At 37.3% G+C, this 495,607-nt stretch overlaps 35 protein-coding genes, 4 long non-coding RNA genes and 1 other non-coding gene across 78 annotated transcripts in view; 19 read left to right on the top strand and 21 right to left on the bottom strand.

Moving 5' to 3' along the window:
* Positions 1 to 33,012: 33,012 nt before the first annotated feature.
* On the top strand, positions 33,013 to 34,912 carry sNPF (short neuropeptide F precursor). Its single transcript, XM_064690901.1, has 4 exons — positions 33,013 to 33,172; positions 33,236 to 33,705; positions 34,463 to 34,702; positions 34,777 to 34,912. The coding sequence occupies exons 1-4, from the start codon at positions 33,067 to 33,069 to the stop codon at positions 34,825 to 34,827; spliced, it is 867 nt and encodes a 288-aa protein (XP_064546971.1). The 5' UTR covers positions 33,013 to 33,066; the 3' UTR covers positions 34,828 to 34,912.
* Positions 34,913 to 40,090: 5,178 nt separating this feature from the next.
* On the bottom strand, positions 40,091 to 43,138 carry barr (barren). Its single transcript, XM_064690843.1, has 4 exons — positions 42,977 to 43,138; positions 42,587 to 42,913; positions 40,951 to 42,534; positions 40,091 to 40,814 (listed from the first exon to the last, which is right to left on the bottom strand). The coding sequence occupies exons 2-4, from the start codon at positions 42,908 to 42,910 to the stop codon at positions 40,464 to 40,466; spliced, it is 2,259 nt and encodes a 752-aa protein (XP_064546913.1). The 5' UTR covers positions 42,911 to 42,913; positions 42,977 to 43,138; the 3' UTR covers positions 40,091 to 40,463.
* Positions 43,139 to 43,638: 500 nt separating this feature from the next.
* On the top strand, positions 43,639 to 46,238 carry lok (loki). Its single transcript, XM_064690844.1, has 6 exons — positions 43,639 to 44,085; positions 44,591 to 44,748; positions 44,822 to 44,930; positions 45,004 to 45,444; positions 45,553 to 45,787; positions 45,848 to 46,238. Exons 1-6 carry the CDS (start codon positions 43,950 to 43,952, stop codon positions 46,155 to 46,157), a joined length of 1,389 nt encoding a protein of 462 aa, XP_064546914.1. The 5' UTR covers positions 43,639 to 43,949; the 3' UTR covers positions 46,158 to 46,238.
* Positions 46,239 to 46,885: 647 nt separating this feature from the next.
* Positions 46,886 to 48,187, bottom strand: vls (valois). The gene is made up of 3 exons (XM_064690875.1): positions 47,651 to 48,187; positions 47,215 to 47,591; positions 46,886 to 47,157 (listed from the first exon to the last, which is right to left on the bottom strand). Exons 1-3 carry the CDS (start codon positions 48,185 to 48,187, stop codon positions 46,956 to 46,958), a joined length of 1,116 nt encoding a protein of 371 aa, XP_064546945.1. The 3' UTR covers positions 46,886 to 46,955.
* On the top strand, positions 48,133 to 56,139 carry bwa (alkaline ceramidase). Of its 2 annotated transcripts, none has more exons than XM_064690877.1 (5): positions 48,133 to 48,273; positions 52,691 to 52,947; positions 53,019 to 53,156; positions 54,752 to 55,044; positions 55,899 to 56,139. In XM_064690877.1, the coding sequence occupies exons 2-5, from the start codon at positions 52,733 to 52,735 to the stop codon at positions 55,970 to 55,972; spliced, it is 720 nt and encodes a 239-aa protein (XP_064546947.1). In that variant the 5' UTR covers positions 48,133 to 48,273; positions 52,691 to 52,732; the 3' UTR covers positions 55,973 to 56,139. The 2 variants fall into 2 exon arrangements, with proteins under 2 accessions (XP_064546947.1, XP_064546946.1); XM_064690876.1 differs by lacking the exon at positions 48,133 to 48,273 and adding an exon at positions 48,774 to 49,379.
* Positions 56,140 to 56,887: 748 nt separating this feature from the next.
* purple (6-pyruvoyl tetrahydrobiopterin synthase purple) lies at positions 56,888 to 58,569 on the bottom strand. The gene is made up of 5 exons (XM_064690841.1): positions 58,434 to 58,569; positions 58,161 to 58,365; positions 57,955 to 58,034; positions 57,384 to 57,529; positions 56,888 to 57,318 (listed from the first exon to the last, which is right to left on the bottom strand). Exons 2-5 carry the CDS (start codon positions 58,226 to 58,228, stop codon positions 57,106 to 57,108), a joined length of 507 nt encoding a protein of 168 aa, XP_064546911.1. The 5' UTR covers positions 58,229 to 58,365; positions 58,434 to 58,569; the 3' UTR covers positions 56,888 to 57,105.
* A 568-nt stretch (positions 58,570 to 59,137) lies between these two features.
* Positions 59,138 to 80,377, top strand: neb (nebbish). 2 transcript variants are annotated; one of them, XM_064690824.1, is made up of 4 exons: positions 59,138 to 60,114; positions 60,240 to 60,830; positions 75,172 to 77,043; positions 79,895 to 80,377. In XM_064690824.1, exons 1-4 carry the CDS (start codon positions 59,251 to 59,253, stop codon positions 79,904 to 79,906), a joined length of 3,339 nt encoding a protein of 1,112 aa, XP_064546894.1. In that variant the 5' UTR covers positions 59,138 to 59,250; the 3' UTR covers positions 79,907 to 80,377. The 2 variants fall into 2 exon arrangements, with proteins under 2 accessions (XP_064546894.1, XP_064546893.1); XM_064690823.1 differs by lacking the exon at positions 79,895 to 80,377 and having other exon boundaries at positions 59,139 to 60,114; positions 75,172 to 77,194.
* fok (fledgling of Klp38B) lies at positions 64,914 to 72,086 on the bottom strand. 3 transcript variants are annotated; one of them, XM_064690870.1, is made up of 2 exons: positions 71,524 to 72,086; positions 64,914 to 65,131 (listed from the first exon to the last, which is right to left on the bottom strand). In XM_064690870.1, the coding sequence occupies exons 1-2, from the start codon at positions 71,684 to 71,686 to the stop codon at positions 64,980 to 64,982; spliced, it is 315 nt and encodes a 104-aa protein (XP_064546940.1). In that variant the 5' UTR covers positions 71,687 to 72,086; the 3' UTR covers positions 64,914 to 64,979. The 3 variants fall into 3 exon arrangements, with proteins under 3 accessions (XP_064546940.1, XP_064546939.1, XP_064546938.1); XM_064690869.1 differs by lacking the exon at positions 71,524 to 72,086 and adding an exon at positions 65,590 to 65,947; XM_064690868.1 differs by lacking the exon at positions 64,914 to 65,131 and adding an exon at positions 68,138 to 69,822 and having other exon boundaries at positions 71,524 to 72,074.
* LOC135434340 (PI-PLC X domain-containing protein 2) lies at positions 78,076 to 79,556 on the bottom strand. Of its 2 annotated transcripts, none has more exons than XM_064690893.1 (2): positions 79,396 to 79,556; positions 78,076 to 79,325 (listed from the first exon to the last, which is right to left on the bottom strand). In XM_064690893.1, the coding sequence occupies exons 1-2, from the start codon at positions 79,469 to 79,471 to the stop codon at positions 78,442 to 78,444; spliced, it is 960 nt and encodes a 319-aa protein (XP_064546963.1). In that variant the 5' UTR covers positions 79,472 to 79,556; the 3' UTR covers positions 78,076 to 78,441. The 2 variants fall into 2 exon arrangements, with proteins under 2 accessions (XP_064546963.1, XP_064546965.1); XM_064690895.1 differs by having other exon boundaries at positions 78,076 to 79,339; positions 79,396 to 79,530.
* nesd (nessun dorma) lies at positions 79,811 to 81,956 on the bottom strand. The gene is made up of 4 exons (XM_064690831.1): positions 81,700 to 81,956; positions 80,755 to 81,647; positions 80,078 to 80,697; positions 79,811 to 80,018 (listed from the first exon to the last, which is right to left on the bottom strand). The coding sequence occupies exons 1-4, from the start codon at positions 81,842 to 81,844 to the stop codon at positions 79,862 to 79,864; spliced, it is 1,815 nt and encodes a 604-aa protein (XP_064546901.1). The 5' UTR covers positions 81,845 to 81,956; the 3' UTR covers positions 79,811 to 79,861.
* A 31-nt stretch (positions 81,957 to 81,987) lies between these two features.
* On the top strand, positions 81,988 to 82,721 carry Taf13 (TATA-box binding protein associated factor 13). Its single transcript, XM_064690842.1, has 3 exons — positions 81,988 to 82,134; positions 82,189 to 82,525; positions 82,589 to 82,721. Exons 1-3 carry the CDS (start codon positions 82,090 to 82,092, stop codon positions 82,609 to 82,611), a joined length of 405 nt encoding a protein of 134 aa, XP_064546912.1. The 5' UTR covers positions 81,988 to 82,089; the 3' UTR covers positions 82,612 to 82,721.
* Positions 82,648 to 84,174, bottom strand: Pyroxd1 (pyridine nucleotide-disulfide oxidoreductase domain 1). The gene has a single exon (XM_064690832.1). The coding sequence runs from the start codon at positions 84,136 to 84,138 to the stop codon at positions 82,696 to 82,698; it is 1,443 nt and encodes a 480-aa protein (XP_064546902.1). The 5' UTR covers positions 84,139 to 84,174; the 3' UTR covers positions 82,648 to 82,695.
* A 279-nt stretch (positions 84,175 to 84,453) lies between these two features.
* Positions 84,454 to 85,252, bottom strand: mRpS18B (mitochondrial ribosomal protein S18B). Its single transcript, XM_064690840.1, has 2 exons — positions 84,905 to 85,252; positions 84,454 to 84,844 (listed from the first exon to the last, which is right to left on the bottom strand). Exons 1-2 carry the CDS (start codon positions 85,183 to 85,185, stop codon positions 84,514 to 84,516), a joined length of 612 nt encoding a protein of 203 aa, XP_064546910.1. The 5' UTR covers positions 85,186 to 85,252; the 3' UTR covers positions 84,454 to 84,513.
* A 101-nt stretch (positions 85,253 to 85,353) lies between these two features.
* On the top strand, positions 85,354 to 92,413 carry Kua. 3 transcript variants are annotated; one of them, XM_064690836.1, is made up of 7 exons: positions 85,377 to 85,498; positions 86,020 to 86,156; positions 89,572 to 89,821; positions 90,248 to 90,459; positions 90,515 to 90,733; positions 91,057 to 91,226; positions 91,289 to 92,413. In XM_064690836.1, exons 3-7 carry the CDS (start codon positions 89,575 to 89,577, stop codon positions 91,377 to 91,379), a joined length of 939 nt encoding a protein of 312 aa, XP_064546906.1. In that variant the 5' UTR covers positions 85,377 to 85,498; positions 86,020 to 86,156; positions 89,572 to 89,574; the 3' UTR covers positions 91,380 to 92,413. The 3 variants fall into 3 exon arrangements, with proteins under 3 accessions (XP_064546907.1, XP_064546906.1, XP_064546904.1); XM_064690834.1 differs by lacking the exon at positions 85,377 to 85,498 and adding an exon at positions 85,661 to 85,803; XM_064690837.1 differs by lacking the exon at positions 86,020 to 86,156 and having other exon boundaries at positions 85,354 to 85,498.
* A 1,384-nt stretch (positions 92,414 to 93,797) lies between these two features.
* Positions 93,798 to 94,981, bottom strand: LOC135434300 (uncharacterized). 2 transcript variants are annotated; one of them, XM_064690838.1, is made up of 2 exons: positions 94,157 to 94,981; positions 93,798 to 94,098 (listed from the first exon to the last, which is right to left on the bottom strand). In XM_064690838.1, the coding sequence occupies exons 1-2, from the start codon at positions 94,910 to 94,912 to the stop codon at positions 94,075 to 94,077; spliced, it is 780 nt and encodes a 259-aa protein (XP_064546908.1). In that variant the 5' UTR covers positions 94,913 to 94,981; the 3' UTR covers positions 93,798 to 94,074. The 2 variants fall into 2 exon arrangements, with proteins under 2 accessions (XP_064546908.1, XP_064546909.1); XM_064690839.1 differs by having other exon boundaries at positions 93,798 to 94,069.
* Positions 94,982 to 95,138: 157 nt separating this feature from the next.
* Positions 95,139 to 98,255, top strand: LOC135434304 (uncharacterized). Of its 3 annotated transcripts, XR_010437215.1 has the most exons (5): positions 95,139 to 95,395; positions 95,452 to 96,170; positions 96,309 to 96,443; positions 97,953 to 98,097; positions 98,158 to 98,255. It is a non-coding gene; the product is annotated as an uncharacterized LOC135434304 (long non-coding RNA). The 3 variants fall into 3 exon arrangements; XR_010437214.1 differs by having other exon boundaries at positions 95,184 to 96,170; XR_010437216.1 differs by lacking the exons at positions 95,139 to 95,395; positions 95,452 to 96,170; positions 96,309 to 96,443 and adding an exon at positions 96,729 to 96,795.
* A 2,034-nt stretch (positions 98,256 to 100,289) lies between these two features.
* On the top strand, positions 100,290 to 104,200 carry nompB (intraflagellar transport protein 88-like protein nompB). Its single transcript, XM_064690886.1, has 8 exons — positions 100,290 to 100,403; positions 100,474 to 100,673; positions 100,730 to 100,970; positions 101,414 to 102,140; positions 102,612 to 102,811; positions 102,886 to 103,807; positions 103,868 to 103,926; positions 104,018 to 104,200. The coding sequence occupies exons 1-8, from the start codon at positions 100,290 to 100,292 to the stop codon at positions 104,168 to 104,170; spliced, it is 2,616 nt and encodes an 871-aa protein (XP_064546956.1). The 3' UTR covers positions 104,171 to 104,200.
* Positions 104,201 to 104,502: 302 nt separating this feature from the next.
* Lamp1 lies at positions 104,503 to 111,190 on the bottom strand. Its single transcript, XM_064690833.1, has 4 exons — positions 110,969 to 111,190; positions 106,511 to 106,864; positions 106,221 to 106,442; positions 104,503 to 105,570 (listed from the first exon to the last, which is right to left on the bottom strand). The coding sequence occupies exons 1-4, from the start codon at positions 111,021 to 111,023 to the stop codon at positions 105,227 to 105,229; spliced, it is 975 nt and encodes a 324-aa protein (XP_064546903.1). The 5' UTR covers positions 111,024 to 111,190; the 3' UTR covers positions 104,503 to 105,226.
* Positions 111,044 to 141,389, bottom strand: Hnf4 (Hepatocyte nuclear factor 4). Of its 6 annotated transcripts, XM_064690830.1 has the most exons (8): positions 140,119 to 141,361; positions 135,635 to 135,791; positions 114,247 to 114,709; positions 113,692 to 114,188; positions 113,470 to 113,607; positions 112,879 to 113,115; positions 112,233 to 112,817; positions 111,044 to 112,166 (listed from the first exon to the last, which is right to left on the bottom strand). In XM_064690830.1, the coding sequence occupies exons 2-8, from the start codon at positions 135,726 to 135,728 to the stop codon at positions 112,120 to 112,122; spliced, it is 2,061 nt and encodes a 686-aa protein (XP_064546900.1). In that variant the 5' UTR covers positions 135,729 to 135,791; positions 140,119 to 141,361; the 3' UTR covers positions 111,044 to 112,119. The 6 variants fall into 6 exon arrangements, with proteins under 6 accessions (XP_064546900.1, XP_064546898.1, XP_064546899.1 ...); XM_064690828.1 differs by having other exon boundaries at positions 113,470 to 114,188; positions 140,119 to 141,389; XM_064690829.1 differs by lacking the exons at positions 135,635 to 135,791; positions 140,119 to 141,361 and adding an exon at positions 125,925 to 126,202.
* Positions 137,130 to 138,821, bottom strand: CatB (Catalase B). The gene has a single exon (XM_064690891.1). The coding sequence runs from the start codon at positions 138,701 to 138,703 to the stop codon at positions 137,183 to 137,185; it is 1,521 nt and encodes a 506-aa protein (XP_064546961.1). The 5' UTR covers positions 138,704 to 138,821; the 3' UTR covers positions 137,130 to 137,182.
* Positions 141,390 to 141,858: 469 nt separating the features above from the next.
* On the bottom strand, positions 141,859 to 191,939 carry raw. 6 transcript variants are annotated; one of them, XM_064690854.1, is made up of 11 exons: positions 177,131 to 177,331; positions 167,646 to 168,501; positions 146,949 to 147,055; positions 146,775 to 146,886; positions 146,348 to 146,711; positions 146,069 to 146,283; positions 145,846 to 146,004; positions 144,289 to 144,722; positions 144,032 to 144,220; positions 143,283 to 143,953; positions 141,859 to 142,590 (listed from the first exon to the last, which is right to left on the bottom strand). In XM_064690854.1, exons 2-11 carry the CDS (start codon positions 168,296 to 168,298, stop codon positions 142,435 to 142,437), a joined length of 3,060 nt encoding a protein of 1,019 aa, XP_064546924.1. In that variant the 5' UTR covers positions 168,299 to 168,501; positions 177,131 to 177,331; the 3' UTR covers positions 141,859 to 142,434. The 6 variants fall into 6 exon arrangements, with proteins under 6 accessions (XP_064546924.1, XP_064546923.1, XP_064546925.1 ...); XM_064690853.1 differs by having other exon boundaries at positions 143,283 to 144,220; XM_064690855.1 differs by lacking the exons at positions 167,646 to 168,501; positions 177,131 to 177,331 and adding an exon at positions 191,796 to 191,939 and having other exon boundaries at positions 143,283 to 144,220.
* LOC135434282 (transient receptor potential cation channel protein painless-like) lies at positions 179,003 to 182,901 on the bottom strand. Its single transcript, XM_064690802.1, has 3 exons — positions 182,683 to 182,901; positions 180,765 to 182,621; positions 179,003 to 179,602 (listed from the first exon to the last, which is right to left on the bottom strand). Exons 1-3 carry the CDS (start codon positions 182,899 to 182,901, stop codon positions 179,003 to 179,005), a joined length of 2,676 nt encoding a protein of 891 aa, XP_064546872.1.
* An 18,687-nt stretch (positions 191,940 to 210,626) lies between the features above and the next one.
* On the top strand, positions 210,627 to 211,865 carry LOC135434318 (uncharacterized). The gene has a single exon (XM_064690861.1). It carries the CDS (start codon positions 210,719 to 210,721, stop codon positions 211,469 to 211,471), a length of 753 nt encoding a protein of 250 aa, XP_064546931.1. The 5' UTR covers positions 210,627 to 210,718; the 3' UTR covers positions 211,472 to 211,865.
* Positions 211,866 to 230,260: 18,395 nt separating this feature from the next.
* LOC135434321 (non-canonical poly(A) RNA polymerase protein Trf4-1-like) lies at positions 230,261 to 232,251 on the bottom strand. Its single transcript, XM_064690865.1, has 3 exons — positions 231,923 to 232,251; positions 231,188 to 231,862; positions 230,261 to 230,681 (listed from the first exon to the last, which is right to left on the bottom strand). The coding sequence occupies exons 1-3, from the start codon at positions 232,188 to 232,190 to the stop codon at positions 230,374 to 230,376; spliced, it is 1,251 nt and encodes a 416-aa protein (XP_064546935.1). The 5' UTR covers positions 232,191 to 232,251; the 3' UTR covers positions 230,261 to 230,373.
* A 611-nt stretch (positions 232,252 to 232,862) lies between these two features.
* LOC135434285 (uncharacterized) lies at positions 232,863 to 353,541 on the top strand. Of its 4 annotated transcripts, XR_010437208.1 has the most exons (6): positions 232,863 to 233,068; positions 277,422 to 277,553; positions 300,787 to 300,835; positions 323,447 to 323,536; positions 339,408 to 339,485; positions 353,126 to 353,541. It is a non-coding gene; the product is annotated as an uncharacterized LOC135434285 (long non-coding RNA). The 4 variants fall into 4 exon arrangements; XR_010437209.1 differs by lacking the exon at positions 277,422 to 277,553; XR_010437210.1 differs by lacking the exon at positions 300,787 to 300,835.
* Positions 296,265 to 297,149, bottom strand: LOC135434332 (uncharacterized). Of its 3 annotated transcripts, XR_010437220.1 has the most exons (3): positions 296,846 to 297,007; positions 296,617 to 296,790; positions 296,265 to 296,562 (listed from the first exon to the last, which is right to left on the bottom strand). It is a non-coding gene; the product is annotated as an uncharacterized LOC135434332 (long non-coding RNA). The 3 variants fall into 3 exon arrangements; XR_010437219.1 differs by having other exon boundaries at positions 296,265 to 296,790; positions 296,846 to 297,149; XR_010437221.1 differs by having other exon boundaries at positions 296,265 to 296,762; positions 296,846 to 297,149.
* SoxN (SoxNeuro) lies at positions 304,764 to 309,170 on the top strand. The gene is given in 1 exon segment (XM_064690892.1): positions 304,764 to 309,170. A coding segment is annotated over 1 exon segment (2,370 nt). The 5' UTR covers positions 304,764 to 306,220; the 3' UTR covers positions 308,591 to 309,170.
* Positions 349,600 to 453,614, bottom strand: LOC135434286 (uncharacterized). 2 transcript variants are annotated; one of them, XR_010437213.1, is made up of 4 exons: positions 453,519 to 453,614; positions 409,481 to 409,533; positions 356,797 to 357,236; positions 349,600 to 350,854 (listed from the first exon to the last, which is right to left on the bottom strand). It is a non-coding gene; the product is annotated as an uncharacterized LOC135434286 (long non-coding RNA). The 2 variants fall into 2 exon arrangements; XR_010437212.1 differs by lacking the exon at positions 349,600 to 350,854 and having other exon boundaries at positions 355,997 to 357,236.
* On the top strand, positions 364,090 to 365,104 carry LOC135434325 (uncharacterized). Its single transcript, XM_064690872.1, has one exon. The coding sequence runs from the start codon at positions 364,138 to 364,140 to the stop codon at positions 364,969 to 364,971; it is 834 nt and encodes a 277-aa protein (XP_064546942.1). The 5' UTR covers positions 364,090 to 364,137; the 3' UTR covers positions 364,972 to 365,104.
* Positions 365,572 to 366,706, top strand: LOC135434342 (uncharacterized). Its single transcript, XM_064690897.1, has one exon. The coding sequence runs from the start codon at positions 365,673 to 365,675 to the stop codon at positions 366,576 to 366,578; it is 906 nt and encodes a 301-aa protein (XP_064546967.1). The 5' UTR covers positions 365,572 to 365,672; the 3' UTR covers positions 366,579 to 366,706.
* On the top strand, positions 366,713 to 367,874 carry LOC135434343 (uncharacterized). 2 transcript variants are annotated; one of them, XM_064690900.1, is made up of 2 exons: positions 366,713 to 367,553; positions 367,622 to 367,874. In XM_064690900.1, exon 1 carries the CDS (start codon positions 366,810 to 366,812, stop codon positions 367,536 to 367,538), a length of 729 nt encoding a protein of 242 aa, XP_064546970.1. In that variant the 5' UTR covers positions 366,713 to 366,809; the 3' UTR covers positions 367,539 to 367,553; positions 367,622 to 367,874. The 2 variants fall into 2 exon arrangements, with proteins under 2 accessions (XP_064546970.1, XP_064546968.1); XM_064690898.1 differs by having other exon boundaries at positions 366,714 to 367,568.
* LOC135434283 (serine-rich adhesin for platelets) lies at positions 416,817 to 464,620 on the top strand. 10 transcript variants are annotated; one of them, XM_064690806.1, is made up of 12 exons: positions 416,817 to 416,918; positions 441,412 to 441,839; positions 451,477 to 452,022; positions 454,481 to 454,920; positions 455,002 to 456,007; positions 456,395 to 457,070; positions 457,523 to 457,684; positions 458,582 to 459,196; positions 459,327 to 459,961; positions 460,137 to 460,803; positions 461,484 to 461,733; positions 463,842 to 464,620. In XM_064690806.1, exons 2-12 carry the CDS (start codon positions 441,618 to 441,620, stop codon positions 464,008 to 464,010), a joined length of 5,388 nt encoding a protein of 1,795 aa, XP_064546876.1. In that variant the 5' UTR covers positions 416,817 to 416,918; positions 441,412 to 441,617; the 3' UTR covers positions 464,011 to 464,620. The 10 variants fall into 10 exon arrangements, with proteins under 10 accessions (XP_064546876.1, XP_064546879.1, XP_064546880.1 ...); XM_064690809.1 differs by lacking the exon at positions 463,842 to 464,620 and adding an exon at positions 460,898 to 460,964 and having other exon boundaries at positions 461,484 to 461,654; XM_064690810.1 differs by lacking the exon at positions 461,484 to 461,733 and having other exon boundaries at positions 463,842 to 463,993.
* LOC135434346 (U2 spliceosomal RNA) lies at positions 433,231 to 433,427 on the top strand. Its single transcript, XR_010437223.1, has one exon. It is a non-coding gene; the product is annotated as a U2 spliceosomal RNA (small nuclear RNA).
* On the bottom strand, positions 444,558 to 445,538 carry LOC135434284 (fibrinogen-like protein 1). The gene is made up of 2 exons (XM_064690815.1): positions 444,769 to 445,538; positions 444,558 to 444,712 (listed from the first exon to the last, which is right to left on the bottom strand). Exons 1-2 carry the CDS (start codon positions 445,485 to 445,487, stop codon positions 444,613 to 444,615), a joined length of 819 nt encoding a protein of 272 aa, XP_064546885.1. The 5' UTR covers positions 445,488 to 445,538; the 3' UTR covers positions 444,558 to 444,612.
* An 826-nt stretch (positions 464,621 to 465,446) lies between the features above and the next one.
* Tsp29Fa (Tetraspanin 29Fa) lies at positions 465,447 to 469,933 on the top strand. Of its 2 annotated transcripts, none has more exons than XM_064690848.1 (4): positions 465,447 to 465,542; positions 467,819 to 467,914; positions 469,004 to 469,606; positions 469,672 to 469,933. In XM_064690848.1, the coding sequence occupies exons 2-4, from the start codon at positions 467,846 to 467,848 to the stop codon at positions 469,744 to 469,746; spliced, it is 747 nt and encodes a 248-aa protein (XP_064546918.1). In that variant the 5' UTR covers positions 465,447 to 465,542; positions 467,819 to 467,845; the 3' UTR covers positions 469,747 to 469,933. The 2 variants fall into 2 exon arrangements, with proteins under 2 accessions (XP_064546918.1, XP_064546919.1); XM_064690849.1 differs by lacking the exon at positions 465,447 to 465,542 and adding an exon at positions 467,618 to 467,729.
* A 1,587-nt stretch (positions 469,934 to 471,520) lies between these two features.
* On the top strand, positions 471,521 to 475,530 carry Tsp29Fb (Tetraspanin 29Fb). Its single transcript, XM_064690846.1, has 5 exons — positions 471,521 to 471,539; positions 471,620 to 471,761; positions 473,709 to 473,897; positions 473,960 to 474,130; positions 474,899 to 475,530. The coding sequence occupies exons 2-5, from the start codon at positions 471,681 to 471,683 to the stop codon at positions 475,388 to 475,390; spliced, it is 933 nt and encodes a 310-aa protein (XP_064546916.1). The 5' UTR covers positions 471,521 to 471,539; positions 471,620 to 471,680; the 3' UTR covers positions 475,391 to 475,530.
* On the bottom strand, positions 475,429 to 477,637 carry Argl (Argininosuccinate lyase). The gene is made up of 3 exons (XM_064690845.1): positions 476,847 to 477,637; positions 476,043 to 476,443; positions 475,429 to 475,794 (listed from the first exon to the last, which is right to left on the bottom strand). The coding sequence occupies exons 1-3, from the start codon at positions 477,586 to 477,588 to the stop codon at positions 475,513 to 475,515; spliced, it is 1,425 nt and encodes a 474-aa protein (XP_064546915.1). The 5' UTR covers positions 477,589 to 477,637; the 3' UTR covers positions 475,429 to 475,512.
* Positions 477,638 to 478,314: 677 nt separating this feature from the next.
* LOC135434310 (dTTP/UTP pyrophosphatase) lies at positions 478,315 to 481,058 on the bottom strand. Of its 2 annotated transcripts, none has more exons than XR_010437218.1 (4): positions 480,578 to 480,845; positions 480,377 to 480,523; positions 478,518 to 478,752; positions 478,315 to 478,452 (listed from the first exon to the last, which is right to left on the bottom strand). XR_010437218.1 is itself a non-coding variant. In XM_064690847.1 (4 exons), exons 1-4 carry the CDS (start codon positions 480,971 to 480,973, stop codon positions 478,608 to 478,610), a joined length of 627 nt encoding a protein of 208 aa, XP_064546917.1. In that variant the 5' UTR covers positions 480,974 to 481,058; the 3' UTR covers positions 478,469 to 478,607. The 2 variants fall into 2 exon arrangements, 1 of the variants encoding a protein (XP_064546917.1); XM_064690847.1 differs by lacking the exon at positions 478,315 to 478,452 and adding an exon at positions 480,884 to 481,058 and having other exon boundaries at positions 478,469 to 478,752; positions 480,578 to 480,822.
* Positions 481,059 to 483,249: 2,191 nt separating this feature from the next.
* On the top strand, positions 483,250 to 488,933 carry LOC135434324 (uncharacterized). The gene is made up of 3 exons (XM_064690871.1): positions 483,250 to 484,020; positions 487,978 to 488,271; positions 488,339 to 488,933. Exons 1-3 carry the CDS (start codon positions 483,364 to 483,366, stop codon positions 488,645 to 488,647), a joined length of 1,260 nt encoding a protein of 419 aa, XP_064546941.1. The 5' UTR covers positions 483,250 to 483,363; the 3' UTR covers positions 488,648 to 488,933.
* Positions 488,934 to 493,025: 4,092 nt separating this feature from the next.
* Positions 493,026 to 495,607, bottom strand: part of DIP-iota (Dpr-interacting protein iota) — a 9,132-nt gene continuing 6,550 nt past the window's right edge. The window contains exons 3-5 of the mRNA XM_064690885.1: positions 493,537 to 493,898; positions 493,196 to 493,477; positions 493,026 to 493,123 (exon numbers count right to left, since the gene is read on the bottom strand). Of these exons, the coding sequence (XP_064546955.1) occupies positions 493,026 to 493,123; positions 493,196 to 493,477; positions 493,537 to 493,898 (742 nt within the window). The remainder of the gene's footprint in view (positions 493,124 to 493,195; positions 493,478 to 493,536; positions 493,899 to 495,607) is intronic.

Raw genomic sequence — 495,607 nt, 5'->3', positions numbered from 1 at the left:
TTGGGCATATTTTAAAGCCCCACAGCGGAGAATTTTACTGCTCGATATATATCAAATACTTTTTTTAGTTGTTAGATATTTCAGTTATTTTTCAATTTACATTTAAGCAGCTTAGACCATTTATTTTTAATATTTAAAGCTGTTTATTTGGCAGGCGCAACAAATGTTCAGTGCATATTAAAAAAGTTGCTTTCGATTAAAAAGCTTCTTGTTAAAAATAGATAAAAAGTTAACCATGGACCAAAAATAAATACAATAAATAATTAATATCATCAAATCTTGGTAACCGCCTTTGGAGTATTTATCTTGTTTCTGGAAAAGCAAAACTTTTCAAACTTATTAAACTCATTTTTCACACCAATTGCTGTCCTTTGAGCTGTCGCCGACTTATACCCTTAAAATGGGCACGTTTATCTTGGTATAGAATTTGCATCGCATTTAAGCAGACATAATCAGCACTATTTCGTATATAGAGCATATAGGGTATGCTCCGGATCTGATAAGGCAAAGACTGTTCTTAGCAATATAGACCCTCAGTCTTGAAGCTGTCTTGATAAATCTATGTATTTCCTGCGGCCAGGATATATAACTATGTCAATCTGATCCCAATCGACTGATCATCTGTCTATTATAGAAAAGATCGATCGACTTTAAGATAACTTTGCTATTATAAGTTGACGTCCGTAAGGGTATTAACTCTTTTGCACTTGCTTCGCAGATTTTCTTTCTTGTTAAGAATAAAATGCCGAGATTTAATTACTTTTATTTGCTGCAAAGTTCAAATGTCAAATCGCGATGGCAAATTTCAATTTGAATAATTGAAATGAATGAATGCAAAAAGCTGGCAAATTAATTTGTCAACTCCCGTTTTGTGGGCTAATGGGCTAAAACAATTTATAGCAACTCGCCTAATTTTAGTCTACGATTTATTTATATTTATGTATATATGTACATGTCTGCGTCCATAATTCTGAACTCACAAAGTGTTGATGAGACGGCCAATTAATTAGCTAATGAATTTTCATTTTGCGCGGCTAAAAACTTTACCCGGCCAATTTGTGCGGCACTTCGGGTTCTGGCATCCTGACGGCATTTACCTGCTACCAGTTTCGTTTAGAGGCCAGCAATGTCCTGTCGGCCAGATCACACCAGGACAAGCACAAGCCTATCAACAGCCGCCTTGTCCTTGGTGCTGGAGGGGAAGCAACAGCATTTGACTTTCTTACATTTAGTGCCAAGTAATTAAGTCAAGAACGCTTAAAAAATTCAAATGTTGTGCAGGGTTCATAAATTGCCAGCTGTTGGCAACTTAAAGATGCCAGTTTTGTAGCATAGTGTAGCTGGCATTAAATAATTATGTGCTTAGCCGGCTCATTAGCGCCAAGAAAAGAGAACTCGAAAAATGCCAAAACGAAACAATGCAGAAAAACTGATGAAATGCTTAAGGCGAAAATACCTTTCCCGCTTTGCTGTAGTTCTATGCGCACCTTAAAATATTTCACTAGCTCAAAATAAATATAAAATAGACGATTATTTAAACACTCGAGTGAAGAGTGTTATTTTATCATAATGAAATATTCAATTTCATTTAATTAATTTTGAAGAGCAGCATGTAACAAATACATTATTTTTAAACAAATCTTTAAAAAGGGAAGTTAAATATCGCTCATTATTGCGTAATTCCAAATAAAAAAATATTTACAAAAAATGATTTGTAATTTTGAGTAAACTTTGAGTGTGTACATTTTACAGAGTATATTAAGTGTCTAGCCCAATGAGTTTTAGCATAAATGTCTTTGAGTACAGAAGAAGAAGAAGAACGACCCTAGAAAATAGTTCTAGTCAAAGCAGAAGATTCCCCGTATTATGAACGTTGTAATACAATTAATAAATAATATTCTTATTATTCATTCTATTTGTATTAGTTTCCATACCCTTTTTTTTTAATATTTATAATATTTCTTCGTCTTGGCATATTCTTTTGTTATTTGTGTCAATGTCCTTAAAACTATTTCCAGTTTAAATATGCATTGTTAGCCAAACATTACGATTAAATTCTGTTGATAAAAGTACTTATAAGATACATTACTATCTTGATGATTTCCTGATACACAGGATTCTAATGCCTTTTTTCTTAAACCTTTAAAAATTCTAGTTAAGCTGAATATTAATCACAATGCACTTGCATAACTAATTGGCTGCAAGAAAGCAACAGCTCAATGCTAGCTGAACACAAATGTGATTTTATGAGAGCAGCAAATAATTTATCACACATACGCCGGGTGTTACTTAATTATGTAAGGTACAGGTACAGAAAAAACCACAATATTCCACGCAGACTGACCTCATTGGGGCACTGAGCGACACCCAACTCGCCCCAACTGCTCGTGCAATACCCAAGGCGGTTACATTTATGCAGTGACCGCACGCAAAATCCCAAGTTCCCACCTGGCCAATTGAGGAAGGAGTGCGCTTCACTGGCTATTTGGGATGAGCCGCAGGGCCCAGCCAGTTGGCACTGGCTACCGACGGCGCAGTCAGCTGCACTCGTAAATCAATCAGGCGCATTGGTATTTTTTAATATAAAGCACAACACAGCAGCAGCAGCTCGGCCCAGCTCAGCTCCGCTCAGTTATTGTCCTGAGCCAAAAGTTCGAGCAATTCCACCAGTTCCGTCAGTTGCCACATATGAGCTGCGTTTTTTTTTTCGGGTCACGGTTAAACCGGCTCCGATATCCATATGCAACACTTTTATCAAGCCAGTGCTGGTCAGTCGCGCGATTGTAGTGCGAATACACTTGGAGAAAACACAAAAAGTTTGTTGCACTCAAATCAATTTCAGTTGAAAATGAAATGAAGAACGAAAATTCTTTATACAAATACTCTGTTTTAGATCCGCATAAAATTTAAAACTAGACTTAAGAACGGAAGCACTTCATTCGAGAAATTTATTACTTCTTTTAAGAACATTTTTGTTTGTTTCTCGTTTAAAAATTCTTGCATAGTCTTTTTAAATGTAGAATTCTGTTTTGAATGATATCGAAAATTAACTAGCATTTTCTGTCAGTGTACCTGCTCGATGCTCGTCACAGCTTGAATGTAATTGATGGAGCTTGTTGCTGGGTCAACGCTGGCCAAACACCGTCATCATTCATCACAGCCACCCAAAAAGGGGTTGAAAAATCTGGCATAATCTTGCGATTGTTTTTAAAATAAAAAAAAATAAATAAAAATGGGAATAAAAAAAAGAATATTATAAAAATATTTGTTGCCCACGGTAATATTGAAAATAAATACCAATCAAATTGTCGGCATTGTTACATATTGATATTAAAACTCGTTTAATCAAAATACGTTTACACTTGGGGAATACAACATCCGTTTTAACAATTTTTATTTTATTTAATTTCTGCAATACTACAGATACTATGTATACTGCAGATACTATGTATATGTATACATATATATATAGATGTGCCATGGGAAATTAAAATCGTGTTAATTCCATTATTGAATGTTATTGGCTGACTATATACAAAACAAATAGAAATACACTCTCGACTATGCATTTCATTGAGAGTGTGTAATTTTGTGTCTGGTGTGTGCATGTGTGTGTGCGTGTGTGTGTAGGTGTGGAAGGTAGCGACAAAGTGCGCAATGCCATAGCCTTGCAAAAAAGGACAGCAACATGTCGCTTTGCATACTCAAGGATTTTCATTGAGAGACACTTGTTGACTTTGTAATGAGTAAATGGATTACGAAGCGAATCGTATATTAAATACTTAATGAGAATCGAAAGGCCATTTTATAAATAAGTTTAAATAAACATATTGCTTGATAATAATTCAATGAAATTCTTTTAATCTTTAAGGGAAAAGTTTAAATCTTTTATTAATTCAGTACAGTTCGTTAATTTTCTTCGCGTAAATGGAAGTATCACAGGAATCTATTTATATATGTTCATATATCGAAAAAAAATAAACAAAAAAATAATTTCAAAATTATTTGTACGCCTTAGGCATTGAAAATGACCTTTAACCATTATATCTTTGCTTAAAATCAGAATCCTTTTGACGAAATTCAGAGTAAATACGATTTTTTAATTCAAAAAATTCACTTTTATTTTACCTTAATTAAATTAACTCAATTATTTTTATTTTCCCTTGAAATTAGCAATTAAATATTGAATCAGTTTTAATATTTAATAATAATTCATAATCCTGTTAACGAAATTCGGAGTAAAACCGATCTTTTAATTTAAAAAATTCACTTTTATTTTACCTTTATTAAATTAGTTCATGTATTTTTATTTTCCCTTGAAATTAGCAATTAAATATTAAATCAGTTTTAATATTTAATAATAATTCATGGAAAAATCTCAGCTATCAGAAAAATTATTTATTGCTTTAAAAACTTACTTGAGTTTACTAATGAGTGCGTATTATACTTTTTGATTGTAATCAATGGTATACAATTTTATTAGCAAACTTATAAGATTTGTTTTTTATTGCACTAATGATTAAATCGACATACATCCATACATACATCCCGAATTAAATTCAATGATATTAAACAAGTTCGTTTTTTAATACACCTGTATCATGAACAGTTGGTAGAAAATTGAAGTGAAAATAGGAAAATATGTCAAATAAGTGATTGAACTAAATTCAATAAAGCCTACATTTCGATTCAATATTTTTATCATTTTTATCACGTGCTGAAAATGCATAAAACATTAACCAAATTTGAATCACAACCGGGTCACAAAACAAGCCAATTAATAGATAAGCTACGTACTGAGATAAACAAAGAGCATGGCCAATAAATAGCAAGCAGCGATTACGATGCTATATACTACTAACAATATTCATATTTATATATAAACGTATTTTTATCTAATCCGAGTGCAATGACTGGCAAGCGAATAACTAGATAAAGTGAGCTTATTACGTGTTTTATGCGAGACCCACTCAAATGCTGCTCATTAGAATGCCGCCCCTCAGCTACCCTCAGCTACTCCCTCATCAGCAGCTACTTATTACGAGCATGTTGTATATATATGTATATATTATAGACTCTTAGATATGCGCATATATCGTATTAATAATCAGCTTGTACGCGTTGGTATCATTGTATTTCTTATCACAACAATGACGTTAATTTCAGATTAATTATTTCTGAACATTTCCACACAGCCGCGAGTCAAACGACTAACTTAATTAGCGAACTCGGTTAACTTCTCATATGTGTGGGAAAACTTTAACTTCATTTAATGCTCAATCGCCTGCAAAAATTATATATATATATTGCGTACATTTAGGCTGCCTCGGGCCTCAATGTAAAAGCCGTTAACAAATTTTGCTGTCTGGCTTAACACAAAATAAATTACATTCCACTTAATGCATTCCATTATTTCTTAAAGGGATAAATACTAATTTTCTATACATTTCTAAAGGCCCACTTTCCCACTTGAGTTTGACGCTTGAAATTGGGGTGCAAATAAATATTTGCCTCGGTTTTAATTTTTGGGCTCATTAGGGCTTTGAATTTAACGATGCCCCCAAGTGATTCAATGAAGCGTTAAAGTTAGAAGCCCTTGTTTGCAATTAAAAAAGTTAAAGGATTTTTCCGGCAAGAATTTAAAAAGTCTGTGATTAAAAATATGCTTTTTCAGTTGAAGCGCTTCGAGGTACGCAAAGTAGTTCAGAAAGTTGAAAACAGTTTGCTATGAAAGCTTTTAAAAAGATAAATAATGTGGTAAACGCTCAATATGAGTTTCCTTAATATATATGTATATATATATATATATATATATATTTTTTTTTTTATGGCATGCGAAAAACCATTTTTAATTATAAAACGCTCTTAAAATAATACTGAAAATTAAACGCATTGGACAATGAAGATCTGAACCAAAAGTATTTAATATTTAAAAAAAACTACGCAGACTTTTATTTATAAACTATTTAAAGTACAAATAAAATTCATAATTATAGGTACCGATTCGTCCATGTATATAAGACAAATTTAGAAGAATGATTTTACTGTCACTTAAAATTGTAAAAGAAAACCTTAAAATGTATCTGTAACAAATTAATTTCGATTATATTCGGAGCACGAATTTTTTAAGCATTTCATGATTAATATGGTTTTGAGTAATTTTAAATTTTTATTAACTTTTTGTTTACTAAAGCAAATTCTTGATTATTTCGGAAATCTTAAGGAATTTTAAATTTAAAACAAGCCCATTGTGTATTTTGCTTATAATTTAAATTTTTCAAGCTCTCACTTTTTTCACGGCCAGCTCCAATAACATATTAAAACGCAGTAAAAAAATGATGTTAATTTGTATAAAATAATTATATATATAATTGTTTCTTTTTGGTCTCGATTACTTTCGAATTAATTTCTTAAAAAACAATTTCCTTTCAATTTTGACAAAAAAAAAAAAGATAAATTTTCTTATTACATTTTTCAATTTCTTATTCAATTACATCGTGTAAATGTGCTCAATGATTTTAAGCCATTTAATTACACAAAATTCCACCGCTCTGCCTCTTGCTCAGTTCTGACCAATCGTGCCCAAAAAGTATGCTACAATTTTACATTTGGCACAGTTTTCATTTAAGAGCATTTTCTTTTTCGGCTGGCAGACAGCGAGAAAAACCAAACATAAATCAAGCGTGGCTGGACTGCCTGTCCCGCCCCTCAAACCCAAACCCCCTCGCCGCGGGCAGCTTTATTTAGACAGACGCGTCTCACGAAACGTTACATAAATCAAAGAGGGACCCTTGGAAAAAGAATTTATGCAGCATTTGTTGAGCACTTAACGAGGATTTAACGGCGCACCCACACACACACATTATTATTATTATTATTATAATTATTGGAGGCTGGGCATGTTAATTGTGCTGCCATCCAAATTGCATTAATTTCAATAGTATTTGCAATTATGAGCATTACGCGGCGTATGCGCAATATTTGAAAGGCTGCCCGCAAGCATCAAGATGCCATCAATCCGCGTATGTTGCGGGTTTTTATTTTACATGATTGAAAGACAACAGAGTAAGAAGGGAAAAAAGAATGTCTTGCGTTAGCAACAACATGTATATTTATATTTATTTAGTGTATTTGTCCATACCATTTAAAGGGACGGGGCCAAGCCATCTGTTTTGTTGTCTGTCAAACTGAATGCTGCCTTGGACATATAGTCAATCAGGTTGCTCGTGACAGGTTGCCTTCAGCAATTACTACGAAGCACACACATCAATTTGTAACATTAGGTTTTTTGTGTTAACAAATTGAGCAAATTAGCCAGCAATTTGTGGTTCAAATGTTGATGTAGTTAATGAAATTGGTTTAAAGAAGGTTCTTGAGCAATATTTCAAAGAAATTATAATATTATTATTAATGAATTGTTACATTTTTAAATTGAAATCATAATTTTGTGTCTAACAGATTTAACGAAAATGAATCTAGTTATGTAAGTCAGATAATATATATAGTTTTAAATATAAATTCCCAAAGCGATATTTTAATATGCCAACAGGCGAAAAGTACCTTGAATCTTAGGTCACTTTTCCTTAAACCAATTCCATATAGTGCTTTTAACCAACAAATTAATTATGTTCATAACATATAATCGACAATTTCACAAATATGTAGGTAAAGTATTGCTCAAACATTGACAGAGTTTATTTAAATATTCCACACATTCCTTTAGAATTAGACTAGTCCACGCTCATGTTTGTTTTCTTCAAATGATTAAAGCGTTTCAGCTCAGTTCCTACTTTTTTTCCGACTCTCCCTTGTCCACAAGCACAGTTCACCGGAAATGCCAAAGAAAAAAGAAACATTTACAACTGGCGAACCACTTCACTAAGCCACAAAGACTCGAATCGCTTTACCATAAACAAGTGAATGGACTATTGAAAAAAAATGTCATTGCGGGTCGTATAAAGTGTCGCAAAGTGGCCATCAAAAAATTGTCAGCGCATAAACCAAAAAACGAAAAGAATCTCCCCAAAGAGCTGTAGTGGGAGGGCAAACATGAGTAAAGTGCTATTAAAATAATGTTGGCAAGTGCCAAACATATTTTGTGCATTTTTAGCTATTACATTTACAAGTATTGAAAGCGCAGCGTGCCACGAGGCGTATGCGCAATGTTACGAGCAGCCACATTGTAAGCCATTTATTTATTTGCATTTAACACATATTACCTGTCATTTTGAATTTATGTTATTTAAGCTGCAATTTATTTGGAAATATAAATACACGTTCGACCTGAGCGCACCAAGGGAAAAGCATGGCTGAAATTGTGAAATTGAGACTTGCTGGAAAAGTACACTGAAAATTGAGTATAAAATACCCTGCAGCCAATAAAAATTAATGAATTTCATGTTACCGACAGAAAAAGGCATCGAAAAAGCCATTAGCCATATATATATTTTTGGTCAGTCCGAAGAGCTGAGATGAGCATGCAATTTGAATTGAATAAGATATATCAGGCGCAAAACAAGTTAACTTTCTCTCAAAATAATTTCTACTTGCTCTCCTATATTGATTTATATTGATCTCAGATAAAGAATTTTTCAATTTTTGGATAACTTCCACTGCAGAGACATGGTATCTCCTGGTCGGACTCTCAATATTTGACTACTTTTTCCCGAGGGGTTTTCTGTAATCGATAAGTCGAGCTGCAATATCAATTAACAATTTCACAGCATTTACCGGTGGCTCGTTTTAAAATTGTAAAAATAAAATAAAACGACGTAGGTAGCTTTAAGAAAAACTGCGTTTGTCCGAAAACTGAACTTCAACCTTTGATTATAATTACGCTGCAAACAACTTTGACCTATAGAAATTCCCAGAAGTGGCTCGCAATACTTACGCGTGTCTCCTGCCTCACAAATGCGGCAATTTGAGTGCCATTTAGTGAGCTGCGAGTGAGCAGCTCTATAAAAAATGCATATCGACCTTAAGTGTGCGTTCGGCAAAGTCCATCAAATCAATTGCCCGCACATAAAATATACTTAATTGCAGGCTAATAAAATACGTGCCAGCAAAATGAATTCCAAATGATTTTCAAAGTCAAGTCTATTGATTTTAAAAACGCGAATAAAATTTCCAATATATATTTAAGTTTTGTGCAAGGCATATGTGCCTGTGTGTGAGTGTGTGTGTGTTTTCCAAAAGTCTATTTCGCCTTTTGCGGTCTCATAATCTATTTCCATTGCCTATTCGAGCTCTGCCACTTCCGTGGCGACATTGAAAGGCAAAGCCAAGTTGCCAGCGGCTTTCGGCCTTAAGGAAATACAGCCAATATATATATATATATATATATATATATAGCCCAGTCCAATCGTCAGCCCACAGTCCAGACAGTCCAGACAGTGCACACAAGTGTGCTTAATGTGCTACATGGTATTTCACTTACTTAGTTGCATGTCGTTTGATTCGGTTAACCAAGAATTCTACAATTTGACTGCACGCATGAATTGTTGTTAACAAATTACAATCGACCAATTATGAAGCCATTGCCGGAATTGTGTGTTTAACACTGCAGCACCAAAGGCTCACAGCCTGCGTTTTAGATCCTTATAACAAATATGCACAGTTAGCACGCAAAATAAAACATGTTTTCAGATTTTATTTATTTTTCAGATAATAACTAGACTAATTTTTTTATTTAACAAAGTAACTCAAGTTCAAAGTTGGTTCAATTTGATTAACATACATAAATTCAAATAAATTTCTTAATTAAATATATAATAATTAAAATATTCCAATACTTATGACTGATACTCATGACAAAATGGTCTGCCAAATATAAAATTTTAGGCTTGTTCATTTAGTACTTTTTTTGGATAATTCATTATAACTTAACTGATTTTTTAATTTAACAAGCTAACTAAAGTTCAAAGGTAGTTCAACTTGATTAACAAACATTAATTTAAATAAATATCCCTATTAAAATATATAATAATTAAAATATCTCAATACTTATGACAAAAAATGGTCTTCCAAAGATTCGACAAAAATCGTATGCTTTTTTTTCTATGTTTTTAAAGAACCCTTTGTATTAATACCTTATTTGTTGGATGGAATTTAATATAATCAAAATTATTTATTAAAAAGTTCAAAATAGTTAATAAATTGTATTTCTGTATACAATTTGTATTACCCTGAAAACTTTATATTGTAACAGCTCTAAAAGTTAATTATGTTGTGTTATTGTTGGCAAGTTGCTGCTGCTCATCAATAAGCGCCACGAAACGAGTCCCTGAAACTGGTTTTAAATTGCATATTTTAAGGCGCGGCGCCTGCCAGTGCATATATTAGGGGCCCTCCCTCGCTGGTGCAGTGCATGCTTTTCGGCAGCTTCAAATGCGAAATGTGCGCAAAATAAAACTTAAAGCAAACTGTGTGCAAACAGAAAAACATTTTGTTTAGCCTGACTGCAGGCGCTGATGCGTTGCCTTTGAAATGTCCTTTAACAATCGAGAGGCAGCAGATGCTTCTGTTGCTGCCAACAACAACAAAAACCGAGAAGTAACCAGGCAACACGCCAAAAGCTTTTACACTTCAGCGCAAAAATACGGGCTTTTGAAATTTTCCACACGCCAGCATGAAATGCATATGCGCTTTTCTTCTGCCATAGTATGGGTATGTGCGTGTGTGTGTGTGTGTGCGCGTGTGTGTCTAAGCTATTTATGGTATTTCTTTTATAGTAACTGCTAATTGGCAGGATTATAGTACTTGTAGATGGCCGCTTTGCCTATGGAGAAAAGTTTCAAGTGGCTCAATTGTGCTCCAAAAACATATATTTAGAAAAGTTTAAGAGTTTTTTCATTGCACAATTCTTTTCGAGAGCAAGATAATAATGTTTTATTTCGATACTCAGATTTTAATTTCTTATTAAAATTTGCATGAATTTATTTTCAGTTTATGTGAATTTTCTCTTTATTTTTTATAAGTATTTGTTTCAAATTTCTTGAGCTGCTGATTTGTCAGATTTTATTTTAATAATATTTCAACAAAAGAAAAGTCTCTGCCAATTACGGAATGCTAGAAGAGGAAAATATTCTTGTTTTAACAATTTCTACGAATTTTTAGGAGTTACAACAAAAACATTTGCTACAAAACAATTCTGAATTGATTTTAAATTTTAACTATCTTAGATTAAGGTACAAGCAAAAATGTATGAAAACATTTATATTTATTGCAAAATATCCAGCAAATATAATTGTAGTCACTTTTCTAAGACCTTAACAAGAATTTGTGACACTTGATACTAAACTGATATATTTTCTTTTATTTACAGCGCTTTTTGAGGTAAGTCTCTAGAATATATTTAACAATCTCTGGCTTCGGCTGGCACACTAATTGGCCTTAATTCGAATGTGGCCAACTTGAATTGGTAATTGAAATCGGGCAAACTGAGTTGATCGATTGGCTCTGTCAAAGCAAGAGTTAAATTGATTACCCGCAGCTGCCAATTGCACAGCTCAAATTTCAAGCTATAACATAAATGAATTTCCATACATATTCCAGCTTTTCAAAACTGTGAACTGGTAAACAAAATTCTTGTCCCGAATTTGTGTCAAAAGCAGCATTTTTCACTATGACAAATTATCACACACTTTTATTTTGCATTCAGGCAGAAAACCTTTTGTTTTTTTGGGTCGCCTCGTGTAACAGTTTCCGCACATTCATTCAGCACTCACAACACACTCATTGTGCACTCACAACACACACTCATTGTGCACTTGTCGTGTATTCGAGTGGGCGAAATGAGCATATTATCACTTGAAGGGGATTTGTAACAAGGAGCCAATGTGAAAAGATGTACTTAGTGAGATATTTTTGTTTAGTTTGCAAGGAATTGTCAATGCTCTAATTTAAAAGGGAAATTAAACAAATTTACATTTAATCTATATTAAATATTAATTAAGTGCACACTTGCAGGAGAGTTTAAAAAGAATTTGCCTGGAATATAATATTCCTGTTTATTGTTTCGCTTTCAATTTGGAAACCCTTTCAATAAAACAATTACAAGACTCTTATTAACATACCTAAAGGAAGGAAGAAAAAATAAATAATTATTTTATTACTATAAGTAGCAGTCAAAAAATACTTACTTCCCACACTCCTACAGTCTTCCGATAAAGACAAACTATGTCTTTCTTTATATTCATTTTTTAGATATTTTTAAACGGAACAAAGATAAAGCAACACATTCTATAAATTGAATTTTTCTTTATTCAACAATTATATTGTTAATAAGATAACCATATCTATAATTTTTATATAAATAGCGCGGAAATATGTTATATATACCAAGCTAAAAAAGCGTCTACTTAGGGTTCAGCATTTTACAAATTTGAAGTTCACTTAGTTAGCTGTCTGATTTAAAGCAAATGCTCATCATTTGAAGCTGGCAGTCCCTATAGACTGTGGCACATCGGAAAGCCCATAGAAGCCCCAACATGCCCGCACAAAATGCGCAACACGCAAGCATTAACCGAGCCCAGCTGCTGGCCAGGCTAACTGGGAGCTGCCTGTGAGTTGGTGTCAAGTCAAGACAATTGCCATTGTTAACGCTGGCTTGCACTCACAGCGAGGGGGCGTATGTGAACAGGGGGGGTGTGGCAGCAACATTTTATTATTATTATTATTATGACGAGTCGAAAGGATGTCAACAAACATGTAACTGCACGCAGCGAGGCACGTGGCTAAGCTCATAATGGAAATGCGTTCGCATCAACCTGAGCGCACACACACATTTTTAAGGGGGCGTGGCTGGCGATGTGTCAGCAGCTTAATGCAGGCAGCATGTAATTTTAGATGCAACTGCTGCTGCTGTGCGAGCCTCTGTCATCAGTTGCTGTCAACCATGGCGTATGCGTAATTTGTAATTGCAAGGAAAGTGAGCAACGACAGAAACTCGATAATGAACTCGCTGGCAAATTGGACCAGAATTTCTTGGGTGCAACAAAGAGCTTAGAGGTTGACCCCCCAGATAATTCGACACTCTTAGGGGTTGGCCCGAAAAACTTGTTGCACGTCGAGGTTGCAAATCGAATGAAATTTGTAATCAAAAATGTTGCTCCTGCTGCTTAGGGCTATCCTTGGCTTGCGCCGGCAAAGACAAAAATATTAAAGCATATTTTTAGTTTTAACCTTACCCATTTCATCAAATGCCTGGGGAATAAACAGTCGATAGTACGGGGAGGGGGTGGGGCACTGGAAACATGTGTCAAATTTAACAGCTTTAAGGCACATTTAAGTGAGCATATATGTATATATTGACATTGATTGGCCACGGTCTGGCAATTTTCGAGGCACAGCAGGATGCGGAACACAGAGGAGCGACGACACTAAAACGAGAACATTTCGCTTGGCAGCCTTTTTGACTAATTGACCTGTTCGGAGCAACTGGCAACTGATAACCCAACTGAGAGTTTAGTTTATGGGCGCACCTCCGAAGCGTTTGGATGCGACCCAAGGCAAAACCTATTAATAATATACCGAGAAATGCTCACGCTTAATTAAGCTATCGATTTGTAGCTGCAAAAAAATAAATATATAAGCACACACACGCTCACACAACAAATGCAAATTTATACAAAAAAGAAAAAGAAAACATCGAACGCGCGGAAAAGCCAATTTTATAACCAAACTGACAGTTTTTGGTTGCGCTGAGAAAATATTTATGAGTTGAAGCTAGCAACTTGAACAAACGTTTACTTTTTTATTGACTTAAATTTTCAAAGATAATAAGCATTTATATTTAATTCCGTTTATGCATATTCTCTTGAGTTTTTGTCAACACTTTTTGATGGCACGTAATTTTGAAAGTTATAAATATTTAGCTTACCTTGTCGGCAATCCGGCAGGTGAATATCAGACAACTGCTACTACTACTAGCTATTTATTTATATTTTTTTAACTATATTTCAAAATAATAATAATTATGCAAATAATTATACTACATCAGGTATATTCTTCTTCAGCTATATTTTCTTGACACTTCTTAACGCATGGTAGAAGAGAACATTCACCCATTCCATTCAGAAATCATAATCACACAGGCATTAAAATCTTTTTATTATTATTTATCTTTAACGACTCGCCGTGTTTTTCTTTTAATATCCCATTACTTTTTTACTGCATGTTCATACAAAATGACAAGAATTAATAATCAGTCTTTATTTTATCAAAAATTATGCTGAGATATAATTTTTCATTAAATTATAATATAACATGGTAAAATATCGTACATTTTAGTTATTCAAATTTTATTCATATTTTTGCAAGCAAAAAATATTAATTGTTGGTTAACATAAAAAAGAAATATATAAAAAGAAATCGTATATAATATACGAACAGTGTGATTTATATGAATATATGATGAATATATACATATATGATGAATACTGTGTTGTGTAGTAAAATGCCATAATAAGCTGATAGTTGAGATTCACTTAAAATATACGCTGAAAGCACTTAAAAAGGTCCGTCTAAGGGTGTTAAGAGCCTCAGATAAATGCGTTGGTGTCTGTAACGAGACGATAAGTACAACCTCAAGTAGCTCAAGGAATGTACACACACACACACACACGTGTAGAGTGCCCGGTGTTATTTATAGGAAAATGAGATCCACGTGTTTGGCTAAAAGAAAGTTATTGACACCTTTGCGGGGCGCGTGAAAATTCAGAAAAATTAATTTTTTAACATTTGATCGATAGCAATGGAAAAACCTGAACCGAGGTGAAGCGCGGAGGGAGAAGCAAATGGATAAGTCGAACGCAAAACGCACTATACGTAATTAATAACCTTGTCATAAGCATTTAAGCCAATAGCAACTGAAGACGCGACGAAGATATATTTCATTAGCAAAATTGCGAGTGCGGCAGGTGTACTGGAGGGGGAAGGGGAGGGGGAAGGGGAGGGGCTGGTGAGCCACGTGAGTTCAAAGCAAATAAGCATGAATAGGAATTGTGTACACTGACAGGTGAAGTAACTCATAAGTTGTATAAGCCATCGCCTAAACATATACACATGCATGTGATAAATATGGGCGACACGTTGACGGGAATTATGTAAAACGGTTTTTTATTTGTACTCAGCGCTGCTCTACAAAATGAAAAGAGTATATCACTTTTGTGTCTGTCCATGTGAACACAATTCTCTAATATTAAAACAAGAGACTTGGAATATATACTTGTTTAAGCGCGCATTATACGAGTTCTTATCAAAGTCGGACTACTTTATCATATGAAAAATCCGTCAGAGCTTTTTTTTGCTTCTAATTATTGAAATGAACCAAACAGCACATATAACCGAGAAAGGGTATTTACTCTCTAACACCTAGAAAATACGTATTTATTGTTTTTTATTTTTATTTCTATTTTTTGTATCAAACATTCGTAACGAGTGCAAAATGTCAATAAAATTTACATAAAGCGTACTCATGTGCTTCATAGTTTGCCGTCTGATGCAACTTTCTGTCGCAGACAAAAGTATCTAAACTTAGCAGAGGGGCTAAGGCCATGGCCATAACTAGTTTATTCACAATATACGGTTCACTTATCGGGTTATTACTTGGCACTTGCGAGTAACGCTCGACTATTCCTGAACTGATTGACAAACTTTAGTGCTGGAGGATAACAAACCGAACAAGCTCGTAACAACATTCCAAGGGGAGACAAATATGAGTATTCCCCACTTTTCATTCAGGTTTTCTTTTTCAACCCTTCCCGCACTCCCCTCTCTCTCTCTTTAAATGTCCGCAAAGTCCATTGTTGATTTTGTGCAAGAGCATATTCAATGTGTTGATAATGGAATCGGTTTGGTTTGACTTGCAAAGCGTGTTGCGACAAGTGTCTAGACAAAAGAACTAAATACAAAGTGAAAGCTATCTAACTTAAATATTGTACGAATATTTGAAATGTTTTCTATGGGACATATTAAGTAACAGCAGAAATAATACTTAAAATAATAAATATATTATGTATGTCAATAGCTGCTTTCAGCGAATCGAGTTATCTTAGTGATTGGGTCATAGAGACAGGTTGCAAGTTCAAACACTAGACGAAGGTCATAAAAGTCAGAGTCAATATGTAAGACTGTTTCATGAACAGATGCCACAAATATCAAGGATTCACTCTAGACAAAACCCTTTTCTTTAATACGCATTAAAATGTTATACTGTGTTCCCTCATAAATTTGCTATCTATTTACCTATCTATCTATCTTGCTATCATTAATGATATCTATCTATCTTTCTATCATCTAATGCTCTGTTATTTGAGTCAAAGATTATACCGATCAGCTCAAAGCCATCTAGCTAGATTGCTACCATGCCTTAATCTGATTATGAGATTTCTTGTTGCAAAACCATTCACTGGATGGAAAAACTTATATTATGAGCAATCTGAACATCTGCTCTGTTATCGAAATAGTCCACCGTTTTGCGACTTAACATAAGGATTAGTAGTTCGGGCATCCAAATTCCCTTCTTATTCAACTGGCAGACACATTTTCCTTATTTCTGGCCAGAAGGTTGAATTGCGTATTCACAGATTGCCTTTTACCGCATTCTCTTGTATCATGCATTGTATGTTATTTATGCATGTCATTGTATTTATATTATATTTATTAATATATTAGTTATTTTAATATTTCATAATTAATTATTATTTATTATTAATGATATTTTCCCTCGAACAAATATTGAATATTAAGACTTATTCTGCGAATCCTTCTTTAAATGAAAATCGAATTCTCCGTATAATTCAAGAGTTTTGCTCTGTGCAAATATTAAAGTCGAACTAAAAGTATTTTGATGACGCACGTTTTCAAAAGTCAGTCCCTTTCAGGCGCAAATTTAAATATTCCCTCAAGCTTTAATCCGAAATCGGCCACTGTGCTCATATGGTACAAGCTGTCACACAGATGCACACAGCTAAGCACACACACACACACATACATACGATAGGCAACAGTTAACTACAACAGTTTCAGCTTACAGCTCGTGGCTGCTCAGCTCCCCCCTCTTCACCTCACCCAGCCGACTACCGTTTGCCGACTGCAGCTTATTGCAATGCAAAGTGCCCAGTGCCAAAGTACTTAGTGTGAAATTTGCGTAAATGAGAGGAGAGAATGTTGGCCAAAGCAAACACAGAGAGAGAGAGGCGACAACTAAGACAACAGCACTTGGTTAACAGCTGAAGTTCAAGCTAGAGATGGTCAAAGTGGACTTTTTCTAACACGACATAAGCACGAAACATATTTTAGAAGCACGTGCGTTACACAAACTACCCAACATGACACGAATTGTCGATAATTATATGATTTTCTTTTTATTTTGAATATTTGCTTATTTGATTCTAAAAATTTAATTTTTTTAATAATAACCAGTCTTTCTTATAACTGATTCGAAAAAAAGTGGGAGGGAATTTTCTATGAATCTCTCCAAGAATTAAGAAAATTGTTATCAATAGATTTGAGATTTATGTTGAAATTCATTATGGACATAAAGTTTATCTAATTTGTTGAATTTCCGTCTTACGTCTTATCAGGTCGTGTGTGTCGTGTCACGAAAGAAAACCAGTCACGCGGCGCACTCCAAATCGAAGACCAAGTTATTCACCTCTTAAGTCTGTGTAGCTGCCACATTACGGCTTACACAAACTGACGCTAAAAATCAGCAAACGAACAAATGTCCAACCAAACCGACGGGTGTCATTTCACCCCCCACTTCCCCCAGCCTAACCTTTTCTGTGGAGCTGTGGCTCTCTGTGTGTCCCGCTGGGCTTCGAGTGGCTCAAAATCCCCAGCAATTTGTCGCAACAACTCGCATTACATTACAAAACGATGTGCAAATAGAAATGGGGCCGTCAGCAAACTAAAGGGATTTGGCCCAAATGGGCGCCACAAAGTATGCGATGATTTTCGTGTTTGCCAAAGGCTTAAACAACACGCGCATTTAATAACCCAAAGATAGTCCAAATTTCCCACACACAACTGAATGTGAGGTGTGAGTGTTACAATGGGATAAAGAAAGTTTTGGGTAATCTGTCATGTTTTAGTGTCGGAAAATAGTTTTGCGAGTTTTTAGTTTTTACATTTGCTAAATCTATGGCATATTGCTAACAAATTGATTTCGTGCACACTATTTAACAAGATTTATTTTGTGTGTTAGTTAGGACAGATCAAAACTTATCAGTTCAGGGTAATATTTTAATATGAAATGAGTCTGAGGAATTTTTACAATTTTGATATTACAACTTGTTTAATTTGCTCCATATTAAATCATATTAGATCCACCAGCAACATGTATGTGACCTACTTTCTACACGCACAACATATTATGTAAATAAATATTACGAGAAAAAAATGCTCTTGATATGTCAAATTTTAAGCTCCTGTCTGATTTAAGCCACACAGCTTGTGCCCAACCAAGGCCATTTTCCATACAAAATTAGAGTCAAATATGAAATTTTTCTGATTTTCATAATTTTGTTAAACTCGAGCTGGCGGCCAAAAAAGTGCTACATAAATTGATTAGGCGTAATGTGGCGCAATAAAATGGTCTAAGCTGTCCATTAGGCTCATTACAGAAACAACAACAACAACGGCAACAACAACAGCAACTTTGGCAAATCCTGACACCTCTTCGGGGACTCCCCGAGCGACAAATGTTAAAAGAAAACCAAACCAAAATTCTCGCGTTTGTCTACATAAAAAATACATTTGTGTCTGCAAATGTTGCAAATGTGTGCGTTGCGTGTTGCATACTTACTTTTCTTTTCTTTTTTTTCTGTTCATAAACACGTTTCACAACACTTCCCACCCAAACTTATCAGCATTCAGCGAGTGTATGTATGTAAGTGTGCTTGTACATGTGAGAACCCATTTATATATCCGGTGGGAGCTGTGCCATTTACGATACACCGCATCAGAAAGCCAGCATTGAGCATTGTTTTAGATACCCTAGAAATTTGAGCATAACATCACATAATGCTAAAATGTTTAAGAGTAAATTATGATTATGTTATGTTATGTCGCCTATGCCAATATCTCTTCCACGCTCTTGTTTTTGCTTACATTGCGTTGAGATTGCGCGTTTTTTTTCGTGCTCGCTTGAGCACACACACACAGTTGAGTATTTACACTCACCTCATCCATTGTATGCGATCAGGATCTAAACAAAGCTCACGCTCTCGATGTCACTTACATGCGGAGAGAAGTATCAAATACCGTAATAATTGCCGCTCATTTCGGCTATAATTCGGCTATGTAGAGTCTATGCTTGCGGCGAATTCACACTCCTGCACAGGCTTAGTTCTATGTGTTCGCTGGAATATTTGATCAGTCGTGCAGCTTCTGTTGTTGTGTGCGGTTCGCTTTGGTGGTTTCGCGAATTTATTTTAATTAATTTTATATTAGTTTATGTGAGTTAAGTAGGAGTAGAACAGAATTAAGAATTTAAGTTATATGAGGAATTTAATTTTAATTGTTATTTTAGGAGAGTCATTTGTTAGAAATATTCTAATTTTTTTGAGAGAGCATATCACAGTTGCTAATACAGCCTTTCTTTGCTCTTGCGGCGAATAAGCTTCGTTAATGACAGGCTCTTCTACGCGAAAGTCAGCTTGATTTTTCATTAATATTGCAAAATGTCCCGAATGGCAATTAAAGTTTTGAGGTGCACGGAAACGGAACTGGTGGCAGTAAGCGGAAAAGCAGCTGTTGAAATTCTCATCAATTGTCGTCGCATTCTGAATGATTTGCGATTTAATAGAGCCAACTCTCCGGATATTAATCAAATGAAAGAATGTATGCTAATTAGTAGCACAGTGTAAAAGTTGTTGTAGTCAATGCGTGTGCACTCTAATTGATGTGGAAAAGCAAACAATTTAAATTTTAAAAACCGTCTGCCTACCAAAAGTCAATTATGAATGTGTGCAGACTGAACCATAATTTACGGTATACTCACTAGAGTTAGGACTCCTCTGACCCAACCCGGAGACCAGGCGACAACTCATTCTGTCGGGGCATGCAAATTTGGGCGACACTTAATTTAGTTCGTAAATACTTGTGCATATTTTCGGGCGTGACTGACAACGAGTTGACACTCAAAACAACACGAACAGCAACAACAACTCGAACAAGTTTTAAATGTTGTCAACTTTGACAGTTGTGAAAACAGCAGCAAACAAATCTGTGTTTTGCCTTTAATTTGGAAAGCCAAATTATTTGGGCTGGTTTCTGATCTTTGAGTGAATGAAATTTGAACTAGCTTGAATATTTACTCATTTTCATGGTTGCTGCAAAAAATAAGTTAAGTTGAACTGTTGTGCATTTCGACTTTATTTAACACTATTTCGTTTGCAATTTGCTTTAAATCGGTAATTATTTTAATTACGCACATATATAAGTTCTTATTTATTCAGAATACTCTTTCACTTCATACTCTATACTCTTAATTCTTGGAATTCTTTCGCTTTAATTAAGCTGTGCATATTTTTGCTCCCCACATTTAAAAGTTTGGTACGCATCATAAACTAGTTTCGATGAATTTATGTTCGGAGCTAAAATCATCATAAAATGTCATTTTTATTTAATTATTTATTATTTCTCAGCGCATTGTCAGCAAAATGCTGTCTGGCACTTAATTTCAGTTTTAATTCGATTATCAACTGTTTGCCAAACGTGAAACACCTTCTGTCTGAAATTCAGTTTGTTCATTTTTTGGCTTGTGCGAAATATGTTTAATTAATTAACATAATTGTTGCCGCAACTGGCAAACTGTCGCCAGTTTCACGCTTCGTCGTGCAAATGATGTTAATGGGCTTTCAATTATGTTGATGACCAGCTCAGAGGCCAAAGGCCAGGACTCCCAAATGTGCTTAACGTGGTGGCGCATCCAAAAAATGGGGCAACGGCTTTTCGCACAATTCATCGGGCAGACACAGTTGAAAACAAGAACGACAACATAAAGAAAATACGCGGCGAAAAAAAGAAAAACAACAGTCGGGGCTTTGCCGTTTTTTTAATTTGCCAGCGTCAACAGTTTTGGCTGTTCATTTTGCACATCCTGGCCGCAGGAGCATGTCAACCAGTCAGCCAGTCAGCAACCATTCAGTCGGGCAGAAAAAACAACTTTTCACAAAAGTGTCACTGGGATTTCTGGCCATTTGATTTCGTGTGTAATTACAGCATTCAGCAACTTGTCCTCGTCCTCGCCAAGTTCAATTTCAAGTTTTCCGGCTACAAAAAAAAAAATGTATCAGCAAGAAGAAGGTCAAAGGCAGTCAAGGCATCAAGCTGAGCTGTGGCCAACACGTTGCGGAACGCGCCGCGGACACTGACGAGCTGGTCCGGGGGGCACGAGGATTAGAAGTGGGCCAGTGAAATTTCACTTTGAGGCAGCTTGAACAACAGGAAAGCTGTTTTTAAGTCAAGCGAATGTCATTAAACAATTTTGAATGAATCGATTGGCATTCGAATTTAAGGAAAATTCGGTTGCTTAAAACAAGTTTCACTTAATTGCAATCAAAGTTCACATTAAACAGTTGACAAGTAGTTAAACCGCTACTACGCTTGATACGTGGCAACGCCAATTTAACAATTGGCAGCACTGCTAAAAAGTGTGCAGGAGATCAAAACTAATTTTTGCCACTAATGTAACAGGGTGGCAACACTGCAATTATTAGCTTAGCCAACTGCATGCTGTTTCCGTAATCAAAAATATTTGATGTTGCCATGTGTGTACAGTTTTACAAGATGGCAACATCGCATTTATGCCTAAAATAAAATGACAGCTTAAAGTACAGTCGAAATCCAAGCAAAAAATGGTAAAGGTCAGCTATATAGCTGGGAAAACCTAGGATAAAGCCTCTTAAGCAATTCCATGTAGAACACTCCCTGCCATTAGTATTCAGATTAATGATTTACATGTTATGCTCATTAACTAGGCTTTAAATGCAAAAACCACGAAAGCTTTTTGTCTTGGGACTTGTCCCACTTCGGTAAGTTCCTGCGCATTTGGAGGTCTCGCAAGCTGCTTACACAATGATTAAAGTCTACTTTTTGGCGTACAGTGGCAATTAAAGAATAAATTTCAATTTCACGCTTGCCACAACACTGCCCAACCCAGTGTTGGGCAACATTTAATTTTGAGCCAAGCACGGGTCCGAACATGCCACAAGGATGCGTTGCGGGCGGGGTTAACGAGAGTTCTCAGTAAATTGCTGTTTTATCAATGGTTTACAATAAATTTGCATACTCGATTTATGGCTCACATTTTATGGCAAAACAAACAACGTGTTAATAGCTGATAAATGGCCAGGTGTAAACATTGAACATTTTAAAAGAAGCATTGCCTGCTTTCAGGGGCAGCCAATGAAAACGCACTTGAACTTGAAGTTAACTTGAACTTAACGTGAACTTAAGCTTAAGCTCCCTCAATCGCCAGTCCATTTCCCATTTGCCATTTTCAATTTATAACTTTCCCGTCGCGCTGGTTTATCTAAATCAGCACAACTATAGATTGGTTGTCTTTGTGTGCCAGACTTGTCTTGCCATTACTATTACTATTATTATTATTATCAGCCAAGTCGCATCCAGCGTCATGCTCGAATCTCATGGACTCCATGTCCTTCGGCGTGCCACACAGTTTCATAGTCCAGCAAAATCAACAGCATACGAGCGAGCTCTTCGAATGGGTTGAGTACTGATGTCATTATTGAGACATTGACTGCGTCGAATGGCTGCCAATTGACCATTACTCGGTCTGGCATAAATTAATTGCGGCCAGTTGTTATTGCTTAAAATTATGAGCAAGGACTTCAGATTCGTATTCTAAGTAGGAACAAAAGCATGTGTTCAAAAGGAAAAAATTCAATTTAATTATAAGTAGAAAAATAAATGTCATTGTCAATATGATAATAAATTTATTTATATACACAGGAAGTATTACCTACCTATTTATATTTAATTTATATTTAAATTTTATAGCTTTTAAATAAATTTGAATTTTATTAAAATATTCAAATGATTAATGAAATCCTACATATAGGAAATTTGGTAAGGCTTCTTAGTCTATATATATATTTTATGATAATATAGATAAATTTATCTATCAATGTTTATCAAAAAAATTGTATATCTATAGCAAATCCCTTCAACTAAAAAAATACGTGTTAAATATTGATCCCGAATCAGAGCTCGAGGCAGGCATGTGGGAGTATTAATTCCAGTTGCTCTTTAGCAACTGTTGCCCTTAACTTATTCTACTGCCAAGTAACTTCCTGTCAAAAAAGACAGCAAAAAAAATAAATATATATATATATAAGTCTAAAAAATCGTATGCTTTGATAACAGAAAAAAGTGGAAACAGCTGAAGCTCAAGGTTTTTCCTATGTTTAAAGCTTGAACATTTTCCGCTTGAAGAGGTTATTAGAAAAAAACAGCCTAAAAAAGACATCAATTGTGTAATTTTAGACATTTCTTGACAATGCACACACACATACAGACACACTCACTCACACACACACGCGCCATGAGATATTTTGTTAGATTTTTCATAAGCCAAATATATTACGGCCCCGGGTTTGGTTAGCTCGTCTTCGGCCTGGCCTATATATTTTTTGACGTCTTTGGCTTTAGCCTGTCTGCGTTTATTTTGAAGTGGATATTGATAAATTTAGATTGGATTTGTCTTGTGGCCGTTGTTCTTTGCCAGGACTCCTTATTCGAGCTTAAGTGCTTATTTGTCATTATTTGTTATTTGTAATTTGAGTTTTGGCCAACATGCACAAATTGATGACCCATGTGCTCTGTCAGCTTTACCCTGCCTGCCACACCTCTTTACGCCTACCCGCCCACAAAGAAAATGCATCGACCAGACACGTGTCCGGGCATCTGACAAAACTTTATACAAAATCAAAGCGCGCCCCTGCTAATCTCTAGAAAATGGTCCGAAACCAAGTCCTGTCCTGTCCAAAGCTGCTTATGTAAATGAATCTAAGTGGTCCTGCGCCTAAGTAAAATTCTCCGTTATTGTTCGGGGTTGGGGTAGTTATTGGCATTGCCTTTGCCATTTATATTTAAATATATTTTGGAAATACACGACATAAGAAAATTGGAAAATCTGCCTGTAACATTATTAAAGGCTTTTTCAAAGTCATTTTCAACTGTCCAGAGGTTTCCTGGAAATCCGTAATTATTCTCTTTATACGGCTGGCCTTGTTTGCCGAAAATGCTAGAGAATTACTTTTGCCACATGGCTGCGACGGCAGCTTTACGTTTGCCACACGCCGGCGGCGGCAGCTTTAAATCGATTAAAAGCTGCTCTGAATTCTTTTCAAGTGGAAAAACTGAAAGAACGGTAAAGATAAGTCGCTGCGCGTAAATATTTTAAGCAATGTAATTACGCGAAGTTCACTGCTTAAAAATCTTGCGAATTCGTAAAATTCTTAGTTGATTTTTAGTTCTTTCACATAGTTAATTGAAAAGCTCTCAAGTAGAAGAGTATACAAATTAAATTTTATACTATGGGAACATTTGAAGGGGGAAAGAAAATTAAGAATCAGAGTAACAATATTTAAATGTTATTTAAAATAAAGTAAATTTAATTATTAAAAAAGTTTTTACATTGCTAAAAATCTGGCGAATCACAACTAAAGGCACACAAATTTAATATTAAACAAATAAAATATTATTATACATATTTTAATATGCATCTTTATGTTGTCTGCCAAGAATTATATAATTGTTTTGCAAGTTTTGAATAGCTTAACATTTAGTTTGAAAATTTCTTAATTGCTTAGAATGCGTTTAGCTTAAGGTAAGGTTAATAATGATTAAAGCTTTCCCCCCTCCCCTCTCCCGCTCACAAGTTACGAATTTTGCTTTTCTTTTGATCAGCAGTTTTAAGCTAGAAATTCTTCCACCTGTATTGAGCAGAGATTTTATAACCAATACATATTTTAACTTTAATCCATAAACTTTGATTTTTTCTTACACCTGTGTTGAGTTGAGATTTCTTAAATATATGTATATATTTACCCAAATTCGTAAAGTATCTTTTGCTATAAGAATTCAATGAAAGTATATAAAGGGCATACAAGCCACAAGCTTTGGTTACTTTATCTTTTCACTTACTTATTCACACACATTTTTTTGATTTTCGTACCCTCAACACACTTTCGTATTATTGTTGGTGCTCTTTTCAAGCAGATTGTGGCTAATCCACTGCTGACTCCAACCAGGAGTCAGTTGGGACAACTGTTTGTTGCCCTTGTCAGCAAGGGGCTCTTTATCCGAATTCTATTGTATATTTTGGACTTCCGTTTAGGCCTGGCCAATCAATCAATGCAGAAGCTTTGCATTTTTGACAGCCAAATTGTATAAAATTAAAGTTTATCAACATTCAAAAACTAACTTTAAATAAACTTGCGCGGACAGTCAAGATTTTTCGAAACAAAACAGCCGCCAGGGAAAAACGATTACCAACCAAGACAAATAAAAATAAAAACACAACTTGGGTCCTTGTCACGCCCTCCGGCTTGTAATAACATAGACAATGCCACAACAATTGGGCTGGGGCAATTTTTATGCTGTGCAGCAGCAACAACAACAACAACAACAACAGCAGCAACAGCAACCGAAAATTACATTCATTTCCGACTTCCGGCATCACGTAGCCGCAGCGTAGTCCACTGAAACTGGGCACCAAATTCTCAACATCCGGCATTTGTAAATAGTCCGGCTTTTGAGGGGAGAACTCTGCAGGCGCGTTGGCTTGTTAATAATTTGGAAAGTTCGTTTAAAATTCGTTTTTTCAGCAACAGAAGGGTAAATTTGACTTTTATTAATGCGCTTCAGTCTGCAATGCAATAATGGAAAACCATGTTTTTCCAGCACAATGCTTTTTTTTCTGTAAGCTATTAAAAGTTTGTTTTTTCTTTTGCATAACATTTGAAATTGGAATTTAAGTGCCTAGAAAATTACGGTTGATCTATAAATCTTTTAATATTAAAAGTTGATGAGCTATGAACATAAAATTTTCATTGTCCAATATATTTCTTTAACTGTGTTTAAAGTAATTACGAAATATGTGATATATCTCTGAAGTTTTATTTCTTCTTTTTATAAAATCCCGTTTTTTACTTTATTATTTAAAAAAACAATTTATTTTTTTTTGCCAATTAAGCGTACAACTGCAAAATATATCTAGATTTAGATATTCTCAAGCAATAAATCCAAAAAACATTAATTTAATCAGAAGAAATATTTTTTAATTATGTAAAATGTTACATAGCTCTTTCTTATAAAAAGCTGCAATTTTATTTTATGAATTAAAATATACTGTATTCTATTCTATATATTATTATATATATATTTAATCAGCAGAATTATTTATATAACATGTCACATATTAAACTTACAATATTTCTTATTTCAATGCCTTTTTTACCAGTAACTTTAAAGTTTCTTTTAACAAGATATTTTTATATTTACTTCTATTGTTATTTTTATTTCTCATGTATTTATGTGTACTTACTTAAACTACGCTCTTTTAATCCCACAAACACTATATGCAAATGTCTTTTGGCAAGCAGCAGAATTATTTGTATAACATGTCACATATTAAACTAAAAATATTTCTTATTTCAAAACCCTTTTAACCAGAAACTTAAAAGTATCCTTTAACAATATATTTTTTATATTCACTTCTATATTTATTTGTATTTCTCATATATTTACTCCCACACACTATATGCAAATGCCTTTTGGCAAGCCAAACTAGTTCCATTTGATGCTCTGCGATGCCATCTGAAATTTAAATCTCGTGATTGGTTTTACAGTTTACGACCACGTCACTTCCAGATTAATCTAACAAAACTGTTTTGCTGTCTGACCATCATCAACTGATCATTAGTCCCCCCTCTGACCGCAGCATCCACGAACATAATCGCATACAGCTCCACAGTTCCCAATTTTCGGGCTTTTTTCCCTTTTCTTCTGTCGCAGATAACTCACCAAATGTTGGTTGGAAATGATGTGTGGGCATTTCAGCCAGCGGAAGCTTTGCGAATACTGGACAATTGGCCTGCTCGGCGAGTATGCAAAGTGTGTGCGTGTGTGCTTGGATGTATGCGTGCGTGTGTGTGTGTGTGTGGGTGATGAAATGTGCGTCCCGTCAGCGCGACATTTGTGACGTTTGTCAAAATTGAAAGTGATTTATCATCGTCGTCCTCCCGCATGGTCCCGGCTAACGCATAAATGACGAATGAGTTCTGCTATATATCCAGATAATGCTGGTATTTATCCAGGCACATGCGCCGGGCCATGCGCGCTGCAAAGTATGCTTTAAAAACTGTCAAATAGCCAATTGTGCGCCAAATTGAACATGACGAGGAAATAAGAGGAGATCGAAGGGAAAACTGATATATATAATAAACAAGCCATTAACACATTGTTCAACGTTGAGTAGCCTTAAATCACGGCTCATCGCACAGACAAGAACCCGAAGCTGCCATTTCGGCAAATTTACACTATGCAACACATTTTTGTGTACTCTTAAAAGATATAGACTGCATATATATAATTATTTAAAAAGAGTCCACAACTTTATTCAACGCATTAAAATCATATTACTTCCTAGTACCTTTTATGATAAAAGTTATTTTTTTTTATTAACAAAACAGCAAGAACTCATCTTAATAAGTTTCTTTCTGCGTTTTTTTACTAACATATTTTATAAGATTTTTTAAAATATTAACTAATTGTTTTCTTCAATTTGTACTTTACATATAAAAATTTATTATACTAAAGTTTTCTTTCCTAAGGTCAATTAAAAGAATATAAAATAATTTAAAAAATAATTTAAATAATCCATAATTATTTAATATTTATTTAACATTTTTCCGTACACTTTGTTGCATAGTGTAATATTTTCGCATTTGCTACTCAGGCGTAAAAACACATTGACCACGTTTAAATAGCCTTTTGGTCAAGCTAAACTAATACATTAACACCCACACACACGCGCGCTTACTCCCACGCACACACACACACACACACCACACACACACACACACACACACACACACACACACACACGAACACACGCGCATACCCACAACAGGTTGTTTCGTGCCCGACATTGACGAGGCTCCAGTTTTTTTCGTTATTTTTTTCTCGCTCTTTTGTGTCACACATTTTATTTGCCTTTTATTTAACAATTTTTATTCTCGTTGTGCCAAAAAGGTCATTTGTGGTCGGTTGGCCAAAAAATGCTCGGCAACAGAGCCGAATTGTTGTTGTTGCTGTTGTTGTTGTTGTTGTTGCTGGTGTCTGCTTTATAGCAGGCCGGCCATTGGCATTAGAGCGTTTTGACAAACACATTAGGTGCCCAGTTTTGGCCGTCTTTTGCTGACCCTGCCCGACCCTTTTGCAGGGCCGGCCCAAAAGCCTTATTACACTTGCAGGAAGGGAAACGGCGTAATCTTTTGTGTTTTATCAACGTATTTGATTAAACTTTCTTGTTGTTGTTGTTGTCGTTGCCATTTTGTGTGGCTTTGCGTTTGCCTACTTTGTGGCTTGAGGCGTTAATCATACGCCCCATTGTGCCGGGCGATAGTCGTCGTCGGTGCGCCGTGCGAGACATGTGCGTAGTTTTTTATTCATATGAGACACATGAGATTATTTGCGCAACGTTTAAGCAGAACATTTGACAAAATTAACACAACACAGCAAGAGCAGCTGTTAAGATTGTATCTACAACAAAAACAGTTTTTAAACTGTTATAAATTATGGCCTAATTTTAAATTTAATTTCAACTTTGGCATACCATACATTTATATTGTCAAATAAAATTCACAATAGCTTAAGTTGGTTGACTTAAATATTTGCTTTAAATTCATATGGAAGTTGATTGCAATATTTTTCCTTCATTGTTGTTCCATTATACATAAAAATTTCGAAAAATAAAAAAGTATACTAACTAAATATAAACTCAATTAATAATCCTTCTGGTATAAAAAAAATATATTAACTAAATTTTAACTCAATTAAAAATCCTTCTGGCCTAAAAGCGGTACCATACTTTAAGGCTTGCTTTCAATATGAAGCACATATAAAATCCAGTTTACATTGAAAACCACAATTTTAAAGAATTCACTTTTTGTTTTATTCCTATTAAAATACAAAAATTATTTTGAATTTTTAGCATTTGATGATGTGAATAAGGCTTAAACTGGGCTTTAATATCCTTTAAGCTGCATTTTCTGGTGCTGCAACCAAATCAAGTTTTTGCCCTCGCTCAAAAAGAGAATCACATGTGATGCTCTTTAAAATTCAGGGGTCATAAAAGCACTTAAAACAGCAGCTTGTAAATGCCCTTTGAAAATGTTGGAAAATATTGAGGAGATATTGATAAGCAGAACTTTGCCTAAGTGTTTTTTTTTGCTTTGTTGCCGGAGCTAAAAAGTCGAGTAATTAAACAGAGCTTTGGCAACAGCTGCTGTAAAATTCCTGCGAAGCTCTCGCCTTTGTTCAATTCATAGGTGACATAAAAAAAAAAAACTACATATTTGCATTCACATGCTAGGCGAAATACTTGCACACTCTGCCGTAGGCGTACGGTGGGCGTGTCTGGGCGGGCTGCGGCTGGGTCGCAAATATGAAGTTCGCTTGATTAAATTTTTTGCAACTGCTGCTGTCAGGGCGAAAGATATGTTCTTTGGGGATTCTAGTGAGAATTTATCGTTAGTGATTTATAAAGCAGCATTCGGAGATATTTCTAGGAGAAGAGAAAGCAAAAATGACAAAAACTGCTAACGAGTGACAGAAACTTGCATAATATTCGGCCAAGCTTGAGCCAAGAAGACAAGTTAATATTCAGGTGAAATTGGTTAAGTTCTCTTGGGTAAAGAATTTATTCAGCTATTTGCGCATTTTCCTCAAACTATTAACTTGTTTGCTCTTTCGGCCAGCAGCTAGAGAATGTCAAAGCAAAGATTGTCACAGCAGAGAAACGGGTAAGAAAAGAAAAGAGAGTGTGTGTGACATATTTCAGACTTGATTAAAGCACGTATTTTGCATGTTGCTAGCTCTTAAAGTATTTACCTGCTTACAAAAAACATTAGAAGCCTATTTGAAAGCACAAAAAATTAGATATCTAAAATTGGCTTCTTTACATTTATATTTAAAAACTATATACTTTAATTAGCAACAAGGGAGAGAGAGAGAGAGAGAGAGAGAGAGAGAGAGAGAGAGAAAGAGAAAGAGAGAGAGAGGGAGGGAGAGAGAGAGAGAGAGAGAGAGAGAGAGAGAGAGAGAGAGAGAGAGAGCGAGAGAGAGAGAGATAGAGAGAGAGAGAGATCGAATCTTGATATACAACGCCTTGCCCTCAGTCCGAACCACTTGAGAATTAAAAGAAATTAGAAAACATTTTGTCATTTTATATTTTAAATTATATATGTTATATATTATATATAATAAAAGAAATTAAATATGTCCCCGCTGAAGCTTAAATACTCTTGCAAACACGTGGCCTACGATTGTCAAGCTATTTGCGAAAAATTGTAGAGCTGCATGTTTGGTAAGGGTATTATAAAGTAAAAATAATTAAGGCGTTGGGAGAGACATCTGCAATATATTCATATATTCCAAATTTAAATTTCATCTTGGCACGACAATTAGATAAGTGAATAATGAAAAGTCTAAGTCTATTTCTATGCAAGCTAAGCTATGGTTATCTTAATCAAAGGTATTTTGTCTGCGATTCACTAAAAACATCTTATTATTCTCGTTTGCCTTTAATTACAGAGTTTGCGTTTGAGTTTAAATAATCGCGAATATGGAATAGTTACTAAATACTTAATATATAAAAGTACCATCGCGTATGCCCCTATTTTCCAAATTGGGTTTTCAAGAGGTCAACTCATCGAAAGGTTAGGAAAACGGCGCACCTGTTCAATGTATCTTTTTATTTTATTATTTTTTAATTTATGGCAAATTGACGCCCATGCGAAGGCTTTAGAAAATGATGTCATGGACTAATGGGCAGACCACACACACACACACACACACACACACACACACACACACACACACACACACACACACACACACACACATACGCACAAATGCTCGCCCACACACACATTCTCAAGTAAATGAAAAAAACGAACCACTTTTTAAAGGACATGAAGCAATGTGCCCATCATTAAAACCTAACCGAATCAATAAAAATGCAATTTCAATGCACGTCTGGCTACAGTAAGACAAGACGTAGGCTGTAAGCCAGGGGAGTGGGCGTGGCAAACGGAGCATATATTTAAATTCATATGGAAAACTTGCGATGTAAATAAACTTGAGTAACTTTTATGCCTGGCGCTGTGCATTGCAATTCATTTCAAACGTCATAAATTCATTTTACAACAGGCAACAAAAAACGCAGGCAATTGAATTATTTATAAGCTGAAGTTACAGGGGAAGGAAAGGGGCGGGAGTTGGATGAGGAAAGGGCTAAGCAGCTGCAGAGTGCAGACAAGTCGAGTGGCCAAGACTTTGCCTAGTTTTCTTTATAGCTTACCTTAAGGCGGCGCCCAAAAGAAAAAAAAACAGCAACAATCTGACAAAGGGGTGTGAAGTGTGTGTGTGTGTGTGTGTGTGTGTGGGTGTAGCCGTCTGTGTGTGCACATATGCGGGTGTCTCTCTTAACAATGATAACAAATGAGCTGCAAAAAAAATGAAACAACAAAAGGCAGACACGCCGGGGACAACCCTTATAAAAAAAAATTGACGTAAAGTTTTCCGCCCTCCAGGCAAAAGCTGAAAGTTAAATCCAGCCTCGGAGCGGAATTCTAAATGCATAAGCATCGACATCGACAGCAGCAGCCTCTGCTGCGAGGGGTGTTAAGTGCATGCGAATTATTTTTATAAGGGTTCACGCGATGCAACGTGTCGTATACGTGATAGCGTGCGTATACGTGATGGCAGCGGCAAGCGGAAATTGAATTGTAAGCAGTCAAAGCGAGCCTGTCGGGCAATCAGATCAGCAGGAGGCAAAAAAAAAATGTGTAGTATGCAGCTTGCAAAGGGTTGAGTAAGGGTTTAAGGGATGAAGCTAATTGCGGACGTCACAAGCTCCTCAAGTTAAACGCACTTGGAGCAGTCATAATATTGAAATAAAAACTACATTTTATTAAATAAAAAATAGAGAGAAAAAGGGAAAATAAGGGAACTGATTTCGAAGATCCTTTAAGTAATGTTTAACACTATGTATTAATATGATTGTAAAAAAAAATGTTTTATTTATATTGCAATTTACATTTACTTAAACATCCTAAGATTTTTGAGAATCCTGTTTTTGAATTTGCTTCAAAAGGGTTCTAAAACATAAAGCTTTTACATACAATCAATTTTTAACTCAATTACTGTTTTTGGAATATATTTAAACTATTTCAAATATACTTAGAATTTTAATGATTTTTTATAATTTCCAAGAATTATTGCTTTCAAATTTGTTGAAAAGGTGATAAATCAAACGAATTTTATTATAGATGTAGAAGGAGAATAGATTATTAAATAAATTGTAAAAATAATCTTCATGAGCTATATTAATTAATAATAATAATAATATATTAGTAATAAAAATAGAAGAAAACTATTAACGAAAGTGAAGAAATCGGAAATATGATATAGAATATTAAGTAGATAGGACTAAGAGATAGTTATGGGAAATCCCATTCCTGAACGTATCCAAAGATTTTATTAGTGAAGATTTTATATAGTTAAACAACACTTTGATGAATTTAAAATATTCTATTGAAAATTTTATTTTCTAAAACAAATTTTTTTTAAATTATTAAAACGTAAGATATTTGTCATTTAAAAAGCTCTGCCAAGATGTTTTAAATTTTTTTAATATTTAAACTTAACTATTTATGCTATTTTCCTAGACACATGACAACAATATTAATCAATATATCTCTTGTGCCAGATCTTGCAGCGTCTCAAGTATTTAAAGTAAGCCCAAAAATGATGTACTTCAGGTCCCAGCTAAGCTACGGCTGCGCCTTGGCACTCTTCAGCTTAAATCTATTGATGCTGCAGCAGTCCAGCGCCGAACTGTCCGCAGTTCAAGGTGAGCAGCAAATACCCTGCCAAGGTCCTCCTCAGCTGCTTACTGATCTCTGGCATTTTACAGGCGCTCCCATTAGTAGCCTGTATGATAATCTACTGCAGCGTGAATATGCCGGACCCATTGTATTTCCGAATCATCAGGTGGAGCGCAAGGCGCAGCGTTCGCCGTCCTTGCGCCTGCGTTTCGGACGCAGCGATCCGGACATGTTGAACAACATTGTGGAGAAGCGTTGGTTCGGCGATGTCAACCAGAAGCCCATTAGATCGCCCTCGTTGAGGCTGCGCTTCGGTCGCCGCAGCGATCCCAACTTGCCCCAAATGCGGCGCACCGCCTACGATGATCTTCTCGAGCGTGAGCTGACCCTCAACAACCAGCAGGTGAATCAACCAGGTGCTGGCTATGATGCAGAGCTTTCGGATGACTATGATGTCGCCTTCGAGCGCGCCGTGCGCAAGCCCCAGCGTTTGCGCTGGGGACGCAGCGTCATGTCCAGCCCAATGGATCTTGGCAATAATCGTGTGGACAAGGATCAGGTAAACCAAAGATCTAATGAAAGTGACAAAATGACAAAACTTTATGCAAATTAATATTTAAGACTAGCGGGTATTACTAGGTTTTGACCTTGCCATGATTTATTAGCTAAGAATCAACTGGCGGATGGAAATGTAAATGGAATGTAAAACTTCAAGTCCGTAACGAGAAAATGCGAATCAATTTTGTTGAATTGTAAAACCTCCATTGCGAAATATAAGTTTTCATACAAAAATTCTTTATAATACCAGCAGAATATTTTTTAAATATTCCAAGTACTTCCTGCTAAGTATTAAAGCTCTTATCATCTTTCATAATTATAAAAAGAAAATTTATAGGTCGCCACCAAGTTTATCTGTTTTAAAAGTATACATTTAAATACATTTTTAATATATAAAAAATATTTGATAGATTTCCAGTTCTAATTAAAATTTTATAGGTTAGGTTTATTTCAATTCGAATATTTATTGGTTTTTAAACGAGAATAACCTTATTTTCACTTAAATTGTTCTTAAGCCCAAGTTGACTTAAATTTGTATCGGATTTTAATCATCTTGCATATCTTCCGAGTTTAAAATGGTATTTTTTGTTTTTGTATAATTTTAAATGAGTGCTGATGAGAATTGCGTAGAGAGGCGATCTTTAGGCGATTTTAAAGGCGAATCATTTTTGTCTTTTAAATCATTTTGATTATTACTATTACAAAAGTGTTATTCAGACTGATTTTCAATTCCGCCCTTACTTTTCTATATCCGTTAGCAGCGGGAACGCACTCAACTGGAACGGGAGTGGCTGAAGTGGCAGGAGATGACCCGCATGCTGTTGGCGCTGCAGCAGCAGTATGACAGCTCTGCCGGCGAGCTTGCTGGCGGCTCTGGCGAGGACACCGATGAGGATCAGGATGAGGACAACTCGGAGTATCAGTTCCAGCGCGAGGCACGCAAGCCCATGCGCTTGCGTTGGGGCCGCAGCACTGGCAAGGCGCCAGCCGAGCAGAAGGTGGGCAGAGCATGAGCTGGACGCCAAGTTGGCTATGGATTCTCATAATTGTCTCTCTCTTTTTAATTTTGTAGATGCCGTTGGCTGCTGAGACTGCGTCCGTCGCGCCCAAGTCAGAGAATTAAATAAAAAAAAAATTGCTTAAATCTGAAAAATGGAAATGAACAAAAGGACAAAGATAACTTACTGATAACACAAATTAGGCGGAAATAACAAACAAACACACACACACACAAACAAAATGGAACTTATTTCAAGCACTCAACTGAGGGACAGTTTTTGAAGGCATCTACGGTAAGCGCAGGGAGCTAAGGACACAGGCTAAAGAATACATACATATAAACCATATACTAACTATATAAACATATATGCATAACCGATTACGTGTACATTTTAATTTTGTGCAGCTATTTAGTAAAGAGTACTAAATTCTATAGGAAATTTAGCCCATGAACTTTAATAAGTTGCTGGCAAGTTATATACCAAAAAAATTAATAAATTAAACTTATAACAAAATATATATGAACATATTCTAAATTATATTATATTATTTTAATATATTTCCCATATATTTCTTTTAATTTGTAACATTAAAATATATTTTTCTATTCATTTTAATCGTCTAATAATTAACTAATACGTTTCTTTATGATACTAATATATTTTTACAATTCATAATATTTAGTTATTTACATTTTTGTTCCTTAAAACTTATTCTAAAATTTCTATATAATTCGTATTGAGTAGCCTTATAGAAAGTTCCCCAGGCCATAATCCTAACAAGCTCAATTAAATCGCCTCTCTAACACGTCAATCGTAATACCAGAATAAATGTATATAACGGCAAACCGTAAACAAGTTTTTAAAATGTAGCGCAAATTTGTTATAATATAAAAAATTATAAAAAAAAAACAAATGAAGAGAAATGAAGAAAATATTGAAAAATATGTAAAACCGTATTATTTTTGTTTAAATTTTAAGCGAATTCTATTAAAGTTATGACGAAAATGTTTGAAAAACATTTAAAGGCCCCCGAAAGGTGTATTACTGCAACAATTGTTATATTTCTGTGTGCTAAAAACAATTATATACATTTATCTACTACCATATTAAATGAGTATATAAAATACTTCATACGTATAAAATTATAAACAAAAATATTTGTCTACTAAATGTATTGAAATTTTATTGATGTATTTTTAAAAAACCAAAAAATAACAAATTAACAAATTAAAAACAAAATATGCAAAAAAAAAAACGAGACAAATTCAACTTAAATCTGACCGTCGATAACAGAACAAGTTTTGAAATCAAAAAGTCTCTTGTATATTTTATTTACACCATCATTGAAAGTACGACAAAACTTATTCAATTATATATTTGTTTTACTAATGAAATGTCTTAATATAATATCATACAAATTAATATATTAGGGGTACTAGGAACGCAGAATGCAAAGGCAAAGGCGACAATTTTCGGGAAAAATTGTCCAAACAGTTTCTCCACGCAGCACGCGATATATTGTACGAGTATTAATTATATGCATCTAACAAACTGTCATGAATGTAAATAATATGCAGAATGCTGAATGAACACGCAAAATATTTAACCCGATATAAAAGATACATACTATATCCTACAAAATACAGTATAATAAATGGTCAAACTCTGTAGGGAGTGAACAAAAAAACTTGTTGGCAATTTATTGGAAAATTTCCGAGTAAGTATTATTATTTAATTCAATTATTTTTTTTATTAATTGAATATTTTTTTTTATTATATTTTAGTTTGTTTTTCATTTGAAAGTCCTTTGAAAAGGGCATTTTATTGACAACTGGGATCAAAATTACACCGATGAAAATAGTCAGACATAAGATCAAAAATTCTGCTGTCCACCTTTTGTTGGTCGAAATTAACGGCAGTTGCAGATGAAAAGAAAATCAACAGGTAAGTCAATTTAGAGATGGCAGCTTACGTTTACATAAAAAGACAAGTTCAGGTATATTTTAGTTTTTATTTTAAATATACTGCAAGAGTGTTTTGATGTTGCTTAAATATAAAATCGCCTAATAATTTGTATACCCTGAACCCATGAAAATGGGTAAAATGGTTTTGCGCAAATGTATGTAACAGGGAGAAGGAAGCATCTCCGACCCCATAAGGTATATATATTCTAGGTCAGCATCTATAGCCGAGTCGATCTAGTAATGTTCGTCTGTCCGTCCGTATTTATGAACGCGTCGATATCAGATCATATGATCAATAAAAACCGATGTCAAAATCCTGATTTTGGAGCAAATCTCATTGCTTTTAATGGCTAGATTCATCAAATTTGACATGTAGCTTCCAAAATAGTATATCCAGTTCAAGTAGGTTCAGGGTACCCCCTAGTCGGGCACTCCCGACTAAAGCAATAGCATTCATCTATAAAACATTTAAATAAATTAATATTTTAAAATGAAGGTGCAAAATAAGCTTAATATAATACAGGTAATGATCATTTAAGACCCTTTCAAATCAGGTGAAGAGATTGCCATTAATAATTTGACGGTCACAAAAGACTGGAGACTTAATTAGCAAGAGCTATTGCCGTTTTAATGTATTACTAAATACAAAGTCTTGTAAAAATGTTAGATACCATTCGATTCTATTTGCTTCCACGTGATAATTCAGGATCTGCCTTTTTGACCAGAGATGTAACAATTTAAAGCTTAAATATAAAGTCCACAAACATTTTAAGAAAATAAATTAAATGAGAAATACAAATAAGTTGAATAAAATAAATAAGCAATGTCCTTTGAAATTATGCAAGGATATTGAAGAATTATGGCAATTTTTAAAAAAATGGATATCGGAAGGATATACCTTTGAACGTACAAAAAGTAGGACTATTAATAGGCAATCTACCAAAAATTCGGAATCAAACGGGAAGTGAATCCCAATTGGACTAAAATTACAATATCCGGGGATAGCCTGGATGTGTCAAGAACTATCGGACACAAGATGGCCAGATGATAACCCTGATCCCTGCGAATTGTTTGACGTAAGATATGCCAGGATTAGCCTATTATCTGTACAAAAATAACATAGCGTCTAGCTTTTTTAGAGATTCTTATCATTTTAAGTGGACATTCTTAAGTGGCACGATAAGAGAAGGATAATTGAAAAGCTCAAGCAATGTTCTGCGAATTAGATCAAATTGCTAGTCTATCAGGACAAATTTAAATTAATATTTTCTAGAAATTCTTGTCCTGATTCTATGCTACTTTTAAAAGGTACATACAAAATTTACGCTAGATATTTCAAAGCTTAAACTTTTATGAAATACAATATTGGAAAGATATGGCAGAATAAATATCGCATTTGTCCATGCATATTTTTCGTTTCAGGCTTACCTGAACATTTTAAATCGTAAGGGATTCTGTTACAAAGGATATTATACTATATAAAGACCAGCATTCCAATAGACTACTTTAAGACCTACGACTAAGGTAAGTTCAATTTTGGATCGGTAAGATACGAGCATATCATTATTTTCATAAAATCCCTTGCCAAAATAAAAAGCGATAGCAGATTAGGGTTTAAATTTATATAAAAAAATTAATAATAGACCCTGCATCATAATATTAGTAGAGTGTAAACAGAAGTGTTTTCACTAGCAAGTTTTACTGCACAGTTAACTGCAGCAAAGGCAACCGCCAAAAGACCCTCCGGAAATCCAAACAATTATCAACTTTGAAAGCCCCGCCGTAACACAATTAAGCAACAAATGTGAGATCATAACCATTAAAATAAAAGCAAAACCCGAGCCGAGGCTAGCAAGGCAGACGGAACCCGGAGCTAAAACGTGGCTAACAACGTCTCCTGGATTGTTATGGACTTTTGCATATTTACCCGTTTGTAACTTGGCTCAACTGGCTGTCTTATGCGCCAACCCCCCCACAACCCCGCCTCAATTACGTTTGTACTGATAATTAACCTTTCACCTGTAAATGTGAATGTGCGTAGAGTATTTCCCCAACATATTCATCGTATTATCTTCTACATGGCGCACATTTGTTTAACAGCCAGTAATTGCATTTAACATTGACAACACGAAAATGCACTCAGTTATGAGCTAATGGAGTCAACAATTTTTTACATTTGATTTAAAATATATTCGCACTGGCGCCATATCAAATATGTTTCTATGCATTTGTGCTGATCAAATTGCCAGCCAAAGAGAAAGCAGAATGCATCTCTAACGCCTGTGCTATACATATTTTACATACCCTCTCAAAGTGGAAGCGAGTTATCGCACATTTGCCACATTGGCGAAAAAGCTTTTCGCCTTTGGGAGATAATAAGACCGAGCGAAAGTAATTAGCCTATTTTTAATCGCTGCGAAAGTTAAAATGTGGTTTTAAAATTTCTAAAATGACTGAATAATTTAGTACAAATCATAAAAAATGCAATTAAAACATGTCGCACAGGTGTCAGAACATTTGAGCGCAAATGGCGAGTGGGCGAAGAGAAGAGGTGAGAAAAATGTTAAATAAAACTTTGCATTTGCTGCTGCTGTTAATATCAAAAGTTTGATGAAGCTATTTAAATGTTATGCGACTCTTGTTATTGTTGCTGTTGTGTTTTGTACTTTGTACTTAGCAAATATTTATGCAAATAATATGCAATTATACACGCACACACACACTCACACGCACACATGAGTGCAGAAACACATTCGCGGCGCCTAAAAGCGCTCAGTAAACAGTGAACTTTTTAACACACATGCAGCACAAATGTGTCAGAAACACACACACACATACAACAACTTGGGAGAGCAACAAACACATGGAAGTGTGTGAAGGCGCGTCTAAATCGCGAGCGAAAACGGGCGAAGCGTATGCAAATGGCAACAAAAGCAATGCCGAATTTGATGAACGACTCTAAGATACGCTTGAACTAGCCTTGTGTGAAAATTTCCCAATTCAACATAAAGAAAGCTGGTTTGCCTTAATATAACTAAAAAAAAAAACTTTTTATTTGATCAGGCATTTTATCGACACCAAACTCTACATAAATTGCAACAACTCGATTACACAATATGTTTACAGGGTATAACAACAGCGAACAACAAAGCCACGGACAGCAACAATGGCTGTTTGTTTCTTTCGTCTGTGTCAACATCGGGCCGACAAAACTAATGCGTAAGTTTTCTAAAGGCGGAAAACAGAGCAACAACAAAGTGCGCGCATAAAATGTTGAGCTAAAATAAAATTTGTCAGTTGCAGATCCTTAGCCAAGGTACTGTAAAATTAAAACATTCAACCTTAAATTATCTTATCAAAAAACATTCCATATTTGTGAGCGTCCGAGAGATTTTGAGAACTTTCATGAAAGTATGGTTCATAATTAGATTTATTATAAATCTTAAAAATATACTCTAAAATGAATTGTCTGTTGGGAGATAAAATTTTACTTTTAAATTGTGACAAACATGACGAACACATACAGAGTTAATAAACATATATTAAGCCGTTGCATAATTAACATTCAAATTCAATTACAATGTTGTCTGTTATCAAATGAAGATTCTTCTGAACCAACCTTAACATTTAAAAGAATATATATATAGAACACGATGCACTACGAATATTAAGAAATTATAGCAGTTCATTTGTATGGAGTGTGGGCTGATTTGTTTGTGGGAATACTGCTTCATGTGATTAAGAAAATTGACTTCACTGTACACTTTTTCCTAAAGCTAAATACATTTTCTATGCTATTCCGATACTTGTCTTATTGTAAAGTTCTCAAAATCGTCTTGTGGTATGAGACGCAATCTCATATCGTTGGCCAAATGCAGCACGGCATAAAGCGCCACCGAGGGCGAGAGCGAATCAGCCATTTTGGTGGACAGCACGCTGGGTAACTTGTCGTAGACCTCCTTAAACGTGGCCATGCCTTTGGCATACTGCTCCTCCTTCGCTTTCGCATGAGCGGGTATTTTCTCCTCCTCCATGGTGGCATTGCTTAGCAATTGTTTTTGTATCAGAGAATTGCAGCTGCGCTTGAGATTCTTCATGTCAATAACCTTGGCACGTTTCGCAAAAGGCACAATTACTTTGGTGACCTGTTTAGAAGGAGTTATAGCAGAAATTAGTAATGTTTTGTCGCAGAAAAGAGATGTAAATATGTTAACATTAATGTATAGAAAGGGGAAAATCTCCTAATCGTTTTTAAAAGGTCTAAATTTATTGCGCACTCACCTGCGTTGGTGCTCCCTCGAAATCGGTGGCAATCTCGAGTACCGTATCATTGCAGTTATTGCGCATCGTTGTGTTCCCTTGGCTCAGATTGCCGCAGGTGGCTTGCTCACCGGCCAAGAACGTGGCGCCCGGCTCCCCGCTCAAATTCATGGTGCTCACATTCATTTCGCCTGGCGAATGAGGCGTGTCCGGTTCAAAGTGATCATTGTCAAAGAGTTCCACATCATCGGCAGCATCGTCAGCAGCCGTGTTCGTATCCCTATCCATGTCGTCTTCGTCATCCTGCACACCATATCGCCGACTCACTTTGATGCTGGGCGCATAATCGTATCGATAGAAATAATTGGGTTCAAACTCGAACTTGGTGGGCAACATGAGTTTGCGAGCATCCCATCGCTTTTGATAGTTGGCCTTGCGCAGTTTTGTGTTCGAATCGAGCGTCTGGAAGAGATTCTCCGTGCACTCGCCAAAGTTCAGCTGCTTGCTGCGTCGCTTCGCCGCCTGCAGCGCGGCACGGCGTATTCGTGCCGCAGCTGCTGTGCCGCCGCTGCCGCCTGCGGCTACGTTATCCTGTGCATTGGTGTGTCCAAGGGTGCTACGTGCCCGTGTACGCTTGAACTTCCAGTGCGATGGTCCCGCCCAGAACTGAGAGATTTGGTCCATTGGCCGATAGGAGTACTCAAGCTTAGAGCTGCCGTCAACGGGTCGCAGATCCTCAATCAACACTGGCTGTTTGCGCAAGGCACGACAATGCTGCAACGTCGTGCGCTCCTCAGTTGTTAGATCCTCTAACTCATTGTAGTCAACCTCTAGAACTGTAGCCGCCGGCGCATCGAGCTCCGGCATTGGTTCGCACTCGGCATTGATGTCAAAGGCCATGGATAGCTCTTTTGGATTCTCATAAAAATCATCAGCATTGTCCACACCCATATCGTTATTATCTTCTAAATTCGCAGCTGCTGGATCGTTGGTATTGATCGGGTTGGGCGCATCGGTTATAATGTAGCCCGTGTGCAGAGGTCGTAGCTTAAGCTGTTGATCATAGCGCCGCAACTTCTTGGCCCACTCGGCGCTGACCAACGTCTGTGTATCCAAATTCTTTATATCACTGTCCACTATCGTATAGTCTTGCACCTCTTCTGGCAGCTTTTGATCTTGCCAGAAACGATAGTTTGTACGCAGTCGCAGCTCAGAGTCCACCGTTGGCAATATGTTGTGCATAAGCCGATTGGAGGCGTTTATTGAGCCCACCGTAGAGTTTAGTTTACCAAATACCGGATCCTGCAAAGGCGCCGTATCTAAACGTGCATTCAGCGTCTCCTTATTCTTTGTCACCGTAGAGACGGCTTTGCGTGTGCGTTTCTTAGCCTTTGGCGCCGCGCCTGGAGCTGCTTCAATATCATCAGCAGCGCCGCCTTCTGCCTGGTCCGCAATGCTCTCATCGCGGTCGGCGGCTGCATTTAGCTGCTTCTCAGTGAGCGTGCGCGCACTAAGTCCGGCAGACATGCGCATAGCATCCAGATAAATTGAATCCACGCGCAGGCCATACACCTTTGAGGAAGCCTCCAATGATGAGCCAGCCATCTAAAAGGTAAACAGCATTATTATTGGATTCAAAATAAACTTCTTAACTTACCTTAAAGTTGCTCAGCGTCTTGTGATGTCGATCCAGCAGACTAGATAGCGTATCGATCAACGACAGGCTCCAGGCATTGTCACGGCTCAGCTTGTTACCATTGTAGATCTCTAGGCATTTGCGAATGGTTTCGTTTTCTTCGATGGACTCCAGAACGCTGCTGTCTCGGGGTCGGGTTTGCTGCTGCAGCAGCGTGCGGCGTCGTGCCTCGCGACGTTCCGCCTCATCGTCGTTCACCATGGTCGTTAGGTCACGCAGCATACTCTCCCGGTGGCTGCCCACCGCAGAGCGACGCAATGGCGTCTCGGAACGCGGTAACGTCATGATCTAAGGAGTCCAAGCACGAAAGTATGTTGGTTGTTGTCTTATTAACAATTTAGGCACGCTTACCTTTTATCTGTGCAACACTTGTAAGCAGCCGAGCCTTAGCGTTGAAAATATGGCTATGTGAATTTTACTATTTGACTAATTTCACTTAATTATTGCTCGTGCCTTGTTATTCAGTTTTCTTTTATGCCTCTCGTTTTGGCATTATGATTGTATTGGTAATAGTTTACAGTTGCTTTCAAACGACGCCGCAATCTAGGGCTACAACGATAATATCGATATTTTAGTGTTGAATAACAGCAGGAATGGGTAAAGGACAGTATTTTTTCAATCGGTCGCTTTTACCGATAACGGAAAAAAACACTTTTGAAACTTTACCGGCAAAAACAAATCAATCGTTGGCATATTTATACAAAATCAAATTAAATTCATTTGTGTAAGCAGAACTAGTTAAGTTTGACTTACGTAAATAAAAACCGACTTTAAACTTCTAAACATAAAATTCAACAATATATCGATAAGTACCAAGTATCTCATTATTCAGTGTTTGTATGCATACATTTGAAAACAAGCAATAATATACGTACACAAATATTTTTGTCTTATAGAAAATAATATTGTCACAAGCCAAAATGTTTGATAGTGCTGCTGTGCAACACTTATATGCCAAATTATCGATGCAGCCCTCGAAGGCGGCAATCTAACAGTGAACATGCAGACATACATCTGTAAGTCGCGCGCAGCTCAGTAACATTGTTGTGTTTTTTGTATTAAAAATAGTGAGAAGTTATTTTGCAAACTCAGCAATAATTCAATGTAAACAATTTGCTGAATGTAGTGCTCGTTGCAATAGCGGCGCGCTTACATATACAAAGTTAATAGTCGTGCTGCCCATGTCGATTGTGCGTGTGTGTTTATGTATGTGCGTGTGTATTTGAGTTGGGATAACTGCACATTTATATTTGCGCAGCGAACTTAAACGGAAAAGAAACAGTTACTTAGAACATCAATAGAAAACGGAAGAGAAACAAACAACATGGCTCGCGACACGCAGGGCACACAGGCCACCCAGAGTCAGGCGTCCCACATTTGGACCCAGGTCGAAAGCCAGCCCATGGAGAAGATCGTCTGGGGCCGGCTCTATGGCAAGAATATTAAAATCAAGTCCCTTGGTACGAGCATAAAGCCCTACAAAATAATCTATACGCATTCGTCTTTTTGTGTTGGTAACTGTTATACTGTTATATTCAAAATTTAAATGTTTTTTTGTTATATGTATGTACATTTATTTGATGTTTTATACCCTGTTTCTATTATTATTATGTATGTCTTTACTAATTTTATGTATTGCATTTGGAGCTGACATTTCTTATAAGATATCTGCAAATCGTCCTCCAACGCGACTTTTAAGAATTGATGCAAAAGCTTACGTGGTCCTCACACAATTCTATTTAAAGTGTGTTTCTAATGTACATATGAATGTGTATATATATACTGTATTTATCTCTCCTATATTTTCTCTCTCCCTTTGCATTCTCTTTCTATTTCCCTCTCTAGGATTTTTTAAGTATGTATCGCTTAACATATTAAGTAACTGGAACAGGGTATCTTCTAGTTGGGCACTCTCGACTAGACATGTTTGTTACAATTTCTCAATTCCGAATATTTTCTTATTAGACTTGAACAACGACGAATTTTCAGCGGGACGCGGAGAACTAAATGATTTAATATTGACGCTTAATGATTTACCTGAGAAAATTCTATCGCGCATATCCAAGGTGCATTTTATCATAAAGCGCGCCAACTGTGAGCTGACAAATCCGGTTTATATACAGGTAGGTAGCTCAAAATACGCACCCAAAATGTGAACTACAATAAATCCGATTCAATTTGCAACAACCCCCCCAGGATCTCTCACGCAATGGGACTTTTGTGAATGGCGAGAGGATCGGCACAAACAAAACGCGCATCCTACAAAATGACGATATCATAGCCCTCTCTCATCCTACCTACAAGGGTAAGTCCTGTTGCTTTTGCAGAAATTCGAGCGTAGTATTAAAATTTGAACACCTGCTTTTCTTTGTTTTTAGCCTTTGTCTTTAAAGATCTTAGTCCGAACGAGGCGATCGGCCTGCCAGCTGAAATTACCGCTACCTATTATATAAATCGCAAATTAGGCTCAGGGGCATATGGCCTGGTCAGGCTGGTTTATGAGCGACGCACCTGCGAACAATTCGCGATGAAAATTGTTAAGAAAAACATGCTGGAGGTGAGCGCACATCCAAACAACAATCCTAACGATCCGGAGCGTGTGCTGAATGAGGCAAAGATTATGAAAAATCTTTCGCATCCGTGCGTGGTGCGCATGCACGATATTGTCGATAAGCCAGATTCCGTTTATATGGTGCTGGAATTTATGCGCGGCGGCGATCTGCTAAATCGCATAATAAGCAAGAAACTGCTCAGCGAGGATACATCCAAATTGTATTTCTATCAGATGTGCCATGCCGTCAAGTATTTGCATGACAGAGGTGAGTTAAGTGCAACAGATTGGGTCAGCTCGATGAAAGAGGCAAAATAAGGGATTAATATGATTTATAAATTAGAAAATAAGTTATGATTATAATGCATTTTTCAAGGTATTACACATCGCGATCTGAAGCCGGACAATGTGCTGCTCGAGTCCAGCGATGAGGATACACTGCTCAAGGTATCCGATTTTGGACTAAGCAAGTTTGTGCACAAGGATTCAGTGATGCGTACGCTATGCGGCACGCCCCTATACGTAGCACCCGAGGTGCTTATCACCGGCGGACGTGAATCCTACACGCAAAAAGTGGACATTTGGAGTCTAGGCGTGGTGCTCTATACGTGGTAAGGCAGTGATTATGATTTGGCTTCAAAGGCAGACATCAAATTAATATCTATTTGCAGCCTAAGTGGAACTTTGCCCTTTTCGGATGAGTATGGCTCACCGGCCGGCGAGCAAATAAAAAAGGGCAACTTCCGTTTTCGGCATCCCGCCTGGCAGGGCGTGTCGCAGCGCGCCAAGTTGCTGATCAAACAAATGCTCATTGTGGATCCCGAGAAGAGACCCTCAATTGATGCCGTGCTCAAGTGCAACTGGCTGCGGGATACACCGATGCTCTACAAGGCCAAACAACTCATGAAGTTGGAGCATATGGAGATCGGCGAGGAGGAGAACAATTTCCTGGAACCGCCTACAAAGCGGCGGCGGCAATAATAGAGAGCTGAAGTGAAAAAGTTTTAATTTTCTGGAAAAATTAATCGAAACATTTTTCCCCATTGCGCATAGAAGCAGCAAAGACAGCCACTTTACTTAAATGATTCCCCACTGAAAAGTATTTTTATTTTTTTCCTGCGGTTGTTTAATTTTACATGTTGTTTAGTTTAAGTTTTGCATTTGCGTCTTTTGTTAAACGTTGCGTGCCAAAAAAAAAAAATGAAACAAATTTGAATAATTATTACATTTATTGACGCGATTATAATATAAATATAATAATGATTAAATGTATATAGTTAAGTTGACTAAAATAATTGACGTTTAATTTTAGCAGGTGAATTTGATAACTTCTATATTAAAACCGATATTCACTTCCTAAATGACCCAAACTAGACATACGATTTTTCAAAATAATTCGCCACACAATTGATGTAATCAAATAACACTACACCGAGGATTGGAACCCGCATCCTCGTTGAGAATCTATATAAACATGTATGTATGACTAGAAATCTACGCACTTTCTACTTTTTTCCATCTTCCCCAGTTCGCGCTAGTAAAAATTGAACCTGGTATATTTTTGGTAAGCGCATATTAATGTACATATTTATTATTACCAAGTTTGTTGTATATTAGCGTATGTATCAAAATATATATATTAATTTATTTGTGTGACAAGGCAGGCAAATCATACATTTGCCAGTCGAGCAGGTTACATATTGTAAAATTATATCTATATATATATATATTTCATAATATGGAAAACAATTAAATAGTTAGATATCTAAAACTAGGTAGCTATATACATCTGGTGTCCTTTATCTTGTGCGTAGCCAATTTGCGGCCATGTCCAATGGTCAGCAGTGTGCTATCATCACGCCAGACTGCATCCGTAAGACGTGTGTGCGTGTGTTCGTTGGTGTAAATAAAATCATGTTGGAGTCCTACTTTGGCAATCTTCACTGCAGTGGGCAGATTGCTCATGGCCGCCAGATGGGTACTGTAAGAGAAGCCGTTTTATTTTAGGTATGATAAAACTGTTGATTTTTGCACCTACCCATTCACGAGAAGCTGCGAAACATGACCCTCCTTAAAGTAGGACACGGTTTGCTGCAGCTTGCGCGGCGCGCGTATGTCAAGCGTGTGCACATTGCCATCGTAATCGCCCAAATAGACGTAGTTATCGCCTTGCAGCTCACTGGGCGATGCCCAAGCGGCACAAGTGAAGCTAAGCAAATGCGTCTTGTCGTCATAGAGACACGTTGATGAGGGAGATGTGGCACGCACATCCCACAGACGTGCACAACCGCCGCGGTCGCAGGTGAGAATCTGTGTGGCAGCTGCCACGGATGTGGCTAACCCCGTTATTTTGTTGGTGTGTGCCGCGCGTGCATGATACGTGCTGCACAAATCGGCTCCAGAGAGATCCCAGACCTGTTGCAAAACGCATGAAAGTTGTAAGATATAGAAACAGCCGATTTTTAGGTACTTGCATTGAGCGTATTATCCAGGCAAGTGGTAACCGCTTGCTGTGGATGCGACTTAAACACACAGAGCTGATTGATGGGCGCCTTGTGTGCTGCATCTTCGCCAATGAGAAACAAACAGTATGGCGCATCAGGATTGCGCACCGTGGAGTAAGTGGACCAGGCCTGCAGTCGGGTGTCACCCAGCGCCATGAGCAGCACGTTGTTATCAGCATACCGTAAGATGTTAACAGTACATTCACACTGCAGCTTGAAGTCCGCATTGTCCACGGTCATGTGATCTGTCTGATTGTACCCAACGAGCATGCCCCACCACTTACCACCCTCGCGATGATTTGTGGCCAGCGCAAAATGCTGGAGTTCATTCATGGAAATACTGTCAAAGCAGTCGTGCAGGCGTGGTGTCAGGTTCTCCAGGCGGGCATTCATATCAGCCACATTGAGATTGGGATAGTCCACATTGTCAGCCAGTTCCTTGGCCAGTGGTGGCTGGTGCGTTGCGGGCGTGCGATATGTTACCGAACTCCTTTGTGGAAACATCATAAATGCTAAAAATCAGCACAGAATCAAAATAACAAATCTTCAGCGGGAAGGCAACGCGTGCCGGCAACAAACCAAAAAACAGTCTGGTAAGATATCAATATATCGATTAACAAACATATATATATATAATATCACATTTATCGATACTTTTGAATGAAGTATTAAGCCGTTACTTCTCCGTTTCACCATTTTCTATACACTTTTGTAGCTTATACAAAATAATTGTGTTTAAATAATAATACTTCCTACAGGAATTAAAATTTTAAAGCCTTCTTGTAAGCAATACATATGAAAAAGTATACACTATTGGATATCAATAATATCAATAACAATTTTAAATTTTTCAACAAAATATTAATTGAAAATAATACATATTGTCAAAATTGATTTAAACATATATATATTTCAATGCATATATATTAATTTTTATACATATTTGTTTAACTGCATTTCCACTGCATCTTAAACAATCTATATTGCGATAGCTATGTGGCATTTTATAGCACTGTTTACTCTATCGAAGTACTCATTGCCACTGTTACTCGTATCGTCAAATGACATTTCGAGTACAAGCATAACATTGTATTAACAGTAAACAAAGCGTACGCCAACGCGACAGACGTGTTTGTTCTGCGTATTTGTGTTTTAATATAATTTTTTCGTCAAATTAGAATTACTACGCATGTTGGCAAATTTAGTAAAAGGAGCGCACAATGATAAAACACATAAAAGAGATGTAATCTAGTTATCCCTCGACATCGCACAAATGAACCAAAGATACTTATATAAGGCACTTAGTACACAAAAACACAAGTTGCATGCAACATCAATGCAAACGAACATGCAAATTCACTGAAATCCGAAATATACATATAAACAAAGGCACGCAAATAACTGCCTATATGCAATTTCTGGCTATTATGCAAACAATTGTTCAAGATTAAGTACATAAGAACACAAGTGCCTTAAAAATATAGAACAAAAGGATAACTAATTGAAGCCATTAGTAGTACGCCAACTACAGCGTCAAGTGCATTAGTTAATATTAGTAACTTTTATTGAAGCCAACATGGACACGGGCAGCGTAATGGATATTTATGCCATTTATTTATTTCGACCCGGAAGTTCGCCCGTTGATTGGTGCGAGGGCAATTATTTAATATCATCGAATATTGCCGAGTTCGTCAACACGGTGCGTATACATTTGTGGTATATCTTTTCTTTTTGGTTTTACTTTTTTTTTTGCATAACCCCTTTTGTGGTACTTATAATTTGCGCTGCACTTGCAGAAACACGCGCGTGCACACGCACACACACACACACCCATTTACAGCGCGCTGTAAGACCTTGACCTTTCTGTGCGTGTGAAAGCTACTCACACTAACAAGCGCTGATTGTAAACAAAACAGCGATGCTGTGTTAGCAAACACTTGACAACACTAATAGTTACAGTTAGTTTTCAGAACATGTGGTACCAAAAGTTGTTCTTTACTTAATAGCGCATTGGAATTTTTTTGTTTTATAAATTGATTAATGAAATTTGTCACTTTAGTTGTGAAAAAGAAATTTGTGCGAGGTATTTACGACACTCCATTAGTAAAAAGGAATTTAAACTTTTCTTTAGATTAGAACTTATTAACAACTATACATAACAAAAATTGAGTCTCCATTGAAAATATTACAATATACATATGTAATTTGCGTTTTGTTTGAGAAACACTGAGGTTTGTTCTAATTTTGAATAAAATACATCAAAAACATGATATAACTAGAAATAAGTATAAAAACGTGCTTTTCATAGAATATGATACGTTTTTATTTTTTTTCGCGGTCGTAACTAACGTTAATTACAACATTGCTTTTTAAAGTTTGTTATTGGATTTTCTTATCGCTGTTTCGCGTTGCATTTCTTGAGCTAATTATTTATCACAGACTCAAACTCAAAGTTCATGTCACAAATGCGTAATAAGCTTCGCAGTGATTCCTTTGTATAAATAAAAGTACGTGTGTTCCCGTTTTTTTTCTTCCAGTTTTTCTTCGTTCTTTTGCGCATTTGTTATCAACAACTGTTTGATTTTTTTTCCAAGCTTGCGTAATCAAATCAAAAGGCAGTATTTATTATTTTAATAAGCAAAAATAGGACACCAAACTATTTACTAGCTGAATGATCAGATAATTACTCAATCACCGTAACAGATACGAATTCAAATTTGGAATTCGTTTACTTTAAATAAACATTAATACCTTAAAGCACATATGATCTGGCTATCTTGATAAATGCGGTTGGATTAATGTTTTTTCTATAAAATTGTTTAATAATTAAAATTTAAACTTCGAGCAGCTACAATTTCACTGAGATCATAATCTAATTTTTTGATCTGCTGTCTTGTTTCGAAAATTCTTGCCTTGAGAGCAACATTTGCATTGCTTTTGTAAGCTTCAATATTTTAGAAATTGAATGAAGCTTAAAAAATATTGAGTTTTTAAAGCACAGCTAGGAACTGAAAAGAAAAATTTACGAGCAAGCAATATAATTAAAATTTTATATATACTCATGGATATATTTAGGAAAAATTAATATTAATTTAAGCTACTAGAATATGTTTATTATTTTAATTTTTCATTTGAAAACGCCAACCTCTGTTAGACATAAACAAATTAGGCTTAAATGTTGTTAGAGATTCAGAAAACAGCAGTTTGTCATTTTGTTTTCCCACCCATCTTATCTGATTGAGCTACATACATATCTTTTGATTGATGGCCGCACTGATTTCACACAATCTATCACAATATCGAATTATCTTAAATATACATTGCCATAGCTCCCTTCATTATACAGATTGTGAGTATAATTCGTAGATTGAAACTATGTTCAATACTGATTGAGACTTCCAATCAATATACAACTTTATTTACCATAACAAATATTGACTCTACAAACAGAACTCTTGCAATTACCTATACGCTAATTCATTATTATTGGACTTTACAAGTGTTATTTAAGTCTAATGATATTGTAATGGAAATCTGTTTTGGTCAATATGCTTTCATTGTAAAGAATCGCTAACGATGATGAAAAACTTTTAATTGTTTTTATTTTATTAGCCTGAGTAATTGCTTCATTTTTTGTCGGCTGCAATTAATTTAAAGCTCACACTGCCTTTTGTTCAATTCCCTTATTTTTTTTTCTGAAATGCAATAAGTTAATGAACTGCTTGGGGGTCATGCATACATATTTATTATATATATTATACACATATGACGCCTAGTTGTGTTTATATAAGATATACAAATATATTCTACAATGTTAACAACGACTCGCCTTGCCCAGCCCCATTTCGTGATGGCCTCTAATTGCAATTGCATTTGCTTTAAATATCTTTCAACTTGTTTAACACACATTATTTCAATTTAATTATGTTTTGGCCCATAAATTATTCCCGTCATTCTTTGTTCTCGTGCTTCGGTTGAAAACATGTTAAAATGACACGAAATATAAATTGTTGAAAAACTCTGTCCGAACAAATGGCATAACAAACTGTTTGACACACTTATATGTACATAGATATAGATATGGTTGGTTGCTCGCTTTCTCGTGGGGGTAGGATTTGGCCTAATGTCATTATTTTTATTGAGCCTAATGTCATTATTTTTGTTGAGCAAGGCTAGCATGTTGTAAACAGGGTATATTCGAGGCATTCGTTTACTTGTTTCGTGTCCGCATTCTATATTCTATATAAAACTGACCGGCAGTAATTAAAAAAAACGCGTTTGTTTATTTGAATAAGTATCTTGACCTCAAAAATTGTTGGCTACCTTTCTTTTCAGCAGCTCAGCTCGTAAGCTTAGTCCATAAAAGCTCGTAACTAATCAATTCAGTCGAATATTCAAATAATAATTTCGCTTCTAACTAACTCTTTCTATCTAATTTATTTTATTTACTCTAAATGCTAATAGCTGATCGCTTTAATTTTTAATATAATATCCTGATTAGGAATTAAGATTCTATTTATTTTACAGCAAAACGCATTGGTACCAGAAAATTATCAATTTTAGGAGTTATAATTTTTCTTAAAAAAAATATTTTATATTTGCAATTTAATGATTGATTTTCAATATTATTTTAAAATTTGACAAAATGCTTATAAGAAGACAATTAAAATATTATAAAAAGTTCCTCTCACTCAAAAAAAAAAAACGAATTCATTATCAATATCGAATTTAGTTTTTCTAAAAAGATTATAATAATTCTTATATAATATTTTGTATTATTGTTAATGCTAGCTTAATAAATCTGAAAATTATTGTTTTAATTCATATGCATATTCTTAATATTTTTAGTTCTAACTTAGATTTTTTAACATTTATTCATGTAATGAATATTTTTTCTAATACTTTAATTGCCATCTTAACGATGTGTTTAGTTGAAATTAAATAATTCAAACTTTGGTTTAACTTAGTTGTGTATAGCTTATCTAACTGTCGCTTGCTTCTCTCTTACAGTTCAGCAATTTTCTGTTTATCCTACTGCCGCCCGTGCTGATAATGTTGTTTAAGGAATACGGAAGATTCGTGACGCCCGGAATACATTTGCTGTGGGTGCTGCTGATTGTTGTGGGTCTCAGTTCCATGTATTTCCATGCGACATTGAGTCTGTTGGGCCAGCTGCTCGATGAACTGGCCATACTCTGGGTGTTTATAGCCGGCTTCTCGCTGTTCTATCCCAAGCGTTACTATCCAAAGTTCGTGAAGAACGATCGGTAAGTCTAGTGAAAATATATAATATGAAATGAATGCTTCTAACTTAAATTAACTCTTGTCTGCTTAACAGCAAAGCCTTCAGCTGGCTCATGTTGACATCGGCCATTATCGCAACGGCTTTGTGCTGGTGGAAGCCCATTGTTAATGCCTTTGTGCTGATGCTCATGGGCGTGCCGACAATGATAATGCTCTACACCGAGCTGCAGCGGTGCGTATGTCCCGAAATATACCCAAAAAATTTTCTAGCCGATAAGCAGCGTTTGCCTTGTTGACCGATAAGTTAAAACAAAGACAGCTAAATCGTATATCATATCATTCAATCCTTATCAATTTTATGCATGTTTAACAAAGCCTACGGCTACTCTAGGTTTTCTGTTTTTTTTTTTATCAACTGGGCACAGGTGTACCCATTGCCTAATCTATGTATTTATATAGGTCTGTGTGTTTCCAATACATCATCCAACTTTTTTCAAAGCAAGTCAAAGTTCAATAGAGCTTCTCTTGAAATAATGGGCGCAACTGTTGAAATACCTTTGGGTCATAAATCACAGGCTTATTTTATAAGACTGCCAAAAGACGGATGGCTTTTAGGATTTTTAATCTATTTCAATTTTTTCAAAGCAAGCTATTATCTTTAAATTAAAAAAAAAACTCTCTTAGATAAGCTACCGTAGCCCTCTTGAAGCAGTACTCGAAGCTCTGTCATCGAAAATCAATTAAAACAGAAAAGGTTTGCTTTGTCGAGTCGAGAGTCTTTTTTAAAGAAAATAATTGACTCCCATAAAGATAGGCAGTTTAATTCAATCGGAAGTTCGAACTAGATTGTGATTTATATGGTCCTTAATAAAAAAGTCGTACAGACTTTTGTATATTTTCTTCTATCAAACAATTTGACTACAAAATTATAAATTTCATAATTTTTGTTTTACAATTGAAGTAAACGCGTAGCTAGTATACAATTATTTTAAACGAAAAATTAATAATTCAGCTTCTTAGTATATCACTTGAGAAATATCAATAATATTTAATTTTTGTTGTTTGCACTATTTTTTTCTATAATTTTAATAATCAAATTGAAAATTTTGTGATTTGGCAAATTATCGAATTGAATAATGGCTTATAGTAATTATTTGAGAGTAAATGAAAAAAGTTTATGCTATAGAAGGCAATTAAACAAATGTCCACAGTCATGATAAGAATGATAATTAAATGATATTAAAACTTTGCTATTTAATAGGATACGTGGCAAGGGAGACATTTGCGATTTTATAAGGTTGATATATGTTTTAAGTCAGTATCAAGAAATAAGTCGAACCAGTTGGGAATCAGATTACTAAAACATATAAGAGAAACTGATTTTTCTTTGCAAATCCTTGTTTCTTTTCAAGATATTTCAATTTAATTCAGATAAACTAGATATAAGACAATTTTTATCTATTACGGACTTCAATATCATACAGTGTCTAAGGAAACTGTAGGATCAAGCTTTTAGAATTAAACGCTTAAAATTATTTGTATAAATGATGTGGCTAATCAGCTATATGTTTGCCGGAATATTTAATCTTCGGCAACCTATTTATAACTTAAATGTTGTTTGATAATTTCGCAGAGCACTTGAAAGAAAGTTCAATAGACGTTTAACCATATAACACATATTAAGAAATAATATACATATATCGTATAACATTTTCAACAATTCCAACATATAAGCATGCATATTTTCTATCTGTTGCCATGGCAGTCTGTAGTTCTTCTATACAGAAGCTAAAATTTGCGAACTTTGTTTTTTTTTTTCATCCGCAGAGTTCGTGATCAGCGCGTTTATCGTCTGGGCCTGCGTGCCACGACAGTTTGGGGCGTGGCAGTTTTTTGTTGGATCAACGATCGCATGTTCTGCGAGGCCTGGTCAGCAATTAACTTTCCATATCTGCACGGATTTTGGCATATACTCATATTCATAGCTGCCTATACGGTGCTGGTGCTGTTCGCATATTTCTATGTGGAATCCGAGCTGCCGCAGCGGCAGCCGCTGCTCAAGTATTGGCCAAAGAATGAGTTTGAGTTCGGCATACCCTTCATATCGATAAGAAATCCAGGTAAGACACTGCACAGCACGATCTAAGTTGCAACAACAAATGCCATGACAGACCAAATAAGGAAATCAAACCAAATTTAACAAATAAGACACACAGTAATGCTTTAGCTAGTTGGTAAATTATGTATTTTTAGACCTTAGTGCGCAACACAATATTTAACTGGTTGTCAAATTGTATTAGTCCAATTGTAGCTAATTTGTTGGATTGGAGGTTAAGGCTGTTAAAGTATTAATCCTAAGATTTGTTTGAACTAATGTACATTAATCTGTATTGCTTAGCATCTAGTATATGGAGTATATACATATATGTATCTAGTACTGCCCCTAGTGGTGCTGTGTAAACACACACATATCCCAAAGATCCTAAAAAGTCATTAATCTAACTGCTTGTAAGTCCACTAATATGGTTGCAGTCAAGCGCGCAATGGCAACAGACTCGAACAAAACTCGTTTTCCCCAATCTGTATGAACAGGCTGTGATATGTTATACTGACTCATTATGCACCCCTGAGACTTCCAAAAAAAAAAGATAAATAAATAATAAAAACCGCATATGAGTGAAGAAAGAAAAAACAATATACGTTCCTACATTCTTAATTTCGTCGCTTGCTCCTAAAAAGTTTTATGGGTACCTGAATGCCTGACTGCCTTATATGAGTATGATAAATCCGATTGCTTTGTTCGAGAGTCTCACAAAGAAAGTCTTTTGATAGCCATTGTTCCTTGACTGCACCCACGTAGCCACTAATCACCGTATGCATAAGACTTCTACTAATCCACGTAGTTTTGTTTTTGGACCAATTGCGAATTTCCAATGCCTGCTCTTAAACGCAAAAACAATTGCTGATCCCACAGATTCGAAAGATTGGCACATCTACTGCAGCTTATTCGTGCAGGATTACGACAACGGGCTAAAGGCTCTGCGCTGAAAGTCTTGACACTATTTAGAATTAGATCTAAAATGCGCCATACAAAAAGAAAAGGAAAGTTTACAAAATTAATGAACTGGTTTTTGCCAACATCTGTTTGTAACTTATGGAAATTTGCATAACGTACTTGTAAACTATGTCCAAATTAAAGAAAGTCAAAAAGTTTATGATATATTGCTTAGTTTAAGTCTTTAAAATAAGCTAAAACTAAATTAGTCGAGCGTTTGTACATTTCATTCGTCAATTCTGAGTTTAGTCAAGATATTTTGAAAACTCAACAATTTAAAAACAAAAAAAAACATTCATTAGTTTCTAAGGCAGCTATATAATACAGAGAGTCAATCCGACTCCTAAATATATATACGGATACATGCCGAGCTTCATTGAGATATTTTTATATCTAATAAAAGATAATGTATAGAAACAGGAGGACTTGGGTACATACATATATAACAAAATTAATTAATTAATTTGAAAAGATTTAGAAGATTTCCTGAATAATCTGCAGTATGTTTGTATAATTCGTACAACAAACTAAGCAATATCTTGGTGAATTGATGTTAAGTGGTCTGGTAAATTTTATGGAGCGTTTAGCGTAGACAACGTGATATAAATTAGTGGTACAACTGATGCCTAAGCAATTTAAATTATATATCCAAACTACAAATACTTATGAAATAAATTATACAACCTTGAACAACTATTATTAGCTTACCTGATCAGCAACAAAAAATATATACATGAAAAAGTTTTCAATAGTAAATTACAGTTTTAGCTGTCATTTAGAAGTTAACTTAAGGTTAACTGAAGAGAACAAATATGAAAAAGAAAAACATGACATTGTACTGAGTTAATGATGCAAACAAATTGTTGATAATGCATACTTAATATAATAAAAGAGCTTGTAAGCAAATCTTTTCTGTTGTTACAGTATTTATTCCATATAATTCTCATGATTTTCATTTGAATACATTTAATTCTAAACATATACTTTGTAAATCGTATAACTCGCTTGATAATAACTAAATATGTGTTATTATGTGCAATTTCACAGTAGAGGTGTAAGTATTTTAGTTGTGCTTCACTGAGCATTGGTCCAAAAACAAAAATTCGTAAGTATATTTCCAAAATATCTAATCCGAATCGGATGAGATATTAGTGCATGAATCGCGTGCCGTACGCTTGTTCAATGAGTTGTAGAGGCCATTCAATTGATACGGCCCGCGGTAGGTGACAATATTCTTTGGCGTCTCGAATATTTTGACCTCATAAAGGAGCTCCGGCTTCTTGAGATGAGTGCGTATATTATCCCAAATATATACGGCCAGGTTCTCTGTTGTGCTCGGCTGTAAATTTATATTGAGGGTAATTCATTGAATTCTTAGAATTTCGGTATGTGCAGGATATTTACAATTTTAGCAAAGTACTCCACATCCTTGTCTAGATTCTTGTGATCCAGGCGCTTCATAATGACCGCCTCAATGGCATCCTTTAATTCTGTTATGTTCAGCACCATGCCGGTACGTCGATCGATGGGTCCGCGCACAGTCAATTCCACTAAGAATAGACAAAGAACATAATTTATTATAATTACAAGAATTTGAACAGAAACGCAATCTATCAAGCCCCGTAGAGAGCTGACACTTCTACAGCCTTTGCAGCCTTGTAATTGCAATATTTCAACAAATTCATTCTGTTCATATGCAATTATATCATTTTCGCATTATCAATTATTTTTTTTTATAACCTTGCTTTTCATATTTAATGAATGATGAACTTGATAAGCGAGCTTGTCGGCCAAGGCCTGGCTAAGGTATAAACAGATTGTTTGTTTTGTCTCATATTTCCAATGGCTGTGGTTTTTTATGCTCGAGCAAATCGAATGCCATTTGATATGGCTGCTACTAATCGCAACTAATCAGGCATTTAATGTTAACAATTTACGAAAATATTTATGCCAAATATGCACAGAGGCCGCGTACCCGTATAATTGTGACCGTGTCCATTGAAATTATTGCATTTCCCGAAGACTTCCAAATTTTCGGCATCGCTCAGCTGAGGACTGCAATGAATGGAAAACGCAATTGAATAAGGAAACCAAAACACATGCGAGTAAAGCAATTAAGATAACACAAGTGTGCGAGTTGTCAATTTTGATATTGAATTGAATTTATTTATTATTTATTACCTGTGCAGGCGATGGCAAGCGCTGAACGTTTCTCGGCGCGTCAAAAATGCAACAGGTTGTTGGGACATGCTGCAGTTGCTGATTATAAGAGGAATGCGACTTTATCGGGATTGCAGGAGTCTAGGTATTCGGTGGCACGTGCGCGAGCACTGTTTTGCTGTAAATGCAAGACCTGCTTTCAAAACGCGCTTATTTATATGATTGACTGTGTGCGAGGTAGAAGAAACAATTTGTTAGCTGCGAAGCAACAGTTCGACTTGTTAGCGCACTTACGAATGTGAAATGCGGCAGCAGCGCTCACTAACTAACTTTATTTTGTATGGCAAATATAATGTAATCTCAAATCAATTCCAAATAACTTTGTCTACGTCGGCTACATGCAGTAGTGCAATGAAAACAACAACAAACCCAAAAGTATCGATGTTGCATTGGCATCGATACGACTGTTGACGTGTGCCAGCACTAGCAAATTCAAAAAAAGTTGAAGCCCATAAACACTTCATTAGAGGGTTCGTAAATAAATGCGTGTGAAAGGTGCAGCTATATGTGTTTTTTGTTTTAGCTTGCACGACGTAATTTCCTTCCAAAGTCGAAAAACAAACAGCCAGAAAAATGCAAAAAAGTTGCCCACGACGTAAAAGTTCATAAAAATAACTGGTCAACTAACATTAAAAATATGAGTTAATGAAGTCTAATTTTTTAATCGGCATATAAGTAATTGATCATCAAAGTACTTTTCAAAGTTCTTTCATGTCACTACAAAAAAAAAAACAGAGCGTTACGAAATTAATATAAATTTAACATGTTTATTTAATGCAATAATTATAAACATAGCTATTCAAAAATATTGTTATAATAATGCAAACCAAATCAATCGATTACCATTTGAAAATAACTGTATGATGTTGCCAGATCTTTGTTTTTCGAAAACACATGTGTGGATTAACAGAAACAACCCTGCCACTCTTATCGAAACTCTTACATCACTAGAATGAAAAACTTGACAACAAACGACGCGACGCGCGCTCTTTCGAAACTAACAGCATTTTAATTTGTTTAAACAAAAAACTGTGTAAATATAATTAGTAAAATGAGCAACAAAAGCACGCCTGTGCAGCAACGCATACACCAATTCCAAGCACGTGCACGCGGCAGCTTTGGTGCCAGTGGCAGCGCCACAAAAACGCCTGCAACAGTTGCGACAGGACTGCGTCGCAAGGTGTTGTGCCGCACGCCCAAACGGAGTGCCGAGAAGCCGACGCACACACAAGCAGAACAGCTGCTAAATACGGCTTTTAGCAGCGGCATTGCAACACCAACTCCACACCCGAAGCCAAAGCCAACCGCACTAAATGCATGTTACACGCCCTCGTCGCTCTACCGAAATGCGGGTAAATCAACGCCGCTGCGAGGACACCAAACGCCCAACAACAACGTGAAATCCGCAAGCAGGATGAAGGATAAAGATGCCATGGTCGAGTCCTTTCACAGCATTGCCGAGGAGAGCAACATGATTGTTGCGGTGCGCGTGCGTCCACTAAATGCGCCGGAATGCCAGCGTGCCAGCGTCACGAATGTGGTCCAAGTCCATGGCAACAACGAGCTAAGCGTCCAGGCGGGCAGCAGCGCCGATGCGACGGCCGGAGTCACACATTTCTTTAGCTACGATCAGGTTTACTATTCATGCGACCCGGATCGCAAGAACTATGCGGATCAGCTGGCCGTATTTTCGGGCACAGCGCAGCCATTGATCGACACTGCCTTCGAGGGATATAATGCGTGTTTATTTGCCTACGGACAGACCGGTTCGGGCAAATCCTACAGCATGATGGGCATTGAGGGGCTGGATGATGCGGCCCTAGATGGCAATGCCCCGCATATGGAAGCGGGCATTATACCACGTTTCTGTCATGAGCTCTTCAGAAGAATTGATGCAGTCAAGCAGCAGCTGCAGGTTGTCTATCTATTTATATAAAACTGACTTACTTGGCCCAGGCCAAACCGGTTACCAGCTAGTATACATATATGTATATACTCCAATTTATATTTACTTTAATTTATATTCTCTTTTACCCATAGGTGGAGGTGGAGGTCAGCTACTTTGAGATCTACAATGAGAAAATACACGATCTGCTTAGTGTGCAGCAGGCTATTGCCGCCACGCCGGATACGCCCGTGCAGCGGCATGCTCTGAAGGTGCGCGAGCATCCTATTTTCGGGCCATATGTTGTGGACCTGAGCGCTCATTCGGTGGACTCATATTCGGCGCTGCGCAACTGGCTGGCCGTGGGCAACTCGCAACGCGCCACCGCCTCGACGGCCATGAATGACAAAAGCTCCCGCTCGCATTCCATATTCAACATTGTGCTAAATCTCACAGACTTGAGCAGCGATGATGGCATGTCCTCGGACACCGATTCCGGCACGGTCGTCTCGCTGCGCCAGACGCGACGCAGCAAGATCAGTTTGGTGGATCTGGCGGGCAGCGAACGCATAAGCGTATCCGGCTCAAATGGCGAACGTATACGCGAGGGCGTCAGCATCAATAAGAGCCTGCTCACCCTGGGCAAAGTGATTGCCGCGCTGGCGGATTCGCGCAAGATTGGCGGTAATGCCACGCCCAGCACATTTGTGCCCTATCGGGAGAGTGTGCTCACCTGGCTATTGCGGGTAAGTGAAACAATGCACTTTATGAATTCCTTTACCTACTTTCTTATCAAACAACAAGTGGCTTATCGGACCTCGATCTGGTTTACTTAATGCGTTATCTTTTAGGCCCGATTGACCCATCGTATTATTTATGTTCATATTTTATTTCCACAACTTTATGGCGTTCTATTGGTATTGCTTAATGTCTTGATTGATCTGTAGCCAAGCGTTTAATTGTAGCAACATAACTCATAGGCCAAGTACTAAAATGTAGCCCTCAAAGATAATCTCTTATCTTTGTTTAAAAAAATATTTATATTTTTTTAATGCGACTTTGTTTGGCTTTTATAGCCTCTGTCCAAGGGCTTTAGATAATGAAATATTCTTATATTTTATTAATTTGTTTATCATCTGCACACGTGTCGCGTATCTCATAAATATATGTACAATTTCTTTGGTTTCGTGGTGTCGAGAAAGATTAGCTACTGGGAATTTAATTCGCAAATGACTAAGACAGAGGAAATCCTTTTCAACAAAGAATATACCTTCGAACTTTGATTAAAACAAGATAGATCGACGATTTTCCGAACGCCGAAGAATTTATACCCTTCTAGAAGTATGTTATATGTTATATGTAAGGCAAATGTGTTGGGTTTGATGAAGATGTTTAAAAAAGCAGGGAAAATCGAATATTCATTCGGATTTATATGTAAGGTCAAGTTACCTTCAAAATCAAAACAGTTAGTTATGTGAAAACATAATTTTCAATCGGATACTCATATGGTAGCTATATGATAAAGTGGTCCGATCCAGCCGGATCTTTGAAAAGTTACATATCGATAGATACAGACGGACGACTAGAATAATTACACTGATCAACGTATTATTATCAATATATTTTAATTTTGGAGAAAACATGTTTACCATCTCAAAATTTGCTTTAAAATTTCAATTTGCGTTGAATTCTTAAGACGTCAATTGCGAATACCAATAATTGGTAAAGAAGAATTTCCTTGAAAGTATATAATTTTTATCTGCCACGTTTTAAAGTATAACCAGAAAACTTCTGCGCATCAAAATTCAGCTACTTAGATATGGAATTAAGTAAATGAGGAAAACACGTCAACATTTGCGGCTCGGTGTGGCCCGTGTTACCTCTTTTTTTGAATTCACACTTTGTTCTTATCTTGAGTCAAATTTAAATTCTGGACTTGTTTATGATTACTGTTTTTATTTGGCTATAAAAGCATTCTATATATATACCATGTATCAGGTTGTTTTCTAGGAGATTCTACCCAAACAGAGGTGCGTCTTCCCCAAAAAAACAAAGTGCACTCAACGTCTTTTATTCTTACGAGCTCTTTAATAATATTTATATTATTTGTCAATGCGCATTTTGCTTTTTATTTGTTCATAAATTTCCGACTTGATATGTGAACCTGGGGCACTTTCAGCTTACCATTTCTGGCAAAAAGATAAAGACACAGAAATAATAAAAAAAAGTTCCTTATATGGCAACGTACTTGAAAGTACTCGCATATAATACGATTTAAACTGATATTAGCTCACCTTGTAAACCTTTTAAATTTGTGAGTACTTACTAAATCATGTGACTGAAAGGGAAGCCATAAAAGTATAGATACATGCATCTAATATATCAGAGAGACATCAGTATATACATTTAGGGGGTATCTTTAGATAGTGTGAAGGGTTGTAGAATACCTATATCTTTGTGAAGTTTAAACTTGGATAATATTACGAACTACTTCCGTTAGGTTAACGTACCTATAATAGTCTTTGCGTAACTGACACATCCTCATAACTCAGAGTTACAAAAATTATTTTTAGCACTTTTAAAGTAATTAATATTTAACTGACCTTGCTATAGTATCATATTGCGCTTTACTCCAAAGCAACAGGAGCGGATTTACAAAGGAAGGGCCTATGCTTAAAATGCAATTCGAACCCGGAAATTCCGGGTGCAAAATATCTATAAATATTTTTGACAGAAATATGTAGTACTAGCGGGTATAACCCGGCCTTGCCCGTGGCACGTATGTTATTAAATCAATGTTCTCAAAAAAATTTGAAATGATTTTGAAACTGATCGGACGGTAAACAAATAACTTTCATACAAACGTTTTCCGCTAATTTACCACTGTTGCGAGAGGAATTTCCCAAATCGCTGAAAGACGCATTCATTACATTCTTATGTAGAGCTTTGAAAATAGGTTTGAAGCAAATCGGAGACAATTTAAAACTTCGCACAAAAAATCTTTGAGTCGCATTCCACCCGAAAAAGTTTGGATTCTGCGAAAAGTGTGAAACACGTCTCAAATGATTTTTCTTATAGATCTCTGGAAATGAATTTGAGCGCGAAACGTCACCCACCAAATCTTTGACCTCCATTTCCACCAAGGAGGAACGTATTTTTCGAAAAGTGTGAAACACCCCTTAAATGAATTTGAACAAAGATCTTTGAAAATAAGTTTGGGGCCGATCGGATGGTAAACAAAAAACTTTCATACAACCGTTTTCCGCCAATTTACCACTTTTGCGGGTGGAATTTCCCAAATCGCTGAAATACGTATTTATTAAGTTCTTATGTAGAGCTTTGAAAATAAGTTTGAAGCAAATCGGACACAACTTAAAACTTCGCCCAAAAAATCTTTAAATCGCATTCCCCCCGAAGAAGTTTGAATTCTGCGAAAAGTGTGAAACACGTCTCAAATGATTTTTCTTATAGATCTCTGGAAATGAATTTGACCGCGAAACGTCACCCACCAAATCTTTGACCTCCATTTCCACCAAGGAGGAACGTATTTTTCGAAAAGTGTGGAACACCCCTCAAATGAATTTGAACAAAGATCTTTGAAAATAAGTTTGAGGCCGATCCGATAGTAAATAAAAAAGTTACATACAAACGTTTTTCGCGATTTTTCCACACTTGCGGGTGGAATTTCCCGAAACCCCGTCTTAACGTGCACCTACATCACATAAGGTAACTACAGTGAAAATTTCAGCTTCCTAGCTCTTACGGTTTGGGCTGTGCGTTGATCACCAATCAGTCAGTCAGTCAGTCAGTCAGGACAAACAGTTTTATATATAGAGATACACGCATTTCTGTCATGGACTAGTGTTATGCTTTTAGGAAAGAACTAAAACTAAAAGAAAGAATTAAAACAAAATTGTTTCAGTTTTGTTTTTAATAAACCCTGGACTTCGAGCCAGCTAAACTAATATTAAAAAAAAAACATTTGAAATGCTATTTGCATAAATAATTCAAAGAATTTAATACAAAATAAACTTAGGTTTTTTTAAGAAAAATGTTTGGAAATGGGATATACTTCCACAATCGTTTCATTAACATGTTCTTCAATGCGGCTGAACCGCTCCTGTTTTTTACTACAGTGCTACAAAATGTAACACAAATACTCTAATGAAGAGTGTTTATTGATCAATGTAATAACGTGCGACGTTCCCAGAACGCTAGGCCGATAAATAAATCAATCTATTTTTAGAAGGTTACAAACCTCTTAAAGCTGGCATTACAAAGTCCACGGGCCCTTAAAATGGACGTGAAATATAGCTGAAGTGTTTGTTGAAACTAGAGTTCTTTTCATTTACTAGTTGGTGGCTAAGATCACTTAGGTAGTGCCCGATACTTGTAATGTATAGAGCGTGTCGCAATCAAGTTGAGAACCAATATCAATAATATGGCGCCATATCATGTGCATTTATTGGGGGACTACAGTCCTATTGATTACCTAGAAAAAAGCGGTCTTCGCTTCTTAAGATATGGCGCCGCAATCGCTTACGATTGAAATTAATTCTCATTTGATTTCTATTTGTTTTTTAATTTATTTTATTCTCAAGTGCCATTATTTGCCCGAAGTTTCCAGTGCACTCTATAGATTAGTTAGGTCGGGACCCAAAACAACCATTTAAATATAGCTTTTAGTGTAATCTCTCGAGCACTTAACTTATCTAAATGTGTGCTCATTATATATTATATCACAAATGTGTATGTGATATATGTTATGCATGTTAAAAGCGGGTCGTAAAGCCGGCACATTTTAAAATATTCATTTACACACCCTCGTGTCAGATTTCAACGCTGCTGTTAGTTTTTATTTTGTTGCTATTTTTATTTCTTCCATTTTTTTCATACTAGAATAATATAACACTTGATAAGTTATCAGCGCCCCGTCGTCGTAGCTGCGACAACAACAAGCTCTGATATTGCTGCTTCCTCTTGCTGCACTTACAGGCCGTTGGCTCACATTTGCAGTTGCCTTTACTCAGCTTGCCATCCTTATGACCTGTAATCAGAATAAAAGTTAAATTAAATGTTATAAAATGAACAGATTGCAAAATAATACAATATAATATATAGAAGTTGCTATGCGAGATTAAACATTTTGATTAGTCTTATAATGAGCAAAGTAATACAAATATTATCATTTCCTTTGAAAATGTCTATTTATGTTTGAGATAAAATGCCTCTTAAAGATCCCGTCGGTTGGTAATCAAATGTACATATTAATATACAATCACCAAGCTTTCCTTTTAAAAATTCACATTTTATTTATTATTTTCTATATTAAATATTATATTATATTAGCAGCTAACTCAAATGTTATTGCCGTGATCGTTTAAATATTAGAATATAATATTTTAAGCTCAGGACTTTTTTTTGTTCCATAACCTGTCTAAACTGTTGCTTTTTGCCAAGATAAATTATTGCCATTCAGATTATCGTATAGCTGTGAAAACTTACAGTTCTGAGATTTTTTCAGCACACCCATATCGTGTGGTTGACCACCTTTGGAGTTTTTGCTCCTGGGGGCTTTCAATTTTCTAAATAGACGTAACATTTTAAGAAAGTTACAGTTACGAGTTTTAAATGTCCTTGACTTCAGGAGTTTTGGTTTTCTATTTTGTTTTTGAATTTGTCACATTTAACCTTCACATTTGTGAACTTCATTTGAAACTGTAGCAAACATTTTAAAGCTTCATTTCTAAATACACATTTGTTTGTGGTGGGCCCCACAAAAAGTTAATTTACATATATTATAAACTTTGGTTTCGTGTGCAAAGTTTTCAAACCGCATAACACTTTTTTTTATTTTCCCAAGCCCTGTTCACCACAAATTGGTGTTAAACAAGGCGTTTTATCTGCCTGCTTGTGGGGTTACTTTACTTTTGTTTTTCTAGAATGGGAAAGTCTGTGCATAAATATATTATTTTATGCTAGCTATCTTAACTAGTTTGGCTAATGTAAAACGCGTGCCGCCTGTTCGACTACGTCATCGTTTTGCATTCATTTGGGAATTAGCAACAATCGGTACGATCTATGGAGAGAGCACGTTTCCTGGCATGATATTATGATTATACGTTGACTATGTATTATTAAAAGGTTTATTTGTGCTAATTACGTACGGGAGCGCAAATCTATTGTTTAGGTGCTGTTGGCCGTAGATATATCATTAATATACATGTGTGCATGGCGCCAGTATGGAAAACTGATTTGTTGTTTTTTTTCCACGTGCCCTTAGCACCTGCTTAGTATAATTGTTGCGGTTACCGATTTAAAAAACAATTGTTCTACAGTGTTCCCTCGCACTTAAACGCCGCCGTTCCAAGGCCAGAATCAGCTTTTCAAGAAAATATTTTTTGAAAGCCCTTTTATTCTATAAAAAAAAGTTTGAAATGAATTTAAATTTCATTTAAACAGACCAATTTAATAGTATTTGCTTAAAAAATTCGTTGCTCAAAAGTTCCTAAAACTTAAAAAATTTGAAGCTTTATTAAAATGCAGTGTGTGTAATTCCTATTTTTAGTTACACAAAATGAAGTATATATTTATATATTTTGTTTTTATATTAATTTATTTTATGATTTCTATGAAAATGATTTCATCTTAGGAATTGATTATTTTGAAACCTTTAAATTGCGTCTGTATTGAAAAGTATATAAAAAAATAAACATCTGCCCATTGATCCATAATCTATTTGATTATTTGTCAATTTGTTTTTCTAGACAATTCTATATTCTCGAACTTCTGATAACCGAATGTTTACTGTGATAGCATTCTATATATGCATATTCCCCTTTGCCCAGGTAAACCTCGTCGACCGTTTCGTTCCCATGCACAAACTAGTTAACATTGAATTTAAATGAATCAAATTCATTGTATAAGTAAATGGCATATTTTCTATGGCTTCCCTATGTGTTAGACTTGATTATTGTTGTTGTCGTTGTTGTCACGGGTGGTTTAGCGGTTGCGCATCCAGAGATAACGTAATCTCTGAGGTTTTACTGTACTTGAAGTGCAGTGCAGAGTAGTTGGAGAACATGGCATGCTTAAAGGCTTTAGATCAAATTCAATTGTGTCAAATGTCGCATGGAATTCAATTTAAGTTAATTGAATTTAAGTGGGACAAGCGAAAACTTTGCCCGGTTCCATTTACGAGAAATAGCTTTTCATGGTCCAAGTTCCAGGTCAGTTTAGTTAGTGCCAGAAATAGGCTTGTGTTGTCAGGTTTTAGGTTATCAAAAGACCTTTCGCCTCTTTTATGAAATCCTTTACAAATTATCTTAAATGGTTGCCAGACATTTGACTTAAATCTGAATTCATTAAATTGATTTTGATTAACAAACTGGTGCGAGACGAAAACATTTCCGTAGAGTTTAAACTCGTGACCTCGAAATGCCAAACAAAATTCTGGACCACATCGAAAAGTAATTATTATTTAGTTGTGGCAATCTGCTTGATTCATGAGATTTGCCCAGCCAATTTACGCTCATTTTATTTAATCTCTTAAATTCGTAAATGCCTAGGGAATTACACGCAACATCATCCAATTGAGAGTCGTCCCAGTATCTCCAATGATATCATTTTTCCCATTCCCCAATTAATGCGTCACGTAACGCCTGACGCATTAGTGCAGGCATTTGCATTCCCTAGTAATGCCAATATATTTAAATCTTTTAAATGGGAATGATCAGTTAAGGAACACTATATTTAATTATAAAAAAAAAAACGGATTAACTGTTCTTCTCTGATAACTATATCATTTTTATAAATTATGTTGAAAGATTTATTTTAAACCAAGCTTACAAAAAAGTAGAACAGTTATTTTCCCCAAAGATCCTAAGTTTTGTGAGGTCTGCTATAAAATATTATTGCTCATAAGGATACCTTCACGAAATGGGTTTAATGATTTTGAGGCAAACTTTCGTTGCATTTTAAAAACGTATCTTTTTCTAAAATTCAATATTTTTGAATTTGTTTTTTTTCTCAGTAAATAAAAACTCAAGCTGTCTTTTTTTTTCGTAAATACCAATAACATTTTTTATTGATTATTTTGCATGTTTAGTTAGAATGGTTTATTCTTCAACTTAAAATATAAATACAATAAGTAAATGGTATATAATAATTTATAAATTGCAAACTTTTTTTCGATTCCCGCAAGCAAAAATGTTTATTTATTTTTCTTTAAATTTTAACAATAGATACCTTTTTTCGTTTTCGTTTTGTTGTTTTTTTATATTTTGTCCATGTTAGTTGCACAGTTGGGGCTGTGTTAAGTATATTTTTAATTGGTTTATAATTCCGTAGTTAATATAATTTAGTAACAAGTATTAAATTCTTTAACAATTATAACTCGTGTAACCATAAATTTAATATTTGTTTAACATTCTTGAAGCTGACAAATTGATTATAATAGTTATATAAATTTACTCTTTCGCCCATTTATAATTTGTTTAACACTGTCAAGCAGACTTTGGGCCCAAACTGTGCATATTTTGTTGTTGGCTAGGGGTTTCGTTTTGGGTTTTAATTAAGATTAGGGTGTCTAATATAGACAAGGATATAAAATCTGGGTCAAAACTATATATACATGTAGCTGCTAAACACTTGTAGAAAGAAAATGCTAAATATTTTATTTTCGTGTTTTGTTTTTGGCGCCAATGAAGCTTTGCTTATGCTTTTAAATATAATTTTCCTGTATATAACGTATTAGGATCAGGTTGCCCAATCAAGAGGAGAAACTGAAAACAATTGTTTTTGTTTTTGTTTCTATATTAAAAACATTTGATTCAATATTGAATGCACTACTGCAAACTTTTTACTCAGTCTCGTACGCAAAATAGAAAAATATTTCTGGTATTTCTGGCGATTTTGCTTCCCTCGTTCCGTTTTGTGTTTTTGTTTTTAATATATGTATATGCCTAAGGTCATTTGGGATTAGCCAAGCGGGCGGCTGCTATTGGATTGTATCTCAATTAATTACTACGTTCAATTTTTTCATACATTTGTATAAAAAAACAAAACATGCAAGGTATTTGTAAAAGGCGGTGTAAAGAAATAGTAAACGGCTTGTATAAATTGGTATCAAGTTAACAGCAACAGAAAAAATTATTTCCATTTCTTCGTTCTTGCTGCTTTGTAAATGGTAGTGTGTTACGTCAGAGGCGGAAATGCACGCAATTGTTATTGTAGGTACAGTTGCATTAGATTATTGTAGTTGTCCCGTGTTGTCTCGCTCTCGCTTGCGCTGTCTGCCCAGCAGGCGCGTTCAGCATCTTTACAACGTTGTTTTTCTCGTTTGTTTTTGTTTGTTTTGTTTTTTTTTTGTTTTGTCTTTATCTAACTTTATATGGCATTGCGAATTGCTGCTGTTGTTGTTGTTGTTGTTTTTTGGCTTAAATTTTGCCACCTGTCTGTCTCTCCTCATCTCAACTGACTGCTGATGTGTTTACACCTTGCAGCTCTGCTGCGTTGGCACAACAGTCGTCAGCTTTGGCACCTGATGCTGCACCTCGTGCTCGTGCTCGTGCTCAAGCTCGTGCTCGTGCAGCTCCTCCTCATCCTCGCAGATGCTCTCGTGGTGCTTGCGGGACTCACGTTTACGCATATAATTAACCAATGGCCGCTTCTTGTGCTCCTTGCAGAATGGGCAATCCTTGCGCAGCTGCTTCTCCGTTTTCAATTGTTTGCATTTTTCTGTAATTATACAAAAGGCAAATCAACAGGTTAATTAAGAGAATCCATGAGCATCGACTATTACTTAATTTGTTTACGCATAGCGAGGTTGCTGTTGACATACTAACACACACACACAAACGCTCACACGCATATGAAAGAGGCGGTCTCACACATGTGGCCTACGTGCCTTCTCGCATACTTTGCCCTTTTCCAGCTGCCGCTGTCGCTACTATAAATGTGACGTCACGTCGTCGACGTCACGTAGCGGCAAGCTTCGCTGTGTTGTTTTGATTGACCCTGTGACATGTGTTGACACAGGGTGTTCACTAGGCATGCCGCTGTTGATTAAGCTACAGATTTCTTGAATGTTGTCACAGGCAATTGAGCGAAAAATTTATTTTTTTATTGATTAAAGCGCTGCCGGCCTAAAAATAGCCGCAATTTTAGCAATTGCGCTCGCTAAATGTTTGATAAGCAACCTTGACTTATCTGACTAACGCATTGTGTGTACCCCAATCTATAAAACTTACAATTGCGCTGCATTAATGCATAAATTAGTCATCTGATTGCTTATGCTATTCTTTTTTGTTTTGTGTGTGTTGGCTTAAATAGCACACACACACAAAAACTTTTACCGACAAATATATTTTTATTGCGCCGCAGTTTTTTATTCCGTTTTCTTGATTTGGTGTTGGACTCAAACACCTGCTTGGTTTTATAAGTGAGGGGTACAGTCAGCAATGTAGTTACAGTAAAGCTCTTTTGAGTGGACTTCTGCTTATGCAGACAAATTTTGTAGTCAACATTTATCAACATAAAGCGTTTTTTTAAACCATACTTAATGATTAACATTGGAATTGGCTTTTGCACTTAAATAACCCTTTTTAAAGGTGAACCACCTCGAACTGTTATTATCTCAATTTTTCATCAAAAGCTTCTTTAAGCATTCGAGAGCATTTCGGTATTTTTTAAGTATATTTGTTTTCATTTATTTATGGTAAACGAGCGCCGCTTTCATTTCTCACGTGTTTACTGAGCTGTCGCACAAATGACATGAAAGTAAACAAAGATTATAAATGTGAACAAACAGAAATAAATGCATGTGACACATGATAAGAAATGTGATCAATTTGAGTCTTGCGGCACCCTGTGATTGCCTAAATTCCTTATTATTAACAGTGCACACACCCACACGCGTAGATTCTTTCGCATGTGCGCAAATTAAGGCGTGTTTCACACACTCCGTTCATATGTATATACATACACAGACAGAGAATTTTCAATAAGCATTGCTGCTATTTTTAAATTCTTGCAAAAACACACAATGCGGGTATTAACAGCAGCAAATGAACGTCTGTATGTATCTGTCATGTGCATATACAATACATATACATATACAAATGCATTTTATGTATGTAGCTGTCATGTGCATATATATACATATACATATACAAATGCATTTTATGTATGCTTTTACAACGCGTATTTTGCAATTAACGCTTTTTACTACAATTCGCCTCTGCAGGCACATGCACATGCCGCGCTCATAAAAAAGTGCTGGACAAAAGCTGGCTGTCATGACATTCACGCTGCATTTGTCTGAGGCTTGCTGCTTTGTGAGTTGACGCGAATGGCGGCCGCCTTTGGCAGCAAAACCTTATTGTTATTTTTATGTGAATGCTATCATTTTGCTTTATACATTATATTTTTGATAATTACCTTGCACTCGACTGTAGGAGTCTTTTGCTGGATACGAGCTGGCGCTGCTCGCGTGCTCCAGCGTGCCATACGGGAACTGCTCATAGTCGCGGTAATAGCCGTTGCGCATTGAACCGCCATACGAAAGCGTCGAGTCGCCAACAAATACGCCCCAAACATCCATGGTTGTAGTTTTTTTTTTTTTATTTTAGAAAGGTGGTCTATGTAGGTTGCACTGCAAATGTGTGTGCTGTGCTTTGTAGGTGTTGTTTAGTTCTGTTTTAGTGTTGTTTTTTTGCGCGCGTACGTTGTGCGAGGTCGTTTCACTTTGCCTTTGTTTTTTTGTTGTTTGTACGTTTTTTTTGTAACGTCCAATGAACTCTTGCTGTTCACGTAAGCGCTTTACGTTCTCTATCAAATAACGCGAATTGATATTTTTTTTCACTTTTTTTCATACCAAGTCAAGGTATAGAACCAGTTTATATATGCATTGAATTTAAATGCACTTTATTTTATAATACAGCACGGAGAACTCTTTATCTATGCTCTTAACGTTGTCAGTTCAAAACTGAAACTGAAAGCCGAACGCCATATTACTGCATTTTTGTAGCCATCGAGTCGTCCGTTCGCTTCGTGTGTTGTTTTCGTCATCTTCGTGTCTCGTTTCGCGATGCGTAGCTTTGTTTTTGCTTTTGCGTCGCTTTGTTTGCCTACGTTACTTCTTTAGCTGTTGTGTGTGTTTTGTGTGCAAGTGGGCATATCGATGAACTTTATTTATGTAACCATTCAGCCGAAGGACTTGCCTTTACACCTTATCGCGCACCCATTTTGTTTTCTCAAAGTTAATAAATAATATACGCTATTGTATCTACTTATTTCTTTTGCAATCGGTGATTGCCTATGTACCGTACATAGTATTTAAATTTTTATGCGTAGTATCTCAAGGTCGAGCCACATGCAGAAAGGGTTTTCCTTGTTGTTTTGACATCTCGTGCTTTGCTTTAAGCTTTGACACATGCGGCCCCTGCTGCTATGTATGTATATCGGTTATTGCTATTTCTTTCCAACACACGCGCGTGAATCCGCACAGTGGTTAAAATCGTATTATTACAAAATATCGAATACCATCAATTCATACAGGCAAAAGGCAATTACGCGTAACTTGAAAGTTTTTAAAATTAATAGTTAATTTTCCATATGAATCATCAGCATTTTGGTCAAAAACATTTAATTCGTGTTAATTTGTTTGGGGCATGGAAAATATTTTTACCATCGTACTGACGTAGGAAGTTTTTCTTATTAGCGTCGTGTTGCTAAAACAAATGGCTGATATACAAATTGTCACCTCAAACAAATTCCATGTCATATAACAAGACTTAAGCTAAAAATTTTGGAGGTACTTTTCTTCGTATAACTCGAGGCAACTGTTGCCAAAGGTTTGCTAATCGACGTCTAGACTGTATGCCGACTATGCACTATATAATGAAAGGTTAATATATCTCATGCAATTCCGTTGTCAAGCGAGAAATTTGTTCCCATGCTTTGTCAATTAGGCTATAAAATGTTGTATGAGACGGATGATTGAATTAGGTCGAAGACGTCGTTTTGGCTCTGATGTTAGGCGTCCGAGCGAAATTGTTAGTTTGTTTTAGCTATGGACATCAGGCCGCATTTTTTATTGAAGAAAAGTCGATTGGGTCATGTGTAATAATATGGAGTTCAAATTTTTGTCTTAACTAAAGGTTAAATATAGATATATTTTGCGTACACTTTGTGTTAATTGATCTACCTACGTCATATTGACGTATATTAATCAAGTTGTTTGCTGTTTTTGACTGTACATACCGCCGTTTAGCGACTTTTTGTGGTTTAAGTATTTTTCCCCCACGACTTTCAGTGTGCGACGTCGTGACATGCTTCTAGAAGTGGGCGGGCATTTCAAAATGCCAAAAGTTATATATAGCCAACAGATTGCTCAATAACAGGTTTTGAGATAAAAATATAGCCGAAAAATGCATATTTATATGGAACGAAATGACTTACTAACCACATTGCCATGACACATTAATGATATTTCCAGTGTCAATGTGTGTGATGGCTCCTGTCCAGCCTAACACAGCTAATAGTCGCGTGATTGAAGCAAACATGTCTAGACCGGCCCCTTAGACGCCTAGCCCCTTTGAGGTCATCAAAAGCTTATATATGTATGTACATATATGCTGACATTAACATTGCCTCTCTGTTAAAATGCGTTAAAAAAATTTACGAGTATGAAAACTGTAACCCTTTTAATTTTTTTGAACTATCTTTGAGTGCTTTTAACTCACTGTATACATACCCCCACAATCACAATCGTTTTTGGCGCTCTCCTTTGCTCGCTCATTCACACATGCCTACGCCCACGTCGCTGCTGCTGCTGCTGCGCAGTTTATGCAAACATAAACTCTCGTGACTAGTCCGCTCTACCCCCTTTCTCTTTCTTACACTCGCTCTATTCTAGCGATGCTGACCTGCACAGCGGAGCGTTAATCAAACAAGTGTCTATTACATACGCACACAAACATGCGTACATACATACATATAAGCACACATATTTGTTTATTTTGTTGGCACAACTAACAGACTAGCGACTAGCTATCTCGCTCTTGATTGCAAGCATCGATAACGGTTAACGGTCGCCACTGTCGCTGTCGCTGCTTTTGCCTTTGCCTTGTCTGTTTAAAGTTTGTCAAAAGAGACTCCCCTGCCAACACTGATAAGCCCTTATCTTTGGAGGTCATAATTCTTTTGTTAAGACTACCCAGGCAAGTGGAAATGTTCATATGTACACATACATATGTGTGTACCAAAAAAACAAGCATACATAGTATAAACATAATATTCTCTAGTATATTTACATACTTAAGACTCACAAGTATTTATTCATTTGCTGCTGTAAATGCTTTTAAGTATACGAATGCGTTTTCCTAGATCTCTAGGTACACGCACACTAAATCATCTTAATTGCTCTTTACCATTTACCGAACGATAAGAAACGTTAAAATGTAAACAAGGACCTGTCAATCATTTTGTATGTTACTGTTTCTCAAACTTAATTAAGTATTTATCGAAATAAGTGTAGCAAATCAATTAATTGATCGATAATTGATCGGTTAAATTTTTTTTTAAAATGGTAACGAAAAGCAGCTTTTGCGTTTAGCAAGCAGTGCGGATGAAATAACGGCTTATAATTTTTCTTTTGCCTTTGAAAGGTCTGGCATCGGTTTAATTGTTTCCTAATAAATTCTAAACAGACCAAAATACTTTTCTGACGAAGAAAATTTAACAAGGAAAAATATATATATGTAAATATAAACTTGCAGAAATAATTCGTAAACAAGGTCTTACTTTTGTTGTTTTTATTTTATATATTTATTTTTTCAACTCGCTTTTGTTATTTCTTCGACTTAGTTAAAAACGTACATTCCGTTATAAGAAATAAACGTGTAAGTTGGTTCAAGGGAGCGTTCACTGTATGTTTTTTTTACCCAAGTTCAAAAGCTTCATATGTCTAATTAACAAATTTGTGATTCCAATATATTACAAATGCTTTAGTATGAACTATATTTTTCACTGGAAACCCAATAAGTAGATATGATTAACAGAGTTTCCGTTTCTGTTTCTTTGCAGGAAAACCTGGGTGGCAATTCCAAGACGGTGATGCTGGCCACCATTTCACCAGCCAGCCTGCATGCGGATGAGACGCTCGCCACGCTTCGCTATGCGTGTAAGGCGCGCTCTATCGTGAACCGGGTTAAGGTGAATGAATCACCGCATGACAAGATCATCAGGGATCTGCGAGCGGAGGTGGACCGGCTGAAATCGTTGCGGAACGAATACGAGCGACAGCGTCGTCTCTCGGCCAACAACAACAATCCGCCGGCGCCGCGCAAGATCATTATTGAGACTTCCGTGGATGACGGCGAGGTGGAGGCGCTGCGTCAGCAGCTGGCGGAACGCGAACGTGAGCTGAATCGCGCTCAAAAGTCATGGATGGAGAAGCTTAAAGAGGCCGAGGATCAGCGCAAATCCGAGCTGCGTCTGCTCAAGCGCAAAGGACTCGCATTGGAGCTAACCGCCGATCAGAAACAGGCATGTCTGGTCAATCTGACGGATGATCCCATGCTGAGCGGCACCTTGTTCTATCTGCTGCCGCCGGGCACTGTGCGCATTGGACGTGGCCGTTTGCCGGGAGCGCCGGCCAGCTCACTGCCGGACATTGTGCTGGACGGTCCGCTGGTGGCGCTGCAGCACTGCACCATCGAGCACGAGCGCTCCGGCAGGCTGTACGTGAGTCCGGGCAGCGAAGATTTCGAGACCTATGTGAATGGCGAGCTGCTGCAGCAGCGGCGACCGCTGTTCCATGGCGATCGTTTGGTCATTGGCGGCTCGCATTACTTTCGCATCTCGAATCCGTTTTGCAGTCAGCGCGGCAAAGCCGAAAAGCTGCACGTGGACTTTCAGCTGGCGCATCAGGAGATACTGCAAAAGCAGGAGCGGCAGCTGCGCAGCGAACTGGAGGCAGAGAAGCGGGCGGCACTCACACTCATCGAACAGGAGCGTGTGCAGCATGCGCGCGATTTCGAGGAGCGGCTGCAGTGCCTCGAACTGGAGCAGTTCAAGTACAAGTGCAACAGCGAAATGCTCGAAACGGAGCGCCAGGCGCTGGCCCAGCAGCAGCTGAAGCAGACGCCCAGCGCCACGACGCCGGCGCAAAAGTCCACGCTGCTAGAGGATATACAGCGCATTATGCTGAATCCCAGCGAAGAGAGTCTGCACAAGACACAGCTGATGGTCAAGGAGGCAACGCAGCGGTGTCGCCAGCTCGGGCTGAAGCAGCTAGAATTCCGCCAGACCCAAACGCCCGACGAGTTCGGACTGCTACGCACCGTCATCCTGATTGTGGACAAGCAGCGCTCCCTGAAAGCCGAATGGCCAACTGCACGGCTGGGCGTCTGGCTCGACCTGCAACGGGACGCTGCGCTGCCGAGCAGTGCAAGCAATATATTCCAGAGCGTGGAGGTGGACTGGCAGCCACTGGATGCGGCACTTAATGAAACGCTAAACGACACACACAACTCCAGTCGCATTGCCCTGAATCTGAGCGCCATGAAGGATGCGCTGCTCAAGCAGCCATTCAAGCGGCTTCTCAGCGCAAACAATACGCCCCAGCAGACTTCCACGCCGGCGAAGACGCCAGCCAGCGGCTCGTCCAGCAGCAAACTGGCGCAATATACCAAGCGCCTGCTCACGTACGATCTGGAGGAGCAGCAGCAGCAGCATCCAGCGAGCAGCTGCAGCAATTTATCCCAGCTGGCACAGCAGGAGCTGCAGCTGATGCAGCGTTCCGCGCAGCGCTTGTACCGCCACTGCGAGCAGGCGCTGCGAGAGCGGGAGAACCAATCGGATGCCGGTACTCTGGCTGACAATCTGCAGGTTGCCCTTACCCAACTGGACACTGTGCTCCAGGGCATTCACAGCTTGCTCGCCCAGTCAGCTGAGGTGAGTTCCCCAACTAAAGCGCAAAAGGCTGTGCGTTTTCTTATCGATTGACAAATTTGTTTCAGTTTCATATACCCTATACCCCAAACCTAAACCTAAACCCATTCTATTCATTTATGACCTTCAATGCAATGTCTTGTATTTGTTTTTATTCGTTTTTTAAATATATATGTGTGTTTGAATATATAAATATAAATATAAAATGCATATATATTTTTATAGAATTGCTGTCATTATTATAAATGTAAATGATTACATTTTTATTTTTAAATGTTTGCCTGTATTATTTACGGTCACGGTTTCTAGGTCATAATGTTCCCAAGTATTGTAAGTATATGTAATAATACATGAAGGTCAATCAACTGCAGAATCATATAAAATTTTATGATAAATCATTTATTTTTTATTTTTTTATTCTATAACAATTTTATATATGTTATTAACTAATTTTTGTTTTGCCTTTCTAATTATAAATAGTTATAATTAACTAATTATATTTTTTATAAATTGATCTAAAAATGGATTTCAAAATATGTACTTTGATTAAAAGTACAATTAATAATAACATTACAAAATTATACAAACATATCTGAAAACTACTGGAAATACATTGTATCTTACATATTGGCCCATTTTTCTTCATATCTATTTTTCATTGGTTTTTTTTTACATAAATATTTTTCATAATGCCTGCGAATTGTTTTATAAAAAATATATATAACATATAGTTTCAGTAGGACTTACAAAATTTAAAAAATACAATATATTTTCAGTATCACCAATTTTATTTTAATTAATTTAAAATATACTTAAAATAATATAAGAGGCCTTGTTTGTTTCAGTAGAGTAAAATATTGTATTCTTGTAACTAGGCTAACATATAACTCATAGATACTATGGAATTATGGGCGTTCAATAATAGAATTGCATGTTACTTATCTTTTTCTCTATCACTAATTGAATTTTCTTATCGCCACTTAACAATCGCCTTACGGACAACCATAACCATACGATAATAAACAAATCACTTAATTACATTTAAGTTCATTTATTGTGAACATTGCAAAATCGAAGTTGTGAAGTGATTCAACGCAACAAAACAAAGAAACATTTAAAACAAGACAGGCATTTAGTAAAAATTAGGCCTAATTCATTGTTAGCAGATGCTTCTTAAACAAACAAAAAATAGCACCAGAAAAAGTTGATGCTGCATAAAATATAAGGTTCAATTTTCAGAGAGGCAGCTCCTGAAGTGAAAAATTGTTGATTTTAGATAAATGAAAATTGAAGCCTTATTCGATTTTAGAGAGTAACGTCATAATAATAAGCACCATATAAAATTATTTAACAATATTTGTACGATAATAATATCCAACAATAATCATCGGATCTTGCGGATTATAAGGGATCATCCTGAGACTCCGACTTATCCTGCGCCGGCTCTAGTTTGGTATTCAATTCGACAACCCAGTTGCAGAACTGGCCATTTTTGAGATTAACAAAGTCTGCCAGAAAGACGTTAACACGCGGTGCCTGACCGCTTCCAAAGGGTCCTGGTAACTGTTCCAGTATCCAAGGCTTTAGCTTTTTATCCACACGCTTTGCCGTTCTCTTAAGGGTGAAGAAAACACGCAGCGCTATATAACGTCCCGTTGGCGTGAGGAGACACTGGGAGACATAGCCCTGTTGTGGCTGCCGCGAGAGCAGCGAATCGGCTAGGAAGGACTGCAGCTTCTTGACACTGGCCGTATTCGGCCAAGGCGTTGGCCAGGCATAACTGGGCCAGAATTGTGGTGGCAGGCCAATCGGGCAGCGTCTATAGATGAGCACCACTTGGCGCTGGAGTTCAGCACAGCGCGTCAAGGAGCATTCGAGTAGATAGCCATCTGTTGTGGCATACAGGCGTTGATCAAAGAACTGCAACAGCTCTTTGTGCAGCCGCTGGTGCTGTGCCACGGTCATGTTGTAGAAATGCTGCAGGTCCAGTATTAACATCTCGCCAGGATGCGTATCTAGAAATTGACGCAGCTCCTGCAGCGGCTCAAACACTTCCATGGCAAAGAGGCCATGACAATAATAGAATTTGTCATCATTTTGTGCTATGCGCAGGTCAAAATAACGCACACCGAGATGCAGTTGCTCCAAAATGTTCGACGATTGGTTTTTGGACCAACGGCGCACAAAGCAGGGGAAAAAACGATGCCAACGGCGTATTGCGCTTTCTGCATCTGGGGCTAGCGTTGAGTTGCTATTAATTCCATAGGTCATCGAATTGTGTGAACCTACGGCGGAAACGCTTTAATATTAATTAGTCAAATTGAGTCGCTGCTTGCTTTGGATGATCTCATGTACCTGGTATGGCCAGATTAACAATTGGCAGATCGCGCAGCTCAGGCGGCAGATCACGCATCCAGTGCTCCTTGGACATCTCGGCTGTTGGAGAAGAATATTGTGCTTTTATGGCGACGTTTTAAATATAATTAAACAGCAAATGCTACGGGCTATTAACAGCGGTATTCTATGCATGCGCCAAAGTACTCGTTTTAGGGTATCGATAAAAGAGTTGCTCAATAAAATAAGTTATCGATGCTTGTGATGGTGCTTGAATTTGAGCATAACGAATATATTGTATACAATTAGATCACAAAAAAAATTAATAATGAAATTATTAAGAAATAAAAGCAGTGTCGAATATGTTTCCCAAAACATTTAATACCTACTTCAGCCGTATAAATATATTAAACGAATAAATAAATAAACGAATAAATAAAATAGCTTTTTTTCATTTTTACTGTACGATTTACATGACACACTAAAACTAATTAATATTCTCTTTATTTTCCCCATCCAGCTCCTCCAATAGTAAATTCTGATGAGTGCGTTTGGCCAACAGCTGCTCCGATTCATTGAAAACGCGCAAGTTACGCAGACAGTTATTAAACGAACAGTTGCCCAGCCAGTTGCTCTCGTTGTAGCTGAAATATAAAATTAAGGATTAGCTACCAATTTTGAATAATATTCGAGGATTACGCACCGTTGCAGCTCGCTGAAGTGCTTCAGCGCCAAGGTCTTTTCACTGCCATTGGGCAGAGCTATGCCATCCGCCAATATGCCCAGCTTGCAGGTATGAAAATTGCAATTGTTGTCGAGCATTTTCAGCTTGGTCGTTTGATCCAGCAATTCCAAGCCCGTATTGCATTTTTGAATGCACACATTACTCAACTGGGCGCTAGTGTCGGATCGCATTGAAATGCCAATGGCAAAGTTCTCTAGCAGACAATCCTGTAGCTCAAGTCTCGCTTGTGGCATGCACACAATGGCCTCCTGTGTGCTAGAGCGACCATCGCCTAGCAAACGACAGCTGCGCAGCGTCAGCGTGCCATAGCGCAGTAGAATACCACGACGCACATGTCGGCAGTCCAGCACCAGCTGCGACAGTGTGTAGTCGCCATCGACGACCAGTAAGGTGCTATCCTCATCACTTGAGCAGATCAACGGAAGCTTAGTTAGCTCTTGCTTAGGCGCTATAACGGACCCTGCTTCGATTAGACCTTTGATGCTGCCGTTGTCATTGAGATGTTCCAGAAACTTGATGGTGTGTTGTCCGGGTGATATAAGTATGTCATCGTTGGCCTGCGAGATGCTGAGCACGTCCTGAAAATAGGAAAACTTGAATTTTATAAATGATAACTAAATTAGAACAACACTCACCTGCAAGGTGTTGCCCAGCTGCACTTTTGTATGCGGCTTTACAAGCTTCTCGGCCAGCGTGAGGAGAGTAATCTGTGTCTGCACCTCACCCGGCACTGTCACCAGGTGGCACATGTTCGTATGCTCAACATGCTCTGTCAATTGATGCAGACGCCCTGGGCTGCGCTGCAGCAAGTGCCGCTTTAAGACATTGCTCTGTAGCTCGCTGTAGGCACGTCGCATTTCCGGGTTCTCGAGTATCTCGAACTCGCTGCGGATGATGGCAAGGCGCAAGTGCAGGCACATCAAATCGGTAACTGGCAACATGGACTTATTCAAGTTGTTTGCCTTTGGGCTGCCGCCTGTTTTGGGCTGTTTGCGTGGTGGGTCTGTGGCATTGTCATTTAACTCCACGGCCTCGTCATCGCTTTCGTCCTCAGCATCACTCATGTCGAGCTCGAGATACTCCAGGCGCTGTTGTATATATCGCGCCTCCATTAATAGTGTGCGCATATGAAGCGCAAGTGGGCGTGGCAAGCGGTTCTTGCGTAAGTCACAAGCCAGCTGTATGCGCGCCTGCAAATGCATCTGCACCCAATCGCGATCGTCATCGTAGTCCTTATCCCAGGGCATCCAGACGTGTGCGTAGAAGAAACGCAATCGATCAATGCACTCTGCCGTGGTGTCCACATTCAATGCGGAGTTCTCCTGCTGCAACGTGGGCCACAGTTCGATTAGTGACACCTCATTGCTTTCCGGTAAATGCACATCCTGGTCCTGGACCGCGGTCACCGTAAACACCGCCTTGAGTTCATCGAATATAACCTGTTCCACATAACCGAATACAATGGTGGGATAGCGTAGCTTTAAATCCTCGCAGATGACGCGTGGTATTTTCCACATAGCCTGCCAGCCTGCGTGTGTAACTGTGTGAGTACTGTGCGCATGCGTGTGGTATTCACTTACCCGCAGGCTCAATTTTCAACTCCACATAGGCCTTCCACTCGGAGCGCACTTGCGAGGCGGGCATGGGTGCGTTATCCCATGATAGAACAGCTTCCGCTTCCTTAAGACGCTCAAGAAATGACTTTTCGTATGTATAAACGTCCATTTTAGAGTGTTTGTTTTTAAGGCAACAGGCGTTTAAATTTGAATGCGCTTGTGTTGAAGCTGCGCCTGCCTCGGCTAGCACAGAGCTGCTATCGCTTCTGCTATCGATAAAAATATTGACTACGATTTTCGTGGCAGTGCCAAAGCAGTCAGCTTCTGACAGTGTTCCGTCAGCATACTTGCGGCATCGATACTTGCAGTTGGTCGTGAACTATTATTTTTATAAAGTTATAAACAAAACACATAATGGCTGCAAATAATACGCCCGATGAACATTTCGAAGGTGCCGATGTAAGTATTAAGTATATATTTGCGTGCAATTATTAATTTATGAACCCATTTCAGTTCGATGAAGATGCGGATGATGAGCAAATGGTTTCTACAAATTCGGGCCGCAAGCGTCTGTTTAGCAAGGAGCTGCGATGTATGATGTTTGGCTTTGGTGACGATAAAAATCCCTATACGGAAACAGTTGATCTACTGGAGGATCTTGTCATTGAGTACATTGCAGAGACCACACATCGCGCCATGGAAATTGGACGCACTGGACGTGTACAAGTGGAGGATATCATATTTCTGGTGCGCAAAGATCAGCGCAAGTATGCCAGGGTCAAGGATTTGCTGACCATGAACGAGGAATTAAAGAAGGCACGCAAGGCATTCGATGAGATTAAGTATGTGGGTACGTATCAAAATTATTTAGATTATAAGAGTTAGAATTAGTTAATTCATTATTTTTGCCTAGGCACCGAGGGAAAGCTCAAATGACACAAGAAGAAAATGCGGAGCACAACCTAGAACTAATCTCAATTTTAAGCATAACTAATACTTTATTTGTAAAAGTGTTGTACATTAATCAAAGTAGTCTTCAATATCAATATCTGGATTAAGTATATCGTCGCCAAATGGCGTCAGATCTGTGCCATTAAGTATTAGATTCTCGCAAGTCTCGGCCAGATCTGTATCACCAATAAGTATAGCACCGCGCAATCGTCCATTCTGTAGAACAAACTTGATGTATTCCTTGTTCCGTGTGCACCGCACGAGCAGCTCATAATCACGCCCCAAATCCTGGCCATTGAAGCGTCCTAGCAGCACCACAGGAAAGCCAAACAGTTGGGTAACATGCCCAAAGAGCTCAAAACAAAAATCCTGATAAATGGTTTCGCCTTCGTGTGCGGCTGCCATGCTGCGTCCAGCCATGGCGCCCATTTGCCGGGCCTGCGTCCACAAGCGCATTTGGAACCAGTGCGGAGCCCTTGCCCAGGCAGCGGTGCACACATCGCCAGCCGCATAAACGTCGCTCAGATTCGTACGCATCATTTCATCCACATTAACGCCACCATCCTCAGCCAGCTGGAGCTGCTTATCCGTATCGTAATCGTGACGCGGCTGCACGCCCGTTGCGGACACAATAAAGTCACAGTTGAGGCGCTCCAGACTGCCGTCGTCATGCTTCAAAGTGATGCACAATGCGCCGCTATCCGGCAGCTGCTCTATCTGCTTTATTTGCGACTTGTAGTAGATTTTGGGCAGCTCTCGGCCGGGACTCTCTGCGCTGCTGCCGCTCAAGTCGTAGCTGCGATGCCAGTCGGGACCCAAAGCGGCGCCACGCTTATATTCGCCTTCTTCCTGCTGTTCGCCTGTGGGTAGCATTTCGCTATAGCGCATTCGTTTGATAGCTGTTGAAGGCGCCAGCGTTGTCTGATCCGTCTCCTGCTTGGCCAGCTGAAAGAACTCGGCAGCGCCAGGATCCACAAATGTAGCGGATATATGACCATCCTTAATTACCCAGTGTACCTTGACGTCGTGCAGCTCGTGCGCCAGTTCGCTGGCAATGCCGCCATTGCCCAGAATGAGCACATCTTTGGCGCTGGCCAGCCGTCGCTGCAGCTCCAGCACCGAATCCGTGTCGCGTATGCCGATGATGCGTGCCTCCAGCTCTGCCTGGCCCGTGCTAAACAATTTGGCTGCACCCCCTGTGCACAGGCAGAGATAACGATATTTGATGACCAGCCCCGCCTTGGTGCGCACCCAATGCTCGCTGCTGTTGATGTGCTCCAGCTGATCCACTATGGTGCCAATGCCAGCACGCAAATCCTTAACATTCTGCTCCCGCACATCGAACTTGTGCAGATAACGCGCCACGGGCACTAGATTAGCCACGCTCTTGACAATGCTCGATTCGGTAAGCAGCAAAATGGATGCACTGGGGCAACAAATGACTAAGGCCTCCGCACAAGAGACGCCAGCTATGCCGCCGCCGACAACTAGGAAGGTGCAATCCCGAGACATTGCTGTGCACAAATAACAAAATCAACTAATATTTGTGTGTCTTGTCTGCACTGCTCGACTATGAAGTACCGTGTAGCCAACTTCATTTTAGTTGGCTCTTTAATCAGCTGTGAAACAATTTATCTTAAATAACTTCCTCTTTTGATATTTACGGTATGTATTCAAATATCATATTCTTTTATATAAACCAAATATGATGTCTCTAGCCCTTATAGTTTGCGAACATTTGCACTGACCCAATATACACTATATTTCACGGACTACAGGGTATAAAAACAGCTGTTGGAACAGCTGACAACATAACCTCAATAAAAGTTTCTTTTTAGCATTTTAACCGTACAAATTTTAATCAGTTTAACTTTTAATGTTTAATTTTTATGACTTCTGCTCCTCCTGCTTTCCATAGTACTCGCTGTAGTCGTACTCCCGGAAGGGCACATCGTAGGTGATTAGACCACAGTCGCGTGCCTGCTCCACGGCGACCGTTAGACGCAGATGACTCTTCTGGCACAAGCCGGTTTTGGAGTAGCTTAACACTTGGCCGCTGAACGGCGAGATGAACTGCTGCAAAAGCTCCGTGTTGCGGTAGTCCAGCACCAAATATTCGTCACGGCATATGGGACACGGATTACCGGTGCTTATTTTGCCCTGGCGTATGCAGGTTTTGCGCGTCTTGCGCGGCGCATACATGCCCTTGTGGTTGCGACTGATAAGGAAAAGGAAACTTGGTTAAGCATTCATAATTAATATTTTTTATGCTGCATACCGATATTGTGTCCACACAAATTCATCACCGTAGGTTGTTTTGTAGGCGGCGCTTTTCAGGTAACGTATGGAAGTCTCTACGGGTATTTGGTTTGTGCGATCCTTGGGATCTGGCGCTGCATTTGCTGCAGCTGCTTCACTGTTTTCTGCAGGCGCCTCATTTTCTGCAGCCGCTTCTGCTTTGCTACGCACCACGCTGGCCGTGTGTAGTGCCAGACGACTGTTGCGGGTTATTTGTGCCAAGCTGCCGTAAATGCCGCGTGCTAAAGGTAACATTTTCATTAATTAGTTGCAGTCTAATTTTTTGTCAGCTATAAATGCGTGCGGCGACGTAACAACCAGCTGTTTATGTTTTTAACAACTCAAGACAGGTCACACTGAATTACACCTACCAATAAGCTTGCTGCTATGAGATCTCGCGCAATCGATGCGCAAATCGATAACACGCGCTGCGCTTAGTTTGGTTAATATATTTAACACTTATATGTGCATTTGCTGTCAAAATGTAAAGTGTATCTATATTTATATTTTTTGGCAAACATAAAAAACTTTCTCACCACCATTACTTGTGGCGGCAAAAGTGCAGCATTTAAGTGTGAGTATATGCCCACTCATCACAATATAACGGTAAAAGCTGACCGATCTCACACACACACACACTCGCACACAGAGCAGCATGAATGAAAAGTTGCTTGCCGCTGGCATTCTGTTTAGTTGCTGTCGGTATTTACTGGTGCAAAGTGGCCTCTGCAGTTGCAGACGAGTTGCGGTCATCGTTATTGTCGGTTTTCCGGGTCGTTTCGTGTAGGTGTGTGTCTTCGAGCCTGTGACAACATAAAATCACGTGCATAAAGCCAGCTTTTATTTACTTTCTGCCCATAGTAAGGAGCAGTCACTGACGTATGTAGTTCTGCCGTAATTCATGGCGTGCGCCCTTGCGCCTTGGTGTGTGTGTGTGTGTGTGTTCTATTTGTGTGTGCGTGTTTTGTTGCTGCTCCGCATGCATAAAATGTATTTTCGACTCTAATATTAATCAATATTACTAGACGATTCATTTAAATTTAATTGCTTTAAGTAAAACCCACACATGACTGTGCTCTGCTCTGCTCTTTGCAGGTGCCTCTGCCACTAGCAACAAGAACAACAAAAACAGAAACGACAATAAGAACAGCAAAACGTTGTGTTTGCTATTACTAGCCGCCCGCTGTCGCCACCTGCCGACGACGCCAGCAACACAAACACACACACAAAAGGTGAGTCAAATGCTCAATCGGCGAGCGTATCTGTGTGTGCATGTATGTGTGCGAGTGTTTTTTTTTTGTGTTGTTTTCATTTTTATAAATAGTTAGGTGAGTGCAGAGTATGCAAAAGCAAAGCCATCAACAGTTCTTATCAATTGCGAAAAGCTAACAAAAATAAAAACTATAAATACGACAAAGCGCTGACTTTGAAAATGAGATGTGCCCGACTGAGGCGCCAGTCCAAGTTCTTGCCCCCAAAACACACAAAACTCTCGAGTGACTTTTCGCGCATTTCGTGTAATAAATTGTACTTCCTTCGTTGCCACAACACACAGCAAATCCCCGTAACGTTGTTCTAAATTAGTACCTGTTGGCTGTGCGGCCCCTTTATTATGCCTTAAAGCAACAAACAAACCGTAAAATGTGTCAGCCGCTGAACGGCTAAGCGAACACCCTGTTTTTTTTTTCACATTATAACTATTGTGAATGAGTATTTTGCTCTCGTGCCGTTATTCGTTTGTCGAATTACATATTTTTAAATTGATTTCGATTATGATGAAGGTTATCGAAAACTTTTTAGTTAGCTGCTGAATTTAGTTTGAGCTTTGAATTAATATAAGTTTGTTCATAAAGGTGAATAGTTTTATTTATGGCGACATAAAGTAAATTAATAATGCTGTTAATCAGTTCTTTTCTAATCTATGGCTTTGATAATTAATATACCCTGTCAATAAATAACAGCGAATATCCTATAGAGCATGGGAGTTGACGCCGTCGCTAACATTTAGTTACCGACCTGTTCATATTCGTTTTTATTTTGGGCTCACCTTTCAGGCCTCCTGCGTTCCAGCAACTCCGCCTGACAGAGTCTCGCATTCATTTTTGAAATTTGAATCAACGTTTTTCTTTCGTTTTTTTTTTCTACTATATTTATTTGCACGTCAAAAGGAAATGTTTGCCTCTTGTCGGGCGTTACAAGCCATCCGATTATGGGTTTTGTTTTTATGACCTTTGTGGGGGCGGTGTTCACCTCTGGGTTTGACAACCATGCCCACGCCTGCCTGTCAGTTTCTTTTACGTAGTACTTCTGGTCAACATGGGTGCTTTATCAATAGCAGTTGCCAGTTTTAATTAATGCGTTTTCAATAAACCGGCCCCGATTTCCGAACAGGACAGTTCCATAAGTGTAATTTGCTTGACATTTCCTGCTATAAGCACAATCATTAGCGCTGTTTATTTACTCTTGATTTTTCTACACACATTGAAATAGAAATTGTTTTGTCAATAATGGACATAATGGGCCTTGTTAAAGCTGGAATTTCGGCAGAATAACACTATATAATATTAAAGTAATTTGTATGCATGTGGTATTAACTGAACTCCAGGTGGGGAAGAGTTCAGCTAATGCATTAATAATAGTCAGCTTGTGTAGAAATCCTACAATTAATGGGCTCTGTACTAAGGGGATCACGCACGTTTCTACCCCATACACTATTTTTTATGATTGTATTACCTGGAACTGTGGGGTATACGATGACAACATGAGTTCTGCTCGAACTGATATAGATAGCAGGCTAGCAGCTGCTTTAACTTTTATATAAATAGGACTGAAAGATAAAATTAATATGAAACATTTGAGCTTTGCATGATCGACACTTTTTGTTACATCATACAATTACTATTAAAACTAACTAACTAAAAAGTAAAAAATACCTAAAACTAGTAATTATTTAAGAATTTAAAGGTACTATTTACTTGTTGAAACCAACTCATTATTTTATTCACATGTATTTACATATTCATACTTTTCTTAATGTTTACATAGTAATAGATAAATGTTTGAACACTTTTTTATTAAGGCGCAAGTATAATTCTTACGTCAGTTTATTGGAAAGGTATTTTACAAAATAGACAGCCTGTAAAGAAACTTGGTTAGTTGAGGGATAAGTTTACTCACTTTCAAAATTTTACGGAAATTAAAGTTACATTTTTAGTGAAGTTTAAGGTTTGTACAAGACAAGTATGTTAGGTAGCTTAAAACAATAAATATTTAAGGCCAAACGAATTTGAAATTATGAGTTTCGCGCCCACTAAATATTGATAAAAGCAAATTTAGCCAAATTCCTTTTTATCGAGATGACGAGCTTTCTCTTATCACTTGTAATATTTCAAGTGTTATTTAAATGTCTTACATATTGATAGGCTGTTTTTTGGTGGAGAACCTTGTTCATAGCCGCTTTTAATTGAAGTAGTTTATTGAGTACCCAACAATGACACTTTGACTAGCTCTCAAAACTTAACAACATGGCACTTATATAAAAAAAAAAACTTGTAATTATGGAAAAACATTGCGACATTGATTGCGTTAAACAAATTTGTACCTTCTAGGGTGTTGAGTTAGTGGCACCTTAAGCTGTTGATCCCAGAATCGAAATGCTTCCTACGAGCCAATCAGAAAGCTTTTATGTACCAACACTTGCGCGCAACCACACGCACACACACACACACACACATCCACACGCGGGCAGCAGACACCTGTAGCAGTCAGCCTTTATATGGCGCATGTATCACACACATGTGCACACATATAGTTGACTCTGTCTAGCTAATGGCATTTGAAGTTAGCTTGAGTCGAGCTCAAAGCGAACAAAAACTGGTAAGCTGCCTTTTTCTATTAAGAATATTTAATCTATGGTTATAAGTAATTATCTAATTTCCAATTATTTATTGTCTTATATACATACATACACGACGCTAGCATTTCGTGTTGAAATCCATTTGTCATTCAAAAATGTCGAAAAGGGAACAAAAAAATTCCACTGACCATAGAAATAAATAAGAAGGAAAATAGGCTGACAAGCATGTTGCTATGCATATAACCCGTTAAATATGCCTGCCTCAAAGTTAGCCTTCACAACAATTTAAATACCAATTTGCCTAATTAAGGTCCCTTTAAACTGCGCCTCCCAACAACTGACGACTCACTCAGTTCCCGCCCACGGGCCCGAGAATAGGTTCCAAAATATTGCGTGACATACAGTCGGAGCAGGATCAGGAGAGGGTGGTGTGCGCTGTGCCCTGACAATGCAGGCCACGTAAATGACATCAACATGTGCAGAGCTCAATGGTTGGGTGTTCGCCGAGTCTCTGACTCTTCTGGTCACCTTTGTGTTTGCGCCTGTGTCGGACTTTTATAAATTCACGAGCTGCAGCAGCGGCGAATTTAAGAGCATTTAAATATATTTAACAGGCTGCGCTTTCCCAGCCAACTTTTAAATAATGCAAGAAGCAGCTGACAGTTTCCCCAGGTCCTTGGAAGCGGCGCGACTTTGAAAGCCACGCTGTCAGTCAGGACCAGTCGCTAAGAAGTAAATGTCCATGTCAAAATCGCTCTAATTCGTTTTCTTTATATCCTTCTTTTTTCTAGACGATGACGTCTAAAAGCGATAAGGAAATTCTAGCCAATTCCATGTATGAAGATGATCCCAATGGCAATTCAGCGCCCACAGCATTGGATCAAGAGGAGGGGCAGGCGGCGGCGGCGGCGGCGGCAAATGAAGCGGCAGCAGCGACGGGCACAACAAGAACAACCACAATTCCAGCGGCAGCAGCGACTGCTCCGCGTTGGGGGCCACAGAACAAAGGTGCACAGGAGCTGGCATCCCTCTATAGTCCAGGTGAGACAGTATAACAGTTTTATAACAAATTATTAAATTGTAAAAATATCGCCTATTAGTTTATTTAAAAACTGATCTGCAAGTTAACATAACGCATATATGTGTATGACAGTTTATATAATATAACAGTTGTATTAAAGTAACTGTTTATCAATGCAATGGAATATTTTAGACGGTAGTACAAAGTCAATAATTTCTATGAGAAACATTTTATTGGGTTATTTCTGTCTACCCTAAAACGCTCAATCGTAAAAATAGATTAGCTGCAATCAATTTTAATCAGGTATACTAACTGCATATCAATTTGATTAGCAGCTCTTCGCCACAGTCATAATTAGCACAACAGATAATCCAGTATATAGTACCTCTTTTATTTCCAAGTCGCATTTGCAGATAACTTATCTTTGAGTATAACACTTTATGCAGGTAAACGTGCACAGGAAATCATATGTGTTTACACCTGCATCGGCCTGATGATCATCAATTTAGCACTAATTGTGAAGCACTTGCGTTTGGAGCGAATCAGCGTGACCTTCATCTCCGCCTTGTGTGGCATCATAACGGCAGACTTTGCCTCCGGGCTGGTGCATTGGGCAGCGGATACATGGGGCTCGGTGGATTTACCCATAATTGGAAAGGTAGGAAGTAGAATGCACCTGGACCTTAATATTTATATTTGGAATCGATTTCTAGAACTTTTTGCGTCCTTTTCGCGAGCACCATTTGGATCCGACGTCGATAACACGTCACGATTTCATTGAGACGAATGGCGATAACTTCATGGTGGGCATACCCATACTCGGCTACCTGGCGCACTATTTTTATGTGAAGTCACCGTGCGAAATACAGCAGAATTTCGGCTGGATAGCCTATGTATTCCTATGCTCCATCTTTGTGGCTATGACAAATCAGGTGGGTGTGAGCTAATGCTGTCGAAAGAGACGTACGATTATTTGTTTAATAAGATTATTTTCCAATTCAAAAGGTGTTATCTAAGAAATGTAAACTATTGTATGTTAAGCTTAACAGCTGTAAGTAGTTAACATTTATTTTACATCAATTTATGTTACAAACACTATGTTACTTGTAAATTTAACAGAATTGTGATCATTAAAAGAAACCCCTAGGCCTAGTTTTCGGTTAGAGAATTAACCAACTAAACTGAAATATTTAAATAAGCAGCACAACTTACATGGTTTTCAACTTTTGAGAATAACCTATTTTTCTCTGTTTAGATACACAAATGGTCGCACACGTACTGGGGCCTGCCAAGGTGGGTGCTGTTGCTGCAGAGCTGTCACATTATTCTGCCGCGCAAACATCATCGCATTCATCATGTGGCGCCGCATGAGACGTACTTTTGCATTACCACCGGCTGGCTGAATTGGCCACTGGAGCAGCTTAGGTTCGAGAAGCTGCAAATAGTTGTCCAATTCATATAATAAATAATGCATCTTTTTATTGTAGATTTTGGTCAACCTTTGAGTTTATTATAGAACGTTTTACGGGCCTGAAGCCGCGCGACGATGATTTGAAATGGGCCAAGAAACTCACATAGCTATGCTGTCCTGCGACTGTATATAGAACCTGGACCAAGCAGCGTTAGCAGAGCTTGCCAATTGTTAGAACGAACGGATATAACCAAAAAGAGAGCAACAAAGGGCACTCGTAACAACAATTATTTTCATTTTCCACATCGAAAAATATTATAAGCTTTTATAATTTATATTGAAGTGTCTGACCACTGAAATAGAAAGAAAGAAAATTACATAGTTATTAGTTGATAAAGTTTGTTACCAATAATTCAGTTAAGTAAAATATGTTTGCGAATTGTTAATTATGTATTTGTTTATAGACTTGCACACGCATTGATCTCGGTACTCATAAACTATTACAATTATATACTACGAGTGAGCCTTATATACATATAGACAATATGTTATATGTATGTACAACTAGCACAGGCACAAGCTTGTTTAAACTGTTTACGAAACTTTTTTAAAAACTTTACAAAGACACAAATAGCTTAAATATGGCAACGATTTTGATACCAAATCCTAAAAAAAAAAACATCCTTTTTAATACATTTCAACAGCTTTAAAGCCCATAAGTATAAATTTATTTATATAAATTAAGATCTATATACATTATAAATTAGGCGCTGTATGCAATCAAAAAAGTGACTTACAATTTTGCCTTACAAACAAATCATTAATATATGTGTATATGTAATTATATTAACAAAACCAAAAGACAGTGAACTATTTTTAAAGAAGCTAAGCAACGTTTTTAGTGCGCACATTTTTGAAAGTTTAGTATTAAATCCAACAAAAAACAAAAACAAAAAAAAAAGACAAATAGAACAATTCTGTTATTAAATTATATAAACCAAAAGCCAGGCTAGATATGTGTATTATAAGCCTAAGCAGCTAAATTTGTACTTTTTGTAAACCAAAAATACTTTTTAGATGTACTTATATATCATTTAACGCGCCTAGCAATGTCTTGGAGTGCTGAAACATGTTTTGCATAACAAACTAATTCTAAGTGAGCAATATTAATTGTGATTAAAAACAACAGGAACTAAGCTGATTTAAAGAGTAGTTTTAATTGTTAATGTCATAGTATTAGTGCTATTAGTATTTTATGTTCATAAGCAGAATTCACATTAACAAAATATGTCATGTATGCAATTCGTTGTGACAACGAGAACAACATCAACGTGCTGCATACTTGGCAAATTTATATTTTGTTTTGCTAGACATAATGATGGAATCGTTAAACCCCTAACTAATTACAGACTGCACCAAGCTTTAACACGTGTGAAAATAATTAATGCTTGATGCTGTCTATAATTAGCTAGGCTTTATTCCTACTTAATATCACTTGTTTTTAGTTTACTTAATCATAAACTTAGTTTTAAAACTACATTTTGTTGTGTTCTATCTCGATCTTCTGGCCAGTTGGTATCGTAGCACGTCAGTAAAACGCCACACTACACAACTGATCAGACATCGAAATATTTATAGTAAGTAGTACATGGTCTTTTATTGGTTAAATTTTTGTGCAAATGAAATAATTAATTATATTTTTTTCTTTCCAAGTTCCTCATCAGCACAGAGCCTGTTATACGATACTGAGAGTCAAGTACCTCGAGTCCCAGTGCTGTGAAATCAACTTGGAAAGGTAAGATATAATTTTAAGATTTCCATTTACTGCTTTCATTATTAGACAATTATTGTTTTAAATATATGTATATGATTTTATTTTAGGTTGCTTTCCCCGGGCAATCTGCACAAATTGTTTCCCGTTCAACAAAATTAAAAAAAGTAATACGAAAAACAATTTGCACGGATGTTCCGGAATACAAAAAGGCAGTTGAACTTTTACAGCTGTACTAGATACAAAGGCACTGAAACCACGTGGTGCACTTCGGTGCGTTTTCTCGCATATTTGCAATGGGTATTACGAAGGCAGCAGGAAGAGACAGAACGCACTGACATGCTAAAAATGTATTTTAAAAGGATAAAGGTATTTGTTTGCTTAAATATTTTTTTTATGTAAATAACTTCCGCGCAAGCGGTGTCCCCAACACATAACCTGCATTTTTGACTGTTAACTTTTTGTTTGCCCACAAAAAGCCACTATTTTGTCACACATGCTTTCGTTCCAAATGCAAATTGAGTACACTTTTTAAAATTGAAAAATGCTTTTACTCAAACGCTTTAAAAATATATATATCAAATAATAACTTGAAAGACGTAGCCAACTGATTGTTGCTGTTGCGCACACTAGACAGGAAGTACATTTAAATCATTGCAAAGTTGTACAACACTAGAACTGGACAAGCAGCTGTTTGGCAGTTGAGAGATGCCAGCTGCATGCAAAATAAGTTCAGCAAAGTACAGTCACGTCCAAATGATTGCGATGATAACTGTGATATTTTTAATCGTGTAGAAATATAAATGAAAACACATTTATTTGATCTATTTATGGAATTGCTATCAGAATTCAATTCGATTATTTTTATTTTTAGCTAGTATGAATTGAGGGTTTCAACAAACTGAAGGCAGATTTCGATTCAAATGAATTCAAATAAATATATATATATGTTTGTTTGTTTATCAGTAATGTCCATGTGTTTCCCAGTTCTGAAACATCTCGTGCTTTGTCATGTCCTAATCTGGGCAAATCTTCGGCTGGGCTTTTTTCTTTCGACTCTGGGTCACCTTGTCCATCTCAGAGTTACTAAGTCACAAATAAATTGCAATAAAATGCTATTTATAATAAATAATATTTAATACTAGTTTTTTTTAAAGAACTATTAGGCCTTACTTTGTGTTGAGTCTCATCTAAATGTTGTGTGTCCTTCCGCTTGCTATCCATATCCAAGCTGTTAATGCTTTCCTGGCGCCTCTTTTCGAATTTCTCGCGTGCTCTCGTCCATTTCTCAATGTTCTGCTGAGTGTGGGCCTCCCTAATAGACTCGCTCGCCTTGTACTTGGCCTGCTGACGGCGCAGTGTAGCCTCGTTGTGGACGAAGATTGGACGGCATCTGTGACGCATCCAGGCCTTAAAGGTGTGCCTTGATTTGTTGGTCTTTTGTACGTCGTCGTGCTGCGGATGCGACGCCGGCGGCGGCGGCGAAGGCGCTTGTGTCTGTTGTTCAGATGCTGGAGGCGTTTTATTAATCGGCCGCTGCGGACCTGCCTTCTCCTCGTCCATGTGCTGCACCCTGACACGACGGCCCCTTCTCCAATAGCGACACATCAGCAGCATCAGCACAAGAATGCCAACGTAAACGGAGATCAATAATGCCTTTTGCCACCACGTGAACTCTGGAAATTGCATTGGTAGCTCTGGTGGCTTTAGGGCAGCCACCTCCAGCTCCAGCAAATGCTTCAGCTTGTTGCAGTCATAGACGGTCATCTCCGGCACATCCTTGAACAAGGCTGGCGTCGCATCGTGCCACCAGGCGGCCCACTTGTCGGTCGCTTCCCTGGCGAACAGCTCCCTGCAATGGGCGCACACCTCCCTCATCCATCTCTGGCACTCGGCACTGTTGATGTCCGTCTGGCAATTGGGATTCATGTCGACAACAACGAAGAGCCTGCCACAGAGTTTGTGAAGAGCATAGTTTTCAAAGGCTACTGCGGCAACTACAATATAAATCCGCTTACAGGCCTTAAAAAAAAAACTGTGACCTAGCCGGATACATCCTGCTTTCAGGTATTTCCCTAACTCAACTTGCCAACTATTATATATTATATAATTATTTTATTTATTTTATTGTTATATATTATAAAGCAGAACTTAAACTAGTTCTTTTTATATCATGTAACTCGAAACCCAATTAAAATGGGTAAATAATGGGTATAAAGGTATTGAGCCGTATAAAGCATCTCCCACTTCAGAGACTTAAAGTCGAACGTGTCATTGTATTGCCAGCGCAGTTTGAGTGTATTCCGAATCATCTATAATTGGTTCGTTTGCACAAAATCTATCAAAATCGATATCAAAATGCGCTTTTAAAACATATTTCGGAGCTTATAATACTTAGAGTAACCAAATTTGGTATGCAGATTCTCGCATTCCCCAAAAATTAAAATTAAAAATCCTTTTTTTTTTAGAGGCAAAGTGTTGAGCTTTAGTACTTACTCACATTTGGATGCGATATCTATGACTTCGCAATCACGTCCGGCAACACCCAGAACTCATTCTCATCTTCTTTTGCGGCAGTTGCCGCTGGGGTCAAAGTAACACAGTATTAAGGTTGCGAGAGCGCAGAGCTGACGAAGTAAACGACGCTCAGAAATGGGAGCAAGTAGATGAGAATAAAAGGAAAGAAATTCTTGCTTGGACCAATAAGCGTTAAGCAACAAAAATATCGTGTGATCGCACGTAGATAACGCGAAGGCATGCACACACACACACACACACACACAAGTAAGTGTATGCACAAAGAAGTGAATTCTGCTTCAAATCGTTCGCCTTCTCTGTTTTCTGTGCGCCGTTTTTCGTCTACCTTGTGTGTCAATGCATTCGTAAATATCGCACAAGCACACATACATATGCATATGTACATACATAAATATTTTGCGATTCTGTCTGCCTACACTTGTTTGTAGGTGTGTCTGCTTGTTCGTTATCTATTTATGCATGAGTGTATGGGCTTATGCTGTAAAAACGAATTCCTCTTGTGTTCGTTCGTTTGCTTGCTGAATTTTCTGTGCGCCGCTTTTTCGTCTGCCTTGCACAGTTGCTTCGCATTCTTTATTAGTTTAGCTTCAATGGTCAATATGATGTGTTTTTATATTGCAAGTTATAGTCGTTTAAAGGTATTTTTCGGGTAAATATTGATTGGCTTTACAAAATATAGTTCTCGTTTTATTCAGGTGCTTCCAGCGGTCCCCTATGTTTATATATAAATGTTTATCGTATTATGTTCTAAATATAATTCACGCTTTTCTCTGTTCTTCCACTCTAGGACTACGGCGCGGATATAGCGAAGGTCTGCGCCTACTTGGGTACTCAATAATTCTTCCTTTAAACCTGCGAACAGGATGGAATCTTTAGCTTTGCCTGCATTAACACCACACCAAGCAGCTCGCTGAGATACAAGGTAAGAGCGTCAGTCAAAGGGCATTTAGAGTATATTAAATTATCTTACAGTTTCAGGCGATTTTGGACTACACGTTGGCGTTTTGGATTTGTCTGGCGTGCCGTATGTTTTTTGAGTTCCAGCACTCGGGAAGATTTTGGTATCTTCTATCTTTATCTGGGCGTATTCACAATTCCACCACGGCCTAAAGAGGACCCAGCTCGCGGCGTAGATGAGGCCACGAGCTGTGAGCTACGTTGGAGATCCTGTGCTGACGCTTCTGCTACTGCTGCTGCCATGGTTCAATGTCTCATCTGATGCCCACTATTTCCCTATTATGTGTTGTATTTATCCAACAAACAATATGTTGAATGTAAGTAATATAATTATTAATAAGATTGTTCAAATTGGGTGAACCCGACCACGTAGGGATATACATATTAGCTAAGCTCTTCTCGGGCTCTTTTTTTATATTAATCTTAAGAGATGCCCTCTTGTGGCAAATTAGTAAGGATATTGTGAATTTGGTAAACGACCTTTTAAGAAAAGTAGCCATAACTCACCCATGTCCCTAATTCCATAACTTGGCCCACTCAAGGACTCTCGTAAAGACGTTTCTCAAGCTGAAAATGTAAGCAATTCGAAAGAATAGTTATTAACTATCCAAAGGACATTGAAATCGTCTCCTTCAAGCTCGCGACTAAAATTTGTCTAATTCTTAAATGCAGATCGGTGCTGTGGGTCCTTAAGATCCTAAACAATTAATACTTTTGAAAATTCACAAGGATATGGCCGAGTTATGGCTATTTTTTCTTAAAAGGACATTAACCACAAAATCATCCATAACATCACCATTTAAAAGTCAATCCTGATGTCCTTCAGCCAACCAATAGTCCCTAACCTGCCAATTTAGAATTTAAAAAAAAAAGGACGAAAGTCCTTAAAAGAGCTGAGAAAAATAAGACATTTGTTTATAAAAAAAAACAGCCTATAATTCAGCCATAACCTTGCGTATCCTGACGAGTCCTGTGTCAAACAACTCTTATGATCCAGGACTACCAAGAAGCCAAAGGATATCGAGATCGTCCTTGTGGTTTCCAATATATGGCTACTTTTACTAAAAGGACATCCCATTTATAACCATAACTCGGTCATATCCTTAAGGATATCGTAACGATATACATTTTTGAGCTCGTGGGGAGCAGGACTATCGATTGGCATCCAAGGATTTCCAGGATTCGACAAAAAATTTCACCTCAATTTCTCCTAGGGGGTTAGTCAGAAAATCGGCCAAAATCGAAAAATTCCGGACTAACTTTGCCATTTGAAGGACTATCGGGATGGGATTTGGCTTGTAGATAGTCCTTGACCTGCCATTAACGAATATACAACCCAAAGGACAATAGTCCTTGAAACAGCAGAAAATTAAGGACAATTTTGTAAACAGGGCTATCAACTGGCCAAAGGACATCCAGATCGTCCTTGTAGTTTTAGAGATATTGCGTTTTTATTGAAATTGTGTGTTTTCAGTGCATTTTCGTTCGCCCCGCGACTGAAATTTTACCAAGTCCATGTTTCTTAGATGACCCCATAATGTTTTGATGCAGATCGATGCAGTTGGTCCTCACGACCATAACGCAGCATGTCCTTTGAAAATCTGCAAGGATACGGCGGAGTTATGTCCTTTTTTCTGGAATTAATTTGCCTTTATTTAAATGTGATTTTATCGTTTCAGATAGACGAATTCAAAGACTGCGATCGATTCTAAGGACATCTAGGCAATCTTTTCCAGGATCAGACTCGATTTACCCCAAATACAACCAGAATTAAGAAATAAATGATGATGTTAAATTTTAAGTAAAAAATTATATTCAAGAAACAACAAATTTATAAATGTTTACAAGAATAAATCAATAATTTAAAATATATAAAAGAAAATCGCTGTGTTTTTACTTCCAAGGGCTTTTATCCCAGGTGGCAAGGTACTACAAAATGACGTCATCGGCGGTTGGGTCGCCAGATTTGTACTAAAATTTCACAGAAATACCAGGCGAACAGAAATGCCTAGCAGGTAGATGCACAGAATTTATTTTGCAAAAATGATGACTTGCAAGTTTCTTAACAGTCCACTGTTAAGCAACTGTTATTTACCAGTTCGCTGTTAAATATATGTTAGTTAACATACTACTGTTAACAGCTGCTGCTATAAGGGGGCGTTAGATTTGAACGAAAATTTGGCAAAAATACCAGGCGAACAGAAATGCCCAACTGGTAGACGAAAATCTTTAAAAAATCTTTAAACAAAAATTCATTGCATACCCGTAAGGGGCAAATTCGGCCAACCAAGAAAAAGCATATATGTTTTTGGACCATTCCAGGTCCTCTAGGTTCCAAAGGACTATATCGATGGTATGATATAACCAAGGATATGGCAGTCAACTAGGATCCACCAAGGAACGAAGCTATTAGGGGTAGCTGAAAGAAAAATCATGCATATTCTCCGACCATATTCTTGCGCATTTTGCAACTATTCGGCTATTTAGGTTCACCAGGACTATATTAATGATAAGATAAAATCAAGGATATATTTGTCATCTGGTAACCATCGGGGTTCGGCTGAAAAATACAAAATCCTTAACAGCTACCATATTTTATTTTATTTTTTTCAAAACTTAATATAGCCATATCTCGGGTAGCTGAATTCCGATCCTTATGGCTTTTGGACCCGTGGAAATCTATTGAATAGATTGCAGCCTTACGTATATCGAATTCTTCCATCTGAAACGATAAGAGTATATTCAAATAAAATAAGTAAAATAAGAAGTGAAGCATAATTGCAGCATTAGCATAAATTAACATATCTCAGGTAAATAAAATATAATATTAGAGAGACATGCCTTTTTGAACTCGTGAAAGTATATAGAAGCGAGTGTTATTAACATACTTCTAATTCTAACATATAACTATAAAACTGAATTTTACCCAAAATATTGCGTTTCTCATGAGATCTGCATATTAAACATGCAACGATTCACAGATAACAGAGCATGATGAATTCATATGAAAGAAATTATTGTAAGGAACAACAACAAACAGCCAAAATTTGTGTGAGCGCGATGCTCAAGATAATCTCTCAATATTTGGCGTTGCCCTCTCACGAGAGCGTGATCTACTTATGCATATGTGTGCGTGCGCTCATGCGAATTCTTGGAGTTGCTCATCGCTGATTGGTCCAACAATTAATTGCTTGTGTACGAATTTCTTTCACGGTCGTCTGCTTGCTTTTTTTTCTGAGCGCCGTTCATTTCGTCGGCTGTGCGTTCTTGCATTTCTGTGTTACTAATTTGCTGCGGGCATAAAACCTTGCTCCTTCAAGCGGGCGGAAGATTCTGCTCAGCAGCGAGTTTTTAATGGTTAGTTGTGCCACGATGCGATGCTGACTAAATGTGTCAAATAAAGAATGCAAATTTTTTAATTTAAATTAGAGTTCCTTAGAGTTCCTCTGAAGAGGCACCCAATAATGCAAGGAATCGCTCGGAATTCGAAGAATTGATTTAACTAAATCAAATTTACGAAATTCAGTTTGGGATAGTGATGTTGCATATATGGGCTCATAATTAATAAAAAATGGTTGATACTTTCTTTGTTATTTAACAAAATATATCAATCACAATAAGCAAACATCGTAAAAACCTATCGTTTATGCAACCCTTTGGCAGGTGGGTCCTTGGCAACGGCAATGTCCACAACAAACCGGCAGGCCAATTGCCTAGGCAACGACTAATCATAACAAATGTTATTTTCGTAGAATTTTGTTATGTAAATTCCACACGAAAATTAATAATAACAAGAAAGTCGCAATAGAGCATGAGTGATACGCAAGCGGAAGACAAAAGAGCTGCCAGCACGATGGAGATCGCAACGGCACCGCCGCCGCCCCCCACAGCCGCTGGCAGGCCGCCCACCTCGCAGCTCTTTTCGGTAGGTGCAAAACAGATGCAAAATTGATTAAGAGCGGAGATTTCAGGGAGATTTGTTTGCGGGTTTTCAGCGGGGCAATCTGGTTAGCAGTCGCACGGGCGGCGACAAGACGGCGCTGGCCAGACCCTCGACAGCGGTGCGGGCCGTGGGCTATGCGGCCAGCACGAGCGGCTCGGCGGGTCAGCGGTTCGATCAATTCTTTCTGGAGAAGGTCAAACAGCAGACGCTGTCCTCGGCCAATGCCGCCGTCGACGCGGCCAAGGAGGTTAAGTGCGTAGATCCGACCTTAACTGCTTTCCAAATCCTTTACAATTATTTTCAAATAGTCCCCAGATCAAGTACAAGAATATGGAGGTCAAAATCGTCAAACTTTTGGAGTCCTCAATCGTGCTGGCGGCGCGCAGTTCCGCGAATCGCACAAATGGTTCGTCCGTTACGGAAGTGAAGTCCGCGCTGGCCGAGGCTCTGAACAAGGCAAAGGATGCATCTTCGTTGGATCGCATACTGCATCATGAACAGGATAAACAGGGCGAAAATGTTTTTCACAACTTTGACTTGACCTATGCGGTAAGAGTTCAAGAAGTTCAAGAAAGCCAGCCTCTAGCTACTTTGATATATGCAAAGGTTAAAGGGAGAAACTTTTCTGATCAGATCGTTCTAAAATTTTTAGAATATTCTTTAGGCATGCAAAGGGAAGAGAACTATTTCTAAAAATGATGTTCAGGTTTTAGATAAGCCTTAGAATTTCTACTCGGAGGTACGAACTTTTTAAGAATGAGCATTTAAATATAACATAAATAGTTCCTGATGTTAGCGTTCTGTTGTCTGGTTGATTTGAAAAGAAAATTCTTGGCATTTAAAAAATTACTGCCCTTCTATGCAATTTTCATGAATGCGGCTTATAGGTTCCACTGCTTGCTTCGGAATGCTAAATATTATAGAGTGCGAGGTATTTTTTCTACCAGGTCTCTAAGCTAAATTTCTTTAAGGTATTCTTCAATCTGGCCGAGCAATACGAGCACAATGACATGCACATCGAGGCCCTGAACACGTACAACATCATGACCAAGAACAAAATGTTTCCGCATGTGAATCAACTGAAGTTAAACATGGGCAACATCTACTTCAAGATGGGGATGCACAAAAAGGCCATCAAAATGTATCGCATGGCACTGGATTCGGTGCCGAGCACGCTGAAGCAGTTGCGCTTGAAAATCACCGAGAATATTGGAGTATTATTTGTGCGGATGGGCCAGTATGCGGATGCTGCGTCCAGTTTTGAGTTTATCATGTCAGAACGCGCGGACATTCGCAGCGGCATCCACCTGCTGCTCTGCTACTATGCCATGGGCGATGTGGAGAAAATCAAGAGCACCTTCCGCAGCCTGTGCGATGTGCAGCCCGTCGAAACCGAGCGCGACTTGGAGAACGAGAATAATATAATACGCTTGCAGCAGCAGGCGGAACAGGCCGGACAAACGGGCGCGGATCAGGTGCCAGCTGCCGGCAACCAGGCAGCCGAGGTGGCCATTATCGATGCAGAGGGCAACAGCTCCTACGAGCAGGTGACCGAGCCCAACAAGAGCTCTGCGAATGCCAAAAATCGCTACGTCCTGCAGGCCCTCAAAACTGACGAGCTGGCCATTTATACAAAGCAAAGGCGCAACACGGAGAAGCGTTCCATTACAATGATTGTCGATCTGATATCCCCGCTGATCGAGGAGAACTACAATGATGGTGAGTTTGTGGTCTAACGGCGGGTAAACTATGTTAATGGGGAGTCTAGGGAGTGCTGACTATGCGAATACGAAAATAATCTAAAGCAAACTTGATATAAGATATAAGGCTAAGACTTAAGGATCTAAGAGAACATTCCCTGAATTAAACAAAATTAGGTTTAAAATTGATCTTACTTTTGCAATTTCTGAGCTTGCTTTGTTGGGTATCCTCTAGAACATTATCATCCTTGAAAGTCTTCCATTCCTCTTATGATATTTGACAGGGCCGTCATCTTTGTCCAAACTTAAGATAGAAGTAAATTTCGATAGGAGTTAAAATTTGCAGAGCTTTAACTTATCTATATACCTACGAATTGGGCTCGGACTCTCGCAGGCAGCAAGACTAAAGCGAAGTTAGAGGAATCTAAGAAAAAGAAAATGTATTATTCTAGTCTAGTATCCATTTATATTTACATTGGTCCACACACAGGCTACAACTGGTGCATTGAGGTGATACGGACATCGAATCTGTCCTGGCTGGCCAACGAGCTGGAGCTGAACAAGGCGCTCGTCTATCTGCGCCAGAACGATGTCAACCAGGCAATCGAAACGCTGCAAATGTACGACCGCAAAAGCGAGAGCTCCATGACGGCCAGTGCGCTGACCAATCTCAGCTTCATCTACATCAATGTGAGTCCGGAACCCTCCTCCTGCTCCTGCTCCTCCTGTAATCCTTAACTGTTTGACTTGGCGATAACTTGCAGCTGGGCAACCTGGAGATGGCCACACACTGCCTCAACCAGCTGCAGGAGCTGGGAGCACTGCAGACGAGCGTCTTGGCGCTGGTCAATGCCAGCATTGTGGATATGCGGAGTCAGAATCTGAGCTCAGCTAAGGAGCGATTGCAGCGTGCCTTACAGTTGGACCCCGAAAGCTTTGAGGCCAACTACAATTTAGGTCTGCTGGCGCTGCAGCAGCAGGATTTCGAGCTGGCCGAGGAGCAGTTCGAGCTGCTGAAGGCGCAGCTCATGCAGCCGCATTCGGTGCAGCACAGCCATGTCTATTACCAGCTGGCCAAGCTGCAGGAGCGGCGTCTGAGCAACGCCTCTGCCGGCGGCTTCAAGTCCAGCGCCTCGCCGGGCGCACTCCAGGCCTATCTGCAGGTGCTGGGCATCTCGGCCGCCGACATCGACTCGCGCCTGTTCGAGAAGGTGGGCAGCATGTACGAGCAGCGACAGGATCATCAGGAGGCCAATCAGTACTATAACGAGGCCTATCGCATCAACATGAGCGACATCAGCATTGCCAGCTCCATTGGCTCCTACTACATCAAGCTGCAGGCCACGGAGAAGGCGCTGTATTACTATGAGCGGGCGGTGCTGGCGGATCCCAATGATCCGAATCTGATGCTGCGCATTGCCAGCTGCTTTCGCAACTCGTATCTGCCGCCAAAGCAATATCTGGGCATGTTCGAGAAGATATATGCCCGCTTTCCGGACAACCTGACCTGTGTGCGCGCCCTGATGCAGGTGACCAAATCGCTGGGCATGAGCGAGCTGCACGAACGCTATGGCCAGGAGTATGCCAGACTGCACAAGCAGCAGCAGGAACGACAGAACGAACAGCTCTATCAGCAGCAGCGCCTCTCCTCGGCCACCTCCGGCAGGGGCAGCAGTCGTTTGAAAAGTGAGTAATCCGTAAATCAAAAATGGCTGAAGCTGATCACATCTTCCTCCTCGTCCGCAGCAGTGCGTCCATCGAACGAGGAGCGTCTACAGGAGAACAGCGATATCTCTGCAACACTCGTTTCCAACTCACGGGCGGGCTACAATGGCGATCAGTTCCTGCAAAACGGCAACTCCTACTCGGGTAAGCTGCAACCTAAAGCTCATGCAGATCCGTATTTCATCCGTTTTCCTAGTCAAACAGTATGTGGATCCTCTGGGCCCACCGGCCGAACGTCCTCGCACCGGCATGCATCGTGCACAGCAGAGCAACGACTCCGATGACGATGCGGAAATGAATGCCGACAGCTTATTGCCCATTTAATAATGTTCCAATTGTATGAACAGTAAATACAAACTAAGTGATAAATGAAGTGAAAGATCTCTTAAATACAACAGCCGCTCGGCACTTAAAACTATTGGGAATGATTGTAATTATTGTTAATTTTCCAAATATTAATGTTTTATAAATAATATAGTTTTCAATAATTATTCGTTGCGAACGACGACTCAATTTATAAATTGGGGCACGTTAACGTGCAAGCAGTTCAACTGCCCGTCGCAAGCAGTTTTTCATACGTACAGTTTGAGCACACTCCAATTGGAAACACAGTTGAGTTTGTACACTGCTTGGTTAATGGTCGTCCAATTAGAAACTATTTTGGTTTATCGTTTATTACGCAAAAAGTGGCAAATAATACATAATTTGTTGCTGTTTACTAATTTACTGTTTACAATTTAAAATCAATATATATTTTTATTTAAAATGCTACTATCCTCTCGTTTGTTGCTGTTGTTGTCATTTACGTAATAACCGTTACCTGCCTCAGGGTCGTATATTTTTCTGTTCGCTCGCTTTCACCGTTGACACGTTCATAAAATGTATTTTCTTTTTAAATATGCGTATTGTGAATTAAATTGTTTGTGTCGCAAATGTGATAAAAAACGATTCCATTTGATATTTGGATAGTAAAGTAAGATAAGTATAAGAATGCCACGTTCACACATACAGACAGATTTTCAATTGCTTGATATTTTTCATTTAACTTTTGCTCTCAGCTATGCGCGCGTAATCAATTTGGACGAGAAACAAAACAAAACCAATTAGTTATAAGGACCGTTTACAAATTATATATGTATGTTACACAACAAGTGTCTAATTTCCTTCTCTCTTTCGTACAGTGCCTGCCAATTACAAAATCAATCTTACAACTCTCTCAGATTACAACGCACTAAATCACTCCCGCATACTACAGCCAACTGCCTGGACATTCCTATATTCCGTTCCTATCTGCACAATATGCTTTCGCTCTCTCTCTCTCTCTCTTCCCCTCTCCCTCTCTGCCTTCTCGCTCTGTAGCTTTCCTTGCCCTCTTTTTGCTTAGAAGCTCACGTAGCCACGCGAAATGGAGCGACGACGCGCACATAGATACGATATGAGCACGACCAGAATCAAGGCGGCCAGGGCAATGCCTACGGCAATGGGCACCACATCGGAGTTCTCCGAGCTGTCGCAGTCGTGCACCGTGGAGAACCCAGTGGCATTTGCACTACGGAACGCCTCCACCTGCACATGGCTGACGCTGAGGGTGCCAATGGTCACATTGTTGCTGATTGTCTCCGACATGTTAAACATCTGGACGCGTGTGCAGTGGTAAGACATCTTCTCGGGCGTCTTGAAGTCCGTGTTCGGGCTGTTGTGGATCAACTGAACGGTCTGATTCTCTACATAGCGAAATTACGATAATAATATTTAACAATATGAATAAACCTCTTGGGACCGTTTAGAGCACACTCTTGGTCAATTTATCACACAGTTTAAAATGCAGTTTTACTCAATTTCGTTTTCTCATGCTCATGTTAAAAGATCCTGCTCGGCGGAGGTGGCAACTACTTAGATTTGCCTGGTAAGTTCCCTTTTTACGTATTTGTAGGGAGTTTGCAACGTCCAAGACATCTTGTTATGTGTATACGAGACATCATATCAAATAAGGGCGTTATCAGACAAATGAACAAAAATCTTTAAACTAGCTTGGTAATCGATGCGTTTAGACAGACGGACTTGACTTGGCACAAACTTTATATCAGAGATGCATCCATCTACTTGTAAAAGCTTGTTAAATATGTGCATATCAATTATCATAACTAAGAAATGCATTCTACTCTACTGTGTTTACATCAGGTTGTTTGCCTGAAAAGATCTAGAACTAGCTGGTTTTATATTTCCTGCACCGCTCTTTAAGTGCCAATTTGCCGCACAATTTTGAGACAGTCTGACCACTTTTCGACAGGCATTGGTAACTCATCAACTTTGTCACAACTGCCAACAATTTGCCAAGAACGTGTAAAAAACGGTCCATACTATAACCACTTACCCTTAGCATCAGGGAAGTCCTCTGTAGGCACCATCATGCTGACTTTGATCATGGTGAGTGCAATGGATTTGTTCTTGCTCTCCAGTTGGAGGACCAACGATTCTGGTGAGATGCTGGAATTCCAGCTAAGCTGCATGGACTGCGTGGTCTGGCTGTCGCAAAAACAATGATCCACAGAAGCGTTGCTGGGCACATTGTACAATCCACTGGTCATGTTGCCGCCTGCGATGTGTTAGAGAAACAAAAGAAGTTAATATTCGATACTTTGACAGCCTTAAACCAGGACTCACTCTTGGTCTCATAGGTGAAGTTCAGCTGAGCTGCCATGTTGAGCATAATGCAAGAGCAGTTCCATGAGCCCACAGTTGGTGCTGGATACGGTTGTGGCTTATGCGTGGTGGTCGGCACTGGAGCAGGTGTGGTGGTTACCGGTGCCTCTGTGCTGGTTGTTGGTGCCACAGTGGTTGTTGTTGTTGTAGTGGTTGTGGTGGTTGTTGTTGTTGAAGTGCTCGAGCTGGTTGGCTTAGGCTTGGTAGTCGTGCTGCTGATCGCAGCAGGGGTTGAGGAAGTCGAATCGCTCGATTGAAGTGGATCTTTCACCTCGGGAAATTCTGCCGATTTAAGGCTTAAAAGCTGCGAGAAAGCTGTAAGAAGGAAACAATAGGCGCGTTTTAAAGCTGTTTATAGTTTAACAGTCTCTTAACAACTCTTATCTTTGTGTAAATATGTACTTCGCCAGGTTAGAATGAATATTAAACCTTCACGCTCTTAACATTCTTTCTATTATAACCTTTTTTAAAGCATTATTGAACCGTTTTACGAGCATATAAATTATAATTTAATTACTTTGAAGCTTCTTTTCATTATGCTCTTCAGGGAGTCGAAGAAGTCTTCGTAGTTGTACGAAATATTGTTTTAGTAGCTTTTGAAAGAGGCTTTACTAAGAATAAAGGAACTAAAATTAGAGAGTGTGATAATGTAATTAATGACTTCTAACTTAAGTTGTACTATTTTCACTTTCACGATCACCAACCTAGAGGATTATTTCCTATCGTATTATGTTCATTTTATATGTGAGAGATACTATTAACAATGTGTCAATGATATTCAAAAAGGATCCAAAATACGAACATACACAAAGCTCTCTAGTTTAAAAGGTTTGTCTATATACATACGTATATAGAAATATATTTATCTTATAATATATATATTCCCCCCTATTTTTTATGCCAAAGTATATTTGCATATAAGCTCAAACACGATATCTGCTAATAACTATGGAAATATACAAACGTATAATTAAATTAAAACACACACACATATCCATTTATATGCTTTGAACAAAATGGAAAACAAAGCTAACTGCGCTTTCTATCCGTCCGTCCAATTCATACAGATTCGTCAACTTTAATATAATTATCATGTTGCAATGAATAACATTATTTCGCTTGCGCTTTGTATTTCATTATATTGTATCAGTCCTCTTGGCTTTCGGGCTGCCTGCCCCAGCTGTGAGCGCTGCCTGAGTCATAATGATGAATAATATAAATATTTGCACAGTCGACAACTGATAACCAAATAACCAGAAAACGTTGCGTTGACCAATGATGAGGGGCAAGGGGATCCGCGGGAGGGTGCGAAGGTGGCATCAAATGACATAAATTAAGTTAATGCGATTATTGTCCAATGGAGAAAAAGGGTTACAACTCGACCTTTGTACTCCTTCCCACGCCCCTTTTCCAGAAAAAAAGGGCAGTACATGAATTTCCAAGGACAAATCCAACTGATTGCCGCATTCCTAGCGATAAAACTCTACTGAAATCGCCCCAGTAGCGCTCAAATATAATGCAGCTGTCGGGAGCGAACGACTGAGCCATACTCTGTACACACTTTGATAGACGGTTAAATCAGCCGAAGGGTATTCTTGATTATTGGGTTTGTGACTGTAGGAATATAGTCGTCTTCTCTATTTGAGCAGAGTAAAACAGGCTGAAAATGTTTTGTTTGTTGCCATTGCACAGTTTTTATCAATAAAGTTACATTTTGCACAAATCGTCAACAACAAATTTCGCTTTAAATATTGTTGCCTTTTGCCAGCTTGTTAATGACTCAACGCGGCTTAAATATATTATAAACACTTTGTGTTTGTTCTTCTAGGCAAGGCATGGGTACTTATTTGCCCTCTCCCTAGACACTCTCCCCCCATACACATACACACACACACACACACACACACACACACATTCACTCAGCCACTCACAGATACATTTCAGCTGGTTGCGGTCACGCCCCGATCCGCCTGTCCGTGCCCAGCGTTCTAGTTCAATGCCACTTCAACACGGCCCAGAGATGACCTTTAAATGCAAGTTAAGCGGCAGCAAACAGCAAATAACCAGACAAGCCCAGCGAAACAAATGCGGCCGTCAGACAGACAGACAGACAGACAGGCCATTCAATTTTCAGGCGTCACTGGAAAATTCCGGGAAACTGCACCAGCTAATAAGATTTATTGGCCATGGGCATGCGAGAGTACTGTGTGTAAGACGAGCCTCTAATTAAAGTTGAAAAGAAATTCCTCTTCTATTTTTCTTCAAGCTTTTACTCCCACTGTGCAACATTTTTATGGAAAAGTGCAGCAAAATGAAAAAGTTAACTTAGCTAAGGCAATTTACTAAACTGAGCACAGAAAAGTAAATTAATTATTCTAATGGCAATTGGATACATTCCACGTTTCTTCAAGATAGTTCCAAAACGAAAAGAATTTGGAATAGAAACAGACAGACCGACAGGCTTACGATAGGAAATAAATATATATAATCTTAGGTTAATAGTATTAAAGTTAGCTTGATAATTTTGTACTTAGAATAAACATCTTTAGCAATGGATTTTTTGAAATCATTTAGACATTTTATTACTAAACTTAATGATCTTTAGTAGTTAAAATCACTTAGAACACATAATCTGAAGCAATATATACCTTTATTATTTTATATGACTTTATATTTTCTATCTACCCTAGTTATATATCTACCCCGGTTAGTTCATTCCATTTTGTGGTTTAACGAAAATATATATATGCATCCATTTACACCCTAATCGATCATTTTTTGCAATGCAACTAGTATTGGCAACTGTGTTCGAGTAAATATTCAAGTATGCGTGACAAATCTTATCTGCGAAATTCGCGTCGTATGAAACAAATGTATTTTGATTTGTCCGCAGTTGAAACTAAATACTTGAATATACAAATATTTATATATATAATCTACAATAATGGGCCACTTTCTGCGTCTTTGTTTGCGGAATGCAAATACGAAGAGTTAGTTTAGTCGTAGAGAATTGAAATATAAATACAATATAGACTAAACTGATACGAACAATACAAATACACACTCAGTACTATAAATTAAGAGGCAAAGCTAGTGAAGCGATTTAATGGTATATTATATATGCACAGAGCACAGTTCGAGTCGGTTCGAAAGGGTTCAACAAAAATTAATAAAAATTAGATTATTTAATTCTGCTGCCATTTGGAAATCAAATTGGTCTTAATAAGCCGCTAAATTTTAAATGTAATACATGGAAAACATTTTTTTTTTGGTTTATTAGGATAACTTTCTTTAAGGATAATTATTCAGAAATCAGTTTGAATCTAAAAGAAAATAAAAAACTATATACCCCATTTAAGCGTTTTCAATGGGTAGGGTAGAAAAATAATGACAGATCATCAACTGTGCTCAGTTCTATAAACAATCAACAATTAGCTGGAGGGGATTACCAAAGTCCGTCTGCTACATGATATCACAAATATGCCTGCATATGGCAAACTGATAAGGGGGATATCTAGAGGGGCGGTTGCGCCTCGGGCAAACGAGTAAGTTAAATAAATAACAATTTAAACGCTGTTGTGAATCAAATATAATTAAATAGTTGATGCCTGGCACAAAAGAAGACGGCAAAGTGTAGGCACAGAGCACAGCGGACAGAGAGCCAGACAGAAGTGAGAAATTGAATATGCCTGCATGTTAGTGTAGATGTGTGTAATGCGGCGGGGCAATGCGGGGCGGGTGGATATTGCTGCTGGCGGCAGACAGAGCTAAGACCTTTCTTCAAATCAAATTGCTTTATCTGCCATTTGCGTTTCTCATACTCTATGCAGGTAGAACGGACCCACCGACGTTCTAGTTGTTCTTGTTGGGTTAGATAAGCGCAGCATACAATACAAGCAAACATATGCATCAGCAAATATGTGTGTGTGTGTGCATAAAGTGGAGACAAGCTGTAGCAGCGCTCTGGCTGCAATTTGCTTTTGCCTTTGTGCTCGCCTTTGTTGCAGCGGTACTAAGCCACCATCTTGTTAGATTTTACTTTAGCACTTTGTCCTACACTGCACAAACCGCAAGAAAAAAGAGTGTCACACTAAAACCAGATAAATGTCGATGCGCTGCAAAATACACAAACGCATATACATACACAAAACCACATATATACGCTTAATAAGTATTAATTATTCTACATGCGATTTAGTTATGTTGTTTTTCATCAGCCCTTGTATATAAAACCACAAAAACAGCTAACATCAGCCCGACGAACGGGTTACGTGCGTGCAAGAGAGACACCAATAGGCGAAAAAAAAAACAAAATAGAAATTAAATTGCGATGAACAAGCAAAAAGTAAATTGAACAAAGAGTTGCACAGGTTTTCGCGGGCGTCACGCGGACTGGGGGTTAGTTTTAGGTTTACTCACCAGAGCTGCTCAACAGGAGCAATGCGGTGCATATTATGAATTTATGGCCAAACATATTTGATTCGCTATTTTGTCTAGCCTTTGCCTTTTGCACTATGTATTTTGTAGATTATTTTTGTATTTTATAAGGAGTTATAAATTGTTAACAAAATTTACAAGTTTTAGCAATTTTTACAAGCTTCTGTTTCTGCTTTAGCAGATATTATTTGCTTTTCTTGTCTGCTAGCAGCCCACTTTATTGCGCACAACGAAAAATGAAATGACATTAAATAATAGTGCTGGGCTGTTCGTCAGCTGAGAGTTCTGTGTCAAATCATCGATAGTCGAACTTTATATCGATATGTTACTTGTTTGCTCCTCTCTTTAAATGTTAAGATTTAGATTAATATCGATAAATGAACAGTTCTTATTTCGATATATTAATAAATGTTAATTGCGGTAACTTGCGCGCGACTGTTTCGTGATTCAAACAAGTGTAATCAACATTTCGTTATAAAGAGAAAATGTTATCTCATATAAACCAAAGTATAAAATTAATAGTTTAATCACATAAAAACGATAGTTTTTAAAATTTGTGTACAATACTTGTTTTCTCTTGTTTTTTTTATTCACTCAGCCACTTTAAATTATTTTGTATTTTATACATACAGTATATATATTCATATAAAAATAGTTCTTCAATTTTTCATCAACTATCGTTTAAACGTACTTATATATTTTATACTACTAAACAACACCCTAACCTAAAACAAAGTATTGCATATATATACATATATCTGCATAATATGTATAATAAAGATAACCAACAAACTGACAACAGTACGTGCTATGTTTAGTATAAACTTTAGAGCAAATCCTTTGACTTGATTTTCTTTTTCATTTCAGCTCAAAAAAAATCATAAGAAAATATAAAAATAGATTGCAATTGCGTGTTTTACAAATTAAGCAACAATTTCCAAAATACCTACTTAAAGTCTAATAAAAACGGTATCAAAAAGTTCAAGGCAATAACAATTAAGTAAGTTTTTGTGTTTTGATTTTTTTAGCACTTAGCAGCTAGCAAGACGGGGCCTGTAGAGGTGTGATGGGGAGGAGACAGTAGGGTAGGATAGTAGAGTAGTGTATGTGTGTATCTAAGATTATTGCACCAGTTAATAGCCCGTTTCGGGCTCCTGTTTGAGCGTCATGCGACATGGCTCTGAAAATGAGAATAGACACAGATTAGTTGCAGATATTGTATATATTTGGATTTAGGGCTACACACCCATCACATAGGTGGGCGTCAGCAGTTCCGGCGCGCGTATTTTAAGGGGCGTGCGACGCAACATCTCGTCAGCGCTGCTGCCCTCGCTGCGATTGTATTCGTTAAGCGTTATATCAGCCGGATTGCGCATGCCCAGGCCGGCATCGACCGGCGATGAGGCCACTCTTTGGTAGGGATGCACTCTCTGCGGACTGTGCATTAGCTGACTCTTGTGCTGCACATTGTATTGACGGGCCGCCGTTGCATCCATGTAGACGTTCTCCTGTGACTTGGGACTGCAGGCGGCGCTGCTTAATGGGGGCGTTACTGCAGCCGAGGGCGTGGCAGCAGCAACGGCAGCGGCAGCCGTTGCCGCGTTGCTGGCCGCATAGGCGCGGAATGTATCCTCCGCATTGTTGGCTTCGATGAGCGCCTGTATATGCTGCACGTCCAGATCCAGGCCATGCGAGCCACTGCTGGCTGTGGCCAAAGTGTCCAGTGTGGAGCTCACCTGGCTGCCATCCAGATTGCCGACATGCGTAGGACTTTGGTAGTCGTTGGACTGATTGGGCGGCGACAGCGGCAGCGAATTGTCCGCCAGCTCACCTGTTGGCAGTCAAGAATATATTTAATCAACCGTTGTAATTTGATTATGGCTTCCACTTACCACCCAGCAGCATCTCCTGCAGCAGCGAGTCGATGTGCGCCACACCAAAGATTTTGGCAAATTGTATTTGTTCGATCATCTGCCAGGTAATCGACTGCAGCACCGGCAGGATGAGCAGGATCTCGCCAAAGCGACCACGCGACTCATATTGTCGGTCTGAAATGTAATCCTCCAGATTGTTGAGTATCTGATGGCGCAAGGATTTGATGCGATGCGGCTCATTGAGGCCCTTGGCATCTACAATTAAGCAAGCAAATTAGTTAAGTTTGATTGTCTGTCTGATAGATGTTCATATTGTAAAATTAAAGACTGGGTTTCGTAAAATCCCCCTTTAAGAATAGAAAATAAGCGAAAGTGAAAAAAATTAATGTTTAACCGATTTTTGAAAGTCCATTGCCGCTATCAGAAGATGACCCAAAAAAGCCTAAGTTTATTATTCGAACGTTGTTGAGATCTATGCAAAAAACTCAGTCGCGTTTAACCGGTTTCGAGAAATTCAGTCTACAGTCGTAATATGAATGCAAAACTTCGGTCTCTTTATGGAAATCTGTTGATCTGGCAGCTGTTAATATACTTAAAAACTCCACTTACTGGGATCAAAGAAGACCAATGCCTTAATGCAGGCAAATTCGGTATCATCGATGCCAACATCCTTCATAACAACCACCAGTTCATCAATGATGCGCGCTCCAATACGCGATATATCCAAATTGGGCGAGACATGTGGATCTGCGATTGGAGGTAGATAAGAGAGGGAGAGAGAGAGAGAGAATAAGCTAGGGAAACGAACAAGCTTATTGGGTTTTGTCTTACCTGGACAATGCCTGGTGATGACACAGTTATTGCTGAGCAGCAGCACATCCTTCAGATGCATGGAGCGACGCGAGAGGCCCAACAGCAAATGTTCACCCGCATGGGCGCGCAGCAGCGCCACCTGATCGTCCAGCTGAAGTTCATTGAAGGCCGGTATCTGTTTGGCCCACTCGACTAGGGTGAGCAGCTGCTGTTTCATGGACTCGCACACATCGTTGATGCTGGCAAATTGTTTCGTCGAGAGATCCTCATTTATGTTGGGCTCCATGGCGGCTCCAGCCTTCGACTGGCGTGATTCATTCTCCGCTTTGACCAGCGAGACAACAGATAAACCATTGCCCGGATCGGGATCATCGTTGGAGGTGCGTCGGCAGCTAATCCGATCGCGTTCATTTTGAACCGCCTCCTTTTTCATGCCCGCCTTGAAACATTTGCGCAGACGACAATAGCGACATTGATTGCGCTTATCCTTGTCCACGACGCAGTTGCGCGAGAATCTGTGTGGGGGCAGACTTATAGATGGCTTCATTGAGGATGTCTTGTAGCTACACTCACCTGCAAGTATACTGATGATTTTTGCGCACGCTGCGCCTGAAGAAGCCTTTGCAGCCGTCGCAGCTGGAGGCGCCATAATGCTTGCCCGTTGCCCGATCCCCACAAATTGCGCATACTGTGGGCGATTGCTGTTGTTGTTGTTGTTGTTGTTGCTGCTGCTGCTGCTGTTGTTGTTGTTGCTGCTGTTGCTGCTGCTGTTGTTGCTGTTGTTGCTGCTGCTGCTGTTGGCTGTTGCTGCCATTGTTGTTGTTGTTATTGTTAGGTGAGTACATGTTGTTGTTATTGTTGTTGTTGCTGGCGTTGCTGTTGCCATTGCAGAGCGTAAAATTCTCGCTGCTCTGATTGCTGCTGTTGCTAAGGCCGAGCCCAACGCCATTGGGACTGAGGGCATTGCCAATCGGCGAGCCAGCGGGATGACCCACAGGCAGCGCCTCCGCATGCATTAGTTGACTTTCCGCCGATTCTGTACAGGAGAGAAAGCAGGTAAAATTATAAAAAACCGCACCAAATAAATAAATAGTTTAAATAAATAAATGTTTAACAGCTTACAGCTTAAACATCACAAATACAAATAAACAAATGCAATAAGCGTATGTGTAGTTTTAAAAGCACTGGTCAAATATCTGTCGCTCAAAAAAAAAAACAAATATGAAAACATTTGTATATACATGCGTATACTCATACCTATGTATGTACATATTTATATTTAGTGTTGTAATGCTGTATACCAAATATTAAAATAACAATATTGCAGCACAAAAATAGCAGTTGGACAAGCACTGACCAATATGCAGGTATGTACACGCAGTTGAACAACAACGCTTAGAGTTTGGATAGACCACAAATTATTTTTCACAGTTTGTTAGAGCTTCACTTTCATTGCATGCGCAAAATGCAGTATTCGAATTGCGCAGTTTGAAGGGAACTGATCTTAGACTTTTTAAGCTACTCAAAAATATTTATAAAGCAAACATTTTTATATAAGTGTGTACCAGAAAAACAGACACAAGGTAAATACTATAAATTAAAATGGCAACAAATCGCGCAATAACACAAATAGCAAAAAGAAAACACACATACACGCAGGCACACACACACACACATGAACACACACCATCACTTGAGGCTGAATTGCTGGCGCTGCTGTCCCGTCGTATATGTCGCCGTTGCCTTTGGTGCTGTCGCCTGACCATTGCCTCCTCATCGTTAACACGCCCACCACTGGCACCCCCCTTGCTGCCGCGCAACAGAATACTGCCAACGTCGCGACTAGTAGGAATTTTAACTCTACCGGACTTGCGCACCATTTTAGTGCTACTGATTAATGAAAACACGCAGCGACGAGACGACACGAAATTTTTCACTGAGCGCGCTGGCTGGCTGCCTAGCTGGCTGACCGTGCACTCAGTGCCAAGCCTCTGCTGCGGTCGCTGTCGCTGCTCGCACCGCCAGTGCCGCTGCCCCATATCCATATCGTATGTTTCGGCTTTCGCTCTGTGTCTCTGTCTCTATTCGTGTGTGTGAGTGACTGTGTGCGTTAATCGACGCTTAAATCAATTCACTGTGTTTGCATATGTACATATTTTTGTCGCTGTGTGGCGCTCTCAGAGAGTGCTCAAAACCAGACTTGGAGCGCACACGAATGCATGTTTGAAGAGAAGAGAGACAGCGACACGCTCACACATACATACATAGGTAAGGCATTAATTTTGAAGACAACGCAAGCAAAAGCAAGCGGGAAGGCAAGCACATAAACAAATAAATATAAAAAAAGCCGGCTCCAAATTGAGAATTCTCTATGGGCTTGTGTGTGTGAAGGCGAGAGATAGACACAGAGAAACAGAACCAGAACAACACAAAGAAAAGCTGCTATAATAAAAACAAAAACAAAAAGTCGCCTATTATTTTAATGTATGCATTGGGGACTGTGGAATATTATGAAAAAACAAAACAAAATTTATGAAAAAACAAGACCAGAACATTTTTCATTAAGTGTATATACCCAATTTAAATGTTACCATGAACATGTTATAAGTCTATAATATCTATGGTATAGAATTTTAATATAACCGATTATTTTAATCGCACTAAAGATTATTGGGTTGCTTATAAAATTAACGTAATAAATTTTAATTAGTCACAACTGTCAACAAATCCGTATCAGAAATAAAATAAATTAATAAATATATTAAAATGTATTTACATGTTAATCTTATATTATTGAGCGTAGGATTAAAATATCTATTTATAAATAAAAATGAATTGCAGCTTTTAAATTTATCACTATGATTCAACAATTAGTATAGATCGAGATATGTGTATATCACTAATTAGCACTCATTTATCTAATATACATTCGGTAATTACTAAATACACACTTTAACACTTTAGTTCAACAAACTCGCAGACATTAATTACATCATTCGAGAGACACTTCCAATTAACACCTTTTTCACGCTTAGCCAGAACTAACCCACCCACTAACCCACTCAATCGCTAATTGCAATTTGTAGTTGCAAAAAAATACTTAAAGATTGCACTTGAAAGAGAAAATAGTGCAAATACTCCTAATTTTCAAGGTAGATTTCAGAGGATGAGCGCTAAAGAGAATGAAAAGTCAAAAACAAATTTTGTTATTAACATTTTTTATCTTGGTTTTTGTTTTGCGTTTTTTTGTGCTTTTATTTATCCAAAAAAAAGAAAGAAATTCTTTTATTGTGGTGCTATAAATTACTTTAGTTTTGCCATAAAGCTCGCTCGCTCGGTGTGTCTGTCGTTGTCTGAGAGAGTTGCCAACTCGTTGTTGTCAATTCTCGCTGGCGATTCAGTGGGGCGCATAGATTTGTGCAGCGTCATCGTTAGAGTTCAATTTTTTTGATATGCTGCGTCACCGTTAGTTTTGCAAAACGAGAATTTGTTGTTGTTTTTGTTGTTATTGTTGCTGCAGGTTTTCTTATTAGGTTCTTGTTATAGATTCTTGTTGTTGTTGTTGTTGTCCATATCGATTCGTAATCTGAGATTAACAATGCTCACCCCTCAACGCTTTTTTTTTCAATTTCTATTTCAAATTTTTTTCTATTTTGTTTTGCATTTTTCGCAAATACTTTTTATTGACAATCCATAAAAAAGCTCATTCGAGTGTCGCTGATAAGCGCAACAAGTGATACACAATGTTGTTGTTGGCGTAGAATGAAGCGGATGTATTTATTACTTTATAAAGCTCTAGTCTGTTCATTTTATATTTACCTATACGGCGATCGGGTCGAGCCCCCGAAATACACTAACAAAAAATGAAAACTTAGTATAGATATGTATCTAGATATATATATATATGTATATATGTATTTAGCTAAATTTTAGGCGCGTGTGCGTTTGTTTTTGTATTTTTGAGTTTATTGTAGCGCGAACTTTAATATTTATAGAGAGGTTCTATTAAAAATGTACGGTTGCATATTCAGCTTATGATGATTTTATAAAATATTAAAAGACGATTTCGAATTTTTTAAATGAGCGTTATTATTCTGTTATTATTTGATATATATGTACATATGTACATATGTTCTGTAATCTGGTATTTAAATGAAACTCATTAAAGTCAGAGATGTTGATTTTTATAGACATTTTATAGGGTTCCAAATACTTTCGGTTTATGATTTTGTTCCGAGAGATTATTTCACAAGTTGTCAATATTAAACAATTTGAAATTAATTAAGTTTTTATTCCATATGCCCAACAAAATATAAACATACGCAGTACATAATAGATGTACCTCAATCCAAATCTTTCAACATATACATAAAGCTTGGCACATACACAGATATAGATTTGTTTGATTTTTCGAGAGGTGGATACTATATATTGTGTATTTGTTTGTTGCGACTGCCCGAAAGCAAACTTTGCACGAACTACGTAATTTGGATTTTATTTTTAGCTAATTTGTTTTTTGGTTTTGTTCCTAAATATAAATTTGAACATATTTATTTGAAATTCTAAAAGAGAGATCTATGAAAATGCCAATTCGTATAAAACATCTAGCATGCGAATAAGTATAACATGACAAGGTACAGTTCAGTAAAATGTATGCATATATCATAAAAATCTGTGGGAACTACCCGTATTATTATAATTATTCATTGAATTCGTAGTCATTACCAGGCACAACATAAATTCATATATTTTTGTACAACTCTTATCAACAATCATTCATTTTTATCAAATTTAAGTGAATAGTTGATGCAAAAACATAGTTTTTGCCTTAGTCCCTACATTAACGAGTATGCATGTATTTGAGCGGAAAGTCAATGTCAATGCTATAAATATGTTCAGTGGAAACTGATAAAAGTATCTACATATCATATGTGTCATTTTACACTGATAACATATTTGTTTAAGGTACTTGGACATAATATCATCGTGTTATGTATATGAGAAAGAATAACAAGAAAAACCAGTTAACTTTAATGTGAGAATATTTAAAAGAGGTAAACTAATTATCAAATCAATTCCCTGCATTATTTTTTTTTATAGATAAAACAATATTTTTTGAAACGTTTATGTGATATAATAAGTGTATAATTTAAATTTTGCCTGATGATTTTGTTCAAGTTATCGAATAGATCACGAGAGCTTAGTTAATAAATATTAAGTTCCAAACTAAGACTTGCTATTGTTGATTTTGTCATCATGTTTTATATAAGCAAATATTTAATTTTCGTCATTATCTGTTGTGTATATCTTTCAATATAATAAGCTCTTGTTAGCACTTTTTATGTTTCTAATACATACGAATTAATAGGTAAATATATGTAAATATAATTACTAAGGTTGTATCAATTATCAGTTAATCACCCATAAAACAAGTACAAGTATTTAATGAGACAGACTATAAATACTATGATCAATAATACTGCTGGAGCTCCAAGAGATACAGTAAATAGTATTAAGATATGGAGTTACGGAGTAAACCTGTTTTCTTCTCGAAGAATATTTAAGACCTTTATAAATCGAAGTATACTTTATATATTTATAGTAAATCTGTAAAGAATAGATTAGTGTATCAAGGCGCAAGTGTGTAAAATTACGAAACAATGTATATATTTATATATGCATCTATATTACTCATATGATTAAATACAGTTGGCACTGATGTGTATAATAGAACAAAACAAAAATCCATTTCAACATCAACTTCAATTATTGCTTAGCCTTTTGTATTGTTTTTGTTTTATTCCATCCAGAACAACAATAACAATGAAAACAACTGACATTAGCTACATATGTAATTTCATAGCAGGCCAGCAATCTGGCCGGTTTGAACCCCGCGTAACCCCGCATAACCCCCAGCCAACTATTGAAAGCTGTTATCGCCGCAACGGCGACGACATTTCAATAACGTGCCTAATGCCAACGCTGATAACTGCGACTGCGGCGACTGAGACAATCGAGTGCGACGCAAAATGCTCGATTTAAAATCGAATCAACTGAATATATTGGGGCACAGAAATTGCACATGGGCTTAATGGGCACGAACCGTAGCATGTTTGGGCTGTCAATTGATAGCGATTATACAAATATATATATACATATGTGTATATAATATACAAATAAAAGTGAGTCAACGATACAATTCGCTGTTTTTGTTCAATTCATTGGGAATTGCGTGCCAAAGATCAAATTCATTGGGTATGCGTAATAAATCGAAAGAGGAAAACGTTTCCAATTGCAAGGTAAAGCCTAGAAACTCTATATATCCCCAGCCCAAGTGCTATTATCAGGCAGTATCGAGCTAGTCAACGCCCGCCCACGTTGCCTGTACATGATAGGGTTAGCCTGATGCAATTTAGTTGGGGTCAGAAACAACGACCTGGCAACACTCTGTTGAAATCCGCCTCTATTAACTGCAGTGTTGTATTACCAGTGTTGTATAACTACCAACTATCTAATAATAGGATTTATTCAGGATCGTTCTCAGTTCGTTGAGCAGCTTTTTTTCAATTATTACCCAAAATATTACGACTGAGTTTTGTTTTGTCAATTAGTAAGAATTTATATATTTTCAAATATATGTTTTTTTATTGGCCCATTAACTGGGAAATGTTGTAATCGCTTTACAGCCAGGCATTGCATAGCATCTACATACATAGGTCAGCAGGCTAATTGGCAAGGTGCTGCATCTAAAAAAATAGTGAATTATATAGCTGATAGAGCTGTTTAAAAATTCATTAGAACAGCCACGAGCATTGCTATAAAAAATTACAATTTTGAATAAATTAAAAACTGTTGCGTACAATTCCTAAAATCTATTTAAAACCATATAACATGCACAATTAACGGAATAATAAGCTAAGCAATTAGCTAAGACCGGCTCATTTGGAGGTATAATAAATCATAGCTCAATTCATAAGACGGCTGACTATATTTAAAATAGGGTATTCAGGAGCTAGAGCAGGGGTAAAATAATAAAAAAATAATTTTATTAGTTCGTTTCCATCCTCCAATTAAATATTTATGTTTCTTGTATTTGGAAACCATATTAACGGTTTCGTGAGTCAATGAGATACCAAAGTATCTTAGAGATACAAAAGTATCTGTGAGATACAAAAGTATCTTTGAGATACAAAAGTATCTTAAAGATACGAATCTAACTTTGAGATACACAATAATCCGTGGAATAAAAAATTATCTGTGTGATAAGAAAGAACCAGCGAGATACGAAAGTATTTGCCAAATACAAAAATATCTGTAAGATATAAAATATATTTGAGAGATACAGGACTAAGAGTATCACCTATCTCCATCCAGAAAATTATTATTTTAAATAGCTGATGATGTTATTTAAGCTGTGAAAATGTAAAACAACCTTGAACTTACAGACCCCATGAGTCTATCTATAAAAAGATGCTGATGCGTAGGATGACAAAAGAAAACAAACATTCCAAATCGAATTGTCTTACATTATCATAGTGTTTAATGTCCAAACAGAACCATATCGGTGAATCCCACTGCAAATGCAAAGATTAAGTTGAGCTCATCCGTATGTGTACATTTGCCCAGACCCTGTCCGGCGTATATTCCGATATTTTATTAGATCCCATGCGAAGGGCCCTATCACGTCATTGTCACCTCTTTGTCAACAAGATTTTGTGTCATATTATTTACTTGTATATTATCTTAGATGAACTGCAAAAATGCCGAAAACCCGTGGGGCGCTTATTTGTGCTAAACATTAGAAATTGTTGTTAATATATATATACATATATTGCGAGAGACCCCATGACGATCGGCCGATCAAAGATATTTCAGATTTGTAAATATATTGAAATCACAACATGTCACTGTGAAAGGGCTTAACCGACAAATATTTAAATAGAGTACACTAGGGAAATGCCTGTGGTCAAGCGAGGAATTACCGATGCGCTCATTCTTACAGGTAATTAAAATATCGGATCGTTTAGCGAGCGGTTCCGAAAAGCAAATACGAACAGTTGCACTTGCTCCTCAGCTGTTGTACACATATATATATTATATATGTATATCTGACCGATATTTGCATTGCAATTTTGTCTTTTAAAATTAAAATATTTTTTAAGCGGACTTGAACCAATTAGTTGACGTAGTTCAAATGTAAGAATCAACTTTTTATATTGAAATTATCATTATCTTTATGACTAATAATTGCGCGCATATTGTCTATAATTAAAATGCTAAAAGCGTCTCAATTAAATTGTTATTAACAAAAAGTCAAAGCGGCTGGCACAATAAGCTGGACCAATCATACAGCATTTGCTGCTTTTTTTTAATAACTTCTATAACGATATGTAAGCAGGCTATTGTATCTGTATCTGTATCTGTATCTGTATCTGTATCTGTATCTGTATCTGTAGCTGCATCTGTATATGTATCTTTACGTGTGTGACCTGGCGCCTCGTAAGTAAAAACCAGCAAAAAATACCTCGTCAAGTGTAATTTCCATTAACTATGTCTGCTATAGTCTTAGTGTCTTGTGTTTTTAATTGGGCGCTAACGTGTTTCAGATACATTTGTATCTCCAAACAGAGGCTGTGTGCAATTAAATAACGTCTTTGCCTTGACTGCGCTGCCAATGACGGCGACACTTAGAACTTGACTTGTCTCAGCAATCAGCTGCTCGTATAAACTAATAAGCTTTTCCATTAAGCCCAGCCTCCTCATAAGCTATACTGTATCTCAGAACAGCATCATCTTTTTATGGCCAACACCTTTAAAGCCACGTTTTATTAAACAGGCCACGATTATGTGATCGACTTCATCATGCTTTGGCTAGTCACGATGATTGCCCCAAAAACCAGAATCGAATTCTCAGTATGATAAGCCAAAAATCGTCTGGGGGTGAACATTTTTGACTGGACCTACCCCAAAAATAGATTTGCAGTCAATAAGATTAGAATGCAAAGTTCAAATTTCGTTTGCTATCGATTTGCTTCTTAGCTATTAACTATTTTTTGATGATATGCTTAATTAGAAAAGATTTACTACTTCGATTTCATGAGTGTAAATTAAAAACGTGTTTCAGTAAAAAAAAAAAAGAGTATACTGAGCAAAATATAACATATATTCGAAAGATATACGTCAGTTTTTTAAAAGTTGACATATATTTTTTTAATGAATTTAAATCGAAATCTTCATTCAGTACACTGCGCGAAAATGTTCACGTGAAGCGCAAATTGTGTACAAATATTGGTGCTAGTAGAGTTTTACTGTTTTAAGCCAAAACTCAAGCCGTACACTGCAAAACAAATTAACAGTGTAATATTTAATTAATTTGTAATATATTATTATATATTTGTAAAATAATTATTTGTATAAGATACAAGTGCTGAAACTACCTTTTATACATAGCTTTTCTGTAATGTATTTTTGTTCTTTTTAAGAGGTTATTTATCTTAAAATATGATTTTGGCATTTAAGAGTATTATTTAGAGTATATGTCCAAATTATTGACAGCATCAAAAGCTCATGAGCACAACTTGCGAATGCGATTTTGATTTGTTTTTTCAATCTTAAAAGCAAGTTATTCTTTCGTCACTTCTTCTTTTAAACAAACCCTTATTGCTTTTCTCGCCGTGTACATTTCAGATACTTATGAGAAAGCTTATCATATGTCCATTTCCAGTGTGTCTGATTGACCAGTAAGCAAGAACTTATTTTTGCTCCTGATTCAAAGACTTTTGGCATTGCTTTTTCCAATCGTTATCACTTTTAATTATGGAGCCTCCCCAAGTGTAGGGCTTTGCGATTTTTACTTTTATTCTTATGTTATCAACTAGTAATTACGCTAGTTTTTCGAGTATGTCTCAAGTTCAAGTGCCCCTCACTTTTAACTGCTTAAATGCGCCATTTTAGTGAAGTGTGCGTGTGTATCTGTGTAACTGTGTATCTATGTGTGTAGACATATCTAGTATTTCCGGTTGGATCACTGCAAAGAGCCAACCTATTGATTATTTTATTAGGTAGCTGAATAATTACAAGAAATTAACTTCGAGTACGTACAAGCAACACGTGCAGTTAAAATAGTTGTTGGGCGGGAGTCGTTGTGATTACGAACGAGTATCCGATACCCCGCAGTCTGGAGGAGGGGAGCGCATCAATAATTTGACGCATTCGAATTTGTTATGGATGCAATTAATAATTAATTAAAGCATTCGTGTGTGAAATGCCAATGAAAACAAAATAATAAAGCCATAAAAGATCAATTAAAGCTGAGATACTCTGACTCTACAGTCGAAATACTCAAAGATACTCTCAAAAAACTTAGCTAGAGACAAATAACTCGAAAACTAGACTCTTGTAAAATGTCAAAAAAAATGTAAATATTTTTAATATTAATTAAATATACAATATACAATTAATTGCACATTTGTAGAGCATTCAGGTATTTAATATTTCCATTTTACGTAATATCGTTTTCATGTTAACTAAGTTTAGTCTAGATAAATGTAGATACCGTTGTGACACGGCATAATGCAATCCATTCTCAATTATTTGCTGTTAATTGTTGTTTAATGTGTTTTTGTTGTTTTTATTTGCAAATGCATTTTTAATGGAGCTCGCAATATTGTGCAAATGAATATTTATAATGTTTTCAGTCCCATTTTCACTTTCAGACCCAAATAAACACCTGATGCCACATACCTGGGCTCAAAAGAACATAAAATCATAATTCTTGTTGCTGGCTTTCTCTTTATATGGTTGCCGTGAACAAAATCTAATCGCTGAAGAAGAGCTTATATGTAAATGCAAGGCCTAATCTCTGATAAGCGCTGCAATAAAGCTGGCTTTATCACAGGGGGGTTAAGCAAAAAAAGAACTATGATAAAATTTGTATGGGGATCATAAAGTGTACAAATACATGTTTATTATTCCCAGATATGGTTTACAATTTTAGTAGAGGGCGCGACAGCGTTTTGCATAGTTGGACACGGGGGCCCGAGGTAATTTTTTTATATAATAGCCAAAAGTGAATTTTTATAGATCGCGTGATTTGGCGTGTGCTTAAAGCAAATACATCAGTTATTTTTGGATTTCATGTCAAAAACCGCTCCATTAAAATGTATCTTATCAGAACGAAGCGAATGTACGCAAGCAAATCGCAAAAAAACAGCCAAAAACAAGAAATTAATGATAGAAGCATAATTAGTTGCTCAACAACGAAGCTAAAATACTCTTTCAAACTAAATTTAAATGTTACATTTAATTTGCGTGTAACATAACCATGCTGCAATAGAATTTAAGCTCAGTTTTTAACTTTTTGTTTTGTTGAGGTACTGCATAATATGTATATTTTTAAAAGTTTACCTAGGGTATTAAATCTGTCTAATAACCTTATCAGGAATGTGTATTTGTGATCTGCATCAATAGCTGAATTAATATAGTCCATTTGTCTGCCTGTTTCCATGTACACAGTTTTTAATCTATCCTAATGAAACTTGGGTTAGATCAATTTTCGATTATTGGGGCATTGTATTGTACATTTGCTATATGTATGTCTGCAGTTGCGTTTAATCTACGGCAGACCGATAGTATGTTAACTGTTCTTTCTTATTAAAATATGTGTTTTTTGGCAAAGATAAGTAAAGTTCAGCTGCACCCACCAGGTGTTAAACAAAAACAAATTTCGTTATGCCAAAAGTATGCTACAGAAAGGCGATTACGAGGAAGAAAATCGGATCAGAAATTTAGTTTCTTAATTGTTTATGGCTTTATTTACCATATTCCCTACAACTTTAAAATCTTTAAATCTCATGATATTTGGCATTTCAATAAATCATAAATTTATATAGTAACATGCATTTCAAAAATTGCAGCTTTGTTCATTTCCCGGGTAATAATGACTCCACAAGTTTAACTTTTAAATTACAAATGATATTCTTTCATGGGTATGCGTAGATAAGCATAAACAAGCTAACCATGAAGTCTATTGGCCCATATACACATACGTGGATATAAAATCTGAGATATACAGCTGGATATATATGTATGTATGTGTTACCTATGATAAGTTATATCGAAAACTCGACGACGTTGCACAATAAAAGCTATATACGATTAGATGATTGAACCTGATTACAATTGCCCAAGTGACACTCAATTACTCAAGAGAGAGTATTATAAATTCTTAGAAGTTCTCGAGCTCAACTCACCCATCATTTGTAGTATATTCTCCTCCAATAGGAATGCATCGTCGTAGCCCGAATTTGTTAAACTTTCGGTTTTCATATTTAACAAATTGGGCAACATTGAGGCGTACATTGAGTTAGTTGGATTCCTCGATAATAGTACGGAAAATAGTTATAATGCACCTGGCTGATTTCCTCGTACAGATTGAAGACGCGACAATGGGCAAATATTTGAAAATCCTTCACACTTGGTGCAAATTTATTTTCTCACAAATTGCTGTTGGCGCATATTTGTTGTTGTATATTTTATATTTATTTTTTATACACGCACACGCGCACACACACGCACACACTTAAGTAAAGTTCAATATTTGCACAAATTAAAATTGAAAATAGCGAAGACGACACTCAAAAGCCAGCGGCAAATGTTTCCAACGATATATTTGAGTGTCTATATATATATATATAGGAGGTGGTTTGGGTGGGTTAACGAGTTGCACCACATAAATAAATAATGCAAATCAATTAGGGTTTTGTGTGGTTTAATATTATTCTATTTGCTTATCACAGTCCTTTGCGTTGACGTTATGCTAATCGGTAAATTCCCATTTATTATTTCTTATAGGTTGGCTGGCTAGGCAACTTGCCAAACATATGTATAATATGTATGTATATATATTCTGTTAGTTCGCTCGATCCCGACCGGCACAACACGGCGCTTTCTTTCGGTCTAACACCGGCTAGTCTCTCGGTGCTCTGCTCTATGTATTATAACCGCCCAGTGCGAAACACTGACTAAACCTCAAATAATGTTCTCAGCACGTACTAACTGTCTTAATATTATTTGTTGTAGATATAGAAGTCAACGTCGGGCGGCGACTCAGCAACGACAACGACGCAGCCGTCCGCGTCGCAGTCAACGTCAGCGTCGCTGTCAACGTTAACGTGAACGTCAACGTCAACGTCAGCGACAACAGCAGCAGCCGCCGTTGCCGGTGCCGATCGCCGTTCGTTTGGCTCTGTCCGAGCCGCACAGCGAGCACATAAAGTTTATTAAATATTATAACCATTGTTGTTGTTCTTCTAGTTGTTGTTCGAGTTGTTGTTGTTGTCGCTGTCGCTGTTGCCTTAGCAAAATTGTTAACAATTTACGCCGATTACGGCTCGGCTCGGCTCGGATCGCCTTGTTCTCGTGCCACCCAACCGATTGCCAATGGGGCATGCGCAGTCGATCTACTCTGTTCTTATCAATCTTCTGGTACCATATATACATATACACATTTATATATACGTGTACAAATTTGTGTGCATATATACATACACACAGTTCTAATTGTTTAATGGCTGTCATACATATGTACATATAAAGTGTCGCACATAAACAACAACATGAATAGCATACAATCATTTGAGGCACTTTGTTTTTATTTATTTTCATTCTTTTATTTTTATATTTTCAGCGCGATTATCGCGACTGTACTTCAGATTTACCTACGCATTTTGGCGAGAAAAAAAAACTTTGGGTGTGTTCTACGAATCGAAGGAGAAAGCAGAGCTTTATCTTATTGCGAATTGCGAATTATTATAACGTATTTTTTTAATATATTTAACTTTTGATTTTGAAGCGCAAATTAATGTTTTTCTACGCATGAGCATATTGAAATCTTTTCGAAATTAGAATTAGAATTAAAATAGTCTAGACTTTTTTTTCAAGTTATTTTATTTGATAAATGGCTTTTAAAGTCGTTGCCTTATGCGCTACTTGTGTTTCTTTAGTTATAGAAACTTAATTTTTTTAAATCGGTTTAAAATTTATAAAGCTATTTGTTTTTAAGTTGTACCATATCACATGAAACTGGGCTACTCAAATCTTTCATTATATTATTTTAAGTAATTTTTACAGTATGTTTCAATATTTAATATATGGGTAAATATGAATAACTACCGTGATTAACTTTTTAAGTTAGGTTGGTAAAAGAAGCAATAAATATATTTTGACCAAAGAATTTTTGTAGTAGATATTGTACTCAGAGTTCCATAAATACTTAAATATATTTTAATATTATGTATTCAAAAGTATAGACAAAAAAATATTATGCAAAATCTTTTACGTCTCCAACAGCTTTTTTTTTTAGACTAAATTCGAGACCAGTTCCAGTCGAGCCTCCCATGACTATGCATATAAACATGTATGACTTAACTCCTGACATGGGTAAACGTAAATATATTACACTTTCCATTTAAAGAATTTCAAAACAATACAGAGCTTAAATCATTTTGATAAGACGGCGCAAATTAGCTCTGTGTACATTTTGAAGTCGTGCATAAGACCTCAAATGGAGATTTAAGATTAAAGAGAGGCACGGAGAGAGAGAGAGAGGGAGAGAGAAATAGAGTTGTAGTCTGATTCAGTTAGTCACGCCTGAATACCCTAACTTACGTCTAGATGAAATTGTCAGATGATTTGCTACCATTTTTTTATTCCTTACTGCAATTATTATTTTAAAGATTAATTTGCTATTAAAAAAAATTTTTTTTAATATTTAAAATACATGTTTATATCTTAATATAAATAGTTTATCGGTGAATACCAACTGAATATTAACTTAAATGAACTAATAAAAACAAGTTCGGTTGAGTTAATATTCAGTTGGTATTCACCTGGTATGCGATTATTTGAATGGCAGCAAAGCAACCTAACCTACCATAAGGTCTATACCACTTGTTAAAACAAAGCTAACAAAAATATTATGTAATGCGACACCTTTATTTATTTTCGTTAGGGTATGTGCTGTTCGAGTATTCTCTAGTTTTAATAGGAACACTCATCATAGACCCCATATTTGTTGATCAGCTCACTTTCAGCTTGGCAAACAATCATATCGCCGAGCGCGGCGACAGCGTCGACTGTCCCGCTTCTTATCAGTATCTGAATCCCGGAGTTCAGTAGCGACTGGCGGCAGCGGTGACTACAAGTAGACACATATACATATGCATATATATATATATATATATATATATTTGTATATATATGTATATTATAGGTCGCTCTGCTTGTTGATAATAGTTGAAGTAGTCAGCCAAGCTGAGCTGTCAAAGGCGCTCGGTTATCAGTCACGGGCCATATATATATACGTATATATATATGCAGCAAAAAGAAAAGTCTGGATGCGAAACAGACACAGCTCCAGGCTGGGATGGGCACGACTGTGTCTGGCAGCCGGACAACAAAAATTGTATTATACATAGATTAATGATTCGCTTTGATAGGCTGCCTCTGGTGCCGGTCGCTGCTTAGCTTTGCCAAGTTGTGTTTTATTTTCTACAGAGACTAAGGAATTCGCCGGTTGTTCGGCCATTGGATCAGATGTACGAGTGCAATACCTTGTTCGGTATTTCGTATACCCAGTAAAGTTGCCAAATTATGGGTATAATAGATGCTGTAGAAATGTAGGCAACAGACAGAAGACTTGACACGATATTTATATATCAGATGTTCACAGTATTTATCAGCATAATAATTATATTATCTTTAAGATAATTACAATTATATTCATTATAATATCTTTAAGAATTTTATAATTTAACTGAAAAAACGACAATATATTTATTTTTAATTCCAATTGGGAATTATAATTATTAACAATTTTTAAATATTTTATATCAATTGAGGTAGTGTCTAGGTAAGATCTTGAAGAGTTGAGAGAATAGTTTTTTTGTGTTATTATTAAATTATTTGAATTAATATACAGAGAGTTGATTAGGCTTAATACTCTTTTTGTATGTTGATGAAAGTCTCTTTCTAAAGAATTATTTTTAGATTCAGAGATTATATTCGGAAATCTAAAAGGTAGACCAAGACTATGTTGATGTGTAGGCTCTCGTACAACAAAAGCAGATGGAATCCAATTAGATTTCTAAATGTTCGACTAGTTCAGGATGGATTGTTTGCCTAATCAGAAAGTCGAAACCAACTAACAGCACATATTTGCAATCGAACTTTAGACCTGGGTATAGGGTATTTACTGGTCTAGCAATTTTGTTTTTTCTCGAATTTGTTGCTGCTCATCAAAGCCGAGCTCGACGGGCGTTGATTGATACTTGTGATTCAATTGAATATGATTCGCTCGGAGTGTAAGTGCGCCTCCGCGATTGTCATTCAACACCCAACATGCCCCAACCAACAGCCAGGCCATTTACTCATGCACAATCATCGCCCGGCAGAGCTAAGGCCCAGAGCCAGAGCGACGGCAGCGCCAGCGGCAGCGGCAACGTTCGCGTTTCTTGTACTTTAACCGGCGCGGCTGAATACGCCGGAATTTCTGTGACGAAATCAACCGGCGTTGGCGGCGGCGGCGGCGGCGGCGGCTGCGGTGTTTGCCGGCAATGGCATTTTTGCCGTTGTACTTTGATTTTATTTTGAATGGCCGGCATTCGGCTACGTCACGATTGAGGCTGGCGTTGCGAATGGCAATGGGTAAAGGTTGTACTTGTGACGTCACATCACGGTTAGCCAAACTGTCAATCAGGCTTTCCGCTTATCAATCACTCACGTGATTCAGCTCACGTGATACGCTATCAAAAAATACTTTTAAGTCACCTCCATCCCTTGCAGCATATACTTAGTATTATATCATATAAATTTAATCTCATTCTTAAATACTTGAATATATCGTTAACCCAATTTTCCACAATTCCCCATATTAATATCTTTTTGAATACAAAGAGTATTGCACAAGGCAACAATAGATATTGTAATCTATTGATAACTTTTAGTTAACCGTGTAGGTGCTTATATCATAACTTCAACTGTTTTGCCATATCTTAATTTCCGCTGGAAGTGCCTTATTTCCCTTAGTTTGTTTTCATACATTTATTTTAATTTAAATTAATTTAGACCATGTCCGGGCGGAATTTAACTGGACATGATTTGATATGGCAAAGTGAAAGCAGAGATTCGAGCACTTTTGCAAGCCTTGATCTAATCAGATTCAACATATTTCCGAAACTACTTTTCCTCAATAACTGTAAACATGGGTGTTCACTCATTTTTGTGTTTTGCAAAAAGAGAAAAACTTATTCCCACAAGTGCCTGACGCCTGACAAATACCCATATTAATGAGTCCGCAACGTTCTGAGCAATGCAATCGGAGCTGCGGCATGTGCAACTGTCATATGGGGCAGAGATTGCATTAATTGCAATTACAAAATATGAGCGCATAAATATGGAAATACATATATATGTACATATGTGCATGCATATACCCTCGTATCTCGCATGCACTACATGACGCATATGTTTTGGCTTGAAATCGAACGCACCGAGTTAAATGAATCATGCGTCGGAGGAGGATCGTCGCAAATTGTGGTTACTGTACAGTTGTCGCCCCTATGACAGCCAAGAGATACAGCCGGCGTTTCCTGCATGGGTGTGGTGTGTGTGCGTGTGTGTGTGTGTGTGTGTGTGTGTGTGTAGGAATGATTGTGTGTATGATGAAAATAATGGAAACACAGCTAAAGAAGTGAAAGATCAACAAATTTACAAGTAAATTGTTAGCAACTATAAATGCTCGACTAGCAGATGCCCTGCAGTTAAAAATAAACTATCTAAAAGAGAAATACAACTAATCGTAGAGTAAAAGTCAGGTCTGAATTGCTCGTATGAAGTATTTGCAAAATATAATATCATATATATTTTATGCTAATTATCAATGTGTCGGCTTTTAAGTTTCTCTAAATTTTACTAACAGGAAGTGTATCAAAAAAAAAGGCTTTAATAAGGTAAGCAAGACTTGCTGGACTAGCAGATGTCCTAGAGTCAGGGTTGTAGCTCGCTTTAAATTTATATTTCTGTATATATATTTAATATATACCTAATTTTGATTATTTGAAGCAAAGTATGTAATATATTATAATAATATAATATTTCTTCAATTTTCTTACAGCTAAAAACATTGAATGGAATTCAGCGAGCCTTTTACTGTTTGTTACATGCAGTGTCAAAATTTAGATAACTGTGCTTGCATGATTTTACAGGGTATAATAAAATGCATGTCATGTGCATGGCATTGTTGTGCGTTGTGTTTTGTGTGGCTTGCCTGTCGCATTTTCCCGGCCTGCGCACATGTGGACAACTGACTGCCTGTCAATTTCCAGAGAAATATGAAAATTAGCCAAGCCAAAAGACATTTCGCCCCCCAACCCCCCTCCCCACTGGCCAACTCTTTACCCGCGTCCCCTTAACATTTTCAGTAGTTCGTTAAGTGAATTTTGTGCGAAAATTATTATTTTATTTGCATACATATTTATATTAACCATGCAAAGCAATGGAGCCGCGTTTATTTTTGCACAAGCCGATGAGTGCGAGTGTGAATCGTGAGTGTGAGTGTGAGTGTGTGAGTTGTATCCATAGGACGCACATGTGATTTGCATGTGTTGTTCGTCACCAGCGTCAGAGACAACATTATCATTAAGCAATTGCAATTACAATTATTAAAGCTGTTGTTGTTGTTGTGGTTATTCATGACAATAATGAACATCATCATGATGAGCACGATGAATATTGTTAATGATATTCATAATGTTTGACTGCAATTTACTATTTACACTTCATTAAGCGGCGACAATTTTAAGTGAAATGTGTCCACATTGTTGAGTGGTTTGTGTGCATCTGTATATGTACGGTATCTGTATTTGTATCTGTATCTGTATCTGCGTTTGTATCTCGAAGATACATTTTTATTCATAGGTATATAGGCGAGATTTTTCTCTGGAATTGCTAGTCGGGTCTTAAATTGAGAAAAGGTGGCCGCCTAATTGGGAAATAAGCTCAAGTGTGGGGATCCATTCAAAACGTGGAAACGACTAGAAAACTAACACTTAACACTTAACAGCTCGAAAAAAAGTTGAGAGCTGAACTCTGCCAAATGAGATAATATTAGGTTAAACGGTGCGGAAACAAATTTTTCAGAGTCAAGGTAATTGATTCGGAGCGGTGCTAAAAGTGCTGACATAATTGTTTTAAACATGCTTTGTCGCTTATTTAGTAAATTACTATTTCGGAGTAAGCATTTGGTTTTCGGAGTAGACTTTGTTGTTATTGTTATTGTCGCAATTCCTAAAGCGTCATCAATTATAGTTCTAATACGCTTTGACATTTAAGTTAGTCAATTGCTTTTCGGAGTGGATATGGTTTGACCTGAATTTTTCTGTCACAATTTTATATTGTTTGATTAATATATTATCTTTTTTTTTTATTATAACATATTGTATTACATTTTTAAGATTTTCGGAATTAAAACTCCGAATAATTGAAAATTTAAGAATACTGTGAAATTTCAACGCTAATCTTAATTAATTGATCAAACCAATATCTTAAAGGATATCTATTACATGAAATCCCATTACAATCTTATTAATCTCTTACACTTCCCAGAGATATACACTTGACGAACTGTGCGACAATTATCTGAAGTTCTGGATTCGTTTCAAGACCCCAAAAGCAATTGCATATTTGTTTACATTTATGAAAAGTGACGCAATACGCTTCAATTATCTTTTTGAAAATTAATGAGTGTCCGAAGCGGATATAAAAAAAAAAAGAAAAAATAATAAAAGAAAAATGCTCACTTACGAGCGAGCAATGTTGATATCTTCAAGTATATTTCTTAATAGGCAACCAGCACGGAAATACTATCTAGATAGCCGTTAAAATTTTTAATTATAATTATAAGTAGACCACTAAAAAAAAAAGAAAACAAAACCTTCACGCAGGGGAATATAATATTATTAAATCGGGGCAAATAGACAGAGGAAAGAGACAAAACCGAAATCAATGCAAAAATCAATTGAGTTCGCGTCACGGCGATAACCTCCTTATAGTATCAGCGCCGAGAACTGTCTGGCAGTTAAATATATATACACATACACACACACACACATATAAATGGAAGTACAGGGTGTATGCCGGGTAAATATATTAAGCTATAGGTCGTGCTGTTTAGCCGGTCAGTCAGTTGCCTCAACTACTTGGCATGGGTTTTATTTGTTGTTTAGCTGTTTGTCTTTTGCATAATATCCGATTCATTTCAATGCTGGCGCTGGGCTTGAAAATCAAATTAAGTGCGAGTCCGAGTGCGTTTCAGCTGAAAATTGTTTTCGTCATGTCAGCGCAGCGCTCAAAAGGTGACACTACAGAACCAGCCCAGTCCCTGGCTGGCCCCGGGCCTGCTCCGTCAACATCTGGCCAGCCAGCTATAAATATTCAACAATTAAATGCTGGGCTATGTCTAGGGGCTTGAGCTTGAGCCCAGGCCCGGGCCCCGAGCCCGGGCCCGGGCCACTTCAGATCGCTTGCGACTACGGCAGCGGATCTGGTTAGGTTTTATTTTCCAAGTTTTTTTTTTTTTTCTGTAATTTTTTAAGTCGCTTGCGTTTGCTATTGCGCATATTTAACCCTTCGGGGTTAAGTTAAACATTACGCTTACGTTTTATTTTGTTTTATTTTGCGCGCTTTTTTGCGATTTATTTTCCATGTTGTTTTTTTTTTTTTTCGTCCAGACAGCAACATTTCGAGCCGTCTTGTAAAACTTCAGGCGAGCAAGTTTTATTTGTTGTAATTATTGGATCGTAAAACAATTGCTTATATCACGATTAATCAGTTTTTTAATCTGCTCGCCAACAACAAGTTCTTGCTAATCAATAAACAAATTATAAACATTTACAATGATTGCGCTCGTCTGGCTTATCAAGTTAATCAAGGCTATCTCGCTTCTATTTATAATTCTCCCCCCTAACATACTCATAAATTGTTCTATGCACTATACCCAATACAGAATATTCAAAAACGCAATTTGCGCACCTTTCACAGTTTTGTTTTTTTGGGCGTTTTGGGCCAGGCACGTGCCACGTGCAAAGCAGCGATTAAGTGAAATTGCTGACCTGAACTTTTGAGTTAGTGGCCTGCAAATTTCGGAGTGATTAAAACTTATTATGAATTGCGTTCTATCCAAAGCATCATCGTTAAGTTTGTTAACCGGAGAGTAAACGTAGACATTTACTCGATTTCGGAGTTTTTTTTTCAAGAGAACGATTAACCATATTTTATAGTTGAGATTTTTTTTAAAATGATGTCTTACTTTCTTATGAAGACGATTTTACAATTAATTAAACTTCTACGATTCGGAGTACGTTCGGAGTAATTCGGACTGTTATTTTTTTTTTTTTTTTATTGAAATGCAAAGAAAAGTATACCTTTCTGACAATAATAATTTTCAATAATATTTTATTGCAATTCGGAGTGCTGTTTGGCCGCGTTTATCATTAAGATAAAATTTGACCTAAAATGTTGTTCTTTTTGTTATAGTAAAATTATGATTTCACGAACATTTAATGAATTATTCTAAGTCAAATACATTGATTGAAAAAATCCGTTTCCAAGTAAGATAATAAAAGCTTTAATGTTTATAAGTGATTTTCGGAGTCGTTCCGGGCTATCACATATGCAAATAAATATTTTATCCTTACACGATTTAAATGGTTTGGGAAGGGTTATATACGCAAGTAATCGAATCTTATTCGAATGATTTAGGATCATGCTTCAGATAGGATTAAAATTTATGATATTGATAAATTGATTGGCTATCAAATTGTTCGTAATGCGACGTTTTAGTTATAATGGTGCTCAAAAGTTAATGTCTAATAGTTATTATGTCATATTTTTATATTCCACTCACCGTGCTCGTTGAGCTCCTGTTCCATTTGCTCCACTTTATTAATCTCCATTAGCTGATGTCCATCGGTAATTGTCAGATCTTGGGGGTGCTTCATAATGAACGAGTGCCCGTTCTTATCGAATACGATTTACAATCATGTGCGAGTCATGCTTAGCAACTGTAAATGAACCAAATGATAAGTGGTCAATATACCTGAGGTAAATCAACACGAAAGCTGTAATACAGCTAGTCAAACTAGTCTATGTATGTGAGTGCGTATTAAAGTTTTAATGGGTTTCCGATCTAACGAGCACACGATAAGCCATCAATATCGTCCATATAATTTTTATATAAATAAAAAAACAACAAGTTAGTTCTGGTTACATGACAGTCCCCCTGGGCGAAAATGGAAGGGGCAATTTTATGATCCTGCTGATATTTGTATATATATATATATATATTTATCACCCACCTGCCTGGCAATATAAAGGCGCTATCTGTAGCTATAGTTGGCCAGTGTACGGGCTACTCATAAACCAAAACAACTCTATGACACACTCCATGCGGAGAGCTATTTCTGACTCGTAGCGCCGAAATAAATAATGTATATGTATATACAAAAGTATTGAAATAATAATCGTTTCAAGCCCGTCCAGATAAATGCCCAAAAAGCGACTATGAGACTCCACCGCAAAAGCTTTCCTTATTTCTCTATCACAGGCAATGCGTCAAAAAACAAAAAATAGAAAGGAGAACAACAAAATTCGCATTCACTGATAAGGCGCGAAAACAGGGAATTTGTGATTGTCATCGAACGTTTATTATTTCTTTGCAATAAATGTTCGATAAGCCAATGGCAGCTAAATACGTGGTCCTAAATATCAAATCGAGGCAACTTCACAATAATAGGTTTCGGATCGTGCCCAAAACGTGACTCGCTTGCGCGCGGCTTTATAGCTGTTGAATAGGGATATCGGAAATTGGGGATACGACGTTAAATGAGAAGAAAAGTGGTGATACAGAAATAAGGATACAATAAGATAAGTAAGGGAGAGGAAAAAGAATGGCCACACAATAAGGATGATAGGGAAGGATAGTATAGGTACTTTCCTATCCTAGTCTTTTGTTAGCATACTGTATTCCAGAATGAAATATCATAGAGTTAGTATAAGATTATCCATATCACATACTATATGTTGCATGGACATGTCCTTTATATTGCAAGTTTATAAAGAAGAAAGTTATTTTTAAGTTTTAAACTCTATTCAGAATTTCTTGTTGTGTCTCAAAGAACTTGAGATATAATAATATTCTAAAATACTTATTATGACTAGAAAAATCTCATTCAAAATTTATTTAAACTATAATATACTATAATATTAAAACCACAATCAATATTCAAAATTCTTTAATATATTATTTTGTTGTTTTAAGAAAAAGCACTTTAATTGAATTTTAAATTAAATAGTTTTTCAAAACAATTTTTTAAGTAACACCTTAAAATTTGTTTATATATTATCATAATATTCGAAAACACAAATGCATAACAAGCAGAGACCCTTTCCCCGACTAGAACTTCGATATTTTGGCTGTATTGAGAGCCTCAGTCATGAGTCGGCCGAAGTCGGCATGGACCATGGTAAACAGTTTAACGGCGCGTTCCTGCAGGAATTGACTGGCATCCGACAGATGCTCCGATATGTTGCGGACAAGTCGCTTGCGTCCACAATTGTCCAGGGTGTAGGTCCAGAAGTCGGTGACCTGACTGAAATTATCCTCCGTATCGCCGCTCATATAGCGATAGACATCGCCCGTAACGGGACAACAGGTCTGCAGAGCGAGGGCCCGAGAGCTCTCCTTGGGCCCGCAAAAGGAGTTGGGAAAGTAATTGGGTGCACCGTCCTGATTATCATTGACAGTCATGGCGCCGTCGCGCTGGAAGTTCTTGACATTCACGCGATAAGGACAATTGACAGGGATCTGCATGTAATTGGTGCCAAGGCGATAGCGCTGTGAATCGCCGTAGGCGAAGAGGCGACCCTGGAGCATTTTGTCCGGCGAGGGCTCAATGCCAGGCACCATATGTGCCGGGCTGAAGGCCAGCTGTTCAATTTCCGTAAAGTAGTTGGTGGGATTGCGATCCAAGACCAGTCTGCCCACGGGCAACAGTGGATAGTCCTTTTGGGGCCACACCTTGGTCACATCGAAGGGATTGAATTTGGACTTCTTGACCTCCTCGTTCAGCATGACCTGAATGAACAGGCTCCAGCTGGGATAGTTGCCCTTCTTGATGGCGTTATACAGATCGCGTATCGAATAGTCCGGATCATGTGAGGCCAGCTCCGAGCAGCGGCGTGCATCCAAGTTCTTAATGCCCTGATCCGTCTTCATGTGAAACTTGACGTAGAATGTCTCCCCGCTGGGATTGACCATGCGATACGTATGCGCGCCATAGCCATGCATATGCCTATACCCATCCGGAGTGCCGCGATCACTGAAGTACATGAGCAGCGAGTGAAGCGTCTCCGCGCGCAGCGACATGAAGTCCCAGAACATGTCCGGATCGCGCAGATGCGTCTGCGGATTGCGCTTCTGGGCGTGTATCAAGCTGGGAAAAAGGGAAGGATCACGAATATAGAATACGGGCATATTGCAGCCCACCAGATCCCAGATGCCCTCCTCCGTATAGAATTTGACAGCGAAGCCCCGCTGCTCCCGCACCGTATCCGCCGAGCCGCTCTCTCCGCAGGCGACCGAGAATCTCATGGCGACAGCTGTGCGCTTCTTGACCTTATCGAAAACAGAAGCCGCACAGAATCTGGTTATATCGTGGGTGCACTCGAAATATCCGAAAGCTCCAGCGCCCTTGGCATAGGTAACACGCTCGGGTATGCGTTCCGCATCGAAGTGCGAGATCTCGTCCAGATAAATAAAATCCTGGAGTAGTGCAGGGCCGCGCGGTCCCACCGTCTGTATGGCATCCTTGACCCCAATCGGCACACCTCCCGAACTGGTACATTCCGTCTGGGCCGCTGCGTCGTTGTTCTTGTAGTCAATTAGCTGATTGGAGGCCGGATCACGTGAACACATTTTTAATTTCGTTAAATCGAACGGTTTATATATATAGATATAGATATATAAAAAGTGAGAGAGAGAGCGAGATTGCAAACTATTTCAAATTAGTGTTAACTTATGAAATTTTCAAAAATGTCTGTCGATTTTCAAATAAAAGCTGAACGATTTGTAAATACGAGTTTTGAAGTGAATCTCAATGTTGTTTCAATTTTAAGTAAGGTGAGTTACCCTTCGAAAAGTATTTGAAAATAATTTTGGTTTATTTAGAGGGTTTTTTCCACTTTCTAAGCTGTCCCATATAGTTCGGAAAGAAAATTGTTCGGAGTAAATATCTGTAACGTTTCTACGAGATCGATAAGAATCGATTTCGTTTCCAAGCACAGAATTATAATGCATAAAATTAAAAAAAATGTCAATGCAGTAAACAATACAATACAACATGTGAACATACTAGTATTATTTTAAAAAACAACAATTATAAATTCGCAATTAAAATAGTTATTTCTCACAAACTTGGTCGTCTGGAAATAGGAAATTTACAGAAAAAAGTATTGCGTTTTTAATAAACAAACTACATTTTTTTAAAGCAAAACTAAAAATTGTATTTGTTTTCCAAAAATAATTGCTTAAATGTTCATAATAAAAAACGGTTTTCCATAGAATATATTCCAAGTGGAATTTAGAATTGCCTCTGGAAGTAACTCAACATTAACCCATTCGATAGTACTTCTTTTCTTGAACCGAAAAAAAATGGTCTATTTAAATATTTCAGCGAGATGGACATTGTTTTAGCTAGAATAACTCCCCAAATTATGGAGGGATCGATTTCAACGCTGCTTTAACTTTTTAATACCGCAGTACATATCTATTAAGAGTTCAAAAACCTAAATGTTAAATAAAAATTATTGGTGAAAAATTGTTAAGTAACTATAAAGATTAGAACAACTCTCATCTTAAGATATAAATAACAGGTACCTCAAAGATTTTAGAGCAAGATATTTATTTCCTATTTTCTTTTCAATAAGGGAATTATAAGGAAATCCGTGCATTACAAATATCCTCTTAGATATTAAAAAATATATATAAACTATAAAATATGTATTTTTAAAAAAGGTCAAAAGGCATTAGGCTCTACCCTAACATAATGTTAATCTCATTTAGTACAGTTTGTTTAACTATTGACAAGATTTTGCCGCATGCAAAGCTCTAAATGGGAAGCGGTCTTTTTGCACGCGACACACGTGTCCATGGTTGAATGGCAGTCAATATACTAAGCAAGACTAAAAGCTTAAATAACTAGAATGTTAAGCAAATGGGCAAAAATGCCATACACACAGATAAATACGCAAGTGTATGTGTGCATGTGTGTGTATGTGTGCGGTTACAGACAGTTACAGACACACACATGCACATGACATATGGAAACTTACTTGAAAGCTCGCCGTTGGAAGTAACAGTTGTTGTTGCTGCTGCTGTTATTTGCTGCAGTTACTTTTGTTTTTGCTATTGCTTTTGATTTTTATCGGGCGCACTTTAGCTGCCGCTGCCACTGCTGCTGTTGTTATGGCTGTTGACTCTAGTTGACCGCATGAATGAAAGCGAAGCAGAGCAGACGCACGAGCAGAGCGTCACACACTTGTTGATTTCCTTCCTATTTGTGCTTTTTTCATGGTTCGTCTTTATAATTGAAAGTTGTTGCCGCTATTTTTTTTATTTTTTTTTGGCACTCAAATCGTATTTTACACACTTGCTCACCACTATTTCTTATTGCTGTTTCTTTGTTTTGCTTTGGTTTTTTTATTATTATTATTTTTTTTACTATTGCACTTAAGCGGCTTGCGGTCGCATAATTGCCAGCCTTACTGTTGTTGTTTTGATATTCATTGTGTATATGTGTGTGTTTGTGTATTTGATGCTGCGCGCCAATTAAAGACGTAACGGCGAACACTTGCACATTAAAGTGATTTTTTCAGTTGCGACTCTGTCGCTGCATATTCATTTATATCAATCAAAAACGTTATGTATTTGTTATTGTTTTTGTTTTTGCTCGTTCTCAGTGCGACGTCGTCACTTGAACTCAACTACGGCTTCTGTCTGCAACGGTCGCCAGCGACGACAGCAACAAGTCCCCTCGAAGAGAGAGAGCGAGAAGGAGAGAGCGGCATGCAGTTATCACTCGGTCGCTCGCTCTGCCTCTCTTTCTTTGGCACGCTCACATCAACACTTGCACACAGCTCCTATGCTCACACACACACGCGCCCAGCAGCAACGCCGCTGTCGCTGTTACGTATTTGTTTTTGCAAAAATCAAACAATATATGTACATTTATTTTTGTTCACTTTTTTGTTAAAAAACACGTCAGAATTGCATAAAACGCGCGTGCTTGATTTTTTTAAAGCCAATATTTTACACACTTTGCATTATTTTAGCGGGGGCCCGCCGCTGTCAGTGGGTTGACTGAACCCACTCACACACAAACACACACACTCGGGCCTACTGGGCTAGACGGGGTACAATACGTACCAGAAACGAATGCGAGCAATGGGCGACTGAAATCAAAGTGGCAAAATTGAACGACAACGCGAATCGGTTGTAGAGTGAGGGAATGCCAAGAACGCAGCAACTGTCAGGCAGGCGAAACCAGATTTAAAGGGAATCTCAAACGCTTTATAAAATTGTCGTTTTTATTTTTTTACCATGTGCGTTTTAAAAGAAGCTACGCAAAAATAGCAACAAATCACAATTTAACAATATTTGTGCAGAGAGTAAGTTCGCGCTCTCTCTCTCTCCCTCTCTCACACACATATGTTGTGTACAACTCGCGAGTGTGTGTATGTTTGGGTCACTTGTCACGTCTCTTAGTGCGCCACACTGTGGGCGGCTGATCGAAAGTGAGCGCTGCCAGCTGTTTAAAAAAAAGTATCGATATAACAGCAATCGATATCAGTACGTCACTGTACAGTGCTACTACAACTGTAATAAAAGTGCTTGGGCAAGTGCTCTACGATCGGATGCTCGGGCTGCCAACTAGTTGGTGAATTGGCGCTTGGTGTATTATCTGGCAGCGCCGAACAGTGCTGCTAAATATTTCCATGTGTTACAGTGCTTTAAAACCTTTTAATTGTTATCAATTTGAATTTTCTGATATATTCATTTAAAGGGGATTGAAGTTTATGTTAGAAAAACTTGTTTATTGAGATATTTTTGCCTGCGGACTGGGTACAGTGGGCTACTAAATTATTATATATTTTAAGTATGTGTATATGGTTTTATGCTCACTAAATATAAAATATATTTGAATTCTTTACTTACATTTTATACGCTTCTCAGACGAATATTTGTATTTATAATATTTACAGTTGTTCAATTTAGCACATGAACGTGTACAATTATGGTATGTTAAATAAATAATAAATTAGCATAAAGCATAATGCTTTCTGTTGTTGGTTTGAAATGCGCTTCCTGGGCAACGACATTTTTCATTTACACTTTTACAATAATTATGGTATATTACGTATTTGTAGATATTATATGTATAAAGCATAGTGGGAACAGTAATGCGTAGCAAAGTTTAGTACAGTTTGCATAGCATAGAATTTGGATTAGACTTAAATACAATTAAGACACACTTGTTAAGTAAATTTTGTTTAAAGTTAAGACGTAAAAAAAAAACAAATATATAAATTGCACTAAGTATTAGATTTAGCTTAAAATTGTCACGTGCTGCAACTGAAACAGGTACGATTTTAGCAGCGCTCGCGATTGTTATACGCCTGCACCTTGGCCACGGTGCACTCGAGCGCCGCCTGGATGTCATTGAAAACGGGCACACCCTGCCGCTTGGCCAGATCGATGAGATACGAGCGACCCCGGTTGTAGTCCTTGATAGCCGCCACGGTTAGCTGCAAGCATTCCAAGTTAATTCTTAATAAAGTCTTTGCAAATATATCGGCAATATATATTTATATATATATATAAGCCATGACTAAGGACTAGATAAGACAATTCATTTTATTTTATTTTGTTTACTATTAACAGCTAATCGGAGCAAATTAATTCATATATTTCATATTTATTCAATTTTTATATATTTTTCTCCCAGCTTTTTCTTTTTTCGTGGTCTAAAATTGTTTCCCTTATAAAAATTAAAATTATTATAAAAATGAAAATCTAAGTTAACTGCTTGACTAGTTTTTCAAAGAAACAAATGATCTATTGACTGTTGACTTTATCTGATAAATATTGCTCAAGAATACTCAAGTATATAATTTATGAGATCGGAGATGATCTATAATTATCATTGCATTTGCAGTTAAGGAACTTGTAACTATTTAAATAGAATATTTAAATTAAATATAAAAAAGAATTTTGTAAAAAACAAAATATAAAATTATATTTAAGCTTGGCAAACATTATAAACGAACAATTAGTTTAGAAAATAGTATGTGTTCGACAAATTCCTATCCTTGAGCTCAGACAAGTGTCTCCTAAAGACTGTCCATAAAACACCCGAAGGAAAAATTTAAATTTGCCTTAGTTTTTGGTCATAGAGAGAATTTCCCTTATATTCATGATAATTTTCGTGTTTTCCTACCTTTTCACCGCCCAGCACACAATCCTCGGGCAGCATTTGTACGGCCAGCACCACGTTGTACATGAGTCCGATGCAGTGCGCCGCGAGGGTCATTGGGGCCAGGGAGCGCGTCTCGTTGGTGATGACAAAGAGCAGCACGCGGCTGGAATCCAACAGAGCCGGATTGTAGAGACTCTGGCGCACGGCCATGGGAGGCAGGGACCAGCTGAGCGACTCCTCGGCAACGGTGAGCTCCTCCTGTTCCTCCAGCTGCAGCTGATTGCCGCGACACTTTCGGCGCGTGCGCACAAACGAGCGCTGCTGCTGCTGTTGCTCCTGCTGACGTGCTGTGTCCTGCGTGGCGGCCGCTCCAGCCGTTCGCTCCTGCGTCGACAGCTGCTGCTGCTGCTGCTGCTGCTGTATGCTCTCGTGGAGCGCGGGCGTGTGAAAGGTGACGCCCTTGGCCTGCAGATAGGGCGCAGCCAGCTGTTGGCGCCATTTGGTGCGCACGACGCAGCTGCCGCCAAGATAGACGTCGCGCAGATCCAGACCGGAACAGCATAGAGCATCGCCGCCGCTGGCTAGGGAACTGCTGCTGGAGAAGACCGAATCATTCGAATCGCTCTCCTCCTCCTCCTGAGTGGCGGGCGCCGGCGTCGCATTACTGCTGACAGCCATAAACGGTTTGGTTTCTATCGTTTTGGTTGTGATTATTTCAGTTGTTTCAATCGATTCGACATTCAGCATTATCTGTGGCTGTGCTTTTTTACCTAATGCTGCCGTGCTGCTCGGCTGCGGCGACGAGGTGCCGCTGTCCCGACTGCGGCTCAGCTGCTCAAACAAGCTCTGGCGCTCGAAATCGTGGCCAATGCCGCTGCTGCTATTCGATGGAACGCTGGCATTGCTCGAGGTGCGCGAAATATTCTTGCTGGCCGCGTAATAAATGTCCACATCAGGAGCTACATAACCATTTAGAGAGCAGGATTAGTTAGGGTTTCCATATACGTATATATTTATATATTCTCACCATTGGTAAAGTAAACCTGCGGCGGCGGCACATTTGTGCCTTTGATGGGCGATATGCAGCCGCTCTCGTGGATCTCCTGCTGCAGCACCGACAGATACGCTGAGATGACACAGAATAGATCGAAATCGATGAGCTCGTGGTTTGGCATGACGGGCGTATTGTGGCAATTTGGCTGTCGAACTGCTGCCTTTCGCTTCTCCTCGTCCTCCTCCTCCTCCTCTGCCTCCTCCTCTAGATTCAGCTCGCCTCCAGCCTTTGTACTATGCGTTTGAAGCAGCTTCAATGATTCGCGTTGGTTGATTATTATCTTAGTTAGATTATCTAAATTAACTAAACTCTGAGCATAGCCTAAAAATAAGAGAGCACGTTTACACTGTTCCACAGTGAGTAGTTCGCTTTGGGGATTCACGCGATCAAAGGCGCCGCGTACGGTACTGTAAGGATAATAAAAGAAAAAAAAAACATGAGTGCGAATTACATATTAAATTCTTATTCTAAATTTGATATTGTCTTTGTATACTATTCAATTACATTCCAAAATACATTTATTTTAAATATTAATAGGTTGTTTAGATAAGTGTTTATCTGTGTTTAATGGAAGAAGGGAAAAGGAAGACCATATTTAAATTGAACCTTTTTACTTTGCTTCGCAAACATTTTTTAAAATAAAATTTATATGTGTCGACTATCTAGAAATGCTTATTAATGAGATCAGCTACTTAAACGGGCAAATTAGTAGGTTTTATTTGTATATCCTAATGTCTTTATATATGCAACAGTTAAAAAAGATTTTAATTGTATACTTTACAGTTCAAAAACCTGAAACTATTCTACAAGACTAATTTTACTAAGTTGTTTTTAATATATCTAAATATAAGCATTTTAACTTTTAATAAGTTGTTTTAGTTTTTAAATTGTTTATTACAATCTCTAAAAAGATGTGTCTTGTATTTAATTATTAGTTGTAAATAGAAAAAGTTAACATAAGTATTTGCAGTTTTCTCTATATTTGTTATCTGATTTTGAATACAGACTGTTGTACTAGACTTTTCTTTCATGTAAGACTAAGACTATATACTAAGACTATCTAAATAGTTTAGAAAAGCTGACTTTATTCGAGAAAGCAAAGATTCCGAGCAGAATATTCTGTAATGCTAGTTGTAATCATCACAGACAACCCGAAATGGTTCATGCAAAATATAGTTAGATGAACATAATTTAAGCGATAAAGGCGTATAATTACGTGTTAGACTCGATTTCGTCCAATTAACTTATGAACAAATATTATACCGAGCATAATTCTACGTTTAATTAAAGAAGGAAGCTTAATGATCAAAAGTCTACTTGAGTATACCCCTAACTACACACGAAAATCAGAGTTTAAAACCAAAGCTAACAAATATAATTATATTAGAATATAACATTCTTTTTAAATAAATATATTTAACATATCACAATAGAATCTACTATTAGATCTATGCCATAAAAAGCCTACTAGCAATTTATAAATTTATCCCAAAATGCGGACGAACCATCATTCAAATAAAAAATACTCACTCTAATATAGAAGATATTTTGGACGGTGGATCTCTGATGCCAGACAAGATTTCCTTGGTGCGCTGCAGACCAGATGGTATATTATCCAACACTGGCAAACCGCGACGGGAGACCAGCTCCTTAAGTATCAGTTGATTGCGATTTAAATCGAGGTATTCTCTGTAAAGGAAAAAGGGTTAATTTGTGATCAACTTTGGAGCGGATTCAGGATCCAGAAACATACTGATGCGAAATAGGCTCGTTGAGGATATTCTGATTTGGTTTATACGGATGCAAAACCAACACCAGCTGCTTGCAGTTTTGACCCGCTATGTGTGCCGCCTCGATGGCACCAGCAGATGCGCGTGTTTCCGAATCCATAACAAAGAATAATACGCGTGCCTTTTCCTTGGCTCGATGCTCCAGTTCAATGAGATCTGGCGTCCAATCGGATACTTGCTGCACATCGCAAAATAGAATATAGTTAATAAAGAGTCTGGCTGCAAAAGTTTGGCTCACTTACAGGATTGTAGAATGAAATGCCCAGCTCCTTGAGTGCGGGTATGGCGACATCCGCACGCCAGGTGGTTGGATTGCAGGAGCCACCGAGAAACACCTCGACGGGCTCGTTGTTGGCATTCTTTTTCTTCTTGGTGTCGTCGACGCTGCTAAAGGACTTTGTACTGCGCAGCTCAGTGCCATAATTGTCCGACTTCTTATTGTAATGCATGGAGGCAGGTGTTGTGGTTGCGGCTTGCAAAGGCATTTGCGTTTTGCTGGAGCTATCTGCCGCTTGGCTGGCATCGTCCTGCTGCTGCAGTAGAGAGCTTGAGAGTTGTTGGTACCTAACATCACAGAAGTTTGATGCATTCGATATTGTTGAGGCGCTAAGGAAGCAGAGTTTATGTTTTTATTAAAGTTTCTCAAATTTGAACTGCAGCAAAACTCACCGAAAACGCTTCAAGTCCGCAGCTAGCACACAAAATTGTCCAAAAGTCAGGCCGTTTGCCTGTCCCCGGCCTTTGCGTGCCACTTTCTTGGCCGTTTGCAGCATTTCGCAGACTGTTTCAAAAGAATTTAAATTAATTCATTTGAATTATATACATTTTCTGATTGTTACTTACTCTGCTTTTGGCTGGGATGAAAGCTTAGCTCGTGGAAGAGCTCCTGTGTGCGCTCGTCGGGCACCACATTGCAGCGCGCCTTAGATCTCCAGGCATTCAGAACTTCTCTGCAAGTGCAAGAAATGGGAAAATAAAGTTATTCAGAAAGAAAGTCAAGCACTAATTACTAATTATATGTAATTTTGTTAAAATCAAACAACTATTAACAACTTAATCCTAGTTGCTCCTTCTATCACACACACTGTTGCCGCCTCTCTATGCAATTCTCATGGCTAATTGATTTTAATTTAAGTACGTGTGTATACAAAAATTATATATTAATAGTTTTTTCTCACTCTCTTAAATATGAATTGCCTTTCCATGCGATTGTTGGCCTCAAGTAAGTCTATATTTGAACAATTGTATTGAATCAAGAAAATATTTCATAAAGGTTGCCTTATCACTAGATGATTAATATAAGTTAGCAAGCACATTTAAATATTGTAAAATTGTAAAAAGTGAATACGTATTAAATGAATTTTAATTCAAGTAAAATAAAAAAGTCAATGCAGGAACCCAATAAAATTTTTACTACCTGTCTTAACAAATGCCTTACAACACTTTCCTTATATGTATGTATGTAGATGAGAATATCAATGAACGGAGCGAAGGACAAAACACAACATGAGTATAAAAAAAATGAAACAACGTCGAGCGTTGTAAGAAAAACAAAACAGAAATAAAACAAAACAAACGCAAAAAAGTGGTGAGCTATAAATGTTGAAGTGGTTTTCAATAGGAATCGGATGCGAGGCACGTTCCATGTTTCGAGAACGCCAAAACGAGTCAAAATCGCGTCAAATTCAGCGTTTAAGTGCCGAAACGAGAACTTGCCCATAAAAAGAAAACGAGAAAAATCGTGCTAAATCAAAAACAATGCATTAAAAGATGGCTGTAAAAAATGGGGAAAAACTAAGAAATGCGTTTTACGTTATTTCTGTTGTGGCCGCTGTGGCAGCCTCCTTCATTGCGGCAGCTGCGCAGTCTGCTTCCGCGTTTCCTGCCACAGATTGGCAGCAAGACACCAGCAGCAACAACAACAACAACAACGATAACAACGACGACAACGACGACGACGACAGCGAAAACAACGGCAATTGCATCATTTGTGCAGCGAGCTAAAGAAATGTTTTGTATATTGCAAATATTGCGCATACGTAGCGTGTGCCAGAGCAAAATATTATAATATATGTACACACACAAATGTATATAGAGCTGTTATTAAATGCGCTTATGGGCGACTCAAACTGGGCAAATAATATTTCGCGACGCAGTTACTTGATTTCCATTTCATTTTTAAATATATTTTTACACACGCACACACACACACACACGCACACAGACGGGAGCTTGTGCTGGCATATAATATGTTTTGTTTAATAATAAATTTTGTTTTCGTGAAATGGAAATCGGCAAAAGTGATATCATACACAATTTAAATTGTAAAAGCAATTTCGTAAACAAAAACAAAAGAGAAACAATTCGTTTTCTTTGGCAGCAAAAGATAAAAACTATTAACAAGTCAATTGAATTGTAGTTAAGTAAAAATCAATGAATTCTAAATGCACTGGCAAAAGTAGAAATAATATATAAGCGCACACGTTTTTATTTTGTTTTCAATTAGTCGTGCGCCCATTGAGCTACGCTTGGCGACTAAATTTGGTTTGCGATTCAACATTTTTGCTTCCCACTTTAATCCCACTTTGGGCACACAATCAGCCTTATCAGCTGCCAATGACAGCGGTCCGAGCAGCTGACGTCAAGTCCAGCGCTTCAATGTCGACCATGGCAAATTTAGACATAAACAAATTAATAGCTAATTAAGCGCTAGCTGATAAACATAATGGGCAAATAAATTGCAAACGCAAGTTAAAAGTCTGAAAGCTATTTAATAATACTTTCCAGTTGAGCTTTATTTGACGTTTATGTCAAAAGCATTTTGTCATTAAATTGCTAAATATTTTTATAACAATTCGCAGCTTATAAAAGTGAAGACAACGCTTCTGTAAACGTCGTAAAAATAAAATAAAGATAAGACACAAATTAGAAATAACCAAAAAAGCTCGACTTGGAAATACCTTCACTAAATTGAAGATTATTTTAAACAAAATTTGTTTTTATTTTAAGCGTATGATTTTTTATTTTTGATTTAGAGTTTTATTTATTGCTTCAACAATCTATAATTGTTGATTTAAAGTTGCCATAAAAAAATACTTCGATAATAATCGCATTCGAGTGTGTTTTGGGCGGGGTAAAAATTTAATAATTAATACGCCTGGATTTACCAATTGATATAAATATTAATTATTGTCAAGAACTTTAAATTATTTTTTTTTGAGGTTTGATTGCTAATTGATAGAAATATTGATCATATCATCAAATATATTATTATAATTAAATTTACACTATTTAAAAAATAATCGTTAACTATTATTAAAGGTAATGTTTTGATTACATTAATAAAGGCATCTTTTTAAAGTTATTGAATTTATTTTAGTAATTTAATTAAATAAATAAAAATATAATATTTAGTTTAATTTAATTAGATTATATTTGTTATTCAGCTAAAGTTGTCAAAAAATTATTAAAATAATATTAATTCAATAAGTTAAGGCGTTTAAAAAGATTTCTATAAGGCGTATACTCCATAAACTAAAGTCTTAAGCAAATTATGTTTTTAAAGAAACACCTTTAGTAAATTATTAATCTTCCAAAATTGTCTGTAGTTCGCACATGTGAACTCCTTATAAGTTGCCTACTTGATACGCATTTGATATACCCTGTTGACTTGCCTCTAGGTTTGGGCATACAAATCGGACTAAATATAACGCCCAATTAGCAAATATGTTGCGGTTGCCATTTCGGCTGTTGTTTTTAACTCTTTTTTATGGTTTATGGCCATAAGACACAGAGGCAGAGGCAGAGGCAGGGTGACAACATTTTTATGGCTAAACAAACTAGTCTGGTTGTTTGCAGCTACCCACACGAGGTAAATATTAAAAAAAAAAAGGAACATTAAATTATAAGCTATGCTCAAAATTTGCCATAAAAACTCGCAAAAAATGACACATGTTGAGCAACAGCCGAGAAGTGAGAGAATTGCAAATGCAAATGGGGATTATGTCATTGCCAAGAAACTGACTGGCAATAGAGACCCAAAGGCGGCCAACAAGTGCAGGCGGATCCGTTGGCTGGTCAAAACATGTCTAGAGAGCAAAAGAGATGGCCAGCGAGAGTGGGGGGTTAGGGAGAGAGAAAGAGAGAGAGAGAGAGGGAAGGCGAGTGGGCCAGAAAGATGCCAATTACATGACTGCATCAGCGCGGCAAAGCCCAGACACATGTTGGCCAATAAGATGGCACGCCCACACATCTAGAGGCAGATAGACCGAAGGGGGGGGGGGCGGAAGGGGGGATATACGGCTCTTGGCAACGCTCAAGTGTTGACCACCACACTAAATTTGGCATTTTAATGAGATGGGGCTCTATTTTTGGGAGCGCTTTCTGTCTCGATCTCCATTCCGATCTCGTTTTCGTTTGCCGCGTGGGCGCTGCTGCTGCAGGTTGCGCCATCAACATATTTGGGTTTTTCGGTTCTTTTATTTGATTTTTTTTAACGGCAAACAGACGCAACAAATTTTATGTTTTGTTTACAAAAGTTGGTTGAGAATTCACGAAATACACGTATTGCCCAGATGTTGAAAGATTTCCGGCATAGCACACACTCAATGAGGAAGTGCAATTATCAGAGAAGTTACTTGCTTATACGTCAAATGCAGCCTCCTCTTCTTTATGCTCGGTATTTCGAGTATGCGTCAACATTATTTTCGAGGCACTGTATATAATTAGGGAGTTCTTCTGCTATACAAAATTTGAGCCCAAATACCCTGTTTATTTTATTTAGGAAACCATTAACATGTGCAGCCACATTTTGGCCTCAAGCGCTGTATATAATGTACGAGTCCGTCTGCTATAAGAAATGTGAAATCTTTTTCTAATACCCTGTGTTTTTTTTAAGTATGCATACACATATGCAGCAACAGATTTGCCTGAAAGACTGTATTTATAAGAAATGTGAGTGCTCTTAAAAATACCCTGTTTATTTTGAATTTATGTATGTACATATATACGTGAACCTCAACATTTATGTCTGAAGCACGGTATATAATTTACGTGTTCTTTTACTATAAGAAATATGAACCTTTTCCTAATACCCTGTATTCTTGTTTTACGTAAAAGTTTTCTTGCTGCCTTCTTTTTTTGTTGTTGTTACGAGCCCATTTGTTAATATTAATATTATATTAAATATTCGCTGAGTTTGATGAAGATTATATATTAAAAGTTGTATCTGTTGAGTACATCTCACTCATACTTTACTTTACTGATAAGTATAGGATAACTGAATGTCGAGCATTTTGGAAGTTTATAGCACTGTTTACTTGGTTTTTACGGCGGTTTCGATAGTATGCCGGCTACTGACTACTTCTACTGTGATTCACGGCTGCGTGATGAAATTCTGTACGCAGTTCTAAGAACTTGACATGATGAGCCAATTTGCCCGGCCCCCATCGGGGACTGCATTTGTGATAAACAAGTTTTCGCGTTCTTCTTCGGGTTTATTTTATTTTTTTAAATTTTTTTTTCGTTTGGTCTTGGCTAAGGCCTTGCATTCATAAACAATCAACAGTGGGACAGATACGATAATAACGCGCAATAAATAATAAATGAGAGCGGGACAGAGAAAGTGAGATAAGTATCTGTAAAATCCGTTTGTAAACAACATTCACGCCAGTTAACCGGAAATAGGTAGAAATGGCAAGCGCCTGAAGAGAATTGTCTGCGGATAAGCTCCAATTAATATATAGACCTTTATATTTATATAGGACACATATGTATGTGTGTGTGTACATAAATATGAGTTCTACGTGCTTCTGATAGCGTGGCCCTTGGCGACAATTTGTGAATCAGTTGAGACAATCTATAATGTGGTATAGGCCTCATATCGCTGCGATAAGAAATCTGCGGAAATACAATCTTTGGCGCAGATCTTTTGTAAAAACCAAAGACGTCATATTTCGTATTTAATAACTTTACAATGCCATATTTAATGCCAATATTTAATAGACTCCAGACAGGTTGATGATCTGTTCATTAAGTGTGTTCTTTTTATGGGCGAATGACTAACTGTTTAGTTAGTTTTTAGTTAGACATCACATCATTTACATTATCATAAAGACTATTAACTTTTTCAACGTTAAATAACGCGTGTCATTCACCCAACTCAGCAAACGATTAAATATCTATTCGTGATTCTAATCAAATTCAACAGTTAATTAATTTTCTCTATTAACAGTAAGTGTTTTTCCACTTCAGTACCTCTTCAATTCGAATATTATCTTTTATCTTTATTAATATTAAAAAGTAGTAAGCAATTGGTTTATTATATTCCGGATAATAAGCTGAGGCAGTGCAAGCACTTATCCGCTTAGAAGAGTTACATGATCAGACTTTATGCACTGTTATCCAGTAAGCGATAAATAATGCCTTATCCGTTGTTCTACTGGATAAAAAGCTTAGTTACCTCAAGCCCTTATCGGTACAGTAGATTCAATTGATAATGGAATTATCTCGTGTAATCCAGTTATCGCTAAATTGAATAATATTCTATATAAAGCTTTAAAATCATAAGTAATTATCCGCGTTTATGCATGGCTTAAGTTAAATTAATTTAAAGAAATCCCACTTGAAAACCTATTAATCCACTCCTAATAAAGCTCATTCATTAGAGTATTATCCACAATTTAACTATGACGCAGAAGCACTCAAAATACAAAATGCGTAGCTATATTTTATGGTTTCATCTTAAATTTAAGCTTCCGATGCTACTTAAATGACTAATACCCTGAGAAAGTCGATGGAATCAATCCATAAATTTAATTACAAACGTCTGGAGTCTTCGGGCCTTACTCGCGTCTAACCAAGCATTCACTCATTCAGTCAAAGGCCTTAATCCGGCATAATTAAACAGTCATAAAGAGATATATAAACGAATGACAAGCAAATCCTTGATTATAAATAAAAGCCCCAATTTGTTAAACGTACAACAAGCGGATAAGCTGTACGAATGTCAATAGGAAAATAAATGAAAACATTTGTGGCTATCCGAACAGCTTGTTTCCACCGGATAAGCGCGCAATGTCATAAGTCAGATCTATCATAATGCTTAAGCCAGATGGATACATCCGCAAATGCTAAATTTACGTAGACAAAAAATATGTTACTGCAAATGCAATTATCTGTTGGCCTGGGGCCAAATCAAGTGACGTCGTACGAAACCTATTAAATACATATAAAAAATAAAATATTATCAAGAAGAAAATAAAATAATGCAACTGCATAAATGATTTCATTGACCCACGCGCGAGTGCCTTACAAATGAGTAATAAACAATTTCCGAATGCAATTAAGCAAGAGACAAATGTACATTGAACTTTAAATGGCGCTGATGAGCCAGCTGATGATGATGATATTCGTGATCATCATGACGGTGATGTCTGATGTTGCATGTCATGCCAGAGAGTCAGACAGAATGGAAGATTGGGTGGGGGAGGTGCAGAGCGCAAGAACTGTATAAACAATAGGCGCCTAAACAAATCACTGAGCACACATTTGCATTTAACAGCTTGTAAATTAAATCACAAAGCACACACACACACATCGCACACGCACACGCACATACATACACACACACACGCACGCACACACGCCCGCCCTGTGAGCAAAATATTTGCATACAAATCTGCAAAACAACATGCCGCTACACATGTCAAATAGTGCTGAGCTTTGGTCTGCCTTATGTAGATGAAGATTAATCAGCAGACAGCTATGTCAGTTAGCAGCTGGTTGCAGTGTACCCGACTATGGCAATGCCCTGTAGGAATATATTGATTTTCAATTTATATTTAAGAATCCATTTTTGATTTTTAATTTTTAAGCTATTTTGGGATTTCTTTATATTTCTCAATTAACGAAACCTGACTATGAAAATTTAAATGAACAAATTTTAAAATGGAAATTTTAACTCTGAAGTTTGATCAACAGCATGACATGCTCTCTAAAGTAGTTGTGTCACTTTTTTAAAAGATTGTATATTGGCAAAAATTAAATATGTTGCTTTTTTTCTTATGGAAATAAGACTTATAGCTTACACAGAAAATAAAAATTGGCTAATATTTCTTCCGACATGTTCGTGTTACCAACATTAAGCGGAACACAAATGTCTTTAATATATCATCATAATGTATTAGATACAGGGTATAAAATTCATTCGCGTATAAGAAAAACAAGTGAACAAGAGGTGTGTTAAATTTGTTTGCACAACACTCGTGGCGCCCGGGCTACAGAGCTACAGGTAGTCAGCCGCCCGCCGCCTGGTCAGTTCACAGTTCCCAGCCAGGTTGCAGCTGCTCGACGACGCCGCCGACTCGATTCAATAAAGTATCAACACACGCACGTACACACACACACACACACACATACAGTCACACTCACGCAAACAAACGCTCACAGCCAAAGCAATAATCGATGATGAGGTCATAACTAATAATAAAAATGACGCCGCTCTGAGAGCAGCCGCGAGCAAAGCACATGGCAAAAGCCATAAGAGCAAAGAGCACTAATGAGCAGAAAAGCAACTTGAGGAAATAGCGCAAAGAACTTTAAACGACGCTCTCGCGCTCTCGCACAGCCTGGCAGTGGGTGCTCTCCTACTTACGAGAGCGGAATTGGCCCAACAGCTGTTTTTGGTGGGCCCGTTTTAGAGGCCAGGCACAGATTTTTGTTAACACCTTCACTTAAGAACGCCTCATATTTATATTTATTTAATATTTGTCGCAACTTTATCGTTATCACATCAATGCTTGGCCGCAACTGACGTCATGTCGTTGCTCTTTGAACTTTCGAGCATTTATCGCATATCTCATACAGAGATTGCGGTCTCTTTCACTGGACACGGCACTCTGTCAATAAATCAAAGTCTTAATACCCTAATGGGTACGAGAAATGTCTGCTTGACATAAACGTCGAAAAGATATTAAGGTAATCAATTGTACTGATTGAGGGTACGTGTGGAATTTTATCTTCCTAAAAAGTTTGGCAATATTGTAGCTAAGACAAAACATTCGCTAGATAAAAAAAAGGCCAGAATGAAAAAACAACTAAAACAAATATCTAATAACATTTTTTTAAGATTTTTATAATCTTTTATGTTTTCCTAGCTCTTTAAAAGTTTATAAGGTATAGAAGGGCTTGTAAACTCTAAAAATATTTCAAAACTTTGTTATTTAAAAGAAATCAGTCAAATCTTTAAATAAAGACTATGGAACCCAAAATCTAAACATTTTTTTTTAACTCAGCCGAGAAAAGATCAACAATAATGTAAGAACTTAATTTAAAAAAAAAATCATTTTCATATTTCGAAAATTTCAGGATTTCAAAAATTGCCTTTACCAATGTTTGAGCTTTACATATCTGCTCTGTAAATGGTAGCCAAGCTGTTTTAATCAAACTACCCAATAGAATAAAAAACACACAGTATTTTTCTCTCATCATGGATATCTTATCAAGTGGCAAGATAGTTCTTATGAGTATGAGCCCGAACTTAATAAATATCTAAACATTTATAAGCGCCAATCGGTTTGTCAAAACAGCTTGTCGTTGCTTTCAATGAAACTTGAAATAAGTTAACAAAGGAAAGCCTACCCCAAGTAAAGCCCATATCTGCTCGAATTGGATGTTTATTTATAACGCTGCCTTAATGCGAACCCCCATACTACGACCGTCTGGCAGATATCTATTTAAAGACAATCAAAACATGATTCCAACTTGGGGGGGCATTACTTTCCCCACGCCACACTAAGACACGCCGCTCGCTGACACGATAGATAGCTTTGTGGTTATTGACACAGAGATGACTATCGCATTAACAAAAAACATAATAGTGCTGATAATGATAATGAAGACGACGTTGATGATCATTGTGTAGTTTTCTTTCGGGTTCTGCGCTTTGTTTAGACCATGGCGGCATGTCGTTGTCCTATAACCTTTTTGGCTTTAATTTAAAAGTGACATCAACATTTATTTTTAAGTTACATACCGAATGCTCTTTCACTCGTTAACATTTTGCCTGCTCTTCATATATATATGTATATATATAATTTTTTTTATATATTTTTTGCTTTTCTTATTCGTTGCCCATTTTTGTATTTATTTGTGTGCCAAAATTGTAGCGTAGCTATGATATCACTTGGCAGTAATTTGTTATGTTTTTGTTGAATTTTTCATTTCTTTTTTTGGCTAAAGTATTTTTTTGTTTAGAGTTCCATCAAGGTAAAAGTAGGTTTTTGTTTTTAAATGGCCTTTTGGGCTCTGCTTCTCTGCTTCTCTGCTTCTTACCCACTATTTGTCAATCACAACCACAATTCGAGCTATCGACAAGCCATAATCTAATCTAAACAATACCCCAAGAGTTATATAGCTATATGGGCGAATGTGCTGAGCTTTTCATGTCAGCTGCTCGAGCAGTTTTTTTCTAAGGCTTTTTACTCGACCTTGATGTGCTATGAATTTGATGGTTTTTATACTTTTTTGAAATATCATCGCAATGCTTTTGGCCAAACAGCTGGTCAAGCAGTTCGGTTCGGTTCCAGGAATTCGTTTTGTTTTTAATCGGTAAAGGACGGTCGAAAGCGTTCCCTGAAACAAACACAAATGAATGATTCAATCTAAACCATTTGCCCCCCAATTTATGTTAAACAAACAAATGTTTTTATCGAAATGCTATTCCATGTAAGAACATAATACCATGCATATATGTAGAATTATATGTTTATGCTAAGTAGTAGGGACTTTTGCGGAAGACTCAGAAGAATTCCAGAACTTAAATTTGTGGTACAAATGTGGTACATATCTATTTCGTATAATAGTTCTTCATTGTATTCGTTTAAAAAAATATCTAAATCTAAATCTAGCTCCAAAAGAAATTATATTAATTGTTGTACCAAGTCGAAATCTGATTTTTTAAGAATCTCTGATTATTTTAAAGGAAATTAAACAAATATTTGATCAGTTAGGGCGCACGTGCAAAAGCTTATATTACTTCAAATATTGATGGATTGTTTTTATATTAACATTTTTGGGTTGGCTGGAAATGGCAAGGCATAAGAAATTGATTAATTGTTTAAAAATGTAAATGTAGAGAAAGATTCCTCAAAATTGGCATAAATTGTGCTCAAGATAAAGGGTTCTATGCTCTTTTAATGAACTTGAGAAATGGGCCCGCTTTTGGAATTCCCCGAGAACCTAGCAGCGCGTGGGTTGAAGAATTAACCGATTTTTCTTATTTTTTTCTATGGTTCTTTAAATAAAGCTTAATATTGTTTTATGCTCACAAATGTTTATATTATACTATTTTATTTATAATAAATATTTATATCACTTCTATATTATATATTTTGAATATGAATTCAAATAAATAGAAATACTAAGAAATCTCTAAAAGATACATATGAATGCAAATATTTGCCTGAATCGTATAATACTTCTGCTTACCAAGGGAACTACTAGTTGTTGCTTCTCTTCTTAGTTTTAGAAAAATTCCTGCCACACCAAGAAATATGTTATAGTTAAGTATAGTTTAAATAATGACTATACATTCCGAACTTCAGCTTTGGTTATGTATATTGAAATCTACTTTTTACTATACCGCCAACTTTAGTTATATCGGATTCAAAAATAAACCACAAAAAATACACCACATACGCGACGACACGACGTGTCCGCATTAAAACATACTTTAAAAAAATGTATAAATTGTTCTTGTTTATATGGTATTTATCAACTTCCGGGCCGAAGGATAAGTGAGAACCGCGAGAACCGTAAAACCAGATACCAGAAATACGAGACAAGTACCGCACTTTAGAGGCGCACACGGGCAACTGAATATTGAATGCGGTTGCAGTGTATTATCGGGAAGTCGCAAACCCCTACAAAAAGAAAAAAAAAACAACAACAACAGGAGAAACAACAACAACAAAGCCATGCAAAATGTGCTCAATGAAATGCCGATTAAAGTAGTAAAAATTAATTTTTGTCGTATTTATTTTTTTTAATGGCGCACGAATTTTGATGTCATGGCAAATATTGTATGCGCTGAGTAGCTGGGATTAGACATATTTATATGTTATTATTTATAGGCATTACAAGGCACCGCTTCGGTTAATATTGTGTTAAATTACTAATTAAGCGGACCACTCAAGCGAGACATAGAGAGAGGGGGCGAGAGAGAGAGTGTATGTTCTCTCTCTCTCTATCTATCTCTGGAGCAATGTTACGGCCTGTTGGCATTTGATGATGTCATGAATTATCGTTTTCTGATTGAAAGTATCGATAGCGACCAGTCGAACCGTCGACCAGTCGACCCGGACGACTGCCGACTCTGTCGGTTCAGAACAAAGCACCCCGCGTCAAACCCACAGATTGTCTGTCACATGCTACGAAATGAAGTTGTCATCGCCACATTTGGACGCTGTCGTCGTTACTTACTCCCCCGTGGAAAGCAATAGGGGCAATGTTGCTGGCAGCAGGGGAGGGGAGGGGAGGGGAGCGGGCTGTTTGGAGGGGTACGTCAATTTCGATTTTAAAGCACGCTATATAGGCTCAACAAAATTTTGGTCTGCGTCTAGTTATGAGGTCAACATTTCAAAAATAAATGGGTTACATGCGCCAAAGAACCGAAACCGACAAATTAGTATCAACCACACTTGATTGTGTGTGAATGAGTGTGTGCGTGTGTGAGAGTTGAGTGTGTGTGAGTGTGTGGGAGCATCGATTGTGTTGGTCATATGCGTAGAAAGTTGGTTCTAATCTCAAGCCAACAACAAAATAATAAAGTAATTTGCGCAAGGTTAGTTAGCCAGCTGCTGCTCTACACAAATGTTTTCTTCTTTTTTAGTATACCCCCTAGATGGCATAATTTTAGATGAGTTGTTAGAGAGATCTAGTTGTCTAAGGACTCGTGCATAAGATGGCAACATATAATCTATCTTCTAGGCTGCACTTCTGAAATTATGTGTTTTTGTAACCTGACAAAAATAAATTTGTGATAAACTAGTTTTTTATTTGATCTCAAATATGGTTTGAACTGTGTGTTAGAAAATTCTTGACATTTTATTGTATTTTTCCAGAGGCTAAAGTAATTATTATATTTTATTTGTATACATTTATATATTATAAGAATAAATATGTTTTTTCAAAAATTTGTTTACGTGAAAGACTCCTTTTCCTTTACTTGATGGATGACTGGATGTCTTAAAAGACCAATTTTTATTATATTTTGAACTTTTTTGTTGAACATTTTGAGAATTTTGATACAAAAAAAAGGCGTATATATATATATATATTTGTTTTGTAATTTGTTTTGAATAAAAGTCAATTCTCTGCATTCGGATTTACTTACATCGTGTTAATTCATGCTTTTTTTTTTGTTTTTATCGATAGGCTAGAGAAATACAATATTTATTTTTTTTTTATGTTTTTTAGAACTTTTAAACTAGAACATACTATATAGGTGTATACATGTTTCTCTAAAGATTTTCTTTATAATCATTCTAACCTAACACAACTATTACAATATTTCTCTAAGAAACAACTTGTGCTCTTTTATTTGTTATAAATTTAAATGAGATCGGAGAGCTTACAGGGTAACTAGCAAAGTTTCTATTGCCATTGTCGGCACATTAATTGATTTGTTTTTTTTTTTTCCAGCCATGTAAATAGGTGAAATGTGCAAAGTGAGTCAGTTGTGTGTGTTGCATGTGGATCGAACTCAGTTGAGCTCTGAGGTCATTTGCGGCGTTTCAATTAAACGAGCATTTGTCGGAGTGGAAGTGAATGGGACAGGTGTATACAGGTATCGAGTGGGTGTGACACAATCAAGAGTTTAGCGGGGCAAGCTTTAAAGCTGTAATGACTAATAAGGGCAAAGTCAAAAGCTTTGAAGCGGCAGTCTTTTATTGTTCAGTGCATAAGTCCAAGCCACGATCATGATCATAGAGTGAGATCATATGGGCAGACGCAAAGAATACAGTCACGCATTTTACATAGATTACTCATAATTTGATGCATGGTTGGATGAATAATCGACGGAAAGATTATTATAGACAGCCAGGTCAAGAGCCAGCACTCCAGAGATAGAGAGACAGAGTGAGCGCGGGAGAGAGATGAAAAAACAATCATTTTATTGTGATCAACAAATTCTTTATGGTGTATTGGATAAAAGAGGATAAGTTATCCTTAATTTTACATAGTACTAAATTCAAATACTGCTTTGTCAGACAATAGAGCATTTTTCAGTTTAATATTAGTATTCGAATTATCCGAAATGTTCAAAAAGCTCGACATCTCAGTAATTTTACATAGACTACTTGTTATTTGATGCTGGATGGGTAAAAGACAGAAAGATGATTATAGAAAGGCAAGTCAAACGCCAGCACTCCATAGAGAGAGAGAGAGTGAGAGAGATATTATAGTACAATCTTGATGGGGTATCGGATAAAAACGGATAAGTTAACCAGAGTTTGACAAAGTATTAAAGACCAGTGCACAGACAGCTTTGGCAGAGTATAGCTCATTTTGAGGTTTCATATTATACCGGATACATTATCCGAATTATCCGAAATGCTCAAAAAGCTCAACATCTGAGCAATAATACCACCACTCCTTCAAATTTGCAGTCGCATTCGATCGATTGCCATGCCTTTAAGCCTCGACGGCATTTAGCTACTGTCTTTAAACGGCATTCAATACTTTTGGAGTGCAAAAATACTTTAAGAACACAATCCCATTAAAATAATAGAGCTTCTGAAACGTCTATACGTCAATCATAAAATGCAGAACAATCGCAACGGCTCAGCCAAATCTGACAGCAGCCAAATACGCCTCCATACGAAAGAATTCTATAAACTTTTTCGTTTTGATTTAATTTGTTGGCCGTTTCTTGTTTTTCTTTTGGCGCTCACATGATTTAATGGGATTCCTTATATATATAGGCGCATTTGTATATTTCTTTTATTATTTTGCATTTATATATTGTTGAAAAAAGTTTTTACGATCATCTTTGCTAATTTGTGGCGCTTATTTGCCTTGCAAATTATGAAGTAGCCTCAGTTTCAGCGGACCTCAGTTTTCACACTTTCTTTCGACTACTTGGGCGGGTTTTATTTTTAGAAGCGCGTAAATACAGCGAAACGCTTCTGATTATAAATGCAAGAAATATGCAAAATAAAAACAAAAATTTGTTAAACAATAATTTTGCTTTTGTTTTCCATTTTTTTTTTTAATATTTTTTTTTTTGTATACAAACTTTGGCACTGAGAAACTCTTCGCGCAGAACATGAAAATCAAGTGCAATGCAAGAGCATAAACAAAACTGATCTATGGCCATGGGTGTTATGGAATGTGTGTATGAGGGTGTGTGTGTGTGTGCCAAAAATAGAGAAAACAAATGTTGGTGACTAGAAGAATGCACACAATACATACAAATATACATGCAGTGTATATAAGTACGCTTGCAAGCTGATCTTGACAAATATGTAAAATAAATTTTAAAAAAATAGTTACAAATTGGCTATCTATAATAGTTGGTCTGCACAGAATATTCCTGGCTGGGGTATACGGATAACATATATAAATATTGGGATAATAATTAAAAAGGCTTAAAGGCTCAAATGACTAGAAAATGCAATTCAGCCCGATCAAAAGTAAGAACTAAGAAGAGTAAGGAAAACCTTTGTCTAGAACAAATAAATATGTAAACAAAAATGAGTTATGGATAACAAATATAGTTAAACAATTATAGTTAATGCAGCACATTTTGTGCCCTACAATAATTGTACCCCTTGTAAGTGTACACAAATGTTTTGCTGCATTTCGTCACATAATTGGACTTGTCGACAATCGATAAACCTTGACTTGATAATACCCTTTGTTTGCCTGAATCTATTTGTGTATGGGTGACAGCATGGAAGAGCCATCAAATTGGCGAATGGGCTCATCTATTGGCCATATAAGACGGCGACATTTGTTAACATTATCGGGCGTGCTATAAAACAAAATATATATTTGCCAAAGTACTTTGGCTTAAAGCGTCAACTTGGCCTTTAGCTGGCGTATACGTAATTGGTGTGCGGAAAAGCCTCTATAAGTAGTTCGCTATGATATTATTTTTAGCAGCTGCAGCTGCTTAAAAATTCCTTTTGCTGCTGCAATTCGTTATTAATAAACGCTTAGCTCAATTTAGTTAAATCATTGAGTGGGTATCGGGCAAAGTTATTTGATATTTTGTTTTATTTATGTTTCGTCTGCAGTTCCTAACGTACACAAACCGTGTTTCGCAATCGAGGCGTTTTGGAAAAGCTCAATGAATAATAAGCGAGTGCACACATTTGTTTATTAATGCACTTTTCCACAACATTAATTATTATTTATTGGCAAACGTGCCGCAGTTCCGCAATGGGCGACCGCCTTTGTGTGAAGATTGAGTGCCAAGTAATTTTGCCTAATCGATTTTTACTCACAATAATAGAAGTTCATCAATAGTTAATATCATTTGATTTGGTTTTTGCCCATTTACTTGGTTGAAGTGGCAATTCCAATATGATTAATGATAGCGAATGGAATATAGAATATATAGTAAAGCTAACCGTTTTTTATTAGCTAGGACAATAAAAGTAATTGAATAAATTATTTACTTTTATCCGCTAAGCTTAGAAGACTTTAATTTTAAAGAACTTATCGTATCACAAACGAAATAAACTTGCGGCACTTTTATGACTTGACTTGGAGAATATTTACTATACTTTATAGATAATCAGTGTAACCAATTTATTGATGCAACAATTTAAAATACAGAACAAACATTCGGATAAATAATCATTACCGTATGATCAACAACCTAAAATAAGGGATTATCTTGCATGCTAAATATTTGATTCGGATAAAAACCCGATTTTATGAAACAATGTCATTATGTATACGGTTTCTGGCCTTAAAATTAACTTTCACGATTTTTTATGCAAAATATGGTATTAGTTACAGATAATCTTTATCCGAACTAGTTTTTGGTGTGAATTTGTGTGTTAATTAATTTGTTGATACATATGCATGAATCTTAGAAGAAAAGAAGCATGTAGATAAATTATCCGTTTTTATCCGAACATTTAAAATTAGTGTTTTTGACTGCATAAATAACTTTTGGCTAAACCTGAGCCACAATGGGTTATTATTACAAATAGCTACTATCCGAGTGAGCTTCTGGTGTGAATTTTTGTGTTTAAAGTGCAATTAATGCATGAACCTTAACTATTCGTCAGACTTGGTGTGAAATTATATGGGATTAATTAACTGATTCTATCCAACGATCGTTAAAGCAATCACGCCTTTTGAAAAAATATATATAATATTTTTTTTTCCTAGAAGATAAATGCTTGATAATTAACATAATGGCCCGAGTGGTTACTTATAAAGGCATTGTTATTTTATGAAATTAATTATTATCTTCACATGCAGTCGTCGTCGTCGTCGTCGTTGCTGTAGATTCCTATATGGATGTATGTTTGCACTATGTCATAATCAAGTTAAAAATAAAGCATAATATCACGACGCAAAAAGCCATAAAAAATACGAGTACTTATAAGCCAAAGCGATAAATGCAGTTCATATAAACGATGTGGAATACAACAAAAAAAATTACAAAATTGAATTGAAAAAGGGAAATAATAAAAGAATTGATAGCATATATGGATGGCATATAAAACAATTGACAAAAGAATGCGGCATTTGCTAAATTGAAGTGCCACTGATAAACTCGTAAAAAATATATATATACAGATGTATGTATATATATATATGAATATGTACATAAAAGAGACGAGGCAAGCGGTCAATGCGTGATTTATTGATGCATGAATGAAATTGAAGCATCAACCCGGCAGAGACAATGACCGCGGTTTGATGAACGTTGTACGTTGTGACTGCACAAATTGAATTAAGGCGACATTCAGCAAAAAGCACACACAAAAAAAAAAAGAAAAAATTAATAATGAAACGCAGCAACTCTTTTAATTTAGCATCGTGGAGCCCATAACTTTTAATAGCCGCCGCTCTGTGATTTATGGGTCTGAATTAGTTGCCGTCCGATTTAACGTTTTTACGGGCCAGTTGCGCTACGACAAAAAAAACCTTAATTTTTTTCGAATTTCCTCAAACATTTGGCACATTAAAAACAAACAAAACAAAAAAAAAAATTAACTGGGCGTGCGCCCTGCAATATTCACAGCTTTGAGTGCATTCAATAAATATGTCTATGAATATACATTTTTTGCAAATGAATAACACGTGTCCGTCTGCAAGAAGGTCAAACGAATCACGAATATGAGTTGAAAAAAAAACAACACAACCAAGTCAGGCACTCAAATTCAATTTGCCAAGAATAAAACAAAGCCAGAGACCCACCAGAGGCCCAGTCGTGAAAATCATTTAATTAAATGAACTTTTTCAATGACTCGCTTTTCAAATACCCGTAAATTTAGAACAAACCGTATGCAAGTCTTTAGGATTAAGTGTAATTAATTCATTTAATTTTTTCTGTATAATTAATATATTTCGCATTCAAATTTGACTATATTTCGATTCATCTATCAACATTTAATAAATTCCTGTTTGATAAGTTTCTATTTAATTTTGATGGTAATTCTGATACTACTACTATAAGTTCTGATAATATATTTATGTACTACATAGGTAAAACACAAATAATAAATGCTGCATATACTATCTCCTCTCTCTCTCTCTCTCTCTCTCTCTCTCTCTCTCTCGCTCGCTCTTTTAGGCCCTCGCTCTCGCAAGAGAGCTATTGTTAAGTTGCACTTTGTATCATATTCTTAAACGTTTTACGTAAAATGTTGATAAGCTTTAAATAAAGTCATAAAGTTTCTTTTTTTTTAATTCTCCTTATTTAACTTTTGAATTTCTTTTTAAAAAAGGAAAACATTTACATACTTTTCAACATACGCGAGGGAATACACCTTAATATACACACACAACCCACATCATGGAATTAAGAAAAAAACCATTTGATATAACTAAATAACTAGAATAATAATGTCAGTCTTTGTGATCATTAAATTCGATTATCTCAAAACAAATTGTATACGCAATAATAGCTGATATCTAAACTATGTTTCCACAGTTGGAACGGGTCTAGCCAAGTCGTGCCTTGATTTATTTGAACCTCGATTGCTGGACTGATCAATTGTCAGCGCCGCAGGCACAATAAATATGTTATGAAAATGACAATTTGTCGGCTGACTTATGACTTTATTATATGCAAATTGTGACAAATACAAAAAATACGAAAAAAAAAAGAGAAGAGATATGTATATGTATGTACAGCAGACGAAAGGCGCGTTTTGTTTACAGCGTTTGACATTTTAATACATTGTTATTGCTGTTAATTTGAACACAATTTATTTTGGCATTAAGAAAAATAAACAAAATACAATAAAATAAAAATATATATAAAAAATATGCAACGCACGCGCTGGCGAGAGATCAAGTTCATTGAATTTTCACACTGGCCGAAGACGGCGACAAATAAAAGAAATAGCATTTTAAATTTAAAAGAAAAGAAAACAACAAATGTTTTGCACTGTGTGAAAAATAAAAGCAGCCTTGTCATTTAATTGAATATTTTTAGTGTTTTGCGCTGCGAGAGTGCGCAAAAATCGAATATATATATATACTATATATAAACAATATATAGAATTTTAAAATAACGATGACAAAATCTTGCCCGATGTATTTTTGTGCAACGCCAAAGAATGAAACAAAAGCGCAAAACAAGACAAAAGAGCAAGATATATTGGATTGTACGGTATTCAGAATTCGTTCTTGTTGCTTTTGTCAGCGGACATTCGCCCAGGAAGGCAGCCCAATTAGATTAAAGGCGTGGACATATTTCAAGCGATGCCGCCTGCCATGCGATTAATCACAGTGTAAGTCATGTGAATATCAAGCAGTAATTTCTACAACGAGATAATAACTGAGACAACGGATAAGCTAATAGAATTATCTGCTGCTTAAAATGAATCTGGTTGCACTTTTCGTGATATGCGGATAAGAGGGGAGATTTAATTAAATAATGATTGAGATCGCAGAGATCAAATTTGAATATATAGCATATATTTGCAATATCTAAACATATGTATATGGGCTTGTATAAATTATCTAGATGGTGCTAAGATAAGCCGTATAAAATGCAGTTCCTTTTATTTTAATTTCAAACTGAGCCTTATCCGTTTTAAATGGGAATTTCAATTTGCTGAGGTTACTTTTTTTATGGTATGAGCAATTTCTATAGAATATATTTTTAAATAATTTCACTTAGTTCTATAACTTCAATTCAATGAATTTTTCTCGATACGGATACGGATTATCAACAAAGAAAATAAAACTGGCATAGGTAGGGTATCTGCTAGTCAAGCAGTCTCAATTATTACATTCTTATTTAATTCTACTTTATTAGCCAATTACGTTGGGCATCCGATAAATTTGCCATTGTGTAAAACCTTTGAAGCGTCGGCTTTTTTTTATGCATTTGTTATTGCAAAAATGCATCAACAAAAGAGAGATTTATCCGTTTTTATCCGCATCGTTTTATGGTTCATTCATTCATTGAATATGACGCCATACGAATAAAATTTGAAAGCTCATAAATTATGTTAAAAGTGTATAAATATTTATATATGCGAACGCGATTATTCCGATTGCTATTGCGACCTTGGATAATTGAAGAGAGTTTGACCTATGCACTGGGCTAAGGTATTGAAAGCGGATCAAAAAGAACTATAAATTGGAATTGGGGGGCAATGGATAATTATTTACTTAGTATTTGTGCAGTTTAAGATAAAAGCAAACATGCTCAAAGTCCAATTGTGGGTGTGTCAGGGAATTAAAATACGCTAAACAGAAATTCATCAGGCATAAAAAGTTTCCGAACAATCGTCTGGGCCAACTATAGATAAGAGCTTATCTAATCTATCGACTTAAAGGAATTTAAGATAATCACAATAGATATTCATATAAAATCAGTTAGAAATTTGGGTTATTTAAATATACATATACATATATATATAAAAAGCCAGCAGTAAACAGATTAGTGATAGGCTCCAACTAGTTTAAATATATAAATGTATTCGGAAGCAAGAAAATTAGAATAGTATAATATATATTTTTTATATAGAACCGAGCCAAACAAAACTTTATGGCAGCACCTAGTATTCTAATAGGTAGAGAGCTGAACTTCTTAAGTTTAATCTTTATAGACTGCCTAGTATTTATGCTAATGGTATTTACCTCATAAATTTCGTTGGATATTTAACATAAGATTAGTAAAACGTCCTTGATTTAAGTTAGTTATAACAGCATATATATTTGCTAAATCGAATGTTAGTCACAGTTACACAACTTCTTTATTTGAATTTAGAAACCAAACACCAAAATTAGAAATAATAGTAAAGCCAAAATAAAAACTGAAAAAAAACATACCCAAAAAACAATTGCGTTATTTGCGCCGGCGTCTGGCAGACATTGTGCACATTGAGGGTGCGGGGGCGGGCGAAGAGCATGCTGGGACTGCTGCCCAGCAGACTGGGCAGACAGGCAGCCTCCGCCAAAATGGCCGATGTGGAGTTGCTGCGCAGTGTTGTGTAGGCGCGATAATGCGCAGCAGCGCCAGGCGCAGCAGCAGCAGCGGCGGCGGCAGCAGATGTTGAGCGCAGCTCCACGGCAGTTGTGGTCTCTTCCAGCGTTTCGACCATATCTTCGTCATTGTCTAGCTGCATGGGGTGGCTGCAGGAGCTTATGCTGCTGCCGTTGTTGTTGTTGCCATTTTTGTTGTTGCTGCAATTGTTGTTGTTGTTATTCGTAGTTGTTGGCTTGGTATTGCTCCGCAGCTTGATGTAGCCGTTGTTGTTGTTGTTGTTGTGATTGTTGCGATTGCTGTTGATGAGATTTGGTATTTTGGCGCGTTGATTGTTGATTCTGCTGCTGTTGTTGCTATTGTTGTTGCTGCTGCTGCTGCTGCTGTTGTTGTTGTTGCCATTGCCGTTGCCAATTGCTTGTGTGGCCATTGTGCTGTTGGCGTTGTTGTTGCTGTTGTAACGCTGTTGCAAACGCATTTTGGCCAATTTGCTGCGCATTGAACAATGTTTAATCGAATTGACTGTCGGGCTTTATGTCAGTTGCGCACACATTTTGGGCAAACATTTCTCAATACAACGCACAACTTGTCTGGTGTGTTTTGTTTTTTTTTTTTTTATAATGTTTTATGTATTCATGTGTTTGTTGTTTCTTTTCGTATTTGCCGGCGACAACATTTCACAGAGGCAGCTTTCACTTTCAACTAAAGGATTTTGGGTGCGCAAAAGAAAACAAAACAGTTTTTAACAACAAAAACAAACGAAATATAAGGCAAATTTTTTTGATAAAGTCATGTATCTTAGAAGAATTATGTTATTTTTTGACACTTTTATTTTACTTTTTTGTTAGCAACTGTGGGCGTGTGCGCGTTGGCAAATATTTGTGAGTAAATATTTTTCTCTGCTTCTAATTTTTTGCGCGCGTTTTAAATTGATTTCTTATATGTATATGTTTTTTGTGCTGTGAAGCGCGCACGCCAGCGCTTTTTTCATATTATTATAAATTTAGAAATGATTTTATATGCATGTATGTGTTGGGTGTGTGTGTGCTTGTACGAACGGAAGTCGCCTCACACAACATACACAAAAGCACTCGAAAGCGCGCAGCTTTTAACAGAGACACGAACACACGGCGAATACGCAACGTTGTGAACGCGTCGAGCCAACGTTGCCGAATGACTTCCCAAGCACAACAAAGCGCGCAGAAGTACTGCGCTCAGCGCTTCGCTGTTGCTGCTGCTCAGCTCAGCTCTGCTGCTGGGAGCGCGCGCGCACGTGTGCCTCTCTCTCTCTCTCTCTCTCACTCTTTCTTTGCGGCTTTCGCCTATGTGCGCGCTCTTGTTCAGCAGCGTAACGTGTTGTTTTTTTACGTGCTAATTTGTTTTTGGCGTTTGATCTCTTTTTGTTGTTGTTTCCTTTTTTTTTTTTTTCAAACAAACACTCAATCAAATGCTGTCCATCTTGTGCTCAGCATCCAGCGCGCGTGGGCAGCTTTCGATTGTCGAAAAGTTTTTGTTTTTTTTATGTTTTTTTCCATATCGATCGATCGATCGAATGGGTTTCATAGCAACAAGCAAAATGCTCGTAATTTGCACAATTTGGAAGCAACGCACAATGGCAGCCAAATTATAAAATGGCCAACAAAAATTGAAGCCACATTCCGTGCACATCATAAAATTTAATTTAAAAGGTGGATAATAAATTTAATTTTAAGATTTATATGATATACAATTACCTACAATTGTATTTTAATTGCAGCAAATACTCTTTCTATTGTGCAGTCTTTTAAAAAGCTAAATTTACCTAATTATATATGACATACAACAATCTTATATATTGTCTAAGAACTCAACTTGCGATCTTGTTTTTTCAAAGAAAATCTTAATGCCACAGGTCCATCACAATAAAAAATAAAATTAAAAAAATATTCCACAATCATATTTATTCATATATTTCTTGATACTATATGAAAGTATATCTATATAATTTAATTTTCAAATATTTTTGAACCCTATCTATTTACGTGTGAAATTTAGTAAAGAACTTAAAAAGAATTGATCTTGACTTTTTGGGATAAGACGAAAATAATTTCAAATAAAATATTTTCATCAAAGAAGTCTCATAGTTTTGCCCATTGTGCGTGGCTTTCTCTTTTTTTTTTATTATGCATTTTCAAACAAATAGTTTGGCCTGCAACAACGAAAGTTATTATAGCGAATGGGAATCATCGTTTTTTTTCCCTCCATTTGCCTTTTTCTTTCGGGGTGCTTTAACTATACAATGACTAACTCTTGCAACTGCTCCTAATTACAAACGATTGTGATTACTCATTGGCATTTTAGATTGTGCAAAATACAAACAAAAAACAAAACTGGTAGTTTGGGCCAATGTGACTAACAATCAGGCCAGATAAGTTACGCCGATAAGGGCCAAAAGTGGATTCGTGAGTGCAAAAAATGCCAACAGCTGCTCCTTAAATAGGACCAACAGGTAAATACGAATTGTATTCAAAGGTATTTCCGCACGACAGAAATTATGATTTCATGTGATTGTCAGCAGCTGTTGGTGGGCGTGTGTAAAAGACAGGCTAACCAATATGTATAAATACATATGTATGTATCTATAAGATATATATGACAGTCCAAATGCCAAATTTAAATACAAACAATAATTTATTGACGCCGCTCGAAATGAGATTATGAGCGCGTGTAGGTAAATGAATATTTGAAAAACAAAATAAAAACTGGCACAGAAAAGAGGGCGTTGCTTTAAATATTATAATGTATGTCAGGGTTTGCTCTTGGCACTTGTGCTATGCGAAAGTTCAAAAAGATTTGCGCACATCTATACACCTATATATGTATGTATATATATATATCTATTTTTTGGCCAAAATAATTTTAGAGATATTGTTGATGCTGTCATGTACGCGCCTTAAATGAGCATTTTGCGATGATGCCATTTTGTTGTGGGTTGCCTTTTTTCTCGCTTATTAATGATCTATTGAAAACACCGAAAACAAAAAATAAATGGACTGTGAAAAAGGTGAATTCGTTTAATAATAATAATAGCTTACAAACTGTGAATTCTAATAAATACGGATAACAAGTATGTCTGTTGGATAAGCCAAGTGAAGATTTGGATACATTTTAATTGGATAGGTTCGGATAACACAAAAGTTGACTAGAACGGGTTAATATTAATGGAACCTCCCAAAACGGATTATCAGTTAGGGATTTAATTGATATTCGATACCTTGAGATTTTTTTTACTAAATTGATATTCTAAAACTAAGATTCCTGGGTTCGGATAAGACGGAATAAGGAAATATAAGTTTGTTAATGAAACATCCAAGTATAAAGAAGGGAATAAATTAATATTTTAAATCTTGATATTTTTTGGTTGGGTTAATACCGGATAAGGCAATATAATTATATATTAAAACCTTGAGATTTATGTGTTCGTGCAAGAGCGGATAAGGAAATCTAAGCGGATAATCATTATAAGCTAAATTATGAAGTGTGTATTTTGCGGAAAAATAAATAAGGAAAACTCGAAAATAATTTAGAAATCAATTATTATGGAAATTAATGAAGAGCATGCTCGGATAAATTCGGATAACAGTAAAACAACTGCGCATTGAGCTGGATACCAATGTGCACATAACGATTGGTCCTTATGTATTAAAAGCTCGGATAAATTCGGATAACAGTAAAACAACTGCGCATTGAGCTGGATACCAATATGCACATAACGATTGGTCCTTATTTTTAAATTTAAGAATTTATTCCAATAATAATTAATTTAAAATAGTATATTTGCATTTCTTTTATAAAAAGCTGATTTAAAGTATAAACCGAGGATAAGGAACGTTTTTAGAGCTCGGATTAATTTGAGTAAAAATAAAGTAGCTGAGTAACAACAATTGAATATAGTTTATTGTTGGTTTTTCTGGCTCATGGGACCCTATTTTATCCTAATAGGTGATTCAGCTAATGAAACCAATCTCGAACAATATTTACGCCGACTGCGCAATACATTAAAGCTCGATCAAAGTTAATCATTTAACCGTGTCAGCTAATTTGCAAGAAATTAGGCGTTTGATTAGCGTCAGTCGCCGTGTGTTTTTTTTCTGTGTCTGCCAAATAGCTATTTGTTCGATGGGGTGAGTAAGTCCGAGAACATAACATACGAGAGTAGAACATAACGACGAGTGAGTACGCTGTTCAATTTCATTTTAAGATATATTAAAATTAAATATGTTATATCATTCAGAATGCCAGAGAGGAGAAAAATATTTATAATATTTTAATTGCATTAATCAACAAACTAATTTTGACTTGAAAACATCGATAATTGAATCTAAAAACACGTGCTATCAAGTTATTTAAAACTTACAAAAATTGTTGAGATTTTTAAAAAATTACAGCTTTTAGCTTAAAAAGATTCAAGAAATTAAAGAATAAAACTGCGTTTGAATAAGGTTTGCAATTGATTTTAATCGATAAAAGTGATGAAAAGTCAATCGATCAGGTTTTGCTTAATCGAAAATCGAACAGAATCATATAAGGGAAACTATAGTGGAAAATACCCCATTGAAAGACTTTGAGTATAGGGTGTAAGCAAAGCTCTTAAACTAAATAGTTGAACGCATTTGCAAATTGGTCACGCCAAACTAAACGACGCGTCGAGCACATTGGCGTCTCCCTTGTACCTGGGGGCGGGGGGTTTGGGGAGTTGGTGATGGGCTGATTGGCAGCTGATTGCCAGTTGATTGACAAATTGTGCGATTGTGTGTGGGCCTTGGAAGGTTTGTCGCCTTAGTCTGGCATTGCTCACATTCTGTTGACTATTTACTTTTATATAGTTTTTACTTTTTTTGTATATTTACTTTTTTGTTTTAGTTGTTTTTTATGCGTTGTTTGGCTGTGATAAGCGCTGGCCCGATTACTTCATGCGCATATTTCACGAAAATTCAATCAAGAAAGCCTGCCATAGACATGCATATACAAATATGTGTATATATAGCGATAAGTCTCCAAAGGCTTGGATAACAGGGCGCAGATAAAACGAACAGAAACACAACACAGAAAATAAAAAACCTAGCCAGAAACTGTATGCCGTAAATATTATTAGCATACGCTGCGTATGTGTGATATTTATTTAAAACTAAAAAAATAATATGAAGAGCAAAAGAAACGGCAGAAAATTAAATACAAATTTATCGCGCGCAAACACAAACGACCTTCAGGCCTTGCCTTTACGGCCTCCTCTCGGCCAATTTTGGCCGACGCGTTTTATTTCCGTTTTGCTTTAATTGCTATTTCACTAATTGTTTTGGGCTTTGCACTTCCTTGCGGTCTTCTCATTGACTCCTACAAGCATATTTCCCCCTTTTATTGTTATTGTAATAAATGCGTTCATTTTTTTTTTATTTTTTTTGCGACGTCTCTTGCTGCTGTTATTGTTTACAATGTCAACGCTTCCAGTCCGTCTCGCAGCACGAAAGAGAGAGTGCCAAGAGAGAGCCAATTCTGCAACTTTTGCGCTCTCTCTTTAAGCTTAAACAGAAAAGTATCCGCAAACAAAGACACGAGTATTGTGATAAGCATATTTCTGTTATAGCAGAAAGTTTGATACTCTCGTAAGAGTTGAAACAAATATTGCAGTACAGCAAAATGTCTTTGCTCTCTTTGTCTCTAGCTTATTTAAATTTTAATAAGAAAAATATGTTTGATAAAAAAAAGATATGTGGCAAAATCTAATATTATGAAATATAAGTACAAAATAAAATTGAAAAACGTTTCACTAAGAAATATTAACTATTTGATGATGTTGGACATGGATTTAGTTCCGTTCTACGTCTGCAAAAAACTATTTTGTCAGATAATAATTTATATATTTTAATAATTTTTCCTTTCTACAGAAAACAATTGCAATTGATTCTCATAATTTTCAAGTCATACAAGAAAATCTGTCAAGTTTGCGTCAAGTTTTAAGGCCATAAAGGGCAATGCGATTAATTTCTGAATTTAACACTTTTATCTTTCTTTAACACTTTCATGTATTTATATTTAGTTTACATTTATATATTTTTTATATTTCTCATTCTATCCTAAGAATATGTGAAATATTATGAATGAACTAAACTAAATAAACCAGTTGATCTGGCAACATCTTTGCACGTTAAGTTGGCTGCGCCAATAGATCTTGTTAAAAGTAAAAGATTAAATTGTCTTTTCTCGTTAATCGGAACTCCGTTTATCATTAAAGGTTCCGGATTAGTTTTTATAGTTCGTAATCATAATTATAATATGCTTCAGTAATTCTCATATTAGTTTTAATAGTTTGTAATCATATTTATAATATTCTACACTTTCTTAAACGGCTTTGAGAAATATTTATTTTAAACCATATTTACGTAAATGTTTATACTGAAAAGCAGGCCCGAAATTGCATGATATTAATTATTTGATAAATGTTTAGACTTATTGTTTGTTTATACGTCGCTGGCTTCCTGATGCTCCCAGAATTGTATATATATTTCTGTTTAGGGTATAAATTATTACAGGGACTGCAGTTGTTTTTTCTACGTAACCTTTGTTAACAATGCTCGTTCGTGTGTAACTCGCTTAAGACAACAAAAATATTTATTTAATCTTTATAAGCAGCACACACTTTATTTACTAGCAAATTTTTTCTCTGTTTTGTTTTTGCTGGCAACTTTGTTGATGTTTAATAATGAATTTGTGTTTTCGCCTAAAATTTATCAACGCTGCAGCGTGCCATTGTCTATCGTGTGTGTTTCCGTGTTAATCAAATTAAGTGCGAAAGTGGATTATTGTCAAAATGTGACAAACAACTAAAATAATAATAAAAACAATAATAAAACAACAAGCAATTCGCTTGCGGACGAGTCGAAATGGGAATGATAAATCGTGGGGGCATAGTGCACTTTCGGCTCGTGTCGGGCGGGCATTGCAATTTACGGGCAGATATAGATAGATATAGATATAGATATAGATTCAGATATAATAGCTAAAATAAGATATATTGCAATAGTAATTGACATTGGCTGATGTCATACCAGAAATGTATAATAATAAATAATTTTCGCTATCATCTTCCTGAAGATTGCAGTAATTTTTCCAAATGAATGAAAATAGCTTATCGCAACGGCTTGATCTATTAGTTCTTGGAAACTATTTTACAGAAATTTCTGAGACAATTAAAAGGTTATTTACAGTCCATAGCTTGGCTAGCACTTAAGATTTCGTTTTATTAAGGATAGTAGGGTATCAAACCGGAAAACTTGTTGTTCAATAGCCAAAGTAAGGATATCTTCGGCACGCCGCAGATTTAATGCCCTTGTACACATTTCAATTTTTATTTGCGAATAGTGAAACTCGTAAATACTGAGTTTGATGAAAAACAGAATATTTGGATAAGAGAATATGTTGCCATTAAAGAACCTACTTTTCGACCATTTTTTCCTATGGCAGCTTTATGGTATAGTGGTCCGATGTTGATGAGATTTTGTATACATATAGGGAACATAATGAAACTTTTAAATGGGTCAAGATATACTGTAAACCAACAAAGTTTTTAATACTAGAACCTTACCTAGCATACATATGTATCTATGGACTGTCTGCAACAGAAAGACGAACCTTAGCAAAGTTTTAAGACGAAAGCTTTAAAACTGAGAGCCTGTTGATACTGATCTAGAATATATATATTTTATGGGGTCGGAGATGAATCTTTCTATGCGTATTATAAAAAATATTATAATGTTTACATTTGTCTTTACAATAAATTCAATATGTATATGCTACTTTTTATATTAAATGGTTAAGAATCGACCAATTGTAGTTTTTTAGAACCATCTTATGTCTGTATTTTTTTATGTGTTATAATTTAATAATATGTGTAGAACGACTGACCTAGCTCAGTAATTATTATAATAAAGCTCAATAGGAGGAATTGGTCGAAAAGTACCTCTTTGAATTTGAAGATATCTTCCCAAATTCGGTAAATACGAGCTCTATAATTCCCCTCATTTATCTCCAAAAGCGTGAGTTCTATTTCTACAAGCGAGTTTGATTGCATCGAGATTTCAATGAAAATCTTTCTTTTTCTAATTTTTAAGAAATTTTTCTATTTTTTCCATGTCAGACTGTTTTATTCAAATATCGTAAGAGAAACTTTATCATAGACAATAAACAAAAATTACGAAGTTCCACAAGCCTATAAGTCTTATTTAAATAACTTTTGATATTATTGCTTCACTTTATATAGAAATATTTAAAGAACTTCGTTATTATAGAATCCTAATGCAAACTTCTTAATATACTCTTAAATCTGTTTTAAATTTTTATTTTTCTCAATGCTGATGATCTCAAACTTCTTAATAAAACCTAAGAACTTTGTGACATTTGAGCGTAAATAGACTTATTAATTGTAAATTGATTTTCCTGTGCAGTTCAATAAAGTTTAGAATCTCGTTTCGGTTAAAACATTTAACATGGGTTTTTGTTAATTGTTTTTCTTTTAAGACTTTGCCTTGAATGTTGACATCGTCTGAAACGCGGTCAAAAACGAAACCAACCAAGGTCCACGTTCCGTAAGACGGTGACCCAATCTAACGGGCCACTGGCGAAATTGGCATAAATAATGAACAATTTGTTAACAATTTCCTGCAAGCTGCTAAGCTAAAAGCACAATACGAGAAGAAAATAAACGAAACTAACGGAGCAAAGAGCGTTGCTTAGGTCATTGACCAAAAAAAGAATTAATGTTATTGTAAAAAAATAAGAGAGAGAGCGACCAACAAAAGCGCCGCCGTTGGCGCTCTCTTTCCGCCTCTCTCTGTCGCTCTGGCGTCGAGCACGTTTTCCAAGAAAAAGCCAACGACGCCACTTTTTGTGAGTGTGCGTGTGTGTGGGGAGCTCTCCCACAAGCACGCACACGACACACGGTCTATGAGGGTTGCCTCTTTGCTTTTTTGGCAAAGCCAACAACAACAACAATAATAATAATAATAATAACAACAACAGTAATAGCAACAATAACACGCAGCAACAACAACCATACAAAGGAAAGTTGTTTTTGTCGTTCTGTAGCGCCGCTGTACGGCACAAAGCGGTGCGCGCTTACGTCATTCATAAAAATAAAAACGCAGCGCAAAGAGCAAACGAGCAGGGCCGCTGACTTGCTGTCCCGCTTACACCCTCTCTCTCTCTCTCTTTGTTGTTGGTGTTGCTGCTGCTGTGCGTTTTCGAGTGTTGTTCTTGTTCTTGCAGCTGCTCTGCGCGTTCTCACTTTGCTATTTACCTGAAGAATATTTTAACCATCTTGTTTGGCATTATTTAAATAGCAGTCGTTCGCTCTTGCCACGCTTATTTTATTATACATTTAATCAGTTTGAACTACATTGCCACGGATATCGCGTTCTTGCTTTTGTTTTAACCGAGCCGCAGGTTTTGTTTTGCACGCACACAAATCTACTACTTTTCGCTTTGATTTTGTCGTAGCACTGAGCTTCTTGTCATAGGTGTAAGAAAAAGTTTACAGCTGTCCCTTAAAGGCATTTGTTAATCGTGTGGCCACCCCAATCTATCGGAAGTCACAAAACGAAGTTTCAGATGGCAGCAAGATACTTCGTCACATCTTTGCAGTTAAATTCAGTTTCAAACCAGATTATCTTAACTATTTGTTCTCGTGTTCCTGGTGTTTTTGCATATCTGATAAGCGACTAACCGAATATTTAAATTATAGTATTGGGCATCCATAGACGTAGTTTGCAAACTTTCAAAAAAATCGCTAAACCGTTAACATTTCTGTAAAATAAATGTTTTGCTCAAATGGCACCGCTGTTATGTTACAGAGTTGACACAGTTGCAGTTATAGATGGCCCAATGTTGATAAGAGAGTGATGTAGCATTGAGCAATACAACCGGTTAATGCCGCGAAACTGTAAAAATTCACCGTTCAAATACTTGTATAAATGTAAAAAAAAAGTAATAAATACGCACAATGATGCACACATGGAAGTCACTCATTAATTAAACACAAGAAAAAACGGTAATGTGTGGCGGCTTTGTATTGCCATCACTTTGTTAGGGTTTTACCACTTAGCTGCCGGATTTCATTGTCACTTGCAATATCTTAATTGCAAGCTCGCCGCCGTGTGTGTCGATATCAGACGTTCTTTTCAGAGGCTGCTCTTCTTATTGTTTGCTTTTAATTGCAATTACCTGTCAGATTAATGCACAACTTCTCCCTCTTAATTGTAGCAACAACAAGCAGTTGGCGCCACCTGCCGCCAACCACAGCGCAACACATTTGCATTGTTTAATTGCCACTCAAAGCGCCCCCTACCTGGCCACATACGCACACACTTACACAGTTGGGCCTCTCATTTTCACACGGGCCGTTAAAGTGCCGCATTTCTTGATGAATGTGCAACAATGGCAACTTAACTCAACTCTGCGTGGTGCTTATCCTTTCTGACCACACCAGTTGCACCACCTGTAAATGTGTTACTGAAGTGCCAGTGAAGAGGAAGAAGATGCTCTTTCGTTAAGTTCACTTCACGCTAAATTGAAATATTCTTATTTTACTATTAACATGGTTTGTTTAATCAATGCCAATAAAAAACAGTTTTTATATTATTTTCGAAATATCTAAGCCCCTGAGATTTTCAATGTGGGTTGCTCTTGCTTTCGATATTCGATAATTTGCCTTGTTTCCAAGCAATCGATAAAACCAGATATGGAATTTCCGTTTTTGGGCAAATCTTTTAGGTTTTAGGAGCTAAGGTCGCCAGTTTCCGCCAATAAAAATAACCCAATACGTGGAGTGGCTGTAAGGTATAAGGCGAAGGCAAGTAGTTCAATGGGTTAAAGAAAGTTGCGAGTTCGAAACCGGGTAAGACAATTACTTTTATTTTTGTTTGGCTTCTTTTATTTTAATAAATGCTAATATAAAAGTTCTAGCGCATTCTTATCCGAGTGCTTTCCCTACAATAGCACTCTTTTCTTGTTATGTTTCTTAAATTAAAATTAGTATTCGGACTATTCTAAAAAAAAGGTCTGAAAACTAAGCAATTTAATTTTCTAGCCAACGCAGTATTTAATTTTGTTTTAACCCAAACATGATTTTAAGTTTTGGATCACAGTAAATCTTACTGTAATTCCTACAATTTTATCTAAAAGTCTTATTATTTATTGTCTCTTTTAGGACTTGCACTTGCTCCTGTAAGAGAGTCCATATGTCCTCAAGTCGATTTTCGATACTCACTTCGTCTTCTTCCTTTATCTCATCGTAACATTTGCATTGTATAATTTCCAAAGCCCGCTTCACAGTCGTATGATCGATCGTCAATTCTTTGAACTGTTCGCTGGACATTTCGAATGGATAAATGCAATTATCATTTTTGTTTTGACCGATTTCGATATCTTCTTGGCTGTTATAAAGAAAATCCGGCTCTGAAGATTGCGAAATGCTGTCGCCATCCTCGTGATCTGGATTAAATAAACGTAGACTGGCACCGTCCTCCGAATCTGGCAATTTATCGAGGCTCTCATTTCGATGTCGCTGACCATAAACTAATGCTTTGTTGTCCTGATTGGGAAGTATCGATAGATAACCATAGGAAACATTCGTTTGAATTTTTGCTAGCTTGTGGAAGATGCCACACAACCATTTGCAGTATTTCCAATCATGCTTCAAGCCGGCCTCATAGCGACTCAGTATATCTGTGCGACATATGGCGGCATTCAGCTCCACATGGGCTCGGATGGCCTGTTAAATAAGTGAAATGTGGAGGGGAGTTCGAGGAATAACAAATTGCATACATTTAGCAGATTTCCAAACGAGTAGTTATATATTTAGCGGTCTGAGGTTTTTTTTTTTTTTTATATAAGAATTCGTTTGAAAATCTTCAAAAAGGGTTTTTTCTTTTAGAAATTGAATTTTTGTATAGCTACTTCAATAGCCTTCCGGTTCTATCATCAGCAGACTTTGTTATCGACTCTAGATTTGGAGGGACTTGTCGTCAGTCCGAAGCTATAACCACTTGAGAATTATAAGCAAAGACTTCTTTTGTGTGTTTACCCCTTCCATTGTTTATTAGACACAGATTTTTTTTTATACCCTTGACTATTATCGTTTTGTCGTGAAATGTGTAACGCATAGAAGAGACATCTCCGACCTCATTATATATATTCTTATATATATTCTTGATCAGTATCAACAGCCTAGTCGATATAGCCATGCCCGTCTCTCTGTTTCTATGCGTACAAGTCTCTCAGTTTTATATCATATAGCTACCGTAGGAACGATCGGTCGAAAAGTAGGTTCTTGTATGAAAAATTTGGTTGTTTATCAAGATATCTTGACCAAACTCGGCATTTGTAATTTTACTATGCTCCTCATATATATCCAAAATCCTAACAACATCGGGCCATTGGAACGACTGGTAGAAATTTAAGTTGTTGTATGGAAAACTTTTTTGTATTTCGAGATATCTTGACCAAACTAAGCATTTATAGGTATGACTATGCACCATACATTTAAGCAGAATCTTATTTACATCGGAGATACGGGCAAAATACTATGACCATTATGAAAAGGTTGGGTCTACAAGGGTATTAAATCTTCGGAATGCCGACGACGTGCCCTTCTTTCTCGTTTTAGCATGTCTTTAAAAACAAAAAAGTTTTTGATACAAAAACTCTATATACGATCGATTTTTCCTATGACAGATATATGAAATAGTGGCCTGATCTAGTCGACTATGACATATGCTCCGCCCAAAAGGATTCAATGGGATAAGCTTTGCACGACATCGTGCAGACAGATATTACTAAATCGATATGAATGTATGTGTATACCCTATGGTGATTAATTCTCTACACAATAGGTGAAATTTGTATAACATCCGTAAGTAATTCGAATAACTCACCTGTGTATCGCCGACAGCCAAGCCGCTTAAGAGATTGGTTAGTACAATGCACATAAACATGAAGAGCAGCAAAACCAACGAACCGGAGTAGCTATTAAAGTCCTTGTACTCAAACTGACCCGTAAACATGACCAGGGTTTGGATGAACCCGCGACCCAGCTGACTTAATGTGAGGAACAGCTCGGATTGATCCTCGGATTGCGCCAGTTGCGGCTGACCAAATTGAATATAAAAGCAAAGGCCAAAGGTCAACACCAAAATTGAGTAGAGCGCCAAGCTGACGAGAAAATTGCGCGACACCTGACGCAACATGAGCATGTGCGTCGATATGCCCGGCACTGGCAGAGCACCGATCATCAGCATCAGCTTGCACGCCATCAACATGATGGCCAAAACGGAAACGATGCGCTGGGTCTGCGGCTCGCACCACTCCAGGCATGTGAGCAGGACCAGCACCACAAGCGGCGGGTCTATGGGACTGGGCATATCCCTGACCATTAAATAGGCCAACAGGTCCGCCATAACCATATAGAGAATGAATAAGCTGCAGCTGGCACAGAATAATCCTATGCAGAGCTCGTGTGTGCTGCGCTGTGGAAAGCAGAGCAAAGAATGCGCGACCAGAGAGATTCCAAAGAACAAGAAGACTGCGAAGTGGGTGAGGAAGATCCTTGAGAGATTCCGCCATTTGAGCAGCAAAAAGCAGGTGATCAACGGATGCTTCAGCAGCGGGCACAGCTCCTTGGAGCTTGCGATATACGCAATGGGCGCCATATCCAGCTCGTGCTGCTCATTGGTCAAGTTCATAAAGTTCAACAGAATCTCGTAGCTCTCATGGCTGGGCTTTTTTCCGCGACTCGTGATGCAATAATCGAAATGCTGCTCCAACAGCTGCATCTTTATATCCTCAATCAGCAGCTTCTTCCTGTCATTGCGCAACCCCAAGGGTGCTCCTTGACGCAGTAGCTCACGTATTGCGATCTCATTGCAGCAATGGACCGCATAGTGAAGGAGCGTATACCCATGCGAGTCTGGGACGTTGATGCAACTTTTCGGATCCATGCGCAACAGCTGCTGTAGGCAGGTCTGGTAAATGTTGCGCTGGAGCTTTGGTGGATCCTGTTTGATGAGCGTAACCAACAGCTCGCCACCCGATTCCAGTTTAAGGCGCTTGTTTTGCACCAGCCTAAGCAGACAGAGCACCGTTGTCCAGTCGCCCTCCACAATGTTGATCTCGACTATAAATTGATTCTCCCCCGGCTGATTCGTTGGCATAATGGCTTCTATGGCATTCAGTGCAATGTTGTTGCTGTTCTTCCGGAACTCTGTGAGCAGCGCGCAGATCATAATTAATTTATCCCAGCCGTCAATCTCTTGCTCGTAACGCGCCATCGCCTGCAGCAGCTCATCCACGTTAAGGCTCAGGAGCTGCCGCACCAGCAGCTTGTACAGCATTGGGCTGTTTCCATTTGGTTTGTTCTGCAGCACATATTCCAGTCCCTCGCCATAGTTGGCTAGGTTTAGTTTGGGCATTAAAAGCAACTCATATACCAATCCGATGCGTATACTCTGGTGAACTTCGGTATTCTGTAACAGATGCTGCATGGGCGTCTTGCCCTCTGCGTCGACTATGTTAGGCGAGGCTCCATAAGATATCAGTTTCTCAATACACTCGACGATATTTTCGTATTCTGTCCCGTTCAGTTGCTTGACTAGCATAAGCAATGCGGTCTCCTGTTTATACAGATAGTCCGCATTGACCATGTGCTTGTGCCGATCGAGCAATGCGCCCAGATTGCTTGCATCTTTGGAGTCCGACGCATAGTTAATAGCCGCCTTTTTAAGCTGCGGATTCACCTGAAATCAGCATAACCCAGAGAATAAATGAAGTCTCTATAACTTGACGTTCGCCTCTCACATAGTTGATGTCACACCCAGCCAGCAGACAGGCTGTTAGGAATTTGCTACAGCCCGCAGTGGACAGCGCCTGCTCGTAGATGCTCATTCCTTGACCGGACTCATCGTGGCTGACATTCGGCTGGGCACCCTGTTTGAGCGCACGTCGAAATCTAGCCAAATCCCGGGCCTCAAATGCATCTCTTAGCTCCAGCTGGGCATTAACGCCTTCTGCATCCATTTCGTCAGTTGTTCTTCAGTCAAGCGCCGAACACACAATGCTCTGATATAAGCAGCAGCTTTCGTATATAAGGGCTCATAAATTATAGCTGTGTATAACTCTAAAGTTCTGATAATACCCTTCAAAAGCGTTACGGTAAGAGTAAAGTCTAACTGTTCTCTTAATCCGAGGGGACAAGTTCGGGATGCATGGAATAACAAATAATTATATAAATATTAACTCATAACAGGTTCGAATTCAGTACAAGAATGTGTTCACTCGAAAAAAAAATAAATTAAAAACAGAATTTTCTATGAATCAATATGGAAAACTTTATAAAGCTAACACTAATCCTTATTTATTATTACTTTTTGTACAAATTTAAAAACTCTTTTAAGAATAAGAAATTCAAATAGTAATTTATAGTTTTATTTTTAAAACTGGATACAGGTTAAATATATTTAGGCTGTCAATTTCCTACAAACCGAAATTTATTCCTTGTAACTCTTGGAGTTTGATACTATAAGATTTGCACTATAGGGTAAATTAAACGAATTTGTACACTCTTTACAAATAAAAAACAAATTTAATAGGCACCCGTATTTGCAACGGTTCTCCTATATTTAACTTCGGCCTTATCGCTTAATTTCTAAACTTTTTTTATTTCGTATTACTAATATATATTTTATTTAAAAGAGGAAAGTATTGTTTTGTTATAAATCTTGTTGCCACAAGTTGGATGGATAACATAAATAAATAATAATAATAAATACACTTTACATTTAAAGAATCCAAAAAAGGCTGTATTCTAACTATTTCCATAATATACCTGTCCCTATAATTAAAACTGTTTGTAAGTAAGAACTAGAAAGCTGAAACTTTTACTGGATTGCAATTGCAATCTCGCGGCCGTGTGTGTCGATATCAGACGTTCTTTTCAAAATATGATCTTCTTATTGTTTGCTATTAATTGCAATTACCTGTCAGATTAATGGACAACCTATTAATTGTAGCTAATTGTTATTATATTATTATATTCTTGTTAGTTTTATTTGTGAAAACGATTATAATAGTGAAATAGTTCTTCTTATTTTCTCTTGTCGCTGTTCCCGCTGATTGGCATCTTTCTTCTTCCAATTCCAAATGGCAGCTTAATTCCCTAATTGTGTTCGCCATCCACTTTACTGGTTGTTTGTCGTTCTTTTTCATGCTGAACGTCAAATGCATGAGGTATACAGCGGCGATCGTAGTTCACTATACCCAGGAAGCGGCCCAGTTCGTATTTTGTTTGTGGCCGATCATACTTTGAGGTCGCCTTGAGCTTTAAAACTTTGGAGCTTTAAAACAATACCTCAGTTTCCTGTGGCCGTTTGCTTGCAGGATGCGTAGGACATAGTTCACGTGTTGCTCAGGCTCTTCAACTGGACTTGCCCATGGACTTTTGGAATAGCGACAGATTCGTTTGTCGAACAGTTGATGGATTTTTGCTTTCGCAGATGCCAGTTTCTCACCCATCAGTCGCCGTGAACGATCTGCTACTGGCTGTGATGATTTAGTGGCGAACTGCATGTGACGGACGATTTTCGCTTAGGTCCTGTACGTCTAGACGGCGGCCTTGCCACCGTCGCATGTGCTGAATGGTTGCTGGTCATTGAAATGCCTCCGCCCCAGCTTAGTTCACAGCAGCCGCTCTAGTTTAACTGTTGGTAACGTGCGCAACTTGGTTGACATTTACGGGAGCGATCACCAAACTTGCTGTGGTAGGGGCAGAGGGATCTTTAGTCCCCACCCTCCACGTCGTTTCACGGTTTTGGTGGGCGTGCATATGATTGGCTTGAGCTATGAAATTCGTCCTGAAGCTTATTGACTTTCTGCGAAAGCGTATGCAAGGCTGCCGCAACGTCAGTTAAATTAGGGCTATTGTAACTGACCGCGTCTACATTCTGCTGATTTCGGCGATAAATAGAGTGGGTATAACGGGTTCGCAGCCATTAGCGGGTGCTAAGTAACGCATGTGTGTAAGGATTTCCGACGGCTTCTTGCCGGTCATATCGCGACCTTGCAGAAGTCTCTTTAGTTTTGAGTCCTCTGGGTGTGCAAATGTTTCGAGAAGCCGTTGCTTCAATGCGCCGTATCTGTTATTCAGACGTGGTTTTATGAAAAGATCCTCGATGGTGAGCGACATCCTTCTTAAAGTGTACCGACACCAAGTCGAACTTGCGATCTGTGGCTGACACAACATTGTGCAAGAAACACAGGCGATCCAATTGCGCAAACCAAAGTTGACTGTTGCATTTGTTGAACTTCGGAGCGTTGATCTGTGATCATTGCTGAACATTTTTGTAATAATATTTGTGAAAACGATTAAAATAGTGAAATAGTTCTTTTTATCTTCTCTTGTCGCTGTTCCCTCTGATTGTCAGCTTTCTTCTTCCACCTTCGAATGACAGCTAAGAGGTAGGCCCGATATATATTGGCCGATAGATTGTGCCTAGGGCACGTTGCTGCCCTTACTTTGACTTCGAACTTTCGCTCCGTTAGATACGAGCGCAGAAGCAGAAAGATGGGGGCGGGGAGACGCATCTTGATTTTCTGGAGCAATCCATCAATCCAAACTCGGCCGAAGGCCTGCTTAACGTCTACAAAGACTCCATAGCAGTAGTCTTTGTCAACGTAAGTCTTAAGAATATGGTTAATCACTCTGTAAACCTGTTCAACAGCGCCATGCCTTCCCCTGAACCCAAATTGGTGATCAGAAAGGATGGCCATGTGATCCATAAACCATGCAAGACGGGCGTCAATCATTCTTTCCCTGAGCAGACAAGGAAGGCAGGAGACTGATCGGCCGATATGACTCAGGGTCATATTCCGGATTGCCCGACTTATGGATCATATGGATCCTCGCTAACTTCCACTGGGCAGGGAAGTATTGCGTTCTTAATATGGCAGGGCCTTCAGGGTGGTGTGGCATATTCCATCATGGATCGGTGCTTTAGCCCTGGGAAGGATTTTGACTACGATAATCACCTTTAACCGTTCCTCAAGGTGGCTGGCGAAGGTATTGGCTTGCTCTTCGTCTCTAAGGCAGTATTATGGCGATGAAGGAAACGGTTCTCCAAAGTTGGCGCATCAGGTTTTCGGTTTCTCGCCAGAGCGAGTATCCTGAGTCATTGGTATAGTCCATACTCTCCAACCACCTGGTAAAAGGATGCGTCTTTCAGTCTGCGAAGGGCCTCCTTGAGTTGCCGCTCCGCCTTACGGATGCTGTGTCGTTTGGAACCTGCGTCTGCACCGCCTCTGGATCCTGAGCAGGTTGCATTTGTTCAACTTCGAAACGTTGATCTATGAGCATTGCTGAAAACTTTTGTGAAAACCTTTGTGAAAACTATTATATCTTATCTTCTCTTGTGGCTGTTCTGCGCAGTGCTTATCCTTTCTGACCACACCAGTTGCCCCACCTGTAAATGAGTCACTGAAGTGACTTTCGTTGAAGTTGAGAAATATCCGCCAAATTTCCACAGTTGCGGGTGGAATTTCAAAAATCACTAAGACGTGATTTTATTGTGCTCTCATGTGTGCTCGAAAAATAAAAGAAAACTTAAAACTATGCCCAAAAATCTTTAAATCTCATTTTGCACCGAAGAGACTTGCATTTTGCAAAAAGTGTGAAACACGTATCAAATGAATTTCACAAAGACCCTTGAATTGATTTTGAAGTCGATCGAATGGTACAAAAAAAAAAACTTTCATGCAACCGTTTACCGATTTTCTCACACTTTCGACTGAAGATTTCTTAGCTTATACCCATATCAAATAATAAAGTAAAGAAACTAAGCGATAAGGCCGAAATTAAATATAGGCGAACCGTAGTCAATACGGGCGCCCATTTAATTTGTTTTTTATTTGTAATGAGTGTAAAATTTCGTTAAATTTATTCTATAGTGCAAATCTTATACTATAAAACTCCAAGAGTTATACAGAATAAATATCGGAATGTAGGAAATTATTTACAGGTGATAAAAAAGAAGCGCCCAATAAGCACAATGTTTTTAGTGCTTGTAATTGTAATTATAAAAGGTCAGTTTTAAATATAATTATTATATTTTTTTTTCAATGTACGCTTGCAATTAATTAATTATTGTTCTTAAAAGTGTTTTGAAATGTTTATAAGAAGTAATAATAAATAAGGAATAAGTATTATGAGATTTTCGATACTGATTACTTATTTTCGAGGGATCCCATTGTTGTGTTGAATTCGAATTTGTTATAAGTTAATATTTATATAATTTTTTGTTTTTCCATGGATATCGTCTCAAAACCTGACCTTCTCACCTCGTTAGCTATGTGGGGATTAAGAGTTAACAGTAAGTTTTTTTAGTCTTACCGAAACGCTATTGAAGGGCATTATCAAAACTTTAGATGTATATGCCTATGGGTCTTTCGCGGTGACGCTAGTGAACAGCTATGATTTATGAGCCCTTATATACGAAAGCTGCTGCTTATATCAGAGCATTGTGTGTTCGGCGCTTGACTGAAGAACAACTGAAAAAATGGATGCAGAAGGCGTTAATGCCCAGCTGGAGCTAAGAGATGCATTTGAGGCCCGGGATTTGGCTAGATTTCGCCGTGCGCTCAAACAGGGTGCCCAGCCGAATGTCAGCCACGATGAGTCCGGTCAAGGAATGAGCATCTACGAGCAGGCGCTGTCCACTGCGGGCTGTAGCAAATTCCTAACAGCCTGTCTGCTGGCTGGGTGTGACATCAACTATGTGAGAGGCGAACGTCAAGTTTTAGAGACTTAATTTATTCTCTGGGTTATGCTGATTTCAGGTGAATCCGCAGCTTAAAAAGGCGGCTATTAACTATGCGGCGGACTCCAAAGATGCAAGCAATCTGGGCGCATTGCTCGATCGGCACAATCACATGGTCAATGCGGACTATCTGTATAAACAGGAGACCGCATTGCTTATGCTAGTCAAGCAACTGAACGGGACAGAATACGAAAATATCGTCGAGTGTATTGAGAAACTGATATCTTATGGAGCCTCGCCTAACATAGTCGACGCAGAGGGCAAGACGCCCATGCAGCATCTGTTACAGAATACCGAAGTTCACCAGAGTATACGCATCGGATTGGTATATGAGTTGCTTTTAATGCCCAAACTAAACCTAGCCAACTATGGCGAGGGACTGGAATATGTGCTGCAGAACAAACCAAATGGAAACAGCCCAATGCTGTACAAGCTGCTGGTGCGGCAGCTCCTGAGCCTTAACGTGGATGAGCTGCTGCAGGCGATGGCGCGTTACGAGCAAGAGATTGACGGCTGGGATAAATTAATTATGATCTGCGCGCTGCTCACAGAGTTCCGGAAGAACAGCAACAACATTGCACTGAATGCCATAGAAGCCATTATGCCAACGAATCAGCCGGGGGAGAATCAATTTATAGTCGAGATCAACATAGTGGAGGGCGACTGGACAACGGTGCTCTGTCTGCTGAGGCTGGTGCAAAACAATCGCCTTAAACTGGAATCGGCTGGCGAGCTGGTGGTTACGCTCATCAAACAGGATCCACCAAAGCTCCAGCGCAACATTTACCAGACCTGGCTACAGCAGCTGTTGCGCATGGATCCGAAAAGTTGCATCAACGTCCCAGACTCGCATGGGTATACGCTCCTTCACTATGCGGTCCATTGCTGCAATGAGATCGCAATACGTGAGCTACTGCGTCAAGGAGCACCCTTGGGGTTGCGCAATGACAGGAAGAAGCTGCTGATTGAGGATATGAAGATGCAGCTGTTGGAGCAGCATTTCGATTATTGCATCACGAGTCGCGGAAAAAAGCCCAGCCATGAGAGCTACGAGATTCTGTTGAACTTTATGAACTTGACCAATGAGCAGCACGAGCTGGATATGGCGCCCATTGCGTATATCGCAAGCTCCAAGGAGCTGTGCCCGCTGCTGAAGCATCCGTTGATCACCTGCTTTTTGCTGCTCAAATGGCGGAATCTCTCAAGGATCTTCCTCACCCACTTCGCAGTCTTCTTGTTCTTTGGAATCTCTCTGGTCGCGCATTCTTTGCTCTGCTTTCCACAGCGCAGCACACACGAGCTCTGCATAGGATTATTCTGTGCCAGCTGCAGCTTATTCATTCTCTATATGGTTATGGCGGACCTGTTGGCCTATTTAATGGTCAGGGATATGCCCAGTCCCATAGACCCGCCGCTTGTGGTGCTGGTCCTGCTCACATGCCTGGAGTGGGGCGAGCCGCAGACCCAGCGTACAAGGACTTTAATAGCTACTCCGGTTCGTTGGTTTTGCTGCTCTTCATGTTTATGTGCATTGTACTAACCAATCTCTTAAGCGGCTTGGCTGTCGGCGATACACAGGTGAGTTATTCGAATTACCTACGGGTGTTGTACAAATTTTATCTATTGTGTAGAGTATCAACCACCAAAGGGTATATACAAATATATTCCTATCGGTTTAGTAATGTCTGTCTGTCGGCACGTTGTTATGTAAAAATCTTATCAACATGGAGCTACTATAGTATAAAGGAACAATTATATAGAAACAATCGGTTTCATATAAATTATGGAAAGTAATACTCTTTCGCAAAAACAGCGTAAGCCGAAGGGGTAAACACACAATAGAAGTCGTTGCTTATAATTCTCAAGGTGTTATATCTTTGTACTGAGAACAAGTCCCTACAAATCTAGAGTCGATAACAGTCTTCAGTCTGAAGCTGAAGTGCGAGTCCTTAAAGAGACAATAAAAAATGATAGGCATCACAGTAAGATAATTGTGCTCCAAAACTTAAAATCAAGTTTGGGTTAAAAAAAAAAATTAAATACTGCGGTGACTAGAAAATTAAAATGCTTCGTTTTCAGACCATTTTTTTTAAATACTCAGAATACTAATTTTAATAAAAAGAAATATAAGAAGAGTGCTATTGTAGGGATAGCACTCGGATAAGGATACCCTAGATCTTAAATCTAAGATCTAAAATAACCCAAACAAAAATAAAGTTAGTTGCCTTAGCCGGTCTCGAAATCGCAACTTTTTTGATTCCATTGAACTACTTGCCATAGCCGTATACCTTACAGCCACTCCACGCATTAAATCATTTTTAGACTTTAGCTCCTAAAAACTAAAATATTTGTCAAATACGGAAATTCCATATCGGTTTTTATCGATTGCTTGGAAACAAGGCAATTTAACCCACGATTAAAATCCCAAGGTCTTAGATATTTCGAAAATTATATATTAACACTTACTTTATTGGCATTGATTAAACAAACCATGTTAAAAGTAAAATAAGAACATGCCAATTTGGCGTGAAATGCACTTAAACTTATTTACAAAGATCTTTGTGAAATTAATTTAATAAGTTTTTCGCTAAATTTACCGGTCAAAGGTTTAGTGACGAATCCCGGCAAAAGCACGCTTACGTAAAACTTTAAAAAATGCCCGACTCATGCATTAAACAACTTTTGCTCAATTAGCGTTAAAAGTGCGCATAAATGGACTTTGGCAGATCCCATTCCTGTGAAGGACGACAGCTCCTCGAGGAGCAGACGCTGACCACCAGGAGCCAAGCGGATAGAAGCCACCGCATGGCTCGTTAGCTGCCCCCCACTTGGCAACAATGTGGGGCAAACAGCAACTATGAAAAATTTCGTTATGCAATTTAATTTTGGGTCGAAGGAAAAAATATATAAGGAAGGAAGAGGAGGGGAAACAATAACAAAATATGAAGCCGCCTTGTTAACCCTCCGGTGGTAACTTGTGGCATTAAGTTGGCCAAATTGAATTACTTAAGCATTTGGGCTTTGTTTATTCTAAGGGTGCGCCCCATGAAATGGTAACTGAGCCGCTGTTTTTGTTGTTGTTGTTTTCGACTTGGTCCATTGCTCTGTTGATTTTTGGCTTTTAAGAGATTTCAATGTGGGTGGCCTCCTTCCCCGCGCCCGCGACAGGATGTGTCCCGGAGGGGCATATGTTCCATGTGCAATTACATTTTTGTTGAATTATTAAATCGATGTGGCTTAAGACCGACAACATTTTGAAGGAAGCGTGAAAAAAAAACAAATCCATCAAATGATCCAGGAATTAATGAAGGAAAATTAAAAATGCCCGAAAAACGTATGTATTGGAGAAAAGGATTTACAGGTATATGAAATACTAGCGCGAATATTCCGGCCTTGCCGTCCTACGTATAAAATAAATATACATAAAGATTTGACCGAGTTATGGGGCTTGGAAATTTTGACCTATGTCTATATACAATATTTGAGGGTACCATTTTTACGTGAATTTTGACCAAGTATAATGATTCTAGATTAAGATGCCAAATTGATTAAGAGGCTTAGCCGTGAACAATGATCCAAACCTAGTGAAAATCGGATGAGCTATGGGTGTAGGACATTTTGACCTATGTCTATGTAGGATAATAGCGGGTATACGCCGGCCTTGCCCGTGGCACGTTTAAAATAAATTCTCTCAAAAATCATCGAAAATGAGTTTGAAACCGATCGGACGGTAAACAAAAACTTTCATAAAACCGTTTTTCGCTGATTAACCATATTTGCGGGTGGAATTTCCCAAATTGCTGAAAGACGTATTCATTAAGTTCTTATGTAAAGTGAAAAAGAGCAAGCCAAATAAGTTCACTTTCTGTATATAGGCATGGTGGCATCTAATTGTATTATAATACAAAAATAATAAAACACTTAAATTGAAAATAAAATGAATAACAATAATAAAAAATCGTAAACCTAATTATACAAATCTAACTTATTCTATTATTTAATGCAATTAGGTTCAAACGAATTAGTTTTATTGTGCATCCTGTTAGGTTTTAAGAATTTTTGTAATGCCCATTGAATTTATTTGGAACTCTACGAGTTACTTGCAGTTCTTTTGTGCTCCAAGGTAAGTTTTCGTATTCAAGGTATGAACTCTGCATTCCATATCCCAAAAATAAGTTGCGTATGTTACATTAAACGAATAAATTTGTATGCATGTCGGCAATGTGAGTGCAAATTTGATTTGATGTTCATTAAATAAAAAGGAAAAATAAAAAATAAAACACAAACAGACGGAGCCAGATACATTTGTAGCTTTGGCATGATGTGGTGTTTGGGATTGGCCCATGTCAGTGCGGGGCAGTGCGGGGAAGTACCACCCGGGGCGCTATCAGCACTCGGCAAGAGTGGTGCAAGTGGTTGTCAAGTGGTAGGCACCCGGCACCCGGCACCCGGTCGCACTGTGGCACTTCTTTATGCATATTAAGATGCCCGGCTGGCTCGGTAGCTGGGTAACTTAATTTGGCCTAACTAGGCAGCGAGGGGGGGAGGTAGGGTAGATATCAGCGAGAACCCTTCCAGCGGCGTGTTAATGGACTTAATAAAAAATGCAACATTTTGATTTAATTTAATTGAAATTCACGCCACTCGAGCAACTCCATTAGGCAGAAACGTGTCCAACATCCAACAGAACGCGACACAAATCAAATTACCACGACTGGCGAGGGGAGAGTGTGTGTGTGGGGGGGGGGGGGCTGCGGGCTTGTAAGGTCGGCTCAATAAATATTGTCAAAACACTTGTCAAATGGCTAAACAAAGCGTCGGATTGGGTGGCAGGGGGCGGGGGTGTCGAGTAAATAAGCCTGTGGATACAGTTTGAAGAGGCCTGTCCATAGCCCAAAGCCTTGAGTGGGCGTGCCTATTGACACGGGCACGAAATTAAGCAACGGGGGCGACGGGGGCAGCGGGGGTCTTGGTTGCGGGGGTCGTGCGCATTGGCAGCCGGCTGCAAATCAATTTGATTCGATTTAAATTTAAAAGCATCTGCAAGACGTCGTCGACATCAGTGAGTGCCTGCGCTGTGCCCCTGCCCCCACAATTCCAAGTCCTCCAGCCCGCACTCCCGCACTCTCCACACAGCCCGCATCCCCCCATGGCGTTGATCTTGCGCGTGATTTTCATGTTGAGGTCACGTGCTGGCGACGCGTGCCATTGACATAAGTTTCCAGTTTCGAGTTTTGGTCAAAGGGGGTGGCAAACGGGCGCATGGCCACACGTAAAGGGCTCAATGCATAGTTTTTTTCTTCTTCTTCTTTTTTTTTTGTTGTTGTAAAGGGAAGAGGGAGGGGGGGGGGTTTGGTTGTGACATGTGTGCAGGCCTGCGTGTTAAATGTTTGATTTAGCTATCAGTTTAATTCTATTAGTCGAACAGCTTTCCAACTCATGCATTTCTCTGCTCTGTTTGCACTCGTGTCGCTGATGCTCCTGATTAGGAACAGCCGACACTTTCGCTAACGGGTCAAATTATCTCTAAACACACACTGGCACACTTTACTCAGCCGTCGTGCCACTAAGAAGAAGCCATTCTTGTATTACCCCTTCTTAACTTTACCTTCTTAACTAGTATACTGCAGGGAAATAAGAAAACTATAGTACACAAATATATAGATAGTTTTGTGGGAAGCGTTGAAAATAGTATCCAAAAAGTGCAACTTTCTCGATTTGTGTATAAGAGGTATATACTAAATGTTCTGCCCTTAGCTTATATAGTCTTTAAATATTAAAATATATATTTATCAATTGAGAGACAATTTCGGAGCTTTTGCTTTGTGTTCAGGCATTCATACAGACGACAAACAGACGAATTTAGATTGATTCGTCCTGACTTCGAATAAAAAGTTGCCGGCTTTTGTTTCATATTAACATTTTCACAAATCCAAAGCTTCTATAGCCGGGCAACCGTCGCAGTGTTTGTGTCCGGTAATGGGAGATGAACGCTTACAATTTATGATTTCTTTTAAATATTAAATAACTTAATTGAAGCTAACTAAATAGAATAAATATGATTTTTATTTTGATTTTTTTCTATGACATGTAATTTTCTAATATTGCAGCTCTGAACATTTTCTGTTATTAATGCAAACAGTCTTCAATAAATTTCTTTAATATATGAAACAGTTCTTTCTTGTTGCCATACTTTTGTTTCAGACAAACGATTATGCATGTTTAATAATATTTTAAAGTTTGAAAGTAGCTTTTTATTTTTAATAGGAGCTATCCGTCATGGGAGATTTCACTGTATATGGTCTTTTAGTGTGGATGGGCTTCAAATTTACATGACGTTATACATTTCGTGGCATAATTAATAGACTCTTAGAATAATAACCGGGAATAGTTCTAATCTTAAAGAGAATGGCTTAACAGACCCATTTATTATACTAATAATATTCAAATAATATGAACGCATAATAATAATGAAAATTGTTGATTCAATTCGTCTCATGCATTAAAAATTCCGCTTCTATCCAATGAATCAAACTTTATTTCCAAAAGTATTATTATTTTTAACCAGAGCTCACAATTTATGATTTTTAGTGCTCCGGAATAGTATAAATAATTGTTAACTTTTTATGGTTTTATCAAATCCCCAAACAAATCGAAAGACTTATGAGCTTCAATAGCCACAATCAGACAGGGGCTGGCAGAACTTTAGCGATTTGTCGAACGAGGCAAACTTTTTGAAAGTAATAAAACTCAAAATACATCCTGTGAAATGTCGCGGCATATCAAGGGGTAAGGACTCACCTGGACCTGGATGTCGCAAACTTCTCAACATCCCGACTTTTCACTCGGGACAAGAAGCCCGCCTTTGAGGTGTCAATATACAAAAGAATGTCTGACGTTTATTGCCCTGCAGCTGAGGCATATAAGTTCTTTGGGTGGCAGAGCGGACAAGAAAAGCACATGTACACGCGCACACACACACACTCGCACGTGAAAAACTGAAAAGCGAGACACATGTTCTGGAAAACGGATGTGCGCCAGGGGGCAGCAGGCAGCTGGGAAGCGGGAGGCAGGCGCGCGCTATTTGTATTTTGTGCAAATACTTAACAGTTTGTTATTTCTATTTCAAGTCAATATGGCAAAAGTAAACAGGCAGGGGTTCGGCATAGAGGGGGCGGGGACACATATTTTAAGTGGCACAGCTGACGCTTGGGTTTAAAATTTCTCATGTCGCGGGTTTTCCATCTATTTCTTTTTTTTTTGGCGACAACTTGTCCAAACACTTTGTGTGGCTTTCTTCAGCCCAAATATTTGAATTGTTTCGAATTTCTCAACAAAAAAACAAAAAAAAAAACAGAAACAATATAAAAAGAGATAAGAGAAAAGAAAAAGCGAAAAGCATTTTTAAAGTGCTGTAAAACAGTCGCAGTTGGTTGTCGAACCGACGACCTGTGCGTCCGAGTGTTGCCAACTCGCGCGATGATTTTGCGTGGCGCGTTTTGTGTTTCAAGTGTGGGCCAAGGGGGGCTGGCAGGGGAAGCGACCCGTGGCGGGCACATCCTGGCCGTGCCAGGCAGTGAGGCGTATGGCGCGCTCAAGTGCGTGCTTCAAAATACAAAAATTTTTCAGCGCATTTCGCGTTATTAACACGTAGTAGGTGCTGCCATACCGCAAGGGGGTTGCCAGACCGCCATGTTGCTTGCTTGCGGTTTTCTTTCGGGTGGTTCTTGGCCGTGGCAGCCGGTCCCCACAGCGCTGACACTGTGTAATAAGGAGTTTTCATGGCCTCTTGAACGTTTACGCTTACCAAGCGAGGACATTTTAATTGAGAGTGTTGCCAGAAGGACCACGCCGACGACAAGAAGGACGAATGCTTGCGGTACTTGGGCAGCTGCGCTTGCATTAAGTGCGGCTCGCTATGCTGCCCTCTCATCCCCATTCCCTCTCTCACTCTCTCACTCTCTTTCTCTTCAGTTCTAGTTACTCGCTGCTCTCATCTTAGTAACGGCTTGTTGACTTGATTCTGCCAGAGTTGCCCTGAACTGCTTGATTTTGGTTTCAGCGCAGGTGTTGATGGATGAAATGCTCGAATTGCCAGGGCAAAGTTCTAGCCACCTTTTTACTTCCTTTTTTCTTCTCAAGTAGCAGGGTTCAGTTCCCTGTTCTACATCTTCAGTTCAAAGTATCTAAGCTTACTCCGCATAAAATTTAGTTGGCTTCAACTCCAAAATGAATTTTATGAAATTAAGTTCGTTTTTAGTGTATGCTCGGCTTCAAGATAGTGTGCTGTTTCTTTCTTCCCTTTTCTTGAGCTATGGAACCCTAAAATAGAAAATGTATTGGAAATAGGCATGCCTCAAACCGTGCAGAGAGTTAGAGAATGACACAGATACATAGAAAGAGTTAGACAATTGTGAAATTTTAAAGTAGTTAAGAAAAATAGATCGCACTTTCGATATACTTTCCGTTTTCAGGTTTTTGACAACACTGAAAAGATAAAATAGAAAATCATTTGACGTCAAATCTCATCCGATTTTTACGAAGTTTGGGCCTTTGTTCATGCTTATGCCGCTAAATCATTTTTGCATCCAAATCTGGCAACATTTTTCTTGGTGAAAAATCATGTGAAAATGGTACCCTCAAATACCCTATATATATGTCTATACCCTATATAGACACAGGTCAAAATTTCCTACCCCCTTAACTCGGTAAAATCTCAACCGATTTTCATAAGTTTTGGCTCTTTGTTCGTGGTTTGGCCTCTAGGTCAATATGACATCTAAATCTGGCAAAATTATTCTTGTAAATATATATTAAATAAATTATATTAAATAGGTGTTCAGTTAATGATAGTCCACATTTATTTTATAGGACACCAAGAGGGGTCGGAAGAATGTAATTTGTTTAACAAAGCGATAAGCATAAGTTTTCGAAGTAAAACAGAGAATTTGAATTTTACTTTTAAACAATCCTAGAAATAAGAAGACATTAACTATTTTTGTGGCTACTAAACTGGTTCAACCGCATTAAATTGTAGAATTCGTTTTGAATATATTGCAGATTAATTGCTTGATGTTTGCAATTCTCAACAAGTTAAATCTTCAATAGGAGGATACGTTTTTAATTCGATTCTAGAAGCAAAGCTTACGTTAAATACAATACGTCAATTATAAGTTATTTTATTATAAAAATAATCAACATTGAAACAGTCATTAAGTCATGTACTAAAAGGTCCCTAAAAACAATTGTGAATAAATATTTCTTTTTATTATTATCTTAATATTGATTTTTTATATTTCTAATTCCTGTGCAGTACGTTTTGTGACCTCCATTGACCTTTAGACGCATGCTTAAATCTGACAAAATAATTTCAAATGAAATGCAAATGGCAACGACAAACAGCAAATTTAAATTTAATGTCTTCATCAGCATAAACAACAACAACACCCTCTCCATTCACACACACACAAACACACGCACATCCAGCAACCAGTCAGCGAAAGTGTTAATATATAAGGCTAAATAGTGTGATAAAAACGGGGCAAAGCAGCAACAACAACAACAACAACAAGTCATTTAATTTATAAGCAATTGCCGTTTGGCTGGAATTTTCCCTTTCAGCCAGCGGCAAGGGAAAGCATCATTAATTTGCTCCAAGCGAGCGCTAGGGGGAGGGCCGGGCGGGGTGGTGCGTCGACAATTGCCAAAAATATTTACAGCCAAAACAGACGCAACCAACAACAACAACAGCGAGAACGACAGCAACAACAACAATCAACATCCTCATCAGCTTCAGCTTCAGTCTCTAAAGTTGTTCCCAGCGGAGCAAAAGAAGTCGAAATGAAATCAGCAGAAAATTCAATGAGCAGCAAGGAGAGTGAGGTGGGGAGGCTGGTGCGGGGGTTGCGGTGCCCAGACGACGTTCTGGCAGCTGGCAGCACTGGCGGTGGTTGATGACTGCAATTGATGGCAGTGGCAACGCCTGCCCCACACCCCGCAAGCAACGCCCACATGGTTTGCCAGCGAAGGGGTTGTGATTGCTGCTGTTGCTGTTGTTTTTGTTGTTGTTGTTGCGTGTGTGAAAAATGTTATCAGCTGCTTAAGGGGGTTAGGGGGTTGCGGAGAGGGTGGCTCTACACTTAGAGAAAAGATGCCAAGATATAACTCAAAACGAAATTCTTATTTCAAGAACTCACATCAAGTTTCAAGATTCTAAAATTCTAGAATCAATTACTTTCACTTAAATATTAAATATTGACATCAGAGAAGAAACCACAAGTTTTTTTTACAGAAGCCAAGTAAAACCGTTTTTAATAACAAAATAATTCGTCTTTTTTTTCAAATTTGATTGCTATTTAAAAAACTTTTTTAATTGTTTGTTTTTTACTTAATTTTTTTTTAAACTGAAAATTTGATTTCTGTTTTAAAAACAGTTTTAGTTTCCAAAATGTTTTTTCTTTAAGAAAATTTTGCATGTTTTTTAAGCATTAAAATTCTAGATAACAGTATTTCCTTCTTTTTTTTTAAATTAAACTAAGTCGTTTAAATTATTTTTGTAACTTGTACAAATTGAATTAGTTATTAATTATTTTAATTACGTTTTAATGCATACTTCAATTAATTTAACAAAGTACAGCAGCTCATAATTAAGAACAAAGTTTATCGCTAAGTGTACTTATTCGGTTTTTTTTTTCGTTTTTGGATGGGTTGGTGCTGTGCCGTGCAAATGCCAGAAAAATATTATGTGACATGATAAATATTGCTCGTGGGGGGATTTTTGTGGGTTTAGTTGTTGCTGCTGCTGTTGTCAACATCATTGCCGAAATAATATGACAGATTCATTTATGGCTACGTGGCCTGACAGCCATGATGCTCATCATGACCAAAATGATGATGATTTCCTGATGTTGGTGACGATGATGACGATGATGTTGACGTGTTGTTGCTGTAGTTTCACATAGGCGTTTTAAGAAGCAAAAAACTGCGGTCGCAACCGGGTGTTGTTTATGGTTTTGACATTTACAAACATTTATGCGTCAATTGCTGATGAAATAGAAATCAGATTTCAAACAGAGAGAGAGAGAGAGAGGGAGAGAACGAGAGAAATACCTTTTATAAGCCAACGACAATCTTTGACATAGATCGTTTGCCTCGTAGCTTCGAGAGGACGATTCTCGTTGGCCATTTCAAAGAATGCAATGTATATGCTATAAGAAATCATTCGATTGATCTAACTAGTCTCTAGCAAGTTGTATTTAAATATACCTTTAATCATATGTTATTTTATTTGGCAGTATATCCAGAGGTATGTTATTGTAGAATGTAGACGGTTGTGGATAAAGATTTCATATTTTTTATATGGCTTTATTTTTATATTTTTTATTCTAAGTATTAACTTATTTTTATCTGAATTTTGAAATTTTTTTATAAATACGTAATATATTTATTCTATTTATTTATTCTACTAGATCCCATCAAACTATTGATCTTATGAATTTAGCTACTTTGTTCGCGTTTCCAAGCTCAATCACTCTACGTTTCAATTTCTTTTGCAATTTAAAAAATTTTGTATATTCTTTATTTAAAAATTTGTCAACCAATCTGTGATAGAAGCATATATCTAACTATATGCCTAGGAAATGAAAATGAATCCTCATTATTTATGGATTGAATTTAAAAATTATATTTTATTGAAAAAAATTAAATCGTTAATCAAAATTCCATTCAATTTTTGCTTGTTGGTATTTTTTTAAAATTAATTCGATAAATAACAGAATTAAAGTTTTCTTATCTATGGTATTTTATAACTATATAATATGTACATATATCTTATCTCATCTATCTTATCTTTTCCTTATGGCAAGATTACCATATATTTCTGTTCTTATTACCTATAAAGATAATTATAATTCTAGTTTGGCTTAAACAAAATCTCATTTGAATTTAAACTGCCAGATTCAGCAAGAGTTCAATTTCTTGAACACATTCATAAGGCAATGCCCTTTCCCTTTCCCTGGAATACCATTTGGGCCAGTTAATTAATCATATTCCCAAATTCGAAAACAATATGCAATAAACAATTAGCAATCAGTCGACGTAACGAGCCAAGGTCAAATTTCGTTGGCCAAAAACAAAACTTACTAATTTCTATAGACGGCAGCCAACAAAATGGGGCAAAATGGTTTTTGTTGTTGTTGCTGTTGTGGGTGTTGGCAACAGCTTGCGGGGCCGGTCTCTGCTTGTAACATCCACAAGTCATTGCCAATCAAATAATTAGAGTCTGGCAATGCTGGGCAAAAAGAGAGTTTTAGCCAAATACACACAGAGACAATGCCTGTGTGTGTGTGTGTGTGAGTCTTACAAATAACGCGCAGAATCGCTCTTTTGTCGCTATATACTATATAAATATTTTATAGAGTATACATAAATGGCAGACTACAAAAGTTCAACGTAATACTACGCGCGCTCTCTGGCCAAAAACAAAAAATACGTGTATATAGAAAAAAACAATAGCAACAACAACAACAACAACAACGCATACAAATTGTAAGGCAACAACTTTTTTGCAACACTTTGGGGGCAAGTACTAGTCAATGACATTGAAGAGTTACCCCTCAACCCACAATAATACATACATATACATATATATATATATATGTGTGTGTGTGTGTGTGGCTGGGTATTAGAACTAGTTACACATAAGTGTTGCGTTTGCCACACAAAATTTAAATTATTGACAATTTAAGTTTTTGTGTGTTGAATTTTCAAGGATTTTCCCATTTCAGCATTTCAATGCTGAACTTGAAAGTCAGTTGAGTGAGTTTTTGTTTTATTTTGTTTCTAATTTTAAGTTAAACTGCAAGGGCAATGTAATTGTAGAGAAATTTTAAGAGCTTCAACTTAATTTATGTAACTTTTTTTGTATAGTGAGGGAAATTTATGGTCCACTTATACAAAAGTTGAAAATTGTAACAAATTTTTTTCAGCAAAAGTTTTGGAGGCTTAGCATTGATGCTAATTAACTACAAATATAAGTATTTCATTTAAATGTTAAAATCTGAAATACACATAATTTAAAAGGAATAAAGATTGTTTGATACAAATTCGAATAATAAGATTTGCCCAGTCGGGAAATATATATGTATATTTTCTAATTCATTTAAAATTTTCTTATGTATTAAACTGGTTTTGTCGACTTTTAATAAATAAAGAAACAAGAATTGTATTTCAGTACCAAAAAGTATGCTATACAAAATTAAGCGGATTCAGCAGCTGAATTGAACACAAAGCTGATCGAAAAACTTCTACTTTTATAAGGTTGTTGTTTCCAAAATTTTGATTGAACGAAAATAGTAATCACAGGCAGCCACAGGCTATAGCAATAGAATTAAAAAAAAAATTAGTTTAAGTAATAAGAGATAGTTATCTGCCATGTCTAGAGTAATAATAGCTATTTTATAGTTTTAAAAAGCAAGGACTTACAAATATATATAAATATTATTAAACACAAATTATTTCTAGACAATAAATAATAAAACTACATGTGAATCATAAGCTAGGTTCAGCATTGAAAATTAATTGAAAATGATATAAGAAAATCATAGAAAGGCTTATAGTATTTTATTAAGGATAATGTTAATGACATCTCCAACCTTAACATTGGCACATTTCTGACAGGTATATTTATGTATTCATTTATAATTTTCATAAAAATAAACCGCTCATAACATTTCATTAAGGACAATATTAATGGCATCTCTAATCCTACGCATAAAATATAGTTGGAACATTTCTGACGAGTTGTATTTAGCAAAATGATAATTTTTGTTTCAGGTTTGATATCAATTGATTTAGTTTGCTTGAATTGGGTATGTGTTTATTTATTTATATGTTATTTACTTTTAAAAGTATAGCATAATTAGTTAGATATTCATGACAGCAACTCTAGTAGCCGGCAGTATTAGGCCATGTAACGCCCTTGTACAAACACACACCCCATAAAAAGCCGACACACCCACTCGAAAAAAATCACCACATAAAAAAAGAACAAAAATCAAGCATTGCACGTGTCCCGTTTTTTATGATGTTGCTGCTCGCATGTCCAGGCCGGACACGTGAATAATTTTGCAGCAGGACCTTTGGTCACGCTGTGAATCAATCTTGCGGCACGGACACGGACACAGGAAGTAAACAGATCTAACCGAGTCCGAGATTTGTGTGTGTGTCAAGTCGCAGCTCGCAGCTGGATAAATACAATTTTGAGAGTTTTTATGACGCAGAAATAATTTGAAATGGTTATTTAAGCAAACCTGCCACGGAAATCATCTAACAGCTGTGGGTCCCCAAGCATTTACTCCCCCTTTTTTGTTTTTTTTTGTTTTTGCATCTTTAAAGTCCGCTTTACAGGTTACACAAACAAAATGGAGCGCGGCAAAGCATTTTGCTGGGGGTTGTTTGGGGCCAGAGCCAGACGCAAACTATTAGCGTTTAGTGCGCATGTTTAAGAAAAAACCTCATCGACTGCTCCCAGCGAAAGCCAAACAAAGAACAACAACAGCAACAACAACAGCGAGTAGAAGTAGAAGAAGAGCAAACAGCAACACTTAAAAGTGGTTGCAACCCTGCGTAAGGTTTGTTTGGTTTTTGTTTTTGTTTTTGTTTTTGCCGCGGCGTGTGCTTTTTTGCGCCATTTGTATTGGCATTTGCAGCGCGTGCTCCAATAAGAACAAAAGGAATTCTCATCTGCGTTATTCCTTCTTTTTTTTTCGTTTGTTGGCGCTGCCACTTCCGCAGTCGCAGAGACAGGCGACAGCCAAAGGTTATTGAATTGGCATCGCGTTTGGGCTTTGGCCGGGTTCAAAAGTTTAAAGTGCCTTACGGCTTTTTTTTATTATTATTTGTGTGTGTGTTTTTTTTTACCAGCAATTTTGAGACCGGCAAATTTGTATTTTCCTGTTTGAGATTAAATATTGCCAATTTTTCCAGTTGATTTATTGGAGGCTTAGATTATTTGTGCGCGTTTGTTTTAGATTTATTGTATTTAAAACAAAAATGCATAAAGAACTGGGCTTACATTAAAAGATTTACTAATTAGAAACAAATTGAACAAACTATATGATTGAATTTGTTTTATTATAAAAAAAAAGAGTTTAAATAACAAAATTGGCATAATTTTCCATAGAAAATAGATTAATTACCAATAGTTTTTACATATGAAAACATTCCAAAAAGATAAATCGACATTTGCTAATATTAAACACTCTATTTGTCGCACGAGTCCCAATGCAATGTACTGCATCCCATCTCGCACCCAACCGACCAAGGTCACGACACAATTCACGAAGTATAAAAACGTTTACAAACTAAGACCGAAGGTCTATCTAATGTCTTACCAATTGCTATGTAGTTTAGAATATATGACATTATAAAGGAAGACAATACACTAAGCAGAATACTCTGTAATGATTGTTGTAATCTTTACAAAGGACCCGGAACTGTTCATGGAAGAAGAATTAGTTGAACAACAGTAGATTTTATCCGTTATTTACTGGAGAATAAATAGTACACCAATCATAATTCGACTATTCTATCATAAATTAAGGAAGAAATCTTAATTATCGGAAGTCTACATACGTATGAATGTAATCGCAATAAGAATTGTCTTGGTGACAAGATTATTCTGGCGACCAGACACAGGAGACAATCTTAAGCATAGGTCGTTCCAGCATACTTCAAAATAATCATTAAGAAAATAAGGGTATCTTCGGCGTGCTTTGTAGACATTTCTCTTTGGCAGATATTTGAGAATAGTAAATCTTGTATATGCTGAATTTGATGAAAACATCTTGGAAAACAGAAAATTTCCCATACCTACTGCTCGACTGATCTTTCCTATGGCAGCTAGAATATATAGTAGTCTGATGTTAATAAGATTTTGCATATATGCAGGGGGCTTAGGGAAAATGATAAAGATATCTTGAAAATGAAAATAGTTGATCATACACAAACTGAATTTTCGACCGATCGTTACCATGGCAGCTAAATGACTTAATAGTTCGATGATAATCAAATTTGGAATACTTATGAGTAGCATAGTGAAACTAACAACTGGCGACTTGAGTCAAGATATTTTGATAAACAATAAAATGTACAATACAAGAACATACTCTTTGACCGATCGATCCTATTACAAGTAGTAGATCCGACTTATGTATTGCCTGCAACACATAAACGGACCAATTTAAAGTTTCAAGACGATAGCTTTAAGATTGAGACCCGGTTGTTTATGCTGACCCAGAATATATATACTTTATGGGGTCGGAGACGTCTCCTCCTATGCGTTACAAATTTAATGACAAAATTATAATACCCTCTTATAATACCCCACAAAGGATATAATGTGTCTCTTAATTATGGATTGCCTAAAAAAGGAGAACAATTCGTGTTTTCGTTTTAGTTAGATATCATAGACTGTTTCCGGTTCCCTCCAGATATGGTGAACCTTTATAAGTGCTATCTACCATCAACTAGAGCAACATAAATAAACACCCAAACTATCCATGGCAAACCAACAACTGTCAATAGCTGTGCATTTTCTCATGGCAAATTATTGAAGATTAACAATCATTAAATTTATTACGCTGCGGTGGCAGCAGCAGCAACAACAACAACAATGAGAATCTGAATCAACCCTCAGCGCTGGCCTAACGAACATCATTTGTATTTATGCATACGATGGATGTAGGGGAGGGTAGGGTAGGGGGGGGGGTGCCAGGGTGGAGCTGAGGGTCGATCTGTGTTGGTCACTGCGGCAATCTGTCATCTGGGCTTTAATTGCGGTTAATGCCAGGCAGCACTGCGACATTCAAAATCGAATTAATCAAAAGGCAAATATCTGCAATCGCCAGCCAAAACTCCGAGGACAAAGGGACGGAGGTCGGGTACGGGACCTCTGCAAATGCGGGCAGACAACCAAAATAGTGGTAAATATTTTTAATTTTGTCCCAAAAAGCAGCCAGAGAAATCTTGTACTTTATTTGTTGTCTAATTATGCGTAATTATCGGTGCGCTGCATTTGAACTTGACCTTCCGCCTGGGAATGGGTCAGGGACTGCGCATGGTTTAGGGCCTGATACTCTGTTCTCAGCCAGGGCATTTGAATATGCGGGTCTTTTTTCTTTTCTATTTTTTTTTACCATTCATGCAATATTCATACATGCCTCCATTCATTAGGCATAATTTTCTATCGTTTTCCATATCCTTTTTTGCTATGGAAAATAAAATAGAAATTGACTTGGACAATTTTTATTGGATTTTATTTTTATTGTGTCACATAAATTTATTTATTTTATGATATTTTATTTTTTCCTTGTGGGCATATTGATATTTGACAGTTATTGTGACATGCGGAAACGCCCACTTTTTTGGGTTTTGTTTATGTGTTGTAATTTTCGATGGTATCTTTTTTTCTCGGTCTTCTGGTTTGTCAGGAATGTCATTAGGAAATTTTGGCAATAATATTAATGGGCGTTTCGTTTTTTTTTTTATTACTTGGGAGCTGGCAATGGCATTTGGAAAGTTATGTGCAAATCTTCTGTACCCATATGTGGGTAGTCATAGCGCAAAAAAAGTATTTCTTTTATTAAAAAAAAAAGCTTTTTAAAAAACAAATAACAATCAGATTTCAACTTAGTTTAAGAAACCGATTGGATGTAATATGATTATTAAATTATTATATTTGTTTTTAATAAATTAATCATAATAATCAATTGAGAAGTACGTCGAAAAAAAATCATGTAATAAAAGGGAAAAGCTTTAATTAAAATATTTTTTAGTAAATTTAATTAAAGGCTATGAATAAAATGTTATAGAATAAATTTGAAGCTCATCAAAAAAGTTAAGAAAATACTTCTATTTTGAAGATAAATAACTCTTTTTTTTTATATGCTCGTTAAATATATGTGTAGTATAAATATAAATATAAATTCTGAAAATTAATTTTATGTACGCCGCTGGATTCAAACCAACTGAGGTCTATTCAATCCCATAATGGCATAACTATTTATCCTGTGCTTGAAAGAGAACAACTTTCTAGATTTGTTTAGATTTTTATCAGAGTGCCCAACTGTTTGCGAGAAACTTGGTAAAACATTCATTACAACAAATTACAATACGAAACAACTGGCCATAAAAATGAACGGCAAAGGGAAACCCAACCACAGGCAGCAGTTAAATGATGCTACTTAGGCGATAAGCACGACCTCCAGCAGCGGCGACAGAAAAAAAGTAAAAATAAAACAAAATAAAAGAAGACGAGCAGCGCAGACCTCTACACATTCATCCCTAGGCGCGTCCTTTGGTTTGTGTGTTTGTGTCCAAAACAATTTCCTTCCTTAATCACATGGTAACTGGGACTAACGAAAATTGCATTTATCTGACCAGAAGCAAAACAAATCGGCCCGAGCGAAAACAAGCCCATGAACAACGCTTCTAATTGTAAAAGATAAAAAAAAAGCAGCAACAACAATAAGGAGGGCAAAAAACAAAACTTGGACTGGTCGACAACTCTAGTTAATGTGTTTTTTATATACCCTTGCAAAGGGCGCTATAATTTTGTTACCAAATACGTGACATGAAGGAACATAAAGAATATACATAAATGATCAGGATGTAATTTTGCTCTGTTTATAAATTAGGCCTAGATTAATATGATGAAGATGGTTAATTCAAAATATATAAAAACTATATAGAATGACACTATAAAACAAATATTCTTAAAATATCGATTAAAAATTATATTATTGTATCTCCGAAACAAAAACATGGCATAGCGAATTGTAAATTAAAATAATTCAAAAAAAATTCTACATAATTCATCTACTTCTAGATAAATAAATTTTTGTTAGACGTCAGGCTTTCCCGTTCCCCAGCAATCATCCAAAATTTAACCAAATCATATTAGTGGAAGAAAAAAGGGCGATAAAAAAGCGATATTTATAAAAATATAGAATGAGTATTAAAAGAAAAAGATTCATATACAGCTTAACAAACAAAATGTTTGAAAAAACATCAAGTAAATGTCTGCAAGGGTATCTACGCTTCGGCAACGAGAAGTAACGTGTAGCATCAACTTTTTTTTTGGGTCAAAAAACCGAAAAAAAGAAACTCGGCGAAGATAAATGACGGGCGAGCAACTTTTATGGGGCCAGCGGGCTGCGGCTGAGGTTGTGTATGTTCTAGTGTGCGTGTGTGGGTAGAGAGTGAGAGAGAGAGAGAGAGCGGGACATTTGCCAGCAACTGTAGCATACTTTGAAGTGTCTTTCAGAACGTGGTATGTATGCCAACAGCTTGTCGAGTGGTTTCTCGTTTTTTTGAGCAAAGTATTTGGACTATCGATGTCGCCATAACTTGTGCAGCTCTTCAGACCGACCCCACCCCCGACTCAGCTGGCCTCCTGTCCATGCCTGACCAAGTGCAAAATGTCAAGTTTTTGCGCGCACAGACACACACACACACACACCCCTACACACGTCTTCCTCTGTATTGTGTGTGTGTTTTTACTCTGGCTCGTTTGTGCACCAACTCTTTGATGTATGTAAATTTTGTAGCTTATCTGTATCAGTGCCATGTTCTGTGCCTTTAATCGAAAATGCAACCCTCACGCACGTTAAGCCGCCTGTAAATATGCTGCCAAATCCGCTTTGCCCACTGCCAGCCCAGTTGGAGGGCCGCACAGCCAGTCGGAGGAGCAGTTGTAAATCGTTAGATTTAAAGTTGATTATTTCTGTATTTTATGGCCAAGCTGCCTGCTTGCCTGACTGGCTGGCTGGCTGGGCTGTTCATTTTATCTGCGATCTGGTAACAGGTTGCCCAACTGCTGTTGTTTTAAGCTTCAGCACAAACAATCATTAATAGAGCTGGCGTTTGGTTGGGGGCATCTCCTCACGTACTTTTCGCTTTGTACATAAGTGCGCTGGGTGGTGGATAAGGCTGAGATATTTCTTAATATAAAAAGCTAAAAATATTGTTGAATTCGGATTCTGAACAAGTTTCTTACAATAAACTCCTCGAACAATCTATAACCTGAAGATCTTAAATTGATATTATATTTAATGAAAAAATAACACTATGCAACATTTATTATTTTTTTAATATTTTGTTTAGCCAAGAATAGGTCTGCAGTTTGGGCCAGACCATGACAGTTGGGGTATATAGAAGCTTCGTCAGAAGAACATAAATTTAAAAACAGGATTTTAAGTTTAAAAAACTTCGTTAACATTTGTGGTACGGCTTGAAGAAAAACAGATATTCATCAGTCATCATTTTTGAGATTGAATATTTCTTGTTTTCATAGAAATATAAAAAGCTATTTTTTGAAAATAATTTTGCCCAAGATTAAGATATTTAAATTTTCTATGAAAAGCATCAATTTTTATCTCTATTTTGTGATATTCCACAAAGAATTTCCAGACATATTTGAAGATCCACAAATAAAACAACAAACAAATGATATAAATAAATTATAAATTTTGAAATTAGCTGAATTTTTCGTCCCAAGAAAGTTTTAAACTTGACATTTTTAGTAAATATTAATGCCATGTGCATAGGTAAACTAAGCTAGAACTTTATCTTTAAATTTACCAATGATATATAATGTGCACAACATTTTGAATTGCCAATTATGCATTCAGAGAGCTCGTTAACACCCCATTAAAAAAAAACGCACCACTCTCTTTGGGTGGAGTGTAAAAATTGGAATCATAAAACCGACTAATTGGGCATATGGATTTGTGGTTGCTTGGCTCATCAACAACAGGTTGCCAAGAACGACAACAACCTGAAGCGAGCTTCAGATTAACGCATCGCTGCACTGTCAAGTTCTGAATACAATCAATTTATGTGCAGAATATATACTTATATATAGGGTATAGGTAAGCGCGATGGGAGCCATGATTTGATGATTTGGCTTGGTGGTTGGAAAAAATAAATAATAATAATAATTATATCATCCAGTAGGGTAAAGATTTCTATCGCAATATGCAAACTACATGCAAGTGGGTGGATTGGGCGGCGTCCAACCCCACCGCACCACTCCATGATAATGTGAAAAGCGAACCCTGGTGACATTTTTGTGGTAAAGCAATTTACCCTTCAGCCTGGCGGGCGCATAATTTATAATTGTCAAAGGAATTGCACGGGAACACTGTGGACCACTGATTTATGGAATTTCATAAATTTTCACTGATTTTAATCGTTTGTAATTATGAGCGAGCGAGATAGCGATAGAGCAGGAGGGCTGCTATAAAAAATAATAATAATAATATTGCCTCTGCAATTTTAAGCGGATTTTCAATTAAATTTAAGGCAAAACGCAGCACAGGTAATGTCCAGTCCGTGTTGGGTGGGTCCCTTATTTGATTGGATTCTTTACACGCTTTTTTTAACGTTTCGATTCCGTTGCAAACAGCATGAGTTTCTACTTTATTTTATTTCATTATGTCTCCCATATACTGTATATTTCAACATGCTCACTTTTTTGCCGGTCTGGGCACAATTTTTATTGAGCTCCTCTGCTCGGGGTATTTTTTTTTATTATAAGGCTAAGACCTGGCCAGAAACAGAACAGAACAGGAAAAAAAAAACAGCAGCAGCCGCAGATTGATTTTATTATTACGTTTTATTTCCTTGGAGACAAACTGCCCGCCCACAGGACGCAGTTTTTTTTTTGTCTAACTTCAAAGAACTTTTGGCCGCTCAAGTGTCCTTGTGCTATTTGTGTGTGTGTGTGTGTGTGAGCGTGTGTATATTGGGTCCTTCATGCGGTCGTCGGCTTATGCGACAAATTTTTCAATTTATGTTGCGTTGCGTTTTATAGTAGGGCTTCAGCTTCCAATTTTTTTTTTTTTCTTGTCGGCCTCAATTTGATGGCCCAAAACTTGAGGTACGAAGTAGTCGGCACTTTTACGGCTGCCGCCGTCCGAGGTTGGAGGTTTAGCTCTGTGCTAGATTGTGCGAAATTGTGTCGAGGGCTTTACGACCCACACATGTTGGCCAACATGCGGTTTATTAAAAACGAGCGTTGCGAGCCTCTTTTTGTCCTATTTAAATTCTGCCTCATTTTGTTAGATAATGGTCAGTGGATAATTAAAATAGTTTTGGCAACATCTAACTCATAAAAGCTACAAACTTTTTAAATTATGTTGAAATTTCAAATTATTTTAAATAATTAATTAGTTATCAAAGCTGTCATAACTATAGTTATCAAATATGATATAAAAAATATAAGAATAATTCAAGAGAAGTATTAAAATATAAATAAAAAAAACTATATAAGAATAACTTCAAACATATATTAGAATTTAATAATATAAATTTATAAAAAAAATGAATTTAAATATTAAACAAAGAAACAATTGTTATTTATTTCGGTTAGTAAGGCCTTCTAGTATTTTTCATTGACTACAGCGGGAAGCGATAGTAGGGATATCGTTTCACGCCGAAGATTTAATACCCTCGTAGACATTTGTCTTACGGCTTTGCAGATATTTAAGAATAGTGAAGCTCATTAATGATGAAAATATCTTGGAAATCGCGTTGGACGGATTGCTAAAATGTAGTCGAAATAAATATTTCTGCTGTGTTTGATATTATTTTGGTTTTTTTTTGTCAGGTGGAAGTTCTTTTAGGAGACAATCCGAGAGTGCCAATTTCAGGATCTAACGATCCAATAGCTCCAACCTCGCCACCCATACAACATAAGTAGACTAACTTAGCTTTCGTTAGTTCAAATTTAGAACGCATATAACAAAAAACTACATATGTTCAGAAACAGGTTGAAGAATTTGAAAATTCTCTCTTTTTTATGTGACTGTATTTAGGGATTGTGCTTTTATAAGCTATTGTTTAGGTTGCTTTTTAACAGTTTAGTTTTGATTTGTTACTCAAAATGAAAAATTTCGAGATAAGTGCAAAAAATCGAATTTTATAAAGAAGATTAATTTAAGCTGCAATTAAAGTCGGAAAATTATATGAATATCAACTTGTTTAACATGTCTGACGACCGTTGTCTATTCTGCGTTAGCGCGAGAAGCTTTGTGAAGACTACGCTGCATGTTGACTTATATTTGTTAATGTTTGCCATACCGCAATGGATGCTGTTGGCATTGTTCGCGACGAAAGATCATCTGCTCCATACGCTAATCTGCTTCATTGGATCGCTTATCCTGCTGAGCGCAATACAGAAGAGCAGTGCGCTGAAGTACAATTGGCCCTGGAACTGGCTGGCCATTGGCTGCTGCTATGAGCTGGTGACCCTCGGCCTGGGCACATTGCTGATGTACACAGACTTCCAGCAGACGATGATATTAGTCGCTGTGGCTCTATTGATTTGCGGCTTTGTCTTGGCGCTATGCTTTTTCATCGTTAATGGATACCATTTTCTCAATCCCTATGGGCTGGCTGGCCTGGCCATTCTGGGCTTCATTCAGGTGACCGTGATTATGGCCGTGAGCACCGTTTTTTATTGGCAGCTCTGGACGGATCTGGCGATGTTGGTGTTGTTGATAAGTGCGCTGACTATGATGGTATCCCTGGTGCTGATCTCATTTCATAACCACGAGGTACTAATTCGAGACGATGCGTTGCTTGTGGCTTTTGTGCTCTATGTGAACTATGTGCTTGTATTGATGGCCTGCTTCATATGCTACCAACGCGTCGACAACAGCTTTGCCAGCAGATCCAAATCCGGTCGAAAGGCCGCCGTCGTCTCACCTTCTGCCTGACGTGCTGGCATGCAAGGTTGTGGCTCAATAACGCATCGAAGGCGCCCACAGATTGCCTTTACATACATACAATTTATATATTTATATATAAATATATATAGATATATTTATTTGCTTGTATTCGCATATGGCACAAATGATTCATCCGCCTGTTGTTGCGCTCATCGTACCGTTCGAGCTGCTCCTCCCTTTCCAGGCCGCAGCCTCAATCACGTCGCATTCTCAGCGGGTTCTGCATCCGTTCGAGCTGAATCATTTACGCTGCAGCTGGGCTTCGTACGTGACATTCGTTTTGATCTCAAAGCGAATTCTTTCAAATTTTTTAGACTTTTCGCATGCGTTGTACTCTAAGCTCAAATTAAAGTTTTCTTTTTATTTTTGTAAATAATTTAAATTTGACTATAGTCTATATTATATACGAATTATGTATTATGTGCTTTATTTGTTAAAATGTTTATGGTGATTGACCGACTGACTGACTGACTGACTGATTGATCAATGATCAACGCACAGCTAAAACTAAGTCAAACGTTTTTAGTTATTTTTTTTTTAAGTTCTACAATTACGTTTTTTAAATTCTACAATTACATACGAAAATCTGTTGCAATTTTTCGGTTATTTTGAAGTTAGCATCTCAAATCTTTCAATATTTTCTTCTGTACTTCCTTGTATTTTTATACCCTTTTAGAGGGTATCATACTTTTGTCACTAAATGTGTAACGCATAGAGGAAGGCATCTCCTACCCCATAATCTACGTGCGTAATCTTGATCAGAATCAGCAGCCGAGTCTTTATAGCAATGTCTGTTGGTCTATTTCCATTTAAACTAATCTCTCAGTTTTAATTGCTATTGAAGAATAGTTATTGTTTTTATACCCCTGTATTATAATTTTGTTATGAAATATGTAACGCATAGAAGGAGACGTCTCCGACCCCTGTGCGAACTATTCGTTCAGTTTTAAAGCTATCGTGTTGAAACTTGGTATAGGTCCGTCTCTCTGTTGTAGGCAGTTCCATTATATCAATTAGCTTCCATAGGAACGATCGGTCGACAAGTAGGTGCTTGTAAAAGTTCTTTGTTTATCAAGATTTCTGTACTAAACCCGCATTTAATAGTTGTACTATGATACCTTCATATAAGCCAAATTCGATCAATTTCGCACTACAATATTATATAGCACTATAGGAAGAATTGGTCGAAAAATAAGCAGAAATGAAAATCAGCATTTGCGAGCTTTACTAGTTTCACATATCTATTTCTAGCCTTCTTTAGAAGATTGTTTTTCTGCATTTACTATTCCATCGTCGTCGACATTTACAAAAACTGATCAAATAACATTTTTTGGAAAAAAAAAGATAGATACAGTATATCTTAGCCACATTCCACAAATTTAATAAATGTAATTAATGATAAATATTTGTTATAAAAATTATATCGAGAATAGGCTTTAGTTTTCAGAAAAACAGTAAGGCTCTTGCCTTAGAGTTATTTCGAATTGTGTTGAGTAAAATAAATAAAGAAGAGGCACTTAAATATGGCCGTTGGTCACATTGGTCAGTCATAAATTAAACTAGAAAAATATTTGGGCGTTAAATAAATGTCAATGAGAGCGTGCAGGATATGAATGGGGCGGCAAATGCAGAAATTTGTGGGAGTGAGGCGGCAATTGAAATTGTCAATGTTGTTGCCGCCGTTGATGCTGCTGCTGTTATTGCTGTTGTTGGGTCACAACGGATGCAATTCCTACAAAATGATAATTTATGATAATGATGCTTCCGGTTCATGCAGCACAGAACACAAAACTGGACGCCATGCAGCATAAAAATCAGGCGAGCACGAAAAATTTGCCAGTTGCGTACGAATTTTTGGCTCGCATTGTTTGGGGGTGGAGAGAGGGGGTCGGAGCGGGGTTATTGTTGGGGGCCTGGTCTCGCATATTTATTGATAATTTCCGTAATTTCAGCGACAAAGCAAAAACGGAAGTTATGCCATTTGCTGCACGCCTGCGAAAAGGACAACAGACAACGCCGACACGGACAATAGTTGCCGAGCTGGCGAACGGGGCGGGGAATGGACCGGATCGGGGCGGCTGGTTAGAGGTTTTTCGTAGGCCATTCTGAATGGCGGCCCATATCAAAGTGCCTATCGATTGCGTCGATTTGCCTTGTTATTGTCTATAAACGTCGCGTCGTCTGTGCAATTGTTTTGACTGCGTCTAGTATTTATGGGTTACGCTCGAGCAACAACAACAACAACAACAATAACAATAGCAATAGCAACAACAATAACAATGGAATCTGGCCTATTGTTGTGATTATCATAAACATTAACAACAAAAGGATGGCGCTGCCAGTGTCAGTTCAGACTCTCGAGCCTGAGAGTCTCTATTTGCGCATTCAAATGACCTTGAAAATTAGTTCCTGCTTTCTGGGTGTACGTGTCCGTGTGTGTGTCGCACATAAATCTTTGGCACACGCCCACTCGCTAGAGCTGGGCAAAAATAATTACGCATCATTATTATTGTTTATTTATCTTTTATTGCATATTAATTGCTTGGCTGCATTTCAAGGCGTGCCGTTAAATAAATGCAATTTATTTAAATGTTAACCATATGGGCCGCACTCTGGGCATATGGCGCGGATCTCGTAGTGCTTCCGTTTTCGGTAATGCAGGAACCAACATTAAGGCCAAATAGTGCGGACCATAATCAGACAGCTTTTGTGGCCATTTATATTCGCATTTATTATAGAATATAGAATTTTGCGAAAATATTAAGGCTTAATAACACAGGAGCCCTTTATAAAGGATTGTAAACAAATTTAAAAAATATGTAGCATATTTTTGCAGTCCATTTTGGCGGGTTCACCATAGTTTTTTAACTTGTTACAATTGTTGTAAATCGCAACCGATTTAAAAGAGCTCTGGTTAGGAAATATTCAATTTATTTTTAAAAAATTCTATACACCAAATATTCAGCTAAGGACTTCAGGGAAAGCTAAAAATAAAATCAGCGTTGCATAAGCTATGGCCTATTAAATCCAATGGATAAAGTTATAGACTTTCTAGCTAATATGCCAAACATTAACTTTTAAAATTAAAATAAATTTTGTGTTTTATTTTTTAAAACTCTCTGAAATCTTTCAAAATTATAAATTTGTAATTTCTGTGATTGAAGGAGGATTTAAGGATTAATTTCTGTACCTTTTTACATTTAAAACAAACAGTTTTTTGGGAAGTAAATATTTTAGTGCTAGGCTGCACATTTTTGTGTCTTGAATGTATTGAAAAGGTTCAATTTGAATATATAAAATCTATATAGTTCAATATTTAACTGTATATAACGTGATTAATAAATTTACTTCGATGGGATATGCCACATTTTTTATTTACAATATTTTAAAAACTCCCCTTAGTTTCCTTTTAGTATTAGACGCACTTTGGCACATTTCTTTAATACTTAAACAATAATAAAAAAAATTTAGATATAAAACAAATGTTTTAAACAAAAGACATTGTAAAAAATGAGAAACCTACCTTTTTTAAAAATTTATTATAATTCATTAAAAAAAAAATTAATTTAAAATTCATATTAAACACTAAGATGAATATTAAGTTAAACAATTTTTGGTACATATCGCCTGCTACCTCGAATGCCGCTTAAAATCTAACTCTCAAAAAATGCTATCCAACTGCGGGCACCGGAGGAGTTTTAGAGGACAGTCAGAAGCGGCAAAGGATGTAAAATACGTTGAGTTGCATTGAGGCTAAGCTACTCATTTGCAAGAATTTAAAGTGCACTTTGCGCAGTTGCATGTGATTCTGAAAATACTTTGGCTTATCTGCGAGCTGCCACAACTGCAGCAAAATGGCGCAGCAAATGGAGCCAAAGTTATGGTCGTGCGGGCAAAATGCACACTCACACAGACACTCACACACACACACACACACACACACACACATACGCACACAGGAGTTCGACTTCCGCCGTGCTGCGGCAGGGCTTCAACTTATTTGCGCCGCGCGAAACTTTGGCTTGGATAATACGAGCCCAAAAAACGGGAGTGTTTGCCATAAAGTTATGCACCAGCCAAACAACAATAAAATAATATAATATTATCTTTTTTTTTCGAAGCCCCGAAATCGCAGAGCCCGTAAACTTTGAAGAAATATCGAAAGTTTTCAAAGCTGAGAACTGCGAGTTTCCTAGCCGAGAACCGAGAACTGCGAACTGCGAGATGAGCGCGCGCGAGAGACACACAAAGGCTACAAAACTTATAACGAGAAAACTTTGGCACTTGGTAAATGCGCGATAAAGAAACAAACAAAACAGAACAGAACAGAACAGAGCCAAACAGAGCAGAGAAGAGCAGCGCATAAGAATGAGGACTGGAAGAGGACGCAGGCAAACTACAAGTTGAAGATGTGGGCACGTTGATAGAAGTTTGCGGAAAAAAAGGGAAAAAAAAGAAATGGGAACCGAAATGGGGAAACAAAAAGAGAGTTAAACGCGCCAATGGAAAACAAGTACAGGTAATACTCAATATAACGAAATCGAAATGCTCTACTTGTCAAATTAAAATGATAAAGACACAGTCTCCGACCATTTTGTGCATATTAAATCGTAGTCTGTAGCTGGATGCTTTAATAATCATGCTTAATCCAAACAATTTTATTTTGTTGAATAGTTCTCTGTAAGAATTGATACCTGGTCAAAGCCAGCAAAAGTATGCATCCATTTAACGTGTTAAATTTTTAAATTAATATTAAATAATGTACCGCACGAAATAAATGATGAATTATTTTGGATATTTAATATTCCTTATGCAAAAATTATGGTCATAAAGTTTAAGAAACTTTCTTGTGGACGATATTCTTAAATAGAATAGAAAAAAAATGGTTTAATCACCTTCTTAAAAAGTATTATCATTAATTAATTTTGTGCATAATTCGTAAATTATTTAAATATTTAATCAGTTATTTATAAAATGAATACTAATAAATAGTTAAGCATATGATAAAAGAAAAGAAACAACTAATATATTTTATGACCATTTACTGACTTTTGTATGCTCAATGATATAAACAAATAAATAATATAAAACATTACGCAATTTAAAAGATATGCTTTGTCTTGAGCATATTTGTTTAGTATTGTGCGACACCATAGATAGAGCAGGAGACTTGTTTGTTTTCACGGCCCGATCTTGTGTAGGGTATACGAAAAGTAAGAGAAAAACATTGGATAAAAAGTTGCTCAACCTTACGCACAGAGCAGTCATTGGAACTGGTGAAATTGCCAGGCTGGCAAAAAACTTGAGCCGCCACAAAATTTTGACTCACAATGCCAGAGCAGCGAGGCGGAGAGGGGTGCGGCGGGTGTGGGTTGTTGCCAGCAACTCAAGAAAACTCATTCGCGCGTTTCAACTAACTAGAAGAATGGCTAAGAGAGAGAGTGGGGGTAAGAAAAAAAAGCCAGAAAGAATATACGGCAAAAATTATTATTTACGCACGGATGGTGTCATCTAATTATGAATTCATTTTGCTTGGCACTGAGGCACAACAACAACAACAACAACAAAATGGCGCTGCTGCAAGTTGGCAGCAAAGGCAAACTAAGAAGAAGACGACGAAAAGAATAGCAGAAGAAAAGGACACGGGCGCAGTTTCTTGAAGGCGAAGGCAACTTTCTTTTGGCTTTTGGGCGCTGGAAATTAACAAAATGCGCGCTGGCCAAACAAAATGGCGCCAGCTCGGACAATACACCTGCAGGCGGGCAGGTTCAAAAAAGGGGGTGTGGAGGGGGGGAGGGGGGGAGAGGGGGTGCCATAGCAGCGGCTGCTTTTAATGCAATATTTTCCAGCATTTTCGCTGAGCTAACGATAAAAAGTTTTATGCACGCATTTTCAGCATTTTGCATTTTAGCCAGGCCAAAGAAATTTCATGCTCTTTGAAAACTTGTTAAACTATGATAACCACAATGCCGCCCCCCCTCGGCAAACCCCATCAGCAACAGCCACGCCCCCCCCCCCGAAAGAAAATAGTGCGAACAAGCGTAAATAATAATAAGCAAGCTGCATTTCTACACAGCCTTACCGCGTACTCGTTAACTCGCCTCTGTACAAGTTAAGAAATGCATAAAATTTGTTAACAAGCAGCAAGAAAAAAAAAATAATAATCTAAATAATAAGAAATGGCTGCTCTATATAGCTGCATCTTTGGTCACCCGCGCCATTTTCTTAGCGGAAGTAACTAACAAGCGCGAATTTCGTATGCCATTTTTATTTAATTTTCTTTTTATTACGAAACGCATTGTATGGCCATAAAATGCGCAACGGGTCAGGTAAAAATATTTAGACTGCAGCTGTTGCTGGCCACAAAGCCTCCTAATGAGAACAAATTAGAAAACAGCATTTTTTAGCAGTAAATGTTTGCATGCAACTTTTTTTTATACATTATATATTTAAATATTACCCAGCTTTTCTCCACCCAAGTGTTTTTTTATTTTTCCCCACATTTTTATTTGTATATATGGATTTATAGTCAATGATATCAAGGGCAAATGATATCTTACAGGGATATTTCTACATGAGCTAGAAGCACATTGGTGAAAATCCCGAAAAGTATTTACCCAGATAACGATATTTTGGATGTTCCAAAATCGCTTCAAAATCTTTTCATCTTACGTTAAAAAGAAACGTTTCGAGGCTGATCAAATTGAACTTTTACCCCCTTTAACCTTGGCGTTCCTTTTTCTCTTTGACCAGCTCTCAAAGAAATGTATCAGAAGTCGATTGGATAAAAAACAAAATGTTTTATATAACCGCTTTCCATCTATTTTTCACGCTTTCTGGTGAAATTGAACTTCCTAGCTACGATATAGACTATTCAGGACTAATAACTGAACAAAAATGTTTAAATTCGCATTTAATTTAAAAAATAAGCGCCAACTCCCATTACACCCTTTGTATTTAGTTCATTGCCCAATGACTACTTGAAAACAAGTCGAAAAACGTATTGAAAATTATCATTTGGCAAAAACGCAGCAATCACGATTTGAGGTTTCTGTCAATTTGGCAATAGCATGAAGCCAGCATCATTTATTTCAATCATTTATCAAAACTTAGGGCCCAGAGTCTCAGTGGCCAGTCTGGGCCTCTCAAAGCCAGCCAGCTTTGGCTAATGAGCCAAGTGCGTCTCTGTCAATCCACGGAACTGTGAGTCAGTTGACTCGGCTGGAGAATTGGGGACGCAGACGCCTCGGCCTGCCCCGCCTCGTCTCGTCGGCCAGCTAAGTTGACAGGCCAACAGCTGAAGCCAATGTGGCCAAGTTAAGTGCGCACATTCATTAATTTACATTAAAATGTAATTAGCGGTCAAAACAGCGACAGCAACAACAATTAAAACAAAAATGGCTGAAATACCAAAAAAAAATGAAGCCGCAAAAATGTGCGTTTGTTCAGGGCAAAAATAAAGTGCAATTTTAAATACGTTTTTCAATTTTTTAACGTAAATTGCTAAAGCCACAGCTAAGAGACATAATTCAGAATTGATGTAGTCTTAAAACAATTTCACTCTGTTTGCTCTTTATAACTCAGCAAATATTAAAAATTATAATTAAATAAATACTTAAATTGTGAGAAACATACAAAAGGTAGGGAGAACTATAAAATATTTACGTTTATGATGTTACATTTAAAATTGAAAGAATGCTGAAAAACTATATGCATGTCTAAAATCTACTCTACAAAATTGAATATAAGTCAAAACGAGATAGTAAGGATATCTTCGGCTCGTCGAAGATTTATTACCATTTTTGACATTTACCTTACAGTTTTGCAGACATGTGAGAATAGTGTAGCTCACAAAAGCTGAGTTTGATGGAAATGTCGTGAAAAAAGAATATTTTGTCATACAGGATCCTACTTTTTTTTACCGGTCGTCCCTATTGCAGCTATGTTGATATGATATAGTTGTCCGATCCGGTCGGTCCCGACATATGTTCTGCTTGCAACAGAAAGACGAACCTATGCAAAGTTTAAAGACGATAGCTTTAAAACTGAGAGATTATATCGCAAAGGAACAGACAAACGGATATATCAACTCGGTTGTTGAGACTGATATAGGATATATATACTTTATTAAGTCGAGAGATGTCTCAGTCTATGTCTCAGTCTATGCGTTATACATTTTATGACAAAAATATAATACCCTCTAGAATGGTATAAAAAGGATTTGCGATGCTTTAACATGCACATTCAAATTAGCTAAAAAAGGAATTGCTTTCCAGGCTTTTGAGCACACACCTCATCATTTGCAGTCCCCAGCCATTAATTTCAGTGCTACAATCAGCTAATTTTGCACACATTTTGATAAGCTTTGTTGTTTTTGTTTGATATTAAAAATATTTTATGCCTCCGCTGGGGCTGTTGCATTTCTTTTCTGTTCTATTTTGTTGTTGTTGTTTTTGCTTTTTTGTTGTGCTTTTATGCGCATGCGACGCCTGTTTGTTGCCTTCTGTTATTTTTTACACCTATGTGAGATTGACAGGTGTGGATTGGGTGGCACATTAGCAGATACACACCTCGCACACACACACACATACACGGGGTAATAATTATGCGCGGCATGCACATCATCATCGTCAACATTTTTATGATTATGCTCGTAATATGCCACTCGTGTTGCCTGCCTCTTTTCCCTTTTTGCCGCCTGCCCCTTCTCACAGCCAGTTGTCATCTCCCCCGCCAATTAGGTAAATTGTGTGCTATTTTCAATTTTTAAAATTCAGCGCACTTTTGCCGCTGGCTCTGTCTCTGTCCCTGTCTCTGTCTCCGCTAATATCCCTGTCTCTCTATCTCTATCTCTGGCTGCCTTCCTGGTTGGCTTAAGTGGCTGCCACAGCAGCCGGCAACAAAAACAATGGCTAACTGCGATTTGTTGCCGCTGCTCGCTACTCGCCCCAAAAATTAGTCAACTTTCAAGATGGCGTGCATGCACGTGTGTGTGTGTGTGTGTGTGCGAGTGTGAGGGGTGTGTGTGGGGGTGTCCATTAGCAAAATGGAACAGGCTATTTCTGATTTAATGAGCCATAGACTAATGGATTTGCAGAATTTCTTATAGACTCTAGGTGTCTGCGATTATACACGCGCCACTCACATCGGCTTAGATTTTAGCCGTAAGCAAATAATTGCTAATAGTTTCTGCCTACGAGGGTTGCTTATACAGTTTATAAATATTCAATTATTTTAAGTTAGATGAGTATACTTTTATGATAATTAATATTATTCAAAACTTTATATATATGTATATATTTAAAATTTACATTGAATTTGAGTTTTGAGCAGGGTTAAGTGTGTTTCGTCGCTTGACTCGCTGCAATTCGCAACAAGTTAAAGCTTTGGATGAATAATCGATAACAACGTTTGCTCATGATGAAAAGAATGATTTCGAAGGAGTTACATGTCAAACAACCTGGTATTTAATTTTTACCCATTGAGCAGCCCTCTTATATGCAAGTTTTTTTAAGTTCTTGAATTTTTCTTCACTAATGGACCGATTGTCGTGCCGCCTCTGCAAACAGAGAAACTTTTGAGTTGTTTGTCATAAGTATGATAAATATGGTTTCATATTTAGCTGATGACTTTTCAGTTATCTGTGGTATTCGGGTATGTATGGCCATTGTCAGGTTGTTGACAGCCGCTTTTTATGGAGTGAACGAATTCTGAGTTGGAGCAGGCTCAAAAAGCGAACAACTCAATTTCAACAGAATATTTAATTCTGGGTATTGATAGTAATTAGTCAGGTCGTTATTGTTGTTATTTAAAAAGAAAATAAAAAATTCGACGTTCTTTCTTGATATTATTAGATAAATAATAATTTGTCAAGGGAGAATCGTAGGTTTTTCAATTAGCTTGACCTCTTAATTAAACTATAACAATATTCTTAGCTCTAATTTAAAAAATGTATATTTAGTCAGTCTCATTCTAAAACTGTCTTCTTTATAATTGTCTCATACTCGGAACACAATTTTCTTCCCCACCAACTAAGTGAAGCGAAATCAAGGACTGTGGACTCGTCCCAAAACTGAAGCCCAAATCCGAATTCCACACCAGAATCTCAACGATTCGGGGTGTAAACTGCAAAAAATAAACAAACAAATGCCTCATTACATGCGAAATTAAATTTAAATGTTTGCTTAATGTGATTCCAGAGTTGGCCCAGGGCCACAGGGCGATCAGGGTAAAAAAAAGGTATGTAGCCCAAAAAAATAAAAATAAATAAAGCAAACCAAACAAACCCAAGCACATAAAATATAATTTCATTTTTGAAGCCCTGGGCTAACCAGGGAGCATTCCAGCCAGTGGTCGGCGGCGACAACGCATGCTTAGAAATATTTCTGGTATTTTATTTTATTCTCGCTTTGCGTTGTTTTGCGACTGAGTGGAGAAATTAGAATTTTTGCGGGTGTCTGCGGTCGCCGGTGGACGCCGACGGAAGCCGCCAACGCAGCGGCGTTCACATTTCCTCCGCCCCTGACACCCGGCACACAGTGGAAGGCGTCCACAGTTTGCGACAAAAATTTAATATATTTTTTCTTGGGTGTCAGGGAAAATCATAATAATTTCAATATTTTTGTAACGCTTGTCAGCTTGTCAGGCTGACAGCGCGGGGCGTTTATTTGACAGGCGGCGGGGGCACGGATTAGAGGTGTTGCTGCTGCGCCAGAACAGACGCTCAATTAAAATATAATTTTTGTCAAAAAACACAAGAGAAAATAAATAAAATAATAATATGAAATACCGAATAGCGAATACCGGTTAGCTCTGCATTTCACATGGCCATAAATTAAAAACTTAATAACGAGCGTGGCGTGCGGATTCGCACAAAACCAGGACATGCCCAATACGTACGTGTGTCCTGTTCTGCTGTTCTGTCCAGGCAGACACACACACATCACATATTCCCTCCGGCTCCCTCCGCTCTATAGCCCTCTTTCTCCACTAACCCCTCTCTCTCTCGATCGCTCTGTCCTTTGGCGTGGCTCGTCCTGCGCTCATCCTGCGGCAGCAATAAATCGCTAACAGCAAATAAATCAACGCGCATAAATTCCAATGTTCAGCGACGAGCCTGACCCGACTTTATTTACGACATTGCGACAAAGACACTTACGGCAAAATGTTGGTCGCACTGGATAAAAATTGTGCAAAATGGGGAGAACAAAAAAAAAAAAAACACATTACAAGCAACGGCCTGAGGTCATATGCCAGAGAAATTCCAATTTGTTCGCATGCATTTCTATTAGATGTGCCAACTATTAAATATTGTACGTACCTTAAATATTTAATTTTAAAAACTTATATATATGTTTTAATTTATAATTATATTTTTCTGTTTGTCTAGACAAAACTAAAAATTTGATGCAACATCTGCATTGAAAACATTAAAACAAATACTTTTTAATACTCAGTTAATTCGATTTGGATTCCGCTAATAACTCTTTCGATTCCTGGTTTTTTCAAAATACTTTGCGGGTCACGCCCAAAATTCTTATCACATAATTGATATTGCAATGTTCTTAGCTTTTGAGAAGGTATTACCACATCATAAACTATTTAATGGTTCCCACGAAAGTCCCTTTCTGCGATTAGCTCTGATACAAATCTTAACCTTTCGCCACCTTTCGTATGCAGTTTTTACCAGCACATATTAACTCTTTGAAAATTATTAAATAAAAAACATTGTTTAACAATAACTGCAAATAGTTAATAATAGAAAAATTTATTTTTTTTAAATAATTGTTATATATTTTTATTTATTATTTAAATAATTTGTTTACCTATTGATAATTTTAGCAATAAATCATCTAGACCAAATAGGCATTAAAATTTAGTTAGGTGTCACATGAATAAAAATAAAAAAAATATTTACATATATAATGGCTGTCGCACATAATGGGAACGAAAATTCCCATTCAGAGCTGTAAGCCAATGAACATGAAAAAGGTTGACCTCAGTGTCGTGGCAATATGTCGGCACTCATATAGTCAGGCAGGGAAAAATGTCAGAAACGTTGTCCGTGGTTAACCAAAAGCAGTTGCCAAGGGTTAAACGGGTTAACCCCATGCAAAAATGGCTGTAAAAACAAAATATGAGAAGAAATAAAGGAGAAGACTCGGCGGAAGAAGATGAGGTAGGCGCCGCTGCCGGGAGACGAGTATATTTGGCACATTAAAACAAAAGGATGCCGTGTGCTAGGCAAATAGACAAAGGGATTCAAACACACACACACACACACATATGGAGGTCGCCAAATCAAGCTTTGATTTATGAGCAGCCAAAGGATGGCACCGAAGCCGAGAGAAAATGCAAACGAAAAAAAAACTCAGAAAACTAACAAGGCGCACATATTAACACCCTTGTAAAACTGTAAAACCGCCGTGAAAAGTATGGAGAATCCGGAAGGAGAGAGTCAACAAATCAAAATGCCTAGTCAAAGTAGATCCTGAACCCGTTCCCTAACCGGCAACTATTAGTTGCGCCACTCGGCGCCGCATATATACCCAGCCATGGTGATAATTTATTTATTTGGGATTATTTATTGCACATACATCATAATTTTGTGCCTCTGACGGCAACGCCCAAGGTTTCAGGGAGGGGGGATGTGGAAAATATTTTATTACGACTTCTTGTAGGTAAGAGAAGATGTATTCCTTTTTCTAATTCTCTGTTTCTTTTTTTTTTTTTTTTTGCCATATCCCAGCGATAAGCGGACGGCTCAAGGATATGGCGAGCAGCCGAAGAAGAAATATAACTTTTAACAATGAAGGATGAGCCATAAATTAAAAATTCCAAACTTCAAAAACGTAACAATAAATACACGATACAACAGCAGCGGGACATGCAGTTGATTTATTTCTGCCTTGGAAAATCACAGAGCCCAAAGCCAGCCAAGTCTGTCGCAATACCCAACCAACTACCATCGATGCCAAGGTGCCGCTTATGCTTATGGAGACGGAAGTATTTATTTCATAAATCGTTATGAAGTAATGAAGAAAAGGCCGAGGCTAATGTAAGGTTCGGCCAACTGGCAGTTTAGATCATGCACAGCGTTTAAGATACAACAAATTTTTAATTTGCAAAAGGTCCGGGCAGAAAAAATCCAGGCTAGTCTGTGTTAATGTATTTCTAGCTGAAGGCCATAAGAGTATAATTGGGCCATAAGAGTATAATTGGGAAAAATAAATAAATATATTAATTACATACGTAGGTATTTATTTTAGGAATATTTATAGCCTATATTTAAACACTCAAGTTAAATTAATAAGAAAATAATTTTCCCAACGCATAAAAAAGGTAAGCAAATATATTGAATTATATACAAAATCTTTTAAAAAAATTTAAAAATGTTAATAGATAATTCAAAGGTGCATCCAACTTTTCAACTCGCAACGTAACTCAAACATAAATGATATAGGAAAGACGCAAAAAAATATGTGCTAAAGAATAAAAGCCGAAAACACATAAAAAATACGTGGCGCATATTAAATTCTTATAAAAATCAGCGCGCAGGATACGCGGCGGTAATGCGCGATTCGAGGACATGTGGTAGGGGCGACGATAGGACGCTATTGTTATAGGTACTTTTTATGATGCCATTGTCTCCCTCTATCCCTCACCATATCTGCTTCTTCTGGAGCTCATGCTGTTGCAGCAATATTAAAAACTTGTTGCTAATAAAATATACGGACACGGCTGCCAAAGCAGTTGATCATGACGATGATGATGACATCAATGACATTTGCTGCGGTTCAATAAATTCGCAAGCGTTTGGGAAAAAATATATGTGTATTCCGTACACTTAGAGAAAAGCAAAGTAAAAACTATGATAGTTTTTTGCTTAGGCCGACCTAAAAACCTTTTCTAATCTTAATTCTTAAATTAAAAACTGAAGTAAAGTTTTTGATCTTGGAAATATTTTTCTCCCATAGAGAATGTTTATATTTATTTCTAAATCCATTTTGAAATTAAGTGTCAGTTCGTGCTAGAACATTAGATAGGTATCCTTAATTTTTTCGAGTGTATCCATGTAGCATGTTTATAGCGCCTAAGTAGGCTGAGCCTCACTGCGCATTTAATTGTTATATGGATGGCTGCATGGCAATTGTCAGCAGGAATCTCTTCACGTTCAGCCCATTCAGCAGCCATCGACGACACCGCTGGGACACACGGCTTGGTTTTCCGATTTTACTGGGTTCGGGTTGGGTTTTGCCTCTCTTTTGCTCCCGGCTCGGGGCCAGGGGTGTTGTTTAGCGGCCGGATAATCCGTTGCATGTTGCCGTTGCGCCGTTTTTGATTAAAATGACATGACAAACACACAAACGCACACACTCACACACACACACACACATGGCTTTTAGAGGGGGTGTTGGTTGGGAACTATGTTGATTTGAATTGTCTATAAGCTGCTCCGCGTTTGCCCATCGACTGCAGTATTTGAAGTGCCAAAAAGCGCACTTTGCCAATTGCTGTTGCCCTTTTCTTTTCTTTGCTTTTTTTTTCCAGGGTTGTCGAGTGCGCGTTTTAGTGAAAGGATTTATGCCCGTTGCTGCTGCTGCTATTTGTTTAGCCGCTTAGTTTAGCATTTGCCCATTGTTTTAGGCCAAATAAATTGTGGCTCGATTTGAGCACGTTTGAACTTTTTGTGTAAGCCTGTTTGTTGTTTTTTTGTTGTTTTTTCCGTTTGCTTTGCTGACAACAAAGTTAGACGTCACGATTTGCTCGGGTTCACTTCTAGATTCATGAAATAGTACTTGATATAAGCTAGAAGCGGTTGTTGATGTTGTTTAACATTTGGTTTCCTGTAATTTTTTCTATTTCCTTGGTATTATAATTTTGTCATAAGCTGTGTATAATAGACAACGTCTCCGACTCCATGAACTATATATATATATATCTTGTTCGGTGTCTATTCTTGTCTGTCTGTCCGTCCACATTCAAAACTAAAAACTAAATAAACTTATACTTTTCTGAAAATATTATTTTTTTGCACATTTCTTTTTTTACACTTCCACTTTCTTTTAAAATCACAATTCACACTAAATATCACTCGAAAAAATACGTTTTATGGTAAGCGAATTAGTGAATGGGGAAAACGAAGGGTGAAACCTTTGATAATATTTCTCAGATATTTAATAGTTTAAAAGAAAACTTACCAAAAGATTTATCTACCATATTTTTGATTTATAGAATTTCTTCAGTTATTAAAATCGTCTTCCTATAAGAGAAAGATATACGAGTGGATATTATACCGAGCCTCTTTTAAATATTAACACATTATTATTATTTAATTCTAATGTCTTGCACACATCTCCCAATATAAGGCGTTGCTTTGATTTGCCATTCATCCAAGCTAGTTTCTTTAACATTGGCAGCTTCTTAATGGAGTTATCAAATGGAATTGGCTTACAATTTCCCGTTACGTTAAATCTGAACCTGATGCCTTTCCCATTGAGAATCTCGAGTTTAGTAAAAACTTTACATTTTACAGAGGTATAAAAAGGAAAACATTTGCATTCTGATCGAAGACTATTTACCATTAGCAGAAGTGTAATTTATTTCTATATTCTGTTTGCAAGCTGGTTAGTGCTATAAAATAAATTAGCTCTTTGTTTATAAGATATAGTTTACATTGAGCAAGAGACTAATATTATCGGATATATCTATATTGCTTACACATATTTCTTCAGGTATGTAAGCAATATTTACTTAATATTAACTGATATATCGAATAAACATAAAAAATATATTTATATATAATAATAATAATATTTATATATAATAATATATTTATACTTATATTTCGTTTATAATATTATAATATTTATATGGGACATTCAGATGTAATTTTTTCCAAGTATAAGTTTTATTTTAGAAACACACTAAAAGCTAAATATCATTATACTCGGTAGAATTATGTTTTATGTTTAAAGATAATAAATCTCTATATATAAAACTGTTTGTCCTGACTGACTGACTGACTGACTGATTGACTGACTGACTGATTGGTGATCAACGCACAGCCCAAACCGTAAGAGATAGGAAGCTGAAATTTCAATGTAGCTACCTTATGTGATGTAGGTGCACGTTAAGACGGGGTTTCGGGAAATTCCACCCGCAACAGTGGTAAATTGGCGGGAAACGGTTGTATGAAAGTTTTTTGTTTACCATCAAATTCATTTAAGGGGTGTTTTACACTTTTCGAAAAATCCGTTCCTCCTTGGTGGAAATGAAGGTCAAAGATTTGGTGGGTGACGTTTCGCGCTCAAAGTCGTTTCCAAAGATTTATAAGAAAAATCATTTGAGACGTGTTTCACACTTTTCGCAGAATTCAAACTTTTTCGGGTGGAATGCGACTCAAAGATTTTTTGTGCGAAGTTTTAAATTGTGTCCGATTTGCTTCAAACTTATTTTCAAAGCTCTACATAAGAATGTAATGAATACGTGTTTCAGCGATTTGGGAAATTCCACTCGCAACAGTGGTAAATTGGCGGAAAACGTTTGTATGAAAGTTATGTGTTTACCGTCCGATCAGTTTCAAAATCATTTCAAATTTTTTTGAGAACATTGATACGTGCCACGGGCAAGGCCGGGTTATACCCGCTAGTAATATATATAACACTAGCGGGTATAACCCGGCCTTGCCCGTGGCACGTATGTTATAAAATCAAAAAAGCTTTGAAAATGATTTGAAAACTGATCGGACGGGAATCAAACAACTTTTATGCAAATCGGAAAATTCTTAAAACTCACCAAAAAAATCTTTGAAATGCATTTTCCACCGAAGGAGTTTAGATTTTGCAAAAAGTGTGAAACACGTCTCAAATGATTTTTCGTATAGATCTTTGGAAATAAATTTGAACACAAAAAGTCATCCACCAAATCTTCGACCCCCATTTGCATCAAGAAAGACCGGATTTTTCGAAAAGTGTGAAACACCCCTTAAATGAATTTGAACAAAGATCTTTGAAAATAAGTTTGGGGCCGATCGAATGGTAAACAAAAAACTTTCATACAACCGTTTTCCGCCAATTTACCACTGTTGCGGGTGGAATTTCCCAAATCGCTGAAATACGTATTTATTAAGTTCTTATAAAGAGCTTTAAAAATAAGTTTGAAGCAAATGGGACACAACTTAAAACGCCGCCCAAAAAATCTTTAAATCGCATTCCCCTCGAAGAAGTTTGAATTCTGCGAAAAGTGAGAAACACGTCTCAAACGATTTTTCATATAGATCACTGGAAATGAATTTGAGCGCGAAACGTCACCCACCAAATCTTTGACCTCCATTTCCACCAAGGAGGAATGGATTTTCCTAAAAGTGTGAAACACCCCTCAAATGAATTTGAACAAAGATCTTTGAAAATAAGTTTGAGGCCAATCCGATGGTAAACAAAAAAGTTACATACAAACGTTTTTCGCGATTTTTCCACACTTGCGGGTGGAATTTCCCGAAACCCCGTCTTAACGTGCACCTACATCACATAAGGTAGCTACAGTGAAAATTTCAGCTTCCTAGCTCTTACGGTTTGGGCTGTGCGTTGATCACCAATCAGTCAGTCAGTCAGTCAGGACAAACAGTTTTATATATAGAGATTAAAGTACGTCTCAAGCCGGAGTTTAAATCAAGGCTTTAGTCTACAGGCTTGCAGATCTGGAATAACAAAAACCTCTTAATGCAACATTTTTTATATTTGACTGATTGGTCTTATAGCATCTTTATTTAATAAAAGTACATTCCCAATAAGATTTTGCTCATCATTTTCTTTTGGTAATAAATGATAGTAATGATAGTAAATGATTTAGTGATCCGATAAAAACGGTTCTGATATATGTACATATGTATGTAATGCCTGCAACAGAAAGAAGGACCTATGCACCCCGATAGCTTTAACAATGGGAGACTTGACAGACGAACAATCCGACAGACAGATACGATTATATCGACTCAGCTGTTGATCAAGAATATATTTACTTCTCTACAAGAGTTTTAAATATGTTTACGGAATTTTAATGGCCTTTACAAGGGTCTTCCCACATTTTTAATGTATAGAATTTTGACACTTTATATTGGGCCTTTGCAAACCGTTAGTTTTGTCGACTGCCTGTTGCGTAAGTTGTGTCTAGCAGAGCGCTATCCACGTACATATGTACACATACTTATCATTTGTACATATTTTCAGCTGTTCCCTTCAACTTACTCTTTAAATATTCACACACAATATTTTAATTTATTTTTAATCGTAGCCACTAAGCGAATTCACTCAATAATCGACCGCACTCACGTAATTACGTCACGATTTACACACACACATATGCAAGCGTGAATTGGCTTGTTTGCGATGATTTGCCATTCACACAAAATACCGCAATTTTCGCCCATTCACGTTTAATTAGATGGCAACTGGCATTTGTTTTGAATAAATTTAGCAAGACAATAAGAAAAGGAATGTTAATGTGTTTCTTACTTGATTTGGCATAATATTAAACAAGAATAAAAAATATATGATATAAAAACAAGGAATAATTAATCAATATTTTCTTATATTGTTCGCACGTATAAATATTTTATCTCAACATTAACATACATATTAACATGTTATGTAAGTTGCTCTAATTATAAACTATTATAAGGCATAATTTCTCCATTAACTTATTTTTTAAATTCTTCATAAACATATAAATTGAACATTCGTCTTATAGGAGATTCCACAACTTAGTTAATAGCATTTTTTTTGCATTTTTTTTGATTCCCCGTTTTTAGGGAAATCTTTTTCATGTTACAATTATATTCTTATTGTTTAAACGTATTTATAAATTAAATATTTTCGAATGCCCAAGAAATGTCAGGAGCACACATCCATTTCATCAGAAGAGACTACGATAACAGCTGTTGTAGGCTCCTCAGTACTGGAGGAGCTCGACTCATGCCTCGGACAGATGTTGCTAAGATGATGAAAAGCCGGAACTGATTGCGGTTGTGTTTGATAAATCCGTTGCTCCACTGCACCAGATGCCAAGGTTACATACGCCGCGGCTCCATTGATCTGTCCGTACAAGGGTGAGATGGACTCCACGACAACCAAGTGGTCAAAGTTCTCGTGCAACCAGGCACGATAGTCGACGAGTTCATCAGTTATCTGAATAATGCAACCTGTGATTAAGGACATGCGAAATAAATTTTAGAATAAACATACGGTGCTCGACTTGCAGATACCCAAAACCTAATTGAAACCTTTTGAAATATACGCCCTTAGAATAAGGATGCAGATACATTTTATAAAAATTGCACTCTACTAGTTTGGGTTTCTTGTCCAATCGTTGTGAAACTTGGAGGCCTTTGATATGGCAGCAAAGTGTGCGTATAAATAAAATATAATCTTAATCGTAGTCATATACATGCTTTATGTCTTACTTTTTAATGGAACACGTTAGACAATTTGTAATAAACTTGATCTGCTTGTGGAATACTAGATATTATATTACATTTAAAATCTTTACGGACAAATAGGCCATGCTTAGGTTGGCTAAGCTATTGATGCTAATCGAGAAAAAAATATAGTTTATGAGGTCTAAGGTCCTCCTTTTGGCTGTCTCATTTACACTACTGCAGTATAAACTATTTTATCAAAGGGCCCGGGGTATAGAAACTACACTTACCCAATATGGAAGAGGAGGCGGCGTTGTGACGTAGTTGGCACTCGCCTTGTGGATACACTGCCTGACTGAGGACACGGTAGGCCCATTGAAAGGCCTGCTTGACGCTTACAATGGCAAAGCTGCTGCGCGCCACGTCGCTGCCATTCTGCAGCGAATCATCGATGGACAACGCCGATTGCTTGGAGCCGATGAACGTGTTTTCCTTTCGGTTATAGCACCCGCCATGTCGTATGGAAATACCAATTTGTGCGTAATTAAAGCGTATTCCATACAGTTCAAAGAACTCCAAGAGCAGAACGCCCAGATTTGCCTGGGCATGGAAATTGTCACGCGGATGCAATTGCAGAAAGCTGATGCACATGAGTATCAGTGAATATGATGAGATGCCGCCGCTGAATGCCTCGCTGAGTTTGCGCTGCAGCATGAATTGTTTCAGCACCAGGACCAGCTTGCCCAGACCTGGATAATCGCGCGAAAACTGTTTGATCATTTCCGCGGACTGAATGCCGTCGGACATATTGAAGGATACATCCAGCTTTATCTGTGTTTTACTGTCCGTGAACTTTATGATCGGCACCACAGCCGTGTCCACCACACGCATCGTTCCAGCCTTCACAATGTCACGCCTCAAGAGCTCCAATTCGAGGGAGCGCAGCGGCAGCTTCTCCCAACGACCTGCCATGTGTGGAATGAAGAGAGTCTAAAGTGTTTGGATCTGTTCGCGGCGCTACTCACCCAGCACGACGAGATCAATGTCTGAGTTGGGCAGAAAGAGGCCAGTGCGAAAGGAGCCAAGGATCTCCACCAGCGCTTGCGGCCAGAGCTCGTGGATGATGCTCTCAATGCGTTTCACCACCTCAATGCGCACGGCATGCTCAGTGGGTGTAGGCAGTATATATCTATAGAAGTGTTCGATCTCTTCGTGAAGTCCTATAATGCCGTCGCCGTAATTGTAGTTCGCCTGTTTCCAGGGACAGCCGCCAAATTTGTGCGTTGTTTGCATTTCGGTTCCAATTGTAATGAAACTAATTCGAAAAAACAATAAACAGCTGTTTACTGCGTTGCCACTTGTGAAGGGGAAAACGTGAATATACATAAGCGAATCGATCGTGTCACGTTCAATCACGAGCATGTACGAATATTCACTGTTATTGAGCTTGTACAATTATTGGCATGTGGTAACACATGGAAGGATCCAAAAAGAATATATATTCGTGATCAGCATTAACGAATACCAAGATTTTTATACATTTTTTGTGTAATGACTTGATTTATCAGTATGATTTGTGTGTGCGCGGTTCCCCCATTTTCGAAGCAAATTTCTTCGTCCAAAGACACATCACTTACATACATACATACATACATACGTACATACATACATACATATCTACGTACGTTGATGCGCCGACTGCAGACAGTAGCTTTGTATGTACATATATCTAACACGCAACAGTCTTGATCCCGTTACCCGACTGTGTATCCAAGGCGGACATTGTGGATGGCGTGAGCGCAGAAGTTTTAGCTGTTAGTTGAAATTGCATTAGTGTTAATGCCGGCTTGGTGTAGTTGCGAACATAACGATGCGATTTAGTCTGTGCGCGTCATCTCAATTGATCGTTTTATTTAGGGCGCGTGTGTATTAAATCGATCAAGTTAAATATACATACATATATGTATGTATATTATATAATCACTGTGTTGAACGTGTTAAACGCGTTAAGCCCGTGTCTCCACCCCCATGGTTGGTTCAAGAATTGTTTTAATCGTTTAATTTTTGGTGCATTACTTTTCTCACTTTTGGCGCAAAATCACCTTAACATAACATAGCACATAAAGCGAGAGGGAGTGGGAGAAGAAGGTCAAGAGAATGGGAGAGTGCAAGTAAGTGCTAAGCAGCTTTTCTTAAACAGTTCGCTAATTTATACACTTGCCGAAGATATTATAACTTTGTCACGAAATATGTTACGCATAGAAGAAAAGAGCTACGACCCCATTTTGTATATTTGTAGGTGATCAGTTTCAATAGTCGCGATTAATTTCTGCTTGTAGACTAAAATAATTAAGAATCCTGAAAACAATGAAATAAAAAATGCGAATAGATATTATCTTTTTGATCACAATTTTCCTTCCTTATTTACGGTGCATCTAATAATGGCTTGCGTGGGTCAAATTTTATTAAATTTTTTTTTGTTTTAATAAAAGCTTGTGATTCTTATATTTAACAAAAAAAACATTTTTAAATACTTCGTTAAAACTGAGCAAAAATTAATGATGCAAAACAAGTTCTTAAATCATTTAAAGTGTCTTATTTTATTTTGATGCATACAAAGTACAAGTTTTACAATACAACTTATAAATATTAAAGATTCCTTGCGGGCTTCTTAAAAATATTCAAACAGATGACGACTGAACTGAAGTCATTCTCTAATTGCTCCTAACACATTGTCATTAAAATGCCAATCAATTATTAAAACTCCACTTGAATAAACATTTAGCTCGTAATTATGATAATTGCTGTAAATTGCATGTCAAAAAATAAAGCAAAAAAAAAAAAAAAAAAAAACAACAACAGCGGGAAGCCCAAAAGGTAGGAACAGAAAAAAATTACCCGCTATTGTCTCAGACACGCGACAGGGTGGCTCTAGGGATTTTGCATACAAAACAACGCCCACGCCCACGCCCACGCCCAGTTGTATGGTTACGCCCCCCCGCTAAAACACACATGGGAATAAACGGCTGAGACTTGGATTTGAACACCAAAACTTATTACAGACTCTGACGTTCGAAATTACTTAATCAAAGTTGGATTATCTGCAATGCAGCCCCAGCGAGTAAACAGTGGGCAAGGAATTGGAATTTGGAATATTCTTGGGTCTGGGTTCTGGTCCTTGTACGGCTTTCATTTGAATTAAAAGCGCCAGCAAGTTTGACAGATTTCTGCAACAGCATGGGGCATTTGGCACACATAGAAAGCAGCTGGCGAATAAACCCTGCTGGCCCGTCCTCCCAGCTCGAAAAGTATGGCTGGCTCAGCTGAACTAAATTAAATTCCATGTCTAATGCTCGCACAAGGATTAGGCCAAACAACGCCTCATCGCTTCATCGCCTCAGATGGGTAATATTAAATAATTTTTCCGTCGGCTTCACCGGCTCAAACGTACACATACATACACAGGACTCGCAGGACACATATGCCATGAATTCGTTCATTGTTTTGCATCGAGTCGAGTGCCCACCAGCTTCAGCTTCAGCAGGAGCAGCAGCAGCAGCAGCAGTAGCAGCAGCAGCTCTCGTAGCCACAGATTAAAGTCTCCCGTGGCGAACTTAATATAAAAGCGCAGGACGAGCCCTGGGCAGGACAACGGCAAAAGAGTATTTAGGTAGGTGGAGCGCTCAGCGCAAATCTTTTTTCGAGTGCGAGACATTAGCAGCATTAGACCAAGAACAACAACAACAAGAGGCATATAGTTTGGAACAGGACTTACTTATAGCATACTGCAGCCACTCCCCAAATGCAAAAAAGAAATACAAATAAAATTGGATGGGCAGAGCAAAGAGCGCCAAATAATCAAAGGACTTAAGTCGGCTCAGCCGTTCAAAAGCGCCGCAGATTTTTGGTCCAGGAGGCGGACATATGGGAAAAAAGCTCTGCAGCGGTGCGGGGTGTGGTGGCAGTTGCTGCATTTACAGTTATAAATTTACAGTGTTGCCGTAGTGTCAAGGCAAATGGGAACAATTCTTATTGGGGTGACAAAAATTAAATATCCTTTCAGAGCTTTATACGATACATATTGCATTTGTATGATATAGTGGCCCGATTCGGTTCCGTCATGTATAATGCCTGCAACAGAACGACCTATGCTCAGCATTTTCCATCCAAAACGTATGGAATTTGCGAAAGAGTATCAAAAAAATATTTACAAAGATCTTTAAAATTGAGTATAATGGCGATCCGATGGTAATCACAGAAATTAAACATTTACCGTCAAATACCCAAGTTACGGGTGGAATTTCCCAAATCGCTGAAAAACGTATTCATTAAGTTTTTATGATAAAACTAAGTTTTTTTTGATAAAACTTCGCCCAGTAAACAGCCGTTGTATAAATCGATATCCCAATATATCTCCAATTGGTCAATCAACAATTTTAATAATTAAATTATGGTTTGATTATTTCGATTGATGATTTATGATATAAGTTGTTTGTTTATGTTGACCAGGAACATAATTTATTTATCTCTATATTTTTCCATATTGCTGATTGACTTTTATTTTTGATCTTTTAAAGTAAAATTAAATAGTTTTCCTCAAAGACACCATATCGTGATTGAACTGATTTTATCTCTTAAAGTCTTCGAATTCGAGCTGAGCTTTCTACCATATTAGTTACATAATAGTAACTATACAACATTCCCTTAGTTATTCGCTTGGTAGAGATCAGAAGACACTGATCGATTCCAGCGCAAAGTAAAACATATATGTATATATTAAAAAGAGAGCTTATATGTTTAGGATAGCCAGCATGTTGTTTCATATTATAGAGATCGTTATTGTGTGTCTCTCATTATGGAACTCGTGCATCCTTTTGGTTAAAGGCAATGAAATCGATTCCGCTAATAAAAAATGTCTCTTACGAACTGATTTTGAGTAGGAAGAACATTCACATTTAATATTTGTAATTTGAGAGTTATTGGTAGAGCCCATAACTGAAACACACTCTATTCGCTGAAACCCTTGAACCAGTAGGAGGCAATTAAAATGAGCCATTGTAGGATACTGAAATGCATATTATATGATAAGCCCAGTATGCCCGCACTCTGTATATCGATTCCGAGAGAACTCAAGATGCATTTGAAGAAACAACTGGACATTAATATCATCAGCGGCATAAAACGCCAGAATTTGGAGGGTTGTCGTCTTCGCACGATGATAAATGGCGGCAAATTCTCGTCCCATTGAATTTGATTGTTCTGTGGCCCATCGCCGGCACCAATTAGCGAACTGTGCGGTCGTACTTCGTGGGCTAATGCAATATGTTGCATTATATCAATATCGGGCACTATAACTCTGGGCTGTATTTCATTTCTGTTTTCTGGAGCTGGTTCGCCGTGCAATTCGGCGGTCTGTGGAAAAAATACATCCAAAATATGCTCGTTGGGCAATTCCATTGTGTTGTCTAATTTCTTTAATACTTTCTACGGAAAATTTATGACTTGCATTGGATACGTTTTTAACTAAAACTGATAAATTTGACATTTAAAACTTTGTAAAAAAAATATTTACGAACTTGCTTAGATTTAATGGGATATACAAAAAAATTAAACAACAATGGCGAGTAATTTTATAAATTATTTATATAATTTTTTCCTCCTTATAAAACATTCGCTTATTAATATACAAATAAGGAATGCTGCATTTTAGTAAACTAATTAAACAATTTTAAATTTAATATTGATAAAATTAAATACTTAGAAGGAGGAGGATGAATAAATAATAAATTATCAAGAAGACAATAAGCTATTATAAAAAATATATAGAAATATTAATTATTATTGGCGAGAGTTAATAAAAGCTTTAAAAAGATAATACAAGCTAATTTAAGGGGATGAAATTCAAGCAAAAAAGGTATAAAAAAAAAATTCCATAAATAGTTACTATTTAAAACAAAATATATTTAAATACTGTAAAAGCTTAATAACCAAATGTAACTGCTATAAATGCGAAAAAAAAGTATTTATACTATTTAAGGAAACTATGAAATAGCAGAAGCAAAAAGAGGTTTTGCAGTGTTTTTGAATGCGTTCACAATAAATGGTTTTTATTTAATTCCTGCTACTACAATTAGCGAATATGAATTCCGATTACATTTATTCATTATGTGTACACATAGAATGTTTTTTATTATATATTTTTTGTTTTTTATTTTAATGAGTTACAACAACAAAGCCACATTTTTAATGAAGCAAAAAACGGCAATTACTCACGTTTTACAACACTATCGCGAATGTTGCTGCTGCTGTCAATAATGCTGATGATGTTGCTAATGATGTTGATGATGTTGCTGATGATGATGACATGAGACTGGCTGGTAGCATGTGCTGGTAGTCAGAATTGTGCTGGAAATCGCTTAAATGCAAAACTCATTAAAATAATTGCAAAATGCAAAAATATAACAAACTCGTTTGGCGGCTGGTGTGGCGGGTGTAGTTGGCTGGGGTTGGTTGAGCACAGAACGCACACTCATTAAACCAACCATAAATAATTAACAAAACAATTTATTTTCAAGGATATATGTATGTGCATGATGGCAGCCTCCTTCCCCGCACCGCCTGTCTATAATTGCGCCGTATTATCCGTAGCGCCGGAGAGAATGCATTTCATGCGCTCTATGCAAACTTCAAAGCTCATTTATGTGAGCGTCTGCTGCTGCTGCTGGCCAAAGATGAAAAGCCACACAAAAACACACACACGCACACACATACAAGATCTGTGCACAATCTGGCAAGCAAACAGCCGTTTAAAAGTCAACAAACAGACGGCAACGCCGCAGCCGCCAGTGTTGCCCACTGATGCGCGATATCTGAAAACACTTAAGCCACACACTCACACACACACACACACACACGCGCATGACGTATACGCAACGTGGTACGTGGAACATGCTGGTCGCCAGCTCTCTGTGTAGTTTGCGAGTCATTAAAAGTAAATAACCTCAAAGCAAGCGGCACTCTCTCTGGCACTTGAACCACGGCTGCTGGCTAAAAGAAATGTTCCGCTTTGACCCCAACCGTCTCAGCCCCGGCCTGGGGCTAACCTGTCATCCAGGGCCATGTCCAGTGCTCACACGTGTCGCGTGTGTTTGTTGTGCGAGCCATTTGTCCGCAAACACTTGTAATTAATTGCGCATGGCCGGCAAAAGTCAGCCAGTTGCAGCTGCTCCCTGCCTCCCTCCCCGCGTGCCAGCTTGTTAAAGGTTATGCGGGTGCCAAAGCGTTTTGCCGGCAGCAGGTGTGCTCCCGGAACGTGTGCAGCTTATTGTCCAGGCGATTACCGTAGCGGTAAAGGCACAAGTCAAAAGGAGAATTTTCTGACTTTTTTTTGAAACTTTTATATATATTTTTATAATTTTTTTAAAGTAATTAAATCTAGTTTGGTGCCAATGTGTGTATATATATACTTGCCTTATCAGAATATGATAGCTTATTGACTTGTTGAATTAATCTGACTGGCAAAATTAACCAGCCGTCAGAAATGCATCGCCTTTTCATCTACAGATGAAAACTGAGCTGTTAAAAATTGTCAGCAAGATAATGTTGCTGTTGTATGTTTGACAGTTGCTTAAAATGGCAGAGTTTCCTCTATGTTGTAAATCGAAATGTACGTAAACGTAAAATCTAGGGAGTTGCAATTTCTGAAGAACCCTTCTTACAGGTAGATGAGAATTTAACCCTAGTAACTCTAGGTTAACTACTGCTACTGTATTTATAAAACTATATTATGAATACAACATGGGAGACTCATCAAATATACCCACGAAATATATATATTCAATTATTGCAACACGTTATAAAATATATATTTTTATACATATTACAAAATGCAAACAGAACAAGTAAGAGGCTCCAGTCGGGAGTTCTTGACTAGGGGATACCCTGAACCTTCTAACCCAGCTCGCGCAACGAGATCATTTGCTTTAGCAGTAATATAAAAAAAAAATAATAATAATAATAGTTCCCTCAATAAGACTCGAACCCGTACCGACCACACTACTTGCCACCGCCACTACTCGAAAACCATTACAACAACTAATTTTCGCTAAGAAAAAAAAAATTAATATAGCAGCACAGCAAGCAATACAATCGCAATTCCAATGTTAATAGAAAGTTAATAGAATTCAATAAAGAATGTGTGTGTGATGAATACGCTTAAAATAATATCAACTCTCTGGGAAACTGTATGGGAGACCATAAGTCAAATGACCAGTCTTAAAGAATTATTTGTAATATACATTGATAGCATCGAAAAGCTGCTTAAGTTACAAAAGCTAGAAAAACTAGAGATTAAAGATGTCAACTTGAATAACGAAGAACTAATGGAAATTGTAAGAGGTCTACCCCAACTACACACTTTACATATAGGAAATTGTTATAAGACTACGGAGGACTTCGTGAGTCAGGCCGTGGCTTGGTTGAGCGTAAATGGACTGGATCGAAAACAGTTACAGATTCGTTTTATGGGGTCTTCTATAAGCTGGGATAGCCTTGACGAAGATGAAGCTGCCAAGGGTAGACTACTGGTGGAGCCCCTTAAAAGTTGGGACTTGAAAATATAAAGAATATTTTGTTTCTAAAGAAATAAACTGTATTATCTAAGAACTCTTGAATAGGCCGAGTAAATAATTATTCTGTCATTAAAAATATCGATAATTATCTGAGATTATTTTTAAAGCCTGAACCCATTAAAAATGGGTAGAAGGGGTATAATGTATGTAACAGGCAGAAGGAAACATCTCTGACCCATGAAGTATATATATATTCTTGATGAGCATTAATAGATGAATCGCTCTAGCCATGTTCGTCCGTCTGTCCTTCCGTATCTCAGAACTTATAAGAGCTAGAGACTTTAATCGGTATAAAAATTACTTCTTAGTAATTGTTTTATAAATATGACCTTTTGCTATGCCATATGAATTATAAGTACGTCCCACATAAATTATTTTATATATGTGCGATTTATGAGTAAATGTTATGTAAACGCCTGCAGAGGTTATTACAATTTCTTTAAGAAACATGTAATAATTATTCGGTCATTAAAAATATCGTTGACTTCCTGAGATTATTTTTATAGCCTGAACCCATTAAAAATGGGTAGAAGGGGTATAATGTTTTTGTGCAAATGTATGTAATGGGCAAAAGAAAACGTCTCCGACCCCATTAAGTAAACATATTCTTGATCAGCATCAATAGCTGAGTTGCTTAGCCATGTCCGTCCGTCTGTCCGGCCGTATGTACGACGCTTCGATCTCAGAACCTATAAGAGCCAGAGACTTGAATTATTTGCACCCTGGTCCTCCCAGTGCCCGCGCTTTACGAGTTTGTATCCGATAATCGATAACTTGCCCGTTTCCAAGCAATCGATAAATCTCGATAACGAAATCTTGTTTTCTTGAGCAAATCTCAGGTTTTGAGAGCTAGAGTCCCCAATTGCGCAAGCTGCAAATGGTGTTAGTATAAGGTTTCGGGTTTCTACGGATTTGTGTGGTGGAGAAGGTTTATGTGAACTTTCTGAATAGATAATAGAAAAGAAAAGAAAATAACAAACGATCCTGGGACTATCTCAGAAATCGAAGCCAAGTGCTTCGAAAATGTGAAGCAAAAGTCAAAATAATAAAAACGCCTCTAATTAGTTGGGCATGGCTTGTCGTGGATTTTACTTTAAAATCCCAAGTAAGTCATCCACTTGTTCAATTGTGCTGCGTTTTGTCATTCTCTAAACGAATTTAGCATAATTAATTGCCGTGTCGAAATGTGTGCAAATGGAGCGCCTGCATTGCCCGCGGCTCGGACGGCTAAGGAGGAGCCACTTCACCAAACGCCAGGGCAATGCAGCAACATTTTTGCCTTGTATTTGCATAATGCAGGCTCCACGCATTAGCTCCATGTCGCTGCGACTGAGACCGAGACTGCGACTGCGACTGAGAATGAGGCAGGCTCCTTTCTTTGCCAACGTCCTCGTCGCTTGGGTGTTCTCATTAGCACGACTCAAGTGGATTTCGCCCTCGGGGAACTATTTAGCACACGCACACACAGCCACACACAACAACAGTAATAAAGAGAGAATGGAAAAATATTCATTTGAGTGGGCCGAGTACGCAGTACAAATACGACAATTGTTCAAGCTGAGCTCTTGTTATTGTTTGGCTTACCAAAATGAGATAGGTCATGCAGAAATAAATCATTTTACACTTCGCCTTTTAAGATTTTTATTTTTTCCATTAAATGCGTTTATTTGATACTTTTATACATTTTGTAATATATATAGCTATTTTCACAATTTCTATATATTGAGCAATACGCTGACTATATGTATATCAAGATCCTGTAGTTTCTATCATCGGTTAACTTTGCTATCAACAATCCTGCGAAGCTTTCACTAGCTAACTATATGTATATCAATATCCTGTGGGTTCTATTATCCGTTAACTTTGCTATTAACAATTCTGAGAAGCTTTCACTTCTTGCGAATTGTAGCGCATGATCAAATAGCAAATGATTCAACTTTTTATTTGCACATGTATTTATTTGCTTCTATTATCCTTTTAAATGTTAATCTATTTTTCAAACAAAAGCAAACCACAAGGCAATCAACTTTTCCCAATTTCGTGTCACCATCTCATAATGTTGTGACTAGCTCTCGACACTGCGACAAAATGCACTCTTCGCCTTTGCGCATCAATCGACATGGCCATAGCCGTAAGGGTGAGGGGGGTTGGGGGACAGGAGGTTAAGGGGGTCGCTTCGAATGAGTAATTAAAACATTTTTCACTTTGCATTTTCTTTTTTGTGCGACACTTTTCTGTGTTTTGTCTAACGCGCTATGATTTTTTTTGCTTTTTACAAAATTCAGCTGCTTCTTTGCCGCATGCGCCCTCTAGTCGGTATTTTTTTATGTCTCTGCCTTTTGCAATTAAAAACTAAGATGCTTGATGAGTAGCTCTCTGGAAAGAGGACATTCATAACAGGCACTCATTGGCGCTACGTTGGCATAAATTATTTTCTCGTTTGGTTGCGAATCTTATAATTGTCTTGCTAGGAATGTAAATTAAAATTGCAAACAAAAGTATAATATAAAATTTTTGTATCATCAAAAATTTAGTATTGTGTGACAATTAAATTTAAAAAGAAATCATACTTTCTTTGAGTATAGTTTTAGAAATTAAATATTTTTCTTTTAAATTAAGATTTTTTTGCCATTTAAATAAATTTATTTTTATTGTCATTAATTCAAGCAATTTATTTTTAATAATTTATTATTTTTCAATTTGAACTCTATTAGTTTATCTTTGAAGTAAAATACTCTTGTCACCAACATTTTTTATTATCAATTTCGTTTTTATTATTATTATTTCGGTTTTATTATATAAATTATATATTATTATTAAATAATATTATCAAAATTCTGCTTTCAAAGAATTCTGTTAAACAAAAACTATTTTTTAAAATTATTTTTGAATTTGAAAACGGAACGGAATTGTGAGAGTTTTTAAAAAGTAATCACACGATAGTTGGTAACTTTTTGAAAGCTTTTTAATAATTAAAAACATGATTTTATTGAAACAAAAACTTAATAATAGATTATATAGCAAGTCTTTGAAAATCTATGAATCTCAATTCATGTCTCTTCTAGAGTAGTAGTAGTAGGCGTAATTTTATTGTATTTTTCGAAAATTTCAATTGTTTGGCACTATTTTGAATGCTAAATGTGAGGACTAGTTATAAAATTGATAAACCTGCAAAGCAAACCAATAGAATGTTTATTTATTATTTATTTAATTTTTTTTAATCAATTTACACTTATGTATATAACTGCTTAATTCAACTTCTCATATGTGTCTATTGTTATTTACGTTCATATATATCCGTATTACCTGCACTGACCTATTAGCTTCAAATAGAAGCGCATTAACACTGCCATTTAAGCTTATCCATTCAGTTGCAGCCCCTGTGGCGCCCCAGCAGCACCTTAAAAGTGTCGGCTTCAAGTGCAGCTGCTGCTGCTGTTGCCGTTGCGACAGCAACTGTTGTTGTTGCTGCTGCTGTTATACCCAGTTGATGCACTAAGTTGGCAGTGTGTTCTCTGTCACCTGTTTTGGCACTTGAAGCACCGCGCAGAGGCAACCGCCAAACAAGCTAATTAGTATGCAAAACACATTAAGTGGCAGCTAGAAACATTGCCGCAGCACTTGTATTAGGGTAAGCGGGGCAAATAGAGGGGGGCAGGGCATTGCGCACCTCTGGGTTTCCATTGTTTTCACAACCTACAAAACATTTCAAATGGAAATTTTTCCACTCGCACATAAAAGCAGCGCGCCCGAGCGGCAAATATTGACAACCTTCACCTTCATTGATGCCCATAATTAGTGCACAAAACACAAATCGCAAACAGAAAAAAAATGAGAGAAAAAGCGAGAAAAAATATATAGGAGAAATTGAGGCAGGAGCCGCCGCTGCTGCTGCTGCCGCATGGGAGCAGTTTATTAATCATACGCCATGTTGACGCAGTCTCGTTGCGCGCAAGTCCCTTGCTGCCAGTCAGTGTATGTATGTGTGTATGTGTGTGTTGTTGTGGATGCTGCTGCTGCTGCTGGCAGGCTGCCTGACTGGCTGTGTACTAATTAAGCCTTCGATTAATTTACGCCTTTTGGCCTCAAACGCCAGCGTGAAAACAAAGAAAATTAAAAGCTACGGCCCGAACTTCAAAAGCCGGAAACGGGTCGAGCACCGACGTCTGCCATTGCCCAAAGGCGGCTGGGCAAATGCGTTAATGATGCCATCATCAACATTGCCAACAACACCCCGTACTGGTGACACTGTCTGGCTTAGTGGCTCCAACTCCAGCCCTCCAACCCTCCCTGCCCCCTCTTCCGCCCGCCCAACCAAACAGGCTCCCAGCTTTGGCTGCAGCTACGTTTATGGCCAAGTCAGGCAACATCAAAGCGTTGAAGCTTGGGAATTGTTGACACACCGGATAAACGTAACGCTTCAGATCTCTCTCTCTCTCTCTTTCTCTCTCTCTCTCTCTTTCTGATATCTGCTGGAGCATCTGTATATATCATTTTAGTATGGCTTTTTTTTAATACCCTCACTGCTACGCTCACTGATAAGCCTGGGGATTTTATTATTACTTCTTTTTTATTTTCATACTCCCCAGAGCTCACTTTTTTTTATTTTCTGACTGCTTTTCGTTCTATTTAGCAGCTTGTTCGATGCTTTGGGTTATGAAGTTCCATCTTTGATTGAAAATTATGATTAAAGGCTAATTTGAGATGAAATGAAATGAATATATTCGAATTGATAGAAAGAAAAGCTAGCTTATTGTAGATTATTTTCGGAAATTGAGCCTCGTATCATATATTTTTATATATATGAGATATATATACTGTAGTCTCTTCAGAAATAAAACCATTCATTTTATAAAAATATTTTAATATGAATTTAAAATGGTAATATAAATAAAATTGACGGCTTAGCTGGAAAAATAAAAGTCGGCAGCCTGGCATGATATTTACGAATCTGTAATTAAAATATATGTCTTATTGTGTTTGTATGCATATGATTTTTAATTTTATATCAAGGAAAGCGTCATTAATTGGATATAAATATAAATATTTCTTTGAAAAATTTCAGAACTAAGACTAATAATTGTTTCAAAAGTGCCCATGTAAATAGGTTCTTGAATTAAATTTGCTGTACGATTCATCAGAACAGTTTGGAATTAATTACAAATTTTTAAATTTGTGAGCCTTTTATATTAACGCTATTATTGTTTTTAAAGCCGAATTCTGATATTCAATTAATGTTTAATATTTGAAAACCCTAACCAAGCAAAATGTTTTGCAAAATAAATGTATTGTTTTATTCTTCTGATATTCAGATTTAAGATGATATAATATTTTGTCTAACTTAGATTATATGTGCAAGATATTTTATTGTGATTTGAATAATATTATTCATATCTATATGTTACATATATATATACTTTTATGTTGCTTGATAACTATTTAACATAATTAACTCGCAACATTTGTGCCTCCAAAGCGGATAGTTGATTTAAAGCTTCACCTGCCCTCATTGGACTTGGCCAACTGGCTAACCAATTTCAGCTAACCAGATGAAGGGCTTTATGTAATGCTATATGGTCTTATGGTGTGTAATATAAAAGCCCAAATCCTAAATCAAACTAACCACGACGCATTGTGCGCTCCGGTGCGGAGAAATCCAGCTGAAACCCACAAGCGCGCACACACACACATACGCAACATACTAGCTGAGTGTGTGTGCGTGTGTGTTGGCTTTGAATTTGCGGAAATGAATTGGTATTTAATTAATAGTTTTACCCTGATTAATCTGCCCTGTGCGCCGCCCTTGAAGCCGCATGAAATGCTCGAGCCACACATAACCATGTTGCATGGTTCTAGTCGAACTATGACGAGGACTCGCTCTCCCCCTCCCCCTCGCCCTCGCTCTTACTCGCTCGCTCGCTCGTCCTGCCACATGTTGACCTAATGAAGTTGCCGTATAATTGTTGCTCAGACGTCGCTCATTGAGGCTGTTGTGGGTGGGCGGTGCGTGGGGTTGGCTGCCACGGAAATCAAATTGAAATTAACGTGCGAGGGGGGTGGCCGGGAGGTAGATTGGGGAGGGAGTTGAGCGCGTTGTAGTTGATGCTGCCGCTGCTGCTGTGGCCTGTTGTTGTTAATTTGATTGGATTCTGATGATGGGGCGTAGCAATTGCAACGCCCACGCACACGTTCAGTCGAGCCAGCAGCAGCAGCAGCAGCAGCAGCAGCAGCGGTAGCAGCAGCAGGTCGCTTTGGTCTATTACTTTAGTGCCCGAACTTTGATTTTTGCCGGGTTGGCCCAGCAGCAGCAACCCTTGTGCCTGTTTTGATTGTGTAATGCAATCACGTCGTTGTTTTGCCTGATTTTTTTCCGGCTGCTTTTTCCTCCCGTTTTTTTTTTTTGGTCTTTCCTCTAGCTAAGGTAAGTTTAGTAGAGGGGTCTCTGAATTTTAATTTTTCGACAGCATTTGGCGCTGCGCACGAACAATGTGCGTAATCATACGTGATGATGTGTAGTAGTCGAACTTGTCGTCATCAACATCCTTAACGGGGGCGTGGGTGTGTCTGTGTGTGTGTGTGTTTGTGTTTGTGTGTGTGGCATGTTTAGGCCGTGCGGGAGAGGCGTTCGCCCATTGTTGTTGCCTGAATTGGAAGACATTGATGTGCTCGGAACGTTGATGTTGCTGCTGCCGCTGTCGAAGTGCTCGCAGCACTTCACAAAATTAATAAGTTGATAGACTTGCGCGTTTCTTGCTTGATTGAACTGGGATTTCGGCTCGATTCGTGTGGCAATGTGCCCGAGTGTGGGCAGATCCGAGGTCATATGTGAGTGCGTGAACAAACCGCCAACAATGTTCATATAGTACATCTAAGGATTTGAGGGAATCTGTCTAAATTGAACTTTGATATTGATATGTAAAACAATGCCGAAATGAATATTTATTAAACTTACTCACAAAAATCTAAAAGCCATTCCCCAGTGAAATTTTATAGAAGAGAAACTCAAATAGGTTTTGGGATTTATATATTAATTAGTTAATCATAAACTATATATAATGTAGGTATTCTGAATTCGAGCCGGTTATTTTTAAAATCGGTTTCCAGATTTGACATACAATTTCGGGTTTTACCGATAAACGCGGTCAACAGTTGACATTATTTCTTTGTGTTTGAAAAATTAATACAAAATAAATCATATAAAATTTACTTATTTAAACCCAACGACATTTTTAGTTTATTATTAAGTTTTTTTAAATTAAATTTAAATTATATTTAAAATTAAAATAAATTAATATAAAACTTAATTTAATTTAATAAATAATAAAAATTAAATTTGATCGTTTTTTTTATACATAAAAACAAAAACAAAATCAAAAGAACCTAAAAGTCATTGTCTATTAAAATTTAGACATTTTCTCAGACGAAATGTTAATCAAAAAATGTGCATAAATTAAATGCAAGCTCTGCTGGCTTCAGTGGATGTCCTCAGTGTTGCGCCGTTGGGGTCTTACATGCTGCTGCGTGTTTCCTGCCAAAGAACAGGGTACGCGCTCGCCAGGATGCGGCTGTCTGCCAGGAGCTGCCAGCGCGTTGACATGCCACGCATTTAAACGTCACCGGAAATGCCCTTTGTTCTTATGCGCTGCTGCTGCTGTCTAACCGACGGACTGACAGAGTGACAAACTGACGAATTGACAGACCAAGCGGCGCTGTCAACAACCCCCCGACCTGGCAGGACTTGCACTTAACGACCTGTAAAATATTAAAATTAAAACCAAAAAAAGATGAGAAAAATATTTTTTTAAAAATTTGCTAAATCACTCAAAATTCTCACCTGCACTTTTTATTTCACATTTTTCACATTTTTCATGGACAGCTCAAATCGAATGATTGCGCATTACACATGACATTGGCATAATTTATGATAGTTAAACTCGCCCACACATCCTTCAAGCGAGTGCAAAAATGTGCCAGGATGCTGTCAATGACATCAGAGAAGAAAAAAAAAAGAAAAAACCACAATGAAAAAAATCTTCGTCATTCGTCATTCTTATTGTTGCCTGTCCTGTCCTGTCCTGTTCTGTTCTGCTTGTGTCCTTCGTCCTGGCCACGACACATTTCAAGGGAATCGTGTAGGTAGCAGGTCTCTGGCTAGAAGTCAAACACTGTTTGTTATTATTACGAGTATATATATATATAATTTTTTTGTGCTTTGTTTGCTACTTTTTATTGTTTCGTGCGATTGCCCAAATGGCCAGAAGGCCATTTTTTTTGTAGAATTTTGTAGAAAATTTCTAATGAATTGGCACTGTAATCGTTCATTCATAGAGTTTCGTTGGGTGCGCTGTCAAACACTTGAGTTTCGTTTTACCTTTCTTTGGGGCATTTTCTTAATGGGTTTTCCCGACCTGATTTAATGGCCTGCCCTTGCTCATGATATGTGTGAGTTTTATTTATTTTTTTAAATATATGAATTCTACGGTCGCACAACTTTACGCAAACAAACATTTTAAAAGCCGCAAAGTGTCTGAGTTGTATAAAAAAAAATATAGAAAAATAAATACGCCACTCCAGTATGTGTTTGTGTAAAAAGTTTAATGTCATTGTGTGAGTTTCGGTTCTGAGTGCTCTAAAAACGAGGGCTGTGCCAAATATTTATTTGCTCTTAGCTGTCACTAGCCCTGTAACTTTATATGCCCTGTATATATATATGCAGAGAGCAAACCCCAGCTCGTGGCATTTTCCTCGCCATATGCCGCCGACTCACATGTAAACCAAAAACTTTGCTAAATGCTGCCTGAAAAGTTGCTCCTACAAAAACGCATAAAAAATTTGCCAAAAAATAAACAAAAAAAAATGAAAATAATAATAGAAATATGCAACAAAAAAGTTCGCACTTGCACCCACAAACAAAATAAATGCCAGACAGAAATAACAACAGCAATAAGCGACTTGCCGTTTGCCAAGTGGAAAACATTTGCCTGCCTATTAAAGAGGGAAAAGCGAGGAAGTTCGGAGTTTTTCCTGGCACTCCTTGGCGCGCCTCATTTGATGCGAAAATTGTTGGTAAAACAAGCGCAAACACCTGCCAATTGTTGGGTAAAATCATCTGAAAAAATCGTTTGAGTAGACGTCTTCAGATTCTATTGATTAGTTGTCCATAATTTTTCCATTCAATGAAGCGCAAAGTGCTAAAGAAACGTTTTTAAGGCAGAAATAAGAACAGTTGTCTGGCAGATGGCGAACTGAAATTTAGAGTTATGTAAATCTATGTAAATTCCTGTATCCAATCCATACTTCTAAATCTTATATAGATATGTAAAGTTTTCTGTGAAACACACAAACTTTGTTTTACTAAAAAAGAGTAAGACATTTATTTCTTAGGTGTGAATTAAAAGCATGAAAATTGCATAGAAAGGCGATTCATGTTTGAAATAAACTGGGATCAAAGCATATTGAGAGACATAGTTAGGCTGAAAGTAAATAAGAGTAAATTATATAAGTTGATTATTCAGTTAAGACTCTATCAAAGAGTTTTCCAAAATATCGTACAAATTTTTATTCTTTCCTAAGATTGTGAGAATCGCAGAGGAAGGTTATATTTAGATGTCATATAGTGTAAAAGATGAAAAGAGAAAAAGAATTGAAGATAATTACAGAGAAAGAGAGACAGAGAAAAAGAAATAGTGAGGAAAAGAGAGAAGGAGAGACAGATACAGAGCGAGAGTTTAATGCGAACAAATGCTCTAGGCAAATAGATAGAGAAATAATTATTTAATTGTTCATCCAAATTTCATTAAAAAAGACTAATACAGGAATATATAATTACATTTTTGAAAATCGCATAGAAGAGCGCTTGGCGATTAGAAAGGAAAGAGAAGGTTTAAGCTGTCAATTAGCTACCTGATAAGAATAGCCTTTTATTAATGCAATTTTACTGTACATGTGCATATACAGATATGCAGGTTTATCGAATCAGTTGAGCTGCTTTGAACCTGAAATTACTTGGCGCTTGTCTTGTACGTTAAGTGGAGTAGTCAGTCGGACCACTTGACAGGGACTTGTTTCAGCGACTACTGACTTACGCTTAGGCGCGCCCGGTGAGCACGGAGCCGTCAAGTGCTCGACAGGAGTTGCTGGGAGTGGAGATGGAGTTGGAGATGGCGCTGGCTCGATTTGCGCTTGGCTGCATTGCCTGATACTTTGTTTAAGTTTTTGCTTGCCTAGTATCAAACCAACCCCAGCCAGCTAAAGCAACGCCCATGCACTCCACTTGCGACGCCAACTCCAACTCCAATCCCATACCCCGCCTGGCTGGCGTCTCTGCAGACAGACAGCGGATTGCTTCCAATTCGTCGCGCAGTCGGCGGTGCAAAGTATTTGCCAACGGCATCATGAGTGCCAGGGATTAGTGCCCACTCGGCAGTCGGCTTTGGCTTGGGTTGTGCTATGGTCCTCGGAACGGAAGGCATTTTTGCACAGAAGGCACAACCTTGGGCTGCTTCTGCTCACCGCTCACTGCTCACTGCTGGCTGATCCCTTGCTACGCTTTAAAGTGGCGCTAAAATGGAGATAAAGTATATATATATATATTTGTATATATGTATATAAATAAAAAAATTAGTTAATACCGGAAGTCATCGCACTGTTTTATGCATCCGCCTCAAGTCAGAGCCTGCGCACTCGTCTGGAAATTTTATGAAACTGTTGCCATGTCTGCGCCTGGTTGGCCAAATCATAATTTATAATTTATTGGCCAGCCCCGATTTATGTGCGTTTTATGGCCGCTAATTAGCGGGGGCCAAGCCAACAGTTCATGAAAATGGGGTCCAATTTCCAGTCTGCGGCTGACAATGAATTACGAGTATCTTAAGGGCGAATACATTTGTCTATTAAAACTTGTATAAACGCAATTTAATGATAATTTGTGAAACTTGCAACCTATAGCAATATTTTTTTTAATGATTTTTATTGTGATTGCTTAAATTGCATTTAAAGTCTTATTAATAATATAAATTAATTTTAATTATTTTTTTTTGTGTCTTTATTATGTGATAACGAACCACGAAAACAATTCAATAAAAAATTACTCATTTGAAATTAAATTGCAAAATGAACATTTTAAAATAAATAACTTTCTCTAAGAATAACCAAACAATGACAAAGAACTTTCTTAAAGTGATAACAAAGAATGTTAGAATGTCAGATACCCGCCAAATTTATAAAGAGCTATCCTCTTGACAGAAGCTCAGTGGGATTATTTTTAGATTAATTAGATTTTCAATTTTTAGATCCATCAGTAGATCGCATTCCAAAATTGTTCACTCTGGCTCTAAAAGTATGGAGCATTTTGATATATTTGATATTCATATTTCAAGGCAGCAGGTGTGGGCGTGTCAAATAAAAACTTTAGACCTGGAATTCAGTTGCCTCTGAAAATTGTATTGATTCTAGCTTTTAAACTGTTGAGGATTTTTGATGTCCCCCTTAGTGGAAATTTAAGACGTGAATATTCGCTAGAATATATTTAAAAGCTTAAGTCTCTAGCTGAAAATAAATGCGTTTATTTTTTTACTAATTGTAAAGTCCAGCGCTTTTTTTTTTTTAATTAAAATGAAATAAAATGGAACCTTACACACAAATTAATAAAACATATTTAAACAATATTTTTCTTCAACTCAACTCAACTTAAAATAATGTCATAAGTAAACGTCATAATAAGTATAAAACGTAAATGTCACGTTTTATTTCAATTTAATGAAATTTATTTAAAAATAAGCATTTTAGGCAAAATGTTTTTTCTAAGCTCAAACACAAAACCCCATAAAATAATTTACACAATTTTAAATGGAGCCTAAGCGACACTTGAAATTGCAAAATTCAAAAACCAAAACCAAAAACCAACAAGAGAAGATCTTAAAATTAATGCGCTTGGCATGAGACATGGTCAAGATGGTTTTTTTTGGCATGGGGCGTAAATGGGCAGCAGCATTTGCCGGCACTTTCCAATTTTCATTAAAATAACAGAGCCGACGCGCTGGGCGGCCATTATTTCGAAAGCAGCTCCGCTCCCTGTGCCAGCAACCCCTCCACCCACGCACAGAGACCATTTCCTCCCTATCAGTGCCAAAAGGCTCGAGTCGAACAGTTTTCATTTTTTTTTTTTTTTTTTGTTGCTGTTGCTGGTGGGGAGGAGTTTTGGGGGGGTTGGGTTCGCTCGTCTGCGTCTACGTGATTGCTGTGTGCGCTGGCAAATGTCTGTGGCAGCCAGCCATGGACTCCATGGACGAACCTGCCACACCCCCTAGCGCCCAGTTGGGCTCTGGTTCGTTCGTTTCGGGCGACGGTTCGTTCCATTCGTTAGTTCAACGCACACTCGGGAGTATGATGAAATTAAATTGGGGAAACTTTAGCAGTCGTCGTTGGTCGTGGATGCGGATGATGATGAACGCGATGATGATGATGATGATGACGATGATGCGAGTGAGCATAATTATGACGATGTTGATGGCAGCCATCAAGAGCGTCATCCACAAGCATCAGCAGGCAGCGGTTGGTTTGCTCGGTTGGTCGGCCGGTTTGGTCCTGATGCTGCCTTTGCTGCTGGCTTAAATCCAATCCTCGTCCTGCTGAGCCAACCGGTCCCCGGCTTGGTTTGGGACTTCAATTTTTTATATTTGAATTTTTTTTTGTGCTGTTTTTTTCCCTTCGTTGCAAACGAAAGCGAATGTAAATTTTTCTACGTTGCCTTTTGGTTTGTTTAAAAATTTAAACTTGTCGTTTGTTTGGCTCGGTGCTGGGGCAGGGGGTTCGGGAGGTAGTGGTGCTGTAGGGGGCGTGGCGGTGGGTTTATGGTTGTTTTAAGCTCTTACCTGGGCCCCCAGCTTGTGTGTTGTTCTTGTTCGAAAATTTAATCAGTTGCCAAAGTTTTGCAATTTTAATTAAATTCTCCAAATTGGTTTTGACTGCTCTGCGCCAAAGTTTTCCACTGCCCCCTGTGCGAGTGTGCGAGTGTGTGTGAGTATGTGGGTGAGCTTCATGTCATTGTCGTCGCAGTTCTTGTGCCTCAATGCTGCCTCCTCTTTTTAACGTTTCCCCAGTTTACAGTGTCTCTTTTTCATTTGGCAGCTGCCGGCTCGCCCCTGGTTTGGAGGTTATCCAAATTGGCAACTTTGTAGGTAGTCGCGAAAAGTTTTTAATTGTTTAAGAAATGCAGCGCAAGTTTCCAAGACATACACTGCCAAAAATGTTGACTGACCTTCTGCGCAAATCAATCAATCTTTAACAGGGAGCCGAACAGAAAAAAACCCAATAATGCGTATATAATGCGTAGGTAATATAAAGAAAATAATAAAAATGTTTATAATTATGAAAAACGATTTTTGTTACTCAAAAGCATTTATATATGGTTTTTATACCCTTGTAGAGGGTATTTTAGTTTTGCATTAAGTGTGTAACGCATAGAAGGAGACATCTTCGGCACAAGGGAATTAAATCTTGACTCTGGCGAAGATATTCTTTCTTTCTCATTTTTTTATTTACTCGTCAGAGTTCTGTTTAAGCTAGGCTGAAGTTTTAGTTTATTTCTTAATTTTATTATTTTTAATATAAATATATAACATTTTTATATATTTTTTACCAATATTAATTAATGAAACTTTTAAAACTCGCTGACTTTTCTCTAATAATAGATTAGATACATTCACTAACATATTATTCCCGTTTTTTTTTAATATTATTTAATGATGTCTCCGAAACCAGCTCAATTTTTGTATTCAGATAGTTTTTACATTATTATTCTATAAATTCTTTAAGTGTATAATAATGCAGCATAGCGAAAAGAGGAGCAAAATAAATTATATAAAAACTTTTGCTCATTTAATGTCGCCATTTTCGCTGATACATAGCCATAAAATATAGTCTGGGGAGAGACTGTTGAACATCTCGCCTCACTATCCCACAATGAATTTTGAGTTGAAGATGCAGATTGTGACTATAAGATACCCTATTTAATTTATAAATATATAAATATTCTGTATACAAATTTTATTGCACACATAATAATAATATAATTTGCAAATGTACTATATATATTTTAATTTATTTTTATAATATAACACATATATTAAATGATAAAATGCCAAGGCCTTCAGCTAGATGAGTGTGAAGTATGTTCTTAAATAGAATATAAAATAATAAATATAATATAATATTATAATACCTGCTCTATAATTACAACTATATTTAAAGAGCAGACAAATAATGGAAATTGTAAGTCTTGTTTTTTATGCTCAATATAACACGACATTATTATGATGATGTATACCCGTTATCTAGTATATCAGGATATAAAAACTGTTTGCTTGGAGATGAAATATTTCATAAACATTTGAATATATCTTCCCGCCTTCTATTTAATATACCCACTCAGTTACAATTAGTACAGGGTATAGGGTATTCAGGCTGACCCAAGCGGCGTCATCGCTGGCGACGAAGAAAACGCGAACACAAAAACGCCATTTAGCGCACAGGAAACAGTTTTAAAAGCGCGTCCCAGGATCGAGGACAACGACAGGCGGCAGCAACAACTGACGGCAGGCGACGGCGCGTCTCCTCTACCGGGGCGGGGCAGGGCGGGGCGTTGCGCGTACAGAATTCGCATCGCATTCGGCGCGTCCTATATGGCCAGCGAAAACGCAATTGCGTTTAATTGCAAAAGCGGCAACAACTGTCAGACAAATTACGCGAAGAAAACGAAGAAGAACGCAAAGTGGGAAAAACTTTTTGGCAAATGACCAAATGGCAGCTGAAGCCGAGCAATGGGCCAACTACTTAACAAACTGTTTGAAAATTATTTGTATACCCTTGCAGAGGGTGTTCAACTGTTGTCTCGAACTGTGTTACGCAAAAGAGAAGTCTCTCTGTCCCTGAAATATATACAGTCTTGATCAGTCCAGTCCAGTTTATACGATGAAATTAACATAGATCGGTTATTTTGTAGCTACGATCATTCGATAATTAAGTACTTGCATAAAAAAGTATTTTTCAAGATATTTAAAACAAAGTTCTCAATTGCGAGCTTCATTATGCATATTGTATATGAGAAAAAGGTTATCACCGTATTTGACTACTATATAATAAAGCCCTCAAACGTTAATAGGTCGAAAAATTAGATTTTTGAATGAAACCTTTTTATATAAAATACTCAGCTTCAGCTTCAGCTTGACTAACTAGAGTATAATATAATTTCTGATTAGGGCGATTGCACGGATCATCGCAGTGGCGAAGAGCATTTTCTCAGACAGTGGTATTGTGGATATCGTGACCGAGGAACCTAATTTATTCGTCTGATTGACACATCACTAGCATTCAAGCTTCTGTGCTTTATATTGCAGCAACAATAAAGAGCGACCTTCACGCCATTGGCCGTAACGCTTTTGATCCCGTTGCCTGGCTGTTTATCCAAAGCACTGACACCAGAAGAGAGCTTTGTGGATGGTGTGAGCGCAGAAGTTGCAATAGTTTGTTGTTATTGTATTAGTGCGTGTGCCGACTTAGTGTTGACGCGAGCTTAATGAGTTAATTTAGTTTGTGCGCGTCATCTTCTTTGATCGGCTGCAATCTGTGCGTGTGTGAATAAATTTGATTATATATATTAAATTGTTTAACCTTTATGTAGGTGATTAGTGCGTGTAAACTGTGATATATAGTTTGTAGTGCCTCAACTATTCTTCGCCCTTGAAAATTTGTTTAACAATCGGCAACTTGCGTAAACGTTTAATTTTTGCTGCAGAGCTTTTTTCATTTTTGGCGCAATCGTTTGCATATGAATCCAGAGAGAAAGAGATTAGGAGAGAACAAGTGAGTAAAGCTTTTGTTAAACTGTGCCTGAATTGTAACCTTGCCGAGGGTATTATAACTTTGTCAAGCAAAGTGTTATGTGTTTGGATTTTCGTTTCAAGCTCACTTAATGAAACAAAGCTATATGAAGGCGAGAGTATTTCAAATTCGGCGTGCTGTTTTTTTTTGTCTATCTGCTTTGTTTTATACTATTTTCTTATTTATGTACCGCTTGAGCAAACACATCAACTGCAGATCGCATTGGGATCGGCACTATCAAACGCTGCGCTGCAATTGAAAGCTGTTTAATCAGCCAAGTAGATATCAGTGAGCAGGGTTGAGGGGTGAAACGCGCGGGTAAGCGCGAAGATTAGTTGATTGCATCAATATGCTCGCTGTCAGTGGGAGTTGTCTGTGTGTGTGTATGTATTAGTGTGTGTGTGGCCACCCCGAATGCGGCGGGGCTGAACGATGCGCTATCTCATCGCTCATGCGAATCCGAAATTAAATTATCTGCCAACTGTCGGCCAACCCTTGTTTCAAAGTTCTACACCCTCGCCTCCCCCTTTGACTCAGCTTTTATTCCAATCAGATTGTTTCCGTGGTTGTCTCTCTCTCTCTGTGTGTGTGTGTGTGTGTGTGTGTGTGTAGTCCACAAATAGGCTTTTTACATTGTCGCACTGCCAACAGCCTTGCGGATTGAATTCGAATTAATTCCTTTGACCCGCCCCACTAACCCCCCTTGGCAACCGACAAGCCCAACCTCATCGTCGTTCCCAACATTATCCTCATCGCCCACACGTTTCGCTGCTGATCCTTGCCCAGCATCGCCTCCGTCTCCGTCGCCGTCGTCATCTCCAGCTTCTGTCTGCGGCGCGTGTGCGTGCGCCTGATTAACATATGTCAACAGTATTATATAAAGTGGTATTTTGGTGCTGGGCATTTGGGCTTGGAATTGCGTTTGGACTATGCCGGGGCAGGGTCCTGCCGCACATTGCCAACAAATTCAATTACGGCCGCATTTGCTTATTTTTGTAAGAAATTAACTTGTAGAGCATTTTTTGCTTCCTTTATCCCTACCCTTATGTGCATGTTGAGTGTGTATTATGGCAGGTAGTTTATTATAAGGATTTTGATGAGAACCAGGCTGAAAACGGAGGCTTTCATTGGGCTTACTAAAGCATTAGGTGTATAAGTTGGGAATAGTTAAATGAAAGAATAGGGGAAAATAATTTAGACGAATATATTTTATATTATATATTTTATATATTTAATTATATTTTATAAAATATATAACTATTCTTTTAATACACTCTTATATTTTTAAATTATAAAAAGTATTATTATTTACTTTTAAATAATTTGTTTGGTTTATGAAATTTTATTAATATTATTATAACTTTTGTAGATTTTAAATTAGCGATTATTTCAATATATGATAAGAATAAACTGTAAGAAAAATAAATAATTAAAAATAAATTATACCAATTTTTGCGTTATAAGAAATATATTTTAGAATATTAATTTTCGTTAATATTATTATTATTATTATTATTATTATTATTATTATTATTATTATTATTATTATTATTATTATTATTATTATTATTATTATTATTATTATTATTATTATTATTATTATTATTATTATTATTATTATTATTATTATTATTATTATTATTATTATTATTATTATTATTATTATTATTATTATTATTATTATTATTATTATTATTATTATTATTGTTATTGTTATTATTGTTATTTTTTTTTCTTATTATTATTCGTATTATTATTATTATTATCATTATTATTATTATTATTATTATTATTATTATTATTATTATTATTATTATTATTATTATTATTATTATTATTATTATTATTATTATTATTATTATTATTATTATTGTTATTGTTATTATTGTTATTTTTTTTTCTTATTATTATTCGTATTATTATTATTATTATTATTATTATTATTATTATTATTATTATTTATTGTTCTTAGAGTTTAATTATAGCGCATACCGAAATAATTGCTTATTTAAAAGTGCTTTAATTATATATTATGAAAAAACACTAAGCACCAAAACAGATTTTAATCGGCAAGTTTGATCTTTATTGTCATAAGAAAACATTCTTCATATTTGTTAAACAATTTTTTTTTTAATTCATAAACAGAAATTTATAATTTCGTATATCCCTGATAATAATACTCAACAATATGGCTGCTCCGAAAATCTTCAATGGCTAAAGCAAAACGTATTTATTGAAATATATTTCCTTAAAGCATACACTCCCACTATCTTATATAAAGATAAAGGCATATTCAGAATGATTTGAATTGGAAACCAATATTTCTTAAAGCGCCTTTAAATTTTCAGTATGAATCTGTATTTTAAAGCATTTTTGCTGTTGTTGCTGCTGCCTTTATCTTTATCGACTGGGCATCGATATGCGCTCTGTATAAAAGAAAAATTACACTTGAAAATTGCGCCCCCTTTATCGACTGCGTTGGTCAACCACCAATAAGCTCCACAGCAACAGCCACCGAATGCAAATGAACAGCCATGCCCATTATAGCCCACACACACGCATATATAACCAGCGTAAAAAAAAGGAAGAGCATGCCAATAACTCGTCTAGACCCACTCGTATACCAAACCCCATGCGGAACTGGCCAACGGCGACTGCGGCGGCGGCAGCGGCAGCGGCGGCGACGGCAGCATCGACTGCAATAAATCAGCGCGTTGGCCAAAAGGCTCCAATAATTGAGTGGCGCAAGGATTGGCCAAAGGGTTGCGCCCGCCATGCAAAGGAGGAGGCGGGTAGGGGTGGGGGAGGCTAATAAGTGTAGCAATAAAGTAGGAGAGCGACGTCTGTGCGGCGCTCGGAGAGGGGGAGAGTGAGAGCAAGAGAGATGGGAACGGGCACGGGTAGGTCGGTCTGGTCAGACACTCGAGTTGGCTGAGTTCAATGAGATTTTTATGTTGTTTTTTTTTTTTGGTTTTGGAGGGGTTGCCCCCTTTTAATTAGGCGCGTAATTTATGAAATATTTTCACGTGCTATTCGAGTGGCTGCCAAAAGGCTGACTGAATCCTAACCAGCTCGTCTAGTGGCAATCGGCATTTTATTTTGGTTATGTGATTTTTTTTTTTGTTGTGTTCACCCACTTTTTCAGCGGTCGTCTCGTTGGAAAACAATGGATGAGCTGTGCGCCTCACTGCCTCAAGCATCATAGAGAGCCTGTGCTCCTGCCGCCCCCAACTCTTTCTCTCTCTCTCTCTATCTGCATCTCTCTGCCTGTCTAACTGTCTATGTACTTCTCTCTCCTTCGATGATGCCCGTGTGCAGTCGAGTGGCTGGCGAAGGGTTCATCATCAACGTCGGGGTATTTTCTTGTTGAGGAGTTTTGTCTTTGCCATTTTTGCCAGCACCCCCGCATGGCTCTTCTTCGTGGTGCTTTTGCTGCTCCTCCTGCCACTTCTGCACTTGCCAGCCAGTCATCCAACCTGCCGCACTTGAAAATTTTGTGGTTGTTGTTTGATTGAAGCGGTTCAAGCCGTTTGCAACGGAAGTGTGTTTGATTAAACGCAGAAGGACAACAGCATTACTGCCGAGCACGGACCAGCGGCTTGGTCCTTCTGCTCCGCTTTAAAGAGCAGGTAAAATTCTCGCATCGCCACTTACGCGTTGGGTTTAGCAATCAAGCCAAAAAAAAAAAAAACCCATCCGAACTCGGCAAACTGAACAAAAATTCTCTTACCCAACTGAAATGCATTATTTTGTGTGGTAGCTGGCAAAGGGGGAAAACTGTGGCAGGAAGTATAGGTTGACTGTGTAAAAATAATAATAAATAGCAATATAGTAAATATAATATTATTAAAAATTCATAAAATATTATAGATATGATAACAATATTTGATACTTTAATTAAATAATATTTATTTAAAATTTTTCTAATGGATAGCTTAATTTTATTTTATAAGAAAACGTATGAAATTTTTCCAGTTTTTCACACTCTAATGATTTTATATAGTAAAAAAGCAAAAAATATTAAATTAAAATATGAAATACCTTTAAATAGTTTTGTTTAGCTTGAGGGTTTTTGTGCATGCTGATATACATGTTTATATCTTTATATAATTAATTATAGAATATTATAAAAGTCATCTAAGATTTATTCCCGATTGGATTTACTCTATAATAGAGCTCTTCTATATTCTGAATTACTTCTATTTTAAACGCAGCTCGCAAATAAACAAGTCTTGAACTAACAAATATTTGTTAAAAGAAACTTTCTTCGTGCAATAATAAATAACATTAAATAACATTAGGTCTTTATGGTTTATGGTTGTTAAAACAATTTTTTAAGCATAAGTAGATGTACACTATATAAATTTAAAGAAAGTTAGAATTAACTGAATAACAATAATAATATTATGATTCCTAAATGAAGTTTGTAAGAAATATAAAATAAATATTATCTTTAAATTAACCAATAATGATTTCAGAAATAGTAAATAACTCTAATTATATTTTTAAAAATTTAATCAAGTCCCTATTTTATTTTAGTGAAAATCTAACTTAAAAATAAGGTGATTGGGCAGATTGCAGTTGTTGATAAATTGTATTTCTCAGGTATTTAGATTAATTTCGTTGTTATTTATCGTCATCTATTACATTTATTTGCCATTGTGTTGGGCTCTGCTGCAGGAGCATCATTAATATTGGGCGTCTTTAATGCCATATCGATTTGTTGTTTATGACCATGCTCCTGAGCTGCTGCTGTTGTTGTTGTTGTTGTTGTTGTCAAGCTAGCCAAAAGCGGATGAAAAGGCGTAGCCATTTGCCAGGTCCCTCCGCCTTTATGCTGGGCCCTTGTTGGGGCAACTGCGGCTCACTCTCTGCCAGTTGCTGCGTGTGGTGTGACATTGTTGCCACTTAATCCGTTTATCTAACTTCGTACACCGTTGGACTCGATGCCGAAACTTGCAGCGCGTGGTTTAAAAGCCCCGATTTTTTTCGTACAGCTCTCGACATGACGACAACGGCAACGACAACGACGTCGACGTCGACGTCGAATACTTCACCGCTCGAAATTTGAAATGCATTCGACCGTACAAGCTGCCCGAGCTCCTGATCCAAGTTCCCCAATGCCCTTTAGCTCCGTCATCGTCAACGTCCTGATTCTCCGGCGTCATTCCACACGCCGACATCCATTAGCAATCGCAGTCATACAGACTTCCGCATCATACTTTGAACTTCCGCATATTTTATGAGTGTGTGTTTGTGTGTGGGTGTGTGTGTGTGTGTTGATGTTGTTGTTGTGTGCGTATGCGGGCGAATGTCGCAGTCTGTAAACAAAATGGCGGACGCACACGACATTCGTCCAGGTCCGCGTTGGCCATGCGCGCACTTCGATAACCCCCGCCGCCGCCCCCCCCCCCCCCCCCCCGTCACGCCTACCACCCACAAACTCTGCCTTCAGCCTTACTCGTCCCAGTTGAAAACTTTGGCATCGTCTGTTTTGCCTGTCGCTTGGGAGTTTTCCTTCTTGAAGTTGTCGCCGCCTCGATTCGATTTTTGGCGCAATTCATGGATTCGGATTCGGCCATGTTGTTGTTTTAGTTTACTTTGCTGATGACCCCCTCCCGGCTCTTGGCTTTGTGGCCATGTTACAGCTTTGACTTTTTTTGCTATCGTATGTTTCTCTAGCTTTGAAGACTGTTTCTCTTTTTTTATTTTTATTGTCCGCTCCCCCAGCATTTATGTTTTCATTTTTATATGGACGCTGGCTGGCTGGTGCTTTTTCTGTTATTCTGGTTGCTGTGTTGTTTTCTGTAATTTGGAATTAAAAAATACAAGTACCAGCCGTGCAGTTCTGTGGGTCGCAGTCATTGTTGTTACTTCTAATAAGATTATATTTGATTGAGTTTCTGTTTAGCATTGTGCTGGCCGCCCTCCAATTGCATATTGTTGTAAGAAGCTTATTTTATAATTTATAATTGGTTTTTTAACTTAATTATAATTTAATAAATGCCCGGTATGTAGGTTTTGTCTTTTAAATTCTTGCCTTTCACTGATATGTTTGGCTTAAATTATTTTAAAATGTAGAAAGCCTTTTTGCCGATTTTTATGAAATCAACTCATGCCAACATCATTTAGACTCTGTCTCACGTATGACCTGTTTCTTTCACACTTCCCAGATATCTCTTTTACTAGACTTCAATGAAAACTAACGTCAACATTTTTCTGTTATTAATTACGTATTTAATTTAATTATTTTCAAAACAAGGATACTTTTTTTGCTAATGTCTTTATTTAATCCTGTATCTCTGTGTCGCTGTATCGGTCTTCATCGCTTTTTAACTATTTCCTACATTCTTTTTGGCCCTCTCTATCTTTCATTCTCTCTCTTTCTCTTTTTCTTACTCTCTCTCTCTTCCATCTTTCTCTCTCTCTGTTTTTCCTACTGTATTACATTATTATGTATAGTTAAGCTTTTCGTAACGTAATTTAAAACGTAGCCTTTCTATGTGATTCTCACGAATTCCGATAATACCTTGTATTTCTCTCTCTCACTTTCTTCTTCTGTCGCTCTACTTCGCTTGTAAACTATTTCAGACACTCTTTCTGGCCCTTTCTCCCCTACACTCTTCTCACTTTTGCATATATCCAGTCTCTCTTTCTACACAAAGGAATTGTGCAATCATATGTCTATTTAAACATAACTATTCTTTGATAATAATATTTTACTGTGTCATATAAAGGGTACTCTTACAAGTTTCGACTACTAACCGACTCCTCTAGCCCTCATCATTCACTCCCAAGTTTAAAAATTTGAAATGGCAATTTTAAAGAATGTTGCTTACAAAATGCGGCACTTGGCCTTAGCCTAAAAGACCTCCGACAAAATATGACAAATTCGGCTAAACAAAACAGGAAACAGCTCCAAACTCAGCCGAACAAAATGCGTACTTACAAATAAACATACCTGCTTATACATATATATGTATATCTTATCTGGAGGAGGACCCCATGGCGCTTCCTGCGTGCGCTCTGTGCCTCTCTCCCTCTCTCTCTCTCTTGCGGCGTGCTCAAATGCAAATCCTGTGAAACCTGCAAGGAGCAAACTTTTTTAAAGTTTGAACACCCCCTGCAGGCCAAGCCCCGCCAGGAACTTTTGCTACCTTTGCCATAAATCATGGCCGCCAAGTTGTAGGCTTGTATTCTCCGTTTCTCGTATTTGGTTTCTCTCGGTATCATTTTTTTTCCTTCTCTCGTACTTGGGGCTTTGTTTTGCGAAGACAGCATTTCCTGAATTTACCTTCTTCCTATTTGTGTGTGTGTGTGCGTGTGTTTGTTGCGAGAAGCGTCGCAAAAACATAAATCCAAACGCCAAGACAAATTTTGCAGATCCGCCGTTGGCTCGTTTTTTTTGTGTGTGTGTGTGTGTGAGGGGGGGGGGGGTGGTAGAAACTTTGGTAGCAAGTTTTCTGCCTTTGCTGTTTCTTCAAATGATTTATGCCTGGCACGCCATTGGGTGAGGGTGTCCCTGAGTATCCTGTGTCCTGCCTGGGTGGTTCGTGGCCGTGCAAAAGTTTTCGCTGCGCGCAAAAATTATGCGGCCCGACAAGTAAGTAGCTGCCACTCGTATCTGTATCTGTGACTCCGACTCACTCACTCTCTCCACTCTCGTTCTGTCTTCTCTACTTCTCTAATGCCACCCGTTGTTCTAAGCCATTTGCGTGGATTGCCAGCAATTTGCTCTCGAGATTTCCAAGATGTGCCCACGTTTCGGGGGGACGAACTGTGGCGTGTATTTGGAGGTCGTGTGTCTGTTTCAAAATTATGTTTGTGCAAAAGATTTGCGGGCTGAGTGCGTGTGTGTGGGTGTGTGTGTGTGGGTGGGTAATGGTCCTGAGGCCAGGCTCTTGCCTAATTTTTGTACTCTCTGTAAGATTCTCGTCTTTGGCCAGCGGATGCGCAAATGTTCCCTGGGTCTCAGCACTTGAGCTTGTTCATCCGCCTCAGCTTGGGGTCTGCAAATTGCGTTTAAATTAATTGCAAATGGCGCATGATTAAGAGGAAGTAATATACAGCTAATTGTTTATGATTTAATGATTTTGCATTTATCAAGGGGGAGCTCAATGTGAAGGGGTTTGAAGTAAGAAAGCTGTTAAAAGTAGACCTAAAAGTTCTTTAGTCAATGTCGAATGTTTTTTATGGCAATGAATTTAAGTCTAACCTTAGGACTTTGGATTTGAATCCGATAAGATTCTAAATCTTGGTTGCAAAATAAAGTCTCTGATACGAAATATTTTGAATGAAATAAGCCATATTTACTTGAGTAACAGATGAATGTAAGATAAGTAAAATATTAGATAAGTAACATCAGATAGTAAACATTGTATTAATTGCTTGAGCAGTAAATCTTAAGAAATCTTCGAAGAATATATATTCAAACAATAACAAAAGAGAATTGCACGCAATTTAAAATTATAGAAAAATTATAGATAAACATTTTAAAAACCCAACACCATTAAAATTCAATTCAAAATTTAAAAAAGAAAATAGGTATATTTTTTAAACATAAAAGAATGTTTGCTCACATATTGTTGTATGTTAGAACAGAAGTAATGAGGCCTCATATTGTGAATTTGTGCCTACTCTTGATAGCTGGATAACGACTGCTGGCTGCTGGCCAGCGAACGTTGCGAACCACTTGGAGACCACTCTCAGGGCTGGTATTGACAAATGTAACCCTACTTAAAATAATTACTTCGCCTTAATTGCGCTGTCAGTTGGTGTCTACTTAAAGAAATATTATCCCGTACGGCATAGACATACAAATATTGTGCTTATGCCGTCGTTATAAGTGTATTTATGAAAGGGTGAAAACGACTTGGCCAGGATTGAAGAAAGGGACTGTAGAGGATGGTGAAAATATAGGGGAGCTGGAGAGGGGGTAGGGTAGTGGAGAGGGGAGGGGAGGGGGTGACAGCACTCATAAGAGCTATTCCCTACGAGTGCTGAGCATATGTCAATTAAGCTATAATTCCGTTGCCATCGTGCTGAGTCCTGCCAACGACTGTCAATCATGTCTTTCACCAAAAATGTTCACTCTGTGTGTGCCTTACTGACTTTACAATATTTTTCCTTTTTCATTCATTTCATTTCATTTTTTTTCTTTAAAGACCAACTCGCTAGACATGTCAAGCTGGCTTTAAGACAGCTAACAACAACCACATCAAGTTGTCAATGTCTCGAGGGAAGCAGCAGCCGAACAACCCTCGCGGCAGGCAGGCAGCGTGAGGCGGGGGGGCCTAACAATTATCAGCAATAATTATGCAATATTTGTGTACCCCCAGAAAATGCTGCTGGCCCAGTCGCTGCCGGCTCAGTCGGTGAAGGAAAATTTCCATTTGCCAATTGCCTAATTTTCCCTATTTTCCCACAAGCTGTACGCTCTACACTGGCGTCTGATTGATTGGAAAACTCTTTGCCTCAGCATCGTTTTAATTAGGCACTGCAGCGCTTCGCCTCGCCTCGTCTCGCCTCACGCTTGTTGCCATTAATTGGCTGGGTAGCTGCTTTAAATCCTTGCCCAGGGACGACGCCACTCGATGTCGACGTTTGCGCTTTTTGTCCCAGCTTCACAGCTCCTTCATTGCCCTCAGCCCCCGCTCCTACCTACTGCAGCCTGGCTTTTTGCATGCGGCCGCGCCAATTTGCGTGGCCCGCACTCGTCCTGCCCCACTAGTCGCTGGCTGCCTCCCTACAGACAGCAGCAGCAGCAGCAGCAGCTCCTCTACTCAATGGCGTGTTAAGTCAGTCAATAGGCGCCGTTGCCAATCAGTGCTTCAAGTTGCCGCCTCGGCGCCTACCCGCACCCGCTTTAGTTCGCTGGCCTCCCGCTCTTTCAGCGCCCCTTTACCCAGCTGGCAATGTTCTTAATAGAAAAGCGCTTTTTCAATTATGTTAGCCAACTCCTTTTTGGAGCAGCAGCCAGCAGCTCCTACTGCGTCTGGCTCGCTACCATGTTGTGTACCTTTTAATTTACTATTTTTACTTGCTTTTTATACCCAGCAAGCCAAAAGGGTTTGAGGGGTATATCGAGCTGCGATTTAAATATATCATAAAAAAAACAATTGCAATTAATTTAAAATTTATTTTTAAAAATAAATAAAACTAGAGCTGGTTTCTGATTGATTTAGTCGTTTTAAGGATACATTGGAAATGCCTCTAATACTCTTCAGCCTAGTTTGATTTATGTTACAAGCTCAGAAGTCCCTTTTAGATGAACAAGTCATTTTGGAAATTAGTTTTCTAGACTTAAATCTCAGGTAGAAAACGGGTAGAGTATTGTCTTAGGCGTAATCCTTAGTTGCCATTGCTACTCAAAAAGTTTGATAGTTTGCAACTATATAGAAAAAGAATAATATTGAGAAGTCTCTGGACTTTTTTGTTGTCTTTTACGCAATATATTTTGCACTCCATTAATTTTGTAACCTTAAGAAAACATATACCTTAACTGAATCAATGATTTTAGTTGTCTCTCACTTATCTGAGTTATCTGACATAAACGAAAGGATCTAAACTAATAACAATTGTAGGCACCTTGAAAAAACTGGTAAGAGGATAGGCAAACTTGTAATCTTAGTTTTTGTTTGGAAATTCGTTTTTTTATATATTATTAATTTTAAATTATTTTAAATTCGGTCAAATGATAACTAAATGATAAGAATGCTTCGCATTCTATTCTGAAGCGAAACAGCCCTTAACATTTTTTTCAACACATACCAGGGTATAAAAGCGTCGAGCAGCTAAAGTTTGCACCTGCCAGACTAGTTTCTTTTTCTGTTTTTTTTTTTATTTTGTTCCTTTCTCTAGGCACGTCCAGTTGTAGTCGTAGTCCATCAGTGGCAGCAGGACGAAGCTGGCGAGCATCCTGCTGTTAGTATCCAATTAAAATCGAAAATTAAATGTCAGGCGGCAGCAGAACAGAACCCACAACAGCAACAGGCCCACAGTTACCAGTTACCTGAATGGCGAGGGGGTAGGCGTGCAGGAGTGGGACCTGTGCTGTTTGTGTGTGTGTGTATGTCTGTGGTTTGAGTGAGTCGCTAAGACGCTTACTTATTGAATATTTGCTTGGCCTGCGGCTGAAAAAACCTAATTGCCTTGACCGTGCGCAAACAGCGGCGGCTCTCAGCCAAACGGGCTCAAAAATGCATGAGCCACAACATAGCCACCCACACATACACAAACACACACACAAATAGACAAACATAATCAAAAGTATGTGGCAGTACGTGTGCCAGAGTTCCGGCCACTTGAAAATCACGCCCAATTTGACGTGCGCCTAGTGCAAATATGTTTACACATTGCGGTTGCCTCGAACTTCAGAGCTCAGCTCTCTGAAAAATCCGTGTATATGTTCTCTGAATAATTGATAAGAGCCCAATGTAATCTTCCATATAAGTATGTAGGCGTATGTGTGTGCGTGTGTGTATATATGCATGGGGGTGGCTGTGTAAATCTCGTCATTAATGTCCCCAGGGCACTTAATAAATTTATGTATGCGTTGATGTTGATACTACAAAAAACGTACTCCTATGTGGACATTATAAGAACCGAACTCCACAAAAAGTCGTGCATAAGTTCTGCAGTTAGAGATGGCAGCGTGTCATGAAATCCTAACCAATATTAATTGCCTCTAAATATCATGTCTACAATTTATTAGTTCACGGTTGATGGTATAACTTATATAAAGGATTGTGCAAAGAATAAAAAATTCCGATTACATAGATATAATTTGTTCTCTATTATAAGATGTAAAATAAGGAAGTTTTATCTCTTATTTAAATTGCATACCTTATCATAAACAGTTCCATCGTGTTACTGATGTTGTTAGAAATGTTTTAATAAATTTCATTAATAATGTCTTTCATTAATAAGCAAAGCGAATAATTAAACATTTAATACTTATTATCCTTATATTCCCAAAATTATATTCCTTGTAAACATTCACACACTTTTATTTCACGCGCTCATCTCTAGCAGCTATCGTTATTGTCATTGTCGAGAATCGCAATATTTTCTCTGTGCATTTTAAATGTTTTGTGTGTTTTGGTTTATTGGGCGGTTAAGTCAAGAACTGTGAGATTGAGTATGTTGTTAAAGGGGTGGCGAATTTTATATTGACTTTTATTAAAAAGGTGTATTAGGAATTCGGATGTTCTTGCTAAATACAAGTATAAGAAAAAAAAAAATGATAAGACATGTAAAAAGAGCTCTTCTTCTTAAAAAGTCAGTTGATATTCTTATGGAAATTGGAAAATTTGTAATGGTGTTTGATGTGGTGTTGCTCTTCTACAGGCTCAGGGTATTCCCTAGTCGGGCACTTCCAACTAGAACAGTCTTACTTGTATTTAAAATTGTTTGGCTTTAGAAATGGTTTCTCCTTAAATATAAAAACATTTTTCTATACCATCAAGGTTAACTTAAATACTGTTAGCTTTAACGGTTACAAATGTATAGAATAAAAACTTAAATGTAAGTGCCCGCCCCACATTTATGATCCCTGGCCATCTTCAAAAATTTCCCGGATATCATCAATGTTCCGCCTATTTTAGATTGCTAATCGCGGGGGGAACTTAGAGCAGAAAACTTATGTAACTAATGCCCAGGCGATGATGAAAATTATACAGAAAATTATTCAAGCATTAATATGAAATGCCAAAGCCGAGATGGATGGCATGGCCGATGGATGGTTGGCTGGATGGCTGGATGGATGGATGGCTGGAGGCATGGATGGTTGGTTGTCAGGCTCAGCTCATGTGAGATTTTAATGCCTGGGAATGCTTTAATATGACGCTGATGCTTATGCGGCTGTTTTTTAATAACACGAAAGGCACGAAAGCTGGAAGCATGGGCTAAAAAAGAAGCAGTGAAAATCGCATGACACAAAATGATAAACAAGAATGGAATGAAAAAATTACTTATACATATATAAGGAGATTTATTACGCAGCGGAGGCGGCGGCGGCAGCAGCAGCAGCAGCAGCGGCTGATGATGGACCATAAAAAAAAAAAATGCAAAACAACATGGAAAAAGCAACGTGGCAGAGGCAAAAGTGTATATAAGTACGGACCCGGACAAGCCAGCAACAACAAACTACAACGCTGCGTGCCACAAAAGCCATCAATCATTTTGAGCGAAAGGGGCAAGCGGAGGCCGAGCCTGGAGCCGGATCTCTGTTGAAGTCGGAGTCGCTGTCGAGGGGGGTGGGTGGGTGTTTTGGTGGCCCATCAGCGTATTAGAATAATCATCAGCGTCATCATTGCCAGCTGTGGGGCTGCAACTGAAGGCCTCATGATTATTAAATATGCCAAGTCCCGAAACCGAAACCGAACCCAAATCCGAACCCGAACCAGAGCCCGAACCCAACGCCCCCGTTCAGCTCAGCCGCGCCTCTTGGTGAGCTAATCGATTTATTATGCTAACCAGGCGATGCAGCAAAGTGTGGAAGTGTGTGCAAGTGTGGCCCGGGATGTGCCCCGGAATCCCTCAAAGCTGCGAGGCAGCAGAGCCGCACGTCAAGCAAATGAAGCGTGCTGGCAGCGGCAGCTAACTGAATCCTCATCTAAGTGCGGCTTCGCTAAGGTTGAGGATGCGGTTCGGTTGAGGCGGCTGCTTAAATACACAAATAAATATGTAAAATGTTCCACATAGAAATAATTTAATTAGCCTTTTAAATACGAGCTTTGGTAAATATATAAAATGTTGGCGTTTTTTTTTATAAGCATGGCTGGGGCTCTATTGGTTTGATGGAGCACAAGTTGTGGACGGCAAGTTAGCTATGTGTATATAGAAATATATATATAGAAATAAACATAGCTATTTACTGTCCATTATAGAATAAATTGTGGGTTGATAAATTGTGTAAGAGCGAAAGATCTTTAAGCATTGATAGATGTTTATATATTTGAATTTAGGATAGAACTGTTTACTTAAGACTTATATGATAAGGACAAAAAATAATTAAAAAGCGTTGTACCAGAAGAAAAAATTGTAACAGTATTTAACAAAGAGACACAGAGATACCCTTTACCCAGCTCCAAGATGTCGTTGCATTCAAACTTCTCTCTAAACACATCTCTCAAGATATAATCCATTAAAATTATAATTTTTTGCTATTGTATAAGATCGACGAGTTCTTAGAGGCAAACAGACAGACAGACGGATATGAGATACAATTATTTTGAATTTTATTTTACATGCTTGTTTCATGTATAGTTTCAATATTAAAATTAAATTTACAAACAAATTACTCAACTTCATGTTCTTATGTCCTTAGAGTGCTTCTGCTTAAATATGTATTTTGATTATTTCTCAAAGATTTGTGTACTTTTATTTCCTCTTTTTATACCCTGAACCCATTAAATGGGTAAAAAGAAGGGTATAATGTATTTGTGCAAATGTTTGTAGCAGGCAGAAGGAAACATCTCCGACCCCATAAAGTATATATATTCTTGATCAGCATCAACAGCCGAGTCGATCTAGCCATGTCCGTCTCTCTGTCCGTCCGTCCGTCTGTCCGTATGTATGAACGCAAGGATCTCAGAACCTATAAGAGCTAGAGACTTGAAATTTTAGCAGATCGAGTTTGTTTCCGATATTCGATAACTTGCCCCATTTCCAAGTAATCGATAAAAATCGATATCGAAATCCTGTTTTTTGTGCAATTTTGGTAAATAATATGAGCTAGAGTCACCAAACTTGACATGTAGCTTCTAGAATAGTATATATGTATATATCAAGTATTTTTCATTTTATACCTATCGTCAGTCGGAAGAAGAGGGCTCAGGGTATCCCCTAGTCGGGAGCTCCCGACTAGAACCTCTTACTTGTTTTTTTTTAATGATTTGATAAAGTTGGAAACTAGAGAGCGTTAATACTTGCTTGATTGTAAAAGACAGTAACATATTTAAATCGTTTTGGATCTGGTATTAATAATTATATTAAAAACATTTCGTTGTGTAGTATACAAATATATTAAACATTAATATTCTTACAACTAAATTTAAGTTTAAAATATTTTAATGTAGCTCTGTCTCAATTGGCTTCATTTGAAACTAAACATAAATGGTTAGTTCAACTGATAACAGTTTTCTTGATATTGTACTCTCACAATTTGTAATTGTATTATTAAGAACTGTTTGCCTAAGCATTTTATTGCATACTTGCTTAAGACCCTTCAATCATATATAATTCTGTTTTATTTATGAATTTTAAACGTTCAAAAATATTCTCAAAAACTAGAAAAAAGTAGAGTGCGCTTGAAATGAATATTTTGAATATTTTGAGTGACTGCCTGTCATTAGATGGGATTAAGTTCCCTCAGGCATATGATTAATGATAATTTCTAGCTAATTAAATGCAGACGACGGAATCGGAATCAGAACTAGAATCTGAATATATTATATTTTTTATTCTTAATTTAAAAATACTGGGGCAACACTCACACTTAAGCCCAGGCAAACCTTCACATTAAACAGTAGTCATCTTGCGTGTCAGACGTCCCCGCCCACAGCTAGATTCCTGGAAGCCAAACCAGGCAACTAATGGCGTTGACGTTGGTGATGGTGACGGTGACGGTGATGGCGATGTTGATGCCTCCGGGCGACACACAGCGGGCACAACGTGGCCAGACACGTGCCGCCAACTTGGGCGAGCGTGTGCAGCATCATCAACGATGAAGATGACGATGGTTGCTGTGGCGTGGCTGGGTTGAGTTGAGTCGGCCCGGGTGGGGGGATAAGGTTGAGCCGCAAGTGTGAGTGCTTGTGGTCAGCCAACAGTGCGGACCGCCCAATGCAGCCACGCCTCGCCCCTCACGGGCATTAGCATTAACATTATCGGCGATGCCGCCTGCGCAATAACTTTTGCCATTAATGACCAGCCGAGCGGGCGACAGCAACATGTCCATCATTGGCCATGCTTATAAATTGCCATTTGTATCTATGAGTTGTTGTTGTTTTTCTTCTTTTTTCTATTTTGCTGGGCAGCATTTGACACTTGCCTGTCAGCGCTACAAATTTGTATCTATGTATCTTTATATGTCGTTGTCGTCGTCTTGATGGCTTTTATCTGCACTTTGCGCTAGAATGCGCGCCACTCCGCACGCTTTTCACTTCAGCTGGCTTGCTTCATCTTCATCAAACTCACAGATACGAGATACACGCCAGAGTATCTACAGTTTTCAATCATATCAGTCGCATCATGAACATGAGATTTCAGTTCGTGTCCCGCTCGCCGCAGCGCCTACTTGTGGCCTACGCCCACAAATGATTCAATGTTTGCCATCTATTATTAATAATAATAATAATAATAATAATCCTGTGCGTCTCACACTTCACTGGCCTTCAGTTCCGGTTTATGTTAATGCATCTACGCAATTTATGCATGCATGCGAATCAATATGTATTTGTGAGTGTGAGTGTTTATTTAAAAGTGTGCGTGTGCGTGTAAGAGTTCATAGATTTGTGAGATTTCGCGTACACGAAGCGCCTGCTGCATTTAAATGTTCACTTCTAAAGGATTAACTGACGATTAAATTGTTTCTAAGTATATATTTTAATGGTTAAATATATATATACATACATAATGTGTTTAATAATAAGCAAATACTCATGAAAAAATATCTTAAACAGGCAGACTCTAATAAAAATTATACCTTTATTATTTTAAATTAAATTTAAATAAAGTTTTGTATTTTATTGCTTGTTGACCGATTATTTCCTAAAAATAAATGCAACATTTGATATTTGGTATATAACAAAATCTTGCTCAAAACCCCAAAGCTTTAATCGAAAGAAATTTACTCAAAATTCAACATAGTATGAAAAACTAAACAGTAAAATGTACAAATATATTTATACTAGCGGGTATAGCCCGGCCTTGCCCGTGGCACGTATGTTATAAAATCAATGTTCTCAAGCAAATTTGAAATGATTTTGAAACTGATCGGACGGTAAACAAATAACTTTCATACAAACATTTTCCGCCAATTTACCACTGTTGCGAGTGGAATTTCTCAAATCGCTGAAACACGTATTCATTACATTCTTATGTAGAGCTTTGAAAATGAGTTTGAAGCAAATCGGACACAATTTAAAACTTCACACAAAAAATCTTTGAGTCGCATTCCACCCGAAAAAGTTTGGATTCTGCGAAAAGTGTGAAACACGTCTCAAAAGATTTTTCTTATGGAACTTTGGAAACGAATTTGAGCGCGAAACGTCACCCACCAAATTTTTGACCTCCATTTCCACCAAGGAGGAACGGATTTTTCGAAAAGTCTGAAGCACCCCTAAATGAATTTGAACAAAGATCTTTAAAAATAAGTTTGGGGCCGATCGGATGGTAAACTAAAAACTTTCATACAACCGTTTTCCGCCAATTTACCACTGTTGCGGGTGGAATTTCCCAAATCGCTGAAATACGTATATATTAAGTTCTTATGTAGAGCTTCGAAAATAAGTTTGAAGCAAATCGGACACAACTTAAAACTTCACCCAAAAAATCTTTAAATCGCATTTGAATTCTGCGAAAAGTGTGAAACACGTCTCAAATGATTTTTCTTATAGATATCTGGAAATGAATTTGAGCGCGAAACGTCACCCACCAAATCTTTGACCTCCATTTCCACCAAGGAGGAACGGATTTTTCGAAAAGTGTGAAACACCCCTCAAATGAATTTGAACAAAGATCTTTGAAAATAAGTTTGAGGCCGATCGGATGGTAAACAAAAAAGTTACATACAAACGTTTTTCGCGATTTTTCCACACTTGCGAGTGGAATTTCCCGAAACCCCGTCTTAACGTGCACCTACATCACATAAGGTAGCTACAGTGAAAATTTCAGCTTCCTAGCTCTTACGGTTTGGGCTGTGCGTTGATCACCAATCAGTCAGTCAGTCAGTCAGTCAGTCAGTCAGTCAGTCAGTCAGTCAGTCAGTCAGTCAGGACAAACAGTTTTATATATAGAGATTTGTATATCAATTTTTTCGATTTTTTTTTCATTTAAAACTAGATAATAATTCGATTAAATAAAGGTAATAATTATCCGACTTTCTCTGTGAATAATATAATATACAGAACATTACATTTTTAAATATTTACCGCCCGCTGTCGGCATTAAATTAACTTTAAATGCATTTTTATTACAAATTAGGTTGATTTAATAAAGTTAAGTACATATCAAAAGTCGAACAAGCTAAAATAATTTATTGAACATGCTTTATGATTATCTGTTTAGATATAGATTGGTATATCAATCAAAGCAGAGAACCAAAAACTCTATATCCTCGGAGAATTTAATAGTATTCTACGTCTAATAAATTTGAATCGAAGTAATTGTTTATTACTACAAACAAATTATGTCGCGGAAAAATTGTTAAAACATGTACCCAAATATTTGATTTTTAATATTGTACTATAAATGTTTATACTTCTTTGTTGATTATGTGAACTAAGGTTTTATTTTTTCTTATTTATTAAAAGTATTTAGTATTTAAACTTATTTCCATGCATTATGTTCCTATCAACACCGTTCGTCCTTTGCAACTAGCTAGCGAGAGAGAGAGAGAGAGGATAGAGTGAAAGGGCTTCATGCACTCACACTAACTGTTTCAGCTATTCTTTATATCAACTTCATTTTCCGGGCATTGTCCGTCAACGCCACATGAGCAGCGTGTAAAATGGAGAAAAACTTGAAATTAAATTTGCTGCTGACACCAATTTTCAAAACCAGCTTTTCCTGCAGTTTGACATGTTCCTAATTGATTTTTTTTCTCTGTTTTTTTTTTTTTTTGGCAATTTAATATTGCAAAGGCGTTGCCTTTGGTTGGTTGATGCTGGCCGGATTGCCTTCAGCTGTGGTGGGTGAGTGGTTGGGTTAGTTTATGAGTGTGTGTGTGTGTGTGTGTGTGTGTGTGTGTGTCCTCGTCAGGGGCTAGTGAAAGACGCAGGACGAAATCCTTTTCAGCGCAAGTTTCTTGGCCACACAACGAAACGGGAAGGTGAACACCCACTGACACATCTCGTCCATTTTGGTTCGTCTTGCTCTCGTCTCGTTTTTTATGCGCCACATGTGCCAAAAGCGTTCATAAAGCAGCCAGGCACACACGCACACACACACACACACGCACACACGCACAACCCACACACACACAGCAAGCGCTGCATTGGTTATGGGAATTTTTGATTGACATCGGTTCAGGCCAGGCACACACACACACACACATACACCCTGTTCCCTACCTTGCCACAAAGTAAAGCTGCGCGTTAACTACAGCAGAGCTCCACAGCTTTCCGTTCCCACTTGGCAGTCTGCACCGCCCGTGGCGCCTCTTATGCAATATTGACATGCCAGGCAGGGCAAACACAGCAGCTCTTTGCTGAGGGAACTGGAACTGGAACTGTGCTGCACGTCATCATATTGGCTGCTGCTGGTGGAGCTGGTGCTGGTACTGCTGCTCCTGCTCCTGCTCTTGGCTGCTGCCTGTAGGTGCCACCTTTTGTGCACCTACACGACGTTGCCACCATTTTTGTGATGGGAGGGGGGGCATAAATGAAAAACTTTTTCGGTTAGCACTCAGCGCTACCCAATTTTCTTTTTGCTTGGCCAAAATACGTGTATGTTTTTCTTTAGCCAGCATACATCTGCCCCCCTATACACACTCACACACTCACACACACACACACCTACCCCTCCAGGCAGTCACCTCTGCCTCCTTGCCAGTGTTTGCTTTTGAAGCAGCGCAAATTAGTTTTTTCACTTTGGTCGCATTTTTGTCGGGCCGCCTTTGTGCGCTCGTTGCTTTTAACGTTAAATGACGAAATAGCTTTACGGTTCATTGATGCACATAGCACACCCAGACACACACCAACACACCCACACCCTTCCACAAACACTCGCACACCCCATACCCTGCCCGCTCTGACCATCCACCCATTGCCTCGCAAGTCACACGCCCAATTAGTGGCGCAAGTTTAGTCGTTTAGACTACACAGACGTTTGCTAAGCTTCATTGAATTTTCACTATAAACTCGTATTTGCATTTGGCCATGTGCTGTCCCCTACATACGCTCCTCCCTTAACCTTGCCGCCGTCCCCATCCCTAGTTCCCCTCCTAGATCTTCTATATAACGCTCACATTTTCGGCTACTGTTTTGTTTAACAGTCAACTTTGTTTGCTTAGGGCCAATGAAAACCGTTAAGTTTAGTTGGAATTTTTCGAGCGTTGATTTATTCAATCAGCATACAGCAAAAAAAAAGAAAGAAGACTTCGTTTCAATGGGGTCCACACTTTGTACGGTCAGTTGAATTGCTTTTCACTGCGTCCGCCTTGTTGCAGCTTCCGTATGTGAAGTATCCTTGTGGCAGCTCTAAAGAAATGAAATTTTAAAAAAATGACTTTGAAATTTATCTGTAGCTAAATATTTGCTTTAAGTCTATTTTTGCCTTTAAGTGCGTCTTCTAGATAATCTAGTTAGATAATATAGAAACTAACAAATTCAAGAGCAATCTAAATAGCCGGAAATAAAAAAAAAGTATTGTATTGTTTATATCAAGTTTGCTTTTACAAATATAATTAATTTTTATGATACTTTAATATATTAAATTTTATTATTTATAATATTTTATTATAATAAGTAATTGTAAAACTTGAAGTTATTTTATTTCAAGTTTTTCAAATACATTTTGGGCCTAAGATTATTTGTATTATATTGCCAATAAATAAAGAGTTTGGAAATATACAAAGTTTATAGATATTACATACGTTATTTTAAACAAAATAATTTCTTTGGAATAACTTAAAGGGTATTTTGATGGCCGACCAATTAAAATAAGACTTAATACTATATTTAACATTTATCAACATTTATCAACACTCAACTATAACGAAAAAAATAATTTCCCAAATTTAATTTGTTGGTGGTTTTCATTTTTGAAAGTTTTCATTTTTGATCATCTGTGGTATTAAGAATTTTACAGATATTTCTGTAAGGTATGCGAAAAATGTTTTGTTTTCTTTAAATATTTTATTCAAGTTTAAAGAATTTGTGTTTCAAAAAGAGTTACTTGTACTAACATTTTAAACATGTATAGTTATAATATTTAATTGAATGTTTAAATTTGTTTAGTTTTGTAGGATTTATGGTTATAAATCATTGACCTTGAATGATTTGGGCTGAATATTAATGGGAATTCATCAACAAATATTAAGAACTCGTTACCACCCAAGCATTAAGTTCTTCTTTCTAAATACAAACATACAAAATTCTCATCTTGTATCCGTGTATCCTTTGGCATTAATCATACGAAAAGATACAGGGAAAAATAAAAAATAAAAACGGCGTATGCTCGTAAAGTAAACTACTTAGGAATCCATTAGATGGTTAGACGAATAATGCGTGAACTGTAACGAAATTACGAGCATAATTTTACACTTGCACGCAATTTCATATTTTACGATTTAAAGATACATGCCACATGCCGCAGGCTACAGCCGCATGCTACATGCCACATGCTCCACAAAGTGCGTGTCTGACTTCGTACGCGTTACAAATAGCTACCCAACTACCCAAATATAAGCCGAATGAACACCAACTATCTGTGTTGAACTGTGCTAATGCATGTTTAGACAAATTTATGGTTGATTAAAAGCCTTAGATAACACGCAAACCTCGAGTAAAATCAATACAAGTTTTTTGATATTGATTGCAACGCACAAAACTATCAAACAATGGCTTTAGAGACGTAGAGATACCCTGCAATAACACTTAATTGATATTGATATAATTATTTAGGTATGCTTTTAAGAATTAAATTGTCCAGTTTTGTACTTGTTTCAAATATTACTTGATTATATTTGTGTTGTATTGTAGTTTTAAAAATTGTTAATAGTTTAAAGGAATTATTTGAACCTCACTTAAGTTCATCATTTTCAATATACTCTCTATATATTACTTTACAGGCCATGTATATTTGCAGTTGACAGATCGTATTTTAACTCTATCATGAAATGTGTATCGTATAGAAGATGACATCCGATCCCGTAAAGTATAAATATACTTCATATTCTTGATCAGTATCAGCATCAGAGTTGGTAAGTACATCCAAGTATGACTTTCCGTTTATTGGTTCCTTTTCAAACAAATTTAAGATCTATCGCCATGAAATTTTACTATATCATAAAGCTAACAAAGGAATGATAGGTCAAAAATTAAGTTCTTATGGAACAAAATATTCATCAAAACTTGGCATCTCCGACCTCTAACAAGCTCCTGAAATATAAAAAATCATTTTAAAATCTAATCAATATATCATAGACCTACATTAAAGGATCGCTCGAAAAATTTGTTTTTGTATGAAACAATTTTCCGTTTCTTTTTAACCTAGCAACTTAGAGCTTCAAAATTTTCTAGATATATCTATAAAACTGTCAACCATTTGTCTACAAGGGTCTTTCATCTTCGGCATATCTTACAATTTCCTTTAATCTATTTACATTTTTTGGAAAAATGTGCGTAAATCGTTTATACCCAATTCCAGGGCATTTATTTTAAAAAAGTGCATGTGTAACAAGCCGAAATATAGGGTTTATGTGAAAACTTGATTGCACGACAATTACCAAATCGGAATACCCTTTGTTTAGCAATTTTCCAGGGCATAAATATTAACATGGCATATGAGTGCATTTATAACTGTAGCGGTCAAAGTGCCAACAACTTTTGAGTTTATTTTTGGCTTGTGACTGTTGCTGGAGAGAGTGGGTTATACAAATAGAGGAAGTCGAAGGATACATTTTGTTTGTGTTGTAGATGAAGCAGCTACTGATTGCTGGGGGCGCCCTTAGTCATTGACTCGTATGCCAGTTGTTTTGTGTTATTGTTGTTGTTCTTGTTGTTGTTATTGTTTGTGCATGCTTCTTCCTGTTAGGCGAAGTAAGCTAAAGCTAAAGTGCACTGGACACGCCGGCATCCTGTTGAAATCATTTCAAATTGCAAACATGCCAAAGCCGACAAAAAAGAACTCTAAACTGTGCACATGTGAGCGAGTGTGTGCGTCTGTTTGTCCCTCTCTGTGTGTGCGTGTGTGTGTTGCATAGCAATGTGACATTTGCATGCGCCCGAAAGTATGCAATGGCATGAAGTTGAAACTCGTTTGGCTCAATCTTTAAGGGCAGACGAGAAATTAAAAATCCACTGCATAATGCTTTGGCTGCACAGGAAGGGCCTAGTCCAGCCCATAGTCCAGTCCAGTCCAGTCATGGCCAGAAGCCAAGTACCTGGGAGTTAGTTAAGGGCGCGTCCAGTGTAGAGAAGGGGACGGAGTCTCTTAGTTGTTTTTCGGTTATGCTTCGGTTTTAATTTGCACATGAGAAGTTAACTAAACATGTGAGTTTATTTTATGTTGTTGCCTCGTTTTTGGTTTCTTGCCTGGCTGCACACGTTGGTCAGCGCTCTGGTTACGATTTCGAGTGGTCGAGTTGGAGGGGGCTTGGCAGTGGGGCTGGCAACATGGCACAGGATGTGTTTTTGCGGCATGTCGCATAGACTGAGTCGCAAGTAAGGCTCGACTAGAACAAAGACCGTTTGGGTTCATGGGACATGGACAACTGTAAGTCGTGTAGCGAATACATATAAATACTCACATATGTATGTACATATATATATATATATATATATAAATGTGTATTTCTGTGCTCGTTTGATGTTTTCTTTAAATTAATTTCAAAGTCAGTCAGTGTTAAGCGCAGACAGAATTCACATAATTGCAAAAATTTTCAATTAAATTAATTAACTAAATTAAAGCGTAGAAAGTTTTTCTGTTATTAATTTACGAAATTTAAATGACTTTAAAGCATTTAGAAAATTTAAAATATATATTTACACCATTATTTAATTTTAATTAATATCTAAAACAAATACTTAGAACCTTTATAAGATCTTAATTTTTCTTTAAGGTTTAAAATATGATCTACACATATTTTTGTAAGTAGTTTACTACTACATGAATAAATTAATGTAGACGTGCTGAGGCTCTCTTTTTTTCGCTTTTACTCTCTTAAAAGCATTTTTAGCATTCAATTTTTCGATTTAGCTTTGTGGGCAGCCGTTTTTTGCTAAGATTTGCTAAGAAAGCTATTTTAAAGTAAGTTTGAGGAGTACAACAATTACTATTATTGTTTTTAAATTATGTTTGGTATCATTTTTCTAAAGGTACTATTTTAAGTAAATTGGCCTCTGAAGATTCCCGAATCTTTCCTATTATTCTCTTTTTAAAATGCTCAAATTATTCTAATATAAAAATTTAGAATCTTTACTTTTTTTAATGATCTTGACTTGGTAAGTTTGATCCTTATCAACAGCTTTAAAAGCAGCTATGAATATAAATTCTTTAATGTGACATTTACTTTCCAATTTTATTTCTTGCATGTTTTAATATTGTTATGAGTCCCCTGCTTTTTCTCTGCGCCCCACTCTTACAAATAAGCTAAAATGGCAGCTGTTCGCCTTGGCCCGATCCAAATCAATAAATCAGCGCCAATGTGCTGACGTTTTTCTGTAAATAATATTGATAATAATAAAAACAGAAACTTGAATGAATTGCAACACGTGTTGGGTTCTTATGTCGCTTGGTACATTGAGCAAACCCGAATCACTCGATTCACAGACCGAAACAATGCCAAAACGCACGAAACGATCGCGAAAGATGTGGAGACAATGCGATCGTATCCATTGTTGCCCAGGGTTATCAAAAGGTGACGACGATCGCGTAGATGCCATGGAACTTGAATGGAAGTTTTCTTTTCTTATACACAATATTTTTTTTTTTGTGCCATCTGAAGAGGTTTTTCATAGAAAATTTATGTTATTTATATGGCGCACACACGGCACACGGCGCGGCGCTTAAAAGGTGTTTTCACCATGGTTGCCAGGCTGTCAGCCATTCGGGCTGTCAGTTTGCGCCTGCGCAGCGGCATTCAATGTGGCAGCTGCGCGGATTGCGGAATGGACCCAAATGCCTCATGCCAGAAAGGGGTGGGTTGTGTTTAAACTATTGATTTATATGAGTTATGCTGACATTTTTTGAAGTGTGGGGGGTTACGTTAGGGCTGCTGGATAACAGGCAGATGCAAAGCGTGGGGCATGCGCTATACAATTTGAAAAAAGTTCTTCATATATTTATTAAGATTTCCCATTATTTATCGGAACCTGAATTGGAATTTGAACACTGCAGAAATATTATTATTTTGTTTTAGATATTTAGTTGAAGACCCATTGCTTTGGACTCTGCCGACCGCTGACAGCCATCAAGTCAACTCGTCCACGGCTTATGCTCAGGCCCATGCCTAGGCACAGTATTCCTTATAATTCGGTCTAAGCCTCCAGGAAATGCTGCACTAAATTTGAGCCGACGGCCAACGGAATCTGCGCTGCGAAAAAAAAAAAACTGTAATCAGAATTTCAGAAAATTAGAACAAAACACGACACCGCTACTGCAAATCAGGACGACAGGCCGAAGAGGACCAAAACAGCAACCCTCCATTCAGGTCGGGGCCACCGAGCACCGAGGCCAGGTGTGCCCGTGCCGGTGCGCAATCAGCTTTGTAGGCGATTTGTGAGGATTAAACTGCGCACCGTGCCGCATTGAGGGAATGAGCGAGTGAGTGAGTCGGTGAGTGAGGGAGGAGTGGGAAAGGAAGAGGGAGAGGCAGCATGAGAGGGACAGCTGCCTACCTGCTTCAGGGCCATGTAGGAGGATCAATTTGCTGACTAAATACGCATGGAAAGGTGTAGCCGTAAAATCTGTCAGATACACAAGCGGAGGGGATAAATCTTTCATTTTTTGCGTTTCAATGCGCACTTTGAGCAACTGCCGCAAAATTGGTAAATTGAAATTGCAGCTCTATGGCAAGGCATACAAATTTCATGCTTCTTGGTAATTGGCCAACAACCAGCTACATCTTAGGCACATCAAAAGCCAGCACCAGTTGGCAACAGTGCTCTCAATTTTAGCTACCCAAATTAAGTTACGGCATGTTTTGCCAGGTGGGCCTCTAGTATACTTCTTAGGGGATGATCAACATTTTGGCACAGCTACTGCGCAGTAGCAACGAGTTTCTAGATACTTAAGTATCTTGCAGATACAAAATTACCTTCAACAGGCCCATTTATAAATCTACGCATGTGCGTGTGTCAGTGTGTGTGTATTAATGTGTGCAGTTTAATTAAGCTGGCGAGGCTGTCACAACTGCGCCTCAAAGTCTGGCGAGTGGCTTGGCAATCGATTAAGTCCAGTCCAGTCCCTGTGTCTCTCCGATCTGTCTGACACTTGAAGGTACTCTGAGCATTCCCCGTCAACCCGAATCGGCATTACAACACATCATCGATCATCGTCATGGCGGAGGCCCGTCGCCTTTTCAGGTGTGCAGCACACAGGCCCGCAGGCATGCAGATGCAGATGCATTTTCCAACTAGAGATAGAGATACGAATACTTGTCATTTTATTGCACCGCTGGGAATTTTTCTATTTATCTCTTGGTTTTTTTTTTCTTCTGCCCATTGCGCAAGGCATTTCTGCACTTCCATTCGCTTGAGATTTGTTGCTGGCTTTTGGCAGTTGCTGAAGGCTATTTGACTTGGGTTTCATCTCCAATTGTGAACTCCTTTCATGGATTTTGCCGACTTTGTCATTGACTTTTTGGCTTAAGTCAGAGTTGTACAGAAGAGTATATAAAATTACATGTTATTCGAAATGATAGATTACTGATGGATGGGACAATAAATACATTTTTAAATCGGGCGCACCTGGGCCTTTAAGTCAATGCATTAGCTGATAAAAACTTATGATTTGTTGCTTAAAATATATATTAAATAAGTAGAATATTCTGATAATATTTAATTAATTTTATTTACATTTATATCAAAAAATTAACTAATTATTTATTATTTTATAATTTCACATTTAATACTTTATTTATTAGTTTTAATTTTAATATATTTATTTATTATTTTGTTTATATTTTTACTAATAAGTATATTAGTTACGGTAGACGGAGAATTGCCATTCGATTTTATGAATTGAAAATCTGGAATACAAATTGCATCCCAAAAAAAGTCCACAGATTAGAAAACTTTTAATTTAGTGGCAATTAGTTTTAGTGACCATTTTCGTATAAATATAAATTTCGAATAAGTATAAATTTAGCTGACCGACTAAAGGATCAATATTGATTATTTGATCAATACTTAACAAACAACAAGGAATATTTGTATTATTCCTGTATTTATATTCCTAAATATTAATACAATTCCACATTGGATATTTCTTATTTAATTGATTTATACTAAAGTCTAAAAATTTGATATGTGTTTTTAAATATTAAAGAGGGAACTATTTAATTGTTATTATTTTTCATGTTTCAATTACAAAACATGTTTTATATTATTTACATGTAATTTTAAAGTTGTTCCCCGAATTTGAGGACATAAATTCTGTCAACTCTCAGTTTTACTCCCACGAACACTTGAGTTTACAATTTTCGCAGATCCATCCAGAGTTTTCCATGCAATAGCACAATGATTTTAACCGTAAATGATCATCATGGATAATGTAGAGCTCTTTATTAGCATTCGACTCCCACACAGTTGGAAATCAGAATTTACGACTATGCACAATTTTCCCACTAGACAGAGCACATAGCAAAAAAGGGGCTGCACACCCTAACCCAATATATGTACACGGATATGTATATGTATGTATATAAATAGCATAGGCAACCCTGCTCACCTCGGGCCCATTGACAATGCGTCAAGCCAAGCCGCAGGATATATTCAGCTTGAGCAAATACAATAAATACCTGTTGGTTGCGTTCTTCATAGATAGTATATGGGAATGTATGTGTATAGTACTTATATCATGGCAGTTCTTTCCGCTATTGTTGATGATATTACTGTTGTTGTTGTTGTTGTTGTTGTGCTCATTGTCAGCTGTAAATGGGAACTGGCATTGGCGGCGGCTACAAGCTACAAGTGCCTGTTCTGAATCTCTCTTACTGAACCCGATGAACAGTTAGCAAATCCAACAATGCGGCCTCTGACTGTCTAGGTGTATCTGTGTGTGCATGTGGGGTGTGCATGTGGTGTGTGTGTGTGTGGTACTCGAGAAAACGAAATGAGATGAAATAAAAAATTGTTAAAGGTAACAAAAAAACCTTTGTATAAAGTTGGCTATCGTCTGGCATTGTTTATTGATTTTTGCACTATGCGCAGAAATGCAATTCATTTTCACACACACACACACGAAAAGCAGAGTTCCAAATAAATAAAATGAAAAGAAAATTGAAAATTGCAGCAAATTTCGCTGGAAGTGTCAACGTCGTCGCTGTTCTTAGTGGGCGTGTTTCCGGGGGGCAGCTAATGACTTGAATCGACTTTGCACTGCTTACATTTCTATGCATTTGGCATGTAATATTGGAACTGGTCCTTCGAGCAGGCACTTTCACACTCGCTCGGTTAGGGTAGTCATAAATCTTATACTTCTTTTACGAGCTGCCAGCATATAAAGGTGCTACCCCGGCCGCTGGCACAGTAGCCCAGGTCTGGGCGTCTTCTTGTCTGGCCTCTAAGTTTTAATAAAAGTTCAAAATTTCAGCAAGTTTTCGCTTGGCAGCTTGGCAACCCTAGCCCCTATTGATGTTGATGAAAAACCTGACGGGGCAGCTGTTTGCCACACAAAAGGATGCGACCTGAAACGCATCTTTGAATTTTTATCGAATTTATTTTTATGACATTCCAGTGAGCACAGCGAATCTTAAAGTTGTCTCTTACTCTGCCTCTCACTCTTTCTCTCTCAGTGTGTATCAAGACAGTAAATTAAGCGTGGAATCATAAAAACTGGCAAGGTGTGAAATTTTATGCCAGCATTGATTTATGCCCAAACATCAGATTCCGTTTCCAGATGCTGCTCATTGGGATTAGCACTGATTTAGTGCTCGGAACTGGCCCGAGCATTGCATACACGATGGTAATTAAATTTTTTTATGGGCCTTATCTTAATGCTTAAAATTGAGGCAGTGAGTCAGGAGGACACTAGCTTGTCTTTTGGGCATATCCAGTTTTTTTTATTAAGCTTCAAATCTTTTAAACAAGAAAAGGGTTGGGAGAAGTAAACAAATGAATGTGGGGCAAGTGGAAGAAGGAATTGAATTAAATATAATTAAAATTTAAAAAAATTAATTTATTTTTAATAAATGTAAATGCCAACAAAAATCTTTAAAAAATGATGTATTCACATAATATTATGACTTTTTATATAGAGTTGAATTATAAAATGTTTTCTTTAACTATCGATTTTTTTAATTTTAATTATTCCATTTATTTTAAATTTATTATTTTTATATAATTTGTACAATGTCCCTTATTTATTGTCTAAAATAAATTTAAACTTATGTTTTTAGTTAACTAGCTATAAGATTTGTCTAGCCTAAGTTACAGCAATTTGATTATTGAGTTTTAGATCTGACTTATTGCTGGAGCATAAACACATATTTTCCTGTTATGCTGCTCATTCAATTTGTGCTTGAAATCCAGGATTTGCCTCTCTCCCACAGCAGTATAAAAAGCTGTTCTTTGAGCCCCTCAAATCAAATCTACTTTGCGCACTTTCCAAGCAATTTAACCAAAAGCAAAACAATGCCATAGAAAACAGAAAATGCATCCAACAAAATCAATCAAAAACAAATGCAAAAACGAAGGAAAAAGAATTCCCTGCCAACGCCTTTTGCTTGCAGCAAGTTCAAGTAATTTAAAAGCAATCTGAAAACAAACAAACAAACAAACAAACTGACGGATATGGCAGCCAAGTTGGCCCCGCTCCAGGTCGACAGAATGCACTTTGGCTTAGGTAGCTCCAGAGCACAGACCCAAGCCCAACCAAAATCCAAGGAAGTCGTCATCGAGTGGGCCAAGCAGCATAAGTAAGCTAAGCACTTTTGGCCTGACTAAATGTGTCTATATACATATATATATATATAAAATATATACATATGTCTGCTTATAGGCAGTGCCTTTCAAACTGTGCTTCAACGAAGTGCAACGAACGTTGCAGCTTCTGGCAAGGGCATCAACAGACATATTTATATTCACATCCACACTCACACATGCATACGCATTCGTATTCGCATTTTTATGCACTTGCAAAGGGTATTCTTAATTCAAGATGTTATATACAACGCATTTGAATATAAAATATTCATAATAATTTTTTAATTTTATTTTGATTTAATTGATGAACACTAAAAAATTATTTAATTCCAGGCTAGCTAAAATATCTCAATTCTTTTCAAATCACACAATGTTTTAGAAATCTGAGAAAATCTGAAAATGTTCAAAGCCCTTGAAGCTTATTTCAAGTGTTCAAATTCTTGTAACAAATATTGTTCACTTAAACCAGAAGCATTTCTCTTAATAAATTCTTAACAATCAAATTGGAAATCAATCATGGTTTGAATTGAATTGAGCGAGGCAATGCCAAGCATTTCTATGCATGTTAAGTGTGAATTTTGAACCTCGGTTGAAATTTGGATTCAGTATAGTCTTGTCAAGGATTTGATCTTGATTATGTTAATTATAGCATAACTGGCAGGGTATTCAATGTTGGCCATACCGAAGCTAACTGTTCTTTCTTGCTGCACATGAGTTATATTACTTAAGTTCTTGCGCGGCATCTAACGTTCCACTCTCAAGGCACATGCACCTTATGGGGCTGTCAGCGCCAGCTAACTCTCCACCCCTTCCCTACCCTTCCCTACCCCGCCGCCGCCCTGCCCAGTCAACCTGTCTGAAATGTAACCAAACGTGGCTCGAATGTCAGCAGCAGTTGTTAAGGGGAGGCATCACGGGGCGTGAGTTGGAGCAACTGTTGTTGTGCTCAAGTAATCAGTGCTACTGTCGCTTATTGTTTGTCTGTCGTCGCAGTTCGCTGTCGCTGGGATGGTCTGGCCTCCTGGTCTGGTCGGTTGTCGGGTCGTGGGGCTCGGGCTCGGGCTGGGTATCTGTTTTGGTCTGGGACGTTGGCAATGAGTCGCTTGTCGCCTTGGACGTCAACTGGCTTCATGCTACGCGCAACTCTCTCTAGTATTTAGATTTTTTATTTCTGCTGTTCATGTGTTTTTTTTCTTTTTCTAATCTATGGCGGTTGCATGTGGCAACAATCACAACAACAACAACATCGCCACTTGCCTGCTAAATTAAGTGCTTATTTTGAGTTTAAGTTGCCGCAATTAGACAAACACTGAAGTGCTCCGCCGTGCACTTGGCTTTGACCATTTGCATGTACCTGTAAAGTTGAGACAACTTAGTGGTTGATACTCGCAGGCCTCATCATGCCTATTTAATCTGACACTGTAGCCACAAGTGGCTTCATTCATTGTGCTTAAGATTTAATGTTTAGGGAGAGCTATGATAATGCTCTGGTTATAATTAACAAACTTTGCAGACTTGTTCAACATCGAGTTGTCAGCAAAAGTGATTCAACTGAATATTTCAAATATTATTAATTTCGTTCTTTATTTCCCTTTTCATTAAATTCTTACTTCCAAAGATTGACTGAACACATTTTATTAAAATTTTGAATTTGTGTAAAATCTTAAATAAAACATTTTTTTTGTTGATTTTCTGTCCATGCTATTACAAAGTTAGGTTTTTTTTTAAGGATATTATTATCTTAAAGATACATGATTTAAGGGTACATATTATATGTATATTTATATGTATATTATGGGTTGAGATAGTTTTTCCTTTTGAGGTAACGTTAAAAATACCTAATAGACATGTGATAATTTCAGTTTATCATATTGACAACAGTTATGTAGTAAAATAAAATGTTTTTTTTTTATTTTTAGAAGTAAGGAATTATCTAATTGGAAATATATATCAGGTATTCTGCTTTTGATAGCGAGTGTATTTTATACTCATAGAAACTACAAGTTTTCGGTGGCTATCCAATTTTAATACACTATTAATACCCTTTTTTGTATTATGAGAACTCGTAATTTTTTATGAAAAAATATGGGATATTATACAAAAATAATAAGAAATTCCACATGCATGAGTTCTAAATACAATTTTTGTAACATAAGTCACTAAACAAGTTCAAGTTAAAAATAGTTTATTTAAATAATTGTTTTCTTTAATTGTTTTAAAAAATATTTTGAGAATTTGTTGGTTTTAAGTGTATGTTCATTTAGCCAGATGTTATATTTTTTAGTAGCTTTAATCTAGTACTCATCTATATTTAGCCTCTATAAAGAAAGTCTCCCAAATGTCCAATTGCCTTCCACAAGAGCCTACTGCACTTGGCGCCTATCACAGCTGGACTATTTACTCGAATATAATCAGTTAATTTAATCAGTTCTCTCAAAGTATAAATTGCTTTAGTCAAGCAGAAAATTAGCGCATTTAACTGTGGCAATTAGATGACGATGACCGAAACTGTAGCTACATAGAGTACACAAATGAAATGGCAACCTAAGAGTGTGCCCACAATCACACATCCACATCCTCCATTTGCCCAATTCACGCCCGCCGGAAGAACCCTAAAAGCCACAATCCGCAACTGGCTGGCAAAAACTAAACAAAACAATTGCGCAGCTCAGCAAAAATTTGACTGTCGAACTTTTCGGCTGCCATTGTATGTGTGTGTATGTGCGTGTGTGTGGTTGGGCTTTGGATTTGGATTATTGGTGGTGTCAATTGCCAGTGGCCATTTTTTGGTAATTTACGCTGCCAGAGTTCAAGTAATTTCAAGTCACAAGATTCAATGAGAATGCTGATGATGCATTTCCCATTCAGAGCGTGGAAATGCTGCAGCAGCAGATTGAAAATGGCTCCTACAAGATGATTCCACACACAAACACACACACACGCACACATACATATATATATGTATACCAAATATATGTACCCTATATAGCTTTCATTTGTATTATTTTTCTCGGAACTTAATTGAATGAAATGGCAAATGGCCGCTGCAAGTGCGACAATTTCAGCTGCTCTTGCTTTTTATTTTAGAGACATTTTATTTTACCGTGCTCCCTCCACTCAAGCCCCTGCTCGCGGCTCACTGTACGTGGACATGGACGACAACGACAAATTGGCAGCCATATTAATAACATCTACGTGCCGTTGGTGGGTTGGAGAGGTGGCTATTTAGTGGGGGCGGGGGCCTATTGCACTGAGCCCTGCACATTGTTCGCTCGCCTGGCCGGCCGGCACGTTCATTGTTCGCATTTTTCTGTTACTTGTAACAGCATTTCAATGGCTCACCGAGACGAAGAGCAAGAAGAAGACGACTACGGCGACATCGTCGGATTGCTTATTTTATGCAGGGGGGGGGGGGGGGGGAGAAGGGGAGCCAGCAGCAGCAGCCCAACGGGCAGCCACATGCCACGCGGTCAACAAGTTTTTTGTTCCCGCTGAATGTGCGTGCGCGTATCTTAAAGATAGTCGTCGCGTATCTAGTGCTGCTGACAATGGGACAAAGCTGAATTAATCACGGTCAAAAATGAGAAAAAATATACATAGAAAAATTAAATTAAATAGATATATAAACAGCTGTTATAATTGTCGAGCATCGAGTGAGTTAGCAAAGGGACGAAGGGAATCCTAAAAAAAGTAAAAGAAAAAATATGTTCTCTATTGAAATAGTTTAAGGAAACAACACAAATATTTATTTTATCTAAGGTTACCTTTTCAAAGCTCCAATTAATACAATTTTTTACATATTTATTTAACAGGCTTAACTTATATGTATATAAAAACAATTTTTTTTTTGTTAATGATAAACTAAATTAAATATTAAAAAATTGTTTTTAAATTACTGTAATATAGTTATTGCTTTTTGGCAATTTTTTTAAACTATATTTACAAACTTTATACAATTTTTATTTTCAAAAATCTTATAAAATATGAAAATTGCACATTGATTCAATAATAAGCAAATTGCTATACGTATTTCATTGTAGTTAATTATTTTCTTTTAAATGTTTTCAATTTAAATGTTGCAACAACTTTTAACAAATCTTTTATTCTACCTATTTGGATCAATTCTGTTTTCCTAGTAAATATTAAGCTCTACAATAATTTTTATTAATTTCATTTGCATAAGTTTGTTCCACTGTGCTTCCTAATCCTACTACTTCTTCAGAAATCTTATATACACATCGATGCTCTAGCAGTCAGATCTCAGATCTCAGGCCCCATAAATTATAAACCAATCACAATCAACTTTTGTATCGCGTTTTTTGGTGCGTGCCTATGATTATGGAACTGCCTAATTATAAAATAATTTAAAACGAAATTTGCACAAAATTCAAATTTTTTGTCGCTTATTTATTGGGAGGGTCTGGATACAAATTATTTGAGGTCTCACTTAATGAAGTCATAACTGTGAATGTCTTTATATAGCAGAATCCCAATGGAATCACGGTTAAGTTATTTATTTCTCAAATATATTTAGCAAGTTAAAAAAAAAACACAAATTTTGTCAGAGCTGCTAATGCGTTTGAAATTTATAGCCAGTTGTAGGATTTCTTAATTTATTAATTTATATATATATTTTTGCATTATTAATGTTAAGTTATGCGAAATATCTGGCTGAGTACATAAAGCTTGAGGACCGTATAAAATGTATAATATACGACACGAAAGTCTTAACTGTAACCGCTGTAAATTACGATGTGATATTGATAGTATGTATTTAACAAATAAACCGACAGCATGCGTAGATATTTTATCTATCGGCCGAAGCGAACCGAATGAACATTTGCATATGAAACAATCTAATCTGCAGAGCATGGCACATTTGACGGGTCAACATGCCCCGACAGACCCAAACGGATACACCTCAGCACAACCAAACAGAGGTGTCCATTGTATCCATCTGTCTCTCTATTCGCCACGCTTCTTTCTATTCAAAAGTGATTATGTCTGTAAAGTGAATGGCAGTGTGATCAGTGATCAGTGATAAGTTTCTTCGATATTGTTGCAGATATAAATTCATGAAATTGTGAGCATTATTATATATATTTTGGCACAACTAACTTGTCAACAGATCAGTTAAAGATCGCTAATTTATGATCGTTATGTGAATTATAATATTCTTTTTATTTTTTTAAACAATAATTTACGAAAGTAATATAAATAATAAAACCATACTAAATACATTTTAAAATGTTTCATTTATCGCTTTTTTTTTTGGTTTTTGCTGCTTTTTTATTTATTTTTAAAGTAAATTATGTCGATATATGGGATTGAAATATTTTATTATGTTATTATTACTTTATTATATTATTTCCTTCAAAGTAATTGTTATATATTTCATGCAAAAACATATATTATTATTGAAAAAGTTATTATAATTTATTATTATTTATATAATTGATATGACCATACTAAGAAACTTTTTAAAATGTGATTGTTATTTAGATTATTGCAAACGACAGTAATTACTTAGAGATATTATGCTTACAAAATCTAAAAAAAATGTTGTTTTAATATAGTTTGTAAAATTATTACTACTATATTTTTTGTTTCTTTTTAATTTTTGGTTTTATTTTTGTTGGTATTTCTATGATATTTATTATTCTTATAATACTTTTTGGAATGCTTGAGTTGTGTTGTTGTTTTACGATAAATAGGATTTGTTAAAGTCCAAAATCTTATTCAGTAAAATCTACCTTAGATGGATTCTTGTGTCCGCCTAATAGAGGGGCGATGTGTTGATATTGTGGTTTCAGAGATAATGTTGGTCCCACAGGGATGTTAGAACAGTTCTCATTTATTATCTGAAAATCGACCGAGTGTTTATTTTCTTTGGAAAGTTATTTGACAACAATATGCTGTCTAAAATTATAAATGGGATTTGCACCTAAATATATTGTAATATTGTAATATAATTTAATTTAACTGAAAATTGAGATAACTTTGCTGCATTTTCATCTTTAGCTAGAGAGTTACATTACTTAAATCTTTAGTTGTGCTCTCTGTCTCCCTTCAAGTTTTGTCTTCTTAGCAAATTCTGTCTGTTTTCTGTACCTAATTCGCATCAAATCTGTTCTCTGCAAAATACTGCGCAAATTAGCTCCACTTTGTCCAAGACGAAAACATAACCAGTTTCTAAGTCGCGCCCCGTCGGAGTACGCAAAAAAAAAACGCAGAAAAAACAATAACTCAGATTGGCTCAGCGCCAGCGCAACTGTGCGCCAGCCATTAAAAACTCATCACCATCATCAGCGACCAACTGGAATGAGCACACACAACAACAACAACAACAAGAACAACAACATCAAGAACAACAACAACAGTCGCTTTGGACAGCGACATTGTGGATGGGATCTGCCCTGAGAAGCCGCGGGGTTGCGTCTTGGCGCAACGTTGAGGGAGTGTCCAACACATGCGTCGAACTTTGAAACGCTTGAGTGCACAGCTTCAGGTTTAACTCTTGACGATATATATATAGTTTTGTGCATATATAACTTGCCACTGAGCAACGCCATTTTGTGTTAATTTTATTAAAAATCTTCGACGCCCACAAAATTTACAAAATATTTAAAACCAAACTTCCGCCAAATGAATTTTGCGCGTATTCTTATTCAAATGATGCATGATGATGGGCGCGGCAGGGCCTGGGACTCACCCTCAACTGAGAGGGGGACAGCGGCAGGGGCAGGTTTTCTCACGAGCTGCGTAATTACAGTTTACTTAAACTGTAAGAACTACGCAGCAGCAGCAGCAGCGGCAGCGGCATCCGAACTTTGCGATCCGTATCGGTATCGTATCGTATCGCTGGGTACGCATCTAGCGATCCTTCGTCTGCGGCTTCGTTTTACTTGTGGATCTAATTGCAAATGCCCAACAACAACAACAACAAACAACTACAACATGATGAACCTTTTTCGTTCAGCGACTGCAATTAAAATGGAACCACCAACCAGCCAAGCAACCATTTAGAGAGTCTCAATCTCAGTCCCAGTCTGAGGTCTCAGCTCTGAGCTCTGAGCTCCGAGTCTGTTGCGGAGTCTTGGCCCGAACAGCATGCCGGAAAAATCGACTCAAATTACAGAGACGCACACACACACACCAACTCAGTCTCAGCCTCGTACTCGTCCTCGGTTTCGGCCTCGACTCGTTTACCCCAACATTGAGGGCAGAGGGTCTCTGGCAAAATACTTGGAAAAATTTGCGTGCCTTAATGGCGCTGAAGAGAGAGGGAGAGAGAGAGAGAGAGAGAGGGGAGAGGAGGCAGGAGGCAGCGGCACATAATTGCCAGCTGTCCAGCGTATTCGAGAAATATAAAATCTAAATTTCTGCTAAATTAGACGAAATAACAGCAGATCTTTAGATTTTTGCATCAAAGCGCCGTCTTGATTGATCTGCAGACCTTAGGGTAGTTTCTGCAGTAAGTTTTCCTAATTGTTGTTCTACCCAAGTGTATACAATTTCATGCGGTCAGCAGTTTCTACTTTAATGTTACCCTAAACGATGTTTAGGCCTTATTATTTTGATGTACTCAATGTGATTGTCGATGGTTACGCGGGATAAATGCGTTGCAGGTGGTCCGAATGCGTAACTGGATGCAATTGCATAATAGACAGATACAAGTATGGATAGGAAAAATATCTATAATGCTAAAGTAGATAATTATTTTAATTTTATTCTTATTATTATTATTTAAAAAAAAAATCAGCACTAATTGAAGCGTCCTTTGGCTGTGCTTAGAATAGAATATTTATGTTTTATAAACAAATAAACATATTTTGGAGAGCTTTTCAATACTGTTAAATACATTAAAGTTTCTTCTTTCAAAGAAACGTATTGAACGTAACATATAGAAGTCCCTGAGTTATATAAATAAATCCAAATATTTGTTAATGGGGTTTTTTTAGCGGTATTAGTTTACATTTTAATATTGCTTGCATAAAAACTATCAATCGAAAATTGAAGCTATGTATGAAAAAGTATATGTTCTTTATATTTACTCTTGAGCTAAAATAAGGTTTCGCACAACAACCTTATTTTAGAAATTAGCAGAAATGTTCCAATTAGATTATATTTTCACAACCTACCATTGTCAATGGAATGGGTGCGAAGGGTATAATGGTTTTGTGGAACTGTATGTAACAGGGAGAAGAAAGCGTCTTCAAACCCAAAATTGTTTAATGCTAAGGTAAATATTGCGTATAGCGAGATGCATTTGCTGTTGGTTGAAGAAGTTAAGGGTATCCCCAAGTCGGGCACTCCCGAAAAGAGTATTCTAACGTGTTTTAGCTAGCATTATTTGTAAAGTCTGTTTTTCCCGTTTTATATTCAGAATATTCAAATTGTTTAAAATAAAACATTTTTCGCACTTAATTACCTAAAATAAAACATTTAAAACTGACTTGATCAAAAAATGAATTAATTATTATCCAAAAACAAAATCTGTGCTAACGTATCGATACTTTTTTTGATATTAGAAAACCAAATTTTTTCTATCCTTAAATTTTGAAGTATCGGATTTTGTCCTAGTTTTGCAAATATTACATTATTATTACATTACATTACATTATTACAATTACTAGATGGATTAAATTCAATGAATTAAATAAGGATCTAAATGAAAAATATAAATTATTCTGCTTTTTATATCTTACGATACTTGCATAATATATATTTGCACATATACTTTGGGAAACTTTTAACTAAAGTATTTTTGCTGCTATCCTCAGTATTTGAATACTCTGCAAGAACTTGCTGTCAATTAGATGATGTCGTCCGCATTATAAAGTTTGGCTAGCAACATTTATTTATGAGTTGTGACTGCGCATCCGAGAAATCCAACTGACCTTAAATCATTTAATCAGCAAAGGCAGCCTTAGGGCTGAGCCAAGCCGAGCCAAGCCAAGTAGAGCTGGGCTGAGCTGGGCTGGTGGTATGCGAAAATGTTCCGGACATTCACATGAAATATTTGCGAATTTGAAAACTTGATGCCAACTGTTTGCAGATTTTAATCTTTCACAAACTCAAACCGAGCACACGCACAGACAAGCAGCTACAGAGGATGCGAGAGAAGAGGGTCCAAGACCATGAGGGTCCATGTCCAGTTCAGTGTCCAGCGGGCAGCAGGCAGCGAGGGGCGGGGCTAGACCAGAACATAACAAAAAAAAAAAAAAAATAAGTTGCAGTGACACTTGTTAGACGGGCTGACAGCTGGACAGCCGGACAGGCTGGGAAGCTGCGAGCCTGACCACGACCCAATGCAGATGTTGTCGTCATCATTCTCGTTGTCCTTCAGCTGCAGCTGCCCAAGCGGCGGGCAACTTGAGAGCCGGACAATGCGTCGACCAAGGCGACGACAACTTTTGCAAGCGAAGTGACTTTGACAGACGCCATAACTTGGGCTCTGGCGTAACGCCTCAACCTAGGGGCACACACACTCACACACACACACACACACACACACACACACACACTCGCCCAGTTATTCAGTCTTTGAGTAATGAGGACAAAGTTTTGCATTCGTAATGTCTAGCTACTGCGTCTTGCGACTGCTTTTTGGTGGTGGTCAGGCGTGGTGCAATTTGCAAACTTCATTTATTCACGCCCGGAGCACTTCTGAGTAGAGTTGAGTTGAGTATTTTGCGCTCTGGCCTGGCCACTGGTATTGGGCACCCATTTGCTGCTGCTGCTGCTGCTATTTACCTTCCAGTTTTGACCAACTTTGAAGCTTTCGACAGGCGGCAGGCGACAGGCTGTACAACTGCAGCAACTGGCGAAACTATTGAGATTGCTCGGGTGTTGGTTGAAAGTCGTCGATTTGTCACTTGCTTGGTTAAGCTACGATTGTTGCACAAATATCAAATGCATAACATGCCCGAAGGAATATAATATATATATATAAATTTTATAAAGTTATGACCAGCTATTGGTTGATGTTGAGAAATTATAATGATTAATGCGCTTATACAAAATCTATATAAAACTGTTTGTCCTGAGTGCGAGAAGTGTGAAAGAAGTCGTAAAATAATAAAATTGACACAAAATGTTGGTCATAATTCCATGGACTACAGCCTCACTTTTAACATATCTATGTAAAATATAATTTTAGACGTCAAGTGCAAGAAATCACTTGAATTTCCACAAAATAATGTAAAGAAAAAACTGTGACCGGATAAGGCCGGGCAAAACCAGCGTTAGGATATAACCCTGCGATCTACCAACCAGGCGGAATATTAAAATTCTGTTATTTTATTAGGCTATGCTCACAACAACTTCATTGTATATATTATATCCTATCAGTGTAACTAACCTTTTCATGTATATACCCTGTAGGCTAAACAAACTTGGGACTACACTCTACCTTAAAACTCTTTCACTTGGTGAAGATCAAAAGCTACCGACGCTACTGAGCGATTAAAGCGTATAATAAAACAAATTGAATTAAAAGAGGCTTACTTATTGTATGAAACTAAGCTAACAATATATTTTTTCAATGCACGCATATATTATTATTGCGCTATAATAGCTGATAACTTGCTTACTTTGATAACTTTTTAGCAGATAATAATTTTTAGAAAACCTTTTGCTTGCTTTTTGCTGTTGTGGTTTTCATTAGTTTGCATGTTGCATTAGGTGTGACCGCATTTCTTTTTACGTAAGCATGTTGAAATATCTGGCAACGCTACAAGTTGCAGAGTTAGCACAATTTGCGAGTGTGAAGTTATTTGCAGTGTTGCACAATTAGTTAAATAAAAAGTTGGCAGCCGCCTTGATTATCGTACATGTACTTAAATATATCTATTTTATTTATTTATTTAGCTGGGCATTTTGAAATTTAGATCTAAGGATTTACATTTTATAATGCCAACTTTAGTCCCAAGACCAATCCAATGCATATAGCTGTTCGTGCCGTGTGTCCTATATGCACTCTACTTCCTACAGAACAGGGGCAATATAACAGACATTTTTTACAATAGTTTTCAGTGTGATTTTTTTCCTGTTCGCGCTTGCCAATGACAATTGTACATCCCATTTGTGGCGTCCAGAAGCAGATGAAACCCTCCAATAGTTCTGCATATGCAATACATTTAGGGCATTAGCTTGATGTAAATTTCTATTTATTACCATGTACACGATAAACCCTTGGCACACAAGTCTGTAATGTATTTATAGTAGTTACATTTGGATCACATCTCTTAAGCTTCTCGATATCAGTCTTCAGTTCTATTACATGGCCATAACTCATAGCATTACAAAATGATAAGTATGTACTGCAATCGGGACATTTATTAGTAATATCTGTAATTGTACGAATATGTACGAATTGTATTATTGAATTATTATTTTTACTTACTACTCGTTTCATTCGCCGTTGATACTTTCCCTAGTGTGAAACATATTATTATTAAAAAAAGAATTATACAATTTCTCATAGCCTCAATTATTATTCCCCATAGTGTGTGTGTGTGTGTTACTATTAGAGCTGGCTCCCCTTAATTTTTAAGTCAACTAATAGTATTTTAAGGCTTGCTACGATTACTTTGGCGTAAGTTTTGCTTAGAAATATTACTATTATTTATTGCACAATTACCTATGAATATTATTAGCTACTCTCGTCTTCTGTTAAGATATTGAAACATTTATAATATTGTGTTTGTTCCTTGTACTTGGATCTCCAGTACACTTGTAAACAAAAGTCGATTGAAATGATTAGAATTAATATATCCAATTAGAACGGCCGATAATTTTATTTTAATGTTGTATTATTAAATGATTCGATTTTTCAATTTTATGTTTTTTGAGATAAACACAAATAGATTATATACTTAAAAGCTTTTAGTTAATATAATTTTATTTTCTAGATAGTTTTATCTGATATTTGAAGTCTTATAAATGTTGTATATATTTTATGTATTTTTCGTATTGCTTTAATAAGCTAATTCTTTAATTAATCTTTTATCTTATAACAATTATTATATGTTTTAAAGTTTCATATATTTAAAAGTAAGATTACAAACTTTTATTCAAATTCTTATTGCCTCAACCTAAGCTTGGCATATTGATATATTGTTCATTTTATGGTCATCCGTCAGTTTTCTTGAAATTGTTATGTGGCAATTGCTCATTTAATTAAACTAATCTGCGCTGCTCCAAGAAACAAATCAGAAATAATACGTTCCCTGGTAACCGTTGACAATCTCCATTTTAGCTTCTAGAGCGGATACAGCCAATTGAATGGTACGATGACTGTCTCTGAGTGCGATACAAGTACAAGTACAAGTGCTTGTGTGTGTGTGTGTGTGTGAGAGTATTATGCCTTTTCGAGGGAATTATCAACTACGACGAACTTATATGCGATTGCCCACGACAAATTGCAGCCATTTAATTCAATTTAAATAAATTTAAAATTCATCCAACTTGTTGAGGCACTCGACTCATCTTAAACAACTGATTTGGATTTGATTGGACTTAAGCATACCAACTTTATGCCAGCTAAAAAAAATATCCAACTAACTTAGCGTTATATTTTCAATAATTCAATTAATTGTTGTGTATAAGATTCTATTTGTGATTCATTTATTATGAATCATGTACAAATATTATATTCAGCTGAACTAATATTAAGATTCAAGTTTTCTTTGCCAAGGGAAATAGATACATTGTATTTGCGATAATATGCGATAATTTGTCTAGTTTAGTAGTAATTGAATACTCTTGAAACGTAGGAACGCTTATAGAGTGACAATGAATCAAATTTTTATCAGTTGCATTTGATATATTCAATTTAAATTTTAATTTAGGTCCCTCCGTACAGTACAATCAATCTTTATTTCTTAAATAAGACATGTTGGCATAATCGTATAATCCAAAAGAAATTCCCTTTGCAGACTAACATTCTACTTCTAATCTAGACATCTTTAATTGAATGCTTAAAACTATGTTTCCCAAGCTAAAAATGTCTTGTTATAGAAAATTCTGTTTCTAGTGCTCTCATATTTGTCCAAGCAAAGAAGAGTATGATAAATTTATATTAATCAAATAAATTTATATATTTAAAGATCATACAATTTTTTTAACACCAAACTACTTTTTAAAGGACAGAATTTCAAATGTAGGTCTTCTAGTTAAACAATATTACCGAGTTTTATTTCATCATATGGACTAATTCCATTATATTTTCAATAGTAAGAATTTTAAATTAAAGGCGTCTAATAGAATTCGAATTTACGACTTAAATCTCTGCTGCTGTTCAATCTACTCTCACAGTTTCTTTACTGTATTTCATGTCTTCATTTTAATATGACAAATGTCTCTTGACTTTGATATTAAATTGTTCGCACTGGATTATCGCCGGTTTGCGCTTCATCAATTGTTTCTTCACTTTCCAACACACACTTTTATACCTTTTAGACCTTTCATTGTTGCTGTTGTTGTTGTTGCTGTTGCTGATATGCTCAATGTGCACTCACCTATTGTTTTGCTGTTGTTGTATTTGGTTTGATAATGATTATGTTGTTGCTGCACTTTGCACTCACATTGCGGTCTATACACTCTCTCTGTCTCACTCTTGCTCTTTGCCAACTGTGAATTTATTCTGGGTTTCGTGTTCCACTTGCCTTGCGGCTTACTCACTTTTATTGCAAAATAAGTTCAATGACACAAAAGTAATGCACGACAATGCAATAACAACAATAACAACACCAATAACAACAACAACAACAATAACAGCAACAATAACATCTTTTGCTCTTTGCCTTTTCTTTCATTGTTCATCGCACAACGCTACCGCTGCCTCTCCGCCCACCCCGCTGCCCATGCGGACCCAGCGTCTGCATTCACGCTAACTCCCTTTGTGCTGCAACTGAACATGTGCGCGAACGGGAGAGCAATAGCACAAGAGAGCACTGGCAACGGGCGCCAGCTAGAGCACGCCATTATTTGCATCTTTCGCTTTTTAACTCTTTTTTATTAGGCAGCCAAATGTGGGTCGCTCTCGCTCGCTCTTGTGCGCTCGCTCAGTCGCACTTTGCCTTGACTGACCGCAGAAAATCGATGACTGGCTGAAGCCCTTTTCTAGTGCGGCTGCCATAGCTCGTTTTATTGTTCGCCAAGTTCAGCGCCCAAAAACTAAACGCCATTTATTGTCAACGCCAACTTTCACTCTCTGCTTGTGGGAGAGTGAGAGCGGGAGAGAAAGAGAGAAAGAGCGTCAACAATCAAGTCAAAGTGCTGGAACGTTCCCTCATCATCAACACGTTTCGCAATTTCTATGGCCAGAACTTCGCGCTTATCAACATCATGCAATCAGACACACGCACACACACACACACACACACACACACACACACACACCAACACACATTGAACATTCATTCATTCATTCATTCAGTTGTTTGTTGTTGTTGTTATTGTCTCCCTATTGCATTTTCAAAAGCTAGACACAGGGCAACCTGTTGCCGACTCTCAACTGAAACTGAACTGAACTTCGCCAGGCAATGCAATTTTCAACAACGTCATCAACGACACCAGCAACAACAACATCAACAACAACACACAGACACCCACAGCCAAGCCGGCAGTCAGCCAACAACAACTACAACAAGTACAACAACTCCAACAACAAGTAGAAACCATTTCCAAGCCATGCCCGCCGTATAATACATTCAACAAACAATTGAAATTTCGTATACAATTGCGAATTGAATGAGGAAATGAATGTGTAAAATGAATAACGTCTGAATAGCATCTCTTTGCGTGTCTGTGTATGTGTGTGTTTCTGCGTGTGTGTGTTTGGGTTCAGTCTGCAAGTGTCGAGACAGGTCGTATACGTGTTTTTTTCTTTTCCTCTGCCCTTTCGCTCTCTCTCCACCTCTCGCTCTTTCGCACACGCTGCTCTGGGTTTTTGTTTTCGCTGCCTTTTTTTCGGTGTTGGTAAACGGATAAACTCATAAAACAGTTGAAACAACGTTTAGATATTTGCTCAGGGTTAGAAATAGTCGCAGACAACTTTGACACGAGTTTTGGCCTGAAGTTAGCTGCAAAGCCGATGTTAGCCTTTTGCTTTTGGCCAGAAAAGTAGGCAACAAAAGTTGTGACATTTATCATGCCAAAAGTTCATGTGAGTGAAATATGAAAGCTAAACAATGGAACAGAGCGAGTGAAATTAACTGGAACAAGAGCTCACAACTGAAACGTAGCTTAAATTAATATTTTTGAATAATTTTAGCTAACGCTTACATTTATTTTATTTGCATGTTTATATTTAATACTAAAGTGTGTGCTCTTGTATTGCAGGTGGGAACTTGAATACATGTTAATACACATTTAGTAAACTGATTTTTACGTAAGTACTGTTTAATATAAATACTTAACTTTTTCATTCTTTGGCATTGTTGGCGCCAAAGTAAAATTCATGTTAGTATGCTTATTATAATATTATTTAGCATAGGCTGTTATCCTAGCCCTTTTTTAAGATTCAAAAAATAATATTTCAATATACAATATAATAATAATAATACAATTTGAGAAAAATAAGAATTTGTTTCTACGAGCGTTGAAAAAAAAAAACTAAACAGCCCAAATTTTACCTTGAAAAATGATGAAAACTTCCAAGAAAAATTCAGTTGAACTTTAAATGTATATTAAAGTTATATTTGAATTAAATGACTAAATCAGTTGCATAGTAAATGAATGAATATTATTTTGAACAAGCTAGAATTTCTTCTAATATGTTAGATCGACTTTTATCCTACATGTGTTTCTTTTCAAAATTTAATTTAGTAGTTCTTTATTGAAATTTTCTGCTTTCGAAAATTACAAAACATTTTAAAGAACAAGTTGTGACTTTATAAGAATAGGAAATAATTTTCAATATTTTATTTATTTTCTTTTTAATATCTATTATCTTCATGCAAAGGTGTTTTCTTTATTAGAATAAGAAATCATATTGCATTTTCTTAATATCCTTTATCCTTATGGCTTGGAAAATTAACTTTCAATTTAAATCTATTTATAGATTTTTGTTTTTAGAAAATTTCGTCGTTGCTTTTATTATTATTTTCATTCATGTGAAGTTCAAGCGTTAGCAGCTTAACAGGTGCACATGTGTGCAATAGAGATAGACATGGGCTGGAGCAAGAGAGCGAGAGAGAGAGAGGGAGAGGGAGAACGTGTGTGAGATAGATAAATAGTGAAAGAGAGAGGAAGATGTTTCTATAAGCGAACTGAGTGAATTGTGCGAATATTTTTGTTGAACTTGTTTGCTTGCCAAATGCCTTTTGTGGCCGCTGTTGTTGTTGCTGTTGTTGGCTCCTCTTGTTGCCTTTTGCCATTGTCCGCCGCTGCCTGTTTTTGTTGCGTTTTTATTTCTTTTATTATGTGCAAATGTTTGTTTGTAATGCTCGGCGCCATTGTTGTTGTAGTCGTTGTTGTTGTTGTGTGTCAGTGTGTGCGTGTTTGTATTTTTATTTCATTTTTTGTGCGAACAATTAAAACTCTTTGCAATGACCTTGACTTTGTTTTTTTAAGTGTGTGTGTGTGTGTGTGGTGTGTGTGTGTGTGTGTGTGTGTGTGTGTGAGCTTCCTTTTCCCATTCACACGCGCCCAGCACGCTCAAACGTCAAACATAAAACACAAATAACAACAGCAACAACAAAGCCGTCTGAGTGTCTACTTGGTCTGAGTCTGGAACTGAGTCTGGGCCTGGGCCTGGGTCTGGGTTTGGTTCTGTTTTTTTTTTGTCGGTTTTTGGTTTGTTTTGGGCTTATTATGTTCTTCTCTTTATTTTGTATATTCGAAAACCCCCAAAGAATCGAATGGCTGCACAAATATACAATAATAACACATAACAACAACAACAAGTGCTCTGATAATGAACAAGAAACGTTTTCGTATTTTATTTCTTTTATTTTTTCTTTCCGTATTGTATAAAAGGCTTTTTAGCAAATTTTGTTCTCTGCGTTCTTTTTTTTTTTTGTGGTTAAGATTTGCGTTTTTGCTGTAGGTCAGTTTCTGGGGCAGGTTTTTGTTATATATACTTATTTTGTTCTCTCATTGTTTTCGCCTGGTTTGTTTTTGGGCTTTGTTCATTGTCAAATCATTTGCAATTGGCCATAAATTCGTTTTGCCTGCGTCCACATATCGCATTTTATTTTAAGACTCTTTTCGAGAACGCGCATTTCTGGGTTAGTGGCTCGATTTGGCCAAGTGCTTGAGAGGGGCAGTGGAAAGGGGCGTTTGTTGGCACGAACAGAGCCCAAATGACTTGCAGGAAATTTACATCGGAAATGTGTAAAAGTGAATCAGTGGATAAGTCATGAGTAAAACAAGTATAACGTATCGATTACAAGTAAATATACTTTATTTGTATTATTGTTATGCAATATTGCTTTAGATAAAAAACATACCTTATAAAGGAATTACATTCGTTATAATTAATTGTATATAAATATTACTATTTTATTGCGAATCCATTTTTTATATTAATAAGCAACTAATTAGATAATAATTTAAAATTGTTCTTTAGATAATATGCATTTAATAACTTACAGTCTTTGTTTAGTTTTGTACTTACAAGCTTTTAGATAATATAATCGTGAAAAGCCGTTGCTAAAAGTCGCTTTATCATAAAAAGTATTTGTAATTCCAGTATAACATTTATATATATTTATATATACATTTTTTTTAATTTCTCAATTTAGTCATTTGTAAGTCTTCTTTAGGCATTTAAAAAAATAAGAAGCAGAAATATCTGAAGTATGGCATTTAAAAAATTCTGATGCTACTTAAATTTTTTTGTATTTTTTGTATTTTTCTTATGTGTGTCTTCTTATATTTCCTAATTTTCTCTAAGATTTTCTGTATTATGTGTGCCTTTTTATATTTAAGATTTTTCGCATAATTTAATATAAATTTTTTTTTAATATTCTTATTTCATTTTTTTTTGTATTTTTTTTATCATTTTTTTTCCTTTATTTCGTAAATCAATCGACGCGCAGTTGCCTTTTTTTGTGTCAGTATTTTAACACAGGCACAATGCTCGGTTTCCTTATAATTATTAATAGTGTCCGATTTGGGCTACAACAATCAACGACTGCTCACAAAAGTTTCAATTAACATCGCTTAGGTAGTGCACTCAAGAATGCCGTCTACAATTACTAAGAGAGTGCAGTCACATAATACCAGACCCAAGCCTCATATGATCCATTACACCAAAATGAATCAGCTCCACGGCAAGCGATCCAAATGCTGTTACCATTAGCTGTGGCTCATTAAGAAGCTGACGCACACTTTGCAACAGAACCAGAAACAGCACCAAAACCAGAATTCCGAGTTACTTTGCACTAATGAAAACCGAGCGAAAATGTTATAAAAAAAAATACGCACATGTGCAATAAGTGTGGTTTTTGGCGCAGGTAGGGTGTAGGGGTAAGCGGCTTGCTGCTGAAGTGGAGCACGCCGAAAAACCGCGTGGCTGCTGCTGTTACTGCTGTTGCTGCTGCTTCTGGCTGGGGGCCACAAGACAATGCGGTTGCCTATTCACATGTGCGACTATAATTACAACAACGTGGCAGCATGCTCAGAGGAGCCAGTATCTGCCATCTAAAGGATGCCAGACCGCATCAAAGTTACACACACACGCACACACTCCCACAGATACCGTTAGTTATAACTGTTTGCTGCAGTGCACTTGGCAGCACTTGCTTAATACATTTTGCCAGCTACCGCCGACTGGCTGACTATTATTTCGTGCTCCGGCTGCTACCTTGGCAAACCCATTAGGTTAATAAGTAGAAAAAAATGAGCGAAAAAAAATGGAAATAAAAAAAATAGAAGAATTCAAACTATGCGCGTGAGACGCGCCAATGGTAAATACGCCGCAAACACTGCGGTACACTCCCCAATCCCCTTCCGACTGCTGTCTTCCAGGTGCTCAGCTGCCCGGCAGCCCGGCTGCCCGTTTGCCTGGTCCGCCATATTTAAAGCGTCCGAAAGCGCAAAAATTCCGCCAGACTTTGACTAGAAGCTGCTGTCGCTGCTGCTGCTGAAAACTGGCAACGTTGCATGCCATAAAAACGACTGCCCAGCGACGACATTTTTATGGCAGCTCTGGCAACGCAAGCAACAACGCCACAGATCGATATGTGGCGCAAGCGAATACGTCATATAGTGCTAGCTCACTCTCGCTCAGCGTTGATTGGCGCTGTGCGCTGCGCATAATCCAAGCGAGCAATGAAACCAACACCAACACGCACACACACAGCTGCACAGACAGCGCATAGCGTTTATTTGATTTATTAGCGTGTGCAGCAGCCACTAGCGTTGTCTCTGTCTAGCGCTCACGCCTGCCCAACAGCGTAGCGAAACTGGTTTGCAAATGCCGTCACACACACATACACGCACACACACTCACTCGAGACCCGTTTGACTAGCCACCCTGTGTGTGTATGCGTGCGTTTACGCTGGCTCGCAGCGCCAAGCGGCCTCAGACTCAGCTGCTGGCCAGTCAGTCTCTCATTCGTCTCTCGTATTCGCTGTCGTCAGCACACGCGCACGCAACGAGCAACGGATTCGAGAGTTTCGCGTACGAGTTTTCGCCCTCACCTCGCCCAGCGTACTACACGCACGCACACACACACACACAAACAAGCAAGCACACGCACACACGTCGTCGGTTATTCGCTTCGGTGACGGCGCTCGTTAACGCTGGGAACAGGTTTCGCCGCTGTCCGCTCGCTCGACGGCGAAACAGAAAGGTGCTCAATTCCGCGTTGTGTGGAGGTATTTTTCGACGTCTCACGCAACGCGCTGATTTTTTTGCCCAAATAGCAAAAAATACAACAAATTTACTACAAAAAAAAAAAAAAAAAACAGTAAACTCACAATATTATCAAAGCATATTTCGCGACGCGTTTCAACAAATAAATTTCAAGTGTTTTTGCGTTCAAATATTTGATCGAAAAGCTAAAACAAATAGCAAAAGCTGTTTCAAAAGGCAAAAGAAATAAATAAATATATATAGAAATCTATATATGCTATATACATCTTTATGTGTCAATTGCCAGAAATTGGCGATTCCGAACAAATTAACCTACGAATATCAAAAGATAACAACAAATTCCAAAATCCAACAAGTGCAACATGGTTTCCAAAAAAAATGTTCAAATCATAGCCAATAAATAACTGCTTAATACAAAAAATAATAATAAATAACAACATCAACTAAACTAACTTACTCAGAAAAGTAACTGTGCATAGACTAAAAAGTAACTCTCAAGCTGTTGAAGTGACATTTTTTGACAAACGTATCTTTAAGATACAGAACGTGCATTTACGGATTTAACAACTGCAACTGGATACATAGCATCTACAGGTGCTTAGAAACTATCTCAATTGATGCAAAATCAGCTAGAAATTATAAAAAGCTGCCAGAAAAGTATCTGTACTTTTGAGTTGCAAAGTATCTGGAAGCTTTAAGGCGTATCTAGAGCTGCAATAGACACACAGAAAAGTATCTACAGCTCGTAGTTAATCAACCAGCATAAGCAGAACAAATGTATCTATGATTTGCAAAGTATCTACAAGCTACAACACGTATCTACAGCTGCAATAGACACACGGAAAAGTATCTACAGGCATCCAAAACTTCATGCATTGCCCTCGTTGGCCATCCAGAGCTTAAACCCATTGCTAGTTACAGCAGAACAGTTGCCAGCATCCCGACAGCAACATGCTGACCATGGAGGCGGACATGAAATGCGGCATACTGCCCGGCCAAATGCCGCCGCTGCATGGCCATGCACATGCGGCAGCAGCCACGTCGTATTCGGCGCTGGCGCCGCTCATGAACCTCGGCCCTTCGCATCTGACGCACTCGCATCTGAGCCAGCACAATCATCACCATCATCACCATCACATGAGCGCACACATTGCGGCCAGCCAGAGTCCCAATCCGCTCAGCTCGCTGCAGTCGAGCATTGCCAACACGCTGAACGGAGCGACACAGCAGCAGCAGCAGCAACAGCAGCAGCAGCAGCAGAGCTCGCCGCTGCACAGCTCCAGCGAGCTGAGTCCCACACAGAGCAGCATTGGCAGCCATCACATGACCTCCCCAGTCAGCCATCATCAGCAGCAGCAGCAGCAGCAGCAACAGCAGCAGCAGCACTCGCAGCAGCAGCAGCATCCGACGCTGATGGGCGCCGGCAGCGCCCTGAGCAGCATGACCAATGCCGGTAACAATAACAACAACAACAACAACAACAGCGCCACGGCCAACAAGAATCAGCAGCACGCGGATCGCGTGAAGCGGCCCATGAATGCATTTATGGTCTGGTCACGTGGCCAGCGCCGCAAAATGGCCTCCGACAATCCGAAAATGCACAATTCGGAGATCTCGAAGCGCTTGGGCGCCCAGTGGAAGGATCTGTCCGAGGCGGAGAAGCGACCGTTCATCGACGAGGCGAAACGCCTGCGGGCGGTGCACATGAAGGAGCATCCGGATTACAAGTATCGGCCGCGTCGCAAGACCAAAACGCTGACCAAAACCAAGGAGAAGTATCCGATGGGCGGCCTAATGCCCGGCCAGCAACCAGGTCCCGAGCCGGGCACACCCACCCGCGGCTCGCAGGGCATGTCCCAGAGCCAAGCGCTGAATGGATCGGGCGGTGCGTCCGCAGCGGCAGCCGCTGCTGCTGCCGCCGCCGCTGCAGCGCAGCAGGTGCGCCCGAACATCCATCAGATGAGCGTGCCGAACGGCTATATGCCCAACGGCTATATGCATCCCGATCCCGCCGGCTACCAAACGCACTACATGAACTACGCGCCGCGCTACGAGATGAGCCACATGTACAATGGCTATGGCATGTACGACACGGTCGCCGGCGGCCAGACCTCACCCTACGGCAGCAGCCTGCAGCAGCCGGGCTCGCCGTCGCCGTACGGCGCCGGACTCCAGCAGCAGCAGCAGCCGTCGGGCGCGGTGACGGGCACCGGCTCGCCGGCGCCGTATGGTGCCCAAGTTTCCTGCCAGAGTCACAGTCCCAGCGATTCGAGCATTAAATCGGAGCCCGTCTCGCCCAGTCCCAGTGCAATTGCGCATAATAATAATAACAACAATAACAACAATCACATCATGAAGCGGGAGTACGTGTCGGCGGCAGCAGCAGCTGGCGCTGGCGCCGATCTCAACAATCTGATGAACATGTATCATCTGCACGACGGACTCACCGGCGCGCCGGAGCAGCAGCGGCATCTGATGCACTATCAGACGGGCTCGCCGGAGTTGCAGCAGCAACAGCAGCAGCAGCCACTGCAGCATGTGATGCATCACCAACAGCAGCAGCAACAGCAACATCAGCAGCAGCAGCAGCAACAGCAGCAGCAACAGCAACAGCAACAGCATCAGCTGCATCAGCAATCGCTGCGCGCAATGGCGCCGCTGGCACATATGTGAGAAATGGCCAGCGCCTATGGAGCCGTGGCCGCGTCTGCAACTGTGTCGCCGCCGCCAACAGCCGCTGGCGCTTACATGCCAGCAGCTGCAGCAGCAGCGGCAGCAGCACAGCAGCAGCAGCAGCAGCAACAGTTGCTGAACGGCCGGCCTAGTCCGACGGCATCTGGTTCGGGTTCGTCGGGCGGTCGCTCCTCGGCGCATTCTAGTGGTCACATTGGCACCGCGCATTCACCCGCCTTGGCGGCGGCTGCTGTTGCCGCTGCCGCCTACCAGCTGTCCGCGACGTCAGCGGCGGCAGCAGCAGCAGCAGCAGCGGCCTCTTCCTCCTCCGCGTCCGCCACGGCCGCTGCCTCTAGCTGCCAAGCGGCAAGTGCGTTTGTGGCCTCGGCCAGCATGCTGGACATGCAACAACAACTGGAGGAGCAGCAGCAGCAGCAGCAGCAACAACACCACCAGCACTACCTGCAACATCAGCAACATCTGCAACACCAGCATCAGCAGCAGCAGCAACAGCAGCAGCAGCAACTGCAACACCATCAACAGCAGCAGCATCAGCAGCATCAGCTGTATCATTATCATGCCACGCATTCGCAGCAGCTGCACGCGCACGAGGCCAGCGCTGGTTTGTTGGATATATCCACATTGTAAATTATTGAATATATATAAATTACTCTACACACACACACACACACACACACACACACACATTTAGCGTTAATTGCAAACGTAACATAAACAATTTTTAGCTTTAGTTTTTAAAAAGATAATTCATTTTAGCACTTGTAATTACAAAATGAATTCAATTGATAAATAAATACAATTATTATAAAATTAAACCTATAAATAAAAGCATTTTACAATTAAGCATACGCACTGTTGTACCATATGAAGCGAATATCTTTCCACAAACACAAACACACACACACACGGACCTACACATACATCTACACCTCCACATTCCAAAACTTGCATTCCACAACATTTTGCTAAAGAATAAAAACCTAAACGACAATTGTGTGATACAAAGAAATTGTTGCAAAAAAAAAAGAAAACTAACAAAAACTAAACAAAAAATTGTTTCATGTTATTTTGATTTCTGTTTTTCTGCGCTGTACAAAAAAACTTTCAAAAATAATTCGAATTTTCACAACAAAATTTAATGCATAAAAAATGCAAAAAAATAAAAAAAAAAAACAAAAAAGAATCAACCACATTCTATTTTATAGATTCTCTTATACATTAAGTAATTATAATTATTATCTATTATATAAACAATTTAATTATAATTATTAATTATGCTTATGAATACTGCAAAGAAAAACAAAAAGCAAAAAATACGAGAAAAAAAAAACAAAAACAATTAATTGTAATAAAACAAAAATTATTATTATTATTATTAAAAGGCAAGCATCTACCACATAATACGGAAACAAAAAGTAATAATAATACAACAAAATGTTAGTAAACCTAATGAAAATTTAGTAAAAACAACAAAATGATAAACTGAAACCAGGCCCAGGCGCAAGGAAAACAAAAAATATTCGAAAAGCAGAAGAAAACTGCAAACAAGCAGCCGAAACGTCTGGAAAAACAATAAAATCCAGAAAAAATCCACAAAAAAACACACAAATAAAAGAAAAATCTTTACAAAAAATATTCAAACCAAATGATTTTTTTTTCCCTTTTTGTTCTTTACAAAGTCTTATTTGTATATTTAATTATTTGGCTAGCTACAATTTGCCGTCGGCTAAAATGTTGTCTATTTATTCTTCTCAATATTTACACAGAGGCAAATGAGAATTCTCAAAGATTGACATATTTTTTAAAATTTGCACACTTCCAGTTTTTCCTCTCTCTATTTTATCAAGGTCTGCAAATGTGCTAAAATAAAAAATGTTTCGATATTTAAGATTTACGATGATATTTTATGGCGCTCACTTAGTTCCGTCAAAAGACCATATTGAATTGATTTCAGGATGAGCGCAACGAAACTTGTTCATATTTAATATTATTCTTTTTTTTTGGGGGGAGAGATCGCATTTGTGACAGAAAACCCACTAGAGCTATAAAAATCGTATTGGTTTACTGGTGCCGTGGCTGCGGTATTTAAATACGAATTTTGAATCATTAACAAATTAAATGATTTTTAACAAAACTTGGGAATAGCCATTAAAAGTTAACAGCATAAACGGGCGACTATGGAAATAAGTGTTTCAGAATATCAATTTTATAGAGTATTAAGTTGTGTTTGAAGGGTCAACAGTCTGAAAATTTATTTAACGTTATGTTTACCATATTAAATACTTGAGTAGAATTTGTATTTATTGAGTTCTCAAAAAAGTGCTTAACTTGAAAAATGTAAGATCAACTGAAGCTGTACAGGATTTCTCAAGCTAATGAAAAGAATCAAATATAAATTTATATATATTCTCGCTTGAGTTTTTATTGAGTTCTTTTATATACTACAAGCCGATCAACATTTAGAAAAGATTTTTAAAATTAATACATTATATGCGGACTTAATCTACCAAATGATAATAATATTTATATAACTTCAATTATTTGAACATTTTTTTTTTTTTGAAGAATATGATGAAGCCACAAAAACGGAATTAATAAATTGTTTTTCAGTTTTTCACTACAACTCACTTAGAAAATTGCAAGGTGTTTTTTCGCTTTAGTATGCCATGCGGCGAAATATCAGTTATTATTTATCAGCAGCTAATTTTAATATATTTTGCTCTATTATTTTTTTAGATATAAGTATTTTTATAGCCTGCAATTTACGTGACCGGAAGGAGGAGTTTTGTAGCTGTCGCCGTTGATTTAATTCTAATTATATTAATTTGCGATCTACTTGAGTGCATTTTGTATAAACAAATATGTCACATGTATATAAATTAAAAAAAAAAAAGATAAGTTATTCATATTTTATTACTTAACTATTTTTAATACTTATTACTCATGCAAGTTTGTCCACAAAACTTTCAAATATATTTAATGATGCCAGCTTTGCCTTTCCAAACACATTATGTATATAATCTTTGAAATCTAGATCAGAGATGATGCTCTACAGTCACTAAACTGAATCCAGTCTCTTTTATTTTTTGGCAGCATATGTCTTCGGTAAACGACCTCGCAATCATATTAACAATCCATATCATTCACACGATATTACTAATTTATGCAACAGGCATCTGGTAAACGCCTCAGAAATTGCCCACATTTTGGTTATTGACATATCAAAAATAGAGAGTGCCTTAGAGTAGTAGTAGAGTGGGCGACTGTAAGATACTCTTTAACTGCTCCACTGTGTTAGACTCCATAACTCTATAATCATATGTGCTGAGATAATCATTTTCTAAGATTGAAATATATTTCTAATAATAATTGTTCGAGTGCAATGGACACCTTTAAATTTGTAGATAATATTTTTTTATTTTATTTTAATGAAATATTTATTTTTCTTGATTCGCTAAGATACTAACTTAAAGCTGTAAATAAGGGCGCCCATATATTGATGTAATTTTTTAGATTTTTTATTATGTTATTGAAGCATTATATTAATTTCTTTCTATCAAACATTTGTGCTTTTGTCGTATCGAAGCACATTACTATTCAAAACATACATTTCAGCAACTTTTAAATACCCTTTCTATGACTATAGTTCAAAAGAAAATTTTTAAAAAATTGTTACACTTATTATTTATTAATGAAAATTGCAAATTCAACGCAGGCATAATATGAAAAAACGACTCAAATATGGATACAAGTCGAAACAAAAACAAAAAATATAGCAATAAAAAATAATAATAAAAAAGCAAACACAACAAATTATTTAAATTGTGCAAACATTAAACAAAGTTTAATACACTTTGTGCTTATTAAATTTATTCTTTGCCAATTTTGTTGCGTTTGCTGATAATTGTAATTTTCATAAATGCCATTTTACCAGAATGAATAGGCGGCGGACAGGAAAAACCAAAAACTAAAATAAAAGCTGAACGGAATTTCAATTAAAATATTTTTTGAAATTTCCCTCATTTCTTTTTGCAATCAATTAGGGCGCAGCTTTTAATTACAGATTTTTCAATTTTAGTCTAATACAAATCAATTAGTATTTTTTTTTTGTTTTCTGGATTTTCTATGCAGTCAACATAGTTCACATTATGTTCATTAAAAACGAGACGAAATTTACATTTTTCGTAATTCGTTTTTTTTTTTTATTGTTTTGGCTCGTTTTGATATATGTTGAAAGCGGCGATTTCTTGAGATACATGCATAAATTATTTTTTTTTTAAAACACAAAATTTATTAATGTTTTATGGGCGTCATTTGTACGATGCAATGTACAGCAGATACAGATACAACAGATACAGATACAGATACAAATCTCTCAGCTAAAATTCGAGTTTGTTTGACATGCAAATCGTTTGTCGGAGCGTTTTGTTTATTTTCTCGCACGTCAGCCAGTTGGAGCAATGTTTGATTTAGATTTATATATATTTTTTTTGCCATGCAGCTGTGTTGTTGTTGTTGTTGCGGTTTTTGTTGACATTGTTGGGTTTTTTTTCTAATTAGCTTAAATTTTGTGCGGCTTTTCTAGCTGTCGCTGTCATTCAATGCAATCAGTGAGGAAATTAAACATCAGCACTTAATTTTGCGATGCAATCAGCCTTAAAATTAAATTAAGTTCTACCTTAAAACTCACACATTTAACAACGGTCTCGGGCTGCGGCTGCGGCTGCTGCGGTACAGGTTCGAGTGTTGCAGCTGAGTCATCATCGCAATCAGAGACCGCATCACAGACAGCGGCAGATCGTGAGAGTTTCGCAGTTAGCACAAGTTTATTTATGTCTATTCCTAAACAATTTTAATCGATTGAGCTCCAGTTGTGCTGCGAATAATTATCGCACACATTTCAACATATAATTCTCAGACAAATTCACAAGCATTTTGTGTTTAGCCTAAAGCATTTCTTTACACATTTTAAGACTAAGATTAAGTTCAATTGAATTGCTTAGCTACTTTTTGAAGCATAGCCTGGGATAGATCTTTGGTCATATCTTTTAAAACGATCTCAGGCATATATTCCTTTGTGAAATGCTTAGACTTATTACTCATTGAAGGAATTTGTGGGAAATTCTAAATACAATAGTTAGTATGAACTTCTTTTTTTTATAATCTATTCAGTTTCTTTCGGGTGCTCAGCATTCAAAATTCGAAGCACCCCCAACAGCTAGCACAAGAGTTCGATTATAATTTGTACTTATACTAACTCCTTTAATTTTAGATTGATTTATTTACTTATACGTCATATCAGCGCAACATTCAACGAATTTTAACTCACCCAAGCTAATTTTTTGATGAATTTTTACAAATTTACAAATTATTTGATTTAAATGTGACGTTAAGTTCATTTCCAATATATATATTTTTTTTCTATATTTCTTAATAAATATTTAATGCTTTTCATTTTATGCTTTCATATAAAAAGCTCAAGCTCTTGCCTAAAAGATTTTAAAAAATGAGATAATAATTAAAATATCTTTATATTTTTTAGGATTATTTAAAGCTATTTTCTATTAATACTAATATAATATAATATATATACTAACTAAATATTCAAACTATTATTTTTCAAAGCATTTTCAAAGCTTTTAAAAAAACCTTGACCCTGTGTTTTCTAATTTTGTCATTTACAATTTTCAACAATTTTTAATAGTTTTGAAAGTATTAAGGCTGGCGGTACTTTAATACTAAATCTAAGTTATCTGAAGTACATTTTTTTTTTGTTTATCTCTCTTGCTCCCATCTCTCTCGCTCTCACTTATGACAATGTTTCTCGCTCTGTCTTTCTATCTCGCTGTCTTTCTCTCTCTCTTTCGCTATGATTGTTAGAATAATTCGTGTATGTTATGTCACTCGAGTAAATCTATGCCTCAATGAGTGCTCCCCTCAAATATCAAAACAAAGCTCAACGGCGCCTTCAAAGCGACTACTGTAAAAGCGAGAGAGACAGAGACAGACTTGGGTGATAGAGAGAGAGAGAGAGAGAGAGAGAGAGAGAGAGAGAAAAGAGAGTGTGTGAGCGAGAGACAATTTCATAAGCGAATAAATTCCGAAACCAGTGGAGAACCGAACAACTATTTAAACTTCAACAATAGAAAAGTTAGCAAACAAATGTCATTATGCATAAACTCAGGACTGTCTGTAGCTGCTTTGCAGTTCGGGTTCAGTTCGACCGGGGCCAAAGAGATGGCGCCCTTTAAAGCGGGACACTCACTTATGGGCTGACACATTTATTTTTGTTTTATTTATTTTTTTCCTATTTCAGTTTTTCAAAACTAGGTTAACAGACGGCGCAATGTTATAAATACTCGAGCCGATTCGTAAGCCTAAAACTGTAACCAATGCTCTGTGCATTGCTCTGGGGTTGGGTTAGGTTTTCGACACTGAAACTGAAACGAACATAAGCAAATCGGATTAGTTGACAAAAAAAAAATGGGGAAAATATAAAAAAAATCCAATTAGTTGTGCACCGTCGTGCAATGGCAACACTTTTAAACTGTTGTCAGCTCAAAGATACATAAATATCTGTATCTATTTGGTTGTTGTTTTATTTTTCTATTTCGGTGCGTGATTTGATGGATGTGTGGCATGCGTAAGAATTTATAGGTCGCTTGATCGATGGACCGCACATTGATTTACGTGTCGGGCAGACATGCAAAATTTGTCAGACTGCCTGGCGACCCGAAAGACCCGCTGCGTACAGTTCTAGTCGCCTAAGCCGACACCTGCGCACACCTGCTGGCGGGGAAAAACCCAGAGACAGGTACAGAACATGGTAATGAACCTCTAAAATCCACGCCTCACTGCAAATCCCTGCAGCGGATGCGGCTCAGCAACTGCATTAAAGGGCTGCAATAACAGTGCTATATGCGAATATGCGAGGGGTAGCAGCAGCAGAGGGAAAAAAAAAAACAATAAGGCCTAAGCAAACACGGGGCACATTATCATAATCACCAATAAAATTTAGCCAGCGGCTTAGCCAGCTCAACAGGTTGTAGCCAAAATGCTGTCAGCTATGCCTAAGACTTCCTCTGCGATTTCTCAGTATTGGCATCGAGGCGCATATCTTGCACCCGCATTTGCTTCAAATACTGTAATTTAATCACTGTAATGAAGAGCGAGGGGTTTTCGGGGCCCAGCATAAAATGCACAATCTGCATCTGGAACCAGGAGAGTGAGTGAGAGAGAGAGAGAGCCGAGGGAGAGGGAGAGGGGAGCACCCCCGATTGTTATATTTTTGCTGTCATGCTAATCGCTGTCAAATTACTCGTATATTTTTGCATTTTTATGGGCCTGCTCTTTAGTTTTGTTGGGGGTAGATATGGCTGCGGTCCGCTTGCAATTAGGCGTTTAGTCACGCCCTGATTTGACATTGATATGAGCCGTAGCTGTAATGCAACTATGTAACTATGCGGGTGCCCGAGAGAGGGGGCGACGGCTGAGGCAGCGGTCAGTTGATAAGGAAAAAACCCAAAATGCAAGCGAAACACACAAAGAAAATCTCGGAAGCAGGAGATTAAAATGCAGTCGGAAGGTCAGTTCTGCATAAATTAACATTATGTATTACAATTGTGGATGGCATATTAAAGTAGTTTATTATAAATCATAAACTATGCGTGTGCTCTACGAACATATGTGAATTTAACGGAGACTGTCATAAGGTTTTAATTTTTATATAGATAATCATAGAATTGCTGCATTGTTATTTGCTAGAGAAACAGAAATGTTAAAGCCGGAAAAGAAGAAGGGTTTCTGAAAGTATATTTTAAGTTTTGTAGCTTGAATTTTCCACTTCTTGGTTTACTTGCCATGGCATATCCCTGATTAACTCTACTCTAAATGTATTTTCTAGATCTCTGCAATACCAAAGCAAACATATTTTTAAATGTGCCACAATTGGTGTGAAAATGTTTCAGTATGGTCAGTTTCTGAGAACCTGCCCTAGCAATTAAGCTGCAGTAAAATGTTATTATAACCTGACGTTTTTTTAATTGTATCCATTTATATCCTTTTTACTTTGTTAATAGTTAGTTACCAAAAATAGTTTTAATTTTTACACATTTATTGGAAACATTTGGGTAATAATTTTGGGAATATACCAAATTTTTATCATTTAAATTCAATTATTGGATTGACTTCGGTCACAGCTGCGTAGGATTTTCGACCTGAGCTGTCTTTAATAAAAAAAAATAGTAATAATAATTATAAATAGTAATAATATCAATACTAATTATTAAAATAATAATATTAATATAATATAATAACTACAATAATATATATAATAATAATATAATAATTGCGTTGTAGCTTTTAAAGTTAGATTCCGCTCTTATCCTAATAAAAATTAATACAAAATCGTTCAGTAATAGTACTGAAATTTGTATTGGTTTTAATAATATTGTCAACAGTAGAGTTAATTGATAATGATTCTGGAATTCAAAAAATTAATAAGTTTTTATTTTGAAACGCCTTTGATTTGGGCCTTTAATATTATGTGATATGTTTTTTTTACCCGTAACTATTTATTTATTTATTTAATTTTTCTGAGCTTTGTTACTTAACTTTATATCGTTCATACGAATCGGAAATTATGCTGCTGAGCATTTTTGCTTGCTCTATTAATTTCAACACAAACTCTCGGCAACGCAATATTTATGACAATTTGCAAATGTACAAATTGTATTAAGCTTGAAGCTCCTTTTTGGAGGCACAACCAACCAACACACACACACACACACACACACTGCAAAGCACTTGAGTCACTTAATTAAGTCGGCGTTTTATTGTCGTCATCAGCGTCGCTCAAGTTAATTACTCAGCGCTCGGCAGAGCAGCTTCACTTCAAACTCCGAGCTCCATGCAGCGACCTGTACCCGGCACCTGCTTCCCATGCCACACCCATTTTGGGCTGCTGCTGCCACTACATTTACTGGCTGGCAAGTGAGCATAACAATTCCTCGACTGGCTGGCAAACTTCTTCCAGCGACTGGGATTGGGTCTGGGCGCTGAGAGCTGGGGGCTGTTTGCCGGGTGGTTGGGGCTGGAGGGGCGGGTTCTGCACTTTGGCGCATTTGTTGATTCGCGCACTTGAACAACATGGCAACCCGAGCAGAGTCGACGCTGGCAGCCAACAGCCGTCAGCCGTCAGTCTTCAGCTCTTATCTTAATGAGTTTTATGCATCTAATTAAATAAATTGCACCTCTCGTCAGTTAGTCAGTTAGTCAGTCGGTCGGCTAGTCAGTTGCTGAGGCGCCATGACAACTGAGCCGCAGCTCATGTACGCAGCAGCAGCTCTCGAATTTTTTATTTTTATTTTTCGCTTTGGGCTAAACGTGAAATGCACTTGCAATCCATGGCCAGCGCCATGGCCCCACCTCAATGGGGTGCCACATGTGGCACCACACCCAAAGCGAAATTCAATTTTAATTACACATTTTTTTGCTGTGATTTTTCCAATTCAATTTTGCTAACCGTTTTTTTATTACATATTTGCTTGTATGTATATATATACTCATATACTTACATATATACTTATAAGCACACACACTCGTGGTACATATGTATTTATTTTAATCAACCGCGCCCAGTTGTTGCCTTTATTTCGACTGGGCGGCAGTTTGTTGCGCCACAAAGCAGCTACAGATTGTTTTTTCTACGTGCTCGTATTTATTTATTTACCTGATGCTGCTGCTGCTCCCAGGCGTAGTCGTCGTCGCATTTTCAATTTTTCGCTTGCAAATTGGAAAAGTTCAAACGGGCACACAGAGAGCCGAGAGCCAGGCGCCGAAATAGCAGACCCCAACCGAATCCCCAAATCCAAACCAAATCCCAGGCCCCAGACTTCGACAGAAACGGAGCAGACATATGCATGAGCTCGAAAGCTACAGATAAATGCAACAACAACTGCAGCAGAATTTAACTGAAACTGACCAATGCACAGTGGGGCAAAAAGCGCGAAAATTTCCACAAGCTTAATACATTTATTTCTTAATGAAAATTGACTGCATTCTAATTCAGACCAAACTATTCTTTAAAATTATTATTATTATTTTTATAACATTTTGATGTAAGAGTATATTTTCTTAAAATAATTTATATAATTTAGATTTTATACTGATACAACTTTTTATGTCAAACTAACCCATATTTTTTATATTTTATCAAATCTAATTTATAACATTTAAAACTAAGTATTTTATATTCAATTTTTATATTACTGAATATTTTTAAAGTTTATTAATTAAATTCGAAGTATTTAAAAATATAAATAATATATAAAAAATATTTTAAGCTAGAATAAGAAGTATTTTTTGACTTACAAATACATATATTATATCTGACTAATTAACAATTAACATTTTAACCTTTTTTTAGGTATAATTTATATTGTATAATATAATTGTATATACAATTTTTTCAATTTTGACATATTTTTAACCTAGTGAATCAACTATATATTGCATATTTATTGGTATTATTGCATATAATGTATTGCCATTTTCTTAAAATGCAACCACTGTGCAAATTTTAATATGTTGTTATTGTAGAACACATTTACATACGCTTTTCACACAACTCACACACACACACTCAGACACAGCCTTTCACATACTTATTTTGAACATTTCGCCATGTCCGGCAAAGCGACGTCAATGACAAGCCCCGGCTGGCTGAGTGACTGGCTGGACGGAGAGACTGATGGACAGATGGACAGATGGACTGACTGACTGACTGACTGACTGACCAATGCCATAAAAGTTGCCGCCTGTGCTGCCTAGATAGTGTGCCCTGCAGCTTTTGCATGTGGCTGTCTGCATATATATATATATGTGTATGTGTGTGAGTGTGCATGTGTGTGTCTGAGCTGATTGATTGATTATTTGTTCCGCATCACTCACCTGGAAAATTCAACTGAAGTGGCAACTTTAATTAATTTGCTTATATATGTTGCCGCCAAGTTGACTGTCTGCAGCACACACAGTCACGTGTGTGTGTGTGCGTGTGCGGTATATAAACACAACAAACAACAGTTAATACATAAGCTTGCAAATTAATTGGTTTAACGTACAGACAGGTGAGGCCTGAATGCGTCTGGGCCGTGATTGGGCCGTCAATTGGGCTGCGCCGAGATTCTTTATAATGGCTACATACGACTTTTATATACATTATTTTAAGTAGATTTTATACATACACGAACGAAATCAAGTTTGACCCATTTTATGAAAAATAACTTACTTATCCACATAAACTAATTAATATTTTAATTATTTTAGTTTACATAAAACGCTTGCTTTCATTAAAACGTTTTATTTCATTTAAAAACTAATTTGGGGTATTTCATTAATAAATGAAAATTTGTTGTGGCCGAAAAGTATCAAAAAATTATATAGCAGAAATATAATTAAGTATATAAATAAATTGTAGGATAATAATAATAAACATTATTTAATACTAGAAAAACAAACGAGCAACAAATAAATAATTAGAAAATGCGCAAAATTCCATAAACTACTTCGATAAGTATAAAGTATTACATATAATGTATTTTCTTTAGTCATATAATATTTAAAATATTAATATTATATATGGATACCAGAGAAAAACAATTAAATGCATTTTTCATAGAGCTGAACCGAAATGAATTCCAATTGAGTAGGCACAATTTCTAAAATATCTTTTTCTATATTTCCATGCAGTCAAGCCTTTCTAATCTATTTAGAAGGCTCTGACATCACTTTAACAATGGAAGCATCATAAACTTATCACCAGGTCCAGTGCAGCAAAAGAAGTTGCATTGAATTTAATTCTAAGACTTAAATTTATTGGGCGCATTTAAATTTGGAGAGCATAAGACAAACAAATAAATTAATAGGTTAAAGAGCGGCCAGACTAAAGATGAAACACAGATCATTTATAAAAATTATCGTATATTTCAAATCAAAATAACTGTTTTCACACTTCTAAGCCTATAAGAAGACAAAAAGCCCAAAACACATAAAAATATGTTAAAGGCTTTTAAAATCGAACTCTTCAGTTTATAAAAACTATAACAAATTGAGTCTAATAATTTAGCGTGCGCCAAAATACCGTTGGCAGCCAAGATTCCAGCATCGAAAACTGGCTATAACAATAGGACGAGATTTCCAGCTGATTTGTTTATGAGCGTTTTTTTACCGTTTGTTTCTTTTTGATATGCCAGCGACCACCTACTTATTAGTTTGAGATTTGATGGCGTTTTTATGGCATATTAAACGCTTTATCATTCATGTATAACCAAATATTTTCAACTTTCTTTCAACCAGCATTTCACCAGGCAACTGGAAGCTGAGACGCACTTAACTTAATCTGTGCTTAACATATTGAGATACTTTTGTATCTCATTAATTGGAAAAAGTCACGCTGTCAATGAGAATGATTTCTAGACCGCTAATTGCTGATAGATGCAACTGTTTGTGGATTGTGGATTTATAGCCGCGATTAAAGCCAGTCTTTAATCTAAATGCTTCAATTTGACCTTGTCGCTTCAACTTCTCTAGATACGAATGACTCAGTCGAAAGCTAACGAAAGCTGACTGACAGGCTGTCAATCGCAATCAGGCTTTAATTTGTGTGTACGTGTTGCTGCTACAATTATGTTGATAGTACATGTATGTGCCATTATGTTCCATAATTATCAGGGTTCTTATAGTGTTATATTTTGGAAAACACTTTTGTTAACTTTAGGCAGCCTAAAAATAATTTAACATTGAATTTTATACAGATGCATACATGAAAACTTGAGTCAAGTAATGGAAGATTGATAAGAATTATAAAAAAACTTTGAGATTTTTTTTTCTTATATATCTTTTTAATCAATTTAAAAATAGAATTTTATCTATTTATACTTGTCAAACTGTTAACAAACTAATAATATATATATAAATTTAAAAAATGTGTTAAGTATAAATTTAAATTGTTTATAAATAAGAACATATGTCGAAGCCGAGGCTCAAAAAAGTATCAAACATTATATTTATAATGTTTTTGATATTATTATTAATTTCATTTGTTTCACTTTCTTTGATATTTGCAATATTATTTTTATTTTTGCTTTTCTTTTATCTATATTTATAATGAAATTGATATCTTTTATATAAATACATTTACGTCTGAATACATACTTGACTAGGTTATATTCAAAATCTTATTACTTCTTATTCCCATCAATTTGTTGTATATTCCTCTTTAAAGCCATTTCTATATATAATGTCACTTTACCTCTCAAACTGACATTGGCCAAGAAGTAACTTTGCGCCTTGCTGCCCCCTGACTCGATAGCATTACAGGGGTCGTAACTTTCAAAGAGGCTTTATCAAAAAAGAGAGAGAGGAGGAGAGGAAAACGCATTAGCATCTTAACAGCCAAACGAGCAAAACGATGGCCAGAGGCAATGCCAGACAGATCAGAGTCCGATACGCGTGTACCTAATATAACCCTAAGGTGGCGAGCCGAGGTGCTGAGGTCCTAAGAGGTGCTGAACTGCTTATTTAAATGCTACACCAATTTATTGTCAACGGGCACATTTCATTCATGCATTGTCCTGCCGCATAATCCTTGAATGGGCTACGTGCCCCTAAGGCGGTTCCTTAACGCATTTGCGCCATATCTGACGACCGTCGCGTCGTGTCGCCTTTCGCCTAACGACTTCCGTTCGAGCTTTGCGCACGCGCAGTCCGCTTCGAGCCTCTGGAGCTGTGGAGTGGAGCGCCCACAGTTTTTAATGATAATCTCTTGAGTTATGTGTTTTTAAATATAATTTCGTTGTTGGCGTGCAGACGACGGCCCCATAACTCACATAGCGCCAAGTCACGAACTGTCAGGGGCAGCAGCTCCAGCTTCAGCTTCAGTTTGTGAACTGTCCAAGTTGAGAGTTGAGCTGAGAGTTGTGCGTTTTGCGTTTACAGCGTGTTACACATGAGGCACTCCCACGGGCAGCGCTCGCATCTCATTAATTGGCTCATAAAGTAATGACCCGGCTACCTGGCCCAAAGAAAAAAATACATCTCAGCCCGATCTTTGCGTGACTGCTGGGCATCCATAAGCGGTACGTTTAACTTTTTCACAAGCTTTGCGGCAAATTTGGCACCCAATTTATCAAACGAGAGCGTTTGTCGCCCCGCGGGTGCAGTTCTCATTCTCAGCAGCAACTGGCGTGGGAATCCCGTCAGGTTGTGTAGGTGAGAATTTTGGAATGCGTTTTTCGGAAAGCTGCAAAGTTTGGCAGTACGCCTGCCGCAGTCTAGCGCTAATAATGCGCCTTATCCCGTGCCCTGTCCAATGCAGACAGAGAGGGAGACAGAGTGAGAGAGAGAGAGAGGGAGCAGCTGCGTCTGCCACAGAACACGCTGTAATCCTGCCGCGTAACTTGAGCTCAAGTCGTGCACAGATGCCGTAAAGGGTCGAAAGCCCGTAAAAACCACCACCCTTCATCCCCCACCGCCCCTGAGCTGCCACATGCTGGGCGTGTGCTTGGGCTGTGCAATCAAATCAAATGAAATCAAATAAAATTAAAATCCACTTTGAGCCTATTAAAGTGTGCCAGTGATTCGCATGCGCCCTGACTGTCGTCCTCATTCTCATTCACATTCCCATTCCCATCCTCATTCCCATCCTCATCCTCATCCTTCGTCCAGGCAACTGTCACACGCCGTCGTTAGTTTTAATTGACATGCAAGTCAACGTCCAGCCGACGGCGACATGTCAATCAAATGTGCAGCCTGCCCGGCCATTCGCATATACTAGTAGCTCTCCGGCTCACACCCACCCCCCAAACGCCCCATAGGCAAATGTACCCCCTGCACGCCTCATTATGTCGCTGTCACTCTGCGGTTTGTTGACACACGCGTTTAGCTCAACACGTCTCAACAGCTGCGATTCGAATCCGCTTTTCCTTTTTTTTATAGGCAGTTTTTCTCTTTTTAAGTGGTAAATTGTTGGCCTATTAATTGGTGGTCTCTATGGCATTGTTCGAGCCATCGCATTAGGCAGTTAACTAATTTGGCTCAAGTGCCAAATACATTCGTTTGTGGAGTAAATATTTGGCATGGAAATTGACTAAATACAATTGAAATATGACTATTGTAGTAAAAAAAAACATGCAGATGTTTCACATATTTACATATTTTATACTTATAGACGAGAGAATTTTTAGGAATAGGTCGGGAAATAGAATTGTTAAATTGTAAGTAACATTTTCTAACATTTTCTCTGATGTATTTATTTAAAAAAAATGTTTTCCTTAGGTGACTAAAATAATTAATTTTAAATTTATTTTTATTCTAAGATAAAAAGTACTTAATATTACTCAATTATTTAGTAGTACTCAATATTAATATTATTACTTATTAGAGCATAGACCATAATTTTATCAGCAAATTTTTGTTCAATTTCAGTATACAGCCTTCTGGAAATTGTCAGGCTACTATGTATATGCAGGAACTGAGCTGGAATGAATTCGATGGAGCTGACAACTTACACAAATGGTAAGTGCATAAAACAAACATTTAAATTGATTAATATTTGTTTATTGCTGCTGTGGATGCAAGATATCCCGGCTGCTTAAACATTTTTTAAAGGGCTTAGCTAATTAAGATAATTACAATCTTAAATTAATCAGACAATTATTTCCATGGCCCAAAAGCATTAACAATCAAAAGCCTCTTTGGCTTAATTGAATTTGCTTTAAACAGAAATTATTATTTTTTGAACAATCCAAGGTAAACCTGAATATTGATCAATAAAAAGGTTATAAATTGCTGTGTTTTTACAAATATTGATAATTTTATTTGTGTATTTGAAATATAATTAATCGAAATAACATAATTTATAGAAAACAATTACCAACATTTATATATATATATATATGTCTATATAATTCGCAACGTGAGTAAACAAGCAAACATCGTAAACAAATGCAAAAATCCCATTTAACATAGCATCAGCTTTATGTAAGAGCATAAACTTCTTATGGGCATTTAGTACATTTCAATTGCATGGAATATCATTCAGTTTACAATCTGAAAACAACACGAAACGAGTCACGTTTGTCAGGCGTCTGCCATATGCTGAATGCTAAGCCGAACTAATAGGCCAATAATTGCTGTCCGAGACAGACACAAGCTGCAATACTGTGGCAAGCGGAGGGTGCATTGAGTTTGCGCAACAAATTGCTTTGAATGTGGCAAAGAAAACACAAGCAGTTGCAAGAACTCAGCAACATCCACAGAGGTAGGACAATTGGAAATTGAATTGGTGGCGCGATCTACAAGGAAAGTAAAACCCATAGGGAAAGGGTTGGAGTGGGTGCAGCAGGATGTCAAGTGCACTGGCAGCTGCTTTTCAACACTGGCCACATAGCTTTTAAGCAGCATTATGCTAGACAAAGGATGCGCTTCCCAGAATTTCAAGCATGGCTAAGACTCTGCAACAGAACAGTTCTATGCTTCGCTGAGCTGAGCTCAGATACAGATACAAATGCAGTTGCAGATACAGCCACATATTTACATATTTATTTATGTGTTTGTGTATATCGCCAATTGTTGGCTGTGCGCTGCTCGTTTTGTTAAACAATTTGTTTGCTCTGCCACACGCACATTGTGTTGGCTCAGAGAGCTGCTAATTGCACTTGTTGATTGCCTGATAACAGGTTGCCACCGCGCCACTCCGCCGCCGCACCTGCCCGTCCAATTGCAGCGTTGCATAAGTGCCAATGCATAGGACAAACTTTTGTCCAAAACACACTCTATGGACGAGCTGGGCGTGGCAGCCACGCAACTAACTGGGCGTACACTTGCCCCTAACAATGGCGCACATGCCATCGACTTTGTCGACCAAGTTGCGTCTTTGGACTGCATGGACACTCCACAGTTGTTGCCACTGCAACAGCAACAGTTGCTGCTACTGTCATTGCAAACAAACTTAAGTAGGTAATTTGCAACTAATTTTCAAGTGGGCAATTCAAGTTGAAGGCGAGTGTGTCAGTTTGTTGTCTGCATTGTGCTGTGTATGAGTGTGTTAGCAAGCATTGCGCATTGCTCATACGCAGCGTTGTGCGCCGGCTCTTATTGCTGCTGCTTACGTCAAGCAGGTGTCACAGTGTAATTAGAGTGGCCCACAAACTGCCGGCTGTTGGCTCAATAATCATAATATTGATAAAGCGACTGTTGTGGGGCATTAGACGCTGATTTCATTTGATCGAAAGCTAGACGCGCGCCTTTAGGCATGTAGCATAATGTTTTACGAATTTTTCGAAAGTATATATCAAGCTCGTATAATTCGCATTTAAAAATATTAGTGTTGCATTTGTTGATTAGTTAATTGTTTTCGGAAGATTAGTATTATTCAGCTGAGTAAAAAGAATATATGTTTGTTCCAATATTAAATTATGCTAAACGCTAGCCAGAGAATTTATTTATTTATTTATTGATATATTTTTATTTCAAATCTTACAACAGCTTAAGATTTATATTATGTCTCTTATATATAGCTATATTTCAGTTGAATATCGTAAACATTTTGTGCATATAATATATTATTATAATGATTGCAAAAAAATAAAATAAAATTATATGACTATTATCATGATAAACAATTCTTAACCTAACTTGACTTTTTCCCAACCCACTTTTAACTGTTGGCAGGCCCATCCACAGCTTTAGAAAACGCCCACCAATCACTTCTCCCTCTTCGAATTCAATTTACACATGGCAAATAATTCGCCAACAAAAAAAAAAGAACAACATATTTTTCATGCTTGCAACGCCTTTACTGGCGGCTAATAAAATTTCCAAAAGCGTATAAAATTAAATAATAAAATAAAAAAAAAAAAATGGAACGCAGCTTCCAGGCAGACGCAGACATTCAGTGCGTGATTTCCGCACAGCAGCGTTCACATGTACGCGCCATTAAATAATTTCCGCCCTCGCCCGGACCCAGACCCAGACTCAGACCCAGACCCAAACCCAATGATGTAAACCCTCAGACTTGAAGCCAGAAGCAGAGTCGATCTGAAGTTGCAGTCGCGTCGCTGATTGCGTTTTACAAATAAACTAGAAATATTGCCACCAAAAACCGAAGCGCATCCGAAACTGGAAATTGAGAAACGCTCGCCGATTTCACTGAAAATTGAAAAAAAAATATATAAATAAAATAATGTTTGGGCCATTATGCAGAGTTGGCTATTAAAAACGCGGCAGCTTGGTTAAAGCCATCACAAAATTGGGGTACATAGCGGTACTTATTATGGGTGTTAACGGTTTCGCAGCGCCAGAGCCGGCAGCTAGACAGACAACAGAGTTTGCAAGCCGAAAACTAAAAACAAAACAACCGACAAAAAATCAAAAACAAAAAACAAAATACAAAAAACTCGACTGTCAGTAACATTTGTTGGACTCGCTCGTCGGGAATAATTTAAAAGCAGAAACCAAATGTCATTCGCGTGGCTTTTCAAATAACATATTTAAAATTATGCACAACACTTAAAAATCAACGCGTTTTTTTATTTCACTTGGGCTATGATATTTTTTGGCTTTACCTTTTTTCGATTTTTTTTTTTATTTTTCTTAGGCAGCATCAATCGATGGATCAGTTTGACAACAAACGTCGCCAAACTGGTTTCGATCCAAAAAAAATTTCGAAAATGTTGCCGTTGTTCAAAATTTAAAACTCATAAATAGTATTGGGTTATCTTTTGGTCGGAGTCGGGGGGAGCTGTGATCTGTGCCTAGTTAGGCTTTGATAATCGGCGCGCTGTTGCAATGCCTCGGCCTTTGGGAAATCTCTATTAATTGTTGTTAACATTTGTGGAAAGTGAAGTTTGTTCGCTTTGTACAGTTAGTTTGTCGTAGGTCTGTGTGAAAGCCAACTAACTGACCTTGCCAAATTGAAATTGACGACTACTTGGTAAATCGATTCAAGCTTTCAATTAAACAGATTAAAAATCATATAAGTGTATCTTGGCTATTCCAAAAAAAAAACGTTTTAACGGGGCATACAATACGCTCGATATGTACAATATTTCTTGAGTGGACAATTTTTATTAAATTATATATTTGGAATCCCCGCGTTTGACAATTATGCTGTAAATTAAGAATTCGTGCTTAGCTTAATAGTTAAAGTCTTTGCTAGATTTTGAGAGCATTTGTTTAGGAAATTCTCGATTTGTTTACGTTTATACTCTGTACTTTTCAATCCAAGATTTACGAGAAGAAAAATGCAACAAGAGTTGAAGTGGGGAATGTTAAAAAAATAATTTGATTGGAATAATTTGTTAAGATTGCTGTGATAGCAGAAGAAAACCAACACAGATGTTTGAAGATCTTCTGCATTGTCTTAGTTTTGATTTGGCCCGTCGTTAGTTGAAGAAAATTGTATACATCCAAATGATATTTTCCAAGACTATTTGCTTTAGGTATTTTCGCATAGGTGAGCCTTAAGCTGCCAATGCTAACGCCTTTAGACCACAATATAACCGAGTCGTTCTTCCATACGATCCATTGCATCTTATCTTCTTCTACCCGCAACCGCATATATTTCCTTAGAAAACGCGACAGGCAGTCTGCGAAGCGGCTGGCAGCGGGGCTGTGCGATCGGGCGAGGCCAATCTTATCGCTGGCGATGCAACCATCGATAAGCAGTTGTCCAAATCAAACGAACCGCAAGAAGAAAACTTGGGAAATATGTGAAAAACCCAGTGCACAGTAGTCGCTGCAATGATTACCCAGGCAGCGAAGGCATTGTCTAATAATTCAAATACCGCAAAAAAGGAAAACTGAGAAAACAAGAGTTGATAAAAATCAAAATCGTAAAATGGTACGTAAAAATGCGAGGCCATCTAGTTGTGTGTGTGTGTGTGCGTTTGTGGATGTGTGTCTTGTTCTGAGAAGAGGCACGCAAGCCAGGACGATGGATAGAAGCAACTCCTACGACTGCCTGTCACATCCTGTGGCAAAGGTGGCAAAAACTCACAGCTACCTGCAAAGCAGTCAGCAAAAAAATATATGCCCCTAGCCGTGTATGTGCGTGTGTGTGTGTATGTGTGTGCTAGTAAAGATTTATTATGCTATACATTTCATGAATGTGTCGAGGGGCCGACCTGAATGTCTGCGTGTGTGTGTGTGTGTGTGTATGCTAGGGTTTCCCTAGAAAACTGCAGCAACAACAGCAACAACACATGAGGCACAAAAGGTGCGCATCATAATGGCTGACAAAAAGTCGGCCTTAGCCTTTAATAGCGCTGAGTTTAACAGCCAACACAAACACCATGAGCCCGTACAGTGTTCCACACGCACACACACATGCACACGCACATACATTTACATTCACATTCCCATTCGCAGCACTGGCAGAAAATGGCGACATTCCGCACTCCACTTGAAATGGGGCTTCCTTGGCATTCGCATTGGCCCCAACGTGAAAAAAGTGAAACTATTTTAGCTCTTGTTTGGTTAAGCGTTTTAAAGGCTGTCTGCCACTTGTACACTTTTTTCTCTCTCGATTCCCTTTCCATTTTTTCTCATAACGTAGCCAGGGGCTGACAGGGCAACTGGCAACTGGTATCTGGTAGCTGGGCACATGCAAATGCCAATTAACATAACAAAAACCCTGCAACTGTCTGTGTTGGGTGCTCAGAGATATACAAATACGTTCATATATATTTCTATATATGTATATAGAAATAGAGACGTGCTATCAACAGGGCCTTGGGCCATAAATGCAGACTCAGGTGTCGTCTCATGTGTTGTGTGGGCGGCCGAACGCGAGATAATTATACTAACAGAACATACCTGTAGGCAATCTCTGCAGATATACCCTTTCATGTATTTATTATGGTGCAGTTGCATTTGTTCAAATATATAAATAATTAATTAAATTGGATTAGCGAATTTATGAGCATAAAAAAAAAATTATTAATTATTCAGTTGTGTGCATTTTAATATTTATTTATTGCTATTACTTATTAGTTTCTTGTCAGTGTTATCGGTTATTATTATAATTATTGTCTTGTTAATGGGTCTTATTATTATTATTTTATTATTATAATTATTATTATTTTTATTATTTTTATTATTATTATTATTAATATTATTATTATTATTGTATTTTCTTTTTAATTTCTTCAATATTTAATTTAAAATCCTAAGAGCCCAAATTTATATTTGAAACACAATTCTTGTTGCTTCTCTACTTATCTTGAAAATCATGAGGTTTCTAGGATATCTTTTTTTCCATCAGCTTATCTGGCTAGTCCGTTTTTTTTGTAGTTTTCCCGCCAGCTGTTGGATAGACAGTGGCATTTTGCATCGGTCTAATGTTCAGTCAGCATTCAGGAACATCATCGCCATCGCCATCACGCATTGATGTAGATTATGTTGGACAGCAGCCAGTCAGACGTCAGTCCGTGCTCAACCCTAAAAGTATGGGGAACGGCTGGCACTGTGTGGGCGCATTAATTTTTTACTCACTGTGTTGATATGAAATATGAATTCGTGATAGCGAGTGCCGAGACCTGAGACCGCAGAGTGTGAGAATCTCTGTGCGCTGTCTGTCATGCGATTGATACTGGTCTAAAAACTTATGAGGATGTGAATATTTCATAAAATGAGTCATATTCATTGCGTTCATTCAAATTGCTGCCATGGGAACAGTCATTAACACGTTATAAATGAAACACGCCGAAAGGTGTTAAAGGGTAAAGCATCGTTTGGGGTTTGATATGGCCTTAACATGAGAAAATGATTTAATTCAAACTATATTAAATATTCGTCCAAACGGCTGATGGGAATATCATAATAAAAACGGAATATTCACTTGATATTCAAAATGGGCTTGATAGCTTTTGCGTTATATTATTAATATACCAAGGCTTAAAGTTGAATTTGTTCAATCTAAGATTTCGCTTGAAGGTTTCATAGATTACCGCTCAGGGAAAATCGCTTTCGTTATAGTATAAAAATATTTTTCTATCCGCGATAGAGATCATATTAGTATTCAGGTTGAAAGCAATAAAAAACTCTTAAAAACACACTGTTTCACAAGCCAATGTTTCTTTATCTAAATTTAAGGGCCTCAGCTAGATTAGTTTGATTACTCTTTGCGCAGAGCAACTGAGAAACGCAGTACAATATATTTGGGTTTTATTCAAGCATTGGGGTAAAGCAACCTGTCCAAGCTGTAAACAACCGTAAAAAATCGAAATGGAACCCAACTATGCCATCCACTTACCAATTCAGCTGTTTGAGTGACAACCAACGCAAACAGCGAGCCAATTAATATTCATAAGAATTTTGTTACGCTGCCGCCATAAAAATAAAAAAAATATATACAGAGAAAAAAAACCAAATAATAATAAAAAATAAAAATCTACATAGTCACCGCTGCCGTCAACGTCACAGTCTATCGGCAGCGGCCCAAATCCAAAAGTCCAAAGCACTTACCTCAGCCAACACACACACACACACACACACACTCTCATACACACGCATACAGACAGAAGTTAAGAGGGGGGTGAGCTGGAGTGGAGTGGAATAAAATGTATAACAAACGTAACGAATTGAATGTTGTAGGCCTGTTCCACTGTCCATCCAAAATTCACTGAGCTGCTGCATACGCGGGGCGAAAAACTCGAAAACTCGACGAAAAGTGAAAATCACACACACACACACACTCACACGCAGAAAGTGTAAATTCGTCATGATGACGTCACGGCAGGCAAATTGATTATATATACAGCCAGCGTATCCTTTATTTTTGCATTCAACATAACGCCCCTTACCACGGGCAAAACAACCCCAACGCAGCATCTGGCAGCGCATATATATGCATATACCCATATTTATATATATATATGTATATATCAACTGAGTCTGGGCATGGATTTGGATCTGGGTTCAGGCATTTGGGCTGCGTACCAAGTGCTGCTTGGGCCTATAAATTACGTGAGCTATGAATAAACATTTTGACAGATATTTGGTTTTTCAATTTTATAGTTTGTGGATTTTTATTTTTTGTTTTTGGGCAACTCTTTAAACATTTAAATTTGAATTTTTTATTGCGTTTGTTTTAAGGCGCGACCCGATGATTTAGGAATCCGACTAAAAGCTATAAATATCATTCGGCATGCATATGCATAACTTTTAGTGAACTATACGGATTTCAAGCTGAAGGGTCTTCAACCTGTCCACAACTAGTAAAAAAGAAGAATAATTACTTTTACGAAATTTAGCAATATATCAAGTTTTCTTGTCTATGGTGTGAAAAAACACGATAGTCCTTAAATAATAAATATCTAATAAATTATATTATATATATTATAAGTGTCGTTTAAATTCGGTAATTGTATTATTTGGAAATCATTAGTACATTATTGGATAGCATTTTTCTAATGTATATTTTTATAAATATTTTGAAAATGTTTAAACTATATATGCATATGTACACTAGCGGGTATACCTTGGCATTGCCCGTGCCAAGTTTTGTGCTTAACATTTTGAATACAGCCTTTTCATCAAAACTATATTTTAAGTCCATCGAATAAAGAACCAAAAGTGTGAATCAAAATGATTTCCACCCATGTTAGTGTTTTGGTGAGAAACTTGAAGCCGAAAAGTAATCTTTTGTTTATTAAACCTTTGACCCGCGTTTTCCATCCAAGAGCGGTGAATTTTGCCAAAAACGTATCAATTAAATTTTAACAAAGATTTCTCAAAATGAGTTTTATCAATCCGATGGTAAACAAAAAAGTTTCATGCAACAGATTTCCGCTAAGTTTCCACAGTTGCCGGTAGAATTTGCAAAACCGCTGAAAAACGTATTCATGAATGGAACCCGGAGAACAATTGGTTCAAAAGAAAACTTTTTGTTTTCATATACAATTAGACCATGATTCGGAACAAGAGAATAAACTGAAGCAGGATTATGTCAGTAATCGCTTAGGATAGAAATTTTGTTCTTTCGATTTCCTGTCGCTTGGAAGTTGATATAAAATACTCGTAAGGAGACCTTGAATTTTTACTTTTTATTTTAAATTTAGAAGTTTTAACTAAGATTATTAAATTAAATAATTATTGTATATTATTGTCAAGCTGAAGGCTTATTTAAGAAGTTGATTTGGTGCTTATCTATTGTAAGCACAGATTAACTTGATAGGCATTAGGCCTTGAAAACTTTTCACCCCAATGACTCAAAATATGTTCTCGCCCATAGTAAGCGAATTTTACATTTCAATGCTCCATTAAACAAGGAACACAATGGAGAACGCAACGAAAATATTTTCTAATTCACTTGTCAATAATTTGCGCTAAGCCTATAATTATGCCAACAATGCACATGTCCCATAAAAAAAAAGAGGATAGAAATAAAAAGGAAATACTAGAAAACACAAATACGTATATGGAATACTTAATTGCTGGCAATTTTGCGATGCGTAGCTAAAGCTGCAACTGACTGACTGACAGATTCCGGAAACCCGATTCAAACCCTGGACCAGGCCAAGTAGAAAGATCGCAGTGCGCAGCTTTGATTGAAAACGAGGCGAAACGCAATGTAAGCCCCAACCCTTATGCGAGTGCCAGACCCGAAGGTTCAGGTTGTTGTAGTGCCTGTAGTTATCGTTGTTGTTGTTGTTGCTGTTGTGCTTACTGTCGAGGGTTGTTTGTGGTCGCTTGGATGAGTGTTGTGCGTGGTTATTGGCGGCTGTGCGCACTCGAGCGTCTCTCGGCATAATTTCAAGTGGACCACAACACTCGAGGTCGGTCTGGCTCTGGGTCTGAGACTGCGATTGCGACTCAGTCCAAGTGTAGGCTATCAACTTGGCATACATACTCAAAATGCCAGCAAGAATGCTGTGATCGTGCTTGTTCGACTTGTAGACACCCTTTTTCCAGGTCGTAACTATCAACAGATGGTATAAAAGTGGGTTTGGTCGATAACTATCGATTCGAAGGGTATAAGGAAAAAGTGATCAAGAACAAGAACATTTGAAAAAAGACAAATTAAATTTGTTGTCTTCAGCTGTTCCAGTTTCGAAATCTAAGTGAGTTTTTTATTTGAATGTGGTACACACCTCATTTAACTTCTGAATATTTAGATATTTCTATGAATTACGTTTTAAGAGGAGCGGGAAGGGGTTAAAAACATTTTAAGTTAAATTAGTAAGATAAGGTGCTTAGGCATCTGCATACCAACTTTAATGACTGACGGACAGATGGGCAGGCAAGCAAACCCTAAGGGGCTAAACGAAAACTTGCCTCACACGGTCTGTTACATAATTCAATACCCCTTTTAACCCATTGCCAGTAGTTACAGGGTATAGAAAGAAATCTTAACATCTCAATCGAAGCATCTCCATCTTTGCCCCGATCTGAGTTGATGCAGAACCCACAGAACTGAATTTATTTTAATTGGCCGCTGGCCACCATGGCAACTGCAGTTGCCAGTTAGGTGGTTGAGTGGTTGCGTGTGTGGGTTGTAGTAGGTGCTGTTCGGCGTTGGCTGCTTGCCTAACCCTTAAGCTGCGTGTAAGCCGTGGCAACGTGCTAGGTCGAGCTTGCAACATTTGCTTAATTTGTATAAAGTTACCAAATTGCTTGCCGCAATCCGATTGGCAGCGCACGCGAGGCGCATTTGCGCCTAATTAGCTGCTTGCGCTGCTAAAAATCGTAAGGATATTATCCTTTTGATGAGCGACGCCGACAGCCGGTGCCAATTAAAGCGATTTATGCAAATTATAGCCGTTTACCCATGGCCCTTGCCTCGACCAACTTTCATATGTAGCTGACAGCCAAACTCTTGGCGCTTTATTTATTTATTTATTTGCCTAGACTTACGAACTGCTTAGGGTACAGGCGCATAGTTGAGTACTTGACCTTTTCGACTCTTTCCACGGAACACTTGACACCTTCGCCAAAGGGCCAAAGGGCAGCCAAATATATTTTCTACCTTTATGGCTCTATTTGCATTTGTCTGAGGTTTTTACGCTGACCTTACACAAACAGCAATAATGTGTTTATACATATATATGGTCACTTGAGAGGTGTGAGTTGGTATCTTTATTTGGGGTATGGGAAAAGAGTAGCGCATGCTTGTTAGTTCTCAAGTGCTTGCTGTGAATGTGACTGCACTCAAGTGTGACCAATGGCAGTGGAAATACTAACAACAACAGCAGATGTCCAGGTAAATGTGTCAATCCATTTTACAAACTCTGCTCTATCTTTAGAACTTTAGAGCCCATTGTAAATTATAAAATTTCGGTAAAATATAATCACAGCATTAATTTTTTTGCCTCTGTTATGCAACACTATGCAGCCCACTTTGATTATTAAAATTACCATTTATCGAATAACACCTTTGTCTACTAGAGCTTTTCCTAAAATGTATCGTTTGTCAATACTTTTATAGCTTTAACAGCTGCCCAACACTCTTTTTGTACAGCTCAGGGCGAGCATCTTTAGCATAGCTCATTTCTGCTTTGGGCCTTGCCCTGGCAAGACATCTTATATATCTCTCCTTTTGATTAATTTTTGTTTGTGTGATTGTTTTTTTTTTTTATTTATTTTATTTTATTTTAATTGGTATTTTGATTGTCATAAACTTTTTGTTTCGTCTCGAGCTCTCCCCAGTTCGGAAGCGTTTTACAGATTCGTTCTTAACTTTTTGTTTCGTCTCGAGCTCTTTCCCATGCGGACGTGCTTTTACTTTTTTACTTTTCTCAACTGTTTATTCTTTTCAAAAAAGTATAAATTCTACAAATTTCGTTTTATTCAAATTTGTCGGAGTAATTGATAAATTTATTCTAAGCCTATCATTTCATCTCGAGCTGTTTCCGATTCGGACCTTTTGTTTCGTCTCGGGCTCTTTCCGATTCGAAGATTCTCATAATCGTCCTAAACTTTTTATTTTGTCTCAAGGCTAGGAAAAGTTTAATACATTCGTCTACAACTTTCCAGGCCTCTTTTTTTTGCATTTCCCGTGATGCTAAGCATACAATTTTATTTCTAAACTGTAAACTGGCTATAACCCAAATTTCTGAAGAAAGCTCGTTTTCTACTTAAATTTGAATTTTCAAACCTATTTTGTGGTATTTTTGTTTTCGAATGACTACTATCTTTCACTTTGCAAGCAACCCATATCCCAGGCTTAACCACCAGTAAAAAACAAATTTTTTTCTTAATTTTTAAAAATATTTGTAAACGGGTATAACATACTAACATACGATTCCTGAAGAATCTATAACATACTAACATACGATTCCTGAAGAGAGCTCCTCTTCTACTTAAACTTGTAATTTCAAACCAATTTTTTTTGTATCTTTGTTTCCGGATGACTTCTATCTTTCAATTTGCATGTAACTCTTGTAACTCTGCCCAAATATATATATATATATATATACTCCAAATCTGTAAGCTGTGAGGATATATAAACCAGTAAGCCGCATAAAGATTTATATTTTAACATTTTTACGTTTATCTGTTTTCCCTCGATTCGAATATTTTTATTTTGGCTTGTCATTGAGACTACAACAACAGCAAGACGCAGCTGCTAATGATGCTGCCAGTTTGTCTGGCCGGCAAGAAAAAAGGGGCTTGCAACACTGCATGCATTCACATGTATATGTACACGCACGCACACACACACACACACACACACACACACACATGCGCACACCCAAGTATATGTAGGTGTGCGTAGGTGTGCGACTACCTGCAGCAGAAATATTTATCGATCTTGGCTGCAGTCGAGGCATGTTATGAAAAATTTACTTTCGTTACAACGGGGCGCACTTTGGGCGAGGACGTCATGAAGTCTGAGCCGAGGCAGACGGCCTGGTTGGTTGCTGTGTCAAATCGGGATCCTGCGCTTTGGGCTGTGCCTGGGTATTGGGCCCTTGACACAGCATGTGGCCAACCGACTTTCGATAGTAGGCATGGGGTGTGCAGGGAGCGACGCATACGTTATTTTTATAATTTTTATGGCCTGGTCAGGTATTTTTTTGTCGACGGCGCGCAGTGAATGGGCCCGGAGAGCCTGTTTGTGCCATCGTAAACTCCTGATGAACCTCATAAATAATATGTATTTCGATTTTTATGCGTGTCGTTTCACACTTCACATACGCATACACACACACACACACACACACACAGAACGGACCAGTTCCATAAAACCCATGTCAAAGAAGTTAACATACAACTCGATCGCCTATTGCGTAGTCAATGAAAATATTGGATTAAAATTGGGCTTCGATTTAAATCTTCGGCTTTTCCAAGGCGACGCCTACTAAACACAGCATTCTTTTAATTTTTTTTTTCGTGAGGTAATTTTCCCAAATGTCACCTTATATGGATAAATAAAATTTGGACAGCGCCCTGCGTAACCCCCGTGGAGTTCACCAGCTGCGCTGCTGTCCCTGTCTTTGCCTGGATTCTTAACATATTTATTTCGTGTCGCAGTCACAGCAAAAGATCAAAGTCTGCTTTAAGATCTTGTTACTTAAATTTGTAATGTAAATCAAAAGCAATCTGAAGATTGAGTGTCTGGTTAAAGTATTAATGCGACTTCAAACCTATTTCCTACGGATTATGTACCAAATTGCTTTAGATAATGCTTGGCAATATATATGCGCCTAATAATGTCTCGCTAAAACTGGGATTTGTATAATCAAAAAATAAAGGAAGTTTTGCAAATAGTGGACACGTATAAAATGGTTAAAACAGATTTAAGTTTTCTCTTATTTTTTGACGTGTTTAATATTGTTTTCTCTACAGCAATTTGTACTTTTAGCTTATTTGTTTTTAACATCTGCCTTTTTTAAGCCTTTTCCGGCTTTTATCGCAAATAAAGCATTTGATCTGTAAAAACTAAGCTAAAAACCAGCTTCAAAACTAATGAAGGGTTTGGTAATATCCCTTAATGGCATATCAATGACATGTAAGGCAACACTTCGACCATAGCTTAGGGCCGATGCGAGCTTTCTAGTTGCATTTCATTAAACATGTCATATTTTGAAGAGAAATAAAATAAAAAGCCAACAACTATAAAATCGGTACCGTTATAAGTACCACACAGTTTCCCAAAATGAAATCGAGTTCAAGGCAATATCTAAGTCATCGCACATCATAAAAGTTGATCATAAAACCTGGCGACATAAAAAATAAAAGCTCAACTCCATAGATTATCATTAAAAGCAATATCTTTTGAAATTTGGAACCAGTCAACAGAGAAAAGTTCAGTGTGGACCACCAAGATGGATCTTTCTAGCTGATAGTAGACCATTCTAAGTAGCATATTGTTGTCGAGATTTAGAAACAAATTACAAAATTACGCTAAACGCAACCTCTTTGCAAAGGTAGCGGCTTTAACGATCAATAATGTCACATAAGTCAACGATTAAAGTGCCGTAGTCGATTCAAAGATGGGTTTTATGAGCATCCGAGGCTCTTCGTTTCTTTTTCACTGGGTCATAAAATGTTTGTAGGGCAAGGGATTGATCAACGAACGCTGGTCCCAGCCACAGTCACAACTCGCTTGAGCGATCGTCTGTCAGTTTTGAGACAGGTGCGAAATTTTAATGTGTCTTCAAACTTTGAAACCAGCTCTGCATTAGTTGTGGGGCTCTTTTCAGATATGATTTTACGACTGTTGTATTCTCGTTTTTTACGATGGCACAACGAATCGTTTAGCGATGAAGACACACAGCCGAAAGACCCCACCCGAAAGAGTCAAAACATGCTGAGGAGCTGCTGAGTGTGCAACTTCAAGATACCCTATGCTGAGCAAAAACAATTGGCAAATGCTGAAATCACATTAAAACTCTCAGAGCTTGTCAGAGAATTTGGTAAATGTAACGAATAATTTTATATTTCATTCTACTTAAAAGTGTTGAAATGTTTAAAGTAATTCTCAGCCTTAATTAAAACTCTATTACTATGAATAAAATATTAGGACATGGCGAATCGAGTTTTTAAGGAAAGCTCAAAGCTTATGAACTTGCGCTTAATATACCCACTTAAACTGCATCCACGGTCTACAATATTATGCAAATCAATAAAGTTCTAATTCTTTTTTTGGCAAGAATTTGTTTTTGTGCTCGTAAAATCAAACGAAATACACAACAGATTATCAGGAATATGCAAGCAGGTTTTTCAGTATTTCAATACAAAGAGACTGTTTTTATGATCAACGGCTATAAAAATATTATCAAATTAAATTCCAATTATATGAATCGAATATTATGTTTGAATTTGTAAGTTCAACTCGTAAAGTTTGCTTATCGTAAAGCCTGAGCTCGAACCACGTATTAAAATCAATTCCAGAACACAATAAAAAAAAAACATATATTATTTTTATTTTTCTCTTTTTAATAATGTTGACCACACACACAACGGGCAGACACAAGTAGCTGTAAGAAGAAAATCTTAGACTTTTTATGGTTTTTATATTATGATCTATTAGGAGCCATTAGCTGATAAGACGCTGCTCGAGTTTATAGCTAGACAGGTCTTAAGTGCGGTCCAAATTTATTATGGGAACACTAAAAAAATGTAAAGTCAAGAGTGCATATTTTTGTTGAGATGAAAGTTTTGTACTTGCCATTTTCTACTCCTCGCACACTTGACGCCTCGCTGTCTAGACCTTCCCAGACACAGAGCCTGCGGGCGAAGATCTGCCAAAGGTAAATTTTTACCATCTAGTCAGTGCGAACTCATGCAGTTAGCTCCCGCCAGCCTCAACGCGACTCATCACGAATCGCCACTGTGCTCAGGCAGCGGAAGATGAAGGCCGAGCACAGTTTGAGGCCAATGCGATTGCAAATTTGATCCGGGAAAGATTTTTACGAATTTGTAGTAGACAGCTAGACGCCCCGCTTAAAATGAGTCGAGGCTGCAGTTTCGATGCGCTGCATGGGGTTGCATGCCACAGTTGCAGTTGCAGTTGCAGTTGATGTTGCAGGTGTGCGTGCGTGCAGCAGGAATTTCAAGAGTTGAGCCGCGTCATGTTGTCTGGCAGGGTTTCGCTTGATTTTGTGAAAGTCATGGCCATGACTCTCTAATGATGCCAGCAACGAAATGTCATTAGTTTTGCACAGTGCCCATTTGAAGTGAGCCGCAATTTTGAAGGGTTGCAATTGCCTTTGATTTCAAGGCTAACAGAATATAGAAATGAGCGGGGGAGCATAGCTCCGAATGGGTGTTAAAAACTATCACGTAGCAGCTGCATACCCACAATATCAGTTTGATTAATTTAGAGACATATTGAAACTACAATTTAACTTAAATATAAAAATTATAATTAATTATAACATTTTAAGAGTAGTAGAGTATAAAGATATATGTGAATATTCAAATTTCTATATTATTACAGATGAAGGATGTGAAAACTTTCTGGACTAAAAACTAATTTGTTTAACAACTCAACAACTTTTGTCCGAAAATAAAACAGGTATTACAACTATTTAAAAAATTATATTTTTTAATTACGTGTATTGCTTAAAAAAATGTTGGCACGAGTTATATATGTATATATTTTTCCAGTTTCAATTTTTATTAACAATCTATCTGGCGATAATAAGTAAATTATATGGTATAAATATTTGCATGAGGCTTATGTGTGTGTTGGCAAAGGCGGCCTAAGGCAGGTCAAGTGGGTGGTGGCTTTTAAGGCGTCGGAGGCGCAGGCTGTTATCGAGGAGGTTTAAAGCTAGGTGGCTGTCCAGTCGGTCTGTGTGCTTCAGGCTTTTACGATTCACTTCTTCGGTGACGGTTGGGATGTTGAGGAATGACCTTGTATAGAAGCACTTTGTTTCTCAACCTTAGCTGCGATCTGTACCCAAAGAGCCAGTTCATCATCACATTGGATTAAGTAAAAATCATCAAAGACGTTTTGATTTTCGAACCGACTCCGATTTTTAGAAAAACGTGATGTAACCCCTTGCTCTTTCTTCGATTTGGGTCTAAATTTAGATTTTCATTTTTTTTGGTGCCCATCGATAATACTGATCCTTACGATCCAAAATATTATAAAATTCCAAAATCGGACATTATTTGGCCGAGATATTCCAAAAAATCATCAAAGAAGGGGGAATTTACAAACGAATCGTTTTTTGGTCAACAACTTTTTTTAACCCATCGATTTTTAATTTGTTTGAATGCCAATTGATAGTAGGGATCCGTACAAATTCAAAAAGGTATAACATTTCAAAATCAGCCGATATTTACCAGAGATATTCAAAAAAAAAATATCAAAAAAGTTCTGATTTTCGAACCGACCCCGATTTTTAGAAAAAAACGTGATGTAACCCCTTGCTTTTTGACCGATTTGGGTAAAAATTTAGATTTTTATATTTTTGATGCCAATCGATAATACTGATCTTTACGAGTTTAAAATATTATAAAATTCCAAAATCGGACATTATTCGGCCGAGATATCCAAAAAAATCATCAAAGAAGGTTGACTTTACAAACGAATCGTTTTTCGGTCAACAACTTTTTTTAACCCATCGATTGTTGATTTGTTTGAATGCCAGTTGATAGTAGGGATCCGTACACTTTTAAAAAGGTATAACATTTCAAAATCAGCCGATATTTACCAAAGATATTAAAAAAAAAAGCATCAAAAAAGTTTTGATTTTCGTACCGACCCCGATTTTTAGAAAAAGCGTGATGTAACCCCTTGCTTTTTACTCGATTTGGGTCAAAATTTAGATTTTAAAATTTTTAATGACAGTTGATGGTACTGATCCTTACGAGTCCAAAATGGTATATAATATCAAAATTTAACGATATTTGGCCGAGATATTCCAAAAAATCAAAGAAGGTTGACTTTACAAATGAATCGGTTTTTGGTCAACCAGTTTTTTTAACCCATCGATTTTTAATGCAATTTTAATGCAATTTCTTGAATGCCAATTGATAGTAGGGATCCGTACGAATTCAAATAGGTATAACATTTCAAAATCAGCCGATATTTACCCGAGATATTAAAAAAAAAGCATCAAAGAAGTTCTGATTTTCTAACCAACCCCGATTTTGAATTTAAATAATAGTATTCAAAGAGTATTTTAATATCTTAGTATTGCATTTTTAATCTAACCATCTGGCTGTACTTCTCGCAGATAACTGCCCTAAGAAAATAACGAGAGGAAGTCTAAGCTGAGCAGATCTATTGCCTAAATATGTTGCACTATAACCATCATATGAAAACTTTCCCTTTATATACGCAAGACTCCCAAGTATTTGTAATTTTCTATCTACATTTTTGACCAGCCAAATTAAATACAATCCCAAAACTCTTTATACACATTTCCCATTTGAAAATATTCATATCAGTCTGCTAACCAGATGAAGAATCTCGTCGACTCTGTGCGTTTTACCAAATGATATCACACTTGAGTCTTGGCCAAAGGGTCAGTTCATTCACAGCTGCTGTCAGCTAACAACTTTATAAGTAAAATTTATGGCCAACTTTGGAACTCAACAAAACAGTTGGAAAAAATCGAAACGGTAGAGCGAAGAATTTCTCGCCTAATGATGGCAACCTGTCTGGGGGATTAAGATTTTATACAATCTTATATCTTGTTGCGACTGACTGACTATTCCATTGTTCGGGCCGATGATGCCCCGGGTTCATTTAAAATCATAATTTGCTTATAATTGACATACTATTTAATTTTCATATAAATAAAAGACATACAATGACAGGGCCGTCAACATTTTGGGCTATAAACACGTTGAATTATGCTTTATCTGGATCGATGAAGATTGTTATGGAAATATGTGCTCCGTGACGCTCTGCAGGTGCTCCGATGCTTCACTCTAAATCAAGTTTCTTTCGCTTATCTAACGCACCCTGTAAAATATGTAAATTTTTCGATGGAAAAGCATTAAAAAGCGTATCTTGTTTTAGCTAGATATAACCGATTTATGACTCCTTATTTGCTTTTCGCAATTCATTAGCCTAAAGTGTCAATTTTGTATAAGTTTAGAAATTTAAATTCAAATTCATATGCACGAGTTGTCATAAACCTGGATGCGATCTATTTTTCATTTTAGTTCTTTGGTTTGTCATTTTGATTCGATTGATAGTACGATTAAAATATAATTGATATAAATTTATTTACTTTAAGTTTTGCTAAAATATAAGCTGAGCTTTCAAATGTAATGTTACCGCAAAGAACGTAACGGAGTATCTGTCAGTCAAGCAGCCCCGACACTGGCGCCATAATTTATTTAATACCGAACTTTAAGGTCGTATTTATTTTATTGCTGAAAGCTTTTATATGCCAAGTATTAGAAATCTAGAATGACAAGTTCTTCGCCGATCTTCAAAGTTGAACTTTATCAATGGCAACAAATATCAAATTGTTAAATATGTTTAGTCTATTAGCCGATGATATTAAGTGGTATCGAACTATAAAAACAAAATTATAAAAAACTATATCCATATTACGTTTAAATGAATGAAATCAAGTTGAATAAAAATAAACAGAATGTATAAATATTTATGTGTGATCAAATATCGGCATAATTATTTAAAGCTTGTTATGAATGACAATTTTGTATTTATAGAACTCTTTTTCATACATTTTTTTCTTTTGACCGATCATTTATGGTAAAAATGTGTAGAATTTATGAATAAAATTCTTTTGGTGTTTCACTTCTGGAAATTTACCGGATTTGAAAAAGTCGATATAAAAACAAGAAAGCGCATAGGTTACCTTTTAATGCTATTTATTTTTTTGTATTATAATAAAATTCTCATTTTGACGCGCGCTTATGCATTCTAAGAATACAATTCTAAATTTCTAAAACTATATGCGAAGAACAACATCTGAGTTTACAATTTTACAACATTTTAATTTTGATTTTTTGATGTGTGCAGAACACTCTTTTATCATTTTTTTTTTAAATACCTGGTCCTGAAAAACTTAAAAGTTGTAGGTCTCGAAAGGCCAAACTTTATTTTCGCTAAGCCAGTTTTCGTGTGGCAGTCCCCCCAACTGTAAACGCTTAGAGTATCGAAAATTCCTGTGATATCATATTTTGTTGCAATTTTATACTTTTCTACCGTTCCTGCAGATTGCCAATACATTAACACTTTTTTATGCTAGCCATGCGGGTGGTTGGCAATTTTTTCGCATCATTTGTTGCCCTGGACTGGGCAGATGTCGTGGATGGTGGAGGGGGCACGTCGCCGGTGGCGACACCCGCAGCTGAGATGCTACATTAGAGCTGCCAGTCCGAGCCCAGGAGCGGCAATGTAGCATAAGCTCGCGCATCATTGATTTCAATTTGAAGCGCCGACTCGTCGTCGTCGCCGTCGTCGTCGCTGTCTTGGCCGCAGGACGGGCGTGCGAGTAGTCCAGGGCCAACTATCAGTATTAAATGTTATGTGGCAACAACGTCCGCTGCATGCCGCGTCGTGTCCGTGCCCGTGCCGTGTCCGTGCGTTATCTGTTTCCGCAACATGATGTTGCCGATGATGATGATGATGCTGATGCTGTGTGAGGGCTGTGTGAGGGGGCAAGCACAGGAGCAGGACTGAGGCTGTTTTTGCTGCTGATAATGATTATTGAAGTTGTGGCTCTGATTTTTGCACACACCAGACTGTGCATGTGTGTGTATTTATGATATATGTATGTGTGTGATTTGGTCCAGCTAAAAATTTCAACGCATAAAAATATCTTGGCTGCTGTTCCCACCCCATACGCCACTCCCGCTTCTGCTGTCGACGACACTGTGAGCAAGATGGACTTCCGGTTTCCTGTTTCCGTCTGTCGAAGTTCTTTACTTTTTTCAATGCTTCGACACACACACACACAAACACAGCAGCAGCAACAGCATCAGCATCAGCATCAGCACCCTGACATATGTATACATATATATATGTGCAATTTTTTATATCGCACTTGCTGTTGTTGCTCTTGTGTTAGTGGGCGTGGCATGTGTGTATAGCTTGTGGTGTGGCATTGGTTTGCCATAGACTATAGACCATCGCCCATCACCCATAGCCCATCCACATCAATGTTTGATGTGTCAGCAGCCACTGGCCAGGCGGGCGGGGGGTTTGCTGCTGCAGTGGGTTAGGGGCAGCTTCTTGTTGGAGGTGGTATGCCTGGGGGGTGTGAGCATCGCTTGGGCCGCACATTTAGCGCAAAGTTTTATAATAAATCGATAAGCAGCAAAGCGCTCAAAAGGGGCAGCTAAATCTGAGCTAGGATTTCCCTTTTCCTTGCCGTTGTTGTTGTTGTTGATTTTTCTATTTTCTCATTCAGCTGCTGCCTTTGCACCAACTTTAAGGCTTTGTTCGATTTCAAGCTGCATTTTAAAGGCTGAGCTGGGATTTTCAAGTGGGCAAGCCGTTAGCTTCACTTCATCCTAAAGACCAGTTAAATAATAGGGTGAATAGTTGTTTTTTTAGTCATGTGAAAAGATAACTATATAGTTCAATGAGAAGTATTTTACAAACTATAAAATAGTTACAAATTCAATCGCATTTAGCATTGCACGTTGAAACAAACAAGAGCCAGGGATTTTGATATTTTTCCCAATAACATATGTATTTTAGACCAGTTCTTAAGCCTATTCAATTTTAATTTCTTATTCTTATTCTTATTTAAATTCTTTAAAATAAATATTTACCTATATATATATTATATTATAGACGTAAATTTTGTAATTATTTATTTTAAACAAAGTAGCCAAATATATCAATACATAATACACAACTATACACTACTTCGCTAGTTAGATTAAAGCATTAATTTTTGTTTTTTTTATTTAAAAACACTTTGTAGTTAAAATGTCTTCAATATTTTATTTTTTTAAATGCCTACACGCATTCTTTTATTCTCCTTAAATTCCGCATATTTCCTGTGATGCAGCACATCCACATCGTAGTTGAATTAACATTGATATATTGGATTCATTTTGTCAATTTTATTAACTTAACACGATCAGTATGTGACGCGGATTTATAATGGCAGTATGCTTGTCTGTAATAAAGTGCGACTTAAAAGTAATCCGGCTGCTGTTAATAACCTTACATATAATATCTCTGTTCGATATGGTCAGGTTTTAGACAGCTGGTAATCATGAACTCAAATTGATTCTCGCTATTTCTGGTAAAGGTACCGCGACCAGACTCAATGAAAGAATAAAAAATAACAATGATTTGTTAATATACACCGCTTAATAGAAAATAATCTCTTTAAAATACATTTGTATTCTATTATAAATAATGAGTTGCATACGATTTTTTTGTAAGGGATTATATACGAGAGATCTGAGAAAATTTCAAATTACTTAAAACTAGCTATCTGCTGTAAAAGCTTTAAATTGTAAATTATTATGCAGTGTATTTTTACACACAAACGGACATAGAGAATATATAAATATTTTAATATAAATTTTTCCGAATTAAAATTATATTTATACAAAAATGGTATTTTATATTCATAAAAATTCTAAATAATGTAATGTGACATAATTTTTAATCAAAATTAAATATAGATTTTAATTTTTAATCAAAATTAAGTTTTAATCAAAATTAAATATAGATTTTAATTTTATATAATTAAACAAAAAAGATACTTTATTTTGTTATGCAGTTTCTATAGTTTTAAGAAGCGTGTACACACAAAAACAGTTCAGCTGTAAACATACACCATACGTACGCATACATACGCACACACTAACACACACAGTAGCATGACAAAAGAGTGTCTGTCAAAGCAAATATGAGACCACAAATGTCAATAAAATGTCAAAGGTTCGCCACCCCCGCTAATTGGTTAATGTAAACAACAGGCGAACTGTGCAAGAAGACGAAAATATCTCAGAGAACGACAACAACAACAACAACTGGAACAACTACAACACTTCATGCAGGGCATGTTTCAAGTTTCAAGTGTTGACGCGACATGGCAACAACAAAAACAAAAATAACAACAACAACAGCGGCAACAACCATGAAAAAAATGAAACAAAACAAACAGACAACAGGCGGCAACAACACACACTCACACACACGCTCACTCAGAAAAAAAATAACACACACGCAGAACAAATACTTCAATTAATAAACAGACACGCGTCCATCGATAAATACTGGGTAAGTAAGCGTCGCCCTATGCCCAAACAGTCCAATAGACGGCGCAACCCTCTGGCATGGCCGGTCCTTTGGACTGGTAACCGAACACCGGCCAGAGGCGACAGGACCAGGAGCCGCATTGGACAGCCATAAGGCGTTGGAATCGCTGCTTATGTCCTTGTGGCGTAACTAAAACCCACAAGTACTCGAAGTACTCACTTACGAAGTGCTTAAATGGTTTTAGATACCAATAACCAGAGGCTATGCCGCACAGGCGTTAGGCTTACGTCGTTTGATGACTAATAGATGGATAGTTCGTATGTAAACACATTTAAATTTAATATGACCTGCTGTCAAGTTTTTTAAATAAGTAAATCTTAGTTTGAATTAATTTATAAATACATGTTCTAATTAATTATTTTTTTTCTTTATTACTAACTTAATTGAAGCTCTACGTATTATTGTTGAAAAGTAACGCGATATTTGTATGTATATTATTTATAAAAAAATATTTATAATTTCTTTGATTTTTAGTAGTTTAGTTTATGCTTTCGTAGATTTTTTCTGTGCACATTTCATTTATTCTTATCTCCTTTACTTTGACTGCCCTTTCTAATTTGCAAAGACCTACATAAGGGATATTTATCAATTATTTTTTAGGAAGAGTAAGATTATATGAGTATTATGGATGCTCAAAAACATGCAAGATCTCTGAAAGAATATGTACTCCAAAAGTTTTGGACACACATTTTTTTTAGGTTCTTTAAAGGCGCAAAGCTTTTAATAATATAGGCGGCTTTATTTTTTATATAGTGCATACAGATTGAACAGAATGTCAAGTTATTTCATCTTAATTTTTAATGCAAAAATCTATAATGATTGGGCAAGTAGTTGGGGTTAAGATATTTTAAATCCCATATCTATGAGTTATTTTGGCACACAGTTTTGGCAGGCAGTTTATTCAGGTTATCAAAGCAAATTGCGCCGCCAACAGCAGGCAACTCAGGAAATTTTAACGTAAGACCCAAACTACCCAACAAAAAATAAGAAAAAAAAAGAAAGAGGTGAAAAAAAATGAATGTACCACTTAACCTATCCGTACACCCACATAATGATGATGCGCAGGTGTCGTGTGCACCTTTTTCCAACTCCTTTCTGCAGGCAATTTCAAATCTGTTGGCAACGCGAATGCGACGGAAGCGCTGTATTAGTTCGGCTTCTGTATGCGTTTGGGTGTGTTTGTGTGTGTGTGTGTGTGTGTGTGTGAGGAGATTGCCCATAAAAATTCCATAAAGATAGCGATTTATGTGTGTAAGCAGCGAAAGGGTTGCCAGCTCGATTGGTTATGTGTCGTCGCAAGTCGATGCGTAAATTGCCTCGCACTGGCATTGATGCGGCTGCCTACCCGTAATGGCATTTCTTCATCCATTTCATCATCAGGCATCATCAGCATTTGTTGCTGACACTTTTGCTACTTAGGGGATTGTGCGATTTTTTTTTCTACACATTTTTTTATCAGCTGTGCAGTCTTTTGTGTGGCATGGAAATGATTTGCAGGTGGTTATTAATCAAATTAATGTGCTTATTGATAACGCTGATAATGCCCCATAATGTGGCATTGTTGGTAGCTCTGCCTGACGAAGATGTTGCAGCCTGGCTTGAACCACTTAAAGAGCGGCAGCTCGATCCGGGATGCGACAAGTGTTGATGCCCAGCTAACACTAAGTTTAAGACAGGTTACACGCACGCTTTACAAGGTTTAAAAACGTATTATCTTATCCCCATCGTAGCCAATGGGGTCCGAAAATCCGGCAACACGCGACAGCACTTAATTGAAATCAAACACCAAAAACATGCAAGCAAATTAACATAGAAACAAAGCGCCACACAGTGGTAAAAACACAACCATATATTGTTAAAAATGTAACATAGAAACGGCTTTGAGGATTTTTTTAAGATTTATTTTCAACTGAAGAAAGAGGAGTCAGCCGTTGAACCTCACTTTGCCCACAATCGAGATTTAGATTAATTTCAAATAAAAGAAACCGCGAAAAAAATGAATACTGGAAAAATTTATAGATCTCTCGTGTTCCTTTTGAAACCCTTTTAAATTAAGAACTAACGAATATTATTTTTATTTTAAGTAATACCAAACTTCACTCCGAAAAACATTAATTCATTTTATTTTCATTCTTGTGTTTGATACAATATGTATATGTAAATAATTTACAAATCTGTCTTATAGTTAAAAAAATAACCAAGGAAGTTTATTTTTTATCTTATCACATCTATATTTTGGAAGATTAGTATTAATTATAAATAAATTCGTTACGTATTTTTTTTTTTCGTAGTCAATAATTTGCTTGGGTTTTTAAACACCTAAATCGTTTTTATGCCATTGCATAAGAGCTTATTTGGAAAAGCCATAACATCATAGTAAATAAAGACATGAAAATGTCTGGACGTTGTGGAAAACCACTTAAATCACATCAGCGACAGACGCTGATAAAATAAATATCTCAACTTTGTCCGAGTCCGAAACAAATCAACCGCTGACCCCTTTCGATAAGGCCCCTAAAACTGTGCCCCAACTGAAATAGTCACTGGGCTGCTCCTCCTACCCGCTTCGCCTGTCTGTCTGTCTGTCGGTCTGTCTGTCTGTCTGTCAGCTGAAGGCAACTGATTTATTTAGAGACACAGACACTAATTATACGACACAACAACAACAAATGCGTTGACAGCCACGCCGCATCTTTAATTTCTTTTGCCGCTGATATTGTTGTTATTTGTTGTTATTGTTGTTGTTGTTGGTGGTGCTTTGAGCCATGCTTCAGTGAGCCGCAGTCCGGGCTGAGCACGCGATATGCATTCCACCGTTGGACAGCTGACCAACAAGTGCAACCAAATGCCTTTTGGACAGCTCCAGCAGAGATGACAGCCAGGCGGGTGCAGCTTGACAACTGAGTCAAGCGATTAAGTTGTGCATAGGAGGGGCGAGAGCAGCGCATGACAAACTGAGTCAGTGCGAAGAGTTTGCTGAAAGGGCAAGTCAAAAGCAAAGAAGCTTGATTAAAATATGTAGTTAAAATACCAACGAAATCATTAACTAGCATACAGAAACGCAAACCCAAAAATATAGTACATATTATTTGCTTGTTTTTTTTTTATTTAACAAATTTTGTTTGTTGCAACCCAAAAATTAAATTTTTAAGTTAAAATTTTACTTTCTACGGTTTTGGTGAATGAAATTAACTTGATAAAAAATTAAAAAATATATATGCCCTGATATTAATACAGTAACTAAAGCTTGGAAAGTTATGCACAAAAATAAGACATAACTTTTGATGAATAGTATGCATATATAGTGTATATATCTAGTCATAATACCAAAGTAAATTAAAACTTATTTTATTATTTATTTTAATATAATATTTGACATGAAAGTCTTTAAATATCTAAGAAACATAAATAGTTTTATAAATGCTGCAAACCGATTTAGAACCAAAACCATTTAAACACCAGGCTGCCAATTTCTCTTTACTATAAACCACAAAATAAAGTGAATTGTTTAGATGAAGAAAAGCTAAGCCAAAGCTTTGAATACTTGCAAATATTTTAAAATTCATTGCAAAATTATACAATTATTTAAGATATTTATATAAGACATATTATTTGGGAATTTATTATTTTAATGTAATTGAGTTAATTGTTGCAGTGAAAAATTGTCAAGAATGGGGAGAACCAAAGATTTTTCAAGCTAATGTGTAAAGACTTTTGAATAACAGGCTCACAAGCCGAGCCTTAAGGCTAAGCATTGGAATTCCGAATGTGTCAATCCACCGAACAGCTTTGTTAGGTTTACAACCTTGATAATTATATAGAAAAAGTATTTAGTTTAGTATTATAGTATTTCCTTAGGAGCTGTCCTAAATTAAGATTCTTCCTTCGATTTATTAAATCCCAACGCTCATCGCATGCATTTCCGTTCTGGGCCGCATTGCGGCACGTAATGCTGCCCAAAATCAGAACTCGGTCCGTCATCAACAACGCAGTTCAATAACTCAAAATGCAAACAACTTAATTAGCAACAACAACCGACTGCCCGAGGGTGAGGGGTAATTAATTTCAAGCGCATGCCAATCCTGTTGCTGTCCACCCGCTGATTATTATGTGTTGGATGTGTTTTGCCTGGCAGCTTGAAGCCGCAGTCCAAGTGGCACAGTCGCTGCCGCTGCCTCTGCCGCTGCCACTGCCAGCTCAGGCTGGTAGCTGATTTTTGGGCTCGCCTACACGGCGCGTCTTCGACGTTGACTTGGAACTGGACGTCGTCGTCGTCGTCGTCGGCGGCGGCGGCGGTGCGTGCATTTTTTGCCTAATTAATGGCGGCAATTTGTAAACGTCGCGAAATGCGCGAAAATATATTTGCCAAAATGAAGCGAGCCCCGTCGCGACGTACCCTGCAGTATTCGTAATAAGAAACTGCAGTCGCAGTCGCAGTCGCCATCGCAGTCGCCATCGCCGTCGTAGTCGCAGTCACTTTTAAAGGCGTTGATTGATCAGCAACCAACAAGCCAACGCCGCCTGCGACGCATGCTGATGAACGATCCATCGATCCGGCGGTACGGCGATCCACGCGGCATCGATTGCCACGTCGCACTCCAAAAAAACAAAAGTATTCAGCGGTCATGCGTTGAAAGCGTTTGCACGACTTGCGAGATGCTCTGTAAAAGGTAAACAGAGATTGAAGATTATAAATCATAGCTAAGTAATTTATTTATAACATTTAATTCTTAACCTCGCAATGCAAGATATTTGAGTATAGGAAAACTCCCTTGGGCAGACACCGAACGTCGGTCAACTTTTGTCCAATCAAGAGAAGTGTCCGCCTAATGAGGGTGGCCTGATTTTGTTGTTTGAGAGAAAATGTTCGCCTAGTGAAAATATTAATTAACAGAATTTTCATACTTTAAGATTCTAGCATATGCACATTTTTAGATTTAGTTATTTTTTCTTCTCAGGAACAGAAAAGAATTGAGTAATTTTAAGCTCTTAGCTGATTCTTTAAAACGCAATTAAAATTCTTACTAATGTTTTTCATAGCTGGTATATTAAAGATTGTGCAATACAAATTCTATATACCCGTTGGAGTAGCCCCTTTTGCTAGAGAGTTGAAAAGCGAAAGCTTCAACAGAAACTGTGAAGATATTTTGCGTTATTCGCTTGGCATACATAAACAGCACGCGAGCGCCATAATCATAATCCATAATGTCATAAGTGTCGATCGTACGGCGATCGGGCGAATGTTCGAATGGGCGATTGAGGATCTCGCCTAATAATGTTGTCGCCGATCAACGATCAGCGATCAGTGATCAGTTCAACGGCTTGTGACTCTGTGACACATCAAATGCTGCTTGATTTACGAGCATTTGGGAACAATAACAATGCGCCAGAAGAGCTTCCAGCTGAACACTTGGGGGTTGCGGTTGGTATCGGTATTTGGGTTGGAGACGGGAGTCGCGACTTGGGGCTTGGGGCCTGAGCATACAGCAGTATAAGGGGTATTGCGCTTGATGTCGACCGACACTGGCGACGCGTCTTGAATTTATGGCGCACCATAATTGTCATAATTTCTGTATGGCCAACAAGTAGCTGACCGGCGATCAGCTCCAGCTGTGCTACCGTTTAATTTGATAAGGTCCTGGGCTCTGCGCCACATGTGGTGGCATCAGCGACAGCGGCAGCAGCGGCAGCTGTTGTTGCACATTCAAGCGGTCTTCATTTCGCATGGAATCTGCGCAACAAGATCGCAATTAATTCACGCGGATAAATCTTCAAGTGCTAACTACATGACAACAACAAAGTAGTTACACATTTCTTTTTCCCTTTGCTCCATGGTTACCCACACAAAATCACGACGATCCTCTCTCGCTCTGATTGCATTCTGCGGCTAAGGAACCGTAGTCTGTGGCAACAGCAGCTTGATCTTGCCGTGCCTCGACTGGGTCGCCTTCGTTTAATTTCAATTTGTTGCCGCTCTAAATTTATGACGGTTATTAGCAAAAGACGTGCGGCCAACACATTCCTCATGATTGCGAGCTCAGCCGCGTCTTAGGGTTCTGGATTTCCTGTCGGAAACCCCATGGCTAACCATGTTCCCCAACCGCATCTGCGGCTACCGTACGCCATTTTCTTGCTCGCCTGCGCAACTTGCTCCATGCGGTGGCAATGTTTACTTGCCTCAGACAAATTTCATTGTAACTTGAGTAACTTGGTAGTGACTGAGTCCAGTTTGGGACCGGGCCTTGGATATGGGCTTGGGTCTGGCTTTTTGGGTCTGGCTTTGGGTCTGGTGTAGCATGTAGTCGCCTTTGTTGCCGCTGCTGCCGTTTGCCTAGGTAATTGCGTTTATAGTTAGTCATGTTGCCTGCCTGTCCGCCTGCCTGCCTTTTAGGCTTCTGTTACACATTCTCTCAATACATTTTCTTTTTTTTTAACATTTTTGGTGAATATAACCCAACTTGAGTATTTTTGTGAGCTGTATTTATTTACTGCTGGCGCTTGTTCGATCTTATCAAGATTTTGCTGATTGATAGCAGCCCAAACAGCATTGGGCTTAGGCATACATATCTTTGGCACTACGGACTGCAGAGTGTTGAATTTATTAGTTTAATATATATATATATATATCTATATATAAAACTGTTTATACTGTCTGACTGACGGACTGACTGATTGGTGAATAACGCACAGCCCATAACGTAAGAGCTAGGAAGCTGAAATTTTTACTGTAGTTACCTTATGTGATGAAGGTGCACGTTAAGGCGGGGTTTCGGGAAAAACTTATTTTCAAAGCTCTGCATAAGAACTTAAATATGAGTTTAAAAATGTATTTCAGTATTTTAAACTCCTTACCTTTTCTGGAAAGGACTTCATTTACTATCAAAAACATGTTATATTTCCAATATCTCGGCTAAAAATTGTCCTTTTTTCAGATCTCGAGAAATTGCCACCTGGGCTCGCAGGTGTAATGGCGACCATAGAGAGCCAAGTCGGATCATTCACCAACCGATACAATGAACGCTTGCAACGACACTGTAACCGGCTTGCAAAAAGACTTGTTGAAAGGCGTTTTATCAAGAGAAAATCGTTTATGGACCTCATCCAACCACGACAGAGGGGATGCCCCAGAGCCTGCCGACAACATTCGTGACGATGGATGGTTACAAATGTCGCTTTTGAAACTGTTGTCGACTAGTAAGCCTGAAGACCCTACCAAACAACACTTGAGAAGATTGCGAAACAACACTTAAGCTATCTGTATTGTCATGAAAATGTATGCTTTTTTTTAATATAATATAAACAAATTAACTAAAAAAAAAGAAAAAAATAAATAAAAAAAGAAACATTAGTTAATTCTTGCCAAATGTCTGAGCTATGGCCGAAAAGAAAATCAAAACCGGTTTCTAGATGACCCATTATATCCTTGGTTTCAACATACCATTGATAGAGTCCTGGTGAACCTACAGTTCCAAATCCGTGCAAAATTCGCTCGGAAAGGATTCAAAAATATGTATGTATGCTGTTTTATTCAGCCGTCCCTTCTCCCTCTATGGTTCCTAGATTCCCGATATATCCTTGGCTTAACCATACCATTGATATAGTCCTGGTGAACCTAAATCTCGAAATTCGTGCAAATTTTGGCGGTAAATGGTCCAGAAATATGAAAATGCATGCGTTTCTTTCAGCCGTACCCTTCTCCCTCTATGGTTCCTAGATGACCGATATATCTATGGTTTTACCATACCATAGATAAAGTCCTAATGATCCTAAAGTTCCAAATCCCAACGAAATTCTCTTTAAAACTTTATCCACAGTTAAATTAAGGTTTAAAAATATTAACGGTCGCAAAATCCCCATTGCCCCATACCCCCATACCAGGCGAACAGAAATGCCCAGCAGGTAGATGAACTAATATTTTATGAATGAACAATTTCATTGCATACCCAAACGGGGCGCGCGGAGGGGCAGCTGGGTCTAGATTTCAACGGAAATTCGGCTGAAGTACCAGGCGAACAGAAACGGGCAGTAGGTAGATGAACTAAAATTTTATGAATGAACAATTTCATTGCATACCCAAACGGGGCGCGCGGAGGGGCAGCTGGGTCTAGATTTCAACGAAAATTCGGCTGAAGTACCAGGCGAACAGAAATGGCCAGCAGGTAGATGAACTAAAATTTTTATATATGAAAAATTTCATTGCATACCCACAAAATGCAAAAAAACATACATATTTGTGGACCGTTTCCGTGCGCATTTTGCAGGGATACGGTCCTCTAGGTTCACCAGGACTATATCAATGGTATGGTATGACCAAGGACATGTGGGTCCACTAGGTACCGTCGATGGGAGTGGCAGGGGGGAGGGGGGGGGGGGTAGTTATGGTGGGCGAAGGCTGAAAGAAAAAGCATTCATATTTTTTGACTTTTTCGGTCATGTAGGTTCGTTAGGACGTTATCTTTGGTAGAGTAAGACCAAGGATAAATGGGTCATCTAGGAACCAGGTGGTCTGCTTGTAATATATATATAAAAAAGCTTAGCTTAAAAGCAGTCTTAAATATTTTTTTTTAGTTAATTTGTTTATTTTGTATCAAAAATAACATACAGTGTTATGACAATACAAAAAGCTCAAGTGTTATTTCGCAAAAGTAAAGTCAACCTTTTATGATGATTTTTTTAAATATCTCGGCCAAATATTGTCAGATTTTGGAATTTTATACCATTTTGGACTCGTTAGGATCAGTTTTATCGATTGGCATAAAAAATATGAAAATCTAAATTTTTACCCAAATCGGCCAAAAAGCAAGGGGGTGATGTAACCCCTAAATCGGGTCGGTTCGAAAATCAGAACATTTTTGATGCTTTTTTTTGAATATCTCGGGTAAATATCGGCTGATTTTGAAATGATATACCTTTTTGAATTCGTACGGATCCCTACTATCAATTGGCATTCAAGCAAATTTAAAATCGATGGGTTAAAAAATGTTGTTGACTAAAAACCGATTCATTTGTAAAGTCAACCTTGTTTGATGATTTTTTGGAATATCTCGGCCAAATATTGTTTAATTTTGAAATTATATACCATTTTGGACTCGTAAGGATCAGTACCATCAATGGTCATTAAAAATTTTAAAATCTAAATTTTGACCCAAATCGGGGTAAAAGCAAGGGGTTACATCACGTTTTTTCTAAAAATCGGGGTCGGTTCGAAAATAAAAACTTTTTTGGTGTTTTTTTTTAATATCTCGGGTAAATATCGGCTGATTTTGAAATGTTATACCTTTTTGTATTCGTACGGATCCTTACTATCAATTGGCATTCAAACAAATTAAAAATCGATGGGTTAAAAATAGTGGTTGATTTGGGAATTTTATACCACTTTGGACTCGTAGGGATCAAGTATTGTTTCGCCAATGCTGTAAATTAGGCTAAATGCATTTCAGAAATAATAAAAGTATTTTTTATATAATAATGTTATATGAAAAACTTAAAAGCCTACGTTTTTGCATTTGAATAATTTAAGGATCTGTTTGTTTGCCTATTTTACTTCTACAATATGCTAGTTAAAATATAAATATGAAGATTTTTGTATTAATAATATTAACAGCTACCTTTGTAGCCATTTTGAGTATTATATTCTATAAAACTGCATTATATCATTTATTTTTAGAAAGGCGTGATGCTGATTATATAAAAATTAATAGCTTTAGCTGAACAAGTTTATATGCCAAATTCCAGTTGATGAAGGCAACTCCAAAAAATTCCTAAAAATATTCCGAAATATTAATGAGCTGACTCAGGTCCATAAAATTTTTCATTATTTATGCATTGCGCTGTCAGAGCCTCAATCGATGACAATAACTACTATTCAAATAGTGTGTAATAAATTATTTAATTAGTGCTAATTAACATTCCCGTGCGGCTGGGCATTTGTGTGGGCCAGCACTCGCAGTTCTACCTGGTATCGATACCAGTTTACCGCGTGCTACGTGGCCGCACACCGACTGAACGGATAAGATCTGCAACACGGCCGAGCCATCAGGCATGAGACAATCCATAAATATATAAAATACGGGGGGACTATAAACTCGAAGATGTCGGCGGCGTATTCCAAAAGTGTGCGACACTATGTGACAAATTTTTGGTCGTTCTCATTCGGAGTCCCATTCCCAATGCCGTTGCCCCATATGAGCCTTGAGCTTGCTGCGTGCTGCGTGCTGCAGGGTGCTGCATGGTGGCAATAGCAGTGGCGATCGAGTGGCAGACAAATGCGCTGCTTACCTGCAGCCACACGCACAGCGTTTCAGCTCCAAGGAGACGGAGACGGAGATGGAGACGGAGACGAAGACTGACATCAGCTGGGGCCAGAATCCAGAATCCATTAAGTTGTTAATCATATGCGCAGTCGCAGTCGCGGGTCCAAATTTGCTTTAGTCGCATCCTTTGCGTATCCTTTTCATAGCCAGCAACGTGGCACAATTAATATGCGTCCAGCGATCGTAATCAATTCTGGCTACATAGTCGTCGCCCAACCACCCGCCCTACCGAGCGCTGGTAACATGAACACGTGCGGGTCATTAGTCGCAGTCACGCATTTTGAGCTCACCTTCAACTGCAACTCCAACTCCGACTACAGCTATAGAAAAAAACACCATCTCCCAGCTCGCTGCCATGTCCGCTCGCTTTAATAGGAAATGATTTTGTACGCTTCGTTCACCTGGTTCTCCAGCTCCGTCTCGGTCTGGACATGGGTCCGGCTCTGGCTCTGGCTCTGGGCTTACCTTTTTGGCGCTTATGAGCTGCGAAATTTTTATGAGTAGCTGGAACTCAGCTCCGGCCGGCGGTTGGTTGTTTTGTTTGGTTTGGTTTAATAGGTTCTAATGAACCATGGCAACCGGGCAGCGGACAGCGGCCAGCGCCGACTATACTCCATGAATTGGCTTTCAGTGGGCGCTGACTCACTCATTTGTGGCTCTGACTGAAGATCGGAAATCGGCTGGACATGGGTCCAGCAATGCCTTCATATGTATTTCCATTATTATTAAGCTGGAAAGAAATTCAAAATATATTAAAAGTATACAAATTATAAAAAGTTGTTCAAAGGTCATATTTTTTATAATATATATATTAAGGTCATATTTTTTATAATATATATATTTTAACGCTGTTCTTGACAAAAAATTCAAATTTAATTAATTTAATTTATGTTAATTTTAAAATGTATTTATTAACAATCAAGTACTCTTTTAGGTTTAAAATATTTACAAGCAAAACAATAAAAATAAATTTAAAATGATTTAATGTTATATATTATTTATTATTATATAAATAGTACACATTAGTTTCTTTAACCCGAATCAAAAAATCAACAAATTATTGAAACACTTAATGAGGCTGCAATTTAAGCAATTTATGTAGTCACGTGTGAGGGACGCACTAAAAGCAAACAATTTGCACCCACCCTCAGAACGCAGACTAACATATATGTATATATATATATGTATTTATGTATATTCACAATATCGCTCCAGCCCAGACATGTGCCCAGTAAAAGGATGTTGACTTCGCCGACTTTCTTGCGCATTTTTATTATGGCAATATGCCAACGAAAACAACAGAAGTTATAGTTATATGCAGAAGAGTGCTCAACCAGGAGATACCCTATAAAACCGATAGTAAAATAAAATAATTGAAGCATACATAATTATATTCAAATAAACGAATTTTCATTAAATCAGTGCCAATAACGAGTAGACACACTTCTAAGATAGTTAGGGCAAGTGTATCAAATCGAACCTTACTCCAAAAACTAGCTCTAACTAACCTTTCTTAGATTCTTATAGGGTATAAGAACAACAGCAATAACAAGTTGCGCCGCATGCAGCAGCAGCAGTGGGAGGCTTTTAACCTTTCCGCCTCGATCCATAACCGATTTGTAGTTTGATTTTTTGGCATTAATGATAATTTGGGACACTAATGCACACATTAGACCGACGGCGCCGACGACGACGGCGACGACGACGTTCGTAACGACAGCCAAAAATTGTGTTGGTCTTGTGTGGCACGTGCGACTTTACCGCCTTCTTTGCCTGCCAGACTCGGTACAACAACAAAAACAACAGCAACAACAACAGCTCAGAGTTATGATGAATAAACAAGCAGCAAAAAATATGAAATAATAATAATAATTTTTTGACAACAATTTATGCGGCCATTAACAGCGGCAATACAACGTGTTTATTTGAACATTTCGAAAAAATATATAAAAAATAAGTACATATATATATATATAAATATATATATAAATATATATATAAATATATATGTACCTTAGCAAGTTAGAAAAAAATCATAAATAAAAAAATACAACGAAATAAATAAATATTAATTGCTTGAAAATCAATCAAAAATTCAAAGCATGTCAGCCGAGTTGCCAGTCGCAGTCGCAGTCACAGTTTCGAGTGCAAAAATCGCCATAACCGCTAATAAATTCAAACACCCACGAAATATTCAATCGCTGGGCATTGACAAAGTGTTTAAGCCGTGTTCGTCTAGGCCAAGTATTGTTATATCAAGTGTGGGTGTATTGGGAACTCAGTGGGTCAGAGTTTGTCTGGCAAAGGTAACAAAACCAAAAGTTGTCACATATTACAAGTAAAGTTCCATTATATACATAATAATAGGTTTATTAAAAATATAGTTCAGTATTGCTTACAGCTTCAATGTGCTTTCAAAGCTTATAAAATAATACTTTCGGCTTAACTGGGATCAATTCTGAAGAATAATTTTATAATTTGAATCTATATTGGGAAAAACAATAAAATAGATTTAAAATGCGTTATTTTAAGGATTTGATTTTTTAGAATCTCACGAGCTTATAGAAGTCAAGATTTTCAACAGACATCATTTAAAGTTGTACCAAAAATATAATTTATTTGGAATGAATAGCCAACTAATGCGGGTTTTGTCCGTTTCAGCCAAAGGAACTACGCCTTCGGACGATCAATTAATAATGACAAATGTTTTCCAGATGACATTGATATTGTCCTGGTGTACATGAAGGACCAGATGGACTATGCTAATGGATCACAAACATGAGTGCTTTTCCTTTCAGATGTTATGTGATAACCAATTATAGCCCTGGCCTAGACGATTTGAATTACGCGATTTTCTTTATATTAAAATATAATTTATTGAATAGCCATTTCATTTTTGAATGTAGATCGATGCAGATAATAACGCACCATGTCCTTTGAAAATCTGCAAGGATCTGACCGAGTCATCGATATTTTTCTAAAAAAGACATTAGGTCATAGTCAAAGGTCAAATCTTTGCCATTTGCACATAATTATCAGAGAGAATGAAGTTGCGCGGGCGCAAAACAGACAAAAACTAAACTGCGCACCGAAAATATATGTGTTCTAAGAGGAATTCTTGTTGGGAGCGATAAGCAATAAAAACTATGCAGATGGATTTCTTCTAAAATATTAAATTTGTTATGTTTTATTTAAAAATTTAACAAAAAACGGCGCACACAAAAATTACAGGCAAATGATCAGAAAAGGAATTCTTTCTTGGATAAACACGCAAGCCCTTGCTAAACGTGCACAGACAATCACTTGGCTGCAGAGATATGCCAAATAAAGAGAGAAGTACTCTAATTTTTATTATTACTCTAAAAAAGAATAGCTTGTATACGAATTGGTCTTGTGAGAGCTTGCTCGGCTATTTTCTGGTGCCCTTTTTTTCCTCCACTTTGATTCAGGTTTGGTTTGAATATGACAAAATAGTCCTAATCGGTACGAGATTCGTAAGAGTTTTCTAAAACATATATATTTATACTAGGGATCGCAATTTATTTACCTTCAATTATACTTTCAAAATGTTTCTATTCAGATTGTCTCTCTTGTGATTCAAATCAGGCATATATTTTTTATGTTGCTTATGGCATACGCTTGAACAGTTTAATATACCCATTTCACTTATTCATTAGGAACAGGGTATTTAAAAAACACCCACCCAGCACAGCGTTACTAATTACATTCGCGCCAATGTTAATTTGTTACAATTTCCGGAATTTCGCTAATTTATTTTTTTAACATTTATATTAGCGGCATAAATTCTATGCTCTTGTTGTTGTTGTTGTTGCATGTCATTCTTTAGGTTTGATCTGAACTTCCCTTTCAATTGTTGTATAAATTTGCATTTTTGGTGTGTAGGTTAAAGGGCTTTTAAATATATATGTTTGCGTTTACATACACATATATATAGCTCAGTTGGTATATTAATATGTGATTAGCTTAGTATATAAACTTTAGAATAAAGTTTCATTTAGTTTAACTATATATTAACAAATTTGATAAATGGTAATAAGAAAATAAAGTGATGAAAGTTAAAAATATTTTAAATATTAGTATATTATTTTTTATTATTAAATTGTTACCATTATGTATAAGTATTTTAATAAAAAACTAAGAATAAAATAAAACTGAATATGTAACAAAAGTAATATTTTTATTAAAATTAAATGTAATCTAAACTTTACTTTTAGTTGATTTTCTTTTTCGTAAAATTCTTTATTAAAATTAGAGCTGTCCGCTGCATAAATAATCTATTGCTAATTAATAATTATATATAATGCTGCTTATTCGATTATAATCAACACGCTTTGCTGTTCACTCATATTACGGAATTCGTCCGTTGTTTACCTGCGCATATTCGTGAGTGCGAACCAAGCTATTTACGAGTATTCGAATGTTTGCACAGCAGGCGTCGGATATGCCGGTGATTCACTAGAAAGCTCACCTGTGAATCGCAAGAGAACAGCTGCTGCAACAGTCACGTGCGTGGCTCATTAACAGCTGCCTCCTAAAAATGCAGCCAGATGAGGAAATTTGGTATTGCCACACGGGCAGATAAGGTGCCAGACGGGCGGCTGGGGGCAATGCACAAAGCACAGCGTAACTTCCGCTGTAACTTGCGGCAGGTGCAGGAGGGGCACATAATTACATGGCATTTCAAGCGCCAAGCTCCATTTGAGCTTCCCGTTGAGGGGTGCAGCAAATTGACTACCCCTGACCACCCGAAACTGCATTATTAATTGCAGCTTTGATTTATCTAAGAAACAGGGCAAAGTAACGACCCGCCAGCCCCCAACCCCGCTAAGGCCTACACGCACAACCCCAAGCTTGATTTGTGCCAACCCTTGGGGGGTTGGGCGTCGCATTTTCCATAACGTTAAACTCGCAAATGTTTAATTGTGGAAATGAGAAATATGCGGAAGCGTTGACAATTCCGCTCCAGCAACGCTGCAGCGTCGACTGCACTTGTCGCATCACTTGATGCCAGGCCCGTGCCCAGGCCCAAGCCCCAGCCCCAGCCCCCTGCCCCCTGCCCAGATCCGTGCCCATTCCCGTTAGCATTAACCCGCCAGCTGCATGTCAGTGGCATTGTGCCTGTCTAGCCATCAGCATCTGTAGCTGTCTGTTCCAGTCGCACTCGCTCTGCCACTCTTGCCCCCTTTGCTCCACACTCTGCTGCCTGCTCGCTAAATGACACAAAAATATGGGCTTAACCGGAAACGGATGTATTATCTGCGCTAACTGCGCTGCCGCTGCCGTTGTCGCTGCCGCTGCCTCAGTGACGTTCGTCGGCTCGGTCTCCAGCTCGAGCTCGAGTTCGGGTCGTGGAACTAATAGAATATTATAAATTGTACAGACAGCACATAGAGACTAGATATATATATGAACCTGTGCCCAAGCTCTCCACTGACCCACGCCTGAAGCGGACGTCTCTGCTCATCTGTGTCTACATCTGTTTATGTAAACGTGTGTGTGTGTATCTGTGTGTGTGTGTGTAACTGTGTGTGCCTCGTTCGTTACGCTTCTGTGAGCTTTTTGGACTGTGCATTTTGTGGCCCGAAGCGTTTCATGTTGTTGGCCCTCGCACGGCTAGCATGCAAAATCCAATGTGCCCCAATCTCAACTCACATTCTCCGCATTAGTTTGTTGCATGTGTGTCATGTGGCCGGACAGCAGCGGCAACTCTGTACCCCTTAACCCTAGTCCCCCCTCTTGCTGCCTGCTCCACTGCATTCGTTTGCATGTCGTGAAGTTGTCGAGCACTTGCCGGCGCGCTTTCACTTTTTCCAAGTTTTTTGTCAATTCAAGAATTCTTGCCGTACATTGACCTCAACTAGATTATAATTGTTGTCGTCTGATATAGTTGAATTAAGGGTTGCAGGAATGCTGATCTTAATAAAATACTTTTCACGTTTATGAAATCTGTAAGAAAAATTTAATTTCTAATCTATGTTGTTACTCAGCATTAGGTTTAAATCTCAGGTGGATATACTGATGTTTCAGACAAGGTCATAAGAGACTGTTAAATATAAAAATATTTAGCAATTATATAGTAATAAAGATTGACAAGAATAATAATATAAATAAAAATGTTGCCAATAATAACGTTATTAGAAATACAAATAATAATAATAAATAACTTAGATAACTTATAACAATTATACATATTTATTGGGCCAATTGTCTTCTATTTACCAATAAAGCATATTTAAGATTTTTAATGATTTTTTTAAATCAAGGAAATATATAACTGATTATCTTTGAATATCTTTAAAATGTTGTTTACCCATTAATATGTTTTAAGTAAAAGGACTCCATTTACTTCAGCACAAGATCAATGAAATATGTAAAGTTAACAATTTGATTGAAAAGTCTTAAGTCTAACAAAAGCTGATGTGCTTAGGGTGGCATTAGGTGCACTCCGTAAGTAAGTAGGGAAATATCATATCAACTGCAGCTGCTTTTTCCTGTGAGACGCTGTGAGCCCTTTGCCAACTGTCTGCTGGAAATGGAAAAGCATTTGCATGTGTTTAGCAGGATCAAGGATAAGCAGCAGCCAACTGATTGAGTCATTTTTTTAGACAATGCCGCGACCGCCGTCTGTGAAAGTGATCGTGATTCGTGATGGAGGCCGCAGATGCGGCGGTGCGCGCATCTCAAAGATACACTTCCTTCTTTCTTATATCCATTGCGCGGCATTCAAGCGATCAGCCAAATAACAACAAACATTGTCGAGCAGCGCCTGAAAATAGGGAGAGCCGCGCGTACGGCAGTCCTCGTTGTCCTTATTATCGCTGCATCCTTTGTGGCTGTTTTGTTAGCTTTGATCGTTGCTACTTATCATTTCCCTAACTGCCTCTGTTGTTGTTGTTGTTCAATGCTTCACTGCATTTTCCGCTGCCAACAGAGCGCCTTTTTCATGACACTCAATCGAGGCGAGGCACCACAATGAGTTACAACCGAAACATTTGGCCAAAAGATACATAAATAAAGATAGAACTATGTGATAGGGCTTTTTGAAATTAGACAGATGTTTGAATGGCTTATTGCGTATTCAGTGCATTTTATATAACATTCAAAAAGTATCCATTTATCTACAATATTTATCCAATACTAATAAATATAACTATTGCTTATTATAGTTTTTAAAAAAATTTATAAAAAAACCATTATTTTTGTAAAGTTGTTTCAGCTAATTATTAATTGTATTATTCAATACGATATCTCTTATTCGATTAGTCTAATGTGTTACAAAGTTAGTTTTATTAAAGTTTAAATAAAATATCACAAATATAATTGATAAATAAAAAATAAAAATAAATAATTGATAAATATATTCACTATGGCCAAAAAAAAAAAAAAATTGATAAAACGAATGTATATGCATCTTAAATGGTTGTCAAAATAAAAAATATCTAAAAAGTAAATCTTGTTCAACTCCCACACAAAGTCCCTATCCCCATTCCCCCATCAATATCTCTGGTCTAGATTTGTTGAGGCGCCGAGCAGAGCGTTAAGGCTGAGCGCCAAAACAGCTGAAGGCGAAGCTTATACTGTCAAAATTTCTAGTTAACCCAGTTGGAAAAATGTTCAGCTGGAATTCGAGACGCCATTGGGATTTATGGCCCTACGAGCTGCCGCTGCCTCTGCATCACTTTCCGGGCCAGCCAGAGCTGCCGCACGAGCCGCCATTAGAGCGGCAACAACGACCGCTAGTGCACTTCCTGCAGCCAAACGAGCCGCCGCCGCCTGCCGATAATGATGACATATATCATGTGTTCAACTTTATGAACCGCTGTTATTTGTTGGCCGGCATCTTTATAATAATCACGGTGTTCCAATGGCTGATGTTTGCCCTCCTGATGAAGGAGCAGGGTATATTCGTGCTGCCTGGATTTATCTGTCTGATATTGGCATTCACAGCGCTAATGTTGCTTACCTTCTGCATGCAGCTGCGCTCCAATTTCTGGTTCGGCTGCATCTTTGCCTGGCTTTTTGTGGAGACCGTCGCGATGAGTGTGGTCCTGCTGCTGCCAGTGCGATCGGATCAAAACATCTCGGTGGCGCTCGTTGCGGCCCTAATAGTTCTCACTGTATGCTATTTTCAGGGAGCATGGCTGCCCATGTTTATTTTGCCCGGCGTGATAGTATTGGTCGTAGTCCTCATCGTGTTTGCAGCTGCAGCCGGAGTGATGCTCATATTGTTTATAATCACGGATCATTCCATATACCGATTTGTCTATTTTTGCCTCATTCTGTTTGTAACGCTGCCCTTGTCCTTGTTTCATGCCCAAGTCATACATGGCCGTAGATATAAGCTACCCAAGGAGGCATTCTTGAGCTGTGCAGTTATCATTTACATGCATTTCACTCTATTCTTCATGGCGTTCTACTACCTCATCTGGGTGCACCAATGGTGAGCGTCAATCAAAAGTAAATTGTAAAGACATATGTGAGAATGTCAGATGTGTTTAATCGAATTGTGTAATTGTATATGTATATATGTTTAATGATTATCCTCATTTAATTTCGTAAGTAAATGTAATAAGTTTTCGTATAAAGTCCACTCACTGATCTGAGCCCATTTGACCGGCGATAACTGTAGTATTTCCAACGCCAATTTCCAATCCCGAATGGTTGCACATAGATATTCTCAATTAATAAAATATATTGATGCAATTTATTTAAACTAATAGAAATATTAAAAAATTTTCGAAATAGATTAATATATTTTTAATAAAGAAAATATTTTAAAAATTAAAATAAAACATAAAACTCAAAGAATTGATCAATGGAGATGAAAAAATTTTGTTTAATTTGTGCAAAAGCAAAAAAAAAAGACCTTAGCTCAATGAGCGATAAGAAAAAAAGCTATAATTTATCATGTAAATATTATATTATTATTAGTTAAAGAATGTTAACAGTGTTTGAGCAATGTTAGGATATGCACTTGAATTGACTTTCGAATAGATATGAAAGACCAACAAGTTTTCAGAAAGCAGCTTCGATTTTATTGTCAATAGCACAATAATTATAGCAATAATAATATAACGTTTAACGTGTGGAATCAAAAATTTTAAGGTTAAGTTAATAAGAAGAACAATAACAGAATAACGACAATATGCATCCGAGCTATCAGAGTGCACAGCAACAAGATGCAACAATGCAGCAACTGCGGGAACTGCAACGACAACAGCAACAGCAAGATCAACGTCGAATGCGGCAATATATGCAGCAACAACAACAACAACCACAAGAGCCACAAATTGTTTTCGCGCGTGGGGCCAGACCGCCTGGCGAACAGGACCAGAATCGAATTGTGGTAATCATCCCTGACGAAGTGTTCCAAGCATTTGTGCGCAAAGTTTACGTTATTGCCACTATGTTAATTCTGATCACGTGCGCCACCTGGCTGACCATTGCGTTTCTCAAATTCAACGTAGTCAATGAGACGAAGGTGCCTTTTTATGTGTGGTTCATATTGACGGTCGTTACGGTCATTATATTCAACTGGTGTCCGAGAGTGCGCTATATCTTTCCCCTAAACTGGATCATGGTTGTGTGCATCGCAATATTTTTAATTCTAGGCGGCAGCTGTTTTATGTACGCATTCGACCCACTTAATTTTCTTTGTGGAATAGCAATTGCACTGGCTGTGATCGTTGTATTGCACATCTGTGGCGCCCTGTGCCCACTGACAGTTCTGCCGGGCGGCCTACTAACTGGATGTCTATTGATCCTAATTATGATAGTGCTCCTCGTGTTTCTGTTTCTCATGTTTTTCCTTAGCGACCCGGTCTACGGCTTGGTTTTCTATAGCCTGCTATTTTGTCTGCTGGTCATAGTAATACCCTTTCATGCACAGTATATACACGGTCGCCTACAGATTGTGCCACTGTTTGATATGGCGTCATGCGTCCTCACCGTTTTCTTAGATTTTGTGATGGTCCTCCTGTGCATATCATATTTTTACTTCTACCACATATATTTAGGAACAGGTGACAAGCCCTTGCGATCAGACAGGTAAATTATATTTATCCAAATTTCTGCAAGCATTTTGGAGCTATTTCAACTAAAACACTCAAGACATCGAAAATTTCAGTCAGCATTTAGCATTTAGTTCATTTAGTCAAAATTTTGAGAAGTTAGATTATTCTTTTTTTTTTTTTTGTAACATTTCGAAGATTGTTTTCCTGTGCTTGGATCATTTTTGAATCCCTGATTTTAACTGTCAAATTGGTTAGGCGAAAACCCTCAAATGCATCCTGAACCGCCGGATGTATATGGCATACCACCCGATCTGAACATACGTCACGGCATGCGCATCTACTTGTTGAGTGTGCTCTTTGCCGCAGTTGCGCTACTCCAGTGGATCGTAATTGGATACTTCTCGGACTGGCGCAAATATAAAGTGCCGCCGGTGAGATATGGGTTTTGGCTAATGGGCACATTTTTTGGTATTTGCGTGCTCTCCTGTACGCCATTTGGACGCAAGTTCCCCTGGAATATGGCCCTAGTTTTGCTCATTGTGGAGACATCGACTCTATACATTGCCGTGGAGCAGCAAAACACTAAGGGAGTGCTGGTTAATCTGTATGCGGGCCTTATTGTGGTTTTCGTGGTGGTCACCTCTATTTTCTACGGCGCTTACTTTCCAATGCGTATGGTGCCTGGTGACCTGATGCTCAGCCTCGGCGTTGCTCTCTCAAATATAATGCTGATACTGTTCTTTCTCAATGCCTACGTGTTCGAGACCAGCGCCATATACACAGTTGTACGCAACTATTTTGCCATCTCTTCTGTTACGATGATCATGTACACGGCTACCATAATTCACGATCGACAGTTTGATGTGCCCAAGAATGAGTATATCTTTCTGAGTGTTTTGTTGTTCTTCGGCCAAATGATACTCCACGAGCGCATCCTGGCCCTTTCCTCGACTCATAATAGTTCTTTAGACTGTGCAAGAATATTGGGGAATACGTGAGGCAGCCTAAAAAACGTATGTTTCCCAAAAGTGAGTACATTAGACATATGAAAATTAAATTACTAAATTAAGTCATTTTTTAGGCTTAGCTCAAACCATGTAAACAAATTGTGAAAGACCTCTACTTTGTTCGGGGGAGTCATATTTTTTGAAAACTTCCCTGGCAGCAAAGTTATGTATGTTTAGGAATATAGTAAATGTATTATCCTTGAAAAATATTTGAGATTGTCTCAATGAATTGTTGTGCGTAGTTTCTGAAATTTTGTCAAGCTTTCATAATTTAATACATTATTAAATTAAATTTAATTTACTTAATAAAAAACACATGCATTTCAATTAGAATTGGTTTGGAATTCTGAGGAAGGCCCAATCCACATTCAAAAATATTTTAACTAAAGTTTGTCACAGAGTGCTCTTCTGCCATTAAGCCCTACATGTTCTTGATGATGGATTCACAACATCTTTGAAACGCTTTATTATTGTATAAGCTCTTTTCTGTTTTTTATTGTTTTTATGAAAGCATAAATACTATATACATATGTATACATATCTTTATTCAATTGAATTGAGTAGAGGAGCGCGTGTTACCCGTTTAACGAGGCATGTGCCAGGCCCAAACAATGTAAATCCAAGTGGTATAAATAAGAAACAGACAACGTATTTCGATTGTTATAGACGGGGATTGTCTGGCTTTTGTTTATATAAGCAGGTGACTCGATTGAAACAATTCGATTGCGAATTACAGCTACAAAGAGTGCACAATTTGCATCTGGGGAAAGCTTTCAATCAGAATTTAAAATACAACTAAAGACAATACAATAAACCTCTGCATGGCAAACAAAAAAATGTTATTTTAAACGGGGAATATTTTAAAATATATATTTAAATGTTTTTACTTTAATCATTATAATCTCAATAAAAAATAAATGAATTTTTTTAGTTTTATTATAATACTCGCAAAAATCAACATTTAATATACATTTTTTTTTTTTTTTTTTTAACATAATTATTATTTATTTTATTTAAAATCTGCCCCCTTTTTGGGCAATAATTAAATGTTTTCTTTGACCTATGGCAGTTATGTATTGCGTGTATCTATGTGTCTGTTTTGTGTGTTTAGTGTAGGGGAAGCAGTGGAATTTGTGGAGTTAGACTCTTTGGGGGAGGTCAAGTGGGTGTTTCCTTTTGAGCCGTCTTGTTGTTGAGTTGTTGTTTAAAAGGTTGGTGGCAAGATTATTTGGGTGGTTGCCTAGTCTGGCGATGTAGCGATATCACTCAACTTGGCAATTACCTCTTTAACCCAAGGTATATTAAGCTGGCTGTGAATTGTGGTATTTTCATGGTAAATATGCGCGTTAGATAAAATTCGCAGAGCTTTATTTTGAAACCGCTGAATAATGTTCAGGTTGCTCTTGCTGGCGGTACCCCAAAGATGGATGCCGTAAGTCCATGTTGGCTTGATAATTGTTTTTAATATACATGATATGTGAAATATGATTTATTCACATTTCAACAATCCGAAACTGATAACTAAATATTTCTGTTTATTTATTTTCGTTTTTTATTTATAATTAGTACATATGTTACCAGCGGGAACTGATAAATAACTTTTGTCAATTCAAGCTGTATAAATATTGTGGCTTTAAAGCTTCCTGTTTTCTTATTCTTTTTTTTATTTTAAGGCTTTCTTATTCATGCAAATTTTACGATATGCTTAAGCAAAATACATAATAAATAAAAAAAAAAGGAAAGCCAATGGGTTAGCTTTATGGCAGTCATAGACAGACAGAACCTTATGGAGAGATTTGAATTTCTATAAAATAGAAATTTTGATAGTAAATTATGAATAAATCTGAGAGTTTAGTGAATTAAGTGTAAAATTTAAAAATGTACAAAAAAGAGCACAAGTAAAGGCATAAGAAAACTGGCAAAAGTAAAGTATAACAGAATTTTTATAATCAAAAAATAGTTGTTAAAAAAACATTTAACACACTACCTTTACTATAAGGAATGAAAGGTAAATATTTATGCCTCGTAAATATGCATAGTAAATAATATATTTTTTAAGCCATAATGCAAACACTGTTCTTTAATAAATCTCGAGTGTCTGGCCATATTTTATACAACACTTTTCTGTTATAAATGCTACCCCTTTTAATATCTGAGAGGACAACCAGGCATCGATTTAAACTGGATTAAAAAAGTAACTATAATACTTATCAAATTTACATAAAGTATCTCTTGCCTCAATTGGGCACCTCTTTAAGCTGGCGTAACTGAATCCTCAACTACCTCGGCCGCTGCTGGTCTTAAAGTGGAAAACAGGAACAGGATTAATAGGCTCGGCCATGGGCGCTCGCCGCTGTCCATGGGCAAACAAAGCGGCAGCTGGCGCTAAACAAAGGATGCCAAGGCGTTCGCGAGGTGCCGAACAATGGCCAGGCATTAGCAGCGCCTGCGCGATTCCGATCCCGATCTTCATACCGATCCACTTAAGGTCCAAGCGAAGCGAATAACGAAAAAAAAAAACGAAAACATTTAGAACAATACGAAAAACTCGTTATGAGTCACACAAATCTCAGAATACGCTAAGGAATCTAACCGTTGTCCAAGGAGTGTGTGTGTATGCGTGCATCTGTGTGTGTGTGCGCAGCTATTTAGATTAGGGGCGTTCCTTCGATCAACCCCCAACCCCTTTGCCAAGCATCGCGGTCAGTCGCGAAAACAATCAGCGGGCAGAATGTTGATTATGATGAGGATGAGAATCCGTGTATGACTGTGATTATGTTGATGAGCATTGCGTATTGAGCCGAGCGGGAGAGGGGCTGGGTTAGAGGGAGGGCCAGCAGCCAAGCTTATCGCCGCATCTGCGAGTGCAGCTAAGTTACCTTGGAAAAATCTTGCACGAAAATCGTGGGAAATTTCCCAAAAGCGCATATCGAATGCAATTAAAAGGCCGCGATTCGCGGTGGTTGCTACACGCCGAGCCACGCACTTGGCACCAACAACAACAACACCGACACCACCACCACCACCACCACCACCATTATGGATAGCATTAAAAATATTTTTGTCATTCGGGGTGGAAATGTGCGCGCGGAAAAACTTGAAAAGCTGCGCGTATTTTCTATAATTTTCACCCCAAACGGCTAACACAAATTTCCGCTTGTTGCGCGGTCAGCAAAACCTACAAATTCGTGATTTACCTTTCCGGTGACAAAAATGAGCTGCGGAAGTGTTGCAGCTCGACCTGGCGTCGCGTTGCACGTAACGACTTTGCGTGGTATCTACGTTCGCCTCGCCTTGCCTCGCCTCGCCCGGTCTCTTAGGTAGGCGGCAAACGTGGGAAAGTTTTGACGGCAACAGGCGCCAGCAATTCGTTTAATGAAATGCAACAAAATGTGTCAGTCCTTTGATCTGTGGCCCCTGATAAAGGCAACTTGCACTGAGGGTGGTGGAATGTGAAAGCCTATCTGAAACATATGTCAACTAGCACGGAATCCCTATCCTTGATCTTTTATTAAACCAAATATTCTAAAAAAAAACTGATAAATTTAACAAAACCAAGAAATTTGACAAACTACAATTGCAAAATATAATTACTCATTTGACAGTAACTAATTATAATTTGCATAACATTTATTTGTCAACCCCTAATGAGGTCTACTTAGTGCAATTCGATTCGAAAATTATGATCATGATCTTGCAAAATACAAGTCTAAACTCGATTCATGTTCATCCCTTTGTAATAGTACATGGCATATAATATCACTTTCTAGAAAATTTAGCAGAATATGAATAAGAGTCATCTACTATAAGCTAAGCCTATCTTAAGAAATGACAATCAATTGTACTTTCACGTAACATATTTTTATAAGAAAATATTTCGATTTCGGCCATTAAATTAAAAAAAAAGCTCATGTAATAGAATGATACTCATTTTTACTTTTGTTTCTCCCCTTGTTTAGTTTTTCAACAGCTGCGATTTACAGCGAATATAGAGGATAATTTAATATGTTTTAAGTTTAAGTATTATTCAGTGAGCTCTTCTGTTTATGTATAACTAGGGTACCTATTCTTTTCTTTTACCTATATTTGCCAAGAAATATCTAAATTACTTTAGTACACTTTTGCAATTGCACATTAATTGTTTGCTTATTAATTTACCCTCATCGTCTTGGCCAAAATAAAACTCTATACGAAATTCATTACGAATTCAAATTGTATCTTTTGCGTTAATTGGCTCGCTTGTTTGTTGTTGCCGTTACCCCTGACTGTGTATATATATATATATAAATACATACTATATATACAGCATTTCTTAAATATCTACTGGGCCTGCCTGCCGTAACCTTTTTGTCAATATTTTCATTGGAAAAGCAAACAAACATGTTTAAAATAACAAATTAGCATAGACGAACGACACTAAAACAACAAGAGACGGTAGCTACAGACCCTTGGGGCGTTTCTACAGGGTAGCCCGGGTAGTCAGTTACCAGCTGGCCTGGTTTAACAATTTGGTAAACTCACTCACTCGACTCGCGGCTCGGCCACAATGTAACATACTGCATCAATCAACAGCACGACTCGCCGAGACATCGACTCCAACGACTCATCGAGTCCAAACCAAAATGGCGCATTGGTGTTAATGATGCCGACTTTGAAATTTTGCCGACTTTTGCGCCCACTGCTGCAAAATACAAATAAATGAAGCAAGTGTCGCCTCCTTCATTTTAACATTTTGTATACCCTAAACCCATTGCAAATGGCTCGAAAGGTATAACGTCAAGTGTTAATATAGGTAACAGATAAAAGGATCAAGACGACGTCCCCGACCATGTACCCCTTTTTTTTAGTCTATTCTAACTGCATACGCTAGAGACTGAAATATTAATTATATATGCTCTACCCGTTTCTACAATGTTGATACTTATCGATTTTAAGGTAAACTTATTAAGGAATAACTTAAAGAATATAGAATATATTAGGTAGGTACTCCAAGCTTGGCTTGTTATTTCTTGTATAATATATTCACATTAATAACACTTCGCTTTTTTTAATAACTCCTTTCATTCCCTCAACTTTACAAAAAATCAAGGTATATTCTGTTTATATCCAATCATATCCTATTAAGGGGTATATCCTATTTAGGCTCTGGCAATTTCATAACGATCGGACAATAATTACCGAAGTTAGCGCCTGCATATGTGCTGTTAACCAGAATGATAGGCGCTTGGTTAAGGGTATCTACTAGTCTTGAGTACTTGAGTTCAGTTTTCGTCATCATCAGCGGCCACATTCGTCATTTGGCAAACAAATGAAAGCGACACCGCAGCGGACTGAGGGGTGGTGGGGCAGCTGCACTGTCGAGGACAGACAACGTGCTGACAGATACTTTTTATTTTTTACTTCTCTGAGCTCTTGTGAATGATGTGCGAACAAGTTGTAATTATTTCGCATTAACCAGAGGACGCTCTCGATGATGATGATATGCTGATGATGCTAAACCAATTGCCATTGGCCGACGCCGAAGCCTAACCTCACCTAATCCCCCGATCCAGCCCAGCTCCGGCGGCTGTTTGTCAACATTGAAAGAACGTCGAGTCTGGGGGCTTCAGATTGAGGCCGTGCCTCAGACTCAGAGGCTGACTAATGGCTCTTTGCAGATATTTTCAACGCTTTGTAATGTGCGAGGTTTGACAGCATACGAAATATTTGCATACTCGTAGAGCCATCGATTATAATAATGATCGTGAGCAATGGAACTGAGCTGCAGATGAGCATGATATTGGATATGTTAAAAATATGTGTTAAAGAAAATAAATCAACAAACAAATGTTTCAAAGCAACAATTTTAATTACGAATGATTGTCGCATGGAAGAATAAAATGTATTTCCCATATGCCAAGAATGATAAAATCTTAAGGAGGGACATCCCGACAGCACTTATAATTGCTGTAAGTCCCATTGACCGCCCATTGAACTACCCTTAACCCAGAACTATCCCATTTATAACTCATATTACATCAAAAAAAAAAGGAGAAAAGCAAGAATAATTGCTCTATGATTGTCCCGTGAAGTGCCCGCTCTCAGGAACTTACAACTTTTTTTTTTTGGCTAACCTCATTATTCAATTCATTTGTAGTATTAAGTAATTTCTTGAACTTGCCAAGGCCCTTGTCAGCCCACGGGCAGTCCAGTCACAAGGAAACTGAATCGTAACATACCAAAAATGAGGAGATAAAACAAGTTTTTACCCCAATAAGCTATAACTCAACGCACTAATTATGAATTATGAAACAAAAGGGTAAAAGAGTAAAAACGCAAACCAATTGCACATTGACTTCAGCACGTTTTGGGCTTGGCTCATAATCGAGTTAGAGTTTTAGGGCCCAAGGGCAAAACCGGACCACAACTGGACGTCGGGGTGGGGGAATTGGGCCGCAAAACTAAACTAACTGGTTGCTTGCACAAATATTAAATTACCACAAATTTGTCGGCGCAGCATTAATGCAATAATTAAAATCAAGTTGCCAAGAACTAGATGCGAGAGACTCAGACAGAAAACAGAAAGCAGAAAACGGAAACCAAAACCAAACCGAACCACCAATTGAGAGACCCTAACAGAGATCCCAGACAACGCAGACATCCCGACGGCTTCCGTTGAAAGTCATGTAACTTATTTCTTGTTACGCTTGAGAAATTTTCTTCCTTTTTTTTTTTTTAACAGTTGACATTGAAACTGAAGTTGCAATTGTAATACAAAACTGAACTCGACTCAAAACTAACCCAAATAGGTTTCGGAAGCTGCGGTCGGGCACCCCGAAACTGGTAGGCCGTAGGACAGACGCCCCTTTTCGTCGCCCTGCGCCCTGTGCTCTGTGCTCTGTGTCCACGACGATATGCCAAATGTGTTTCCAATTTGTAGTCGCTGCTCTTTATCCTTATCACATGGAGTGGCACTCGTGAGAGAATTCGGTTGGACTCGACCGCAAGTCGAATGCGGTGACATCCTTTTAATGCGACACCACCTCAGCAGGCGTTCCCTTCCCCCTGGCCCATGCCCAGGACCACCCCTTGCCACGATGTGGATTTTAATTATGCTTGACAATGGTTACGGAATTGATTTTCGATATTTGATCATTCGCTGCGGTTAGTTAACGCTCTTTAGGCACCAAAAGCGAGTTACACAGCGAGAAAGAGAGCGAGTGAGAATGAGAGAGAAGAGAGAACCGCAAGGGGAGAAATGCAATGTACACGTCCATATCCATATGAAATTACAAAGTTCCAAGCACTTGAGTTGCATTTCCGCATCTAAATGTGATAATGGGGCAGACCTCTAGCCCGGCAGGCCCGAACTTCGAGGCGTCAGAAGCCAGAGACAGGCGCAGCCGAGGTGTGGCAAGTCTTGGCCCTTATTAGCTGCGCCATGATTTGCATAATTGTGAGAGTTTCGAAACTGACATTGGAGACAGTTGGTTTTCTGTGTAATTTATGAGTGCAACTTCAAGGGAGGTAACTGTTATCTGAATCTACAAATCATTAAATTACATCTTCAGATTTTTACAAGATTTTTACTAGATTTTTTCTAGAATATTATAAGCAAGTAATGTAAGTCACATTTTGTAGAAATTTCTTATATGATGATGATAATATCAAAATTAAGTGGGAGGTTTTATTTAGATTTGTTTCATTCCATTTTAGTTTTAAGCAGAGTTCGAGAAGACGAGTTAAAGTAAAACTAGTAGAATAAATAAATCAAATTTAATTTTAAAAATTAATAAAACGTAAAATAAACATTGCATCAACTATACATATATTTCTTAATTTTGCTATGGCGTATATAAACAGAAAATTCTATAAAAATGCGAATATTTATATGCCGCTCTATGAGATATGATATATTTCGGGTTTTCCATTTATTCTTAAAATGGTATTTTACAAATTATTTATACCTTTAAAGCGAAACTTCCAATAGGATCCTTACGTTTATCTGGCTTGCCAATCGACGCAGCACAGATTTCTGGCCATGCATGTATCTATAGAAATCTACTCCTAATACTCATAAGCAGTTAGCAGCTTTGGCTAAGGCAACAGCTTAATGCTGCCCAAATGTCTGGACCGAAAGGTAAATATTCAGCCGCCTAGTCAGCTAGTCTGAGGCTAAGGTTTGAGGCAGAGGCTTAGTGCAATTCGTGGAAAATTGTAGAGAGTACAGAGAGCCGTCGCACTGTCTAAGATCTTCCACTTGAGCGGCCATAAAAACAGGTAACTGAAAATGGTTTTCCCCTACCTGTTGGCCCAAAGGGCGCTGCGACCCAGAGGAACGCCTAAAACTAATTGAGACCGCCCTCATTGAATAATTTCAGAAATTCCACCCATTGTTTTGTTGCACAGATTTTATATTTTTATTTTTATACTCGTTTATTTTTGTGAACTGAACAGACTGAACGGTGCCTGGAAGGGACTGCGGGTAATGATGATGTATGGGTAATTTGAATGATTAATGGAGTGCGCTTTATGTCAGTGTTCCGGTTGGTCAGGGGCCTCGGAAGGCTGGTGTTAGTGTGTGTGTGGCATGCGTAAAAAGGATATCGTGCAGCCAAAGATATGAAATTTAATTAAAATATTTTTATGGTAGCCCAAAAAAGAAGGAAGGTGTGTTAAAGTATTAATGGAGGCTTGTCGCTGCGCATGGGTAGGGGTAAGTGAAGAAAAATGATAATTATTTTGAGTCTGAGTCTGGGCCTGTAAAAAGGTTGGGAAAATATGTTGAAGGATCCCCGATGTCTAGAAATTCAATGAAACGGAAAAGCTGTTCTTAAAATAAGGTTCAAGCTTTTGAAGAAATTGTTGGGAAATGAAATGATAATAATAAAACCGATGACCAACTGTTTATGTTTTTCTAAGTTCAAACACCATGATATTAAACAGTATAAACAAGGGTATTTAAACGTCGGCATTCTTTTATGACACCGAAGAACTTAAATGTAACTTAAAATTAAAAAGCTCACGTTTAAAATGTATATTGCCCGCGAGTGTTGCGGCCTCCGACTGTCATCATCGTTATGAACTATCTGGGACTGACGCGTCGGGCGAGGAGAAAGGGGATGGGGCAGCGAGGTGACCAATAAGGCGCCACATTCTTTGCTGGCCATAATCAGCACACAATCAGCCAACGGATGGACGAGCGCCAATGCAGCGGATGGCAAAAATTAACTCTTTTAATGAATTACGTAAATTGCAAACAGCGAGCGACTGGGCGAGCAAGATGGAGTGAAAGAGTGCAAAATATTCGCATATATAACGCAATGTAACGTGACGCAAAACGCATTATGTCATATCGCTGATTGAACCAACCAACCGTGCGAACCGAGCCGAACCAAGCAAGCCAGGCGAATATTGGCGAAATGTTGGGCTAGAACAAAAGCCCAGGTCAGGTCAGGCCAGGCCAGGGCCAGGCTGGCGGGTCGTGCTGCCCTGTGGTCATTAAAATTTTATATTTTAATTTGATTTTCCTGGCCCTGGCCAAAAGGACTACATGGCAATAAAAATTGTGTAACGAGTTTGAACTATGGACGCGCGCGAGCTGCTCACTAAGCGGATCAGCGACGCGAGGGGCGTTAAAATTGCCAAGTCTGCTTCTACTTATATAACTGCTTAGCAGATTATTGTGTACAATTTAATACCCATCTATCTATTTGCCGAGCCTAAGCCCTGATTGAGTTTGAATAGCTGCTCCCCACACTCTGCTCTGGCCACACCCCTGCAACAAAGTCGAAAAGACGCTGTCGAGGCGTTTCGATTTCGCAATACCCATTCTCAATGGGAAAGCGGCAGTGGCAGCGGCGAGTTTTCTTTTGAGCTGCAGCAACTGCAACGCGTGCATCAATCAATTGTATCCCAAAGATCTTTGTATCTTTGTGTCATTGACGATGTCTCTGTCGTGTCTTCAACTCCTTTTCGAGAACATGTGCGGATTTATTTCTTTCACTTGCGACCAATGAATGCGCGGCTTATTCGATTATTGTGCAGCCGCTTTCATTTCCTTTCAGCGCAGTGATTGAGCGCGAGTTATCATTCACGATTTAGGCGCACAGTTGCCACAAAGAAGGTGACCTCAGCGGACGAGAACGAGGACGGTGACGAGGACGACGACGAGGACGCACATTAAGTGCAAGCGGCTTAAGCCACTCCAAAAGCCGCCTGCAAGCGGATGTGTGTAGATAATTGTCAAGGCGGGCAATCGACCTGAAGTTGAGACCGCTTTTCATATTTTCTATTTCAAGAAATATTTTTTAATTAAATAAAAAAATTGAAATGACAATTTTGCTACGGCTTCTATTGAACTGAATGTTGAGTGGCTTATTAAATTAATGTTTACGTGGGGCTTTGTTAACATGGCAGCTGCAATTTATCCAATTTATACAAAATAATATCCATTATGTTGATAATACGAAAGATACCTAATATACTCAAATTGCAAAATAAAATATAATTTATATAAAGAAAAAATAATAATAATACTGGGGCCAGATTTTTTCCTAGTTTATCAATAATTATCAACCTGTATGGGTTGTAAGCATTCAATTTCAATATATTCCAAACGTTACTAAACATTTTTTTTGACTATTTAAAATTAAAACTCTAAAAGTCTGTAATCTCAATCCAAAGAATTCTGACAAATTATTAGCGTATAAAAAGTTAAGTAATCTTTTAATAAAATGCCCATAAAAATCGAAGCTCGCTTAAAAATATATTAAAAAAAAATATAGTCTTCCTTAGATTAAATATAGTTAAATTTCTCAATTTTGGGTAAAACTTGAACAATTTAAGATTTCTGTTGGCTTTTTTTTTACATTGTGAATATTTGTTGACAAAATGGCGGCTGGCAACCAACAAAATGGCGACGAGCGGTTACAGCAGTCGCCATCAGTGCGCTGACCCCAACACACACACACATGCACAGAAAGCCATATACTCGTAGACACATACACACAACGCCGCACACTCAAACATTTATTTATAAATATTTACACTTTTTTTCAACCCATGCGAGTTTTGAGCGTTAAAATAAACAAACCGCCAGCAGCAGGCAGAACGACAGCAACAACAACAGCAGCAACAACAAATATGTGTTGTTATAAATTATGTTTGCTCAAAATTTATGCCCATATATGTGTATGTATGCATGTGTATATCTATTTATGCACGTATATATATTTGTGTACGTTTTGGTCCAATATTAATACCTTCATAATTAATGAGCATTCGCCAGAGTCGTGTGCAAAATGCATGTGCCAAAGCCACCAACACAATTTATCCCCTCTCCCTCGTAAACATTGCTGCAAGCCATATTTATAGCACCAAATGCCTGTCTGTGCGTGTGCGTGTGTGCCTGTGTGTGTGCATGTTTGTTTATATGTGTTGTGGCTGACAGCATCTGTCACTTGCCAATGTGCGTGGCTCGCCACTCGCCACTGGCCGCTCATAATGTCAACTGTCCAGCGGTTTAAATCAGCATCAACCCTGAATGCAGAGCCACAGCCACAGCAGCCGTACCCTCAGATATGGTCCACAATTTCCAGAAAAACAGCAGAGCATAATATTTGGTTATTTAAGTGCGGATAGCAACAGATTACGTCAATTAAAATCAAAATAAATTAATATTATTTAATGTTGAAATAATTCAAGCACACACTCGGGATGAGAACAGCATTAACCGACATAGAAGTAAAACAGATCCATGAATTTAAAATATTAGCAGCTATATTGGGACCAAACAGATAGCCACAGGTCTAAGCCACGGGTCAGAAGTGCCGATTTTACATGTTGGGAAATACAAGGTACATAAGACAGTTTCAAAAGAAATATGCCTGCCCAAAAGAAAACACAGAAGTTTGAATGCCAATTATGTTACTCGCGGATTTGTGCACGAAATAAAGTAAAAGAAAACAATCAACGCTTAGGCGGAAACAATAGATCTCAAAATCTTCGCAGCTCACAAACAAAAATAAAAAAAATAAAATGGTAAATGGAACAATTATATTTACACAAAGATTATAAAGAAAACAGCTCAACAAAACATAGCTATGCGTGTTTTACAGTGTCTCAGGCAGTATTCTGCCTAGAGCATAAAATATAATATACTACTTATCTAATATACTGGGTCTTGTGGTAAGTGTTGGAGCCGAAAAAAAAGTATTGTAAAATCTGTGATAGACATATCAAATAAATTTGAGAGATAGATATTTGTAAATAAGTTTGAAGCAGATCCGCTTGGGCTGTGCGTTGATCACCAATCAGTCTGTCAGTCAGCCAGTCAGTCAGAGAGTCTGTCAATGAGGACAAACAGTTTTATATATAGGAACAATAGTAAGAGTAAACTTATAGCTATATCATATACGACTGATTATTAGTATTATTGCATTCATTTGAAACTCATAGGATATCATACAAATTAAATTTGGTTGTCACAGAACTTCAGATTTACAATTCATGATGGTCCTCAGAAATGTTCCTTTCCAACTAAATAAATGCCATATTTTGATGAAAATAAAAAATAGTACCAAACGCGAACAATTTTCGCACGGGCATATTGCATTCTCAGCATGCACAGCCTGAGGCATTTTCCCACACCAGCTGGGTTGTCTAAGCAGCTTGGTTACTGCACCCGGTTCCAGGACACGGACACACAACGCGCTGCGATCACAGGAACAGTGCATCTGCATCCCAGGCATTGGCAGGGCACAGACACCCCAACTCCCCTGGGTGCTATTTCTGCAGAAACTGCAGAGAGAATCGTAAAATTTTTCACACCTTCGGCACTGCATGAAGTCTAGCGACAAAGTCGTCTGATTAATCGCCATATATCGATCAGCTCTCTGGGTCCCGGGGCAATTGCAGACAGCCTGGCAGGACGGCGTTAATGTGACCGGGACCCTACGGCCTGACAGCCCGCTGTTTCTGCGCCTGAAGCCAGCACCTGTGCGCATCCTGCGACGTTTCAGGTGTTCACATTAGTCACAAGCACAGACTCAGAGTCGACACTGGCAACAGGCAACAGGCGCAGCAGCACAGGAAGGACAACGACGAGGACATTAACGAGCCAGGCAGTTAGACGCCGTCGCTGCCTCCTCCTCGCATGATGCTGCACTTTGCATGGTAATTTCATGTACTGAATGGCGGGGCTGGAGGCCATGGGGAGTGCGGCTGCCCATATCCTGCGCTCATATGACAAATGTTTTTCATGCCCGGCTTTTCGACAGTCATGGCCATTTAAAGAGCTCCCAAATAATGAGCGAGCTTGCGCCGCGAAAATATGCCAAATCATCTAGTTAAAGTATATGCATAAAGCTGATTTATGAGCCGATCAGGCAAAGGCTGAGCTGCGCAGACTAACACGACGTGTCCTTTTTTTTCTGCTTAGCTCGACATGTGTTGGCTGGTTAAGTGTATTGTTAAGATTTAGGTTGATAATTTGTTGGGGGAGAAAATAATTAGATTACAAACACATTTGAAAATATTGTTTAAGTTATTTTTACCTAATAATTGTACGTTTCTATATTTAAGAATTAACCAGTAGTTAATCATAATAAAGACTTACTTAATATATAAATTTTGTGAGTAAATAATCATGTATTTCATATCAAAAAATAGACTTTATATTATATTAATCAAGTCTAGCGATACAGGTAAAAACTATCTAAGAATCAAAAGAAATACATTCCAAAGCCCAAGTGCATAAATCTTTGTAAAGAGCATATAGCCTCACTATGGGTCTTTACTAAAAATAATAAGCCATGCAGCACATATAAACAAAGATTATTTTAAAATTTATATGCAATTCATAATACATTTTATGAGTGTTTTTAATATGTGGCATATTAGCAGTCCAACGACCGTCACGATGAAGCTCGTGCATAATATTGTATTTCTCAACATCGACTTTTGTTAGACATAGTATACATTTAAGTTGTGGCGTCGATTTGTTTGTGTCTGCGGTAATTTAAATGTGTATTAATATGATCTTTAGAATATTTAATAAGCCACCGAGACCATTTACTAATTAATATTGAAACAAACGAGTCGGCCTCCTCCCGACAACGACTCATAAAGAATCAATAAACCCACACGGGCGAGACTATGACACAGAAACAACAATTAACAACCGAACGGGCCCAATTTGGGGCGCGTCTGTCACGTCCCAACCCTGCTCCAGTGCCCCTGAAAGCTGTCACACTAATGCTGGGAGCCCAAAAATAATCGCCACAGAGTTCTGCCTTTTTGCCGTTCTGCGGTCCGGTTTAAGTTCTCGAACCGCTTTATCAGCTTCAGATTTGAGTCGTCTTGGCCTTTTTAGTCTCTTTTGGCGGCGCGTTGACTAATTTTCATAAAATAACGATCGATTTTAAAACCAAAGAAAAAGGTGTGAAGTATTAATAAGACGTCAACGAGAAAATGTTAATAAGTGGCCTTTGCCTACATGATCTTCAACACGGATATGTTTATTTTATAAAATTTTGTTCTTCTTTGTCTATTTTCGTAGTGGTTCACTTGATTTGGTAGATTTCGCAGCTTTAGTTTGCATCATTATAGCAATAAATATGGGTAATATTATTGACAAATTTGTGAATAACTACATGTTTCGTTATGAATATTAGTATAAAAAAATTTCGTAGTTTATCCCTTTTATTGTGCTAACAAACGCTGCTTATTGTCAAATTAGATAGTGAAAATCGCATAGAAGGGCGATATTTGGCAGACAGACAGCTACTTATAGCGACAGCCAGAAATAACGAGAAAGATAATAAGTTAAATAAAGGAAGTGCGGGAGAGAAAATTAAATATTAGTTTCGGGAAAAGAGAAATATTCAAAGACAATTAAAAATAATTTAATCACTGGTTCACAGTGCGCGAGTGAAACGGAGAGAAAACACAGATAGATTGAGTGAGACAGAGCTATGACTGAGAAACAGCTATTTAAATTATTAAGAGCCCATACAGAAAATCAAATCCAATACTACAAATGAATTAATCCAAGTCACAAAGAACGGCGACTGTCACTCAACAGAAGGTTCAAATCGCAACAGTTTCTACTTAAAATAATTTCTGAACAATATATTTATTTAGTTTAAATGTTATCGTAACATGCATCCCTTTGAAAATTTTTCTGTATAGAAAACAGCGAAGTGAAATAAACGAATACTAAATTTTAGTTGATTTACATAACTGATGTACGCACATTTCTCCTAGGCCTAGACAGAGATTCTAGCATTAACTATGAAATCATACGATGGAGATGACTATTTGTACTGTGGTCTTGGTACTGGCACGCAGCTAACCACATTTCTCATTTGGTTTTCAGTGCGGTTGATTTGTTTTTTAGTATTTTTGTTTTCTTCGACTTCTTTATGGAGCTGCTTCGTGGCCCATCATCAACCTTAACTTGCACTCGAAGTCTCACCTTTCGAATGATTTATTAAAGTGTCATTAGTGCACGAGTGCTCGAAAAATGAAACGAAACCGAAGCCAAAACGGGTCCAACTGTCTGACTTGACTTTGAGCAGTAGGTGAAGTTGATGCCGATGCTGATGCGGTGTCCGGACTGAACCTGGACCAAGACGTGGACGTAAACGCGAACGTGGACGTGGAGTGTGGTAATGAAGTTACAAAAAAAAAAAAAAACACAAACGATCGCCGCTTGGAAATGGAACCCGATCGTGTAATGGCTGCGTTAAGTAGTTGAAGTAGAGGGGCAGCCTCTTGTAAATTTAAATTAAGTAAGCATCTTATTCACACACACTTCTCCCGCTCTCTTTCTCTCTCTCTCTCTCGTTCATTGTCTATCTCTATCTCTATCTATTGGTTACCGTTAGCCTGGTGCTATGATATGTTGCCTTTGACCCAGCGCTGTGGCTTTCATCATGATTGGAACGCCACGACGTCTGGCATTGATTTATTTTTACCCATAAAAAGTGCTAAGTTTTGATGTCGAGGCGAGAAAATTAAGTTGTTGTCGCTATGAGCTAAAGAATTTTCCCGTCTAACCAGATCTGATAAGGCTCATAAAAGTGACCATCAAAGTTATTTATGTCTTAATGTTGTGCATTGATTGTGCCTAGAGTTAACAGATCAGTTGTATATATGTCAAAAGTTAATCAGTTGCGCATAATACAATGTATTAGGGCCTAAGCGTAATATGTATTTAGTGTGAATTCGTTAAGACCATTTGAGAGGCGATTATTTGAAAGTTTTTCTTGCCGGCTTACATGATATTTAAATTTTCAGTTATCTTAAACAAACATATGTGTTTATGTGGGTTTTTACTATATCAATTTTTGCTTTTGTCTGGAAGATATACTAAAGATATTACTTTTAATTCGTAAAATAGATTAAGTGACAATTTACAAAATTAAAAAGAAAACAACGTTAGGCGACACTTCTTCTTAATTGCAGAAAATGAATTAATATCACAAGCATTTTTAATCCAAAGGTTCCGAAAAGTTACGAAAATTACAGACAAAATGAAAGTAAGACTTCTCTAGTTAGGAGTGGCCGAAATTTGCTGTGGTAGATATTATGTGCAATAGATTACTCGTATATTCGAAAACAAGAGAACAGCATTAAAAATGTGGCTTAAATTAATGGGTAGTTCCAATTGATTTATTCACTTGATATATAACGAAGGGGAGGAGGGGGGTGGGAAAGCTATATAATGAAAGATGATGATGATGATCTATGTATATACTATTCCAGAAGCTTCATGTCTAATTGATAGAGATTTCCTCAAAAAACATAATCGAAATCAATGTGTATCGATTGCTCGGAACCAAACTCGGACCTACTACAAAATTTCAAAGTTTTCTGCGCTTATAGGTTGTGAGATCGAAGCGTCCATTCATCCGGATAGAAGAACGGACGGATATGCCTAGATCGGCTTGACTAATAGTGCTGACCAAGAATATATGTACTTTATGTGGTCGAAGGTGTTTCCTTCTGCTCGTTACAACCATGATAAAAAGGGTATATCCATTTTCATTGTATAAAAATGATATAAAACTCGATAGTCGAGCCTTCCGTACATGAGACCTTCACAAGTAGAATAATCAACACGTATAGCCGAATTTATCGGGCACTACCATTACCTAAGGTAACCAAAAAAGTAACTCGGCTATAGTCATACCCTTGACCGAGACCCCAAAATAAAATGAATATGTACATATGCATATATATTTTTGGCTACTTTGGTTGTTTCCGTTTTGTAAACGTGCGATCAAAATAATATTGAACACCTGCTAATGTCACGTAGCTTGTTGCTGCTGGCGGCTGTTGGATGCCAATTGGTAGCTGGCGAAACCTTTTCAAAAGTTTTAACACCTTCGAGTCACAAACCGTTTCACGCCGCATTTAAAAGCAATTCAAACAATCCATAAATTTATGATTGTGCACGGGAGACTCGATGAGCGTCACCTCCAGCGTGCGGCCCAATCAAATATTCAAATTGACGCTTTTCAGCGTTCTTCATAACTTCATCTTTCAAATTAATCGATGAAATATGTACCAAAACGAAGCGGCTACAGCGACAGTCCCTTCTCTTGCCATATATTTGCTGGCCAACTTGTTGCTGTCAAAATAGGCCCGACCGGCTTGTAGCCGAGGTCTAAATCGGAGATACGAGTCGCGCCGCAGGCTGCCTAAATACCTCATAAATAAATCTTTAGCAGTCGGTCAACGAAACTGTAGCGCACAAAAACAAATGTCTATTGAAAATGGATACACGCGCTTAGGCCGGACCCAACGGTCAACCCTACCCCAGCCCTGACCCCCGACGGCTTGCAATAGACATGAGCCATAGATAGCAGGAATACCCATTGTCAGGGACTGTCGCAGACAGCCCAAGTGCCATCGTGATAACTTCATAACTTAACGCATTTGAATAATTTCGTATGCGCATTTCAATTTTGTCGCACTGAACGTTCCCCTCCTCCCTCAAAAAAAAAAGAAAGGCGGCGGGGAGGTCGCCTATAGCCCTCCGACTGAAAAATATTGACAGCGACTAATGTCGGAAATTTTTAGCTCTTGGAATTTTAAAGACATCTTTTTTCTTATTTATGCTCTTATGATATACCATTTTTATTTATTCACTGTTAGCTCTGCTACCCTGGAATCTCAGCTGAATTTATTGGGTGCCAAAATTGTAATCAACAGTTCACTTTGATCAATAGAGAAAATAAATATGAGGTTGAGCTATCTATAAAATCGGCATTTAATTAAAAAATAAATCGTTGAGAAAACTGCTTGTACTCTGATAAATTTCTTAAGATAATTCAAAAATATTTAAAACTTCTTCAAGATAAATATTCAAATTTGTATCATGTTTAAACTTATTAAAAATTTACTTTATAATTTCATTACAATATTTTGCAGAAAAATAAGTATTTGATTTATTTTACAAACATTAAAATTCTTCCAGTTTTTTAGAGATTGTAATGTAATCGAAATGAACATGCCCCTAATACACATATTTTGGATTAAATAAATTAGAATGTCGAAACACAAATCGTTTTGCATCCAATTAATTTATTAATATAAAGAAATTGATTAATTGGAATATTTAAAATAATGACGCTTTGAGGTGTGCGGATTGGCAGTAACAATAGGTAAGCCCACTTATTCGCTTAGCCAAAACCGTTACCAGATATCAATGGAGCTCATTAAATCTAAAGCGCTACCAATGATAAGCAGCAGCAGCAGAAGCAGCAGAAGCGAGTGGCCTTTGACAAACGAGCCAATTTCGGAATTGATGTTGATAAATTTTAAGAGATTAAGTTAATGGACACCAAGCCGATACTAATAAATACATATTACAAAATCTTCTGTCCAAAATCACCAGAGGCACTTTAAAACGGGCCTGTCACATGGCAAAAATAGTACGAATATTTAAATTTCAGCTGAATCCAAGCTATGACGCATAAGTTTTGCACATATAGGTAGACATTTTATACCTTTGAACATGTTTGTGTTATGGCCAAAATATTTGTAAAGCCTTTATGCGTATTTTAATGTCAGCAAATTTGTCAAAATTGTTTTCTTTTTAAATATCATTTCTATAATAAAAGAAATACTATTAACGTTTTTTGTTACCCCGCGCCATCCCACCCCTCAACTTTTATTGCTAATTTTTCATAGCAAAAATAATCAAAAGATTTATTTATGTGCATTCCTGTTGGAGCTCGTTAATTGTGCCATTCGCGAGCGTAAATTATTAATTTTTAATAATTTTTGAAAATTTATGCGCATTTTCATGATTTACGATTATAAATGTGTGTGATTCACAAACCGTTACAGTTTTTTGTTTTAGCGACAAAAATAATAATGCGCAAATACATACATGTAAAAAAAAATTATTTAATTTTTTATGCGCTTTAAAAAATTGTTGGTTTTTGTTTGTAATTAATATGCGCTCATTTGTTGTCGTTGTGCGTTGTTTTACAACTAACTTTAAACAATGAGCTAAACGAAAAAATATGAAAAACAGGCTATATTTGGCAAGCCGAAGATTTAATACCCTTGCAGATACGTGACAATGTATGATCTGATCGTAATCTAAGTTTGAACAAAAAGTTTATTTTATTTTTTCAAGTCGATTCTCGAATGGGAGTAGCCTAGAATTTTAAAGAAAGTCCACAAATTATTTAAAATAAAAGTATGTAAAACTAAAAATAAAAAGTTTTGCATACATAAGTTTAATTTTCGGGCGATGATATAAATTTGTATTTGATCTAACAAATTCAGATAAAAGCAGTCACTGCTGCAAATAAAATAAAATGAATAAAAAAAATATAATATTTGTTCAAGCATCAATGTAGCTTAAACCAAAGATAAATACAGATGCCTCTTTTTATGACAAATTTGTAATACCCACTGCAAGAGTTAAATAAAGAGAGAAAAACAACAAATATTAAACAAGCCTCACTGAACTTGTTCAATTAACCAAAGCGAGCCGAGGCGAAGCGAATCGCTTGCTGGACAGCTGGTTTAAAAAAAATTATGATCATTAAAATATGCTTTGATAGTCATCGGGCTGGCTCACGGTTTCATTTAAGTTGTTGTTTTTGATTTTATTTTTTATCTTTTTTTATTTATCGTTTTTTTTTTTTGGTTTTGTCGAAAAAATTAGCATATTAGCAGCATTATCTGGATATGGTCACATTTGTTTTTGTCAAAACTTTAGTGCCGCTGTGTGGCTTTTGGGTGACATTATTAGCACATTAACAGCTGCGTTGACATGGCGCCAATGTCGAGGGCAGTTCGAATAGTTTTAGATATTTATAGTTTGATTGTAGTTGGAGACGGCCACTTATTCTTAACTTCTGTAGCTGGCTTTAGAGATTTGTTAGAATGAACAAAAACTGTAAGCTGAGTAAATTGCAAACAAGATCCAGAACGACCTAAATGAATTTTCTTTTAATTATATGCCCGAAACGGCGACAGAGCTGTGGCAGGAAGAGCGAGAGCCGAAATCAAATGGCGCAAAACTCAAGACGGCTTCGTTGCCGCCATTAACGCAAATGACGCTGCAAAATGGCGTCCATATTAGGCAAGAGGCAGCCAACCAGTCAGCCAACGGGTCTGGCCATGGCCTGGACAAGCGCTTGTTGATTGGAGCTGCGAGATTGGCGAACGGCGGCGGCAGCGCGCATTCCACTATGCTCCATGCCGCATGCCCCATGCCAGCCCGTTGCCTGTTGCCAGTTGCCAGTTGCCAGTTGCCAGTTGCCATATGCGCAGCTGACAGTGATGACTGTCAAGAGCAATTAAAGTCAAACTCAAGTCAGCGTCGACGGCGTCATCGGGCTTAGATTTTTCACCGCCGCAGCTGCGCATGGTCAGAGCAGCGCACTGGAGCGGACCGGACCGGACTGGACCGTAACCTGGCAACCAGCCGGACGTGCTGTCCATCCAAATGCAGCAGTTACAGCTTCAACCTACAATTAACAGCAGCAGCGAGCGGCAAGCGGCAGCCTAAACTTAATTTCTTGAGTTTTTCCACTTGAAAAACTATGTAATTTAGCACTTGGCTTCAAGTGCATGGCTCGAACCTGCCGACTGCCGACTGGCGACTGGGGAATGGGGACTGGGTACTGGAACTGAGAGCGCGTCATCGCCTCCAGCTTCGCATGGACAGCTCAATCAGCGTGCGCTCGAGCCCCTTGGCTGCCGCTGCCGCTGCCTTTGCATCTGCATCAGCGTTTTGCTGTGTGACATGAAGTGTGCCCAATAATGAGCAATTAACGCCTTACTGCCTACTTTTCTCTATCTCTCTCGCTCACTTACTCTCTCTTTCTGTCTTCTTTTACTACCCAACATCGAACGGTAGTTTACCACATGTTTTTCTTTTTAAATATTCCGCGTACCTAGAGTCATCGAGACGCCAGCTCTGAGTGAGCTGTTGCCTGGCCTGTTTTCTTATATGTATATTTTTTCATGACTTTTTTTGATTTCATATTTTCGGCGGGGCGCGGCAGGCCGAAAGCAATTTCTGTAGCGCCTTTTATCTGGCACCGCCAAGTCTTCAACACCTTTCGAGTGTTGCCAGCGTGCGCGAGAGAAGTGAAGAGAAAAAAAACCCAACTCGTTGTAATAAGAAGTTGGTTAAAAACAGTAATAATAATAAAGAAAATCATCAAATCATCATCATCATCATTATCATCCACAGCAGCAGCAGCAACGAGGCAGCCGCAATTCGAGATCGTTCGCATCAAACGATGAATCGATTTACACATCGTTGGGTACATAAGTGTGTGTGTGTGTAGGTGTGGGTGTGTGTGAGAAACCCAAAACAAGTGGTTTCGAGGGCGGTAAGCAAACTGAAAGCTTGAGATGCGACTGCTCGATAAGAAAACCGGGCAAAGATTGAGAATTGAATTTATGAGAATCGCATAGAAAAGCCAAATAACAAGCTTTCAATTGGTTTACATATACCAAAACAACAATCAAATAATATAAAATACTAAGACAATTTAATAAAAATATTTTTTAAAAATTTAAAAACCTCTCAAAAACTAATGTTTTAATTCCGTAATGTGAATTTACTAATATAGTAATTTATATTCATTTACTTATTTTAAATACTTAATTAATTTTATTTTATTTTAACCGAATTTTACTTAAAGAAACTTTAGTTATAGATTGAGCTTATGTTTGTTGAAGTTACTTGGCTTTAATAATTTATACCGAATCTCTTATTTTATTTTGATATTTGGAGATTTATAAAACTTTAAATATTTATTAGTTAAGTAGCACTTTAATAGCTCGGTAATTAGTTGTTTTAAATGTAGCGACAATAAAATGTTAAACAGCTATAATTATCATTCTTCAGCCTCTACAAAAAAATTGTTTTTAATTATATTATATCGCAGTGCATTAAAAATATATAAACTTTAGGCATTCGATTTGTTGCTTCGCGTATGTTGCCCAAAAAAAATGCATTTAATAAGTTTTCTATTAAACACCATCTCTAGTTGCAATCCTTATACACATATCTACAAATCCATCTTTAATCAGTATAACCTCGCTGACAAACAATTTAAGCTGCCCATCCTATAATGTAATTTGCAAAACAAATTCAAGTGCGAATTGCCCATTGGGAAGGCTCTCTCAAGCTCTCACAATGCGACTAAGCTTATCCACACACACACACACATACGGAGACATGCCGGTCAAGTTCGTTGCCTAAGTCTTTCGTTTTGCGCTATGATTTGAATGGATGGATAGATGATTCGCATGCCGAAGTCTCATCCGCGCATTGATTGGAGTTGTTTTCTTTTTTTTCTTCTTCTTCTTCTCCTTCTTGTTGCTGTTTACCCCAACTTCAAAATGGCATTTTGATGTGAATGTGGGGCCGTGGCACTACCGTTGCCGTCGCCGTAGCCGCCACTCGGCGTACGAGTGTGTAATTAATGTTGAACAACTTCATCTTGATGAGCTGTTAATTAAAGCCGCCGTGCGGTCGTCGGTCGTCCGGCTGTCTAGGTGAAGTGGCTGGGCATCTTATACGCATAAGCCGCTTAGGTGAGCGAAACACGAGCGTAACGGCTGGCAAAATAATCACAAATTAAGTTGCCAAAAGAAAATAAATCAAAAAAAAATGCTCGCACAGAAATTTGTCATTGTTCGATTGGCCGGAGAAAGTAAGTCAAACAGTTTGCAGTTCTATGCGCGCTCTAATTGGCCTGTCTTGGCCCGGCTGACATCTTTCAAGGTCTTTAGCATTGTGGGTCCATTTATTTGGCCAGCAGCTTAGTGACGCTTCGGCGTGCTACTACGCCAGTGACACAGTTATTAGCGTGATTGGCACGAAAGTCGATTCGAATGCGAGAAACCGCATGGCAAATGTGACAAAGCTCGAAAGCAGCTGGCATGGTCTAGACCACAACAGCAAACGGTGGCAGCCATCAAATCACTTTGCAATGACTATGCAATAAACCCCATCCTAGACTTTTAAATCAAAATCGGTGTCGTTTCTGTGATCCTTAAGGCCAACAAGTGCCGCCGCTGCTGCTGCTGCGATTGCTGCTGCTGCTGTTGCTGCTGCCAAACCGCAAATTATACTCAAATGAATTGGCACAGCAGGCAAAAAGGTTTTGCGGTTTTGTCCGACTCCTTTTCTGCCCCGGCATTTATCAGACATGTGCAAAAAACTTAAATCCAGCAACCACATGAACTTATTTGCAAATCAGAAAAATGGAAACAAACAGCAGATTGCAAATTGCGGCCTGGCGTTGACTTCAACCGAGGACCCTGTTCATAGGGGCCAATAATAAAGACCCCAAGGCGTGGGTGTACGTTTATCATTTGCAGCTACTACGGATGCATAGATAAAAGTTGAAAATGCTAATGCAACTGCATGCCCTACTGCCAGGTGAAAGCGTTATTTTTCACTATTATATAGGGAGGATCAGAAGTCAAAGCATTCCTATAGAAATTTTTCATGATAAGCGTAATATTAGCTTCGTCGTAGTTTTCATAGCTGTACTCTGGTTGCATTATTGTGTATTATCTACACATATTCCAATTTTTAAGAATTAATAGAATTTTTGTTATTTATATTTTGCAAAGTAAAATATGCTTGGGACTTTTTACCACAAAGTTCCCAAACTCGAAATTACAATATTTTATACAAAATAAAAATTAAATAAAAACAAATTTTCTGATATTTTCTAAACTCTAAAAAAAAACTAATTATATACCATATATAAATTCTTAGCTATTTGTTATGCTTGCGATTTCTTTGGAAATGCTCAATTTTGTATGCCCTACTTTCATTTCATTATTCTAGTTTGCTCTTTAAGTTTTTTTGCTCTTACGTTTTAAATACTTTTCAGTGCAATATGTTTTTTTTTTTTTGCATTTTCAAAATATGTCACACACATTTCCGCAGAAAAAAAAACCTACCCTCTTATCTCGCAAGTGCCAAAGGCTGATTGAGTGCGAACTGCCACGAGACATAAATCTAAGTAGGCGTAAAAAATTTTTATTTGATTTTATTGTTTCTGATGAGTGTGGCAAAAGTTAACAGTTAATCCGGGGGCCAGACTTCTCCCCTCGCTGCCCAGGACCATAGCAAATTAAATCAAATGAAAAGTCAAACCCATAAGCACATGGTAACGACCCACACACACACACACACACAAACACAAGACTCCCACACTTGCAGTGGCCCAAAACCAAAACCAAAACCGTAACCGAAACCCAGCCCAAATCCATAGACAACCCTCGCCAGTTAGTTCACCGCTGGGGTTGCTCAGTATTTACCCTAGGTTAGAAACAATTGCGTTACATTTCGTTAAATTTATGCACCCTTTGCTGGGTATTATTTTTTTTTCTCGCGCACTTGTCATTTTTTACGGCCGGTCTGGGGTTCCCCAAGCGATCGAAAGTTGGCTAAAGAGCTCAAGGAGCTACGTGCGGTAATTTGAGCGGCTCAACTGTTGACGCTCATGAGGCTAATGCCACCAAATGACCCCCAAAAGCCGTTCATCGATATTTCACTTGATTTTAGTGTCGGATTCAATTTAGCGCTAAGTCTCTAAGTATTAGAGGTCGTTTTTTAGCGCTGATTTATCGGGTTTTATCTTTTATTTTCCTGTTGCGCAAGTCAAGCACAAATTATTAACAGCTGTGGATAGTTTTCTAGGGATTTGTATAGATCTGCGGGAAGTAATAAGTTAAGGCAGTAAATGTATATACTAGACACAAATTTTAGGGTATAAGAAATATAACAAAATGAATATATATTAAAATATATCGATTATATATCGAAGATTCGAGAGATTTTCTTAGAATTTTTTAGATATATGTGAGAGATTTTGATAAATCAACCAAATTTGTTGTATGCTAATGTTTAATTTTTATAAGAAATTAAATTTGGATAATTATCAGTTTTAAAATTCAAAGCATAAGAATAATTATTAAGTTTTATAAAAGTTAGTCTATTAATTTATTTGGTTGTTAATATATTTATTGTTTTTATTATTTTTTTTTATTTATATTATATTGTCTTAATTGTTTTCATTTTAAAAGCAAAACTTTCAAATTATTTTGTATTTTAGGATTAGATTTTAGGCTTCAGAACTAACTTTTCAAATTTATTTAATAATTTTCATTAGGAGTCCCAAGAAAATTCAAACAGATGCGCCCGACATTTAGATAAATGTCTAAATTCCAGAAACCCAAAAGAAAACTTATAATAAACACGTCAAGATTTGGTAGAAACGGCTTTAAAGGCATTCGTAATAGAGATTGCGGCAAGCAATCAAAGTTGTGGGCGCGAGTTGAGAAAATTGGTGATAAAGTGAAAGAGAGGGAGAGAGTGTAGTGAGACGGCAAAATGCAAAGAGAGAAAAACGCTGATAAATGAGGCAAGTAAATGTTGAAATAATGACGCCTTACTCTCGGCCTGCAGTTTAGTTGAAGTTGAGAAATATGACACGGCATGGAAAATAGTTCTCTGTAATGATTAACGCTGCCAAACTGATTGATGAACAGCCATTAAGCCACCGGCCAGGCTGGTTGGCGGTTGTTGCCGGGTCACTTGCAACCGAAATCTGTTCAGAAAACAACAAAAACCCAAAAAAGTGTTAAAAAATTGTGAGTGATGATGCGTGGTAGAAGCAAACGTCGCTCTAATTGCACGCGCAATCAACGTTCCAGCTGCAACTGCAATCATAATCATCCCAAGTGCATCGCAGCAGTTACTCCACATACCCTATACTACTCTATGGCCATTCCCATGGCATGCCCCTTACTTGGGCCATACTCAGGTGCAATTAAATGTAGTCTTATCGCGTGTTAGAAATCTACAGCATCCAGCGATAAATGCCGCCGATAAGTCGACTCATGCCTCAAACTCATCTCAGATGACGTCTCACTGTCTGCCTCGGTTCTCAGCCTCAGCCTCGGACTTAGCCTCTGCTCGAGTCTCTCACATATGCGCCGCTAATTTTGGATTTTATTAAACGGCCATCGCATATAAAAATCGGTATTTTTACTCATCTCATTTTGTTCGTTTTTGAATATCATCCTATATAATTAAACATACCAAGCACGTCGTTATGAGTTGGGTTATTGTTGTTGTTGTTGTTATTGTTGTTGTTGTCGTTGCGGTGGCTGTTAAAAATATTTCTTCAATTTAATTTCAATTTCATGTCACAGACAGCGCTGGGTGGGTGGATAAGGTAGTTGGGCATGGAATATGTCTGTGCGAGGGCAGCCCTAATAATTAAAAATGATATTCGAATGTGCCTAAGCAATACTTCATACGATTGTTTGGATTTACGGTCAGGATTTTACATTTTGTGGTTTTTTAAAAGAAAAATTTTTTGAAGATTTTTTAAAATGTAAGCCTAATGAAAATTACTTGTAGATTTTAAATATTTGTAAGCTGTTTTCATAGTTTAACAAATTAATACCTATACTATATAACAATAAATTACACTTATTTGCCAAATGCTTAGACACATTCGAATATAATTTATATCCCAAAGATTTCTTGCTCATAATAACGTATAAATAACAATTAATATAAATAAATATACATTTATTGAATAAATTTACTTTTTGAACTGCTTTATCCTGGACTGATAATAATAATACAATTAACAAATAAATGGCATTTCCTTAAGTTACCATCAGCTACACTCTTTAAACAGCCCTCGACTTTGGCTGATGCTGCAGATAATTATTATGCGTGTTGCATTTGAGGCGACATGCGTTGCCAGTTGAAAATTGTGGCCTGCCTTTGCCTTTTTACTCGTCCTAGGCCCACTTCAAGTGCTGCTCACACATCAACAATCCGTAGACGGCATTCTGCAATCGCAGCCTTTTCTTTCTCTCTCCTGACACTCTCCCTTTCTCACTCTCCTTTTCCAAGTCAGTCTGTGCCAATTGCAATTAAGTCAAGTGACAAGCGAAATGATGCTAGTAATCCTTGTGCAAGCACAAGTTAAGAGAAAATGGGAAAAGAATCGCAACAGCAATTGACTGGCTGTTAAGATTAACTTAAAGTGCAATCCAAAGGGCATTACATCAGTATTTGCTTATTGTTCTACACAGTGAAGGGCACTAGACAATCTAGCGAAGCTTTACATCCTAAAAGGAAATGCTTTGTTTATAAAAAGATAAACAACAGAAATGGCAAACTAAGTTCAATTAGAATCTATTAACAATACAAACATTTTATTTTTGAGTAACAAACTTGATTAGTTAATAGCACGTTTAAGAGTTGAGCCGGATTTAAACGGGGTTCTTTCGCATTTAAATTAGCAAATATAAAAAATAATAAAATCTTAAATTGTATACAAGAAAAGTTGCATTTAATTAGCCGACTTTTTAATAATGTTGATTGCATTTTCAGACAACATTTTTTTTTAAATTAATTAATACTTAAAAAAAGAAAAAGTAAATATTAAAATTGATTATTATAAATATATAGAATTTTAATGGCCTTACAAATACTTTTTTTGTTTATTATTTCGCTGGTAAAAATGATATTTCTGCATTTCAGACCTTTTTAAGAAACTTTTACTTTATTCACTTTTCGCGCACAATTCTCTCACTTCCATTGAAACACATCCTGAAGCAACAAGTCAGCTTCCTTTGGTAAAAAAAAAGGATGAAGACAACTCTCAACTCATCTCAGACTTAAGAACATGTAAAAATATTGAAATTAAGTGGATGTGAAGGCAAACGCGTAGAAAAAGCGCAACAGCATCGCCAACAACAACAAATGGAGGGAAAAGTTAAAAAAAAAAGTAAACCTGAAATGCAGGCGGGAAAAACAAAATTGACAACACGCCGCAAAATTCAATTACGTATTCATGTATGCAAAAGGAGGAAGCGCCAAATACGCAGCTCAAGCAGCGGCAGCAACAACAACTACAACAACAACAACAACATCAACAACAGCAACAGCAACAGTAGCAAGGAACAAGCAACGCCCACGCCCACAATTCTCACTCTTTGGGCGGGCATAGACGAACAGACGCCTCCTCATGCGGTTGGCAAACTCTTTGCCTCACCTTCGCCCGCAACGCGAGACAACGTTTGATTGTCTACTAAGTGTGTGTGCGACTGTGTGTGCGAGTGTGTGACTGTATGTGTGTGTGAGTTTATGTGCGAGTGTGTGTGGTTGTCATTTATGCAAAACAGCTGCCAAGTAAAGGAAGTGAAGTCACTCCCTGTCCAAGTTTATCTCACAGCCTTATTGATAAAGGCAACGGAAGGACTTAGACACCAAGAAGGCAGCCGACGGGGGAATTTAAAAAAAAAAGAAGCAAAATGATAGAAGGTCTCACAGCTAAATCAATCCAATAGAATAAACGACTACAACATACGCTACACAGGACTAAATTTATAAAAGTGTTTGAAGTAATCACTTTTGCTATTATTATAGAAAGTTTACTCTATAATAAATATATATAGCTTTTCATTTAATCCGTGTGAAAATTGATAAGAAGCACACAAATCTAACAATAATCTATTTATATTATTTAATTATGTTAAATTGGTTATTAAACAATAATTTATTTAGAATTCATTTTATTAAATTTTAAAAAATTAAAAATAAACACTAAATAATCACAAAATGCAAAATTTTCTTTCAAAATTATATTTCTGGTCACCTTGGGAGAAATTACAACATGTAACACCTTGCTTTAAGATTTGTTTTAAATGAGGAAAAGCGAAATTAAATTATTAATTTTTGATTTAAATTCATCTTAATATTATTTCAAATCAGTCAATAAAGATTTTTAGTCCTTGATAAAACCTTTGTCTAATTTACCCAGTCTTTCGGACAACTGAATGAGAATGTTCGCTCGAAGTTCTGTGTACTTTAGTGCAATAACATCAATTTTAAATATTTTATCTAGATTCTAAGAAGCTAACAATTCAAAAGCTATTTTAAATGACACATGAAAAGTTGTTGCATTTAAGTTAAACATTTTATAAATAGTAAAAATCTCAGGTCTCTATAAAAATGATTTTACCAAATACTCTTTTATGCGCCACTAAAACCTTTTACAACAACAAAGATTGATTTAAAATAAATTACCCATTTATATAATATAAAATAAAGTATATAATTAAAGAACAAGGAAACTAGGGAACTAGAGCAGAAATTGTTGTTATAATATAAGAATTAAAGAACAAGGGAACTAGGGCACTAGACAAGAAATTGTTGTTGACTTTTTTAATTTTAAACAAATGAAGACTTGAACGCGACAATCTGCCAGTTGCATTGACATGTTGACACTCGCCCACGCAAAACGGCTTCTCCCACTCATATACCCGATTGCAGTGTATTTAGACAATTGGCTTAGAGACGCAATTGTGGACACAACATTTCTATTAGGCGATTGGCCCACAGATGATGCCGCTGCATCTTCAAAAGCCGGCCAAAGGGTTTTGCGCGTGTTTATGTACCAATCAGGCGACGAGCTCCATTTGCATGATGTGGCACAAAATGTTGTGGGCTGGCAAGAGAAATGGAAATGGATATGGAGCCAAAGCTGAAGCTGAGTCAGTGCATCGCGCAGCTCCAACTCAAGATCCAGACATTGATCACAGCGTCATCGTCATGAGAAACACGAGATTAGCGCAACGAATTAAGAAATTGAAATTACTCCAAAAAGTGTTTGGCGATCGATACAAACAGTCAGCATATTTCACATCATCCCCCAACCAAAAGCAACAACAACAACTGCAACAACAACAACAACAACAGCCCAATCCCGAACTGCAAGTCATTGCGGATCAAATGCGCTTTGCCGACGCGTGATATTTGTGTTTTCTTGCGCTCAGACGCGGCAATCATGCCTTTATATATCTATATGAAATAAATCTGAAAACTTATTCGTATCTGATATCTAAAAACCTGAAGCGACACTCGAGATGCGCTAATCTCTACTTAGATATTCAGTCTGCAACCTCCCGCCCCGGCCCCACCCAGCACTCCTTCATGCAGTCCACTAATCTAATTAATCAACATTCAGAGCAAAATAGTGTCAAAAATAGTTTTCGAATTGCTTTGTCAACTCTGGTCGCTGTTACAGGGTATTGTGACTGCAATCGATCATTTTGGGCTCATTTAGCCGCCACTTTTACGCGACATTCCATAGCCAGATTTGACATATTTTCTATGCGTGTGTGTTTTGTCGCGCAATTCAATTTTGATGGCTATCGAAATTAAGATTGAGTTACGTGTCATTTGTCTTGAAAGTATCTCAAAGTGTGCCACGCAATGCGCACTCTGAACTGATCTCCATTGTCAGCCAATTAAACGGCTGACCAAACGGATTAAAGCTGAAATATGTTTTGTTGCGCCCTGTGTGGCACAAACAAAACTTAAGAAATCAAATAGAATGTTTTATAGAACAGTTCAACTTAAAATAAATTCAATTTATACTCAATTTTATACACTTAAAATTGATGTGACTAAGAGAATATATAAAAAAAAATACTTTTCTCGGGGCAATTTATAACTTTTAGCTGATTTACGTGCCATGCTTTAAGATTTATTTACAAATTAATTAAACTTGACTTGCGTTATTATTTATTGATTACGATGTGTTTTCAATACTAAATTACTTTTATAATTTAGCAAACCTTTTAATTGCAAGCACATTTTAAATAATTAAAATATGATGACTTTTTTGTATATTATTTTTTATGGATTTTTGGTTTGTATTTTTGAAAAGATAATCGCATTTGGAGATTTTATCTAAAAATTATATGCATATATATTTATTTATATATTTTCAATTTATATAAAATACATCTATTGATGAATAATTTTTAGATCAAGTTTTGATATTCTGTCTTGTTCCTATTTTCTATGTGAATTTGAAGTTTTACAGCAAAGATCTTGTTTTAGTTCTGATCAAACCTATTTTCGAAAATTGTGAAGGCAGAAAAGGTCTAAAAAAAAATGCAAAAAAATTCCCTTGAGGTCTAGGTGATGTTTCTGAATGATGAATGAATTGAGAAAATAAATAAACCCAGTTTTGGAAAAAGACTTACTTGAGGATTGGAGAATGCGCTCTATTTTAAATTGTTATATTAAATATATAATATACAAACTTGTACTAAGTAAACCGTCGAAAATAAACAGAAGCTACTTACTGACCCAAACAAACAGCTTTGAATTTGAGCTACACTCACAGAACCTCTGCCCACTTATAGAAAAATGTGGGAGAAAAACATTTTCGTTGGCATCTTCCACCAGGTTTTTGGCGTCACCTGCGCAACGCACGTTCGTGGCCTGTCGCTGGTGCGTTACAAATGATTAATTAAGGCATTTGAAAATCATTTGTCATTCTTAATTTATTAATTAATTAGAATTGCCCAACACGTACATTGACACCTGAATACGTCGACGTCAACAACGACAACAACAACAACATCGACTTTTAACAACGGACGCGGCAGCGTCAATTTTGAAAACCAGAAACCGGTCGCAAAAGGCCGAGTTTCTGGTCTTTGGTAATGGCATCAAAGAAAGACTCCAAAACCAACATCTAGTTGTTAGTTTTAAAGGATCATCTATTGGAATGTTCCCAAATACATATTACTATCTTAAGATGTCAGCCTAAAAAAATAGTCTTCCCAAATATAAATAAAATAAATGAATAAAAACTATTTTAAAATTCAATTAAAAATTCGAAATCGCCGCTCAATTTCTTTCCTTACTAATTATATTTTTTTATTTGTTTATAACTTAATAAATTTAATATAACAAAAAATTATTTAGCATATAAAATCACCAACTACTCGCACCAAAGACCCGAACCTGTGACTAGCAAGCAATGCTGTCTAAAAGCTGATTGCTGTGTCTCACACATAACATTTAATGGCTGGTGGTTGCGAAACATGCTAAAGCCTTTCGTTTGGTTTGAAACTTAAGTTCGTTGAGTGTGGAGCAGATTTTGTCCAGCACATACGAGTATTGGCTAAAAAGTGGACCTGTACCTTTTATTACGGTACGAAGTACCTAAATAATTGAGCCACTAGAGAATACTGAATAATAAATATGAATATAATGAAAAAAATAATAAAGGTAATACTAAGCATAATATAAATTACAGATACCTAAGCCGATAATATACTAGATTTAAACGGCTTTTAAAGTTTCTATTGCCCAATACGCCATTTGCGTTTCTTTTATTATAAGGCGTACGGTATATTATTTGAAAACTTATTAATTATCTTTAAAACGGTTTACTTGTATTGTGAAATTGGAGTATATGCAAAAAGTCTCTTCCAATACTTTCAGTCTTCTGTATTCTAAATATATCTGCTAAATATAAAGCCACTCAACATATTTATTCGTTTGGATAAAATTGACATTTAAGGCACAATCTTTGTTCAGAAAAGTTCTTTGTGCTTAGCTTACAAAAGTTGCTTTCAAGCTTTTAAGAAGATATACAAAAGTGTTATTATTAAGAACAAAACCTGCAAGTCAGTTAATTTTTTTTTATCGTCTCTCAAGTCTTGCTGGGTGGGCTATATGCAAAGCTCTTATATTCTTTTTGTTTAAACAATATTATTTTAAATAAAAAAATAATTAGCTAAAATTAAAACTAAAAGTTTTCTTTATTCCCATGTTTAAAATATACACTGCTTGGTAAGCAGTGCAGCACTACAACGATTTGCACTGCTTTATGAATGGAAGCCAATTGAAAAGCTGTGAAAAGGTCGTTAGTTGTCTGTAGAATCCATTCATCATTTGTCTGACTTTATATATATAATTCCTTGATCAGCCATTGATTGCACAAGCTAATTCCACATGTCAATTTCCAGTCACGTCCTGTCCACAGTTCGATCAACAATCAAAACTACAATAGAGTTGCGCTTTAACTCAAAACAATAATATTGTAAATTACAATTCACCCACACAAATCAATGCGCACAAGGAAGTGAATATCTGCGATAATGGCAGCGGGCAATTGAAGAATTATAATATACATATATATATATATATATATATATATATATGAGCTGCTGTCGATCAGCCCTAAAGGTTCAAGTATTTATATAGCTAAATGAAAAACGTGACTGGGCCACACTCGAGCGTTAAAGTGTCAAGTTGAAGGCCCTTCCCAGCATCAGTGGCAGCAGCCACAGCAGCAGCAATTCATCAGCTTAAGTATCCCCAAGTAATCGGCCGAGTCCCAGTCTCTGAGTCCGGTTTGGGATTTCAGTTCACTTCTATCCCGAACTATCTACGCGTGTGTCGCGGGTGTGGCAAAGGCGACGACACTTGGCAGCTGCCGCTGCTGCTGCTGCTGTCGGCTGTGGCACTTAACGTGCCTTGATTGAAGTCTACGGGGCGCTTAATGAAGTCACACGATAAGATAATTATGCTTAAGAACCTCGCAAGAAGTTGTTGCTGTTGCTGACTTCATTATGGACGAGTGCGCGTATCGTAATTAAAATTGCACAACAACTTCAAGATACACTTCCTCAAGTTTCTCCTCCCCTCTCCCCACTCACTCACGCATGTACAACAATTATTACTTAATATAATTTTTTTTTAAACAATTCAAATGTTGGCTAAATATCATCAGCCAGCTGCTCGAGTGTGTGTTTTGAATATTTGTTTTGTTTTTGCTATGTTATTTTACGACCAGTTTTTACGAGCTGCGGCAAGTCAATCGCCTTAAAGAACTGTCAAATCATGCAAATAAATGTGTTTTTAAAGCGACAAGCAACGCGTTGGGCGCCAAAAACCCGAAGCCCAAAACGATGCTGATTCAGAATCTATATCCCCCAGCTAACCCAGGCCCAGCTGTAGGTGTTGCCCCGCGTGATTTGCACAAAAAAAGGAAGCACAGTGTGAGCATCAGTTAAAAATCCATAAAAAAAATAAATGTTTAGTTTTTAAATTAATGAAGACAATGCAAAGAATTGCAATCAGTTTGTTACGCATAAAACAAATAATAATAAAAAAATTGTTATTGCGTATAGCGCATATAAATTAATTGTTTATTTATTGATTCATTAGAAATACATTCCAAAGCTTTTCGCTTATGGACCATTTGCTAATATTAAAAATAAGCTATTGAGAATTGGTTTCTTGTTATATTAGAAGGAGAGTTGGTTTCTCATAGTAAGCTTGTTGGCTTCCTATATGAAAACCTGAAAAAGTGTCCTTTGAGAACTATATATAATTTAATTTGGCTTAGGTCTGTAGATTGAAAGTCTCCTAAAGGTTTTTCGAGCTCTTTTAGAGGGTTTATAGTTATATTATAGTTTCTCGCATAAAAAAGAAGCTCTACTGAAACATAAAAATACAATTATCTTTGGAAAGCCGAGGCCCTCACTCACACATAGCTGAAATGCGATATGTTTCCGCACTGCATTGATATATTTTTTATAACAATTGCATTTGCAATAAAACTTTATAATATTCTATCTAATATTATCTTGTTTGCTCAGAATTATTGTTGTTTTATTTTTTTATATTGTTTTATATTTTTGTATGCTTGAAATTGAGAGTTGGGCCTTTTATGAAAGAAGTATCATAATAAAAAAATAACATTAATAATTGCTGATTAAAGCGATGACATTGCAGAATTTGCAGTTTGTTAACAAGTGTGCAGGAAATCATTGTTAAGAGTTATAAGTTCCGCAAATATTGCTTAAGCTGTTCTATCGTATTTATGTAGCATTATAAGTCCATATTATGTAGATATCTGCCCATTTCTTAGCTAATATACTCAACTATTTAACATAATTATAGCTATTAGTTCTGGCGCTTTTTTAATAAGCAAATATGCTGATTTATTACGTTAATTATTAATAGTTGGCAGAAAAGTTCCCCCCATTAATCGATTAATAGTTGATTTAGTGTTGTCGCGGAGGACGAGTTTCAGCTGTCATCTTTGTAAGAAAGACGCCATCAATTATATCAATATCAATATCAAAAAAGAAGAAAAGACATTAATAATCAGTTTATATCTTTCAGAATTTATACAAGCAAAAGAAGATTGCCTTCGGGGGGCCAGCACAAAGAGATCCATTCATTTGCAGTTGCCAATTGAATTGAAGCTTTTGTTTGTTAATGATATTATATGAACTTATAGTTTGTCAATTGCAGCAATAAAAGAGCAGGCGGCCATTTAATTAAAGCCAAAAATTAAAAAAAAACGACTCCATAAATAGGTTTTAAACGGCGGCACCCTTAACACAAATGCCAAGAAAAAAAAATGTTGTGAACAAAAGCCGCGACATGACCAAAAAGAAAAAAAAATTATATATATAAAAGGTTATTTCGAGCTGAAGTCAAGTCCACTTGGGCAAGTTTTGTGGTCAAGGTAAGCGCTGATTGTAGCTCGTTTTTAAGTGCAGCTCAACTGTTTTTTTTGTCTGTTTAATGCACAAATTAAAGGTTGAGTCATAAATTTTGTAATTGAATTGCAAGACACAGAGATTAGAGCTTTGACAATGGTCAAATTGCAGTTAATAAGTGGCCAAGTCAATGCAAATAAACGTTAAATCGTTTGATTTATGGCCAGTCAACATTTGGCAGCAGCATCATTCGGCCAACTGGCTGAGCGTCTGTTCTAAGCGTCTGCGCTGTATATGGCCAAAACCAGGTAATTGACATTAAGCCAACTGCCAACTGAACAAGCGAATTTGACAAATTAAAGCAAATAAATTAAACGCAATCAAATCGTTTCACAAACAGTTAGCAACAGAACCAACAACAACAACAAAAACTAGCCAACTCGTGCACAATATTTGTCTATCAACGTGGCGTATACGTAATATTTTGTTAGCCTTATAAGTTGAACACAATGCGAGGGCGGTCTGAATAGAAGTATATAAAAAATCAAATTTCAATTTGATTGTTGATTGTTCAACTATAATTATTGTATACCTAAAAATTAAATTAGCAATAAATTTAAAAATAAAATTTATAAAGAATTGATATGTAAATGATGGATCTTCGCATGACATAGTTTTTATGCCAAATATGTCACAGAATTTGCGAATAGATTTATAGTTTAAGAACTATTTTCAATTGATTTTGCATTTTCATTTCTAATTTTTTACTTGATGTTCCTAAGAAGGACTTACTTATTATAATAAGCGTCTTCTGCTAGAGACATACAAACGGTCAAAAAGATAAACGAACATGATTAAATTAACAAAACTATTTTGGGAATAACTAACATGATTAGAAGTCGCTATGTAATTTGGATATTCCCATTTGAAACGGGGCTTAAACGATTGGGCTTAGTTTAAGGAAAAAAATGTATATAAGCAATTCGAAACTTTCTAAATATAAAACCAAAATGCATTAAATGTAGGAAGTATTTTTGGAAGAGAGGAAAATATTAAAAAAAAATCCTCTTAAACTTTGGAAAAATACCTTTTCATAATCTTATTCAAGAGGATTTATGACAAAAAATATGACAGGAAATATGACAGGAAATATGACAAAACAAATTACAGATGTGCCACATCCATTTGCTCCCCGCCTGCTAAAAGAGTTTTTTACTAGTTGAGTTTCGATTGCTTGTCGATAGATATTCAACTTAATCAATCCATAAGCCAACGCCCTCATTAGCTGCCCTTGAGTATTGGGTTGAAAAACCTTTTGAACCAACCTCCCATTGTGTTAATAACTAACACTGAGCATGAAGTGTGCATTGTTCAATCGAAAAAAAGGCATCTTGGGCGACTCAATTGCAGCCCTGGGCTAAGCCCGAGCTGCATTTAAGGGGCATTGCTCATAGAGTTGCTTGGCTCGTGTCGCTGGCTGTGGGGGCGTATGATTGATGTGGCTGATGTGCAGCGTTTCGTTTCGTTTCGTATCGTTTCGTTTAAGCAAGACGTGTACAACTTTGGCCGAATGCAGACAAAAGCCAACAGCCGTTATGAGTCGCTATTGGCCATCAATCATCGGATGCTGTCATGCCTCTCCCCGTGTTTGTGTAGTCGTCGTGCGTCTGCGCGTTGGCAGACAAACTGGTGCCAACTGCCGCTGCTGAGATTTCCCAGAAATGATCAGGCTCTTGAGCACAACTGACTATAAAATTCTGATCTTTATGGAAGCGCACTCATCAAATGGTGGGCTTTCCGCTTTAGTTTTATGACAATTGCTAGTGTTCAGCTTTTTTTGGGCTCTGCTCTTTGAAGTTCCAGTTTTTGTTTCGGGTTGTTATCTCTTCTCTTTTTTTTTAGCTTTTTATTGGGGCTAATTTCGCAATGACCATAGCCAATGCTTTGGTGCCCGCCAAGGTTTATGTGGGGAACTTTCTGCCTAAGCCATAAACCAACGGATTTGTGTTTGTTGTTGGCGCACATCATAAATGGATTATTGCGGAATTGGAGTGACAGCCATTGGCATTGGCAAGGGATTATGTTGTTGTTCCAAAACTGATGAACTGAAGATTGTAAACATTCTGAATTTGTTATAACTGTCAAGTCAGATGACTTATTTAAAATTGAAGCAAAGGAAGATCTTATTTGATATTGAAGTTAACGGATGATCTTATTAAAAGTTCGATTTAATTGATAATCATTTTCTATTATTTATTTCATTGACTTGAAATGAGATTTATTCTAAAAGGCTAAACCACTATTTCAAATGCAATTTATGGGTTCCATTTGAATTAAAAGTTCTGCTGATTCCAATTTATTTTTTATGTGCATGTCAAATGCTTGTTAATTTTAATGCATGGCCAAAACACCCCACGCTGCAATGCTGCGCCCAAACAAAATTTAAATCAAAGTATATTAAAAGCAAGAAGAAAAAATTTACGCAATGCTTTTTGACATTTGCCAAAACAGAAAATCAAATGCAAACGCAATCAATCATTAGCATCTTTTGAAAATTAATTCTCATTTTTATTGGTCTTACAATTGATGCAATGCACAGCAACAACAACAATACAAATAATAATAGCGAGCACAACAACAACAACAACAACGCCAACGCAGGCAAATGCTGCCATTACGTCTGCTTTACAGAAAATCGACACAGCGACTCTGTGCAGCGTGGCACGCATTCAATTAACTCAAATGAATAAATAATTAAATATTGCAAAGGAAAAAGAAGTCCAAATACAAGAGTTGAGTGGGGGACAAATCAATACCCTGCAGATGTGAAAGATGAACAGTAAATGAGAGGTTGCTGCTCAAAATGTACTCAAATTTTCATTAAACGTATGTTCAAATTTTCATAGTTCAAGGCTCCATATTGACCTTATAAAAATCGAATAACTTACTTAAATTATATTATTAATTATAAAAATGATATTATTATTATTATATTACTATAGTCGCTGAGATTAATGTGGATAGCACAATGAGTCAGCAAATGGACTCCGTTTTTCAGATGCTCTAAATCATGCAAAATATACATAGAAATAATGGCCGTTACATGTTTTGTATAATTTAGATATACTCAGCTGCCCGTTACATATTTTCCAGAATTTTAATATGCCCACTTCACCTAATTTGATCTGTAACAGGGTACAGTTGAAACGAAAGACTTAAGCGACGAACTTTATGCGAGTATTGAGGGAGCAGCACGGCGACTTCCCACAAGCCGAGCCGCATTACAAAACTACACACACCGTTGCAGGCCGCGACATACGCGTACTCGCAGCTGACTGAAGCTGCTGAAATGATGCCATCAACAGCAGACGACAAAAAAGAAGAAGAAAAACAATGAAACACAATTGAGATCTGATGAGTAGTAAGAGGAGAATGGAGAGCAGGAGGAGGTGTGGCCTGTAGCTGAGCAAAAGTCAGATAGCCGTAATAAAGAAATCTAATAAATGAAAAGCGAGTCTTTGGGCACACACACACACGCACACAATTGTTTGGCGCTTCGCAGCCTCTGCGTATTTCTCAATGATCCGCCAACTTGAAGTTGCCACTGCTGACACACTCACCAACTCATCAATTCACCAATTCACCAACTCACGGCAGCGATGCTTAATGGCCGCATAATTAACTAATGTGGGCAATGCTCGACGCTGTTGTTGCGCTCTAGGTTGACAGACAATTAGGAGGCAGCTGCCGCGACCCGTGGCACGAATCGAGTGCGCAATTGTAGCACTTGGCAGGGCAGCCCCCTGGCCGCCGCGAAGCCCTCTGCCTTACGACCGCATTGTGCAACTCTCTTGAGCAAAACAATTTTTGGAGAGTTCAAAAATTAATAATTAACCAGACAACCAATGCTAACGCCCACTTGGCTACCTCCGCCCCTGGCTCTCATTTGAGCTTTAGTTTCTTCTTTTTTTTTCTTTGCAGCTATTTTACAATAATGCTTAATTATGTACTTGTAAATTAGAAAAAAAAACGGAAACCATAAAGCGTTTAATTTGCCTTTTAGCAGATTTCCTCATATGGCAAAAGTTTTATAACAAAACAAACATAATTATATAGTTAGGGCTAACCACATGCACTTGAGTGTATTATATTATTTTATTGTATTACTTAATAATATAGAAACAAATGTATTTGTATGTATGTAGGTAGACCATAAATTTATGGTAGAGATCAGATAAACTTTAATCTTAGTTTTGGCATTCGTATACAGAATATATATTTAGAAAGGAGGGCTTAAATTGCTCGACTTGTTTATATTATATTTGTATGAAAGGCTCTTCTAATATATAATGCATACATATATTTTTTTACATAATTTTTTTTTTAATGATTAAGGGACAATTTTTTGTTAAGCTCAACATGGAAAAAAATAATGAATTTATAGATATTTATTTATAGATTTATTATACCATTATTTAAATATTTTTAGATTTAATTTTAAATTTCTTTATTTAGTTATTAACCCTGTAATACCACAAGGAATTACCCAAGTATTTTCCCAAATGCTAAAAATCTGTACAATTTTATCGACATCTTGTATATAGCGGAAAAATCTCTTTGCATTCGACTAATTGATTGTTTGTTTTTCTTTTCAATAAACTGTAGATAAGGACCAAGTCTTACTCTAAGCTTATATCTGTGATTTGTCGGCTGTCTAATAGGAATTATTACAGCTCAAAACTGACATTTTGAGTGCCATATCAATGTCGTGAAATTGGCTAGTGAATGTCTAAATCAAATCCCTCGATTGAAATGGGCGTGACGAGTGGCTGTGTTGAATCAGCTTAGGCTTTCAGCTATAACTCATTAGATGGAAAGGCTTTTAAGACATACACCCAAGTGTGTATGGGGCGCGGTTAGGTTATAACGCGCGCAAATACATTGATTGAGTTATTCCACAACATGTTTAAGCAGAAATTGAAAGTTGTCACCGCTCTTCCTGTCCTTCACGGCAACAGCATGAAATATGTTTGTGAGTGACATGCTCAAGTTCATATTCATGTACAAACTTGTATATTTATATATATGTATAAATGTGTATTTTCCGGCTTATCTTTTAACATTTAATTAACTATATGTTTGCGTATCTTCAGCTTAACTATTAGCCATTTCCTACGCAGCATGACCATTGCCATTAGTAGCTCGATTTTTGCTGTACACTGTCAACCAGGCGATAAATATCTTGGGATAACATGCAAATTGTTAAGAGATGCTACCAAATAGGCCCCCAACTAGCAGCCATCATTCGAATAGTTTAAGCCGTATATGGCCAAACTAATTAGCTTCCTGTTTAACAAATGTCCGAAAAGGTCAAGACAACATTGCCGAGTAAATAAACAATTTAATTATAAATAAATAATTAAATAAATATGACGCCGTACACAGCCAGCCAATTTACATAGCTTGTAAATGCCTTGAAAAACAAAACACAAAAACACAAAATAAATCAAGCTAACGAATTTAGACAAGTTTCTCAAAAATGGTGCGCGCAAATACGAATGTACAACATATACCTATATATTTCCATATAATTTATTGAATTCTCGTTTAGATATAAGTATAACAGAAATATTTAAAGTTCGCAGCGTCTTTTTCCATAGGCTGCCAGTCGAGCAACCCTATATGGCAGCTGGACCATGTGGCGAAAATGAATTTTTAATTTTGATTCTGAATTTGTTCGTGTACGAGTATGAATCGCGTTTCTGTCTCGCTTTGCATCGGGGCTCTGAGCGTCAGACCCACGCGTGTTAATTACAAATGATTTGTTATGGTTAGATCTGCTTGTGGTTGTTGCCATTGTGGGGCTTTTTCTCTCTTACCTCTCACTCTTTCTTTGTCTCTGTCTCTGTCTGTTTCTCTAGCGACTTGTGTCACATTTAGAATCAACGTATTTATCATGTCAGCAATTAATCAATACGTTCATAGAACAATTTTGTGCACGTTACGTGGTGCAGAGGGCAGTTGCAATATATATAATATAATATTTATATAACTATTCAATTGTATAATATTATAAAAAATTAACTTACATGCAACTTTAATTGAGCTGATGCTATACAACAATGATCCTTTTATCCAATGCCTAAAAATAAATGCAGTTTTTCATTATTAGCAATTAAAAACAATTATATTATATTATTTTTTTATTAATAACTTTTAGCTTTATTAAATCAACGATGCCAGACGATTCCCCCAAATATTATATAAATACTTTGAATAGCAATCAGAATTGTTGAAATAAATTGCTGCATCATTTTTAATAGTATATTTAAATGCTTTAAGTGCCGCATATTCTCCTTTAATATTTCTGTGTATCTGTGAGTCCAATTCTCCTCGTCAAAAACTACTTTTACTCAATTATCGTGCGTAACTAATTATACAAAGAAATTTCCAATTTGTCAAATAAGCGTTTTACCACCGACATTATAAACGACCCTCGCAGCTCGAAGTATAGTTTGTTCCAGTTCATTGCTAAACGATTTCATTGAACAATTTTAAAGCGTTGCTTGCATTTTGGATGCTTCACACCTTACGACATGCATGAAGCAGCCAACAGTTGACGCTTCTGCATAAATCAATTAATAGGCCCAGACGGAGAGACAGTAAAAAGTGCAGACGTTTGTCAAAGATTTGGCATCAAAACGATTGTCTGGCTAAAGTGTTGAACAAAGTAATTGTTATAGCAGTCGCGGGCTGTGCCCAGATGACAGTTGTTGGCATACAAACGAGCACATAAATGTGTATAACTTATTCACACATGCACACGCACACACAGGCACATAAACGCGTACTCATTGCTGGTACTCGATAGAGTGGGCTGTCATTTTGGCCATAAATATTAGGTGTTAAAATTATGCTAAATGCAGTGGGTAGTTAGGCCGTGATTTCTATATAACTACATTTTATTGCATCCAGTTTGTTGCCCAAGTTTTGTATTTTGTATTTCATTTTCGCCATTTACTTGCCTTATTTTCCATTGAGTCCGTCTCATTTTATTCCCATTAGGCTAGCTTTTCTCAAAGCCTCCAGTTACGCGATGTGAAATGTTTTTTTTTTTTTATTATCAGTGAGACATTTTATGCCAACGCTTTGGCAAACTTCTTCAACAAAGTCAGTCAGTTACCAAGTCAGTTATTCATTTAGGCTCCCAATATGGTCATGAAAAAATGCTTACATTTTTATGGGTAAATGCGGTTTTCTTGTTTGAGCCGCGTTGCACCAAGGATTGCGACAAGAAAAATTTTTATAGTAGACTTTGGGGTTTGTCTCTATGATTTAATCGATAAAAATGATCGATTGCAAAATTATACGATAGTTGCAACATGCTTGAAAAATTTTTTAATTTGCTAATTTGATTTAACAATACGTTAATTTCAAGTTTAAACTGAATTAAATGCTGCTGGCGAAATAAAAGTCTTCCAAAAATTATCAATTTGTTTTTTCTGTTGAATTAAACTGTCGATTTAACCCAATCAAGCAGAACACTTAATAAATAATAATTTTAAGGAATTAAAAAATTGTAAATACAAGTCTTAAATTTATGACTAATAAAAGATATTTTAATTAATAAAAATTGATGTCTTATCTTAAATAAATTACGATTATTTAAGATTTTTATATGAAACTATTTATTTTAATAATAAATTTTTGATTATAGACAATGTGTATTTTGAACATACTTTGCAAATAGTTTTTGTTTACTTTCACATATGTGTGAATATCCATTTCCACTCCAGAAAGTTGGAAAAATTGTCTTCTCACGAGCCAGCTCTGTTATGCAGGCACCTTCTCTAGCAATTTAGCCACTGTGCCGTCGACTGTAACTGCCGCACTTTCGAGGACGGGGCTTGTCAACATGCGTTCCATGTGATTTGCAGATGTTGGAATCACATAGCGTCGTCGACGACGCCGTCAGTCAGCCGCAAGACAACGCAGAAAATTTGCTACTTGTTTGTTGTCTGCCCGGTTTTGGGCCCAGGCAGCAACAGCAATGCGCCACACGGGCCCAACGTACTACAAAATCTTTTAGCTTAAACATGTAATAGCTCTTTAAAAGGTTCAGCTAAGCGCGCCCGAGTTTTAAGACAGCCAGGCGTAATTGGGTCAACAAAGTGTTATGTATGCAACTATTTATAATGCATGTGAGCCAAGTTTGTTGCCTAAGTCTTTTGATTTGCCTCTGGCATTAGACACATTGGCTGTGCCCAACCATTTGGCACTGCGCCACACATTAAACTCCAAGATGCACATTGATTAGCTAAGGCCAAAGTTTAAGCGGCTAAACGTGCGCCCAGCCAAGCAACTAAAACAAAAAATAAACAACAACAACACCAAGCACCAAAATGCCACAAAATGACTCAATTTGTGTGGAGTATGTGCCACCCAAACGATTTGGTTATTATGGCACGCATTGCCTTTAACTATTAATTAAATGGACATAAATTACATTTTTATTATTTAATAGTAATTTTTATTACACACGCCCAAATAATTCACACACGCCACGTGTGTGTTTGCCACAGCCAGGCGCAGAGCTCCAAAAGCGCATTATAAATTCAAAGCATATTCCCACCATAAATGTCGCATAAATACGACTATTTGGACAAAAAGGGCACGTAGCATAAGTGAATGCAAATGAGACGTAAATCAATCATAAAATATGTCCACAATGGATCGTAGACATAAAACACATGTCGCCAGCACTGTAAATACATATGAAAAGTGATTTCTTGTTCAACTTCTTGAAGTGCCCACACCTTGACGTCAGCTTAAAGCCCTAGAAAGCTTAAGCCTTATCCTTTACTGGGGATATCATTATTGGAAATATGAAGCTTTAAGCTATATTTACTTTTGTGCTAACATTCAATAAATATAATATTGCAAAATTTAGAAGAGGAGAAAACGATATAGCTTTACTTTGAACAGTCCAAACCCTTAAGAAGACTTAATTTCTCAAAAATGTTTTGTAATGGAATAAATACTAATAAATTAAATACGTTCTTTTGTGATATATTTCTTCCTATAACCCAATAGAACTTCTGTAAAGCAATTGACGTCTTCCATTTTAATGCTTAATTTCAAATTGTCAGTTATTTTACTACACTACGACTACATGTTTGTTTGCTAAAATAAGTAATTTTTTAATTTCTATATCAAAACTTAAATCAGCTATAAATTTTATGAAAATATAATTTATGGCAGAAGCGTGTAAACTTATTCCGCCAAATGTTGCTTTGAAAAAAAAAAACAATTATACAAACTAGCAAGTACTTAAACACTTGTAGATTTTATGACTCTGTGTGCTTAAGAATTCGGATAATCACCATTTGACAGTCATATTCAATCTGCACAATGCGAGGAAGATGACAAAACAAGTTGCCAAGCACATGTCAAACACAAAGACCACAAATAAACGAATGGCCAGAAATCAAATACAACAAAAAATATGCCCACCTGCAGCTGGCGCCCTGAAACCGGAAGCAAAAGGTAGACAACGACTGTTGAACCTTTGCCCGAATGCAAAGGCGTGTCGCAAATCCAACAAATAAATTTTGTTTATTTTTGGTGTTTAGTTGTCCGTTTTGTTGTTTTGATGCGGCTAATTTAGTGCCGCGATATGTTTTCAGCAATTAGTCAGGCATGCAGCTCAACAAAGTCAGGCCTGAGTTTTGGGCGCTGCCGTGCAGACGTAAAATAAATCACAACAAAAAACAAGAGGAAAAAAGTATTTTTAAAAAACTTTAACCAAATGTTGAGGAAGCGGCAATAAACACACAAAAACATTTACTTACAAAATGCATGCGTCAAATGGTTTTTTGGTCTTTGAATTTCTGTTTTATTGTATGTGAAATAAACGTGATTTGTGTTTTGGCTTGCGGCACTTAAACTAAAAAAAAACTAAACAAAAATATTGTCCGGCACGTGTGCCATACGAACGACAGGGAGCCGCCTCATTTGTTTGCAATTTTGTTGGTTGTAGTTGTGTTAAGTTTCCGTTTTGGGTGCTATTGACTTTTGAACTGTACCCGAAAGTTACTCAGCCATAGCCGAATGAGAGTTCAAGAACTGCTTAGTAACTCAGAAAAGAATTTAAGCTACAGCACACAGCTTAATAACAGTATTTATCAGAAAGTTTGCTACAAATATAACAGAAATCAATCCCTAGAGTTTAATTAACATACTATAACGATATTATTCAGATATCTATCTATTAAAAACGAACTTTGTTTAATTCAAATATAAAGGCTAAAGAAAGAAGAGGAATGAGGAAGGCAAATCTACCACTTGTATCCAATTAGTTATATTATTTATGCATTTAATAATTATTTGTAAATAACTTAAAAATAAAAGCTTCAACTTTTCGTTGCTATCTTTAGCTATATTAAACATATATTATTGTTTGTACAAGACATAAGGGGCGAACATAAGATATATACTCAAATAAGTATTTAAATCAATTTAAACAAATTATTTCCTTAATCCTTTGCAGAACTTCTAGAAACGTAGTTAAACTAAGAGTGCAAATATTTATGCCAATTTACCACCCACATTAACCATATTGCTTTTGATATCTATCAATAACAATTGCCTAACCAAAAGGGACACAATTTCCATATATATAAAATACAGACATTCGCTGCACCAATAAAAAAATCATTTAGCCAAAAATAAAAGTTGCTGGCAATTTGTTGGCTCACACTCAACCAAAGCTAAGAAGAAGAAAAAATAAAGGAACACAAAAGGTACCTATAAATCGACTCAGGGGCGCATAACTTTCAAATGCGATTTGTTTAAAATTTGTAGCCGAATACAATTGCGAGTATTTCCAAACGGCGTGACAACATTTTTATTTTAGCCATGCCTGACTGGTCTCTGCTGTTTCAATAACCGAATCCGTAACCAAATACGAATCCCCAATTGCAATCCCCAATGCGAAACCGCCACCGCTAGCGACACGTTTTGAACCCAAAGCCCCAAAGGGTCAACTGGCGCGTGTAGCGAAAGCCACGCTACAGGCATAGATATTGACAGGGCCAGGCCAACAGCTATAACAACCATAACAGCGAGGGTTGATTGAAAAAATAATAAGTTATAAAAAGTTCCTGTACCGCGTAGAAGTGCTTTACAATACAACGTTTGTTTACTGACCAATCTTTTTTAGCTAACCATACTCTCAGATTGTTTACCCCAGACGCTTTCAAATTTACGTTCCAAATTGAATATTTTCCGTTCAATAGCAAGCTTTACTGCTGCTATACACTGACGAGTATTCGATAATTCGCTCTTGTACTCTAAGTATTCTCAATCGCTTTGAGTACTAATTCCATACATTATTATCCCCTTGAGTACTCATACTGAATCTGACAGAATACTTTCTACTCAAAAGTACTCAAATATACTAAGTTGCATACGCGTTTACTACTCCTTTCAGGTTTCGGATCTTACTTTATTTTTATGAGTTAAAATAATATTTATTATTGAAATCGTACTCGCTATTCGTTGATTCTTGTTGTAGTTCGGTAGTCTGTATTTAACCAAATTCTCTGCTGAACAACCCTCGTCTGTGATGGTCATGCTGAAAACCTAACGACCATAACTACATATATACAATTAATACAACTGCAATTGCAGCTTTATAGTTACAGATAAATGCAAAAGGGCCATTTGTATCTGTTCTCAGTTCGATCTTCACGCCCGAGCGCCGCAATAGACCTTCCACTGGTGAGCGCCGAGCGTTACTTGCCTGAACTTGACATGCATTTTGTTATGCCAGTGCGTGTAGTTAATGAGTAACTGCTATAGTGGGGGGTAGGGGTAGCTTGTACCCATAGCTACTACAACGAGTAGGTAGCCAAGTCTCCAGTCTAGACTTGGCGAATTGTAAACTGCATTGGGGCACGGCCTACGTGCAGCATTGGGGCATATTAAATGTTGGCTGCTGTTCTAATTAATGGCTTAATTCTGTAGCGTCAATGGAATCGATTGGCAATGGTTGCGCCATTAATTATGACTTATGGCCAGAAGATGTAAAAAATAATTAAGAAATTTGCTGACGCTTATTTTTAAATATCACATGCTCATACAAAGACCAGCCACCTGCGGTTTTATTTTATATTACCAAAAAGTATAACTTTTATGATATTCCGAATTTTAGCAGCAGCTTGTATAAATGTATATAGTATATCATTTTTTCTTTTTTGGTTCAATGGCATTGCATACGACATGAATTTAAATAAACTTTTAAAAGTTAAACTTGCTGAGCTATTTACTTACGAGTGCACGCCGGTCTCACATGCCGGTTTGTTATTTTCTATGTGTGAGCGTTGAGCATATACAAAAAATGCCGGCAAAGAGCGTGAAGAGCACAGCTCTTAAGAGCGAGCAACAGGGTTGTCGAGTTTCGCGTTGAGAGACTTAATAAGCTATACAACTATAAGAATTAATTTATAAACATGTATAAATATATAAGAAATTTTAAATGCAGTTAAGTATAAACAACATAAAATAGAAATTCGATAATCCTTTTTAAATTAATAATAAATGCTAAACGCAATTTTTGTTTATAATAATTGGGAAAAAATTTAGTTAAATATTAAATATTCGATAAAATTAATATTCAATTAAATTCAAAAAATCAAAAGATACCTATTTATATAATGCATTATATTAAATAAATTTAATAATAAATTAATTTAATAATCTAGAGCTAGAGCTACTCTTTTATAATTTAATATTTAAAATAAATATTAAACTTATGGGTATGCATATAAATAAAATTACAAAGGTTTTTAAATATTTCTTTTATGTAACATAAATGCCTGTGTTATCCATAATATAAGCTAAATGCTAACAATATTGCATATAATATTAAAATATGCAATAAAAAACAAACGAAGAATATATCAAGCACATGCTGAATTCCAAAGCCCCTTATTCTAGAGGATGTGTTTTCAGCATAGTTTTCTTAAAGAATATATGACTTCATTGGAATTACTTGGAACTACGCAGCTTAAATGTGCAGCTCCTTTTTAGGGATGCCAACAATAAATCAACTTTTATTACAATGCTTTGGTTACTTTTGCACATACTTATATAAAAATTGTAATAACCAATTAGTTATCTGGTGTCATATGCAACACAGAGTAACTACTTAAAGTGGGTGCAGATCAATACAAGTAGATACTAACTCAAGCCAATAGTAAAGAGTGCTAAATTCGCTCTTACCCAGCGCTCGCTGCTCTTTAAAAATACACTCGTTCTCTGACAGAAAAGCTGACATCATCCATTGGCTAGGCAGCCAGACTGAGACACAGCTACGGGCCAAGTTAGCTGGGGCAGGCAGGAAGGCAGGCAGTCGGGCCAGCTGTCAGACGGCGGCTTATTTAACGCGCGGGCCAAGCTGAAAACTCTTTTAGTATAGCGTTGGCGTGCGAGACAGACGGTTCGGTTGAGCACAAGATACACAAAGTACTTGACAAGCTAAAAACAAAACGAGTTCGAGTTCCAAACATTAAATATACATACAATATAAGCACATTTAGCGCAGGCGTTGAACTAGTGCGAAAAAACAAAAAACAAGAACACTTCAAAAACAAAAAGTAATAAATAATATAAAGAAAACAATGCAAAATATACAAACAAAAAATAAACATTAAACAATTCAACAAAAAAAAACTTGCAGCTGTGACTGCGTAAAGCTCTTTGGCACTGGCTGATGTCAGTCTGCGGCACAATCCCAGTACCCTAGTTGAACTCTACGTGAATTGAAGTGTAGCCAAGCGTTGAGTGTGAAACGCAAAACAAGCGAATTTAAAACGCCAGCCAAGTGCCGCGTTTTTCCCTTTTTTTTGTATATACACAGTCACAAAGACTAAGCAGCAAAAGTTAAATTTCGTTTAAAAAAAAACAATTGTAAAGAAAGTGAAAGACGAAACGCGACAAGTTGGCCTAGCAAAGCACAGAAAAGGGAAAGGCTTACTTTTGCATAGTTTTTCAAGTGCAACGCTCAGAAGTTTGTCTGTCATTTGCCCTGCATAGCCCACGAACAGCTGTTAATACCTTTTCAGTTTCTTTAGCTGCTCGCCCACTTGCTGTGGCATAAAAATCATTGAAAATTAATTTTTTATACATAAAAAATATATATTTTTCAATAAATTTTATGCCAATGCTTTGCTGACTACGCGTTTTTTCTATACAAACGAAAAAAAAAAACGTTGAAACCACGCGTTTTGAGTTGCCTGCATGTGTGTTTGTGTGCGTGTGTGTCTTAAAAAAAAAACGTATTCAGAAAATAAAATATAAAAAGAAAAAAATTGCAGCTTAAAAAGCGGCCAAGCGACATTGATGCCAATCGCCAGTGCATTTGGGTTTGTTGTTGGCCGCTCTTTGCAGCTCAACAGAGTTTGAGCCGAAACAACAACAACAACAAATACAACACTTTAAGCATAAGCCTAAAACGCCTTCAGTGGACTTCGGCTGAATGTAAGGCACATGCTAAAAAGCGCTATCAACGTCTGACTATCGCGGCAGGTACGTGCAATTCGTCTTTTGATTTATATATTTACCGTTTTGTCCATTGCCAGCACAAATGGCAATCAATTTTTTTTTTGCTTTTTTTTTTGGTAATATTTATGCGCGATTATATATGAACGTATAATAAATAACAATGCTGTTTGCCAAATTTATGTGCTATAATTGCAGTTAATACGTTAGAAGCACTCAATCAGGGACTATGGCTTATTGTAATAGATACATTGTTGCATGAGATGTATATATAAATTTATAAGAAAGCTATATTTATGTATGAATTTGAATTTAATGTAACTGTAATGGGAGCATTGTCTAAAATTGTACTCCCTTTACAAGAAAGTTGACTGCCACCAAAAGCCATCGGCTTGTCTGTCTGCTATTCTCTCAATTTACAACCATTGTTCTTTGTTTCCAAATAATTATCACAAGAAAAAATTCATTTCTTTATAGTTCAGCTATTTAGTATTGTAGTTATTACCTGCTTCTCATAATTATTGCTATAAGTTACATTTTCTCTTAAAGAAAAATATACAACCACAAAGAATTATTTAGAGGTTGTAAACTTGCAAGCAAATTATGGCTTAGCCTACTCTTTCACATAATCTCTCATTTCTTAATTGCGTATATCCTCTAAGCGATTTAAAGCGTCCACATACGTATACTCATTACTTCCGGCAGCTAAGTATTACACAACATTTACAACATTTTTCTTTCTCACCCACCCGACGTTCATTAACTAAAGATTTTTCTCAGGCCCCACTCGTAAGACCATGAATTGTAATTTTCAGCATTTCTTATATCGTTTTGTCCAACACTAAAACAAAAGACTTAGGCAGCAAACTTGATCGTACATATACGTTTGCTCAGACGCCATGAATCATAAGAAATAAAATAAAATCTTTTTTCTTACAATTAAAGTTCAATGATTCTAGTGTATGCATGAGTTCACAATTTGCCCAGACGCTGGCCATTAGTCATCCATTTGCCATATGTAGATAGTTGTAGTTGTTCCTTTCTGTTCGCTGATTTGTTCTTTTAGAAGATACGTTTATAAATATGCTAATATTCAAGAGGGTAGCTAATAATCGTGGGCTGCCGTTTGTATATTAAATTAGTCTAAATCAGATTTTAAATGGCTTGCGCCTCAAGTTGTTGATTGACAAGCATATCGCCAATATCTCTGCGAATTTCCAGCTAACCCTCATATTTATGGCTGCATCAAATGCCCAAGCAATGGCCTAGAGCTCAGCCAGTGTCACATAAAGAACTTTGTGGCGTACATTAGCGCAAATTACCATTGGCAAAAGGTGTTGGCCCCAATTGTCACCTCCAAAGATATCACGAAAAAAGAAAAAGAAAAAAAAACTGGGTGCGGAATTCTAGCACAAGTCGCAATTCGCAGCACCAAAAGGCCCCAACCATATTGCATTACCTTGTGCCGCGTCATAGCCTACGATAATTTTTATTGCCACGCGCTTTTTTTGCCAATTTATCAGCTGCTTGAATGTCATGCCCAGAACTGTCTGTCTGTCTATCTGTCAGTCTGTCGGACGGGTTGTTGCTGACATTAAGCGCATTTCAACACTGCAATCACAAAAAGCACTTTTGTCAAGCTGTGGCAAAGTTTTTGAGCAACACGTGCCAGACTTTGGGTTGTCCCAAACGTTAAGCATATATCTGGTGCTTTCAAAATATAGTGAAAGGGCATATATGTTTCTGGTAAAATTATATTTATAATTTATAAATATTAAGGTTAACTGCATTAGTCAAAGAAGACGCTGCTTTTGTTGAGCGAATAGTCTCTACTAATAATATTACAGAGTATTTTGCAGTCGCAACTAGAGTTTCTTTTATTTTTATTTACCTTTCTACATATTTAAAACTGCTGCCATCTTCAATAAATTTCTTCAAGCTTAGCGACAGATGTTTACATTTTAGAGTTTTCTTCAAGTCGAATGTAGAGATACTTCTCATTTTTTTATATATAACTATGAAATAGTTATTATAACTAATTGCTTTGCCTGATGCTCAGTTCGTTACTTTTTAAAAATGTACGTGTCTTTAGGAATTTATTATTAGGGGGAACGAATCCTTCAAAATTATGATTTCGGCAGAAGCCGATGTTCCTACACTTTTTGACTGAATATAACCCAAATCTACAAACAATTACAAAGTATCTCCCAGTCGCACAATGAATAATAAAATTTTTTTATTTTTTTTTTCATAAGCCTGTCACTTCATTTAATAGCGCCCCTCTTGGGATTGAGAGCCCAAAAAGGTCTAATGTAAACGCTGCCCAAAATCTACAACAGTATTTTTTTTGCTTTTAATCAATAATTTAATGGTGTTTTTGACACCACACCCAAGAATAGCATTTGCATTTGCAGTGAATTTAATTCGGGTATCTAACAAAATATTTTTGCATTGTTTGCCAATGCTTTTGAAATTAGCGTAAAATACGAAAAAACCAAAAAAATAAAATAAAGCTAAGGATAAAAAAAACTGAACATAAAACACAAAACCGACATATTCAAACGTTTCAAAGTCATAATTATTAGCTTTGCCTTTTATGGCCTGCACATTGCTATTTCAAATGCTCAAAAGCAAAAAAGCCGAAAAAAACAGAAATTATCATAAGATACAAACAAATTCTTTATAAATCAAGAGCTAGCTGCGTTTTGCATAGAAAACAAATTCCAATGAACTTTGGCAGACGTCAAACCATTTGCAATTTGTTTGCATTTGGATTGGGAAATATGAAAAAAATAAAAATAAAACTATAATGCTCGCTTTTGGGTTGGATTCTCTCGCATTAATTTTTAGCTTAGACAGGATACAGATATAAATTGTTTCATAGAAAAGTTGCGAAGTCGCGTAACGAATGACATCAGGGATTGAAGAATTTCTAGGCTAGCTTCAAGGCTTTTAATTTGGGCTGCGATTTTCTTTGCACATGAGTTGTCTCAATCTTAAATCGACTTAATTACCGTCGTGTTCCTAATTAACTGTTCCGTACGATTTGAGTCAAGTTTGTTTCTTAAGTCTTCTGTTTTGACAATGCTTCTGTGGCATTGTCCGACATGAGTGCCTTTCATTTTTTCATCATGCTTAATTAAACCATAAACACCTCAAAACACGCTACCATATTCAACATATTGCCACCCATATGACAAGCGACCTACACGACTATTTTAGTCGTTTTTTTCCTTTTAGACAATGCCAATTGAAAGAGCAGCTAAAAACTGCAGCGGCTACACCTCCGCAGTTAGCAGTTAGCAGTCAACACTCGAAAATGAAATCGTAGCCCAACCTAGGACAAGTTTTTGTCTGATGTGGTGGGTTTACGTTTAGGTTAATCAATTTAAATTACCTTCAATTAGGCTTTTTGTTCACTTCGGCATTGTGAAAGAGATGTGAAACGAGAAATATGAAAACAATCTGTTGCATTGTCTATACTTTTAACAGCTCTTTAGTAACTCAATTCCAACCAGCTGAGCTTACATAAATATGTATATGTATATTAGAAATGGAAATTACAATTTTATTGCCGCTCGATGTGCCGGCATGCATCCAATTTGTAAAGCTCCAGCAGCTGGCCAGAAATTCATGTATGCATATTTATCTTTATGCCCGGGTTGGCCGAGCAGCCACACACAGCGCTTTACCCGGCAATTAAACATTTTATAGCTTCATTCGATATGCATGCTGGGCAGGCTATATCCCAGATGTAGGGCGGAGTAGGGGTGCACGGGCATCAATTTGTGTGTATGCAATGCGATGTTGTGGGTGTTGGCTCTGTTTGGGCCATAAAATGCAAATTTCTTTGAGTCATAAAATAATATGTAAGCGAATTGATTGCTCAGTTATCAGCGCAATGGGTGCAGAATCTGGCAAACGTAGATATATTTCAACATTATTTGCATTGCAAATTTGTATGCATTAAGAATTGAATTTTGATTATCGTTGTTACATTCTAATAAAATAATACTGCGCGGTATATTCTTTGTAAAAGTTTTAACACTAGATGATTCAATTAAAGTTCGCTCTGATAATGAGATATATAGCTAACAATATTTTTTTAAATAATAAATTAAGCTTTTCTAATAATCATAAAATCCATAAATAATAAAATTATAAATAATAGTATTATATTAATTTTAAAAACTACTTTATTTTGTTAATATATGAAATTTCTTCGGTAATTAACATTTTATATTTTTAATATGTAATAATTTTTGTAATATTAACAAACTTTAATAATGTCTTAAAACTTATATTCACCCAATGTAAAAGAAATAATCAAAAGACTTACGACACAAACTTGCCAATCCAAATTTAATCAGTTATTTGAACCATCGCAACTTGTTAATCGTGCATTTCCAGAGCTTGTCAGGTGAAAGCTGGTATAAATTGTTTTAGCAATTGTCTAAATATCAAAACCGTCGTCGCACGTCACTCGTCACACACACTCACACGAATACATACAATTTAAATGAGCAATCAAATCAGCACCCCGGCAGTGTCATTGAACTAACTAGGAGCTATCCAAGCAATGGCAGCCAGATAACTAAAAAAAACTCCAGTAGATCAAAGCCGCTTAGCAAAAAAGCACAAAAACTTATAGTTTATGGCTGCAGTCACACAAATCAGCGGCGATCGCCTTACAACTGACAACGCAAAATCGCTCAGGATTGATGACAAGTCGGCAATACCAAATGGCAATTATTAGTGTGTAGTCTAAAGCCTACCAGAGAGTGTCATAAAAACAACAGCGGCAGAAAACAGAGACAAAATGACAGCAAAAAAAAAAAAATGCAAAAAAAATTAACGAAAATGTGTTTATTGACGTCATTTGATGAAATCAGCAAAAAAAAAAACACAGGCGAGCAAAATGCGATGTGGAGAAAATTGCCAGGCCATGCCAGGCCAGGCCAAGCCGGGCCAGTGCCCCGCTCCATCCTCATTCCTATTGCCACCCGCTGAGACGGAGGCTGAGGTTGAGGCTGTGCGAATTGTTATAATTGCAAACAATTACAATGGCTATAAAGAGCGGAGCAGACTCGAGCTTTTGTACTACGGCCATTGTCTTGTCCGGTTTCGGTCTCATTGAAGACAATTTTTTGGCGAAATATTTGCAATGTCTAACTGCCAGCTAAAGCCTATAAAATGGCCAAAACAAAAAAAAACAAAAAAAAATCATGGCAATCCCATTAGATAGGGTCCAAGTTCGGCCAGGTCAGCCCAGCGAGCAGCTCCTGCTGCTGTCGCTGATTTTTTGCATAATTATGTGCAGAATTCTCTTTATTTCGCTTTTTGTATTTTTTTCATTTCGGGGAGAAGTTGTATTTCAACTGTGCTGCCAATTACCAGCATGAAGGTCTTTGACTGCGCAATCAGCAGCAGCAACAGCAAAAAACAACAACAATAACTAGAAAATTTGTAACATTTTTGTCTTAGTCGGAGCTCTTCAAGTTGTTGTTATTATAGTTTCGGCATTTTTTATGACTTGTTTTTCATGCTTTAATTTGTTTCGTTGTCTTTTTTTCCTCTGCTTTTTGTACAGCTTTTTTTTGCTTGGCAAACATTTATTTTGTTTTTGGTGTGTGTTTTTTTTTTTAATTTTTTATAGTTTATACTTATATATCTTTTATTTTTTGAGTGCTCCGGAGCTTTTACATTTCACGCTCTTGAGTTGATTGGCTTGCAAAATGCTTCAGTGCCAATGAAAATTGTTATAAGATCTCTAAGATATGTAAGTTGAATGTATGATAATGCTAATTAAATGAGAAGATTCAGGAAAATCCAACAAAAATTTGTTTTACTTTCAAGAAAATAATACTTTGTGCGTATGAGGAAAATAAATAAATAATTTGATTCTTCTATTTACATTTTATAATTCAATTCGTTTTGTTTTATTTTTTATTAAGCATCTCCGCATCTCGTGTCTGTTTTCACTTGCGCTTTCTGTTAGTGATTCAACAAATCAATAAATGTTTAATAATCGGAAGCTTAACACAATGCACAACCATTTTTCAATTAACTTCAACCACAAAATGCAATTAACTTTTACACGATTTCTAAAAAGAAAACAACAAGGCAGACTTCAGACTGCGATTTACCCGGTAACCCAGTTATTCAATGTTTCAAACAGTTGTTTAATTGACTACCGCACAAGAGCTAAACATTTCATTATGGTGCAGCTCAGACATATTAATTATACAATTAGGAACAAATTAATTAATATTAAGCAACAGGTATTTGTTTGAAAAGCATATTTATGTGCACAGGCAACTGCAACATAATTTGTATGCTGGCAATTCAATTTTTGACGTGCTAATGACTAATTAATAATTAAAAACAAAATAAACAAATCTGACAAATTGCATGTAGCACGCAAAATATACCTCGGAAATGGAGAACTTAATTAAGATTTTTAATAAAAAAACTACAGAAAAGATAAAAATATTTTAAAATAAACTATAATGTATTAATAATAAAAATTATTGTTTATATATAAAGCTTGTGTATATGCAAATTAGCTGCATGCAGAATGAATGAATTCAATGTCAAAGGTTAAAGAAACCTTATAAACAATAGACTATAATTTGTTAATAGTTTACAGCTGACTTTTAATATTACCATAATTTTTTACAGTTATAAAAAACCATAACGTCTCAGAAAAGAATATAAAATTATCGTCTCTGGACAATTATTTAAAGTAAGGTTAAATTATAAGTTGTACTAAGTTTTATCTTCGAATTCTGCTCAGAATATGGAATTTATACAACTAAAGGTCGTAAAGTTTTTTTTTTTAATATTAATTTCATGTGATATCCTCACTCCATTATTAGTTAAAAACAAACGTTTAGTTTAAAAAAATGTTAATTGGGCATAACCTAATTTACTTTAAACTTGACCTTTAAACTGGACAAAAATTTAATTATACTAACGCCCATACAAAAATGGCAAATCATGCGACTTGAATGCGTTTTTGGCGCGTTTTAAAACGCTTTAAATTCAATGTCTCAATTTTCATAATGGGGCTCCACTCAGGCAACAATTTCTATGCGCATTGCCAATAAAATTGTTTTTGGCCAAAAGAAGTTCAAGTTTAAAGTTAATAATGCGGGCTAATTGGGAATTATATAATGGGCCGCAGAGTGTGAAATATGTAAATTGCAGGCGGCGCACGTGAAGGCTGTAGTTGACCTAGAATCGCGAGTGCCGAGTATCGCGTATTGACAAAAAGAGCACATTGTGTATCGTTTGAGGTGCGAAAACAGGGTAAGGAAGTAAACAATTTTGAATTTGGAATCGGGCTGCTAGTGTTTGCCTGTTAATAGACTTGCCCTGACCTTCAAAATTAATTGACTCGATGTGTTGGTCGAGTACCTACATCATTTATGCTGTTATTACTTGTTTAGTCATGCTGCTAATGAGCCATGGGCAGGTTCAATGCAGGTTGAAAGCCCCGTTCAAATTATCAGCCATACACAAGTTAATTTTTGGGGGATTGGCCCAACGCCGCATGTGGCTCCGCTGTGGGTATGTGTGTATCTGTTGCAGGCCTGCAAGCATTTTGGAGCTTTCATAAGCACCGTTACCTAATCTCGGTAGCGGTGTCCAAAATTGCGGAACTGCAATATAATTTTACAGATTTTTCATATGCCTTCATCCACTGCTGCAGTTGCGCCACTCTAGAGACAATAAACGTAATTTTCTTTATAATAACAACAAAAGGAAAATAGCATTGCTTTTTATCTTGTTTTCATTCTGCCCGCTGTCGCTTTCACTTTTCCACTTTTCCTTACAACTCATTCGTATTGATTATTGCCTATTGACGATCTGCACCGTGTGATTTTTGCTCATTTCGCTTAAGTTTGCTTGAGTCTCGATCGGGTTCCATTTCTCTCTCTTTCTAAACTGAAACGGGCTGCCTGGGGGATAGCCAAAATGAAAAGTTTCGCTTTGCTATTTGTCATAATTAATTTTTTGCGCTTTATTATTTAATTTGAAGACAACAGCGTCTATGCCATTGCAGACCATGAAAAACTCATTCGTATCGCCAATGAGCATATGTTATAGATAGATCGACTTTTTATAGGTGCTCCAGTTCGAGCTTTTAGGTGAAAGATGTGCTGGCGTTTATTTTGGACACCGTGTGATGATAAATGAGCCAGAGCAAAAGCGTATATCAAATTTTAAGATTTATGTTGGGAAAGGAGCGTGGTAAAAGACCAAAGGAATCGATTGATTTAGGTGTTAAAAGCAAAATGATAATTACAGATTTAGGGCAGTAACCGATAAGTTTGAGAGATTATTATGTCAACTCAGCTAAACTGAAAAACACCTAAATAAAAAAATAAACACAAACAATTTATTTTGTTGACTAAAATCTACTATTAATTTATGTAGAAGTATTAATTTATCATTTTTTTAAATTCATTTGAGCTAATTTTCTTAATTTTATTTAATCATTTATTTTGTTGAAGTTAATAGATGGAATCATAATAAAGAAATGATTTACCATTTCCAGATTTTTTTAAACTTTTCTTGGATATAAAATCAGAAAATATATATTTATTTGCATTCTAGTAACAATGAGCTTTCTTTGATTTCTTTAATAGATGAGGTCATAAAATGTGAAGGTATTTCCTCTATGCACTTGTCGTGTACTTGTCAGCTCTCAAAGTAAAACTCAATTCATATGCCAATGTATATTCCACTTGATATACTGATGTCATCTGTTTAAACACTTATTACAAGTCATTACAAAAAACATCTCATTAGACCCAAATGGAAGCAATACTATATGCAGCTCCTTCCGTTCATGAGTTGCTCAGGCAAAGCTGCAGCTTTTCAAAATCCAAACGAGCTGCATGACTAAGCCAAGTCTCGCTGGCCACTAGCCGCTGGCGTTGGCCAGGCGTGTTAATCAGCAATTTAGAATATTTTGCTCAAGCCGAAAGCAAACAAAAAGGCCCAAACCTGGGCCAGAAAATAAAGTGAGGGGAGGATTTGAGACTCCCTTCAATGCATTTCCATTTCCTGTACTGTAGTAACATTTGTTGCAGCAGCTGTTCCAGCTGCTGTTAGAGTGTTGTTATGGCATTGCCTTGCATTTATCATGTGGTTCACATAAAAGCCCTTAGAGCAGCACCGACAACAACGGCAGCAACAATAACAACAAGCTTCGCATTGATTTCCTTTTTGCTATCTTGACAGCATTAACTTTGTTGCTGCAGCAGGAGACGGCGAGGAAGGGGGTGTACGCGGTGGGCGCAGCGGCCACACTTCGACAGAGACAAACGAAATAAATGCGCGATCGGGCGATAAACTATTTTTAAAGACAGCTACAAAGGAACAAGCGAAATAACAGCAGAAACAGCAGCAGCGGCAAAAAATAAGTAAACGTTTTAAGAGTGTCTGACTCAAAGATACCCTTTAAAGTAAATATGGGTGCCATAGGGCTGACTATAATATTTATTTAACTTATTTAATTATATAATTACTGTTGGATCTTCATTGAATGAATAATAATAATAATTACTCAACTTTTTGTATATAATTAAATAATGTTATTAATGCTAGGCATATATGAAACGATCTTCAAATAATAAATTATGATTAATTTTAATGAAGAAAAAAATTAAATTAGATACTTTTTCTTTTCTTGATTTAGAAACAATCTGTTTTATTTTCTGATATATCGAAGACCATATAAATTGATATTACAAAATATAAATCTTCTAATCTGTAGTATACATAACTACTTAAAAAAAAATATTTATGTGATAGTTGCCTGGTTCGAATGTAAGCCCAATTTCATGATTCCCCATTATTGCAATTTTTATTGACAGGGTATAAAATAAGACAACTCAAAATGATTTCTCACACAGCGAGACAGAGACAGAGAAAGAAAGGCCTAACAAGCTGCAGCACTTAGGCAGCCTGTAGTCCCAGGTTGAGATTCTTCAGCAAAAATAAACCCTCACTTCACCCCTACCTCCACCCCTGTACCGTTTGTTTGTATTTATAAGGCCTTGGTTAGCTTTAAAAGGAGCTGCAGCTTATTTCCTGCTGCTGCAAAATAAAAATTCTAAGCAGCTGCCTCAGCCTCAATAGCATCCTTTTGTCTTGGCCAAGGTAAGAGAAGAAGAAGAAGCAGACGCTGGCAGGCAGACAGCCAAGACTTGGTGGCTTGTTAGGCTCTGTGTTGTGGCTTGTCTGCCGTTTCTAGTTTGTCGTTGACCATTTTTAGCTTTTTAAGTACTCTTTGGTCATTGTTAAGTACTTTTGCGTGTCAGGCAGCGCTCGACAGGCGCTGCCTTCTGGGACCACATGTTTTAGCTGGTTATTTATGGGCAAAGTGTCAGCGCTAATCAAATGCCAGCCATCTAAAACTATTTGGAATATAGTGTATCTTACAATTGGCATTGTTTGGCCAAAAAGGTCATAGAACTAAAGCATCTGCGCGTATGTAATGCAACCACCCCCGCCACCGATTGCTCATAAAGATCAAAATCTTTATAGCCCGACGAAGACGTGCACTTAAGTATTTTGGTCATTTCCATGTTTGAGACAGTTCCAGTTCCTCAAATTTTTTTTTAAACTTTTATATATATTGTATCTCAGCTTAAGCGGCCATAAGCTGCAGTTTTATGGCCAACGTGTGGCTCATGTGGAATATGGCATAATGTGGCCCGTTGCTCAAATGCCCAAATCACCAATTGAATTGAAAAACTGACCAACAAAATATGACGCAATGCCGACAGATCTTTTTTGATCTGGGCACACGTGTGCGGAAAAAAATTTGTCATCATCGAAAAGCCGCCCACGCTTAGCCAGCATAGGTCGGAGGTGGGGTGGGGATGATTTTATTACTGATCCGCATAGAACGTGGCGTTAGGTAACTCGAGCTTTCGAACTGTGGCTCATTCGGTGACTGGCACTCATCACTCACACATCGAGAGATTTTGAAGCCGAGCTACCTAACCTTACTCAATCACAGATGAAAGAGGCTGATGGGAAGCACAACTGTGGCTGCGGCTATTGCGAAACGAGTTCTTCGAGTGTGGTACGGGTCAACGCCATAGAACAACGGCATATTGACAATCGATATGCAAATTAGACAGTTTTTGGCTGTGCCTAAGCAAAAAGGTTGCCAATAAAAGTTGAGGGATGCGAAACACAGAGAATACCTAATTTCATTTGAGTTAACCTAATGAGTTATTAAGTTGAGTAAATATCGTGATGGAATTGGAAATTATACTAAAATAACAGCACAACTGTACAATAAAGTAGGCAAATAGTGTGTGAAAGATATTTGGAATATAGCCTTAGCATTGAGCTGTCACAACAATCTTAAGTCGACAGACAATATTTCAGCTACTTAAGAGATCTGATACGGTTTTGGCTAAGCAAGCAAGTTTTTCAAGCAGGAAGATGATGCGACTGGTCTTTAATTGATTTTATAAACAAATTATGTCAAAATATTTTAAATGAAATTATATTAGAATATTATATAACACAAAATGTCACCTTGCTACCGTTCTATTAGTGAAAGTAATTATATAATGTTAAGATTTTTCGAAGAGACTTATTATTGTTATTATGTATAAATATATAAATCATATAAATATAATTTAATAAAATATAAGCGATTGCACTCAAATTGTTTTATAATAGAAAACTGTTCCAATTTTTCAAGGAAATTAACTGAAATTATAGAAAACTTATGATTTGGCTTTCTTAAAGTTGTCCCAATTGAAAGAATAATAAAAATTGTTTTACAATGAAATAATAATTTAGTTTACATTTATGGTTCTTCTATTTTAGGATTAGAAAATTTTACTCAATGATAATTTTTGCACATCCGCTTAAGTCTCTATTGCTCACATTAATCAAAGCCCAACATGTTTTCTATAAGCAACAAATTTTTCGCTAGTTGCCCATATTTAACGCAATTGGATTAATTATAGCCCAGCTATCTGCCCACTTTAAACATGCATTCAACTTATCTTATAAGCCAAAATGAACACAAGACCATCCTTTGCTTTGGCAAACACTGATATATTCGAACCCATTTATGTAAATCCGCTTGTCCAACTTATAATCAGGCTATGGGTATCTAAGCAGCTGCCACCCAGCATTAAAAAGAGTTTTGCTCGGCATTTTGCGCAGATTTCATGCAAATTCCGCCAACACCATATGCAAATCTGGCTATCTACTTTATGTAGCTGTTCAATTTTTGCATGTTTTCAATTTTTTTTTTTTTTTTTTGGTTTTGCTTTATCCAATTAAGGGCATACAAAAGACTCAGGCGACAAACGCGCCAACATGGCGATAACTGCAAATTTTTGGGGGCTTTCAGTTGAGTTTCAAGGCTGACCAACAGAAATCAATCAACAAATGCCGCTAAATTATTATGTAAATTATAATTTCTTATTGTCAGCTGTGCAACAAAAAAAAGTAAAAGTGTTAAATTGTATGTTGCCAACAGCCATAAAAATCATTAAGAATGCGGATGTCAAGGGATCACAGCTTTAAGATACCTTAAACTTACTTAATATAAGGTGTAAGGCATTAAATGGCTAGTTCATGAAACCTTGGGAAATTAATTTCAGTCTGCTGCGTGTATATACTTTCATTTTTAGACATCAGAATCTGGGTCAGCGGCAATTAATTTTAATGATTTGTCAGTCTGTTTAGGAGTTTCTACACAGCAATTAAGTCTGGCGTAAATAGCTCTTCAAAATCTGCTCAAACAACGCAGTAAAACAAAGCTACAAGTAAAACTCAAGTGGGAGAAAAAAGACTTAAGATTGGTCAAGTTTTTAAACTCAAAAAGAGCCTCATTGCAGTCACTGCATATATTTTAGTTCACTAAGCTAAGCTTTCAAAACTCTTTAAGAATTGTATTTGCCTTCGTTAAGCTTTTATTCACCTTTAAAGTCTATAAGTAAATTAGGCTTTGACCAACTTGGTATTATTTTTATTTAGTACAAACATTTCTGTGGACTTTTTGGGAAAAACATACACATATTTTTAACCTCTAAAAAATTTATCTTTTTTAAATTTGTCTTAAGAAAACTGCAGCACCCACTACATAAGCTATATACAACCCATTCCCTTGCACATATAGGGTATATAAATATTTTTGCAAACTGACCACAGATAAATCAGCTCATATTTCACTTTCAACAAAAAAAAAAAATCAGCACACAGGCCAAGACTTGTTGACCACACACAGAAACCTTAACAAGTCGCTGGCATTTCCGTTGTAGGCGTCGCATGTAATTAACTTTTGGCCCTTCGAGTAGGGTTACCAAACCAATTCCCCCTATTCGTCTCATATCCCACAGACGCTGTGTGGCAACTTTTTTCCTGTGCTCGTTACGCTTCATTTAATATGCAGTTCCTGAATTCGGTTTTTACTTGTGTCGGAGATTTTTTATGATTTTGTGAGCTGTTCGGCGGCGGTTGCGGCTCATTTATTTTGTCACATTGCACCGCATGCGTGGGCGTTTTTAGGGGGTGTGGCTGTACGCTGTAACGTATGTTGGCTTGATTTCGGTCGTCTGATAAGTGCCGTTTGCTGACTTTATTTATGGGCCAGTTACCATTTTGGCAGTCAGCCTGAAGGCGGGCTAAACGTTGTAAACTTTATTAGCAGGATATGACAAAGCAGGCGCCTGCAAATGTAAATCAATTTGGTGGAGGGTTGTGCCTCTTATTCTACCTACAAAATTGGTACATTGAATTGGTGTTGAGACATTTCCAAGGTGGTTTAAAAGTAATTGTAGAATTTAAATGTTAGAATTTTTTTATATTGATGGTAGATATCTTTTTAAGATAATATAACATTTTTACAAAATTAGTCTAGTATGTGTATGACATATCTTAAAAATATCGTTTTCAAGTTGAAATTGCACTGAATGCAATAATTTAATTTAATTAAGTTATTATTATTAATAAAGTCCTTCAATATTATATTCAGTTATAAACATAAGAAACATAATAAATATTCATTTCATTACTCTTTTGTTGTTATTATATATTGTTAAACAATTTCTTTCTTCATTCTTAATGTTCTTTCTATTCATTTTTACCCACTAATAAATGAGGTTGCGGGGGTTTTCTGTTCTTCTGTAAACATTTTTTTAGTTACACACCCACTCATCCAAGAGAACTTTCAATCTCCCAGACTTGTTAGGCATTCAAATTTTTGCACGCAAATATCATTCACCAAGTACCTTTAAGTATTTTAAAGTACTTACTCTCAATAAGAAACCAAACAAAAAAAATAAGAAATAATTATGTGAAAAGAGATTGAAATAGCAATAAAACAAGAAAAAAAAAACAACTTTCACCTACGCTTCTGTGCTATGAAACAGATCTCTGACAGATTTTGCGCTGCTTTATGACACATTCGCAAAACTTCTAGAGACCAAGTCTGGTCTCAATTGCCAGCCGCACAATGGCCAATGGAAACAACTTAATCAAAGTAAAGCAAAGCCGTAAGTTTCGAGTACTCATATATGTACTCGCATTGGGTGCTCTATAATTATATGCATGGTGGGTAACATGAAAGTCGTTATTGGGGCTTAAGTAAAGAAAGTTAAAGATTTTTTTGGTCTATTGTCAACTGGCAAATGGCCGTAAAAATAAAAGCAAATTTCGCACATTATTCAACTGTTCTAACACAATACAAATGAAAGTGTGGCATCAATGGCGAATGGAAAAGAAAAGTCCAAAAATGGGCGGTAAACGCCCGAATTGGCAGCACTTAAGTGACAGTTGATGGACAGCAGTTGGACGAGGGAAAAGCAGCCATGGAAAGTGGATCAGCATCAACAAAATCAAAACTAAAGGTCGTACATTTGATGTGCATTAACAAGGCACAGTCTCTTGATTTATAGAAAAGTTGCAATTCTTTTGAATCTTCTCAATAAATATTCTTATTTTATAATTTATTTCTAATAGGCCCGGCAAAAATGCAGCCAGGCGCAATAAAAAATTTCCGATCAATATATACCAGATTTATCAAACCCGTAGAGAGACAAGCTAGCATCAAGAATCTTACCCAAATAACGCCAAAACTGTTAAGGAATTATTTAGAGAAAGGATGGTTTAATCCACCTCTAAGTAGGCAATACGATTTTATTTTTACACACGTGCATCTCAAAAAATTCACAACTGGTTATAGTTACTGGCATATGGAGACTTTTAAGGGAATAGTTTGGAAGTTATCGCTTCTCGGCCTAATGGCTAAGATCAAAGTGTATTATCTGTTCTTATCAGCTTAACATCTGATAATTTCTCCATTGGAGAATAAAAATTGGTTAAACTGATTTTTGAAATTTGACGGATCGCTGGGAGCTTGGTCCACCTCTGTCAAGGGTTGGCTCGGTATTGCAGTAGCGCCGGGACTTCAGCCCAACTGAATAATAAATTCGTAACTCAATTTCAAAGGCTCCAAGTGCATTTTTTTTATATATGGGTTTGTTTCAATTATCAAATCTACAGCACGCTCAAAGTTATACAAATATTTGAAAAGAGGGTTTCATCTCCTTTATCTGAGTTATAAGAAAAGTACTCGACTGAGGGGAAAAACTTTGTGGTAACCAACAAATACCCATTAAACGGGCGAGATAAGTTCACTATGCTTAAGTTGGTGACATAAAAGTTCACACAATCTAGAAATATTTATTTACCCCTTTATATCTGGCTTATAATTATATGCAACAGCAGCAGTTATCGCCTATTAGATATGCAAATCAAAACACAGTTTGCAATCAACCCTATCACATAAATTAGTTAACAAGTTGCTGTTATTTGGTTTCGACTGTGTGCATATACATATGCGATCGTCAGCATTTTGTTTGTGTACAAATACAAGTCTAATCTTATCGCTTGGCGAGCCAAAACAGGCACATTCACAACCATTTAAAGTACCTCGTGGCGAGTACGTCATTGAACTTGACTTTGAAGGCGTTCCAGTTTTAGTTTTAGAGCGCTGCTCAAGTTATGACACTCGATGTCAGTCACATACGCAGGGCGGACAGATTTACAGATACACAGATACACAGACACAGCTACAACTAAAGCAACAGACACACACGAAACATGCGACTATGTAGATGCGCCAGAAACCTGTTATTAAAGTGCAAGTGTAGCTGTAGCTAAGCATGATGGCCATTTAATTGTAGCCCCCAGAAGGCAGCTCAAAAATTTAATTTTAAAGAGCAGCTGCATAAATCGTACTTGTATATGCCAATAAAAATATATATATATATATATATATATAAATATAAATATATATATATATATACCATCAAATTTATACATATACCGTATACGTGGGCGTTTCTGACCGGGTAACCAAAGTATGCCGTTGTCTGAGGCCTCACATCGCCATGCTAATTAAGAAAATATATAATACGTATTTGTATATACATATAAATATTCTCGCTATGTAAATCGAGCTCGAAGTGCGTTTGCGTTTCGTCATGAAATACTCCCCGGGGTTTGCGTAATGACTCACAAATTCTGATGAATATAAAAGAAATCGCAAGGGTTTTTGCCAGTTAACAAGTTTGGCTTTAATTTTTTGTGTGCCCATTACAGCAAGTTCGGTGCTTAAGTCTTTTGTTTAAACTGACATATAACTTGTCCCAGAGCTCGGAAGATCTGTGTGTTAATAAAGCGCAATTACCGCTGCAAAATATTGTTGCTGCCGTTAGCCTGTCCGAAATTACACAACATAACGGTTAATTTAATTGTACGTCAGTTCTTTGCAGCACAAAAAAAAATTAACAAAAACGAAACAAGGTTGAGAGCAATTTTGAAATGCATTTCAGAAGTTAAGGAACAAAAATATATGTAAGAAACAAAAACTGTCAGGCAATTCGTCAGTCTGTCAGTTTTTTGACAGCTCAAATTATTCGGTTTTTTTTTTGTTTTGTTTTTGGTTCTTTGTTTGTTCTGTTTTGTGCTTTCGGTCGAATAATTTCAATTTTCATACTTTGTTTCGCATTTCAGTGCAATTTTTCAGTTGCATGCGGAAATAATCGGCGCAGCTGGCTCCGGCTTCATTATCATGTTGAGCAGAGCATATTACGAATAAATTTATGAAATTAGTGAGCAGATGTGGAAGAGTAGCTGCCTAATTTGTGAAAGTACATAGCTAACAAATTGGAATATTATTATTTTGGTACATACTGATAAAATCGCGTCAATTCGTTCGATAAGTATAAATAGATATATAAATATAAATAGATAAATATATGTTTATTTGCTAAATTTGGTGCAATATTAGAATGGTATTGTAATTTTTACATTGCATGTCCTTTTTATAATCAGGGCATGAAATATATCTATATATTAATATAGAGCTCAAATACCTAATTTTTATTATTGTAGATTATATTTTTGAGGTCGTTTGACCTCGACGATTTGTTCAAATGTATTCAAAATTGTACAAAATTGGCATTTTCCTATTATATTATAATACAGATTTAGTACATCTTATTTGCGCAAAAAGTTTTTTTTTGACAAAATACCTTCGTTCAAGTTCAAACACAAATGTAAATTATGTTTTACTTTCACACCTGAAAAAAATTATGTCAAATTGTTCAGTCATTGAAAAATCAACTAAATATCCCAACTTTGCATATCAAACAAAAATCTGCAGACTGTTCGCATTTAATGGGCACACAAATAACAACAAGAGTCGCACATAGCTGTCATTTGGGGCTTTGTTGAGCTTTGCTGCTAATCAAAAGCGTAAATATTTGACTTATTGTCGAAAATAAAAACAACAACAACAACAACTAGACTCGTGAAATGAAGTCAAGCGCAAGTGTTAAGAAGTAACGGTAGCAAAGCAAACTTAACGTAAATTACCAACAATTTGTGAGCGATGATTTCCAAAAGGTTTTTCACAGCGCCAACTTTCACGTCGCACTTTCTGAACACTTTTAGCCGGGAAATTACATAAGCGTCGGCTCCAATTTCATGAGACATTACGCATACGCATCGGCGATGCGAATTTACGCATACGACATGTGCGAAATTAACACCACACAAACACACACTCAAGCACACGCACACACAGTTTAGTAGGCGTTGCAGGAAATCATAAAATGTAATTTTCATTAGACGGAAGATATAGTGCTGTCTATAATATATCTGTTACTTTTGTCACAACAGCAAGTCGGATAAATTATAACACAACAATTACCAGTTTTCGCTGGAATTGTGGGCAGAGTGTGAATGTCTGAAAGGTGGAAACTTTTGTACCAAACAGTACATACAAATATACTCAAAAGTTTGTCTGCGCTTTTGGCACACTCAATTATGTAATTTTGTTTGCAATTTGGCAAGACAAAGGCGGGCAATGAAAAATATGCAGAGAATTGTCCGCGTGTAACGTGCAGCAAACCAGTTGCCATTCATTTTACAACTGTCTAACAGCACATTACATTAACAAAGCCATAAATTTCTGTTCAATAAATGTCGCTTAATTAAATGCAATTGACTCATTTAACTAATTAATCAATGCAAATAACCGGAGAACGCCCACAAGCAGCAAGTGCGGGTGCTCAACGGGTCGCCTTATAATGCGCCATATAATTAAAAGATTTGCGCATTTGCCTAGCCACACCCCCCACCCTCAGCTACCCATGCGGAAGTCGGAGTAAGTCCAAAAGATACATTTGCGTGTACACAATAACAGACGCTAAACGAAAGCATTGCGGTGCGCGGCGACCACAAAATAGTTGAAACAATTGTAAATAGGTAAAAAAAAAAATATATTAAAAATGAATTTATTTTCCAATAGAAAAAAGCCGCAAACAAAACATCTTAATAAAACCAACAACAACAATAGCACAGCCTCTGGTATCGAGTTAGATTTATAATATGGATAAAATGACGCAGACGGAAGCACAAAAGCACACAAATTGCCAGCCAACTTGCGGTTTTTATATGAGAGTGTATGCATATAGCAAGCTCTATATACATACATAGATATATACATATGTATATATATATATATCACTTGAAGTACGGGGCGTTGCTTTTTAATGTGCGGCACTTTAATCAAAAAGTATTTATAATTGAATTGTAGCAAGAGTTTTGCTGAAAGATTGAGCCAAACATCAAAGAGATTTCAGATACTGAAAATTGAGACATGTATATTGTACGTGCATATATGTATAAAAATCGGCCAATGTTTGAAGTCAAAGATTAATGCTGAAAGGAGAACAGATAAGCATAAAACTTAAATAAATTGACAAAGCAAGGAAGTAAATAATTGTTGCTGAGCGTTAATTAAAAGATATGTGCAGATTTCAGAAAAATAGGAATTTAAAAATTTTAAAAAAGAATAACATTTTGTATTTTATTAAAATTGCGTGCTATACAAATTAACAACTTTTTTTTTAAAGAATTTCCATTAAGCCTATTAAATTATTTACCATTGAACACGGTAAAAAGTATACGAATATCATATCTTATAGGATTGCAACATTTTATGTCATTAAAATTATCTAGCTATCGACAAATCTGTAGCAAATAATGATATATAGCACTGAGATATTTGTTTTTTTTATGTATATCCAGTTTTTGATTGGTGTCGCCTTGCTTGCTACCGAAGTTTTTTCACACTTGCAACCAAGTTTGTTGCCTAAGTCTTTAGTATTTATGGTGGCTGTCAAACTGACGCATGGTCCGACACGCGCGTGCTTCTGTTTCTGTTTGTATTGAGAAAATTCAAATAAGAACACACGAAAAAAACACATACGACTGTGCGCCAATTATGCAAATCTTTGAGTCCAACAAGTGAACTGCAAACAAACAAGATTTGCATATCGGTCAATTGTTGCACGATTTTTGTTGCGCACGCGCTAAAAATAACAAAACTGAGCCGCAACGATTTTGAAACAGATTCTTTTTACCCATAGGCTTTTTAATTGACATATTTTTAGCTATGTTACTTTTTTTTCTGTAGCTTACTTACGCACTTTCAATGCCACTGTGTGACGCCTGCTCGAAATTCCGTTTAAAAATAAATATGGCCAAGCATTTTTACACGACTCAACCCACACGTTGGCGCTATTTTTAAATAAATCAATCAGCAAACCAAAAGAAATATATACAAACACCCATTTTTGCGTATTAATTTGTCAAATGTAACACAAAACCTAAAAAGACGGATTAACCTACATAAAAATCAATATTTTTAGCCAAATTTTCAAGTGCTCCGCTATTACGCATCGATTTGATATGCAAATGCAAAAAAAACCCCAATACATTTATGTACCCAATCCAAGTTCAGGTACAACCACAAACAGCAAATCGACTTTCATTTTAGTAATTATGGAATATAAATTATATATTTGTTTATAATTTTTTGCGGCTTACTCTTCAGCTGAGTGAATGTCAAAAGCAAACTAAAAAAATATCTAAAATATTTGAAACTATAACAACTTACAAAAAGAAAGAAATTCATCGTAATATTATTATTCGCACTGACCTTCGCAATAGCTGGCGCTGTACATGCTCGTAAAAGGTCTGCTATGATTACAAACTAGACTTGAACGTCTCACGTTTGCCAGTGGCTCCGGGTGGCAATGTGGTTTTGTGGTTACATAGCGAACTAGTCCAGAACTAAACCACATAACTGGAAAGTTGTATGGGTTACGCTCTCTAGTGGGGCTAAGCATAACCAATATGTACGTAGTATATATATTAGTATATATATTATGCTTGAATATAATCATTTGCAACTTTTTTTTAAATAAAACGAAATAAGTCAACATGAACGAACACAAATATATTTTTGCTAGCCTGGGTTGTTTGTCTATTTCCAAACAAACTTAATAAATTGTGGTATTTATTCGGTGCTTTTTTTTAAATACCACATTTGTTTCTGGCTATGTCTCTTTTTTTCTGTTAACATATATCACCACTCGCCCTGAAACAATTTATTTATAAAGTCCGCAGTTCAAAAGTTATTGCAAAGATTGCAGATAAAACACCTTAAAAGTCGGGTGAGAGGTGAAAAGACATACCTTTTACAAAAGAAGAATGGCAGAGATAAATACATTTTAGAATGTTGCCGAACACACGCACACACATATTAAGTTTATATTTACTAGCCCCTATCATTTGCCTAAATAGTCTGGGCGGCTAAGTCATAGGCAGCAATTAATACACGTTCGGGCGACTAATGCATACAATTTGTTTAAATAATGCTTAGCTGGTAGTAACCTTTGGCGATGACAAGTTCAGCGATAAGGCCAACAAATCAAATCCAGCGATTAGCCAGGAATACAACGGGAAAAATAAATTGGCAACGCGTGCACGCTGTGGCAACGCTGTGGTGCACAGCATTCAGCGTTGAAGTCTAATTATACATAATTGCGCATAATTAAAATTTAATTAACACAATCAAGAGCTGCTCGCACTCGCACTCGCACTCGCACTCGCGCTCGCTAAAACACACAAACACAGTGAGCCGCAAACAGAATTCAAGCCAAAAGTAAAACCGGCAAAACGTGTCCAATGTCGATGTGAATGTCTTTCGGCCAAGTTGCGTGCCGCATTCGCGAGTGAAATAGTGCAACAAATTTCAAGCATTTTCTTAGCAAGTAAATAATAACAACTTTTATTTCTTGCCAAGTGTTAAAGAGACTAGCACAACGCATTTGGCCAAAACCGAAACGAGTGCAAGTTCAACGGCGAAAACAAGTTTCACATTTTATTTGTTTTCATTTTATTTCATTTTACATTGTGCTCCGTTGGCCAACTCGCGCCAGCGTTATTGTCATCCCCCTTGTCCGCATATGAGGAAGTTAATGCCTGAGCAGCGATTCACTCTGCTCCACACGCAAAGATCAGCCAAAGAAAACCAAAGAAAAACTAAATAACAGTTACTATTTAGCGGACCGGCATTGCCGCCGCATTGCCTCTCCCATTAAATATGCAGTAAAATTGCTTTTCTTTCAAGTTGACCAACGGGCAAATAGGGGGAGCTAGCGGGCTAGTTGGTGTACAAAGTGGGTCTGGGACTGCAGCGCCAAGTCGGTCTCTGTGCTAAATTCAGTTAACTATTTAGCCAAACTGGCGTTTCAGTGTTAATGCCGGTTGAACACTTGTTTTGACAGTGCCACAGTGCACAGTGAGACTATGTTTGCGGTATTGTAAGCAAAAACTTTATATTGATAACATATGCTCTATGGTAAATAGAGCTGTAAAATGGGCTTTAAAAAAATAGTCTATATCAAATGATGATATAAGTAAAATAAACCTATAACTATTTAATAAAACTAATACTATAATGATTGAATTTTTAATGTTTTTTGGGGATCAGTTTGATCACTTTATGTCATGGAAAAATTAATGAACTACCTTTGATAATTCAATTTTTCAAAGATATTTAAAAAAAAATCTGCCATGAATAATAAAATTATACTTTGATATTATCTTACACACTTAAAAGTATATATTTAAGAAAAATTATTAAGAACATTTTATTATTTTCATTGTAAATAAGAATGATTAACTACAGTTATTATATGGTCACTTATGGGCCAGACGATGTCGTTGACCACGCCAAACCAAAAAGAAACAAAAAAGTGGGGAAAAAAATGATATTCTTGCGCAAGTTTGACAATAATAAATGGATGTGTGCTGTCATTGCGACAAGTACTGGTATTTTGGACAGTCGATTCTCCGACTGTCAGACCATCAAAATCAAATTAAATTAAGTACCCTAACAAAACATACACTGACAGAAATAAGTAGTTTACAAGCGGCTGGTAAGCCAAGCGGAAATAGACTGTGACATCCGCCGAGTGCTGACAGCTTCAACTGACAGTCATGGTTGGAAACAACGTGCGCCTCTGGATCTAACACATCCGCTGGACGTTGGCCACAAATTTAATTAGAAATCTGCACGGCTGTGACTTCAGGCGAGCTAGTTCAAGGCACTCGGTTTCCGGCAAAGCAAATAAAAAGCAAAATATATTTTCACACTTTGCAATATAATTAACTAACGAAATTTCTTTCTACTCTGCTCTTGTCATTTCAGCACACACACACATACACACACATGCGCTCAAATTGGACCGTGAAAGCAACAAAATCAAGAACAAAAAAAAAGTAATAATAGCAAAATAGAAAAATAAATAAAAGCAAACAGCCAGCAAAGCGTGCAAAAAGGAAAAGCAAAGAAAATTATCATAGTTAGCATAGAAGCTGGGCAGCCAGGCAGGGAGGTAGGTGCTACACAGTAGCTTGGCTAGAACGTCGAGAAAATGATTATGATGATAATAAATTAAAGTTGCCATTAATTTAGTAACGAAAACGGCTGTAGAAGGTAGCAGACGGTAGCATAATAACAATAAATAATAATTTGAAATAGGCAAGCGAATAGACAGAGCGACTTGGGGCCTGAACTGGAGAACTGGAGCCAGTGCAGCAGCCCTCCAACCACAAAACATACCATAAACAACTCCAACCAAGAGCAGCTCGAGCGCGTCGAGCGTGCAAATTAAAAGCGCACAGTAGCACGAAGGAGCAGAAGCAGCAGCAGCAACAACAACAACAACAACAGCCACAGACAGCAACATGGAAGTGGCAACAACAAACAATCACAGTCAGAGCCATCATCATCATCATCTTAGTGGTGGCAACGGTGGTGCTGGCGGCGGGGGCAACGGCGGTTCCCGTTCCCCGTTTCAGCGTGAGGTGCGTGAATGGCAACGCATCGATCCGGACACTGGAGCGCTGTTCAGCGGCCGCTTGGAGGCAGATCGCTGGATAAATGGACCACTGAACAGCTATGGCAAGGTAAGAAAGAGAGCTACAAACATATATACAACCCAAAGAAAATGCACAAATAAAAAATTTAAAATTGATTAAAATAAGTTCTCTTGAACCTAAGTTAAAGACTCGCCAGTCTTTAGCTAGGTTCTGTTAATATGTTTATATAAAAATATCACACTGAAATTTCATAAAAAATATTTTACGAAAAACGAACGAAAACTTTGTCAGGGCCTGTAGCACAAATTGATTTATCCACATGGATAAATTGCATTTATTTCCGTGCTTTTTAAAATTTTGTGGAAATATTACATATCCTGTCCTGTCCCGGCAGTCCGTGAAATTTTTGATCGAAACCTGCTTTTCTTCAGAAATTATGTTTGTTTTTTATCAACTATGCAATTCATCGCAAGAGAACTGCTTCTGAATTGTATCCTCATGTTTAATTTTTACAATGAAGATGTGTGCGGCTTCTCTTTTCAATCGTAATCAAGTAATCCAAACAACAGACCCCAGAAATTCTTCAAGTTCAATCCGAATTTTCAATCAAGGTCCAAAAGCTATAGATGCTATAAAGGACATTTCATCTGTTCTTATATTATCTAAGCTCTGGCTCTTTCCCTCGCATCCTTAATTTCAACTGCTTTTCTCACAGTGCATAGTGCGTTACCAGAGCTCTGATTGATGCCTAGGTGGAGGCCTAATTGTTGTAGCTTTTGTTTGCAGTCAGTATAGGCTTTTAGGTAAGAATGGGCATGAGCATTAAAATGAAATTGAAAGGCACGCTCCAGGCTGCAGCACTCTAAATGTAGAGGCGTCTACTAATTTAGTGCACTCCGCAGCGGGCTGGGCTATCGACTGATTGAGCTTGATTGCCAGTTTGGTTAGCTGCCTTTCGATTTTAATCAGTTAATAGTTTATTTAGCTATTTGGGACCAGCCCCAAAGAATCCAATGAAAAGACATTACTAAAACAATAAGAGAGTTTAGTGAGCTATGAGTTTTTTTACCTATCTTAAAGTAAAGTTAAAGCAGGGATAAATGTTAATAGTAAATGCATATAAGGAAACTGACTGATGAATATACAATATTACTTAAGTCATTCAGGATAATGGGTCATGTAGAGAAAGAATTTGAAGGATTGTTTAATATCATTTAAGTGCTTAAAAGAAGCAGTTTTATATCAAAGAAAGTAGCTAGACAGCTTGGTTACCCGCTCACTGCTAAGTTGATTACAATTAAGACTTTACAGTTTTAAGCTCTAAAGCAATTATCTATACCCAAAGATTCCATTGATGCCACTGGGCATGCGGTTCAAACCGTTAGCTACGCATAGCAAAAACTTTGATAGATACTTTGTATTCTGACGGTTTGGCTTTTGTGTGTCAGACAACTCTTCTTTGCCGGCGCGAGAAACTGCATCAGCGTTGACCATCTTCACTCGGGCATAACTAACAGGTCGCACGCACGAGCTGCTCAGATACTTCTGCACACACAGATATAAGGTACACACGCTGTGCCACTTATTAATCGATTTGCCAGATACAAATAACAAACGTACGAATCTTTCGAATTTATAATTGCCAAGCAAGAGCAAAACGCATGGCCAAGTCACTTGAATATTTCAGCAAGTGTTTATTTTGCCATTGTTTTGATTTGCTTTTGTACCTTTACCTTTCCACACACTCACACACATCTATACACACACACCTCGCTGTGGTAATTAATGCGCGTTCTTCAGATTTCACTTGTCTTTGGGCTATGCTTTTATACATTTTGTTGCCATTGATTGCTCTAGAATTTGTCGGTTAATTATAATGACGGCAGACGGACCACAGTTGGACAGCAGATTTTGCTTGCTCATTGAGTATCGAATATTGAGTATCGAGTACCGAATGACGAGGGCCGAAAGCCGGTGCCATCATGCCCGGAGTCGTGCGTGTGGCCAACTCAAGTTCACGGCTCAAGTGCCGGACGGCGGTTTAACAATTCGAGCGTATTTTATTTGGTTGCGAGAATTGAGTTTCTCCGAAATACTCTACAAAACTCTACTCTGCAAAGTTAATACCAATGCAATGACATCATCGTAGGGCGCAAGAGTGAACAACCTGTGTCAGTTTTGAGATCAATTCAATAAGAGTTCTGATAACAATTAGCAAAGCAAAATCAACAAACTTTTTGATGCTGTCATATTGCTTTTCAAGCATTCGATTTTAATTGATATTTTTCTATAGTTTTCTGGTTTCTGTTTTAAGGTCAATTTAATAATCACTTAACAGGCAGCTAAGAATCTGAAATCGAGTTCACACTTAAATTATTTGAGAATTATAGGTGCTTTACTTTCTTCCATATATGGGACACCGATCACATGCAAAAAATTGTATCTGCACGATTTTTTTATCTTCCACAACTTCTTGCCTTTCCACCCCTTAATTTAATTTATTTATTTTACATTTGAGGACCACATGCTACATAGAAAAACTATTACTTAAATCAACTATCTGGAATTTATATTTAACTTTAGTTTTTATGCAAGCCTTTTAAATAAATAAAATATGAAGACATAAGAACATAATAATAAAAATAAATATTCTTAAATACATAAAATATAATAATGAATATATTTAATTTAAACTATTGACTTTAAACATAGGCTTTGCTGGTTTGGTTCGTATGTAAACAAAATTATAAACAAGGTTTTGTTGAAGCTTTTTCAAACAATTTATTCACATTTTTAAAAAAATGTTTGCTTATTCACATTCTTTTTATTTCCATTAAATGCAGACATAAAGCCACCATTTCTAATTAGCTTTTGGTCTGATCATAACTTGAGCAAATTTCAGAACATTTTTTTGCCATGGGTACCAATAAAAGCCACTATTATAGGGTCCGTTCAGATTGCTAAAAATCAAATAAAAATTATATATCAATAAACAATAAAAAGAATAAATACATACCAATGATAACAATTATTGAACCACCAGCCGGAACTATTTTCATCGGCGCAATTTCTATTGCTATTATCATTATCAAGATCAAATGTTGAGAACTTCATATTTTTATGATGAACCATAGCATCACCGGCATTTCCCGAATAAGTACCCAGAGAAGTGATTTCAAATGAGGCATCGTCATCGGCAATCGCAAAACTATCGTAGCGCGCAAATCTAGTTTCATTATTCAAGTTCTGCAGGTATATATACAATTCGTAGGGTTGCGATTTGGTTATGAGATGCAGTTTATCAAGTCCTATAAAGAACTCTCCCCGCAAATCGCCAAAGCCCTGTTGATATTCTCTCCAGTTCCGATTAAAATTCACATTGCCATTAATACGACGTAGAACAACGGTCCAACCGGATCCGGCTAAAGTCGAGTCACAGGAAGCTTGAAACGGTTCCGTGCCGGGAACTTTTATTTCATGCAAATCGGTGGATTTGCATAGGCAGCTGGAGAATTGGCATTTGTTGTTCTGTAACATAAACTCGGAGAGTTTTTTTTCTAGTTGATCGATTTTTTCCTGTTCACTTATGGTTTTGATTCTCAGCATAGCTATCAATTCGTCCTTGTTCTCGAGCTGTGTTTCCAAAGCGGATATTCGATCCGCCAGGCTTTCACAATGGACCACACACAATGCAGATAGCAACAAAAAAGTTAATGCAATAAGAATTTTCGACATTTTTTTTTAAGTACTCCAATCGCCTCCAATCACTACAAATTGAATGTACGAACTAGACGTTTAATTGTTTCGATTTGACTTTATAAAAGCTTTCAATAATCGTATTTGGGTTCAACACTGTTTTGACTCTCAGCTATCGGGCTTTGTATATATTATCGTCTGTTTATTGAGCTTTCTATTGTTTATATGGTATATATCTTACATATTATTTATAAGCCTTGACTTATTTAATTTGCATAAAACCTTTACTGAGCTATGTTTAACAACTTATACGATTTTAAGTAAATTGTATGCCGCATATTTAATGCTACCTCATTTGAAATTATTTTGATACCACCAATAAGCAACGATGAGAGCAATATCGCATTATCGGTATAAACCTCGCACATTTTCCATTTAAATTCATTCATTTATGGGTGTACCCTTTTCTTGTATGTATGAGATTTTTTATATCATTTTTTATCGTATTTTTATCTCTCTTCAAGAAGTGACGACTTTATTTTTCTGATAACAGACAGCACAATCTTGACAATATTTGTAAAAATATTTGCTCTATCTTATTCACGTTAGTTAACAAATATAAAATAGACATACGACTTTATATTCAATTTTCGCAAGATCTTTAGTGAATTTACAAAACCACAAAGACCTTTTGTGATCTATTGTTACATTCACTCTCTCGCAGTTCACATGCCCATTATATTTACCATATGGCTGCAGGGTATATAGAAACTTGCTGAAAGTTGTTGCGGCTGTTGCTGTTTTTATTTTGCTGCCCATTTTATCGCGATTGAACTTTGCTGCCACTGCTGTTGCCGCTGCTGCTGGCGCGACCAACTTGCCGATCGAAGCAATCAATAGAATCGAAAACAATCAAAGAACCCCATTGAAAAAAAAATGAAGCTGGCCAGGAAAATGGAGATGGAATTGGAGTTGGAGTTCGATTTTGAAGCTATTTCAGTGGTCAGTTTCAGTTTAAATAGTCGCGCAGTTCATTTGATTGCCCCGTTTCGAGTGGAAATTTATATCAATGTGAAGTCTATTGACTGGTTATCCCGCTGTGTCTGTTTGCCGACAAAGTCAAAGGCAGCTTGCCGACAGAATTCAATTGACTAGCGCGATCTTTGATTTGTGCCAGGGCAGAACGAACAACAGACGCATCCCAGCCCAGCTCCAAGCACCGTTAGACAGACTGCTCCCAGAATTGAGGCTGGCTTCATTTACATTATGGATAGTTGTACAAAAATTTACATTTTTGCTAAAGCGCAACATGCAGCATTTGAATTTGATTTTTTTTTTGTTTTTTTGCCAAAGCTGGCTGTTGCTGCTGGCAGTTGCTGCAATCACCGCGGGGCAGACGTGGCATGTGGCAAGCCGCCCCGAATGCAGGCTAACGGAACACATAGACGCTGGCAAGCGACGTCTTTGTGGGTCACTAGGTTGCCAAGAGACGCGCAGCCACACGCCGCATAAAGATGTGGCTGCAAATCTCTCAACTTGGCCAGCTCTCAGCTCAGTCGGTCCGTTTGGGCTACTGGCCACTGGAATCGTAAATTACATGCAACTAATTGAGGATGTCAACTGACGTGTCTTGCTACGATTAAAAGCTTCGCCAGTTGTTAATTTCCTGTGCACAATACAGCCACACAAATGCATACATACACACACAAACAAACACAGACACACACTGCATCCAAGCAGCCTACAACTTGGCCATGATGCGGTCATGAACAGAGGGCCCACATATGATTTACTCGATGTACTCAAACAAGCCATAAGTACTCGTAGTCGCACTTGGTACTCAAACATTTATATATGTATATAAATATACATATATACAAGATCATAGACTGTGCTCTATAGAGATATAAAGTCAACGAGATCGTGACAGAAATAATGCATATAAAAATGTATATTATTAGCGTTTAAGAGGCGCAGAGCTAAGACCCAGCATGGCCAACAAAATGGCCATTGTTAGGCAGAAAGCAATTTAAAATGCAGCATGCAGCACACTGTGCTCAAATTCAGGGAAAATGGAATGGAATATGATTTGAAATGTATTCAAATAAAAAATGTATTACTTATAGTTCTTAAATGAAATTAACTTAAAGTAGTTGGGGTTAAAATATAATTTATTATTTATATTTAGAAATTAATGAAATAGTATACCCCCATTCGGAAAATGAGTTTAATTTATATTCAGTAAATATTTTAAATAATATTCACTAATATTCATAATAAGTTAAGAAATAAAAATGCATGCAATTTAAATTTTTTAACAATCCTATAATATTTAAAAATGTTTGATTATAATAAAATATCTAGCAAAAATAATAATATATTCGTATAAAGTTGCAAGATTATATTTTAAGTATAATATTATTATTTTTATATATTATTATTATCATATGTACGAACTTAATTTATAGAAGACATAACAAGGAATTTACAGAATGAGCTATGAAGTTGAAGTTATTTGTGTTTTATATTATCTGAGATATATAAAGCAAGTAACACATTTTCGTAGGCTTCATAACCACAGTGCGGCCAAAGTCAGTGCCAGCTTAAAATAAAAAGAGTCAACGCTTTGGCATGTCTATGCAGCGATCTGTGTAAGCCCTGCCGCCAGAAAAGGCGACATGCATGCGCAGACATGGAGCATATGGCAGCCCAAAGACTGACACAGACAAACAGACGGACAGACGGCAAAGACAGAGCAGGCCAAGAGCTGAGATAGACAGTCAATCTTATGGCCAGAGACAGCCACGAAGACGACGACGACGACGAAGACGACGATGTTGCGGGCAGCATCATTAAATTCGTTTAAAGCATGGCCCGGGCGAAAATATTTTGGCATAGGCCAAGCCAGAGCCGAGACAGAGGCGGAGGCGGAGGCAAAGGCGGGCAACGTCTACAACGTCTACATCATCACGACTTTGGGCTCTGGGTACCATGGCTGAGCACACTTGTAATATATGCGCGTCTCGGGGTACCCCTCTTCCTGCCTGCCAGCTGCATTTTGCAGCTGCCGCATTTCATTGAACCTTCAACTTGACTTTGAGCCAAAAGCAACAGGCAGCAGCCATAAAGCCATTGAGCATTTTTCAATTTGGCTATGCGAGGCGCGGGATCTTGGTTTTATCAGCCAGGCAGCCAGCCGACCGCATGGGGGCTCAAGTTCGAGATCATGACACTGATTCCTTGATTGTTTGGCCATGGCGAAATATATTTTTGTTTTAGCGAACGCGCCAGCTGCTGCCTTGATTAGAGCAGACCCCTGGGGGAGTGTGAGTTTTCAACAGCCATGCAGATTGGCATAGCTTAATTAGCCCGGCTGCCAAGCGAAACCAGGCCAGACCAAGCCAGACCAGGCCAAGTCAGGCCAAGCCGGGACCATAAAACTCTCTAGCGGGCAAACAGTAATACCACAGCCTACACACATACATTCCAGCCAGCTCGGCTGGTAAAAAGAGGTCATCGATAGACACACACACACACACTAACAAACAACAACAAAAATGTAATACCTGGCCAAAAGGAGATTTAAGACAAGTCTTCTTTTGTCTGCCTCTGTGGCGTGAGAAACTCAGCGACAGAACGTGCATCGCCCCAAGGGTTCGAAACTTTGCTTATAATTTATATCTGCACCGCAATTGTGGTTCATACTAGGTACCAGGTAACTTGGTACCCAGTACCTGGTATTGAGTACCCTTGGCTGCCGCTCAAGGATGAGTGTGACTTAAGGGAGCCGTAAAAATTATTATGCATTTGCAATTTGCCTGCGGGAAAGTGGTCTGACTCAGCAGTGGACTGCAAGAGGGACTCAAAGCCAATCAAATCCGGTAATGAAAGCTCGATGGGGGCAGTCCTGAAAGTGATAGCTGAGATTGCGAATAAAATTTAGTTGGCGAATTGTGGCACAAAATTACCATAGCCAAAGAAACAGAGAGTTTACTGTCAGTATACGCTTAGAATACAGTTTCTCAACATAAATAGCATGATATTTTTTAAATCATATATTCATATTGATTATTAGAATGTCGAGAAGAATGTCGAAAGAAAAATTCGTAATGTAAGCAAAATGTCCTAAGAATATTATCATTAGCCTAAGAAATATATATATTATATATATGGCTGACATGGCTATTTTATATCCTGGGGCGACACTTAGTCCCAAATCTTATGTCACCATTAAACAAAATTTCCCTGAAATCCAGAAGGAATTCCAAAAGGAATAAGTGGCAGATTTTTTTAATAAATTTAGCAACATGTTAACTGATTTCCCATGCCTATAAGAGAGATTTTAAAAACTTTGAATTTGAATTTGAACTTTGAATTTGAATTTTGAAAAATAAATATTTTGTACGTCATTTTGCTATCACTGTCATAAAAAGTTCTTGGATCGATATTAAAATGAAAATATTTAACCCACATATACAAAATTCTTCTTAGTGGTAACAATAACCACAATTACCACAATACTCACAGCTTGTCTTAGTCAGAACCCAAAGCCTATGAGTCAACCCACAATAGCCACTGACAGCATCGGTGGTTCATTCTGTGGTTTCATGTAACAAAGAACATTTGTTCTCGACTTTTTGTTGTAATCAAATTTTATGTTTGGCTATTGACTCAGGCAATTGTTGTAATAGTTGCTGTTGTTGTTGTTTTTGTTGTTTTTGTTGTTTTTGTGCATTTGCATGGAAGTGGAGCATTGAGAATGCATTTGATTTGGTCATTGACACGAATATGCCCAACTGAACCCTAATAAAAATTCGAACGCTATAAATCATCGACATAATCGATTGCAACAATCGATCTTTTGGGCCACACAACCGCAACACCGATAGCTATATACATGTGTGTGTTGCACGACCCAAAGCAACTGTTAATTGTTGCACACGTTGAAAAGGGTGCAGTGGTTTGTAACTGGCTCGCTTTGGTCACGTGTGCGACCAGCGCGCACAGCTGTTGAGATAAGAGCCAAGCAAACACTTGACGTTCAAGTGCATTGGCTAACAAAGCAACCGGCCACTCCCCCCTTCATCTACTCGCCTACTCCCCAGTTACACATATGTATGGTGTGTATTGTGCCAACACTCATACGCCCCATTGGACACACCTAATAAACTTGCATATAATTTTGACAGCCTCATTTGTACATTGGCTGTTAAAAGTCTATGTATGTGCAGGTATTATTTGTATTGATTGTTATTTATTTACATGCCTACTTATATAAAGGACAGCCACAAATATCATTAAATTTGCGTATTACGCAGAATTTAAACATCAATAAATATTCTACTTAACTCCATGATTTATTTCTAAAAAATATATCTAAAAGATTGTAAAATCAAAACCGTATTTTTTATATTATAGATATATAATATTTATTTAATATTTTTGTTTTTGTTTTGTGCTTTAAGTAGTTGTGATAAATGTCGCCTTTCTCTGCGGTTCTCATTATTATTACGATTTTTTTAAACTTATAATGGTGCATGAAAAATGACACGCAAAGATACGGAGTATCTGCTAGTCGAGCATAATAAGAGTACTCAAACTTGTTACAAGTGTAATTTAAAAGAAAGCGTAAGGTTCAAATATCCTTCAACTTCTTCATCTTTTAATTCATGAACATTCTACCTTGGCTTGTGAATCACACAAATCTATATATACTTTGAATTAGGTAGCCAAATGTAGTTGGATAGTAAAATTGATAATGCATCATTGATCATATCAGCATATTGATCAGTATAGGTTAAACTTGACCTCTTACATGAAGAGCCAGCCCGCAAGCGGTCCATTGGGCAAACCTACTAAACATGCCAAAAATCTTACTGACAAACTAAAAAAAAATTTCGATCATAAAACAATTAATTAAGTCCTTGTTATCCAAATACGTTATCCAACACACACATAATCCTGCTATCACTCAAATCCAACACTCTGTCTCTCTCTCTCTCTCTCTTTCTCTTGCCCGATATTGCAGATATCAGATTCCCAAAATATCTCACAGCCGAATGGCACACAGCACACACAGCGCAAACAAATGGAGGTGCTGCGCACCGCCAATGGCGCCATGCAGGTGATACGCACACAGACAGTACAAAAGACATCATCCACATCCCGTTGGTCCACCTCCTCATCCACTAAAACCACCACCCGCAGCAGCACAGGCGCAGCGCCCATGGCGCTATGGGCGCCTCGAACAAGTCGAGGCGTTGACATTTGTGAGCTAAGCAACAACGACGACGACGACGACGATGACAAACATGATGATTATGTTGATGATGATGAGGATAGCATACATAATGGCAGCGACGCTGGCGTCGTCCACGAGTGCATGACTGCATCCACGCCAAGCACTGGCTATGGCCAGGAGCTGGTTGATGATCATGTTGATTTTGTTGTGCTTAATGGCCATGCGGACGTTGATGACGCCGCAGACGACGACGACGACGTCGCTCATTTGCACAAACTCGGCCACAATTTGTTACTCGATACAGCGCCAAGTTTGAAATTGAGCAATCTAATGGTAAGTTGTACCCACCGCCCGCCTATCCACTATCTACCGCCTGCCCATCCGCCCCCGAACCCGAACCCGCACACGTTAAACCCTAAGCCTGTCCAGGCTCCGAAATGCGGTAGTCGCCGCTTTGGGCCGTCATTTTTCATGCGCTTGTTGGCGGCTCATTAGCATGCGGCTATGTTTGCTTTAGGTTTTTTTCTTAGTTTGCTTTTCTTTGGCTTTCTGCTTCCTTTTTTTTTTGCGCTGCGATCGGCAATGAGATCCCGGCCATGGCAATGACCGAAAATGGCTCTTAACGATCTGTTGGGCTTGAGAAAAACTCGAGTAGAGGAAAATCATGATGTTTACATAAATTACCAAAAACTGAGTAACAACAAATGGAAAGGGTAAATTTTACATCTTATTTACAAATAAGGCAAAATTGCATTGCATAAATAACAAGAAGTCGTGTTGAGTAAACCAAATATATAGAAAATGCCAAAATTGGAAATAGCTAGCAGAATAGTTCAATAAAAAAATGTTAGCTCTTGAATATAAATAAAGTTAACATTTCGAAAATTTTAAAAGAAAAAGATTCCAACATTATTTAAGCAAAGAATAATAATTTGCGATCATACAAATCAATATTTTGCACAAAATATAAAAGAATTGTTTATGTAATAAGTATTTATATTATGTATTAAACGTTAAACGTTACCCGTTATTCATTTCAAAGAACATCAACCTATTTTTCTTCCAAATTAATTAGTAAACTTTCATAAATTAATAACGCTAATCACACAGTGCAAAGTCAACAAAAGAAATAAATAAATGCATACACATGTCACATTTAGACATCTTAAATTGGCAATTGGCCAAACATCATGGATCATCAGATCGCAGCCGCAGCCAGACGACCACGCTCTGAATGTGATTCAAATGAAGCGCCTGGCAACAATCGGTTTAATAGGCAAGCTCAATTAAGCATTTAGCACTTAAGCCAAATTTATGAACACCAATCGAACCATTTTGGCCACCAGACATTTGGGTCATGACTACAAAGGAAATTCTGGCACTCTGCCACCCGTGGCAAGGCGACACGCCGAATTAAATCTCGGCTTGGTCATTAGGCGAACAGCAAAAAGTGTTTAATTGTTGGTTAGCTAGCGGGAGGAATAAGGGGGATAGTCGTAGCAGACACGACGTGAGGTTCGAGCCAAGCTTTACGCCCACCAGGAACATGGCCATGCCCATCAATCTTGACACGAAAATTGCTTTCTTAATTTTTGCTTATTTGTGGAATTTAAAAATAAATCTAGTTGGCAATGGAAAAATATTTAAAATGTATAAATACAACAGTATTAATAATCATATTTAAAAAAAAATTGAGTATTTCGTATATAAAAAAGAATAAATGAGAGGAATCTTGCACGTAGAGCGACATATAAAAATAAACATAAAATGTTTTTTTCCAATGTAAAAAGTAAATTGATAAAGAAATGTATTTTTTGTGTTAAACTCACCGATTTATTTATTTTAGTTTTTCGCATTTGCATTAAAAGTCACACGCTCGTAATATCTTCCATTTCTTTTACTTTTTTTTGATCCTTCCTTTCCTTTTGTTTGATCCTTTTCACTATGTTTTCGACCTTAATTAAAGTTAAATTCAATGGGATGTACGTTTCTTAATATAATAAACTTACCCATGTACAACACTTCTGGAATTTAACGCAGGTTTTCTCATAGTTCATTTATCTGCTTGGTGCCATTTCACAATATTTACAATATTCATATTCACGTGCGGGGTAACTCCACGTCGATTCTGATTGCTTGTGTTTTAGAATTTACTTATTAAGATATTTTTTTTAACGTTCGCTTTTCTTAGAACTGTTCTGAAGCTCATCAGAGTGGTTATTTCCATACACACAACAATCTGTCCACATGCCAATCAAAGATTAAACGCCCATCGCGCAATTTATGTGCTTATAATACGGAAATATGGAAATCGAATACCATGCATACTTTTAATCTTAAACTTGGGCAATTTACTCGTGGAATCCTGCCAGTGGTTTCAAAAATATATATATAGCCTGATGAATAAGTATAATTAAAAACTATTCTTATGTTTAAAATTAAGTTCAAGACTCACCGATTAACGATGCACTAAAGCTTGGTTCTGTGAGCATTCATTTTCCATAGGTTTATTAACTCATGCAGGTTTTGTGTTTTTAATTATTATGCAATAATTGTGTGTCTCAGCTCTTAAAGATCACCAGAGTGGGTCTTTCCATTATATTCTCAGCTCGCCAGGCATATGTCAATCACAGCTTAAACGCCCATCAGTCAATTTATTCGCTTATAATACGGAAATCCACTTCTATTGCTTTTAGCTGGGAAGTGAAGAACTTCCTTAAAGCCTGACTGCAACAACAATAACAACAGATGTGCTAATTCGAACCAATCTGCTTTTGTTTACCATTTACAGAAAAGCAGTTCGAGTATTTCCAGCCAAAGCAGCAACAACTCAAATTTAACAACTGCAGCAGCAACAGCAGCAGCGGCAGCAGCAGCAGCAGTGGCTGGCAACACCCACAGAAATGCGGGCAAAATAAGCCTACATGCAATTGTTGGGCAGACAACAACAGCAACAACAGCAGCAGCAGCAACATCATCATCATCTGGCACATTATCAACGTGGCCCCAGCGACTGGAGCAGGCTGACTTATATGGCCAGGCCAACAACAACGGCTTCAGCAGCAGCAGCAGCGGCAGCGGCAGCCAAAAGCGTCGCGTGGGCGTTGCTGCTGACGTTGCCGCTGTGGCCACGCCAACGCTGCGTCGTGATTTGGAAAGTTTCCGGCATCATGATGACGCCGCCACCGCCGCCGCCGCCGACGACGACGACGACGTTGATGAAGATTTGCGGTAAGTGCTTCAAAATTCAATTTGAAATTTGAAATCTTTGTGGCATTATTTGCTTGAGTTCGCTGCTTTAAACACTTGCAGGCTCAGCGCAAGGCACCAGCGTCGCCAGCAGGTGTCCCAATCCGTTTATGCGCCGCCGTTGCCCGCCAGCTTTGGCAGCCTGCAGCGTTCCCGTTCCATATCCACGGATGATCTCAGCAACGATTGGCAGCAGCGCGGCGAGGAACAGACGGAGGAGGAACTGCCGTGCGGTGATTGGCGACGCGTTAGTAAATTGCGTCGTTCCTTTCAGTCGCAGGATTATCATAATAAAGCACAGGCCAGACCACGTCCACTTCCATTGGATTTGCCCAGCAGTACGGTGAGTGTGGCACGCATACGCGCTGAACTGGAGAACGGACGCAGGCTGAACACGGCCATGCGCAACAATCACGTCGATCTGGCCGCACTGGACAGCATACTTAACTCTACAGCAGCAGCGGTCGCTGCAGCGGGAGCAGCAGCGAGTGCAACAGCCCAATCTTCCAGCAAGCCACAGCTGGCCAAGCGCAGCACATTTCTCACCGCCGCGTCGCTGCAGGAGATACGAGGCAAATTAAAAAAACTATCTGACGAGAGCCTGTACAAGGAGGACTTCCTGGCGCATCAGGCCATTGCCCAGCCCGCAGCGGTTGAGGTGGTGCAAGCGCATGTGCCGGCGACCTCCGCGCCCTCCGCTTTTCGCGTCGTTCACAATACGCACAGCCTGGAAACGCGTCAGCGTCCAAAGGACAGCAGCTCCAGTGAGTGGCACTTGCGTCGAAAATCGTACGGGTTTGAAAAGATGTCACCACCCGAGAATCGTAGCATTTTCCGCGTGGACGCCTCCACGGACAGCGGCCTGGGCCGCTCGGGTGAGCAGCTAGGCAATTGGTCGCCCACTGAGCGTTCGGCGGCTGCTGCGGCCAATGGAGCTGGCTCCACTATTATACACTTTGGCCGACAACAAGTGGGAAAGCCGGCAAGCCCCAGCGAAGCGGAGCAGCTGAGCAAGCGGCACTCCATTGCGGTAGAGGAAACTTGGCGCGATATACGGAAAACTTCACAGGTAAGAAGAAGAGTAACTACTGCTAATAGGAAATATGAAATGCCTAATACTCTAATCGATTCGATGTATCGATTAGATTTATTATTTGGCAGCAACGCGCCGTAGTTCAAAAATGTAGCAAGTAGATTTAAGCAGCAAATTGAAACCCTTTTTTTATTTTAATTAACCGGCAATCATAACAAATTAATTGTGCCAGTTATGATAATCAGTTATTTAAATGCTATTTTCATTAAATTCTTTTTTCTATCGATATAAAAAAATACCGCCGATTCTTATTGTGTAATTTTCAAATGTATCGATATACATTGTTGTATGCGAACATTGCCGCGCATTTTGCCCATAATACGAATTCCAATGAAATTAAACGACTTTCATTCCCACTTCCAGGTGCATGTCAATGGTGAATCCATAAATGGCAGCAGCAGCAACAACAGTTCCAGTCAGCTGCAGCGCAGCAGCGCACAAAAACGCGTGGAATTTTGTAAAACTGAGGTGCACTTTGCCGCCGAATCGGGCCGCGTCAATATTGTGGAAACCGATGGCAAGCCACCGCCCACGCAAAACTTTCGTCGACGCCGACGCACCGCCAGCGGACCGCTGCAGAGCCTGGTCAAGTCAGCCAGCGTCACCAGCAGCAGCAGCAGCTGCTCCAGCAGCAATGTGACCCACTTTGGCGACGATCCAATCATACGCAACAAAACAATTGCCTCCAGCACAGTAGCCTATCGGGCCACAGTGATGGAGCCACCGGAGCTAGTCACTCAGCCAGTGTCTGGCACCCAGGTTACGGTTATAACCAAGCCGTTGGTGGAGCCGCGCTACAGTCTGCTAGAGACTACTAGCTCCACGTCCAGGCATAGCTACACCTCCACCAGCGGAATGGACACAACGGACAATGAGACAGACGAGCTGGCCAACATACGTGGCATATTAAAGAATAAGCCTGTCAAGCCGAAACCCTATCACCTGGGCGAGAATATTGAGAGTGCGGATGTGCTCTGGAGCATGCCAGCGACCATCAAGAGTGAGAACAGGGAGAACAGTCCGCCAAGTCGGGAAAGTGGTGAGTTAAAGCTTACTGAGTTAATCGTAAGACCAAACTATTCTTCCATTTCGGTATCTAACACTGTACTGTAAAATATAGCTTACACTAGTGGAAAATGCATGGAAAGATGGGGGATAAAAAAGAGAGAAATATATATATAGGAATTAAAGCATATAACTAGAACCGTTACCTGAAATAATAGACTTTTAATATAATATACTTGTAAAACACTTGTACTGAATATATACCCAGGCTGGTTTTGAATTATTTTATGTATATATAAAAGACACAATTTACCCCGCTTAAAAGTCTCTTCTACAATCTATTTGATCAAGCACCTAAAATTGAGTGAATTTCATTTTATGATTATAATCTTAGTTAAAAATAATTGTTACAAGTTTAAGTAATTACATATATATATAAGCATTTGAAACAACATTTACTGATTGACTTCCCTGTTTAAACGACAGCCGCTGGCGACTCGCCGATAACCACCAAATCGGTTGCTGAACGGGTGCGGATTGTGGAGCAGAGGCAGTTCGATAAGCAGCAGCAGCAGCCATCGCCAGCCGGGAATGGATACTCGACGAAGATCAATGTGAGCCTTGGAGCTGAGGATTGGTCAGAAACAGGTTGGTATTTTGTAAGAGAAGCGAATTAACTTTTTAGCTGCTGTGCCTGTAGCTCGTACTTATTTTAGTGTCTTGTGTTTTGTTGTGTCTATACGGCTCAGTAGTAAACTCCTCTACTTGACTCTCAATTTGTTTAGTCTCGATATAATCAAAACTTGATCTCGTAATGCATGTCCAAGCCGCTGCTTCTACTTTGCTTTAAGCCAATTTTAAAACGCTACGCATATAACGCTTACATTCTAATCATTAAACACAAACAACAATTGCTAACCAGTGTTGGAAAGAATCAATTTAAATATCAAATTAATTTGACTTAACTTAATCATGACTGAAAAGCTAAGTTTCATCTTTTAAAAATGTTGTAATTGAATAGTTCTGGTAAAAAAAAACTCCAAAATCTTGTTAGAGCTCTTGTTTTGGCATTTGGCGCCCAACGCAGGGATCTTACGATAGTTTTTATGTGTTTTATTTTTATTTTTATAATTTGAACTGTTTTTTAAATAATTGAAGTAAATTCCACATTCCTTAAAACTGTTAGTTTTAATATAGACCCCAACGTGGGGTACAAGTATGTATTTTATTTAAGACCTTCTACAATTTCTGTAGATTTTACCATAATTAAAAAAATTCAAAAATTCTATTAAACGGTTAAAAAAAAATTTTTTTAAATCAATGATGAAATAAACAAAATGTATTGTTGCTCACTTATTGGTGCTCACTTTAATTAAAATCAATTAATAAATATATTTACTCAGACTCAGATAACTCTTACATTTAGTCATGATTATCTCAAAATTAATCCCTCCCAACACTGCCACTAATCCAAGAGCAAATCATACATACCACAAAAAAAGCCAAAACACCAACAACATTTTCTCGCACATTTCCACATCACAGGTCGTCGTCGCAGCAGCGCACAGGAGCTGCTGCTGCAGGACTTGCGCGCCCATCAGCGCATTCTGGACGAAGGCCTCAAGTCCACATCGCTTATTATGAAAACAATGCGCTCGGCGAGCGAATTCGATGAGGCCATGCGTCGCCTGAGCATAGCCTCAATCGAGTCCGCTTTGATACAGCCCACTATTGTGGTTCCCACGCCCATGTTGCGCTCGCACAGCTATCAGGAGGAGAGCTGCCGTCGCACCTCAACTACGTCCATCACCAGCAGCGATTTATTTGGCAGCGCTCTATACGATTCACTGCCACGCACACCGCTGGCACCGCCACGTCTCAAGCTGCTAGGCAATACGCAAATACCCGTGAGCCAGCAGCTGACACAGCTGCGGCGACTCTACGATGCTGCGGATCAGGAGGAGGACAGCGCCGATGAAGAGGTCAAGCGTTATTTCCGTGAAAGCAACAACAGCGACAGTGGCGGTGGCACTCAATGCAGCTCCTCACCCGAGGATACGGTGCTCAAGGGCACTGAATACTCGAGCAGCTGGAGTCGCCTGAAGGCCAAGCGCACCATCTGGAAGATTGAAGCTCAAGAACAAACGCTGCAGCGTACAGGTAAAGCCATCGGCGCGACGGGCGTGCCGTGTTCGGGTAGAGGAGTTTACTTAGCGTCTAGGGCCCAGGCAGTTGAACACCATCGGACTCCCCACATTGATACACTCTTTCTCTATATGCTCCTTTGCAGATCTGCCCAAGTCAAATGTGATGAACATAGCTCTGCATGCACCCCGGTTGCAGAAGCCGAAACCCACACCGCCCACGCTGCGCATTGGCCAGCTTGTGCCCGTGGCCAAACCTCGAACACTGCTCGTACAGCCACAGCCGCAAGCACAGGTCGTGGACAATGCAGACGAATCGGGCAGCGAATCCCTAAAAATTGTCAAGGAGGCACGTGGCGCACGCAAGCTGCGCGAGCACGAGCTCTCCTACTTTGGTGTACAGCATTCACCGACGCCCCCACAGACCACCAAATTACACGTTACGCCCAGTAACCCACGACGCACGTTGCCCACGCGCAACAAACTAAGCCACAACGAGGAGGCAACCACCGCAACGACATCAACTACAACCACCACGACCAAGTGGCAGCTTTTGAACGATCGACCCGATTTACTGAGGCACAGTCCACAGGCCAACGACGAGAGCAACGCTTTCCCCGAAGATGATGAGGAGCACTGCTATGAGAACATTGCCAACGAGCTGACCACTACTTTCCGCGTCAAGTCACCCTCGCCGGGCAGCTATGAGCGCAAAACGGATTTGCAGCGCGATGCGCAGATTCTCAGCGAGATGACACGCAACGCTGATCAAACATTGAAGGTCAGCATAGCTTAACTTAAGCAAACATAACCAAAGGGATTTAAATTAATCTACCGACAGGAGTGGAAAATTAGTGAAAATTAAATTATAATTAAATTCTTAGAAAATACTTGTCCCTTGCGAACCATTTGATTCATTATTATTAATAAACTATTAATACCTTTCTTTTGTTCAGGCTCTCTCCGATGAGGCAGCCTTCAAGGATCAGCGACGTCGTTCCTGCTCGCTGCAGCGCCGCAGCGGCAAACTCTTGGCCACCATCGATGAGAAGGTCAAAACTCACAATGGCGATGCTAAAGCTTTGAGTGTCGCACGTGGCACCTTCGCCTCGGAGGCACGACGCAATTCACGACAATCGACGCCCTCGCCGACCCGTGCACGCAGCTCATCGCAGTCATCCATTGAGTGCTGTCCACGGGATCGTTCGCGTTCCAGTTCGCGTGAGTCAATGACACAAGGAGGCGGCTCTTCGGATGATCAATTGAGCAAGCAGCGCGTGGAGCGAATACGCATTCGTACGCCCAAACGAGAGAAGACACGTCACGAGACAACTGAACAGCGTTCATCCAGGCAGAGCAGCAAACCACGCAGCAGCTCCAATGCGACGCCAGAAAGCAAACGCACGCATCACCACAGCCGCCACCGGGAGAAGGAGCACAGCGGCGACCATTCGGCCAAACATAGCTCGGGCTCGGCATCAGGCAGTCGGCTGATACGCTCCACGCGTGTCAGCGAAACCAGTCGCCCACGCACCAGCTCACACCGAACGAGTGAGCGCGAGCGGGAGCGTGATCGCGCAAGCGGCACTGAGAAGCACCGAGAAGAGCTCACACGCTCGCGTGGTAAGTGAACAGCTGTTCGACTCTATGGCGTATTCCTCGTGCAAGCTGCTACGTCATAATCCATTTGCTATATACCTATGTATATCTATTACAGAGTTACTTGTGTTGGGCATGCTCATAATGGGTGCCACACAGCCGATTCGGCTGCGCAAACGTTTTAGGTTAGCTAGACCCAAGTGCCACAGCCATTTATTACGAAAAACTAAGCTGCACATAAAAGGGGCAGCTTAAGCAATAGATCATAACTTGATGGCGTAGCTAACCCAAGTTAAGCGTCAAGGCTGTTGCTTGTTTGTTGCTATTTCGGCACTTGTTTCTATTTTCAATACACTGCAGAACTGGGAATGAAAGTTGATTAAAATCAATAAAAATAGGTTGATGAAAAAAATACAGAATATTTTTGCATACTATGATAAATAGCAAAAGCAATATTACCTACTTTTATGGCAAAAAATAATATATAAGATCTGTAACTAAATGAAAGCTTCTCATTCCCAGCTGCAAATATACACCAAGACGCCTTCTAGCACACACACCCGCACAACACACATGCACACAATCAGTTAGTCTAAACCGAAGTTAACAGTCGTAGCACAGTCAGAAAAATGTTTATTCTAACTTTCATAGCCGCAACTTGTTAGAGTAATACAATTCATTATATCCAATGCCATCCCACACAGGTCACTCCAGTCGCTCTAGACACAGTGAGCAGAGCGCAGCTGGGCACAAGTCGAGCAAAAGCACTCGCAGCAATCATCATGACACAGCAATGTCCGCACACAGAAAGTCCACAACAGCCGGTAAAGTAGCAGCAACAAAAGCCACAACAGCAGCCACAGCAACAACGCACAAATCAACAACGACACCAACAACAGCAACAGCTACGGCGTCAACAGCAGCAACAGCGACAACAACGCACAACGAACTGACGTACGTATACGTAACGAATTTAGCCAATACACAAACCGCCGAGGATGCAGACTATGCCAGCATCGATGAGGCAACAGTAACAGTAACGCCCACAGCACTGCCTGCGATCCCATTGCCGCCGCCGCGTCTCAAACGCAAGCGATCGCTCCTACCCGTGCCCGTACAGCGCGAACGTACCACTGCCACGCCCACTGCCGCCTACGAGCATCGCATTAAGCTGGAAATGATACCCCAAACGCCCAGCTACTCGAATCAGTCGACGCTGCGCTGCAAACAGCAGCCAATGCGCAAATCCTCGCTAAAGTGCACGCAGTCGACCAGCTCGAGTTTCGCCTTTCTGCCCTATTTGCCGGCCAAGCGCAACTCGAGCGTTAGCCATGTCTATGACAATTATCTGCTGTACGCGGCGCCGGCCACATTGACGGCCTCCAAGCTGCGCCCCTATCAACACAACTTGAGCAACGAGCATGCGCAGCTCTTTGGCAGCAGTGGGCGTGGCGGCGGTATTGTGAGTTCCGGTGCGGGAGCGGGCAACGGAGCAACGGGCGCTATGGCCGGCCGCCTGGGCAGCTGGCCAAAGCGTTTGCGCATGCGGCAGGTGCGCAGCAGCGTCTCGACGCATCAGCCGTTCGGCATCTGCACATGTTCATAGTCAGCGCTGGAGCAGCAAACCAAATAGCAAGTCGCACATGGATGGGCGCAACCGGATCTCGTCACAGTCACAGACAAAAGTTTTCGCTCACGTTTTAATAACCTCCTATGCACGCCAACAAATTTTCCTACCTTTATTTTTGGGCATTCTTTTATAATTGTTCTTAATTTGACTACCTCACGCACGCGAAAAGAAAACAACCAATACGAAGCACGCAAATCAACACGAAATATTAAAAAACATAAATCGAACAGAACGATTCGCAGTTATCTAACCTGTGTTCCCCCATACTAATACTACTTAAAACTCGAGCGGGCGAAAGAAAAAGTGAGTGGGAGAGCAGGCAGAGAGAGGAGGGCTTGTTGTATACTTTGGAGCACACTCGGCCATGCACATAAAAAAAACCCTCACACATACACACAATGAATGAAAATGGTTCTGTTTTTACTTTTCACAGCGTAAGCGAATTTTCAAAATTTTGAAACATTTTTTACTTAAGCAACTGGAAGCATGTTGTGGGTGCACTAGGAACGTAGAATCTAACTGGAAAAACGATACACTTCTGTAGAATGCGGGACTAACTTTTCAAAGCCAAAAAAAAAACACTAATTATTTACTCAACTCTTTCACGCTTAAATCTAATTTGTTTAATCAAAGTATTAGGAAATACAAAAATGTAGATCAAATAATACCTATGTAGGTTGATTTAAAAAAAACTAAAATGTGACTAAAATGATTTTATACGTTAAAGTTGTGGACCAAAAAAAGAATCAGGAATGCCTTAAAACAAAAGAAAATAAAAATATAAAAAATAGAACAGTATATTTGCCAAAAAAAAAAAATTTAATGTAAAATAAGCAGAAAAGGCTTTCAATTTATAATTATATAGAGTTTTATAATCTTAAATGATATAGACACACATTTCAAGTGGAGGCAAAATCCTTAGGTTTCTTCTTAAAGTATTAAAGATATTATTTAAGTTTAACAGTAGTTGTTTTATAATTCGATTAAACAAAATACCTTTAATTGCATGATTTTAAAAAACTAAACACGCTAAAAAATCTTTATCTAATGCTCCGCTCACACTCTAGTAGCACTCTCTAGTATACTTTAGTATCGATTCTAAAAACTGACTATGAACATGCTGCAAAAAAAAGAAAACAAAAAAACAAACTATCAAAAATATCATCAATGAAATTGGAAATGAACTGGCAACAAATAAACATCAACATCGCTCGCTCTACTCTATTTTCTTATGTACCAGAAAACTAAAAGCGGTACTTTAGCAACTGGAACTACGTAGTGGAAGTAGAACATTGGTTTACTCTATAAAAAGGATATGTTGTATATATATAAAAACAAGTAGCAAGCATATTAAAAAAAAAAAACAACTTTAATAACAAATAATAATCCTGCAAGTTGTGCTAATCTTGAGTATCTTATTCTCTTACTGCAGACACGGTAAAAGCACACTGAATGGACATCATCATCATCACCACCACAGCAGCAGTGGCAGCAAGCACCATGGAGGACAACCGCCTCAGCACCATGTGCACAGTCTAACCACAACGACCATCGCGGCTTCAAAGCATCAGCGCGATCGCCATGGCAAGGATAGGAAATAGTTAAGAGGGAACCAATAGCTGAATAAACGAAGCAACGAAAACTACTAAAACTAAACTAACAAATAATAGACTAACTCATATATGTAGTTATTTGTATGGCGTGCTTTAAACAAGGCGCTAGCGATGTCAATTTTATATGTATAAATCTGGTAATTTTTGAAATTTTTAACACGTTTACAAAAATTTCAATGTAATTACAAGTGATTGGCAAACATGATGTAGAAACAGAAACGTTTTACTAAAAATCAACCCATTAACACTTTATGCGTGCAATTTCCAAAAGCAGTTCCTTCCGCATTCAAACATATGTTTATACTTATAAAGAAACTAATTTATCAACTGATCAAACTTTGCGCACATTTCGGCATAAGCTCCAAATTCAAGTATTAAACTATGCCACACCCGCCCTATACATTGACTAACCCAAAACATAACTATCCCATATGTTTATGAAATTTTCAAAAACAAAATCATATAAATATTAAAATAACAAATGATACTCATATATATTCTTTAGTAGTCTATAAGTTTTATATTTTGCCTATGCGAAGACCACATTTCATTTATACATTTATTTAAAAAAAAAATTTAGCACATAAAAATAAACTTGTGTTTTTTGTAAAGATTTTCTATGCTACATTTCGATTTATTATTTTTTAATATAAAAATAAATATTTTCTGAATGAACAATAAGAGTTTTGGCGGTTGTCTTTTGAGTTTTTTCTTTTAAAAGAAAATGAAAATATGGGAAAAATTTCGAAGTTCTAAAAAATTTAAAAATTTTAATTAACTTTGTTTTAATCAATGCAGTTGAAAGCTTAGGAAATAGTTTAAAATATTTGTATCTATTTGGGGCGTGTCAAATTTAGCATCGATTTTTCTATTTATTTATATCAGTGACGCATATAACGTATACGCCCATTCAATATTTAATAGTATAGTGATAGAAAGTGAAAAACTTTTACTTTCAGATAATGTTTTCACAAATGTAAATGCCCTATAGCATAGATTGCACGAGTATTATTTATTGGTATACAGTATTTACTTTAAATTTATAAAATAACAAGTAATGAAAAAAAAACTATTAAATAAAAGAGTGCAATTTCTTGAACTCTAACTTATAATGAGTTTATATGAAACCTAGTTAGCTGCATACTATAAATGCAGTGTAAAGTGTATCTCAAAGTCGAATATACTCGATTATTCTAACTTGTTAATGATACAGTTAGAATTTGGCGAGGTACGTCGACCACTCGTGCAAGCGTTTTTATCTTTTCGCCACTGCGGCCATCTACATATGTAGGTAAACATTTACGTATGTGCCGGCCTATATATATACTTATTAATGTATAAGTATATTCTAAAAATATATATATATATTTCTATAGATGTAAGTGTACTAGATATGTATGGGTGTTGATAAACCAAGTTGAGAACGGCGCACGTCAATGCGATTTTCAGTATATGACTAAAGGGGCCGCTCAGTTGTCGCCCAACCGTCGTTGCCAGCGCCAGTTTCATCGAGCCGTAAAGTGAGTAGATATATCACTGAGCAACGTGTGCCGAGCGGCTCTCCCAGTTAAATACATTACAAATAAATAAAAAAAAAGAAAACCCCAAACAAAAATCTGTGAACGCTTTGAGACATGTCAATTGAAAGATAGATTGATTTAAATGTATAATATTTACCCAATTTTGGCAACAGTTTCTTTTGGAACTCATTAGTTCAGCCGACATGAGTCATCCATGTGATAAGACAACCACCAATATAAAAATGTGACCAAAACAAAATCGTTATAAATTCTATTGCCCATCTATGAACTTGAAATGAAATGTGTCCACGTGTGCATTGAAATAATTCAATCCGATCAGATATTGTGAAACCTTAGTGTGTTTTTAATTTTCGTGAAAAGCTTTTGAGTCGCATTTAATTGGTTACAATATTTTGTTTTCAAAAATGTATTTAGACATGCATAAAACACATTTCAACATATACTTAAATTATATATTAATATTTAAATATATTTCATACATCATCTTAATATAAACATTTTTTATTGTCACGTTCAATGAATTAAAAAATTTATTAGCTTCTAGAAGAGTACGCAATGTCGATTGAATAGTTCAGCAAGCTGTGATGAGAATAATAAAAACATTAACCCATAACAAATGCATAAAATTAAAAATGTTTACTTAAATTGAGCATAGATGAACTTGAATATAAACAAATTTATTAAATTGTAATTAAAGAAAGTATACAGAGAAACACAATTCTTTTATTTCATGATACGGTATATATCGAAGTAGAAAGAATAAGACAATTGTTTAATTTTTTATTGGGAAATATATTCAAAAAGAAAACACTTTAATAATTATCTGAGAAAAAGTTTTATACATTTATATGTTCGTTTTGTTTTCTTTTGAATAAATACTTATAAAGTACTTTGAAACAATTCTCAAAATTAACAATTAAGTAACCCTTTTCGTATATTCAATAACCAGAACATTAAAACTCTTTTGAAATTCTGAACGTATAAATATTTTCTTATACTGAATTACAGTTAAGCACTTGTATTTGTATTGTAAACATATGCGCTGGATAAACACTGAAGTTCACAAATAAACATAAATACAACGATTACAATCAAATTTGACGTAAACAATAAACGAAAAAATGCTTTTTGACAGAATTTAAGTGTTGTCATCAGTTATAAAAAGTAAATAAAAGAGAGAGAGCAACAAAAAATCTGATAAGACTTTTGAAAAGGGGGCTAAACTAAAGTTTTTAATACTATCGCTCTCTTATTAAATCATAATAAAGATATGGCGAGCAAGAAGGAATTAGTATCTACGGCACGCCGAATATTAAATACCCTTGCGGACATATGGCTTACGGAATTGCAGATATGTGAAGAGAATAGTGAAGCTAATTTTTAAGTTGTGTGTTACGTTTTAACAAATAGAAGATGTTGCCTCACATTCTTCCTATAGAGCCATATTATATATGGGCTGGACTTGGTCAACTTATCTGGAAAACAGAAAAGTTCTCATATAAAGATGTCGACCTTTCAAATTGTTTCGTACCTTTGCTGTTTCATGACGATAGCTTTAAAGCTGAGACTCTAAAATAGAGACAGACGGAGAGACTGACAAACGGATCCGACTGATCAAGCATATATATTTCGGGTAATATTTATAGAACTCTTTACAAGTGCATAAACATTGTGCCATATTTATATTTAGTAAAAGTCAAATCTTTTTTTTTTTTTTAAGTTGACTTTGCTTGGAATTTCTGGATCTTTTATTTTCTGCGTACCGGTGCGTATACTTAATGTACATGTATCCAAGTTAAGAGCTCTTAAGTTCATCAATAATTTGCTCAGTTTATGCGGTTAAATGGAGTGCTACGCTCGGGTGCCATTATCTTATCGCGCCCAAATAGAGTTTATCTTGTCTGAAATTGTGGTCTCAAGAGCAGCAACAACAACAAAGGCCACTTGCTAGTTGACCACATTTGGCTTAAATAAAGTGTTTGCCATATCATTTGCCGATAAGACAACGCAATTATTTTTTTTTTGTTTTCATTTTATTATTATTTTGTGATTAGAAACAAAGGAAGAATAACTGACTTTCGTTTCTTTTGGTCGGCCATTTATTAACGTTTTGACTTGAATACGCGGTGGTTGTGTTTCTTTTTATTTTTATTTTAGACCTTGCAGGTAAAACTAATGCGAGATAAATAATCGATTTTATTTTTTACAACTATATATATACAAGAAAATTTAAATGAATAATTATTTTTTTTCAGACTCAGAGAGAGTTAAAAATCTGCAATATGTCGCTTCTAACGGGCAGCGCAAATGCGGTGAAGTACACCCTATTTGGATTTAATCTGATCTTTTTGGTAAGTACTTACAGGCAAAAGCCATCATAATACTTACGTCCGTTTGACTCATCATGCAATGCATTAGCTACAATTTATTTTGCATTAGCTCAAAGTCCAACAACAATTTAGTCAGAGTGTCAGACTGCAATTGTGCTACCTTGTACTCATTTACAGATAAGATAGATAATATTCTGGCTAAAAATATTATTGGTTAGATACAGATACAACTAGTGTCTAGCCAGATGCATTATCAGTCAACGTGGGGGTTGGGCGGAGTTCGATTTATTAAAAGTAATTACAAAATAATTTGCTTTTTTCAAAATGTCTTGGCATATTTGTCTTAGTCCGTGCCAATGCGCAGTTTATTTTCTGTTTTATTCTTTCTTTTGCCAATTGTGAAATTCTATTTTGTTTTATTTTATTACCTTTTCCTGATAAGTTTAGACAGTGATTAATTTTGAAAGCAATTTGATAACAAATCCGTTCCGTTTTATTTCTACTATCTCTACTTTTGGTATTAGAAACACATGAGTTAGACATAAGGAATTTTTAGGAATTTTGTCTATATTTTTAATAGATTACCCTTAGCTTAAAAGAACATGTTTTTATGGCAATTATAAAAATGTAGTTGAGTGTACAAATTATTAAAACATAAAAGTTACAACAATATAATTTGATTAAAAAATTGTAACGCATAGAATTTTAAGTTTTAATCCCCGAGTTCAAATACGCAGGGATTCAGAGTCTTAAGAGTTGGAATGGATATCAATACTTTTCCTCATTAAAATAACTCAGATAATGATTTAGATAATATCCCTACGCCCAGCATCTAACAAACCTAGATACATTTTAAAAACAAGTATGACAAAATTGGTGTGGGAACTAATGAAGAGCGATACCAAAACACGATCCACAATTATTTTATGAACGCCAAAATAGGGGAAACACTTTTGAATTTCAATCTGTTATTGGACTGTAAACAAGTATTACGCAGTCGAATGCACCCGATTGCATTTTTCTTACCGGCTTATATTTAATAATACCTATTAAATTAGTAATTATCTTATCTATTGACTCAACTCAACAATCTATTACTATAATTCACAGATCACTGGCATTATTCTGATAGCAGTTGGTGCTGGTGTAGGCGCCGTCTACACTGGCTATGAAATCTTTTTGACCAGCAAATTCTTCTCGATACCAACATTTCTGATTGTGATTGGAGCGTTTATCATTGTGATAACCTTCTTTGGCTGCTGGGGTGCGCTCAAGGAGAACTATTGCCTGATCCTCAGCTTCTCGGTGATGCTGTTTATCATCTTCATTCTGGAACTGGCTGCTGGTATCAGCGGCTATGTGTTGCGAACTGATGCTTATGACTTGATCAAAACCTCGCTGAACGTGTCAATGAGTCATTATAGTAATAGTACACAGAACCCAACGAGCATTCTGTGGGATGATATGCAGCGCGATTTCAATTGCTGTGGCATCGATAATTCCACGGACTGGTCCGAAGTGTTTAACAATACCGAACTACCCCTTTCGTGCTGCAAAATACCCATAGGAGCCATAGGCACCTTTAGCTGCATGCAGGACGGAAACAACGTGTACCTCAACGATAACAAAGGCTGCTTGTCCGGCTTTTCCGATTACATAGCCGCTCATGCTGTCAGTTTGGGTGCTGCTGGCGTTGTCATTGCCGTTCTACAAGTGAGTTTACTGTACTTTGTACATTTATTTTTTGGGAACCCTAATTTCACTCTATTCATTTTCAGTTCTTTGGCGTCATATTTGCCTGTTATATCGCACGAGAGATTAAAATACGCAACGGCATCACAGGCTTCATGTAGATGATGTTAATAAGTTCCATTATATAAATGGAATTTCGTGAAATTCATAGCCTGCAATCTGAGCTTAAACCTAAGTAACACATTAATAACAATTGTTGCAGCTATTCGCGATTTTCCGCTGCTAAATTATTCAAAATATTTGTAAACTTATAATAATTTTATGAATAAATACAATTTAGCTTTTATAGACAGTTAATAACACTTATTGCCAGTTATTCATTTTCCCTATAACACTTTCAGATCACCATAAATAAAATCGAATCATCTTTGTTCTTGAAAAGGACGCAATCATTTAATTTACGTTGCACTCTTTTGGTCTTGGGCATTTTATATAAGCAAGAATCTATTTATATGGCCGTAAAAAAGCTATGTACAAATAATATATTTTACTTCATCCAACACTTTTTTTTCTTTTTTTTTTTGATCCAGAATCTTAAAACTTTGCTTAGATATATCTTCTTTTCAGGCTATAACATTCTTTTAATTAATAAATACAGCTCTTTTGTATGTGTTTCTCAATTTTACTGTAAGTGATAAATTCGTAGTTTATAGGCATAATTAGAATTAATTTAAACTTTGTAAGATAGGTATAAATAAAACAAAATAATGTAAGCATATATTTGTATGAAAATATGATTTGAAAGTTTTCAAGCTCGTTAATTATGTATGTATCCAAATTTTACTGTAACTATTAAACTAATAATGGGGAAATTTATGGTTAACTGTTTTGATTAGGACTTCTTAAAACTTTTTTTTTTAGTATAGAACTCTTAAGTCAATTAAGGCCAGAATAATATATACATATGTATACATATGTTTTTTATTTTGTTTTTTAAGATTTATTTTAATATGATTATAATTATTATTATTAATATTATAATGTATTAATATTATATGTATTACTACTATTACTGACTGATAATATGTTTCAAAAACATTCCATTTAAAAGTTCTGAAAACGGGTTAAAAATTAATCCCGAAAGTATGCTATACGAAAAGAAGTCCAAATCAAAATTTGGAACATCTCTAGCGTATAGCTAAAGGCTGTGTTTTCAATTATGTTAGGCATTTTGAAATAATTTTTATCTTTTTAGAGAACTCTATGATAAAGTTTTTATTTGCTTAATATTTGCGCAGTTACTAAACGCAATTGCCAGACAGCTCTAGAATATTATTTTTAGCAAATAAACGAATGCCCAACAAAGAGTCTATGCATGACTACAGCGAATGAATAATTGAAAACTATTCGGTGGGTGCAGTATTATTAAAAAATCGATAAAGCATAGAAGTTGACTCATTAAAATTTAGATATAGAATCGATATAAGTAGCACATGCTCAACGCTCCGCTCCAGCCCGCCCACCAGCTAAACGACCTTGCACTTGGAATAGTTTCAATTTTTAATTGTTGAAAAACCTGAATGACTATGGATTTCACAAAGTTATACTATATACAGATATGCATTTATAGAGGGAGGAAAATTCTAATATATTCACTGTAGCTAATTTAACATTTTATTGCAAAATGTAATGAATTGGGGCATAATCTTATCGCTGACTTTTATCTAGTACATTGAGTAAAAACAGTGAACATTTATTGGCTGATAAGCGACTTGAATGTTACATATAAAAAAGCGTTAAAACGAGAGGCACTTAGTTGGCTGAGAGAGAGAGAGAGAGAGAGGGAGAGAATAGCGGGCGAATTGGCCGAGAGCCGAGAACCGTTTGGCGCTTGCAACTGGCAACGTTCCCGTTCTGAGTCCGCTCAGTCAATGTGTAGCCAGCAAAAGTTAAAGTACGTTTTGTGGGAACATAAACAAAAGCGAACGAAAATTGCGATAAATTATTAAATACTATATAATTAACACTTTGCAGCGGATACCCCGCGGAACAGCTTTAAGAAAATAAATAGCAAATCAAAAACAAAACAAGCAAAATGGCGAATCGGGAGCTGGAATTAAATTCCGGAATGCGCTGCGCCAAATATATGCTCATCATAGTGAGCTTTATGTTCGCGGTGAGTTTTCCCAAAAAACCGATCGAAACACACATTTCATGATTCATAATTTGAAAAACGACGCCATTTTGATTTCCACATTGAACAAAAAATATATATGTATATCAAAGCGCTGATAATAAATGCCTTTTTTTTGTTTTTGCGCTTATCAGTAGTTGAGCAATTTTCGTGGTGATTGTGAATCATATAACGCCTGTGAATTGTTCAGTTGTACAAACTCGCATTGGCTCTGAGAAGCAAAGAGAATTGAAGAAAAAAAGAGAAGCGGGTCAAGTGCCTGTTTGTTTTTCTTATTTTAAACAAATAAACTTCGCTCAGAAGACACTTGACTTACGTTTCTTAAGAATGCAGATAACATCTATTAGCGATAACTTCTAGGTATACCTATAAGTTGTCAGCTAGCGATGGAGTCAATTCCAGAAATAATGTTAATGTAACTGAAGAGCTCACACAGATATACGTGTCTTATGAGACAATATATTACATATACTGTCACCTTTTCGTTTTATGTATTATTTTACATATATAATTCACTTTTCCTATCTGTGCAATATTTTACATCGGCTTTTCTGAGAATGGAAACTTCTTCTCAAAGTGTACTTCCGATCAAAAGTTATGTACACTCATTATTATAAATATACTTATATATAGCCAGCGTACAAATATTTGCACCCTTTGTGCGCACTCAGCGCAGTCAGATAAGATAATTGGGACAGGAACAGAACTCTCGAAGAGCGCAGCTCTAGTACCTGTATGAGTATACTGCAAGGTTCTTTTTTTTTTAATTATCTGACGCAATTATTTACACAGGCCAAAAAAAAAAAAAACAGCTGTCAGACAGGCGTTAAATGTTACTTATTATTCATAAAAACACTTTTTATTTCAAGTTTCGGAAGCTAACAAAATATTTAATGGATTTTACAACACTGTTTTGTTTAAATATAAATCGAATTTTAAAAGTCGTCATTCGGTGAATGAGTGTTCATTGTCTATTTAAAAAATGTTCATTCATTATTTTCCATTTTTTTTGTTATCTTTTCATTTGTATGATCAGCTTTTTATGATATTTATCATTATAACAGTCAGCAAAGTGAATCAAAATATATATCAAATGGGATATACCCACTTACTAGCTTAGTAATTCCTAAATGAATTTCCAATTTGAACTAAGGCTGAAATAGCTGTGGGAAAGTTGAATAATATCAAATATCTCTTTAAATATTGAATATTTTTAAACAGTTTTTTAAACAGTTCATTTTTAGTCTTTAAATATTAAAGAGATTGTTGCATATATTCAAGTTGCTATTGAGCTTAACTTGATATTTGAGGACACATTTCAAGAAAGTCAAAAAAAGCTTAAATATATTTAAACGTATTTTTAGGTTAATAATTTCCTATTTACACAAATCTCGTTTTATTTAGGACAAAGTTTTTTTTTGGGAATTAAACATCAAAAACATAATTTCTATATCGATTTTTATTGAAACGATTATCGGAGTCTCTAGCTTTAAAAGGTTCTGAGATCTGAGGTGTTCATACATACGGACATAGCTAGATCGACTCGGCTATCGATGCTGACAAAGAATATATATACTTTATGGGGTCAAAGATGCTTCCATCTCTCTCTTACGGTCTTTACCCATTTTTAATGGGTTCAGGGTATAACAACTAATTGGAACATATTAATGAGGCATATTTTTAATTATTTGTATAAAAAAAGACAAAGTGAAGCACATGAAAAGCTTACAAGATATGGTATTAGCTGCCAATTGTTAATGTTAAGGAACTTTACTTTTTAACCCCCGCTCAGCCCACAACAATGCATTAGATAAATCTGGCAGTGAATCATATGTGTTCAAGTGCCACATCCTCACGTGACTTGGCATGCAATTGCTAACTGAATTTGCAGTTTGTTATTTTGTATTTTATATTATTTTCTATTCACAGCTGACAGCAATACTGCTGATCATGGTAGGTACTACCATTCAGGCGATTTTCGGTGACTTCAGTCTCTTTATTGATGGACACTTCTCGTCTCCGCCCGCGCTCTTGATTGCCATTGGATTCATACTGATTGCCGTTGCCACACTGGGCGCCTATGGAGCGGTCAAGGAGAGCGTTATGGTGATTAATCTGGTAAGTGAGGCACTGCTGATTTCCTCGCTGAATTTGTAACGATTTAAGCACCCGTTCTGCAGTATGGTGTATGCCTGTTCCTGGTCTTCATACTGGAGGTGTCGGCGGCCATTGCCGCCTTTGTGATGCAATCGCAGGTGCGCGAAATGCTGATGCGCACCATGAACGAGGCTTTGGTCAACTACGAAGTGGATACCAATGTTGCCGCCGGAGTGGACTTTATGCAATCCGGTGTAAGTATGACTGAAAGCTTCTCAAATATATACACATAAAATGAAAGAGTATTATTTGAGGCTAACTTATCTTTTGTCTTAAATACTTTCGTCGAATACTTTACTCAGAACTTTACAAATTACTTTTCCTATCCAATATTTATGATTTTATCATTATTTGAATAACTTTTCTTTAAATAAGCTTATTTGAATTTTCCAAAAATAATTTTTTTCAAAAATCGTCAATTAAACTAAATTTAGTTTATGCTCATTCAGATATACATATATTATTTAAGACATTAAATTATTTCATCTATGTATATACAAAAAAATTTAGACTCAACAAATATGTTGAAAACATCTTTTGGAAATATATAATTTAAAAAAAGTTTTTTGATGAAACATTTAAATTATTTAAACATTTTTGCACTCAATATATTATCTGAAATTATCAATTGCTTATTTAAAAAATTTAATAAAATTTTTTTGACAACGATTTTGAATGTGAACATAAAACTAAAAGCTTTTAGTAGGTAACTCTTTAATAGGGAACAAATGTTCTTAAGACATTTTATATATATTACAATTATAATAAAATGTTTAAAAGAATCAAATTCAGTTCATTTAAAATGCCTTATATTATAAAAAGCAAAAATAGGCACACTTTTTTCTCAATCTTTACTTTAAATGTATATTTTACTTCATTTTCATATTTACAATAATTAATCAACATTTTTATTAGCTATTTAAAAAATAAATTAATCTGAAGAATCCCAATTCTGTTTTCAGTTGGGCTGCTGCGGCGTTATTAGTCCCGATGACTGGAAGGACAACTATTCACCCAACAAGAACATGACCCATCTCGATTCGGATGACGTGGTGGTGCCAATCTCGTGCTGTGGCAGCCTGGCCGAGGATCCCAACGATAACAACGAGGTGAACTGCCTGCAGCCCTACGAATATGGCTGCTTCAACAAGATGAGCTTCATATTGTCGCAGAGCGCCATGCTGATAGCCACCGGTGCCACCACAGTGGCCTTTGTGCAGCTGCTGGGTGTGCTCTGTGCCTTCATGCTGGCCAAGACGCTGCGTCGCAACAAGTCCATACGCGAGGCACGCCGCTGGCAGCTACAACAGAGCCTCAGCGTGCTCATCTCTGGCGGCAAGGTGGGTCTGCCGGCCAACTCAGCGATGTGCGGCTACCAGCAGCTCGAGAATAGCAACGTGCCCGGCACACAAGAGCCCTATACCTACACACCCCAGAGTCCCAGCGTCAACTAGAGGCACAACGACGACAACAACAACAACAACAACATGAATAATATTATGTAAAATATATAATTTGTTAAATAACTGAAGCCAAAGCGAAAGTCAAATAAAACAAATCAGTTCCAGACTTGGTTCTAGGACTGCTCGCGCAATTGCTTGTCCAAATTCTTGAGCAGACGCAGCTGCTCGGTAATGCTGGCGGTGGAGGTGCCTCCAATCGCATCATATTGCTGCACATTGTGGCCATAGTCGGCCACGCTGGCGATGTCCGCGCCAAAGGCGCCACAAATTTGCTGCAGTTCACCCAGCGGCACCTCTGTTATGTCCACGCCCCGTTGCTCCGCCAGTGTGACCACGCGTCCAATATGATGATGAGCCTCCCGGAACGGCACGCCCTTGCGCACCAGATAGTAGGCCTTAGAATAGAAGCATTTGTCTTACGATCAAAGAGTACACATTTATGCATTTATAAAAATCACTTATAGATGATCAAAGCAACGGCAAAACCGCCTTTAAGCTCATTTAAAATCCCCTTGAGACCAGTATATTATTTTGTGGAATACCCAACAATCTTTAGTGGAAACTGGGTTGACAGTTCTACTAGGCGGACAAAGGAAAGGTCGGACAATACATATGTATAATCTATAAAACAGTCTCAACTTACCCAATCGGTGGCTAGCATATCTGAGCTGAGCGCCGATTCCAACTGATCTCGCCGCACTTGCATGGTTTCTATCACACCCACAGCCACATCCAGACTCTGCGACAGCTTATCGAAGGCCTGAAAGCAGTATAGCTTGTCGAATTGCAAATCCTTATTATAGGCAGAGGGCGTGCCCTTGATGGTCATCATAATGCCTGTCAGATTGGATGTAATCACGCCAGAGATGCCGCGTATTAGCTCCAGACTGTCCGGATTGCGTTTCTGTGGCATTAAACTGCTTCCACTTGAGAAACTATCTGCGATTTTGATAAAATCAAATTCCTGGGTGCTATAGATAATGAGATCCTCGGCAAGTCTAGACAGATGCAGGCTAACCATTGAACAGCAGTAGATAAAGTCAACTACAAAGAAAAAGAAAAGGGTATTAATAGTTTAACAATTTACGAGTACTTATCTTTAAAAAAGCAGAGAGGCGATTTATCTGACTACATCATATTTATTTTACTTTATAGATAACTCCACAAACTTTACCAAATCGATCTGAATTGAATTGACTTTTTATAACTTATGAAAATGCATATTTCCTTCTCCAATGAAGATCGCCCTTCTATGTGATTTTCATGAACTCCAGTAAAGCTGAGAGATTTCGATATATTTCTGGTATATAATTTGTATGTAGAAAACTGCCACCGTCTGCTATTAATCTACCTTTGGATCTCCTTTACTTTAGCTTTCTCTTCCTTAACTTCGCCTTTCTATGCGATTTTCATGAGTTGAGTACACATTGTATTGGCAGGCACTCACCTACAAAATCGCGATCTCCCACAGCATGCATGCTATTGCCCGTAACTGCAGCAAAACCAAGACGCTCCGCCAGCCACATGCGATCAATGCCCAAAGGATTGCCGGCAACGGCACCGCTACCCAGTGGCAAAACATTTGAGCGATCCCGCAGCTCAGCCAGGCGTTGGCAATCCTCGCGCAGAGCGAATGCGTGCGAAAGCAGCCAGTGGGAGAATTGAACGGGCTGTGCGCGCTGCAGGTGCGTATAACCTGGCATAAGCACGCCCAGTTGCGACTCGGATTGCGACACAATCGATTTAATCACCAGACGCAGACGGCCCAACGTCTCGCGTATGGCCTTGCGCAGCCAGAGCTTCATGTCGGTGACCACCTGATCATTGCGGCTGCGTCCCGTGTGCAGGCGCTTGCCCAGCTCCCCGGTTAGCGCAACCAGCAGGCGCTCGTTCACTGTGTGAACATCCTCGTCGCTGGGCTCAAACTTGACTAGGCGCTCAACCCAATCGTAACGTATTATCTCCAGACTCTTGACCAGCTTATCGCAATCGATGGCATTCAAATGACCCGCCCGCATCAGGGCCTCCGCATAGGCCTTGCTCGCATCCAAATCATCAGCATATAGGCGGGCATCTTGGGGCAGACTGTTGTTCAGCTCCTGCAACGCCTCGTTGGGTTTCTCACTGAAACGTCCACCCCACAGCTTGTAGGAGTTGTGGCTTTGGTTTTCTTGCGGCTTCTGCGTCATTTGGCTGTGTTGCGTCGCGTTGACGATTGTGCACTGAATGCGAGCAGCTCATGTTGTTTAATTCTATACCAAAAATAATTGTGTATATATTTTCGATTTATTGTGTTCCGTTGGTTTGTATAATCTTTGCCTTATCTTTTTGAAAATATACGTTAATTTTCCATATGATTTTATGGCCGCTTGTTTAAACGATAGAGTCAAAATGATGCGACGATTTTTGTTGAAGAGACGCGACCACAGTGGTTAAAACTTATTTGTTTTTGTTTTTTCTTCTACATCACATGCAGTTATTCTACATTTGCATAATGCTTTAACAGATTTAATTAAACAATGTAAATAAATATTGCTATAAATTAACATTTTTATGGCACAGAATTATTTTCAACAATTCTTTAAAATATCTTGCTATTTAATATGCACATTACAAAAACTCTTTCTTTACCAAATAATATAAAACTAAAAACATAAATATTTATATATACAAAAAACTTATTTTTCACTTATAATAAGTATTTAGATAACAATAGAAACAATTTAATTAGTAATATACTAAAATTTACTATTTACCCTTTTATAAATTTTGATATTTGTCAAAGAAAAATCCTCCTCATTTCTTATTGCAAAACAACAAAAACAAAAAACAAAACAAAACATTTAATTTATATAGCAAATTTCTTGCTTACAAAAACAATAGTTATGCAACATAAATATATATGAACCACTTATGAATGTATTTCAACCACTGTGCACCTAGCTGAAGCACAAAAAAACGACACATCACTTTGACTTTATGTGTAAAGGGAACCCAAAAACAAAAACGCCGCTAGTTTTTGTCATTTTTTTAATTTGTACTCTTGACTTAGTCTACAAGCAAACAAAAACAAACAATTAAAAACACAAATACGACGCCTTATCAACTACATACATACATAGACCACCAGCACTTTAAGTGTAGCCTCTGACGTGCAAGATTACAGATGTGGATTGTGATAAGCGCAACTGACGATATTTGTTTGCAGCTACTTTAGATCCTCCAGAAACAATTTGTTCAGCTCACAGCACAGTCGATGCAATGGCAGACCCATCACACAGTAAAAGTCACCATCAATTCGGGGTATCAGAGCGCCACCAGGACCCTGAACGCCATAGGCCCCTGCTTTATCGCTGCAGCGGGAAAGGAGAAGAGATGAGCTTCCAAATCTTTGAATCATTTAAATAACTTGTACCACTAAGCTTGCAATACATAGAGTCGCTCTTGGGCATTATTAATGGCATGTGAGTCGTTCTTCAATGAGTGGATGATAAATGAGGTGCGATATCTGTGGCTTTTTTAGAAGCAGTTCCGATTTGTTCAAATTCTCAAATGCTTGGCTTCGTCCTGGCAGTCAATTAAAGGTAAACAAAATGTATCGCGTGCTTGCACTTGCACTTACAAAGACAAACAACGTTTTTGCGGAAGGCTTTGTCAAACCTTTCAATCAAAATCCTACCTATATATCTCTATATATAAAACTGTTTGTCCTGCCTGACTAATTGGCCGACTGAACCATTATTTCACTTTTCTTTATTGCATCAATTTATTTGATACATGTTTCCCACATTTTGGAAAATCCACCGAACTATGTGCAAACATGAATCTGCGCTTATGGGCGATATTTTCGTCCGACCGGCTTCAAGGATATTTTTAAAATTTTACGTAGCTCAGATAAATTTGGCGGCAAAAAATGAGCTAGTAATATACATATTGTATATGTTTGTGGTCTAGTGCTCAAATGGCAATACAGTAATAAAAGAAATAACAGCTATCTTCGGCGCGCCAAAGATTAAATACCTTTTCATAGATATAGCTTAGATTGCTTTTATATTTTATGCGTCAATGACTAGGTTTTTTTGCATTGAGGATAGACAGTCAACAGAACCAAAACGGAAAACAAATAATATAAAGACACGTTCAAACATGTGGAAAGGTGCGTGCATGCTCGACCCGTAAATGTTATCATGCATTCGATCAGCAATAAATAGGTAAAACCAAAAATTTGCAAGTCGACGTGACAAAACACTTTAATTAGTCCACATTACTCCGCACGCGAAAGGGAAGCAATCAGACGAAGTACATACATACATATATGTAAGAGATCTATTGGAGAGCAAATCAAAGCATTGTTTGTAAGTGGGAGTGAAATAGATAACAGATACAATAACCTTTTCCCTTGTGTCATCTATGACCAGCATATGACCATCATGCTCGTTTGCTCTCTGAAAGCAGCGTGAATAGCGATCGCTACAAATTCTATGATTAGGCCTACAGAGCAACTACTTGTCGGACACTCCTGCCTAGACGACTCTTACTTGTTTTTATACCCTATAACCATATTGTTATTTACATAATGTATTGGGAGAATTGTGTGTAACAAACAAATGAACCAATTTCATAATCTCTGTATACAAATTCTTCGTCAACACGATGAACCGAGTCGATCTAGCAATGTCCGCCTGTCTGTGCATCTATATGAATCTGTTAATATCGAAATCTACAAGATCTAGACACTCGAGTATTGAAATATATAATCTCTCGTTTTATATGATTATCAAGGGGCTTTTTAGTCAGCAGTGGGAGACTATAAGAGTATCTTCTGTTAAGAGTATCTTATAGTCTCCCAATGATGCCTAAAAAGGTCCTTGATATACCTCCCCTAACTACACAGTAAGGAAGTTTAAGTATTTGTTATGGCAGCTCGAGGACGGTTACAGGGTATCTTAATTGGGTGTTCTGTTTGGTTCTACTTACAGTGGGTCACCGCTGTCCACATAACTTTGTATCTGCGCCTCCGTAAGTTGGCCAAAGTAAACGTCGGCGGTGTCCGTAAATTTACGCACGCCTTGCGCATGCTTGAAGACGACGCCCGTAAAGACGCGATTGCAGGCACCAGAAAGGCTGTAAGTTATGGTCATAAGTGGATTTTGATTGGGCCACATTGCTGAACCTTACTTGGTCAACATGCGCACAGCATCGGCCGCGTCCTTGGGCTTGCCGTAGATCTCCTTGCCCAGGGTGACCATCGTGTCGGCTGCTATCACAAGCAGTTTTTTGCCGTCGTCCACGCTGCTCAAGCGCTGGAACACCTCCTCCGCCTTGCCCAGCGCGGTGGCCTCTATGTAGTCGGAGAACTCTTTAAAGTCCGCCACGTCCAGATTCTCCTCGAATGTGGAGGGGCACAGCTCAGCATTCAGACCCTACATAACACAAATTGGTTTGTTTTCGTAACTGAAATTAGTTGGTAATTGAAACACTTGCCAGCATTTGTACCAGTTCCTGGCGGCGTGGCGAGCCGCTGGCTAGGACAATGCGGTAATTGCTCAGCAAATGTTTAATGGGCGCCAACATTGTTTATAACAATTAATTATTATCTCACAGAGGAGAAAGCGCGGGAAGATCGGTAGCAATGCAAAACAAAACGGTGTGCACAATAATGAATTGTAGATTTATCGATAATTGATTAAAATATACTAAAATTTGGCATTTGGCATATTTGTACACCCCCAGGAAAACGTAAGAATCTTTTGCAAGAGTTAAAGAAAATAAACTGTATATATGAAAGAAAAATACCTTGATTGATATAATACTCAAAACGAGTACTTAATTATAGTTCTAATAGTTAATTAATTAGGTGCAGATTAATTAGAATTTTCATATATTTTGACGAAAGTCTTAAGTATTTTTTTTTATAGTGGAGCAGCATACTAAGCACGTTGCAGCGGTAAATCGAACGGCCACCACAATTTATCGGTCGATTGCAAGCGTCGCGAACCTACTCGGCGGCGCCGCGCGACTTAGTTTGCCAAAAATCTTTTGTTGTGCAATTGCTTAAAGAAAATAATTAAACTCGCGACAGGCGAGTGAAAATTTAACCGTTAGCCGTTGGCTGCTGCAGCCGTACGTGAATTAACAACCGAGTTGCCTTGATATAAAAACAAGTGCATATAAATAAGATCCGAAACATAATGAAGAAGTAGCATGAATTTAGCTAGTGTACATGTGTGTATGGCGGTGTGTTTGTGTATGTGTCTGTCTGTCTGTATTAGCTTAGTGATATTTTTAATTGTAGCCGTCGCTGTCGCTGCCCCATTGTCAAATTCAAAGTTCCGCTGTGGCGACCGTATTTTCCGTTAGTCAACATTTACAGCTAAGCAGCGGCAGAGCTCTTGCCTACGTGCCCACACAACAATAATAATAATAAAGCCCCCCCGAAAAACGCCAGCGTCGACGTCGCTGTCCGCCATCGTCACCTTGAAGTGCCGCCGCCGCCGCAGTCACAAGGCGCACGCGAGCCGTCGCTGTCGGTTCTCGCCGTTTCCTCGCCTCCCTCGCCCAGAACAAAGTTCAAGTCTGGGGCAGCCGCTTTTGCAAGGTTGGTGATAGAACCTCCAAACAAATAAAAATGAGTGCACACATACAATTGCATATGTATAAGATAAGCATATTAATTGTTGAATCCCTATAATTGTGCTTTTAATCAACAATAAAAACAACAAATATTTGTTTATTTGTGTCAGCGACTTTCTTGTGTGCCAAATTCCAAATATTGCGTAAACATCATTCGTCCGCGTCAATCAACGTAAATTTTGCGTGTAATGTCTCAAGTGCGGGCTGCTTCAATAATTGTGAACCGTCTTATAAATATACCAAAGTTGGTATGAGGGAAATTTTCAAATTTAGAGCAACATTTGTAGGAAAATTTCACTTCCCAAAGCTTAATATGTAGGGAATTTAAAATAGCTACAGTCTAACTAGTAGAAAACAATAGTAGATTGTTGATGAATGATGAAAAAATGTTATAAATTAATCAGATTTGTAATCAACTTATTGTTCTATATTCATACAACTAATTATGTTATTTCATAATTAATTACAGATCGGGAACTTAGACTGATTTTTATACTGATTCACAGAACTGAGTTACTCAATACATAAAAAAAGAAAAATATGTAAAAATAAATGATTATTTTAATATTATTCTTTTACAGATATTTTAAAACACATTTTATCCGAAGAAAAGCTTGGAAATGAAATTGTTATTTATATACATAGTAAAAACACTTATATTATAATTAGAAGAGCACAAAATTCATGAATTTATAAGATATGGAGTTAGATGAAAATGCTCAAAAATATTATTATGATTTTCAAAATGTAAACTAAACACATCTAAAAAGCTATCTATGCTTTATGCCAGAGTCAAATAGGAAATGCAACGCATATTTATTCCGAAGTAATTTATTTGTGTATTATTAAATTTATAGCCAACCGCTATACAAAAACAATTTAAAATTGAGTACTAGTAAATACCGGTAAATTGAATGGAATTAACAAAAATTCCGTGAATTGTCATAGAACTAAACTTGAAAATTCCAGAAGAAACTGATTTTCCGTAAAATACATACAAACAACTAGCTGTAAAATGCTGTTCACTGCACAGCGCTATTAAAACTGTGACCCAATCATGGCAGCAGTGCCTGAAAAACTATATTATATTGCAGATGCACTCATGTAAATCTGCATTCATGCTTACATACATTCATATATCTTCTTGTATATACATTTGTTCAAGCAATAAACAAACTAATAATTTCCTGTCTCTCCCTCTCGCGCTTCTCTCTCTATTTTCAGCACACATATGTGTTTGCGTCGACCACAACATTGTAGCTAAACATCACGCGCTCACTCAACGACAAATTCGCCGCTCTCGCTCACAGTCTCTCTCTTACTCTCACACCATGTTCTCACTACAGCAATTGATCAAAACGACAGCCGCAGCGTCGCAAGGTGGCAGCAGCGTAGGTGGCGCTGCTGATCTATACAAGTTCCTTAGGCAACTCAGCAGCAGCTGCAGCGGCAGCAGCGTCGCGAGCACACGCGGCGTGACGTCATCGGCAGCAGCTGAAGCTACAACTACAGCAATACCAAAGCAATCTAGTCAAGCACCGTCAAGCGAATTCAACTTCAGCGACAGCGTCAGTCACAATTCGCCTTCGATAGCGCACGGTTGCTGTCCGAACGAATCGAATTCGGAGTCGGCGCACTTTGTCAATTTATCAAAGCAATTTGTAAGCAATTTACTGCAGCAGCGCAGCCAGGACATACAGAGACAGCTACACACGCAGCGCAGCGAGAATAACGCCAAATCCTCGCATCCGCAGCAGCAGCAGCAACAACAACAGACAACCACAAAGTTTGCCATGTCCTCACTGGCAGCGGAGCCTCTCCAGGCGGAAATCTCCACCAGCGAAGGCAGCAGCATAACAGCTGCTGCGGCAGCAGCTGGCGAAGGCGCCGCCTGCCACGACGCAGCCTCCAGTGCGGAAAAGAAGCCCTGCTTCAGCACGGGCCTCGCAGACATTCTGCAGTTTATGGAGCTCATTGGAAACCTGAAAGTGAGTGCAAAAAAACGTAAAGAGAAACCAGTTTCTCCTGTTTCTTCAGTCGCCTTCTCAGGGCTACGCATCGATTTTTCAACCCTAGGAACTGATTTTTATTCTGTTGTGATTTCGCCCGTTCCCCCATATATTTCGTCTGTTTTATTTAAGTGTATTTTGGTTTTCGGTTCATTTTTCGACTGTTATCGCCTACACAAAATCGCGTGACTCCGAGATTAGTTTTATTTATTTTTTTTCTTCTGTTTGTTCCGTTTGGTAACATAATTGTCGAACGTGTGTGGGCGGCGGGCGGGCGGGGGTCTTTTAATGTCTGTAGCAAGGCCTCGTGTTTTTTTTTTCGATTTCAAATTTTGAGGTTTTGACCGTGAAAGTTTTTTTGAAAGTATAAAAAAAACTAGTAAAAACCGTATTTGCATGTCTAATTTTGTCAGCTTGGTTAACGCAATTTGTGCTAAAAGCAAGAATTACTTAACAGAAATCTTAAAAGTCACACTTCTTAATGCTTTTTACTGAAAAAAAGCCAAATAGGAACTTTATTCACAAAATTGCCAACTTTGCAAAAACTGCGAAAGGCTTTTTGCAAAGAAGTCGAAAATGTATTCCAACACATTATTTTATGAATCACACAAATCTGAGCGAAAAAAGAAAACAAACCATTTGTTGAAATTCCCATCAAATTTTTTTAGAAAAGTTATTCAGATTTTCGATTCAAAAATAGTTTTTTTTTGTTTTTAGAAGTAACTTCTATACCTAGAGTTTAATGAATTATATAGGAATAGCGTACTGTTATTATCAGTCATTAATCTGTTTATCTGAGACTGTTTTTAAAATGCTTATTGCAAAAATAACATTATATAAAATTTAGTTTTTACCTAAACAAAACAAATAGATTTGGTTTTTCAAGTTCTTCAATTTGCCCTGAAAAACAAACATAATTTTATTTTGAGCTGAAATTCTGAAAGCGAAAACAATGCAAAATTTGTTTTGCTTTCCATTTTGCTTTTTCTTCTTTTTCCTTTCTGTGTATCTAACAGAATTCACGTCTGTGAAAAATAGATATGTACCTGTAAATTGTATAATACTTGACGCCGCGTTGCTCTCAGTCGAGATTTTGTACAGCAGATATCTACAAAAAAAGTCGACGTATATATAAATATATATACAAAGCATTTTATACCGTATATTTTGCGTTTATTTTTCTTTCAATGGGAGCATTTGTGAGCGCATTTCGAATGTACTGACTGTGTATACCCTGTACACGGTTAAAGGGCATATTAACTTTAATACTTATTGCAATCAATCCCTAAATTCCCCACTTTGCTAGACATATATCGATTGCACATTTGTTGTGTTTAGAACAAAGCTCGATTGGACTTTGGAATAGGGTATTATTTGTTTCGACACGCGCGACTACACTCATTCTTTTTTTTTTATTTTTGTTAAGGGGGTTGAGTTCGTGAAACACAAACAAACCGCAATATCCCAGGTGCCATACGCTCAGGTTTAGGCCCATTCCCCCCTACCCCTGCGTCCCTATCTCGCTTCTGCTTGTAGTATCTAATCAGCATAATTGATAATTCCAATATGACAAATGTCGTTCGGGAAATTCGAGTCGCATTGCGTTATCGAAGTGTCGCATGCAATTTAATCGAACATCGATTCGAAATGACAATTCGCCTAATCGAACTTTGAGCTTAGTTTTTAAATGCAAAAGCGATTCGCTTCTAGCTACAGCCAAAACTTGCAAATGGCTCACGTGAGCACTAACAAAAAAACACACATACATATATTTTTTGTTTTTATGTGAAATCACTTGGAATTATTGTGAAATGGCTGAGACAGGCAGATTTTGTATAATATATACACACTTGCAAGGCGATTTGGCAAATGAAATACTCATATCTAATATATGTGTATGCATTAAGAAAATATATAGAGCGTAGAAGAAAACAGCAAAATAGCAATCAGAAAACGCAACTTGTGACTTTGATCTTGGCCTTCAAATTTTCGAAATATATCTGTGCATAGTATATATCTATATAGAGAGAACAGCTGTGCGCCGCAGCGGGGTGAAGGTCGGTTAAGGGGATTAGCTGGGTCTGTGAATAGCAGCTGTTGTTATAAAATATAAGAGCTCACACGTAACCGCAATATTGGGTTACTCAGAAGACCAAGAAACAGAAAATACAATTAATGCACGACTAGAAATTGCCCTGTAAACGGAATGAATACATGATGGTCTGTTAAAATATATCTTAGATAAATAAATTAATTAATTAGTATTATTGTATTATGAGAGAGAGAGACGAAGAGTTACTTTCCAAGATTGAATACCCTTTGAAGCATATACCAGACGTGCTATATTATATTTCTATATTCATTTATTATTCCAATATATATCTATATACATATATATATATTTTATTTATCAAGATACATTTCTAAAGCTCTGAATACAGCCGGTTATTATATATATAAATTACTCATAAAACCTTCGCCTATTGCCTTTCATCGTGTTTATAGAAAATGACGAAAGTAATCCAATTTCTTAATGTGCTCTAGTGTTTATTTCATTGGAAGCATACTCATATATTTTTTTAATGGTTGCACCTTTTACAAATGCCGTTTAATATTATTTTACAAAGATACTCAACTAAGATTTTTATTTAATATTTTCAGTATACATCTTTAATATTAAATTACAGATTTTCCTAGTCTTTTTTTCATGGCCCACACCTCAGTAGCCCGTCATGCCCACAACTCACATTTGCATACAACCTTTCAGGCACTTTGTCTAATTAAAAGGAATAGGCGAGAGTGGGACAGAGAGAAAGAGAGAGGGGAGAGTGACGGGTAGCGCGAGGCACTGACAGCGTAGCCGGTGACATCGTCGTCCCAAGCCCCCCTTTCGCTCGACCAACCTTCAACTTGAACCCACATGCGAGAAGGGGGCCTTTAGGCTGTTGCTATTTGATCAATAAACGGTTTTATTTATAGAACCAAGCGGTAAACAAGGTCCAAATATGTTGCCCACGTTCTACTTCCTGAATTTGCATTTAATTAAATTTCGCCCGACACTGTGATTCAAATTGCATGTGGCCAAATTAACAATGCGACATATCTCGAATGGGTTTATCTAAAATTGCCCGGGCTTACTAGCTGAAAGTCACGTTGTGGCCTATGTATGGCCTTATCACCAAATATTCAAGCAACATCGTTATTATACAAAAATGTCTACCAAATGATAGTAAAAAGCATGGCTAGATGGAATAAAAGTACGCGTACTTCTATATTTTATAAGGCTTTTATTACTTCTCCAATAAAACAATGCGAGTGGTTGAGAGTGGCAAATAACAGATACGATAAGCTAATGCTGCTGATAACAATCTAGTCCAAAGCTGGGGCTCTAAGTTGTATGTGTATATATATATATATATGTAGAAATGTATAAATAAATATCTATATATTAATATATATGGGCTACTTCAGGGCCACGCACATGATGGTCGTACCTTTGAAACAGGTAGAAAAGAAAATATATAAAAACTAAAATTTGTTTTTCCATGTGTATTGATTTTAGATCTGTAATACATTAATTTATTACTATGGTTCTTTTTCTACTTTAATAAACATCCAAGGTGCAGTTCCAATTATCAGAAAAACGCAAAAGATCCTTAAAAAATTAAACTTTTCTCTGAATGTTACTTAATTTTCTATTTTGTATCTGAAACCGTTTTATTCTAATTATTATATCCTTGTAATTTTATATATTTATTATTATTTATTTGATTATACAAGAAGAGAATTTGGGTAAAAAATTCTATATAGAGAAATGTCATCACCAAAGCTTATCTAAGCAGATCGGGAATTATAAATTTATTATCGATTTATTTGTTTATTGCTATTGATATTTATTGATTAGCATTAATTAATTTGCTTTATTTGTTTTGGCAGCATACTAAACGCACCGGCTGGGTGCTGCGGGACGTCAATGACTGCGAGTCCATCTCGGGCCACATGTATCGGATGAGCATGCTGACCTTCCTGCTGGACGGCAGCGAGGGTCTGAACCAGATACGCTGCATGGAGCTGGCGCTGGTGCATGATCTGGCCGAGAGTCTGGTGGGCGACATAACGCCCTTTTGCGGTATATCCAAGGAGGAGAAGCGCGCCATGGAATTCAAGGCCATGGAGGACATATGCAAGCTGATTGAGCCGCGCGGCAAACGCATCATGGAACTCTTCGAGGTGAGTCGATATACAAATACCTGTTAACCTATGACCAAGCTAATGTTCATATATTTTGTTGCAATAGGAATACGAGCACGCGCAAAGCGCCGAATCCAAGTTTGTCAAGGATCTGGATCGCCTGGATATGGTCATGCAGGCGTTTGAGTATGAGAAACGTGACAATTGCCTGCTCAAGCATCAGGAGTTCTTTGACTCCACGGAGGGCAAATTCAATCATCCGTTTGTGAAGAAGCTGGTCAACGAGATCTACGAGCAGCGCCAGCTGCTGGCCAAGGCCAAAGGTGCCACACCGCCGCCGGCCATTATAGTGCCTGTCATGGAAGCCGCCGCAACGCCCACAAATCTGGCCAATGGGCATGGCAGCTCAAGTTGAAGCAGATAAATGGGGGACCACTGCACTATGACGCTGTAACTGTTTTAAGTTCTGAAATTTAGGCTTAGCACATACACACACACACACCCACACACTCACACAAACACTTTATTTGTAAGCAGCTCCAACTAACAAAGATTGTTCAGCCTACCTCGACACGCTCATAGTTAGAATTTAGATATATATTTATATATATCTATATATGCATATATTTATAGTTTTAATTTATTTAACAATTTACGTAACTCCCTGTCTTTAGCTTAACTACCTGACACCATTTGTTAAACACATTAGTTCAATTCAATCTACAATAAGCGTTAAAGTCTTAGCTAATTACTTGATTCAACCTATAACACAATTGTATATACATAAGCTAAAACCAATTGTAGCTAATTTTAAATGTAACAATTTTAATGTTATTAGATGCAAATTGTCTGGTGAATCAGCAGAAAACGCAAAAATTATTTCTATTTAAGTGTAAAAGAAAAAAATGCAAATCTATTGTTTTAATGGATTACAAAATTGTCCTAATGCAAATTACTTTTCCTTGAACAAACAGTCGATGTAAGAAATGGTTGGCATATGTCAAAACTATAAACTAAATAAGGCAAAACAATATAAATAAAAACATAATAATTAAAGTCACGCTTTGAAACGGACTCAAAAAAAAAGCTAAACATTTTGTTTATTTTTTAGCAACAAAGAATTGTATTCTATCGTGGGATGTTTAGTTTCTTATTTTCTTTAATCAATAAAAAGTTAGAATATATGTGCCCTAACAGGGTGTATTAAATTAAAATTAATTAAAACATTTTATTGGTTTTCCAGATATTTACGATAGCAGACGCTACTATATAATATAGCTCTATGGCAAGAATTAATCGAAAAAATAAATAACGTTATTCGCTATGCTTCTATTAATTATATATTGGAAAATCTTTGTAACTTCATATTGATCTAGCTTAATATAAAAATTGATAGTAGCGTAATTTTTTTTATATGAAAATGAGTTTGTATGCAACATTTAGAAAGAACATGCTTTGCATGCAATCGATGAGAGCAATTACCCAGAGAGTAGACGGTGTATGTTGTAAGCATGGGAAATTATTTCACACAGCCACAAAATCCGTCCACTAGCTGTCACATCGCTAGCATTGACGATTTGGACTGCAGGCTGCAGCTGCGCTTGAGAGCGAGCTTGTGCCTGTACGCTATTGGTCGTAACGCTTTTGATTCCGTTATATCGGTTGTGAGTCTAAAGCGCTTGTCCGCTTAGTTGTTATTGTGTTAGTGTGACTGCCGGCTTAGCATTGTCGCGAGTGTATTTAGGCAATTTAGTCTGTGCGCGTCTGCCTTTCGATCGGTCGTATTCTGTGCGGTTGTGTATAAAATCGCTTTCAAACAATTGAATTCCTATTTATTATTACTATTATTTAATATTAATACTGTGTTTAAAACACTCCGTTTGTGTATAGTCTCATATAAGGATAGTAGCCTTTTCACTGGTCTACGCCGTGAAAGTTGTGTTGAATAAGCGGTAAAATGTAATTTTTAGTGCGGTGATTTTTTACTTTTGGCGCACTTTTGCACCCGAGATAGAGCGAACAAGAGAGAGAGAGAGAGAGTGAGTACATTAAAGCTTTACTTTATATATGTATGTACCATTGAGTATTATTACTGTTTATTACTCAATGTATATGTACATATATATCTTTTGTTGTAAAATGTGTAACGCATAGGAGATAATAATTATGTTTTTATTTTGTATCTCCTATTTTATACCCTTACAAAGGTTGTTGTAACTCTATTATAAAATGTATACTGGATACGAGATAATAATTTTTTTAACTTCTATACAATAACGTTAAGGGAAATATTTTGGCCCATTTTTGTAGTTTTTATAACAAGGATCGCGCTTTGTTTTTTGAATAATTTGAGAATTATTATACGTTGAAGAACATAGGGCATTCATACATTCTTAAAACATATGATGTTTTACTGCCCTGAACCAATTGATAATGGCCAGAAAGGGTATATTGGTTTTGTGCAAATATGGAATAGAGTATATTTCTATGATATCTTTAAGGTACGATATGTATAGCTTCGTATCTGCTCTTCCACCATTTTAATTGATCAATTTGAATCTCTAAGACCTAGAGGAGACCATGTGTTTTTTCGGTCATAGACTAATGGGTGGCACTGTCAAAGATTCTATGAATTTCTAGTATTAAATATAAATTAATAATGAATAATTAAATTTGTTTTAATAGTTTAACATTTTCCTACTATTTGATCAATGTGATAATGTTTTTATTGAATACGCATGGACTTAGATTAGATACTTGTCTTATATTATTTATCAAGAGCGATGAAAGCATTTTGATATTATTCATAAGGATCATAGAGTCCTAATACATGCCATGCTTAACATTTACAGCATGATCTTTGTATTTGACAAGGGGCGGCAATTTAACCTGGATCTGAAAGTATTCTAGTACTTAGTTCACCTGGAACCCTTTTAAATTTCTCATAACTTTCTGTTATCTGTGGATATACAAATGATCATGAGTTGAATTACGTCACCGACTCCAAATTGTTCATATCGGATGGATTCGATGTCCATAGGTATTGAGACCACATAAAGTTGAGGAAAACTTTTCACCCTAAAACCGGCACGTTATTGCCCAACTTCATATAGAAATTCTTCGTATCATTAGCTAAAAAATTATATCTGAATATCTGAAGCATCTACAAAGTGAAATTGAAAATTCTTTTTATTTTGATGAGTATATTTCCTTCGATTGTCCAACGGATTTTTAAACTTCTGTATTTTTAGGGCTTCGATGTCGATTTTGACGTTGATCGTTGTTTTTGGATATTATTCTGTGAAGCTTGTAGTTTTTGTCCGGCAGTTGATTGTTTTTTTTTCTGCTTGCTTTCAGTATTTTTTTGTTTTGTTTTCAATTTCTGGACATATGTTTATTGTTTAGCAATGAACTCCTAGATTTGACCAAAGATTTATTTTTCATTTTCTACAATATTTAGTAAATATTCGGAATTTAAGCTTTTTTTCGTCAGCCTGTACTTCATATAGAATGTATTTCATTTTGTTTGTTCTGTGATTAGAATAGAATTTCATAGGCGATAAGCAGTGGGTCAAAAACCGAAGAAAAAATAAGAAGGCATGCTCAAAGATTGCTAAAATTTTAAAGTTCATTCATTTTGGCTGCTGCTCGTAATTAGCTCAATCTAAGCCGAGTATTGGAAGAACCTAATAAAAAATCAACTTGGTTTATAAAATCAATGAAAGTTATTAAAACCAGCGCCAAAATGAATTTCTAGAAACAATACTAAGCTTCCCCAAATCTTTGTTAATTTTAAAGAGGACATCTTCGACGAAATCTATATGTAAATTAAATTTCAAATAATATTTGTCTTACCATGAACCGAGATGTTAAGCAAAACCAGCTATTAAGAAAAATAGCGTAATCGATTAAATGAGATTTGAAATACCATGTTTTAAGGATGACGCAGCCTCTAAGCATAAATATTGTATTCTTTTACCCATACTCTAAGCATAAATATTGTATTCTTTTACCCATATTTGTTAAACTTCAGACTTAGGTTGAAATCAATTTTCGTGCGAAACCTGAAAATAATAAGTATGTGGGCATGCAATACTTTTAGAAGGAGAGGCATCGATGAATTAAATATTGCATTGATTTATTCAAATTAAAAAAAATTTTTAAGAAGAAAGCCTTACGCTTTGCTTTGCACACACAGCTGAGTTGGGTCCATAAAACTTCAGAAAGATCGGACTGTAAGCTCCGAAGCTAAAATTGTGGGCTGAAAATTGTGATTATCTTCGTCTGGGTATATCTTAGTCTGGCTTTCTAGACTAGAGTACACATTCACTTGGTTGAAATGCAAGAATATTAAAATTTAATTTCTTAAAAAAGATTCGTTTTCTAAATACACACGAAAATGCATTGAGGATTTCGTATTAAAAACCTATAAATAGGGCTTTAAATGGCTTAATATAAAATAATATAATAAAATGTGAAAAATTGCATAGATAACATTTTAAAAAGTAAAATGGGTGGTTCCTTTAAAATATTATTTATAAGTATATATCTGGTGACCTTTGACCCCTAAATTAAAGCGACACCCAAAGAATAAAATTTGGTTTCTATATAATGAAAATTTGTTGATTGCTTACGAACAAATACCTTTATTGACAGAACTCAAGATTATGATACACGCATAGCTTATCATATATGTGCGCCAGCCAATGTGAAGTATGACGATGCTGGAAGCTTTATTAGCTATATACTCTGAAAGGGATTAAAAAGGATATTACGTACAAAATACTACAAATTCAAATAGAAAATGCTTCGAATTTACCTTCGATGACAATAAACTGATTGTCGCGTGTTGATGTTTGATGCGAGTGCTGCACGTGCTTTTTGGCCTTGTCTGCAAGGAAAAGAAAATAAATAAACAAAATAAGTTGTATTTAGTATACTACTAAAACGTATTCCAACGCACGATGTAATGTTATGCTGCGCTCCGTCTCGCCCAATGCGTTCTTGGCAATGCATTTGTATTCACCGAAATCCCGTTTGGTGACCGGGCGCAGCGTGAGGCGCATCACGATGCGATGGACATGATCGACGACCATGGAATCGTAGGTGCCACCCTGCAGCAGTTCCTTATCCTTGATCCAAAAATTGATCGACGCCGGCTGCGATTCGCTAATGCATTCGAGTGTCAACTTCTGGCCCAGACCCACGTAGATGGTATCGTAGCGCGTCCAAATGGTGGGCACAACTGTGGATGAGCAGCTGGTATTGAGCCCCACACAATAACTGAGCGCCCATCATACTCACAGTTAACCACCAGCATGACGCGCTTGCTGACCGTTGGCGGCACTCCGTTGGAGGCAATGCAGAGATAGGCGCCCATGTGGGCGCGCTGCAGCTGCCACAGCGTCAGATTTTGGCCCTCCACACTGTAGATTTCACGCTCCTGGTCGTCCTCGGTTGGCAGCCAGAGCGGCGCATTCTCCTCTCGCCGCCAGGTGATTGTGGGTAGCGGCACGCCCGTCGCACTGCACGTCAGCGTCACATTTTGCCCACTGGCACGCACCACATCCTGGCTGGTCTGGTAATCGACAATGTCCGGCGGCACAACCACGTCCAGGTAGCCCATTTGGCTCTTCATGGGGTCCGTGTTTATTTGGCACATGTACCTTTAGATTTATGTATATATATCATATATATATATATATATTGTATAAATATGTAATATTTTAGCATTCCTTTTGTTATTATTATAACAATTTTGTAGTTTTTCAAAATTATTATCGCTTAGATCTTTTTTTTGAATTTGAACCGACTTTACGCTTATCTGCTCGACGCTCAGACACCTAATTGTTATAATATTTCATTTGCAAAGTATAATTTTATAGCTGTGTTGTTTTTGGTGCTTTACAAATTGATAATCCGAACTTGCGGGTCGAGTCCAAAACCGCGTCTTGGAGCTTACTTTCAATCTGTTTATATTTAGATCGAAACCCTGCAAATGTGTAATTATTCTTGATGGATACAGATCTCAGTATAGGGTATCTGTTCGGTGAGAGATATTCCGCTAAGGCAATCTTGTATAAGTACACAAAATGTCTATCGCATGAATTGATACATTTAAATACATGTACTTGATCAAAATCAAAATCGTATCATTGTGTCCACCCGCCTGTATATATTTATTTATATTATAACAAATTTTTTACTCATTTTAATACATTTTTTCTTATTTTATATAAATTTTCATATGATAATAGTTAATTAAGATTATTTTTAGTTTTTACTCAAGAATACTTTACTTTACGTTACACCTGCCTCCTTAGCTCTGGAAGCTAATAACCTCATATGCAAAATTAGCTACGAAGAGGGGCTAGGAGGCCGGAGGGGCCAAATAAAATATACCCATCGTGTCGGTAATGTGTCCAGAAATTTGCATACTCTGCATAGACCTTAAGCTTTCAATTGTTCTATATTGTGTATTAAATACCTAAGTTGATAATCTTTATGACAAACATTAATTTTAAATATATATTTTTTTATGTTTATACCCTTGTAGAGGGTATTATATATTTTTCCATGAAATGTGAAACGCATAGAAGCAAACATCTTCGACCACATAAAATATATATATTCTTGCTCCACGTCCGTTTGTCCGTCTGTCTGTTTCGATGCAAACTTATCTCTTAGTTTTAAAGCTTTCATCTTGAAACTTTCCATAGATCCGTTTTTCTACATACGGCCAGATCGGACCTCTATATCATAGAGTTGCCATAGATACGATCGGTCGTAAAGTAGATTTTAATAAGGCAAAATATTCTGTTTACCTAGATATTCAGCTGAATAGCTATTTAAACTCAACATTTACTAGCTTTACTATACTCACATATCTGCAAAAGGGAAATATCTAGAAAGGTATTAAATCTTCTTGTATTTTTACTTTTTCTTTTTATTTTAATTCGTTTTGCCAAGAATCATCAAGCATTTCAGGTAGGGTATATATAGAGCCCACGCTTTATCAAATGGATAAAGCTTAAGTTCGACCATTAATGAATAATAAATATATATGCTCTCTAAGAAACACCCGTTTTAAAACAGAGTTGTTTAATGAGAACCGAAATTATTCAAAATTTCCTATTAAGTTTACCATGTTGCCAATAATATGGGCAAAACTTAAAATCATGGAACTACTATAGATAGGACAGCGCTAATCATTGCTTTTTTTTAGATATTTTTTTTTCAAAATATCTTTTCCAAACTCATCGCCTAAGAATCAACTCGACTGCTAACATATGATTAGTTTTATCAATGCTCGATTACTGTATCATATGCGTAGAAATACAGCATACATATTTTGTTTGCTTGCAAGGGTATTTAG

Source organism: Drosophila montana, unplaced genomic scaffold (assembly GCF_035044405.1).
Source record: "Drosophila montana isolate Dmon_TW-CO22-7 unplaced genomic scaffold, ASM3504440v1 contig_3286_1, whole genome shotgun sequence".
Lineage (NCBI taxonomy): Eukaryota > Metazoa > Arthropoda > Insecta > Diptera > Drosophilidae > Drosophila > Drosophila montana.
Note: the sequence above shows the minus strand (reverse complement) of the source record. Positions and strands in the feature narration are given on the sequence as shown.

What these genes read in the sequence shown, in the direction of transcription:
- sNPF (XM_064690901.1), top strand. Translation starts at nt 33,067, where the DNA reads ATGATGTACTTCAGGTCCCAGCTAAGCTACGGCTGCGCCTTGGCACTC. An exon ending in ATCGTGTGGACAAGGATCAG is followed by an intron (nt 33,706 to 34,462) that starts GTAAACCAAAGA and finishes TATATCCGTTAG; the next exon opens with CAGCGGGAACGCACTCAACT. An exon ending in AGGCGCCAGCCGAGCAGAAG is followed by an intron (nt 34,703 to 34,776) that starts GTGGGCAGAGCA and finishes TTAATTTTGTAG; the next exon opens with ATGCCGTTGGCTGCTGAGAC.
- barr (XM_064690843.1), bottom strand. Translation starts at nt 42,910, where the DNA reads ATGACGTTACCGCGTTCCGAGACGCCATTGCGTCGCTCTGCGGTGGGC. An exon ending in AGACGCTGAGCAACTTTAAG is followed by an intron (nt 42,535 to 42,586) that starts GTAAGTTAAGAA and finishes TTTACCTTTTAG; the next exon opens with ATGGCTGGCTCATCATTGGA. An exon ending in TCGAGGGAGCACCAACGCAG is followed by an intron (nt 40,815 to 40,950) that starts GTGAGTGCGCAA and finishes CCTTCTAAACAG; the next exon opens with GTCACCAAAGTAATTGTGCC.
- lok (XM_064690844.1), top strand. Translation starts at nt 43,950, where the DNA reads ATGGCTCGCGACACGCAGGGCACACAGGCCACCCAGAGTCAGGCGTCC. An exon ending in CTCTCATCCTACCTACAAGG is followed by an intron (nt 44,931 to 45,003) that starts GTAAGTCCTGTT and finishes CTTTGTTTTTAG; the next exon opens with CCTTTGTCTTTAAAGATCTT. An exon ending in CAAGTATTTGCATGACAGAG is followed by an intron (nt 45,445 to 45,552) that starts GTGAGTTAAGTG and finishes GCATTTTTCAAG; the next exon opens with GTATTACACATCGCGATCTG.
- vls (XM_064690875.1), bottom strand. Translation starts at nt 48,187, where the DNA reads ATGATGTTTCCACAAAGGAGTTCGGTAACATATCGCACGCCCGCAACG. An exon ending in GCCTGGATAATACGCTCAAT is followed by an intron (nt 47,592 to 47,650) that starts GCAAGTACCTAA and finishes GTTTTGCAACAG; the next exon opens with GTCTGGGATCTCTCTGGAGC. An exon ending in TCGCAGCTTCTCGTGAATGG is followed by an intron (nt 47,158 to 47,214) that starts GTAGGTGCAAAA and finishes CTTCTCTTACAG; the next exon opens with TACCCATCTGGCGGCCATGA.
- bwa (XM_064690876.1), top strand. Translation starts at nt 49,257, where the DNA reads ATGGACACGGGCAGCGTAATGGATATTTATGCCATTTATTTATTTCGA. An exon ending in TTGCCGAGTTCGTCAACACG is followed by an intron (nt 49,380 to 52,690) that starts GTGCGTATACAT and finishes TCTCTCTTACAG; the next exon opens with TTCAGCAATTTTCTGTTTAT. An exon ending in AAGTTCGTGAAGAACGATCG is followed by an intron (nt 52,948 to 53,018) that starts GTAAGTCTAGTG and finishes TCTGCTTAACAG; the next exon opens with CAAAGCCTTCAGCTGGCTCA.
- purple (XM_064690841.1), bottom strand. Translation starts at nt 58,228, where the DNA reads ATGTCCCAACAACCTGTTGCATTTTTGACGCGCCGAGAAACGTTCAGC. An exon ending in GCTTGCCATCGCCTGCACAG is followed by an intron (nt 58,035 to 58,160) that starts GTAATAAATAAT and finishes CATTCATTGCAG; the next exon opens with TCCTCAGCTGAGCGATGCCG. An exon ending in TGGAGTACTTTGCTAAAATT is followed by an intron (nt 57,319 to 57,383) that starts GTAAATATCCTG and finishes ATAAATTTACAG; the next exon opens with CCGAGCACAACAGAGAACCT.
- neb (XM_064690823.1), top strand. Translation starts at nt 59,251, where the DNA reads ATGAGCAACAAAAGCACGCCTGTGCAGCAACGCATACACCAATTCCAA. An exon ending in CAGTCAAGCAGCAGCTGCAG is followed by an intron (nt 60,115 to 60,239) that starts GTTGTCTATCTA and finishes TTTTACCCATAG; the next exon opens with GTGGAGGTGGAGGTCAGCTA. An exon ending in TGCTCACCTGGCTATTGCGG is followed by an intron (nt 60,831 to 75,171) that starts GTAAGTGAAACA and finishes GTTTCTTTGCAG; the next exon opens with GAAAACCTGGGTGGCAATTC.
- fok (XM_064690868.1), bottom strand. Translation starts at nt 71,686, where the DNA reads ATGGATGTTTGGGGCGTATTTGTTGGCGACTCGACGCTTTCGTATGGC. An exon ending in CTCCTACAGTCGAGTGCAAG is followed by an intron (nt 69,823 to 71,523) that starts GTAATTATCAAA and finishes GTATAATTACAG; the next exon opens with AAAAATGCAAACAATTGAAA.
- LOC135434340 (XM_064690893.1), bottom strand. Translation starts at nt 79,471, where the DNA reads ATGTCCAAGGAGCACTGGATGCGTGATCTGCCGCCTGAGCTGCGCGAT. An exon ending in TGTTAATCTGGCCATACCAG is followed by an intron (nt 79,326 to 79,395) that starts GTACATGAGATC and finishes TTTCCGCCGTAG; the next exon opens with GTTCACACAATTCGATGACC.
- nesd (XM_064690831.1), bottom strand. Translation starts at nt 81,844, where the DNA reads ATGGACGTTTATACATACGAAAAGTCATTTCTTGAGCGTCTTAAGGAA. An exon ending in GTTGAAAATTGAGCCTGCGG is followed by an intron (nt 81,648 to 81,699) that starts GTAAGTGAATAC and finishes TTACACACGCAG; the next exon opens with GCTGGCAGGCTATGTGGAAA. An exon ending in CACTTCAGCGAGCTGCAACG is followed by an intron (nt 80,019 to 80,077) that starts GTGCGTAATCCT and finishes TTTATATTTCAG; the next exon opens with CTACAACGAGAGCAACTGGC.
- Taf13 (XM_064690842.1), top strand. Translation starts at nt 82,090, where the DNA reads ATGGCTGCAAATAATACGCCCGATGAACATTTCGAAGGTGCCGAT. An exon ending in AACATTTCGAAGGTGCCGAT is followed by an intron (nt 82,135 to 82,188) that starts GTAAGTATTAAG and finishes AACCCATTTCAG; the next exon opens with TTCGATGAAGATGCGGATGA. An exon ending in CGATGAGATTAAGTATGTGG is followed by an intron (nt 82,526 to 82,588) that starts GTACGTATCAAA and finishes ATTTTTGCCTAG; the next exon opens with GCACCGAGGGAAAGCTCAAA.
- Pyroxd1 (XM_064690832.1), bottom strand. Translation starts at nt 84,138, where the DNA reads ATGTCTCGGGATTGCACCTTCCTAGTTGTCGGCGGCGGCATAGCTGGC.
- mRpS18B (XM_064690840.1), bottom strand. Translation starts at nt 85,185, where the DNA reads ATGAAAATGTTACCTTTAGCACGCGGCATTTACGGCAGCTTGGCACAA. An exon ending in TTTGTGTGGACACAATATCG is followed by an intron (nt 84,845 to 84,904) that starts GTATGCAGCATA and finishes TTTCCTTATCAG; the next exon opens with TCGCAACCACAAGGGCATGT.
- Kua (XM_064690837.1), top strand. Translation starts at nt 89,575, where the DNA reads ATGACGTCTAAAAGCGATAAGGAAATTCTAGCCAATTCCATGTATGAA. An exon ending in ATTTACCCATAATTGGAAAG is followed by an intron (nt 90,460 to 90,514) that starts GTAGGAAGTAGA and finishes ATCGATTTCTAG; the next exon opens with AACTTTTTGCGTCCTTTTCG. An exon ending in TGGCCACTGGAGCAGCTTAG is followed by an intron (nt 91,227 to 91,288) that starts GTTCGAGAAGCT and finishes TTTTTATTGTAG; the next exon opens with ATTTTGGTCAACCTTTGAGT.
- LOC135434300 (XM_064690838.1), bottom strand. Translation starts at nt 94,912, where the DNA reads ATGAATCCCAATTGCCAGACGGACATCAACAGTGCCGAGTGCCAGAGA. An exon ending in TAGATGAGACTCAACACAAA is followed by an intron (nt 94,099 to 94,156) that starts GTAAGGCCTAAT and finishes TATTATAAATAG; the next exon opens with CATTTTATTGCAATTTATTT.
- nompB (XM_064690886.1), top strand. Translation starts at nt 100,290, where the DNA reads ATGAGTGATACGCAAGCGGAAGACAAAAGAGCTGCCAGCACGATGGAG. An exon ending in ACTTTGACTTGACCTATGCG is followed by an intron (nt 100,971 to 101,413) that starts GTAAGAGTTCAA and finishes AATCTGGCCGAG; the next exon opens with CAATACGAGCACAATGACAT. An exon ending in TCAGCTTCATCTACATCAAT is followed by an intron (nt 102,812 to 102,885) that starts GTGAGTCCGGAA and finishes GATAACTTGCAG; the next exon opens with CTGGGCAACCTGGAGATGGC.
- Lamp1 (XM_064690833.1), bottom strand. Translation starts at nt 111,023, where the DNA reads ATGTTTGGCCATAAATTCATAATATGCACCGCATTGCTCCTGTTGAGC. An exon ending in GCTCCTGTTGAGCAGCTCTG is followed by an intron (nt 106,865 to 110,968) that starts GTGAGTAAACCT and finishes TCCTTCTTACAG; the next exon opens with CTTTCTCGCAGCTTTTAAGC. An exon ending in CTTCACCTATGAGACCAAGA is followed by an intron (nt 106,443 to 106,510) that starts GTGAGTCCTGGT and finishes AACACATCGCAG; the next exon opens with GCGGCAACATGACCAGTGGA.
- Hnf4 (XM_064690825.1), bottom strand. Translation starts at nt 115,553, where the DNA reads ATGGTGCGCAAGTCCGGTAGAGTTAAAATTCCTACTAGTCGCGACGTT. An exon ending in CAATTCAGCCTCAAGTGATG is followed by an intron (nt 114,710 to 115,360) that starts GTGTGTGTTCAT and finishes TCTCCTGTACAG; the next exon opens with AATCGGCGGAAAGTCAACTA. An exon ending in AATCATCAGTATACTTGCAG is followed by an intron (nt 114,189 to 114,246) that starts GTGAGTGTAGCT and finishes GCCCCCACACAG; the next exon opens with ATTCTCGCGCAACTGCGTCG.
- CatB (XM_064690891.1), bottom strand. Translation starts at nt 138,703, where the DNA reads ATGTGTTCACGTGATCCGGCCTCCAATCAGCTAATTGACTACAAGAAC.
- raw (XM_064690853.1), bottom strand. Translation starts at nt 168,298, where the DNA reads ATGCGCAGCAAATTGGCCAAAATGCGTTTGCAACAGCGTTACAACAGC. An exon ending in GCATTTCATTCTACAATCCT is followed by an intron (nt 146,284 to 146,347) that starts GTAAGTGAGCCA and finishes TGCGATGTGCAG; the next exon opens with CAAGTATCCGATTGGACGCC. An exon ending in GTGTGCTGGGCGGTGAAAAG is followed by an intron (nt 142,591 to 143,282) that starts GTAGGAAAACAC and finishes GAATGCTTGCAG; the next exon opens with CTAACCGTGGCGGCTATCAA.
- LOC135434282 (XM_064690802.1), bottom strand. Translation starts at nt 182,901, where the DNA reads ATGGATGCAGAAGGCGTTAATGCCCAGCTGGAGCTAAGAGATGCATTT. An exon ending in CTGGGTGTGACATCAACTAT is followed by an intron (nt 182,622 to 182,682) that starts GTGAGAGGCGAA and finishes TGCTGATTTCAG; the next exon opens with GTGAATCCGCAGCTTAAAAA. An exon ending in TGGCTGTCGGCGATACACAG is followed by an intron (nt 179,603 to 180,764) that starts GTGAGTTATTCG and finishes CTTATTTAACAG; the next exon opens with GCCATCCGAGCCCATGTGGA.
- LOC135434318 (XM_064690861.1), top strand. Translation starts at nt 210,719, where the DNA reads ATGAATATCAACTTGTTTAACATGTCTGACGACCGTTGTCTATTCTGC.
- LOC135434321 (XM_064690865.1), bottom strand. Translation starts at nt 232,190, where the DNA reads ATGCAAACAACGCACAAATTTGGCGGCTGTCCCTGGAAACAGGCGAAC. An exon ending in CATTGATCTCGTCGTGCTGG is followed by an intron (nt 231,863 to 231,922) that starts GTGAGTAGCGCC and finishes CACACATGGCAG; the next exon opens with GTCGTTGGGAGAAGCTGCCG. An exon ending in CGCCTCCTCTTCCATATTGG is followed by an intron (nt 230,682 to 231,187) that starts GTAAGTGTAGTT and finishes CCTTAATCACAG; the next exon opens with GTTGCATTATTCAGATAACT.
- LOC135434325 (XM_064690872.1), top strand. Translation starts at nt 364,138, where the DNA reads ATGTTCAGCTGGAATTCGAGACGCCATTGGGATTTATGGCCCTACGAG.
- LOC135434342 (XM_064690897.1), top strand. Translation starts at nt 365,673, where the DNA reads ATGCATCCGAGCTATCAGAGTGCACAGCAACAAGATGCAACAATGCAG.
- LOC135434343 (XM_064690900.1), top strand. Translation starts at nt 366,810, where the DNA reads ATGCATCCTGAACCGCCGGATGTATATGGCATACCACCCGATCTGAAC.
- LOC135434283 (XM_064690804.1), top strand. Translation starts at nt 441,618, where the DNA reads ATGGAAGTGGCAACAACAAACAATCACAGTCAGAGCCATCATCATCAT. An exon ending in GACGTTGATGAAGATTTGCG is followed by an intron (nt 454,921 to 455,001) that starts GTAAGTGCTTCA and finishes AAACACTTGCAG; the next exon opens with GCTCAGCGCAAGGCACCAGC. An exon ending in ACGCTGATCAAACATTGAAG is followed by an intron (nt 459,962 to 460,136) that starts GTCAGCATAGCT and finishes TCTTTTGTTCAG; the next exon opens with GCTCTCTCCGATGAGGCAGC.
- LOC135434284 (XM_064690815.1), bottom strand. Translation starts at nt 445,487, where the DNA reads ATGTCGAAAATTCTTATTGCATTAACTTTTTTGTTGCTATCTGCATTG. An exon ending in TTCAATAATTGTTATCATTG is followed by an intron (nt 444,713 to 444,768) that starts GTATGTATTTAT and finishes TTTGATTTTTAG; the next exon opens with CAATCTGAACGGACCCTATA.
- Tsp29Fa (XM_064690848.1), top strand. Translation starts at nt 467,846, where the DNA reads ATGTCGCTTCTAACGGGCAGCGCAAATGCGGTGAAGTACACCCTATTT. An exon ending in GATTTAATCTGATCTTTTTG is followed by an intron (nt 467,915 to 469,003) that starts GTAAGTACTTAC and finishes TATAATTCACAG; the next exon opens with ATCACTGGCATTATTCTGAT. An exon ending in TTGTCATTGCCGTTCTACAA is followed by an intron (nt 469,607 to 469,671) that starts GTGAGTTTACTG and finishes ATTCATTTTCAG; the next exon opens with TTCTTTGGCGTCATATTTGC.
- Tsp29Fb (XM_064690846.1), top strand. Translation starts at nt 471,681, where the DNA reads ATGGCGAATCGGGAGCTGGAATTAAATTCCGGAATGCGCTGCGCCAAA. An exon ending in TAGTGAGCTTTATGTTCGCG is followed by an intron (nt 471,762 to 473,708) that starts GTGAGTTTTCCC and finishes TTCTATTCACAG; the next exon opens with CTGACAGCAATACTGCTGAT. An exon ending in TGGACTTTATGCAATCCGGT is followed by an intron (nt 474,131 to 474,898) that starts GTAAGTATGACT and finishes TTCTGTTTTCAG; the next exon opens with TTGGGCTGCTGCGGCGTTAT.
- Argl (XM_064690845.1), bottom strand. Translation starts at nt 477,588, where the DNA reads ATGACGCAGAAGCCGCAAGAAAACCAAAGCCACAACTCCTACAAGCTG. An exon ending in GGGAGATCGCGATTTTGTAG is followed by an intron (nt 476,444 to 476,846) that starts GTGAGTGCCTGC and finishes TTTTCTTTGTAG; the next exon opens with TTGACTTTATCTACTGCTGT. An exon ending in ATATGCTAGCCACCGATTGG is followed by an intron (nt 475,795 to 476,042) that starts GTAAGTTGAGAC and finishes TTCTATTCTAAG; the next exon opens with GCCTACTATCTGGTGCGCAA.
- LOC135434310 (XM_064690847.1), bottom strand. Translation starts at nt 480,973, where the DNA reads ATGTTGGCGCCCATTAAACATTTGCTGAGCAATTACCGCATTGTCCTA. An exon ending in AGGAACTGGTACAAATGCTG is followed by an intron (nt 480,823 to 480,883) that starts GCAAGTGTTTCA and finishes TGTGTTATGTAG; the next exon opens with GGTCTGAATGCTGAGCTGTG. An exon ending in GCTGTGCGCATGTTGACCAA is followed by an intron (nt 480,524 to 480,577) that starts GTAAGGTTCAGC and finishes CATAACTTACAG; the next exon opens with CCTTTCTGGTGCCTGCAATC.
- LOC135434324 (XM_064690871.1), top strand. Translation starts at nt 483,364, where the DNA reads ATGTTCTCACTACAGCAATTGATCAAAACGACAGCCGCAGCGTCGCAA. An exon ending in AGCTCATTGGAAACCTGAAA is followed by an intron (nt 484,021 to 487,977) that starts GTGAGTGCAAAA and finishes TTGTTTTGGCAG; the next exon opens with CATACTAAACGCACCGGCTG. An exon ending in GCATCATGGAACTCTTCGAG is followed by an intron (nt 488,272 to 488,338) that starts GTGAGTCGATAT and finishes TTGTTGCAATAG; the next exon opens with GAATACGAGCACGCGCAAAG.